Here is a 428,210-nt window from a genome sequence, read left to right as displayed (position 1 = left end):
CCTGAGGTACAGCCCATCCTACGTACAGTACAGTACAGGAAGGGAACGGAGGGGAGAGGACTTGCAACTTGCACCATCCCAATCCGCCAATCCACCGCACCTCACCGGCACCACCCCCTTAGCCGCATCGATCAACTGGCTTACCTGCCTACCCATTCTATTCTATTCTCAGCTCTTGCCATAGGTCCAACACGACCATCACCCTGACCTCACCTTGCTCACCTCTACTGTACCTGCGGGATCTTCTTCTCGGTTGTTGCTTAACGCGAGCTGGACCCGGGCTATAGCTTCCAATAGCGTCGTCTCCTCCCGTCCCGTTTCCTCTCGCGCGTTCCTGGCGACGGAGCGAGCCCAATCTGCGGCCTAGACCTGGCCAACTCCGGACAATAGCCCTTACTCCGAATAGCTTGATTACGCAGCCGCAGCCTCAGACCGCCACATCCGCTATTGGAGGTGCGCCGTGTACGACAGCAACACGCCTCGATCACGCACTCTCTACTTATCTCTCCCTCTCCTAGACCGAGTCTCGCCCCAATGCGCCCAACGCCAGCATTGCGCCCGTTGCGCTGACCCGGGTTATCCATACGGAAGTCTCCCCTTCCTCTCCAATATTGATCGCGTTGCCTCATCGTACTTCTTATGCGCCTTGCATGGACAAGACGAAGAGAGGCCTCTGGCCTTCCCATGGCGTTTCTGGACCTTCACCACGGGCCTTACTTCTTCCTCTGCCTTGGCATGATCCGCCTGCCAAGTTCTAATTCTTGCATGGGGCGCGGCTGACCTCAATATCGTACCCAAGCGTACGTTGTTGCCCAACCTGAACGACCAAATCGAGATCGGTCGATCCGCTATGGTGGATGAGCCTTGCTCGTTGTGACCAACTACCTTCGGGGCACTCCGGGTAACGGAGGAATAATAATTCGACTGAGTCAAAGCCTCATTCATGCCTCTGCCATATTCGCAGTTGGACTGGGTCTCGACCTGTCTTGCATGGCTGTAATTAGTCAACCCAATTCGCTCAGCTTCTCAAGGCACCCTCAGAACCCAAGCAAACAGCTTGCACCGTAGTCTCGAAGGATGTTCAACCATCACCGATCCTTTGGTCTCTCTTCTGCCGGGAAATCATCCAATTTCCAACAAGGTCCATGGCTGACGACGAAAAGGAATATTTCTTTCAGCCACCCTTGGGACGAATTCCCGCAGGGCTGACCCCAGCGGGGCATCTGAACTTCTGAGCACCCCTGCTCCCTGAAACTTCGCTTTAGATCCAAGACCGCTTCTTCCGAATTAGCATCCCGGTGAGGATCCCCGGTCTCACTCGACATTGCAAGCGAAGGGTCTCCCGGTTTTGCTTTGCAGTGGCTGTTGCGAACTAGCAAAACAATGACAGAAAACCCTACGCGGCCTCCCGATGATCGAAGGGGTTGGAAGAACGGATCATCATCGCACAAGTTTCACTTTTTTCTTTGACTCATAGCCACAATCCCGTCGAAATTGGCGGTTTGTCGGTGAGCCCCCCGCCGGCAGCTTAAGCTTCGCGTCCCCGGTATCCACTCCGGAGCGACCTTCCGAGTTTCTCCCTTGCCCTTCCACCTTTGAAGTCGGAGATTGAGCATCAAGCGATGGATCCCAACCCCCGCTGCTTACCACGATGCGATGCCGCGATCCACAGCTTCCGTTTCACCCCTCCGACGTCATCCAGAGTCTTGGGTCCGTCGGGGGTCAACGCAGGATAACACTCCCTTACGGTAGCGAAGGGAAGAGAGAAAAGGGCCTGACATCAAGACGCGCACGGTGTCCCCGTCACGTCAATGGAGCTTCAGCAGGGTCAGGAGCTGTATCCCGACAACATCGAGCCTCTGGAGCTTGGATCATCCGTTTCCAGATTCCATTCATGCACACGCCCAGGGTTCCCGCTCTGCTGCAAAAAAGTGACTGAGAATGGTGGGTTCCAAGAGTTGCTCGGAACTTCTCCCCGCCCACACAACCGACGCCTCCGTGGCGGTGAAGAGAGGCCGTGCAGGTCGCCAACCCACGAACGGCTATCATTCCGTCTGAATGGGAATCTTCAGAGGCAAAAAATCAGTTGGTCTCCAGAGCAATGACTCTTGGAGAAATGAAAACTCTGCGCTCTGCGTCGCCGCGTCGGAGGCACGTCGCTGCATCCTATCAGTCGTCGCGATGTCGTGAAGAGTAGAGCGCGGTCTCCGCCAAAAGGGTCTCGTCACCCGGCCACTCGTCACTTCTCACCAGCCTCCGCACGCAAGCGGAAACTTTATGGCGCATCGCAGAATGCCCGCCTGCGCATGCCTTTTCGCGGCCCCCAAAACGGACCCGGGCGATTAACGAGATCCTGTGCTGCGACAGTCCGACGGTCACCGGCACCCCGTCCCATCTGCATGTCTCCGCCGTGTGGGCGTTGCAGAGCCGTTACGACGCACTCTGTAGACTGTGCCGTTATGGAGTCCATCGACGGATACTCTGAGGACTCAGTACTTCCTCTGCCAGAGGAGACCAAGCATCCATGATCTTTCTGGTCCCAAACTTCTGGCTGTGGGCGGGAGCAACAGGGAACTGGGATCTGGTCTTAGGGTTTCTTGTCTCGAAAATTCGACGGAGCTCGGCCAGCAAACAAACTCAACGAGCCACTCACTTCTCATCGTACCAAGTGTTGAATTCTGTTTCTCCCACATATTCTCTCCCTCTCTCTCTCTCGATATTCGAGAGTTGACTCATCGTTCCCTGCCCGAAGGGTTGGGCATGGTTGCTTCTTCCCGTCCCACTTTTCCGTCCAGTCGTGCCTGGCAGACGCCTCATCCCACGCAGTCCCAGGTTGGCGGTGAAGCTCCTTTCGCCTCCTACTCCGACCTGCATTTCCTGATCCGGACCCCTTGCTGCTTGAAAGGTCTTCTTGGGTTGCTAGGTGTGAAAACAGATTGGTCGCTCTTGGTCTTGCTCGGCCGGGGGGCGGCAGGGGAGCCACTCATCTGGGTCTCTGACGGGTTGTTCTGAAACGGAGCTTGATGCTGGACCGCATATGCGCAAGCACGCGGGTAGTGGTTTCCGAAATGAAATACCCTTGATCAACCGTCGCTCGCGGACAGCGGCGAGAGAGATGCAAACACGCGCACTCGCGTGGAGGAAAGGGAGGCATATCCACTAGTCATACGACCGAGACTATACGACGTCGCGGGCACATGTCCCCCTTTTCCCTCGGGATGAGGCGGTCGACATTTTCTAAAATTAAAACGACAATAGTTATTCGGGATAGGACCTGGTGCTTGGCAGAACGGCCGGCGGCCGGATGCTGATTACGACTTTTCGACTTTGTCGCGGTAGCCGTGAGTCTCCGGGGGAAGAGCGAAACGGGAACAGGCATTGGTGCATTGTGATGGCAGATGTCTGTACTGGAGCTGATGTGTCATCGGGTTGAAAATTGATACCAATATCAATGCGATTCCAAGCCGGAGAGGCCGAGAAACGTTGATGAAGGCCTGGCGGCTAGGTTGAGAGATTGAACCCTAGGCCTAACCTCTTGTCTTCGAAAGACATTGGGGTTTCTCCTAGAACGAGCACTTGAAAGTTCTGAGCGTGCGGCGGCCGGATTGGCGCGCTACCTGTGCGCTTAGTTCCTCTGTCGTTTCGTGACGATGGAGTTTTACATTGCCGGAACTCCTAGACCCTGTCCAGGCTCTCGAGCGGGAGTTAGCACATGGCGGATGTTCATTGCCGTCGTGCCAGGCTTCTCATGGGATGCTTACCGACGGATTGTCCTGAATCCGGACGGGAGCTTTGGCCTGTTTGCCATGGGAAAGCTTCGAGCTCTGGATTCACACCTCTTTTACGGCTCATGAACTCTCAGCGCGGGGAAGGGGGGTTTCGTGATACGCGGTCCTAGGCTTTCAGGAATGAAGAAGCCTGTTCGTCGAGAAACCCGCAGATGACGGGAAATTTTGCACTGGCCTTGTAGATTGTTTGGAAATATACACACCTGTCTCCTTGGAAGTGAGCCATTGCTCCCTAGTCTTGCGTACAATCACATTCGCCTTCTTGCCCAGATCGAGTCTTCGCATGTAGGGCCCCCAGTGACTCATAGTAGTGTTCCACAGCAACCCGTGCGAGCTGGCAGTTGCAGAACTCCTCATGCGCAAAGGGGACGGTCACCTTGTGGTATCGCTCTAGGGAGTTTGGACTCTTGAGGAAGTATATTTACACTTTTTGAAGACTCAGTTGCCTGCGCATGTGTGTTGGGGGTTTACTGCGAGAGGGGGGGGCGGGGGGGGGGGGGGGCTGTCCTATTTTCTTCAGCCGAATGCCATAGACGCATTGACGACGGCTCATGAGGGTGGCCTCGGATAGGGAGATGTCTGTCTGTCAGGATGCGGAAACGATATGACTCAGTTTGTTGTTCTCGATGCGTGTGTACGTGCATGTGTTGTGTGTGCGCTTGTCCCAGGCGAGCGGTATCAGTAAGCTCCATGGCTTCGCTGCTGGATGACTCTTTGTGCTTGTGCTTTACGCCTTTGGACGTTCGTAAGCGAAGAGCCTCTACCGACGCAGACATGTCTAAACAAGTTTCCAATCAGAAAAGTTTCTCTGTTTGGGCGATCAGAGACCTCTGACCGTCGTCTGGTCTTGGATACATCGGATGATGATGTTTTCTTGGAACTTTTCAGAAGCTCGTCATAACTTTCTTTGGGAACCACGTCAATTTGGTCACCATCGCCCAGCTTGGGTTCCGGGGTGATGGCTCTGCCGTGTGTGCAACTCAGACGCTCTTCCAAGTCTCTGCTTGTGTAGCCTCCTGCTGAGGGCGATGAGCGCTTCCCTGACGGGCTTGCTGGGAACGCAGTCACCATAGATGAGTTATAGGTATGGGCTGAACTTAGTCCCTGACACCTAATCCAACGTGTCCATGATAAGATTTGACGATGTCTCTCTTTTGCTATGATGCCATTCGTCATCTTTAAGGCGCCCTCCGCATGCTTTAACGATCCCAACTTTGCTCCCTGACTCTACGTGGTTTGTTTCTTCTCGATCGTATTCGATACACTGTTGCAGTCGGTTCAACGGCTCTTTTCCCCAGTACTCGAAGACCTAATTTCATAGGAACACTTGCCTTCGATCGAATTGTTGCCAATCCCCCAGCCGGAAGCGAGATTGTTTACGAGGGGTGCTGTCTTAAGAAAAGACGACAATGAAAGCGCCTGGAATCGGAAACAATATACGGGTCGCTGTGCTGGAAACCGGAATCAGAACCAACCACAATATGAGTTGTCCGAGTTGAACCCCCCTTTGTCTAGCATCAATGCCGCTCCATACCGCAACGCTAACGAAGGACGACAAGACAATTGCAAGACCCAGGTAGCATTGATCAAGACTTCACGCCCTGACGTCGAAGGTCTCTAGCCGACTCGCTCTTGGGACACAAGCCAAAAGTCGCCAACCTCGTGAGTTATTTCCTTTGGACCGTTCTTAGGAGACGAGAGTCGAACCACCGTTCTAGCAACACTGGGTGGCGCCATAAAAAAAAACCGTCCGGGACTGTCTTCACCTAGGGATTGTGGAAACCAGCGTCGCAAAAGAGTGCGTGTCCAAGCCGGGGAACCCACAAGGGATATGTCGCCAGGTCCGATGTGCGTGAGAAATGCAGAAATAAGTATATGTATACCGCATTTGTAGCATAACACAGCGTCCACCGGCTAAGCTTTGAGATTTTCCATGTGCTTGCTCGAGCTATCGAAATTAAATTGTTCTCCTGCACTCTGTACGAGGGGGAAGGGGGGGCTCATTTTCGACATCGCTCCCTATATACGCACCTGTGAGGGTGAAAGGCTTTCTTGATAGCCTCAGGCTTATTCCCTGTCACCCTAAGCTCCCGTCTTGGTCAGTATCGACAATTCTCATGACAAAGGAATTACCACGTTGTGTCATATTAGCATTATTGACAACCTCAAGAAAGTCGGCTCTAAATGTCCAGCTTTCGCACGCTCATCCCCGCCCTCATGGTTCAAGTGTGTCTCTTGCCCCCGGTTTATGTACCCGACCTCTAAAGTTTCCCCTCCCAAGGTCGGGATACCCGTAAAACGAGAAAATCGTACGCCGAGAAACGCTGATTCTCGATCCTGAACACCCGTACCAGGCACCAGGTCCACGTCGACTCTCTGACCCGAATCGGTACTGCAGCCGCCAATAGCTTCCGGGTCCATGGCCGTCCTCCAACCTCGGGCCTCGTCCGCTCGGAGCCCGAATATCCGCTCCAGGTCGACGTCGTCTCCGTCCACGACGTGAATTACCTCCGCGCCGACCCGAACGGGCACTACGCCCGGCTCAAGGTGTCGAGCGTCCTCAAGGAAATAGTCACGGGCCCGGGTATCCGATTGGATTATATGCTGGCCATCGACTTGTCCGGGTCCAGAGACGCGGTCTTCAAGGGGCTTGCTTCCTGAGGCCAAAAGCGACGGAGTTTGGTAGTGGCTGTGAGTCTTAACCCCCACCTTGCTAGCCACCAACCTGTCGCGAGGGGTGGGTTCGATGGATGGGGGGTTCGATGGATGCGCGCGCAGATGCTGATGAGAATGCAGTTACTCATGCAAGGCTCGAGACCGGGCACGAGGCGCTGAAAGACATTTCAAATAAGAGTATGCTGCGTTTGGATGGTTCATTGTCGAGAAAACCAAGACAGTCGTGATTGACTGTTGTATCATCGTGGTAGCCGCCTAGAACATCATCCGTCCCCTAGGGTCGAGAAAGGCACTGTCGACTGTCAACTGTGGATTGCCTATGGAATGTTTCGTCTACCATCAGCTTTCTCTCTCCCTCCCCGTACTCCCCCAAAACCATTCCATGCGAGGAGATGTTCATCCCTGTTTGCGAACGAGACTCCGAGACTTTGCCTGCCTGGCTGTCGTAGCAAACCCGAAACTCCAACATGCAGCACATTCTCTTCTCGGCTGCTGCGAATGCAATGCGTGCGTGGTGTGTAAAAGCTTTTTTTCTTTTTCTTTTGGAGGGTCATTGTCGTATTGGTTCCCAACCTCTTGTACTTATTTCCAGTCTTGAGTGTTCCAGCGTCCATGAAGAAAAAAGGGACATGGTCGAACGAGTCTAGTGTTCAAAAATATACCCCCAAGTCCCAAGGACACAGTACACCAGAATCCGTGTTGCAACGTAATACTCCACTTTGAATCCTCCTAGCCGTACCGCGATGTTTTGCGCATACACTTAGGAAACGCCAGCCAGGTGCATCAGGCGCTCGCCAGCTCGTAGGTTGGCGTACTCGTAGGCCTTTGACTCGGGAGGGAAGGTGCCGTTGGCAGCCCAGAGGTCGATTAAAGGCTGCATGGGCTCAAGCTCGTGGGGCTTGAGCATGTCGAGAGCCGTGGCAGTCAGGATGAAGTGACTGAAGCAACTGTTGAGAGACTTCTCCAGGTTAAGGTGGTAGAAGGGCTCGACAAAATGGGCCCAGTAGAGGTGGGAGTAGACGCGGAACATCTGGCGGAAGATGGTCTGGCAGACGTCGATAAAGTTCTGGGGAAAGCCGGACCGCTTGCCGATCCAGTCGGGCTCGCCGGGGTTTGTGAGTTGCGAGAGAGGCGTCGTGGTGATGGCCGGGTTATGCGCATACGAGACGCCCGAAGGGTCGGTCGGAAAGATATTGGTGTCGTCAATCTTGCCCGAGATCCATCTCTGCATAAGAGTCATGTATTCGAAGGCAGGAAGCTCGACCGGTTCCCGACGACTGTTGAGCCAGGTGAATGAGTGGTTCCTGTAGGGCGTTAGCAACGGAGCCGAAGAGGAGGCTTTTGGTAACTTACGCTCCAGCGGACATTCTGGGACAGGTGGTGGCATTGCAGATAGTCGAGCCATCCTCCTCCTTCTCGTGGAGAACACGAACAAAATTCCAGAGGTTTCTGTAGTGCTCGACGACTGCGTCTCATTAGCGATAAACGGCACCAGTGATAGAGTCACTACTTACCCTGGTGAGCGATCCACTCGCCCTGCTCGACCGTCTTGGGTCTCGCGCTGAGGGTCATGAAGTTGCCCTTGACGATATGCTTGCCATAGTTGGAGTTGAGCCAGATAGGCATGGGCCGAGGGAGATGGTAGGAGTTGAGGATGCTGTCTCCGTCGGTCAAGCTACCCTGGTCGTCCATGCCAATAGAGTGGGCGAGAGAAGGGGAGTTGGGCAGAGGCGGGACTTTGGGAGCGAGGTTGGTGGACGATTGGCTTCCGTGGGAAACGGTCGGTGACGTAGGTTGCTGACCGGCGGTAGAAGACGTCGGGGACTTGTTCGAGCCAGGCGGTTTGGCAGCTTGTCCCCGGAAGCGGGCGTTGCTGTTGATCAATGTCTGATTAGCTGACAGAGCCTCAAGGCCACAATAACCACTCCGAGGCAAAGGAAGATGTCCAATGTGATGGTGACAACGACCACCAAGCCGGCTGCCGGGCGGTACCAGAAGCCAAGGGCTTGCTCCATCCATGTTGAGAGATATTGACTCAGACTAGGCATGGCTTTGCGGGCTGGCTTGTGTTGGCAATCTAGGGATGTCTGAGACCTCGCACCTCTAGGCCGCAAGGCAAAACGGAGTGAGGGGGAAGGATTTGGTGGATTTGATTTGTGTATGGAAACAGTATTTAAACGATAACTTTTTTAAAAACTGCAAAAGAGGGTGTCTGAAGGGATGAGCAGGGAAGGTAATGATACAGTAGTTGCGTACTCGAGGAATTGTTTGAGGGAGGCAGCTAGTTCTGCATGGGCACCCGCCCCTCGTGTGAAGTTCGATGGTGGGAAGGTGGCCAGGCAGACAAAGGGGGACTTTCCTCTTGTTTGCAGGTGGTTTTGTGAAGGCCAAGAAAGTCCAAATGGATTGCTGTGGCCACCAATGACCAGAATTCAAAGGCCCATCATAACTTTGGTAGTTGGAAGGCTTTTGCCCTCTTTGTGACGGGCAGGGACCAGACGGAAACCCTGACGTTGGTAGGCAAGACGATGTGTGTTTATTTGCGACATACTTCCATCCATAAATGCCAGGCTGGTTGGTGGCTTGCTAGCGGTTGGTACTTGAAGTCAAGTGTGCCTTGGTAACAGTCTCTTGTTCAAGCTTGGGCTGAGATTTCGAATGAAGAAGAGCTGCAGTGTTGTGTAATCGTCTGAAGATTGATGGTGATTGCTGTCTTGTTTTGTTGCCACCTTGCTCTTCCCCGCCCTGGCTAGGTGCACCAAAGCTTCAACACAATAGGCGGCTAGTTGTGACGCGGATGAGATGCAATCATTGCGTTGAGTAGGGGCAAAACAATGAGTACTTGCTCAAGGCCACACTTGTTTCTGTGTTTGGTGATGGCTGTTCAGAGCACAATAGTCGACTTTGGGCGGCCGAGGGAGGCAACTGAGCATCTCCCAACCTGGCGTTATCAAAATGAAAGGAAAGGCAGCCGTGGACTTAACCAAGAGGTGCTGCTGAGCTCTACAAATTTCGGCCAGGCCTTCATGATCCATGCTTTGGCAATAGCCTCAAGTGATAATGCACCCCATGTCTCAGCGGTCGCCGGGCCAGAGTGCATGTACCAAAGTACGGGCTGTCTGCGGCACTAACCGAGTGGCCAACTTCACAGCTATCTGCTGTGCAGCCACCATGCAACCTGGGGTTTTCCGTGTTTCCATCATGCAAGGAGCATTGGGGAGGAAGATGAGGAGGAAGAATACGAAGAAGCAATTCGCAGGACAATAAATGACAGGAAAATAAATGATGGCAACTCACATTCCTGAGAAGAGGTTCGACATGATGGAGGGGGTACTCGCGGTGAGGGGGAGTCGGAGGGGGTTATAAGGTTGAGTCGTCCGGCGCACCTCCTGGGAGAACTTGGAGAGGCTGGACTACTTGGTTTCAGCTCTGCTGAATCCAGACGACGGTTTGATAATCGAAAAGTGGCCGGATATCAAGCAAGGAGGGAGAGTTAAGCTGAAAAGGGGCGATTGAAGGTGAGCTTCTTCGGACTACGTTCGCTCCTGCATCTTCGAGGAGTAGCAGCATAAAGAGCGCTAGACCGTAAGCGTCGTATTAAGCGAGCGCACGGGTCATATTCTCCACAGCCTTGGGTCCCAATGGTCCGTCGCTCCATCGCCATTGGGCTCGCGCTATACGGAAAGAAGGGTCTTTATTCAGCCTCGTGTGGCTTTCTTATCCTTACGGGAGGTTGGGACGCCAGCGGTGTGTTTTGCTATATCGTTTAACCAAAGCATCTTAGTAGACATGAGCACAGCTTTAAGGTAGCCGATCTATTTCTCTCATTGAAAAAGCGGTCTACGCCCCATTTCAAGCAAGTCTAGGTTGTGCAATCTGGCTTAAACCCCTGCCGAAACCCCCTTCGGTAGTTCTTACTTCCGGATGGGTACCTACAGGTGTGGCGGTGTAGGTAGGTTCCAGCCTCATTCAATTCAATTCAACGCAAAAGTGGGTCGAGGTTGTGCGACAGGGACTGTTCAAGCCTCGCTCTTGACCTTTCTGAGAGCAAAGGTGCTAGCTGAGCTGTCAAGCACGTACAACTGCCCACCGACAATCCGATACCAAAAAACACCCCCCCCATCAATATTCCTAGTCACCAATCATCATCATGTCGGACTCGGAAGATTTGGTCGAGCTTCCTGAGGAGGATGAGGAGGATCTCTTCGGCGACGAGCCGGCGGACGATGTCCTTGAGGACCGTAGTCGTGCCGGCAGCGAACGCGACGCGGCATCCGACCAGGATGCGGGCGAGGGCTACGGCAGAGATGACGAGGTGCCGGCATCGACGGACTATGAGACGAGGGTCATTGAGGCTGTTGAGATGCAGCGCCATCGCATCCCCAAGGCGAAAGATCAGAGAGTAAGTCGATGCAACGGCCCCCGAGTCGCGGGTCCGCGACGTGCGCTAACGACGACCAGTTGCGATCTCTTCGTGTCCCGAAATTCATGAGAATCGTCCCCACGCTTTTCGATCCCGAAACATTCGAGCCTACTGAGCAAGACATTGAGAACGCCAAAGCTGAAGTGCCCAAGGCAGACATCCGCGTCCGGAGACAGGGAAACAAGCTGCAGAGCAACGCCATGATCCACAGATGGAGCGACGGCTCTGTGACGATGACCGTCGGCGACGAGCACTTTGAAGTGACAACTAAGGCCCTGGCTCCTGGGCCCGACCAACCATACTCGGAACTTCAAGACGGACACTACTACGCCGCCGCTGCCGAGTATTCCAGCAACTTCCTCATGTTCGTGGGACATGTCACCGATCAGTATATTGTCCGACCCGGAAAGGAAGTTGCCGACGACGCCCTCATTGCTCTTGCGGAGCGCATGGCGACGATATCGCAAAAGCCACAGGAGAAGGACATGATCATCAACACAATCCAGGATCCCGAGTTGCGCAAGAGACAAGCGGAACAGGCAGAGAAGGAGCGCATGAAGATGCAACGGCGTCGGGAGACGCAGACGGCCCGCATGGACTCCAGTCGTGGATTTGGCCGCAGCGGAGGTCTCTCGATTGGGGACCTCGAGGGTGGACGACGCGCTGGTGGATCGCGTAAGAGGGGCATGCCCGGCGCACCGAAGCAAAAGCGAAGGCGTCCTGAGTATGACTCTGATGACGACCTGCCTTCTGGTGCTCGCAGGCAAGATGATTATGACATGGAGGATGACTTTATTGTTGCGAGTGACGAGGAGGTCAGCGAGGGAGACCAGGACGACGACGAGGAGCCTCTCGGCGACGACGAGGCGCCACGGTACAAGAAGCGACGGAGGAGGTCGGACGACGACGACGCCGAAGGCGACGATGATGACATGATGGAGACAAGCGGTCGCGGAAGACGGCGCCATGTTGTCGACGACGATGATTCGGAGTGAGAATATCGCCGGCGACCTGCCTTAGGCTCTAGGCTAGCTCATTTGCACCGAGCTGGCCATGACCATTGTACTATAACAGGCCTACTTTTCTTTTGCGCAATTGGTGCGAGCGCTCCAGATACCGCGCCCCTAGAAAGGAATCGAGATGCAAGCAGCACGAGCACTGCAAGATTGACACGAACTTCTCCCATTTGTCGTCCAAAAGGAAGAACGACGAGCCCATCAGCACGCGTCGTGACACATCTCGTGGGACTTGTCCACGCCGGGACTGGCGTCGGCAGGGCACGTGCGGGTAGTGTAACCGTCGTTTTCTCTTTGTCATCGCTCTCTGGCCGTTGAAGGTCGGTGGACTTTGTTGGGAACGGCTTAGCATGTAACTATTGAATCACATCGTGGCAGCCCACTGAGATTGAGCGGGCTCTTAAGCCTGACACGATATGAGGTGATTTCAGTTATCGATTCAAGGGCAGGTAAGTATACTTTCCCAACGCTTCTTGAAGTAAAAAGTACCTTTGCCTGGTGGGCTATGGTAGGTGCGTGGGGACGCTTCGCAGAGTTTGGGAGACCTTCTGTCCCATAAATGGCATTATCACATGTCGAAGCTAGCGTCCAGCATGGGACGGCACAGCCAAGGAGCTGAGGGAGCTGCCCCCCCCCAAACTTCTCAGCAGTGCTGTACAGGTGTGTGGGGTGGGGTCTCGTGGTCAACATGCCCCATGTCAATGCCGTAATGCACCTAGCAAATGCTGCCGCAGTCAAGCAATTGGAGGGAGGGGAAGTGGTCCCGGCCTGCAGCGTGCCCCAGAATCTCCAGATCATCCGGCCATGGAAACCGACGGCAATTTCGAACACCGCTGCTCCTGACTCCCTGCTGCGCTTGCAGTTGTTGATTTCGCGGTGCTCTCTTGTGCCTGCCGTGAGCCGAGCCAAACTACGGACAACTGTCCGGTATGGTGGTGGCCGAGTCAAACAAGTATCCGTTCCTCCTTCAATTTGCCGTGGATGAACCCACGGGCGTCGACTCTGTCGTACCGCAGACTATTGAAGACACACATATGCATCTGACTCTCTCTCTTGTCCCTCTCTCACATACACACAATCTCTCCCCTTCGCATCCCCCCCCCCCATCTCCCCCCCCCTCTCTCTACCTACCCTACCGACCGTCATTCGTCCGCCCGCTCGTTCGTCCTCACGCGGTTGATGCGTTCGGTATTGTCCAGTCTGTAAATATACTGTCGTTCTCTGTATACTATCCATCCATCCACCCCTCATCTATCTATCTACCTATCACTCCCGTCGCCCGGCCCTCCCTGGAACTTGGAATGCAAACGCCCGCCTAGCCAGAGACAGAACGTTCGCTTCGCTCCACCAGGCCGATAATGCCATAATGCCATGACCACCCCGTATCACTCGTCATTATCCTCGTCAGTATCCGTATCATTATTCCCCGCCAGCTCGGGATCCCCCATGGTCTTCACCACCATTATCGCCGTCGCGCAACCATGGGAGTCGTCGTTGCGCTTTGGCAAGTGGCCGTAGACGTGACGCACTTTTGGCAACAGGTACGTGCATTTCTACGACTCATCCGATGCGCGCATCGCTCGCCGACACCCTACAAATGGTCTGTCGGCGAACGACGGCTTTGCTTGGACGAGCTGCGGCTGACTGACCTCGATGCGCGTCTGCAGAAACTCCGCGATTGGTACACACGCAAGACCCCCGTCGAACTATGGCTCGAACTCCTACGCCATGCCGAAGCCTTTGAAGATTGGGAAGAAGCTGCCCTGCATCTAGATAACTTGCTTGGACTGGACTTATGGTGAGGAAACCGCTGTTCGTACCCGTGTGTCTCAGTAGCACATGCTAAAGTCTGCGTGCTGCAACAGGAGAAACAACCCGACGTCCAAGTTCTACGACTACCGCCTCATCAACGAGCGCCTCAACTCGTTGATTACCGCAAGAGAGGACGGCAATCTTAACAAGCTGGTCAACCTCCTCCGCTCCGGCCTGATCCGAAACCTCGGCAACATCACTGCGCCGACGCTATACAACCGGTCCTTTGCCGGCACAAAATACTTGATCGAAGAATACATCACCCAAATCGCTGAGGCGGTCGAGGACATCACACATCTGCCAACAACCCCAGGCTCCGACCACCATGGAGCTCCCGTCGGGTTGACAAATCAGATGAAGTTGGATTTCATCCATGACACTCGACAGGCTTTTGGAAGAAGCACACTTGTTCTCCAGGGCGGTGCCATATTCGGAGTCTGCCACCTCGGTGTCGTCAAGGCGCTATTTCTGCGAGGCCTGCTCCCGCGGATTATTACCGGGACCGCGACGGGCGCTCTCATTGCCGCCTTGGTGGCCATCCACACCGAGGAAGAGCTTCCCAATGTACTCAAAGGAGAGGGCATCGACCTGTCGGCGTTTTCCGGCAAGTCGAGAGCCGAAAAGGGTCTGCAAAAGGACCAATCCTACGCCACGAGGTGGAATACCCTTTTGAGAAGACTGAAGAGATTCTCCCGTGAGGGCTACTTTCTCGACGTCAAGGTTTTGGAGGACTGCGTGCGAGCCAATGTGGGAGACTTGACTTTTGAAGAGGCATATAACCGAAGCAAGAGAGTCCTGAACATCACTGTTGCTACTGCCGACCAGGGGGGCGTTCCGACACTGCTCAACTACCTGACGGCACCGAATGTGGTGAGTATCGTGTGTTTCTTGTTCGGCCTGGGAACGAGACTGACCCTAGTGAAGCTTATATGGACTGCCGCAGTGGCTTCGAACGCATCCACGGCCAGTCTTTATGGTCACCGAGAGACGACGGTGCTTTGCAAAGATGCACACGGGAACATCGTCCCTTGGGCACCGGCGAATACCATCGACTTTCACCATTGGACGCATGTTTCGTATTCAGAACGCGAGTCACCACTCCTCCGTATAGCCGAGCTCTTTAACGTAAACCACTTCATTGTCAGCCAGGCTCGACCGTACCTCATTCCCTTTTTGCAAAGCGACATGCACGGTCCATCACTCATGGAGTCGCGTAACAGCACGACGTCAATCACGGCTTTCATGGCCCGCATGGTGGGCTTGGAGATCAGGCATCGCCTACGCCAGCTTGACACGCTGCGTCTCCTCCCGGCGGGTATACGTCGCTTCCTTGTCGACGAACAAGTACCAGGGGCTTCGATGACGCTAGTCCCCGAAGTGACGGCCGGTGACTTTGTGCGCTTGCTCGAGACGCCAACGAGGGAGACGTTGGATTATTGGATCTCAAGGGGCGAGCGGAGTGTCTGGCCCGCCGTTGCCGCGCTTCGGATTCGTTGCGCCGTCGAGAACGAGTTGGACAGGTCTTATCAGACTGTCCGTCGATTGAAGGCGGGTGGTCTCCGGAGGAAAGGTTCAACGGCAGCGGCAGCAACTATGGATAATAGCAACAAAGATCGGAGGGCGAGCAGTATGGGGGCCGCATATTGATGGCGCCGACCTGGAAGCAGGCTGCAAATCGCAGCTGATCGAATTTACGCCATGGGGAGGCCGCGCGCCTCGAGGTCTTGGATACCAGTCCGATGCATGCAAATCCCACGTTTAATGCTCGATGCAATAGTGTCCTCCGTATACAAGGCGTATTGGAAGTTGGGGGCGGGCGGCTTACGTACAGCATGTGCAGATGCAAGTCAGCCGTGGTTGGGCTGAAGCGGGATGATTGTGACGAACATTAAACCGTTGTGGCGTTTGGGGTCTGAAGATGAATGCGCAGCCAGGTGTAAGAGCGTGCAGATGATGCGTTGGTGTTGATGATGATTAGGATGTACCATGTACTGCTGCCGTCCTTAGGCCGTCGGTCGGGCTGCCTGCAGGCTGAAAGACAGGGTGGGTGCAGGAGGATTTAGGTCGGCCAGGATGCAGGGAGACGCAGGTGTCCGTAGCTTTGTGTATGGCGGAAAGACGCGTCCCACTGGTGAGTCGGGATGACCAAATGACCAGCAACCCTAGGAAGTTCATGGCCAAATCCGGCGACCGACGACGGTGAAGGTGCATTCGACGAGGATGACCGCTCAGGAGCCCAATGCCTTTCTGCGTACCCTCGGTGCGTGTGCGTGAATGCTACGCATGTCTCTCTGCTTGTAATGGCCTACGATGCTGTATTTGCCCCCCTTCCCCCCTCTCAGGGTTCGAGTCTCGATGGCCGCAAAGCCTTGCCAATGTTCCTGGGTGGTTCCCTAGGGACAGCAGATGTGCGTCGGACTGGCAAACGTACACTGTGTATGCATGTGTAATATGGTGTGTGTATGTGTGTGTGTGTCTTGGACGAGGATGGCGGAACAGGGGCTGCTGCAGGCGATCCGCGCGCTAGGGACCTTCTCGAAGCCTTCTCGAAGCCTGGAGGATGGACGGTGGGGTCTCTCGTCACTGGTCAGGAAAAGACTCCGCCAAAAACCCGGGCATGTTGGCCATCTTGGCTCGCTTGTGGGAAAACGGCACCGCGACTTCGAGGGAGGAAGGATTGGCAGGCGGGGGCAGGAAGTATTTCGCGCAGTGGTCACGAGGGGATCGGGTGGGTTGGGATGCGTGAATATTGGGATTCCCGCGAGGCGAGTCGTCTCCTTCAATCGATTGGCGAGGGTTGGACGTCGGAGAAGGGCTCCGGTCGAGGATCAGGAATTAAGGCACCTTTTTCCCCTTGGTTGTCGTCTCCCGAATCTCTCTCGGTGTCACCAGCCATGCTCTCGGTGTTGCCAACATGGCTGACGGTGTCCTAGGGCGACGCGCTTGGCAGATATGCTGCAGCGGATGATAGGACTTTGCGTCCTAGGGCGTCCTGTATTGGGGGATGTGGAGAGGTGCCCCGGCAGTCCTAGGACTGTCGCCCGAGAATAGTGGGACGACAGCTCCGGGGATTGGACCCGCCGTTGGGGACAGGCCGGGTCCGTGCCGTCAGGTGAGGGTGAATGCATCAGGGATCGTTTCCCTGGGATGATGTGGCGTGGCAGTCCGTCCCGAGAGTCGTGCTCCTGCCAGTGGCTCTCGTTGGCTCAGGGGATCGGTGATGCTACCAATGTTTTCATAGGTAAGTGCAGGAACGAGCGGTTCGTTCACTTGGAGTCGTCGGGAACCTCTTCCCCCCACCCCTGGCTTGCAGTCGTCGGTGTTGCCGGCACCCTAGCAACCTGAGCTGCGGGGAAACGGCACAGATAGCAACGACATCGGAGAGCCGGGCTTAGTCCCCCAAAGGCATACCGATAGGCAGCCTGGGTAACGAAACGACCCAGTGCTCGGGGGTTGGCGTTGCATTCTGCATCATGACGTCGGACGGGGTCTGTTCGCCCGGCGGCGGTTCGTCCACTTGGGACGCCGGGGCATTCTTTGCTAGCTAGGGCACGCGGAGCTTCTCGTCGATAGAGCACGTCGGTGCCTCTCCAATATCAGCAGCACCCTTGCCTGAGATCGGGCCCTGCGAGGCAGGACTGACATGCAAGACACATCAGATGGCAGTGGCTAAGACATGCAAGTTCAAGGTGAGTGAGTCACAGGGATTGACTGATCTGACGGGGAGCGGCGGTGGACGACGACGCGTTTCAGATCAACTGACAGACAGCAGTAGAGGACTCGGTGGGAGCAACAACGCTGATGTTCGGCTTGATAAGTTGACAGACACTTGGCATAGGGCCAATGATGCCATGCCATCGAGGTCGGCGTTCCGCGCTCAATGCCGAACGTAGCCGAGCGGAACTATTCTCCCTGCCGCCATGTCTTTGGTCAATCCGATAACGCCATAAACAAGTGATTGGACCGGGATTTCCTATCTCGGTACAGATTATGAAGGCTGCGGAAGATTAGGTTTTGTGTGGTGTGGTGATTGAATTGGGTAAACCGTCCAGCGTCCTATCGAGGTGGCATCGTAATTGGGCGAGTTGTGTCACACACTGGCAGACGGGTTCTGTCGATAACATCTGGTCCGCCTCCGGGCATCAGGTGTCGGCTAAGCTCTTCGGTGAGCAAACTCACCAAGGTAAGGATAGCGTTGGCGATCGTAGCCAAGTCCAAGTGTGTGCAGTGTCGAGACGGGTCCAGTCGAAGAACAGTTTGCCTTTGTCACGCAACACATCCGGAGGCGGGGAGTCGCATATGCGAGCTTGCGTGCTTACGACACGCACTGATGGTATACGTACCTCCTTTTATCGCGCCAGTGTCACGAGAATGGCGTGGGAAGTGTCGTTTCCCACGGCTCAAGTCTGTCGAGGGTGGGGGGGGTACGAGGACAGAGCGAGAGAGAGAGGGAGGGAGGTTGACCGTAAAATAAAAAGTTATGGGTGTTGGAAGTGTTTACTGGTAGTGTTTTGGTAGGTGAGGTGTCTCTGTGATCTGCAGGGGAATTTTCGGCTTCTGGGCCCCTGAACTACCACCACTCTACGGATACTCCACCTGGTCAAGGTTCCTGACAAGCACTGCGGAAGTACCGTGCTTCCAACTACCCCACACCAAAACATCTTCCCTACCTAGGTAGGTACAGATACTCTGAACATATCTACACCTATACAGTAGGTATACATCCCCATCAGCCTATGGGCAGCATCCTTCGAGCCAAATGCAGCTCCTTCCACACCAACCGCGGCTACCTGAACACTGAACGCACCTCTCTCTCTCGCTCTCTGTCTCTCTCTCTCTCTCTCTCTCGCATACACCCACGCTCTCACACACACACCCTCTCCTCCTCTCGTCTGCTTCAGGTGCTTCTTCGCCAGACCTTGGCCTGCGTCTCTCGCTACCTGGTCTGCCACTGCCGCACCATCACCGCACATGCAGCTCGTAGTTGGGCGCGCAGCCATGGAGCTGCTGAGAGGTGACGGTGAAATCGTGCCTGGATTGCGTGGGGTGGTCAGATGAAGGGTACCGGCCAGTGAATAGGGCAATGAAGAAAAGGAAGAGGGAAAAGAGAGGGGGAAAAAGAGAGAGGAGGAAGAACGAGGTGCCACACCCCAAACCAACAACCGCCCACGACCGCGGCTGTCCCGTACCTTGCGCCTTACAGCTTGCACTCTGCGTAAGCTGTGTATAAATCCCCTATGTCCCTGCTCCCATGCCTTTCTTACACTCTTCTCTCCCCTTCTTCTCAAATACAACACCATCATAGCACCATTTGCCAGCGCCATTCAACACACTGTCTACGCCCTTCTTGTCTTCTTGCATACAGACCATTTGCAGCACGCTGTTCTGGAACGAACAGCCTCGTTAGGTCTCCCTGAAACGAGAGACGCGAGTACGCACCGTCTTACTGGTCGTCCTACCGCCCGACTACCCAGCATCACTCACTCCCCTTCGTCCCAACCCGAGCAGGCCTTGCCAAGGCCCCTTTCGATACCCTTTCAGCACCATTACTATACTTCTTCTTCGTCTTCTTCTTCTTCTTTCTAACCTTGTGGTAAGAAACCCTTGTCCCTGTCAAACCAGACATCCACCGCCTTAGAAAAGGGCTGACCTTGCCTCCACGGCCAGAATCATCACTCGACGGCCTGCCTCTCCCATCTACATCACCCATCATGGCCGTTCGCATACCCAGACTTGACACAAAGATGCCTCATCCCCAAGACCGCAAGCACAACCACATGCAATTCCACGTTGACCCGGCGGACTACCAGCACGACAACTATTCGCCACAACGTAGTCCCCAGTATAAACTCTCTAACGAATCCGCTTCTTCCCTCGCCCAAGGCCATGACCCTCTTGCCGATTCGGGAGATGACGGGAGCTTCGCGGTCATATCTCTCAGCGAGGAGGCCACTGCCTCGGGGGCCCTCTCGGAGACCACGGGCTCGGACGACACTGTCGTCGACCCGACCGCCACGAGGAAGGCCGCCGGTACCCCGGCTGTCCTCGGGTCTGCTTTGACCCAGGACAACATCCATCTCCACAATCGGGTGTATCCCCTCGGTTCTTTGTCGACATACCAGTGGGTCTGGGGCCAGCCATGCCTCGGCGGTTTTGATATCAAGGACACCTCGTCCAAGGAAAGCATGAAGGTCCACGTCTCCCGCTCGCGCGTCAGTCAGGCGACTGAGAACCTCGACAGCGAATATGGCGTCGTCAACCACCCATCCGAGGCATACGTTGCCTTTGCCGGTGACTGGGCCGATGTCGCCGCCGACCCTGCCATGATGGAAGAACTCGACCGACTAGAGTGATATTATCGGCCCGACATCCCTCTTGCCTCCCCTCCCGACTCTCTCCTGCTGCCCTGTCCGTCGGCTGCTCATTCATTCTCATCAAGGATTGTGTCGTCATGAAGTGATGGAAATTTTAGGTTGCCTGATTTGGTCCATGCCACTCGTTTCGATGCTGGTTTGACTTTGTATTGCTGGAGGAGAGAAAGAAACAGTCGTTTCCTGGATGAAAAAAGAAACTTCAGCCCTGAAATCATACAATACACACTGGTGTACCGTCGGTGTGTCATTGGAATGCCAATCACTGATCTTCGTTGCAACCCCGTTACCTCACCCCAGTGACCGAGTCTAACAACCCTAACCCCTCCCCCTCGCGTCGGTTGTCACCGCTTCAGATCTCCTGCCCCGCCATGCGGGGACGACGGTCCAAAGCGGGACGGACTTGGAGTCGGCGTTGCATTGCATGGGATGAACTCATCTCCCGCCGCACCCAAAGACTCTGGCCTCCACGAGACATTGAATTTAGCCTGAACTTCAGCCGGGTTGAACCCATCACCCAGCGTGCCACCAGTTCCGTATTGCCGGGTGGCCTCGTCTTTCGCTCACATTGCAGAGAAACCACGGGAAAGCGTGATTCTTATTGAGGGGAAGCAGACGCAATGAGAGCACGGGAGTCCGTACCTGCATGCTGTTATAAGGCTCCCGAGTCCCCTCTCTCGGCGGGTGGTCGGAGCCGTCATCTGCAGTCACTCGCCTTGATTATCTCCGTAGGTAACTTGTCGTGACGATGCTCTCCATCAAGACGGCCCTTGCGGCCTTGCTCTTCTTCTCCCCTCTGGCACAGGCGCGCCCGAGATGCCCCACGCGGGATGAGAGGCAATGGGTCACCATCTGGGGAACCATGCCCCAGCTCTGCGAGCCGGCCAACTTGCCCCCGACGCCGTTTGTGAGTCTTTCTCACCCTACTCCTGACATCGAGACATTGGCTGACGTTGCCCAGAACGAGACGGGCCGCGTCTTCCGCGACGCAACACTCCGCCAGACCGTCAAGGTCTCGCTCGCGGCCTCAACCCTCCGCCTGCAGATCAGCAACGCCTTCGGCGGCTCCGACCTGCCCGTCACCTCCGTCACCATCGCCCGCACGGCAAACAACACGGCCGGCACGAGCGCCGTCGACACCAACTCCCTCCAGGTCGTCACCTTCTCTGGCGGCAGTGGTGGCTTCGTCGTACCCAACGGCGCTGTCGTCTTCTCTGACCCCATCGAACTCGCCGTCGCGGCCCAGTCCGTCGTCTCCGTCACCATCTACCTAGCCGACGGCCAGTCGACCAATAGCGTCACGGCCCATCCGGGCAGCCGGACGACGTCATTCCTCGTGCGCGGCGACCACGTCGCCGACGCGGACCTCGGCGCCGACGCCACCCGGACGGACCACTGGTACCTCATCAGCGCCATCGAGGCCTGGGTGCCCAAGAGCGATGGCAGCGCGTCAGCGGCGGTCGCCATTGTCGGCGACTCCATCTCGGATGGCAGGGGCTCAACGACCAACGCCAACAACCGCTGGCCTGACCGGCTCCTCGAGCGGATGCAGGACGAGCCCTCGACTCGCGGGGTCGCCATCGTCAACGAGGCCGCCGGTGGGAACCGTGTGCTGGCCGACGGGCTCGGCCCCAATGCCCTGGGTCGCATCGACAGGGACGTCGTCGCGCACTCGGGCGTGCGGTACGCCGTAATTTTTATCGGCGTCAACGACATCGGCACGACGGGAACAACGGCGGCGGCGCAGGAGGCCGTGGGCGACCGGCTCGTGGCGGCGTACGACCAGATGATCACGCGGCTGCACCGGTTTGGCATCGCCGTGTTCGGGGCGACCATCACGCCGCTGACAGGGGACGGCCAGCCGTACTCGGATCCGGAGAGGGAGAGGACGAGGCAGCGTGTTAATGGGTGGATCCGCAACAGCGGGCGGTTCGACGCCGTGATCGACTTTGACGCCATCGTCCGGGACCCTGCAGCGCCCGAGAGGTTACGAGCCGAGTACGACACGGGGGATCATCTGCACCTCAACCCGGCCGGTTATGAGGCAATGGCGGCCGGTGTGGACCTGGCGCTGTTTGAGGAATTCAAGAACGGGGTCTGGAGCATGACATAGGGGGAGAGGGGCGAGGTTGTTCTTTTGTGACGAGAAGTGGAGGCGAGGTATGAGTCAGAAAGGATAGTATGAGCGAGTCGCGAGACGTCAGTGAGAGAAGGATTCGTCAGACCGAGTTGGTTGTGCATGTGTAGCGTGGTGATTGGGTGGCGGATACATTGTTCTCGCAGCTGGTTGCAGCAGTCGGGACGATGCTCTTTATGTCTCATGGTGTTGGAATGACTATAGCCCAAAGAGTGCGATTGCATTGATGTCTGGGAAGATGGGCTCGAAGGACACCCTGACCTTAGCATTCGACTCATACATAGCGATTCCATTGTATAATTCCGCTGTCTCTATGCTATGTCCCCTAGGTACCGCTTTACGGAATTCATACCCGGGTTAGGAGAAGGGAGAGTGGGCATGAAAGCGGTTCTTTCACAGCCAGAAAACAGAGACTCCTTAGGTCGAGCTCAACATAAGGTGCGAAAAGCTGCTCCTAGCATCTTATCGATTCAAGCAATACCAACGATGCCCCCGACAGCGGAATCCTTACGCATGGCCAATCCATACTCCCAAGAAGGGGGATGATGGCGTCTCCCATCTAAAAAGAAGCCCCTGCGTTCGATTACCAATCATCGGGTGCGCTTCCCTTCTTGTTTAAGGAGCTGTAATTCTCCGGCGTACTTCCTGTCTTCAACCGTACGTCCTTGTTCTTGTCGTCCCACAGCTCTTGCTGTTGGATCTGTAGACTTGAAACGAACTTTCACCTCCAGAGGAGATTTCAGTTTTTCGTGTTAGTCAAGTCCCCCTTGAACTTAACATCGCACCATCGTTTCTCTCGTCTTCAACACCCTCTTCCATATCGACGTCGGAACTAGCCAAGCCAACAGGCAGCCGGAAGAGAGGCGCTGTTATAAACCAAACCCTTCGCGGGCCACGAGTGGTCCATTGTTCACACTAAGCCGGCCCTCTCCCCACAACCAACTTTCACCTGATGGACACATCCACACATCCCCGATAGTCTAGTGGTGAGGATGTCTGCTTGTCATCGACACGTTTCAGTGAATGCTGCGCGCAGGAGACCTGGGTTCAATTCCCAGTCGGGGAGATCCTTTTTATTTTTGTACGTTACCGCGGGGTTCAAGGACAAGATGGTGCCATTTTGGGCTCTTTGGAAGGTTGTGATGTGGTTGTGACGGGATGGCCACTATCGCGGCGGCGGCGGAGGAAACTCAACCGGAGCTGGCCGGTGACAGTGTGTATTCATTGATTGTGGACTGTGTTTCGGCTGTATCTGGCAGGACGTGCACCGCAGCTCGTCTATCTCCATATCACCATATCGAACCCTCAAGAATAGCCATCTACCTCATTTAATAAGCTTGCAGCAGGCTCAATTGGACCGCAGCTGAGTAACCCTTTTCTTCCAACCGCACCACTGTCCCTGTTGCAGCCTGGGGGAATTGAATTACGGGCCGAGCCCATCTGCTTCATCTACACACCCTCACCAGACGTTTTCACCATCATCCACCGAGCCATGATCCTCACACGTTCGTCTTGCCGTCTGGCGAGACACGCGCTCTCCCAGGCACAGCTCTGCCGGGGCCCGAGCCGAGCGGCGCCTGCGGGTACGGTGTTCGACCGGCGGCCTCAGGCGAACCGCCGCAACATGAGTGCCGCCGCCCACCGGACCCCTGCCGGGTTGAAGGATCTTCTGCGCGTGTCCGAGGAGGTCGCCGACGCCGTCGCAAACAACAAGCCCGTCGTCGCTCTGGAATCGACAATCTACACCCACGGCGCGCTGGGCAACGACCTTGGTCTGGAAGACGTCGTCCGCCGCGGCGGCGGCGTGCCCGCCGTCTGCGGCATCCTCAACGGCGAGCCTGTCGTCGGTTTGACCGAGGCCGAGGTCGCGCAGATGGTCGACTCCGGCACTGCCAGCAAGGTGTCGAGGAGGGATGTTGCCCACCTGGTTGGATTGGTAAGTTGGTCCCTGTTCTGGTAGCCTTTCCCAAACTCGCGTCATCCCTGAGTCTCGAATCACCGGCCGCAAAACAAGCAAGCAAGCAAGCAAGCTCACTGACCACGCAGGGCATCACGGGCAAGAAGGTCCACGGCGGTACGACCATCGCCGGCACCATGCTCCTTGCACGGCTCGCCGGCGTCCGCATCTTCGGCACCGGCGGCCTGGGCGGCGTCCACCGCGGTGGCGAGAACTCGATGGATGTCTCTGCGGACCTCACCGAGCTTGGCCGCACCCGCGTGGCCGTCGTCAGCTCCGGCTGCAAGGGGTTCCTCGACATCCCACGTACGCTCGAGTTCCTTGAGACGCACGGCGCCTTCGTCGCGACCTTCGCCGACGGCCGCACCGGCAAGGTCGACTTCCCCGCCTTCTGGGCCCGCGACAGCGGCACCAGGAGCCCCCTGGTGGTCCAGACGGAGCGTGATGCCGCGGCCATGATCTTGGCGCAGGAGAGGCTGGGCATCGAGTCCGGCATGCTCTTCGCCAACCCTATTCCCGAGGAGCACGCCATCCCCCGCGCCGAGATGGACGTCGTCATCGAGACGGCCGTCACGGAGGCCGTCGAGAAGGGCTTCACGGGCTCCACCAACACGCCGTACGTCCTCGGCAGGATCAGGGAGCTGACGCGGGAGCGGAGCACGCTAGCCAACAAGGCCCTGGTGAGGGCCAATGTGGCGCGGGCCACCAAGATCGCGGTGGAACTCTCGAAGCTGCTGGACGGGGGCGCCGGCTCGGAATCCGTGTAAGTGAAAGAGGTTTTATATTTTTCCTCTTTTGTCTTTCGCGCGTAGCCCAGCCAGAAGGTAGACTCTGACTGCGTAGATAGCTCTTCCAACACGTTTGTTTCTGGTTATGACGCCGCCGCCGTTGCCGGCGCCGCCACCGCCGCGAAACCTGCGGCCCCGGCGAAAGCGCCCAAGCTGAGCAAGGCGGATGTTCTCGTAGCCGGGTCCGTGGCGATTGACTTGAGTTGTGACTACCACCCCATCGGGGACAAGAAGGACATTTCACCGCACATGCACACGTCGAACCCTGCCCGCATCAATCAGTCCATCGGCGGCGTCGGCCACAATGTTGCCCTCGCCGCCCACAGGGTAAGCAAAGATATCAGCGTACGCCTCTGCAGCTTGATCGGGGACGACGTGTAAGTCAACCCCCCCCCCCCCCCCCCCCATCTCCCGAAACCTGTCTTCTGTCGTGCCGTATTCTGAGATAAACAAAAACAAAAAGCGCCGGGGCGACGGTGCTCTCCTCCCTCGAGGCCTCGGGGCTCGAGACCACCTACATCCGCCAGCTCACCTCCGAGTACCACGGTTCGAACCGTACGGCCCAGTACGTCGCCGTCAACGACGCCGAGAAGAACCTCGTCGTGGCCATGGCCGACATGGGCATCTTCGCCAACCACTCGTTCCCCGAGTACTGGAAGTCGGCCGTCGCGGGCGCCAGGCCGCGCTGGCTCGTCGTCGACGGCAACTGGAGCCCCCGGGACGTCCGGGCGTGGATCCAGGCCGGCCGCGAGCAGGCCTGCAAGGTCGCTTTCGAGCCCGTCTCAACGGCCAAGTCCGTCGGTCTGTTCGCGCGCGAGCACCCGCACCTCGGCGTGTTCCCGGACCCGGGCATCGACATCGCGTCGCCAAACCACTACGAGCTGACGGCCATGTACGACGCCGCCAAGGAGAACGGCTTCTTCGACACGCCCGAGTGGTTCGCAGTCATCGACGCCTTCGGGATGCACGGCGCCCGGGAGCGGTTCGTGTACCTGACCTCCAAGGAGCTGACGGACGCCGGCATCCCCGTGCAGATGATCCACCTGCTGCCCTACATCCCCACCATCGTCACGAAGCTGGGGTCCAAGGGCGTCCTCCTTACTGCGATCCTAGCCAAGGACGACCCGCGCCTGAGGGACAGAAAGGAGGAGAGGTGGCTGTTGACGAGGGCCCACGTCGACCACCCCACCATTGGCGGCGTCTACATGCGCCTATTTCCGCCGGCGGAGACGGTCGCCGTCGAGGACATCGTCTCCGTCAACGGCGTCGGGGACACGTTCCTGGGCGTCATGATCGCGGGCCTGTCCAAGGGGGGCAGGGTCGAAGACTTGATCGATGTCGCGCAGCGGGCGGCGGTGTTGACCTTGAAGAGCCACGAGAGCGTGAGCCCCGACCTGGGAAGGCTGGACGGTCTGTTGAAGGCCGCCGTGAGGGGTTGAGGAGCGCTGTGATCCCCGTAAGCGATAATTGGTAATTGAAAAGTGGTGGAAGCGTGCATACACAGCCACGGACGGTTTTGTTCTTCGTTTTACTGGATTCTCGGGAGTCGTATAACACTGGCCGGAAGAGCGGCGGCATGAATGCGTGGGAACCGGGCGTTTACCATATTGAAGCGGTGAAGCTTTTTAGTTTTTTTGGTCTAGCTGATGGTCCCGGGATCAAACATCGACTCGAATGCTAGAAATCTCGGCATGACTGTCCAAGAAGGCGCCGTTCTTATCTATGGCTTCCCTCGCCCTCGGTTGCTTCGCCGCCCGGCATTTGGACCTGTTGACCTCTTTTGTGCTCATTGACTATGCCAATACGTGCTTGTGCATGTATCCATTGGTTTGCTCCAGTAGATATGAATTTTATCATCATTATTCGGTGTACAAGGTTCCTACAACGGTCGTGTTAGGCAGGCGGTCTTCGCGGTCTTCTTGAAACATCTGTACAATGTTGGCTGCTATGACTTTGTTCACGACTTAAGTTCTAGTACTCTCCAGCTTCACCAAAAGAGGAAGGAGAGGTTTCGGAGACACATGATGAATCGACTGTTTAGATGGGGGGGGAGGGGGGGGTCCCCTCGAGGGAAGAGGAAATAGCCAAGATCACCACTACACAGTGAATCGGCGGACGAAGCCTGGCGCTGTAGATCGCAAAGGAACGCTTTGTCAATAACAGTGTCGGCAGTTTTGAAATCATCCTTCGCGGCATGAGGCCCGGACCGTGGCGCGCATCGAGGGAAACCATATCCGATTACACGCCAACTCTCCCCTTTTCGCCATGCAACAATGCAATCATCTCATCCAATGCCAATGGCAGGATTCATGTCGCTCACTACCTACGCCTCGTTTCTCGGTAGCATAACAGAGTTTTTCAGTCACTTGAAAGGAGCGGAAAGAAATTGAGAGGCATGAGATTTTTGAAATATGTATGTAAATCGAGTGGGCCGCTGCCTGGCGTCGTTGTGAAATGATGAATGAACTCTACCGGGAACCCAACTCGGCACACAGATACAGAAGTTCATTCTCTGTCGTTATTGCTTACCGTCTGAGCTTCGGCAAGTGGCGAGTTGATGGATTTGTTTTTCATAGTGCATATCGCGTGCTCAACATAGGTCGCTCCTCATGAGCCTCATCCCTTTTCTCATATTGCCATGAGTTCCGAGGTGTACACCAGGCCTTCTAGTCGACCAGACAACCAACAGATCGAAGATAAGAAGAATCAGGATGTCTGGAAAACCTTCCACATCGTTGGTTCCGTAAACGAAAGTTGGTTTCACACCTGTATTGGTGAACACTGGCCAGTTGATGCAATGTTGAAAATGGGAGGAAGGGAGTGAAGCATATGGAATTAATAAGGCGGGGTCGGATGCCCCGCATGTCAGCCTCGCATCCGAGACAGTTTCATTGGTTAGATTATCTTGATGGCTTGGATCCCAGCCCAATCACTGGCTATGACCATCTGCAAGGCTGAAAGACCCAGTAAAAAAATTCTGGACGTCCTCTGCAAGCCGCCTTCCTGTTCCCATCTTGGTCCGTTGGTGCGCTTCACGACCGAAAATCCTTGTCAAACACACCCAACCCGCGACAATGGCAAAAGACCAACCGTTCGAGCAGTTTTCCGACGAGGAGGAGGAGGAGGAGGTGACTTCTTCGGAGGAGTCCGAGCTCGAGGAGGAGACGCCCCGCCAGCGCAAACCGAAGCCCGTTTTCGACGAGAAGGATTCCGATGAGGAGGAGCTCGAGAAGCTGGTCTTGGGAGGGAAGGCCGACTTTCGTGAACAGCTCTTCCGGAACGATGTACTCGGCGATATCGAACGACTGGAGAAGGAGCAGAAACTGCAGCTCACCAAGCCCGACGATCCTACACTAGAGGACGTTGCCGACCACGACCTCTTCTTCCTCGATACCGGCGTGCCCACGGCCAAGGGCTCCCAGGCCAGCAAAGCGGCCAACCAAGAACAGACAGCCGCAGAAGGCGCGCCTGCGTGGGAAGACAGCGACGACGAGCGGTTGACGGTCTCTCTGGCGACCGCGACGAGGTTACGGAAGCTACGCCTCACCGAGGCTGAGGATGTGGTCAGCGGCGCCGAGTACAGCAGGAGACTGAGAACACAGTTCCTCCGCCTGAACCCCCTGCCGAAATGGGCGCAAGATTCCGAAGAGGGCCGGCCCGCCAAGAGAAGAAGACGCTCATCCGCCGCCGCTACCGCCTCCGACTCCTCAATCAGCTCTGACGAAGAGGGCGACGACAGCAGCGACACGGAGCTGTCCGCCGCGCCCCTCGACAAGTTCCTCCGCGACGTCCGTCGCCTCGCCGGCAGGGACGCCACAGGCAAGACCCGCCTCAGGCCCGAGGTCATCGACATCCAGCGCACCCGCGAGATCCCCGACACCCACAAGGCCGCCGTCAACAACCTGTCCTTCCACCCGAAATACCCCGTCCTCCTCTCCTCCAGCGTCTCGTCCGTGCTGTACCTGCACCACCTCAACCCGACGGCCCACCCGACGCCGAACCCGATGCTCACCTCGGTGCAGGCCAAGGGCGTCGATGTCCGCCGCGCCGAGTTCCTGTACCCGGCGGGCGACCAGATCTTCTTCGCCGGCCGGCGCAAGTTCTTCCACAGCTGGGACCTCGAATCCGGCCACGTGCAGAAGACGAGCCAGATCCAGGGCCACCGGCTCGAGCACAAGACCATGGAGAGGTTCAAGCTCAGCCCCTGCGGGCGGTACATGGGCCTCGTGGCGTCGACGAGAAAGGGCGGCGGCATCATCAACATCGTCAGCACCGAGTCGAGGCAGTGGATCGCCGCCGCGCGGCTCGACAGCCGGCACGGTATCGCCGACTTTGCGTGGTGGAGCACCGGCGACGGCCTCTCGATCCTCGGCAAGGACGGCTCCGTCGGCGAGTACAGCATGGAGGAGCGCAAGTTCCTCGCAGTGTGGCGCGACGAGGGCTGCGTGGGCGGCATCGTCATCGCGCTGGGCGGCCACCGGGGCCCGGAGCTCCTGGGCGACGACCGCTGGGTCGCCGTCGGGTCCAGCAGCGGCATCACCAACATCTACGACCGCGAGACGCTCGTCAAGACGTCCAAGACGGGCGAGGTCAGCGTCGAGACGCAGCCCGAGCCGGCGCGCCGCTTCGAGCAGCTGGTCACGCCCATCACGGTGCTGACCTTCTCGCCCGACGGCCAGCTGCTGGCGTTCGGCAGCAGGGAGACCAAGGACGCGCTGCGCCTCGTCCACCTGCCCAGCTGCACCGTCTACAGGAACTGGCCCACGGCGCAGACGCCGCTGGGCAGGATCACGTGCGTGGCGTTCGGGCGGAGCAGCGAGCTCCTCGCGGTTGGTAATGACACGGGCAAGATTAGAATGTGGGAGATACGGAGTTAGAGAGAGAGAGAGAGTCGTCATCGGAGTAAATGGAACTGTGTGTTATTGCAAGGCCATCTTGAAATCCATTAACAGGCATCCCAAAACTTCACCATCCTTCTTCATGTCAGAGAGACGGCCATCCGCCGTTCCACTATCCATCTTGCCAGGGCTATGACCCTCATATCTCCATTGAGCTATAACCTTGTTCCTCGCCATGCTGTAGGCTCTATCGCTCAACTTAGTAGAGGCACCTGTTGATCTCCCGACGGAGCTTGCCGAGGGGGTCTCCCTTGGGGAAGTCCTTCTTGGGCATCCACAGGCCGTTCTTGCGGGTGTAGTAAGCCAGCTGGTGCACGCTCTTGAAGACCTTGACCTCGGCGGGGCGGTCCGTGACGCTGAGAAACTGTCTGATGTTGACGTGGACCTTGCTCATGGCCTTCAGACCGAAGGGGGGAAAAGAGAAACGTGTCAGCCCTGGAAGTCTCGCGGTCAGGTGAAAAAGAAAAGTGTCCAACACTACTAACCTTGCAGCATTGGGTTCTGCTGGGCAAGTCGTCGGGGAGGCCGAGGTCGCGGCAGAGGCGCTGCCAGTCGGCGAGCTCTCTCTTGCCAAAGTACTCGTCCCACTGCTTGAAGAAGTTGGCCTTGTCCTCGGCTTTCTTCTCCGCCTTGGTCCGGGAAGCGGATCTCTCCTCCGTCTTGGCAAGGACACCGCCGCCGTCGTCGTCCTGGGACTTTGAGGCGATGTTGGTCTTGATCTTGTGGGCGTCCTCCTTCGCCTCGGGACCCTTGGCTTTAATCTCGCCAACAGTGCTCTCCTCCTTGACCTTGAGGTTGTCGCCCTCGTTCTTGGTCTCCTGAGCGCCCTCCTTCTTTGCTTTGCAAGCGTCGACCTTCTTCTGCTTCTTGTTCTTCTTCTTGTTCTTGTTCTTATTCTTCTTGGGGACGACGCTATCCTCTGTCTTCAGGCTGGTGTTCTCCAGTTCCAGCTGAGGAGCAGTGTGCGCCTCCTTGTCCTGGAGGTTGAGAATCTTCAACTTTGCCTCGAGCTGAGAGGCATTGTGCTGCTTCTCCTTATCCTGGAGGTTAAAGCTCTGCAACTTTGCCTCCAGGTCGGTGTTCTTTGTGTGCTGCTGCTCCTCTTTGTCCTGGAGGTAAAGACTCTCCAGCTTCACCTCAATGAAGTCGAGCAAGTCGTCAATATCATGGTCGGCAAGATCATCGTACTCAGCTTCCACATGGTACTTCATCGACTCGCCATTGATCTTGTTCTTACTGGCCTTGGGGACATCCTTATTCTCCATCGCACTGATGGCTGCCTGTGCCTCCTGGGCCTTGCGGGCAATGGCTCCCAGCCTTTGAAACATTGTTGGGAGGAGCGTCTGGGAATCTGAGGGGTGTTTCAGTCAAAGAAACTCCTGGGTTGAAATGATCAGTGAGATACATTGTGCGAAGGTGAAGTTGAGATGAATTACCTTTTGAGGACTGATGCAACCTGCTTGGTTTGAAGAGCTTCTTTGCGTGCCGAGCGAGGGCAAGGACCTACGTGGACAGTGCAAGTTGCAGCCTCGCGACGTGTTGCTGTCAAAGGACAGGCAAGGCCTGCACAAAGGATTTTTTTCCCCAAGTCTTTCAACTTCTACCCACGTAAGGAGTTAGTGGAATCAGGTGGTTATTTGCCTTTGCTTAGCTAGGCGCTCAAGAGTGTATTCATAAAGGGCTTATGGGTTTCATTGTCAGTACCTAGGATATCAAGGTGTCTATAAACCTACAACCAACCAACCCACCTTGAGTGGTTTTAAGAGGCTAAATCTGCTTTGAACTGTCGGTTCTATTAGGTCTTGAACGCAAAATGAGTGAGTGGCATTTACGAGGATTGAGGGCATTTACAAAGTTCTCTCACAGTCTTTTCTACATTTTCCAAGATTGCAAAAACGGGAGTCAGTTATAGGCTACCGGCAAGATGGTATTTGCAGCGGGAATCAAGGTGCCGGGGCACACCTCATTTACCATAGGGTTTGTATCAGCCACCATGGTCGGTTTCCGAGGGGTTTCCTTATTTCAATCCATGCCCTGGCGACGAGCATCTCATACACAAAGCTGCTGATCCTATTGCTACGCGGTGCTGCCGGACATACCCAAGTGGATCTGCTTTCGAGCTTGCGAGTTTAAGTTTGCATGGGTTTCGCCCCTATGATCTATGATTAGAGCAGTAGTTGCCGCCTACATTTTATCCAGACTTTCTGGGTACCGAATCAGGCACAGACCACTGGCATGTCAACAACATACCAAGCATAGGGAAAAGCACAATGTATGGGATCGTGTCGGCGCAGTACAAGTCGTTGAAAATATTGACCTACTGTCTAGTCCTCAACACTACTTAGCTTCCATATGCTCTCTCATCATCATTGCGACATCTACGACGATGCCATTTCGTTAACCCAAAAGCGTGGATGCGCAATAGATCCAGTGGCGGTTGTGAAACTCGCTCCCGTTTTGTGCGGCAAACTGGACATTAAAGAATATCGTAAGCATCGTATTAGGCAGCCTCATGCTAGAAGTATATACAACGTCGTTTGAAGCTAGTCAGCTGGACAGGACAACTCACCATTTCACCTTGCTTTTGCTCGCCGTTCCATTACTTCATCACCATTGTGTGTACCGTTTCAGATGCCGGTGGGAACTTGGCAAAAAGATAATTTGAGAGGCAACAGCAAACATACTACCCTCAAGCCACTACATAGTTACATATAGTCCCATCTAGCAGAACGTCGGCGAGGTAAAAGTACTGGTACCATTGACATAATGCCACAACAATCCTGGTACTGTCGGAAGACGCCCTAATATCATGCCAGCGATGCTCATTGTTTTGCCACACGATTTCGCCTACGACAACTAATGATGACGGAAACTCATCTGAAGTCTCAGGCATGATAGCTCGAACAAAGCCGCGCCATGCCCGACTGTCACCCCAAGTTCGCGATCGAGAACAACTTACTCCTAGATCTCGACTCAACCTTACTCACCAACCCAAACCAGAGCCACATCGACGAGTTGTAAGATGATGCGTCGACAAGGTCCCGGATCTCGAAGCGTCAGGGATCAGCCACACAGCGGGTGGTTCGAGGCTGTCATCGATGATCGATGACGACCCGCGGCTCGCCTGAAAGACAACAAAAGAGGTCCGACGGCGTGGGGGACCGTTTGCGGGCCGTGACAACGCTATTTTGCGATTGGTGGCTCGCCTCGATGGTTGCAAACTTACCCCGGAACCACCTCGAGGTCTCGAAGCAGCTCGCTCGGGCCCTCCTGGGGTTCGATGTGGCGTTTTTTTCTTTTCGATGGAGAGCTATTCCCCGACGGGCCTCTGCCCATTACCAGCCTTAGTAGTCCCGGGGCGGAGATTTTAGCAATTGGAAGGCAGTCCGAGAACACCACATAGATCGACGCCGAAGGGTCAAGGGGCTTGGACGCCGTACGGCGCTGAGACCTTTGTTTTTCGACGGTCTTGGTTCGCATTTCATTCCCATGACGTCCGTCACCAAGAAAAGACAAGGCGCAACAACGAATTCCGTAGACGACCGACAGAGACGCTCGGTCTCGGAGCGACACGGATCTTGGGAGCTAAGCTGTCAAGTCGCGGCAGAGGCGGACGGAGGCGGGTGAAAAAGGCGCGTGGCTGGCGGCCATGACGCCAAAAGCCGGCCGCGCCTATGAATACAGTACCCAAAGTCATGGCCTTTTGCGTCAAGTTGGTTTGGTTCTCTTCTTGTGCTTCGTTTCGTCAGATTCTTTGAGTGGTCGCAGGAGACAAGTATCCACGGTTTCCACCTCGGGGTGGATTGTCCCATCGGAGTGGACATTGACAGGACTGCAAGACCACGACATCGGACATGGTGTTGGACATGGTGTTGGGCATGGATGGCGGCCGTGGAGCTCTGACTGGGGGTCTTGTTCGGGAACCTTTGGCAGACCTTGAAGCTAGGTACCTTATAGAAGGAGGACAGGGAAGGGACAGCCTCCACTTTCTACTTATGTAATACACGATCCCGATTGGCGTACAACCCGACAAGCAGGGCGTGGACGGTTCATGCAAACGCCATCATTGGCCGTACCGAGATTGTCGTAGGTGTGGGCTCGCTCCAAAGCATTGTTGTTTACTGTTCAGCGAAGAGTTTTGCGCCCAGCAGCGGTCAACTTGACCTTTCCAGGTTTTGTTTTCGGACCGGGGGAGAAGAATAACAAGCGCCAGATTGGCAGATGGACTCGCGCAAGCCCGCCCCTCTCCGATCTATGCCGCGCTCTGCTGCTCCTCTTCCCACGCCTCACCCTTGGCCCGGCACCGGCATCTGGCAGCTTTGGGTTTGGGCGGAGACCATGCCAGGATCTGGTGACGGATCCGGCTTTCTTCGAGAGCTTAGCGAGAGTTCCCGACGCCCAGGTTCAGCCCAGCCCGGCGGTGCATCCATCCCATCCATCTAGCCAGCCTTCTAGGTTCTGTATGCGCAGTTGTCAGTCATCGAGTACGACGCTCACATGTTGGCGAGTCGCGCGATTGCCCCGATTGCCCAACTTTTATTTCTCTCTCTCTCTCTCTCTCTCTCTCTCTTGTAGCATTACAGGTCCCGCACGCAACGCTCGAGTCGGCCATCGTCTTGCCGAATCGTTGACGCCAACGGTTTTTTATTTCTTAAAATTTTATTTTTATTTTTTGCATCAACCTCTCACGACGCCCCTTTCAAGGGTAGACAAACGGAAACCGCTCAATCTCCACCAGGTTGCGCTCACCCCTTGTTCATCCCGTCAGACTCCATTTCGATGCGTTGGATGAGGCAGGAGGCCATGCATATGCCAGCCTCACTACCTCAGAAACAGGACTGGACGGCGCGAAATTCATGGCATGGCATGCAGCGAAGAGGAGCACTCCGTGAGGAGTAGGAGTCAGTCACCGCGGCCTTGCGTGTTCACGTCTCCCAACTATGCTCTTTTCTTCTTATTTTCTCCCGGGGGGCCTGACAACGCGCGAAATCCAAGCGGCTCGATCCATATTAGTTAGCATCAGAGGTAGCAAGTTGACAACCCGGACATAGCGAAGCGGGCGGGTGGGCTTGAGAATCGTTGTCTTGTTGTGTTGTCTCGCCGTCATTCGCTGCGACGCTACACTGCAGCTGCCCGTGGGAAATCACCATGGCAATCCGGCCGCTTGATTGATTAAGTTGTTGTTGCTTTCCGGGTCGCCCTTTAATGATGCTAGTAATGCGAGCGGGTACACGGCTGCCGCTAGATGATGTGGTTCTGCTTTTGGGCACATCCCGTCAACCACCAAACCAACATTCCCTGTCTGCCCTCGTCGTTTCTCCAGCTCCCTCTGTATCAGTGTCAGTCCATCATCGGCCATTGGATGAATCAGCCTTTTCTCGCTCTTGACCTCACCTGGCGGACCACAGGACTACACGGCTACTGAAGCGGTTAGTTGATAATCCCAAACAAGTAATCTGAGGATGGCCTTTTTTTTTATTAAAAAAAAAAAGGCTTCCTCACAAAGGATGAGAGAGGCTCCTCTGGTTGGCCGGGCTTCCCCTGTAATAAGCTGTACGTGCTATCTTGCGTCGGCGCGTCAGGACCACACCACCATCGTAGCCATAACATCTCATACATAGTACATGGTCCTCACGCGACCCGCCTGCGCGGTTAGGTGTGTGTGTGTGTGTGTGTGTTGTGTCTCTTCTTTGCTTCTGCAGCACATGCGCTTGATTCTCTTCCGCCCACACCCGCTTTCGTCACCTTTTCTTGGATCCTTAGTCTGGGACCCTCTTTCTTTTGGTCAAGGTAGGCCAAAGGTAGAAGTACATACCTCTTTCTCCCTCCCTGGGCACTCGGTTGGGGTCCTTTTTATGGACGGCTTGATGGAGACTTTCCTGCATTAGGGCAGCCAGTGTTACTTGCTTCGTCTCGTCCCCCATCGAAACCGCTTTTTATTAAAAACCACCCGCTACCCCCCTCCCATCACCCCTCCCCCGGACTACCATCTAACGGGTTTGGTTTGAGTCTGGTGGGAACCGGGATTCAAACGTCACCGACCAATCGAGAAAGCAAGCCACCGGCGCTGCTATCAACCATTCCGACAACTCTAGACGGACATGGCCGAGCCTGATCTCGTCCGTCCCTCAACGTCGCATTCCGGCGCCTCGGGCTTCCAGAGGAGGTTTCTTCTCTCCAGCCCGGGGCGGCCTCGAACCGCAACTGGCCACAGCGAACCGAAACTTACATCGCCCGCCGGCTTGGTCGTCAGGGTATGCATCAAGTTTCAGTCGTCTCTGGACCTCACCTACGAGAGACAGTATCAGTCCTCCCATGGATTCGAGCCGACGGACCAAATATGCCAAGCCCTTATTCGCCGCCTAACACACTGCTCACATGAGCTGCTCACCCGCAGAGACTCGACCGCCCTCGAGCGGACCATTCCCCAGATCGGCGAGGGGAAGCCGCTGCGCTTCGAGCTGGTTTATCACATATACCGAGGAGGCCCGGAACCATGGGTCACCAAATCCTTCAAGTCGTACCAGAAGTATCCCATGGACAGACCATCCGCCATGGAGATCGCCCGCTCCACCGACCGTATCATCGGGTCGTTCTTGAAGCTTCACGATAGGGCCTTTCGATGGATGCACGGCAGGACCCACGAGCGGTCCTCGAGCAATCTGGAGATCCTCAAGCCCCTCAGCAACCCGGTCTCCCTCCTTCACATCCCCGAGTCGCGATTCGTCGACACGACGCAGGACTGGGAGTTTCTTCCCGGCTACGAGATCACGCTGTCTTTCCGCAGCCGATGCAAGTCACGCAGGCAACGGGAATGGCAACAGACCATCACGCTCAAGAGCAAACAGAGCTCTCCGTTGACGCTGTCCCACGGTGAGGATATGGCCTGGGTCTTGTCGACGGCGATGCAACGTGCCCTGGACGCCAGGAAGATGGCCTTTGACAGACAGCATCGGTCTTGCAATAAGTTCGATCTCATAGACGAATGCCGCCATTCTGAGCAGAGTGCCGTTCACGTCGGATTCCAAATACGAAACCAACTCGGGCTGGACCACAGGCACCTGCGCCGCGAGCTCGACAGCAACCTTCTCCTCTTTCAGCACCCTGACGCCCTCGACTGCCAGCAGTTTCTGAACCAGCTCGAACACGCCTTTGGCGCGGTCCGCGACGACACGGACAGGGAGCTGAGCGAGATGGACGACTTTAGGCTCACAGTCTATGAGCTGTCCGGGCGCGGTTGGAAGGCGGAGAAGCCATTTGCCGTGTGTCTCAACTCGGCGGCCTGCTATTCCCGGAGGACCGTCAAAGCCATCCTGGATAGAGTGCAGACGAGCGTTGCGGATATCCTCGGCGGCAACGACATGAGTATCACCCTCATGGCTCACAAGCGTGGCCATCTGGTCTTGGATAAGACGTTCGTGGCCCATTCGCCATACTACGCGACAGGACAGCGCCAAGACGAAGACGCCGAGACAGTAAAGAAGCATTTCGTCTCGAAACTCAGGAACCGAATCCAGTCCGACATTGCTATGGTCGTCAAGGACACGTGCTCTCTCTCCGACTCAGAGCCGCAGAATATCCGTGTCATTGAGCGGCCTGTCCCAGCAGCGAACGACCCTGTCGAGATGGAAGCTTTGCCTTGCAGCAGTCCGCCCGCCATCCCGACGTCCAATGGGGCCGCGCCGGCCTCATTCGATGGCAGCAGCTTCACTGAGTCGTCCGAACCTTCGGGTCTGCGAAGTGAAACGCTTCAGGGGGTTGGCGGGGTTGAAACGACGGCCGAAAGCGTCAATGACACCGTGGGGCCGTCGCAGCAGCCTGAAACCCCGGTCAAGGCAATCGGCTTCAGGGATGAGGTCGACTTTTCTTCCCGAAGCCGTCTCTCCTTCTCCCTGACCGAGGACGGTGAGACTGCTACATATCCCTCGTCGTCGTCCACCCCGAGTCTCGTCGACGGAGAAGTTGGAACGCCTCACGACAGCCTACTGGTCACGCCCACCTTTATGCGAACGCTTTCTGGGACCCCTCAGCACTTTGACGCGAATCCGAATATCGCGAGCTCAGAGACATCGTATACCGACTTGATGGAGGATTCCTTGGCAGGGCCACCGACGCCGACGATGCAGCGTTTCAACGGACCGCGGCAGTTCAGCCTCATGGGCAAAGGCAGCCGCTCCGTATCGCGGCAGTCCCTGGTGTCGACTGACTCGGGATCCGAGCAGCCGTCGTTGACCGACTCTGAAGCTTCCCCTTCGCCTGCATCTGATGACGCTGTCGTACAGGTCGAGGAAGTCGCGTCCGAGTTCCAGGCCGACCCCGAGTCTGCTCCCGCACGTTCGCCAGCGCTACCTGATGCAAATGTCGAACCGGCCACCGTAGAGCCTGTTCTCGAGGGCTGGTTGGAGTACTGCTGCGTCCCGGTTGGTGCTGAAGAGCAAGCGGCCAAATTGGAGCCGGAGCCGGCGCTCGAAGCTGATGTACCTCAAAACACCCAGTCAACGCCGGAAGAGCCGGCGATTGTCATCACTCCTGCCGAGATCCGTTCCAGGCCAACCACTCCTCCGAGATCCTTTGAGGGCTTCCTGGAATACGCCATCGAAACCATCGTCGAGGAAGAAGAGGGGGAAGAGGACTCTGACGCAGAGTTCCATGACGCGAACTCCACGTCTGCCATGGCTGTCATGTCGAGCCCCTCAAGCTTCGCAACCGCCACGGAGATAGGCCTCAACTCCCCCACCAACTTCGAGCAGGGAGCCCCCCCCCCCTCTCATTCTCGACTCCGCGACGCTCTCGCCTAATCTCCTTGACTCCGCATCACCATGTTTCGACAACTTGGCGAAACGCGAGTCTGGCCGTGTGGTCGAGGATGCTGCATCCGCTCATGGTTCGGCTGTCAAAGTCGATTCTTGTACGTCTTCCACTGACACGATCGAACCTACCGTTTCCGCTCCATGTGTTCCCGAGGCAAGCGAGCGTCCTTCTTTACCTGAAGTCACTAAGGTGTCTTCTCAAGTTGTTGAGGCTGCTCTTACACCCGAAGCTTCTCTTGTCCTTGAATCGTCTGAGCCTTGCACATTCGAAGCTGCTGAGCCTTGTCCTGCCCTTGAAGCCACCGAGCCGTCTCTGGTGCTCGCGGAACCCCCCGAAACGACCCTTGATTCTTCTGAGGAGGCTCCCTGGGCTCCATCCTCCCTGACCCTGATAGAGTGCCAGTCCGTCTCGTCGGGCGCCTCGCGCACGCCGACGTCAGACTCGGCGATCTCGTTCAGCGACAAGGATGATGAGGAGACCCGAGAGCTGTCCACCCCTCCACCCTTGATGACTGAGACTGAGGACTCGGACTACTCAGAACCCCCCGAGCCCGTCGTACCGTTCTCCGAACACTCCGTTCATGACACCGACGAAGCCGACACAGCCGCCATCCACGACGACATGACGCCGTCAATGTCCCTCTCGCACTGGTCGCCGCGCGCGTCCTTCTTCCTCCCCGACGAGGCAAGCGACAGCTACTTCTCCCACATGCGCAAGCTCTCCATCCCACGCCCGTTCTTCTCCCGCCCCACCTCGGGTATGACGCCTCTCGCCCGCAGCCCCTTCTCGCACAAGCGGCAGTTCTTGTCGCCCACGGCGGGGTTGTTCGGCCTCCACGAGCCGCGGCGTCTCGACATCGGCCTCCGCGGCGCGCTGCTCGGCTTCGCCGCGCTGCAAAAGCAGGGCCGGCTCGAGCGGCGGCCGTCGCAAGTGCTGCTGAGGCTCGAGAACGACCGGGGCATGGTCATCGTGCCCGGGGGCAGCCGGCGGAACAGTGAGACTCGGGGGATTGGCGGGGCCGGGTTCTTGGGACTGGGCAACGCGTACGCGTTTTAAGGGATTTGATTTGGTGCTTCAGGGGTGGTGATGTTGGCCACGAAGGGCAAACGAGATAATGACGAAACGATGAACTGGGAAGAGGCACTGGAATCGGATGGTGTGGATTGGATGAGCGTGTTGACCGAATGGAACGGAACCTTCGGGCACCGCTCATATGAACCGGCGTTTTATTCGGTGGTCTTTTGGGATGAATATTTTGTCATTTTGGGTTGGGATGACCCTCTTATTAGTTTCATTTTCACGCAAGCGATGCATGCATGGGCGAGATACAGAGTCTTACTTGATCGGAAAAAGCGACTCATAGCCGAGATCACTTAGGAGTCAGTCTTGCTATTAGAAAAGAGAGAGAGAGAGAGCGAGAGAAATGACGTAGATGGGTACATGCCCGATCTCCGAAAAGAGATGCATCGTTTTATTTCCTTGCGCATGGACCCGCGTTATATATAGTGACAGTCGCTTTCCTGAACGGAACCTGCGGCACGTAACTCTTCCAATGCAGCCTCATGACCTGGGTATATATGTTCGTGAAGTGTGCTACATTTCACGTGGGCCGCGACCTTGGTATCCGTCCTCGACATGGGCTGATCTCGGAAAGATGCCCTAGGCAACGTAACGATGCCCGGACCATGTTCGGACATCACCAGGCAGGCAGGAATCCTCCGGGATCGCATCCCCGAACCCAACGTCTGATAACGGCCTCTGGCTCGTCTCTCGAAGGCCTGAAGACACCTTGCTCCGCACACGGCCTTCTTGGCGGCAATGAGGTGGACCAGGCCCGCGTCTCTCGCTCTCCCCGTCCCGCACGGAGTCAAGTGGGGTAAGGTCGCCCCTGGAGCTTTGGGTGCAGGTAATTTCCGACGCAGAGAGCCGGGCTTGGGTTGCTACTCGACAGCCCGTGGGGTTGGCTGTCCCGGTTTGCTGCCGCAGTCTTGACGCAGCCGCCACGTTGCCTTGCGGACCCATAACTTCCCACCCCGGGGGGACATTTGGGTATATGCTCTTGTTCCTTCCGCGCATGGCGATGGACGGTGATAACCCCCCTCCCCATCAAACAAGCTCGGCGTCGCCCGCGTCGACGACCGGTTTGGCGCTGGACCACCGTAGGATCAGGATGTCCCCCTCCCTCCCCACCACGACGCCGTCCGAGTCGGTGCCCCTGCCCTGGACGTCGACGTCGCGCAGCAGGCGGACGAAGACGGCGGTGTCGAGGTCCGGGCCATCGATCATGCTGATGTTGCCGGCCGTGTCGTTGAGGTTCTGGAGCTGGGCCGGGAAGGAGGAGAGGAAGGAGGAGAGGTAGTGGTTGTGCAGGAGGGCCTGGTGTCGGGTGGCGTAGGCGAGCTCTGTCGAGGAGAGGCGGGCGCGGAGGGCGGGCGAAGAGAGATAGTGGAGGGCGTGCTTGTCGATCTGTCGTAGGAGAGGGGAGGGGGGGAGGTGTCAGCTATCTGGAAAGGGGATGGGAGGGGGAGGAACATGGGAAGGTGGCAAAGGATGCCTGTCTACCTTTGCGATGCGGGCGCGGAGGTAGCTCCGGACGAGGAACTTGAAGCGCTCGAGCTCGGTCTGGATGACAATGAGGGCGAAGTTGGTCTTGGGGTCCATGTCGCCCGTCATGTCCTCGACTTTTTCGATCTGGCGCTTGATGCGGTCGTTGACGCGCTCAAAGAGGTCGTCTGCGGGCCATCTGACGCGTCGCACGGGTCAGTCTCTTGGTCTGTCTGTCTGTCTCTCCGACCGCAGGGTGCACACACTCTAAAAGCTCTGGGGAGGAGCGCTCCGCCACCCAGGCGCGCGTCAAGGCCTGTAGGTCGCGCGTCTCGGAGGGGACGGAGTGCGAGACGGGGTCGACCTCGCGCAGGATATCGTCGATGTCCATGGTGTTTGTTCGGGGGGTATGCGTGTGTTTTTGCGGTCGTGGACGGCGGAGCGGAGGGGTGTTATGACATGGCGCGCGGATGGAGGCTGGTGACAAGAAAAGTTGCTACAGAAGGTATGCCGGGGCTGGTGGGCTGGCTCCTTTTTTACCCCCCCTTGCCGGATCGCGGGATGTTTTGCGGGTAGGAGAATCGCGGGGTGGTCAATTGGGATTCCTGTGGTGGGGTTCCTTGGTGTCCGTTGTGGAGCCACCGAGTCCGTTGCGGTACGTACCTTGTCAGGTGCCGTTCCCTGAGGAGATACGCGCCGGCTATGCCGGCGCAGTGGGGAAGTTTGAAGTAACTCGCTAACTGCTTCTGCTACCTGCCTCCATCCCTACCGCTTCACTGGAGAGCTTTCTTCTTCTGAGCTCCTCATAGTCGACATGTTTGCTCTGTTCGAGTTGATAAAATACCAATCCGCTAGATCTAGGCGCATTCAAACTTTGATGAATGAGTGATCATTCCGGATGTAGGCGCGCAGTATTACTTCCAGACCGGATACGCTCATGGAGGGAGTTTGGGTGTGGACAACGTCAAAGCTCCAGCTTGATGCTGCCGTCACTTGCTTGCTTGTAAACAACCAGTCCCGAGCTTCCTGCCGAGGCATCTAACCGAAAGGGAAGCTGATAGCTTTCTCCAAATACCTTACCAACCCAGGTGGGTGCCTACCAACGTATTTCAAGACAGAAAACTGCCCCGGCATGCAATCGGTCCCTCGACCCCGAGTTCTCGACTCATCAATCTTACGAACAGCAATAAGCATTTAGTCTACCAGCACTTTCGACTAGTCTTATACCCAGCAGATGTTGTTATCTTTCACTGCGCCTCACCCATTTTATCAGGCCCTATACATTTACGTTTACGGCGCTTTGGCACAATGGCCGACCCCGGTGACGGCGACGAACGCGCCCCTTACTCTGCATACGCCGTTAGCATCTACCAAAATGGCATCATCTCTGGCAAGATGCCCATCGTGACAACGGACCCCAATGGCTTGCAAGCCCAGGCCAAGAAGGCACTGGGCCCCGAGGCCTTTGGTTACGTCTTCGGAGGGGCCGGAGAGCTGTCCACGATGGATGCCAACCGCCTGGCCTTTCGCCAGTGGAAGATCGTGCCTCGCTTCTTGAGACCGAGCAATCCTCGGGATCTGAGAACTGAGCTGTTTGGCGTGACTTATGGTAAGCTTTGAATGCCCACAAACCGATCTAAGACATCCGCCCTAAGACATATGCTTCAGAATCTCCTGTCCTGATGGCCCCCATCGGCGTCCAGGGCATCTTCCACGCGGACAAGGAGACAGGCCTGGCGGCGGCCTGCGCAGAGCTCAGAGTTCCGTACACCCTCAGCACAGCAGCAACCTCGACAATCGAGGAGGTCGCCGAGGCTTGCGGCGACCAGCACCGTTGGTTTCAGCTGTACTGGCCCATGGACGACGAGATCACGGGCTCCATCCTGCGCCGCGCAAAGGCCAACAGCTACAAGGTCCTCGTCGTGACCCTTGACACTGTCACCCTGGCCTGGAGGCCCACCGACCTCGATCAGGCGTATCTGCCCATGGTCACGGGCACGGGCAACTCGGTCGCCTTCAGCGACCCCGTCTTCCGCAAGAAGTTCGCAGAGCAGAACGACGGTGACGCCATCGAGGACAATCTTATCAGCGCCTCCCGATACTGGATTAGCGAGGCGTTTCCGGGCGATCACCACAGGTGGGAAGACCTGGCACTGCTGAAGAAGCACTGGGATGGCCCCATCGTCCTCAAGGGCGTGCTAAGCGTCGACGACGCCAGGCTTGCCGTTGAGCACGGCATGTCGGGAATCATTGTCAGCAACCACGGCGGCCGCCAGCTTGACGGCGGCGTCGCATCGCTGGAAATGCTCCCCGATATCGTCGAGGCCGTGGGTGACAAGCTCACCGTCATGTTCGATTCCGGGATCCGGACGGGGGCTGACATCGTCAAGGCGCTCGCCCTGGGGGCGAAGGCTGTTTTTGTTGGACGCCCCGCCATTTACGGACTGGGCATCGCGGGCAAGGAGGGCGCAAAGGCTGTGATTGCTGGGCTGCTCGCTGATCTCGATTTGACCATGGGATTAGCCGGCTTCAAGAGCATATCCGACCTGAAGCCGCCTATCCTGCGGCATGTTCGGTACGGCGGAGATGTCAAGGCAAATCTTTGACGACTGGATCATCATTGCTACATCTGGGGGGGGGGGGGGCTAACATGTCGGCAACCCGTTGTCCCGGGCTGCTGTGTTGTCAAAACTTGCTCAAGAATACAAAGCTTATTCCCCAAACGTCATAGATCGCAGCCAAGTTTCCCCAGGCTCTGTCAAACACAAAATGCTTGCCGGGAGTTGACAGCGTTGAGAGCTCAACTTTTTGACATGGGGTTGGTTGACGGGGGCCACCTCTCCCTCCCCGCACACTATAGAGCTCGGAATGCTTATCTTCCGACACGCTTGAGCCGGGAACGAGGAAAGCCATCAAGCTAACGTTCGGAGCCAGTTGTCTGCCTCGAGCCGAGACATACTAGATTGGAGGACCTGTCTCCTTCGTGTCGAAAGCATGCCATTTCATCTTGTTTTGGCCTTGAGCCGGTCGAGGAATCATTCTGCACCAGTTTTCGATCAACCCAGGCTCCTGGGGTTCCATCCCTTGGCAGGTATTCTTTAGAGCCCCCCCCCCCCCCCCCCCACCTATTTCTCGTGTCAGGGATTGTTTTCAACCGCAAAATGTGACTAGCACTAAGATGTCTCTCTTGCTCGATGTAAGCAAGCTAAGTAGCGGGCCAGGCGCGGAGAGTTGTGCTCTACTCACATGCCACAGTCACGATGCGGTTCCCACCGTCCCCTCAACGACCTTGCCGCAGTGTGTTTTCAGTGACGAGATCATCATCTCCTTTGGGGAATGCTGATGTTCCTCGCATGTGGTGCAATACGCTAGTGCGAATTCATCCCGGCCGCCCTTCGATAGCTCCATGGAACAGGTCCTACCCGAGCCGAGCGAGAGCGGGGGTTGTGAACGACAGCGGTAAACAGGAGAATGTGAGTTGTCTTTGAAAAATTTCATTGCGAACTCTCTCACGAAGGCGTCATGCTGCTGGAGAGATGCTCGTGTTGGGGTGCTGTATATATAACGCCCCCCTCTTGGAAGGGTTTCGAAGATAGGAAACTTGTAGGTATAGCATCATCTCACCACCTTCCGGTCTTTTCTATTCGTATAATCTCTCGACTATCCTCGTACATTTATACCGTTTAAACAAGCTTAATACTAACAAAAGGACCATAATTGAAAATGCGCACCTCATCAATCATCCTGGCGGCGGCCTCCGCCACCTCCGTTCTCAGCGCCCCCCTCGAGAAGAGGGCTAACTATGACCCCCTTCCCGGAGGTGACTCCACGATCTTGAACTACGCGCTCGCTCTGGAGTACCTCGAGAGGGCCTTCTACGGAGAGGGTCTCAAGAACTACACCGAGGCCGAGTTCTGTGAGTACGCAGGCGAGGTCGGTGAGAAGTTCTACAAGAACCTGAGGATCATCTACGAGGATGAGAAGGTCAGTCAATGCCAGTTCCAGTCACAGACCCCTTTTCTCCAAGCACATCGACGTTCCGGCTGTGTTCTGTGCCTCGTGTCTTACTGTAGAGCGGAACTGGGAAACTAAACGCACAACCCACAGACGCACGTCGACTACATCCAGAAGGCCCTCGGCGCCTCCGCCATCGCCGAGCCGTCCTTCAGCTTCCCCGTCACCGACGCCGAGTCCTTCCTCGCCCTCGCCAGCATCCTCGAGGGCGTCGGCGTGTCTGCCTACCTCGGCGCTGCGGGCGTCATCGCTGACAAGTCGTACGTCCCCGTCGCCGGCTCCATCTTGACCGTCGAGGCCCGCCACTCCTCCTACATCCGCGCCGCCCTGGGCCAGAAGCCCTTCCCCGCCCCCTTCGACACCCCCCTCAACTTCAACCAGGTCTTCTCCCTCGCTGCCCAGTTCATCACGGGATTCGCCCCGGGCACCCCTGACCTCCCGTTCAAGGCCTTCCCCGAGCTCACCGCCGGCCCTACCCGGAACTCCGAAGGCGCCGTTTTCGAGGGCGCCTACAAGGCCGCAGTCGACGCGAAGACTGTTCCCGCCGACGCCGAGGTCTACGCCGTTTTCTTCTCGGGCCTGGACATCTACTACAGCGAGGTCGTCGTCAGCGGCGAGGACGTAAGTGCTCCCTCCCCTCGTCCCCCCTCAACCTATCGCCCTCGGAGAGATTTTACTTGCTGTTCAACGCTGACCTTGTTTTCCATAGTACGTCGTCCCTGAGATCCCCGAGGGCCCCAAGGGTCAGGTCTACGTCGTCCTCAGCACCGCCAACGGCAAGGACACCAAGGTCTCTGACGAGAACACCGTCGCCGGTGTCGGCATCCTCGAGATCGACTAGTAGTCGGTCCATCACCCTCTAATTTGACGAGATAAGATCAAGGGCCGCAGGTTGTAGCCCAAGGGCACTTTAACGAATATTTGATACGCTTGTTTCTTATATCAATTATTTCTTTTGTCTTCTCTGTACTTATTCATATCATAGCCCCGCCAAAGGAGTTAATATTTAATGCAGAGTTTGGCCATCACCGCGCTACTGCTGTCCTGGCCTTCACAGCCTTTTCACATTTGCCATCTTCTCGGGGAATGTTTGGGCAAAACTTGAGGCATTTAGGCTGATGAGAAGTCCCCAAATCCTTGAGGTGGCTAAACAAACTATATGAATACTACGTCAAACCCTTGCGACATTTACTCGAGTGTCTCCACTCGCCGTATGAGTACGCGTAGACAGAAGCCGATCATAAGTCATAACTAGCGTCCAGAATGCCCCTGTATCATGATGTGCCCTAATGATGCCCATCTCGGTCCGGCCCCAAGAACGCCACCCGAACGCCGCCTCAACTGACCGAAATCGCAAATGCCCCTAGAAGCAGCTTGGGTCTCTCTGTGCATTCTGTGTTCAGCCGACGAACTCCGTGCACAGTAGAGGCTCCCACGCTTGCCCCGATACCCAGACATGTTCCATCAGCTCCCTCGCCTTGTGTACCTACACCGTAACGTCAGCTTGGAAGCCTACCAACACACGGCGGAGAGGAGGGGGGACGTGGGTGACACTCACCTGCGTCATGCCGTTGCTCTCCACGCTCCTGAACCTCTCTAATATCTTGCCCCGCTGGCCCTCGTCCAGGGCATTGCACCCGGCCGTGAACATCGGGAATAAGAACCCCGTCTCCGCGGACCCGCCGGGCCGGATGCACTCCAGGCACGCGACGATCCTCTTCACCGGACCCTGGACGCTCTCGTGCCCCGGTGACTTTCCGAGGACGCGCCTGCGCAGGTGGATGAGCCCGGCCCAGTGGAAGGCCTCGTTCATGAGCATCATCTCCTGCCGGTCCTTGCCCTCGACGCTCTGAATGTGTTTGCACAGCGGTGACGGCTGCGACATGCTGTCCATCAGCTCCTGCTCGAGCTGGTGCGCCCGTTGCACAAAGACCGGGCCCGGCGTCCAGGCGGACGGCGGGGGTCCGCCTGGGCCGAGCCGTTGCTCGTCGCAGACACGAGCCAGCTCAGCGATCTGCGCCAGGATCTGGACGCATCGAGTCGTAAAACCCATAATGCAGTCGATTTCGTGCATGTCGTCACCAGTGTCGTGGGTTATGTACTCGAGCAGCCGGAACCTCGACGAGGACTCGTCGGGCATTCCGCCGCTCAGACTCCCCAGTACGTCCAGGTAGGCGAACCAGCTCCACAAGAATGCGCAGATGCGGTCCTCTTCCAAACCACGCGCTGTCCTGCGCAGGTCGGCCAGCCGCCTCCACATCAGGTCCCGGGCTAGGTTGAGGTGTCGCTGCCAGGGGATATCGTAGCCGAACGCCGTCGGGGAGATGATCTCGAGCGAGGCTAGCATAACGGCCGTCGCCAGGCTTGTGTTTGAGATGATCTGCTCCCTGTCGCCGAGAGCTTGTCGGAGCACCGGGAAAATGTCTTGGACCCAAAGGGCGATCCTCATCTGCGGCTCCTTTTGGCCCAGAAGCCTGGCTCGATGGGCAGCTGCGGCAGTTCGTCAGAAGAGACAAGGGGAGGCGGTACGGAATGACCTGCCTGAGTATGCGAGGAGCAAGCTGAGCAGGTGATCGTTTCTGGCTGCCATCTGTGGCAGAACTGTTCGAAAAGGGTTGGATTTGGGGTCGTCGTAAGGAACCAACACTAACACAGATCAGTTGGCTCGTCCCATGCTCAATACCGCGAGATCATACGTACCTTTCGCTGTGTGATTTAGAAAGTGATGCTGCCGCTCGAGGTTATTTTCACGACAGTCAGGTACTTATCACACGTGCTTACGAAGTACTGTTTCGCAACGTTGGTAAGCAAGCACTATTGCATCGAGATGACTGGGGGCTATGGACTGACCAAAAGATTCATGGGATTATCACGAAGCCTTGCGGCTGTTAGCCTATTATCAAGTGCAAGATGATAGGGACTCACTTGGGCGGCAGCGGGTGAACATTGCGTGGTATCCATATTGGCACCGGCTGTCTATAGTATCCGTCTCGCACAGAGGCGCTGTGTACGAATTCGAAACGCCACGAGGCCTCGCTGTACATACCGTTGGAAATGGCAGTATCGCATGGACTGTACGTTGCCATCTGGGGAATGGCCCCGGAGTCATCGTTCTGGTCAATATCAGTATCCAGGATGCCATGATCATACCCGTAAAACAATCCTTCGTCTGGCGCTCCGGTAGTAATAGCTGAGCCAAAGGGCGGGCCCAAAGACGATGGAGTGTTTCTGCTACGTCCGTGAGATGCATTCGGCGAACCCGATAACAAGTAGTTTACCGATAGTCGACTGCTCTCTGGAGACGCTGGTGAAGGCAAGCTCAGAATTGGTGAGAGAGTGTCATCCTCATACCTAAACCCCAATGATACTGGCGTCAACGGGGAGCCGGCGGATATGGAACCAGTGCCGGAGTGAAGACGAGACACCGGAGGACTAGTCCCCGTCAATGACGTTGGGGAAGAGACGGGACCGTGCTGGCGAAGCCCCTCAGAGTCACTTGATCCAGTTAGCGACTTGGCCCTTTTGTGCGATCTCTGCAATGTGTTGGTGACTTCTGGAACGATTCGACGGGGTCCCGGTGCAGTGGTGACGGCATGTTCGGGAACAATGGGGGATGTTGCAAGCATCTGCGCCCGACTATGCCATGTCGTACCAAAACGAGAGTTGCCTGACTGGTTAGGGCCATCACCAATAGATCCGAGAGGCTCCAGCTTTCTTTTGCCAGGTTTAATACTCTCTGGGCTGGTTTGAGCACGCCTGATTGTAGACTTGTGGTGGATTTGGGGTACGGAGTTACTGATGGAAAACGTATGGCTGAATGAAGATTGTTGGGGCTCTAGAGGCGCTTCCGGCAGCTGAGCAGTCTCTGTTGCCGTCCCGAAGGAGAGGGATCTTTTCGTCCGACGACCCTCCCAGTTCAGACGCACGCTATAGTCGCAAGTCTCTCCTGTCTTTTGGCAGCTGGTCTCATGGGTTAGTTTTTGCTATTTTCAAGTTTCAAAGATTGGAGAGCGCTAGTTTTCTGGGGATTTCTCATTAACGGGAACAGATATATCTCAGAACATACTCCTCCGTCATGAGGTAATGTTCAGAGCATTCTTGCCCTAAGAATGGCATCAAAACAAGTGGCGAAAAAAATGAATGCGGAGGGAAAACCGTAATAAAAAGACATGACAAGCACCGCTAAGGATTTACATCTGAATTCGAAGTCCACAGTCTCAGAGAATTAGAAGAACATTGACGAACTCACTTGGTACAAGTCGGATGTTCCTCACCACACTTCACCTTTCGCGCTTTACACGGCCTACGGGCAAGTAAGTGAGTGTTACCAGAGATGTCCAGGACGCTCCACTTGAGATGGCACTCACCAACATCCATTTCGACTTCGGCGTTTTGGCTCTGGCGCCCCTGGCTTCTTTGGGCGTGGCATACTGAGACCAAAGACGTCAATCCCCCCCGGGACGAGAAACCGGGGAGCCGAATTGAGGAGCGCGGGGTCAAAGGCGGATGTATGATTGGTTATTTCATGTTACGCGAACATGCAGCGGATGTATGAAAAGGAAGCCGTCTGTCTGTCTGTTTCCACGCAATCTCCGTCCGGAAAAGGGTCGAGAGGCCGTCCTCACTATCTACGTTGCCCGTAAGAGACAGACGGGAGTTTGGGCGGAGCAACAACGTCGTGTCGATCTGTGAACCGCGTCACGAAGACCGAGTTGCGCCCCGAACGACTTCTTAAGTACGAGGGACATTGACCGGTGAAATCAGGCCCGAATTGGGTTGCGGCAATGCAGGCCGATTGCGGATGGTCAGCAGCCCAAAGGCGGTCTCTTGCGTCCACGTGAGCAAACGACAGCCTCACCCAGTTGGATGGACTCGATTCGCCCTGCGGCTGCATCGTGAAGCCCATTTGACCGTGTGCTGTTCCGTCAGGCTTGCGGGGATGGTGCATTGCCGCATTGCTTTTTCTCATCACAACAATCCTTGCGTGGGGGCGTACCAGCACAGTTTTGATCCCGTTTTATTTCATATGGATCCCACAGATGAGCCCGCTCACTTGGTGGCTATACTATATCGATGTTGAGGATTTTGATGTCTTCCTCTGGCTTCTCTTTGTACGTCCGTACGTTCTCGATTTTGTGGATAATGTCCAGCCCCTGAGTCGCACGCCCGAAGATGGTGTGCTTTCCGTCCAGCCACGGCTGCATCAACAGCTGTCAGTAAGAGTCTGGATCAAAATAATGTAAAAAAAAAATTCACAGCACAAGTTGACATCCTGTTCGCCTTGGATAATAGGTCGTTCTTCAATACACCAACAGAGACAAATATCGACGGAGGGCTAGGGGGGGTTCAAACAGAGAAGAGCAAGGGGGGAGGGGGCCATCCAGAAGAAGCAGCAGAACCAAGTAGAAGCTGAGGGCTAGGCGAGAAACAGAGTCGCCCTCTTTTGTTTCTGGTTGCATGGGCTTTTTGGTCACTCGTGTAGGGGAAGATGCTTGCACTCACCGTCTTTTCCGTAGTGATAAAGAACTGACTGCCATTGGTGTTTGGGCCTGCATTAGCCATGCTGACGGTGTATGGCTTGTCGTGCTTCAGACTGCTGAACTCATCCGCGAACTCCTTGCCCCATATACTTTCGCCACCGGTGCCGTCGCCAAGAGGATCTCCACCCTGGATCATGAACTTGCGAATTACACGATGGAAGATTGTGTTATTGTAGTAGCCCTTCTTCGAATGCGTGACGAAGTTCTCGACAGCCTTGGGAGCAGCATCGGGGAACAGGCGGATGTGGATGTCGCCATAGCTCGTGTGGATGACTGCTGCAGTTCCTGTTTCGATCTTCTTGGCCTCTGCAGCCTTCTTCTGGCCAAGAATGGTAGGCTTCTCGTTCTGGACATCTCTTACTGATTTGGATATGTCCTCATCATTGGTGAACATATAAAATCGCTGCTTGTTCACTCCCGTCGCAATCAGAATAGGGTCCCTCGACTCGGACTCCTGGAGCAGAGGGTTGGCAGAGGCACCCATCTCTACGGTGGTGATGCCTTTCTTCTGCGGCTGACCTTGGTAGATCGCCAGGTTGACTGCTCGGAAGTTTTCATCTTTACCATACACCCTTACGATCTGGTTGGTGTAGGTGTTGAGCACTTTGACGCCGACGATTGACCCATAGATGATAAAGTTGCCAGATTCGTCGAAGATGACGTTGGCCTTGTTTTTGTACGCCGCCGAGTCGATCTCCCGTTCGACTGCGAAACGTCGACCAAATTCGACGGTTTCTAACTTTTGAAGAACGGAACCGGCTTGTTGCATCTCCTCGATGACCTGTAGCGACTCGTCATATGTCCGGTACAGTTTGCCGGACGCAAAGTCGAAGATTCGGATTTTCCTGTCTGGCTGGGAGAAAGTTACGAATTGCTTCCCTGTAGGCGAAATGGTGATTGACGTCGGAATCGATTTCGCCTTTTTGAACTCAAACAGGTTTGTGGAGGCCTTGAACTCGAAGACATTATCCGGCTTCTCGTAGTCGCCGCTCGGTCGCCAGTACTCCAGCATACCTTTATCGTCCGCAGATAACACACAATCGTATAGGCTGTTGAAGACCATGATAGTCACTGGGCTTCTATGCAGTGACTTGATACTGTGTATAGGGTCTTCCCTCTCCCCTCGACCGTCGAAAATATGTATGTTGGAGTTGGTGTCTTCGGACACCGCAAGCAAAGGAAGAGATGCCCCTCTGTTGTGAACCCAACACACGCACCGAGGCACAAATTTCAGCTTGAGCATGGCCAGGAGATCGAAGGTAATGACGTCGAAGATCTTGACGGTCTCGTCTGTACCAGCGGTCGCGAAGCTCCTTCCGTCTTGACTGACCGAGACTGATCGGATCTCGTCCGCATGCGCCTTGAATTCCTTGACAAATTCGATGCCCTGCGCCACTTTCTTCCAGAACTTCACGACGCCGTCGATGGAGGATGTGATGATGAAATCTGTGAGTGGCGTGACAGTCACGAAGGCAAGTTGCTCCTTGTGCATCAGGGACTTTGAATATCGGGTCGATTTGGGAAGTGCGGCAACATATAGTTTCTCGTAGAGGAGGACCCGGCGCTTCTTCTTCGGGGCTTCTGAGGGCAGCTGAGGACCCATGTCGTCGTCCGAAGAGCTGTCTATTCACTTCGTCAGCATTTCTCATTCATGGTGTTCTACTGCTTGCTGTCGCCGTCGCTGTCCCTGGTCGCCGGTGTCGACGATCCCAGTAGCCTGCCGACGTATCGCAACCATCGTTCATAGAACCAGTGATCGTTTAGCACGACCAGCGATACGAGCCGAAGCGAAACAAAGAGCAGACGGCACATCCTGTGATCTTCCATTCTGGGTACATACCGTCATCTTGGGCAGCGAAGGCCTCATGGGACCTCTTGTTCCCCTTGGAGTCCTCATCGGCCATTGTTTCGCTGTGATTAAGCACAAAAAGAGCACGGTGTCGGCGAAAGGTAATTTTGATACGGCGCACTTCTTCGGGTTGCAACTGTAAGGCTGAAATTTCCCCAGCTCGAAGCTCGCGAGGAAGCTTTCATCGTGACCAATCAGGTAAAGCATTTGATGCATCAGACAGCCTCGTTGTAGGACCCATATTTCGTACTTGCTTATCTACTGGCTTATCTTAGCGTCTGGTAGCTCCCATGGCGACAGGGCCTTCCAAGCTTGCTGAGGGGCATTTGCGTAGATCTTGCATCTTGTGAAATCACACCCAAGGAGGTGGACCGCGCCGCTGGGATCCATCAGTGACCTCATGACGAAGCCTTCTGATGCCAACGGACAATTGCAAGTTGCCGCAGCCCCGTCAGCCTGACGATGCATCAATGCTGCCTTGATTGGCTGCTGTGAACGTCCTCGGGACCAGTTGCAAATAAAAGCTTTATGGCTTCGTTCCCCTCTTCGCAAAGTTCGTCTCAGTGTAACCAAAAAGGCCAGTCCGTTCCATTTCTCAGAGACATTTTCTCCCTTAACAGCTCATTTCCCTTTGCGCCCCCCCCCCCCCCCCGTGTCTAATCGCGAAAACTGTCATCTCATCATCCCTTATCACAACAACTTGATCCTCAAACACATCGCAACTTCGGATCGCACAGGACTCTTGTCACCTGAGCTCAGAACCAAAATGGCCAAACATCACCTGCAACGGCTGGAATCGCCGTCTCGTTCAGTCTCCTTGGTGCTGCACATTGCCGGCATCCTCTCGTTTCTTGCTTCGTTCAACTTCTTGAGCGGGCTCACTCATGACATCTCCATGGGCTTCGGAGGGAACTACCAGCACCTCACCAACATCGGTTTGATTCTGTCCTTTGTGACGTTCACAACAGGATTGCTGGCCGACATCACGTTGAACCCTTCGCTGTTTGCTGTCAAGAACGCTTTGTCAATCACGGCGGCACCGTTGGAAGTACTCATCAGCATCCTGTACTGGGGAATTCGGTCCATCGACAAGCGGTTGTTGATACCGGAAGGGTTCGAGCTCCATTGGTTGCCAGACGTCGGTTTTCATCTGGTCCCAGCTGTCGTCCTATCTCTCGACCTCATCCTGTTCAGCCCCCCATGGACGATTCGTGCGTACTCGGCCATGTCAATCAGCATGATTTTTGCATTCTTGTACTGGGGCTGGGTTGAGTTGTGCTTCAGTAAGAACGGATGGTAAGTGGCTCCGCATTGCGGCAGATGCATTCTCAGTCCGCTGACAGGTCGCAGGTACCCCTATCCTATCTTTGACGTCCTCAACACTGTACAGCGAGTTGGATTGTTCACATTCTCTGCGGCATTGATGACGGCTAGCACGAGCCTCCTGAAATGGGTGTATGGGCGATTCAATGGCTACGAACAGATGGAGAAGGACGCTTACAAGCCCCTGAAAAAGACGCTCTAGGTAGAGCGGTCTTGGATGCGGCTGCGAAACGGTTATTGGACGACTGATTGATTTTAGAGTATCGCCGACATCGGTATCATCAGGCGTAGGACGACTAAGTAGAGTAGGTTGAATATGGCTAGAAGTGCTATGGTTTGATTCTTAGACTAGAAGGCCCCTCGAGGATGAACAGTGTGACATGTGCTTGTGTCCATCAGCCCCGATTGGATGGATGGATGCGAGAGGTATGAACAATTCAAGTCGATATTGCATCGACTGCACTTTGCTCCGGCCACCCGCCGCCTGCAAGTGCCCGGTCTTCGGGGCTTTCACAGGGCGGTGAGACCCAGTTTGTGGCGCCACTCCAGGCGGCTGAACAGGTCCACTGGGGGGACGTCACAGGCAGCGCCAGAAGGGTGCAGCAAGGATGCCCCTCACTGATGGGCGTGGCGAGTTGCATTGGTCGACTTTTTTTCTTTTTTTCCTGGGCCGTCTTCGGCGGGGTACGAACTGTAGTGTGCTGCCGGGGTGGCACTGGGCAGGGACGAATGAGTCTTCGCTCATTGGATTGCTCAGGCACAGACAGTCATACTCTCCTCGAAGTTGCCCTCGTCGCAACATCCTACAAAGAACAAGAAAAAAAGTCTAAGCAGACAATTGCAATATTTTCCTGTCAGTTGCTTGAGTCTTTCTTTTCCGGACAAAGCTTCACGCCATAACCCTCTTCTCAATTGCGTTTCTGGGTTATTTTCCGTCGCAGCCATCATGTCTGTAAGTGATCTCTCGCTCGTCCCCCTAACCCCGTCCCTAGCCCGCGCTCGAGTACGTCTGACTCACCCGTCACCATAGAGCTTCTTCATCGAGAACAAGAATGTCGGCAACAAGGCCGAGAGCGAAGATTGGCGAAGTAAGAACCAGTTTAGACCTTTCCACGCACTATCCAAGGGCTAATCGGTTCTCTAGTTCGGGGCTACAATCCTCTGACTCCTCCCGATCTGCTTCAGCACGAAATCGCACAAACTGCCAAGTCGAAGCAGACCGTGATCGAGGGCCGCGAGGAGGCTGTCGCCATTGTAAATGGTACCGACGAGAAGCAAAGACTCTTGGTCATTATTGGTCCTTGCTCGATTCACGACCCCAAGGCCGCCCTCGAGTACTGCGACTTGCTGCTGCAAGCTAAGGAGAAGCACAAGGATGAGCTGCTCATTGTCATGCGCTCCTACCTGGAGAAGCCACGCACAACAGTGGGATGGAAGGGACTGATCAACGACCCGGATATCGACAACAGCTTCAAGATCAACAAGGGCCTGCGGCTGTCAAGACAGCTCTTCGTCGACCTTACGGACAAGGGCATGCCCATTGCCAGCGAGATGCTCGATACCATCTCGCCTCAGTTCCTTGCCGATTTGCTGTCCGTTGGCGCGGTCGGCGCGAGAACCACCGAGAGTCAGCTTCACCGAGAGCTGGCCAGCGGTCTCAGTTTCCCTGTTGGTTTCAAGAACGGCACCGACGGCTCCCTCGGGGTCTCCATTGACGCCATCGGCGCTGTCAGACACCCCCATCACTTCCTCTCCGTCACCAAGCCTGGTGTTGTTGCCATCGTTGGCACCGTGGGCAACGAGGACTGCTTCACCATTCTGAGAGGTGGTACTCGGGGCACCAACTACGATGCCAAGAGCATTGCAGAGGCGAAGGCTGCATTGGAGAAGGCCGGCCTCCCCCAGAGACTTATGGTTGATTGCAGCCATGGCAACTCGCTGAAGAACCACAAGAACCAGCCTAGGGTTGCCGCTGACCTCGCTGGCCAGATCGCCGGCGGCGAAGCTGCCATCATGGGTGTCATGATTGAAAGCAATATCAACGAGGGTCAGTGATGTCCGAATTGTTTCGTCCGGCCGCAGGTGCTAACCCATCAGCAGGTAACCAGAAGGTACCCAAGGAGGGCAAGGAGGGTTTGAAATACGGTGTTAGTATCACGGATGCATGCATCCACTGGGACGACACCGTTGCCGTTCTGGACCAACTTGCCGACGCAATCAAGCAGCGCCGGGAGGTTCTCGGCAGGAATGGCCAAGCTTAACGAGCTCGTCGCCGACTGCCTTTCTTTTTTTCTTCTCCGCGAAAACGTTGGAAGTTCCATCGATGCAAAGTAAATGACCAACAAATAGGGGAAAGTTTGCGTGCATACCAATGGCCTAGCAGTCGTTGCAGGCAGTTACATAGAGTCTCGGCGAGGGTAAAAAGTTCTGTAGTTTGCGATAAAAATTGAATTCCGTTGATACCCAAACGTTCGAATTCCCTGGTTCTTTTCTGAAGGAGGGGGTGAGTAAGGGAACTGATATAAGCAAAGTTTAGGAAGTGGTTATTCCTCTGGGGACGGCACGTTGTAATTTCTTCTGCGGGCATGTGTGCCGATTGTATGGAATATCGTGAAAATGAATAATTGTTCGTCCAATGTCGTGTTGTAATGCAGGCAGTGGTGATCATCGCAGCTGCATCTACGTCAGGCCAATCAAGCGGAGCATATTTCTCAGTCCGAGCATGACGAAGGAGACAGCTCAGCTGTTGGACGAGACGGGCGATTCGGAAACACTTGTGCTCAATTGACTGCGACCGGGCAACTACGGGTAAGAGGAAGGAAGCGAAAAGCGGCCGGAACGGAAGATGTCATTGACCGTCTCCATTAGCCAATCAGAAGCGTGCCATACCTAAGGCAATCGAAAACTGCCTCAAGCGATTTTCTCCTGCCTCGACCACTGTACCTACCTTAGAAACGACCTCCGCCACGAGAGGACCAACCACCAATTGCCCCATCGTTTTGTTCGCGGCTGTCTCTGTAGCTGCGGATACGGTTCGCCCATCATGTTGGCAAGGTCCTGCTTGCGCTCGGCGCGCACATTCACAAATGGCGCCGTCACGATTTCCAAGGTACGCAGATGAGCTGATCACGAGTTCAACCTCCCGAAGCAACCCGACCTACCGCCATTCGACACGCCGGAGCCGCTTCAATGGCCATCGACAGACATCAATGAGAACGGAGCAAAATACTGACGATGATTCACGTAGCGTGCGGCCTCTACTTCCAGCGGCGCTGGTGCCGAAGCTTCCCCGTCCCGACTGAACCTCGCCGCCATCACGTCGACGTCCCTCGCCCTGGGTTCCATGGCCTGGTACTACCACCTCTACGGACCTTCCGCGAACGCCGCGGCGCCTGCTGAAGAGGGGTGAGTTGCCCCATTGCCCGAACAATGTTGCTACGGAATAGTCATTCGAGTCTCGGAATCCCTTGGATTGAGGCATAATGCGCGAACAATGCCGAGCATCAAACAACAAAGGAACAAACAGCTAAATTATCATCTCCAGTCTGCACCCTACCAACTACCCCTGGGTCCACGAGCAGTGGTTCAAGACTTTCGACCACCAGGCGTAAGGAAACATCCAACTCTATTTCTGGCCACCTGGTCCACATGACGCTTACATTTTACCCATAGTCTCCGCCGTGGTTTCCAGGTCTACCGTGAGGTCTGCGCCTCCTGCCATTCCCTCAGCCGTGTTCCCTACCGAACCCTCGTCGGTTCCATCTTGACCGTCGATGAGGCCAAGGCCTTAGCCGAGGAGAACGAGTACCCCGGTGAGCCCAACGAGCAGGGCGATATCGAGATGCGCCCCGGCAAGCTTTCCGACTACATCCCCGACCCCTACAAGAACGAGGAGGCCGCCCGCTTCGCCAACAACGGTGCCCTCCCTCCCGATTTGAGCTTGATCATCAAGGCCCGCCACGGCGGCTGCAACTACATCTTCAGCCTGTTGACCGGTTACCCTGAGGAGCCCCCCGCCGGCGCCGTCGTCGCCCCCGGCATGAACTTCAACCCCTACTTCCCCGGTACCGGTATTGCCATGGCCCGTGTCCTCTACGACGACCTCGTCGAGTACGAGGACGGCACCCCCGCGTCGACCTCCCAGATGGCCAAGGACGTTGTCGAGTTCCTCAACTGGGCCGCCGAGCCCGAGATGGACGACCGTAAGCGCATGGGTATGAAGGTTCTCGTCGTTTCAGCCTCCCTCTGGGCTCTTAGCGTCTGGGTCAAGAAGTACAAGTGGGCCTGGCTCAAGTCGAGAAAGCTCGCCTACGACCCTCCCAAGGAGACGAAGGTTCGCCACTAAGTCATCATGGCAACATTTCGGTTGTCTCTATGTATGTTATACTAGGCTCTCTAAAACAGCTCCTTTGTTGGTGGAGGCGGCAGAGACGAGATTCATCGTTGGGAGCAAACTGGGGAGCGATAGAGTGTAAATCAGATGGTCCTTTTTCAATACCTGACTCCTTGATAATGACTAGTCTTCTTTGTTATTCTATGTGCTTGATAAGTACTACAATGATCAACGTGACTGTGACGTTCGGAATTGTAGCAAGCTGCCTTCCGAGCTTATGGCCAGGCGAGTCGGAATCATACATAGTAGAACCTTCTGCGCATTGTTTGGATTGTGGTCATCGAAATCTAGGCCTCGACGCACACGAGACAAGTGGCAGGCTTAAGTGCCTCAAGCCATCAACAAAGTATGTTGAATTCACGACCTACATGGAGGCTACTAATAGGGGTCAGAACATAACGTTGAAGACTATTATACTAGCAAGCAATAGATGATTTCATCCCGCCGTCGAGACCAACATTGACCTGACTTGCCTTGCAGAATTCGGTGGAAGTACAAGAAATTGTATGTATACTCACATACCCGCATTGTCGTTCATCGCGATTTGATGACGGACAGGTAGCTTCTAAGCGGCCATTGTACCTACCTAGGTAGATGACGAGGGTGTCAATTGGTGGAAGGGCGATATTCTGTGGGCCGTTGCAGCTAGCGACCTGAACCTAGAAGTCGCGGGCTTTCCAGCGGCTGCGGCGCTTTCTACCTAGTTGGCTAAAGCGCTGAGTCCGCTGAGATGAGTGTGCTGACTGAGGAGGAGGAGCCCACCCTGCCGGTTGGTGCCCACTCCTCCCACTTCTTCCTGACTTGGTACCTAATCCAACAGCTCCGCGCCGCCACCTCATAAACGCACGGCGAGCCTGCCCATTTACATGGGACTGACTGCCTGCAGCTAGCAAGCAGCGACACCACCACCATCACCCCAAGCAGAGCTACCGAGTCAAGAAATGAGCGAAGGATAGGCCTTCCACTCACCACCACACCCTACTTGTCGCACAACAAGCTCTTCTCTTCTTCCTGTTGAGGAGAAACCCTCAACGGCGTCTTAGAAGTCGGGTTTTCTTATTCGGAGCCTTATCAACCAACCCCTTCCCGATCACGAAATCCTGTTGCACTCGCCTCCTTTCGACCACTACGACCTCCAATACTCCCACGACTTTCCCTTCCACCTCACCTCACTATCTCAGCATCCCAGCGATCCAGATGCCATCTATCGCCGAGTCGCATCCCCGGCTAATGGCGCCTGGCAGAAAACGTAGACGGGACGTCAACGACTCCAGCAATGACCTGCAAATACAAGGCCCCCTGTACGAGAAGCTCGCCCAATACCACTCAGCCGCGGCTGCGGCAATAAACAACTGGAAGGCTGACGGCGTGTTTGGAGGCAGGCCCGTTCAGCAGCAAATCCAGCAGCAGCAGCAGCAGCAGCAGCAGCAACCGCAACAACAGCAAAATCTCTTCACTCGCTTCCCCAGCAGCAACAATGACCGGATGGTCTTCCAATACGGCTTCCCGACAAGCACCAACACCACAACTGAAGATCCCCACCGAGATCTCGACTCGGTGCATAGGAAGATAGCTCCCCTGCCCATTCCTAAACGGCAGCGCATGTTCAATGAGGAGGATGTGGACTTGGACAGCTTGGATGGAGATTTTGCAACACATCACAGTGGTCAGAGACAACGGCGGAATAGCAGATCACCAGGAGCGCCCCGAAACACCTCCCGAGTTCTACAAGACCAGACGAGCACGGCGGGCCAAAAACCAAAGCCCCCTTCGTCGTTGAGCCCCTGCCACATCTGCCACCGCCGGCCTACCAAGAAGTCAGACCTCGACTCCTTCGCCGACTGCCAGGGGTGCGGGCAGCGTTCATGCTTCGTATGCATCAGGGAGTGCCAGGGGTGGCAGAAGGACGGACGCCCAAGCAGCAGTAGCGGCAGCGGCAGCGGCAATTCTGACAAGACAGCACAGGAGCCGGAGCAGAGGAACATTGATCTCTCGCGCTCATGCCAGATGGACGATGTCGACGACGACCGGCAACGTCAGTCAAGAGAGGACGAAGAGTCGAAAAGAGACGGGCAACCCCAACGACAGGACAACTGGGCGGGCGGCGATCACAGACAGATGGTATGTAGCCGCTGCTGCATAGAAAAGGGCACCGAGGGTGATGTCGTCTGCTTGGGCTGTCTATCACGCATGGAATCTGTCTGATATGAACGCGATGCGGTGGAGAGACGGAGCTTTTTACTATGATTTCACAGCACAGCGTTCAAGGAGGGTATTTTTCTTTTGTCAAGCTGTCGATCCGCCCCCCGGAAAGGCTACATGAGCGCACGAAGCTGCTAATGAAGGCATGCATATTATTTCGGTAACGGGAAACTCAGGACAATGCTGAGGCAGCATTTAGGGCCACTTTGTTTCAAGTGGAAGGAGGATATTATCGGGAAGCATGGGATCGAGGGGCCGGAATACAACCCTTCGCATTAGGTAGGCTGGGAAGACCTCGTGAGTCTCATCCAGATGAGTGTAATTCTACAACCAAACAAAACAAAATCAGTCAAATTCAAATCAACAAACTACGTGTGCCTCGTGAGTCAATTCAGGCCAGTCTCGCCTGTCATCGTGACATCGGTTCACCCAGATGGCATCATACATGTTGGCACATGAAGCATGGTCTATTTCTCTTTCTCTAGAGCAAGGTATCACACCCTTCCAGACCTTTCCCGATCCGAAGCCTGCCTAATCTTACAGTCTGAAAGATGACATGATGAACTCCGTTGCCCTGCCCTCTCTGTCTTCCCCTAGGTTTCCTCCCTTAGTTGTATTGCATGTAGCTGGCCGTCGAATTGAACTTGAGGTTGGCCTTGATGACCTTGTCGACGGCGCTGAGGAAGTCCTTCTCCGTCGCCACCTTTCTCCTGGCACGGATGGCGAACATGCCGGCCTCAGTGCAGACACTGCGAAGCTCAGCACCCGTGGCGTTGGGGCACAGGCGGGAGATGAGCTCCCACCGGATATCACGCTCGACCGACATGCTCTTGGCGTGGATACGCAAGATATTGGCACGACCCTCGAGGTCGGGCAGAGAGAACTCAATTTTACGGTCGATACGTCCCGGTCTCATCAGAGCGGGGTCGAGAGTGGAGGGTCTGTTGGTGGCGAACATGACCTTGATGTTGCCTCGGGCGTCGAAGCCGTCGAGCTGCGTGATGAGCTCCAGCATGGTTCTCTGGACTTCGTTATCTCCGCCGGCACCGTCATCGAAACGGGCACCACCGATGGCGTCGATTTCGTCGAAAAAGATGATACAGGCCTTCTTCGTCCGTGCCATCTCGAAAAGCTCACGCACCATCCTCGCACCCTCACCGACGTACTTCTGGACCAGTTCACTGCCGATGACGCGAATGAAGGTAGCGTCCGTTCTGTTGGCAACTGCTCTGGCGCAAAGCGTCTTGCCAGTACCGGGAGGTCCGTACAGGAGGGCACCCTTCGGGGGGTCGATGCCAAGGTTGACGAACCGCTCCGGCGAGAGGAGGGGCATCTCAACGACCTCTCGCAGCTTCTCAACCTGCTCCTTTGATCCACCAACATCTCCGTATGTAACATCCGGCTTTTCCTCGACCGTCATCATCGTGACGCTGGCATCGATCTTGGGCGGAAGCGGCAGAAGAATCTGGTACTTGTTCCTGTCGACACCAACCCGCATGCCCTCCTCGATATCCGTAGGGCTCACTCTCTCGCCGAGCTGGACGACGAACTTGGCGATCTGCTTGACATTGATGACATATTTGCTCTTTGAGTCGTCCTTCTCGTCGGGGATAATCTTTGTACACCGGGCGACCTGGAGAGGCTGTTCTTCCGACATGCGTTGCCGGTCTGCTGCTACGTCCCACAGGTGAGGAGGGGCAAGACCCGTGTCGGATTCCTATTCAAGTCAGGTCGATGTTCATCCGCCAGGTGCAACAAAATGCAGCTACCTTGACACCAATCTTCTCATCTACGCTTGTTTGCTTCTCCTTGATCTGTTGCTCGAGCTTCTTGATGGCGGCGCCGTACGGAGCAGCGCCATAAGTCTTCAACACTTGGATGTCTCTGCGCCGTATTAGTCGACGATGCCATGCAACCCCAAGTCGATGAAACAACGGACTCATCGGTCAATGGTGTAATCTTCTTCTCCTCGACCTCGTCGTCGGCGTAGGTCTTCTGGTATTTCTCCCAGTTTTGGCCGGTAGCGGAAGGCTAATGATGCTGGGGTTAGCAACTGCCTTCGGTGGCCATACGTGCAGGGTCGGCCGTACCATGGTGTAGGATGAGAACTGGACGTCCTACTGCCGATTCTATGCGTAGGAAAGATTCTTGAGAGTGTGATCGGGTTGAAATCTGCGTCGTTGTGAAGTCGTGAGGTCTCGGGGAAGTCGCTCGCGTCGGTCGTCGATGAGTACAGAGGTACGCTGCTTGGGGTGGGTTGGAGGTGATGATAGAAGACGGTTCCGTAATCCAGGTTGCCTTGAGCTCCAAAGCACGGACCACAAATGCGAGGCTGATGTGGAGCTAGGCTGGTTGGGGGGAAATGCAAGCAGAGTACCGGGGCAGGAACAACCCGGCGGCCGCTAAAAAATATCCCACCGCTGGGGGGGCTGCTACCTGAGAGAAAGTGGGCGATCGCAAAAGAAGGCGACAGCGGGACAGGGCCACGATCATACCGATACCTTTTGAACCAGTGTTCAGCTTGCTCTCTCGACCTTGAACCCCCCGAAAACAAGCACATCTCAAGCCAGAACCTTCAAAAAATGGCCACGACTGCACCAGCCCCGGCCGCGGGAGGCTCTGGAAATGCCACCTTCAAGGTACGGCCTGCACTCCACGCCCATGACGAAGCTTCAAGAGCTACTGCTAACAGTCACACAGGACAAGGAGAAGCCCGTTGCCGTTCGCTCATCCAACATTGTCGCTGCCAGAGGTGAGCAATGCGACATCCTTCCGAGCTTCACGGACCAGAAGCTGACTTTCCACTAGCCGTCGCCGATGCCATCCGAACTTCCTTGGGCCCCCGCGGCATGGACAAGATGATTCGCAGCGGAAAGGGCGAGACTATCATTACCAACGACGGCAACACGATGCTTAAGAGCATGTCCGTCATGCACCCGACAGCGAAGATGCTGGTCAACCTCTCGGCGGCACAGGATGTGGAGGCAGGAGACGGCACAACATCCGTCGTCGTCATCTGCGGTAGCTTGTTGGGCGCCGCGGACAGACTCTTGTCAAAAGGAATCCACCCTTCCGTCATCTCAGAGGCTTTCCAGAGAGCTGCTGCCGCGGCCGTTGAAGTCCTCCACGGAATGTCACAACCCATCTCCCTCACCGACACAGCATCCCTGCTCCAGGCAGCCAACACATCTCTCTCCTCGAAGATCGTGTCGCAATACACCAACATCCTCGGTCCCATGGCTGTCAACTCCGTTGTCAAGACCATCGACCTCAAGACGGCAGACAACGTCGACCTGAAGAACATCAGAATCGTCAAGAAGGTTGGAGGAACTATCGAGGACAGTGAGCTGTCGGATGGTTTGATCCTGACACAGCCCGTCCTCAAGGGTGCGGGCGGTCCGGCGAGAATCGAGAAGGCGAGAATCGGTTTGATTCAGTTTCAGCTCAGCCCTCCTAAGCCTGATGTAGGTTGTCCCCTTCAGTTACCCCTTTTTCGCAGCTGCTGACCAATCCAGATGGAAAACACCATCCAGGTCAACGACTACAGACAGATGGACAAGATTGTGAAGGAGGAGCGTCTGTACCTTCTCAACATGGTCAAGAAGATCAAGAAGGCCAAGTGCAACGTGCTTTTCATCCAGAAGTCCATCCTGCGGGACGCTGTCAACGACCTGTCTCTGCACTTCCTCGCCAAGCTTGGCATTCTCGCCGTCAAGGATATCGAGCGCGACGAGATCGAGTTTATCTGCAAGTCTACCGGCTGCAAGCCGATCGCAGACGTGGACTCCTTCACGGAGGACAAGCTCGGCTCGGCCGACCTCGTTGAGGAGATTCAGTCCAACGGAGCTCGCATGGTGAAAGTTACGGGTGCTAAGGCAACTGGCAAGACCGTCTCCGTCGTCGTTCGCGGTGCCAACTCCCTCATTCTCGACGAGGCCGAGCGTAGCTTGCACGACGCCCACTGCGTCGTTCGCTGCTTGGTGAAGAAGAAGGCCCTTATTGCTGGTGGTGGTGCCGCTGAGATCGAGATCGCGTCCCAGCTCTCCAAGCGGGCTCGTGAGCTCACCGGCACCGAGGCCATCTGCTGGAAGGCATTCGCAGACGCTATGGAGGTCATCCCCACCACTCTGGCCGAGAACGCCGGTCTCAACAGCATTAAGGTTGTGACCGAGCTTCGTCACAGACACGAGCTTGGCGAGAAGAACGCGGGTGTCAGTATCAAGTCTGGTGGTGTCAACACCAACATCTCCAAAGAGAACGTTCTCCAGCCTCTGCTGGTGAGCACCAGCGCCATCGAGTTGGCCGCTGAGACGGTGAAGATGATTCTCAGAATAGACGACATCGCCCTCACGAGATAAGAGGGGGAAATATGAGTCACGAAATAAAAAACAAAAGTAAAAGGGGAAAGTCTAGGCTTGATGATCATGTACATTACGGCTTCCTTGGCTTGATTGCGATGTAGACGTGGGCCTGAGACTGAGGCGTCAAAACTATTAGAAGCTGAGACAGCAATTGATCACAACAAGATACCTTGATGACACCTCAGTTGTGGTTCCCAAGATTTCTTATTCTCTGTGAGGCCTGGATTTGGATTTGTGTAAAATGGACAGTCCTGTGATACTCTTTCGATGAACAATTTGGGCCCATTGCTTCGTCGTCTACCATATCTTATTTGCAAACCTGCAGTACAGTAGCGTCATAACAGGCAAGATTCGACGAGTCGAAAGAAACGCCCTATGTATCCTCGTCCAGATAGGAGACAAGGCTGAAGAAATCGTCCTCAGAAAATACTCACTCGTAGGGTCAAAGATTTCCACACCGTCCATATAGAAACAAAGATGGATCAGGCAGGACTGGTACATTCCCAGTCACCCAATGCTCTAGAGCTGATCAACGATCAAGGTCACGATGTTATCTTGAGCTTGAGTAAGTCGAATAACCTCGACATCGAAAAAGCATATCGTCGACTGCGGAAGCTCCGCGACTTGAGTGATGAGGCTTTGAAAGTGTGAAAAGGGGTCAACCCTCCTTCAAAGGACCCGATAGAATATCTTGGCCGGAAATCAGCTTCAGAATGCCGGCATGGAGAGAGAGACATTTACAGATTGCAATAACATCTAACGCAAAGGACAATGTTCCATTACATCTGTTCCGAACGTGCGTTACGGGAGGCCCTTCTAGTTGTGGCGAAATATTGTCGATACAGGTTACTCATTTGGAGAGACAAGGGTTGTGAGCTATCATGCACCCGGACAGCAACGTGGGCGTTACGTTCCGTACCAGGGAGAAGAGTGAGTTAATCAATACAACTTAAAGAGGCGGACCGAGATTGTGGCTGAAGATAATTTCAATGTACACATGACTGTTGGAAGGTTCGACACGTTGGACTAGAACAAATAGACGGCACACGGACAACCACTCTGGAGGCGAAGATCAGACTGCAATGAGAAATGAATGGCACATTTATCTCTGTACAGCAGGAGGAGCCTTGTCAGATGATCAAAATGGAGTCCCAAACCAAGATAGTGAATCATACAGAGAGATAAAGAGGAAAAAAAGTATATTGTCAATCGCGGACGGGATTTGAGCCCGACGTGGCTGGTACTTGTTAGTGATCATGGTTATGATGCATTACGGGTCAGGGATCTGCTTACGGGTCGAACCCACAACCTTGAGATTAAGAGTCTCACGCTCTACCGATTGAGCTAGCCGGGCAGGCTATGAAAGATTGGTGATCAATCCTCATGATGAACCGGAGTATAACGAGAGTGGTGGGTGGGTTATTGTGTAAAAAGATTCAAGGGCACCAAAACCCGCAAAACGGGGCCCCAAGTTATCCCTCCTGCTCAGCGGCGGGGGCGGACGGACGGGGCTTGATCGTGGGGTTTGTTGTCTTGGATCTTAACTATGACCAAACCGAGTCAGACCTAATGAGCAATCGTTCATTCAAGGAGACAAATCAGGCCCAATGATGCAATACTTGGTAAATTACTGTTATGAACTACCATCGTGTTCAAGCCACATACCGTTGACCTGCGCAAGAGAAGGAGGTCAATATCTTTCCCATCTTGGATGCCTTTCCCAACGCCAGAATGGTATATATCTTGATTTCGTCAATTCGGTGACGAAGAAAAAAAGGAGAGTTTAAAAAAAGCCAGCTCAGCTGAATACAAAGAAAAGCAGTAAGGGGTTTGGTTTTCAAAAACACATCGCATTCGTCTCGACGTCTCGGCCGCTCGCCACTCTTATCTTCGTCAAATCAATCAACCCCATTTTACCTTGCCTGGCCAAAGGTGTACTGGTGTGGCGGCGGGCTCTTCATCGGGGCATCGGAGTAGGCCCCGGGGATCGGCACGGCGTCGTAGACTGGCTCATCAGCAGCCATTGGCGCATGCTGTTGGGTCTGCTCTTGCGGCGGCGATTGTTGCTCCGGCGGCGGCGGCGCCTGGGGCTGTTGCTGGAAAGGGAATAATGGAGCAGGGCCTTCTGGCGAAGTAGGCGTGAACGAGCCCTGGCCGGGTTTCGTCGCCGAGCGAGCCTTGGCCGGAGGAGCCTGGAGCTGAAAGCTGGGCTTAGGCTTGTTGAAGCTGGACTCCGGCTCGACGAAGCGGGTTCCCGGGGTGAATGGCGAGGCCTCCTCGATGCGAGACAGGTTGTCGAAGGTCTTGTCAGGGTGGCGAGGGGAAAGGGCATACTGGGAGTACAGACCGGGAGACTTGAGGCCGGGAGTGTTGGGGGCGGACTGAGTTCGGAGCTGAGCGAGGTAGAGATCAGAACGGGCGCGGTCACGCATGTCCATGGACTTGTGGAGGCGGCGCTTGGTGTAGTATCGGTAGAAAACGATGCTGTAGAGCAGGACGCAGATGACGTCGACGACGATCTCGATGACCATGCAGATGAGGGCCCAGTTCTGAAGGCGGCAGATGAGGGCGTAGTCGACCTTCTCACCAAAGACCTCGGCGCGCTTGTTTTCTTTGCAAGACCAACCCCACATGTCCTTGCCGCCCCCGTTGCTTCGGCTTGACTGGAAGAGACCAGCAGCGACAGCCCATAAGACCATGGAGAGAATGAACCAGCCGATGGCGAACAGGGTATAGTAGGTAGCAACTTTCTCAGCACGGTGATGACCGCCGCGGCAGTAGGCGAGAAAGACACCAATACAGACGAGAAGAGAGATGGAGGCCACTGTAGGCTGTTAGGGAGTGGAGGCAGGTTCTCGACATCATTCGAACACTTACTTGTGATTACCAACACTTGGGGCCAAATGGCTGTGCCTTCAGCCCAGGAGGGAAGACCGCTCTGAGCAGGGAGACGCCTAGTAGCGTTGAAGATCTGGAAGGAGGCGGCAAGCATGGTGATGATGATCAAACTGCAGCTGAAGTTGACGCCACGGAGGGCGAACTTGGCCATGCGGACGCGGGTCTTGATTTTCTGCAAAGAGTGTTAGCAGGGTATTGTTGGAAAGAGAGAAATAGATAGAGTTACATACCAGGTCCCGTGCTTGTTCCTTGTCAGTTGCCTCTTCGCGCTTCTCCAAGATATCTTCCTCTCGGAAAGTTGGGCTGAGTGGGTTCTCAATCTTCCTCGCCGGAGTCCCGGGTACCCTCATGGCGCTCTTGAGTGGCGATCTCGGGGTCATTGGAACGGCGACGGACTCGCGGTGGCTACTGCTGTTGTTGATATAACCGAACCCGATGTCTCCAGGCTGGGATTGAGGCACTTCTGATCTGACAGGGTCGGCGAAGGGTGACCGAGTACCTTCCACAGGAGAGTGAACTGATGTGGCTTCTGCAAAGCGAGGAGTGCGAGGGGGCTTCAGCGAAGACTCGGACGTCGAGGAATCTGTGGATGCTGATCGGGTGGGAGCGAGGTTGAGGGCGGCTGGCCGCCTCTTGTCTTCTGCCGATATTGTTAGCACAAAGTGCCAATATATTTTGGGTCTGGACGGATGTATACCTTGCGGAGAAGACATGGCTGTAATGCGACTATGCCCCGACAGATGAGGCAGAACAACAAAGAGATTTTTGTGTCTGGTATATAGGAAAGGCGCTCTCGAACTCTGGGTCGCTGACAGGAAGACCGACTCAAGACATGCAACAGAAGTGGTGATCAAAGCAGCAATGAAGCACGATGGGAATCAGATTCGGAGAGACCAGCTGTCGAAAGGGAAGAAAGAGGCCCAACCGACCGGTCACTCGAGGGGAGCTCGCAGTTTTGAATAGGCGCCGTAGCTAGCCAGAACCCAAGGCAAAGGCCCTTCCACTGCATGGGGCCGATCAGCAAGGTGTGTAAGTGGGACGAAGCGGAATGGAGGATTCCTACATGGAGCGCAGGATGGTAGGGGGTGGCGCGAGGTGAGGAGAGCTCTGATAGGTGACAGACCGGGTTCCAGGTCAGTCATTAGTTCGTGATGGAAATAGACGCCCACGAGGGTGGACGGGGTGGTGCCGGGCTTTGGCTGGCTCGGTGCTTCAAGAGGCGTCCTCGAATGTTGCACTTTCCTGGCTGGCGGATACTGATCTAGGCGATACCTCCTTTCCTAAGGGTTCCTTGATTAGACGGCGGTTACTGGAGGCAACTAGATATTGCCCGAAATACCAAGGCAGGACAACAACATACAGTTCTCAATGAAGGGAGTGATGGGTGAGGGAGGAGGCAAAGATTGTGTAGACGACATGTTTGTGAAGCCAAGAGATGCGCGCATTTCCCAACAAGAAGCCGAATATAGAATATTGAAAGCAACCCCAAATAGGCACCCTCAAAAAGAGAAGAGGAGACACGAGGCGGGAAGCATGCACGCTCACGCTCACGCTCACGCTCACTCGCACATCTTCCATAGTAACCGGTCTGCCAAGCTTAGACACGGAAGAGTCTCTGGACCGGCCTCTCTTCGCCTCGACAAAGCTTACTGGAGCTTGGCGGCACTTGTCGTTGCATCCGCATGGTTCGACGATGCACATGAGGCCGGCGATTGGACATGGCTATTCAAATTGAGAGGAGCAGGTCAAGTAGCAACGGGAGAACAGTGTGGTGGTTGGACGGATGATGGAAAGAGGAGCGGCTTGCGGAACCCTTGCTCCTAATTAAGTCACCAGCCGGCGCCAAATCGTCCAAATCGACATGTCGAACCCTTGCTGCCGCCCGTATCCCCTGTCGGACAGCTGCAGATGTGATAGGTGCAAGTGCTGCGGGCGCGTTCGGATGCCACATGCCTGCACCTGTGTGCAGAGGCTTACGACCAATCAGGGATCAAAAGTGCGTGACGGATGTCCAGCCACATGCAGACTGGGCGGTAAGCAGAACTTGGGGATGAATGTGGGTGGATGGACGACAGAAAATGGTTGCAGCCGGGGCCCGCGGTCTTTTGTGTCTCTTGAGTCTTGACCATTCCTTCGAGTCACCCGAGCCTGTTTTATCCTTGTTTCCCACGAGCTTGTATTATTAAGTCTGGAGCTGCGATAGTCGTGATAGTCTTGCGTGGCTGAGAAGCATTTACTCAGGTGTGTGCTGGTAGATAACACGCACGTATAATGGCAGGTAAGGTTAGGTTCCTTGTGGGCCCATATTCCATACCTAGTTGTTTGCTCGCCCGTGCTGGCCGGTGAAGGTTTATATGTAGAGTGATGAAGCATGCAGGCTGCTATGCAAGATGTGCCCTCTGTGATGAGGGTCTAGCGACGACATTTGCCTCCCCGCTGTCTCCGGCCCTAAAGTCTCACAATGGCTGCGGCATGGTTGGGCGCCCGGGAATTGTAGAGGCAGCCCGTTGATCCGTAGCTTGATGGAGGCGGAGTGGAGAGGGAGAGAGCACTGAGCCTTGTTGTGCGAGTCGAGAATCTCGCGAGTATCTGTGTGGATGGTTTAAAGCACGCTACCATAGCATAAACAGTCTCAACTCAGAGCTGCCCTCACGAGATTTTGGCTCCAGCAAGGATCTCAATCGCCAGCCGTTGACCGTCAGCGATCGACCTTGTAACGGAGATAGACGGGTGGCTTGAGCTTTAGCTACTTGGGGGGGGGGGGAAGGAGGAAACCAGGCTTGGCCTGTGCTTGAGCATTTAGCCCACTTTCTGCCAGCAAGTTTAGTCCATGTTTGCCATCCTGTGAGTCTTTGTATGGCCTGATGATACAAGCGATTCGGTAAGTTGGTTGGGTTACACTGACCTATTATTACCCAAATTCGTTGTCTGATTCTGCGTGCGAGGAGACACGGGCAGTTGGGCAATCCTTTCCCGCAATCCTGTGGCGGAGCTTCAATGCCGAGTGACGGGATAGTTGATGATACCGCTTTCGATGCACAAGGATGGTATCATCGGGGGGAAGCAGCTGCCGAAACATCAGTGTAACTGAACTCGAGGCCTCCAGCTTTTCAAGCGGGATTAGGTCGAGGTTGCGATTTGACGGAGGAGAGGGCAATGCTCTGCTTTTGACAGCGCTATTAGTCCTCGTATTCCACACAGAGATCAAGTAAAGATCAGGCGCAACGCAACGTATTGTAGTGTGTTGCTGTTTCCTCGTATGATATGTTTCCCTCAAGTCGCTTTTCAGGCTACCCACTGCCTGCAGCCGAGACTCCCCATCCAAGGATCGTGACGCCGGAAGGGAAACTTGGTAAGATCCGGAGTATAAGCTCAGTATCAATTCCTGAACTGACAAGACTCAGTGGATGCTGTAGGGATCAAATATCTCTGTGCTTGATGTCCTGTACAAATTATGTCCGATGAATTTCGCGTCCTATTATTGGACGTGTGTTTATGCCGAACGCGTTCGTGAAATATTCCAGGGAGTACTGAGTCATTGAGCTAGAAAGCTGCAAGGCCAAGGTCTGAATGATGTTGTCGCCACAACTGTTGAGACAACTCGAACGGTTGTGTGTTCCTGGGCCAAAGCCACAAAAGCATTTTAGGATACCTTCCTACTTAGGTGCATCCAGATATGGGCTTTGTGAGCTTTCACCGCTGAGCCCAGGTTTAACCGATGAAGGTCCGGCGGGGCATTTATCGGGCAGCTTATCGTACCCGAAAGGGTTAGCGTCGACTCACACAACAATTCGATTCGAGGCTCCGGCGAGAAAATCAATCGAGATCAACCTCGACGTCACGAAACCCACGAACTGAGGCTCCATCCTCCTCTCCGGCACCTTCGAACACCATCAGACACCCCTGAATCACCAGGCGATACAAGTTTACAAAACTTGACGTTTCAGACCGGTCGGAACCCCCGTAGACGAACTACCCCGCCATCAACTGTTCGCGACAATGTCTGCCAACGGCGACCCCAAGTACGACGACATCGACTCAGAGTCTGACTCTGGCGAGTCCGTGGAGGAGCAGACCGAGCTCAACGAGGAGAAGCCCCTCAAGTCGGCTCTCAAGAAGTCGTCGAATCCCGTCACTGCCGACAACACAGTCCAGCGCCCTCCTCTGCCCCCGCAAACCGATCCCAAAGACCTCGATGTCAAGACCCTTAGCCCCCTCACCCCCGAGATTATCGCTCGCCAAGCAACAATCAACATCGGCACCATCGGCCATGTCGCCCACGGAAAGTCCACCGTCGTCAAGGCCATCTCCGGCGTCCAGACCGTTCGTTTCAAGAACGAGCTGATCCGTAACATCACCATCAAGCTTGGTTACGCCAACGCCAAGATCTACCAGTGCGACAACACCGAGTGCCCCCGGCCGGGATGCTTCAGGAGTTACAAGAGTGAGAAGGAGGTAGACCCTCCCTGCGAGCGCGAGGGTTGCAGCGGTACCTACAGATTATTGCGCCACGTCTCGTGAGTAGTCCCGAGAGCTAATCCCCCGCGGAATCATGGATGCAAGGTTGGCTAATATCCCGACGCTTAGGTTCGTCGACTGCCCCGGTCACGACATTCTCATGAGCACTATGTTGTCGGGTGCCGCCGTCATGGATGCCGCTCTGCTGCTCATTGCCGGCAACGAAACCTGCCCCCAGCCCCAGACCTCTGAGCATTTGGCTGCCATTGAGATTATGAAGCTGGACAAAATCATCATCCTGCAGAACAAGGTCGACCTGATGCGCGAGGAGGCTGCCCAGCAACACTACCAATCCATCCTCAAGTTCATCAGGGGCACCGTTGCCGGAAAGTCTCCTGTCATCCCCATCTCTGCCCAGTTGAAGTTCAATATCGATGCCGTCAACGAGGCCATCGTTAACACCATCCCGGTCCCTCCTCGTGACTTCACCCAGGACCCCCACATGATCGTCATTCGATCCTTCGACGTCAACAAGCCTGGTGCCGAGATTGACGACCTCAAGGGCGGTGTTGCTGGTGGTTCTATTCTGCACGGTGTCCTCAAGCTCGGCGACGAGATTGAGATCCGTCCTGGTATCGTTACCAGAGACGACAAGGGTGCCCTTAAGTGCACGCCTATCTTCAGCCGAATCGTCTCTCTCAACTCCGAGTTCAACGACCTCAAGTACGCTGTTCCCGGTGGTCTCATCGGTGTCGGTACCCGCATCGACCCCACTCTCTGCAGAGCCGATCGTCTCGTCGGTTTCGTCCTGGGTCTCAAGGGCCGCCTGCCCGAGATTTACAGCGAGATCGAAGTCAACTTCTACCTCCTCCGTCGTCTCCTCGGTGTCAGAACCGCCGACGGCAAGCAGGCCAAGGTCGCCAAGCTCACCAAGAACGAGGTCATCATGGTCAACATCGGTTCCACGTCTACTGGTGCCAAGGTTGCCGCCATCAAGAACGATGCCGCCAAGCTTGTCCTCACTTCCCCCGCTTGCACGAACATTGGTGAGAAGGTTGCTCTGTCGCGTCGTATTGAGAAGCATTGGCGTCTGATTGGTTGGGCCACCATCGCTGCGTAAGTTCATCTTGTTCTTGTAACTGTCTTCAATAGCTAATCCCTCGCAGCGGTGTCACCCTTGAGCCCAGCTCGTCCTAAACCGACATTCACAAACCAAACCAAAAACAAGTCTCAAAAAAGCCCATTCTTCAGCATCGCAGGAGTCTAAAAAAAGAATCAGTCTGGTAGAGCCAATGGGGGAGGTGGGGGAGGGGATGCCATTTTTTTGAGTACTAGGCGGGTAATGAATGCAGATGACACGACCACTACCCGTAGTATCAAATAGCCTAACGAGGAACTGGGAATTCGCAAGCTTTCGAGGTCCATTTGGGCGGGCGTGTGTCACGGGTTTCACAGGGAAAACGTGCATGGAAAACTAGACGGGAGGGTGTATGCTGGTAGATAGGCCTCGGCGATGATTGAGCCCATCTCTCTATTCATTATTTCCTGACCTTCCGTGCGTGCTTGACGAGGTTTTCTATCACGCCTTCGAAGGCTTCTCTGTCGCCTATCTTTTCGTCCGTTTTCTTGGTCCAGTATTCCAGCACCTCCGTTGCCGTCCCCTCCATTGCCTTGAGTTTCTCGACATGGGCCTTGAGCTCGTTGTCCGTCATGCCGTTTAGGGCTTCGTCTGTAGTCGTGCAGAGCTGCTTGGCTGACACGAGATCCAACTCTGGCACTGGCAGCGGGCCTTTCCTCTTGAACGCCGACGGCTTCCCCTTTGAGTCAACCGACGTTGACGAGGCGTTGGCCTCGGACTGTCGCACTCTTGATACTGAGCGAGAATCTGAGGATGTCCGCGGCGAGCCGGACGTCGTAACCTGTAATGATGGCAGCACGAGCTTTTTCTGCTTGGAGGCCGGGAGGATCTCGTCCAGATCGACCGGCACGCCCAGAGAGACCAGAAACAGACGGCGGATGCGAGAGCGGATCCAGTCTGGCGGCGCCAACGGCGGGGGTGCCACTAATTGTGACCACAAGGACGCGCTACGTGGTGTGAGGAAGATGGGGTTTTCTTTGGTTATTGGTGGAGGAGAGGACACGTCCAAGTCTTCAGGTGGGAACAGTGTGTTGAGATACGAGTCGACGGCTTGCAAGACGTCTTCACCGTCTAAGCCGTCAAAGTCGGGTATGTCCTAGTGAGGAACTTGTTAGACAGTTCCAACGGAACGATGCAGCAGGAATGCTCACGAAAGGTAATGATGGTACTTGTGGCAAACTGGGTGCCGAGGCCGGTGCGGGAGCTTCAAATTCCGGTTCTTGAAAGCCGTTGTCAAAGTCGTCAAAGTCACCATTGGCCTCGGCACCCTCCTCAAAGTCGTCAAAGTCGTCACCAAAATCGTCGTCGTCGCCCTCGTCATCATCCTCACCGGGTGGTGGTGCGAGACTTGCACTGGATGGGGTAGACGATGGTTCCGTGTTAGACGGCTTCTGGTCCATGCGGGGCGAACCTAGGTCTGACAGCGCAGGTGATACAGGGGGAGAATCTACGAATGACGCCAGGTCAACGACAAATGCTCTTTGATTCCAGGGATCTCTACATCGTACCGGAACTGTCGCCCTCCTCGGTCTTGCCTTCCGGCTTCACAACCAAGTCGGCTGGGGCGTCTGCCTTGCGCTTCTCTAGGAACTCTTCTGAGTGAGGACCTGATGAACCCGGCGCCTCCTCGACGACAGTCTTGGGGATGACAGGCGACTTGGGTGCGCCATCCTCAGACGACAACGAATCGCTCTTCTTCTCCTGAATAGCAATCTCATCCGGCTCAGCGTCCCCCTCCCTCAAGCGGTAGGCCTCTGTTCCAGGTACCTCACCGTATGACGGTTCGTCGTCGACTTTTTCTACGCGAGTTTTGGGGATCGGCGACGTTCCGGGACTGAGGGGAGCAGATTGCGCATCGGAAAAGTGGTCCTCAGAGTCGGAAGCATTTGCTACAAGATGTTAGACAAACGGTCTGATCTATCATTATTTGGGCAAGACGATGGCAAGGGGAGGGGGTTAGTTGTCTCTACCTAGATCGTGGGCGCCAGGGTCGCTGGTACCAGATCGCCTGGGCGGCGAGAGGGTCTCTTCGTCTGCCATTATTCCGGTACGAGTGCGAAGGCAAGTTGTAGGACAATGTTTCTTGGTGTTACGAGCAGGCGAAGCAGCTTGAGAGTTCCAAGGTTATCGATGATGGGAGGGAATAGGAGTGGGTGGTGGAGGGGAACCTGTCGATTAGCGGATACGTAATTGTGTGGGCCGAATAGCAAGAACGATATCCTCAAACTAAGTATTTAGGCCACTGCAACTCATGTAAGAGAGAAGTTTTGAAGCAAGGCTGACGGCACACAAGAAACCCAGGAAAATGCACTTTTGAGTCCTTGGGCAGGGAGGATGATAATCAGCAGGCTCGAAGACGGCATGAGTACCTAAGTCTTCAGCTTCTAGACTTGCCGCCTGCCAAGCATCACGTGGGGCAGGCCCCGGCTAATTCCGCGCTAGCACTTGATGGGTAATATGTCCCTGCCTCTGGGCAGGTACAGCGCGCCAGTCGCGTGGAGGCAGGTCTGAAAGGCTGGAGCATCACAAAAAAAAGCTGCCCTGCCAGCCATCAACAATAACTACTACCTTCTCTCCCCTGCGGCTACAGCAAAGAACTTCTCGGTCGCAACAAGTTCGCGCATATCGACAGCATATCCTCGGTTGCCATCGACAAAGAGTAAACACTCTGGGCTCGACTCGTCCCTCAATGCGACGAAGCTAAGTTGTACGGTCCGCGATTCATTGTAGACAAGCTTCTTGTTGTCTATCGGTAGCTTCCAAACGCCGTCAAGTGCCTGCTTGACATACCCCGATCGCCTCACGAAACTTCGACACAATGTCCTTCAGCTTCGGAAACACGAACGCCACGCCCACGTCGAACAGCGGCTCGACCCCTGCGACTTCTGCACCGGCATCTGGAGGTCTCTTCGGCGGCGCCTCTACCGGCACTCCCAGCTTTTCTTTCGGTAACCTGGGAAGTAGCAATACACCCGCTGCCGGGTCGAGCAGCGGCACGCCGGCTTCCAGCGGATCACTCTTTGGACAGAACGCTGGCCAGAAACCAGCAGGCGGGCTATTTGGCGGCGGCACTTCAGCCGCTTCAACTGGAACACCCACATCGACTGGCGGTGGTCTCTTCGGGGCCAAACCTGCGGCTGGCACATCATCGACTCCGGCTGCTTCTGGCGGTCCATTCGGTTCAAACACCGGCTCCTCTACTCCCAGCACATCTGCACCCCCCTCAGGAGGTCTCTTTGGCGCTGCCACAGCCTCGAGCGGCACCCCTGCTGCATCTTCTGGCGGTCTGTTTGGAGGAGACAAGGCTGCGACGAAGCCGGCAGTGAGCTTGTTTGGCGGCGGAAACACTGGAGGCGCTTCTACACCTGGCGGTTTGTTCGGCCAGAATGCATCGTCAAGCTCAGCGGCAACTACTGCTCCTGCTTCTAGCGGGGGTTTGTTCGGTGGCATGAACAAGCCTGCATCAAGCACACCAGCTACCACCGGTGCTTCCGCAACTCAGGCTACACCTGCAAAGCCCGCCTTCTCACTCGGGGGATCAACAACGCCGGCTGGAGCCCCCCCTGCTGGCGCGAACAAACCTGCCACAGGTGGACTTTTCGGCGGCGCCGCACCATCTGGCTCGGCGGCCCCTTCTCCCTTTGGTGCTGCGGCGGCCAAGCCGGCGGAGAACAACAGCGCAGGCGGTCTTTTTGGTGGCGCTGGACAGTCCAAGGCTGCTTCCACAGTCCAGCCGGCCAGCGGAGGCTCTCTCTTTGGCGGCCAGGCGCAGCAACAACCTGCCGCCAGTGGTGGTCTCTTCGGAGACCAGAAGCCGGCCACAACCGCGGCACCCAGCACTGGAGGTCTCTTCGGTGGCCAGGCTGCTGCTACCACTTCCTCAGCCCAGCCTGCTTCGACAACTTCCACAGCTCCCGCAGCAGGCGCCTCTTCTCTCTTCGGTGGCGCCAAGCCTGCTACCCCTACCACCTCGACTCCGGCTGCTTCATCTACCGGCGGCTTATTCGGCGGTAACACATCTTCGACGCCGGCTGCGGCGACACAAGCTGGCTCTTCTGCAGGGGGCCTTTTTGGAAAGCCTGCTACTACCGCATCTGCGGCCCCCGCTGCCACGGCGGCTCCTACGTCGCTTTTCGGCGGACAGACATCCACGGCTCCTGCCAGCAAGCCTGCGAGTGGTGGACTCTTCGGAGGCGGCCCGGCGGCGAGCACCTCTCAACCGGCATCAACCAATACGTCGACTGCGCCAGCGACTACGTCTGCCGCAACTCAACCAACAACAGCCCCCAGCACTACCGCATCGGCCGGTGGTCTCTTTGGTGCCAAGCCATCAACACCAGCTGCTGGAGCATCAACCCAGAATGGCACGGCACCCGCCACCACATCTGCCCCGACTGGCAACTCAAATACCTTGGCAGCTTCCACAACTGGCCCTACTTCTCAGCTTCCCCGTCTGAAGAACAAGTCTATGGACGACATCATCACCCGATGGGCCTCGGACTTGTCCAAGTATCAGAAGGACTTCAAGCATTATGCTAATCAGGTTGCCGACTGGGACTTGGGCCTGGTCGACAATGGCGAGAAGATTCAAAAGCTCTACCTTAACACTTTTGAAGCCGAAAAGGCAAGCCACGAGATTGAGCGGCAGCTCCAGGCAGTGGAGAGTCAGCAGGACGAGCTCGAGGACTGGCTCAATCGCTACGAATCCGATGTTAAGGAGATGTTCTCCCGCCAGATGGGACAGGGCGAGACCCTGGCCGGACCCGACCAGGAGCGCGAGCGCACATACAAGCTCGCCGAGAAGTTGACGCAGAACCTCGACGAGAAGAGCAGAGACCTGTCCAAGATGGTCAAGGAGATCAACGACATCTCTGGTACTCTGAGCAAGGGCACCAAACCCGAGGATCCCGTAAGTCACTGCTGCTTTTCCATTTGCCATTTTATGTCCTGCTAACATGCTCGCAGCTGAGCCAGATTGTCCGTGTTCTCAACGGCCACCTCTCGCAACTCCAGTGGATCGACACCAACGCCGCGTCCCTACAGGCCAAGGTATCCGCCGCTCAGAAGGCGAACAACAACCTTGGCAGCCAGTATGGAGCGCCAGAGACAGATGCGGCGGAGAGCTTCTACCGATCTTACATGGGTCGGCGATGAAAGGCGGGTTGGATAGCGGTATTGAAGTAAGGGTGGGGTTTTGTATTGGTAGCACACGAGAGTGAAAAGGGTTGAGATAAGGGTCAATGACTTGAAAAGACCCGGAGAAATTGGAGTAGTTGATCGCCAAGCAAGAATGGAACAAAGGTGGATGCGCATTGCGCGAATATTTAAAGCGCGAGAGTGCATTCTGTTCTCACCATACGTACATGTACACTGGCCTACACTATGGGCGAATACCAAGTGTTGGTTGGCAATCCTGATTTTAATTTTCGGTAAAATTGCGCTCGCGTCATTCACGATCTGCTACATGCGCCGGCTATTGCGGATATCAATCTTCCCCTCCGTCCGTTCAGCGTACACGGCTCCCTCGCTCGCCATTTGGTATTATTGCGAATGCATGTTTTGTTCAGATTTAGTTGTGCTCGCCGCCCTGGTTTTTGGTGATCTCGTCGCTATTCGGGTCGGGTCAGTCAGCGAGAGAAATTTCGAAATTCGGGGGAGAAAAGGAAAGGGCAACGTCATATCTGAGGATGGTGGGGGTTCACGAACATGTGGTCGGACAGCTGCTGGAGGTGGGCCTGCTGCTCGCTGAGCTTCTTCTTGAGCTCAAGGAGCTTCTCCTTCTCGCGCAGGCGGATAGCGTAGTCCTCGCTTGCCTTCTCGCGCTTCTGGAAAGCGTCGCTGAAAATCCAATTGTCAGCCTGTGCCGTTCCCCAGGACTTTCGGCCGCTGCGAGAGCAGTCACGGAGAAGCATCCAGGAGAGGAAACTTACCCGCCTCCATACTTGGAGGGAGCTCCAGTGTCGCCCTCGCCCATGGCGCGGGGGGTGGTGCTGAAAGTAGCTCGAGAGGCGAGAGTCAAAGGACGGGCGACGGCCTTGGTGGCAGCGATGCGCATCATTTTCAAGGATCTATAAAGAAGTTTGGTTTGTCGTTGGGAGGATAAGCGTGGTGTCAATTGAATGGTTGATGATGTTGTTGGAAGAGGTTATGTTTGGCTTAGGTTGACCGATGACGACGGGTGCTAGTCGATGGGTTTTGTGATAGGTTGGGTTGTGGAGAGTCTGGTGCAACTCGGGAAAGAGAACGCAGGTCAAATGCTTATTGGACGGAGAGGGGATGATCTGATTCCTTGGAACGAGCTGATGGGAGAGAGCTTGGAGGGAGCTTTTGCTCTGCTTCGGCCACCTTCTTTTCGTGGGCGAGTACAGAGGTACGGGAATATGATACGTCATACACGGTGGAAGCGAGGTATTCAGCTAACACCCACTGCCGGCATTTCTCGGCTTGGTGGATGCAATATGGGCTTAACCTGAACTGAGGAGCAGGTGCTTTGTCTTTTTTTCCTCAGGCAACATCACTTGCACGTCGCCTGCTTGCGGCCAGAATGGCATTCTTTGAGGCTGGCTGTGTATGTTGGAGCAGGTGGAGCACCCGCATAATCCCGCGATGACTTGAGTGCCACAGTGGGCACCGAGCATCTGTTGTGCCATGGTGGGAATCAAGGGTTTTGCTCCGTGTAGTGAAAAGCCATCGTCCGCGCGATGCTGTATCAGGCTTGCTGCAAACAGGCATCAGAAGTATATGACATATGGAGCCTCATGATTCCCGTTATGGACTGACTGTGTCACCCGAGTGCTGGGTGAGCAGCCTTGTCGTTCACTCCTGCTCATCTTCCCCGGGAAGACTGGATCCCAGATATGACTGGGATTTTCCCCGGGCCACCAGGTTGGAGGTATTCGGGAGATCTGTCGCTTCAAGTTGGACGACCAATGGGGTGTCCGGTGGTGTGGTGCGACGGCCTTTGCCTTTGTCTCGCCCGGGGAGGAGGTGTGAGGTGCGACGTTTGAGTGGAGAGAGAGAGAGCCGAAACTGTCCAGTGCCCTTGGCCGAACGACGTGTAAGCGCTGCCTTGCCTTGTCTGATATACCTAGATAGCATCTATAGCCTCTTCAATAAACTTTCAGCATTGGTGCACTCCCGTCTTCCAAGGAAATGGCGATCCAAGCGTGGTTCCAACGGCTGCCGCCACGACCAGCCGCGGGAGGCAACCTAGATAGGTAGTGGGCAGAACAGCGCGACCCCGAGCAACTAGAGAAGTGCCTGAACTCAAAGGATGAATGGAGCACGGTTGGCCGCGCGAGCAATTGTCTGAAAAGAAGGGATGAAGTGGGATAAAGGGACAAATCGCACAGGAAGGAAGGGAACTCGGTGGGGTTTGGCCTTGAGTTTGTTAGCAATAGCCAGGGACATCGTGTAGTTACCTAGGTAGGTAGGTAGGTGGTGTTAGGCAGTTAGGTATCGTAGTAGCGTGTGTTCTGCAAGACAGTCAAAGCATGAGCTTGACAGCCTAATTTTGGGCTGGAGAAAGTCAAGCACTGTAGTGACGTGATTGCGGCGCAGTGGGAGCAACAAGGACGAAGCTGTACGAGGTGAGGTCAGAAGAGTCAACTGTTGCTTCCTGCCTTGGATTGGTGCCAGGTGGATGAGAAATGCACCTTACTCTGTAGGTTGGTCGGTAGGTAGACAGATACCTTACTGCAGTGGTGTACCTGGATTCAAGGCCTGCAACTGCTGTAGTCTGTCGATGCCCCAGTGAAGGAACGCACTGGGGAAATGGGCCTAGGAAAGGATGGGAAGAAAATGAGAAGTACCGTCATGTACCCTCCGACTGTCTCTCACATACAGCTAGCACTAGTTGCTTGCTGTAAGGGTACGTTTAGGTAGAACTCGGGGGTTCTCAAGGGCACATCCCAACTTTTCTCAGCCGCACAGCCCAGTCGCGATACTTGATTCTACCCCGGAACTGATTCACGTGAGTCGGTCATTCCAGGGCTAGCACCGAGTTGGGAACAAAAACAGAAGGGAGCCACCTGCTACAGTGTGGATACGGCGAGGGTATTGGTTGAGACGCCTCTTGCTACTGTCCTTTACCCATCCACGATCAACCAGTCAAGTTGAGTCCCGTCCAGTCCAGTCGGTACGGTGCCACCCTCCCCCCCTCGACGCCTTGCCTTGTCTTTGGCCCGGGCCACCTCACGTATTGTGCAGTCCAGAGCCCCTTCCTCAATTTCCATCCATCACCTTTTCGTCTCATAACTTCTCAACTTCCAACCCTCGCACTACCTTTTGCAAAGCATCCAACACCCGCCTCGATTTACCTTTCGTCACGCTCTCTTCCCTTGCTCCGAACCAACTCGACTCTTGACACCAAAACTCTTCCATTGTCGCTCATCCATAGTTCCACCAGAACATCCCCGCCGACCTCAAAACATCGCACCAAGGTACGTGGTCCCCTCCCCCAATCAACCCCCGTGCCCCCTCTGTCGTCATCGCATCCCTCGCCGCAATCCCCTTCCACCGATCCCCAACAGCCGACAATGGCATATCTACGCCTACCGCTTGACGACGATGTCGTCTCTGCCTCAGTCTGTACCCGATTGATCGCCTCACCGACCCTGCGCGCCCTATCTTGACCGGTCAGGCGCAAAACCCCACCAGGAGCGGGGAGCCTCAACCGAGTGATGAAGTCAGTGAGGCGCATACGCCGCGACTCGTCCTCTCACCTCTAACTTCGCCCGCTCGCGCTTCCGATATCCACTCACCCCTAACCCCGCCATTTTCTCTAAAAGTCATATTCATCAATCGGCTGGAGCGCATCTTTTGGGCGTCGACCCCTGGCTACACGTGCTAATCAATCATTGCGTTCCAGATAACCAACCGCCACAATGGGTCACGAAGATGCTGTGTACTTGGCCAAGCTTGCTGAGCAGGCTGAGCGCTACGAGGGTACGTGGTAATCGCCGCTCGAGAACGGTGGACATATACTGATGATGGGACCTCCAGAGATGGTTGAGAACATGAAGATCGTCGCTTCTGAGGACCGTGACCTGACTGTCGAGGAGCGCAACCTTCTCTCTGTTGCCTACAAGAACGTCATCGGTGCCCGCCGTGCCTCGTGGAGAATCGTCACCTCCATCGAGCAGAAGGAGGAGTCCAAGGGCAACTCTTCCCAGGTTGGCCTCATTAAGGAGTACCGCCAGAAGATCGAGGCCGAGCTCGCCAAGATCTGCGACGACATCCTTGACGTCCTCGACGCCCACCTTATCCCTTCTGCCAAGTCTGGCGAGTCCAAGGTCTTTTACCACAAGATGTAAGGAGTGAGGTTGGAATTGAGGTAGTCGCAGCATTACTGACCCCCTGAACAGGAAGGGTGACTACCACCGCTACCTCGCCGAGTTCGCTGTTGGCGACCGCCGCAAGGACTCCGCCGACAAGTCCCTTGAGGCTTACAAGGCTGCCACCGAGGTTGCCCAGACCGAGCTCCCCCCTACCCACCCCATCCGCCTCGGCCTCGCCCTCAACTTTTCCGTCTTCTACTACGAGATCCTTAACGCTCCCGATCAGGCTTGCCACCTTGCCAAGCAGGCTTTCGATGATGCTATTGCCGGTTCGTTCCATCACTGCTCGAGCTTCTTTCATTTTACTGACCACTGTCTTCACAGAGCTTGACACCCTTAGCGAGGAGTCTTACAAGGACTCTACCCTCATCATGCAGCTTCTCCGTGACAACCTGGTAATATTTGCCTGTGGCCAAGAAGAAGATTATATCGCTAACCGCACATATAGACTCTCTGGACCTCTTCTGAGGCCGAGCCCGCGGCGTCAGGCACCGCCGAAGCCCCTGCCTCTTCCAAGGAGGAGGGTACCACCGCCGAGGCGCCGGCCGCCAGCACCTCCGAGGAGCCCAAGGCTGAGTAAAGGAGTGTGATGGTGTCGTAGCATTCTGCTGTTCCTCGCCGGATTTGGGCGGACTGGTGTCTACGGAGTGTGGACTGGAGATTTCGTTTTTGCGAATCGGCATCGTTTAGGCAATACACAAGAATTGTGAAGGGGTTGATTTTTCCTAGTACGGGACTGGCTGAGGGCTAAAGAAGAGCATTTTGGAGGTCGATTGCACCCACGTTTGCTTTTTTAGACTCTAATGCAAGACCGTCTGGACAACAACAAAAAAAGACTAAAATTGCTTTCAAAAGAAGCACATCCGGCAATCAGTATTGAGTAGTTTTGTGACAAATGTGTGAATAATTCAAAATTGAAAAATTGCAATCATCCAGGGGGTTGTTGTCGGCTGTTATGTTACAGAAGCCATTTCCCCTAATGCAATCTAAGATATTGCAGAGCAACAATTCCCAGTGTGAGAAGGAAAGATGACGGTGGAAGTAGTTGAGGGGGAAGCAACAACATGTGGTAATTCTGAACAAAGAACCAGGGCAGCAAAGAAGCGGGGAGAACAGAAATGTCATCAAAATCAGAGTGAGTTGACAGCAGTAGCGTTGAGCAGCATAAGCAAAAAGCCGACGGCTCAGCCAAAGTTTGACCATGCCACCATAAATGTCAATCTCCTTCTCGGCAATGCAGGTCACAAACCAACATACACGCTGGTTCATACCTGGAGCAAAATTTCACGTGGAGGCCAGAAGGCGAAGCCGGGGTAAAGTGATAAAAGTTTCCGTCCGTTCAATCTCAAAGAGACATTACTAGATCTCCATCATCAGTCATTCGAGACTATGGCAAAGTGGACCTTCATCCAAAGACTACAGTCCTGACAACCCACGAGCAGCTCCCCGTTCTCGCCCGCCTCTTCGAGGTCTGCCTCAGTGAAGAGGAACCCGCGCGGATTTCCGCACCGGCAGCTGCGGTACCAGCACTCGGCATCGGGGCCGTCACTCTCGTCAAAGTCAAGGTCGTCGAGGTCAACGTTCTCTATTCCCGTCTGGAAGGTCTGCTCGCCGCGCTTGAGCCCTTGGTTGTTCGGCGCGAGGTCGAGGGATCTGTCGTATTCCGCTCTTGTCCTCGAGTCCGAGAGGACCTTGTAGGCCGTGGATATTTGGTCGACAGTGAAAGCAGGCTTGCTAGCGTAGGAAGTTGCTGATGATGTGCCCCGGGCTTGTCCTTTGGATTTGTCAGGGTGGTTTTGGAGGAGAGCGCGGTGATAGGCCCGCTTGATAACTTGCTGTGGCACCGCCGCCTCTTCCTGGAGAAGTTTGCGGGTGATGCCTAGAACCGCGTAGTATGTGTGACCTTCTCCAGGGTCCACGGGTGAAGGGCTCATGGTGAGCAAGGAAGACGGGCGGGCGTGGCTTGTCGGACAGGGCGCCCCTTTGAGTTGAGTCGCTGTGGTGGGTTTGTAAGTAAAAGTTTCTGGCGAATTGGAGGTTGAGAAGCTTTGGTTCTGCGGAGATCACGTGAGTGGTTCGAGGAGAGTCGAGTTTTGCTCAACACGAAGTAGAGAACCAGCCGTAAAATCGCGTTCGCGGACGTAGCAATATCGGGGCAGACACTCGTTCAATGCTATCCATGAGCTGTAGAGATCTTGGAGGGATGGTAGACCAACTGGCCGCCAGAAGGAGGGCTGTCTCCCACATCAAAAGAGGGACTGCATCATGTCGGAAGCTGTTGTAATCGTTTCTTGTACATGATAATACATGGTATATGTACACCGTCTATGGTAGTCGACGCATCGCAATTAGAAAGAAGGCCAAACAGGTCGTTTATTTGGGGAAGTTTGTCCAGTTCCGCCTTCCAACCTAGTTCGCGTTGTCAGTGTATGATACCCAAAGAAGTGAACCATATTGAACTTACCTTCTTCCACTCCTTGATCAACTTCGGCATCGCCAGAATAGCCTCTCTCCTCTTCTCCATTCTGTACCAAACAGTTAACATCCGTTCCTCGACACGAGTCGACACAAGACCCAACCAAATACGGGGCACACATACCTGGGCTGCACCATCCTCTCGTGGATCTTTCCCTTGACCTTCTGTCCCACACCAGTACCCTTGACCCGGAGACCGTGCTCGACGCGATGCGCGATTCTGTATTCGGTGCCCTTGACCGTCGTGGGCAGCAGCTCCTCGACACCGTGTTGACGCGCGAGCTTGACAATCTCTGCCTGTCGGCGCAGTGAGTAAACGGGGTCGTGCCATTTTCCCGTTACAGGGTGCTTCTGCCGCGAAAAGGGATTCGGCGTGATCTCCTGGAAACCCGTCTTCGGGGGTGTCGCGCCGGCGGGCAGGATCGAGGCGGGTGGCCAACGGGCGAAGAAACGCTGGAGCTGCTGGGGCAGCGCCTTGGCCAGCTGGATGTACTGTTCTGCGGCGGCCATTTTCGAGGAATTCCTGTGGTTTGACTGCTCGTTACTATGTCCTCTGGTGCAAGCGCTGGGGCATTGCCGATTTTGTCGGAAGGCTAGAGGGAACGAGAGTTTGAGGGCGAGCTATCTCTTTCGTCGTTCCGGGTGCTCGATCAATTGCTGCAGGTCAAATTTGGGAGCGCCCAGCCTTGCCCACCCCTGCAAGTGCATGGGCGACAAGGGGGCTTAGCTTAGAGATGGGGGCAGGATTTGCCGGATTTCACGGTGTTTGATTGGATCGTACTTGTGTAGCGATCCCTGATGTGGCGCAGATCGCAGCCTTCTCTATCGTGCCGCGATACCAAGAAAATCATCTAGACATTTCGAACCCCAAGATATCACAAATTCCAACTCCAAGTCGGATACACCTAGCCGTGATAATCTTCAACTCACTCTTCTTATCAAAAATTTCCGAGGAGCAAAAGTCTACGCGAAGTTATCAAGGTTCAACCGCCATTTGGGGCTGGTACGTACTAAGCGCAGTACATAACTTTGGTTATCCCACCCAAGATCTTCGTCACATCTACATCCTTTCTCAGTATCGCATCACGAGACAGCCAATATGAATATCAACCAGACGAGAAAGACGCCTCTCGACCTCGAAGAAATTCTCAAGAAGAAGAAGGCCGCCGACGCCGCGGCATCGAAGCTTCGATTCATACCGAAGAAGGAGAGGGAACGCCAGGCAGCAGAGAAGGCGAAGCAGGAGGAAGACGAACGCAAGCGCAAGGCCGAAGAGGACGCCAAGAAGAAGGCCGAGCTCGAGAGGAAATGGGCCGCTGAGGCAAACAGCGCCATCACCAACGGAACACATACATACAATGGAGCCGGCGGCAGGATACCCACGGGCCCGAAGGCCATGCACACAATTGACAACGCCCGCGGCCCCGGCAGTCGAGGGCGGGAGAAGCAAGAGCAGCGGAAGGCATCAACAAAGGATGGCAAGGAGAAAAAGTCGGCCGAGGCCATCGAGGCTGATCTTTTGCGCAATCGGTACCTAGGCCCTGAGGTCAACAAGCAATCGAACTTCTCTGTGAAGAAGAAGCGGAAGAGAGCGACGGAATTCAAGTTCGAGTGGGACGCCGAAGAGGACACCACGCTCGTTGACGACCCAATCTACGAGTCCAACAGCACGACCCTGAAATCATACACGTTTGGCAGCTTGTCTGGCGAATACAACGAAGAGGCCGAGGAGATCGCTCGGCGACGGGCACGGATGATTGAAGAAAGGGACCGCGAGTTTGGCAAGAAGCGGGCAAAGGAGTTTATGGAAGACTTCTACAGAGCACGGGAGAAGGCGAAAGAGCGCGCAGATCGGTCGGGCCTCGGCAAGCACTGGACGAAGAAAGCCCTCTCAGAGATGCGAGAACGCGACTGGAGAATCTTCAAGGAAGACTTTGGCATCGCCACCAAGGGTGGCCAAATCCCCAACCCGATGCGCAGCTGGGAGGAGTCGGGCTTGCCGCGACAGCTGTTGAACATCGTGGACAGGGTTGGTTACAAGGACCCTTCGCCTATTCAAAGAGCGGCTATCCCGATTGCGATGCAGGCCAGGGACCTGATCGGTGTGGCCGTCACAGGTTCCGGTAAAACGGCAGCCTTCTTGCTGCCGCTGCTGACCTACATCCAAGACCTGCCACCCCTGACGGAGATCAACAAGAACGACGGAGCGTACGCGCTCATCTTGGCGCCTACGCGTGAACTTGTCCAGCAAATCGAGTCGGAAGCACACAAGTTCGCCGACCCACTGGGCTTCAACGTGGTCAGCATCGTAGGCGGCCACTCGATGGAGGAGCAGGTGCAAGCATTATCCCATGGTGCCGAAATCATCGTCGCAACTCCAGGCCGTCTGGTGGACTGTATTGAGAGGCGCCTCCTCGTCTTGTCGCAATGCTGCTACGTTATCATGGATGAAGCCGACCGAATGATCGATCTGGGTTTCGAGGAATCCGTTAACAAGATCCTGGACGCCCTGCCTGTGTCGAACGAGAAACCAGACACAGACGATGCGGAAAACGCGCAGATGATGCAGAAATACCTCGGCGCCAGAGACAGGTACAGGCAGACGATGATGTATACGGCGACGATGCCGCCGACCGTTGAGAAGATTGCCAGAAAGTACCTACGGCGTCCGGCCATCGTCACGATCGGCAACGCTGGTGAGGCGGTCGAAACGGTCGAGCAGAGGGTCGAGTTTGTTTCGGGAGAGGACAAGAAGAAGAAGCGCCTGCAGGAGATCCTTGGCGCGGGTGACTTCGCCCCACCCATCATTGTATTCGTCAACATCAAGCGCAATTGCGATGCCGTCGCGCGCGACGTGCAAAGGATGGGTTATTCGGCGGTCACACTCCACGGCAGCAAGACGCAGGAGCAGAGAGAGGCGGCGTTGGCATCGGTGCGCAACGGGCAGACACAAGTGCTCGTGGCGACGGACCTGGCAGGAAGAGGTATCGACGTGCCGGACGTCAGTCTCGTCATCAACTTCAATATGGCGACCAACATCGAGAGCTACACGCATCGCATCGGTCGTACGGGTCGTGCGGGCAAGAGCGGTGTCGCCATCACGTTCCTGGAACAGAGCGACTCGGACCTATTCTACGACCTCAAGCAGATGCTCTCCAAGAGCTCAATTTCTCGGGTGCCCGAGGAGCTGCGGCGGCACGAGGCCGCGCAGCAGAAGCCGCAGCGAGGAGGCGGCGGCGGTGGAGGGCACAACAAGAGGGCAGGGGGCGCAGAGGAGTCATCAGGCAAGGGGGGTCAGTGGGGCGCCTAACGTCGCGCGATGGGTGATGGTAGCATGGCGGGTGGATGAGAAGACACTGGCGGCCAGCGGATGGATGCGAAAAGTGGAAATAGATCCGTGGACTCATAGATTATCGTGATAATCTGATCTGATAAAAATTTTATGTCCGAGCAAATGTCGGCGCGTCGGGCCTTGGCGTTCCTGCCAATGCCGTCTTGTCTTTTTAAAATCGCACACCGTCTCCATCTGTCCATTGGTAAGGATCTTGTGGCAGAATGTTGAAACTTTTGCTCAAGGTATGGCGTTTCAATCAAGTTGTCAATTTGCTTATATACCCCGAGATACCTCCCACTTCTTCACCAAGACCATCACCCTTGGTTCTGTCTCTGCTTTAGCACAACTGCATTCTTGCCCTTGGAGGTTTGGGACACAGATGGCAGGGGCGCTGCTGTGCCTGACACGGACAGCGCGCGGGGAAGGGAAACAGGTGACAAGCACCGAAGCGTTCGGGGTTTCCCACCTCGACTCAAGGACCAATTGCCTAGCTCCCGCCGAACCAAGCCTAGGCAACCCCACCACTGACCGACCACAAAGATGGTGGTTTTGTCCATTCTCCATCTCGGTCTGATGTCAGGCCCCCCCGGGATGTTCTGGGCCTGGTAGCGGCGCCTGCGGTCCATTAGTGCCTGCTGCACGACGGAACGAGGAGCAGAATCGAGGGAAATTCCCATGTTCCTCGCTGCGGAACGAGAGATTTTTTCTGCTGCAACCCAATGCTGGCTCTGTTGCGCCCAATCCCCACTGCATTGGTACGGACAGAGTAGGTACCGCATAGAACCGATCCTCACCGTTTCTTTCACATGGGAGGTCGGAGTAGGTATATTTGACCCGCGGCGCCAATCGCAAGTCATGAACTGGCCAGGTCCGACTGTGTTGTTTGACAACTTTTAGCAACATAATTCGGTTGTCACTTTCAGTCTCCTGCCTGTCTGGCTAGGTACCGGATCTCCCACGAGCTCCTTCCCTTTAGCTACCGGTTGATTTTTGTAGTTTTTCTCTACGCTGGGAACCACACGTCTCGAGATTCGTCAGAAGTGACAACAAAGCTGCTAGATTGGCGCAGTGCCTCCGAAGCGAAATCCTTAGGCCCTTCCCGGTATCGGTGGATATTGTCAGGGATCCGAAGGAGAGAGAGAGATAGAGGAGAGGGAAAAAAAAGTTTGGACAACCTAGGTAGGTACCTGCCTAGGTACCTAGGTACTTACTACGTACGGGCTGCTGCGCTTGCTGGGTGACACACCGTGACACCGGGCCTGCTTTTTCGCTTTTGCCCCGCGGTGTGCCTGTCCCCTTCGAGGCCCACGTCCTCTTCCTGTGTGGTTATCCCATCTCCCTTTTTCAACTCAGCAACGAGGGGGAGCAGTGAAGGACAGTGCTGAATAGACTTCCTGTTCAACCGACGTCCTGCACTTGCTCCTTTCTGTTTCTGGCAGCTCGTTTTCCCTGTCACCTTTTTATTCGGTTCGAGTCTGCCGGCACGCTTCGAAGGCTGAGCGATATCTTGCTTTGGTACGGACGGTATTCCACGAGCGCGCAACACGACAAGCGAGCGAAACAACCTGCACCTGTCTCCCTCACCATCCTCCTCCTTCTTCTCCTCTTCCTCCTCTTCTTCACCGACCTTTGAGCCATATTCCTGGGGTTCTGCTCTCAAACTCCTCCCAGCGACCACCTTGAATAGCTTAGGCGGCTATCGCTCATACACCTACCGGTCTCAATCTTTGCTATGATGGACTCTGCAGCGGCAGCAATGGAGATTTCCCACCATGACGCACCGGTTTCGCTGAAGAAGAGCCGTACTGCCGCACTAGAGGCTATGGAGGACATTGTCTACGGTTCCGTATGTTGCGCGCAGTTTCTCAAGGCTTGAAAACCCTCGCTAACGAGACATTTCCTCCCCCACCAGGTCGCCGGCGTCGTTGGTAAATACATCGAATACCCATTCGACACAGTCAAGGTCCGCCTCCAGTCCCAGCCTGACAACCAGCCCCTACGCTACAAGGGCCCGCTCGACTGCTTCCGCCAGTCCATCAAGTCCGAGGGCGTCCGAGGGCTCTACCGTGGCATCAGCGCGCCGCTCGTTGGTGCCGCTCTCGAGAACAGCAGCTTGTTTTTCTTCGAACGCATCGGCCGCGCCGCTGTATACTCATCCGGCTGGACCCCCCAGGGTCAGGAGCTGTCCCTCTCCGCGCTCTGGTTCACCGGTGCCTTCTCCGGTTTCTTCACATCCTACGTCCTCACCCCCGTCGAGCTCGTCAAGTGCAAAATCCAAGCGCCCGCCTGCGCCGACGCCGTGGCGGCGCCGCAGTTGCGCCCGCTGCCCGTCATCCGCGACATCTACCGCCACTACGGCATCCGGGGCTTCTGGCACGGCCAGATGGGGACCCTGATTCGCGAGTCGGGAGGCTGTGCGGCGTGGTTCGGCAGCAAGGAGACGGTGACCAAGATGTTCCACGTCCTTAACGGGCGGGCGGTCAAGACCCAGGCCGAGAGGGATGCGCTGGCCTCGAACCCGCTGCCGCTGTGGCAGCAGGCGCTGGCTGGCGCCTCGGGCGGCGTGTCGTACAACTTCCTCTTCTTCCCCGCCGACACTATCAAGTCACGCATGCAGACGGCGGCCATCGGAGACGCGGCGTCCAGGAGGACGTTTTGGCAGGAGGGCGCGTTGGTGTGGCAGCAGCATGGGCTGAGGGGGCTGTACCGGGGGTGTGGCATCACCTGTCTGCGTTCAGCGCCCAGCTCGGCCTTCATTTTCATGGTTTTCGACGGCCTCAAGCGACATTTTCCTCTCCAATAGACTTTTCTATGTCTTTGCTTCTCGGGGTCTTTTTTTCTCTTTCATTTTTGGGGTTTTCTCTCTTTGATATCCTAGACTTGGGTGGCGGTCGTGGTCATTGCGGTGGTAGAAAGAATGGGCTTTTCGATTTGTTCGGCACGGCATTTAGAAAGGCGCAACGGGACAGTTTCTGGTCGTATATATTACCTACATACATACTTCTTGGGCAGCATGGCCTGGCTAGTGGGTGGCGGTCATAAAAAAAATAAGGGAGGGTATGCAAGTGTGGATCTTTTGTGTTATTCTTGTCATGCATGGTCTCTGAATATTTCGATGCAGCGGCTACTTGGGTCGGTCGGTGGTGCTACCCGAGGCTCTCATGGCTCAGATGATACAGCAAAAGACACCGATCAAGTACATCTCTGTATCCAAGTCTTTGTCGGCAATGTGGCCGGCCTACCTAACTTCGGAGCGTTGGAAGAATGGCTACATAGGTCGAAGACTATACTGTAACGCTTGGGCACATGAGCGAGTTCTAGAAATTCACGCTCGACTGAAGAACTCTCTGTGACGTCTGAGCTGAGAATGACAACCTAGAGCCCGACCAGAGCGAGTACTACGCGGAGCCGGAGTAGCCCAGAGTGTGTACCTTGAACAGGGTACAAATAAAATTTACGGGGTGTATTGAGAGATGACGCGAAGAGAATAACCCCCTCCCGCTACTTCTGTCCATGACGGTTACAGGTATTTAAGAAGACAAGTTCAGTGGCGTTGTGGCATTTGTTTCCGCCAAAAAGGAGGGTTAGAGATCTTCCAGGACCGAAAGACTCAATCAGTCTCGAAATTACCAATGGATTCTCTCGGTTTTACTACCAGTCGGTCAAACGAGATGCACAAGACGGAAGTGGTCGCGTGCTCTCCGGCTGGATTTAAGAGCGCTCCTCCTGAAACCCTCGACTAAGGCCTTCTTTCCAATGCATGTAAGCCGGTGAAGTCACATCAAATATTTGCAGCCGGGTATGATCGAGAACTCAAGCGTGAATCTCACTTTCATTGAACGATGCTATGCGAGAAAAATGCCTACCCCAGCCATGAAAACGCCATTTCAATACATACGTCGCGACTCCCCCTTCCTTCGTCGCGCTGGGGTCCGCAATTTCACGACGGATATAGCACTACTGCTTCTTGTCTGCGGCGGCGGCGGCGCGCTCCTCGGCACCCTTGAGGTCCCAGTCATTAAGGTACCCCGCGCCGGCACAGAGGTAGGTAGCAAAGGAGAGCCAACCGAGGTAAGGGACGAGGCAGGCGCCGGCGACGGCGTCCACGGAGCCCCAGAGGTAGGTGAGGTAGGTGTTAACGCCGAGGAGGGCGACAATATCGACAGTGGCCTCGATGGGGCGTTTAAGGCCGAAGAAGAGGGGCATCCAGATGAGATTAAGGCCCAGCTGAATGGTGTAAAGAGTCGCGCCCTGCTTGGTCATGTTGATGTGCTCGATGGAGGAGAAGGGAGAGAGGCCGGTGTTGATGGCGCGGTGGGCGGCGTAGCCCATTAGACTGTAAGTTTTTTTTTGACGTGTTAGTTGCCGCATACTCATCGGCAAGAAGGACAAGACAGAGATGGGGTTGACATACCCGTAAAGGAGTGTCCAGGCCGGACCAAAGACCCATGGGGGAGGGCGGTAGGGGGGGTTCTTGATTGCGGCATAGGTTTTTTGCGTGGCTTTGGCTGTTGTATTTGAGTGTCAGTTTCTGCGATATGGTCGTTCACGACGCGCCTGAAACTTCTTGGTGACATACGTCTTGTTGAGTAGCCGACGGCGGTTCCCAAAGCTATAGGGAGCAGGATCGAAGCCGCGGCATTCTCGAAGACCTGGTGGGGTAGGGTCAGGGCCGGGATAAAGGTTGTCATGTTACCGAAATCAGTGGTTGTTAGCTTTGGGTGTGATTTAGTTGGTGTCGACTTAAGGCGGTTGTCAGAAAGAAGTTCGGAAAGCTCGCAAAGGCCGTTTTAAGGTAAATTGCCAGTCCGTCTGGAACATGCGATGGGTTGAGCCTCGGGGCGGGTCCCAGCCCGACCCGCGAGAGAGCTATCCTTTTACAGAGCAATGACGCAATGCATCGAGTTTCCCTCACGAACAGCCGATTTTGTTTGCTGTGATATTGTTTGGGCCGCTAGAGATTACATTGCAAGATGCGCAGCAGGGCGTCACAACTTACAACTTATAGATGATTGCCAATGTTACAAAAGCATTTAAACCAAAGCAAAGTGCATGGAGAGATGTCACGGTGTTGTTAGCATTTGAGCTGGACCCTGACAGATGGGGTCTCGTTTTCCTCGGGTGGGCGTGTGCCTCCTGTTGCTACAGGGGTGAAGCTCTGGAGATCGCTGGGGGATCGGCCGGCGGTGTTCTGCAGCTCCAGCATTTCGTCCAGGCGAGTTAGCCCGCCGGCTGCAGCCATCTGTACTTCAACTGGGGCTTAGGATTTTGGGTCATTCGGTCTGCTAGGAAGGTATGGTCTTGTGGTTGTAGGTCTTACCACCTTCCGCGGAAAGATGCACAACCATCATGCCTTCTTTGGAAGTATTCCATAGCACTTCAGCCTAGGTAAGTAAGGTAGGTAGGTACAAAACACCCCATCATTAACCAATTGGCCTCGAAAAACAACTTCAGCCGGCAGCAACCCTGACTACAAACACAAAGCCTCCAGCAATCCCTTAGCTCTGCAAGACACATATGCACTTAAGAGTACTAACAATGCTACCGAAGATCCTCCGAAATCACACTAACCCGTCTTAGGCTTCAGTGGACCCTTTCCAGCCGACTCTTTGTTCCACGTCCCGGTCTCTGTGTGTCTCGTCGTCCTTCCACTAAGTCAACCTTCCCGTCTGTCTTCCATCTCTGCCTCGTGCATCCCAAAGTCCCCTTCAGCTTTGGATCACGACAAGATCTTGCGTCCCATCGTCGAGGCATTTGCTCTCGCAACTGAAATAGTTCGTTCTTCCCTTTCTTTCTGCATCATCTTTATTTGCCGCAGCCTATTGTTCCCTCCATCACCTCGATTCAATTCAAGCACCTCCATTATTCCTGTCTTCCCTCCCCCCCAGACAACCCGTTCTTACTCCCACCTGACTCCCTGTTCAAGTCCTCCCCCCGTTTGTCAAATCATTATCAACCGGCCTCAATTGGCGCCATATATTTCTTCTCTCGTTTGCGCCGTCATCATCATCGTTACAGCGGCGGGCCGGGTTTTCCAATCATATTTGCCTTTTGGCAATTGCACCATTTTTACTGCTTGCTAGCCATCCTCCCGACTTCTCAATTCTTTCTCTCTTCTCTCGTTTCCCTCAGAAGTCATCCAGTACCCCACGTGCAGAATGACTCTCTCTAACCGCAATCGCGTTGCCAAACAACAGGCTGCCTCCTTTCCTTCCTTCCATCGAGCCAGCAGACGAAATCACATGAGCACCAACCACGCGGTCACCCGACGCGGACGCGATACTTAATCAGGCTTTACGGCCAATTCTACCGAACAGAGACGACACACACCCTCCACAATCGCTTTGTCGCGTCAGATCCAGGATGGATTCGTACTCTTCTCACCGAGACTCCTCTGCGCGCTCGCCGGGCGACAGGACGTGGAGCAGTCGCGATGATACACGAATCAAGGAGGAGCGGACCGACCCCTTCTACCGCGGTAGATCTCCTGGTGCGTACTTCTCCTTCATATCCTGTCACTTCAATTGGATTGTTGGAAGGTCTCCTTCTTACTGTTTCCCAAATGGAGGCTTGCCGTCGCAAACATGGATGACCATTTACTTACAACCCTTCGCAGGCCATGAGCGCCAACACCGTGATAGACGTCGCTCTCGATCCCCGGCCGCCATCGACCGTTACGAGCCAAGGGGTCGCGGTCGCGACGACTATGCCGGTCCTCGGGATCGCGATGATCGCCGCGAACGGAGAATCACGTCGCCGCCGGCCAACATCGACCGCTATGTCCCCGGACAGGACAGCAGCGCCCCGACGCCACTAACCGTCAACCCGCTCGCGGACCCGGTCAAGCTCCCCTACCAGGTTGGATTCTCATACTTTGGCGAATGGTGGAGAATGAACGAGAAGATCAAGGAGGAGAAGGAGCGCCAGCGCACCGGTCGCCGTCGCGAACCCGATCGCGTTCGCGGCCCTCGCGAAGTGCAAGAAGAGCGCGAGAAGGAGAAGGCCAAGATTCAGCTCGCTTATGACGCCTATAAGGAAGAGCTTCAAGCAAAGATGGCGCGAACCTTTGTTGCCGAGCACAAGAAGGAACAGTGGTTCCGCGAGCGCTATGTGCCTGAGATTCGCGATGCTTTCAGGTCCCAGCTGAACGAATTCCGCCGAGGCGCCTACAGCCAGTGGGAGCAAGATCTCGAGTCCGGAACGTTTGACGACTTCTCTCTCGAGGGCATCCCAAAGAGCGAGACGAACGGCCTCGGTGGCCTCGTGGAGAAGGAGGAGGGCGAGGCAACCGCCGCCAACGAGATCCTCGGAGTTGGTGATCTTGTGCCGGCCAATGGCTCTGACATCAGAGACGAGAACCTGTACCAGCCAACCCTTCTCATCAAGACCATTGCGCCTCACGTCAGCAGACAAAACCTCGAGACATTCTGTAAGGAGCATCTAGGCGAAGAAGAGGGCGGCTTCAAATGGCTTTCTCTTTCGGATCCTAACCCCAGCAAGCGGTACCACCGCATTGGCTGGGTTATGCTTCACCCTTCTTCAGAGGTTGCTCCTGCTGTTGTCGATCGCGTGGATCCCAAGGACGAGGAGGGTGATTTGCCTCTGAAGTCGCCAGCTGTTGTCTCAACTGCGGAAAAGGCTCTGGACGCGGTGAATGGCAAGACTGTCAAGGATGAGGTCAGAGGCGACTTCGTCTGCCATGTCGGCGTGCACAACCCTCCCAGCAACCCTCGAAAGAAGGCTTTGTGGGATCTCTTCTCCGCACCTGAGCGTGTTGAAAAGGACTTGAACCTCGTCCAGCGACTTGTCAACAAGTTTGAGGAAGACTTCGGCTCCGATTTTAACGCCTTGCTGAAGATCGAAGAGAGAGTCGACGACCTTAAGAACGGTGGCCGTCTCCAACCTGCTGCTGGCGCGACCAAGAAGAAGCCCAAGAAGGAACGCGATCTCGATGTCGACGATGGCATGGAAGATGGAGAAGATGGTGCCGTTGATGAGGACGAAGATGAAGGTGCTGTGGAGGAGGACGAAACCGACGATGAGGAGTTGATTGTGAAGAAGAAGCAGCTGGATCTCATGATCGAATATCTCCGACGCGTCTACAACTTCTGCTTCTTCTGCGTCTTTGAGAGTGACTCGATTCATGAGCTCACACGCAAGTGCCCCGGTGGTCACTTGCGCCGACCGAGAAGTACTCTGAGCACCTCCGCCAAGGCTGTCGCGCGCGCCAGCGCCAACGGCGAGCCGTTCCCCGGAAAGAAGCGCAGCGAGATTGAGGAAGAGGGCGAGGCAACCGAGATCGACAAGAAGTTCCGCAGCACCACTGGCAAGGCAGAGCAGCAGCTTCTGCGCGCCTACAACTGGGTTAAGACCTTTGAGGACAAGATCTTGCAGATCCTTGAGCCTGAGACGGCAGACTTGCGCAAGCTTGGAGGTCGGCCAGTTGAGGACGCCGTCAGTGATGAACTCCTCAAGTACGTCAAGCAAGAAGACGAGCACAAGTGGAGGTGCAAGGTTCCCGAGTGTACCAAGCTGTTCAAGGAGGAACACTTCTGGCGCAAGCACGTCGAGAAGCGCCACGGCGATTGGCTTGAGAGCATTGAGCAGGAGGTCGGTCATCTTATGAAACCCCGCGCGGAGCCTGGCTAACCTACTACATAGTTCCACCTCATTAACGCCTACGTCATGGATCCCTCCCACATTGCTCCGTCGCGAACGGATGCCAACTCCAATGGCCACTTCCCTCCCGCTAACGGCCAGTCGGCGACTGGAACCCCACGTGGTTTCAACTTGCAGAACTTCACCATGAACGGCATGATGCCTATTCCGGGCTTTCCCATGCCGCCGGGTGGTTTCCCGCCATTCGTTGGCGGTGGTCACCCTGGTGTCCAAGCCGGATGGAACGCAGGCGGCGATGACCGCGGCGGCCCCGGCCCCATTCGCCGTGGAGGAATGGGTGGCGGCCGTGGCAACTACCGAACCGGGCCCTATGACAGACGCCCGACCCCCCGTTGGGACGGTGGTATTGGCGGAAGAGGGCGTGGCGGTGCCGGAAAGTGGGGAGACGGCGCTGCAGGAGGAGCGGCTGTCGGACCCCGTGAGGCCACTCAGGGGCGCAGCCTCAAGAGCTACGAGGATCTCGACCACGTGGCTGGCGGCGGCGGTGGTGAGTTGAACTATTAGCACAAGAACTACTCACACCGTTTGGATCGCCACGAATCGGTGGTCAAAAAGGAGGAAAGAAAATAGTTGCATGGGTCATCTGACAGCCTTAGATGACAAGCGGCTGGAACAGGAGCGCAGGGGTTCGCGCTGTCATCTCATTTTTGCCTTTTATTTCCTGCAACAGAGGAGTTGCACACTCATTGGGCATATTTGGCTGTACTTTGTAACATAACAGAAAATCCGGGGCTAGCTTGGGACTGCGAATTCGGATTGGGTTTTCTTTTAGCACCATTTTGTTTTCTGACCTTTGACTCGCGTGACTCTCTCACGGCCCACCTAGACCCTGTGGTCTTGAGACTGTTCTTTGAAGAAGACCATGATGATAAGTTCTTCCACGCACACATCCATCCGTCTCACCGTCATCTGGAGTGATTTATATATATAGTGAGTGGGAGACTGACATACATACGTCTGAGCTCATCTGTAACTGAACTGGACATAAATAGTGCCAAAAATAACGATAAAAAGACATGCAACACCGGGCATTCGCCGGTCGTCACCGACCCGACTACTACTCCAGCCCTCACTGGTTTATCGATGGGAGAGCGGACGGGATCCCGAGTTCTCCAGTGGGTATGGTCGCATGTGTCTGTTATGGCTCGAAGGCGGTTTATGGCGGCTTGGCGTGGATGTGGCGGGATGAGCAACGCTTGGATGTGCAGGTGAAAGCCTGGGCTGGCGAGTAGCCAGGCACGGTGTTTTACTAGTTGGTATTGTGTATTTTGGAAGGGGCAAGATTTGCCAGCTTCTCTTGTTCACTCTCGGATGTGACAGATTCAGGTAGTTCGTGGTAACGGAAGGTGAAGGGGGATGGCGTAATAGGATAGTGATGTTGTCTACGATGGGGTTGGGATGACGACGTTGAAGATGATAAGCGGGCTCCGTTCATTTACAGGCTAATGTCTATCTTACAGTTCACAGGATATCCGAGCCTCGGGACCATGATTGTGGCCGGAAGCTTGCCGTATGTCTCGTAGACTCGTGGAGTTGAGCAAGGTATAATATGACAGGTTAGAGGTATTGCTGAAGGCAACAGGCCAGTCATGAGAGTCAAAATATCAATAAAATCTAGATTACATGAGCCCCCCCCTCCCCCGAGTTTTATTTATTCAAGTCATGCTCAGTCAGCCACGACCTTTGCCTCTTAGTTTTCTAGAGTTTTCAATTGCGCAGAAGTCAGTGTGTCAAGCAAAGACATTTGTCTTCCCCCTTTCTCGAGTTGTCCGAACCACAAGTCTCATCTCATTGAAATTAGCTTGCTTCCGTACTCATAGACGTGTGCTCCATGATCCAAGAGCATTTGGGCAATATCCAAGTGATATCTCGTTGAAGCATCGTTAAGAGCTGCATTCAAACGGACGCTTTGGACATAAAAGATTGTTTAGGCACCCCTAAATCATGGAGCAGACATTAGTAGCCTGCGAAGGAGTCAAAAAAGGAGACTTGAAAGCTCGGGGACTTTTGTAGTTGGGACACCTGGTAGCATTTCTCCCACTGTCGATTCGAATCCATTGAAACACGTCCATTCCGAGGGAGGCGGTGCTTACGTGGCGATCAGAACTCAGAAAGGTTTCCAGACTTCACCAAAGTCCAAATGAATTCGGGTCTCGTAGGAAATTGGCTGCGGCTGTGGCAATGACTTGTGAGGCATGGTTGGGTCGAGCCGCTCGGTATTGGGGCGCAAAACATATCCCTTGACCGAGAAATGAGCCAGCTGAAGGACACGACTTTCTCCTGTCACATCTTATGAGTCTACAAGAACGAAACTGGACTCAGAGGCTGTAAGGCAAAGAAACGAGGCATGTATGCAGCCAGCTCGTTGGACTTGTTAGAAGAACGGGACAGGGAGGTTGTAAAGTTGGTGGCTTGTCCCCGTGATGGGCTATTAGATGCACATAAAGTCATCTATATGAGTGCTCTTTCCAGGCCCGCATTGATCTTACGAACCATATACGATCTCCCATTTGCCTGGTTTTGCGTCGCACGGCATCGCCTTATCACAATGGCTCTTACGGTCTCAGGAAACATGTCAGTAGACGTGGTATTATTTGGCTGAAATAGTCGGATTAGGGCCGTCACCTGGCGAGAACAGAATATGGCCAAATCCTCGGTAAATCTTACAAAGCTGCATGGTAAGAGACCCCGACCTCAAAAAGCGATGGCAGACCTGCTCATCGTGGCATCAGAAGCCAGAGTACTCTGTAGGGCGTGTCACAAGGTGAGCCAAATTCCTAGAACCCAGACTTGGACAGGGAGATATTCCGTTGCAGAAAAGAAGAAGAAAACAAAGAGAGGAGGGAGGCTTCGCCTGGTGTGACCGCCTTCAGCAATAAAGCGTCGACTCAATGACTTGGCATTTCGAGAACGCTGTAAGGTTATGACACTAGGGAGGTAAGTTGGGAAGTTATGCCTCGAGGAGTCGTGGCGGCCGCTGACGCCGCAGCGGGCCATATACAGCTGGCTTTTCATGCTGAGCGTCTCTTTCCGTGCCGGTGAAACCATCGGGCATAGCGGTTGATGCGTCTGTCACAAGATAACATAAGAGCAGTGACGACACAAGCCGACAGTCACCCGACGAGTAGCTCGTTAGCATGTGTTTTATGCTCCACTGATGTCGATGTGCTTCTGCAACACGGCAAGTAGTGTGCTTGATTTGGAGTGACCTCAGCGATGGCCCATCCCCGACGAAGCAATCTGGAAGCTGCTCACATCTAGAGCTGCAGTGCCGGTCCTCTTGCAAAGTCGGCGGCCGTCTCTGCCGGCGCAAAGCCAAGTCAAGCGATTAGTTTCAGACAGTGCAACAAGTGCCCATGTCAGGAGAACCAACGCCAGATCGACGTTCGTAGCCGTGTCTCGTAACAACGAAACCAAACAAGGAGACCAAGGCTCATCTCAACTGACTGATGCCCCACAATGCCGTGTCCCGGTAGCATTTCTTTTATTTAAAAAAGGCTCGGCTCCCAATCCGCTGAAAACGTCGTCCATGATTTTAAAAACACACGTTTCCCCCTTTCTTTCTCCTTGCCGTAATTACATAAACACGGATACGGATAGATGGGACCCCCCCCTTTCATTCCTCTGCCCTGGAAAAAATAAAGATGCCCGACGGTTCCCCATCCTTGTACCCCTCCTACCCCTCATGTCATAGGTATTCTTCACCCGCACGAGGTATCGAGAAGGGTACGGCGGAACCTGCGCCAGACAAAGGCAAAGCCCTCATTGACTGACTGCTCAAACGACAGACCCTCCCACCTCAACCGTCATCACCCTCGAACATTTTTTGTTTAGTCGTCGTTGTCCGTCCGCTCCTTGGGCTCTCTGGGCTCTCTGGGCTCCCTGGGCTCCCTAGGCTCGCGCTGCTGGTTGTTGTCGCGGCGTCCCTGGTTTCTCTGCTGACGACCACCGCTCGCACCACCCTCGTTACCCGGGTTCTGGGCCTTACGTTCGGCCTCCTGCGCCTCGCGTTCCTTCTGGGCCTTGGCGTTGGCCTGCTCCTTGCGGATGACGTCGTGCAGGTTGGAAAAGGTGCCCTTCCACGAGTCGAGACGGGTGGCGAGCTCTTGCCATTGCCGCGTGCCAAATACGCGGTAGGTAACCTTGTGGACAAGAAAGACCTGGTCCTGCTGAGAGAGCTTGCCCTCAACGAGGCCGGCGCGGATGACGTCGATGGCCCACATCTCGACCTCCTCGGCGGGAACTTGGAGGGCCTTTGCGACAGCCGAGTACTCGATGCGGCGCGAGGTCGTCTGGGCGGCAAGGGAGGCGAAGGTCAGGAGGCGCATCTTGCGGTGGAGCTTCTCGTGGTCGAGCTTCTCCTTCTCGATGAAACCCTCGTGCTCGTCGTTGAAGTCGTTATAGTCCTCGAGGTCCTGCTCGGCGAAGATGTCGAGAAGCTGCGAGTAGACAGGATGGGTTTCCGACAGGTTCTGCACCGAAGGTATGCTGCGGACGTCGGTGAAGAGGTAGTGTGTGTTGGACAGCAGGGCATCGCGGACGGCGCGGAGGGATAGCCTCTGGGCGTCCTCGGAGCCGATGTCCTCCTTGTCGTCGGCGTCAAAGGTGCGCAGGGCCTTGAGAATATACTCGTAGCTCTCCCTTTTCGAGGAGGCAACCCCGCAACGTCAGCATTTCTGTACTTCAAGGCGGTGTCGGGTTTGCGAGACACAGGATCCGGATCTTCAAAAACTCACTCATCCTTGCCAGCCTCCTTGGCGACCTCGGCAATCTCCTCGTACATCTGTCTCTGAAATTCCTCGCCGGTGGCCCACTCCTCGAACCAACTGGGAAGGTGCTTCAGGTAGGGCTCGATGGCCTCGAACATGGCGTGCGACTTGAGGAAGCGCAGGATGGCCATAAAGACGTTGAATCGGATCGGGTTCTCGGGGGCGATGAGGTTGAAGATGGTGCTGAGGGCATTCAGGCTCAAGCCGACGCCGTTGACGGGGCTTGAGGCGATGGGCTTGCTGAAGGCTTGGCACAGGGTCGGCAGGTGCTTCTTGGGGTCCTCGGATTGAAGGACGAGGTGGACCATGAGATTCGAGGCGGCCGTGAACTCCTTCTCGGGCACAGACGACAGCGCCGCCGACGAGCGCACCAGCTTGCTCAGCACCTCCTCCTTCTTGGCCTCGTTCTCGACCAAAGGTTTGACCTCATCGGCGATGTGGAGGTAGTCGGCCATCTCGCGGGCCAGCTCCTGGAAGGAACCATCCACGAAAAGCAGCTGCGGCTGCGCCTGTTGCTTCGCTCCCGCCGCCATGATTCCGGTCTTTTGGATTTGGAGGGGGGTTTGGGTCGACGAAGGGAGGGGGGGGGTGGGTGTGGGTTTCGGGGGGACACAGGTCGTGGTAGTTGTATGCGGTTGATCGGAGGAAAGAAAAACCAAAAAGAGGAGGTCAAACCCGGAAAAAAACAGACGGCCGAAAATGTGAAAGAGACTGGGCCTGAGAGAGACTGGGAGAGGGGTGTGTCGTTTGAGAAAACGGAGACAGGGGTCGGTCTGTCGTGCGGTGAGTCGAACTGCCTTCGATTTGCGAAAGGCCGTTCGGGTCAGGTCGTTGGATGGAGGGGTGTTTGGTGGTGGGCCACAGGGCAATTTTTTCTGCCACCAAATTTCTGTGCGAGCAGGTGCCGCTAATACGTTTGTGGAACTCTAGGCGAAGGCGGTGAGGACCAGACTTGCGCCAGGCCTGTTCCCAGGCGGGGTACCCTGGGGATTTTGGGCTGAGGGACTTTTCTAAACCCAGCCGATCGTACTCCCATCAGGGGATAAACGTTTGCATGACTTATGGTAGATGCAGCATTGTGTGTGCTTTTCTATTTCTCTTCTTTGTTGATTGTCATTTTGCAAAGGTACGTTGAGTGAGTAATGGGGAGATCCGCTGTAGACTGTCGTTGTCCCGGCCCCGCTCCACGGAGTTCTTCGGTCAGCCCCGCCAGGCGCCTGGTCTGCCGCCCCGTTTCTGGCCCGGAGCCCGCGTGGCTGCGGTTGTTTCCGCTCTTTCGTCCCAACTCGGTCAACAACAACAGGGGATGCGGATCCGGGAATGAATGATACCCTAGGCGGCGAGACTGCGCGGTTTTATAACGGGGACGAACGAGACTGGCATCGCTCGGACACGCATCAGCAGGAAACGTGGTAATTATTACTGTCTGTCTGTATTGGACCCGTTTCGACCAAGGACAATATCAAACTCCTAACTTTTGCCCATCCATGCCCGCATGTCTATAGCGGCCGTCCAGCATGTTACCAAAAGTTCCATCTCCCGCGCTCACAACACCAGCAGAAAACCCAATGAAAAAAGTTCCTGCTGCAAGCCCAATACACATTACCTGGGCGTGTCCAGACCGGGGATCAGGAAGCCCTTAAATTCAAACCATTGCTGGGTGTCATCCTCTGACACACCCCGTACTCGATGCTCCCTGTTCGTATTGCTATTCGTTTTCGGTATCGCCAGCCGACTCCCAGTGGAATCCGACACGTACCTCGCGAATGATGCCACAGTCTGCGGCCTTCTACTTCTTGCCGTTCTTGTCCTTGCCGCCACTGATATCCTCCTTGGAGTACACACTTTCGCCGTCGGTGCCAAAGAGTGGCTGGTCGCCCTTGCCACCCATTTCGACGAATTCGCTCACGTTCCGTTCTCCGTGGGGATCAGCTTCCTTCGGCGCCATCTTTTTTGTGTTCTTAGCATAGATGTGGACGGGCTGCTTGCTGTCTCCAACGGGTGGCCTGGTAGCGACTTGTACCGAGTTCAACGAACTCAGTAAAGTCCGCTCTCTAGTAATACCTCGCCGGTGAACTTCTAAGCCTTGAATGCCGCCGACCAGGCCATCGGTGCTGTCATTGACACCTGGCTGGTTCTGGGTCATCCAGGGGTGGTTGAGGCACTGATCAACAGTGTAACGACGTTCGGGGTCGACGACCAGCATGGAGTCGATCAAGTCAACTGGCCCAGCTTGTCAGTATCTGCATTGGTAACCCATCCATCTAAAATGTACTTACGAGCGGGGTCTCCGACGGAATCCCAATACGGGGAAGGATAGTCGAAACGTCCGTTCTTGATTTGTTGCGACAACGTAAAAGGAAAATCGTTTGAGTACAGCTCATCCGAGAACGGTGGGAAGCCACACAGGCAGATGTATAGCACCACACCAAGAGACCAGATATCCACCGCTTTGGTGTACTTTCGGTGCCTACCCTCGGCCAAAATCTCGGGTGCCACATAGCTAGGCGTACCGCATAAGGTTGTGGTGAAAGACTCCTCACCGATAATCTTCGCCAAGCCGAAATCGGCCAACTTGACGTGGAGATCCTTGTCAACCATCAAAATGTTCTCGGGCTTGATATCACGGTGTACAATATTGCGGTCGTGCTGGTTCTTGTTAGCTGGCGGCCCAGAAAGACATGCTCGGTCAACATACCAGATACTTGATGCCCTGGAACAGTTGCTTGAACAGCTTGCGCGATTCATCCTCGCTCAGCTTCTGCTTCATGACAATGAAGTTAAACAGCTCGCCTTCGGGCGCCAACTCGAGTACCAAGTACACAGCGTTCCGCTCATTGAACGTGTCCTTTAAGCAGAGGACATTGGGGTGGCTCACGCCCATGAGAACTGCGATTTCTTGCTGTAGGCCCTCCTGCTTCGACCTCTCGTCCATGCCGGCAGTCTTGGTGAAGATCTTGACGGCGTACCTTTGGCCGGTGGATTTTTCAACACACAAAAACACTTCGGCGAAATGGCCCTTTCCGAGCTTCTCCAGCAGCGTATACTGGTTCAGAAAGGCGCTGGATTGCCGGGTCTTCGGGTATCGGAAGATGAAGCGGGCCTTGTCAATGACGGCGATTTCGTCCTGTTCCTGAAGCTCTCTTCGCTTGTTCCGGCCTACGTTGGCCTCGTTTACGAAAGTTCCGTTGCTAGACAGGTCCTCTACGATGGCCACGTTGTCGCCACCCTTGTTCTCGGAGAAGATAAGGCAATGCCGATTTGAAACAATGGGGTCGTCCACGACGATGTCTGCATCCCGTCAGCGTCGTAATCGACTTCCAGTGGCAGATTGAACTTACCGCACTCTGGGTGACGTCCGATCAAGTACCCGCCCGAGGCAACCCCCTTCACCTTTGTACGCTCGTAAGCCTCCTCCTCCCTTTGCAGAGCCGACTTCCCCTTATGGTCCTTGGCCGTCAAGTCTTTCGCCGCTCCGACGGTATCTGGCAACGGGCAAGCAGCTCTCTTCTTCATGACGACGACCTTGCCATATTTCGTGTCGAGTGGGAATAAATAGCCCCAGACGCCCTCCTTCACCTCATCCTGGACCTCATCCGAAAGGGCGTCCTTCGTCTCCTGAGGGTATTGCGAGAAGGCCTGCGTATCCTGCGGCGGCGACGAGATGTTATTCACGGCTTGCGATGCATCGTCCTTGTCGCGATGGTTCACCTGGCTAGGTCGTCCTTCCGGGGGCGTTGCGGTGGGCTCCTTGTAGATTTCGTCTGAGTCACCCCTCGTAACGGGGGAGGGAAGTTGGTGCTTGTTGGAAACCGGAGTCTTGTCGTTTGGTTCGGGCGACAACCTCTCGGAGCGGCGGGGTTTCTTCGCATCCAGGTCCGATTCTGGCAGAGAACCCTTTGGGAGGGAAAGACGGTTTAGGATTGCACACCAGAAGGCCGGACAGATCAACAGGCGACTTACTCTAGTTCGTTTCAATTGGCTCTTTTCGGATTGAGGAGCCATGACCTCGGATGGGAAGATGATGGTCTTGGTTTGATTCGTGCGAGCGACGAGGCAGCAGCAAGTGGCAAGCAACGCAGGTGATGATAATCGATGGGTCCCCGGTAGTTGCGACGGTCCCGGTGTGACAAGCGGATACAGCGAGTCGGGTTATGCACTCAACTCTATGGGGGATAACTCAAGCAGATACGTGTGTGAATGCGATACCAAATTGGCGATGATGGAGTTGCTTGAGAAGTGTTGCCTAAGGTAAGGGATGGACGGCAAGGCTTCGAATTAATAAAGCAGCTTGCTCAGAAAAGGCAAGTCCCGAGGAGGGAGCGTGGTGCAGCCTAGAAATGGGGGAGAGCTGCTGGAATCGGGATCCCCAAGTGGAGCGCAGGTCAGCCTAGGAAGTGGAAGAACTACAGTGCTCTGGACTGCTGGCTAAAATCGGCGGTCTGTGTCTGCAGGCTTGCTTTGCGCCGCCTGCACAAGCTTGAGGTACCTGCTGTGCTGGGGCCTGGGGGCCTGTTGCCAGTTTGGGGGGATCTGATCTGCTGTGCCGAATGGCAATGGCGATGCCACCTCAAGCCGCTGGAGGAATGACAGGGTCTTGTTCCTCCTTCTCTCGGGATCGGGGGGGCGCCGTGTGAGAGAAGTGGGCCGCCCGGGCTTGCCTCGACCGACTCCTCCTGTTGGTTCGCGGAAGCCTAGAAAGGCGTTTCCCATCGGTTCTTTCTCTCCAAATCCAAGTGATTATCGTAGCGAACGTCCCAATCGCTCGGGTGAGGTGGGAGGCAGAGAGCTGGCCGGTTTCACTTTCGGCAGAAATGAATAGAGGTATTCCGTGTTATGCTTAATCAACATGTGGTCCAATCTTGTGTCCAGCTGCCCGGTTCCTCGCAGTGTTGTGACTGTACTTGTATCCAATAATAAAGAGACTATGGTCGATTTCTCAGGTTGACGACAATGCTGGTGCTTCGTAGGAAAAGAAAGAAGGGGTTGCCGGGGGGGGTGGTGGGAGACAGATGCTTGATGAGGTCTTTCTCCTCGACCAGGCCGCCCGAGTAGTTGAGGAGCGCGCTCAGTTAGAATAATACCTTCTCCTCCGCTATATGAATGCGCCTCCCGATCGTGATGGCTGAGCAGACAGGCAGGCGCCCTTGCACTCACTCATACAACACGAGGCGCGTCAGATGGTTATCTCCCAAGCCCCACACTCCCTTCTATCACTACTACCCACGCCCCTGGGTAGTTTACCTACCTAGGTAAGGTAGGTGAGGTGACTATCTTACTTCCAAGTGGCGGAGAACGAACCAGGTGTGTCGTGTGCCATCACCAGACACCTCTACACCATCGCCTACAGTCACTCACCGGCGGGCATGAATCGAACGGACCATGATCGAGATCTCGACATTCTGGTCAGTCGTCCCTTAGCAACGAGAGCCCGTCAGAACCAGACCGCCAGGCCGCCAGTCCGCCAGTCCGCCAGTCCCCTCCCTTCCGTTCCGCATGTCTTTAATAGTTTCCGTTGAACGCAGCCAGCTTATGCGAACGCTCTCGCTGTCACCCCGACTCGCCAACCGAGACATAGGGTCATGCGCCACTCCCGATTAAAAGCGTGCCCCTCAAGGGGATCTTTGATAGTGAGCGAAGATGAGGCTGGGGGCCGCCATGTGACCTCGTACCCAGTTCGTACCCTGCTCCATTCGCTATCTTCACCGTAAGGTACCGTGTAGCTTTGCTGTAAGCCATGGCGCTAAAGTCAGAAGCGTGTTTACATGTATGCCGACGCCCACGTGGGTGGCTCACCTGCTGCCAAGCGACTGTCGCACACATATATCGTGGCGATACCTCGCCGACACACCTCGCCGACCCTGTGTCTTGTTTTTCTTCTGGCGCATCCTTGACCGCTCCCGGCTTACGTGACAAATACAACGAAGTTATGACATCCATACAAAGTGTCCGTATTCATCATTGCTTGATGTTCATCATCTCATTACTATTACTATCCATACATACAGACAAACACACGCGCAACAGCTGTCTCTACTCCCGTATCCTCCTTGCCTTTTCCAATCGAGGAATACTCCAATGTAGCTGTTCGCATCCGACTTCCGCCATGAAAGAGTACACGTGCTATATGAGAGAACGTGGCCTCGTCTCCCCCTTCGTGATCCATAATGTACCTGGGCTTTCACGCGGGGGAACACTAGACCCTCGAAGCGTAATACATCTGCTGGTAACGACAGTCAAGTACGCCAATTGTTCCTCTCTGCTTTCCAGCTAGTGCCAAAATGTTTTTCATCCACCGTCACAATCAAAGTCGTAGCCATCTGTTGATAAGTGGACTTCAAGAGAAGACCTGCGTCTCACGTGCATTGCAGCAGCGAGGCACAAGTTCAGCTGCCCCAGCCGCTCGAAACAGGTAGGTCGCTACCTTTCCGGAATCGGGCTCTTAGCCAGACGTCCTCCTGCGCTCACTCTCTTTTGTAGCCGCGCATCCCGCTCCCGCTGGAGCTTTTCGTTTGGACTAAGGTTGCCGGGTAATGATCCGACACCATCGTTCGAGAACCCTGTATTCCGTCCACGTTTCTCTTCAATGTACAGCTGTGCGCTCCGACTGAGTGGGAAAGCCGGCATCGTGGACGGTATTTCTGCCCCGTTCTGAAGAAGCATCTCTGCCACCGGGAACGGCACGGCTCTGTCCGTCTCAGGGGGTTGCCCTGGAGTGGGAGAAGGCGATGCAGGATCGGCAGCCGCAAGAGCCAAAAAGACTGCGTGCGTTCCGCGAGATCTATCTGTAACGTTGGGGCTGGCTCGCAAAGCTAGTGCGTAAATCACCTGCTGGATCTCGTTCTTCTTGATGGCCGCCAGCAGGGTATCTTCGGGAGTAGGGTAACGGGAGAGCGTCGCCGAGATCGGCTCAACGTAGGCCCTGTCGACATACTTGGCTGTGATAAACCTCAGCCGCTGCTCTCGCGTTGCCTGAGGGGTCGGCTTCAATCCGGGTTCCAGCCTCGCTTCCCAAATCATGTTAGACACCCTGTTCCCAACAAGAAGCAAGAGCTCGACAATATCTGAGGTGAACGAGTTGATGTCCAAGGTCAAAGAGCGCACTTTGCTGATATGCGTGCCAAGAGAGCGATGAATGCCACTACATTCGATGCAAAGAATGATGGCTAGGTTGATCGAAACCCACTCGACCTTTGTGCCCGATCCGCAGTCAGCGCACCAGCAATTGCCTTGGTCGTTATCCCGAAGCAGTTGCAGCAACTTATCGGGGTTTTCGTCGTAAGTCGAACTGGTAGACCTATGCGTGCTGGGCCGAGCACCGACAGTGATTCGGCGGACGGGTGCGCTGTTTGAATTCGTGTGATGATGGCTGTTGTGTCCGACAGAAGGGCTCTTGCCGGTGAGAATCGAGCCGATGTCTCTCTTGATGTGGCCTGAGTCGCTTGGAGTAGATTTATCTCTCATGATGCGACCCTCAACTGCACTCTGTAGTGCATTGTTGATGGCCGTGATCCAACTGTTCATGTCCTCCTCAGATGTAGCTTGGTAGACGCGCTTGAACTGGGGCGTAATGACTTCAAAGCAGAACCGCCGTTCTGCATTGCGAGCCTCTCTCACGGAAGCCATTCTCAGGTCGATTGGGTCGTTGTGTAGATCCAGCCTCTGTTTCCAGTTACTATACTCCGAGAGCTTGCCTTGGTCGAGGACTATCCAGAATCTGTTGCACGTCAGAGTGGGAACCATGTTAGGGACTGGTTGAATAGACCTACTTGTGCCAACCCTGCTTGTTCAGGTTGCGCGGGTCAACGTGGTTGCTGCCGGCCTTGCTCAGAGACCACAACAAGCCCTCTTTACGCTGGGCGCTGCTGCTGGCACTGGAAAGCTGTCCGTAGTCTTTTTCCTCCAAGTCACGGATGCCCTTGAATTTTGACGCTTGGGCAGGACTCCCGACCGAAGAGTTACCAAGACTGCCTGGCGACCTGGACAGCTCAGGAGATGCCATGGCCACCGAAGGATTTGAGCCCGACGACAGCCCAATCTTCAGTTGCGATCCTGTGCTGTCGGCGCGACCTAAATCGCTGTCGGAGACGGTTGCGTTGCCGTTTGAACTCGTGACTTGACCGGCGCTGGTACCTGGTGCAGGCGCAGGATCCGGCTCGTTGTACGTCTGGTTGCTCTTCTCGAGTAGTCTCCTCTTCTCTTCCCGTTCACGCCGCTGGTATTGATACTCCTTGTCGGCCTCTTGCACCTCGCTCGAGAGCGCCTCAAGCTGGGGTAGTAGAGTGTCGATCTTCTTTGCCGCCTCTAGGAAACTCTTCGTCTGAGCATCGGCGTACCTCGTAAGGTGTGATAGCACCTCCTGCTCCTTCCTGCCACCATGCAAATCCTGCATGAAGCTTGAGTAGTCAAATCGCTTGAGCTCAAAGTTGCGGCGCTTCGTCTGGTACTTCGAGTCGCTTTCGGCCAGCTTCTTAGCCTTTACTGAGTCGTGACGCTGGCCGAGATACCTCGAGACGTAGGCATAATAATCCTTGCTCTCCTCTTCGAAGTCTCGTTTCTTCGATTCGGCCTGTTTGATATCTACCGTGTAAAACTTGTCCAGCGGGTCGATCACGATGCGCTTGAGATTGACTGTGTTTGTTCGCTCATACGAGAGGATCTCCCGGGCAATTTTGTCAAAGTAATGTTCGATAGCTGGCTGTACGGCATTGGCGTTTGTTGACGAGGCTTCGCGAAGGGTATCGATGAATTCGGAGAAGTTTTTGTTGGCTTCCACCTGAGCTTCATGAGCTTGCTTAGCCATCTTGAGCACGCGCTTCATCTGCGTTCGCATGTTGCCCGTTTTTTGTTCCAATGCCTTGATCGTTGCTCGGAAGACCGGGCCATCGTCTGGCACAAGGACATCATCTGTTGGTTTGGGGCACGCGACATCCACTTTGATCGGTTCTTGCGGTGTTTGTGGCACAGGAAGTATGGTGCTAGAGGAGAAGTTGCCTGGTAAGGGTGACAAGGGCTCGTCTAACTCAGCATTGCTGATTCGAGAATCGACGGATTGAGAAGAGGGCACTCGAATTTTGGGGGGTGCGGTCAAGAGGAAGGGGGGAGACGGCGAGTTGGGGTGGCTAAGAGGCAAAGCCGGGTCTATCTAATTGTCAGTCGCAGAGAGCGAACGAAGCAAAACGGTGATAACCTACTCGAGACCCAGTAGGAGAAACTGGCCAAGGTATGCAAACAGTGATTGCGGGGGTCGTATTCGACGAACTGCATTTATGTGAGCACATGTTCTTTGCTGGAACGGACCGGTGAGTTACATACGCTGCAAGAGTTCCGCCATCCACCGCCCCTATCCTCCATGTTCTTTGGCGGCTTCCATTTCCAAGTCCATTCAAAGGATACGGAGGGAGTGCCTCCCGTCCCAAAGTCGCCTACTAACTCGACGTTGGAGTTCTTGTGTAGGTTTGGGTCCGCATGGAACTCGCGTGTAACGAGATTCTCTACCTCGCGCTGTGTCGAGGCGTAGACGTAGGTCAAACCACTGATTTGAGTATCGACCGTGGCGACGGTGTCAGTGGTGCCATTGGTGACGAATTGCTGTCCTTGGCGAATGACAAAGGTGAAGGTAAAGACTAGCTCGTCGTCGTGGGTGAGCTTTAGTATGAAACTCGGGATGCCACCGGGGCTCGAAGAGACTTCAGTGTCCTGCAAGGACGAAGATCAGCACATGCCGCTCGAGAAGGAAGGAAGAGGACGGGTTCAAGAAGGTGTCTATGTTTGCGCTGACGAACCTGGACAAATTCTATGGGGCTGCCGTCGCCTAGTGGGCGCGAAGCCGATACTCTGGTGGCAGGAAAAGAGTTGGGAACGATGTTTATGGACGAACGCCTTCGTGGGTTCGAGATGACGAGGGAGGATATGGATACTGTGTGTTGAACGGTTAGCTGGAGCGGAATCCGCGAGACTGCATGCATGAACAGGCGACCGGGACGAGGGGATGGGTGGGAGATCGCACGTCGATTCTGGTCTCTAAGATAGAGCGTGGACCCATCATCGGGCTTGCTGCTAACGATGCCCATGTTGAAATATTGATCCCCGGGGGGGTTAACGGCGCATGGAAGTGGAATGTGTTGGAGGGGAGGCAGAGGGGACGCCTCTGAGATGGTCGTCGGGCTTCGCAGCGCGGGGTCGCAAGTTGGCCAGGATCGTGGACATTTGGCGACGCAAGACAAAGTCAAGCCACACCCACAGGGTCGGCGATACGAGACTGTAGACTGCGCGCAGCCAGGTTTGAGACGTTGCCGAAGGCGACGACGGCCTGAGCGAAGAGGGTAGCAGTAGTGGGGTTGAGGCGGGCGACGCGATAGCGACGGCTGCAGCTCTCCAGATGGGAAGAAATGAAATGTGAGGTAAAATGCCAGCAATGCGGTGGTAGTTGTAGAATGATGGAAGGGGAATGGCTAAAAGAGTCATGAAGTTGCGAAGGTTGAAGGTTGCGATATTCGATGGAGGGTGGATGCATCACCTGCTGGGTTGCGGCACGTCTGCCTCAGAGGCCTGCCGTTGTCGCCGGTTCTTGCTGCTGCTGCTGCTGCTGCTCCCTCCCGTCGTCGACGTCGTCCAGTCCCGCGATCAGGTTCAGGGCACTTCATCCGCCGTGGCTATTCACTATCGGAAAAATGTCACAAGTACAAGAGAAATGCGGGTCAGACTTTCCTGGCTGGGCTGGGCTAGGCTTGTCATTCCTTGGTCTGGAGTAGAGATGTACTAAAATAAAAGTAGGTAAGGTCAGGTACCATGCCACCTCGTCTGAATCGGAAAGGTACGCGCTGTAATAACGGAGACGTGCCTTGGAGTACGGATACTAGGTACTGCATGTACATTGTGAGTAGGCGATGTGGGAGGCTCTCCTCAAGTTACCTTCCCCGTTCTGACGTTGAATCAAGCCCACTTGGTGCTCAAGGTTGGCAAAGACGAGATTGGCGCCGATTCACATTTTATCCCGACCCTTGTCGGCTGGCATCATATCCACCCGGCCTCTCTCTCCTGCAGAGTGCAGTGATCCTGCATCATTGAAGGCGAGAGTGGCAGGCAGGCATTCACCATCGTGTCGGCCATGGCACGCACGTATTACATGCGTATAGGCACGTGGATAAAGTAAGCTGAGCTCTCGCGAAGTCACTGCTTGCTCCTACCAACACCAACATCAGGCCCCCCTATTTTTTTCACTTTCAGTTTCATGTGCCTTCGATTTGGGGAATTGAACGGCATCCAGGACCCTTTAGCACGGCGGCCTCTTTCTGATCTCACGTCTTTAGCGATCTTCGGGTGGGGTCAGCAGCCCACTGTCTCTCTCGACAGTTGACCAAAGCGCATGGGATCACCACACCACCATCACCATCACCACCGCCGGCTGCCGCCGCTGGTTCCTACGTCGACAAGCGCAGACGCTTACTGGATGCGCAACGTGTTTGAATAGCGCTACCTCCGCACTCTCCACCCCGTGGTCTTCGCCCCTCTGGATTTGGGGAATCGCAGCCAGCAAGGCGACATCCTGTTCAGACACTGTGACTCGTGAGTGTGTTCGGCCGTATCTTACGCCTTGGAGATGCGACCTCGTCTCTCGAGCGCGGCAACCATTTGATTTGAGCCTGTCTGTTCTATAGACTCCAAAAACCAGAGAGTCGCAAATCACCAGCCCGACATGTCGACATACAACAAGCTGCGAGCTTCCAGCAAAACATGCCTCAGCATTGCATCAAGATTGGGGGGTAGGGGTTCAGGAGGAGGGGGTTTGGTGAGGGGCTTCCCAGTCAAGTCAGACCGTTATCAAAGTCAATCGCTGATCCGGGATCAGGACATTGGGCATCATCCGACTGACATGCAGGCGACAAGAGACTTTGCGTCTGTCAATTCAGTCCAGTCATTTGACTTTACTATAAGCCTTTGTGCCACTCGGAAGCGTTTCTGGCTGGCTTCTCTTGGGACAATCTGAATCCAATCGACCCCCGCGACTCTCGGACAAAAAGAGACCATAGAACCGTTTCAGAGTCCCCCTCAGAGTCTAAGAGCAAGAGCGAGGCTGCGTGGCTGCGCAAATGTCAGCAGTCAGCGGCCGCCATCCGCCATCAAGCGCGAAGCCCATATTATGTCATGCGGCGCCATGACAACGGACGGGTGTCCCTTGACTCCCTTCCATCTCTAGTGGGTCGTTTCTCGACTTGCCAGCATTTCCTTTGGCTCTCTCGCCTTCGTAGGCCTGTCTTTCTTAGTGCCGGTAAATGCAGCTCTCGACTCGTGACTGGCCAACGGCGACCAAATTCTTCTCTCTGCAACGTAACCCTTTTCTCTCTTCTCTCTAGGCGTTACATTGGGCGATATTCTACTAGTTTATTACGGCTCACGCACCCAGCGGACTCAACCGTGTGAGAGATAAACAATGGACCATGCGATCAACCGCCCGTTTCCTAGCGGCAGACAAGGAACATCCCTCGGGCCAAGATTAGGATGGATGACATGGTACAGAAAATGTTGGCTCATGGGCGTTTGCTCTCATTACTTGCAGTCTGTGTTGTGGCAGCTTAGGAGCCATCTATTATTACTCCTTCACCGAAACGTGTCGTTGATCTGCTCATCTTAGCTTGGTTCAGTATCTTTCAACCCTAGCACCAACGGCTACGGGGAACAAGGCACTTGTAAGTTACTGACCGAAAGAACGTACCAAAGCAGTACCTGCCAAGTAGCAGATACAGAGGGTGATAAGGACAGGGAAATGAGGAGCTGCGCATGACGGGCCGGACATGCGCGTTCAGGCCGCTCCATCTCTGGTCCGGACGAACCACTGATTCGTTGGCATGGAGGCCGTGGAGATGTTTTTGGGCTTCTTCGGTTGGGGGAGGTAGTGGAGAATGAAGGAAGATTGAAAGGGGAAAAAGGGCCGGGTCCAAACAATCACACCAATAAACATTCAATGGCACGAAACATGAGCTCTGTGATGCTGTTATCTCCATTGGTCGCGTGTGCCTTTGGTTGTGTGACCTTGACTGACCTCTGGTACTTATTGGCGAATCTGAGAAGTGAGTGCACAAGCCAAGCAAGCAGTTTAGAAAAAAAAAAAGAAAAAAAAAAAACTCCTGTCAAGGTCTTTGTCGTATTCCAGACATGGAGAAAGGGACCCATATAGGCGGTTTGCTATTCAACAGATGTAGATGGGAAAAGTCGTCGAGACCAAGTCAATCAACGAATGGCGCTGGAGCCCCAAGCAATTTCCCCCCTTCGTCTGGAATCTCATGACGGGCCACGGTGATGATGCTTTTTGTTTCCTTTAGGCTTTGTTACACCACAACCCACGGCCACTGTCACGCACTCTGCACAGGAACAGAATGCGCTCAACCCAAGCAGCAGGCTGTGGACATTACAGAGCACTTCTTGACATCTGTCCGCTTGCCAGAGTCCCCGAGGTTGGCTGAGCTGTCGTATCGTCAGGCCAGAAGTGCAGTGACCAGTGGTCCGGCCCCGTCCGCAAATCCCCCGTCAGGCACCATCGATACCCAATACGTACCCTCTTGTTTCTACCTACCTAGGTATTATAGCCCACAGCCCTTCCAGAGTCCTTATCCGTACAGTAACAGTCTGTACTTTGACTGGGACTTCTTAGCGCCGCGCAGGGCCGCAGGTACCGCTGTGCTACCTTTTCCTGAAAACTACATGGGGTCCCGGCAGTCACCGCATCTCCTTTCTGCCAATGACGTGTGTCACCTGCTGGGCCAAACATCAACCCCCAAACCTTCTGAGGGTCCCCAAGCGGCTGCTTGACCGAACAACACCATCGTCCACGCCCGCAGCCGCGTTCACGTCAACCTTCACCCCCTCAAAGCACCAAACGTCCGACAACCGACTCGCCAGCTTTCTTCGCTGCCACGCTGAGAGACCTCCATCACCGACCGCCTGACCAGTCATCTTTTTTCAAAAGGTGATCGCTTATATACTGCGAAATACAAAGCTGGCCATTCTGCGCTGGTACGAGAATGACAGCTCTCCGATAATCTAAGCCCCGTTATCGTTCACGTCCGATCTTCGACCCCACGCATACCCGGACCCGTTACAATCAACGACCATGTCGTCCGCGTCTAGAAGCTCGTGGATGCCGGGCCGTCGCCTGAACAGCAACCGGACTAGCATGAGACCACGAGGAGCATCCAGGGGCAACATCACTGTCGTCAGCCACGACGATGCTTATACCTTTGCCCTGCGTGTCGCCTACCTCAACTATCTCCTCCAGCCGAGACAAAAGCGAAAGCAGTATGTTGCCGCGCCGAAGCCCGCCCAGAGATCGCACACCAGCGTCACCGAATTGGTTGGCCAATTTGTATCCTCAGGCTCCAACAGCATCAAGCTGCCCCATGGCTTCCAGAAGCCACTGGAAAAGAGACTCAAGAATGTCCTGACTGGCAAGGAGCCCATGCAAGGCTTCAACGATTCGGCTCTCAAGCGAAGCTTTGCCGAGGCATACACGGCATTCACAGATAAAAATTTCCAAAAGTCGGTCGAGAAGGATCGCAAGCTGGAGCCTTACGTCCTCATGTTTTACTCGTCTGCCACAAAGGCCAACCAGAAGAACGCCCAGCTGACATCGGCGACGGATGATTCATGGAAGGAAACGGCCGACAGACATATGGCTATGTTCATCAGGCTAGTGGCGCAGACTCTGCGAGATCAGGGGCACGACAGAGACAGGCCTGAGCTGATGAGCCGGCTGCACACGTTGGAGAACAAGCTACTCACTAGGGACCAGAACCTGTCCCTGGATTCTGCTGGGGACGGAGGTAGTTACATTGAGGTCGTCGTTCCTCTGAGCTACGATGTGAAGGATATGCCGCTGGTTCTAACCGTGGCACGCATATTTGGTCGGTCCAACTCCGAGGTGCAGGCTGATCTCGAGGCCAACCGTCAAATCTGGACCGAAGAAAATGCCATCAAGGACATGAAGAACTACCAACAAAGGCTAGCCTCGGACGCCCCAGGCGCTTTGAGGAGCCAGGATTTTGACCTCGAGGACGCCTTTCAAGAGTGGAAGAGGGCCGAGGCCCCACATCTTTCTCAAATCATCCTCGACATATTGACTGTCAAACCGGAGCTGGCCAAAACGTCGACGGTCGGATCGGATAAGCCGCTTCCAGGCCGCCCTCAGTCCACATTCTTTGGGGAAGAGCAGTCGTATTCTGAAATCAGCAAAGCAATCTCGAGTCCAGACGGTTCCATTCTGAACTTTGATAGTTCCATCAGTTTCGGTTCTTTATCTCTCGATGACTCGAGTCAGCCCCTCGACGAAGCTGTTTATACCTTTATTCCCAATGATGCAAGAGCTTTTTACAAGGCTATCCTGAAGGATTGCATGACATATGATCAGCTACATGCGGATCCGGCGGCCGAATATGAGCCGCTCTCGCAACAGTCCAAGGATCTACTCATGGAGCTGAGCGTCTACTGGCGTCTGCCTCAGTTCTCGAGACTTATTGCCTTCATTGAGGTGGCTGCCAAGAAGTTTCTTGACGGTGAGATCTTGGCCGATGATCTCGTAGTGGCTCTGGACACCGCAAAGTCCTCGGAGGCGGAGAGGAAGAAAGCACCACACCTGCACCAATACAATGTTGGTCTGCTCGAGATCGATCAAAGCCGCTGGACAATTCACGACTTTGCTGTATACAAGCAGACGCTGCAGAGTCTTTACGATGCCCTGCTACGAGATCTTTACAATCTGATGCTCAACTGCTACGGCCCCAAACCGCCAAATATCGGGTCGGTCATGACTCTTTTGGAGGAGCATATCCAATCAGACCCTGCATTTTCCGCCAAGCCCGAGCAGGTTCAGGAGTTCGCTGCACATCTCACTGAGGGTTTGAGACGTGCTGCGACAGACGCCTACAATGCCTTTGTCCACGAAAAACTGCCTAACCATGCCGCAGAATGGGAATTCACCCATGTCGTCGAGCTCGGACGAGCCGTCACCAAGCTTTCGAACAAGATCCAGAAGCGCTATAAAAACCTTCCTGAGGTCATGGGAGTCAAGCTCTGGCAGATTCTAGTAGAGGTCATGTTTCCCAGCTACGAACGGGACGCCCAGCACATCATTGAGCGAACGATTGCGGTCGCTAAGGAGAAGGAAATGGAAATCAACATGCAGGACGGCTTTGACCTTTACAAAGAGTTGGTCGAAATGCGGTGTACGCACCATGCCGCGTTGCCCGACAAGCCGTTCGAGTTCCAGATCGAGGAGCTGCTTGTCGACTTTGTTTGGCGATGGGTTCGCAACGCTGAGAACGTCATGGTGGAAGTGGTCGATGGCGCCATCAGTCAAGATTCATTCCAAGTTCGTACTGATGACCCCAACAAAATACCTACGGATGCCGAACGACACAGCACCTCCGTCATTGATATATTCTTGATGTTCCACCAGACCATGGAGCAGGTATATCAGCTAGAGTGGGACAGCGACGTTCACCACGCTAGATTCATGACGGCCCTGGCACGTTCCTACGCAGCTGGTATCGGACAGTACTGCGAAGAGCTCGAAAAGCGTTTTGCAAAGGAAATGGACCGGCCCACTGCGCAAGAGGTTGCCGCGAACAAGACGACTCAAGAAAAGTTCATGCAGTACGCTCAATATGCCCGGGACGCTTGGAACACGAAGGATGCCCCCGAGCCCTTCCAGTTCTATCCTGAAGTATGTATCTGCTCCCCTCTTACTCAACATTAATTTCCTGACACACCTCGCAGTCCTTTGTCAAGCTCAACAATATCGAGCATGCCATGCAGGAACTCGACAAGTTGGAGAAGGCCATGAACGTCGATGCATGTGCTGAGGTTTTGCGAAAAGCCGAAGGCGTCGGGAAGCAGCAACCCAGACGACCTAACAAGTATGTTTTCACGATCAAGGTTGTGGAGGCCGAAGATCTGAAAGCCTGCGATCCTGGTGGTTTCAGCGACCCTTACGTGGTTCTAGGTGATGAATACCAAAAGCGTCTTTACAAGACACGCATTGTGTATAGGAACTTGAACCCCCGCTGGGACGAGTCCGTCGACATAACAGTCTCGAGCCCCCTCAACATCATCGCCACCATTTGGGACTACGACACCTTTGGCGATCATGACTTTGTCGGCCGTACATCGCTCAAGGTTGATCCCATTCACTTCAGTGACTATTTGCCCCGAGAATACTGGCTCGACTTGGATACGCAGGGTAGACTTTTGCTGCGCGTGAGCATGGAAGGGGAGCGAGACGACATTCAGTTCTACTTCGGGAAGGCGTTCCGACACCTGAAGAGAACAGAGAGAGACATGGTCCGCAAGATTACGGATAAGGTACGTTGCCAATTACTACTAGATGAACGATATGCTGACCCTCGTCCCAGCTCCGGGCTCAGATCAGCGCTACGATTTCTCACGAAACTCTGAGAACCTTAGTCAGGAGTGGTGGCATAGGTTCTCAAGTGGCCGGCCTGTGGAAGAAGCGAGCTTCTACGATGCCCACTGTCACGACTGCGAGCGACATCGAAGGGGCACTGCAGCCGCTGTTCCACTACTTTGATCAGAATTTCGCCATCATGAAGCAAACTCTGACAGACGCTACGATGCTGGCAGTAATGACACGTTTGTGGAAGGAGGTCCTCCAGGCTATTGAGAGCCTGTTGGTGCCGCCCCTGTCCGAGAAACCATCTTCGCAAAGGCCCCTGTCTCAAAAGGAGCTCGATATTGTCTACCAATGGTTGAACTTGCTCTTCGAGTTCTTCAACGCCAAGGATGACGCTGGGGTGCAGTTGGGTGTGCCACAAGACGTGCTGAAGTCTCCCAAGTGGCATGAACTGGCAGCTCTGAACTTCTTCTATTTTGAGCAGACGGACAACTTAATCCGGGAATCCGAGCGCATGGCAGCTGCCAACGCCCAGCGCGCGACCCAAATGCTGCTTCAGGAGAAGCACGAAAACCGTCTCTCGGCCCCCGCCACCTTTGGTCCGACCTTTAGCGGCGGGCCGGGTGCTTTTGCCAGCATGGGCACTATCCGACGCGGCAAGAGCATCATGATGAGCCGGAACCTGGGCACGATGAGGAAGGCCAAGGAGGAGAAGCGCAAAGAGGCACAGGCGGATCCTAGCGATGATATGATCCTCCGTATCCTCCGCATGAGGCCCGAGGCGGCCAACTACCTCCGGGAGAGACACCGTCAAAAGGAGCGGCAGGCCGCTGCCGCAGCTGCAGCACTTATTGTCAAGAACAGCGTCAATCAGGGATGGAACACGGGGGGCGCGTCTGCGTACCGGGCTAACAACTTGCCCAGGCGGTGAGATGTGACGGGTGGCGCGTGGGGTGAGTGGCGGCACGGCAAAGCAAGGCGGATTTAGCGAAGCGTTGGCCCTCGAGTTTTCCTTTTCCTTTTCTTTCTTTTACCCCCCTCCCCCGTTTCTTCTTCCTTAATTTCTTTTTCTGTGTTCTGTGTTCTTATAGTACAGTCAGTGGAGGGGAGAAGGGAAGAATCATATCGATACCAAGTTTTGGGAGAGAGAGAAGAAAGCAACAACGACAACGAAAGGGTTGGAACGAGCATGACATACGCAACCACCCACGGCCTTTTTACACAAGCACACGGCAACACAAACGAGCAAATCTGGTAGCGGTTTTTTCACGGCATCACGGGCAACATGTATATACCCCCCCCTTTCGCTACTTTACTGCCTTACCTCGCCGGCGCCTTGGATTATTGTCATCTTTGGGAAGAGAGGAGGGCGAGAGGGAGAGAGACAACGAGCTTGCGTGCGTGGTTTGGTTTTCTGATATGTTTCATACGAAAGGAAGGAGGTTGGGGGGGAGGGTTTGGCTTGATCTTAACTCTTCTGATAGATTGCATTCGACGACTGGTGACGAGGCGGGACGGGTTGGTGGGTGTTTGGGTGAGGAAACACATAATCACGTACTTTCTTTCCTAGACTCTGGTTGTCTTCGCCGGTGATATCTTGCTTGACGACGCCGCCGTGTTCTGCTCGGCAGCAGGGCTCTCAGACGGCATGGGTTTTCACGTAATAAGACTGGTGACGCCGGACCTGTTCTCAAAGTCCAAACACAAGCTCAACCGCCCCCGCCCCCTTCGAACCTACATGTCCAGGGCCAGCCGAAGTCAGGCCCATCGATGAAGAGGCTCGAAGACAAGCTCTCCTGTCGCATGACGTCGGCAAGCATTGTGTTTCTTGAGAGCTAAGAGGAAAAGAGGGGAATGGGGGGTTGTTAGCAGCAGATAACCTCTCATCCTGACCCTCGCTCACTTCATGGACACAGTATCTGCCTCCCTTGGATAACCTCGCTCACAAACAGGACCTTCACACGTCAAAGGAGCAGTCAAGGCCTGCTAGTGGCCTGCAAGTCCGAACCTTGTCTCCGGGAACAGGCAGAAAGGGAAAACTGGGATCCTGACCCTCGTCCCCAATGGCGGAAAGTGCAGAGTCGAACCACCCGGCCCACCGTATTATCTACTTTTTCGACCATGGCTGGCCAGCTCGCTGCGGGCAGCCCTCACGAGATGTTTCAATCGCACTTCCCCAGTAACGTTTCTGGCGACGGCAACTCGCCGACCCCGGCCAGCAAGTCGTACTGCGTGGTATGAAAGCCTCGGCTTTGCTGTCATCCCCAGGCGGATTCCGTTACGCACTATCCTTGATATGCGCTTCCCAAACTAGGCCTAATGGCCTCTCTCGAGATGTATCGATGAGACAGGGAACAGGACAAAGACATCGGCGTCGATGTCTTGCCAGATGTCTTGCGATCGACACCGCTCGACGTCGAGCCGACGTTCGATTCAAAACGCATCGGGCTGGAACCATCCCTCCGCCCTATAGGGCAGACATGCCCAGCGCAGCCAAACTTTTGCGAAGTATCGCAGACGTCAGAGTCTTCCAGCATACATCATAGGCACGCAGCGTCGATGCCCGTACTCGCGAGCCCCTCTCTTCACCTCAAGGCCGCACACAGCCTGAGCCGAGACCGTCGCAGCGGCATGGCCACAAGAGTGACAGGCGGGGATGGCTACCGTCGCAAACGCTTCCCGCCTGCGCGGAGGAAGTATGGGGTCGGGCCGGAGCACATGCCACGAAGGACTCCACAGTGCGGCCGTCGACGGGGTCGATAAACGGTTGAGAGCGTCTGTGAGTGACGGCGCAATCCATGGCCCATGTCCCAAAGGCCATGAAGCTGGCCGGTATCCAGGCCACTCACCAGATCCCCTGGGCTTGGTCCCGATGTGGGAGAAGGGAACCCGGAAAAGCTTACGAGTTCCAAGGTCCAGTCTCTCGTCAAGTGAGGGCATCGCGATCTCTCAACCGAACGATGGTCGCGTGCGCGCATGTGAAGAGAGCATACACGTCACCAACTCAAAAAGACCAAGCCGACAGGAGGATATTGCGATCGTCGTCTTCATACTTCGGCGCGGGGTCCGGCAACGTCGAAGGTGGGCGTAAACCATTCAAACCACTGTAGACAGAGAGGTCTGCCTGGGTTGCCCAGGCTAGCATGATCCTGGGGAGGTGGGGGTCCGCCTGGTCAGGTCTGGAAGTCAAAGTAGGCGAGAGACCTTGTCATGTTAGAGACACATTTTTCCCGAGCCCGTGTGGAAGCTTCCTGTGTCATGACGGTCCTGAGCTCATCTATCGATGACGTCGCACGCAGCAAGATCGTGATTTGCCGCGGTTGCGCGTCATTTGCATGAAAACCACCGCGTGGTCCCTGGGTTTGCGGGTGGAGTGGACTTGAATTCTCCTTCTGGGATTATCCCATATGCTTGGGCCTTTGGGCGGTAACGCGAAGCTCAGGTGGAAGGTTGAAGCTACGTTGCCCAAGTGCTGCTCGAGGCTTGAGGTACGGGAGAAAATGAGGTCGTCTCAGGACAGAGAACCGAAGAAACGGACGAGCGTCCGTAATACCAGACGGAAATTATAGGCACCCCGGCTGCCGTGGACCCTTTCCCCAGCTGTGTTCCCTCCATTGGCGGGTGAGGCTCGCAGCCCGTCTTCCGATCGGCATGAGCTTGACTCGGACAGCAATGTCGAGCTGTTTTTTCGCGATAGCCGTCATGAGGAGGGATACCCCAAATTGGCAAAGCAGGCCCAGCGCTGCATCGCACTATCCATCCTGAAACTCGAGCACCCACGTGTGCTGCGTACCTCGGTGCTCCTCAGACTGTCTGCGGCGCGATACCGTCGGATCGGAGAGGCAGATCTAACATCTGAGTCCAAAGAAAACCAAGACCGCTACAGATTACCGAGAAGGTAGAGTGGTCACGGTGCAAGCTCGAATCCTAACGTGGCCTGCCTTGCTTGACGTTTCGCTGCGTCGCTGGTGATGACTGGTCCACCATTGCAGTAACGGGGGCTGGACAGCGTGGCATTGCTCCAAATAGCCTCTTCTCCAGCGCCAAGCTCAATGGCTGAACCAACGGAATCGTGACCTTTTCAAGGTAACCATGAACGACAAGGGTGACGAGCAGGTCATTCAGAAGGCTGTGTGTGGCAAGCCCTGTAACATATTCCTTCTGACCAGTAAACACCCACTCGATGGGAAGCCAGGTAATGCGACCAGCTGTCGACATTAAACGTAGGTCTGGAGCGGTGACCAGCATGCAAACGACGCCTGATAAGTGCAGGTTTGCCTCAACCGCGATCTCAGTCCCGGATATAGCCGCCTTCGTCCTTACAGGCTTTCACTTCACTCAACGAGACGAGATGGAGGGAGACGAACGCCTCCGTTGTCCAGAAGAAAAGTCTGTCAAAGTCCCAGCGTGATGGGAAGAGTAGATGGTGTAAAAATGGTCCCGTTTCGTAGCTGACGGAGTGGCCGCTCCTCAAGATTGTCTAGCACGGTCTCGTCGTGAATTCCCACTCGCTCCCTTTTTGAATCAAGTGTCAGGGACTTGTGTGGCTTGAGGCCGCCTCAGAAGAGAGTTTCTGTCGAGAACAATGCTAAAGCCGGCTGTGATCGCGGCTTGGCGGGCGGGCGGGCGGACGGTTGGCGCGCGGAGATGACAGCACCCTTGAGATTCGCGACTCGCGAGCTATTAAGTTGGGGCCTTATTCGCCAGAGCTCTGATACGAGTCAACCATTGCTGCAGGGTCCTCAGTGGCAACTCGGGACGTGATACGCTAGACAGTCCAAAAGCCCGGGGGGTCGTGTAACCGCAATCCGCACTTCCAGCTGCCACGCAGGGCGAAGGCGATACAGAGTTCTTGAGCATTGCTTCTTGGGGCTTCCGGTGTGGCCCGAGTGGCCTTCGGACCAAATTCACAAGGAGACACCTGGTAACTGCTGTTACGGTGTGGGAAGTCTTTCTTCTCTGTCGGGGCAACCGACCGCTTGAGAGACACACTGCGCTGACGAAACGATAAAGCACAGCCTGACGTTGTTCGATTATGAACGACACTGAAGTCTGGCTATGCTGGCAGTGGACTTGTAGTGAACTGTTCTCAGACTTCCCCTCTTAATCGATGCAAGCAGGGTGTCTACTGCTCGTGGCCAGCCTGGGCACGTACATGTTGGTGGTCGGCCTGGTGTTGCGGCCGACAGACACACTGCTCGGCGCAACACCGATTTGTTGTCTGACGACGAGGAGAAGTGACAGCTGGCGATTAGCACTTGTGCTGTACCAATGGCGAGATATGCAGAAGAGCGAAGCAGGCGGGGCGTCAGGCAACGACTAAAAAGCATCGCAGCTGCCGCCAAATATCCCTATCAAGTCGCGGTGTACATCGTACGTAGCACTTGTGAACTGGCATTGGCTCCTGTAGCAGTCCCGGATGATGACTTTACGCCGAGAAAGTCAATCTGGTGAGTGTGCACGATGGCAGGGAGTCTCTTTTCATCCACTTCTCAGGAACTGGCGGGTAGCAGGGCGGGTAGGCGGTAGTGATGGGATGGTCGGTGAAGTTCCAGACTGTACTGATAGAACTCGAGCTTCTTTCTGGAGCTTGAAGGTGTGTGTGTTTTGTGTGTGTGGTTCGGGCGATCGTCCAAGCGTAGACATTCTCGGCCAGTCCAAGTCCAGGAGAGGGGGTTTGGCCAAGCCAGTGCAGATCCCAGGTGAATAGCCGAAATCAAGTCAACTGACCGCTGTTAAGGCACGACAGTGTGGCTTGAAGTAGGACTAGATTAGCGGCCTCCTGAGCCTCAGTGACGTCGATGGCTTGGGGCTCTCGGCAGGCGGCATGTACCCGAAATCACTGCTTAGATTAGTCGGGAGCAAAGAAGCAACAGATGGTCTGTCAGAAAGAGCTTCGGTAGGTGGTAGGTACTGGTACTCTGTATAGTAGCTGAAACCAAGCCTGGGTTGTCTTGCATTTCTGAAGACGGCTGAATGGATCGAACGGCCGACCGTCCTGTGAGCCCGTTTATGGGGAAAGTACGGACAGCCACGCGGGGTGACAGGGAGGAACAGCACATAGACAGCATGGGTGGGTTGGAAGCCTGGGGTCTGAGAGGGTGATCTGTCAGGAGGCCAGCCCGGCGATACGGTACTATCTAATGAAAGGATGAGCGACGTGAGTGCCTGAAACGGATGATGAAGGCACACGTTTGGCGATGATGTTTGGATGGTTTTCCAGACGGTCATTTTTGGCAAGCGGAAACCTTGGGGTGTGACCCTGAAGACCGGAAGGTGCTGGCTTGATTAGAAAGTTAGAGGACTAAAATGGAGGTGTGGTTGATACCCTGAATGCTGTCAGCATTACAATGCATCATAAGTCGTAGGTTCTATACCGGAGCGAAACACCGGGCGGGGGCCGGCAGCCACTTACCGAGTGCTCGTCTGTCTGGATGCATCATCCTCACCGATTCCGAATTAGAGTACGCATACATCAATTCCCTACCTACCTAGGTACAGAGCGCTGTGGGTGCGAATGGGTAGGTAACACGAGGGGCAGGAGGGGGCGAGGACGAGATCGGAGAGGGAATGGGAGGATGGATGGGACGACAGGGACCCCCCCTTTTCTAAACAAACTACCTACTGTGCGGCTTCATCTCAATCTCGCTGGTTGGGGTTGGCAGTTCCCATACGCCAGCCAGCCAGCCACTGCTTTGCGTAGTGTACGTACACCCACCCAGTCGCCCATCACATACATGTGTGTTCCTGGCCGGCCAAGTGGATGATGAGGTACGCGGCAGGATGACAACAGGGGGCCTTTCCGTTTCCTTGGATATTCGTCCTCAAACCTCTTATCAAGTCTGCATCTTCTGTGGTCTCGGCCTCGATGTCAGGTGCCAGATCTGGAACCGATTCCCGATGACTGTAAACCGTTCAATAAGGAGCGGGCAGAACACGGTTAGTCCCTGATACGCCATGTGACAGCCCCAGCCCAGGACCTGTCTGGACTTCGGGGCTCCTGAGTTGGACTGCCACCGTAACTGTGGGCTCGTTGCTCTCCCATGCTGGTTTTTGACTCAACGCTGGATCCGAAGCGGGCCGCGGAGACGTGCCTGAACTGAGGCGCCGTTGTTACCGTTGGGATGATTTGAACATTGACACGACGGCATGGCGGCGCAGCGACAGCGACACAGAAGCGGCGAGGGTGCATTATGTGGAGACAAGAGAAAAAGGAATGCAACGCAACGCTGCAGCGATGCTGGAGTGGTGGATGGTGTATGGGGGCGGCCAGGAGCCTCCCGCCGTCAACCAGATGAGAATACTACATTACATTTCGATACGGAGACATTTTCGCTACCAATCGCCGACGCCGCCCTGTGTATTCTGAACGGGCTTTGAGAGGGTGGCAATATGAGAAGAGACAACGAGAACGGAGGCGGCGGGCAGAAGAAGTATGAAAGGTTTAGACTGCTCAATTCCGAGGACCCCTAGTTCCGTCAACCCCCGAGCGCAAGTTTGGCAAAGAGAATTGATAGGCAAGGGGGGTAAAGTCAGGTAGCTAGCTCCACAGTGAAAATGCGTTGGTTTCCCCCCACATTAGATGTGAGAGAAAACGGCTCTAACCCATCCGACACCCAATGCTAGGCCGTCTTGAGAGCACTGTTGCAAATGCCCAACGACCCCTCCCCTCTCACACCAGAACGTGCTGACACACCGGGTTGGACGAGTACCTGTACCTCACCATGTAGCTTCTCCCCACCCCGTCTGCTGTTGTTGGTGCACCTCTCCCCTGCGGTCTGGATACTTTTACTCAGTCCAGTCTCCAAGCTTTAGGTGTGGTTGATACCTGGGCATCGCCGACGCCCAACTACCCAGTCAAAAGAGGCGACCGGGGGGGGGGGGGGGGGAAGGGGCAGGTCTGGAAACGAAGAATATCGGGCTAGCCGGTTTGGCTAGTGGCGGCAACGGGCGACTTGCCCAAAATGCGCCAGATCCAGGCGGCAGAATCGCTGGACGGGGCGTAGACTCGTTCCACCCGACGTTGATGCTAGGTACGGATAGCGTAGCCCCCATCTCATTCCCGACGGTAGGGGGCGGCGGGAGACGAGAAAAGGGAGTATGGGTGAGTGGAGAGATGGTTACAGAGCACACATCGCAGGTTTGCGGCCAGCCTTCTTCGGTGAAGACTGAAAAGGGGAAGAGCACGGAACGACATACAGAGAGCCTGGGCAAAGTTCAGAGCGAAGAGCTGATGGGATAGGAGGCTGTTAGGAGAAGGAGGAAGGGGAGAGAAAGGCCAAGTGATGAGCGTGTACGTATCGCTTGCTCTGGAGTTGTTAGACATGTACTTTGCGATACTTCATCCTCCCGCAAAATCGCATCACGAAAGACACCCAGGCTTGGGGAGGGCGCAAGCAGGAAGTCGAGCCAATGCTGGCCTGCGAAATTCCTAGTCGCTTGGGACAAGCGCACATGAGTCCACCAACAACCCCTTTCCGGATGTTGACGCTTGTGTACGGATACGTTGGGGGAAAACCTCGACCGATCACCATTCGTATTCCATGGCGGCTGCAGGCAGGCTGAAAGGCGCGGTGCGAAAGAGACCCCTCCTCCTCCTCCTCCCCCATCCCTCTTGTCCACCCCCTTACCGAAGTAACCCCCACCTGCCACCATTTCATTCGTCACTCAGCCTTGGGCACTGCTCGACTCAGGAACTTCGACGGAAAGAAAGTACCGTAACCGCATGATTTGCCGCGAAGGTACAACGGCGGCTGGACCGAATCACTCTAGTCCTGTCTCTCTGCCCCGTTTCGCAACTGCTCTCCGACTGCTCTCGTCAGGCTGTGTATCGCCCAAGTACCTCGTCCATCCATACATCTTGCCGCACTTGAGATCCTCGGCGCACCGCAGCGCCTTTGCCCCGTATGTACGAGTACATCTAGTTCCCAACACCAGCAGGGGTACTGGGTGATGTTCATCTCGACAGAGAACTGTACGGATACTGAGGACAAAGACCGAGTCCCCCCGAACGTGGCTGGCCAGCAACCCAGAGAGAAACTATCAGGCACCGCTAATACCTAAACAGTGACTGACAGAGGGGAGTGGGAGTGGGAATGGGAAGAAGCTCAGCCAGTTCTACACCACAGCGCACTCACTCGTAGTCTCGTCTCGTCTCTCGACCTTCACCGTTCGCCTCGTTAACCAATCTTGCTCTCCACCTCTCCCCTCCAAGGCCCCCCCCTCTCCCCCCTCGCCAATCCCATCACACCCCAATCCTTACAACCGCCCTCCTTAACCCTCTGTGGTATCCGTTTGTCCCCTCTCCCCCTGGTAAGGTATCTACCCTACCTACTCTGTATTGTACCTCATGTTCCGCCTTATCTCCTCTCTCCCTGGTCCTGCACCTGCCAGTAGCACTTCTGTCTCTCTCTGCCTCTGCTTTTTTTTTTTTGCGACTTCTAGCAGCTCACTTGTCCTACCTTATCCGCCTGACCACTTTCGGGGCGTGTCTACTCCCTATTTGCTCGCCTCGTTGCCTTTGCTTTCTCCCCCCCTTTAGCCCTCGTGCCTTTTCATATTATCAACCCGACACCACTTTCTTCCTTGCTTCCTCCCACCCCCAAACTTCCTACCCATACCACTTCCGCTCCGCAGAAAAAGAAAACAGGAGCGTTATCGTCTTTAACGCCTTGAATCGACGTGGTTCAGGCGAGTAGGAAGACTCTGCCCCTGCCACCTACTGGTTACTGTTTTATCGATATTTACTTCGGTTCCAGGCCCTCACCGAGCTAATATGCTGCCGGTTGACCACGACTCTTCTTGATCTATACCCACCCGCCGTCCCTTCCCATCCAAACCCCTCCGGCCTACCGCTTCGCGACCGTCCCTAAACTCCCCATTCGACAACATTACCAGCGGCGTGTCTCTGCTCTGCTTGTCTATTCGATACCCCTCAAGATCTTCAACATGGTCGACGATTCAGCATTGGCCGCCGCCGCTGCCATCGTGCAGTCCCTTGCCGCCGATGGCACCACGCCCATGTCTCTTCCCTTCAAGGTCGATGCGCGAATCGAACTTCCCGGTCGTGATACCCCTGCCAAACGAAGTCTCGAGAACGAGCTCGCCAAGCTCGCCCAAAGAATCGAGAAACTCGAGAACCGAGCCCACGCCTCTGTGGCCTTCCCGGAGACGCCCAACGAAGTTCACGATTCTCTCTTCGCCGACGACTCCGAGGGCACATCACCGTCATCGTCCAACAGTCGTCCTATTTCCAGGCCCAAGTTCCAACGCGAAGGTACCGCCACAGCCGACCCGAGCCTCGCAGACAGCCCGCTGACTGACGAAGCCTTGGAAAGCTTGCAAGAGAAGGTGCTTGATCAGGAGAAAGGCATTTCCAGCGCCAGACAGGAAATCAGCAGTGTAAGCGCTCAGCTTCTCGAGCAAAAGGAACTCCAGGAACAGGCTTTCTTCAAGATCGAACAGGAGCGAGTTGCTACTCTGGAACGGGAACTATGGAAGCACCAAAAGGCAAATGAGGCCTTCCAAAAGGCCCTGCGAGAAATCGGTGAGATTGTTACTGCTGTTGCGCGCGGAGACCTGTCCAAGAAGGTCCGCATGAACACCGTCGAAATGGATCCCGAAATCACGACTTTCAAAAGGACAATCAACACTATGATGGATCAGCTGCAGGTTTTCTCAAGCGAAGTCTCTCGCGTCGCCCGCGAAGTCGGAACCGAAGGTTTGCTCGGCGGTCAGGCTCGCATCGAAGGTGTCGACGGCACCTGGAAAGAACTCACGGACAACGGTAGGCCTGAAATGCAGCTCATCTTTTCGAGTCATCGTGCTAACTAATGGGGACAGTCAACGTCATGGCTCAAAATCTTACGGATCAAGGTCCGCCCCCCTCCCCCATACCTGCTCTGCTGCGCTTCGAATCATCTGTACTAACAAAACCCAGTGCGAGAAATCGCATCGGTAACAACTGCTGTCGCCCATGGTGACTTGACCAAGAAAATCGAACGCCCTGCCAGAGGAGAAATCCTGCAACTGCAACAAACGATCAATACCATGGTAGACCAACTGCGAACTTTTGCCTCTGAAGTCACTCGAGTCGCTCGCGATGTCGGAACCGAGGGTATTCTTGGTGGTCAAGCCGACGTCGAAGGGGTCAAGGGGATGTGGAATGAACTAACAGTCAACGTCAACGCCATGGCAAATAATTTAACCACACAAGTGCGAGATATCATTAAGGTAACCACAGCCGTGGCCAAGGGCGACCTTACGCAAAAGGTTCAAGCGGATTGCAGGGGCGAAATCTTTGATCTCAAGTCCACCATCAACTCCATGGTAAATCAACTCCAACAGTTCGCCCGCGAGGTCACCAAGATTGCCAGAGAGGTTGGCACGGAAGGCAGGCTCGGTGGTCAGGCCACCGTCCACGACGTCGAAGGAACCTGGAGAGACCTCACCGAAAATGTCAACGGCATGGCGATGAACTTGACGACACAAGTACGCGCAATTGCCAAGGTCACCACCGCTGTCGCGAATGGTGACCTTACTGAAAAAATCAGAGTGCCTGTGAGAGGTGAAATTCTTGATCTCAAGAATACCATCAACACCATGGTTGACCGTCTTGGAACCTTTGCTTTCGAGGTCAGCAAAGTCGCCAGGGAAGTCGGCACGGACGGAACTCTCGGCGGACAAGCCCAAGTCGACAACGTAGAAGGCAAATGGAAAGATCTCACCGAAAACGTCAATACCATGGCATCCAACCTAACCTTACAAGTCCGAAGCATTTCGACTGTTACCCAGGCCATTGCCAACGGCGACATGAGCCAGAAGATCGAGGTGGAGGCGCAAGGAGAGATACGGGTTCTCAAGGAAACCATAAACAACATGGTTGACCGGCTCTCCAACTTCTGCAACGAGGTACAAAGAGTTGCCAGGGACGTCGGCGTCGACGGCAAGATGGGTGCTCAAGCAGACCCAGCCGGTCTGAAGGGTCGTTGGCGCGAGATCACGACAGACGTCAATACCATGGCTAGCAATTTGGTGAGCTCAGCATCTTCATCCCCGGTGTCACGATCTCCAATGCTGACAAACACAACAGACAACTCAAGTGCGCGCATTCTCTGATATCACGAACCTCGCGACAGACGGGGACTTTACGAAATTGGTCGAAGTCGAAGCCTCCGGTGAAATGGACGAGCTCAAACGAAAGATCAATCAGATGGTGTCCAATTTACGGGATAGTATCCAGAGGAATACGCAAGCTCGTGAAGCAGCAGAACTGGCCAACAAGACGAAGTCGGAGTTCCTGGCAAATATGTCTCACGAGATTCGCACACCCATGAATGGCATCATCGGCATGACGCAACTGACACTGGATACGGATTTGACACAGTATCAACGAGAGATGTTGAACATTGTCAACAGTCTAGCGAACAGTCTGTTGACAATCATTGATGACATTTTGGATTTGTCCAAGATTGAGGCCCGCAGAATGGTCATCGAAGAGATTCCTTACACGTTGCGTGGAACAGTGTTCAACGCACTGAAAACCCTAGCCGTCAAGGCGAACGAGAAGTTCCTCGACCTCACGTATCGCGTTGACAGCTCTGTACCAGACCACGTCATTGGAGATTCATTCCGTCTGAGGCAGATCATTCTCAACCTAGTCGGCAACGCCATCAAGTTCACGGAGCACGGCGAGGTTAGCTTGACCATTAAGAAGGCAGATCCTGTGGTTTGGGCTTGCAACCCTGACCAGTACGCCATCGAATTCATCGTCACCGACACCGGTATTGGCATTGCAGCCGACAAACTTGATCTCATCTTCGACACATTCCAGCAGGCCGATGGTTCCATGACCAGGAAGTTCGGCGGTACCGGTCTCGGCTTGTCCATCTCGAAACGTCTCGTCAAGCTCATGGGCGGCGACTTGTGGGTCAAGAGCCAACACGGTCAGGGCAGTGAGTTTCACTTCACGTGTCGCGTCCGTTTGTCGGATCTCGGCGTCGAGGTCATCGAGAAGCAGATCAAGCCATACAAGGGCCACGAGGTTCTCTTTGTCGACAAGGCGCAGTCGGGCTACGGAACTCAGATCAAGACGATGCTGTCCACCATTGGCTTGAAGCCGGTTGTTGTCGAGTCGGAGAAGGACCCGTTGCTTACCGGCGTCCGGGACGCTCAGGCAATGCCATACGATGTCATCATTGTCGACTCCATCGACACAGCCAGGAGGCTCAGATCGGTCGACGACTTCAAGTACCTGCCAATCGTTCTCCTGGCGCCCGTTGTCCATGTGAACCTCAAGTCCTGCTTGGATTTGGGAATCACGTCGTACATGACGACGCCCTGCACCGCTGTTGATCTCGGCAACGGAATGATCCCTGCCCTCGAGAACCGCGCCACGCCTTCTCTGGCCGACAACACCAAATCGTTCGAAATCCTGCTTGCTGAAGACAACCGAGTCAACCAGAGGCTTGCCGTCAAGATTCTTGAAAAGTACCATCATGTGGTCACCGTCGTCGGCAACGGTCTTGAGGCGGTGGAGGCCATCAAGAGGAAGAAGTTCGATGTCATTCTCATGGATGTCCAGATGCCAATCATGGTAAGTCCCGGAATTTCTATTACTAGTCAAATCATGAGTGCCTGCTAATCCCACCCTGCAGGGCGGTTTTGAGGCAACAGGCAAGATCCGCGAGTACGAGCGAAGCTTGGGCTCGCACCGTACTCCCATCATTGCCCTGACAGCCCACGCCATGATGGGTGACCGTGAAAAATGCATCCAGGCACAGATGGACGAGTACTTGTCCAAACCTCTGCAGCAAAACCACCTTATCCAGACCATTCTCAAGTGCGCGACCCTCGGTGGCCAGCTGCTGGAGAAGAACCGAGAGAGGGATACGGCTCAGCAGCCAAGAGCAAAGGCGGCCACCAACGAGCATCCCCAGTCTCAGCTTCGCCCACCTCTGGAGACCAGAGCCTTCACCTCAAAAGAACCAATCACAGGACCCAGCCCAGCCAGCCCAGCGTTGGTCTCGGCGGATCAGGAAGATCCCATTTCCAGGGCACGTAATGGCCTTTCCGACTCGCGCAGCCTAACAAGCTAACTTGGTTTCTTGTTCGTGCGCGCAGCTGCTACTGAGGTCACATAGTTCCTAACTGGGATGTGCAGGGACAGGCTCAGAAAAAACGCAAGTGGCGACCCGAATAAGCAAACCGACTTGGCATAGTTTGTTGTTTTCGTTTCGATGAAATACCCAACAAAGTTACAAGAGCATTGGTTGAGAGAACGCATGGGCATCGCCGCTTCCCTGTTTTTATCCGAATCTCCTATAAACGCGCGCGCACACACACGTACACACAAGCGCCAGACATATCTACACATACGACCCGACGTGTCTCCTATCGGCAGAAGGCATATTTCGATACGAGTCACTGTTTTAAGTTTCGTTATAAACGCAGGTGTGCATAGTGTTCCAACCCACAAAGCAAGCAGCTTGTCTTAGCTTGCTTACTTGCTTGGTCACTCAAATCTCAAGATGGGTACGCACACAGATGGGCATTTGGGCTACAAGGATGGGAGGCCGTTGGGAGTTTTCGATTTCATGTTTGTCTTTTATCAACGAAGGAGGGGGGGGGAGCAGATGCCATGCTGCCCTCGCTTTTTCCCTTCTTGTTAACTTGTAGTTTTACTTTTGAATGCCGTGCTTGCAAGAGGGGGGATACAAGTCTTGCAGTGAGCATGCCGACTGCTTCTTCATATCGCAAACGTATGGAGAAACAACCGTCTGCAGGCATCATCTTCTACGACATGACAAGAGACTCTAGAGTAGCCCAAGTCCGTTTTGAGGGTTCTGAACAAGATGGGGAGGACTGAGAAACAAGTTGCTGTTTCTCTTGGGAATGAACATAGGAGGTGGTTAACAGGAAGAGGGAGAGACGGAGTCGTGTTTCCTTCCTTTCAGATCAGCTTACCAGCAACAAGGGCGTAAGATAGGGATGGGGCAGAGTTTACATCACTGATATCGAAAAGCCGGACCGTTTTGGCCTGGCTGAACACGCAGACTCCCGATGCGATTGTCGTGTTGTGATTGTGACCCCTCTTGCGTAACGATGCCATCCATTCTGGGTTGTCATATTTACTTATGTGATGGGTGCGTTTCTTGATATGCGTCTGGCCAGCCCCTTCCTTCCTGTCCGGCTCCACTCCCACGGTCCTCCGGGCCGATGGCAGTCGATTAAGTATCAACCGCTACCAGGCAAGTCTTCACATTGGACAGGCGCGGGAAAGAGGCCATGGTATCTAGCGTTAGTTGTTGAATACAGCATAGGTCGTCGAGAGGCGAGGCTGAGGTAATCAGCAGCCCAACTGGCCATCCCACGACACGTGTATCGTCTGTCCATCGTAGCTTTAGCCCTCCTCATTGTCCGGTGAGCGAATTGGTGTACTGTGGCCGTCCCATAGGCGCATAACTGAGTGACTGCCCCAATAGCTGGGTGTAATACTAGTGGACAAGAATTGTTTCGAGGTCCCCTTCCTGTGCCCCCCCCCCCCCCCTCCTCCTTTAATTTCCATGCGAATTCCTTGCTCAAAGAATAAATTACTTCTGTCCGTGACATATGAGCCTCCCGGCGGATATTTACCGAAGCGATGACCTTCGCCCCGACAACAATAGGGAGAGGAGACCTGGAAGAGGCTGTAGTGTGGCCTCGACCGTGTCGAAAGGCTGCTGAATGACCTTAACGAGATGGCGTTCCCGGACATAAGTCTAATACTCTCTAGTCCTTTACTATGAGCACTGGCTTGCTTGGATGTAAACTACACAGGTCATGGGCTTCTTCGCTGGTATGATTGGAAGGGGGCTTCGCAAAGCTGCGCGTCATGGGCTTTCTATTCTAGAGACAGAAGGAGGTGAGAAAACAAAGTCATGTCATGAGCCGAGAGAGGACTGAACATACACATTCACATAGGTATATCTGTACAAACATGTACATAAATACCCCATGTGCTTCTTACCAGGCGGACTGCCATACTCAGATCACCACACCGTACGAACACATGAGACGCAAAATGCCTCGACCTGCTCGCAGACGCCACCTGGCGGACTTTTTATGCTTCACTGTCTGTTACCTCCGCTGGGACACCTATGTGAATCTCACTCGGTGTCAGGATATTTCAACTAACTGTCCAGCCCAGTTCTTCGTCCACATCTTACCCCGCCGACGATGTATACATCCCCCACCGCACCTCTCGACCTACTGGAGCCGCTGTGTCAGACGTTACTCCCAAGTACACGAGCACGGTCGGCGGAAGGCTAGCCGGCCGTGGCGTTCCTCGTCCGTGGCCGCGGGCCACTTTCCGGAGGACACGGCATGCGCTCCCGCCACTGAGTTAAGCTTCTGCCTCGTACCTGGAGCCTGTTCCTGGTAGAGGAGGACGCAAGTTGTCCTAGAGGGGCAAAGGAAGAGTCGGTAAGTTAAGCTTCTTGAGTGAAAGGCCTGTTTAACCGGACGGGATGCCGAGAGCGGTAAGAGGACGCCCTTGGATTCCTTTTAGTCACGTCTTGGGTCGCATCGACCAACCCACCCGCCAACGCCGCCGGCCATGCCCTAGTCAGCAGCATCTTCTACAGTCGACAGAGTACACAGGACCAATTTCGGCCACCCAGGTATGACTCGGTCCGAGATGTTCATACAGCAGGGAAGGAGGGGTTTCACTTCAACCACAGGGACCGTATCTAGCAAGCAAAGGGGGTACGTATGGCCACTCTAAATCGCTGGTGGCGCATCCGCCTTCGCCACCCCCAGACTTTACAGGCGATGGCAAGAAGGACATACACAGAGCTCGTCAAGACCAGACGACAAGACAAGACGACGGAGAAAGCTAAGCTGGCGGACTCTCTCTCTCTGCAATCCATAGAGGCGAGCCCGAACATACTATGCCTCTCACCCCGCTCGAAGCCATTGGCCGCAGAGTCACATCGAATGCAGAGTGCCCCCCTCCCCCCTTTTCTCTTAAATGCGGCTCGCAAAGCGGACACGCACCGCATTCACGTTGCTAGGCGCCAGGCCAACGGAAGCCTTCCAATCACTCGACTGCGTCCCGCCGAACAAGGGAGAGAGAGAGAGAGAGAGAAAGAGAGAGAGAGAAAGAGGGAGAGGGAGAGAGAGGGACTCCTTCGTCCGAGGAAGGAGGTCTGACAGCTGTCCCCGGGCCCGACATTGCGGCAGGATGTCACGGCCCGAGACATGAGGAAGGAGCGGAAACAAAACCGCACCTTTTCTGTCCCGGCAGGCATATCGGGTGGCGAGGAATAGGAGTGTTTGCTCCGGCTCACCAGACGGCAGCCGCCAATTTCCCTCACAAACACCCTTGGGTGCAAGTCAAGTGCTATCCACCATTCTCAAGGAGCAGACATCGAGATCGAAAGAGAGCTTTCGGTGGTTGTTAGGCGCTAGATCTGCAGGGCGACTTGCTGCAGGCGAGTGGCGAGGCGCGCCAAGATTCCGGGTATCTCTTCCGCCCAGTTAACCTGTCACAACTCCAAGTAGGGAAGGAAAGAGAGAATGGGAAAATGATACCCAGAATCCTCGTAGTCGCGTGTCCGCATCAATCTCGCATTCGGGGTGGGAGAAGAAGGAGGCACTGCCTGTCTGCCGCTTGCCTATAGTTTAATGGAATCACAGGGAGTTATGGGATGTGGTCGATAAGAATGCGTTTGATAGGTCGGCCGGAACAAAAAGAACCACTAGAGGGGGATCAGCCTTGGCCAGCGGACATCTAACATTTAATTATTGCTGCATGGGCAATCGGGAGCTGTCGCCACTTCGAATGGCCGCAACCCTTAGCGGTTGATCCTCCTGAAAGATCGCAAAAGCAAAGGTCGCGACAGAGCATGAAATGATAGGTACAGGTCACGCGGGATTCTGGCCGTGTGCGACGAACCCATCCCAGTCCAAGTCGTTCCACTCAGGGCGCCAGCGTAGAAACCGTCCATCCCGTCTCACGACTTCTTTGCCGTTTCGTTAGAACCGAAACTACCATTCTCGCTGGGTTGTGCGCTGTGGGTTGTCCCGTCCTGTTTCTTCAATTCCTCGGTCGATGGCGCCGCGGCGCCGTCGTGTTCGGGCTTTTTGCTCGCCTCGAAGGCAGCAAGCAACGCGTCCAGCCTACTCTCAAGGGTTGTCAAGTTGGCCTCTAGCGCGGCGGCCGCTTGCTCGCCTCTGTATACGATTCTCGGTTAGCCTGACTCTGAAATTCGGCGTGGAGAAAGGCGGTCACGAGGGCGTGGCTCGATGGGTAACAAAACATGGGAATCTCTCTTTCCGGTCTGGCCGCTTAGCTAGACCCTAGGTGGGAGGTAGAGGGGGAAAAGGGGGCAGTGGTCCCGCATGGTCGCGAATGTAGACTACTTTTGGGTATTAGTAGGTAAAAAGACTCGACCATCGCTAAGAACGTGGGCTGAGATCAGCCTGGGAGCATCAGTCCCGGGGCGTGAGACGTTGAAGGGACGGTTCGCCTCCGGAGCCTGGGCGGAAGGCCTGGACCAGAAAGATGGTCTAGAACCCAGCGCATCGAGATGGCACTTCATGCGGGAGCCGTAGCCGAATGCCATCGTGGCACAACCGATTTGTGACAGCGGTTCAGGCATTGTCATACCACAACACAGAGGCGCATCCCCCTCACCAGATCTGGTGATAGGATCGCTTGTCTCGCTTCGAAGCGCTGTCCTAGACAGCGGAACAGTATGTAGACGTGCCCTAATCGAGCAACGGAGTTGATGGCGTCGTCGCCTGAGACCAAAGCGACTGGAACATAGCGTTTGGATGCGAAATACAGACGGCTGGCCCAGATTCGAGTCCAGATGCGAAAACAAGACGCAAGACTGCGCCCAAGAACCCAGGAGTCCAGGGCTGAGGGCGCCATCGACGAAAGGGAATAACAAAGACGGGATAGCCGGCGTGCTGTCTTGGCCGGGGACGGTCTAACGCGCACTGCTGGTGCTGCGCCGCGCTAGGATTGGGGAAGGTGCTGCTCGCATTTCGCATTCCTTGGAATTGTCTCTGTAGCTTCGGAGGCAGCTCCGACTTTGTGCAGGGTGCAGATGGGCCATTCTCAAAATTGTGGTAGGGGCATGGAAGGCGTTTCAGCGTCTTACGCCGGGGCGCGTGTACCAAGAACGTGCTGGCGCGCCTTTGTCTTTTCGGACGAGGGAGTGGGGGAAGAGAGGGCGATGGGAGAGGGGGGACGGAAAGAAAAAAAAAAAGTGATGGGAATATGCTCGTCGAATGGGCGTACCTCACGAGGTCTCTATAGGCCTAGAACGCAGTCCAAACGTGGTCAGCCTTGGAACAGTGTACGATAGGTCGGTCCTATTGCGCGCCACTCATTCTGCCCTTTAGCTCAATGCTCTGCCCTCCAGCCTCTCTCGTACCAAAGCTACAGCACCCCAAGGCCCCGACCGCCCTGGTCTGTCTCTCTCTTTGCATCCCCATCTAGACACCATTGTCGGAGTCGGTCCCCACCACAACGCCTATACAGCGTAGGGGAGGGTCCAGACCGCTCTGATTCTAATAGATGGGGACTGTCGAAGGCCAACTGGCGTGCCAGAGAGAGACAAACGGGGCAGGACGCGAGCAAAATGGCTGGTGTGGGAAGCAGAGGACAAAAAGTAAAAGAGAAGGGGAGAGGACGGAGAGCATGGGACCTGGGCCGTGGGAGCGGAATGGGAAGCTGGAGGAAGCATTCGACGGGGATAGACGGCAGACTCAACAAGAGACCAAGGGGCTGTGGTCGAGGCAGAAGTTCTGCGCCCTCTGCGTGACCCGCTCTCTGCTGGCCCCCCTTGCTGCGCCGGAGTGCCAGAACCGCGTGCAGATACGGACAACACAACATACCTGGGCAATGTTATCCACCGACGACTCGCCGTCGGGCCTGGTCGTTGTCGGGGAGGCGGACTCGGTCTCCTGAGACGCTGGGGCCATGTTCGGGGACGGCGACGGGGCGAACGAATCGAAAGGGTCGAAGGGCAAAAAATAGCTGAAAAGACCGGGAGAAGATGGCCTGATATGGGGGTCTCAAGGGAGGAGCCGCCCTCTTTTTTTATCCTCTCGTGCCTTTTGGCAATTCTCTGCGATGGGAAATGCGGATACTCTTTCTTGCGATGTTCGCGCACGGCGGTGAACTTGCAGGCTAGGGCGGGAACTGGCGAGAATTCGGCTTTTCCTCTCTCCCACTTTCTTTCTTCCTTGGGTGACTCAGATTGCTAGGTGATCCAAGGGACGAGAACGCCGAGCGAAAGGCGATAGTTCGGTGTCGTCTCAGAGCTGAGCGCACGTAAATACTGATGTCCCAGGACGGTGAATGGTAGTGGGATTTTGTAGCGTCCTTGGGTCGGGGTCGTTGACAGGCTGCCAGCGACAGAGGTATTGCCCAAACCCGCCCCAGCCCAAAACATCGGGGACACGGATCCTGGGTGGGTTTACGTAAAAGCCACATAATCGTGCAAGCCCACCAGCCAATGCTGCGAGCATGAGGGCAGGCTGCCTTGTGCCCAAGCGGTAGTCACACCAGCAACACATTATAATTAATCACATCTACATCCCTTGCAACTCTACTCAGTGGCCCAGATCGTCTAGTTGGTTAGGATGATACGTTGTGGTTCTTCTATACAGCGATCCGTGTTGACGGCGGTTCGAATCCGCCTCTGGGCATTGATTTTATTTTTGTCATTTTGTCATCCGGCTCATTTTCTTTACATGTCGATCCTGTTTAATTTGCCGCAACCAATATTTTGCGCACCGTCATGACTCTCCTTCCCCGTTCATGCATCTATTTCCCTATCTATATCTGCCTCCGGGCATGCGGTCTCCGCGGCAGTCCAGACAACCGTTTGTAATGGTGCACTTGAAAGCTACACTGTATCTGCACCGTGATGATCGATCCCGTCCATCGTCGGATGGACTCGATGTTGTGTACACAACCTGCATGAGATGATGGCAAGGGTCCTAAAAGCATCGTGCAGCCATTTCGGCACACTCCCAAGCAGCTGACTCCTCTTGGTTGATCGTCATTCGGCAGATGGATAGAGAGATGCTTGACGGGTTGTTTTCCACATGGGCCAAGCAAGGTAAGCATTGTGAGAAAAGCATCGCAAATCTGGACTCCCGCAGTTGATCTGTTTTTGTTCGCATCCAGGGAAGACGTCGACAGCCTACCGCTGCAGAAATTACTATCGACGATGCAGCTGGACCCAGCGACGACCAATTTGCAAGCATCCAATGCAATGTTGGACCTTGCAACTCACAGCAATCTGAGATTGCCTCATCCTTCTCTAACAGCGTCTGAGGTGGGTAGCGTGAGGCGTGCTGGTTGGTGTTGCGAGGTGAGCGTTAATGAGGTTCCTGGCCCGACAGTACCGGCCTGCGTATACGGATACCGTACCGTGCCATAGGATGTGCGTGTGTGCCTGGTCGCACGAGTGTAGCCACGCTCAGTCAGTGCCACATCCCAAGGTGTCAACCAGCCCACCAGCCAAAGGCACTGGCAGAGGGAAGCATGGAGAATTGAGGAATCCCGTCTATTGTGGTCGACGTCGTCTTGGTCCGCACACCACCACCACCACCACCAACCTCCATCAAAGGCCTTTGCGACGATACAGCAGCAGTTAGTCCAAGTACTTCTGACCTCTCACATTGCACCTCCCACACTAGTACGAACCCCACTCTACAAGCGGGGCGCGAGAAACCGTCCGCCCCACCCCTTACTACATACATACCTGCTTTTTTTCGATGCCGCACCGCATTTCCTGATGTCGACCAAAACCCTCCTGCAGTGAGATCAGACTTTTGCTGAGTGTCATCAGGGACAATGATATCAGACCCCAAACAGAGCAAAATGGGATGCCGCCTTCTGATGCACTGGCTGGCGTCCAATCTTTCCCAGCGGGTAGCTGGTGGTGGCATTTACTCAATCTCGATGAGTAGGAATGGGCGTTCGCGATCGAGATGTTACAATTGACCGTGTCCCAGTCCTTACTTGCATCACAACAGTTCCTCCGTAACATACGGTTCCGACCCGCGCCTACACCTGCTTGCCCACAATAGGTATCCGAACCCAAGCAACGCATAATGCACCAACGCCAGAATCTAAGATTCAGCAGCAGCCCTGTTGCTCGTTTTCTCTTCGCGATCTTGTCATGGTAGCAGGTGTGACGGTACGCTTCTCAAGCATAGACAAAAAATTGCCGATTGAAGCCCCCCCCCCCCCCCCCCCCCCTTCCTTGTCATGTTCTTGTTTCCTCGCTCGTTCTCTCACGCCCATGGTCTCCGGTCCTTCGGCGCCTGGAGAAGCCGGTCGGTACTCTCAGCCCATTTGCTGCCCATTATTTCCCACATTTTATTGATCCAACTATGGCTCATCGCCCTCTACGACCCAACGTCGATAAGGGAAGCTCCGCAAGACAGGCGCCGCGTCGAACAAAATCTATCCGTACGTCACGGCATGAAGCCCGTGTTGAAAAGTCGAGCATAGGGGCGATCTGTAACGCTACTTGCTGGCTAGTAGCGCGTTCCGCCGCGAAACCCTCTCTGGCCCTCCATCACCAGGAGAGGCATTGATACGCCAACACCCTTTCCCGGTTGAGCGTGGGCTGTCCACCAGCAGCCTCTGAGTGGTGGTTGCGTTCGGTTTCCTGGCCCCTGTCGTTCGGCCGAAGAGAGTCCAGAACGCTCACTGAACCTCATCGATGGGCCAGCTTCTAAGATATGACGATGCCTACATAACAAACACTGCCATGCTAAATTACACTGGATTTTGTCGTTGAAATCAGGAATAATCGTGTTCCACGAGGTGGGCTGGACTAGCATGGCAGCGAAGGGCAGGCTCGGACTGGCAACACTGGACCGGTCCATGTTCCCGATTTGCGTCCAACTTGCTTTCATTTGTTTGCCTGGGGGTATTGTCCGTGTTGTACGCCTCGGATGAGATGGGCCAGGTTCCAGAACGCTCTGATGGATTGTGGAGACGCAACAGCCCAGAAAGGGTTGCATGTGCTCTCAGCCTCACTTGGTGGCCAAATGCCATACATGGCCGAATGCGCAATATCCAAGTTCGCGATGGCTTTTGTCCATTGCCCCTTCGCCACAGAGCAAATTTACCGCCGCCCCAATGGGTCATCTGGATGTTTGCCAGGCGAGCCCGATGGTAAAGTTGCCGCTCGTCTCGGGGCCTGGGTTGCACGGCATGCTGTACCATGAGTAATCGCCTTGTGAAATCCGATCCTTCCCGGTGTGTTTTTGACGGGCAAACCACTTGCGAGTTGCAGGCCACCCGATGGGCTTTGCTGTATGAATCCTCGAATACGATGGTTCAAGCAACTTGCCTCTTGTTGGAGTACACATTACACTCAACTTCTTGATCGCTAACTGCCCACACATTAGTGTCATCTGCTTGGTTGTCACTCCCGTTCAACTCAGCTATTTTGACGACTGATAGACTTCTGCCAGCTGAACAAGGCGTGGATGTCAGTGGTTGCCGTGTTCTCGTCCTCTGTCTTTTGTCTCACCCGCACTGTGCCTTGGACCACAAACGAGTTGCGTTCCTCGACAATTGTGGTCCGTAGTGGCTACTGCACTCAAGTAGATTCATCCGCGTGAGCACGCTGCGTCAAGGGGAGAGGGGGGTACAGGCGTTCGATCGCGGCACAATTCTTCGATTTCAGGTGCTCTCCCATCTGTGGCCCACTTCGTCTCCCCGCAGAGGGGGGTGGCCCTAGCTATGTGCGGTAGCTTGTTTGGGTTGCTCAACTTCAAAAGCACGAAGTACTGACGTGTCTGGGAAGCGTTGTTGACCGGAGTTGACTTTGACATCGAGATTCGGGTCCACGGCTAGCTCTTAGTTTTGACCTTCGTCCGGACTAGAACATATTATTGTGTTCGTGGTCACTTTATCGCAGGGTTGCTTGGCTGGTCGAACGGCAGTCCCTTCGATGTCTCCATTGGTGGATTTGATCCCGACGGCGCCTGTCCCAAATCGATGCTATTTTGTGATCGATAGAGATTGCGAGATGCCAGAACGGAAAGTCCATCACGGCTCTGTCAAGGGGGAGCGTGCTGCTAGAGAGAGCAGATACACATCGCGGGCTTTACTACACACACGGGTGAGGATCGAGTGTCCGCCGCCTGCAGGAGCTGCCGTGGATGGCGTGGGATGGGGCCGTCCGCGTTCTGCGTTCTGCGTTCTGCGGAAAGGCTTCAGTATGTGCTCAAGGCGTGGACCACGGATCGTAAGGCAGACGACCGCGTTGCCGCGGTACGGCATCTGTATGCCAATGGGAACGACGAGTGAGGCGGGTGGGTTGGTCGATGGATGAACACACCCCCTCTTGCGCATACCAATACTCACTCTCGTTCCCTCTATTCCTACACTATCCGTACCTACTGTCCCATCTCTTTCTGCACCCCTTCTGTCCATTTCGTTGTTTCGGCCTGAGGTGTGAGGGGAGGGAGAGCGAGTGCCCAGCCGCCTGGCCCCTGGGTAAGGATGGAAATGGAAAAGGACAGGTGCGCGCACCTCTTGTACCGGTACGCCCATGCAAGTACCCCAGGGACCCATCCCAAGCGGCCGTTTCCTGTTCCTGACTCGCTGAGAACCCATGCCTTCCCATCTTCCCAATGGCTCCATATTTTCTGCGCTGGTCGATGTCCGCTTTTATTTACGATGGGCTTCCAGTAGAGAGATGCTCTCCGTTGCTGGAATCCTCTCCGACTTCTCAAAATTCGGTTTCTGCGATCAGACCCAAGGGAGCTTTGTCTTGGGTACCTTGAGCTGTCCATACATCTGTTGCTCTAGCTTCTCTGCTTGGGCCACACAGTAGGCATGCCACCCCGGATCACAAGTCTGCGGCAACGTCTGAAGCTACCGACTACCTAGTACATCAACACACGCCCACCCTCGAAGTTCCCTTTTCGACACCTCTGACCTCACTTCTCAATCCACGCCGATCACCGCGGGGCTGCTTCCTTTCGCCTGTCAACCGTCAACCGTTTGCTTGCCCCTCCGTTCTATCCATTTCCCTTTCTGCCCTGTCAAGCTGCTCTCCGTTTTCGTAGACGGTCACCCACCCCGTTTATTTCTTCACCGTTCCCAGTTCCAATTCGCAAGAAGAAAAAAGGAAAGAAGAAAAGGCTTTCGCTGCTGGCTTCGCGTTTTCTTCCTCAACTTAACCCTTTTTCTTCTTGCACAAGCAACACTTGGAGCCTCCTCCTCCTACCCTGACGCACCCTGGGATCCCTCCACCAGTCTTTCTCTGCTTTTCCCTGTCGTTCATGTGGCTGTAAATCGCCGTACAGGCTCAGAAAACATATTGCCAGCTGTACGTATCCTTTCCAGAACGCGCATCCCACCTGGGTCTCGAAGCCCCTCTCTGCCTAGTCCATCCCGTTGTCCCACACCCCAGAGCTCGGTCTCCTATAATGTCATCGAGATCCGTCCTCCGTGTTGCAGCTACCAATTTGGTATATCCACGCCACGCTTGCCGCACACCTTTGACTTTGACCAACATCCGTCATTAACCTTCTCAGCAGACGCAGACGTCGCCCATATTCCTCTCGAATATCCTTCGCCATTTACACAACATCACTGCTGCACCACAATCCGCAGTCCTCAAAGCCCGCGAATCAACGTTCGAGCCGCTCACCATTTGCCGCCAACGTAAAACGCATCCGCCGGTCGCTGTCCAATTTCGTCAACTTGATTCTTTGGAGGATTGTTTGACGATAATAGCTTGAACCTGGAACTGTTTCGACTGTTTCGACTTGAATCAGCGGAAACCGACGCACATTGTTTCGAATGGGCGAGTAGATGGGAACGAGTTGCCGGAAATCGAATCGAACCGAACCGAACGAAGGCCGTAACGATTGTACGCCGAGTGATCTGTTGAACATTGCCGACGCCGGAGGACTATCGATACTGATATTCGATTTGTCGACGCGCGCCAGACTCATTGGCAACCTCGAGGCATCGCTTCGACCATCTTCGTCATGGCGCATGAACTGGAGGGTATTTTTGCAGAGCTAGGTATCTCTCAGTACCTCGGCATCTTCCTCGAGCAGGGCTTCGACACATGGGAGACGATATTAGATATCACAGAGTCTGATTTGTGAGTGCACCGACAGGCTGGCCTATGTGCTGCTGCATCGAGATTAACCGGGTGATTGCATCAGGGACGCGCTGGGAGTCAAGCTAGGACATCGACGTGTAAGCCAGGCGGCGTGTAACTGATATCGATCAATACTGACAAACATGGTCAGAAATTGCAAAGACGTATTGCCAACTCGCGGGGCCTCGCCCCCGATGCGTCGCTAGTATCGCCCACTAGAGCAACGGCTGAGGAGCCGAAACCAGAGGCTCAACGACCAGAGCAGCCTCGACCCGAAGTGAAGGACGGCCCTGTCGTTACCAAGCGCAAGTATCGCCGTCACCCCAAGGTTCGTGCCGACTCCGAACCCTGTTTGTACACTAGTACGTGGCCATGGCTAAAGATTTGGTAGCCCGATGAGAATGCACCAGAACGGCCGCCGTCAGCATACGTTTTGTTTTCCAACAGTGAGTTTCTGTCAAGCTGGCGATCCCGGGTTTGAGATGTAATCTGACTGACAACTATAAAGAAATGCGCGATGACCTCAAGGGTCGAAACTTAACCTTCACTGAAATAGCTAAGCTCGTTGGAGAGCATTGGCAAAACTTGACGCCCGGCGAGAAGGAGCCTTATGAGTCTTCAGCTCTCAAGGCGAAGGAAAAGTATAATCATGACTTGGCCGAGTACAAAAAGACTGCAGAGTATAGGAAATACAACCTGTACCTACAAGACTTCAAGGCGAGGCAAGCCTCTGCCAATCAAGGTATGTCTCAAGCTGGGCTCCTTAACTGTGCTCGTAAAGCTGATTCCTGTTACAGCAAAAGAATCATCCAAACGTCAGAAATTGGATGTTGGTGCCCGACTGCAGAATGGCAGTGCGAGTGTAACACCAGGCAGCCTCAGCAGTACCGGCAGCGGCAGCGAGAGCCATCAGGGTAGCGAACCACCCCCAAATCGGAAGCAGCGAGTCGGATCTGTGGTGTCGGTGTCAGAATCTCAGTACTCAACGGCAGTTCCAACGCCAATCTCGCACCACCATGTCACAGATGACGCCGTACACTCTCCTACCAGTATTCAATTCGATCGAGAGAGCTTGCATTCAGCAAGCCCTCGTGCGTCACAGAGTCGTAGCCGTCGCCCGACATGGACAGAAAACCAACTGATGCCAGAGGTAGTCGGACCAACGACTCACTTGCCTTCGCTGTCGGATGTATTCAGCAATGGACGTGGTGGGATGAATGGCGTCTCGAGATCTCCCGAGGCGAATGGATTCGGCAGCTTTGCACCCCCACAGCACCCGGGCACTTCAATCCCACCACCGTTGAAGCATGAGTATTCATCGACAGGAAGCTCTGCGTCGTCCGGCTCGTATCCTCGCACGCCGAGTGAATCTTCGCTCCCGATTCATGCCTTGCTGTCCAACAAGCCCCCGTTGGCTTCCCCGTACGAATTGCAATCTTCCCCTTTCACAGCAGCCCCCCTGCCGCTCCAGGATCAGAAGCCAATATTCACCGGACAGCTGCAGGGTCCTCATGGACCTATGAATGGTATACCCAACCACTCTTCGCATAGCTTTCCACAGGGGCTAATGAGGTTTCAAGGTTACCACTCGCCGCCACCTGCGCTGTTGCGCTTCCAGTCGAGTTCCTCATCCGGAACCGATGGGTCCATGGCGTCATCCCACGCATCTTCGCACGCGTCCTCCCAAATCTCACTCGGGGTTGGGGAAAGGAGCGATCCGAAGCTCGACGGAATGAGTGCTTTGGTCCGAGCGGGCGAGATTGTTAACCGACGTGTTCAATAAGAGGGGGCGTTGAATGCCGCCGGAGATCTCATCCCTCTGAACCACACTATGGCCGCAGATATGGAGAAATGCTGCTGCCGCCTTCGAACATTTGCCTCGATATGTTTGTCGTATATCGTGGCCGTATATTGCTGATGGTATGAGCGTCTTGGTGGAAACAAGCTGAAAGGCTGAAGTTGGTGTGTTTGAGTATTTGAATACCCTCATGGATTGGTATCTCGTTAGGCATTGTTCCGGAACAGTATCCTCCCTTTTTTTTCTTCTTTTTTCTTCGGCGGCGTTATTAGGAAAATCTTGACCGGCGTTAGGTTGCGGGCAAGGCATCTTTATCTTCCCGCCCAGGCAGGGCTTATGAGCTGCATGGCACGACCCAGGCGATGATGTTACCGTGTGGTATAGGGATGGAATGGGTATTGCATGATACAAAAAGCTCTCTGACAATCGGAGACGCCCAAAAAACTATAAGGTAGCGACATGAGGGACGGCCTCAGGTGAAGTGAATCAAAGAAAAGAATTCATGAAAAGATAGATGATTTGCACACTCCTGTGAGGGAAAAAAATGATGGACGTGTTTACAACATGACGTCATGAAACAAGCGACAAACCACAGAAGCTGGCTGGAGGGAAGGTCGTTTTACCTCCTTCCCCTCCCTCTCCGAGATGCCTACTGACTATAGCCATGATAAGAAAAAACAGCCAACCTAGGTACCTAGGCGTCCCGCTAGTGCCGTTGCGAAGTGAAGGGTCCTTCCTGATTCGAAGCGCCTGCAGGTTCGTCGCGCACGCGAAACACTCCCTTCAGGATTTTGTCGAGCCTCTAACGTCATCATGCGGCCAACCTTTCAGGGACCTGGACTGACCAACCCCCGGTTCGCCTTGGCGGGTGTTGCTATTCCCCCTCTCCTTTTCTTTCCGGGGGGGCGGAGAGGGGGCCGCCGCTGGGCGATCTCCAATCGCTGGCCAGAGACAGCAGGTATCTCAAACAACGACTAAACTTAGGTAGGCACGAGTTTTGGTCCCTCTGTGCCGCGGAGGTGAGCGGACGCGAGGAGCGGCTTTTGCTTCTCCCTTTCCCCTTCTCCACCGTTTGGCTGGTTTGATGGGGGATAGAAAGAAGGGAACAGAGTCTGACTGACGAGCTGCGAGTTGCAATTGACCTTACACAGTACATAAGGGCAGGCACAACTGCTGGCTGACGTGCATGCAAACCACAATCCCTCCCACGAGGTGACCGCACACACGATGAGCCCCCCCTTCAACCGCCCGCTGACCTCTTTGATTGCACGTTATTGCACGTGTCCCAAAGAAAATATCGGCGCTCACTTGAGATGCCATCTGATGATCCGTGTTCCGGCCCCGGCTTGTGCCCCTTGCGTCGCCGTCCGAGGTAATCGTGTAGTCGAGATGACGGGAAACAAGCGGTCCCAGACCCATGTAAGGAACGTGTCGAGGGGGGCAGAGTTTGTTATGCTAATGCCAATAACAATCGGGTAAGAGCACTAGTTCTACGCAGCCTGGTCGCCTTCACCGTTGCTGGGATGAAGAAATGGCAACCAGATCGAAAAAATGTACGTATGATCTCAACACCAGCCGGAACCTGCTGAGTCTGCCATCGTCTTTTACATAACATATCATACGAGACTCTCGTCGCAGCTCAAGCTGCTTGGGATAACAGGCAGGCTTGTAAACGGATTATTTGCCGCTCAGTTCATTATTGGAGGCACCCAAACCATACAGAAAGAAGAAGAAAAAAGAAGAAACCCGTAGCATATCGTCGTTAAACATGACAAAACGCCAGGCCTCCGCAGAGCCAACCCAATGACGACTCTTGATTCGATCATTTTGGTCTCCTACTCCCCTCCTGTAATCTCGGCCGTCCAATCCTTACGAATGTTCAATTCCGTGAGCTCAGGGGTCTTCTCTATGACCAGACCCTTTTCGTTCGCGAGGTGCAGCAGACTGATGAAGCAGAAACTCGTCGAGATGTCCTCCATCATCTGCTTCGGGTAAACCGAGTGCAGGCCATTCATAACCTCGGTAAATCTTAGTGATGTGTCCTTGGACGGCTCCTGGGGCACGGGGTCATTGGTTGGCGACATAGGAAGATGCGTAGAATCCTGGAGCCAGAGTCAGTATGCATTCTGTGGCGTTGATCGTCCAAGGGTTTGTTTGGCTTACATTGTCCAGCTGTTCGAGGCCCATACCCTTCCAAATCTCTTCCTTCAACCGCCTGACATCGACCCTCTTAGCCACACGCGCGTACTGCACGTAGTCTGGCCGCAGACGGCGAGTTTGTGTGACCAGCGTGGTGCCAAAGGCGCCTGTCAGGGCATTGGTAGCAGCATCACCGCCCAGCAGAGCTGTCAAGCCCGCTGCTTCAGTAGCGCCGACATCACCCTCAGCCATGGGCGAGAAATGCTCGCGGGCATCAGCAAACTCGTCGTCCTCGTCTTCCAACCCTCCAGCGAAGGGGAGAGCGTCGTCTTGGAAGAAGTTGGCGTCGTAGTCTCCTTCCGGTAGCGGTGTCTCTTCCTCGCTCTTCATCGGTGCCTTCTGCTGCGCCCAGAATGCCTCATCCATCTCGCCTTCTGGTACGTCCCTGTCCGGTCCCGCGGTCCCAAACATACCGCCTCTATTTCCAAGGACTCGTCGTCTGCTGAGGCGAGCCTTAGGCTTGAGGAAGAGGTTGAGAAGCGACTTCGAGTTGAAGTGTTTATCGTCCGGCAACAGATTACGTGATTTTGATTTCCAGTCCTTCTTGGGCATGGAGATGGCCGAGTTGCTGGAAGCCTGTGTATACAGGACATCAGCTAAGCTCTGGTCAAGCGGCGCGGAGAAGTCGATCTCGAAAGGCTCCTTCTCCTTCCGCACACGGGCAGGACCCGCGGGCTTGTTGACATCCTTAATCTTCCGAATCCTCCAGTGCTCCGCACTCGACCAATTCTTCTGCAGCGCCTGGTCAAAGTAACCCAAGATGTCTTCATGCATCTTGTCGGCACTTTGCGCGTGAGACATTGATACGACAAAGTCCCCGTCGCGTTGATCGAGCATGTCGACGCCATCGCCCCCAGCAGCATCTTCGCCCAGACCGGCATCATAAACTCGCATTTGCGGCTCAAGGGCGGCCTCCCTCGCCCAAGCTTCGCCGCCCTCGCCAAAAGCGACGTCCGCACCGATTTCGAAGCCGCCGAGGCCAAGATCGTCATCGTCGAAGCCAGCTGCGTTGTCGCCGTCGATGAACATGCCGGAATTATCTCCGAGCAAGTCCGGGGACTTTTCCTTCTCTTGGTCTCCTCTCCAGTCCTCTGGCGCTCTAAGAAACGGGATGTCCATAGAGCCTGAGGGGTTGCCAAGATCGAAGTTCTTCAATGACGGACACACGTCTAGCTCATCAAGACGGCCCAAATCGGAGAAGAACTTGGAGCCCAGCGCGCCAAGGTCGATCTCGACATCTTCAGTATTCTCTTGTTCGGATTCTTCGTGTATCGCCGAAGCATCTTGCATTTCCGTGTCTTCATTGTCCTCGTCTTCTACTTCGTCGTTCTTCTTTCTCGTCTTTGAGGTGTGTGCGTCGCCGACATCGTCGCTGCTGTCGAAGACGATACGTCCCTGCGCATCGATCATGAGATGGTTCAGAAGCAGGCCCTTGGCACCGCCTTCGTCGAAGTCGGCGGAAGTCTTCTTGAAGAGGGGGTCCACGGCGAACTCCAGTTCGAACTTCTTGAGCTGCAGCGAGGAAAAGGAAGGCGCGAGGGTCGCCTCGGAGGATCGCTGAGTCTACCGGAGTTAGTATCCCGACATGAACAGTGTTGTTTCGCACACACACCTTCCGCTTCGGCTTCTTCCTAACGTTGCCGTCTTCGTCAACCTCTTCCTCACTCTCTTCCCCGTCAACATCGTCGCCCTCCTTGCCCTTCTTCTTGCTGTTGCTGTCCGCAAGACCACTCAAAAGCTTGCCGGTCTCGGTTGCGACACTGTCGACTCTGCTGGTGTAGATCTTCACGCAGCCGTCCAACGTACAACTGGCCTTCTGGAAATTAACTCCGTCACCCTCCTTGAGTAACGACATGTCGTGGAAGTAGTCGATTAGTGCGAAGTTCCAGGAGTTGTTTGCGTTGATCTTGTTGTCCGTTGCCATCTTCATCCATTCTTCGAAGTTGGCGAGAATCGGAACACGTTTCATAGGCGTGACCGCGCTTCCGCTCACCACAAAGCCTTCGTCGTCGTCATCGTCAACGATTTGCCGGCCACGGCTGCCGCGGGCGTATGGTGTTTTGGGGTTTGAGCCCGGTGTGTCGTTCTCGAGGTCTTCCAAGCTACCGTTGTTTCTGCGCAGCGGCGTCGCAGCGGCTGCCTTCAATTCGTTGCGCTGGCGCTCGTGAAACGCATGGCGCGAATGCGCTCGTCGCGCCTTTTCTTCCGCATCATCGTTGAGGGGGATTCTGAATGTCGTTTAGTTTCGTTGCTGGGCAAAACCGATGAGCCACAAACGTCGCAAACCTACTTGACTGGGGAGTTTTTGAACGGCGATGCATTCATGGACCCTGAGGTCGCTCTGACGCTGCCGGCGCGCGGTACTTGGGCCACTCGAGGCATATTTGTGTTGTTGGCGCCGAGGTTGTCGATCGTCAGATTTGTTGATTGTTGCTGTGCTGCGCTCAAAGTGCCGGCCGTATGTTTACTTTCCCCACTAACCACGCCCCCAGTGACGGGACGCGAAACAAACAAATAGATAATAATGGCCTAGAATCTTAGGTGTCAATATTATCATTTCGGGCCGGCAAGGGGCGGGGAAGCTGAAAACCTGGTCGTTTACCCGTTTCGTCCAAACTTCCGTGCTATCGGCACGTGACACCATTTGTTATCAACCGGGCGTCATATGCACCTGTCCTCCCTCTTGCAGTTGCCGTTCCGATCGGCCCCTCTCTCTTCAACTTGCCGCGTCGATGATGCACAGCCACTCCAACTGCCTGTCAGAGTGTGCATTTCCCAGTCGCGGGGCTTGGCTCAATCAGGGCACTGCCTGCGGACGTGGCCAAGATCTTGCGACGCTTCCATTTCCCAATGTTCCTGGGCAGGTTTTCCCGGGCTGCCTCCCTCAGACCTCACGAATAGTACATGAACGTGAGAAGCGCTTGCATCTTGCAGTTCAGCTCAAACACGCCGCAGCCTTCTTCTTGTATTGCGACTCAGCCGAAAGACACCCGTTCCTCCTTGCACGGCGGAACGAGCGGCATATCCCACGCACGCCAACGCAACTGCAGTCTGCCATGGCTTCGGATGAGCCAATTACGCACAGGATTTGACGTCAGCATGCCAGTAACCTCCAAGCTTCGAGGGGGCGGCCTTCGCTTGCGGCCCTTCTACGCGACGGTCTTTTTGATATCCCTTTTGGTATCCTGCTCTCTCTTGGCCAAAACGACCGAGAGGCAGCTTCACCTGCAAGACACGTCGCCCCTCACCAAACGATCCGAATTCACCGAGTGCCGCGACGTCCACCGCGCCGATGACCAGTGCGCCTTTGTCAAGGCTCATTGCGGTGATGATGAGGCTGGCCTCCTTTCCTACCTCACGCTTTACTATTGCGACCTTGCCAAGGCACAGTCCTTGGCCTTTGTCATTCTGGTCTGCTGGCTCGGCTTGCTCTTCACAACCATTGGCATCGCTGCCAGCGATTTCTTCAGCGTCAATCTCAACACCATTTCTGCAATCCTGGGCCTCAGCGAGAGTCTAGCCGGCGTCACATTCTTGGCCTTTGGCAATGGATCTCCCGACGTCTTTAGCACCTTTGCGGCCATGGGCTCAAACAGCGCCAGCATGGCGGTTGGGGAGCTGATCGGCGCGGCGAGCTTCATCACCGCCGTAGTAGCTGGATCCATGGCTCTGGTTCGGGAGTTTAAAGTGGGGAGAAAGACATACGTCCGGGATCTGTCCTTCTTCATCGTCGCTGTGTGCTTCACCATGGTGTTTCTGGCGGATGGCCATCTGCATTTATGGGAATGCATAACGATGGTATGCTACTACATCTTCTACGTGGTTACCGTTGTCACCTGGCATTGGTTATCGACAAGGCGGAGTCAGCAGCGGGTCCGGGAAGCTGCCGCACGAGGTCATGTGTACGGAGCGGTGGGGCATTTCAACGACGAGCTGGCTCCGGAGCCATACCGGGATGATCCCAACGACGAGGACCGGCACGTAATTTCCGGCGCCGCCTCAAACGCTGGAGACATCAGCGCACTGGAGGCTGGACCGAGAATCGAAGTTGACGATGAGGCCGAAGACGAAGAGGACGCGGAGGACAGTGACCACGGGCGGCATGTGGTGGCGGAGATGGCAAGCAGTATGCGAGTTCTACGGCCCAGAGGCAGACGGCGTAACACCCTCACGCCCATCCGTCCCAGTTTGGTTGGCGCCTTGGAGTTCCGGTCAGCTCTTGCTCAGTTGCAAAAGGAAAGTAACCACAGAATGAGACCGATGCATGGTCGAGCATACTCGGTCAACCATCTCGGAGGTAACAGCGAAACGAACACGGTACTAGGACCGACTTCTGACTCGGGAAGATACACAATCGGTGCGGTCGAAGAACTTGGGCAAAACAGGAATCGTGCCTTGTCATCTGGCGACATTCCGGGTTCCGTCAACAGCCGGGATCACTCCCCTTGGCGCTTCCCTGCCCAAGATACTCCAGCGAACCCAATCGAACAGGTCAAAGCCCAAGACGCGAGGAACCGAAGTCGATCGCCAGCCTTCAAGATCGGTGGCAATCTAGCACCCCCGCCCGTCGATATGGCACTACCTCAACGTCAAGATACAGGAGGGAGCGAGCCGCTAGAGTCTCGGCCATCACCTGGTCAACTTTCACTTCAGATCCCAAGTCGGCGCGGGAGCTTCAGCGACAGGTCTTCGCCCGCGTCGCCCTTCCCTGGCTACACGGAATCGCCTCTTGTTCTGACGCCAGCTGCTCAGAATGAGCCGACCGAGTTCTTCATGCCGCCTGGCATGGCTCGTCTGGAAGTTCCTTTTGCGCCTTATGAGATGGCCATTCCTAAACCAGTGAGGTGGTGGCCATACGCAATCTTGCCTCCTCCGCACATTTTTTGGGCAACACTGTTCCCGACTTTATTGGGTTGGAAGCAAAAGAGTCTTTGGGACAGATTTGTCAGTGCAATCTCTGTCCCGAGCATCTTGCTTCTGGTGTTGACACTACCGGTGGTGGAAAACGAGAGCGCCGACGATTCCTCGGACGAAACTGCAGTGGATCCGTTGACGCGGGATCATGCTCATTGCAATGCTCCGACCCCAGCTGCTGCTCACGAGGGCCTCGAGGAAGAAACAGAGTGGCAGCGCTTCAGGCGAAGCACCTTGACGCATTCTCGTATGCACTCTGTTGACCATTCCCCAAAGGGTTCTCCGGCACTCATCGCAATCGACTCCCCGAGTGGTGTGCGTGTGGCAACGGAGATACCGACAAGTCATCCGCAACACGCCAAACCAGCAGCACCGTTGCCTTCAGAAAGTAGCCTTGCTGCTGCCGATGATTCCGGACAGTGGAACAGATGGCTTGTCGCAATTCAACTTTTCACAGGACCTTTGTTCGCCGTCATCATCTTATGGGCGAACATGAAGGAGGACTTCGATCAGCCGTACAAGACTCTTGTCAGGTTTATTCTCTATACACTCCTGGTGTCTACGATACTGCTCGGGTTTCTGTTGTTGACGACAAGCCCCGACAAGAGGCCCAAGTACCACTTCCTCCTGTGCTTCATGGGGTTCACGATCGCCATCGCTTGGATCTCAACCATTGCCGGCGAGGTTGTTGGTGTCTTGAAAGCCTTTGGAGTGATTTTTGGCATCTCGGAGGCACTCCTTGGGCTGACCATCTTCGCAGCGGGTAACAGTGTCGGTGACCTGATTGCCGACATCACTGTTGCTCGGCTTGGATTCCCCGTCATGGCTCTGTAAGTTCATGCATAGCCCTGATTTCGCCAACGCTAGCTAACCCCTAACCCAGATCCGCCTGCTTCGGCGGTCCCATGCTCAATATTCTCCTTGGTATCGGCATCGGCGGTGTATACATGATGGTCCAGGCTGCCAATCACCGACACAAGAAGCATCCTGACAAGCCGTTCAAATACCATTCGTACAACATCCAGATCGGTGGCACGCTGATGATTTCGGCTATCACTCTGCTACTCACATTACTTGGTCTTCTGATCATCGTCCCGATGAACAAATGGGTGATGTCACGGAAGATTGGATACGGACTCATCATTCTATGGATGATCAGCACCATTGTTAACGTGGTTGTTGAGCTGACGGGTGTCTGGACCGATGTGTCCTATTCCCTTACCTTTTAATACCACAATTTTCCCTTGCGAGCTTGCATACAAACTGTATCGGTATTTGTGCAAGTATATTACACGTATGAGTATACCCCAGCATAGCGTGCGACGAAGAACAAACGATTATCCGCAATCCTGTATAGACAGTCTTTACCTCATTGGCACAAACAAGAGCACAACAGATATACATAAATACTCAGGACACATTATTATATCACACATCCACCATCACACGCATCTTCGCGAGGGATCAGTTAACTTACTCCGCTATTGGCCCTTCGAGGGCTAACAAGCTGTCAATGGGCAAGTATAGTTTCATCTAGCGAGGATCCTTTTTTTATATAGCGTAGAAGGATGTCGAAGCCAGGCACAGTCTCACGTTGCACGTTGACGCCCTCTGATGTGTCTGTTTCGCACAGAAATGCTTGCACGCTGTGCCCCCCCCCCCCCCCCCCCCCCCCCCCCCCCAAATCCCAAACAGCGGCATCAACAACCAAATGGCGGTAGACCACTAAGATGATGTTCAAAAAGTTCCTTGAAATTCCAAGGTCAGGGCTTCATCCGGTATGTTTGCTTCATCAGCTCGAGTGCGTACGCCAAGCCATGCCATGCATATCATGCGTAGTCTTCTATGCTTCGGTAAGTTGTTCTTTAAGGGAAAGGGACTTTGCGTGGTGGGATCCTAGGATCATCAAGACATGGCGGGTTAGCGCGAGAGATAAAGAACCAGACTCTCGCCCATGTGGTCGTATTTTGTTTTCGAGATATTCCGCAACTGCCCATCTCAGACTCAGCGAAGGCAATACTTAGTCATCGGCTCCAAATCGATGTCAATAATCCATCTACGATTTCTCTCATCATCAAAGGACCAGAGAACCAATATGGGAGGCCTCAACAAACCCACCGACTTGGACCAACAGCTCATCGGCAAGAAAAGGCCTAGACAGGACCAGCAGCAGCAACAGCAGGAGCTGTGCCAGACAGCGGGTAGCAAACAGGAATGGGAAGAGATCGGTTCAGAGACCAAGAGGGACATTGCTGACTACCAGGCCGACCAGGCCGCCTGCAAGAGCCCTGACTACACCAATATCGGGGGCGTCGTCGAGACGACATTCTCTGCTTACAACGGCGGCGGTGATGACGGCATTGGGATTGGGAAGAAGAGGGGTCTTGCAGATATCGGGAAAGAAATCGGTGCTGGTTTCAACAGTGGAGATGGAACTGAGGAGTCCCAGGGCTCTGACCAGGCCGGGGGTGGTGTGTCCAAGAGCGTTGAGGATCGGGGAAGTTGCGAAACCAAAGAGGGTGACGTTGTTGGCCTGTGTGACGAGAGGGGCTGGCAACCCCAGAACAGTTTCTTAGAGTTAGCAACGGCGGCAGAGGAGAGAACAGATCTGACGAGTAAGAAGCCCACCAGGCAAGAGGCGTCTTACAAGACTTGGGACTGTGCTCACAGGCCGAGCGGCACGCTGGAGCTAATGTCAACTCTAAGAAGGCCGTCTTAAAAAAGGAAGACGTCTTCGTCGGTAGCTAAGGAAAACTACAAGACGCAACGAGCGTCACGCAATCCATCCGAGATGAGAACTCATGACGCAGATCTGTAATCGTTGGATCCCGACTGACGTTACCGGGTCTGAACAGGAATGAGCGACAAGGCCGAATTCACCCACGAAGAGGCAAAGTCTCCCTAAACCTTTTTCGACATAAGGGCATGCAATAAAATCACCCTTTTAGGCTCCGCACGACTTGCTGACGAGAGCTTTCCTGGAGAAAATCGTTCTCGGGTCGCTCAAACGACCGGAAGGAGTGAGTGAGTCACTCTCCAAGACGCAAGTTTCAAAACAGAGGCGCAGCAGCATTGTCGTCCAGGACGCTCCTTAATATTTCATAGCCTACAAAGGAATCATGGATATCTGTTCTTTGCAACCAACACCCGTAGAAGAATGCCATGGTCTTGATGGTGTGTTAGTCAGAGCTGGTAAACATGTGTGTTGACGGGGCATAATCACCGAATCAGAGCGACGCACGCGGCTTAGGCTCCATAATCGACCCCGAAAGGCCCATCCCTGTCCGGCTTCGTTCAAAGCTGAGTGTTCTCCAGTCCACTGTACTCTGTAATCGACAGTCCCTTGCACCTCTGGCGATCTCCTAATGTGCTCCACAAGCCCTCCCTGCAGAGGCCACGATGTCTTGATTCAGGGGGTTCTCTACGATGGTATGCACTATTGACCACGTTGTCGGGACTGTGTAGTAAACAAGACCATGCATCATCATCGAACACTGCCACCGCCATTACGTGGGCTAGTTAGTGACTCTCATCTCGTTTCGGCGGCCTAATCTTAGACGTGAAGAGCAAAGCTGTCCTCAGCTTCGTAATGCCTCGTTTTGGCCTTTGACGACGAGGACAGATCACCGCCGAGCATTGTATCGGTCCATGAGATCTGTCAACTGAGAAACCCGCATGACTTCAGCCAGCACAGCAATTAACTCCAATGCCCATTCACTCGTATACCCCAACATTTGATGCTCGCTGTCGTCTGCTGCAAAGATATAAAGCAAAGGCAGCATCCGCCCTTTGGTTGCTGTCGTTGTTTCTAACAGTACCCAGGCACCTAGTTAGTTTGTTTGCACCTGCAGCTTGAAACCCAATCAATCCACTCCATCCACCGACGACCCTTGAGCGGCAGCAGCAACCTGCCCCGCCATCCCAGAAGCAACCCCGCGCCGCGCCTGCCACATCCCGCAGAGGAGCTACAGTACGGCCTTCTTCGCTTCCTGCACGATCGCCAAACTTTCTGACCGCCTCTCCTCTCTGCCCCTGCCCAGTTTTCGGTGTGTGCGTGTTCCCGAGAGAGACAGAGAGACAGAGAGAGGTCTACCCAACTCCAAACACACGATACCTAGCTTCTGAGTCTCCAAGCTTCTCTCTCAACTTGCTTTCTTTGCGCATTGACCAAATCAGTCAGTCGCAATGGCCACCTCCCTCCCCAGCTACCCCCCTCTCGAGGAGCGGCCGCTCAAGACGACGATTTGCCTCTTCGATGTCGACGGCACCCTCACTCCCGCTCGACTTGTAAGCCACCAACTCCCTCACCCTTCCCCGTTCCTCGACTGAGCCATCTTCCCAAGCTCCCTCCTGACTCAAGCTGATAACGTCCTTCTTTTCCTCCCCAGGGCGCTTCCCCAGAGATTCTCGACCTCCTCGCCCGCCTCCGCCAGAAGTGCGCCATTGGCTTCGTCGGCGGCTCCGACTACTCTAAGCAGCAGGAGCAGCTGGGCAACGCCAGCACACCCGTTACTACCCTCTTCGACTTCTGCTTCTCCGAGAACGGCCTGACAGCCTTCAAGCTCGGCCAGCCCCTCGCTTCCAACAGCTTCATCAAGTACATCGGCGAGGACCAGTACAAGGAGCTCGTCCGCTTCGCCCTGCACCACATCGCCGACCTCGACATCCCCATCAAGCGCGGCACCTTCATCGAGTTCCGCAACGGCATGGTCAACATCTCCCCCATCGGCCGCAATGCCTCCAACGCCGAACGCCTGGCCTTTGAGGAGTACGACAAGGTCCACAACGTCCGCCGCGACTTCGTCGCCAAGCTGCGTGAGCGCTTCGGCCACCTCGGCCTGACCTTCTCCATCGGCGGCCAGATCTCCTTCGACGTCTTCCCCACCGGCTGGGACAAGACGTACTGCCTCGGCCACCTCGAGAACGAGGCCAAGAAGGAGGGTGGGATTAAGTACGAGCACATTCACTTCTTTGGCGACAAGACGGCCGAGGGTGGCAACGACTACGAAATCTACGTTGACGAGCGCACCATCGGCCACTCAGTCAGCGGTCCCGAGGACACCATGCGCATTATCAAGGAGACCTTCGACTTGTGAACCGGCGCCTGCGGAGTGCAGGCTCCACCCTAGATACGGGACGGACGATCTATATCGACGACCGGTTTCGACCCGGAGCGACGAATGGGAAACAACAGACCATGACATGTCGAGAGTGGTGGATGATCTTCTCCCGCATTGAAATTACAGTAGAGCAGATGGAATGACTTTTTTGCAATGACCCAGAGCATAGCCCTGTTCAGCCAGATGTGATGATCAGCAGCTGGCAAGAAAGCAAACACTCACCATCTGGGAACACGGCTGATGCGCGACGTATCAAAGACGAAATATAGATAATGTATCATCAGGTCGTCAAGCTATCGCTGATCGCCCGTTGTCGCCTTTTCTCTTCCGTCTCGCCGGGAACGGTGGGAGAAGAACATTAAAATATCCAACGATGAGAAGAGAAAAGTTTGTTGCCAAGCACCACCTCCCCTCCCCCCCCCCCCGCCGGAAGCAGTCACTCACTCCCTTCCGTCCCTCTACCGACCAAACTCCAGATGGGGCACAATCACCGGCCCGTACTTTGTTGGCGCCGTGAAGGCACCATCTCCCTGTACCACAAAGTCAACCGCCAGGCTCAGCTTCTGCAAGCCCTGTTGCTGTTGCTGTTGCGGCTGCTGCTGCTGCTGGCCGGATACGGCCTCGGGGTCGTACGCAACGACCGCAAGGTAGTTCCTGCGCCCCATGAGCTTCTTGAGCTCCCGCGAGGAGCCGCTAGCGTCGGTATGAAAGATCTCCATCATGTCTTCCTTGGTGTCCGATACCTCGTGGCCGGACTTGTGCCCGTTCTGAGGCACGTAGAGGCTCTTGTTGTTGTGAAGAAGCTTGAGTATGTAGTTGCTCGCCGGCTGCGCGACGATGGGCGACGTGATGACCTGGTACATTGTCTTGTGGTCGCTAGGGTGCGTCGGGTCGTGGACCAGGCCCGCTCCCGCGCAATTGACGTCTGTAGACTTTGTTAGAACCATTCGGATAGTGCAACATGCGACCGTGCCTACCTCCTGACAAAAACGTCATACGAATACCCTTTTGTTGAGATATGCCTTGAAGGGTCCGGATGAGGTAAGTCCTTTCCAGGTCCTTGGAGTCATGCGTCCACATGTCCTTGAAGATCTCGGCGATATCGATCTCACCAAACTGGTTCAGGACGTTGCCCATGAGACCGGACTTTCCGACAGCCTTCTTCACCTGGGTGAAACCCTGTGCCACAACGTCCTTGCCGCCGACGACACCGGCCACCGAGCTCGTGACCTTGCCAAGCAGGTTGTACGACGTGTTGACAACCTTCTTGCCAGTCGCAACGGCGCCAGCTAAGCTCTCGACTGCCTCGAGGCGCGGGTAGACGAGAGGCACGGACACCATCCATATGCAGTGTTGCACGCTAGGCGGCAACGTCGCAACCTTGGGAAAGATGCCCTGATACGTTGGACCGGCCATGACGCGGCTTTGGTTTCTCTCGGATCTACAGTCAGGTCCAACAACAACCACTGCAGGACCAAGATACTTGACAAAGTGCCAGCCCTGGCCAGTAATGGTGAAAAGGTCCGTGTCGTTGCTGACGTTTCGGAGAATCTCCACGGTTGTGTGGTGTTGGAAGAGCAAGTACATTTCGACGGCGATGCGGCCGACGTTCTTGAACATTTGGGACCCTTGCATGTACTCTGGGTACGAGCCGTAGCCGTCAAAACTGATCGGGTCAGCCACCATCGAGAGAACCCCATTCAGCAGTCTGGGTTGCGCTTTCAACTTACATGTCGTGGTCATCAACCTGCAAAACATGCGGGATCTGAGCGAAGGCTTCTCGCAAGTAAGGCTGGTCAAAGTGACTGGTGTAGTAATGGAAGTAGGCGTGGGAGACATCCTCCTCATGGCGCGCCGTCCATTGCGCGTTCTTCCTGTTATCTCTGCCACTCATTGCCAGCCACTGCTTCAGCAACGGAACTTCCTTCCACAATCTGTCGCCGTAGATCTGGTTGCCCAGACCAAGCTGGACGTGGAAGCCGCCGCAGTCGACGTTCTTTTGAAGCACGTCCTTCCACATAAAGCCAACACCGCCAAGTTTCGAGCGCTCGGCCTGAGACGTTGACGCAGCAAAGTCGTTGTTCGAGTGGGCAACGAACCTCCAGCCAATTTCATGGCGGCCGGCAATGACGAACTCGTAGCGCGTACATCCCAGATGCGACGTCACGGCGTATGTCCATCTCTCAGTTCCATGTTCGCTCATGGGCAGATCGATATCGTACTTGTAAAACGTCCAGCGCTGGTGTGTGAATATATTGTGCGGTGTCAGCTGGCGTGGGTTGGGCGAAAGATCGTTACTCGGGTGAATGTGGATGGTTGGCGGCTGTGGTGCGTCTGTCACGATCATGATACTTCCCAGCCATGAGCCCTTTTCAAAGTCCATGTTACAGTACCGCAAGTAGGGGCCAAAGTAGACACCGTTTGTTGGCTGGATCCTGTACATATCGACGCCGGCACTCGGAGGTGGCCCGGAAAATCCAGCAGTTGTCGGCGTCTGAGACGCCGCAACGCTCATGATGCTCTCGGCGTAACCTGGCGTCTGGGGAGGAAACATCGGGGATCCAAGAGACTGTTTTCCAAACATGGGAGATGCGAGAGGGTTGCCGTAGGTTGACGTCGTGGGCGACAGGGGCGCAGCTTCATGCTGCATAGGATCAGGGCCCTTGGGGAACTCCCACTGAGTAGCCTGCGACGCCAAGTGGATATAGTAGTACTGTCCGGAGTTCTGGTCAAGATGCGCAATCCAGCCCTCTGGTAACGGGGGTGGAGATGACGGGCCGGCGCCTTGGAAGCTCGCGGGCGTCTGAACAGTTTGCACAACAGGGGCATTCTGTGCGGCTGACGACTGTCCGTTCTGCTCCGGTCTCGGGTCGTTGGCGAAAGCCGGATGACCCTGGAGAGAAGGCGACGCCAAGCCTGCCGCAGCAGGCCCGACTGTCGCAGGCTTCTTTAGAGGTGGTTGAGCAGCGGAAGTGGCGACGGACGGCGTTGAATCAGCCCTTTGCTGAGCAGGTCGCTGCTTCTCGGCAGGGTATGACGAGTTGCTTGGCGGGGTGACACTCGAGTAGGCCGGCGGAGGGTCGTTCAAGCCTAGCCGCTGGTAGTCCTGCTCGAGGACGCTTACCTGGAGAGCGGGCTGGTCCGCTTGGTTCGTCGCCTGCTGAGGAGGAGGACTAAACGTGGACTGTGTAGGGCTAGTCACCGGATTCATCCCCTGGTATACCGTAGGCGGCCCATGGGGTTGATTCTCCGGGTTCTCGGTGGGCGTCCACGGCCGCGCCGGGGGTGGAGCTCCGCCATACTGGGCTAATCTCTGGGAGGCGGCGGCGCTCTGTGCTTGTTGCGCCTGGAGGCTGGTCAAGGTCGCTGTGCCTGAGATACCGGACGCGGCGTACCGCGCCTCGATGCTACCACCAGGGATGACCCCGGGTTCCACAATCGGGGTCTCTGGCGGGGGTGGAGATCCCCGGCTGGCGCGGGTCGTGGAGGTCGAAGCGGTAGAGGCGAATCTGTTCACACTGTTCTGGCCCGGCATGTCGAGATGATCGGAGCTCTGAGGTGGTCGGCTCTGGTACTGGCTCTGGGCAGGCGGCGTGGGACTTGATGCGCCGGCCGGCGGGGGGTAGTAGGGTTTCTTGGTATAAGAGGGGTAGTTTGTGGTAGAAGCGGTCGGGCGCTGAGGCTGGGGCGCGGTCAAAGGCTTCGCGAAAAGACCACCGTCTTCGCCAGCTGGGCTCTGAGGAGATGCAGCGCCCAGTGGCCTCGGGCCGGTGCCACGTCGTTCAGCGAGGGTAGGGCTTTTCGTCTCGACCGGACTGGCATTCAACCGCGGGGTGATATCATTGTAGTCAGAGCCAAAGCGCTTCGGGGCGGTGATGGTAGGTTTGGTTGGCTTCCCGGGCCGAAGGTCTTCTTCGTCGGGATAAGGTAGAGGGGCGGCAGAGCTCGAGGCGCCCGGAGGCAGAGGGAATGTCGGCTTCGATGTGAAGGGGGACGAGCCCGAGGCCGACGGAGGAGCAGGGTACTTGAAGCGGTCGTTCGACGGGTTGGGACTCTGAGGTTTGAATATTCTCAAGGGCTCAACCGTTGGGCTGTCGCAATCTTCCTCGGCAGGCTTGTGAAGGAACAGCTCGGCGTCAGGGACGCCGCGACTGCGCTCCATGACGGGTCGTGTCAAGGCAGGACAATGTATCTGGTGGGGGGAAGGACAATCTTGCGCAGGTACGCGCAGCGCAGGCTTGGTGCAAGATGCGAGTTGCGCACTGCGAGAGCTCAAGTCTGCAGGCCGGGGGGGAAAGTTATTAATAGGAGCTGCGAAGCTTTGCTATTGTGCCTTGCCGTTGGATGCTGAAGAGGATCGCAGCTGATGGGGGGTTGGTGGGGTTCTTCGAGTCTCGCGGGAGAGGCCGCAGATATGGCCGGCCGACTTGTCAGGCCCGATAGATGGAGAAGATGGGTGTGGCACAGTATATACCAAAATGTGTTTTCCCAAGGAAGAGCAAGAGGTAAACTCGTCAAGTAGATGGAAGCGCGTTCATGAGCAAGATTAAGAACATGACAGATAGGACGACGCAAGCGCCAGGTAAGCGTTTGGGTTCGGCGGCGGGAGGAATTGGGCAGAGTGCGGTGGCATGGGATGGGATGGGATGGGATGGATGTACAGATACTGGGACGACTGGGGGGCTCGTCAGCGGCAAGGGGAGGGGAGGGGAGGGGAGGACATTTACGGCATAGGCAAGTTCCTCACACGGGAGGCCCTCGCCGGGTAGGCATGGCATTTGCAGGGGCAGAGGATGGTATGGGCCTCTTGTATGATGAATGCGGGACAGCTGCCCACGACCAACGCAAAAGTGGGAGCCGGGAGGCATCAGGACTCGCCAACTCGGGAGCCAAAGAGCCTGAAGCGACGTCCAACTACCTACCTAGGTACGGATACTAGCAACTGCATACATAGTATGGAGCCCTGCAGGGTGGCATCTTGCCTAGCGGAGCTCCATGATTGGCTACATGTCGCTGGGCGCTTAGAGTTTGGCCGGCAGCAAATGGCATCTTCACCTTGAAGTTACAAGCGCCTGCCCATGAACGCGAATTGCTTGGCTCGAGAGTCTCAGGCAGCCTAGAGCGTGGCAGCGGAGCCACTCGAGCTCGTAATGCGCACAGGGCGAAATGAGAGTGATTTGTCGCAGTGGGCGATGCGGCATCTGATATCCGGCGAGTCGAGGTGCGCCGAGAAATAGGGGGTGAAGTGCCCGCACATCTGCAGCTCTCGTGGACCATCACTTGATGGAAGCGCCAAACGAGACAAACGCATGAAGACGGCATAATGAGAAAATGGGAGAGAGAAGTGAAGAGACCGAAATGAATGTTGGCCACCTTACTTAGGCAGGCGGGTAGATGGACATGCAAAGAAAGTGAGCAGCGAACAGAACAACATGGAAAGATGCAAACAGATGGGAGGCAACAGTCTCAACTGGTAGACTGAGCTAAGCATTCTAAGACGCTTAAGCCACTTTGCCACATCTTGGCCCAAGCTTTAAAGAGTGATTATCTAAACCATCTTGTCATCGCCAAGTGCTGCGCCAAGTGGATAGACAAGGGAAGGGAAAAAAGGAGTCTGACAAGTTGTTTCTGGGGTGTGTGTGGCGTGAGATGAGTGGTGGTTTTGAAACCTGTCCGACTTGTTCAACCGGCTTAGGGAAGCTACCTCATCTCAGGAAAGCGTAGCACAGGTACAATTTTAGCCAGACGAGCCAACTCCTGAGAGTGGTGCTTGGTCTTTTGGGGGAATTGGGGATTGGGATTGATTCACGCAGGACCCCTGACGTATATCCACATTTCCAAGATTCCAGGCTGCTTTGGCTGTTGGTTGGCCTCCGAAGCCCGCCTCGTTATTGGCCATTCTTCCCATCTATGTCTACCCGTAGGTCTTGTAGGTATCTAGGTGTTAGGCATTGGAGATGGCTTCAACCACAAAACGTCGAAAACTCACAGCTGCAGTTGTAGTAGATCTCGTAGACGTGCTGGCCTTTCGGGAACACGTCTGCAAGGGACTCTAGGCTTACTGCAGTCCCGGTCAAATCATCTCACAACTACACACAATGCTACAACATCAAGGCAGGCACAGGCAAGTCCTCCTTTCCAACCCCTCTCAAACCTCAAAACAGCTCCTTCTTGGACACCGCAGCTGTCGCAAATGCCCCTATAACCGCTTCAACGTAACTGAGCCTTGTGGTTTTAGCCTTTGGGGTTTGCGCTGTAATTGTGCAAGTTCTTCTGATATGTTTTTCGATTGTGGTTTTCAGAGCTGAGTGTAAGACCATGGTGTCTGTGAAGGAGTTGTCTCGAGTTGGATTGGAGAACTTTGGTGGTTTTCGCACTCTTATGGCATTCAATGTCGACTCCTCTACATCAAAGAGGACACAGACGGCTCTCGCCCTTAACAATAGACATCCTGGCGACTTGATCCGAACACGACGAACACTCAGGGGCATATTATTGACTCACACCACAACAAGACTTGACGACTGTTCCACGCAGCAGCTAGACCAGCCACGGGTAAGGCCTCGGCCTGGCGTGCGCGGCCTTTCCCTCCTCTCTCTTCAGTGGCGAGCACTACCGCATCCCACCCCGATTCGAGTGTGGCACACGCACTTCCGCACCTCCTGCTCTCCTCAAAGAATCGCCCTCCGGGACCAAGTACGCCACATAACCCCACAACGGCTCCCCTGCAAGCATCGGTTCCCGGACTCTAGGCCACCCAAACCGACGCCTCAGCTTACTCGCTGCCCCTCAATAACAGAAGCTGCGTAACACAACTGACAGGGACAACGTCAAATAACGAAGTCCATAGGTAATCATCAAGACGCGTCTGTGGACGCCTGGACCCGCCCTAGAGCCATCAAGGCGTACGTACGGCTGGCTCGGTTCAGGGTAGATGGTGGACTAGTCTCACACACCGTCAATGTCGGAGCTCGGTGAGGGAAGACGACTGCCCTCCGGCTTCACCCAATCAGCTCTGGGCCGATCCCCCTCTTCGGGACGCGTGGCGATTGTATGCCTCCCATGTCCTATTCATTCGAAACCTTTCTGATATGTTCGATCCGGGAGCCAAAGGTGTGTTGTACGTTGCTCTGACTGGTTGGGCTGACTACGTAAGTGCTTTCGCCTTCGACCGGTATCAGACGGAGGCGTACGCATGCTCCTGCCTTGCAGAGCTTGTGCTCGTCGCCTGATATATAACATGGTCGTTTCTTCAAAGTGATGTCCGGATGTCTCCTCCGTCTTCAGCTTCACCGGCTTTACGACATTCACGACACATCTTACACCTACCTACCTATCTTTCCTGTATTTTACACGATAAGCAATTATCAAACAGCAGCAATCATGTCTTGGGCAGGGCCAAACGGCAATAACAACCCCTTCAATCGTCCAGGCGGGCCCCAAGGCTTCTGGAATTTGATACACTCTCTCGACCCCAACATGCGCGCCGGCGCCGGCGTCGATCATTCAGCCCCTTGGGCTAACCTCCCCGCCGGCTTTCCCTTTCATGGTTCCGAATTCGGCTTTGGCGGCGGTCCCGGCGGCTGGGGTGCTTACGGCGGTTGGGGAGAGCACCGACGAGGCTTCGGCCACCGTCGCGGCGGCGGCCGATGTGGTGGCCGGGGCCATCACGGCCCCCATGGTCGTCACGGCATGAACGAGGCCGACGAGGCCGATGAGGCCATGCGCGACCCCGAAGAGGCCATGCGTGACGCCCCCGAGGAGACTGGCAACGTCTCTGAGAAGGAGAAGGACGACTCTCCCGGCACCATGCGCGACAGCCCTGATGAGAGTCCCGAGCACGACTTTCCCCAGGGCCCAGGACGGCGCGGTCGCGGACGTCACGGCCGTGGACCCCCGGGCGGCGACCCCTGGCACCACAGCCGAGGCCATCCTCATGGCCACCACGGTCCTCGAGGCCCACCACCGCCGCCTCCCGGCCCCCATCCCCCATTCTTCGGCGCCGGTCACCACCACCCACCCCCGCCTCCGCCTCCGCCATACAACCAGCCCCAAGGCTTTGACTTCGCCAACCTGCAAGAATATCTGAGCCAGTTCGCGGGCCACCCCTTCGCTCAACAGATCCGCGAGTGGGCGACCCGCTTCGGCGGCCTTAACAATCCCGCCACCGGCGACGGCGTCCGCGGCGGTCCCACCTTCGCCAACGATGACGACTCGTTCACGCCGCCCGTCGACATCTTCGCCACGGAGAAGTCCTACATCTTGCACTTCGCGCTCCCGGGCGCCAAGAAGGACGACATTGGCGTCGACTGGGATGCCGAGAAGGGCGAGCTCCGCGTCGCGGGCGTGGTCTATCGCCCCGGCGACGAGGACTTCCTTGCGACCATGGCGTCGAGCGAGCGCAGGATCGGCATGTTTAGCCGCTCCGTCCCCTTGCCGCCTGCCGGCTCCGAGAGAGAGGATATTGACGCGCTGTCCATCACGGCCAAGATGGAGGATGGTATCCTCATTGTTACCGTCCCCAAACTCGAGAAAGAGTGGACTGAGATTCACAAGGTTGACATCGAGTAATCATATACCTTTTGTGTTCGAATGTTTTTGTGCAGAACGGCTTGCGGGACTGGGTAATCGGGATTCTGGACGTTGGTGAATTTTTATGTATCGTTCTCGTAGATTTGTATTCAATAGCTAGGAAACTAAATCATTTTGCACCGAATCTGTGCTGGAGTCTGTGACACTATGACCTGATCCATTTGTCTGCCTTTTGCCATATGTCTTACCATACGAACCGATGTTTTGATTGAAATATGACATACTTTGCCGGGTATGCCCGGAGAAGCACGCGTCGTTGTCAAAATATGTACGCCTTCCTTCCTTCATTTCCCTCCGTCCATTCCTTCGCGACTGCTCTTATCCACTAAAAAAGAACGAAACTGCAATATTGCGCTGCTTCTATCATTGCAAAAAGGGTTAGATTTTGCCAACGAAAGATTACCACATCATACGAAACGATCCAAATCAACAAAATCGATGGTTTGCCTGTCTGTAAAGGAAAACCGTGACGCTTGGGCAAGGTATACAGAGCACAGTTCAGAGTGTCTGTTCAACGTTCGACAAGACTCACACGTGTCGACAATAGTCATAGGTCCTGTGGTCGTGGAGCTAAGCACCGGACAGTCAGGCGGAAGGAACATCAAGTTAGTGACACTACGGTATTGAGGTGAAGAACACTGACGTTTTATTCAGAGAGTCTTATATATGTCATAGATTCTGACATATGTCATGGATTCTCAACCCAAGCTATGCCCTTCTGGTGCAGTTGCCTTGAACAGCTCCACAAGTAGCTCAGGAAGCATGCTACAGGACTACCGCTTGAAAGACATCACCCAACGTCGTGAACACTGGCTTGATTGCAATCCTATCCTGAAGCTGTCCATTAACACACCATGGTGCATTTTCACCTCAAGTTCGGCACTATGACGAGCGATTTTCACCTTCAGATTGCCAACGAACACTCTGACATGAACAGTCTAATGAGGATGCTTGCTTTTAAAGTCAGCCAAAGTCAATCGCGTATGGAAATGATGTGATGCACGAGAAGCCGCAGCAAGCTGTCTCAAGGGTACAGGGGGAAAGTTAAGCAATAAACACGCATGAACTTATGCGATCGTAATGTCAGGAAGAAAGGTCTAACTTCATTTAATGAAGAGCAGCTAACTACTTAGGAACTAAGGTATCCTTACAGGTCTGCCGTGGCCTCAATCAGAAACAACTTTACGATCCACTCCTTAAACAAGCCAGAAAAACGACATTAAGCCACTCCAACAGCGAAGATGCGGCTTGGGTTCCCAAATCATGCTTTTCCTACCCTCCCAGGCCGCAACAGCATCTGGTATCTCTCCAGCTCCCAAGTTTACTCCAAACGCCACTTGGCCGAGTGCCATATCAAGGACCGACCCCTCCAACTTAGTTCAACAGAGAGAGAAAGAACGGCTACTTTACATGCCAAGCCTTTAATAGCTATGCATCAATCCGAAGGTCTTCGTCAAAACAATCGAGGACATCTATGCCTCGACGGCAACTGCCGGGGCGCTGACGGCTGCCGGCTCAGGCTGGTTGGCTTCTTCCTCCTCTGCAATCTCGCCGCCTGCCTCGCGCTCGGCCCAAGCACCCCAGAGGCCACGCTTTGCACGTACTCTGATGGGTGCGCCGAGGGCCTCGCCTTGCTCAACCTTGATTGCGTCCTTGGTAGCCAAGACGAGACATTCGAAAAACATCTTGGTGGCATCGGCCTTTGTCGTCCTCTGCTCCGGCAACAGGTCTTGGAAGACCACGGCGGTGTTTTTGCGCTTCGCAGCGTCATGCTCAGCCTCGGGACCGAAAATATCCCTCAGGATGTGCACAGCATGCTTGGTACCGATCGAGACAGGACCGCTGTCTTGAGGGTGCACAGCGGGAGCTGTCGTCTCGTCGAAATCGGGCATAGGGCTTCCCTGTCCCGAAATAGGTCGAGCAGTGTCGTCATCGTCTCCTCCGAAAGCGATACCTTCCTCGTCAGCCGGAATTTCGAGAACAGTGCCGTCGCCCGCAACACTCTGGTTGCCAAACCCGGCACCCTCAACTGCAAAGACATCCTCCTCTTCCGTGATGAGGCGGGGTGACTTGGAGGTGGCACCGTGATCACTCTCCACATCAGCAATGCCGCTGTCTCGCTTCCTCTTCAACTCGCTGGATCGGCTGACGGCCTCAAGCGAGAGCATGCCCCTTAGTTCAGGCGCCCATCCGGCACTGCGACCCTCGAGCATGATGTTGGAGACGAAACCACCGCTCTTTTGCATCTCCATCAGAGCGAGCACAAACGGATCTCTAGGCAGGAACGACTGAGCTCTGAGGATGTTGCCATGGTTGGCCTGCTGATCCTTGATGTGGTTGCTGGAAAGCATCGTCTGCTCATCCGGCAAAAGAATCTTTCTCTTTTTCGAACGCTGAGGATGGCGAACAACGGTGCGCTCCTGGTCTTCATCCGGCTCGTAGAGATCCGTGTGCTGAATGCGGGAGTATTCCTCTTCGACTTCCCGTGCGAACTCTGGATCGATTTCGGAAAGCGGCGACTCAGAGATACGGGCGCGTGGCATGTCCAGAGCACCAGGAAATCCTGGGGCGAGAGATTGGTCGCCGGTGGGGAATTGGAATTCGTTGTCATCGCCCATCTGGATATCGCCCTCCTCGTCCGCGATACGAACGTTGTCGTCGCCAAAATCGAGAGCCAGACCCAACGAAGGTTCGCGTTCGGGTTGGTCCTTGCCGCGCGGCATAATGTCGAGCTCACTGAAAATGTCGTCCTCCACCGAACGTGCCAGGGGTGCGTCTCTTCCCATCTCGATAGTCGTGTCCATGCGGGTGGGGCGATCATCGATGTCCATGCCAAAGTCAAGTTCAAGGTCGAGATCCTCCATAGGTGCCAATTCCAGCTCGTCGTCGAGAGTGTCTCCTTGGGTGAGGAACTGGCTGTTGTTGAAGTCTTCTTGCAAGTTGATATCGCGATGGCTGACGCGACCCTTACGACCCACCGGCGTAGCTGCAACATCGTCCATTTGCGACAAGAGCCAAGCGGCGTCGGGAGGCGGGGGAAGATCCAGGTTGTCGAGTGGGGTGATCTTGTCAGGCAGCAGCAGCGCTTCGCGGTTGTTGGCGTACAGGTTGGCAACAGCCATATCGTGGTTGTCGCTTGAGCGAAACGCCTAGAAAAGTTAGTAAAGCGCGTCAAGGATAAAACAGAAGGCGAGCGCACCATTTTAATCTTCATTGAAGCCTCGTTGCAATCTTCCAGCAGGTATCGGGCTTTACGGTTGTAAATCCTGACGACACCGAGAAGCAGCTGACCGCTCAGACGAAGGGCCATCGGGGCCTGGCCGGGTGTGATGATGGCCTCTACACTGTCCGGCAGGTTTGACTGCAAAATGTGCGTCTTGGAAAGCTTGCGCTCGATGTTGGCCGACAGCCAAACGCGGGCCAGCGGCCCGCTCTTTTGGAGGAGCGTCTCCGAATAGAACATGGCGGCGACGGAGCAAAGTAGTATGAAGGTATAGCTAAAGAGGAGCAAGAAGCAAGAGCTACTGCTCGCAAGGTATATAGGCAGCGACGCGCGCCGGGGATGGAGGGGCGGTTTACAGAAGCTCTGGTAAACACGAGAACGCGTTGTTGTGGGGAATCGGGTCGCGTTGGGGATGTAGCGATCAGGTCGAGGTCTAACACGCGCAAACTTCGAGGCGCGGCGACATGAAAGCAAATGGTCTCGATCGCGAAAGGCTGAAGAGTGACTTGCAGCGGTAGCGATAGCAGCAAAAGCGCGATGGGCAGCGATGAGGGTGATGGAGGAGGTGAGTAGGAGGGGGGAGTCAAGGTGTAGTGGTCTTCTCTCTCTGGATGCCGTGCCAATGGAGAGGCAAAATGACGGGGCTGGGATTGGGCAGGGGTTGGTCCGCGCAGATTTTGGTGGCATCAGCCACATCACGTGAGAATATGCCCCATTATTCCATCGTCAATCTGCTGACCCGGCGACCATTCCGGAAGCGGCGGCAACGGCCTGCAGAGGTATCTTCGCTTACCGCGGTGCTGCGCAAGCTACTTGGTTCTGGTCTCAAACGCCTCCCTTACCTAAGCTTTCTCAGGTACAACGAGCGGGAGTTTTAACAATACACTGCTCCGTGTGTCTTCATTATGCTCCGGCCTCAAGTCGCTACAGATCCATTCGGAACAAGGGAAATGAGATGAAATCAAACTCGACAGTGTTCTCGTTGAAATGTCATTGGATGCCCTGTGGGTGCAGTTTGGAGCCTCCAACACGATGATCACTGTGCAGAACCTGGAAGCACTGTCTACCTACTTCATCTGGTGTGAGAACACCTTGCTTCACGATAAGATATCATATGCATAAAGCTGGTTGCATGCTTCATAGTGCTCTTGATCAGTCTTTGCTGCATTCAGCTGGTGTAGTTGCCAAAGGTTTAGGCGCCTAAGGTCAATCGATGTTTGTGACTCTTGTTATTGTCCATATGATGTATCACTTGCACTTCTCAATAGGGTACTGAAGTGTACAGATAGTTGCATCGAGCTCGGCATTGCCCGTGATGCTTGGAGTAGTGGCACCCTACGGGCAAGGTACTTCCGCACGCGGCGAGACTCTCCCAAGGCCCTGTCCCAGGGCCCCCTGTTTAACAGCCACGGACCCGCCTAAGAGGCGCGCTGGCACGCCTGTTCCTGGGCCAGGTTTGGCTATGCGTTTGCTCAGTTGGCCAACGGCACACGTTTTCTCATCTCTCGCCACGACATCCATCTGTTCTTGCCCATTCAGCATTCACGAAACTATGTCTATGGACCAAGCTCCCCGCAATTGATACCCTGGCGCGCGCGCGATATAGGACCGTTTGTCATTCGATCACGACCCAATTTCGAGATCCGACCACATAGCCTCACGCCTTGGCGCATGCCTCCTTTACGCCTTCCCATTGACAAATGATCGACACTGGGCGTACTGCAACTATTCGAAGGTCGTGACCGAGGTTTTGTTGCCTCGTCATACGCAGACATGCAGTGGCCCTGGCACAAGAGGAAAGACTCCGACGATGGCGACACTTTGCTGCCCCTGGCGACCAAGGTGCCGAGCATCAACGGCTTGGCCATGGATCCTGTAGAAACGGAATCGTCGCGATCGAGGCCAGGTTACGTTCGGACCACATCGGTGCAGTCAAGAGTAGCCATCCCCTTCGTCACATACGATTCCTAGCTTGAAGCTAACCTGGGCTCCCCTACAGACCATTGCCGACGAGTTTTCCTCCATGAGTCCAGCAGAAGCTGCCAGCCGGCTTCAAACTTCTCTTACTCACGGTCTGTCCCCTGCCGAAGCCTTGAACCGACTCAGCGACTATGGGCCGAACGAAATCCCCCACGAACCCCCCGAACCACTGTGGCTGCGGTTTATTAAACAGTTTCAAGAACCACTCATTGCCCTCCTGCTCGTTTCGGCCGGGGCCTCGATATTTCTGGGCAACACGGATGACGCGGTCAGCATCACTGTAGCGGTAACCATTGTCGTCTCGGTTGGCTTTGTGCAAGAATACCGGTCGGAAAAGTCAATAGAGGCACTCAGTCAGCTAGTCCCCAACCACGCTCACCTTGTCCGGTCAGCCGCCAGCAAAACGCCGGGCAGCGCTCGGACTCCCACATGGCCGCCGCTGGGCTCAATGGACGGCAACGAGTCGGTGGGATCTACTACGCCGGGCGAAGAAATGCTCGAGGCAACTTCGTCAAAGGTCATGGCCTCGCAGCTTGTGCCGGGAGACCTTGTCTACTTCACCACGGGCGATCGTATCCCAGCAGATATCCGGGTCACCAAGGCAGCAGATCTCACTATTGACGAGTCGAATCTTACGGGAGAAAACGAACCAGTTCGCATCACGGCCGAAACAAAAGTCCGAAATCTCTTGTCCCCCGCATATGGAGCAGACACGCTCCAACTCCCGAGTCCCTCTGCCGTATCTGACAATAGGGATACTGGCGGAAACGGTGACAACAACATTGCTTGGATGGGCACCTTGGTGAGATCCGGCCACGGCCAGGGTATCGTCTTCGCGACGGGCGGGAGCACCAACTTCGGAACCATTGCGACCAGTGTTTCTGGGACGGAAAGCCCACGCTCACCTTTGCAACTTTCCATGGACGACCTTGGCTCCCAGCTTAGCAAATTCTCCTTTGGCGTCATCGGCCTCATTTCCTTGGTTGGCTGGCTGCAGGGAAAGAAGCTGCTCGAAATTTTCACGATCTCCATCTCTCTAGCTGTCGCAGCTATTCCGGAAGGCTTGCCAATCATCGTGACTGTCACTCTGGCTCTCGGCGTTCATAGGATGGCCCGCCATAACGCTATTGTGCGTAAGATGCCCAAGGTAGAGACTCTGGGCTCGGTGAATGTCGTATGTACCGACAAGACAGGTACGCTCGCAAAATCGGAACTCGGTGACAATATGAGTCTTGTTGACATGCGTTCCAGGAACTCTTACCATGAACCACATGACAACGGCCAAGATGTGGTACTTCGGTGCCAATGACGCCATTGATGTTGAATCCGACGATGAAGCCACGGAAACCAAGCCGGACCCTGCTACTCTACGAATTCTGCGTATTGGTAATATTGCGAACAACGGACGTCTTGCACAGCAGTACACTGAGAACGGTGCAGCTGCTAGAGCAGTGCTTTCGTCCACACAAGGAACGGACTTTGCTTCGACTTACACACGCTGGTGTGGACAACCCACCGATGTTGCCATGCTCGATCTGCTTGACAGATTCAAAGAGCACGATGTCCGCGAATCCATCGGTCCGCGCCTAAGCGAAACACCCTTCAGCTCTGAGCGTAAGTGGATGGGCGTCACAATCGGAACTAACGACAAAGAGTTCGCCTACATGAAGGGTTCCATTGATCGGATTCTCGAAGCGTGCGACACCTATCTTACCCGAGATGGCCGAGAGATCGTTCTCGACTCCGCGCGCCGTCAGGAGGCGTTGCAGGCCGCAGAAGCCATGGCTTCGAAGGGTCTCCGCGTGCTTGCTTTTGCAAGCGGCGCTGTTTCGCGATATAGGGGCAGGGCTACGCTGACACCCACTCATCGCACCAACACACCGGGCGAAGGCCCTCGTCCCCAACCCGTGGACGAGACTTACAGGGGCCTCACATTCGCTGGGTTGGTTGGAATGAGCGACCCGCCGAGGCCAGGAGTTGGCAAGGCGATTAGGAGATTACTCCGGGGAGGTGTCAGAGTCGTCATGATCACAGGTGATGCCGAAACAACTGCCGTCGCTATTGGCAGGCAGCTCGGCATGCCGATTGCTAAATCGATCGAACACGCTTCCAGCCAAGCATCAGTACGTCCTGTTTTGCGGGGGGAGGACGTTGACGCCATGTCAGAGCAAGAGCTTTCACAGGCCATCCAGCATACCACAATCTTTGCCCGCACGAACCCGGACCACAAGCTGAAAATCATCCGCGCTTTTCAGGCCAGGGGCGATATCGTCGCCATGACTGGAGACGGTGTCAATGACGCCCCGGCTCTGAAGAGAGCAGATATTGGCATTTCGATGGGCCTGCATGGAACCGATGTTGCGAAGGAGGCGGCGGACATGATTCTTACCGACGATGACTTCTCTACCATACTTCGAGCAATCGAAGAGGGTAAGGGAATCTTCAACAACATCCAGAACTTCCTGACGTTCCAGCTGAGCACAAGCGCGGCTGGGCTGTCCCTCGTTCTATTCTGCACAATTCTCGGGTTCAAGTCGCCCCTAAATGCGATGCAGATCCTCTGGATTAGTACGTCTTCCATTCATCGTGATTGCATGACTTCTGCTGACACTCTCCAGACATCATCATGGACGGTCCGCCTGCGCAATCACTCGGCGTCGAGGCGGTTGATGCCGATGTCATGAATCGTCCCCCTCGCAAGCGTAACGACGCGGTGCTGACGAGGAAGCTCCTCTACAGAGTCTTGACATCAGCATCCATCATCATGATGGGCACTATGCTCGTCTATAGACGTGAAATGCTTGCGGATGGGGAGGTTAACCGCCGCGACACGACCATGACTTTCACTTGCTTTGTACTCTTCGACATGTTCAACGCCTTGGCCTGCCGATCCGAATCAAAGTCGGTTTTGCGAGGCGAAGTCGGGCTTTTCTCAAATACCCTCTTCAACTGGGCCGTCTCGCTCAGCATCGCGGGCCAGTTGCTCGTTATATACTTCCCATGGCTCCAGGAGGTTTTCCAAACAGAAGCCCTGGGCTTCTTCGATCTTGTCGGCCTGTTGATTCTTTGCAGCACGGTGTTCTGGGCGGATGAGTTTAGAAAGTACTGGAAGTACTCCAGACGGCGCATAGGCGGTGGTTATAGTCAGGCAGTGTAGACCAGAAAGCATGATTCATACAAGGTGCAGGCGATTGCGCCTGTAGACGGCCTCAGCATATATGTAAGATTTTCAATACGGTAAATAATCAACGGCCTTTCCAGGAGGGATTAAAAGAAGAAGAAGAAATTTCAATTGCGAACTCCCCGTCGACTTTTCGTTCGGCGCTCGTTGAATATGGCCAGTTTGCAGGTCCAATCTCAGCCCCAAAGTTTGCTCTCTCCCTTGCGCCCCGCACACCTTGGCCTCGCTTATCGGTGAACAGGTACACCGAGCCTCCTCCTACCTTGCACTTCGGGCCAGCTTACACCTTCACCCAAACCCCAGTCCCTTCCCCCGGCCCGAACAAGAATCCCCTACCTCTGCTGGCAGGCAAGGTAGCTATGCACAATCTCGCCAGCTTGCGCCAATGTCAACACTCACGAATGGCGTCTCCTCCCATCGCGCGGACAGCGACAATGCCGCCAACGGCGTGCACGGCGCTGCGGCCCGACCCAGCAGTGGCAGCAACAGTACCATTTACGCAGCCTCGAGCGTCACCGAGGTGCGCGCCGCCCTCGAAGCTCTCCACGCCCGCGAGTCGACGATAACAAGCCGCCTTGACGCACTCCTCGGCTCCCAGGCCGATCTTGCTCGCGAGTTGGGCCGTCTGGACTTGCTGCGCGCGGGGCTTGGGAGTCAGGTCATTGCCGCGCGGTCCGTTGGCAACGACATGCTTTCCACGGCGGCGGACACGGCCGGACGGCTGAGCAACAAGGTGAAGGAGTTGGATTTGGAAAAGAGCCGGGTCGAGGATACGCTCGAGGTCGTCAACCAGGTTGTCGAGCTCAAGGCTTGCGTGCAAGGTGTCGTGGGGAGCATGGGTGCCCCGCAGGACTGGGAAGCTGCTGCAGCGTACCTTGCGCGAGCGACGCAGGTGCCAGAAGACATCACCAAGGGCAAGTTTGCCTCGTCGATTGTTCCGTCCGTCGAGGTGCCTGACCCTCCATGGACGACGCTCGAGAATGCCAAGGAGAGCCTGTGTGGGCTGTTCCTGAGGGAGTTTGAAAAAGCGACCAAAGAGGGAGACGGTGCCAAGGTTACCCGGTTCTTCAAGCTCTTCCCTCTCATTGGCAGAGGGGACGTTGGACTGGATGTCTACGGACGGTATGTCTGCCAGGGCGTGGCTGGCACTGCACGATCCGTGTTGAAGGAGAGCCCCGGGGTCCAGGCGAGAAAGGAAGGCTTCTTCTATGCCAATGCCCTCACCAGACTGTTTGATCATATTGCACGGATCGTGGAGGGCCACGGGGGCCTTGTCGAACGACATTACGGCTCTGGCAAAATGGTCCGCGTTATCGAGCGGTTACAACAGGAGGCAGACGTGCAGGGTGGCATCATCCTCGACTCCTGGAGCGACGAGCGCGATGTCGATAGACGGCTGAAAGATGTCAAGAGCTATCCCTTTTCGTTTTTAGTCCAGAGTTTCTTGCCGCAGCAGAGGAGCGGGACGCCGCGGGTCAATTCGCCTGCGATGGGTGCCGGGGCGAATCAACGCGATAGCGAGGATGAGGGCGTTAACATGAAAGAGGTGGACGGCCTTCTTAGTGAGATCGCCATCATGCTTGGACGGTGGTCTCTCTACTCTCGGTTTCTGGCAGGAAAGACTCGGGTTAGTGTCAGGTTCACTTGTCTAGGAATTCTTCTTACTAACAGGAGATACAGAATCCCTCGTCATCCGAAGACGCTCCACTATCCGTGCCGGATGTTGTTGTCAAGTCCAACCTCAAAAAGAAGGTTTCTGACAAGCTCACGTCCCCGTATAACACCATGATGACCTTCTTCTTCCGACGGTCAGTTGAGAAGGCGTTTCAGCTGGACGAGTCGCCGAGCGGGTTGTCTCTCAGCATGAACAAGCACATCGACACAAACCAGCCGTTCATTATCTCTGCGGTGGACGACGTCATGTACGTCGTCAGTGCCGTTATCCAAAAATCAATATCAACGTCGCAAAGAGATGTCATTGCGTCTGTGATTCCCACCATCGGCCGGGTTCTCAGCTCTGATTTCGTCGGCATGATTCAGCGAAAGATGCGCGACGAGTCGTACCCCAAACCTATTGTACAAGGAGGGTTCCCGCCAGAGGACAAGATCATTCAGTTCATCGTCCTGATTAATAGTCTCGACACCGCTAATGAGTATCTCGGGCGCATCATTACGAGCAACGTCGGGAGCACGAACGATGCATCAAAGACAAATGGCGAGGCATATGAATCGTCACTTAAAGATACATTTCCCTTCGAAAAGGACGTTGCGTTCGTGGCTTCCGCCCTCAACACCTTGCACAGCTCCTTCACTACCAAGTCGACTGAGCTCCTCAACGAAGGCCTTCAGGTACTCTTTAAGCAGGTCGTTCAGCCGCGTCTTCGACCGGTGATTGCCGAAACCTTCCGCGATGTAGATTACTCCCTGTCTGAAGAGGAGCTAGCCGAATTTGCACAACAGAACGACGAGGATGAAGAAGAGATGCTCGATCAGGTATCACGGCGGTTCGAGCACGGCTGGGACCAACTCATGAAGCCCATCTCGCGACTCTTGACTGCTCACACGTTCACAGTCCTGCATGACTTGACAGCGCGCTATCTCTCGCGTGTACTTGAGCGTAGAGTATGGGACGCCCGGGCCAACGCCTATGGTGTCATCCGCATGGCGCGCGACTTTTCCAGCATTGTCAGCACGGTATCCAAGGGTAATTACGGCGTCAGGGAGCTGTTTGCCAGAGTGTCGCAGATACTGATGGTGGCCAACATGGAGGAAGAAGAGTGGGAGGAGATTTCGGTCCAGCCTGACGATGAGGAGGACGGTATGATCTGGGTACTGACCGAGGACGAGCGGCGGCGGGCCAGGCACCTGACGTCCAGAGAGCGTAGAGGGTGATGAAGCTGAGAGCAAGCAAGCATTGTCCAAGATATTAGAATACGGAAAAATCGACGAGAGATGACCTGATTTCAGAAGCGCGCGGATCATGATAGAGACGTCTGCCAGGATGGGTAGATTGCAAAAATACAATAATTCGGACAACTGCCAATTCTCCCGTTGTCTGGATCTATCTGATTTACTGAGCTTGAGCTTATGACAACTCCATGCCCAGTCCTTAAACGTCTCAATGGCCAAGCACATGCTATGGTTTGGCTTCGAGAGTGCGATTTCTTTAGGAGAACCGGTAATTGAAAATGCAATTTTTAAATGAGAGAAGCACGTACTTGTCTGAACCTCAAAACTCGAGCTACGGGACAAAACCTTCATTACGAACGGCTGACTTTTTCGGACTCCGGAGCACTGCGTGGCATCTATCATACGTCAACAGCAAACCAAGGAAGCTGATAGGTGTAACAGGGCTTAAGCTGATGCTTGAAACGGCGTGAATACCGGACTGGCTTGCGGGGCAGTTGCGGCCGGGCAGCCACTTCCGTTCTCGTGTTCGGCCGGCACCGGTCTACACGTGGAAGCGCCCTGGCGGACATCTCAGTCTCCACTGAAATCACATCAGCGGTTCCACTAGAAACCGATCGGCGTGAGGCGACTTTAGCGGCTGCTGTCACTGCATTTTAGCAGGCAAGCCCCTACGGCCGATTTCTCAAACTCGGAATTATCGCCGCTTGTTGGTACCTAGAGTGCGGTCACCTCTCACGCTCACCTTAGCCTCATCCAGAGAATTTTTCTTTCCCCCCCAGAATGACTCAACTTTCATCCACTCGACCTGCATGAAGACCTTTTGTGATACCCGATTCTCTCCTATGACGACAATCTATATGCTTCTTTTTCTTCTCTTACGATATCGGAGATGAACTACCTCAGACCCTCCTTCCATCAACTTTAATTTTCCAATCCCGAATACCCAAGCCATCTCTCACTCGTTGCTGGAATACTTCACGTTGGCTTTCACTCATCGTATAAGTCGACAGATTGCGACATTCAGCCGCAACTGTCTACGACTATTATCGACGCACCACCATAACACCAAACACATCACCACCATGGAGACCAGAATCGTCCAGGTTGAAGCTCAAAGGTTGGGAAGTTTTAGGGACGTCGAGGGACCTGAGAGGTTAAGCCACTGGGAAGTCACCAGCACCGCCTCGGGTTCGTCAATAGGCGCCCTCCGTGACGCTGCAGAATATATACGCATCAAGGACACCCCCGTGGCCTTCCCCACCGAGACGGTCTACGGCCTGGGTGCCGACGCGACACGGAGCGGCGCTGTCAAAGGCATCTACTCCGCCAAGGGCCGGCCATCGGACAACCCCTTAATATCCCACGTCTGCGACCTGGATATGCTGAGGGGACTGCTGCGACCTGAGAAGCAGATGACCAACGCGGACTCGGCGGGGAGGGACCCGATCCCTGAAATTTACAAGCCGCTCATCGAAAAGTTCTGGCCCGGCCCCCTGACGATCCTGCTGCGGAATCCGGAGCCAAGCAAGCTCGCACCCGAGGTCACGGCGGGCCTGGCGAGCTTTGGTGTGCGGATGCCGTCTTCGCCGTTGGCCTTGACGCTGATCAAGCTTGCCGGCGTCCCATTGGCCGCGCCGTCCGCCAACGCCTCGACCAAACCGTCTCCCACGACAGCGCAGCATGTTTACCACGACCTGGAAGGGCGCATTGAGCTGATCCTGGACGGTGGAGCATGTCGGGTTGGTGTAGAGAGTACTGTCGTTGACGGGCTCTGCGACCCGCCTGTCGTTTTGAGGCCCGGCGGCGTGAGCATGGAAGAACTGCGGACCTGCGCCGGGTGGGAGGGCGTCGTCAAGGCGTACAAGGACGAGAGCGAGACAGGGAAGTCTGCGCCGCGGGCACCGGGGATGAAGTACAAGCACTACAGTCCCAAGGCAAAGGTTGTGCTGTACGAATGGGGTTGTGGGGCGGGGACCGAGGGCATCATGCCCGAGGATCTGCAGAAGGCGCTTCTCCAGCAGAACGGTGATGTCACTGCTACCAACGGTTCAGGACCGACTTCGATAAGAATTGGAATCATCCGGACGAGGAGGTGGAAGACCGCGGGAGGGCTGCAGACGGGCGTGCTCCAGGTCTCCAAGGTCTACGTTGACGGGGCTGCGGCAGCGAATGCCAGGGACGAGGCGGCGTACGAGGTCCAGGAGGGCGAGCTGCAGGACGCAGAGAAGCCCATGGCGACGATTCTCGACATAGATCTGGGAGACAACACCAGGGGCATCGCTCAGGGGCTTTTCTCGGCGCTGAGAGATCTGGACAGGAGAGGCGCCGGCGTCATCTTCGTGGACGGCATTGACGACAGGAACGACATCGCCGAGGCCGTAATGAACAGGCTCCGTAAGGCGGCTTCGGAAATTCGGGCATAGACGGACGAGCGTTCTCTTGAACCAAGAAGAAGAGTAGAATCAGGCATAAATTTGAGCATTCGTCATGACATCCTCTCTGAAGAGGAATATACTTTTAATGATGCGTTCCCTCAGAAGCCACCCTGTAACTCCCGTTGTGCAACCGTCCTTGCTTTCTTCCTAGGTCTCACGCCTAGGCTCCTCTCTCCAAAACCATCCGTCACCCCTTACAAGCCTTGTCGCAGCCAGTCTGCCAATTTCGACTTGCCAAGCTGGGCCAAGTTGTTGACACCTTGTTCGCTGAGGTCGATGCGGCGGAGGTCGACATCTTGCGCCGGCGCCTTGCTCACTCTTTGGACGATGATGGTGGGGTCGGTTTCGAGAATGATGCCGTCGTCGACGATCTCGTCAATAGCGAGGGAAACGAGGTCGTAGTTCTCAACGATTGTGCGCTTGTCGACGGATTGCCTAGGGGGGTGTTAATACTGGTCGAGCTGACCCGTGAAAAGGGGAGAGGGGCGGCTCAGCTTACTTGAAGAGCAGGTGCAGGGAGTCTCTCAGGGCCAGAATGACGTTGTAGAGGAGCACCTCGTTCTCGTCGACGCCTCCGACTACGTACATCATGACGTCTGATTCCATCTTGTAGAGCACAATCCGGTTATCGTACAGAATGATATCGCCAGTCTGCTTCGCCGTCTTCTCCAAGAGGCCCTTCTCAAAGGCCTTTTGCGACTTCACATCGGGATACGGGCTGCCAGAAGAGTTCGAGTTGCCTGTGTTCAACGAATCCAATCAGTTATGAGCTACGGAGCTGGACATCGGAGGGAGAGCCGAGGACAAGCACATACCGTTGTGTGTCGCCGAGCCGGTGTGGTGGGGTGCGCTGTAATACTTGGAGAATAGCCGCGATCCATCCTCAATGCTGAGGATCAGAATCGCGTTGACGGAGAAAAGGGACATTCCAGGAGCCATCTTGACAGTTGTTCGTGGGGTGTTGCGCCGGATTGCGCTTGTTGGGTGGGTTGGCTGGTGATACTGTCCACTTTAGTCCACGGTGACCTGGTAGGGAGCTCTCTGGCGGGATGCCAATTGACCACCTCAGCAACCCAGAATCAGTGCAAGTCGGTGGGTGGTTTCGCCGGTGGCCGGATGGTGGAAGGGCCCACCCTGGTCCCTGCGTTGTAAGTAGCGAGCGCACGGACCATAACTTCTCGTCCTCCCTCCCGCGCGTTAAGTGGAAAACGCGAAACTCCTTTTCCAGACGCGCTCTCGACCAGGGTGAACGCGTAAAGTGACTTCCAAAATTGCATTGCAGCCCACCTTTCAGATGCTGCTAAGCGCTCTCCACATCTCTCTTCTCCCCAGCAACGGAACATATTCTTTCTTGTCGCATCCAGCAACCCACCAAGCACCCCCCTCGTTGGATCATAACCACAAATAAGATAAACACGAACGCCCAGGAACAAGATGTCTTCACCTTCAAAGAGGTCGACAAGAAGTTCGACTGCTGGTACCCCCCGCCGGTCAACAAGAAACAACCCAGATACGGCTGCACGCAGCAGCCCCGCGCCCACAGACGAAGAGGCGCAACCCCCGGCAGTAACGCCTCGTGCTACCCGCCGCTCGCAGCTTGCGTCGAGCCCGCTCTTCTATGAATCTTCGCCGTCGCAGACGCCCGGTGGTCGCCGTAATGCCCCGGCAAACGGCGATGTCTCGTCGCCTTTGCGAAACATGAGCAACAGCCAAAGCACTGCTGCTGGCCCTGCTCCCAGCTCACCTCTCCGTCAAGACATAGATACCCAATCCACTGGTGATGGTGACAGGACCCCGCGTGCGAGTGGAATGGCGAGAGGTAAGCATTATGTTAACAATAGTAACGCCTTGCATTTTGTTGCCACTAACATAACCCGCCTCCAGAGTCATCCCCTATTCGATACGAGCCCAGTTCTAGCCCAGGCCGGTCGGTACGGCCGTTTCAATCCGACTTGCGCAGTGAGAGCAGTGGTCTCTTCGTCACTGATCGCTCATCGCGTTCCCGTAGAGGCGACATCAACTCTGAAGGTCTCAGAACACCCCGCCGTCGCTTAGTTTTGGATCCTTCCGGCAGAGTGACCACCGACGCGCCGGGCTCCGATGCGCCTTCATTTAGCAACCCCGACCCCAACACTTCGGAGGCTGACCGCCTCGGAGGGGCGGGTGAGAGCACTATTTGGGGTACCACCGTGTCGATCGATGACACTTTCGCGTCTTTCAAGGATTTCTTGAGGCACTTCACCAGGAAATACCAGCTGTATAGAGAGGGATGGTCCGAGGCTGACGTCCAAGCTGCCCCCGATGCCGAGTCCAAGCCGTACTGGGAGGCCCTCGAGAACATGCTTCTTCTGGGCACAACCAGACTTTACCTCGACATTGCCGATCTGAACACCTACCCGCCGACGCGGAAGCTCTGGTATCACATCCAGGCCTACCCCCAAGAAATCATTCCTATCATGGATCAGTCTGTTCACGACTTGATGGTCGAGCTGGCTAGAACCGAAAGCCAGAGGCAGCGTGCGTTCCAGAGCGGTTCTGGTGATGCCGCTCGGCGAAGCAATACAGCCCCTAGTTCGGATCTTGCGTTCCCGAGCTCCGACCATGCGGGTTCTGACGCCCCGACCCCACGACCGGCTGCCGAACTCCCATCGAAGGAGGATGAGATTGCTCAGATGATTTATATGGTTCGGCCATTCGGATTGGACACGACTACTAATCTCCGTGACCTGAACCCCTCGGACATGGACAGACTCATCACCGTCAAGGGTCTTGTCATTCGCACTACACCAGTCATTCCTGATATGAAGGAGGCTTTCTTCCGGTGCAATGTTTGCAACCACTCTGTCAGCGTCAGCCTTGACAGAGGCAAGATCCGCGAGCCCACCGAGTGCCCGCGAGCCCGTTGCGCCTCCAAGAACTCCATGCAAATCGTCCACAACCGTTGCACATTCGAAGATAAGCAGGTCATCAAGCTTCAGGAGACTCCAGACGCTGTCCCCGCCGGTCAGACACCCCACTCGGTCTCAGTATGTGTATACAACGAACTGGTGGACTTCTGCAAGGCCGGTGACAGAGTCCAACTTACGGGTATTTTCCGTGTCAGCCCTGTGCGTGTGAACCCGCGCCAGAGAACCATTAAGAGCGTGTACAAGACCTACGTGGATGTTCTGCACGTGCAAAAGGTGGACAAGAAGAGAATGGGCGTCGACCCTTCTACGCTCGGTATCGAGGGTGAAGAGGACGAAGGCGGCGACAACAACATCGAGGAGACCAAGAAGATCAGTCCGGAGGAAGAAGAAAAGATCAGAGAGACTGCAGCCAGGTCAGACATCTACGATCTTCTCTCACGCTCACTCGCCCCCTCGATTTATGAGATGGACGACGTGAAGAAGGGCATTCTTTTGCAGCTGTTCGGTGGCACCAACAAGACTTTCACAAAGGGTGGCAGCCCCAGGTACAGAGGCGATATCAACGTCCTGCTCTGCGGTGATCCGTCCACGTCAAAGTCTCAGATCCTCTCTTACGTACACAAGATTGCCCCCCGTGGTGTATACACCAGTGGCAAGGGATCTTCCGCAGTCGGTTTGACTGCATACGTCACGCGAGACCCGGAAACTCGCCAGCTTGTGCTCGAGTCCGGTGCCCTGGTTTTGTCCGACGGTGGCGTTTGCTGCATCGACGAGTTCGACAAGATGTCAGAATCTACACGTTCTGTTCTTCACGAAGTCATGGAACAGCAAACGGTTTCCGTTGCCAAGGCAGGCATCATCACCACTCTCAACGCTAGGACAAGTATTTTGGCCTCAGCCAACCCCATCGGCAGTCGTTACAACCCGGATCTCCCCGTGCCCCAGAACATCGATCTGCCCCCAACGCTGCTCTCTCGTTTCGATCTGGTCTATCTAATCCTTGACCGCGCCGATGAAAAGAGCGATGCTCGTCTCGCTCGCCATCTTCTATCTCTGTACCTCGAAGACAAGCCAGAGTCTGCCCACACTAAGGAAGACATTCTGGTAAGTGAAACGTTATCCAGGTCCGTTCTTGACACTTGCTAACCCCTACATATAGCCCGTCGAGTTTCTCACCGACTACATCTCCTTCGCCCGCGCCAACATCCATCCGACCATCGCACAGGATGCTGCCCAGGAACTGGTTGAACAATACCTCGAGATGCGCAAGCTTGGCCAGGATGTTCGCGCCGCCGAGAAACGCATCACCGCTACTACTCGTCAGCTCGAGTCCATGATTCGTCTGTCTGAGGCTCATGCTAAGATGCGACTGTCTACGACAGTCGTTCGCGAGGACGTCAAAGAAGCCGCCCGTCTTATTCGCTCCGCTCTCAAGACTGCCGCCACTGACTCCCAGGGTCGCATCGATATGAGTCTTCTGACAGAAGGCACCAGCGCCGCCGACCGCCGCAAGAAGGAGGAGATCAAGGAGGCGGTGCTTCACCTACTCGATGAGATGACCAGCAACGGACAGACCGTCAGGTGGAGCGAGGTCGCCAGAAGACTGAGCGAAGGTGCGAGCATGCCGGTGGAGCAGAGCGATTTCAACGAGACGATGCGGACCTTGGAGATGGAGGGTCTCGTCATGATCGGTGGTGAGGGCGCGAGGAGAAGCATCAGGAGAGTCACGGCAGTTGTGTAAACGACGAGTACACACGCACACACACACACACACAGAGAGAGAGAGAGAGAGAGAGAGAGAGAGAGAGAGAGAGAGAGAGAGAGCCATGGCGTGGCGATGGGAACGAGTTAATGTGGAATGTGGCCTTACTGGTATTTGTGGCCGGCAAGAAAGGGAAACTTTGGCGTCTTTTTTATGTAGTCTTTTCTGCACTTGACGCGTTGCACCCTTCCGAGGGCACGTAATGGGATGAAATGTCAGACAAACCCTATACTATCTCACTTCGTCCATCCTGACCAATGTGTCTTGGAGAACAGCACCCACCGACCTGCTTCGTTCACACGCGATCTGATCGGGGTACATTCGGATCGACTTGTTGGTTTTCTGCAATATTTTGCGACTGTTGCGAAGTCGGCAGCTGTCCAATAACCGATGTTACGTTCTGAACGAGAACCGCATCGTCATGGTGCTAACGCCTCACCGTCAAGCAGCAAACCCCGACCCGGCAGCAGCCTCCAACGTCCCCCAGCCCTCCGCCAACTTATCCTTGGCCTCCCGAGCAGCAACCAGTGCGTCGTCCAACGTGTCCAGCAGGTCTTGTACGTCCTCCAGGCCCGCCGAGATGCGCACCATCTCCTCCAGGATGCCGTACGACCGATGGTACGCCGCCTCGTCAGGGTGTTTGCTGAAGGCGAGCAGGTTGTACGCGAAGCTGAGCGTGCGGTGGGCGCCGAGATGGGGGCCCGGGTAGAACGCCAACCGGTCGTAAAACGCGCGCGCCGCAGCAACGGAGTCGAACTCGACGCTCATGAGACACCCCGCGGCGGGCTCCGGAAGTCCAGGGGTTGGCTTACGCAGGCGGGACCTATAGACCTCGTAGTCCGGGAGGAGGGACGGGTAGAGAACCCTGGCGACGGGGGTCGAAGGATCCTTGGCGTGGGCGTGAAGGTGCTTGGCCATGGCGGCGGCGTTACGGTTCAGGATCGCGGTGCGCGGGAGGTAGTCGTCCGAGTTGGAAAGCAAGACCTCCGCGTCGCCGACGTAGAGTTCGTTGTGGTACATTTCGAACCAGAGGGACGAGAGAGCCGGGTAGTGTGGCGAAAGGGGGTTGAGGACGGTACTGCCCCCCATGACGTTTGCGTAGCCCGAAAACGACTTCGTGAGGGAAGAGACGAGGATGTCCGCCTCCGAGAGGACGTCGATGTTGGCAAAGGAGCCGACCGTGTCGTCGAGAACGATCATGAAGCCGTGCTTCTCCGCCTTGTATCTGTTGTTAAAAGCGGATGCGTCCGAGGAACGGAGAAATCGGCACTTACAAGTTTCCCCAGGCGTCCGATGTCAATGCTTCCCAGCAAGGGGTTGTTGGGGAACTCGGCAAAGACATAGCTCACGCCCTTCCCTGCGACAAACTCCTCGTCGAGCCAGCTCTCAAACACACCCAGGCCCTTTGCGTCGACCGGTCCGAAGTGCTTGTATCCACGCGGCGAGGACTCCTCGAGGTGCTGCAAGGTGCTACGGAAGGCGCAGCCGAGAACCACGACGCTGCCGGGCCGGTACTCCTGGATCGTCCTGTTCGCCGCAGCGATGGCGGCCATCCCCGTGGGGTATAGAAACACGTCTTTGCTCTTGGCCCTGGCGTTCTCCGGGTCGATCGCGGCCCTGCGCAGGAGCCCCGCGATGCGCCCCCTCAGCTTCCCATGCGCCTCGCCCTCGGGCAGATATTCCGTCGACGGGGGCGGCAAGTGCGCTTCGAGCTCAACTTCCATCAGCGAGTCAAGGTCTCGCAGTAGCTTCTCCGCCAGGCGGATGGAAACCCCGAACCCGGGGTTCTGCCAGGCGCCGATGACCCCGGGTGTCTTGGGCATGGGATACGTGACGAGGTACAGCCTTACGTCGCCCACATCGACGCACCGGTAGCCCAGATCTCTTTCAACTAGGACGTGCTGTTTGCGGTGAGGGTGGAGGGCGTGGGCGCGCACTGCGGCGAAGGACACGGGAGAGGTGAAGTAGAGGGCGCCGTGGCCCTCGGGCATTTGAATCTTGGCACAGATGGCCTTGAGAGCCTTGGGTTCCTTGTCAACAACGTTTCGATATTGTAAGTTTCGTATGTATGTACGATTGGAGCAGGCAAACACAACAACTGACTCTGGCAACGGGCCCGAAGGGACCAAATCTGGGGTAGAGGTGCACAATGCGGGCCATGGTGGCCGGGTCGCCATCACGGATCTTGATTGCCGAATCCCAGCCTGGCGCGTAGGTTGTGATGCCGTAGTCCGACTCAGGGGGCATACAGTGGCCCCATTCAGTGGTCGGCCTCAGAACTGGCATGGTTGACGCCTAGGGTCTTAGAAGTGAAGGTGGGACGGTTAATTGTGAAGGGTGTGATCGTGACAATGATACCTTTGTATATGCCACTGGCCAAGGACATAAAAGTAGGCTGATACTGACCTCAGGTTAGGGAGTGGACGGGTCCTTAGATGATGACCCCGCGTCTCGCACTATCAAGAACGTTAGCTCGAGAGGGGCATTTAACTACACGGCGATTTCCACGTGTTCTGGCCAAATGCAACCACTCGGCAAACGCCCTCAGCCGCTGCAGCTCTCTTCTTGGACAAGCTTCATAGAAGCCCTAAAGCTGTTTTCAGCTTCATAACGGCCATCGAGCTCTCTCCAACTGCACGGTACCAGTTGCAGGCTTGTCAGCGTGCTCTGGGTGCGTTTCTGATTTTCCCGTCTTTTATCTTTTGGTCTCTAATTTTGCGCCGCGAGGGGGGGGATGCGACAGTTAGTTGCATTCTGCCTCCTGCTCAGTTTCCTCATCACAATGATCGAAATCGCGTTTTGCTTATTTGATTGATTATCCAACCGTCTGGCTACCCACGACAGGCTTCTCCCAATCACAACCTCGTAGCTGTCGAGATTGGGAGGTTACGAGCCTGACAGCATGATAAACCTGCTTAACTGCTTCCTCCCTTGGCCAAACTATGTAGTTGCTCAGGATGGACAATCACAGCAGCACTGATAGCAGCAGAGCTGGGGGTAGAAGCAATAGTCACCTTCTGTTAAATGCCATCTGATAGCTTAGAAATCCAATTACTCTACTCTGCATTTCCCCCCAGACTTCAGAGAGTAAAGTACAAGGTGTCTTCAGTTCCACGTGAAATACGCTATGTACCATAATACATCGCAACAGACATATACAAGAGACAAATAGAAACCACCAGTGCCGACTGACTGATTTAGACGATACCGTTAAAAGTACAAGTCGCTTTTCACCCCAAGATGCTATATACCCCAGCCCGCATGGTCTGTTTCTCACCAGTACTCGCGCTCCCGGCCCTCGAACGCAAAGTTAAGCAAGACGGCGATGAATAGGGACGCGCAGAGCGCACTGGGCCCCCACTTGTCATAGAATCTGGCGGCCCTCCGTGTGCGGATAGCCTTGCTCCTGTACAAGTAAATGACGACGGAGTACAAGAGCGACAGGATGGCGAGCAGGGTGAAGACGCCAGCGACGATGAACGATGCGGTGGTGGGCTTGGAGCCGAAGTTGAGCAACGTGACGGCCACGGTGCCGACGTAGATGGAGTACTCGAGCTATTGTCGTCAGTCAGCGATCAGCTTCCAATGCCAGCAACCGCAAGAAGAATGGTCCACTTACCCAACCTAAGAAGGTTCTCTCGGCTGCAAAGTAAACCTTGGGTTCGACGCGGACCGGCACATATATTTTCTTTCCCTTGGGAGCCTTGAATCTCTTCGTCTGGATTTGTCCCGAGCCGAAGAGCTGCGTCTGCAGTTCGCGCCGGGGGATATCAGAACCGCGAGGATGAGGCACAGCCCACTTGAGCACATTCACGGCACGTTCGCCGAAAGCGCGAGCTTTCGTGGAGGCGAGCGCCGAGTAGTACGTCCAACCGCCAACTCTCCTGGCTTCCTCGAGGGCTTCATCGGCATCATATTCTTCGTCCGAATCGTACAGGAAATCCTCATTGTCAACCGCGGCGATTGTATCAACGGTCTGACCTTCAACATCAAGCCCGTTTCCTCCATTTCTGGCAGCGCCCTGGCCGCTTGATTCCCCATTCGTGGCACCGTTGTTGCTGGAAACCAAGAGGCCTTCCTCATCGTCAGAGTCCAACTCGTCATCTTCGTCGTCGTCTGATGTCGTAGTCGTCGCTGACTGATTCGGTCTGTGAATACCGAAGTCGTGCGTTACGGGCTTCCGAATATCCACGTCCATCTGCGGCATCCAGAATGGAAGCAGGTTGATGCGGTCAGGGAAGAGACAGGCAACTCCGTGGATGAACTTGGAGAACTTGGGCACGGCCTCAACGAGATGGCTGGAAATGAGCTGACGAACCCACTCGGGGGGTTCTTGGCCGAGTTGGGTCTGGAGCTTGACCTCGAGAACGGCGTAGGGGAAGCGCACAATGTCCTCGGGGGGCAACTGCGAGAAGGGGAAGTCAATACCGATGTCCATGCGCCTCCAGTTGTCACCAGATCTTTTGCGGCCGTCCAAGTTGTCCTCGCGGACCATGGTCAGCTCCGTGTCCAAGGAGATACGGACTCGAGCGTCGGCAGGCAGCTGGAAAGCAGTACGGTTGTAAAAAGAGCGGCACACGGGCTTGTAACCGTTCTTGAGCACCGAGTATTGCACCTCCTTCGCGAGTCGCTCGTCCTCGGCAATCTGCTTTTCGGGCTTCTTGCCCTCCTTGCGCGCCTTCTCGAAGAGGGCCGCGGGCAGCAGTTCGCCGCGCATGTACGAGTTGACATTCTTTTCCTTGACCGAGAATCGCGCTTTGACGGATTTCTCTCCGGTCCAGTCTTCTCGATGGGTCTTGCGCTCGACGAAGATGTTCTCGCTCTGCATTCCGCCGTACCATCTCAGGCGGATGGCCTCGGCGCCTTCAGTCTTCTTAAGGCGGCCCTCGTACAGATCCCATGTTTCTGGGTTGTCGTAGTAGATGGACGTGATGGCTGAGTCTTGAATCTCAAACTCCTTGCTTGCGTTGAAGACCAGCACAGGCAAATGCTTCAGAATAATGAGTTTCAGTTCAGTCACGTTGTCCGGATGGACCCAATACTTCGTTGTGTTGCGAACGAAGCTGCCCTGAGAGCCACCGGCGGCGCTATCGCCCTTGACCGGGTTACCCCTCGTCCTGACCAGGTCGTACAGCTTTGAAAGCTTCACCACAGAAGCATCATAGTTCTCTTTGTAGAACGGCTTCGCCTTGAGTCGGGCGTCGAAGACAGGCTTAAGGTGCCAGCCAGTGAGTTTCTATTTCCCCCCCTCTTGTCAGCGATATGTTTCCACCAGTCTTGCGCGGGGTGCCTCACGTCATGCTTTTTGATAATCTTGTAGAACCCAGTGTAGTTCAGCTGGACAAACTTGGCGAGATCGTGCACGTCGGCAATGATGTCGCTCAAGTCCTCCTCCAGCAGCATAAATTCCTCCTCGCTCGGCCCATCTTCGCGGGGGCCACGCTCGTTGAGGCGGTTGACGACGCCCTTGACCTCGCGCTCGCTCACGGCAATGCGCCGCGATATCTCCATGGCCTTGACCTGCTGCTTGGTGTGCACCTTGTCGAGCTCGGCCTCGAGCTTCTTGACGAAGCGGCCCTCGTCTTCTTCTGACCATTCTCGCTTCACACCCTTGCCCTTGTTGTCGTCGTCGCTAGACGTGATGGGGCCGGTGGCCGTCTTCAGGTCGGCCTTGAGGGCATCGTAGTCGATGTAGTACCATTGGTACTCGCGAATGATGCTCGAACGGAGCTGCTCGCCGAACTTCATGATAACGGTGCCGGGACGGGCGCGCCAGGAGTTGTCAGGTGCTAAACTCGATCGCCAAGTTTGTTCCTGTGTCTTTGTGTCGTAAACAATCAGCATCAGTATTCGCCCGGCCCGAATTGTACCATGGCAGAAATAGAGCGGCTGGGCTGGGGACGACCGAGGTAGTAAGGGGATGTTGGGGTGGATTGAGACGAGTATATAGTTCACTCTCCAGGAGACGGTGGAGTCAATTGACAACTTTTCGCGGCAGAAGGGGGGTCTCACCTTGCACAGATGGCGCCGTGTTGCCGATTTCACGAAATGTTCCAGCTGTTGCAGAAATGTGTGTAGGTTTGGGAGCTTTCGCCTGGCGCGGTCGGGAGGTGCAGGTGCTGGTGGGCAAAACAACAAATGTTATGCGAGGCGGCCGACAGTTACGAGACAAGCTTCGGACAGGGGCTCGGACGGGGACGCACCTTGCCTGCAGCAGTGTTCCACCTACGTTTAGGTATCTACCTACCTCCCCAGGTAGGTACTCACGCAGCTGGCTCTGCACTGCATTGAATGATACCTGTCAGTGCCACAGTGGTTATAGAACATTGACACAACTGCGTCGTTTCTATTTCCCACCTTGATATAGTCAGTCGAGTGCGCATCACCCCATTGGCGTGCTGGTTCCTGGAATTTCCTTAGCTGTATTACCTCTATACACCAACAGAAAAATTCCCTGCCGTCTCATGTGTGCCCTTCGGTCCATTGCTAGCAGGCTAGGCGGGCAATCATCTACGGAACAGTATCTGTACAGATAGCATGTGGCCACCCCCGACCCAGTAAAGTTTACCTCAGACCTAGCCTAGCTTGGGGCAGTCTGGGTCTAGTCCAGCCGGTACCCAGAACTAACCGCAGGGGCCATTGGCCAATTGCGAACGGTAAACATGCACGTGCAACAGACGTCACAGCGGTTCACAGCGTCCAGCACTTGCAGGATGAGAACTCGATTTTTTTTCTCGCTGTGATGGCGGGGTCGGCGGGGAAGCACGCCCGGCCGGGCGCGGCAAGCGAAAGTTCTGCGCCGCCCGGCCGAGATGTCGAATTCCCTGCCGCATCACGGAGCCCGCCCCCCCCGGCACACGCACACAAACGCATACACACGCGCCGATCCGGATCGAAGCCGTCCTCAGACCCGATTCCCTTCTTTCCGATCGAGACTCTGGTGCCCCCCGGAAACCCTTTGATTTGAGCCATCTTCTCCAAGACTCACCCCCTCAGCTCCGCAACCATGGCGCTCGACGACTCGATGCAAGGCCGCATCACCGCTGACTGCCCAGACGAGGCCCGCGAGATCCTCCTGCACGCCTGGAGCCACGACAAGTCCGCCCTCAAGAAGATCCTCGACGAGCCCGGCAAGGCCAACTGCCAGGACCCTACGACCGGCGAAACGCCCCTCCACGCCGCCATCCGTGCCTGCGGCCCCGCCGCCCAAGACCAGGATGACCTGAAGGTCGAGGAGGCCAAGGACACGGTCCAGGAGCTTTTCCTCTCCGGCGCCATCTGGAACGACGTCGACTCCAACAACGAGACTCCCGGCTGCGTTGCCCTGCGCCTGGGCCAGGCCGAGCTGTACAAGCTCTGCGTCGAAGCCGGCGTGCGCGCGGAGCTGCTGTTCGGTCTGCTGGATGGCTACGAGCAGCTGTCGTCGGGCTCCGAAATGGACGAGGACGAAGCCGTCGAGGTCGTCGATGCCGACGCCATAAAGGCATTTGAGGCCGACCTCGAGAGAATGGGGACCGCGCAAGATCCTGAGGAAGCCCCCGAGCTGGTCCAGGTGCCAGACGCCACCACGGTTGAGGCAGAGGCCGAGGCCGAGACCGAGACCAAGGAGAAGAAGTTCGTACCGCCCGCCATCGAGGACCCCAGCCTCAACTCGGAAGAGTACCTCCGCTCGAACCTGACCTACTCGGACGGCAAGCTCGTCGACGATGGTGGCAACGGCGTCATGATGGCCTGGGAGACGGACATCATGCGCAAGAGCGTCGACGCCATCCTCCCCGGCCTGCCCGCCGGCAAGCGCATCCTCAACGTCGGTTTCGGTATGGGAATCATCGACACCATGTTCCACGAGACGCAGCCTTTGCGGCACCACGTCATTGAGGCCCATCCCGAGGTGCTCGAGCACATCAACAAGCCCGACTCTAAGTTCGGCGCCGCCTGGGAGGCGAGCGGGCCCGAGGATGGCGCGTTCAAGATCCACCGCGGCAAGTGGCAGGATGTCGTTCCTAAGTTGCTCGAGGCCGGCGAGGTCTACGACGCCATCTACTTCGACACCTTTGGCGAGGACTACGGCCAGCTCAAGATGTTCTTCACCGAGCTCATCCCCGGCCTAATGGATTTTGAGGGTCGCTTCAGCTTCTTTAACGGACTGGGCGCAGACCGGAGGATATGCTACGATGTGTACACAAAGGTGGTGGAGATGCACATGGCCGATGCCGGCCTGGATATCGAGTGGAATGAGCTGGACGTCGACATGAAGGGCCTCGAGGAGGCCGGTGCAGGTGAATGGGAGGGCGTAAAGCGTCGGTACTGGACTTTGGACAGTAAGTTCACACTCAACATCGCCTCTTCATTTGCGCTAACATCACACAGAGTACCGGCTACCAACGTGCACGTTCATGGGCTAGTTTCTGGTACTAGGAATACTCGGTTGCATGAGCTATCTAATAGGTCTAATGGACATAACCATAGAGCCCACTTGAATGGAAAGTTCAACAACACACTCGGTCTAAGGCTTGTTCTTTGCCGGGTTTTCCCCCGGACACCCTTCCCGCGACTCATACACCATTTTCAAAAGCTATCTGAAGTTTTCAGGGTTGAGAATGCCAGCCATGTTGCCCTGCTGAACTCTCTTGAGGGTCAGCGCGGCAATCAGCGCGGCACCAACACCACTGCCATCCTCTGCAGCGAGGATTTCGATAGGGTCCTCCTCCTTAGCGCTAGTCTTGGCGGGCCAGTCGAGGATCTCGCGCAGAGCCTGGGCGCCGCGGGCCTTGAAGTGGGGGTACTTGTTAAATACAGAGCCGTCGGCGCCGACGTGGCAGCTCTCGTAGCCCTTCTTCTGGCAGATGGCAGCGACACCACAGGCAGAGAGACGGGCAGCGCGGGTGCCAATGAGCTCGGCGAGGCGGCGAATCAGCTCCAGCTCGGGTCTGGTGGCCTTGAGGTTCAGCTTAGAGAGGAACAGGTCGCTTGTCTCCTGCAAGTTCTCGAAAGGATCGCTACGCAACGTTAGACATGACGGGGTTCATACTCATTCAGGAGAAACCTACTCCTCGATGGCGGACAAGAAGGACGAGTCCAGGGTGTAAGCCTTGCGGAGCTTGGCAATGTCCTGGTTCTCGAAGATGTGGACGGCCTTGTTGTCGTGCAGATCAACGAGGACCAGACGGAAGATCTCGCCCAGGTAGAGACCCGCAATCATCTTCTCGAAGGCCTGCTGGCCGGGGCGGGGAGAATCCTTGTCAATGATGATGTCGTAGGGTGTACGAGGCAAAACCTTGTGCTCGTTGTCAAAGGCACCCCACTCGCAGTTGATGGCCATGGGGGTTTCGGCAGGCAAGTTCATGTGAGCAAGCTTGGGGATGGAGCCGCAGTTCTCCATGTAAGCAGCATTGCAGCCAGTGCCGAAAATGCAACCAATCTTCATCTTGGTGTCGGTGTAAGCCGACGCAATCAGGGTTCCCGTGGTGTCATTGATCAAGGCAGACAGCTTGATAGGGACGTTCTAGATGGTTGTCAGCGTCTAGCTAAAATCCTCAACATCCTGGGTCATTGAAGGTCTTACTCTGGCAGCAAGGGCGGCTTCGAGGAACGGAACGACGTTCTTACCCTCGACTCCAGCAATGTCGAAGCCCTTGGTCCAGCGCTGGAGGATACCCTCATCAATGTAGTTCTGAGTGGCAGGGTAGGAGAAGGTGAAGCCAAGAGGGATCTTCTGGGACGGAGGGTGGTCGGGGTGGTGAGTCTCGATGAACTGGGCCAAGCAGTCGGCAATGTACTCCCATAGCTCGTCCGATTGTCCAGTCTTGAGCTCCTCAGGCATGCGGTACTTGGACTGGATGATGTCGAACTCAGACTTGACATCCGTCAAGGTAATCTCACAAACACGCAGGTTGGTGCCTCCCATGTCAAGGGCCAGGTAGGTGCCAGTCTCGTAGCCGTCAGGGAAAGACATGACCCAAGTAGGGTTCATGGGCTGTCAATGTGGTTAGAACGGTGTTCAGTGAACAAAGAGCAGTAAAATCCATCGTAACGTACGATGCTGCCGCCATCAACACTGAGGCCTGTGGTTTGTCAGCTGCTACTGATATCTCGAAAAGTGGACATGTGGCTGCAAAACTTACCCTTCTCCAGCTCCGAGATGAAGTGCTTGCTGATCTGCTTGAGCTTCTCAGTGGGGACAGTGAACTGCTCCTCCAACTTCTTAACCTCAGCCAAAAGATCCTTGGGCACATCGGCCATTGAACCTAAGACATCACCCATTGTTAGCGAATCTAAACCAAACCTAAAAGTAACTGGAGCAACTGGAGCAATGATGCTTGCTTTGACGTGAAGGAACGAAAATGTTGGTGTGGTGGTAGGATTTCTCCCTGGTGTGCGGGGCAATCTCCTTGTCAGCCATGGTCATGGTGATGGCACTCTGAGGTCAGGCTTTCAGAATTTCTGGAGCTGCCACACTGGAGCTAGAGCGTGATTCTTTTCGTGTGAGGGTATCACACAGCGAGCAGTCGTGAACGGGAAATCAAGTTTGCAGGTCTCGAGACAAAAGAGAGAGGGCAAACAATGGCAGGCAAGCAGCAAGCAATGTAGCGGTCAACACAAAGGGCAGACTGGAACGGCGCTTGCCAGCTTGTTTATACCCAAAGCTGCAGTGGGAGAAGAAGAAAGCTGGGGATAAGGTGGGGGAATGTCTAATGAAGTGAGACCATCTTCCCAACTCAACGCCAGTTGGCTTGCACTTGCCCAAGATAGCACTTGGCCAGCTACCCCCGAGGCTTGGGGTAGCTCCGGGGGGAGCTGCTTAGCGGGCCAGCCTTGTGGCGCATCATGTTCTCCGGGGCGATTGGGTAAGACGTTCTGTCAGATTTGGGCTCGGATGGTGATAGTGGTGCGAAGAGGCGACGGATAGGACGGTGAGGCGTTGAGGATGACTGGGAGGGTGTGACGGCATTCTAGCCATACGGGCATGGGGAAGCCCAGCTGCCATCCCTCTCGAAGATCGAAGTATCTCGAAGAATATCTCAACGTCGAATACCTGCCGCAGGCTCCATTGCCCCACCGTTCGAATGCCTCCAGGGATTCCGGAGAAAAAAATGAAGGGAAGGGGGGAGATGGATCGTGATCGCGTACTTACCCTTCCTACTGGGCGGAACCTTGGGACCGAGACCAACCATCTTGACTGGAGCTTCTGGCGGGTGGCGGGGTTAAGGCTGGCGGTGGTGAGGGGTAGCGATTGGACTTCTAGGTGGTGAGAAGGAGCTGCAACGATAAGGCTGTCGACAGCTCAGAAGTATGCAAAAAAAAAACAAAAAAGCCACGATAAAATTGAGCCGATGGTGTCTCGTAGGTGGACGGTCGGTGTGCGTGTGTCGGGTGAGGAAGCAGCGTTGAGGAAAAGGTGAAGAGGCGTGGACCATTCGAGGGGGGAGGAAGTAAGAGGTTCAAACTCAGGTGGACTCGACCTTGTCAGGTCCTGCCGCCAAATTGGAGCTCTCCCTCACATTCACTCACTCAGTCAGCACCAGCTACTTAATAATTGCACTACTACATGAGTATTCACCTCAACTACCCCTGCCTTCACGTCGAGTCTTCCGTTCCCGATCTCCGAAACCGCTGAGCCAGTCATGCCATGCTTTGCTACCCAGCTCAGACACATAACCGACACTATTTTTTCTTGGTACCTTTTTTACCATTGTCCCACTGGACCGCGGATCATAGCCGTCATGCCACGCCTCACCCTCGCCCTAAGGATACCTAGCTAAATACCACGAGATTTGCAGCGACTTGACTGAACTGGGATGGTCTACCTAGGCCTAGGTAGGTGGATGACTGTTTGTGGACCCTTTCTTTGCCTTAGGGTTGACCTAAGATATAACAGTATGATGGACATTGTCTTCCGCATCCATCAACATATGATGTGTATTGATGCCAAATAACTCTTTCCAACTCTCTGTACAATAAACAATCGGGTAGCTTCTGAGTGGAAACTTTAGGCATGCCGCTGCGGTCTTCGAGAGCCCAGCCAATTCCTCAAAGGCACCAAAAGTCCGGAGCTTGCGGTGTGTGACGTCTTGTTGAGGGACAACTCGCAGCTCAGAGAAAAGGAAGTTACCTACCCCACTAATACTTGGTCAGTTAGCCAGGTTCCATTGGTGAGAAAAGCCCCGCGTGCCAAGCCAAGTGAAAACTCCAACGTGGTTGGTGTATGGCTGGGAGGAGCTACAAACACTACACCTTCAAAGTTTCCTGGCCTTTCCCGGACTAACCCTACCCCGATCCGACAGCTTGCAGCTTCTCATGGCCCGTGCACAGCGTCAAGCAACGTATTCCGTAAGCTTTTGGCTGGGGGTAGCTGTCTCAGGAGCCAGATCATCAATTCGGCATGGAGTGAAAGTCCCAATTGCGCCTTAACAACTGCTCCTCTCCATCCTCGATTCTCATTGCCGGGAGCGCTCTGTCAATGAGCATCCTCCTCGAAGTTCCTACATCATGAGAGCCTTCGCCATTGCCGCCGGCCTTCTGAGCCTGCTCTCCCCGGTCATCGCAAGCTCCGATTCGAGTGCGGCAGACAAGGTGTCGGAAGTCAACCTGCCCACCAACTTCAAGCCGCCCCAGGTCTTCAAGAACGTCAACCTTGTCCACATCGTCTCTTTGGAGAAGAACTACGTCAAGGAGTCCATCAATGTCTTGATTGAGAACATTGACAAGCAACCCCAAGATGAATACTATCTACCCTTTACCCCCAATCAGATGTCGCGTATCGGAGGCTTCGAAACCAAGGACAGAAAGAACCCCGAAACTGGTCTGTTTGCCGTCGACGCCGTCGAGATCGACCCCCTGAGGTGTGTGAAGATCGATGCATCCTTGAATTATGAAGGGCTATGTTGACATGCAAATAGTGAGACTCAGTACTTCAAGATCCGGCTCCCTACGCCCTTGAAGGCAGGCGGCCAGCAGACACTGAGCATCTCCTACTACTTCCTCCGGGCCTACAATCCTCTCCCTGCGTCGATCGCCCAAGATGAGCAACAGTACCTCGCCTACGACTTCTCCGTGTACGCGCCATCGGCCTACGTCACCTCGAAGCAGAAGACCGAGGTCAAGTCCCACTCGTCCAACATTCCCGACTACACAAGGTTCCCCGGAAGCGGAGACATCAAGGAGTTCCCTCAGAAACAGGGAGCTAAGCTCGTCTACGGTCCCTTTGACGAAAAGCCTGCTGGCGCAGTTGCTGCTGCTCAGGTGCGGTTCGAGTTCACCAAGCCCGTCACTCATGTCGCCAGGCTCGACCGCGACATCGAAGTCAGCCACTGGGGTGGAAATGTGGCTTTCGAGGAGCGATACGAGCTCTACCACCGCGGCGCGAACCTGTCCAAGCTTTTCAACCGAGTCAAGTGGGCGCAGGCGCAGTACTACAACCCCAACACGTACGCCCTTAAGGAATTGAAGTTCCCGTTGAAGGTCGGAAGCGCCGATCCCTACTTTGTCGATGTCATCGGCAACGTCTCTACATCGAAGTTCCGCAGCAACAAACGTGAGGCTCTTTTGGAGATCAAGCCGCGCTACCCTATCTTCGGTGGCTGGAAGTACCCCTTCACCATTGGCTGGAACTCGGACGCCAAGAACTTCGTGCGTACTGTCGAGGCTGGCAAGTACGTTGTCAACGTCCCCTTCTTGGAGGGTCCCAAGCAGCCCGAGGGCGTCGAGTACGGCCAGGTCAACCTGCAGATCCTTCTGCCAGAGGGAGCAACGTAAGTCAAGTCGGACCCTAGGCTGCTCACATCTAACAATTCTGCATAGAAATGTCAAGTTCTACACCAGCCTTCCCCAGTCCGCCATCACGGACACAGCCATCGGTGTCCACAAGACGTACCTCGACACTGTCGGTCGCACATCTGTCACCATCAAGGCGAACAACTTAGTAGACGAGTTCCGTGACCGGGAAGTGATTGTTTCGTACGAGTACTCGGTGGTCTCGGCCCTGCGGAAGCCTATTGTCATCTTTAGCAGCACGGTTGTTCTATTTGTCGCCGCTTGGCTCGTTGGAGGTCTGAACCCCAAGATCTCAAGCAAGAACTAGAGTAGGTAGCGTCTTTAGACAATGGGATGGTGGCTTTCCTAGGTAGCATTGTACATGTATCATCAGACGGGCATCTAAAAGCAGAAAGCGGAACCGATGGCTTTAGAGAATTATGATTGGACTGAAAGATTGATCCCGATTTACAGTGGGATTGTCAGTGATTCCTTACGATATACTGCATGTCAAATTGTGCTGATCATAGATATTGACTGGCATGACCCGAGATTATGGGTATATCTCTGGCCGAGGTGTACAGTATGTATTGGGAAGCCCTCTCGAAGGCATCCCTGCCAATAGTCCCTAAAGTCTGTCGGGAGGATGCAGGCTGACGTCGTGGGCTGACGGAAAACGTGATTGCGGTGTGAGTGGACCAGATGAGAAGATCAGATCTTAACTCCCGTTTCCACAAGCGACAGCAACACGAGGTCATCAAGCAGGTCGATCCCATGAAGTTGAGATCGTAGGCTGCGAGTAAGTCTGTATAACATTATCCGCAGCTTTGCCTGGGGCCATCTCTCACTTCACGGCGGATTCGCTCGTTTCCTGCTCTTCTTTGGAGGGACGGCTGGCAACGTTGCAACGACCGATGACATGGGTTTTGCGGTGCTCAGGAGCTGAAACTTAAGGCAGCGAGGTATACTTGAAGAGACTTTTTCTTTCGAAACGATACATAACCTGTGAGTAAAGCAAGCCACATCTCGCCAACTTTAATATTTTTGGACCCTTTTCGCTGCCCGCGCCTGAATGCAAACAAATACCAATTCCCTGAGAACTCTTCCCCGCTGTTGGAATAAGTCTTGCGGGCCAGGAGTCGAGGTGGGGAGACCCTGGCTTGAGAACCGCTCGACACGGCGGTCTAGACACGCTGGTCAGTGGTCTCGTCCTGGAACAAGGATGGCAGGCCCAATGCCAGCGTCCCGCATTGGAGCAAGGATCGGAACCAGGGCAGCTGCGTCGCCCACGAAGTGAGGCCATGAGAGCCTACTCAAGCGCAAAGAGCAGAAAGCTGAGCCACCCTTTCGACGTGATCCAGCCAACCAACCAGCTCTCACGCGCGCAGGGTTTCGGTGAGGGCCGTCGTGCCGCTTTGCACGCTTTGGTCTAATCATTCCGTCTGAAGGCTAGAGTGGGATGGATGGAGGGCGGGAAGGATGACTGATTGCATGGGTTCTTGAGAGCTCGAGACCCCTCCCTTGACACTATGCCTCTGCTGCTTGGTAACATACTTGGAAGACAGAGGTCCAAGCCGCCCAGGACCCGGTGACAGAAATAAGACTGGAGATCATAAAAGGCAGCATGTCGCCCACTACCTGTCCCTACTCCAGCCCAATGTATTCATAGCCTTGAGGCTTAAGCAGTAGAATCTTCGCTGCATCTTCTAGCCATATACACCGTCTACTTTGTCCGGCTATACAAACCTGACTAGCTCCGCCCGACTAATACCTGCCAACCAACCTTACCTACTTATCAAATAGCTCTTCTTCATCGGTTCTACTCAGGACGCCAACCACATTACACGCGATCCTTGGTCCACGATCCTTGCGATAGACGAGCGAACACCCACGTCCACGATCAAGATTCAACATGTGCTTTGGAACGAGCGGCCGCAAGTACTACTACCACGAGGAGGTAGTCCCGACTAGACACCACCATCACCACCACGGGCATCACCACCACGGACACCACCATCACCACGGCCACTCCCCGCGAGCGAGCTACACGAGCGTGAGGCGGTCCTACGTCGCCAGCAGCCCGCGCGTCAGCTACGTTGAGCCCGTGCTCTATGAGCGGACGAGCCGCACATACCGATGAAGGGCGGCCAATCCAAGCATATAAGGCCGTGGGGAAGCGGGAATCCAGAAGCGGGAGTCGGGAACCATTCCACGCGGCTTCTGATTAATCGAGAAAGCGGCATGACGTTTCAGAGATAGGAGGGTGCGGAAAGACGATAAATGATAGACGAAAGAGAGAGGGGGAGCTGGGACGACGATGGGGAGGGGGTTAATCACCTCAACCGTGAAGGGACAGACGAAATAGCGACGGCGACGGCGTCGAACACTGGAGTTTGAAAGTATTTGTGTATGATTGTGAGGTTTACTGGGCAGGCACGATTGCAACGAAATGGTAATCTTCCGAATGCAACGGGCCCGATTCAAGCGTATACCTTTCTGTAATGTGACTTCTTCTTCATCTTCTTCTTCTTCTTCTTCGTCTAGGTTCTTGCCTCATCTTTCAACCGCTGATGCATGCACTCGGACGCAGAACAAATGCGCATGTAAACTCTTCCCGCTGCAGTCTGTGTGTTTGCCCTACCGACCTGCACCTGACTCGAGAAGCTGTGTTTGTCAGCCTGGTTGACGACCGTGATGTCGGAAATCTTAAACATGTGCTGGCGGGTGTGTGCTGCTTTGCGAGGATTCAAGGAGATACTCAGCAGCTAGGCAAACAGGAGGGGGGGACAACACTTTTCCCAAAGTGACGCTTGAGGGCCCAGTGTCGGCAGTGACGTCATGGCCTGACGCCTCCAACTCCAACCCCGTCGTCATCCTCAGCATCATCGTCACCACACCCCAAGAAAACGTTCTTTGGGGAAAGGTTGGGGTTAGCTCGGGGAGCCACACATCCTGGTCTCCTCGGCATGCTTCGTTACTGTCGATTTGCTCTCTGGGTTGTACGCATCTTGCTGGCTCCCTCACAAGCGGATGGCCCTCGCACATCATAATACCGGCCGACTGGTTGCTCTTCCCAACCCGAAGAAGCCTAGAGCTAGAGCTACCCTTCCATCTTGCGTCTAGTTCCCCCCTTGTGATGTGTGGACTGCCGCCTGCCCGCAGCTCAATTATGACATGACTGTTTCACTTGAGCTTTTCCTCCATCCCGACTGAGCCGCTGTCGTTTCCGCCTTTTGCCCTCCAGACCACAGAACAGACCTTCTTAAAGCCGGCTATTGACCCTTGTTCCACCGCGGCTGTTGCATCTTGCACTGCAACTTCCAATCGCCAGACGAACGGCATCCCATCCTGCCCCTCACTTGCTGCGAATCAAACCCGCAGTTGTGAATCACGCAGATACCTTCCTCGTCCGAGACCCAGCTTCGTAGACGCGCGCATCACGCCCCTACAGCGACAAGGTTCCCTCCTTCTCGCATTCACCGCGCACCGCAGCTCTTGCTTTAAATATTCCGCCGGCAACTTTCAGAAGGCACAATCGAAGAACAGAGTGCCCCGCCATTGATCCGCAATAATAGTCAATCGTCATCATGTAAGTGAGATATCCTCCTCATACATCACTGGCCAATGTCACCATCGCCAAGATGCTTCGCCTCTTCTCTCGCAGCCACGAGAAATGCGATGGTATCCCCAACGTCGATGTGCACACCACCATAGGCTACGATTTCGCCAAGGTGTCTTCCATGGCGACTCCCTCCACGTCTGGCAGACACCCGCGCAACCCTGCTCGAGCCACCGACTAACACCATCGCAGGAACCGTTCGCTCTCCATCAGATCGAACCACCGCCGTAACGGCTCGCAAAACGCCTCTACAAAGCGCACCGGGTTTTCCTTCAATTCTCTCCGCGGCAACGTCCAGCCCGAGCTCTCGCGCAAGCTCTACCGCATCATCAAGAGCGAGAACAACCTCATCACCGCTCACGAGACGGCCGGTCGCGAGCGCATCTCCATCGCCACCCAGTTGTCCGAGTGGGGCGAGCAGACCAACGACGCCGCCGTCTCTGACGTTTCGGACAAGGTCGGTGTAATCCTGAGCGAGCTCGGCGAGCAGGAGGATCAGTATGCACACTCCCTTGACGATGCTCGCGGTGTGCTGAAACACATCCGCAATACGGAGAAGAGCGTGCAGCCCAGCCGCGACGGCAAGGACAAGATTGCCGACGAAATTGCCAGGTTGAAGATGAAGGAACCTCAGAGCGCCAGGCTTGTTGTGCTCGAGCAGGAGCTTGTTCGGGCTGAGGCGGAGAACCTGGTGGCCGAAGCTCAACTGACGAATATCGTGCGTGCTTCCGCCTTCTCTATCCACTATTATTCATCTGCTGACAGCAATACCTTGTAGACTCGACAGAAGCTCAAGGAGGCTTACGAGGCCGAGTTTGCTGCTACCATCGAGCGGGCCGAAAAGCAGATTATCCTCGCCAAGCATGGCCGACGACTCCTGCAACTCCTTGATGACTCTCCCGTCGTCCCAGGCGATATGCGTCCGGCTTATCACCATGCCCAACAGGCCCGGCAGATTCTCAACGACGCAGAGGACGACCTGCGCGACTGGCGCCCAGAACAGGATGAATACATCGTTGACACATCCGACTCTGTTTCTAACACTAAGGGAAAGCAGAATTTGGTACGCGACGACGACGCTGACATCATTGCGGGTTCAGTGCCTGGGAACAGAACGGTTCAGGAGAATGATGATGTTAGCGTTGTAAGCAACGGAACGAGACAGAGCGAGGCGGTGGCGACTTATTAGACTGAAAAAGGAGGTGTTTATGCACATGCTGTTCAGTTGGTCTCGGGGATATCGAAAGTGATGGTTGGACTTGAAGACACCCTTCTCATGCTTATGTGTAATATCATTCCTAAGGCCTCGTTTTTTATGAATTTCATGACAATACCACAGCTTAGCAATTCGTTTTACTTAACCCACTCATTAAAGACCAATTCAAACCAGGGTGAAGGGGCTCATATCGAATCGAGATGGCTGTTTCAAACTTCCCGTCGTGAATGTCATTGGGTGGGTGGCGTAGCACAAGTTTGATAGGCAGCCGCAGGCAGGAAGGTAACCGACCCCGCTTTCCGAAGCAGTCAGTATAAGTGCGTTGTCGTCCACCGCCAGGATTCCCATACCTAGCACAGCAACCTGCTTTATGGTTGCATATAACTTGGCTGTTATTAGTTAACTAACGACCAGTCATCATGGCTCACTGGTCGAACATCGACATCACGACATGTGATCGCCAACTCGAGTGTCCTCTTTTCAGCGTCATCCCCGGTGAGATCCGCAACGAGATATTTGCGCTCGCCCTCATCCAATATGAAGATGACAAATCCGCGTACCCTGAGGAATCGTACTGGTACAGACCGGGGTTCAGGGGGCCGAGGAGGAGCAGCAGCGCGCTCCTCCGGACATGCAAGCTGGCATACGAGGAGGGCCAGACGGTCTTTCTAAGGGAACTGGAGTTTGCGTTTTGGTTTGGTAAGTACACAAACACAGGGGCAGAGACATGGACGTATCGTCCATGAACGCGCAGGAACCCCGGGGGCCAGGCAAGCCTCGTCAACCACTAACGAACGCAGACCGCGGTCCGGAGGGCCGGACGGGCAACGAAAGCTGCGAGCGCTTCTTCAACCGGCTCACGATACGGCAGTCGTGCCAACTCCGGCGGGTCCGCCTGTTCACGCAGATGTTCTGGCTCGAGCAGGGCCACAACATCCAGCGGATCTTCATGCAACCGCGGTTCCGGCCCGAGACGCTGACGGTCACGGTGCGGTACTCGGATTGGTGGCACTGGGAGGAGGACAAACCGCTGCGCATGGCGGAGGACTGGCTGCGCGGGTTTCGCGGGCCGGCCGGGCTGCGGGAGCTGAGGGTGGAGTACGAGACGCTGGCGCGGAAGAAGGACGAGATGATGAAGATCGTGAAGAGGAACAAGGGGTGGAAACTGGCTGTTGGGAAGAAGGGGGTGGGCGGGGTCGAGACGGAGGGAGGGTACCTGAGCGCCGTGGGGACGAAGCTGGGGGAGTGGCGGTGGAGAGGCACGAGCAAGCTGGGGGGCAGGGAGTGGGCGCACCACGGGGAGGGGGATACGGTCGAGTACGTGGTCGTGACGGATACGTGGAGGTTCGTGGAGGGGATCATGCCCAAGGAGGACGAGGCGAGGCGCGACGAGAGGCGTGTCCTCTTTCCGTTGCTGCCTCATCGTCTCTACGGCAATGGACTGCAGCCCCCGTTGTTCTTGATGTAGAACGGGTGCGGACGGTTCGGGTCGCTGACGTTGGGCTTCGTAGGCCCGATGGGCTTGACGTAGGGTAGTTGGTTGGCGGTTTTTGAATATTCAAATTTGTAATGGTCCGATTCTTCTTTTTGCTGGGTGGGGGGTATCAAAAAGCATGAATGGAAAGAGATGAGATTCGATAGGTTGGTCAAGTCAACTGACAACTGCCTTGCTGACCTTTTCGGGATTCTTATTACAGTGAAGTATCTCATGTTCCCTGCCACACAACAAGCGGCGCTGGCCATAGCCAACAGGCTTTGGTTCTCGCTTGTCCCATGGCGGCAACAGTCATCTACGCCCCTGAATGTTGCTCCCCCCGAATGTTTTTGTGTCCTCTCCTTCTGATGCGCATAAGAGATGGGCTCGCTCCGACATCCTCCCGTTGAGCATCGTCGCAGCCACGTAGAACGGCCTTTCAGCAAAAAGGGGGAAAGAAACACGTTAGTTTTTCGGGAACTCAAGTAAAAGGATCAGTCTCCGTCGACTTGCCCTAAACATCCATCAGTTTCCTTATCGGAATAAAGAGACAATGGTCAAGTCGCATCCCGCACCGAGAAGCAGGTCAGCCGTTGACGGCCTGCCTGGCTTCGTCGGACGATTCTGCCTAGCACCTCACGACATGTCCGCTCTGCGAGTTCGTCCCTTGGTCAAATATGGCTTCTGGTATTCATAAGCTACCCCCTCCAGGCGGAGTCATTTTCGAGGCTTCCATTCCGACGTAGCTGCAGAAAGCCCTGTCTTCAACACGGTGTTCGTCCTCTCAAACCCCTCGAGTCAGTCCCTCTTCAAACCTTTACAGCGTTTCCCTGCTGACTCCCAGCCACAGCCCCAAACTCAAATCATCCGAGACAGGATGAAGATGGCAGAAGATACGACGCCAACCTGCGGCTCGTTCATCGCCCAGAAGAAAGTTGACGGCATGGATGGCCAGTCCATTAGAAGACGAGAAAGAAAAGAGGCCGGACGAAAGTCGAAAAACCGTCCTGTAACGTAAAGAAATAAAACCAGGAAAAACAAGACATCCCAACAAAATCTTGACCTCGGTCATTATACAGCCCTGAATTGCTCCTCGTCATGATGAGAAAAAAAGAAGTGGCTCTCACTGTATGCCCGAAACTCCTACGAAGCTGTCCCCTAGTGATTCTGTCTTTTTTCATGCCCCAAACAAACGTTCAATGAAGGTGCGAGGGGAAGGCAGGGACTATGCTTCCGAGGCACATCCCTATCAGAAACTCAAAGCAACGCTGCGTCGATGAATCTCTAACTGGATTAGTTTTTAATAGCAGCCTGATATCGATGACAAGCTGTCGATGCTCCTATGCATGCACGCAAAATGCCCATGGTGTTTTGTCGCCCTGCTCCTTCGTTCTCCTCAGACGCCGCTCCAACCGTCCTTGGTCGGCTGGTACGCCTTGTATCCTGGGTAGGTGCCGCCACTGCTTTGTGGGGGTCGCTGTTCTTCCTCTTCTTCAATGTGCTGTTGGACGCCACCGCTTGGGCTGCGGTTGTAGTTGTACTGTTGAGGACGGCTGTTACCGCTGAAGTCGAAGCCGCCATTGTTCCGGAGATCCGGAGACGGGAGTTCAGCGATGTAGCTAGGCTGGGGCGCGAGAGGGCGGGTTGATTCGGAAGAGTATTGGCGCGCGCCTCCTCCGTATTGCGGGCGGCCGTAGTTATCGTTGAGGTACTGATCTTGCTGGTCATAGCCGTAGTCGTTTTGGGGCGCAGGCGAGCGTCGGTAGTCAGCAGGAGGAGCCGAAGGCCCGCGGTAGTCGTTCTGGGGACCAGGCGAGCGACGGAAACCAGGCGGTGCGGGGCTAGGTCCATTGCGAGGTGGTGCCGTGAAACTCCGGGGGACGGGAGCCGGACTGGGGCCGGTACGCGGAGGGCGCCCCATGCCGTATCCTCCCTGTTCGTAGTCCCCGTACCCTTGATCAAACTCTTGCTGAGGTGGAGGGTAGGTTTGACCCCTCTGCGGGCCGTATCCGTTGTTGTTGAGTTCCCGGTGCGGAGTCCGCCTACCCTGAGCCATCGCCATGCCTCCGGCAGCCATAGCCCCGGTGCCGTAAACTTGGTCCACTCCGAAAGGCGAAGTTGACTGTCCGTATGTACTGTCATTGTAGCCGCCGGGGCCTTGAACACCCATTGCATAAGGGTTTGCAGGTTGGTTGGCGTTGGCGAAGTAGCCGCTGGAACCTGCCTGAGCATTTTGACCATAAGGACTCCTGTCTCCTGGCATTGGGCTGTTTGGGTGCGACATGGCGTTAGGTGCCATAAGAGGCATGTTTTGGGCGTTGGAGTTGGGTGATGTCGCAGGCTTCATCTGCTCAAGTTCCACCTCTTCCGTAAGTGCGACCTTCTTGGAGCCCGCACCCTCCCAACTGGGCATCGCCGGCAGCGCATCTGCGTCCGCCGGGTTGGCGCCCGACTTGCTGACTTCGAATTCGGCATACTGTGGCGGAGCTGCAGCTCCACTAGCTGTAGGGGCCGGCGCAGTCGAATGTGCCACATGCGTAGGCGCGGTGTTGTAAAACGGAGCCATGGGGGCCTGAGACTTGTATCCCTGATTCGTCGGCGGTCCATATGGGTCGTCGTCGAGGTGCTTATGAGGCGTCCCTTTCGGGGTATCGCAGCAGCCGCAGCAGTTACCGCAGCACTTCAGGCAGTAGCAGCATTGACAACAGCACGATAAGCCGCAGCAGGCGCACCGGATGATACACCATACGATGGAGAAGATGATCAACCCGCCGAAAATCATAACTCCGATAACGGGCCACCTGGGGATGTCAGTAACGTAATATCCAGGCGACGCTGCAGTTATACCTACTTGCAGTAAGTGACAGCCATGCAGTTGTCCCAGCTCGAAAGGGCCGTCTTCACATCGTTGATCTGGTTTCCAGCATTGTTGACCGTGTCTGTGATCCCGCGGGTTTCGATATTCGCGGCGATGCTCGACGCCACTGAGCCCCAAACTCCTCCCCGAAGGCTCCTTGCCATGGCGACATCAATCGTAGGCATCTTGAATGTGTGTGTGTGCGACTTTCTCTCCCTTGACAACGAATGTGATTCTCTCCGGTAGGGTACCTGCAAGTGAGGTATATCGAGGTCGATTGATTGAGCTACGGAACAGTTGCGAAGCTATGGCTTCGTCATCTCATGCGCTCTATGTTCCTCGTTGTTGTTTGATCGGCTTGGGAGGTGAGCTTTGGGTTGTTTTGGGGCAAGACAAGCCGCTTGCGGAACTGGGTATCGAGTAACGCAGATGTAACGACCAGATTCGCTCAAAAGGAAGGGAGAATGGAACACGGAAAACCAAAGGCGTAAACGAAAGTTGGTGGTCGCGAACGTAAGTCGAGCCTCACCGACGACGGAGAGAACTCGAGTTGAGAAGCGACTGTGCCGTCCGTAAAGAAGAAAGAAAGAGTTGTTCGTAACAGCCGGAGGGCAAAGCGTTCGGTCCCCGGCTTATGCTGGGCGCGGTTCAACGAGTGGTAGGGGAAGGCCGGCGAACGACAGCAGCGGAGGATGCAAAACCCTTCGGTTGTTCGTCTCAAAATACCGCTGAAACTGGGCGGTGCAAGTCAGCAACTACGAACGGGATCAACCCGAAAATAGGCGATCCGTAGCCGACAAATTGTGTGTGTTGGTGTTATTGCTTAGTGACGCGAAAAGGGGGGCGAGACTCGGTGTACGGTTGTCGAGAGACACGGTTATCCCGGGTTGGATGGAGGCTGAGGAGGGGCCTTTTCGTGAGACGTGCTGGGGATAATAACGCCAGAAGTGGCGGCGAGGCGGAGTACGAGAAAAGGAATGACTATGTTACGATTCGGCTTGTCTCTGTCTTTTCCGGATGCGAAGTGAATGGGAGGCACGAGGGAGTATGGTCAAACAGCCTCGGGAATGACGGGCGAGCTGGGATGAGATGAGCCCGGGTGGCAGAAAGGGAAAAGGAGCGAAGCGGCACAGGACGGCTACCTGGCGGCGGGTTTGTCGGAGGGATATGCACGTCGGAGGGAGGCTGTCAAAGGGAAGAGATTGACGAGAGGCCGCCGTAGATGGGACGAATAGGTTTCCCTCGACCAAATGTTAGAAGATCAAAAGTGGACGGCACGGGAAAGAAAGCAAAAAAAGATTGTGATGTGAGGTGTGGAAAAGAAAGAAGAGAACGAGGAAGGGATTGGCGCGATGGCACACACACAGATAGGTTGCTTCCTGCCAAGAACCCAGTAAACTGCAGTGGGCGAGGGACGATCAGAGTTGACAATGGGGGTGATAGAGAGGGAAGCAAGCAGGGAACCACCAAGCGACCCGGCGGCGTCAAATCACAACAGAAAGAAACACCAGTCGTCCCTAATAGTACCCAGGTAATAGCAATAATGCACCGCACCTAGAGCGCCGAAGAGAGAGCGAGCGCATCCCTGAGCACAGCCCGTGTCAGAGGGGGAGATTTTTCGGAGGGAAATTCGGATTGCGATCGAGCGCCATGCCGCCCTAGCGGACGAGATCCCTGCTCAGACGAACCCAGGTGGGGGAAGTGGTTCCTCTCACTCGCTCTCGTCTCGCGCTGCTGTTAAGCCTGCTGCTCACTTGCTGGCGTTCCTTCACATTCTCTTTCCGCAGCGGGCCCCGTTGATCTAGGTGTTAAAGATGAGCCTGAATATCCCCCTTCTCGCAGAAATAGAAAAGAAAATCGAACCGCCAACAAGGCTTTCCAAATGGCTGTCTGACAAAAAGTCGTCCACCCCTGTCATCGCTTAATTGCCGTGAACGGTCTACCCCATGACCCAGGGGGAGGAGGGCCCGACATGATTGGCTTCGTCGACCGTCATTTAACACTCTACACCGATGGTCTGTTGCTTTCATTCCTTTCCACCCCCCTTCCCCCACCCCCCCTTGGTTCCGCGCCATCGTATCGAAAACGAGCACCACTGCAGTGCAGCCGCGGTATGCAGATGCCGACAAGGTGAAACCTAGCGTCTTGCAGGCCTTAGGCACTTGTGCTGTCTTGGTACCAACCATAGCGCCTGTGGGCGAGAAGCTGCACACATGACATCGTGATTGAACCTGTTCAGCACTCTCTTGCGCCGTATCAAGCCACACCACCTGACACCTTTGGAACAGAGAGTAGCATGGTTACGTGAGTGACTCGGCCGAGATGAATGAAAGACTCGACAGCACACTCGACCACCGCCTCCAGGAACCGAGGTCAACAGGCAGTTATTCGCTTGGAGGGCTGAATGAAACAAAGCGTCGAGACGCTCACTAGCCCTTCACAGCAGCCGAAGCGTCACGATGCCAACGGCGCCGCCTCGAACAATGCCCTGTGGTAGGATATCGCTCGACCCCTCGCTGATATCCTAGTCGAGAGCGGGAGGCCCCGAGATCTCGCAGCCGGAGGAAGCTCCAGGCACGGCCTCTCACAGGTTCCAGAAGTGGCGTGCTGGGGAAGAAATTAAATTCGCGGATACAGCGGTCCACCGAGGCCGGCCATCTGATGTTGGCTGGGGAGCGGGCCTGCTGGTATGCCGATTATGATCCCGAGTGCACCGATACAGAGATAACATTGAGTCCTCGCGTAGCCGCTATTTCAGCATGGATCCACGATGAATGCATTCCAAAACCAGATGCTGCTTGCCATAAAACTCATCACGAGACCCTCCCAGGCCATGCTCTTCAGGTAACAGACGGTCTCCCCGGACATCAACTTCACATGCGCAAGGGCTTTAACGCTTCACAGAGGCGCAGATCAAATGGTATCAATACTGTCATGCTGTACTATAAACTCGTGTCTTGGGTCACCAAGGGCTCACTCCCGACCCTGGCGTCGGGCCAACTCCCGATTATCATCGTACACGTTGGCTGTTATTCCTGTTATTCCTCCGCGCAGGCCTCGCCGTTCGATACGTGCGTGTATGGTTAATCCAGACTCCATCCAAAGAAAACCGCCAACGCCAATCCGGGTTTTCGCAATCAAGGTATCATGTTGGTGTTGCAAGCCACTCCCCGTCTCAGAATAATCGCATTCTCATCGGCCAGCACATCGTCTCGTCATCGCCGTCTCAGTCGAACCAAACGCGCCTCACTTTCCAGGCGGCGGGCCTGCGGGCGGCGAATAAACGTCGCGCTGATACGAGTTCTGCGGTTGCTGCAGTTGAATGCCCTCGTTGTGGCCGCCGTAGTACCCGTCATTGGGGTTGAATGTGGTGCCGGTGTACTGGGGGTGCTGCTGGGCCTGTCCGTAAGCCGGCGGCGGGGCAGGGTAGGATCCGTCGGCGCCCTGCTGGGGGTAGCCGGCGTAGCCCTGCTGCTGGCCGTTGTACTGTTGATTGTAGGCGTACGTGCCCTGCTGGTTGTGCTTGTTGCCGCCCATCCAGCCCGTGCCGTAGAGGGGTTGGACACCGCGTCTCTTGCGACGGCGAGCGTTCATACACCTATTTGAGGAGGGATGGTCAGTCTTGGTCTATAATGATGTGGGCGGCGTGCAAAACAAGGAAGTAACACTAGGGTAGGTAGGTCTTACATCATCAAGAAGATGAGCGTGATGCCGACGACGACGGCAGCGAGAACCCATCGTCCCCACCAGTACCACGCACCGCGTTCGTAGCAAGCTCCATTCCTGTAAACTTCTCCTGAGCGGCAGGTCGCATATTGTCTGTAACATTGATGTCAGCACTGGGACGAGCCTTGCGGAACGGGCATCGATACACATTGGTTGGTAGCAGCCACCAAGCAACATAAGAATCGGTCGGAGCGGGTGCTTACCTCTTGTCAAGAGACTGGGGAAATTCGAAGGCCGCCATGTTTGACAGCAACCGATGTGTTTATAAGTGTTTGGTAGTGAGTCGGACTTTGTGACACGTGCTGTCGGAGTCGTAAGAGTATCGATGACAGGGCTTTCGCAGACCGAAGTGGTAGTAGGTTCAAGGGAGATTGCGGTAAATAGACCAGTATCCGTATGCGATGAGGCAGAGGAAAGCTGTCTGAGGAGGTGGGGAAGCTTGGGTCCGCTGATGTTTTGTCCGTGCTTGATGCAAAAAAGGCAATACGAGTAGTCGCTTCTTTTTCGTGGCGTTGCTATGCTTTCTCAGACAACGTTTGGGAGGCAGGGGACCGGGTGATGATTAATGACGTGATGCTCTCGGCTTGGGCGACGTCCGAATTGGAGGCACCTCGGTGGAACGGGAAAAATTAAGGTAGAATGGTGGTGGACAATGGTGCAAAGCAGGCAGCAGGCAGCCTGTTTAGAATGCAGTGTGGTAGTGGGCTGCAGATGTAAGAGGCAATCAAATAGAGATTGTTTCCTTCCAGTATTTGATTAGGTACAAGGTTGATGATTCCAGGACAGTGTTGTAGAAAAAATCGGACGGGGACTGGAGGGTGGGAGGAGAACGGAGCCAGAGGGATCAAGTTATATTTTTCCCGGGTTCAATGAAGAAAGCCAAGCAAATCCGTCGCTAGACATAGGCGCAAAAGCTACGTCTTGGAGGCTGGGCAGAGTCACTTGGCCCCTCGATTGCGCGGCCCTCCCTCTTTGCCCAGACTCGGTGACTGGAAGATTCGTTCGGGGCGCGGTGGTGGATGCTCACACCATTGTCCCTTTTTGTCATTGTCTGCGAACCAAAACCCGTCATGGCGAATCACACACGCACACACTCACACACTCACATACGCTCTCTCTGTGTTGTCTGCACAGTCATTTGTGTTGTTGTTGTGCCTTTTTTGCCCTTTTCCCCAAAGCAAACAATACGTTTGGGCCCTGGTCAAACACACGACTATCCAACACCACCTCGTCGCCCAGCCAGAGTCCAAGAACCCCAAGATACCGAGAATGTAAGGTACCTACCTACTTACCAACATCCGGTACGCATCAGGGTCCAGTCTGCCCAGCCGAATCATCCCAACCAACCAGACAATAGTTCCTACGGGAGTCCGGCACCTTGTTCACAGTGGCTGTGTTCACCTCTTCGCCAACCACAGACACTGTTGCCTGGCCTCTCACTCCCCCTCGCAAGCAAATCGCAAAGCCCCGCGCGCTGGACCATGGGCAGCCAATCCGAAGCCCTCGCACCACCTCCGGGCGCCTGACATCACCGGCACGGGCGAGGCTTGGCCGCCTCCATTCCACTTGCCGACCCTGGTCTATCGACGTATCCTGCTCCCGGGGGTTCCTCGTCCACCCGTGGCGCGGTCACGACAGTGTGACCGCTTCCAAACGCAAATGGACCACTGGGCTAGAGGCGATTTGTTTGAACGGCGTTTGCTCCCGGCTGCCTCCGACTTGTTTGTTTCGCCGCTTCCGGAGGGGACAATACAGGTGACCGACGGCGACATATCGGGGCCGGTCCGGAAGAGGAAGTAAGGTCTGGACGCACCCTGTCTTAAGGCCAGAACACGATGAAATCTTTCCAGACCATGCCACTGTGACGCCGTTCAGGCTTATGTTCCACTTCGGACTTCCACAACTCCCATAGGATCCCACCATGAAGTTGAAAAACCCCTTCTTGGTGGTTCGCCTGCCTACTTTGAGCTCGCGTGTAGACACACTGCCACGCTGACCAGGCTGCCAGGCGAACTCTTGATGAACAAAAAACTAAAAAAAACTGGGCGATTTCGCGACCCGCGAGTCCCGGCCGTTGTTGAAAAGAGTTGGAGCTGATGCTGATGCGGCCTCCTCCCCTCTACTCCGCCCATGGCCGACCCCCACCCACTAGGGCCACTGGTCCACCCCCGCTGCAGGCGCTGCGAGCAGACGTTCTAGTGTATCGAGTTGCCATGCGGAAGGACCATTTCGATGGCAACTCTAACTCAGAAACAGACAGCTTGCTTGACTGAAAACCCATCTTTGCTGGGCTCACGAAATGGATTTCAGTTCAACCTGCTGCGGTATACGGTCTAGACGCTGTAGTACAGACGGACGCAACTTGGTGGACTAGCAGATACCCCCTCATTGTCATCCGACAGAGTAGTTCGAACCGGCCCGTCCAACTGCTTGACTTGCCGCCAAGGCTGATACTAAACACCTAGGCGCAACTTTGATCGTTTCTCCCGTCAGACGCCGCGCGGTTGGGTTGATCTCAAACTCCGCCCCATTAGTTGGCACCCAAGGCAGTTCCGCGGCACCCCGGGACTTTGCCGGGCTTGGCAGTCCTGTGCCTGGTCTTCACCACGGCCATCCGTGCTGTACTTGGGTCCTGGCACTGTAATCAACAATGCCTCTGAGCCACCGGCATAAGACTGACTGCCGCCACCGCGTTCCGTGTTTCTGTGATACAGCACATCGACCTGGTTGGTAGTGTAACCCCAAAAGTTTGAGGTAGTCTCTGGAGATTAGAAGATGAAGTCTCTCTGTATACACGAACCATGCGCTGATCAGCATCGAGGTTCTGATCTCAGCAAGTGCTGTGGAATACAACCAGTTGCTAAATGGTCCAAATCCTCGGACGTGACCGTCGCGCTTTTCATCTATCGCCCCAAGACCTTTTCCAGTCCCCGAATAACCAGATGAAGGACCGAAAAACACTGTCCGATGATCCCAGGGTCGCCGTATCCCGAAGTGCCTGCTAACCGGCCCATAAAAAGCAAAACCATATCCCCAGCATCTAACTGAATACTCATGACCCGCAACACCGATTCGTCGTGAAGTTTTAAAACCCATTGTGTCGGATCTTCCCGGAGCCAAAAACAGACCATGTCGTCCCAGAACGCCATACCGCCGCTAATATGGAAAAAGCAGTCGTATGCTTGCTTGCTTGCTCAGGTTTTACCTGGGAAATGTAAACCGAGAGGTAATCTTCTCCGGCTCCTTCTTGCTCGGAGCCGTCTGCTGCTGCTGCTGCTGCTGCTGCTGCTGCTGTCGCGCTGCGAGGTCGGCAATCTTCTCGCGTGCCTTCATGAGGCTGCTGTTATCCTGCTGCTTCAGCTTCGCTCGAATCTCATACAACGCCATCAGCGTCGAGGCTCGGTCCAGATCGTCTTCGCCCTGTTTGGTAATCGCGTGTCAGCACTCTTGTCCTCTTGCAAACTGCTGTTACTGGGGCCATGTTTCGTACTTCTGAATCTCGCTTCGGGGTGCCCGGGATGGATCCTTGGGCTGAATTCGAACGCGACAAGACAGGCGGGCTAATCATCATGCGACGGCCGAACTTGTCGATGCGAACGGGGGAGCCTGTGCCTGTGCCAGGCCGCGAGGTCTGCGAGCTGTGAGCGCGGCGGAGTTCATCGGTGGGACGCTTCGGCAGTCCGGCGGCAGCAGGGTTGGTGGCGGTCTTTTTCTCGACTGTCTCGATGGCCTTGTTTGCCGTGACGAGGGCAGCAGCAGCGTTTGGTTCCTGAGATTGGAGAAATGAAATCGTCAGCTTCCTGTAGGTAGGGCATTTCGAGGGTTTTAAAAACTTTATTGCGGATCTCTCCTGGCCGACTCCCATAGCCCCCTGCGATTGCTAAAGCGCAACGCGGGGGAGTTATATGGGCGAGTCAGAGAATGCGACTAGGAAAGAGTGCAACAAAGCAAGGCAGATAGGTAAATGGGGGCAACAAACCGTTGCATTGAGGCTGCTCAGGTCAGCAAGCATTTGCGCCAGCTGGAGGCTCTCCATGGTGTTGATCGCAGCGTGTGTGTGCAGAATCTCCTTGGTGGTTGTCGCGTGCGTGGGATAGAGAAGTTGGTAATTAGACGTTAGACAATGCGGCGTTGGTCGAGGGGGCCTGGGAGTGGATTGAGCATTAGCAGTGAATTGAATAGAAAGTGGGGCTGAGCAGCGGAATATGGAACCCACCGACGCCGTCATTCACTCTAGTCCAAAGCAGGGGGGGGGGGTGAGAAGGAAAGCTACAGGCTTTCAAGGCCAGGAATCTAGCATAGGTGCTGTACAGTGGTGTCTTTATTTGTGTCAGGTCTGAGAGATGTGTGAGATGGAGAGGGGGTTGGGCCACAGCGGGGGGTACGAGTGCTAGGAGCTGTTGTTGTCCTTTTGTTGTTGATGTGTTGTGTTGCTAGAGGATGCCTTCGCTGCGTAATGGTTTGTGTGTAGCAGTGGATGGCAGACAGGCTACCTATAGAAGGTTGATAGACCCTTGGAAATTGGAAGGGGAGAAGAAAGATTTACCCCGCTGGAGACACGCAGAAGAAAGGTCCAGATTGCTGGAGAAAAGTGTTCTTATTGGATCGGGGGATTGGATTCGACGAGGGAGGTGCTCTATCCTTACTGACCAGAAGAAAGGAAGTCGGAAGAAGAGAGAAAGGAATGAAAGACGCGGGGGGAGGCGACACCTTCCCCACACTGCGCATTTCAGCCACTATGCGTAACCCCAGGCCCTTCCCTGTCCTTCCATTTCGTCCGCCACAGCGGCTCAGTGGACGATCGTCTCTGACCACCATTTTCGCTATGGACCACTCAAGGCGGTCCCTGGCCTCTTTCCCCGACCGGCATGGCGGAAAGAGTTCCCCAAGAAGCTTCAAAACACTGGCTTGCGTGCGCCGAATTGGAGCAAACTTTTCCCGCCTGTTGCGGAGTCTCCATCCCATCCGAAGCTCCTCATTCCCCCTCCATCCTCCTCCATAACGACGCAGGAGCCTGGTGTTTTGCCATAGAATGATAATCATTTCGCCGATTGACGCAACCGTCGTTCAAATCGACTAGACCGCATTGGCGAACCTCCATGCTGCCGGGCTCGGCAGCTCTCCCGACGTAACCTCACACCATCACACAACGAGAACGCATAGTATGTCTGACTAAGCATATCAGAGCGTCTGCCCCACTGCCGAACCCCGGATGATCAATCGTTCCCAAGCCGATAATCCGACGCTGCTCCGGCATCGCTTCGGCTTCCATCCCGAACCCGCTTTCAACATCCCGCACTCACATAAAGGAGCTCGTCACTGACAATTTCTCATTGAGACGAGAACGGGTCATATATACTTCAAGATGTCTATGGTATTCAGGCGCTCAATGGCCACCGCTGCCTCGTTGAAGAGGGCCGGTAAGGTCATGTGCATCGGCCGCAACTACGCGTGAGTGACTCGTCGATTGCCCTCAGCTCATCGACATCTGCGGCACAGAGGCGGCGGCTAACGCGCAAATCCTAGCGACCACGTCAAGGAGCTCAACAATGTCCGCCCCAAGCAGCCCTTCTTCTTCCTCAAGCCCACCTCCTCCATTCTCCTCCCCGGAGCCGGCCCCGTGCTGAGGCCTAAGGGCGTCGACATGCACTACGAGGTCGAACTCGCCCTTATCCTGGGAAAGCAGGTCAAGGACCTCAAGGCCGACGACTACAAGGGTGCCATCGATGCCATTGAGGGTCCGTCTCACTCACCTGCCGCATCGGGTCTCCCTTCTTCGTGTTTGCTGACAGAATTGGCCAGCCTACGCCCTCGCCATCGACATGACTGCGCGCAACGCCCAGAACGAGGCCAAGAAGAAGGGTCTTCCCTGGGATATTGCCAAGGGCTTCGACACGTTTCTCCCCATGAGCGACATCGTCAGGAAGTCCGACATCCCGGACCCTCACAACATCGAGCTCTTCCTCAAGGTCAACAACGAGACCAAGCAGGATGCCTCCACCAACCTGATGCTCTTCCAGATCCCCCGCATCCTGAGCGACATCTCCAAGGTCATGACCCTCGAGGCCGGTGACATCGTCCTCACCGGAACCCCCGCCGGTGTCGGCCCGGCCGTGCCCGGCGATGTCATCCGCGCCGGCCTCCGTGTCGGTGGCAAGGAGCTGCCCGAGGCCAAGATCGAGGTTGCTGTCGAGGAGTCTCCCAGCTCTTACCAGTTCGCCGAGACGTGAGCGGGCTTGGCACGGTTGACTTTGAGTCCTTCGGAAAGTTGTGAGCGATTTATGCTCAGCAATGTACTAGGAAAAGGCCATGCTAGGTCCCCACCGCGGGCTGAGAAGAGAAATCTCTCGATTTTGTCATCAGAATCACTTGTACTTTTATTCTATAGACCGTCTGCTCGCCCACAGGCATACCCTCGGCTAGAACATTTTAGAACCGTACACGCACGCCTGCCGCAAAACGCTGCTGGATGAATCACTTCAAGTTGGGATTCGTGATCGACCCGGGCTTCGGCGCCGCCTCCGCTACGGTGCCACACCTCTTACACGTCCGCGCTTGCTCGTCGGCCTTGAAAGCCTCAACGGCGGCCTTGATCTGGGTGCCGAGATCGGTGCAGTGGAAGGCGGCTTCGTGGACGATCTCGCGGCACGACTCGCAGTACCAGCGCATGCGGTCGAGCGAGTTCTCGGGGCGACGCTGCTCGAGGACGACGCCGACTGTGTCGGCGAAACGCACAGGGTTGTGAGGAGTGTTGCCGGGCAGGAGGAACATGTCGCCCTCGCGGATGATGACGTCCTTGAAGACGCCCTCGTCGACGACCTTGAGTATCATGGCGCCCTTGTACTGATAGAACCACTCCGGCGTCTGGTTGATGTGGTAATCCGTCCGGGCGTTGGGGCCACCGACGATCTGCGCGGGGTTAACATCTGATTGAGTAGTTGGTTGCGCAACCTGGGGGCGATTTTTTGATGCCAACGATGGCATTCAGTCACTTACCATGACGGTAAAGTCTTCATTGTAGACGCAGTAATTGTTGATTGGGGGCTTGAGGAGGTGGGAGTTTTCCTCCAGCCTGGTGAGAGGTGTGTCAGCCTGAGCCGATGTGGCATGTTCAAGTTGATTGTACGCAAAGCAGCCTCAATACCGAATCATGATATTCTGGTGTCGCTACCCACTCACCACTTGGGAAGGTTGACAGGGGGTCCAAGCATTGCGAAGTGTGTTGTACTGAGTCACTCGGGCCGAGAGCAATTCTCTGCAAGCTGCGAGACGTTTAAAAAATTACAACCGTGCAAAGTCTTGAGTTGCAGGATAAATGGATAAGATGACTCGGGTGTTTGCAGACTGCGAGAGACGAAGCCAGGCCAGAAGTTTTGTTTGTGTGTGTAGATAACTAATCCTTCTCTCCGCGGCGAATGAGATGGAGCATATGATCAGGCTTTCGCGGCATGACGATTTCTACACTATTCGGCATTTATCAGCCTCCGGCCAAGCTTTCCGCTAAAGCCGCTCTCATCCGGACGGTCCTCGGAGCCACTGGCCCACTTCCGATCGAGGGAGCTCAACAACTGCACTTTCTACGACTTCCTTCGTCTCAAACAGTGAAATATGCCTCAGGTGAATGGATCATCGGTAACTTGAGCCGTAGCAGAAGGGGGCCCTCGAGTAACCGAAAGCGAGTCACAGTCGTGGTTCACAATACCCAGCGGCCAACCAGACCCCTCTTACCAGAAACAACCCCGCCCTGCCAACGAATCCGTAGGCCCCGCGGCCAGCTGAAAGATTTCCCGCAAGAATGCCTGAATGTCACTAGGAATTCGAAAAACAAAAAGCGTGACAAGAGTCCCATGTGACGCCCGGCATGTCTGAAGGGGCCTGCCGCCTGCTCCCCCCTCCCCGCCCCGCCCTACCCGTCTTGTCTCGCCCACTTTCCCGCCTCGCAGCGATGAGATTCGTGCATTCGTCGATCTTACAGGCAGGGAGCGCGCCAGTTGCTGATGCTGCTGTCACTCGCTGCAGGATGCAGCATCAAAACGAAGGGGCCCGGGCGTTATGGGGGGGCACCCTCTTGAAGGAAATTCAGACGAGTCAACGACGCTTTTGCCGTCACGAAGTCCTCCCTGTCTCTTCAGCTTTTGCATTCAGATACCCATCGCCAACTCGAAATCTTTCCCTGGGATCAGCCCCAGCAGCAGCAGCAAGTGCTGATGATGGATGGATGGCACAGCGGCTCGCCTCAAACTAAAACTCTCCCGCCCCCCCAAGCTTGACAGCACCAACCAAGACCGGCGGCCAACCCGTCGCAGCTCTTCTGCTACCGACCGCTTCCTTACACTGACACGCGGCATAGGTCTGCGTGGGAACAAAACGAAGAAAAAAAAAGGCGACGAGGAGGGAACATCCCGTCTCGTGGCTCGACTTGCGCACGTTTGAGCGAGTTTCCATCAGCCACGGGCCGCCACCCTTCTTCTAGTCGGAATCTACACAATCGTGACAACAAATCGCACGTCGTTCGAGAAATCGGCCTTTCTTCTTCAAAAGAGCTACCCGTGCGGTTCTTTTTCGACCCTTTTTGTGCCCATTTCCCCCATCAAATCAATATTCGTTGCCCATCTCCCTAGCGCTCCCGCCCCCCCAACCCCATCAGGCCGGGCCCATTCCCACCCACCCATCCCCGCGAACTACGACCCTTGATTGCGTTATCCAACCCGTTATCCAGCCACCACTCACGCTCCCATTTCCGCATATCTCACCCTGGCCGAGACTTGCCTGTGTTGCAACTTCTCCTTTTCAACAGCACCATTGACCGCCTCGAACCTCCGCGCCCGAATATCGCTATCGAACCCGACGACGAAAGAGACGAGAAACCGAAAAACCCTACATACTCCTTACACATCAGCACCGACAAGATGGATCACGCGCACATGGACCATTCCAAGATGGACCACTCCGCCATGGACCACGGCAGCATGGAAGGACACGGCAGCATGGGCGGTGGCATGGGCGACCGGTGCAGCATGAACGTGAGCTCAAATTTAACCCATCTTTCCTTCCTCTGTCTCACACACACCGGCCTCTACCGCGGCTCGCTCTCCCTCCGGACCTTGCGAGCTTCGGCCACCCATACACACCCATCCTGTGTTTCGGGGCCGCCTCCCGAATCTCACGAACGCCGGCTGACCTGTCTCTCTTATCTGTAGATGCTCTTCACCTGGGAAACCAAGAACCTCTGCATCGTCTTCCGCCAGTGGCACGTCCGCTCCACCAGCGGCCTCGTCATCTCCCTCCTCCTCGTCGTTGCCCTCGCCGCCGGTTACGAGGCCCTCCGCGCCGCCTCACGCCGCTACGAAAACTCCGTGACCAAGCGCGTCGAGTCCCTTCCGAGTAAGCCTTCTTCCCCCTTTGTCCCGCGAACGCATGTACGCCCACATCACACATCCCGAGCCCCGCCGTAATTCGACCTTTGCTCCCTGCCTGCTTGCCCTCACACGCATCCCTTCGCCATGCCTTTAAACCTTGCGCTCCCCTACCTAGCACCCCCTCTTTCAACGACCGTCGTAGAGGGGTCCTCGGGGAGCGCATACAGACCCCCAACCCCCTCCCCCCCAAACTTGATGGCACATGATGAGCTAAGAGTCCTGTGTCTCTCGAGGCGTCGCTGGAACCGTTACTGAGACAACCCCTTTCCTGTGGACAGGACGAGAACAGGTAGAGGCTAGCAGGAGCGCCCACCTCGTCAAGGCCGCCCTCTACGCCGCCCAAAACTTCTACGCCTTCATGCTCATGTGAGTGAATACCTGATACCTCTGACCCTTGTTCCTACGCCCCGCCATCGACAGCCGTCTGCATCTGTGTGTTGGTGTACTTCGAGAGGAGATCAGCATCATGCAGGCGCACGACAGAACCGGGGTGCATGGTTCGCGGAGAAAATGTGGGAAACGAAAGGGTGGCTGACAGCATCCAGGCTCGTCTTCATGACATACAACGGCTGGGTCATGGTCGCCGTCGCCCTCGGCGCGTTCGTGGGCTACGTCGCGTTCGGGAGCTCGACCTCGTCAACCAAGGATAACGCCTGCCATTGAACCCGGTCAACTCGTTCTTCGGCGGCGACGAAAGCGGGAAACTCGTCGACCCCTTGGCCCACGAAATCGCCCAAACCATTAGACACGGCTTCTTGGACATTACAATCGCTCTCCATCCATCATCATCACCAGGCGTTCTCTTTTATTCACAGGCGTTCCTTCCTATTTTTTCTCCCTTTTGGATAGCATCAGGCTTCAGAACTCCCAGCCGAAGACAGGCGGGGCGGGGCACTTCGAGCAGAGATGAGGAGAAACGGGGGGGGGGTGGGGCTTTGAGGCTGGCGCGAAAGACTACATACATTAAGAAAGCAATCTTCATTCATCATGGCCGCTGCGGCTGCTCTAGCTACAGTCTCTATAAGTGTTTTCTACAATGGGAAGAGAGGGAGAGTGGAGGAGGGGATGCGTCAGGGGGGGGGTTGCTCGTCGTATTCTCAAGCTTCCCCGTCACCCAAACCTCATTTCGTATTGAACTCAGCAACCCCTCATAAGTGACCTACATCTTCGCAGGCTCCGACTTCTCCCCCTCCCCTATGCCCTCCTCGCCCGCCTCTCCTGCCGTGACCGTCGTCGTCGTCGTCGTCGATTCGTCTCGCTTCCTCTTCTTCTCGACCAGGCTCCCTTCCCTCTCCGCCTGCAAGATGATCTCCTCGTCCCCAAAGTGCGAGTTGCACTCGAACTCGGGCTCCTTGCCGTACGCGATCCGCGCCGCGTCCACCAGCATGTGTGCCGTGAGGCCCCAGACCTTGAACCGCCCTACCTTGTCCTCCTCAAGCTTCTCTGCGAGGTTGCTCTGCGGGTGGTCCGCCTCCATCGCGTTGCCCGGCGTCGTGACGCGCTGGTCGTCGACGGGCACGTAAAAGTTGTGCACCCGCCACGGGTGCTCCTTCCATTGGATCCAGCTGCCGTCGTACCAGTGACCCGGCGGCAGCGCCCTCCTCTGCGTGCCGTGCGGCTCGGGGTCCCTGGCCCTCAGGAAATTCTGGAATGGCGCCGAGAAGACGGCGGCGACCTCCTTAGCGTCCAACCGTGGGATCATGCGCTCCTCGACGAGCGGGCTGGGATTCTCGTCAGGCTCCTCATCGGCGTGGAGGAAGGCCACGCAAGGGCGGACGACGAGCTCCGTGCGGGCGAGGTTGTAGGGGAGGTAACAGAGGGGCTCAATCTTGAAGGGTTTGGGGATGCGGGCATCGTCCATGGGCAAGCCAATTTCCTCCCACGCTTCTCGTCTGGCTATCTCGTCTGTTGGTGCCGCAGTCCGCGCATCAGCATCTTGCGCATTCTCCTTGTCGACACTTTTGTCACATGCTGGGGCGGGCATGGACACGGATGCGGGTTGTCAACTTACACGGTGTCTCTTGCAACGTATCCGCCTTTCCGCCAGGGAAGGCCGCATGCCCCGAAAAGCTTCGCAGGCTCGCCGCGCGCATCGTGATGACAACACGCAAATCGCCCCTACGGTCCGCGTACAAGAGTATCAGAACTGCCGCGCGGCGGCTGACCGGCAGTCGGTCCCAGAGCGGGAAGGCGGGTGGAACGTATCGGCGCAGTCGCGAGATGGCCGCCTTTGAGCGCATCAGCATCCTATTCGCACACAGATACATGGCGGCGGGGGAGTAACGTGTGCTGCAAATCAAGAAAACAACGGCGAGAGAAGAGGAAGGGGAGTAAAAAAGGACGCAAAAGGGGAGGGAAACATGGATCGAGTCTTGAGTTCACAAGACGACATAGCGCTTGGAATGCAGCGATGTGATAGTATAGATAGCGAGAAGGAGGGGGGTGTGAGAATATAGCGACATTCGGGGAAGCACGATGCGAAAGTAGTGATAGGCTAGGAAATAGAGGCAATCGATGAACGACTGCACCGCTGCATCGAGGCTGCATCTACCCAAACTACCACTGCTACGAAGACTCTGGAAGGGGGGCGAGGGAATCTACTAACCGCAGAGACTGGGTTGAGCGGAGCCATGGCCTCAGCATCCCAGTAGCTCGTAACCTCGTCGTCGTCGTCGTCGAGGATCAGGACGCCTTCAGGGTTAGGATTGACGGTGCCGTCGCTGGGGTCGTTATTCTTGTTGCTAGCAGACAAGGGAGTTGTAGGAGAAGTGGCGGCGGTTGTACCGGCTGCCGAGGAGAACGACGCTACAGTAGTAGCGGCGGACGGGTGCTTGGCGGCTGCGGCGAGGTGTGCGGTGATCTCGTGGACCTCCTGGTCCGTCGGTGGCGTGGCCTCGTCCGGTTGCTGATCTTGGTATTGCTGGTGCTGCTGCAGGGCTGGCGACGCCGCTGCGCTGGTTGTACCCGTCGTGGTTCCTGTCGTCGCTGCTGCTGCGGCTTCGGAGAAGGACGGAGGAGAGGTTGGGGCCGGCTTGGGGTCCGTCGCGGCCGCTTGGCTCATTCTCGGTCTTATCCTCTCCACCAAGGGTGTGTGGGGTAGGGGAGGCAGACGGCGGGAGCGAGGATAGACAGGCGTAGGAGCAAGTCTATTGCGTGCCTATTTGGGGGGGCGAAACAAGGTGGGAGAGGATGTGGGAAGGAAGTACAAGAGCGAGAGTAAAAGAGGGTGGTGGGTTGGGTTAGCTGGGGTCCGTTCTAAGATGTCAAGACTCTTCGGGCTGCAGTAAACAACACGAGAACGCGAGGGCCAGCTTGCAGCGACCAGTGCTTGTGCGTGCGCGTGTTCTTGCCTAGAAGGTCACGGACGTGCGACGTGGTTGGCCGAGAGGTGGTGGTGGAGAGGGGGAGGATGGAGGGGGGACGAACGACGGGGCTTTGGTTTGGAGCTGTGTTGTAGTTTGCTGTCTATGTGTGTGAGTGTGTGTTCGAGGGTGTGTGGTTGGAGAGGGTGATCAGAAAGACCAAATGCTGGAGGTGCGGTTGATTGCTGCGAACATAACAAGTGAGAAAAAGGCCGAGCCGAAATGCGGGGGTGGGGATGTAGTCTACCTAGTGCCTAGGCATGATCAAGTAACCGATCACCGGCACGGGCGACAGCTGCAGCCAACAGCTCCCCAGAGATCCAATAATGATGCATCGGTTGGAATACATTAACAGTTTACACGCTCATTGGTTCGCCAATAACCACCGACGGCATTGCAACCCAAGTGAAGCCATGGCCCCCTCAATATCTGTACAGTCAATCTTGACTTTACTGCCTTACCCGATGACTGAAGCTCGGCAGGCGGCAGCGGGCAGGCGAACACGGAGCTCTTGTGGGTCTTTTGATCTCTCTAGGAATTTTGATTGGTCTGTCTTGAACTGCATACGGAGAATGCGGGTCACTCAGACCCATTACCACTTATCAATTACCTTATCGGTGCTGGTGGCTGTTCACGTCACACGCTTCGGGCGCTTTCAGACCTTGGGTTTGCATCGACGGATTCATTTTCTGTTAATTTTTGTTTTTTTAACTCTCTTCCTTGATTTGGTAACGATACCACTAAGAGAACGAGTCATATGGACTCTCTTTCCCCTGACCCAGGGGACCCGCGAGTTCGGTTTTCCTCCTTCCGGGTTCGCAATCATGGAAATGACGTGACAAGCAAACTCCGCTTCTCTCCGACGAACCCAAAGATGTCGCTTTCCGCTTTTCCAACAACGTAGTGTATCCGTTGCCCGTCTAGACGCCCCCACTTTCTCCCATGAAGCATGATGGGACAGAAAACCGCTAAACACACGCAACCGCCGAAACATGACTCTCATCCCAAGTCCCCCTCCATAGAAGCCGCTTTATCCTGATTTCTGAACGTGAGGCGAGGAGATGGCGTCTGACAGAGAGGCATGCGACCCGAAGACCCACCCCCTTCTTCCAGACGCCGCGTGTCGACGGCGTCTCCGCGCTACCCTTGCGTCAGTGCTAGACCGTGCTGCCCTCCGGTATCATTCGGATGCTCTGCCTCAGATTCTCCCTCCGTCGCTCGTCCTTGGACAACACCATCGAGTTCGCCGTCCTCTTGAACTGCGCCGCTATACCCTGTACCGACCGCAAGCCGGCCGTCTTACTCGGCCCGTGCGAAGGCGAGTCCGGAGGCTCCGACGTTGACGGCGGAGCATCGACGGGCGGCGTGCTCTCCGAGATCACCCTCCTGTGCTCGCCGCTCCACCTGAAGACGCGGGACAGCGCGTCCGAGTATTTCACCCGGAGACGGTCGTCGTCCATCGAGTGGGCGTGCATATCCGGGTGACCTGCCCCCCTCAGCGGTTGCTTGCCTGTTGCCGAGACAGTCGGAGGGCACATGGACAGGGGCGACTGCGGCGTCGTGTTGATGCCCATGGGCGGCCGCTTCCTTCCGGACTGTAATACCTTCGTCGCGAAGCTCATCCTGTTCTTGGGCGGCAAGCTCGAGTCCCGTCCAGACTCAATACTGGCTTGTGATGATGATGCCGCCGCCGCCGCCGCCGCCGCCGCCGCCTTCTTCCGCGTTGAGTTTGCGATCGATGTCGCCGTCGCATGGTAGAGGTCCTTGGCTCCCACATAGCTGACCTCCATATGGTTGTTTCGTCTAGCAGGCAGTGTCTCGAAGTGGTGCATGCCTGGCGACCTCAAGGGCCCGATTTCCGAATCGCGGCGCCGCGGACTCGCTTCGTCAAAGTCCAATATTTCCACCCGAGGCGGTACCGGTGATGCCGGTATCCACGACGGGATGTGCCTCCGCGAACTGGGGCTGAAGTCCCATTCGACACTCTCGGGCTCCGAGTCGTCGTCGTAATCGTCAATCAAGCTCAGCGTCCGAGCGGGTTCCGATGTCGAGACTGGCTTCTCCGCGCTGTGGACGCTGCTGGGGTTGTCGGGGGTGGCAGGAATCACCATTTCCGACGTAATAGGTGACCGTGCTGGTCTGGCAGGCGGGAAACCACTGTGGTCGACATCGAGCCCGGTTATCTGCTTTATCTTGGCGGACGACCGGTGAAGCGTACATGGCATCGTTATTGGAATTGACAAACGTCGAACGGCCAATTCCCTGATCTCGGACTCTGGTCGACGGCTGTGTGGCGAGCAGCTGCGATGTTCTGATAATCTTCGGGGTACAGGTGTCGGGCTGTGTTGTATGAGGATCGTGCTGATCTCATCCTCCAATCTCTCAATCGTCTCCCTTCCAGACGGAGATGGCGATGGCGATGGCGTTGTCCTGTCACGGCTTCGTGATCTCGATGATTCACCCATGGTGGTATCTGACGCAACCGACAAGGCCGACATGATAGAGAAAGCCGAAACCTGACGGAAGAAACCCGGTCGTAGAGGAGGCAGCGGCGGGAGCGGCTTCCTCTGATACGTGCCCATCGGTTGCTGAGGAGGCAACTCGCCTCCCGGCGGAATGGCAATCTCCAATCCAGGCGGTAGCTGGCTGGGTATAATTCGAGGCTCCATGCTGTCTGCCGACATTTCGAAGAAAATCCTTGGGTTCGTGAGTTCGCTGGAAGAAGGGGGGCGGGGAGGAAGAGCAGCAGCAGGGTGTCGTCTAGTACGAAATCCGGGAGTCTGGCGCAATATGTCCCATGCCACTGGTAGCCACCGGCCCGATGACAAAGCGGACGACCGAGACAGTCTTGTCGAATGCGGCCAGAAGATTTTCTAGAATAGAGGTCGAATATCCTTTTGGCGTTATTGGCGACTGGATCGGGAATGGCTAGCCCGTCACGAATGACTCTCGACAAAGAAGAGTCAGGTAAGAAAGTAAAGGCAGAGCGGCGCCTGTCAGCCTTCGCCCGGTGAGGTCGCCTCGGCTATGATCCAGAAACTCGTTGTATCTTGAGAAGAAAAAAAAGCTCTTGCCGTCATGGAGTATTGGCGGATTTCAGGGTGGGTTAGCGACAAGATGGTTGTTGACGAAGGTTGCGTCTCGTTGACTACGTCGCGAGTGAACAAAGACTCCGGACGCCGGATCGCCCACGTCGAGTACTGCCATGCGTGTCATTATTTGCCAGTCTGACTGAGCCGCGGATAAAACATTCGAGGAGGTCACCCAGTAGCCCACGCTCACCCAGAGGGATCTTGAGATGATATGATTGTTTGCTCGTGGCATGCGAGCATGTCTGTGATGCTTGTGCCGCTCGTCGTCTCGTAGAATAGATCGCAGTCCTGATACCGTGGCTCTGCTGCTTCCTGTGCCATTCCTGGCACCCAACATTGGCAACCCCTTTATGCTGTCATCGAGGTGAGACGACAGGGACAAGAACGTAATCGGCGAATTGCAAGGGCACGGAGAATCCATAGAAGGGAGGTGAAATGGCTCTCATAGGCCCGCCACATATTCTTGATCACTGATCAAGGCGCGGGTAGCATCAGCATCGCCAACCGCCAGAGAACTGACAGGTTCGTTGTTCTCGAGCCGTCGACTCGGACAAAGAAGCCAATGAATCCGTCGCGCCTCACACTGCAGAATAGAACTTGGTCATGCTTTGCTCAGAAGTAACCGAGCAAAAAGTGTTGTCATATGCCGGCCGCAAGGGCTGGTAACAGTTCACGATCCTTCCGAAACCTCCGTAGTGGCGCTCTGCCACAGGGCAGACTCTGTTCTTGTCCATTCCAGTACCACTCAGGAGAAGCATAGTTACCTTGCAGCTGCAGCAGAATGGATGAAGCGATCTGGGTATGCCATTTCGGTTTTGCCCATCCCGAGAGAGTGACATGCTCAAGTCGACCTGTCTGCGTCGGTACGTCGAACACACAAACCTCGCCATATGGCGCCGACCTCATCGAAGTATGGGGCCAGTTGAATACCAGCGCTCCTGTGTGGTCACGGTAATTCGGGGCTGCCTTTGTTGGCAGTGGCCGCTCTTCCCCAAGAATATGAATGCCGCTGAGAATCTGGCGCCGAACGTCTGAGACATTAGAAATAAGTTCGTGAGGTAGCAGTCGGCCCCGCAGAACTGATTCGAGCGGAGGATGGATGGATATATTGATAAACCCTGCGTACGCACAGCGAAAGATCTATAACTATGAGCCGTTGGGGTTGCGAAGCGTCTTTCGAAGGGCCAGACCTCCGTGCATCTGGCTCATCATCGTACCGTGTCAACGAGAGTGCGTCATATCAACCGCAAACGGACTTGGAGAATGAGAGCCAACCGTTCACCGGGTTGAAAGCCTGAGCTGTCTCCCGAGACCTTACAAAGTTGGGGGCAAATCCCCAAAAGGTTTGATTTTGTCACTCATGATTTAGCCCCTTGCCAATGCGGTAGCCCATTCCGTGATACCGCACCGGTCGGCTATTACGTTGTGAAACTGGGCGTCCCGACTGCTTCCATCTCCAGGCCAAGGCCCGGCCATTCGGCCACCAGTGAACAGATCGGCGAGCTTTCTTGGGCAGGTTCCGTGAAACAAGTATTAACACAGTATCAACACGGGATCGACACAAATATCTGTCAAGATCTACAGCTCGCTGCTTCGGCCTATTAAGATAATTGCGGGGCAGTGTGCCGGACATTGAGCAGGGCCACTTTGCCGATTCGGGTCCGTAAGCTTATGGTCTTAGGGTGGACTGCACTGACTGTGGGAAGGGCTGATGATGTCCAACTGAATGGCCTGTCCCCGGAGAACAAAGCCAGTATCGTCTTACTTTAGCCCTAGTAGCATACAGACGATCGAAAAACTAACCGAGATGATGGTCAACCCGCGGGTTCCGTCTGCTTAAGATGCCAGCACCAGTGTCAAGACCAAAAGCTAGTCTTGACTGCTTTATCAACTCTTGACTCTATAGACTGGCGCCGAGGTGAAAAGTGAATGGAGCTGCACTGTGTCGGGCTCTGCAAAGACGGTGATTCTCATTTCAGCCTTTTGAGAGTGTTGTGGTATCCTGTCAATCCCGAAACGATCACGTTACGGTGATCCCGAAGCGGCAAGAACGCGGTCTTGAGAGACTGGTCGCGAAGCAGAGGAGATGTCGTTGGAAGTAATGAAGGATGGAAGCTTGCCTTCGTCCCCTGTCCCTGCCCCACTGACGACATCTACATCGCACTATAGGCCGATCATCAACAGGGGTGCATCGTGTTGGATTCCATTGCAGTAGCGGCGGAGTTGCCGCCGCGGCATGGTTGTGCGAGCGCGCTCAGTGGCCAATTCAAAAGGGATTAGGCGCCTGATGACCACTCACATGTACCAATAACCGTCAATAAGCGGTGGGAGCAGGCGCTGTTACCAATGCGATAGAAGATTATGTCAAGTCCATCCACATCCGACAGGAAGTAAATCTATGTCTTATGGGTTGAAGCCCCTCGGAACCTGGTCAAGTCCACTGCCTTCTAGACCCATAACTCCAAACATACATAGCCACACATGTATATTACAGGATCTATCTCATCAAGGAAGCAAGCATAGCTCCTAATCTTCGTCAGAATCATACTTGCCCTGGTAGTCTCCCAGCAAGATGTCGTCAACCGCCAGCCCCGTAGTGTTGTTCCTAATCCACTCCGTCTCAACCCGGAAGAAGATCCAGACCCACCGTCGAAACACCTCGAGCGATTGCAGTAGGAAAATAGAACTCTCAAAGTCGGTGAACTTGTCCAAGTTCGCGCTCAGCTTGACTGCCCAGGTGCACCGCAGCATCAAGTCCATCACGATGACCCCATAGTAGATGATCGGCTGCCGGAACACGAGTTGCCGGCGAAGGCCGAACGGATGTTCCGGGTTGTTGCGTTCGCGTGCGGACGAGAATAGTGTAAGGTCCCAGTCCTTGGCGACGTCCCAATACCAGGAGTAGAGGGAGTTAACCAGCACGGCCATCAACCATGCTCTGTTCAGACCGGGCGCCGGTTGGTCGGCCGGGATGCTCCGTTGCAGTGCGCTGAGGATAATGACCGGGAAGGCCGTGGCGTACTTGGTGGCGTTGGCCAGATGCTGGCCGCCCCAGCCGGCCGATTCCTTGTAAGGCGCTCGCCGAACGCGCAGGTACTCGATAATACATTGCCGAAATCTGATCGCGAATGGCACAGCCATGATGAGCGGAACTATGACTGTCCCGCCGCAGTTGCGGTCTGGCCGAGCAGTCGAGGAGCCCGAGGGTGTGAAGAACATGCATAGCACGACGTAGAGATCTCCCAGGATTTTGGAGTAGCTCGTCAACACATCGGCCAGAAGAATATCTCCAAACTTGCCATCCTTGGCCTCTGCCAGGCCACCGATGCTAACGCGGCGCAGTGTGGCAAGAAACCTCGAGCGGCCGCCTTGCGAGAAGTTGCGAATCGGGACGAAAAACAGAGCGACGAGAGCGACGAGGTAGGTCATCGGTAACCAGTCATATTCGATGACGAGGGAGGGGGTTCGTCGAGTGAAGACCCAGAATGTCGATATTGAGAGGAAGAACACCGTAGAAAGGACGGTCGCAAGACGGTAGGTCGAGAGGTGATGCGCCGGCTCCGTCGGGGAGGATCGAGAGGGATATCGAATCAGAGATGGTACATCGATCTTCGCTTTGTGGAGGTAGTGCAGGTTAACACCCCAGCCCCAGACGGCTATGGTGCGGTTAGCAGGTGCTTCCGAATATCAATTACTCTGCGACCTACCAAGAATGATGATGAACCCTATGCGATAAGGGAGGGGGAAGGTCAAGCTGAACGAATCGAGCTGCGACTCGACCTTCGGATCACCGTCCATGATCGTTGACAGAGAAAGAAAGAGGCATCGAGGAAAGGGAAGGAAAGGCGGGGTCTAGAGAGCCGAAACTGTGTCAAAAATGAGGGACGAGAATTCATGAAAATTTCATACGCATTTAGAAATCGGGCTCGCCTCAAGAGGAAGTGTATCACGAGGGCTCGAGGCCGGCTTGGAGATGAAGATAGTTTGTCCCGTGTCCAGTTCAGGGAGGGTTGGAAATGACCGCCTTATCGTTATCGAGAGGGTGGTCAGTGCGTCAAGGGCGCTACGCATCACGCCTCCAGAGGCGCCAGGTGCGATTCCATCCTATCCATCTCTGTGGTGTCATCATTAGCTGATACCAGTCTAAATCGCCTCAGTGTACATTTGACCCATGTCTCAAATGGTGCCTCCTGCGCTTCGAAGTTGTCACACAGAGAAACAGGCACAAGACTAACGATTCTTCTGATCTCGGAGTCGAGGATCTGGCCATCATTATATCGCTTCTGCTAACCGATTTAAAAAATCTGGGGACCAGAGGGCCATGTTTCTTCCACTTCTCACCCTGCTCGCGCTGGAACAGGCTCCCAACAACCAACTTGTTATAGGAATATGAGTTTGCATCTCCCGTCCTATACAGAAAGTCGTTGGGTCTAAGGATATCTTTAAAGGTTGGCAGTCCGGATGCTACGTCCTTGCCAGGCAATGCAGTAGAAGGGTGGTATTCGATTAGCTTGTATCTGAGGTGTACAACCTAGCATTGCCTTACTACCAACGCCATCTTGTGTAGGTAGACCCCTCTCTTTCTGACCTTCACATGAATTGACCAGGGAAAGGCCGTCGTGCATGCAACCCTAGCTAGCCTCCGCGAACGCTTTCCTGTTCCTGGGCGACACTCCGTAGTAGCTCCACCAGAAACGCTCCCATTGTTGGTGCAATCTCGCAACCGCAGACATGCATATGCTGTTGGTTCTCAAGTTTCAAGACCAAGACTATGGGTAGAAAGGGGGGTTCGGCTACACACGACACGGGTCCCCCGTCGTTCCTCGCTATAAAGTCGATTTGCTCGCCCCTTGCTGTTTCTTGGTTTGCGTGACTGCGCTCGAGGACCTCAAATCGATAAAGTCTTGTTCGGTCGGGGTTTCTTCTTCTTCTCTTTGACGCAACCACCTGAAGATTTCATTCTGGCCCCATCATCAGAGATGCATGAAGACAATTGTGGATGTGCTCACACGCCAATGGAGGTAGATGAGTTCAACGTTGACTCTGTAAGCTGTCTTTTGCTCTTCACAACAATTTGAATGATGTTACCGGGAGAATAAATCGTTCCTAATCGTATCAGAACTTGCTGCCCTCTGGATTGAGTATAAGCAGCTCAATCTTCAACTACAGAGTTGAGAACGGGAGGACATATCACCGGTATAAGGATGGAAGTGAGCACACTACAACGCCTTTATCTATGTTCTATCTACTCTTACTCAGACACCAATTGACAGAATACAACATCCCAAATGACCTCGCAGAGCAGGAGAGATTAGGCAAGTTACTCTTGTCATTGGCGGATACACATACTCATACACCGATTGGCATGTCGCCAGTAATTGAAGGCTTTACACTGACGAAAACTCAAGATCTTCAACACAACATCTTCCTGCTCACTTTCGACGACAAGCTCGGCTTCGCCCCGCCGTGTCAAAAGGGCGCCGAGGTCGGTAGAGTCTTAGACGTCGGAACCGGGACGGGGATCTGGGCCGTCGACTTTGGTGACGAACACCCAGAGGCGGAAGTGAGTTTCTCACAGCGCCCGCGATGACGAGAGCTTTTATTACAGACAGCTGATTGATGCCAGGTTCTGGGCATTGATCTCTCTCCTTGTCGAACTACTTCGTAAGTCCACATACGATCCTTTGAGTTTCCCCCATTTCAGATGGACGTCGTCGTTTCCCGTTCCAAATCGGTGTTTCCTGTCGCCCACAGAGCCCTGCCATCTCACTCACACGTTTAGCGTTCCCCCGAATGTCGACTTCGAGGTCGGCGATATCGAAGATGAGTGGATTTTTGACGACGATTTCGACTACATCCACAGTCGGATGATGACCTCGAGCATCGCAGACTGGAAAGACTATCTCCAAAGATGTTATGAGTTGAGTCACAGACCACTTTTCTATCGGAGAAAACAAAAGTAGTTGTGCTCAAATGTTGCAATAGAAACCTCACCCCGGGGGGCTACCTTGAGCTCCAAGAATCCGACATCATGCCATCGTCTGACGACGGTACCCTCGAGCGATCCACGTCCGCGCTCGCAAAGTACTGTGCCCTCCTTCTCGAGGCATCCGTGAAGCTAGGTCGGGGGTACCAAGATATCCCAAAGCTTGTCGACTTAATGCGTAACGAAATTGGCTTCGTCGATGTCGAGATCAAGAGGTACAAGTGGCCCGTGAATGCGTGGCCCCGCGACAAAAGACTCCAGGAGCTGGGGTTGTGGAACGGTGAGAATCTCTTGGCGGGCCTGGAGGCGTTTGCCATGGCGCCGTTTACGCGGGCGCATAGTTGGACGCGAGTCGAAGTCGAGACCTTCCTCGTCGACGTGAGGAGGGAGGCTAGGGACCAAAGCATCCATGCTTATTGGAATATGTCAGTGACTTGCTAGTCTCATGCCCATGTTGCACTGCTGTTGGACTGACATTGGGAGCAGCTACTCCATCGTTGGAAGAAAGCCGCTACGTCAAGGTGGGGGTGGTGATCCGGAGCCGAAATTGGAATGAGTCCAAAGACTCATTTTTTATCAGAAAGGGACCGTTGTTGGGCTCAACAGTAGACACATCTATGTTGTGTATGTTATCTAAGATTTTTGATCGCTAGTTGGCGTCGCAGTAAGAGCATCTCGACTATCCAGCACCTATTCTACCGTCTTCTCTCTCTTCATTATTGTATTACAGTGAAAGTTGGTTAGACAGTGTACAGAGTATCATAAACACAACACGTGCCCGAAGCTGATGATCTCCGAATCAAGGCTCATTCGGGTAATGCCCTTGCGTTATTGCCGCGTTTGCGGTTTGCTCGTAGCCTGAGTGACCTCGACACTTTGGTATTTAATTATTAAATCCTCGGCTATTCGAGATGCCTGAGTTACATCATATAGACATACTATGCCAATCAATGTTGACAGGCCGAGTAAGAGCGTAGCCTCATCGGTCTAGTCTCACACGAATTATATCTCATCCTCTTTTCAACCTTCCCTCACTCGATACCACTCCGGCCAGGAACGGGCTCTGCCACAAGCACAGTGCTTTCTTCCGGCCTCTCCTGCTCACCCTCAACGCCCTTCCCTTTTTTTTGATAGAACCCCTCGACGTCCTTCACGACCTGCCTCCCCGAGAAGTTCGCCATCAACTTCTTCGACTCGCCACGCAGCTTGTGCTGGTACCAGTGCGGGAACGCCCTCAGTGCTGTAAGCATATTGCCGTAGGCCGGCAGGACGATCTGCCCGCTCTCACCAGCGAGGACCTGCTTCACAATGGCGTCCGCGACCGTCTGGGGCTCGAGCGCCGGGAGAATAAATTCGACGCCCTGTTGGTACCCTGTGAAGAGCGGCGTCTTGGTGTAGCCCTGATTGACGAGCACGGTGCGCACCCGCGGCGCGTTGTAGCGGGTATTGAGCTCAGCCGTGATGCCTTCATGGAACGCCATTGCGGCGGCCTTTGAGGAGCCGTAGTCGACCTATGTCGAGTTGGTCAACACCCAGTACAGTCATGTTTTTCACCGACATGTGTTTTTTTTATACCATATTGGGAACGCATAAGTAGCTCGCAAACGACGCAACCGTCACGATCATGCCGTGGTTGTTCTTGGCCATGTTCGGAAGGAACTCTTTGGCTGTCCAGTAGTGCGAGAGCGTGTTGACGTCAAAGGTGAAGCGGATATCACGCTCCGTCGAGTCAAAGACGGTCTTGCCGCGCGCCACGCCGGCATTGTTGATGAGCACTGTCGGATGGCCGACTTTGGCTCGAATCTCATTGGATACGGCGGCAAGCTTCTCGGTTGAGGTGATGTCACACTTGAAGTAGTGCACGTTGGAGCCTGTCGATGAGGTTCAGTCACCCAAGACCATGATGCCCGTCCCCTCCCCAGATGATATTGCAAACAGTAAATGAAAACTCACCAGATGCGAAGGTCAGGTCTTGGATATCCAACACCACGACAGTAATACCTCGCTCAGCCAGCAACTGGACAACATGGCCTCCAATTCCACCGGCACCGCCCGTCACCAGAACAATCTCCCTGCGCCAGTCATATCGGTCGGTAACCCAGTTGTTCAGCGTACGCCGCGAAAGCCAACTGCTCGCCCATCGCGTGAGGGCGCAGTATGCCAGAAACTTGATGCGCGCAAAGGCCGTCGGATGCAGGATGGCGAGGTCGCCTCCCTTCTTGGTGTAACGGGCGAGGAGCAGAAGCGGCAGCATCAGGGCCGGGTTTAAGGCGGTACGGGCGATGAGGCGAAAGATAGGGTCGGCGGTAAGACCCTCGCGCGGGAGGAAGCCCTGGTGCATCGGCATATTGGGCGAGCTGTCGTTGACGATGTTCGCGAGTCTTGGGGTCGGTGATGGACGACGATGCCCTGACGATGTGATGGTGGCTTTCTATAACGCGACAACAAATGAATCACGCTACACGGCGGGACGGGATGTTCAATGTCTTGTCGACAAGAAGCTTATATCTGTGCTTTCGAAATTGGTGCCTCCCAGCCTCGCGGTGGCGCGTATAAGGTTGAAATCGTGAGACCCGGCTAACGAGTCCAGGGGTGTTTGGAGTTTTGAAGAAGCGAAGAATCTGGACATCAGACCACCATAATTCTGGCGGCAACAACCCCATACTTAAGGTCTTGATTGACGGGGGTCGACAGTCAGAAAGAGGCCAGAAGGACAAGGGTTTGTCGTACAGCGCAGGCGACATGACCAGCTCCAGCCGCCCGCTCCTTGGCAGAAGAAGCCGGTCCTCTCAAGTCTGATTCACATCTCATGACGAGCTGATAGCTTTCCCACAGCTACACAAGCACGCGAGCCGAGGTCTAGTAACATGGTAGGACGGCCAGGGTGCGGGGAATCCTGGGGGAACCATTGCAAACTTGCCAGTCGACGTGTCGACTAGCTAGCAGGGGATGCAGAAGCTGGGGAAGCGAGAGCTCTGATAGGACAGACAAAAAGGCGATCGACTCGCAAGCTAGAGCCCAGTGCCAGCATGTCATGCCGAACAGGAAAAGATAGAGAGAGGGAGAAAAAGGGTGTGTATGTGTGGATGTGTGTGATTGCGTGTGTACAAGGTGGTGACCCGCATATGAGGCGTTGGCGCGTTGGTATGCACCGGCCGGCCGCCGGAGCACCAGGAAAGGCAGGCGTGCCTCTTACCCTTTTCAGAAAGCAGTTCGTCGGCATGGGGCCGTGGGATGGGCAGGGGACGTCGTCGCGGCTGGTCACCGAGCCAGGGTGGTGTTGCGAGTGGAGAAGGGACGATTGTCTCTGCAAGGAGGGCAACCGCACCCACCAACCTGCCTACCTACACTAGGTCGGTATTGGAGGTAAAGGTAGCGAGAAAGACCAGACCTGGCTGGTTTCTTTTCCCCAGAGTCTTTCTTCATCTGCAACACCCTTAACCCAGGCCTCGGTCAAATCCTGAAAGTCAAAGGCTTTCTAGAAGGGCATGAGGGATGGTTTTCAACCGTTGGAAATGTCTGTGTGTTGAAATACACCGCAACGGACGGTCTCGTGACCGCGCAGCCACAAATTCACCAACCCACCCACGCGAACTCGATTAAGGAATATGTACTAATACAGGCCTCTGTGTCCGGGTATCATGAAAGGTAAAGAAAAATAGAAGAAAAGGGTCTCCCTTACTCATGCACCAACTCTCTCGGTCTCTTCAAAGCATCAGCGCGGCGCCGATGCTCACGAGGCACAGCCAGTGCGCGCCGTCCCTCCAGCTCAAGCTGCTTCCCGCACCGAGCCCATCGCCGGGTGACGCCTCCGGCTTGGGCCCGCCGAGCCCGTCGCCGCCGCCGCTGCCGCTATCGGCGCCGCCACCGGACTTAACCTCGACAGTGGTCGAGCCACCCGGTGCGAAGAGCACGCCGACGGCGTTGGCGTTCGGCGCGTCGAGTTCCTCCTCCGTCAGGAGCGCGTTGTTGAGCGCGTCGCACGACGGTCGGCCGTCCTTCTCCTGAATTCTGTTGGTCACCGAGATGGGCACGTCGAAGATTGTGTAGTGGTCCTCGCCGTTGAGGCGGAAATTTTGACGAATGGAAATCTAAGGCCGCAGCGTGTCAGTCTGGGTCGTTCTCTTAAAGCATCACGTCATTCGCCCCCGATGTGCGCGTCTTACGTTGTAGGCGCCGCGGTCGCTGTCGGCCGAGCTGGGCTGGCCGTCACCAACCAGACAATCGGGCCAGATCCAGTTGACGTGTTTCACCGTGCTGCCGGGCTCCTGGTACATGATATTCCCGAGGCTAGCGTTATTAGCCGTCGCCGTGCCGTTTGTGATGGTGAGGTTGCGGCCTGTGGTGTAGCTCGACAGGAACATGGTCACGTTGAAGATCTTGGTTGGGCTGTCCTCGGCGTACGGTGGCAGCGGCATCTTGCCGTTCGTCGACACGTCCAGTGAGACATGAAGGTTCTCTGTATCCGTCTATGTTAGAAAGGTCCTTCACTTTTGCAATCTTTTAATCCGCCCATCGAACGAGGGCCTTTCGGGTCCGACTACTAACCTCCGCCCAGCGGGGTTCCCGGTTGAGGAGCATTCAAGATAATGAGGCCTGGTGTGAAAATCTGGCCGTTGGAGATTGTGAAGTTTTGGGCCGAGCCGAAGGTCGCGAACACTGACAGCAGCGCGGCCGCGTACGAGACGGGAGACGTATAGACCATGGCGGGCAAAAGGAAAGATAATGCCGCAAGTGAGCAGCCGGACAGCAAGAAAGGAATATCGAGAAAGGGTACGGAAGCAGAGTGGCAGGTGCAACGACATATGCGCCCACGCGGGAGGGCAGCAATTGGTTATTTACGTAGCCCACCTGAAGCATCTAAGCCTCCGGCAGGGAAAAAAGCAGTGGGAAAAAGTGGGAACGCGGCCCTAGAAGCCAGATGGTTATTTCGATGCTGGATGATGGATCGGATCAGGGAAATGAGATTGAGCATACGGGCCACACCTCCGAGTAGAAAAACACAAGGATGGATGGGGTTGGTGGGAGAAGGTTCGTTCAGAAAGACAAACAGGACCAGGATCGGAACAGAGACCCCAAGAGAATGAATGGGGGTGCCAGCCCATTCTTGGAAGGGGGGCCTCGACATATGATATTCCTCTGCTGCTACGCCGTAAACACCTCCCCTCCTCAATGACAGTGGCGATCCGACGTAATGGACGGCAGACCAAGAGCATCCAAGGTCCTGGGCCATCATGCCGTTGTCGTCCCGGATGGCGACAACCGGACCAGGCGTTCCACCGGCCATCCCACCACAGTGGACAGTACGATATGCGAGCACACGGCAGCCCCGCGTATGTGACGCCGTCTTGATGCAGGGCAGGTTTCAGATTGGATATGACAACCGAGAGGAAGGGGTCGGCAGAATGCGTCAATTTGCAAGCATCCACCGCATTGTCGCTGTCCTCGAGGCTCGGGGGGCTAGAAAAAAGATGGGGGGCATGTGTTCCGTCAATGAGAGATGAGACGCCGTGACGCACGGTCCAACGCCTAATCAAACTTGCAGCCAACACCTTGCGCTGGCGCGGTGGGTTCTCCGGCCTCTTCGGACCCTTCGGCACCGTCTGCCGCCGCCAAGGAGACGTCCTCTTGTCCTTGCCAGCCTGGGTGCAGCCCGTCCTCACCTTAGGGGGTTTCTTCCGTCAAATGGTCAGTGGCATCGCGCGGCATCGACCACATGTCGAAAGCTTGAGCAAGATGGAAGGAAGCATTGGCACAAATTCGACATCCATTATTGACACCTTCCTGCGGGTAAATCCAGGCGAACTACCTATCTGACATGAACAAAGTGAAAAAAGCAACACGATTGTCTAGTTTTTTCGAGATTTTATTTTGGTGCTTTTTGGTTCTTCCCAACGCCTCGCTGTCTTTTGTTCTTCAAAACCTCACAGGTATCCCCCCGCCAGAGACTTATGAATTAGGTCCAAAGGATACAGGTGCCGTCGGCGCCGGCACTCACGCACCAGGGCTCCGTAGGATGCCAGTCCACGTCGAGGACACCGAGCTTGTTGACAATCTTATGACCCTTGAGCATCTTAACGGGCACAATGGTCGGGTTCTCCATGAGATCACTGACGACCTTGCCGTGGAAGATCTGCAGCGTGCCGTCGTCACTGGCATCTGCGAACAGGGGGAAGCTGCGGTGGTACTTGACGGCACGGATAGCTTCCGAGTGGAAGCGCATCGTCTTGTAGGGGCGGTTGGAAAGGTCGAGGTCGTGCCACAGCAGGCGTCTGTCGTAGGACCCGACAACAATGTTGTCACCACCCGAGTGGATATCAAAGGACGAGATCCAGCGGGCACCTGGCTGGATGACCTTGATGAGCTCCTGCCTCTGGAGATCGTAGCAGCGAATCATGCGCTGAGTCGCGACGAAGAAGAGGGGTCGCGAAGGGTGGAACTGAGCCGACTGGGCGAGGCCGGGCAGCTTGCGGAAGGGAATCTGTGTCAGATGCTTCGAGAGTGTGTGGATGGCGACAGCGCTACGCTGACCGTTGGGAGAGACGGTGCTGAGGAAGTCACCGCGTCTGTGCCAGTTGATGACCTTGATGACAGACCTCACAGTAGCCTTGAGCAGCACGCCGGCAGACTCGAGCTTGGAGCCAGGCCTTGCCCACTTTCCGGGGTGCTCCTTGGTGACGGGAGCCGTCGGCTGAGGGTTTTGCGCAGCGTAACCGAAGCCGGCGTCCAGAATGTCACGGCTGGCCTTGTCGATGCCGTCGGCACCGCGGGGAGGGACCGCAAAGAAAATATCCTCGCCAGCGGCTGCCGCCAAGATGAAAGTCTCCTTATTCGGGCGCCAGCGGACGACGTTCACAGCCTCATCAACGCTAAGCTTGGCCATCCACTCCTGGCGACCGGTACGGAGATGCCACAGGCGCACAGTACCATCGTCGCCACCGCTTGCAAGCCACTCGCCGTCAGGGCTGATGGCCGAAGAGCGCACGCGACCTTCGTGGCCACGGAAGACAGTTTGGCAGGCCGTGGGGAAGGGCCTGAGCTCTTCGGGGCGGGGAAGTTTGGGAAGAAGCGACGCGGGGTCGATGTTGAGCCTGTTCTTGCGCACGCGAGGGGCGAGGTAGAGGTCAAGGCAACGCTCGAAGCGCTCCTTGACGAACTCGCCATAGGCGGGAACCTTGCGCAGCGAATCAAACTGGGCCGGGAGGTACTCCTTCTCTCTATCCTCGGGGTCGGCCTTCTCCCATTCTTCCTTCTCGGCTTCTGTCGGGAGGTACTCTGGGGGAGGGTTGTAACTGAGGTCGTAGCCAGGGGGCGGGAGCTTGGGCGCCGGGATGTTCATGACGTGCGGCGGGCGCTCTTCCTCGTTGGCCCAGATGTCGTAATAGTTCTCTTCCTTCTCGGCCTCTTCCTTCTCCCTCTCTTCGGGCGGCTTGTAGGGCAGGATGCGTCCCTCCTTGATGGCCTTGACGAGCTTGGCGATCCTCTTGGCCTCGTGCTTGGAGGGGACGAAGCGGCGTTTCGGCTCGGGCGCCGCGCTCAGGGGCATCTTCTCCTCGTGTGCGGTGAACCAGTGAACCATTTCCTGGGTCTTGTCAGCATTTCCGAGAGTCGTGCATTGGGGCACCGGATACTTACGGGGTAGGGGTCGTAGCCTTCCTCCGGAACCTCGTTCATCTGGACGCGGCGCAAAAGCTCGAGCTCGTCCTGGGTCAGGTTGAGAGGCTTGCCTGTCTGAGGGTCCGTCAACCCAGTCCAGCCCTTGGGGATCTCGATGGAATCTAGCAGAGCATCCAACGCCTCGCCAGCAGCAGGGCGCATGATCTTCTTGCCATTGATGTCGTATCCGATATGAGGGTATGAATCGTAGAAGGACAGAGGGATGTTGCCAATGGTGTTGACAGGCTCGGCAGCATCGGTGTCGTCGGAGTCGTAGTTGGGATCAACCTCGTCGTACTCGTAGCGCTCGTTACCATTGGCGTCCTTGACGATTCTGTAGTTGGGTTGGTCGTCTTCGTCGCCAATGGCAGCAGCGGCAGAGTCCTTGTCGAGATTTGTCGACCTGAGTTTCGAGGCGATTTCTTCGTCGTCGACGTCAGAAGGGATATCGTCACTCAAGATATCCTCCTCTTCGTCCTCGTCGTCATCCTCTGACAATTCGCCGTTCAAGACATTGTCGTCGCCGTCCGACTCGGAGGTCTCTTCGTAGTCGGAATCATCCTCACTCTGAGAAAAGACGCCCTCCAAGGCTGCATTGCCAAATTCGTCGTCGACGGGCACGGGGGCTTCCGCCTGCGGTTCCTTCCGCTTGCCTAACGCTTGTCGTGCCGGCATTTTGTGGTGGGAAAATGACAAGCCAAAACGTGGTGAAATGGCTATTTTTGGAGCTTCAATTCGCGATGCAGGTGCTGGCGGGTTGAGCGAGCGACTGCTCTGGAATTTTTTTTCTGCCGTCAGACGGTGCTAGCGCGCTCCACACCGCCTAGCGGGGTTGGCTGAGATGGATCGAGTGGAGTCGCTTCGAAGGGCCTTCCTTCCCCAAAAACGAATATGAAATAGGAACGCCCGGGAATCTGCCCTGCATACGCGCCCTGCAACAAGCACTCTCAGCACCTCCCAATTCGTATTGCAACACAACAAAGCATAGCACCAATGCAGGGAGACGGGGCATCTCTGATCTCACTGTCCGGCGTCATGATTCAGTAGTGATACGTGCTCGGGTTCGAGAAGAAGTGGCGCAGTTGCATGTTTCCAAGAATGGGGAGGGCGCCACGATGGCTGCCGCCGGGTGAGTCGTCCAAATACCTGAACGCTTGTAGTTGTCATGTTGCTGCCAGTGCATGGGGATGCCCTACAGAGCGCTCTTCAGCTGCTACACTGCTAGCCGGGAACAACCACCAGCGCTGGGCACACTACAACGTAGCATTAGATGATTCGAGACGATTAACAGCGAGTACGACGTGGGTTCTTGGCACCGATGGACTCAGCACAGCGCTGAACCACGCGGAATGTAGCTGAACGTCTCCTTGACACAAGTTGAACACATCGTCGAATCCTCGCAGCGCACAGGGCGTGCATTGCGAGATCTCACCATGCTCTCAAGGGAATCGCTGTGTGAGGGTTCCAATGTTCCATTGTCGGCCCACTAATGCCGATGGCGAGCAAGAGGCTCCGGACTGCACCGAGAGGGAGGGAGAAGCTTCTCAACTTGCTGGCGCCGTAACTTCAGCGTAATACTGATGCTACTTCACCGTGCCGATGACTCAAAGGGCTTGGGTTTGTGGTGCGCTTGGCAATGTCGTCTGACACAAAAGCGATGTAGGCGTTGGAACCTGAACTCGTTCGCGTACCAATATGACACGGGAGCTTGTTTTCGTGACCTCTCTGGGCCACGCATTGAAGTTGGTGACTTCTATGCATCGGCACGAGTAGCAGTACTGAGTACGGAACGAATCTTAAAGAATAGCACACGCTACTTTTTAGGCAAGTTGGCCAGCTATCTTGCTGCCTGGGAGGTACTCTCGATATGATGACAGAGAACCCGGTGCGGCTTTAACGGTAACCTAGCCTAAGCGCCTAGCAGGAAGTACCTCGTCCACAGTCTTGAGCTCCGTGATACCCAGGTCAAAGTGGTACTTACGCCGCGGTAGTTGAGGTGCCTCTACGTATAGATCCCTGACTCTAAAAATGACTGAGTTAGTTTTAGGGGGAGGAGGGTCTGACATAAGGCGTGGCTGCCAACCTTAGACACCGACGCCGTAGTCCCTTCCCTTTGACCTCGCTCGTATGTCTTCTCCATCCCGCCAATCTGCCCCTCAATCGTTCCCACCATCATTACTTCCACATCTCACCTTAGTCTTCAGTGTCGCCACACACGCATGCTTCCATCTCGTGGATAGCGTGGCCCCAAAACAAAGATACCCCGGGATTCAGCTGGAAAACAAGCCACAAGCCAAGGTAGCAAGACATCGTTGTACCCCCTTGCTGTTGTCGCTGCCTAACAGCAGAGCAAGTCAGTAGAGCCACAGATGCCAGCATCTCATCGACTGCACACAATTCCCGTCACTTATATATAACCCTCCCAGACGCCGCGCTTCCAGCAGTGTGGAAAGTTCCGAGTTATCGGAATAGTTCGTCCGTCACATATTGTCAGGCAATCGCGACCAAGCCTCTCTATACCCCCTATCCCTTGATCATATCAAGCCATGCCTCAAAGTAGTCCTCAGTCCAAGCCGGTGGACGGTGTCGTCAAGCATCGCGCGTGTGATGAGTGCCGTACGTCCATGTCCGTCTCGTCTCACTCAGACGAGGTTTTCTTTGTTAATGAGCATATTTCAGGTTCGCGAAAGCTGGCTTGCACCAAGGAGCCTGATGGCTGCTCACGCTGTAAGAGAGAGGGTCTGAGATGTGTCTACTCGCCCCAAAAACAGATGGGCCGCCCACGGAAGCGTAGACACGTCGAAGAGCCTGAGGAAGAGCCCCCCTTGGCCAAGCCTCAGACTGCGGACCAGCAGCTGCAGATGCCACTCGTCACGCAAGCGACTTTAGACGCTGACTTCTCGGCTTTGTTCGCCCAAGACTACTCCAACATCAATTACCTCGACTTGCTCTCTCCTTTGGAAGACCTGCCGCCGTCCACGCTGCCGCCTGAGCTGTCGAGCCTTACCATGGCCTACGCCGAGCCACGGTACTCAGCTGGAGATTTTCAGTTTGGTGTCGGGGGCGTTGACCTGTTAGGTGGCATCAACTTTGATGAAAGTGACTCTACTGACGAAGACTTACCTCAAGATATCAACAACAGCTTTACTGACATGCTCTTGGCACATGTGCCCGGAACGGCGCCTATTGTTTCCCCTCCCACATCGTCCGAGATATCCCACACGCTCAGCACCAGCATCAGCATCCCCGAATCGCCTTCTTCTGCCAACACAACCGCTGACGATGGCATCAACAAAGAGCCAGAGCCTGCTGTCAAACCGTACAACAACACATCATGTTCCTGCCTCTCTCAGATCTTCCTCTCCCTGGACTCCTTATCGAGGCTGCCAAACGACGTCAAGATCGCCATGGCCATCGCCAGGTCAGCAGCTCGGGTGGCCCACGACGTTATTCACTGTCCGGCGTGCAGCCTTACCGATATAACGAAGCCGCCACCGATGCAAGCATTCCAGAACACTATGATGCTTGGCGCCATCCTCCCATCAACTGCCAATGCTTACGCCAAAATCCTCGAGCTCATTGATAGCGAAGCCGCCCAGGCTAGGAAAGAAGGTAGATGCATAAAATTCTGCTTCGCCGAATATGGTGGGCTCTGGGGCGAGTTGCGCAGGCGAGGCAAGACATGCGGCGCCATGGATTTGGTTGACAACCGAGAAATGGACCCGGACGATTGGAGGCTTTCAGTCCGGGGGCTTCTGAAAATTGACGTTTATGGACATGACTTTGAGAAGAATAATGGAACGGGGACTGCGGAGCCATATCATCACCTCGGCCTCCGGGACGTCATAAAAGAGATGGAAGACAGGTCAAACAACCGACACAATCAGTTGGATGACATGGTCGCTGCCGGGCTACCTCACCCCATGCTGCAGACGTCCCACAACCTGATGGTCCCTCAGGGGCAAACCGATAGGAAGGAGGATCGACACTGTTTGAAGATTATAGAGATTGCGCGGGTTGCTCTGGACAAGCTGGTGATTGCTTGATTTTTGGAGATTCCGAGTTTTTGGTCGCAGTGAACGGACACAGCGGCTCGTACACATGCAACACGGCAAGCGCACTGTATGGAGTAAAAATATAAACGCCAACGTGAAGAAATTCTTGCGAGTGTTAAATCCCAAGTCCCGGGATATGGAGGGAATTGTGTTGATCCCTACTAGTGGCCGCGAAGGGGTAGTGGGCCGAGAAATTGAAGCATTCCACTCATCACCAAGCTTACCACATCTCCCGCATGATCATTCCAACCACAAACAGCAAGCCCGTCGCGGCGGGCAGTATTCGCAAGGTGCTGTCACGGAAAAAATCCAATAGCAGGCAAAGATGATACCGGCCACAAAGACAACGTTCCATGTCATAACGGCTTCGGGGGAGGGGTGGGCGGTGGATGGATGCCAGCGGGTGAGATTTCCAGGCTACAGCTGGGCAACCAGATCCTCGGGACGGACCCGAAGGAAAGACTATTGAGCGGAATACATTCCAGCTGTCAACGAAACACATGGTTGGCTGAGGGCCTGCAACGATTAACGAACGAACCCCTTTCTTCGCTGGCCGACGGGTTGACGCCAGGGACGACGTCGAGCAACGGGCGTCTACTGAGGTTGGCGTTAAGGGCAGACAACGAGTCGTGTAGGCCACAGGAAATTAGGATGACTCGGCTTGGCTGTTGTGATCCTTTGTTGTTCGTGTGACAATGTCTCCTTGTTTATGGAGTCTTGTTACATAAAATCATAAAATGAACCCCAATGTCGAGCAATTCCAAGAGGACCGAACGTCGCATCACATACGCGCTTGCTGCGACGGGCTGTATTGATAGCAATGAATCAGCCGAGACAAGGAAGGGGATGGGGCTAAAATATGCGGTTCTCGTAAATGGGCTCTCGGCAACGAGATGCTATTTGGCTAGTGCAAGAGAAATGGAGGAAAAGCACAAGAAGGGGGGGAAGTTTATACTGTACTACCATTCCCAGCGGCGCGTAAATCAACGGCTTGCTCAGGCGGAGCGGCGGGGCAGTCGGGCAGCTCTAATTTCCTACCTACCTAGGCCTAGGTAGACAATAGGAAATAGGTACAGACATCGTAGCAGACTGTCGGAGTCACGGGACGGACATTGGCCGCCGCAGCCGCCTGGCATCTGTTCGCTCTCTATCGCGTTGGTGACCGGTGGTGTTTCCTCCGGTCCGTCGTTTACAAGATCGTCCGATTGTCCGCGGCCTCCCTAAGCAGTATTTAAATCTCCTAACCTGAGCCAAACCCCACACCTGTGGCCTGAAAGCCCTCACTAAACTCAAATCGTAAAATCGTAAAACCGTAAAACCGTGAAGCCAGGAAGCCTTGGCTAGCGCCTAGCGTTGCCCCCCCTTATCATTCGCCATCCAGGCAGTGCCGCTTGGGGCCGAAATCTCGACAATCACGGCAACCTGTCGCCGTGGGAAGATGGCCAAGGGGTGAATTTGACTAATGGGCAACCTTGTGGCCGTGTCCGTTGAGGTGTGCGGAGACGCTAAGCCGAATTAAAAGTAAGCTTGTGTCAGAACCCGGCCTGGCCATGGGGGGTTTCCTGACCGTGATTACGGACACGCCAATATAGCCATGACGGCGGGAGATGAACCAGAAGGTGTCTCTCTGCCAGGCTCGATAACTCCCGACGCCTCGTCGTTTATCCAGTGTGCAAGCGGCAGCAACCAATCCGGGTCTCTCCAACCAAGGCATCAGACCCCCAAGGTCGTCGTCGCCACACCAGACCAGACAGAGCGCTCACCGACCCGTAGCTCCGTCTGAGGCTCCTGCGTTTTCGTATCTTGTTACCTTTTGATTCTCACCTAAAGGTTGACCTGACCGGCTGCCTAAGCACTGACACCTCCCTACCTGACCCCGACTCCATTGTCTGTGCTGCATGTCACTTTTACTCCGCCTCGTGACAGCCTTCGCCCATTCTCTCTCTTCTACCTCCGTGTTTTTCTCTCTCTCTGCCTCTCTCTCTTCTCTCTTTAAACAACACTTTCCCTCTCCAAGATAGGGGTTCTTTTGCTACGCGTAGTGTGTTGCTTTTTTTTTTCTCTCCTTCTTTCTTCATCCCCCTTGTCGGATTTCTTATTTCCTACCCATAGCGGCTGCAAGCGCTTTGTCTCACCACCCTTCCTAGTAGTAGTCAGCCAAAACCCGTTATTCGCCCCAAAGCGATCGCCTGTGTCTCCCAAAACGTCACTCGCATACCGACGGCCGCTTCTCGCCCCTCTCCCCGACCAGACGTCACCCCGTCATCCGCACGAGTCCCTCACTCCCTCATACTAGTCCCGTTCGAATTCTCGGACCGCCCAGGCCAATGGCCCCCCCGCCACCCTATGCGATTGCGACCGGCGCCCAATATGCTCCTTCAACAATCGCCGCAGCCGTCGTAGCAACAGCATCAGCAGCAGCAACCATGATACCCATCGCGACCCCGACAGAGACCCTCGTAGGTGCCCTCACTACCGCTGCCACCGCCGCGACTGCGACCACCGCCACAACACACGGAGAAGATGGTGGCAGCGGCGAGTGCAGCCTGCTCGGCTCCTTCGCGCTCATCGTTCAGGCCGCTCTCGGCGCTCTCGCCCTACTATCTCTCGTTTTCAAGCGGTGGAGAGAAAGGCCGCAGCGCCCTGTCAAGATTTGGTTCTTCGACGTGTCGAAGCAGGTGTTTGGTTCTGTCTTGGTGCACATCGCCAACATCTTCATGTCCATGTTGACGTCCGGACGCTTCTCCGTGACGCTCGACCCTACTACAACGTCCAACGTGCGGAGGCTGGTCACTCGAAACGAGGATTATGTTCCGAACCCGTGCTCGTTCTACCTACTCAACCTTGCAATCGACGTAAGCACACACACTCTCTCCTACTCGCCCCTCTTGTCCCATGAGACTAATTCTTGCCGCAGACCACGATCGGTATCCCCATCCTCATCGTACTCCTTCGAGTTCTGACCGGTCTCGTCTCGTATACCCCTCTGGGCAAGCCTGAAGAGTCGATCCGGTCCGGCAACTATGGCAGCCCTCCCAACGCCTGGTGGTGGCTGAAACAGTCATTCATCTACTTTTGCGGCCTCTTTGGCATGAAGTTCTGCGTCCTGATTATCTTTCTCTTGCTGCCGTGGATCTCGCGCGTCGGCGACTGGGCTCTGCGGTGGACCGAGGGCAACGAGCAGCTGCAGATTTTCTTTGTCATGATGTTCTTCCCACTCGTCATGAACGCCATGCAGTACTATATTATCGACTCCTTCATCAAGCAGCCCCATCACGAGCACGAGCGGCTGCCGGAGGACGATCCCGACTGGAGCGCAAGGAACGCGGGTGGTAGCCCGTACGACGACGCTGAGTCGGCGAGCGAAGATGGCGCGGGTTCGGATGACGGCGCGAGTCTCAAGTTGAAGAAGGCAAAGCATGCAGATGATGCCGAGTACGACCCGGACGTCGATGGCGATGTGCCGACAGTTATTGGCAGCAGTTCCAGCCGGTCGAATCACCAGAGGAAGGATAAGGATATTTCGGCGGAACTCTTTCCTAAGGAGTAATTTTATGTTGTTGTTGTATTCTTTCTTGCTCTAGCATGAATGGAGGCCAGAAACATCTCACCGGATCAGGCCCGGATGGCCTGTAGCGCTGTAACAATAATCATGGAGTTGGTTTATGTGCATCATTTTTAAACTCCAGCGACTGCTATAAGATTCTTGCTCCGCTATGCTGCCGTAGTCTGAAGGTTACGTTAATAACTCTGGATGTTACCCTGGAGTTGATCTGGAAATGCGACTAGCACAGTCCTCTCCCAGGCGCTGGCCACGAGTGACTGTCTCGAGAAACATCGAGGATCCGAATGAAGTATTGTTAGCTTCATTTAGTTTTACCCTGTGCGAAACCCATTCACATGAGCTATGGCTTGTATTCCCGAGGTGTTACCCAATGCGAGAACACTAGTCGCCAAGTCGCCTCCTCACATTGTCACTGTGGAATGTTTAGCATCCGGATGATAAGCCCGCACAACAGCCCAGGCAAGCCTGAATAGGTCTGCAGGGGTCCCGGAACCGGACAGTCATCCGCGTGTTTCTACAGAAGAGACAGCGCCGCACGACCCACCTCCGCGGCGGCACACGAAGGGTCCCGAACATTGCCCGGCTGGCTCCTCGTGGGTCCGGCAACCACCCGCCGGCCAGCCCGCTTCTTTGCAATAAAAGCTGCTCGAACTGTGTATTCTAGGCGGGCGGGAGCGGGAGCGGTTGGTCCTCTCTGGAAGGAATGTTTGGCAACTCGAGCTCCTTACCGAGTTTGAGCATATGCTCCTACCAGGGCCGGCGAACGGGAGGAACGAGGCGAGAAGTTGCGTGGAGGATTCGTTGAACAGAGGGCGCGGGTGAACATGATGTTGTCTAACCTCCTGCCTCGAAGAAACTATTTTTCATCCGACCGTGACTTCCTTGTCCCCCATGCAGGTGTTGCGAAGAGGCAACTACGCCGCGGGTGTAATTGTCCGGAAGAGGGGTTCTTCACAAATTGAGGATTCCATGTTGGTCTACCGCTTCGAATATGGCAGAACCTACAACCGGTACAACTCGCAGTCTCTCTCTCTCCTGCCACCCGCCACTAAAAACTCTATGTAGTTGGCTGGCAATGACTTAAAATACAATATCCCCAACGATGAATAAGAATTGAATAGGCTAGGTAACAACTATCTGTATCTTGTCGTAGCCTTTCCGGCTCACCCATATTAACGGACAAGGTTAGACTTGCAACACCACATTTGCCTCCTGACGCTTGGGGGTAGCCTGGATCTTGCGCCTCCTTGCCAATCGAGCGACGAGGTTGGCAGGGTGCTTGATATTGGCACGGGAACCGGCGTCTGGGCAATGCAGTTTGGCGATGATCACCCCGAAGCTAAAGTAAGCTGCCCAGCGACGACGCTGCGTTAGACCTTCTCTGATGTGCCACAGATCTCTAGGTTATCGGCGTTGACCTGTCCGCAGTACAACCGGGATTGTAGACTGATAGCTGGGCCCGGAGAATATGTGGCGTTTGTGGTATACTGACAGTTTTGCGTTCAGAACGGTCCCGAACGTCAAGTTCGAGATTGATGATATTCAGGAGGAATGGACAATCGGAGGGCCCTTTGGTTACATTCACAGTCGCTTCATGACATCAAGCATTGCAAATTGGGAAGATTTCCTCACCCAGTCCTTCACGTAGGTTATGACTTTTCCAGCTTATTGTTCTTCACGCATGTTCTCGGCATAAAGCTCGTGATTAAACAAGCTCTACGGCCTAATTGACCCTTCTGTCCTACACAGTGGCTCAGTTGCTAAAAGGCGAAACACTCTACAGTAATCTCCTTACCCTGGCGGATACATGGAGCAATAGAAACCTTAGCTACTTGCCCAGTCTGACGATAATACGGTGCCTTCAGGCTGCGTCCTGGAAAGATAATGCAAGCTTCTCACTGACGCGATGGTCAAGCTTGGGCGCGAGTATATCGACGTCCTCGCGCTGAAGACGCTCATGGAGGACACCGGGTTCGTCGACGTGACCCTCAGCTGCTGCAAGTGGCCCACCAACACCTGGCCTGGGTACTCTAGGTACAAAGAGCTCGGGGCTTGGAATTACGAGAACATCTCGTAGGCGACCGAAGCCCTCGCCATGGTCCCGCTTACGCCCGCCTTCAGCTGGAGCCTCGACGAGGTCGATCTGTTCCTGATCGATGTCCAGAAGGACCTGAGAAACAATAACTGTCATGTCAATTTCCCCGTGTAACTGATATCCCTGTTGAATAAGTGCGGGTTTCCCACTTTTCTGCTTACCAATGAGGTATAAAGTTACTTCATCGTTGGGAGGAAGCCATAGGAGGTAAGAGACACGAAATGGAGAGGGTGATTCTGGTAGGTCAACCGAAAGCTTTTTAAATATTATAATGAGAGCTTTTAGAGGTTTAAAAAAGAGGCCAAGGGAGAACTTTCGCAGGATACATCTCTAGCAACGTACCCTAGCGACAGTGTGCGAGTTTGTCATATCTATTCATATACCAACAGAATGGTTCTATGGCATAAAGGCAAGAAATTTAAGCAGCCGAGCGCCTTCTCTCTCTTCGTGTACAGGGTCAGCTGATATGGGCCAACAACTAAATCTACATGCCCGAGATCGACAGCCATCTCCATGGAGTCAACACCAACTGGTTTCCTATCCTATGAGAGCCCATCTTGGTATCGGCGACCTTCAGTCATCTTAATCGCCTCGGCTATCTGTCAGTAGTCCAACATTGATGCCCGGAAGCCCCCAACGGCTTGGTCGCCCTCTTCTGGATTTCCGGCCGATGATCTCTTCGCTCCCATATTTCGCTTGCTACATAGAGGCGACTTCGCCACCCGTCTGCAATATGCATGTTCAAGCGATGGATGCACGGCTCTGTGGTTCCTCGCGTTGGATCGAGAAAGAGGGGTTCTCGACAGCTGACCGAATCTGCTCACCGGCAAAGGATGGAAACCCCGTTACGCACGGTCTGCCGTATTCCAGAGTCCCTTACCTTGAGCAATTGTCGTCTTGGGAGTTCGAAGGGTTTGTCTTATTAAGATCTACTTGTTGAGATATTGCAATCATAGCCAACGTCCAAGACCATCATCAGGATGCGCTCGTTGCCGATGACGATGTATGCATTTGACAGTCCCACCTGCAGTTCAAGATCTTGATCACAGTACTAGGTCACTGATAGCGAGGCAGAGCTCCAAGTAAGTGTGGAAGTAGCCATTCCATCTATTCAAATTTGTCGTCCACTGACGTTGCATGACATTCTAGAGTATCAGGTCGGATACCACCAGCCTTAAAAGCTCCATTCTCGAATACCGGATGGGGAACGGCAGGTCGTATCATACGTACAAGGACGGCAGTGAGAACGATGCCCCTTGCCACAGATGTCTTTGGGTTTTCTAACGACAGCCATTGCAGAGTATGCCTGGCCCAAAGACGAGCAAGGTAACGACCATGGTATCGGGCTTCCGCGTGACATAGGGACAGGCGAAGCAGCCCCTGCCGTCGTGGTGGGTGATTAAAAAGGGCAGAGGCTTAAAGCCAACAGGCGAGGGCGTTCGCGAGTCTTGCCATTTGCGATAGCTCATCGCTCGATCCTCTACAGAGGTTGGGATGCTGGTAAAGACAGTTCCGTAAATGGTGGCCACATCGCTGTCGGGTGTGTCCTGGAAGCAGGTGCGTATATGAGATGGCCGACTCGGTGAGCTCAAGCAAGCCACTATCGGCGAAGTATCCGAAGTACAAGGAGCTCGGCGTGCTCAATGGCCAGAACATTGCAGACGGACTCGAAGGCTTCTGCATGGCAACATTGACGCGCGCCCACGGCTGGACACCCGAGGAGGTCAATGTCTTTCTCGTTGACGTGCGGAACAACATCAAGGATAGAAGTGTTCACGCTTACTGGCCCATGTGAGTCGGGCACACTTTCATGTTTTCTACCTTTACTGAGCTGACTTGTAATGAAGCTATTGCCTCATAGGACGCAAGCCGGAGAAGGAGCCTACTCCGGCTCCTCCCGCTCCCGCTTCTCCGGATGCGGCCTCCCCCGCTCCGGCTCCATCTTCTCCCGCACCAGTTGAAGGTCAACCGCAGTCTCCAGCCGAGACCCCAACGACAGCTCCTGCGTTCAGTCCGGCCAAAAGCCCAGCTCCGACTTCATCCTAGGCTGTTATTCTCTTTCCGCAAAGGAACGCTTGTTATTTAGCATACTAGGACGGTTGGTCAAAAGGTAGAAGCTCAGGGAGGAGAGAGAGAGAGCGGTGTATTCCTCATTCGTGACCCATTTTACATTGGCTCTAGTATACAGACATATATGGAGACCTGATTTCGAGTGAAATACAATGTTCCCGACTCCTGCCATGATCTTGAGTTTAAATGCGTCGGCCCCGCTGATTGTCCTTAATTGCTGGAAGCCATCGAACGCGAGCGGAATCCGCAGGGGGTCTGTTTGACGAAAGGGATGTATGTGTGCACCCGCCCGGCCACAGTCAAAAACAATAAACAAGACTGGAAAGGCAAAAGAGCTAGCCGTGCCATTCGTTGCGTTTCGTCAGCGTCTATGGTACAGCTATGTGGTGCTGAGAACAACTTACGAGCCCAAAGACGCCGTCCGACTGCAACTCGGCTTCCAGCCTCCGCCTCCGCCTCCTGCGATGCTCGGGAGTCTCGCCGATCAACCCCCTCTGGTGAGGACGCTCATTGTGTCCTTCGTCTTCTTCGTTGTCTTTCAAACGCACGACGACTCAGTCGAGTCCCTAGACGACGGTCGGGGACACGCAAACTCGATACATACCGTCGCTGTCCGCGGAGATGGCACGGCGCCTCCTCAGGGTCTTGAGGTCCCGCGGCATGTCGTTGTGTCGGTCCGGCGCCTCGGAGATGGTCCGGCCACTCGAAGGGCCGTTCTCGTCCATGGCTAGTGTCCGCTTCGATCGAATGGAGCGGGGAGGGGGGGTGTTCACGGCTCGTGCGCTTCTCGAAGAATTGCTATTTTTTCTCTCTCTCGAGGATGGGAATGAGGTCAAGCTCTCTGTTAGAGGAAGGCTCTGACGACGAGAATGGCAGACGACACGTCACGCCAGGCGTCAGGGGCGGCAGCCTAGTGGGCTGAGAGACTGGCGAGAGACGAGTCACATGGGAGACTAAGGGCGGAGCACGTCTGGCAGCTGCGGGTGTTGGCTGGACCAAGTTTGAGAGGGCGGATCGAGTCTGCGGCGCAGTTCCTTGGCATTTCTTTCCGTGGACTGGGTCTTGTGTGAAAATGCGGCGAGGAGGATATCGAAAGAATAGGTGAGCCGTAAGTCTGATGTTACATGTTGTTGGTGCAGTGTCGGAGATTCAACTCATTGGATGTTGGCTATGGTCCGGCCTCACTCTCGCATTAGGTAGATTATATGAGCCTTTTATACGAGCCGGAACATGTTCTGCAAGAAAGGGGTTCGAACTATGCAGTAAAAACAGAAGAAGACATTACACGCTATCTCATCCAAGCTGGTATCAATCCAATATGCCAATCCAAACTCGTATGCCCGGAAATCCACATGCAACGCCTCATAGTGCGCTAAGCCTGGGGCCCTTCATTGCTCCATGACCTCCACGATGCTCTCCCAGAAGCGGCACCGGGACTTCTGCCCGTCGTCGACATTCTCCATACGGTTCTTGTCCAGCTCAAACACGTACCGTGACTGGTTCTTCCCCCAGGCGTCCCAAGCCGGGGCACCGTTGAGCTTGTACGTGTTGGGGTTCAGGCTCCGGATGAAGGAGATCCAGTAGTTCATCATCAGAGGCACTATCGGCCGGTTATATGTGCGGAAGCTCTCAGGCGTCGGACACGCGTCGATGCCGAAGACGGCGGGCGCTTCGAAGACGTGCGGGACGCCGAGCCCGGACGCCGTGTTTTGGTTGTCCTGTACGTTGAAACGGTAGGACCAGCTCGTGGAGGAGCGGTTCACGGCCGCATAGGCGTCCATGACGATGTTTCCCGGGCAGATGAAGGTCGTCTCGCCGTAGGCCTGGCTGGTAGAGGGGAACCAGGCATTGTGGTTCGGGAGGGGGGCCAGGAGTGGGTACTTTTCTAGCATAGGACCAGTCTCGTTCTTTGTGAGCTTCGGGTAGTTATCCGTCATGAAGGAGACGAATCCCTCCTGGGTCGCGACGTTGGCGGCGAAAACGGACCCCTCTGGAGATGCGATGAGTGACGGGGAACTCGGAAATGAGAGGAGGGAGCATGCTCACCGTTAGTTCCCGTGCCGAAGAGTACGGGCATTTTGATGAAGGATCCCTTTTCGTAGAGCCGGTATGGGTAATCCCGGAGCATGTCACCGTCTATACAGGGCGTCCAGTAAAAATGAGGGTTCGCCGATCTTCCGGGGAACGGCAAGGCAAGGTTGGCGTCCTGGATGGCCTTGATATCCTTGCCGCGAAGACACCCCATCTGGTCCTTGTCGTCCTTGCAACCGACCTTCTCCACGGTCTTGTCGAATTGGTATTCAAGCTCGGGCACGCGGGGTTGGGCGGGAAAGAAGACAGACTCAGACATGGCGCCTACGAACAGCTTGTCATCCCTCCCGCCGTAGGCTGCGAGGTGGAGGGCGACTGAGCCAGCGCCTGCCGAGAGACCATGGATAACAACGTGATTTGGATCGCCGCCAAACTAGCGAGTTGGTTTGAGTCAGTACGAGCTCGGCGTGTTTGTGGAAGCTCAAATCCACCTTTGAAATATGAGTTTGGACCCATTTCATGACCTGCCGCTGGTCCAAGAGTCCGGCATTCAAGTCTCCGTCCTTCCTAATGCGCTCGCTTGCCAGAAACCCCCACAAGCCGACCCTGTAGTTAAAGTTGACGAAGACGATGTTCTTGCCGGAGACGTCGACGACCTGAGAGCCATTCCAGTTGGGGTTGGCATTGGAGGTGTAGCCTAGGGCCGCGTCAGACAAGGACGTCGCTGTGAGAGAGGGGCCACACAGCACGCGGGGTGATAGTGTAAGAGGGCGGAGGGGCATTTACCTCCGCCTTGAATAAACAACCACACCGGGAGCTTCGAGTCGGACGTCGTGTTGTTAGGTGACCAGACGTTGACATATAAACAGTCCTCATCTTGGCCCGAAGTGGGATAAGTCACTTCCGTCGCGAGACATGTCGGCCCAAACTGGGACTCGGTCAGCGAAATAGCGCTCGAACGGCAAGTTGGAAAAAGACGCCTCACATCGATGGCATCTGTTGTGCCTTCCTTGGGCTCGGGATCCTGAGGTGCACGCCATCTCAGATTTCCTATGGGAGGCGCCGCAAATCTCATGCCGAGAAACTGGTTCACGCCGCTGGGGAGCACATTGCCAGAATACCTTGCGTAGCCTAGATCGACCGTCACCCTCGGCAGGTTGGCCTGTCACGCAGCGTTAGCGCTTTCGATGTGCGACGCATAGAGGTGACGGGGTAACCCAAGACATCAAATCGAACCTCATCCCGGGCAGTGAGATGTTCACGAATACTAAAGTAGAGGACGACGGAGAGAACGGCGAGGATCATGCTTGCGATGGCAGCTGGCGCAGAGAATCTCCGCCAGTCGAACTTCCTCCTCTCCATGGAGGGTTGAGGGAGGGCGAACATTGTTCGAGGTCATATGATCCCGCAGGCTGCGCTGCGCGATCCCACGTGAGAGCCACAGTGGGAACAAACACGGCTTTGGAGTAGAAAGCCGAGCGGGAGAGGAAGAGAGACCGAGAGAGTGACGAGATTGAGAGACCGAGAAGGGGTCTAAACTAGCGGCGGCTGCATGTCGTTTCCGAAGAGGGATCCGTGCTGGTCTCACGGACTCGCTGCAGCGGTGAGTTGGCGCGGGAAGACGCCGAAGATGAGTCCTGAGGAGACCGTGGACGAGTTTCTGGACGGTGTAGGGCGCGGAGATGGGTGAAGATGTATCGGTTCAATGAGGGAAAAAAGGAGTATCACCGCTAGGAATGATGATGATGTCGCGGAGAATGAGCTGGAGGGTGTTTGAGCCTTGGCGCTGCTGAGCATGTCTCTGTTAACTCTCACTTACGGTCCTGAGCGGACCAACTACCGAGGCGGTACAGGGTTCGTTGGGGGATCTGGTTCACTGTCGGTATTCGTACACACGCAACGGCATCCGCGCTGGGCCGGCTGCGCTGCAGAATTGATAGGGGACCTGGCCCATGTCAGCGCGCACTGCCAGGGTGCAAGTCGCAGTGACGTCGCCAAGGGCTCGGCCGGCACAGCGTTCTGGAAGCCAAAAACACCCTGTACCCTGTAAACAGACCCAGTGAGCCCGCCGAGGACCATTGGAAACACTGGACTGCCAACAGGATGGGCAAACCCACTGGGTTCGTCAACGAGATGGCAGCTGTGCATCGAGACGGAGACGAGGGAACGCATCATAGTCCTATCTCTCGACGACCCAGAGCAAATGCGTCAGATAGAATTGACTCAACTCGCTGTCAAGTTGACATTCAGTCTAGTAATTAAAGCAATCTTGACGCAAGCACATCATATACCGTCTCCGTGCCCAAACAGGATCGGTCACAAAACGCTCCGAGGACTTATTTGTGGGTGGCATACTCAACGGTTCCTCCCTCTGCGCAGGGTGCTGCCGGCTTGGCGCTTCATCTGATAGACGAGCTGCAATACTCACACAACCGGTTGACGAGCTTCCATCCTTGCCAGGGGTGATTTCTTCCTTTGTCAATGATCAAGATTCGTGAGTTGCTTCTGATACCGTGTCGCAATGCTCCTGTTGTTCCCTGCGGGGGTTTCATTCCTCTTTAAACGTCATCGCTCCGTTCTCTGTAGTGTAGCATTTGGTCGGGACAAAACTGGATATCGACTAAGGAACCGTTGCTGAGATGAAGCAGAAAACACTGGGGAAGTCTCCAGGCGAACACGGGGACGATTGAACAGAAATAGACCCAAGGAGACACATTATTTCAAGTCCCGCGTTTACATTATTGTCGAATTCCAACCTGGTGCCGGATACTGTGGGCGCTTTTTAGGTAAGTCTGCAAATACAGCTGGCTTGTCGAGTGATAGTGTCTGTCAGACTTATCTCCTTGTCATGCATGTGCATTCCTGTTGTCTCTATTTGACGAGCATCTCCAAGTGACGGCTTCGTCCATGGAGGCCATCAACTTCGCAGGGGGTGTTCGAGGATGACGGCCCAAAATAGCATCGGCGTTTTGTCCAGAGGGGTTGTTTGGCGTCTCGCTCTGGTTGGAAGTTGAGAGGAAGTATGCAACACCACGACGACTTCTCGCGTATATCCGCATTTGTTGATTCTGCACGTTAATATGCAGCAAGTCGCGATGCTCCGTAAAGGTTGCAGGTTGACTCTTGGTGGTCAACTATTGGAAGACACTTATGGTGGGCGGCTGGTTGCATGGATTCCGGCGAATCGTTGGCCCCGGACAGGCCATCGAGTGGGAATGAGAATGGCGATAGCCCAAAGGCAGCAAAGAAAATTGTATCCCCGTCGCTGGCTCGATTTGACACAGTCCGTAGGCTGTCGCCCTGCATATCGCATGTCTCCGCTCAGGGTACGGGGGAGGGATATGCACCCGCGTTTCAATCCTCGGGGTAACGACCAATAGCGTCGAGGTTGTGTTAGTCAGAGCACAACTAACTTCCCGCTCTTTGTTTCTCCCCAAAGTCTATGTGTTCGGCTGCCATCAGTTTGATATAGTATCTAGGATAGGTGGCAGATGATCCGAAGGACCAAAGGAGAGTGGAACAGGAAAAAAGGAAGAATAACTATGAAGTGAGGTCGAGATAGGAAGGTTCAAAAGGTGTAGAAACAAATTGGTTTCACACTACGGATATTCCCCAGCAATGCGCAGCATCCCGACTCGAGTCTTGTATCCAGCAGGGCATCTTGACATGGTTTTAGGAGACAGGGAGCACCTTAGCATCTCTTTCTGATAGGCCAGTTAGACAACTGATTGGAAACACGGGCGGCTAGGAGCTTAAAGTTGTGGGGGTAGAGCGAAGGGCTTGTTGGTGCCGTTATGCTGTGTAGTGTATATGATGGTGACTTGCAACACTCAGACGAGAAGAAAATGAAGCAGAAGCCAAAGTAATATTCTCAGAGGCTGGATGTTGACAGAAGAAGGCATGCTTATTCTTGCTGCTTGCTGTCGTGCACTACAGTTGTAGACAGACACTATGCTTTGTACCTAGCTAGGTAGGTAGGTACTGTAGATAGGATGTCACGCCTGTCGAAGAAAGGAGGGGACCCTGGTCTGACTTGGGAGGTCGCCCACTATGTAGAGCAGGGTCGGCTCCGGGTTAGTCGGATTCCTCCCGTTAAGGTGCCAATGCCAAATGAGGAGCACGGCAGCAAGCGGGTTGGGCAGGGGGGGGGATCGCAGACGAGCAGGCAGACAGAAATGCACCTGGTAACTTTCCGTTTTTTCAAATGGATGCCAGCTTCAGGTGGCCATTAGCGTCGCTCCGCCGCCACTCATTGCATGCGTTCGCGCGCGCACACACGTAGCCGCAGCCGCATCAGCCAACCAGCCAGCAGGCTAATAGCAAGACCGAAAGAGCGCAAGAGCGAACAGTGAGAGCGAGTGAGCAAGCCGTTCCTCCTGTTCCTCCTGCTCTTGCTTTGCGCTGGGCCTCCCAGGTTCCTCGTTCATCCCAACCACGGCCCTTTTCTCAAACTCCGGACGATTCAACATGACATACTCTGTCTGTCCCTCACTCTTTTAGCCTTGCAGCGACAGCAACGTCGCATCCGAACACAAAGCAAGCGGTCTGCCTTCGCCCATGATGGACCATAGCACTGACTCCCGTCGGCAAAGGGAACCAGAATCACGGCCGTCTATCGACAAGTCACCCAGTCTGGCCCCGGATCCCGCTTTCGATCGACTGCCCGACGAGATCATCCAACAGTATGTAGGCCCTTGCTGCCGTGCTCGTTAGACTCGGTCGCTGACTGACATGCTCCTTTCAGGATTCTACAGCTGACCGACCCCGACTCCTTTGCGTCCCTCATCCTCCTCAACTCGAAATGGCGATCTGTATCCCAGCAGGCCCAGCTCTACGCGCTCCACCTCTCGAAATGCCAGTCCTACTCTTCGAGCCATCCCCCCCTTTGCGAAGCCGACGTCCGAGATGAAGACCTACCGCGCCTCAGGCGCTTGTTCGCCCGAGAAGTCAAGCGCAACCTCTTCGAAGCCTACTTGCGGCCCCGCGAAACCGTCATCAAGCTGATATCCAATTCCATTAGCTCCTCGTCATGTCCAGGCGGCGAAGGAATGCAGTTTATCCCCTCTCCCCGCGGTCATCATATACTGGCCTACAACTCGTCGCGTATCTACGTCCTCGATGTGCGAGGGAAACATATCGACGTCAAGAGGGAATTCAAGATTCTCCGCCGCCCTGTTTCTACTTGCATCAAAGACGACGGCTCCATGCTGGCTGTCTTGTCCTCTGAAATGCAGGTTGACTTGTACGACCTTGAGCAGTCCCCGCCTCGTCGCACCCAGTCCTTGATCCTGGATAACCCCCCGCGCACCATTGCGCTCTCGCCGTGTGGCTCTGTTCTCGCTGCCGCTTACGAAGGGGGCATCGAGGTGTCCTTGGTCAATCCTGGCGCGCTGCCCACGGACAGGAGGGCGGTGAAATGCGATGGAGTTGACGCCCTATCATTTTCCTTCGACGGCACCCAGATTCTCGGAACTACCATCCACTCGTCGCCGCCCACTACAGTCATCCTGACGGCTCCGTACTATGACCCTGGCAATCAGATAGCCGATGAGAGCATCAGCGCGCTATGGACCACGTCGATCTTGTTTCCCAACACGAGCCGCGATTGTAGTCATGCTGTGCTATTGCAAGATTCGGGCCAGGAGGAGGCCAGCTGGACTTTCACTTATGATCGCAGCTTCGAGACCTTCAGGGCTGTACGCATTGATGATCTGCGTAATGGTACCACCTACTTTACCGGGCCGAAACCCGATCCTGGCTCTCAAGCCAAGCTCACACCATGCACTCTGCCTGCAGCCACCTTCCACGGAGATCTCGTCAGCGCAGGATTTCAGGGGAAGGACATTTGGCTGTACGGCGTGCCGGAAGATCTCGACGCTGTGCCTGATTTCAACGCCGCTGGAGCTGATGGCTTGTCAGCCCTGGCCGGACAAGGGCGGAGAAACAGCGGGCCTCCGTCACGATCATCGTCGTCCCGGGCGCAGGAAAACCCCCGGGTGCCGCAGTGGCAGATTCTATGCGACAAGCTTCGAAATACATTTGTCTGGGGGACCAAGGTCGCAGAGCTCGATGGCGTTGGCACAGTGAAGTGGGTTGCTGGCTTTGGGGAGACATCAGCACAGGAGCGTCTGGTTATCACAGCCCGTGGCATTCTCCCTGGGAAGTCCGTCATCGAGGAGGACGACATCGACTTTATTGACGGGGGCAGAGTTACCCTGCTCGACTTTGACTATGGCCCTGGCGATGGGCAAAGGACAGAGATCGAGATCGAGGTAGGGACAAAAGAGCCCGAAGCACTCGAAGAGGAACAGAGAGACATAGACACCGAGGTGGCCATCGTACGTCGCAGAACCGTCGCTCAAAGGCGGGGAGACCGCGGCGCCTTGATGCGTGCAGCTACGAGTGCGGCAGGCCGGGGGAATACCTTGCCCCCAATGCCTTCCATGCCTCCCATGCCACCCATACCGCCTATACCATCCATACCGCAGTCCAGAGAGGAACACGAAGCTGGGAACGAAGCGGATGATGACGATCCGCTCATCCCAAGACGTATCGGCGCGCCGCCGCGGATCAACGTTCAGGAGTCAATGTCGTCTTCGGTTCCCCAAGCAGGCGAATCTGCTTCGATGATCGAGGAAGAGGAGGCCGAGGAAGCCGTGGAAGCCCCTTACTCGCATGATGGGCCCCGATCAACCAATACTCTTCGTCGTGCAGCCACCGCTGCTGCTATGAACCGAAGCCGCAATCCGCAAGCGCCAGCTGCTGGACCGGTAGAGTATCGGCGAGCTGATGGCCGGCGCGAGCACCCGCACGAGAGTGATGCAGACAATTGGGTTCCTCCGCCGCCGCCGTACCAGAAAGACGATCCTGGCGACTTGCCTGCATTTCTGCGAAACGCCGTCATCACTCCCGGGGGCGTGCAGATTCAAAGTCAGCCAGCAAGGACTCAAACAGCTGCGCCGGCCATCGGATCACCGGCTTGGCCCCTTCCAGGGCGGCCTAGCTCTGTTCAGACTTCCGGCCGCCCTCTGAGTTACCAGGAGCCTGCCAGCAGCCCTCCTGCCAATGCCACCCATCATCTCCGTATTGCCAGCGACACGACGATGCTAAGTCGACCGCGCACCGCAGATTCTTCGACTCGCCCAACGCCTACCCCCTTTGCTCACGTTAACGCCGACGAGGACATTTACGACGTCTCGCCACCGGACTCGCCGCGTGTAGCTGCAAGGAGGCCCAGTGAAGCTGAAACCATCTCGCCCGAGGATCAGCGCATGGTCAGCGAACCTTCATTGACTCGGGCAGCGAATGATGATGTGCTGCAAGAGTCTCAAAGGGATGCCCTCGGACACTCGCCCGTCGCGCCTTCGGCTGCCCAGCAGGCATCGTCGTCACCCCCCTCTTTGGGCCTGCAGATACCCTCGAATACGTCTGCGACCGCCGCGGAGTTACAACAGCCTCAGTCAGCCTCAGGTGCCGATATGCCGCTGATTAGGCGCTTGTCCAACGCACAAACCTGGCCAAGATCTGCGCAACCACTGGAGGACTTTCGACTGCGACCAGAGGGCGGACCCTTGAACAGCCACCCGTACTCTGCCCCTCCGGTCAATGCCAGGGTTGATGATATCATGGGAGATGCGTTATCACACACTCCCAGCGGGAACCAAATGGCTAGTCTCCCAGGTCACGAGCAGCGGCTCTCGTCTCGGCCTTGGTCCAGCAACTTCAGCTCAGTCCAGCGCGTTCCGGTTGGCAGTCGCAGACCTGGTTCTCGCCGGGCATCTGTCCCGCAACCTACTGCTCAGCCTGAGTTGCAACCTCAAATGTCAGGCCATGGCGGCAGCAGCCCGCCGATTGAGGATCAGCCGCTGATCATAAGCACGCCTAGCGGCGTAACGGGCGCCTATGATGCGCCCACACGGCACCAGTCGAATCGCAGAAATGAAATGCCCCTGTTAGCCCCCATTCCGCGTCACCCACGACCGACTCAGTCGGGCCCTGTGCAGCCCACCGTGGAACGTCTCGAGACCATTTTCAGTGCCAGCACCAATGTCGAGACATCTGGCAGCAGGAGCCTCATACCAGCGTGGCTACAGACACCATCAGCGCCATCCGTGGGTAGACAGTCACACTCATCGGTCGGCAGAAGACCCAGTCGTGCTGAGCGGAGCGCAGCTAAGAACATGAAGGATGCCAAACGACGGGGCTGGAATGGTTCAAAGAAGAAGAAGAAGAACAAGAAGGCTGATCACGACGCTGCCAGCTCTGCAGCGTGGACCGAGGTATCCGGGACAAGCAGAAGCGACATGCACGGCAAGCCAGCAAAGGAGAAGAAGTGTACTGTCATGTGAGATTGTTGGGACATCTTGGCGGACATGGATGGAGGTGTGACCATATTTATTATTTTTTCACATTTCAAGTATCCAGAATCTGGCGACAGGTATTTTAGCATTGGAGTTGCGGGATGGAGGGATCTATTTGCTAGCTACAGTGGCTCTCGGTCGGATGCTAGACCGTCAAGACGACAAGTTTGTATTTGGGAAAGGACTGAACTGGCGTGTGACTTGCATCCTCCCACCGTGCTGGGATACAGAACAGCCGCAACTACTTATCTCGCTTGATATCAATGGAAGGCTGGATGTGCATGGATGTATGATACCTTTTTTTTTTCGTAGATGACCCGTCACATTAGAATAAAATCGACAAGGTCGGTTCATATAAGGGTACTGCTGGTGCACAATATGATGGACCGCACACAATCAACGGAAGGCGATGCTGTATCCTGGTTTTGGCTCCAGCCCATGTAAATCCACTGATAGCCATTCTTTCAGAAATGCCGAAGGAATAATTGGAATCCTTTTCCCCGTGGTCTTGACTTCGTTTCGGAACATGAATTAAGCTGAAAGTTACTGCCATGTCCGTGATTATGTTGCGTTGCTGAAGCAGTGCTGTAAGATACAGACTCTTCGAACATCGAGTGGGGAAAGCTTGTTTCGAGTTAGGTACATAGGTTGTAATGAGACAGCCAATCCCAACAAGGTAACTTGGCCGAGCGGTCTAAGGCGCCAGACTCAAGCGAAAGCTTCATCCTTGCAAAGGATGAGTATTCTGGTCTCGCAAGAGGCGTGAGTTCGAATCTCACAGTTATCATTTTGGTGTTTTTGCCATTGGCATGGAATGAATCTAGATATTTTATGTCCCAAGTCGCGGTTTTTGTTCCTGTGGTACCGACGCAGTCAGGTCCAAAGGGGGGGAGAGAGGAAGGTCTTCGCCGGCCACTTGGAAATAAAGTCATAGCAGGTTCGTAAGTGATGTGTGAGTGCACACCGCCTCTTGGAGTACTTTATCTGTACTATATCCGTTCCGTGACGTTGTGCTAGAACCCCAACCCTGGAGATGATTTCATAACCATGGTCTCGGTAAGCAGCTAGTTCAAGAATACTCTCTTTCCGAGAGTATGGTTGGGCTGCACAAGCCACAGCCAATGGAAACCGCCGGATGAACGACATTCGTCTCGAACTATCAAATTCCAATAGACCAGGTCACTCGAATATGTCTTTGTCCGTGGTTCTCTCGACTCGTGCAGCGCTCTCTCTTTCTCTCCATCTCTCCACAACTCCAGCGGGGAGGTATTGGAAATTACCTACCCCCCCTGCTCCATCAGATAACTTTTTCCCCCCTCGACTTATTTCCGCATCTGATAATAACCCAGCCCCGTCGGCCATTCCGCGCCGGGCCCGAACGAACCCCCTCCCCCATTCTCATGTGTCCGGCCAGTTCAGGGTTCAAGGTCCTTTCCTCATCACCTCGAACTGGGCGACACGGGCATGGCCGTCACAGGCTAGAACCGACTCGGCCAAGTCCATCAAGCTAGCAACTCTTCTCCATCCACAAACACACACACTTTCAGATGCGGAATTCTTCATGCAAGAAGGGACAGACTGCAGAGAGGCCGTCCGGAAGGCACCGCCACGAACCCACGAACCGGTCAGAGATGCTCCATTGGGCCAGGGACCCGATGCAAGAGAACCGTCTTGACGCCTTGGCGGCTCTGGAGCTCGTTCCGTACCCCCCTACATTTCGATTCGAACAGGAAGCTGATCTCCACGCGATGGGGTCAATAAATCTGTCAACCCTGGACGGGGAAAGGGTCCAATCGTGATGATAGAAAAGTCGGCAACAGCCGTCCAGGCCGGCGCGCTTTGCGGTCTTGAGGAACCAGATGGCAAAGTTCTTTTCTCTCATCCACTCCCTCACTCTCTCTCGCTCGCCGCCCACCAGTTCTCTCTCTGTTCGTCGTTCCTTTGGCTTTTGTTTCCTCGTGGCCCCGAGATCCTTGAACCGCCAGACGCGATGAAGAGAGAAGTTGTCGCCATCGTCGGCGGCATCGCGGCATTGGCACAAGTCGCCGAGGCAGCGTACGTCTGGCCTTCCAAGTACGACGAGATCGAAGACATACTCTCATTGCAAACGGGATATCGCAGTAGAGGCTTCGTCGAAGGTCTCTCACACCCCCTCCAGCAACCCCGACGTTGCCCGACTCTGAAACTGACGGAAACCAACTAATCAGGCGTGACTCCATGCTCCTTTGGTGGCAATATCGCCGGCCGCCAGTTCGCCGCAGAATGGATTCGCACGGCCTTCCATGACGTTGCGACGACCGACGCGGCCGCCGGCGCGGGCGGCCTGGACGGCTCCATCTGGTTCGAGCTTGACCGCACCGAGAACGGCGGCGCCGCCTTCAACAACACCTTCAGCTTCTTCAGCAACCTCTATTCGGTCCGAGCCTCGGCTTCGGATCTGCTGGCCATGAGCGTCGTCGTCGCCAACGCGGGTTGTGGTGGCGCGCGAATGCCGTTCCGCGCGGGGCGCATCGATGCCGTCGAAGCCGGTCCCGCGGGCGTGCCGGAACCGGATACGCCGATGGACACGACGCGGAGCACGTTCGCCAAGGCCGGCTTCAGCGAAAGCGAGATGATTGCGCTGGTGGCGTGCGGCCATACGCTCGGCGGCGTGCACAGCAGGAACAACCCGCACATCACGGGGCTCGACCCGACGCCGGACACGGTGACCAAGTTCGACAGCACCTTTGACGACTTTGACAACAAGATCGCGACGGAGTACCTCAAGGGTAACACATCGAACCCTCTAATTGTCGGCAAGAACGAGACGCTCAACTCGGACAAGCGCATCTTTGCGTCGGACGGCAACAAGACTATCCAGGACCTTGGGTGCACCAAGAACGGCTTCAAGACGGCGTGCGCCGACGTCTTCACGCGCATGATCGACACGGTGCCCTCGGCGGTGCAGCTGACGGAGCCCATTGAGGCCGTCGACATCAAGCCCTACGTCGGGTTGTCGCTGGGCGAGAACGGGAGCATTGCATTCAGTGGCCGGGTCCGCGTCAGGACGACTGAAGGCACCGGGCGTGACGTGAGCGACTTGACGGTCCACCTGAGCTTCGCAGACCGCAACGGCGAGGGCACCGTTACGGTTCCGACGACGCTCGACGAGGGGGGCGTGACGTACGGCCTCTGGGGCGAGACGTTCGTCTGGTATCAGTTTGAGACGGTCATTCCGGCCGCGAACGGCATCAGCAAGTTTCTCATCCACCTGACGAACCCCTCCGCCAACGCAACGACGGTTTATAGGAACGGCGGTGGCAGCGGGTACCCGCTGGACGACTCGCTGCTGTACCAGGCGTCCGCGTCGTGCGTCGACCGGACGAGCGTGAACAACGAGCGCACCTTCACCGTCACGGCCGCGGTGCGGGAGGACCGCGCCGCGGACCCCGTGAAGATAGAGCTCGTGCGTCTAGTGAGGCGACAGGGCATCATTCATCGGCAGCTCGTGGTCGAGACCGTCGATCTGGCGGCGACGGCGGACGAGGGGGAGAGCGGGTACGTCACCTTCCAGGGGCAGATACAGCTTCCGACAAACGGATGGAGCACGAGCTTCGATCTCGTGCTGGGAGGGGGGGAGAAGGAGGTCAGACTCGACTTCTTGAAGACGCAAACGTGTCCGCGCGTTTGATATGGTTCACGGATGATCGGCGACTCCTTGTTATTTTGCCGGTGTTGAGTTGAAAAGTGATAGCTTTTCAACCAGTCCCCGAACTCCTGGGAGGTCGCGTTGCGCTTGGCGATGCTGGCGAGGAGGCTGAGAGGTTCCCGGATGCCTCCATAGACGTACGGCGACTCCGGCTACGGGTGTACGAAGACTATGAAGACGCCATACAAATCGTCGTTACTTGTGCCATGCCGTTCAAGGTTGAATGGTTTCTCAAAAGCGGACATGCCATCCTGCACTAGATCGAATCGATGCCTCCGAAAACAACCACGGAAGAAGAAGACAAAAATCGAACAAGTAAAAATTGGAACTGTGGCTGTGTGTGGTTCACCACCAGCGCGTTAAGCCTATTGAGCAGCGAGATGGCCTATCCCTTTGTGAATCCACCGTTCTGTCTGGTAGTGCGAGACGTGAAAGGTCTCCCGGAGCATCCCAAAACCACCGCGGAGCGTTGGAAACCCGATCAGGGATGTCTTCATGGGGCTGGAGCACGGCGGCTTCCTTCGACGGAAACGTGCACTACCGATACCATGTATCGGGCCAGCAGGTTTGTGAGGGGGTAGCTGTATGTTTGGAAATACCAACTCATGGGAGCCTTTAATGGGACCCTAAGAAAATCTGGAAGTTGCTGGCTTAGTTTGTTCGTCTGCTAGTAACATGCCCAGAAATCCTCATGTCTGACTGCAACCCGATAGAATGTATTTGACGATAGCACTCGGTAGAAATCATCATAGAGCATGGCTTGCGGTTGTTGGCAAGGCATCGAATGTGCAACTTCGGGTTGAAAGTAGCAATCTTCCGTAACGTTGGCCGTCTACATGAGAGAAAAGCCGCATGGCAGGACGGCAAAACTACCATTCTGGCGGAGAAATAGGACGATCAAACCCGGGAAACATGAGAGGGCTTGTCTATCGAGTCACAGCATTGGAATACATCCGCGTTCGATAGGTGGACGGGCAGGTTCTCATTAGCCTCCTTGTTTATGACGCAGAGGCACGCTCATCCTGTGACCAAGTACCAAACAGTCGACGGTCGGCTCCGGTTTGCAGCAGAGCCCTGGCGCGGGGTCTACGCTGGTCAAGAACAAACCTGGCAAGGTAAATGGCCAATCTCTTCGAAGGGTGACTTGGCACAGTTTCCTGGGTCCCGAAGGAAAGATTAAGACGCTGCAAATGACTAACACCTTTGAGAAACAAACTTGGGGACGACCAGATTGGCGGTACCCTTGGGGTCTGCTATTCTGGTACATGGCGCTGAAGTGGAGTCTGATCGGAATTCTGAAGACTATCCCCGTCCCGCGGTGTTGCGCCTAGATGATGGCGTTGGTCGATAATTGATGAGTGAAAGCCGCCGAGATGAAGCGACGCACTCGGCAAGATGAACAGTCAATCCTATAGGCCGGGGCTACGCCATAGCATGCCACTCCCATACGACTGTCTTGCTGTGCCGCACATTTGATGTGAAGGGAAGGCATCGTAGGCATTGTGTTTGGCAAGATTTTGCGGCGGTGTCGCGAGCAGGATATGGTGTGGAAAGACGAGTACTGTGTGGAACTTGTTGGAAGGACACCAAGGGGGCTTTGGAAGTCGCAGATAGCCAGTGCTAGAAGTTGAAAAAAGAAACCTGTCAGGCTCCGCCGGGGATGTGGACAGTGACATGTCAAAAGCTATGCTGCAACGCTGAGACGAATACCTCAGCTGGCAGCAGTAGACCAGCATTGGCGGTGCGCAACAACATAGAGAAGGGGTCGAAAAGGCATTGCCCTGCCCGGCATCGGGGAGTCCTACGTTCCTAACCTCCGTCTCCGCCGGCGGAGCTAACCCCGGAGGAGGATAGTCAAATGTCGGAGAGTGTTCCATAACGTGCTCAGAGCCGTTGGTGAAATGGCAAAGATAGATGCCGCGGTACTCTGGAGGAGGCTGTTCATGTGTTTTTGCCGTTCATGTATCTGGCGAGCCTCGTTCCCCCTTCTCATCCTCGATCTACTCGACCGAAGGCTACTTAGGCACTGGAGGTCAGTCAAACTGTCAAGGTCTCCAGGCGGAATCCAGCGCAGAGGTTCGGAAGAGTTGAGGGGCATCCGATGCTGAAATCTGGGTCCTCAAGGGGGCAGCACCGCAACAGAGATATGAGCGAGAGTGGTTGAAGTTGAAGTCGGTGTCAAGATCACCAGAAGCATGATGTTGAAAACGAGGCTAAAAGTGGCCTCATCAAGGGCCATGACGTCTACCCCGGTGTGAACGCAGTCATCAATCGAACGCACCTGCCACGTTCTGGGACATACCGATACGGGCCTAGCGCAATAACTGCTGGACCCTGGTATCCCCCTCCGGAGGGGCTCGACCAATAGGCGGCGAGTGAAACTGTAGCAGGCATGGATAAATAATCCGCGGTGGTCTGATTCTCACTCGATCCTGCCGTGCACCCAAAGCCATCATGCCACTTTCTGAAATCGTTTGAAGCATCCGCGAGGTAATCTCCAATTCTGTCGAACCACCCAGCTTTCAATCTGCAGTCGCAAGCTTGTCGGTTCCTGGGCCCCCCTCTTTTTTCCTTCTCGATTTGTAGTACTCTTCGGTTTTTTCTTTCCTTTTGACTCTTCACTCTTCACCGTCAGTCCCCGTCTCTCTGTGTATCTGCAGCCCTGGTCTATTGCCCACCTACACGCCTATACCTTCGCATTGGTCCTGGTATTCTTCTCTGCTGGTTCGCTGCACTGCACCCACTGTTCTGGTCCTGATCCGCCCTGGTCTGGCTGCATGCTCGGCGACCCTACCTGTTCCATATTGTTATATCTCGAATATCACCCCAGGACCCAACACTTTTCTTCCCGCGTCGCACACAAACCTCTCGGACGACGAGACACCACACTACACTCGACTGGCTGGAGCCGTACGTCAGTCTCCGACCTCGCTTCGAGCTCCACGCCTGCTTCAGTGTGACCTGTGTGCACCAGTGTGGTGTATCTCGACCGCGCGCGCATTGCATACTTGACCCCACGTCCGAAAGTCTTCGCTCCTCCCCTCCGCCGTATGCGAGCACGGCCATCCCAAATCTACACCGTTCCGATAGCCAACGAACCCCCTTCGCATTAGGCCGTCTGCAATAGCTAGCTAGCCAGTTACGTCGGAACCGCCCGACATCCCTCGCCGTCCACGAACCCGACCCCGTCTGTCTGTGAGACTGTGATATCGACATACGTCCTCGGTCATGGCACCTGGTGTACTGAATTCGGACGGTTCAATGGAGGATCAGAAGGGTCAAGCCGGCCAAGCCGGCCAAAACGGCCTGGCTGCCCAGACCGGCAACCCCGCCGGCCGTCTAAACGCCTTCGACGCCACCGTAGACACCCTCACCCTCCTACGTAGCCTGCCCGAGCCTCCCATAGAAGCCCAGGTATGCGTCGTTGGTGCTGGTCCCGCCGGTCTCATGCTGGCTGCCAACCTCGGCCGCTTCGGTATCAAGGTTGAAGTCATTGACGACAGGGCCGACCAGACGCCAGTTGGACGGTATGCGAACTACGGACTTCTCGTGACAGCCACAAGCTGACGCCCCATGTAGAGCAGACGGATTGCAGCCCAAGACCATCGAGACCTTCCGACAAATGCGTCTGGCCGACCCTTTGCTGCTCCGAGGCGTTCGCGTGTACGATATTTCCTTTTGGCGAAGCACTGCCGACGAACCTCTTCACAGACTGGGCCGCGAGGTCCACTACCCTCCTGTCATTGATGTCCTAGACCCTTACATCCTGTTGGTGCACCAGGGCATGGTTGAGGGCCTCTTCATCGACGACTTGAAGAAACGTGGAGTCGAGGTGCGGCGGAATACGGCGTTCGAGTCCTACAGCGTCCCGGAAAACAAGGCTGGGCCTCTCCAGGTCAATTGTCGCACCAACGTCACCCAAGACCGGCGAACGATTCTCACACAATACCTGGTCGGATGTAAGTGATTCGAGCGGTGATACTGTCTCTTGTGAATCGAGGGAGACTGACATGGCGTAGGCGATGGTGCCCACTCCAAGGTGCGAAAGAGCATTCCCGATGCGCGGGCCATTGGCTTGTCACAACCGGCCATTTGGGGTGTTCTCGACGGCGAGCTCATAACTGATTTCCCGGATATCTGGTCTAAGACGCTGGTCTACTCTCAGGAGTACGGATCTATCCTGATTATCCCTAGAGAAAGGAACATGACACGCTTCTACATTGAGCTCAAGGCGAACCCCAAGGCAGACAAGCGAGAACTTGGCCAGGAGTTCGTCATGGCTCGCGCCAAGAAGATCATGGCGCCTTTCGAGGTTGACTGGAAGTACATTGAGTGGTTTGGTCGTTACCAGATTGGCCAGAGAGTGGCCAGCCGGTTTGTTGACCCCCATTTGAGGGCATTCTTAGCCGGTGACGCCAGTCACACGCACTCCCCGAAGTCGGCTCAAGGCATGAACACCTCTATGCACGACTCGTGGAACCTTGCGTGGAAGCTGAACCTGTCCATTCGAGGACTCGCGAAGCAAGCTCTGCTCGAGAGTTACGAGGAGGAGCGAAGGAAGATCGCCGTCGACCTGGTCAACTTTGACTACGAGCATGCGAATCAAATTGCTGGCGGTGACGCAGTGGCTCTGTCGGAGAACTTCAAGACAAACGTTCGTTTCATCTCGGGCATTGGCGCCGAGTATTCTGAGAGCCCGCTAAACAGGCCTGATCCTCAAGGTCTGATCATGGGAGATGCCAGACCAGGCTGTCTGCTTCCTCCAGCAAAGGTCACTAGGTACATCGACTCAAATCCTGTCGACGTCCAGCTCGACATCCCCATGCTCGGACAGTTCCGCATCTACCTCCTGATGTGGGATATCCAGGCTTCAAGCCCCTTCCTGGAGACTTTCTGCCAGTCAATAGCGTCGGCCAATTCTTTCATCAGCAAGCTGTCTGCTTCTGCAAGTGCTTCGTACGCTGCGCAGCCCAGACTACCATCACCCGAGGACATCTACTACCGGCCTGAAAGATACACAGCCGTTAGCCATCTCTTCACATTCGCTCTGATCAGTAAGTTTTCTCCCGGCGACGCCTTGGCCCTGCCACTAACATGAGTACCAGCCACAATGCCCAAGGCCGATGTGGAGATCTCAGACCTGCCGGCTTTGCTACAGGACAGCCGCTGGACCTTCTACTTGGACGACATTCCCGAACAAGACACGCGGGGCCAGCTTTGCACGAACAAGTGGCTCGGCAGCCTCGGCCCCGGTGAGGTTTCCATCGTCAACGTACGACCAGACGGCTATGTGGGTTCCGTCGGCCGATGGGACTCGAGCATGGATGACGCCGGCGAGGAAGCTGCTCGGTGGCTGGACGAGTACTACGGCGGCTTTCTCCAATTGCCCAACGGGTCATCGCCTGCCCCGACCCCGACCCCCATGGCAGTTTAGGATATGTTTCCTCCTTAATCCCCAGTTTTGTTCTCAGGAACGACTCGCTCGGCGTTTCTGTAGCACACAAATCTTACATCTCACATCACGCGACACGCAACAAACATAATCAAGAGCTTGACGAAAATCAAGCATTCAGAAAACGCAGGCATGAAATCATCACTTTCTCTCTTCCAACTTATCCAGCAGGTGTTGGGGAGTGCGACGGCGGTACGGTTGTTATCACGGCATTTTCAGGAGCTAAGGGGGATGGATAGTAAGCACAATCTGCTGCGAAGCAGTGGATTGGTACTCAAAATTTGTTATTTATTCAGCAACAACTCACTCGGGCTGAGTTGGGATGGACTTACCAATCGGACAGACACATGTCAGTAGATGGAATCTTCATTGCAATTCGTGAATCCGTTGGCTCAGCCCCCTTCCGGCCTGCTCCACAAGCCCACGCGCGTCTCGAGCCATGGTCGTAAGGCCATGACACCACATCTGTGAGCGTTCATGCGAAATGTCATTCCCTGTTTCCCTGTACCCCTACAATGGCAGCTGTCGGGTCCTTCTGCCTTTCTACACTATTGCCTAAATCCTTCCTGACATCCAGAATCCCGGCCCCTCCTCAGGAAGTCCGCCGGCTCACCGCGACCTACAGATGCCACAAGGATGCATCTGTCTCTCTCTCCCTCTCTCCGTCTTCTTTGGGCGCTTACGGCTAAGCGTCTGGCATTTGGCCCCAAACGCTCTCCAATAATCAGTCGAGACCATCACGCCAGCCCTGTCAGAATCGAACCACGCTCACGTCCCCCGCAGCATCCTCCCCAACAATCCACCTCTCGTCCCCCGCGAGCGCCGCGCCCTTTAGGACCGTCTTCCACATGTCGTCCTCGAATTGCGTCTCGCACCGCACCGCCGCCTCGGCACCTGCGGCGAGGGCGCTGCCGCCCACGTTCACGCTGACGGTCTCCATCGTGAAGCACTGCCTGCCGCAAACCCTGACACCCGCGGCGGCGTCCACCGACTCAGCGACGGTGAGATAGGGAAACTCCTCATGGCGCCAGCAGGGGGCCCGCCCGGGCCATGTCGGCTCAGCGTCGGCGGCGGTGGTCTGGGGCGGCGCCCGGGCAGCGGGGCAAAAGGAACTCTCGGCGTCGCCGTCTGCGCCGCACTCGTGGACCCACCGCGGTCCGGTCCCGGAGAGCGGAATGCCGACACTACGTACCGTGTGTCGCGCCGGGGGGTTCTCGGAGGCGTGTGGGCCCGAGGACCAGAGGTGGTCTTCCTCCTGGACGAAGACGTGGCCAGCGACCCGTCTCATTTCTTCCCCGCCGTCGTCATCGGCGTCGAACACATCAAGGGCGAGCTTCATCAGCCGCGGCGTGTTGAGCTGCCTTACGCCCCAATGGTCCAGCTCGCCGTTCGTGAGGCGGAGGACGACGTCGGGACCCGGGTCCAGGGACGGCCTGTGCGAAGATGACGGGTCAAGGCTGGGTCTGTAGGGGGAGGGCCCGTTGAGTGACCACACGACGAGGCGCTCGAGGGGGTCGTCCTCGCCCCAGGGAGAGCGGGTGGGCTGGTGGGCGAAGAGGGCGTAGTGGGTTGCGTTGTGGGTTGAGAAGACGCGGTCTTGCGCAAGGATGGGGAGGCCCAGGTAGTGCATCTTCCATTCCGAGCGGAATGTGACCACGGGGGCTTTTTTGCCGGTTGCTCCGTCTCCCCTCTCGTCTGTCACTGATGGCTCACCGCTTGCTTCGCGGGTTCCTGGCGGCTTGCCATCCCGGGAGCGACGATGATAGAGAGGCGAGGAGACGGCGGCCACGTCGAAGGCCGTGGCGAAGTGCCGATGTGCGACCTCACCCTCGTTCAGGGGATGGAATCCCTGCGTCTCGGCCCATTCGATTACGAGGATGCCCTGGGCGAGGCGCACTCGGCGGACAACTTTCTCCGTCCAGTCAAAGGGGACTATCGACTCGTCACCCGAGTCCAGGTCCAAAGCCCTCAGGACCGGGGCTTCCGAAGACGCCGAAGCTGGGGATGCGGATGCGGAAGAGGAAGGCAGCGAGGGATACGGGTTCTGAGGAGGCGTCGTGACGGATACGTCAGGCGGGGAAGGGGCTACAGGGGCCGGAGAAGGATACACGAGCACGCCCTCGGCGCATGTCCAGTTCGGGTCCGGGAGTTGGAGGGGCGCCAGGTGGATGTCGACGCAGAGGTGGCGGGCCCAGGGTTCAAAGCGGCGGAGAGGAGGCGACGGCGGCAGAATCGGGATCTTGGTGAGAGAGTGGAATGCCGCCCTCGAGAGGTTGTGATAACGCCGGGCCACGGAGGTGAAGAGGGCAGGCCAGTCCGGCTCCGGTTCGGTTACGGCTTCGACGCTCCCCGTCGGTGGTGCTTTCCGTCCCGGCTGTCCGCTTCCCTGGTACGAGCGCCGGTGTTCTCGGGACCGCAAGAGTCGGCATTCCAAGGACCTGGCGAAGAAGACGTGGAGGAGGGCCCGCGAGAGGTCCGGTCTCGTGAGGGCAGCGTGGGACGCGTGGGAGACGAGGCGGTGGAGGACGATCTCGCGTGGGGTGAGGAGGGAGAGGATCTCGAGGAAAAGGGTGTCGGGGAGGTCTGTCAGCTGGAACATAGTTTGTTTCTTTTTTTTCTTTTCTTAAAGATGTTGTGATGGCACGGTTTGATCGTCCCGGCGGCCATCTGTCAAAGTGCGGCCTGGGTGTAGAATTAGGTCCGGATGAGGTCCAGCATAACGTCATTTAGAGTCGCGCCAATGGAGTGTTCTCTTGGTACGCTGCGGGAAATACGAACAATGATTTGACGATTCATTTGATTCCCACGGTCACCGAGAAAATAAAAGACTGCAGCTGGTAACTCAATCTACCGCCGCTGATGGGAGTTTCGTGGCATGTTCGATGTCGGATGGGCGTTGCACGGAATCGGCCGTACGAGTCTAAACTCAAGAGGTACCGCGGCCTCTTCTCTTACTAAGACTCCGCAAATAAACTCACAACATATCCGGTCGAATACCAAATTCTCGGTCAAGATGCATTTTGTGTCTCATGTCAAACAGTCTTATGAGCGTGATTGATTTGTTGGCTATCCCACCCAGTGTTTTGCAGCCTCAGCGGTCACGATACACATTTCGGTATTTTGCTCGCCAAGCCGTGTCATTTTCAGCCCGCCGTGCCTACTTACGATGAACACCATAAAAACAGAAAGAAAAAACGACCAATTCCAGATTACATGCTCAGATTTTTCGTTCGGTGAGTTCTTTGAACTGGGTCTCTAGAAGCCCAGGCCCTGATAGACTTGTCTCCTGCGACCTAGGTACGCACCACTGATGCCCGGTCCTTTCCAAATCACGTCGGCACCAATACTCATGAGTGAGTCGGCATCGCGACGTCGGCCTTTTGCGAAATCGCGTCTGCGCTCTGCCAAAGTGTGGTGACTGTCTTGGCCTGTGTGTAGAAGCTGATTCCCGGTCTCCCGTAGAAAGTGTTTGCGCCGCCGCCGGCAACACTCTTTTTGTTGCCGGTGAAGGAGAACATGGGCAAGGGGACGGGGATGGGCACGTTGATGCCGATCTGGCCGGCCTCAATGTTGCGGCGGAAGGCCTCCGCTGTGGCGCCGGAGCGGGTGAAGATAGCCGTGCCGTTGCCGTACTCGTTCTTGTTGATCAGGTCGATGGCCTCGTCGAGCGTCTCGACGTTGAGGCAGACCAGGACGGGCCCAAAGATCTCCTCCGTGTAGCACTTCATGTCGGGCGTCACATCAGTGATGATGGTGGGAGCAACCCAGTTGCCGTTGGGGTACTTGGCGGGCTTGAAACCGCGCCCGTCGAGGAGGATGGTGGCGCCCTCGTCCTCGGCGCTCTGGATCAGACTCTCGATACGCTGCTTGCTGTGAGGGGAGATGACGGGGCCGAGGTCGGCGCCTTCCTCGAAACCACCGTCGACCTTGAGCTTCTTGGCCAGCTCGGCCAGCTCGGGGAGCCACTCCTTGGTCTCGCCGACAAGCACCAACGTGCTGAGGGCCATGCAGCGCTGTCCGGCGGCGCCGAATGCTGCGCCGACGACGCTGTTGAGGAAGTGGTTCTTGTTGCAGTCCGGCAGGACGGCGGCGTGATTCTTGGCGCCCAAGTTGGCCTGCACGCGCTTGCCGTGGGCGGAGCCCTTGTTGAAGATGTACTCGCCGGCCTTGTTGCCACCGACGAAGCTCACGGCCTTGATGACCGGGTCCTCGAGGATGAAGTCGACCGTCTTGTGGGCGCCGTGGACGATGTTGACCACGCCGTCGGGGAAGCCGGCCTTCTGTGCCAGCTCGGCGATGATCATGGCCGCGCCGGGGTCCCGCTCCGAGGGCTTCAGGATGAGGGTGTTGCCGGTAACGGTCGCGATGGGGATGCACCAGAGGGGGATCATGGCAGGGAAGTCTAGACGACATTAGCTTCGCCCCAATGCTTGTTTTGTTCCGGCATACGCCGACAGGGATCACACTCACTAAAGGGGCAGATGGCAGCCACAACACCCAACGGCTCGCGGTAGCTCCTCGTCTCCATATCCTTAGCGACCTCCAGCACCTCGCCCTTCAACAGCTCGGGCGCACCGCAGGCGGCCTCGGCAACCTGCAGGCCGCGAAGTACGTCGCCCTTGGCGTCGGCAAACGTCTTGCCCTGCTCAAGGGTGATGCTCGCGGCCAGGCGGTCCCAGTTTTCGCGGATGAGTGCGACGAACTTGAACATGATCTGCTGGCGGGCCAGCACGCTCATGGCGCGCCAGGCGGGGAAGGCCTTCTCGGCCGAGTCGACGGCGGCCTGCAGCTCCTCGGTGGTCATTTGCGGCACGCGGGTGACGAGGTTATTGGTGGCTGGGTCGTGCAGGTCGATGAAGTCGGTGGCGCTGGAGCTCACGAACTTGTTGTTGAGGAAATAAGGGGTGTCCTCGGGCTTCGCGATCTTTTCGTGCGTCTTGACGTACGACTCGGCCGTCGAGGCCAGGGCGGCGTTGAGGTGCCGCGCTGTGGCGTGTATCCTCCTCGCCGCGACGGCAGAGGCGGACGAGCTGGAGGATGTCATGGTCTTTGCTGAAGACAGGAGTGAGGGCCGGGCAAGGGATGCTCCAGAAGTTCGGCCAGCTCCGGCAGTAATGCCTCGAGAGATGGCTCGGCGCATTGTAAAAGAGAGGGAGGAGGAGCAGGAAAGGGGCGAGAGGAAATAGGTGTGTAGAAGAGTCAACGGGGAGAGCAATTGGGGCAATCAGAAACGAATAGCGCTACACGCTGCGCAGGTCTGTCCGATCCGTCTCAAACTACCTAATGGATGACCAGCCACTTTCAACCGAGAGAGACTGACGGCGCCCGGAGGAGAGCGACATCGTAGTCCCTTATAAAGTCCTCCCCCCAGGAACTCGGCGAGCTCCCAGAATGTGGGGAAACGCGTAAGGTGGGGTAAAGATAACACCTACGGTTACACTGCTGCACTCCCAAATCCCTGCCCAGGCTCTCTCCCCAAGGAGCTGCCACCGACGCCGGCCCCAATGCCGCCTTTTGCCGAGGGGATCCGTGCTGGGAGTAGCGAGCGTCAGGCGTGGGCGCTCTCTGAGGGCGTAAACAGCGTAAACAGCGTGTCACATTTGCGGGGAGGAAAGCAGCGGCAAGGTGGATCTCAGCCCTTCATTGCACCCGCCCCCCCGATACCAACTACAGTTGGCCGCGGAAACTTGCTGTATTTCGTCCAACGCGATAAACCAAGAGATATGTAGATGCAGACACAAATGCTGTCACTTGGTACACGAAACGTGAAAACAGCACGCCCACTTTGTTTGGTCAATCCCTTCTTCTTTTGTTTTCAGTAGCTACCTAGAATACACCTACGCCATGCTCTCTGTCTGTGCCCCAACGGGCCCAAAAACAGACGAAATGAGGGAGAGTAACTGAAAAAAAAGCAGCATCCGTGTTTCTCTTTGGTCCTGATATCACCCTGGTGCCGTATGGGCACGAGACCTGTGGCCTTCTGGCCTTTTTATCGCCGCCGACAATATCAAAGAGAAAGCGAGCTAATTCATAATTCCATCTCGAGCCACTCCCGTCTAAGACGAGCTACGAGTGTTGCGCTTGGTAGCATCCTTCGCGACGTCAGCGCCAGAGGCAATAGCCTTGGAAGCCTTGTCCTTGACGTCCTTGGCCTTGTCCTTGGCGTCGGCGGCAGCCTTCTTGGCGGCAGGAGGAGCACCGCCGGAGCTGGCGAGGCCGACAATGATGGCGATGATAGTGACGAGAAGGGCACCGATACCTCCGGCGACCTCAGGAACAAACTTGACGGCCTGGATGGGGTCCTTCTGGGCAATGGTGATGAAGAGATCGAGCTTCTCCTTGATGAAGTGGACGGGGTCGTCGAGGAACTTGAGGTCGCTGGGCGACTTCGGCTTCTCAGCCTCCTTGGGCTTGTCGGCGAGCTCGGCGAGCTGCTCAATGGGGTGCTTCTCCTTGAAGGTCTCCTCAGCGAGCTTGGCGGCGTCCTCGACGGAGTGGCCAATGTAGATGTTGTCGAAGAGGATGTCGTTCTGCATGGTCCAGATCTCAAAGCCAATCTGTTGGTTCATCCGTTAGCAACGAGCGCTCTTAACACCCATCATGGATTCTCGGATATACTTACAGCGCCCATGGGCTCGAAGTTGGCGGGGGTCTTGTCCTCGTAGTAGTCGGGGTTCTTGATCTTACGGGGAGCCCAGACGCCCTTGTAGGCAGGGTTGTCGATGTAAGGCGCGGTCCACTTGCCCTTGTAGTCGGGGTTCTTCTTCAAAGGCTTGGTCCAGGGACCACAGCCAGAGGCCTCAGTGCACTTGGGGTTGGGGACAGTAGGGGCGACCCAGTCACCGTCCTCCTCGTCATCCCAGTCCTCGGGCTTCTGGGCCTCGGGGTCGGGAATGGTGAGGGGCTCATCCTCAAGCCAGTCCTCAGGCTTGGTAGCCTCCTCGTCGACGATCTCGAAGGGCGCGTCCTCATCCCAGTCCTCGGGCTTCTTGGCCTCGGGGTCGGCGATACGGGCCTCATCAACCCAGTCCTCAGGCTTGGAGTCCTTGGGGTCGTCAATCTCCTTCTCAGGGTTGACAGAGGGGGAGAAGTCCTCAAGGAGGGAGCCGGTCTTGACCTGCTCGCCGTTCTGCTGGATGATGAAGGTGTTGTTGGGGTGGACAATAAGGGTGTAGAGCTCAGTGGTCTTGACAATGCGAGCAGTGGGGGGGGCAGTGAGGTGCTTCTCCTCATACTCGCCCGTCTTGGGGTTCTTGTGGTTGAAGATGAAGTGGACCTTGTTGGTGTGGCCGCACTTATCGGGACCAAACATGATCACATAGGGAGTGGCGTTGGAGAACTCCTCCTGGTGAAGAGCCTTGTTCTCGCGAAGGAGCTTGAGGTAAGCACCACCACACTCGAGGCCGTCTGAAAGAGATAAATGTCAGCGTTGCTGATGGGCTGGCTTGGCGCATGAAAGCAAGGGAGCAGGAAACTCACTCTGAAGCTTGACCTCATACTGGACAACCAGAGTCTTGCCCTTGTTGTCAATCTTCTTGGGGAACTTGGCTGAGATGGCGTGGTGAGCGGCGGGGTTCTTGACAACAAGACCCTTGTCGCCCTCAACGCCCTTGTAGACAGTGGGCTCCTCAACAGCCCACTCGCCAACGTAGGCCCATTCCTCATCGTCCTTGGAGTCCTTCTTGGCGTGGGAGGGTCTCCAGCGAGACTCCCAGTCGTCGGTGAACTGCTCAAGGAAGGGGGCCTTGAGGGTGGTAGGCTGTGTAAAAGAACATTGTCAGATGCTTGTTTACCATCGATTGCTGACTGAGGGGGCAGGTGCACAGAAGGCTGGAGAAATGGTCCCGGCTCAGTCCAGTAGGCAGTGAGCTCATGCGCCAGGCACTACTAGATCGCAGCGCAGAAGCAGCGAGGGGGTCTATCCAGAGCAACAAAGGGGACTGGGCACCAAAGGGTAAAGGGCGAAACGTACAGTAAAGGTAGCCAGCTTAGGGGCAACAGAGGTGGCAGACTCAGCGGCAGTCGAGGTCTTGTCCTCACTCAGGACCTTCTGGGCATCGTCGGCGTAGGCACTGCCAGCAAGCAGGGCTGCAGCAGAGAACGCAGCAGCGTTGAACTTCATGATGGGCGAAGGGAGTATTGATGTCGCGACTTCAATAGGTAAAGGTAGTTCAGGTCGGTGACTGGAAGGGGGGGAAAGTAGCGTTCAAGCTATTGGGTTGAGAGGGAGAGGCTGTCAATTGAATGACAAGGAAAGAGTTGCTCCCAGCGCGATGGATGGTGAGGGTTGGAGTGTTTCGAGGAGGAGTTTCCCAAGGAGAGGGAAAAGAGTTTCGGAAGAAGGAATGGGGCGAGGAAGGCGCCAGATTTATCAGTCTGTGAGGCAGGTGCTCTTCTGCGGGTTGTGCTCAACGTGTCCTTTTTTTGTAGTGAAAGGTGCACCAGGACGAGCACCAGCTAGGGAAGAGCTTACTATCGCTCTCTTGGGAGAAGGTGAGGCAGGGACTCCGGGCCAATCAAGTCGCTATAAAACTGCAGTTCTGGAGCAGCCTAGCAGTAGGACTAGCAGCAGGAGCAGCAGCAGCAGCAGCAGTTGCCGTGGTCTGTGTGCACGTTTCCAGGGGTTATCGGGGTAGCACGGTTGCTGCTACCCACTGCACCAATACGAAAGCGCCGTGGTACCTTTTTCAGTGGGCTGCTTGTTGAACTCAATGAACTGCGGACTGGGAGGCTGTGGCTAAGAAAAGTGCGGGGGCCCTTGGCCAAAGGGAAAGGATCCACTGGGCCCTGGCAGTGGTTGAAAGGAGGGCGGATTCATGCTGCTTCGACGGGCTTCCAAACCTGAGATGGTCAACCTGGCTAAGGAACCAAGCTCCTCCCAGTCGCTGCGCTGCTTTGCTCTATTTGCCCTACCAGTTACTCAGGAGGCCTGGACGTTGTGGAACATTGGAACCCATTCGATAGGCGACCTCATGCCCGCCATTTGCTTGTCAAGACCTGGATGGCGATGTTGGCGGCCGGTCCCGAGATGTCTCAAGATTGACTACAATGGTGCTGTAACGTGGCATTATACTTACTTTCTGCCGTCGCATGACACTTGGCCCTGGGAAGCTTTACTGCTGTATTGCAGTAGTGTCAGACAGACTGCGAAAGTGCACAGATATGCCTCGGCTAGAATTATTGATCAATGCCCTGATGACCACTGGCACCAGACAATCTCGGCCGGGCTTCAGCGTCTCAATCGATCGCTAGGCTTCTTCCATTTTGGGCAGGCGGGTTTGATGGTTTAATATTTGTTGGAGTCAGACGTCAATTGCACTTATTAATCGACTCATCGGCAATATGTCACGAAAGCTTCCCCTTTGACGTCCCCACTTGACGGAATTAATAGCGACATGGCACCCGCTGTCGTTAAAAGAGGTTAGGTGTCCTTTTCCCGCATCACCTGCAGGACTCCAAAATCAGCCTCAGCTAGGCCGGACTAGTCCCCTATTCTTTACCAGTGTGTCTCACCACTTCTTAACACATCTCTCACATCCTCCTGGCTCTCTTGCGTTTTCCGCCGCCGCTTAGCCTTGCCTGAGAGCGTCGGTTGCAATTGGACTGCGAGCTCGGATGGGTCCATAAGCATCGGACAGTGATAGCCCCTGTGTTCAACCAATGGAAGCGAGCCTCCTTCTCATGTGTGCTTCGTACAATGGCAAATCTAGGACTGGGGAGAGGAGCGTTCCGTGCCTTGCGTGCTTTACCATGTGGGGAAGATGACAGGCACCATGGCCGATTCAGCCTCACATGCATGTGGCTTGGGTAGAAATTTTCTGGAGCCTTTTTGAGTGAGTAACAACTGGTATGGTTCAGTAAGTGAACCGTCCCACCGCCACAATAGCGTTGCGCGTATTTGAATCCGTTGTTCACTTCGGACGGATAAACTAGAGCAATATTTCGTCCGAAATAACACCACTTCATTTGGTCTCTTTTGCCTCAGCTAGAGCTGCAACATCTGGTCCATCGGTACCCTGTCTGCCATTTCACGCGAACCCACCCCTCACCTCAGCCCTCATCCACGATGGCGTCCGTCAGTGAGATTCAAAACCCCGACCAGCTCGTCACCTCAGACGACCCAGAGCACCCGGCAAACCTCATCCCTTCTCTGTGCGCAAAGTTCTGGACCCTTGGCTGGGTCACAGGCACCGGTGGTGGCTGTTCCATCCGAGATGAGTAAGTGTGAAGCCGGGCCCTGCAACCCCGCGATGTTGTTATGTTTGCTCTGAGCAAGATATCTTGCAATCTCACACTTATACAACCCATACTTGAGGGGACCGCAAACACCGCACATCACTTCCACAAATTTGCCTAACCAAACCAATCACCCAACCACCCCATACTCACAAACATCATACAAACCATGGCCATCACTTACACCTTCCCAGCGACCTCGTCTACCTCGCCCCCTCAGGCGTCCAGAAGGAACTCATGAAGGCCGAGGACATCTACGTCCTCTCCCTCGCCGCCCAGGAGTCTTCCCTCAAGAACCGCATCTACCTGCGTTCGCCGCCCTCCTACAAACCCTCGCAGTGCACCCCGCTCTTTCTCGCCGCCTTCACGCGGCGCGGCGCGGGCTGCTGCATCCACACGCACTCCCACTGGGCAGTCCTCGTTACCCTGATCCTCGAGTCCCGCGGTGCCGGCAACGACAAGCTCTTCGAGATCAACAACGTCGAGCAGATTAAGGGCTTCGGCAAAGGCTTCCAGAAGCAGGGCAACCTTGGCTACCACGACACCCTGCGCATCCCCGTCATCGAGAACACGGCCCACGAGGAGGACCTGACCGAGTTCCTCGAGGAGGCCATGGACAAGTACCCCGACACCTACGCCGTGCTGGTCCGGAGGCACGGCGTCTACGTATGGGGCGACAACGTCCACAAGGCGAAGACACAGTGCGAAAGGTGAGTTGCTGTTGGTGAACACGAGGTGTCCACTGCAGAGAAACAGAAACCACACCACCCATATCCTTCCACCTCGGGACATCCCTTATCCCTTGTTCTTGATACCCCACGTATTCGTTGTCTTGGGAAGAAGCGCAGAGATATGCTAACGGCGACGCTGTGTAGCCTGGACTACTTGTTCCAATTGGCCGTTGAGATGAAACAATTGGGAATCCCCTGGATCAGCGACGTTCCAGTTGTTAAGCCTACCAGAGTCTAGTCAGCATTGGGATTCAAGGGAAAGTAACTAGGTAAAACGGTCTCGTGACGTCACTCTCACTTGATCAACACGGTGATAGGCGTAACTTTGACATATGTCTTGACCCGAATGAAGGCTGCCCACAGATCGAAATAGTCGTTGTCGTCGTCGTCGTACGTACGTACGTCGTGCATTGGCACCAAGTACACAAACCGCCCTCTAAGGAATTGTGCGCGGTCGGCCGGGCCGAGTGAGATGATATATGGGCAAGCGTAACAAACAAAGACAGGATCAGATAGTACGACGGTAAGCTTTAAGTCATAAGACGCACAGTTGAGAGACTAAGAAGGAGCTGGGGGTATTTTGAAATTGGCAGACGCCGTTATCCACTAGTACATTAACACATATCCATGTAACTGCCTGTTCGTTATTGACCACATATACAGCAAGCATCCCCCAAATGGTATATACCCCTCGCCCATGAATCCCAGTTCATCCAACACATCTCCTCATACCCCTTTTATTTCCCTCATCAAAATGCTAAAGCTGAACTTAAAGAAGGAGGGCGCCGATAATGCCGACAACACCGAAAGAGGCGGAGCCGATAAGGGCGGGGGCAGCGTTGGGAGTTGTCGCTCCGGTGGCGGCGGCATCAGTACCGGTGGCGGCGGAGCCAGACGCACGAGTAGCAGTGCCGAAAGCAGAGGCAGCGGCACCAGAGCCGGAGGCGGAGGCCGTGGCAGCACTGGCGCCACCGCTGGCGGCGGAGCCGGAGCCGGAGCCGGCGGTGGCAGCCGGGGTACCGCCGGCGCTGAAGAAGTACTGCTTGATGCAATTCTGAGAGCAGTCGGAGTACTTCTGGGTGTCCTCCGGGCTACCGTCACCCTGGTCGCAGGCGGCAACACAAGCAGTGGTCTGGTTTACCTGGCTCTCGTTGGGGTTGGGAACCTAAAGACGGCTCATGTTAGTGTTTTGCTTCTTTGTCATTTCCCTTCTGGCCTGTCTCTGGATCGTGTGCGCTTCCTCATACAAGCAAGGCTTGCATGAAAAAGACGCTTCTAGACCCACGTCCGGCGACCACATATGGAGGCAGGGGGTACCGTACAGAAATGCACTTGGACTGGCAGTTGACGTCGGTGGCAGGGCAGCCCTTAAGGCACTCGGTGATGACAGCCTGCTCAGAAGAGGCGGCGGAGACGGCAGTGCTGGTGGAAGTAGCCTGGGCGGAGGCCAGGATGGCGAGGGCGCCAGTGACGATGATGGAGGTGAAACGCATCTTGAAGTGTTGGTATGGTGGTATTATACGAAAGTATTAAGAATGTTGTAAGTTGTTGATAGTCGAGTATACACAGCGAGAGTAGGCGTTTTGAAACAGGCGTAGAGCAACGAATGGACAGCAGAGGCTAATGAGAGAGGAAAGAGAAAGAGGGACCAGGTGTAGAGTAGATGGACTGGAGGTGGGTTTAATAGTGTGTGGTGACCCCGAGCGAAAACCCATCTCCGGTTCCAACGTCCTTTTCCTGCTTGGGGGGGTGACAAGCCAAAGCGCCCAAACCCCCCAGGTGCCATCCTATGATTAGCCTTGGGAGTGGGCCCCTTTTCCCTTCGCTTCCCACCTGTTCACCCCCTTCACCCCTTCAACTGCAAAGCGTGCCGTCCCACCCCTTCGACGTTCTTCCTCGTGTCCGTAGGCCGGGGAGCACGCTCGTGTGTGACACGCAAGGGCGGCTTTGCTGGTGTGAGCAGGCAGACAGCAGGGTGTGGGCTCAGCGGGGACCTGGAAAGTTCTCTTCGCACAACAGGAAAACGCCAGAAGCCAAGCTACTTGGGGCGGGAAAAGCGCCTCTTTTCTGATAGTCTTCTCCTCGTTCTCCACGGTCCATCTCGGGCAAGTGAGTGCGTTGTTGGCCTGTGACTTGTGGGTTGTGACTCGACTGATAGCCGGTTGCCCCATCCTATGTTGTGTTGATGTGGGCGGAGGGACCTCTCCAAACACAAGCGAGGAAAGGAGGGGCCCAGAGCAAGGCTGGTTGGATGTGACGATCGAATTGGATCGCACGTCTGGGGAAAGATTGGGTCCTGCGAGAAGAGACAAACAGGACAAGACAGGCCCTACGGCCTGCATGGCAGATTTTGGTTCTCTCTGCTTCGCTTTCTCTTTCGGCTGTGCGTCCCTTGGGCCCATTTCCTCCCACTGTCCAATGCCATGAACTTGGACTTAGCCTTGGACTTGGAAACAGTCAGGAAAGACGAGAAAGAGAGAGAGCGAGAGCAAGAGCGAGAAACTCGCGCCTCCCGGGCCCAGTTCCCTGCGACTCGTGCCTCCCAAAGTGGACCCGGACCAAGTGTTTAATCCAAATTTAAAATTGCACTTGGACTTTTTTTTTATACTTTCTCTTACTCTCTTGCTCTTTCCTTCACGCCTTGTCGTGCAGAGCAGGAGGAGCCAATTGTCATTCGTTCCGTCCCTTGCTCCGTTCCCATTGGGAGGCCTTGCCCGGTCCCCATTATTACATCAGTGTGGAGGACCGTTGGTCTGTTCGTATTCCACTCCTCTCTGCGTTGTGTCGAGGCCTCAATCGAACACAGGCCCTATCTAGCCAGGGTTCGTTCGCCACGGGCTCCATTCACTGCCAACATTGACACATTGGCATGGGTTGTTTGTTGTTGTTTGCGGCATTGACGCCCCATTTCGCTTCTGCCCGATACCCGGACACTACGGCGGCAATCTTGCTTCCCTTGACTTGCCGACGTTTGTACGGCAGAAAGACTCGCGTGATGGGACGAGAAGACTTTGGACGAGGTTGGGTTGACAGCTGAGTAGCTAGCAGCAACTGCAGCAAGACAACAACGACGACAACCGGCGACGCGGGAGAAACGCGTCTTGTCGAGCAATGCACTGTTTCCCAGCCAATGGCATCGTGTCATTGGCCAAGGGCACATGCCCTGTCTCAGGGGCAGAGGGGCTAGACGACAACCAACTGTTCAGCCGAACAAAGCGCTGGGCACCACACCCTGTCATAGTGTCGGTCATTCCGCCGGGGATGCGAGCTAGCACCCGGGCGGTGAGTTCAATTGTCAAAGACGACCACTGAAATGAAACGGAACGTTGGTGACCAACCCCTGTTTCCCACTAGCTTCCACGGCCGGACGACCACGATCAGCTCTGTAGCGGTTGACTCCATGAACCATCTTTGGCGATATATCTCCAAGGGATATCAGTCCACCAAGAATACTCCCCCTTGCGACCTAGGCTCGTTTCGAGCGACACCTAGCAACGGCTACTCACAGGACGGGATGGACGTTCTTCTTTGCAACAGCCACGTATTCGCCCAGTTTGGCTTGGGACTACTTTATCCTCGACCAAAGGTCATTCAATCGCCATGCCGTTACCCATCAGTTGACCACTCATACGTACAATTAAACCAAAGGACCAAACGCAATGCCTCTCGACTGTTGTCGCTAGCTGAGGCAATTATAAGACCAAGAATACATTTCGCCTCATACGACTTCACACGAGGTGCGTCTAATGCATGAATACGAGATGTCCATCATCCACACCACTTTCACATCTACGATCTACATCGTACACGCGGATAACTGTGCCACGCTCCGTCTCCCAATATCCCCTAAAGCTCCATAGAGTTGGACAGAGAATACCAACCTTGTCGGCCCGGTGTTACAAGCCATCGCCCGCCCCAAAAGGAAGCGCCATCGTGCCGCGCGTGGCGATGTACCGTTTGCAGTGGGTAGTCGGCGAGATGTAGAGCGAATGAGGAAATTCTGCACTTTCGAGCGCCCCTGGATCGTCTTGAATGTGTTCAGACACCATTTCTATAAGATAAATAAAACACAAAACTTTTTCCATCGGTCCTTTCTCACGCTGTTACAACAGCGACTCCTCGAAGCACCGAGGTTGGATAAAGCTTAGGTGCCAAATGAAATACAGCTACACGACCCTGTCGCGCAAGGACCGGAAATTTCACCACGTCATGCCGTCCCCCACCGTCCACGCTAAGCCCGCGAGGTCCTCGTCTTCACTTTTCCCTTGTTACGAATTTCATGGGGAACCAGGCAAGGAGATCGCACCCCAGTGCCAACCGCACACAGCATGTCATTGGCTGTTCTCCCCGCCGCCTTCCAACGACACGGCGTTCGTTGCAATAAGCTGTTCTAGGGGGTCAATTAGAACGATCCTTGGGAGCTGGGGTGAGACTTGCAGATACGCCGTCGAGCAAACACTAGATTCCCCATCGCGCCTGGTCTCTCTCCTGGAATGCTACATGGTGGAAGAACAAAGAAACTGTGGACTCGACTCTTTCCAAGCTTGCAATAGTCCGTGGCCAATGGGACTTGGCTTTCTAGTCAAGTAGCCACCATCTTCCAGCCGAACAACAGAAATACGGAGATCAAGGTGATTGTCCATGTGATGGTGTTTCTTCTTTCACCAAAATCGCTAGAGAGTTTCGCCCTAGCCGGCCCATGATACTCTGTCGCCTAGCCTACAGCTCGTCACGCTGCCTTGTCTCCTCTTGCGCCCCCTGCTTCAGCTCGTCGCTGGACGTCTGGTCAACGGCAGCTCCGACGTCTACCGGGTCTCCATCGTCTGGCGTCGTCTCCTCGCCGATCTCCGCCGGCATTTCCTCCACAATTCTACCCACCTTGTCAACCAGCGACTCGGGATCGTCTCCACCGGCCGCCGATCGTTGCGGCTCCCGCGCGACCACCACGGTGGGCAGCGAGTCATCCGGCAAGCCCTCGACATCAATCTTGCCCTCGTTCACCACCACCGCCTCCGACGGCTCCCCAGACCCTGCATACTTGATCACCGCCCCGCCGCCGCCGACTGTGATGTTAAACATCAGCCGTAATGGCAGCCACAGCAGCCACCACAATGGCCCGTACAATAGCCTCCGAAACAGCAACCACGCGCCCGTCGCCATAAGCATGTAAAGCGCCGTCTGCAGGTACCAAGTATCGCTCTTCTGCGAGCGCAGTAAGGTGCCCAGTAAGTCCTTCGAGCTCGCGAGCATCGTGTCGAGCGAACCATACGAGTCATTAAGCTGCGCCAGCGCTGCGGACGACTCCGTCAAGGTCTGGTGCGCGAACTCGCTGCGGGCCAGCTCCGCCGCGATGAGGTCGTGCGTGCGCCGCAGCGCACTCGTGACGTTGCTGCTTGCGCCGACCGTTTGCTTGTCGTCCTCGGTCAGCGAGCTCGTGTTCTGGGTGGTCTGGTGCACCTGTCGGTGGCGGATCACGTCCGGCTTTTGAGCGCCGAGGGACGGGGAGGGTGCTTCGGAGACGGGCTGCGAGTAGGACTGGAGCAGGAGTTCGCGCTCGAGACGCTGCGCATGGGAAAGATTGCGCCTCGCGGTAAGCTGCGCCTTTCGGAAGGTGACTCGTGAACTACGCATGTATGTTAGTGACAATGTGCTTCCTGCCAATCGTTCAACAACTGCCTCCGTGAGCGTCAACATTCCCTCACCTCTTGAGTTCCTGCCTCAGCCTCTCCACGCCATCCTTTAGACGGGTCTTGGTATGCTCCGCCTCGCTTCCCGGCCTCCCATCCCTGAGGTCCTCGACCTCCTCCCCGAGGAGCTCCAGCTCGTCATCCTCCTCCCTGAGAATCTGGCTAATCTCCGAGCTCAGCTCCGCACCGACACCGTTCTCCTCGTCCGCGCCAAGGGGCACCGATCCCGGTTGGAAATCGAGGTTCTGAAGCCTGTCGATAAGCTCCTTAAGCTGGGCCGTGGTCTCTTGCAGGGCCGTCAGGCGCTCCTGCAACCCTTCAAAGGACATGTTGTGTGATGGGTTGCTTCCGCCTACTCGCTGATGAGAGTGCTTCGGCGACGGGACCGGCCAGTTGTGACTTTATCCAAAGAAGCTGCGTGAACTGTAATGGAAAGTGGTGCACTTCGTGGTGTACAAAAGAGAAACGAGGTGGGTATCCGTAAAGCTGGCCTCTCACGGTGACGAAATGATGGGGAATCAAGCGCCGAACCCCGTTTACTCGATATGCAAGAAACGCCACACCGTCTGCCCCGGCTTATGGGTAAGGAAGCCACATGCACGGACGTCCAAGCTCCCGTCCTCCCGAACCGAGCCACGCGACCCAAATTTTTGGCGACAGCTTCGTTGGACCTCAGCAGGCCTCACTTCAAACCACGGTATATCTATCTATATTACTGTCCCGTGCCCCTTCGCCAAAGCCTGACCGCCGACGATAGAGCCTTTTAGAAAGGAACCGTCCGTAAGCCGATTACACACCGCGATTGACTTTGCAACGCGTCCCTCCCCCCAGCAGCCGCGAATCGCCAAGATGATCACCAAGTTTATGACCGAGGTCACCACCAAGTTCAACCCCTTCTCGCCCAAGGCCAAGTCGGCGCGGTTGTTTCTGTCCTGCATCCCGCCTGCGGCGCGCTCGACTGGCCTGTCGATTAAGACCGTCCTGCTGCCGCGGACGTCGACGGAGCCCCCGTCGCTGTTTGTCAAGTTCAGTACGTTCTCAACTACCCCTTCAGCCCTTCCACTCTTGGTTTCTGCCCCCAGACCTGGAAAGAAGAATATAACAGCTTTTCCTTTCTTTCTCTTTTCGAGGGGGGGGGCTTTCTTCTTCTTTTTTGCTAACCTTTTCCGCGCAGAGGATGGCAAGGAAATGGACATCGACTGTGAAAAGATGGGTATCAAGAACATCGTCGAGGAGCTTGACAGACACTCTCGTGGTCTGCAGAAGCAGGCCGATTTGACCGACTAGAGCGGTTTCGACGAAAGAGAGGAGGAGGGAAATGTCCTTGTATTATTATGGCATTGCATGTATCGGTACCGGCGTTTATGAGGGATGGAAATAATATCCCCAGGGAATCTCGATTGGCTATAAGTGGCGGCTCCAAGACTATGTTCCATGTGGGAGAGGAAGACAGAAGGGCGATGCCGACGCTGCCTGGTCGAAAGCACGCAGCGACCAGCGCGCATGAAGATGCGCACGTGAAAATCCCAAGTAAATCACGACTCACGCGAGGCGATCATAACGATACTGCAACTGTGTTTGTTTTACGGTACTTTTAACTTTTTGGCATTTCAAGCTGATGTCCTTAGGTTATTGATTGAGCTTCGACTTCGTGTTCAAAAGAATCTACTAGCAAAGCAACGGCAAAACAAAAAAGACGTCTGAGCCTTATCTGGCTGAGGCATCTGCCAGCATTGCCGTTTTCGTCAACACAAGAGAGGAACTCCTTTATGCGGAGGCACCGCTAATGAAGAACCACTTGTCAATGGAAGCATCAATCTTCTCGGCGGGGAGGTCCTGGTTAGGAGGCAGAGGAGGAAGCTGGTCAGAGCCGAGGCGGGCGGGGGACTGGCTGACGGTGGTGTTGGCGCTGCGGTGAGGTAGGTTAGCAACAGCTCGATTGGCTTGCCAAGGAATGGCGTGATAACTTACGTGGAGACGCTGCCGGGCTGGGTCTTGCCGGTGATGAGTCTCTCCCAGGCCTCGGCGCACTCACGGACGACGTCCATGGCGTAGCTGCGACATTTGTTAGAAATGTGGTCGGAAGAAGACTCTTGCAACAGAAAACCAACCTCTTGTTCTTGCACTCGCCGGTGAAGGCGAACTGGTTCTCGGGCTTTCCGTCGGGGATCTTGTAGATGCGGAACCACTCGTTGGTGGCACGGAGAAGACCGGGCAGGTGGCGCTCGACGTCCTCAACGTCGTTGAGCTTGGGAGCCAGGGGGTCGTTCACGTCGATAACGATGACCTTCCAGTCGGTCTCCTCCTCGTCGAGCAGGGCCATGACACCGAGGACCTTGACCTGCTTGACCTGACCGGTGTAGCCGACAAGCTCACCGATCTCGCAGACATCGAGAGGGTCGTTGTCACCCTTAGCCTTGGTCTCGGGGTGGATGGCGTTAGGGTCCTCCCAGGTCTAGGGCGCGGGGTCAGCTTTGTTAGATTCCGGTACGCGGGTGTCGTTTGGGAGGGTTCAATCGTACCTGGGGGAAGGCACCGTAGTTCCAGAGGTAGCCCTTGTGGGGGAAGCAGTTGCGGACGTAGCGAAGCTTGCCCTTCTTGATGTCCTGCTTGATGGGGTTGAGGAGCTCCTCCTTGGAGATCTGTCATTTGAAATGTCGGTCAGCACCACATTCGTCGTCCATCTCGCGTCCGCCGATGAGAACAAACGAACGGAAACGAGGCATTGAAGAGGGGGGGGCGATGATATTTACCTCGAGCTTGGCGTTGGTCCAGCGGGGGATCTCAACGACCATGTTCAGGATGGTCTGCTCCTGGTTGGCGTAGAGGGGGATGTCGTGGAAGGGAGACACGGGGACGCCATCCTTCTCGATGTAGACACGGTGCTCCAAGGTGTTAGGAGCACCAACCTTGCGGAGGGAGTAGGGAGAGGCCATTGCGGGCGGTTGGTGATGGAAACTTGGGTCAGAGTCCTTGGAGATGGTAGAGAAGTGACGGGCAATCTGCGCGGTGCGTTGGGAGGGAATTTTGGATTTAATACCGGGGGCGGCAGCAGATTGTGACGGGCGAGGAGGGGTCCCGTTGGCGGATGATGCAAGGAGGGATGGAGGGGGAGGGGTAGAAGACCCGGGCGTCGGCTTGGTGTGTGCCGCCAGGGTTGCTGAGTGATTGGCCCGGGACGGGGCCTGAATCGGGGGTCGACGAGTGAGTGTGGAAACGGGACTGGGTCGGGCAGAAGGCACGCAAAAACTGAGTGCGCGGCGGGCGGCGGTGGGAGGCAGCAGCTGCAGTACGGGTACAGGGGCAGCAGCGACCGGGCTGACAGTTGTCTTGGGGAGCTGCAGCTTAATGCCTCGTAGGAGTGGCATGTGTCTCTACTGAGTGACCTGCGCTGGGCCGGAGGGGAATCGGACTAGAGTGTGGGAGGAGAAGGGGGATAATAGGGGTTTAAGGTTAGCACACAAAAGGAAGGAGACGTCTTCAGCAGGACGAGTCGCGGCAAAGGCAGAGAGACTAAGTCAACCAGACACCCGAGGTTCAATGGCAAAGAAAGGTGTGTGAGTTGCGCAAGACGCTAAAAGCGAGGTATGTAACCGTAGCCGGCCCTCAGCTTTCTGTATGGGTCTATCGAGCTTGAGGTTCGCGGCTATCGGGGGGCGGCTGCAACGACAACGGGTGGTTTCTGCTGGGTTGATGGGGCGAGGGAGAAACCGGGAGAAGCTCTCAGTCGTCTGTCTTGTCGCGACAGCAACATGGACAGCGCAATGACCTGGGAAAAATTCTTCACTAGCCTCACCGTGGCTGGAGCTGGGCGAAAGTTACCCCCCCTGCTCCTTTGCCCCTCCTTTACCCCTCCAAGGCAGGATCAGCTTTCACTAGGTTTCATTTCGTAACAGCTAACCAAGATCCCAATTGCCTGACCTTTATTTACTATGCTTACACTTTCAACTTCGAAGGTCGGGTTTTGGTCATCAGCTGCGCTTTATCATGTCTCAGAGACGCTAGCAGCCCATCACTGCGATCCTTAAGTATGATCTAGTCAGTGGTTGACATATAAGGCACGGCATCACATATCATCCCAGGCCTACCTAGCCTAGATGAAGGTTGTTACAAGGCAATTGTCGGTCATTCGGGCGATAGTTGCAGCTGTACACTCCGTCCGCTGCTGGACGTTTTTGCAGTACCAATTCGAATATGGCCACGGCACTGTCATCAAGAAGGGAGCCGGTATAGTAATTGCACTTGGCTCGGCATTGGGCATTATAGATGGATCGGAGTCCCGTCTGGACTTGGCAGGGCGTCCAAACGCTCCTTGAGAAAATGCCTGGCCTTGGATGGGGTTGCTGTGGCCATGTTCAGAAAGACCGGGGCGTTGGCTTTGGATGGGAGAAACTAGATATCGTACGCCGATGATGACAATTGCAGGGGGTCTTCATTCACAGAGCCTTTTGTGACTTCAAATTGTTGCCAGCCAATTTCAAGAAAGCAGCAACACAAGTAAGACGGCTCATTAATTGATGATCGACTATGTGGTGCTGCAAAACAACTCACTGTTAAAAGAACCTGGGTTGCACTCAGGAGTCAAAGAAGCGAGGTGGTAGCATACGTTGGGTGCATGGACAAGGATCAGGGGAAGCATATCTGATAACTACTTATCGATAAGACACCATGACTTTTCTCCATAATCTAGCCCGTCAGGGCATCGCCGAAGAGTCAACCGTCGGATTGCGCCGAAAACTCCCATTAGTTTCGCGGAAAGGCGTGTAGCTTGATTTCTTTCCTTGTAATGTCATTTCGTACGCTTCTCAAGACTATGGGATCAGAACTCAAGAAAGTGCCCATTCCCCGTCGAGGGGTAGACTACAGGGGCAAGATCGTTCTTGCGCCGATGGTCCGTTCTGGCGAACTTCCTTCTCGCCTTTTGGCCCTGCACTATGGTGCAGACTTGGTATGGGGTAAGCCGCAAGACTCCTGGCGTAAATTAGAGCTCTCACTGAAAGTGACTTCCAGGCCCCGAAACCGTCGACAAAGCCATGATCGGCACTACGCGCAGAGTGAACCCTGTTACGAAGACGATCGACTGGACCAAGATCCCCTCCTTCGGCCAGAAGAATCCCCCAAAGACCATACCCGAGGCCATGGTCTTCAGCACACACCCAGAGAAAGAAGCGGGAAAGCTGATCTTCCAGATCGGAACGGCCGATCCAGACCTGGCAGTCCAGGCGGCCAGACTGGTCGCAGCGGATGTGGCCGGCATCGACGTCAATGCCGGCTGCCCCAAACCCTTCAGCATCAGCGGCGGAATGGGCGCGGCTCTTCTGAAAACACCTGACAAGCTTTGCGCGATCTTGGAAGCTTTGGTCACGAACATCATGCCTGAATACGAAATTGGTATCAGCGTCAAGATTCGCCTCCTTGACACGCCGGAACAAACCGAGGCCCTTGTCAGGAAGCTCTGCGCCACTGGTATTACCGGCCTCACCATCCACTGCCGGACGACTCCTATGAGACCTAGAGAGCGGGCGATTCGAGAGCAGCTCCGCATGGTAGCGGATGTCTGCCACGAAGCTGGCGTTGCCTGCATCATGAACGGCGATGTCGAGAGCCGAGATCACGCAGTAGACCTGATCAAGGAATACGGTGTAGATGGCGCCATGATTGCGACGGCCGCAGAGGCAAACTCAAGTTGCTTCAGGTCGAATGCCGACGGAGGGATGGCACCCTGGGAGGAGATTGCGGCGACTTACGTCAAGTACGCACTGGAAGTCGACAACAAGTTCGGCAACACCAAGTACCTGCTGTGCCAGATCGTGCCAGGTAAAAGCTCGATGTACCAGCAAATGAGCAAGTGCAAGAGCTACACTCAGATGTGTCGCGCTCTCGGGCTCGAGGATCTAACCGAGCTCGCCCAACAGACAGACCTCAACAAAGGCGTCGACCCGGAAAATGGGCCTAGCAAGGGCGGCAAGAAGGCCAACCCAAGTGCCATGGCAGCCGGTGGCAAGATGGCCGAGAGCCGGGCAACCAGGTCCCCTCGCAACATGTCTCAACGGGGCGTCAACGCTCCTTCGGGGGCACAGTCAGTTCAGTCGACTGCTGCCGCCCTTCAGACATGAATTAGTGGCACTCGATACTTCACCGTGAGGGCGGTTTGCATACACGGGCGTTCAGGTGGATTGGAACAAAGCATAGCGACACTTTAGCCCGTTTTGGCGGGCAAGCCGAAGAAATATAGGAACATGGAATAATAGCACTTTACCACATGGCTCTCACTCACACAGATAGCAAATGGCACCGAGACTGAGAGCGACGTCGCTCGAAAGATGACACCGGCCACAAGCTGATGAAATGTGTAAATTACAAAGGAACCGTGCGCAGCGACTCTATTCGCTTCTATGGTACAGTCCCGCCCGTTCTTTTATTTGCCCTTCTTCACCCAGTCCTCGACGGTTTCCCGGGCGTCCGTGACCTTCTCGTCGACATATCGTACACCAATCTCGCTGTGGAGCCTCGCCATCCGCAAGCTGTTCTCGATGCTCTCGCGGAGCTTGAGGTGGCCCTGGGCGACGACGGGGAAGCGCTGCTCATACTTCCACGCGAGGTTGGAGACGTTGCCCATGGTGATGGGCAGGACGGTCCAGCCGGCGGTGATACCGAGGGCCAGGGGAGCGGTGGCACGCAGGATGATGCTGCGGTTGCGCGTGACGATGCTGCCGGCCATGGCGGCGACTAGAACGTAGATGGCACCGGGCATCAGCTTCTCGCCGCTCTCGCGGGGAGGCGCAAGGGACGCGATGGTGCTGGTGAAGGACTGCTCGAGGTTGAAGGCCTTGTCCATCGTCTGGTTGACGGCATCCTCAGCGCCGACGGCGTACTGGTAGAGGGCCAGACGCGCCTTGCCGATCTGGACGGCGAGACGGTCGGTGGGCGTAGGTCCTCGGGTCTTGGGTTCTTCGGCCGGAGGAGGCTGCTCGGCCCGGGGGATCGGAGGAGGAAGGGTTCCGCTCGTCGCGGGGAGCTCCAAGTCGTCGTAGATGGGCTTCTTGGGCTGCGTCGAGGTCAATACGCGGGATAACGCTATGTTCTCCGCCGACTCCGTACGTACCTGGCTGCTCTCGGGAGCTTCAGCGTGGGCAGTTCGGGGGGCCAGGGCGAATCCTCCCAGCATAACCGTAGCTGCCAACGGCGCGGCGCGCTGTCGGTTCCATGTCAGCGATCGAAGGGTACCGGGGAAGAAACGGCAATAGTCATTTACCCGTTGTAGCAACACTCTAGCAGCCATGGTCCGCTCAATTGGTCGATTGAGGGAATTGGGGTCTTGGTCTCGCGAGAATTATTTGGATGTCATGGAATGATGCACAAGCAACTTGCAAGTAGCCAGTGCCAGGCCCACGCTGCGGCTAATTCCGGAGCTCGGGAATTCGATTATGCACCAGCACATCCTGCGCACCCTTGCACAAAAAAAGGGCTCCATTCCTCCCCCGAGTCCGGATGACATCCCGGCTACGCATTGGTTAGGTATCTCATTCCCAGTGGGATCATTTCTCTCTATGCTTTTCTCCAGCTACAGCCCTGGGTCATTTCTACCATCACCCTCACTTTTCTTCCCCCTTCTTCTTCCTTTGCTGCTTGTTTTACTAGATTTTCGACCATACCTGCAGTGATGGTCGGCACATTGACAAATTTCTCGTAATGTTCAAATCTCCAAGCCGCGGCCTCTGGGTCTGCACCCAATGCGTTCGGCAAGCTTCCCGAGGCCAGCAGCGCCGATGGATGGCTGCCGTGTCCGGCGCCGCCCCCTCGAGCATCACCGCCGACCACTCACCTCCGGGTAGAAACACCGACGATGGCATTCTGCGCGAGCTGTTCGACTCTCCCGATCGGGCCGCAAAGGCATTCAAGGCGGCTGGGCCCAGCGTCGGTCTTTTCAAGAACCGTTACCTCACGAGTCCGAATGGCTTTTACGTTTTCGCCCGCAGGAGCTTGGAGAAGGCGCAGAAGATTGTACATCGCGTGCTTCATGCGTCAAGTGTATCTGAATACCAGTCCGTCGTCAAGGACCTGGACCGCCTCAGCGACCTCCTCTGCCGAGTCCTCGATCTCTCCGACTTTGTCAGAATGACGCACCCAGACCCTCGATTCCAACAAGCAGCTGCTGGGGCTTGGTCTATGGTTTACCAGTACATGAACCAGCTGAATACCATGACTGGGCTGAGTGACCAGCTGGTGAAGGCAATGGGACAGCCCGAAGTTGTCGCGGCATGGTCGGAAGAGGAGAGGACTGTTGCGGAGATTCTCAAGCTGGACTTTACCAAGTCGGCCGTCGACCTGCCGCAACAGGAGCGAGATCGTTTCGTCGACCTCTCGCAGCAGATCAGCGAGGTTGGGTCCATGTTCGTTTCGGACATGGCGCCTGCGAAAAGGGAGGTTGTCCTTCCATCTTCGAGCTTCTACGGGCTGTATCCCGGCATTGCTCGTGCGCTTACCATGAGAGGCAAGTTGCGCCTCCCGACCACCGGTCCTGAAGCTCAGGCCGCGCTCCGAAGCGTCAAGGACGAAGGAACGCGGAAGGAGGTGTACATGGCGATGCGCACTGCCTCGAAGCAGACAGTCCACCTGCTGGAGACGATGCTCAAGCTCCGATCCGAGCTGGCAAATCTCGCGGGCTTCTCGAGCTATGCCCATCTCTCTTTGAAAGACAGAATGATGGCAAAGTCCCCTGGTGCCGTGATGCAATTCCTACAGGCGCTGCAAAAGCACAACACCCCTATCGTCCAGCAGGAGATGGCGGACCTCCTAAGGTTGAAGCAGACTCAACTTGACCCGACTGCTACTCAAGTTCATCCCTGGGATAAGGATTTCCTAATGGATGGCGTTCGGTCCGGAATGAGGCTTCCGGTCCGTCATCCCGACCATCTCCCTTCTTTCTTCTCGATCGGGACCGTCATGCAGGGCATGTCGAGGCTATTCACCCGGCTCTACGGCATTCAGTTCAGGCCTAGAGAGTCCCAACCGGGCGAGACTTGGCACGAGGACGTGCGACGACTGGATGTCGTCACGGATACTGGCGAGTTGATTGCCGTCCTGTACTGCGATCTGTTTTTCAGGGAGGACAAGTCGCCAAACCCTGCCCACTTCACATTGCGCTGCTCTCGGGCTATCGCTTCGTACGAAGTGCAGGAGGCCGCGGAGGACATTCACAATGCCACTTCCGACATGCCCAAGTTCGAGAGACCCGAGCAAGCTGCCAACGATGGTATGGAGAGCTTGCTGCAGGATGGCGTCCTGATGCAGCTGCCCACCATCGCACTTGTTTGTGACTTCCCAAAGCACGATGCCGGCAGTTCTGCGCCGGCGCTTCTCTCATACTACCAGGTCGAGACCCTCTTCCACGAGATGGGACATGCTATCCACTCGATCTTGGCTCGCACCAAGCTCCAGAACGTGTCGGGCACGAGATGCGCGACCGACTTCGCCGAGCTCCCTTCGACGCTGATGGAGCACTTCGCCGCCGACCCGTCGGTACTAGGACTCTTCGCAAGACACTGGAAGACGGACGAGCCCCTGCCGTACCAGATGGTCGCCGAGCGGATCCGTCTGGCGAAACGTTTCGAGGGCATTGACACGGAGAACCAGATCCTTCTTTCCCTTCTCGATCAGTCATACCACAACCCCGAGGTCGCCGACCCGTCGTTCAACTCGACTCAGGTCTACCACAACCTGCAGAGGCAGTACTCCCAGGGCGGCGCCGACCCTCCCAGCACGTGCTGGCAGGGGTTCTTTGGCCACCTGCACGGGTACGGCAGCACCTACTACAGTTACGTCTTCGACCGCGTCCTGGCCGAGCGGGTCTGGCGCGTGGTATTCCGCGCCGGTGCGAACGGCAAGGCGCTCGACCGGGCTAACGGCGAGCGGCTCAAGGAGAATCTCCTGAAGTGGGGCGGAAGCCGCGACCCGTGGCAGTGTCTGGCGGACACCCTCCAGGATGACCGTCTTGCCAGGGGCGACGACAAGGCGATGGCGCTGGTTGGCAGCTGGGGCATCAAGGACGACCATGCCTGACCGACGCAGATACGCCGGTGTATATTATATGTAACGCAATTTCCGCATAGTCATGCGACTCTGAAAACATAGAATAAATAGATCATGTAAGAACAGTTGGTTTGGTAAGGCTAGCCTTGGCTCGTCCGTGTGGCGTTGCGTTCGCCTTCGCTGTTCTTCGCCAGACGTTGTGTGCTTCGCCTGGCCGGTGTTCTTCCGCCTCACTCTGTGTCCTTTCGAACAAGCCCGTTTGTTGTTCGAAGCGTACGACGGAAGTAGACTACGATAGCTGGCATCGGCTGTGTCCGTTGGGGGTCGAGGACGATGTGGACGAAGACCCGCTTGTCTTTTGACACAAGCCAGGCTATTTTCTTCCGGCTGGTCCTGGGATCCCTGCAGACTGACAGCTTTCCCACCTAGGCATAATACATACCTATTCCCCCTAGACTATGGTCCTCCCACAACAATAGCCCCCCCTTGCCCTGCCTTGCCCTCCTCCATCCCATCGTCCAGTACACCCCAAGTCTCACTCACACCAAGCGGCTGCAACCCCTTCTTGTTGACTCTTTACCTTCATCATCAGCTTCTCCTCGAGGTATGGTCATATAGGGATGCCTGGAATGTGGTAATTGAGCTGTAAGAGATACTGGTATAATCAATCACTCGGGTCATACTTCGAGATCGTATACATTGGGATCAAGTTGCTCAGCTGTATTCTTGACGAAGTTACTGTTCATTGCCTTCTATAGAACTGACCACAGCGGTTTTTAAGTAGATAGTGTGTGTGTGATGCTGCGCGAGAGATGCAACGGGTATGGAATGGGAAAGACATTGGGTTCCTCCTCCCTGTATCACCCCCAAACGACGTCGCACTCGGCACCGACAACAGAACCCCTCTCTCCTTAATCAACAGAAACCGTCAAGAGAGTCCCATGATGACATAGAGCCCGGGAAGCGCAAGAGAGATGATGTGGGTTTTGAGGTATCCGTTGCAAGGCAAGTTCTTCCCTCTCACTTATTCTTGTAAGATAGGTAGGAAAGGAGCGTGACTGCAAATCTCCAATACAACCTGTTCTTCACATGTCACACACTCGCCAAGGAAATAAGACACAGAACAATCATATAAGCAACGCGTACTGCTTGTTATTTTCTCCAGCGTCGAGTCCCCAAGCTTGAATGCAGGCTCGGTGCCGAAGAAGTAGTAAAAAACGACCGTGGGTATAATCGAAAGCACATAAACACCCCGTTGCCCTGCGAGATACGGAACCCCCCCCCATCCTAGAGCAAAAACCTCCCTTCTAATCTAAAACGAAAGCGAACTTCTTAAAACTTCTCCCCCTATGTCCATGCCCAGCATGTTTCTCCACCGGTGTAGAATCGAAGAACAAATGTACTATACCATCATTACAAAACACGATATCGTGGAACACCCTCTCCTCCCGTTAAGCCAAAAGAGAAGTTGTTGGACAACTATCGGTTGGACGGCATCTGCGGCGTCTGCGGCACATAGGGCTTCCCCCTTCTAACCTCACCGAGCTCCGCCTCCTCCATCATGTCCGTGAAAGTGGTAATCCTCTTCGCCCCGGGCCTATCGCCGCCGACAGTCCGCGGGTCTGCGAACACGTTGATGCTCTCACTGCTCGGCTCGCGCTGGACATACCCCGGCTTCGGCGGTAAGAGTGGGCTCGGAACCTTGGAAGGGTGGTGCCGCCGCGACCCGGAGTTGGGACGCATGCCGCGGATGGGCGGGACGGGAACGCCCCGCTCGAGCGTGGTGGTGTTGGGCGGCGTCCGCAGGCCGGAGTCGCTGCGGGCGAGGCCGATGGGGTGGTGCGCCAGTGTCGTTGCCGTCGACGATAGACGGGTGTGGTAACCGTACCCGTTCCCGCCGGCCCCACGAGGCGTCGGGGACGTGGTGGAGCTGCGGGAGTTGACCGTCGACGGCGTCTTGAGGATGAAGTCGGTCCGGACGGTAGAGTCGGACATGGGGATGGGCTCGGAGATGATGTTGCCAAAGGACGACGTCGACGTCGAGGGCCGCGGGGCCCCGCTGCGCTTCTTCTCGGTCTGGAGAGGGGCATTGCGGCGGCGGCGGCGGCGGGCAAGGAAGAGGAGGAGGGCAACGCCAAGGCCGACACCGACCAGCACGCCGCAGAGAACGCCGATGACGATGGCGGTTGGGAAACTGTTGTCGTTCTTGTCATCGCCGCTGGGAGCTGCGCTGGCAGCGATGGTGGTGGGGATGACGGTTGGAGCGGTGCCGGTGGACGTCGGGCCGGGGGTGGAGGTGACCACGACCTCGGGCTCCTTGGTCTGGTCTGATTCCATCACACACTGCTGAAAGCTATTGCAGGTGTATCCGAAGGGGCAGCACTTGTTTTCGCCGCAAGTACCGAGCTTGGCCTTGAGCGCCGTTGTCTTGATCTGCGCATCGGGGTGTACCGCGGGGTCCTGCAGGTTGACGTTGCAGGTGATGGGGGATATCCTGTCACAACTGCTTCCCTCCGGACAGCAGAGTATGGTGGTGTTTCCAGCCAGAGTGATACATTTAGTGCCTGTCCCGCAGCAAAAGCTGTTGGGGAGGCCGTTGCCGCAGGCGGAGAAGCCGTCGGCAGCGCATGAGTCCTGTCGCCCGAAGACTGACGGGATGGAGGCGACCTGGGCGGAGGCGAAGAGGATCGAGAGCACCGTGGCTCGTGTGCATTTTCGTAACCTCGCCATGGTCGAGCTCGATGTGATGTACAGCGATTAAATTCGTCTTTCAGCTATGCGTTTCTCGCTGGCGTTGCAGCGCTCGCGCGGAATACGGGCGCGTGTGGGAAGGCGTGTAAGTCGGAGAGTCAGATAACGGGTTGTGTCAACCGGGGAGTATGACAAAAGGGAGTCAAGAGACACCGAGACGCTTCTCGGGTAGGGCATACAAAGAGGTAGAAATAAGTCGAGGTTTGAAGATGTTTCGTGAGAGGGTAGTCACGAACACACAATGAACTCGTCGCTATTCGAAGACAAGAGTTTATGAGACAAAAAACGGCCACTCATTTGTTCTTTGGGTAGTTGGGAGGCGGCACAAAAGAAACAATGGCACGATAAACGGGCAACAATGACCTCAGTAAGAAGACATCGAGAGAGAATATCAGAAAGGAGGAGAAGGGGACAGTCAGACGATGATGGCCCGAAAGATGACGATTCGGTTTCCACTGGGCATCGAGCAAAAAACTCACCTAAACCCAATCTTCCTCGACCTGGGCTCGACATCGTGGTAAGGCGGCAAGGGCCTTCCTGTCTGACCCCTACCTCTGCCACTCGATGGAGGACTCCTACGGCGGAACGAAAAACAAAATTCGAAAAAATCACGGACTCGATGCTCATTCTCCTGCGCGGCTCGAAACGGACGGGCTTCGCCAATGCCCAAGGAAAGGTGCCACCCGATCGACCTCGCCTCTGGAGGTCGGCCTTATGGTGGCCAACCAAGCGGCCGCTGGGCGGCATCGCGGCGACTTGCAAGAGGTCCGCTTGCAAGGCGTGTCCCATGCGGGCGCGACTGGATCGCAAGGCATTGCCACTCGTTCGCCCGTCCGTCTGGCCGGGGTCGGGTTGTGGGTAGAGAGAAATGCGCGGGGCGATGGTGTTGCGCAGGCCACACATCGCCAGTATCACAATATCGAAGCAGACGACACCAAGCCTTCATCACGAGAGAAGACCGATAGGGCGTCAAGAGCCGGTGTTCTGACCTCCAGCCATGGGACAAACCCCGGAATCATTGGCGTGCAGCGAGAAAAGGAAACGGGCGGCACAACATTAGGCCTGGTCTTGAGGCAGTGCTGGTCTGGGTGGTCGCTGGGCCGGTGACAACGAGAGGCTGTCGATGAAGGACGAGTCGCCTCTGCTGGTGGAGCTGTTGTCGGCTTCTTTGCTGCTCTTGCCGCCCAATGGCCGCAGCCTTTTCGTTTGGCGAGGGGCGAGTCGTGAGCAAGAGGAGGTCGATAGGTCGCAGTGACGGGAGGAAGGAACAAAAAAAGCCAGGCAGGGGCCAAAGGAGTCATCAAGTGCCAGAAAGTAACCGCGCAGCCGAAACGCGCGCGTATGATTCGCTGGTGGCATCAAGGCCCCAAATTTAGGGATGGCCCCTGCATCGACCCTGGCGCTCCACTCTTGATCACTTTCTTTTTAGCGTCCGTTCTCCCTTCTCTTTTCGCTGTTCAGCAGGGGCCCAGGTACAACTCTGTTTTCTTAGGCGCCTTTAGCCTCTCTTACATATTACTGCGTTCCTTAACACCACAGAAACCACATACTGTTTTCAATGTCAGGCATAGCACTTGTACTGTGCTTTCTACTCTTCGTTGTTCTTGTATTGTGTACTTGTGCGATCTCAAGATGGACCGCCTTGGTCACGTACCTTATTCTTTAGCCGCTCTTCATAGTTCAAACATTGTTCGATCTTCGGAGGAAAGAGCGGTGCGGCCAACCAAAAGAACCCTCGTGACGTTGGCTGAAGAAACTGAGCCTCCGACCCACAAACAACGTACAGATATTCACTCCCAAGGACCAAGCCACACGTGACGTACGCTATCGTTCCAGCCACTCCTGCGCCTGTCCAGTGCCGCGGCTCCCGATCACAAGACCGCCTTGCGAAAGCCTCCTCTTGACCGATCGGCAACCGGGCAGACGACAATCATCCTCCATGCTCCACTCAAGAGCCGTCTTCTTTCCATCCTCCCAGAAGAAAGGACACCGATCCACTCCCTATTCGCGAGCCAAACAAGGACTCGAAACATCTGCTGCAGCAGCATCATCATCATCATCACCATCATCAATGTCGTCGTCGTCGTCGTCGTCGCCAGTCTCGCCTCATCTTCACAATGGGAGGAGGCCTCGGAGGGGAGCGTGTCCATACCCAAACCATCCCGTGCCCCGTCCATAGCTCGTTGTCGCCGTCGGTGAGCGTGTGTAAGTCGGACCCCCATTCCACACGGTCAAGGATCCACCAAGGCGGTCCCATCCCGACCCGAAGCGGTGTCTCCATGATCTACGAGCAGAAAACCCCCGCCTTGCCCTGCTCCTGGCCTCCTGCCCATGTCATGTCTTTTTCGCCATTGCCCCTCTCCGAGAACCCAACGTCGCCAATGTTGCCGACGTCGTCGATTTTACAGCACACCCCTCCCACGCGACGGCACGGCATTCGCCAAACTCTTTGGAAATGCACCTCCGATCCCGTGGCCTCCTCCGTGGCAGGGCCCCCAGCATCCGTGAAGAAGAGAAGCCGCGAAGAGGCCGGCCCAATTCGTCAATGTCGGCCCAGGAAGGACAAATCGCACCCGCAGCCGGGCCATCACGTGGATCCCGTCGCTCTATCTCGCATTGCCTCTCCCATTTCCCTGTTTTCCCACCACGCTACCGAGTGCTACACCCCTCCCCTCCCCTCCCCTCCCCTCCTAAAAGACAAAAATCTTGGCCCCGATACTCCGTGCCTAAGAGACCCCGTTTTCCCGCCCTGCTGCCAATTCACGATGATTCACGCGCGCGCGCAACGTGCGTCGTGACTCGAAAACGGCGGTGAACGGTCCCTTTTGTGCACGATTGCGGGGGTGACGACGGAGTACGGGTCACAGATTGGTGGCGTTTGACAAACGTCGATGCCTTTCCGTCATTTGAGACCGACCCTTCGTCCGAGGGTTCCTCCTCCCCTGCCTCCCCCATCTGTACAGGAATGTCCGCACAAACCACAGAATTACCCAGCAGAATGCACGAGGGGGTGTGATCTGAGCAATCGAGACGACGAACGGGGAAGCGAGGGAGAAGGAGAAGAAGCTCAACCCTTTTTTCTTTCCCCTCCCAAAAGGGAATTCCTCACAGTTAACTCGATACTGTGGTATCATCCCTGCCTGCCTAACCAACTAACTCTATCTTTCTCTCTCTGTCTCTACACACACTCCCAGAGAGATGATGCGATGTCCAGCTGACCTCTTTCTTCTCGTCTTTCCCATACCAACGCCAATCGACACCGTAGATGTTCGCGACTGTGCGGATGGACTCCGCTCCCAGTGGCTCGCGTTCGCCCATTCCGCCACCCGTCACTCACTGAGTCAACCACAGCCAGTCCCCTCCACTCGGTGAACTCGCTATGGGGAGCGACCTCTTCCTACCCAGGTACCTATCTGACACCAGCTAGGTAACTGCGGCCTCCGTTGTCGTGCTACCTCACACCCTCCCTCACCCTCCCCCCCCGCAACGGCTTGCTTGCGACAGAGCCCCTCAGCCACACAGCCATCCACCGAACCCAAGCAGTAGTATGCGCAGTTCCCGCAGGTACGCCCATCTCACAATCGCACCTCGGAAGCCGAACGAGTCAGAGAGACGAAAAGAGAGAGAGGGAGATTTGCTCGTGAAAGCGATGTTGCTCGTAAGGGGCACCACCCGCTTCCCGACTTCTGCACTCGTGCCACCCCTGACCGGCCGCCTGCATGATGTCTTTTCTCCTCACTCATTCACTCGTTCAGGTGGGAAGCATTCCCGAGTCTCCTTCTTCGTCGTCGTTGTCGGGTGCAACTGGGTGGCTCTCTCCTCCAACCCCGAAAACCCCAAGCTCCCTCGTTTTGCTGACCTCCATCATGTACGCTCCCATCTCACTCACCACCCCCTCTTCCTGTCTTCTGCGAGTAAGCTTCGGCCCAGGTGCCTCCAAAAGGGAAGGTGAGGCGGGGTTGATCGCAGTAAGCTGATGATAGACCCCTGACATGGACCGGGTCCAGACTGATCGAGTCCGGTCGACGAGCTGGACTGGGTATGTGAGTGTGAGAGGGAACTATTTACTGCCCTCACTCGGTCGGTCACCTAGTCAAGTCATTGGCGCGTATACCAAAAATGGTGTGAAATGATTCCAAGTCTTCTGCTTTTTGAAATGGTTGGGTATAACTTGGTATTACATAAATCCCAATCCTGCTCGATCCAGCCAATGCTCCGTGGAGCAAGGCTACCGATCGAGTCCCCCTTCTGTGCGTGAAGTCAACAGGGAAGCTAGCCCGTCGTAGCTCCCAGAGCCCGTCTCATCCGATCCAGTCCAGATGCACCGAAATGCTAGTCCCATATCCCAACCAGTAAACGCCGATGAAGCCCGTTTCCCATGCTCATGATGCGGTATACCCAAAGAGAAGAAAAACAAAGAGATCAGACGAAAGTAGGGAGAGGGGAAAAGTGTGTTCCGTCTGATCCAGAGAGAAGAAAAAAGTGGTTCATCCCGTCTCATGTTTCCCCGTTGCATGTTCCAAGGCCTCATCCCGGCGGTCCTGTCCATCATCCATCATCATCGTCATCCATCATCCTGGCAGCCAGGCCCAGCTGTCCCGTGCACCCTCACCCATGAAAGTGTGCAGAAAGAAAAGTGTGATCCAAGTGTCTTCGCTCTCGTCGTTCATGTCCGCTCCGTGTGTGCCTTGCGGCGTGTCCTTCTAGTAACCCCAAGAAAGCAACCCTTGGCAAGGCTGATATAGATATCGAAGAAAAATGTGGTATCAAAACGAATAATCAAAAAATCAGGAGAGAAAGTTTCAGTGTGTCCAGCAGAACTGAACTCGCTGATAGTTACCCTGGTTCGTGTGGAAGGGGTAGGCAATTGCCTGTATCACCTTTGCGAAGGCGGTACGCATACCATGCAGACGACCAGCGAGTCTTCAGTGCTGACCTGTACAGCTTGGAACCAGCCAGGCTATCAGATCAGCAAAAAGTCCCATCCCTTCATCTGCATGACATCCCGCCAGTGGATGTATGCTACCGCCTCCGATCCCGATGCGGAACCAGGGCTGCCGGCGCAGCTGTCGCTGCTCTTGATGCTGCTCGTTTGCATCCAGACTTCGTTGAGGAGCGAGGTGACGCGGCCAAAGGAACCGCAGTCCGAGACGTCGCCAAGCTGCGCAACGCGGTCCTCAAACAAGGCGCGGAAGGAGCTGCCATGCAAGCTGACAGAGCCGCCGATGAGGTAAACCCAGACGAGGCTGCGATCAAAGCCTCCAGGTCCCGAAGGGATCAGCTGGAGAACGTTTGCGAGCTTCTCGACCAGGCCGACGCAGGAAGCCTGCGCGGGGTTGAAGCCGGGCACAAGGCTGCAGAGATAGATGCGTGCGGCAAGACGGAAGGCAGCTGTCATGTTCTTGGAAAGCTGCTTTGGCGACAGGCTTCCATTGTTGTTGTAAGGCATCTTGGGGCCGGGTTCTCCGATCTCCGTGATATTGATCTGGTCGCCAAGTGCGTGTACGTGCTGACAAAGGGTAATGTCGTCCATTCCGCTGCCCTTGAGAGCCTCGAGGCAGGCGATCTCGGAGATGAGGTACATGACGCGGTCGTCACAGCCCATGAGCTCGCGGAGGCCAAGACTGGGACTGTTTGACAGATGCTTCTCTCGGTAGGTATGGGCAAAGGTGGGTGCTTGGCCCTGCATGGTCGCGCCGAGAATATCGATCCAAGACGTCAACGTCATGTTAAAGGGCGTTTGGTTCATCTGCTCATTCGGGTCCGACACCAGGCGAGGGAGGTCAAGCTTCTGCACCAAGTTGATGGCAGCTTGAAAGTGCTGGTGCCATGGGATGTCGGGGAGCGCATCGTCGAAGCGGCCGACGACGCACTGGAAGAAGATGAGACCCAACGCAGCGTCGAGAATCTCCTGGTGGTTCTCGTCCTTGGTCAGAGCGTCGCACAGGGCTGTGATGGTGGCATAGCGATGGCGCATGATGTCCTGGTCAATCTCCTCGCCCGATACATTCATGGTCGCCTTGTAGTGCTGGGCAGCGATGCTTAGGCAGCAGTGCAGGTAGCCTTTGTTGTTCTGCAGGGCCGGAAGGATCAGATCGGAGCCGACAGAGCCGTGCTGGTTCGTGTCGAGGATGGGGAAGATTGTAGGCAGGACAAACTGAACGAAGTGGTCCAGCAGGCGCTGGTCGTTCTCGTCGAGCTCGATTGCGACTTGGCGGTTGGACATGGTTGGGCCATGGGAGAAGTCGAAGAAGTTGACGTTGAGCGTCTCCTCGCTGAGTGATTCCTTGCGTTCCGAGTAAACCTGTTCGGTCCATTCGCCTTCGAGTGGCACAGACGAGGGCAGAATAGTGCCCGGAGGAGGGGGTGTGTGAAAGGTGCTGAAGGTGGAGATGGTCGACTCCCTCAGAGTCGGCACATCGTTCATGTACACCTGTCGTTCCGTCTTGACATCAATCTCGTACGGCGAGGGGAAGCTGCCAAACATGAAGTCGGGGTGCATCTGCGGGTTGTACGCGCCATACTCGGCACCGACGGTTGGCGGGCTGTTGAAGTTGAATGCCGTGGAAAAGTGCGAGTCGATGGAGGCAGAGCGAGTGCGGTCAAGAGGGTCGGAGAAGGTGGCAGAGGTCGGCAACGAGTGCGACAGGCCTGGGGGGGAGCCGACGGAAGTCTGAATCGTGTGCGACGCCTTTTCCGAGAGCTTCTTGCGCTTGATAATCATCTTGATGTCGTCCTTGTGCTTGCGACGAGCGTCGTTGTTGCTCCACCACATGGGCCGTTTGTATTCACATGTCAAACCAAGATGTTTGCAAGCGGAGCACATTGGTGAGCCCTCGTCGCACTTCTTGCGGCGCAATCTGCAGGTGTAGCATCCTGATGAAAAAGGAAGGGTTGGTTAGTCTCGAGAGCAACGATCATGTTCATGGCAGATGAGTGGGAGTGGGGAAGATGTGTGTGCGATTCGGTTAAAGGGGGCAAGGAAGGACCCGGTGTAAGTGAGTGAGTGGCATTCAGTTCGGGTGTAAGTCGAGGGAGTTGCTCGGCTGGTGGTGTGTACACTGAGACTGGGTATGGGAAGCAACAGTAGCAGAGAAAAAACATACCCGTTCTTGAGCGACGGTGCATTTGTGTCTTTGACTTTGAGCTGGCATTGTTGTTGCTGTTGGCTTTGCAGGCCGACTTGGCCTTCGCAGAGGATGCGACGGCCATGTTGACTGCAGCTGTTGATCTCATGAAGTCGGCTCGAACGTGGTTGGGGGGTAGAGATGACATTTGTACCCTTCTTCTTCGCCCGCGATGGAGGTACCTGCGTTGAAGGACGAGCCGAGTTGGGACGACAGAGCTAGAGCTAGAGCTGGCTGGCTGGGGCGGAAAGATAGAAATGGAGGGAGGGGGGTGGGTGGTGTGCGGTGATGGACCGTCTAGACGGGCAGGGACCAGGGGCAATTAATGGGAAGGGTTAGGGGCGTGGCAGGAACCGCTGCACTGTGTGTAATAACAGGCCGATGACACTGTGCTCTGGACCGGGGAAGAGCGACCGGGGTACGGAAGGGGGTGTACGAATGAGTGCGAGTGATTTGTGCGTGCGCCGAATGAAAAGTCCAGTCTGCTTCTGTTCCTCAGTACCCTCTTGTTACCTTCCTGGCAGCCAAGCAACTTAGGAGGGGCAAACTGGATATCGAAGAGCAGGAGGGGGAAACAGGGCGAGTCTTTGGTCAGGAAACGGCAGTTCGTTCGCTCGCCGTCGACGCGGCTTGAGATGAGAGACTGGGCTATTTGTCGAATGGGATTTTCGAGTTTCCCAGAAACACAAATTGCCGTCGTATCAGATTGTTGAATTATTGTTTTCTTCCCTGTCGGTTTTCTCTCGTCTTTTTTTCTTGGAGGCGCAGCAGCAAATTCGATCTCGTCCTGTAAAACCGTAGGCGAGCGGCGCGCTCAGCAAATGTCGCAAATTGCAAATATCTCGGGGGGCGGGTTCGGTATTATTGAATGAATGACTGGTTGTCGAGCAAGTCCGGCTTGCTTGTAACTGGATTATCGAGAAACTCGAGTGGTTGGGGTTTCGGACGGGTGCGGTGTTGAGGGTGGGAAAACAGAATGATAAACGACAGAGAAAACAACCTTGAACAACACTTGGATCACTTTCCTTCTTCTTGACTTCTACAGATCAATAGAAGGAGAGGCCGGAATCCAACTGGTGGTGATGGATGGTCCAAAGTCTTATATTGTGGCCGCCTCCATCACGACCGTCCCCCCTCTCGGTCGACCAACGGGCCTTGGTGTGGTCTGCCTGCTGTTGGCTACGTAGCCAGCCAGCAGTCATGTTCTAAATTTGGCTACACCCAGATGAATCCCGCCCTCAGTGTGTCTCCAGACGTCCAAAGGAGTGAATGTATGTGACTCTACTGCATCCAGACTAACGTAGGCCAGGACACAAGGCAGGCCGGCCGGCCGCCTTCTGCGTGATACTTCAGCCTGCGCTTACAGCCTCCAATGACAATGGGCCGCAAAGGCGGTCGCACTCGAGGTAGGACCCCACCCGAGAATAGAATAGGAATGGACAGGTCCCGGCAGAAGAGGGTGGGCAGCTTCGAGATGGGCGACGTGGGTGCCCGCACCGTTCGAGCGACTCAACGGGCGAGATGGGCAACACATGCATGTGGTGGCTTGCCATCGCTGCTCTCTGGGTGGTGGATCATAGGAGCAAGGTCACCTTGAACCACCAGGCCCACCTGCGATGTAGAGACATGCAGAAAACGCACATGGGGTCCGGTCAATGTTTGCCCAACCCGATATGCCAACCTCCCCTGCGACCATGTACCCATCTGGCTATCTGCCTCCCCCGGCTGTCGGCCATCGATGCCGCGACCACTGCGCTATGTTCGGGTCCTGACCGGTGCAGACACCGATCTCCAGTATCAATCAGCATGGAGAGAGCATGGTGGTGCGCAACAACCACTACTCGGCCACAGATGCAAGTTCGCGCCGGGGAATGGCCTTGCGCAGCCGGGACTGCAACTGTAGGAGCTGGTATTGCCTTGCTCGTACTTCTGCCCGTTGTGCCAGCTTCTGCATCAAGCGCTGTCGATGTGTTTGTATGGCCCTTTGGGCTGCAAATAAGGCCTGTGATGGCACGACTGAAGCAGAGGGGTTTGAGAGCCGACAGACGGAGAAGCAGAATGACGGCCGGTTGTGCTGACCCTTGCAGATGAGAAGCGGCCGTTGACCGGTTCCTCCGCTAACAAGCTCTGTCCTCGATATTGCCCTAGGGTCGTACGCACTTGCTGGAGCTTGCCAACCACCAACGCAACTTCTCAAGCTTGTGGAGCTCGACGAGATACTAGACAGTGACAAAAAGGATTAGAAATTTGAAAGCTTGCCAAGACGCCGTGGTCCTGGATGGGGCGGGTGAGGTTTAACCTTGCTGCTATCCCCATCATCCTTTTTCCTTGCAGGTATCCGTAGGTAGGTAGCCCTGTGTCTGGCTAGCATGGTGGGTCCGTCCGATTCCATGTGAGGAACCTCGCTCCTCGGTTGCATAACGGCTCCCGATGGACGGAACATGACTTGTCGGCGGCTGGAAGCCCCGCAGGGTATCATCAAATCCGCCTATCGTCTAGAGATGTTCAGGGAAAGATCTTCAAGGTTATTGCGACCAAGATCCACGGTTTCTCCAAGGCGCTCGTTGAAACCACTTCTTCTTAATGTTTGCGGCGTGTCTGAGTGCTCCTCGAGTACAGGGAGGCCCAAACTGTGTAGGACACGACTCGCCCGACGGCCACTCTCAAGTCAACTAACCGTAAGAGCTTTCTCCCTAAGAGAATTCACAAATGAGAACATGGAGAATGGCGGTCGGCACCCAGATTGGCTGCTGGAGCTGATGGTATGGAGCTGGTGCTTTTTGCCGTGTTGGAGGGGGACGTGCAAAAGAGGGAGATTCAATCGTAGTGAGGATATGCGAGCGAAGTGGACATCCAAACGAAAAGCGTAGGCGGGCGTCAATGGAGGGGATAGTTCAAGACGTCGCCGGCCGGTACTTGGGTATCGATACCTAACTACAGCCTGATCTGGTGTTGGCTGCCGCAAGCCAGGGGTATCATGGCACCGCGGGAGATGTCGTGCAAGTTGCTCCGCTCCGTCGAAGCGGCCAGGGTTGCGGTCATTTGTTGAATCCCTCTTCTCGTCAGCATCCTGAGGCAGGATGGCGCGCAAGTACCTACCTGTCATACGTCCTTTAGCGTCATTATCCACCGGTCGAGGTTCCTTTGTTGAAAGAGAAGGCGTCTTCTCCCATGCTGATTCGTCCGAGAGGTGTGACGACTGAAAGTCTCGTGCAGGGCTTCGGGACCAACCGTTTCTTAGCGCGTGTGATGCAACAGGGATTTAAGCTCTCGCGAAAGGGCCACTACTGCCCCAGATTGGCTGTCTCTCGCTGCAGACCAAAAGATCGTGCAGGAAATATTGATCAGGGAACCCCAGCTAGCGCCTAAAGCGGAGGGCATGAGCTTTGGCCAGTTTGCGGCGGGGGCGCGGCAAGTGACAGGACACATTCTCGCGGGGTTCGCATGCTGGTGTCGGCTTTCTGGTTCTGCCGAAGACCATCCAATCATGGCTTGTCAAGTCCAGCTTTCCATCTCTCCATGCCCCCCCCGCTTGCTTCCGCGCCGTGCAAATGTTTGCCGAACCCCATCCTACATCGTAGGTCTGCTGTCGAAATGAGGCACGTCGGCCAAGGTCCGCCGATGATCTCCCGCCAGCACCGGACGACGGTTCTTGTCATGGCATGGCAGGCACATGGGATCATGCAGAAAGAAGAGAGCATACCTACCTACCTGGATGGATGGGATCCCTAGTCCACGCCACCTTCCGAGACGAGACTCTCGGGTCACCTCATCGAGCCTTCCTTGCCTAACCTACCTTGGGAGATACTTTAACCATCCGTTAATCCGACCGTCTCTCCAGTGCCATTCGGAACAACCCTCCAGCGACGGTGGTCTCTATTCTTGGCGGCCTAATTAGCCGCTCAGCTTCGTGTGTGCATCATGGAATTTACCCTCTTGGCGTCCTTCCATGTGCCCTTTGACAACCTTGACATGGTGGGCTAATTTGGGTAACTCGTCTGTCTGTCTCCGCATGGCATCCGAGTCGAATCGTCACACCGTTTAGCCGCTGTACTTGTTTGGCATCACCCGCAGACCTCACGCATGCCGACTAACACCAGCTGCTATTTTTATTTGCCCTCGACAGGCCGAATTTAACCCTCGTAGCCTTGAGTTTTACGTCGATCTCGTCATGTCACTACACATAGTAGTGTGCTAATTTTCTGAGTCAGCCGGGCTAATTGCGGCCAGTCACACACCCTGTCCCGATTCCCGATTCCCGAGCCCCAACACCACAGACCTCTCGACCAGGCCTCTCTCGTCATGTTTCTATTCCATCCCTGAACCGTCACGGAGCAAGCTTTGATTTACTTTTCTTCCGCCGTCCGCGCCGCAGCCTTGCTGTCAGTAACGGTCGTGCTTGGCCGGCTTCAACTAACAGCACGAAGCAACCGCCCCTCCCCTACCTAACCTGCACAGCATCCGTGCCGTGCCTTTTGCACATCTGCTCATCAGCCATCAGCCCAGCCGGGGTCCATAGTCCTGTCCCCCCTTTTTGCGCAACAGCCTGCCTGTTTGTGACTTTGGGCGCCCGCTGACAGTTGCAATCGTCACAAACGTCCACGATCATCGCTAATCTCTCTGCCCCCCCCAGTCATCAGTCGGCGGAGATGCGCAACGTTCTCTGCCCGTCCCGCCCGCGCCGCAGTATTGCCTGCCGTCCGTCAGCAATAGCATGTGTCCCGCGAAAGACGCCATTTTACCCGGCAAGACGCCATATTTTATTTGCCTTCTGCGTTAAGCGTCAGCTTGTGTGCCAATGTCCTACTATTCAATCCCCGCTTCCGCCTAATCCAACCACGAAGTGTATTCTGTTTTTCAGCTCGCGCGGCACATCATTCCAGTCAAGCCGATATTACCTTAGCCATATTGAAATGCACTGCATGGGTTCGCGATCGACATGGCCAAACAACACTCATTCTTGTGCCTCACTCGCATGTACTCATTTCCTCGTGTGGTGGTATCGAACCGTTGAATTGCCAACTTTTGGGCGAGCATTTCCACTTCCACCAGCTGGAAAGAGACGAGAGAGACTGACGCCTCTATCACAGCGCAATCTCCCTTTCTCCCCGTCACATACCACTCCCGTTCATCCGCAGGCTCCGTCAAAATATCGATTCGTCGTAGCTGGCAGTAGGCAGCCAGCAGCAACTCTGATTCGCGGACGAACATTGAGGCGTAGGCCTAGAACCACTCGCCATTATGACCGTCCAGTTGTGGCTAGTGCAATGTGATTCGATGTGAACAAGCGTTACTGAACCTCGAGGGTTAAGATATCGGATTGCAGGGAGATGGCCGCCATAGCTTTTTTTGCGGAGAGTGAGGCCGTGCGCGGGTATCCTAGTCTTCCCGCCTTTCCGCTAACAGCTCGCAAACGGCGCAACATCGCTTGCTTCTAGATCCCAGCCACGCGCGGCACACACCACAGACACACACCCTAGCAGAGCTCGGGGACGGAATCCAGGCTCTAGACTCGCTCGAGGGGCATTGTTTCCCTTTGGCGAGCATGTTACGTCCGTAACTCTGAGAGCGGCCAGCGAGCCATGTCCATGAAGGAGCGCGACGTTAGCCAGCCCGGCAGACAATCCATTGTGGCTGACTTTGCCGAACTTCAAGAGGCGAGGAAACCCTGGCCAAAAAACCTCTCACCCCCCCATACCGTACGGGAGCACTGTATGGTATCCATGCTCTCCCGTTCTCCCGCTGAACCTGTGGATCCATCCTCCCAGGTTCAATCCCTGACTCGATTTGCTCAAATACACACTGAAGTGTGGTTGCAGCACAAATCCGCAAATACTACAGCGCAAACAGCTTTTGGGATTTGGGGAAGCAAGCCCTCCAGCGAGCTTGACCCCGACCCGATCCCAAGGCGCCATGCTGGAATTTGCACAAGGTTCAGTATGGTGGCATCTCGGAACTCGGGGGATGGAAGCTTGCGAGCGTCTCTTCGGCAGTTGACAACTCAAATCGCCCCAAGCCTCAGCGGCTCATCAACATTGTATGGGTTGCGATCAATGGGCCAAGCTCGAACTTGACGTTGCATTAAGGATGCCAGTGACAAAATACATCAGGGAGTCGTCCCTGGGAACCGTATCCGTAAGGCTCTCTCCATCGTGATATCGATTATGATACGACGACTCGTGCGAAATTGCCAAACACATGGCCGATAAGCCACTCCTCCAGTCTCCAGAGCCGACTCGCCTCGTCCTGTCAACTGTGAATTGGGAGCACTCTTCGACAAGCCGCGCTAGTGGAGCGCCTGTTGATGGACCGAAATCATGATGACCTGCACCCGTTGTCTCGCTCAGGCCATCTGCACCACATCGCCGTGCGATCTGACAGAAGTTTCCCAGGGTCTTGCGGATGGTCACAAAAAACGCCTCTGTCTTCGAGACCCGTCAACACCGTCACGAACCGCCCTCCCCCAAGGCCGTTACGATCTACTGGCTGACACGAGGACTGGGAGAGTCATCCATCCACTACGTCGGGGTGCGAAGCTCGCATTAGTCGACAATCATGTGAGTGCGCGTAAAGATGTGTGCCGGTCAACCCATTGGAAGGTATAAGCGGCGCACTGGAGTCATCTGTCTTGGGAGCATCGAGTCTCAACGAACACACTCCGAGAGAGGACCGTCAACGCTGAGGTGCCAATTCGTCCGGAGAAGGCCTCTCTGAACCACCCCATCCTCCTGGGCTTTCACCAAACACCCCGGCCCGTCTATTGTGAAGGAGAAGGGGTGTAAGATGTACTGTGCCCTCGTTGGGGTTAGCCATATTCGATGATCACCCTCCAGGATCAGAAATTTGAACGCGGACGCCCTGTCCAATTGCCTTGGAAGGTCGCACAGTCGTACACAAAATGTCGAATGGTCGTCGGGTAGACTCGGCCGCGGAGCGCATTTTGTCGACAGTTGATTCTCCATTCCCGGGGTTTATTTTCACTGCTCGCATTTCGCCATCTTACTGGTTGACGCTTCGCCTTTCCAGATGTCAGGTGTTTCGATGCGCAGCGAGACTCTCTGGTCGAACAGGATTCCTCTGGATGCCGTTGAATGGAGTCAAAGTTTGCGACAAGAAGGGGCTCGTGGTCTGTCCAAAACACTGCGGCATGGTCGGACACGCCTCCCTTCCCTGCAAATACACCATATGAGGTCATCCATGAATATGCCAGGCAACATGAAGAGTCGGTGAAGAAGGCAAGACATGCTTTGGTCCCATCGATTCATGCCACGGCTCCTCATGTCTCGGAGACGCACCGAACACTGCTTGGAATGGGCATGGAATATGGAGACGCAGTAGCGGGAGCATGCTTTTCCGCTTCCCTGCAGAGCGTCACACTGCTAACGCATGGTCGGGGTTGCCATTCACTGCATCTATAGGCTACATATGACTCAGTGAGAAACCTCCTTCCCGGCCCCTTTTTTGTTTACCTCGTCTTCCAATGCATTCTCGCTCCCTTGCTTGTGGAGTATGTGCACTGCTTCACCGACACCGACACACAGTGGCATATGTCGCGCAACTCGACGTTTGCTAGCGGATAGTGAGGGGGGGGCTTGGCAATTCTGATTGTCGGGCGCGGCTGCCGTTACGGCAACAATGCAACGGCTCGTTGTAGTGGCTCGATTTCGATGCCTTTGCCTGGATCAATCGGGCACTGACTGGTTCACTGGGATCTCTGATATCAGATCCTGTCGACTCGAACCCAGAGTTGGGATGGTGGGAGCTATTTCCTGCATAGTCCGATACCGCAGCACTGTCAGATATTACCACACTGCAATCCTTCAACCTACAAGAGTGTGGTAGCTCTCGTACCTCGAGAATCGCACACATCAGATATCTGTCTCAACTTCTCTGCGGGGTAAGAGGCTGGCCCCCGAAGTCTTGTCGTACCACCCTCTTCAGACTCTTAACCGTCATCAACCTGTCAGATACATTCCCCGCCAGCCTTCCTCTATTCCGCAGTCTCCCTAGTGAAAAGGCTTGCATGGTTCTCATTAAGCAAACAAAGCCAAGAGCATGCGTTCCACAGCGTCGAATTGTGGAAGCTAATGGCGGGTGCACACATACGGCTGCAAAAGCCAAAAGACCTGCATCAACCATGTCTTCTCGTCACATTTTGACCGCCATCTGCAAGGCCCAAGGAATATGAAGTCATACGATGGTAAGTGACAAGAACACTCAACGATTTGGCGAGAGGAGAGACTTACCTTCCCCTGCCGAATAGCCCTAGCAACGAACGGTGAGCCATATGTGGAGGTCATGTGCCACGACTACGTCTGGTCACGTTGCTTGCTATCGCCTCGGGTCGATTGGGCAGCGAACACACAGGGAGGTCCTGCCATGGGAGCAGAGGGCAAGGCGAAGCTAACAGCAAATGATCAACGGGCAACGCCGATGGTTATACGTCAGGCGCGAGCGGGGGAGGGGGGTGCAACAGGTCAAAGGCCAGAACAGACGAAGCCATCGTTAGAAGAAGCCCACTGAGATACGGACTGTCCATCTCACTCGTTAGAAGACCCTTTCTACAGGGAGGACGAATGTCGCCTCGTCTTGGGCTTTATCGTAAAGGGGCCTTCTCGTGAGATTATTGGCCTCGTGACCCTGGCCGGAAGAGTAGTCTCAGTTTGATGGGGTTTCTCCGATGGAGGCCCGACGAGCGAACTAAGTGGCTGGCGAAGACTGTGAGGGGAGTCAGTCGAGAGTGGTGGTGGGGCCCCGACCTTGGCCGCGGGCATTCGAGACCTCGTCGAGATCCAAGCTGCTGATGGCAGTGGGCAGCCGGATTGCAACGTTAAAGAGACACACGCCGGGGGTCGAAAGGGCCAATGCTCTGGCCTTCCCTTTGTCCCCCCGTCGATGGGGTGGCCGGTCAAGCAGCTGGCCGGCGGTGGAATGTCTCTGATTGCTCCCGCCATCCCGGACAGCACCGACAAAAAAAAAAAACCACAAATTAAGAACACCTGCCACTACATTCTTGGGGACTTTCCTACCAAGTAGACACTCCGGTTCACTGCAAAGACGCCCTGAGCCTGCTTCCGCAGCGATATCATTGCCACCGCCGAGATGGCAAGGCGGCGCTTGACCTCTGTCCGATCAACATGCCTCATCAGTTGCGAGGCGTCGAGACACACACAAAGTCCAGCGTTGGCAGGTTCATCCTGGGAAAGGAGGACTAGTCAAGATTGAAAAGTGATGATGGTGACGACAATGGTAATGAAGGGTCCGCCGGTCAGTTCTGCAAGCACTGCAAGAGGTGTGTAGAGCCGTCAACGCTTTTTCGGATGCTTTCACAAGTCAACATTTTATGGGCGAGGTGGCGGGTGATGTTCTGCTTGCTTTTTTCGCTATGCGACAATGAAGCCATCAAGACAAAAGTGTGTGTGTGTATGTGTATGTGTGTGTGAGCCGGGGAACCTCATCCTACCCCTGGTCCATGTCGGTGCGTCCTTGCAGGTGATGGACAGGGCCTCTACTACAGGAGGATTTGGCTCAATTAGAGAGAATGAGGGGGCAGAAAGTCGAGTCTCTATGATGGTCATTTGCAGGCGGATGACGAGGATTGGGCATTGGGGTGTGTGCGACTCTAAGGTGAGATGTGAGAGTGCAAGGTGTGAGAGGTGAGTGAGCCGAGTTTAGCGTCATGGGTAAGTGGCCCACCTAGCCGAGGACAACCCTTCCCCCCCCCCCATCTTTTCCCCTCCTCCTGCCTTTCCCTCTTCTTGCGCCGTTGACGGCGGCGGCCGGGGGTGGGACGGGACCCGCTTCTTCAGACGACAAGCGACGGCGACTGGCCGCCAGAATGAGAAGCCGGGCGCTTAAAACCCGCCGTAGCGGCGCCGGGGTGACTGGAGATTGTAGCCAATGGCGTGTTAGCACTCCCTAAAATAAAAATCACACAACGGCATTTATGTCCAATGGGAGGCTCCAGTTGTCGCTGCATTTTCCGTCGGCTGCGTTATGCACGGGGGTCTCCCGCCGCATGTCCAATCAGCAGTCGACTAAGCCCGACCTTCGCGCCCGTTTAGGACCCCCTCACTCCCTCGTCCTCCGCTTCAACTCTGATCGAACCCTTCACCACCACCACCACCACCACCTCTTTCTCTCCCTCCCGATTCACAGAGACTCACTGTCAGTCACCACGGCGTGGCCTGCAAACCTTACCCTTCCCTTCCGCCACGCCGGCTCTCCCTGCTGTCCTTGACCGTTGCTGCTGTGTTGCACCGTGCCTGTCCTGGGTAGACTGCGTCCTGCGTGGTGCTTCACTGCAACACTGCAAGTGCAAAGTGCTTGCTGCCGGTTGCGCGCCGCCATCCGCAAGGATGCATCCCAACACAAACCCCCTCCCTTCTGGCCGGGGAACCAGTTTTGAGCGTCCCTCTTCAACCCAATACATGGCGCCGGTCTCGTCCTTCACAGACCCGTTGCCCATGGCCCTAGACCCTCATGGCTGGGCCGTCGCCCCCTCGACCGCACACACACTCCCTTCTCCCCCATCCCACCCATATCCATACCTGTCTACGCACTGCGCAGCCACCGGGCTATTATTATACACTGGACCGGCCTCTTGACAGTGCCACCGTCGGTTCCGTGTGCAAGTGCCACGGGTCGAATCACACCAGCATGCATATGGGATGGGCATGGGGGGAGGGGGTGATGAGATAGCTGTGCGTGCACTGCGTTATGTGCTGTGATCCGACCTCAACCATCATGTTTCGCTCCTGTCCGCCCCCGTCCGGCATCCCTACACGCTCCGCTATGCATGGACACACCCTAGACATACATAACTCGCGGTAGGCGCCCGCCTTGTACCGGATCCCCTCCTTCTTCTCTTTTGCGACCCGTTACATACCAAACGAGCATATTCGGCTCAGCTGGACCATTTTCCTTTTCCTCTGCTTTCTGCCGGTCTGTTTCCTAGCTTGATTTCCCTCCTCGAGGTATCCGTCCCCCCTTGGATTGCACCGCGTGCATCCACCAATATCTACAGGCATCATCATCAAGATATTCCTAGAACAGAGTGCCGCCGGCAACGGCTCCTCCTCCCCCAGAATTGCCACTTTCAAGAACAAGAAGAGCGCATATCTGAGGGAGCTTGCCCTGTGCTGTAGACTGCTAGTCAGCTACAGCCAGTTTCACGCCTCTTTGACCTCACTCACTTTCGGCATACGAGATATATATCTCTCTGTCTCACACGCACAAAATGGTAAGTCCAAACACAGCCAATGCGTTTGATAGTGAGCGTGGTGGCTTGAGGCTGACTCGGCGCAGAACTACACACAAGAATACGCCATGGGCGAACGTCGGCTGCGTCATGAGATGCGAGAAAAGCCAACCATGCGCGACACATTCTTTGGCATCAAGGCCGAGCCGCAAAGACCAACGTCGGTGGCGACGGAGTTCATGGACATGGAATGGGACGATGAGGTTCTCAGCGAGTTCGAGGACAACTCCCCTCGGATCAGCGTCAACTCTGTAAGTGACTGCGTCGTAGACTCGGGCTCAGGCGGAGGCGGCGACTAACATGAACGCAGTCTGGCGGTCAACCAAGTATCACAACGCTTTCTTCCTACGATGAGGTGTCAACGCCGAGGTCAAGTCAAGGTCGGATGATGTATGCTGCGGAGATCGAGTCACCAAGCAAAAACATCGAGGGCCCATCCGGCCCTCACCTGTTCCGTGCTTCCACTTCGAGCTACTTCGATGAAGCCGTCCTAACTCTCTCCCCCATCACCCCGAAGACGGCGCGGCCGTTCGATGAGCCTTTCAGACACATCCGGCCGCAACAACCGCCGATGCCCCAGTCTAGACACCCGAGCGGCCCCTTTCAGTTTGCCTACGAAGAGTTCGAGTCGAGAGAGCTTGTCTCGTGGACCCCCGAGATGGTTGCGCAGTCTATGCTCAATGCTGGCATTGAGCTCTCGGTCGCCGGCCGCTTCGTGGAGAACGACATCAACGGCCCCATCCTAATCACGTTGAAGTTTGAGGACCTGAAGGAGTTGGACATCCCGTCGTTCGGCATGAGGACGCGCGTTTGGAACCAGATCCAAGTTCTACGGGACAGCAGACCAAGCTCGCCTCGCGCCCCGACACCTATCCAGGACGAGCCCAGCCGGGAGGTCAAGAAGGAAACCCGCGAGATCAGGGCGGCGGAAAGACCTACGGACGACTGCGGGCTGAAGAGGAGGAAGAGCAGCAGGAGGAGGCCCAAGAATCCGTCGTACGACGACATCATCACTCCCATGGAGTCGGTGTCCATCGTCGGCATCGAGCAAGTCGTCCCCAAGCCGCACCAATGCCCCAAAGGCGAAAACTGCTCCAGGTACAAGAAGCAGCAGCGCCTCATCGAGGCGTTCAAGAAGGAGCACCCTTTCGTCGACCTTGACACGGAGCAGGTCGTCATCACCGGAAACCCTGGCAACCCGCAGACGGCCAGAGCTCTCGACCCCAACCAAATCCTCCGACCCGTCTCGGATGCGGTTCCGTCCGTCGTGGCGTCCTCCGATGTCTTGGGCCCGGGCAATGCCACTCCTTTGCAGTACCTGCAGGAGGCCGCCCTTCGCAATGTCGTCGCCAGGGACCCTCAAGACAACGTGCGCCAGTTTCTGGACTTCCAGAAGCACGAGGACAGCACCGTGCCACCCACCCCACCCTTCGAGATGGCCTTCCCTACCATGAAGGCTCAGCCCGAGGGGCTTCGTCACCTCCCCAAGCTCTCCATCCCGGGCAAGCAGGCGCCGCGTGCCAGCCCCCTGAGGGCCTCTACGGTCCCTCCTCCCTCTCAGCACGAGTCGCTACCGACACCTCCCCAGCAGCAGCAAGGCTTCGTCCCCTACCACATGGACCGCGCAGAGGCCATGTCGCCGGACCTGCAGAGCCCGGTAAACCTCTACCGCTTCGGCACCCCGTTCTCCGAGATGGATGTTCCCGTCACCGCTGTGCCGATGGACCGCGTTGCGCGCGACGTCTCCCAATCCGTGCCCCCTGAGATGAACTATCGCCCAGGGACCGTCAAGCAGCAACAGCCGCCCCTGAGCCGGACGCAATCACGTTCCTCTGCCCGCCGCCCCTCGTTCCCTGTTCTTCCGGCCTTGGACGAGAACAACACTACCCCCACTGCTCGCACGTCGCCCAGACAAACGTCCCCTCGCACCTCGGTCCGTCCGCAGCAGCAGCAGCAGCAGCAGCAGCAGCAGCCTCTCCAAGCCCCTCCCCGTGTCAACTACCCTTGGTCGCCCATCGAACGCACCAAGCCGTTCGAACAGGCCATCCCCCCTATCTCCCACCTTGCCGGCGCCCTCCCCGTCAAGCAGGCGGTCGAGGCGGCGCAGCAGGACGGTGTTACGTTCCAGGGCCCGATGAAGAAGCGCAAGACCAAGATGCTCCGCCACGAGTGGAACGACACCTTCTGCACGCTCAAGGGCACTCGCCTGGCGGTACACAAGGACGCCAAGACGGTGGACCGCACGCTCGAGTACGTCGACGTCGACGACTACGCCATCGCGTGCTCGAGCCTGGCGTCGCAGAGCAAGCTCTCGGCCGCCTTCAAGGCTGTTCAGTTCTCGTCCCACAGCCGCGAGAAGAGCGACCCGGTCGCCGCTTTCAGCTTCCAGCTCATCCCGCAGGACAAGGACAAGGAGGCCGCCAAGCTACGCAAGCGCGGCAGCGCCCTGCACGGCTTCGGCCACCACCACTCGTTGAGCTCGTCTTCGATCCCCGCCGAGGGCGTTAACGGTACGGGCAAGACGCACCACTTCGCCGTCAAGAGCCGTGACGACCGCATCGACTGGATGCGGGAGCTGATGCTCGCCAAGGCCCTCAAGCAGAAGGGCGACGGCTTCGAGGTCAGCGTCAACGGCAACATGATCTGAGCCGCGCCAGCCAGCAGTCTCTCACTATTCATGGAGATCAAGAAAAGAAAATTGAGCAAGAAAAGAATAAAATGGGGGGGGGGTTATCGAATCGCTCTCGGCCGGACGAAGCGACCAAAAAATAAAACCCAAAAAAAAACCACTACAAGTATCCATAATCACTGGGGGTTGATAATCACTTCAAGCACGCTACGCCTAAGGGGAACTTGCTTCTCCCATGGGAATTCCTCCATGTGGATGGAGAAACCAGAGGATATCTTTTTGTGCTTTACTATTTCCGACTTGGCCACCTCTTCTCGAGGAGCCAGCAGCCACCTCTCCGACTATCTCTCTCTCTTATTTCCCTATTGCATGTGTCATCTGGACAGCGGCATTTGTTACATCCTTGATCAGATTCTCCCTCCCCCCTTTACCTGACGCCGGGTATATGACTCTTTGTTCTGTTTCTTCCTCTATTCTTATTACAATAGGGGGGGAGGGAAAGGATAGGAACTGGGGATTTTTATTTCTTAGGTTTATTCTTTTTCGGTAATTCACCCGCTCCCACACACCACTAAAAACACAATCGTCTCTCACTACTATCAACACACACACACCCAATGGCCCAAAGTAACTCGAAGAACGAAAGAAAGGGAGAGAAAACAAGACGCTCATTTTTGTTTTGTTATATACGTTTGTATGGGCGGGATACTATGATACCTAAGTAGCTTTTCTTTCTTTCTTTCCTTCTCCTCTTACGATGAGCTTAGTTGAAACGGAAATGAAAAAAACTGAAGGGGGACCTTGACAAAAAGGGGGCCTCTACGAGGCTTCCCGAGTCTCGGTTACCAAATAAGAACTTACATCCTTACCTTCGTGATACGTACAATTCGTCCAAAGAGATCATTGTGTAAGCTTGGTATGTATCCGGCTGAGGGTCTTCCCATGACGCAAGTGAATGACAGGGACACGCAAAGCCGACGTCGAGACGGCCCCCGGAACCCACCACGGACTATCACGGCTTTCAACACCTTGACCCAAGTCCAAGGGAAGGGGATAGATAGGTAATCCATGTGAGGGGCCGTCAAACGATAACGGGGCGGCTGAAGAGCGGTGACCTGAACTGATTACGAAAACTCAGGGTGGTACAGCCATAATACATCTTTGTTCTGCTTCTCTCTCCCCCTTCCCTTCCCCACAAGTCTTCTGTATATGCAAATGTTTCTATTCTTACAGTTCCTTTTTGCTTTTTGGTAATTCCTACAGTGTAAACCACCGGCCGCTCGTGCCACTACCGTACCACGGACTTGGCAAAATGTTGGAAAACTTTACTCCCCCCCTTATTCGTGGGGAGATTCCTCTTCGCCGCGTCGCGACGTATCTCGGATTCTGCCAAATCCCCTCTTCTCCTTCCCCGTTCTTCCCATCCCGCACACAAACTCTGCTATTCTTGCCTCTCCTCTTTACCGCATGAAGTTTGGCCGGGTAGGGATGTCCGCCGTGGTCTTGACCGCCTCCCAGTCAATGACCTCCCACCAGGCTTCGGCAAACGCCTTCTTGCCACCAACGCCGCCGACGCCGAGGCCGTAGTCGCGCAGCCAGGTGTGCTCCCAGGTGTTGAGGCACAGCAGCGGGACGACGTCAAGGGCGCCGGGGGGCTTCTGGCCGGGGCGCTGGGCGGCGGCGTTGCGCTGGAAGAAGTGGCTCGCGGAGCCGGCGTTGCCGACGGTGTTCATATCGGTGCCCTGCAGGCGCCAGTGAGCGCCCGGGTAGGGGGAGCCGGCAAGGTAGGTCGTCAGGATGCGGTAGTCCTGGTGGCCGGCCTTGACGAGCCAGACGAAGCCCGGACCGAACATGGCCGAGGCCGTGAGGATGATCTCGCGGCGGAGCGTCTCGATCGAGGAAAAGGAGTGGGTGAGCTCGGCGGCGAGGGACTGGGGGATCGGTTTCGGGTTCGGCGTGATGTTCTTGAAGAAGAAGTGCGTGTTGTGCGCCATAGAGGCGTGGTTGAAGACAGGCGCCTGCGAGGGGTCCTGGGCCGAGGCGAGGAGGATCTGTTTGACGTCACGCTGCTCGAGGTCGGTGCCTGGGACAGAAGGGGGGCTCTGGTCAGTTTTCGGTGGAAGGGTTTTGGGGGGCGAGGTTCTCGTGCGCGACGGGAACGCGCGGGCGAGCGTCTGTCTTCTAAGGGGTTGTAGAGCTTCGCATCCGCTGGTCGGGTAGTTCCCTGGATACTGGGAGGGGAGGGGGGCGCGTGAACTGACCTGCAGTCAAGGCGTTAAGCTTGTCGAGGATGAGCGTCATGTACTGATTCCACGCCATGTCGTAGCCGTCGGCCGAGAGCAGGCCCGGGACGCCCTGCTTGAAGTCGTGGGCGAGCTGGGGGACGTAGTGCAGCGAGCGCTGCTGCTGCATCTGCACGGCCGTCCTCGCCGGGGCGGAGGCGGCGGCGGCGAAGGTCGCGCCGACGCGCGGTATTCTTAATCGTGCAAACATTTCGACGGTGTATGTGTGTGGTGTGTGGTGTGTGGTGCGGAGAAGGGGTCCGGTGAGGTTGTGGCCGTGGTCGTCGTGGTGATCCGCCGTGAGGGTACCTTCGACGGACGACAGAAAGCTGATGCCGGGAGCTTCCACACGATGGTGAACTTTTTTTTGGGACGGGCCAATTGGCGCGCTGGCTTTGGCGGCCTGATGATTGAGGCTTGAAGTGTGGCAGCGGGCCACTTGCTGTGTGGAGGTACCTATTTTGCCCGCTTGGGGAACTTGTGGGCCAATGGAAGGGAAGGTAGGGAGGGCACTTGATTCTTGGTGATAGCTTCATTCTGCAGCTTTCCACTCTCCACTTACACGGAGTCGTGATCCATGGAGTTGTATGGTTTTCATTATGAGGAAACTTCCTAGATCATTTTGTTTTCATGAGTGCACCAGTAAATGGACTGCTAGCTGCTGTGTTGAGAACCAACGGCTCGCCAATGCCCCTCCCTCCATTGGTTCCGTTCGCGTTCGCCGTTTGACAACGTCAAGCAACAGCACTGTTGCCAACGGCGGCTCACCCAGATCGGCATCGCCACTCGTCTTGCTTCCGTACAGCATCATTCTCCCATGATCGGCACATTGGCTGTCCAGACTCTAGCCGCCGACCTTAGCACTTACAGCATCCCCAGTCCTCACCGCATAACCGCCCACGAGGAGGGCGGGCGCTTAGAATGCAGCCAAACAAGACCCTAGCGCGAACAGCCTCCCTCACACAGCACTTTTGATTCAATTACGAGTTCCCTGCAAGAAAAGACCATTTTGGCCTCGACAGTAACGCTGCTGTGTTCACGCTGTCCCCTGTCGCATGTGCGGCGAAGACAGTCCTCGAGTGATGAACCCCAGTTCCAACTGTATGTTTGCCGTGAGGGATATGGGCGGGAGATTGGACGGCGCATAAACGTTTGTCAGCTCATCCCCCCCCAAAACCCCCCGGTATGATAATGGCCGAGACATGCCCCAAGGTTCACAACAGTTGGGACTCGCGAGATAGAGGACTACTTCGGCGGCTTTCCGCCATAGTGTCTATTTTCGTCGCACAACACAACATACGCAGCCGCGAAGTCGTTCGACCTCGTCCGAGACACGTCTCAGCTTCCGTCGGTCTGTATTTCACTCACGCGGGGTCAGTCTACGGCGCATTTTCAAAACCGCCGCTCTGTACGGGTGTGTACCGAACTATCACCAGCGCCGGTTTCCCTCATCAGTTCAAGTAGGTTGTTGAGGCCTCGGTTGCTCAAATCCCATCAGGGCCCCTCAATCGCTTTCAATATTTTTTTTCACCAGGCACATCACCTCCAAGGACTTCTCTTCTTGTATGATTCATGTTTCCTCGTTGTTGAGATATGGCAAGACATAACGCCGTTGTACATGCACCCCCGGACCTATGCAGAGTGACAGCTTGCCTCTGCGGATATCCCCACGGAACACCTCCAAGCACATGAAAATCTTTATATACAAGGAAGAAACCACCCGGCCTCGGCAATCGCTCAAACCTCGTCGTCTTCAATCATACCGAGTACGTCCAATTCGGTCTTCACCAAGCGTTCAAATTCTTCCCTGTCGATACCAGATGAGCGCGACAAAAGGAAAAGGCTGCGAATGCTCCTTGATACGTGCTGCTTGACGCCGAACTCGTTTTGGTCCTGTTTGCCCACGGTCTCCTCAAGCTTCTCGACCAAGCGGCTGCCGTTGCTGCTCGCGCTCGAAGCCGGACGCGGGTGAAGGAGCACGGCGGCCCTGTCCTCGTCCTGCTGGCTGTGAATCGAGGGCGACCGCGGCGGCTCGGCCAACGTCCAGGAGCCGTTCGTCTCGTTGAGTCCTCCCTCCGAGTTGTCGTGGCTGATGACGGTGCCCAATCCCAGCGGAGGAGCGGGATCGAAGCCCTCGACTTCCTCATCGGGGTCGTGGCCGTCCATGGCCGGCTGTACTGAATCATACTGTGCATAGTACGCGTCCTCGGCCGAATCGGTTCGGAACTGGCCAAGCTGTGATGGCTGGGGTACGTGAGGAGCAGGAGAGCGCTTGACGGCGGGAGGATCGTTTGCTGGCGTACGCGCAGGAGTTGCGTCGTACCTGTCCCAGTACCCATCGTCCTCGTCGTCCTCAGCCTCGGGGACATGGCTGTGCGCTGTGGTGGCTGGAGCCTTTGCAGCAGCGCTTGCCTTGGACTTCTCGTCGGCGTAGGCCTTCTCGGCCTCGGCAATGGTCGAGTAGCCGCCGAATGTCCCAAAGGGTGCCGCCTTGTCGGTAACGCTGACCTCGCCGATCCTCCAGCCATCGCCGCCGCCGTCCTTGTCGCCGACACAGTAGATCAGTTGGAAAGTCAACTCGAGCTCCTCGAGGGCAACGAAGGCCTGCAGGGTCTCAAGATCGAGCCGCCTGTACCTTGTCTTGGCATCGTACTCCCAGTCGACCTCAACTTCTCCCGAAACAGGATGCGGTTCTAGCCTGCCGCTCTGAACGACTTCGGACAGGCGCGCGGCCTTGTTTGTGTCGTACGCGAGCAGACGGAGCCAGGGCTCTGTGCTGGCCTCCGAAAGCAGTTGGACTCGTTGCCTCATGATGGGGCTGAGGAGGGGCAGGACGCCGATGGCGGGCTGGGCAGACACGCTCGCCGGCACCAAGGCGGGCAACAACGGGGCCAGCAGACCGCCGATGTTGGGCATGGGTGTTGTTGCTGTGGTGGTGGTTGAAGCCATGGTTGTGGTGATGAGAGGTAGGTTGAGGGTAGTGATTTACGATGGTGTCGCTCCCTCGCGGCCACGTCTTGCGGGGGATGTGGTATATATGCGAGGCAAAGGGACTTAGTGCCGAGCGGAAGCTAGGTCGCGACTCGTGAGTAGTGGTAGTGGTGGTGGTGGTGGCGGTGGTGGTGTTGGCGGCAAAGTACTTGGTGACGATATCACATGCAGCCACTGCTGGGGATGGGTGTAGAGTTGGGGGAAATCTCTGCCTTGAGTACCAGACCTGGACGGGCGGATGTTGAGATAAGTCGGGGCTTGTGAGAGTGAGAGTGAGAGTGAGTGAGAGTAAGAGTGAGAGTGAAAGTGAGGATCGAAAGGGAGCGGAAAACAGAAAAGAGACGGGCAAGTTGCGGGCTATTATGAGAAGGCGAGTGTGAAGGCGAGACGAGCAGGCGGAAGTCTATCTTTCTTACTCGGCAGCGGTCCCTCCAGGTGCAAGGGCTGCTGGTTTGGGACTGGGTCTAGTCCGGGTCTGGTGCAGTGAGTTCGGTCGGGGGGTTGACCCCACAGTCGGGGGGAAGGCAAGGGCGGGCAGATTGCCAAGCCAGGCGGTTCCAGCCAATGCGGAGGCACCTCAAAGGCTGCTGCGACTCCGCCCAGGGCAGTCGTTTCGGACGGAGGGAACTTGGCCAGTGACGACTGACTGGGCCAACGCAGCCAGCCTATGACAATCGACCAATTACATGATGGAGCGTCCCTATTTTGCACGTGTCAGGATTTCGCCCGCCAGTCTGTCTCAAGACCTCAACTCGCCCCTTGCCGGCCTTGCTCTCTCGCGCCTCGAAATAGGCGTCGCCGGGCATCGGCGGGACGAGAAGTCTTTTGTCAGGACGCACGCCCCGCCACATGGGATTCATATCGCCATCCTTTCTTTCTTTTCTTGTGTGCCAGATTCCGAGTCTTGTGTATCTGTTTGCTGTACCGTGTCCCATCACGGATATCAACGCACTCCTAAGTCCTGACTGAGGCGCCCCCTTCCCTCCTCTCATCTCCCCAAAACACGCCCTCTCCCCTCTGTCGTCAATGTGGACGCAGCTCCATCAGAGTCACGAGGCTTACCATCATGTCGTCACAAGACGCCAGAGTCTGAGAGCTTTGGACATGCAATGGCATTCTTCTTCGAGGCAGGTCTCGCAATGGGTCCCGTGAGAGAGCCAAGCCCCATCTCTTCTTCTTCTAATTCTTTGCTTTTCTATCCTATGTCATGTCAAGATTGAGCTTGCATCTGCATGTATTGCATATGTCTGTGTCTTTGGTCGCTGGCCCCTCTCTTGTTTCTCGCCTGCGCACCCTCTGCTTCTGGGCCCGCACGGGTGAAAGGGACCCAGACCCGGCGTGGCTATGCCCACAGTCCATCAAGCTGCTCTGGAAAAGGCGGCCGGTCGTGGTGCCCCTGCTACAGTGGTCCCCGTGGTGGAGCCCTTCCGCAGTAAACATCCTCCGAGGCTCGAGCTTCAGCGCGAGAAACTCCCCTCCGACGGCGCGCTATCGTCGAAATTGCGTCACACTGCTTAAGGGTGTGCTTGCCATTCCGAGTGCTTGGCGGCGTAGGCGAGCTACTGTTGCTAGCTCTATCTCGCTACCAGCACCTTATTGACTAACCAAAAACTCCAAAAAAAAAATTCCAGCACGCGAGCAAACAAACAGTCGGAGAAACGTAAAGAATCAAGCGTCTCGGTCAGCGAACAGACCTCAACCGATCATTGTTTGGTTTCCCCGTGATTCGGAGAAAAATACACATCCTCAAACGCACTCGACGGCAATTGAGACCACTCAGCCTCACTGTGGAAAGCCTCCATCACGTTGTTTTAGCCTCCTAGCAGTGCCCCGCGGCGAAAGAGAGAAAAGAAAAAACATCACAGCAAATCACACGGCTCGCCCGCGACATCTCGGATCGCGCCGCTTGGACGGAATCCCACAGACGATACAGACCAATCATCCGACCTTGAAAGCCCTCGTGTGTCCCGGGCCCGAATCACGCACGCCCATCACCGAGAAGAGAGCGCGCTCCTCTCTCTGTCATCCTTTCACTACGTCTTAGAGCCGCTGCGCCCAGGTCCTGCGAGGACACAGCCGAATGCATGTCGCCCAGCGGCGAACGCCTCAAGGATGAGGTAAGGCTTCCACGCCTGCCGTGACGGCCGCCCCAACCTATCCAGCCGTTCTCGCTCGCAAAGTTACGATGCTTACACTCTGTCCGCACTCAGGGCTCCCGCCTGCAGGTCGTGGCGGCCGGCGCCACAGCCGGCCTGTTTGCACGGTAAGGGAGATCGACACTTGACAATTGTTCTTGTCGGCGGCTCGCGCTGACCTCCCCACGATGCGCAAACAGCTTTGTAATCGCCCCCCTCGATGTCGTCAAGATCCGCCTTCAGCTGCAGACGCACTCGCTCTCCGACCCTCTGTCGGTCCAGTCCGCCAAGGGCGGGCCCGTGTACAAGGGCACCCTGAACACAATGAGGCACATTCTCATGAACGAGGGCATCACGGGGCTGTGGAAGGGCAACGTCCCCGCCGAGCTGATGTATGTGTGCTACTCGGCTGTTCAGTTCACAACATACCGGTCGACGGCCCAGTTTCTGCAGACTGCCTTCGACAAACGCCTCCCGAACGCCGCCGAGTCCTTCATCGCCGGAGCTGCCGCCGGCGCAGCCGCCACGACGGCCACATATCCCCTCGACTTGTTGCGGACCCGCTTCGCGGCCCAGGGCAACGATCGGGTGTACAAGAGCCTCCGAACGGCGGTGGCGGATATCTATCGTGACGAGGGCCCGCGCGGCTACTTCCGTGGCCTCGGACCCGGCGTGGCGCAGATTGTACCGTACATGGGCATCTTCTTCGCCCTGTACGAGGGTCTGCGGCTGCCGCTCGGGGATCTGCACCTGCCCTGGGGCGGCGGGGATGCCACGGCCGGTGTCGTCGCCAGCGTCATGTCCAAGACGGCCGTCTTCCCCCTCGACCTGGTGCGAAAGCGCATACAGGTCCAGGGGCCGACGAGATCGCGGTACGTGCATAAGAACATCCCTGAGTACCCCGGCGCCATGCGCGCCATGCGCATCATATTCGTCAACGAGGGTGTTCGCGGCTTGTATCGGGGCTTGACTGTTAGTCTCTTCAAGGCCGCGCCTGGGAGTGCTATCACGGTGTGGACGTATGAGAGAGTGTTGAGGATGCTGCAGAAGCTAGACGGATCCGGTGAGCAGTTGTTTTGAGGGTATCGCGGAAAGGGGAGGACCAATGAATAGTGACCAGGAAAATGATACCCTTTGTTAGAGAACGGGATTGGGATCTCTCTTTGGGGGGAAGTCCCCCCCCCCATGTACAACACCCGGGGGAGTCATGGGCAACTGGCTCTCGGTTATCTTGATTAGACGTAATTCGTACGCCAAGAATGATCAAAGAATAGCAGCCCTGATCGTTTTGCCAGAGCATACATACGGTGCTGTGGATCGATGTTGTCTCATTCGACGGGGCCAGTGTGCCTCGACAAATCTTCCTGGGTAATCCACGTAATTCGTCGTTAGCAGGAGATGCGGATTTAATGGCCTTAGGTTGCCAATATCTATTTTTGTATACATATAAAGCAGCCCGGACGTTGACAGGTTATTGGTTATCCGTCTTGCGCATGCGCCGTAAACCGTGCCATTACCACTTGCTCTTGTCGAGGGCAAAAAGATGGCGGTCTACCTAGATCGACGGGATACCTTCGCCATCCCGTTGTCCCTTTTCTCCTTTGAAGAGCGGACGGCAGGCAGAGTTATGTGTGGCTGAGAGTCCAAGGGGCGGCCGGTATCTTTTATACGGCGAATCCGGAAGGGCGGCCGTTCCTGGCTCGACAACACCACCACCCCTAGTCCCTAAAACCTCAAGCTACGTGCGGTTTCCCCAGCACCTGGTCATTGACAAGAGCTTTTCCTGAGGATTTTGTCTATCAATAACCAATAATAGAAGAAACACCAAACCCTCCACCCCACGTAAGACACACAAGAGACATGGACATGATTAATTCTCCAGCGCCCCGTTCTGCTTCAGCCCCGCCACCTCGCCGGCGTTGACTCGGTCCGCCCTCTCCGTGCACTCTTCGATGACGCGCCAGAACATGGGGATGTCGAGACCGCGCGGTATCCTCACGCCCTCGCTTCCGGGGGCCAGCGGCCGCGCGACAGTGCGGCCCAGCTGCGACCGACCGGCCTGGGCGTCCGCTAGGTCGCCCTCGGTGATGACCGTCACCTCGAAGCGCTCGTGGTACTTGACGCAGTTGCCCTTCTTGGTGTTGTAGTCATGGAAGGGGATCTCGTGCTTGGTGCCTGTAAGCACGGCGGCCACGGCGAGCGGGTCGTGTAGCGGCGGGCCGGCGGTGATGCCGAAGACGTCGCTGGCGATCGATTTGTGTCAGCATATAAGGAGAGGGGGTGGAGGGGACACTCTCTTGAGTGTTGGTCCGATGAGGAGGATGATTGGGAAAACGTACCTGTACGTTTTGGCGAAGAACATGAGCAGCTCGACTAGCATCTGACGCAGCGTGGTCTTGCCCTTGCCCGTCTTCTCGCTGCCATCTTTGCCGTAGAGCAGCAGTTCCCGCACCTCCTCGGTAGCGAGGACCTGGTGCGACAGGTCCAGCGGCACGAGGGTGGTCTTGGCGGCGAGGGCCTTGTTGTGGAAGACGGCGGCGGCGGCCTCCGGGTCGATGATGATGTTGAACTCGGCCCAGGGGGTCCAGTTGCCGATGCGCTTCACGCCGTCAACGACGCCAAGGATGGCATCGGTGAAGCCGTCGCCGATGGCACCACCCATGATGCTGAGCCCCTTGATGTGGGCGACGAGGTCCGGGTGCTTCTGGAAGAGGAGGGCGACGTTGGTCAGCGAGCCCGTAGCGACGAGCCAGGCGGTGCCGACGGGCTGGGCCTTGAGGGCGGCGGCCATGGCGTCGACGGCAGGGACGGCGCGGTCGGCGTCCTTGGAGGGCTTCGGGAGCAGGTCGGTGCCGTCGAGGCCGGACTCGCCGTGGATGTCGGTGGCGGCCTGCATTGGTGGGCGGGCCATGGGCTTGGCGGCGCCGACGTAGACGGGGACGTCATTGTGCTTGCCGATGGCTGTGAGGATGGAAGTGGCGTTATTGGTTGTTTTTCTGAAGGTTTGTTGTTAGCTATGTGTAGGCTCAAAATTTCACAAGACATGTTCACTGACACTAAGGGAGCGTTTCCGAATACGGTTGAAAGGCCCAGCAGCTTGATGGTTGGGTGGTAGGCAGCAAGGAGAATGGCGAATGTGTCCTGTTGAGTGTAAATGAGTACGGATACAGTATATACACAATGCAAGAAAAAGTTGCGATGTTGAGGTCGTACGCGGGAATTGCACTCATATGAGCTCCCACCTCATTACATCGAGATTGTAAAGATCGTAGAGATGTGTAACCCCTCACAGTGTAGGGACAGCAACTCACATCGTGACCAGGGTCGCAGTCCAGCCAGACCGGCACCGGTGTCTCGGGCAGATCGAGGGTGACCATGGTGATCCTTTCAGACAAGTGAGAACACGTATTCGAATTCGAGTAGTCGAGGCTTATCACAACCGATCGTGACACAACAGATTGGTTTATTTCAATGCTTGTGAGTGAGAGTTGTCCTCGGTAAGTAACAGCCCACGGACTCGCGCTTTTAGTTGCACCCGGGGTTCCCACTTTCGGTGGATAACACCGAACCAGACGAGCACGGGGACGGACGTGGATAACGGATTAGTGTATTCTGGGGCTCTGAGGATGGATGGGGTGGTGGGCAGCGGGGTGAGCCGCTGGTCTACTGCGGTAACAGAAGGAGGTTGGGAGAGAGAAAAGAAGAGAACAGGGCAATCTGAATAGTCGTGTTTTGGTTGTGAATTTTAGGCACTGGCTTAGGCAATAATGTTGAAGAGGAATTGGACCGACCTCATCACAAGTAATGATGTCTGCGTTGTTTTCTCGATTGCCACAAGAAAAGAAAGTCTTGCTGGGCGATGGGGTGCCGAGCTCTTGGGAGAGAATCCTGCCGACTCCATCAGAAACATACATTGGGCCTAGGTACCTAGGTAGGTAGGTGTTAGGTCTTTACTCACTACTGGCAAAGAAGGCGCGGGGCAGCCGTCGTAAGCGGAGTCGAGCGGCCTTTCTGATAACAAATGAGGCGGTGCCCTCCGAGCACCGCTGCGACCCGACTCAAGGCACCCATCCGCCCTGCACCCGTTTCGGAAGGTCCAGCAGACCGCACACGCCCGCCCACGGACCACACCGAGAGCCTCCCGTGTTAGCCGGGATGTCGAGCATTCGGCCAGGCTGAGTCATCGTGAACTTTGAAATCTTCAACGTCATCTGTGCTTTTAATAGCCCGCCGCTCCAAGGTTATCACTCTGTAACGGTGCTCGAAAGCAACGTAGGGCATGGCGGACTACTTTCAGGTTGAAACCCAGCCGATCGCTGGGGAGGGCAAGCTCCAGCCAGATTCCTAGCAATATGCTTGGTCAATGACAAACGGTGACGCTGTATGTGATGGGGATGCTCCGATGGCATTGTGCGCGTCAAGGGTATCAATTTGTACAAACAGTGGCTGAGTGTATGTTTGCGAATGGCGTGCCGTGATGGCAAACTGGAGAACCAGCCGCAAGAGAGCAACAGACATGCGTTTACTCTTCATCACGGCCGTCGCTCGCCCGTTCAAACCTACTACTTGCTTGCCGCTTTCCGTTGCTCCATCACCCGGAGCACATCAGCCGCGTTGTTGGCGTCGCCCTTCCTCTTCTTGGCACCCCTCTTCCTTTTGCTTTTGCCGCCCTGGCCGTCTCCTTCGTCTTCGTCATCGTTGCCCCATTGCGAAAGCTTGACCGGCGCCTCGTCAAAGTCCGCTTCGTCTTCAAACCTGCTGGTGCCGAAGCCCATGTCCAAATCTTCGGCGTCTCGGTCCACGCTCTGCAACATTCTCTTGTGCCGCTCCCGCCGGGCCCTGGCCTCCTCGTCGTCTTCGTCCTCTTCGTCGTCCTGGCGGTCCTTGTTCGCCGCGTTGAGCTGTGCTGCCCTCTTGAAAGCAGCCTGGATAGCTGGGTCGGACATGGAAGGGCCCTTGAGCGCCTGTGAGGAGATGAGATCCGTCTTGGCGTCCTTGAAATAGTTGCGAGCCTGCACCGGCCGCGGCGGTGGCGGCATCGCTATTGTGTCGGCGCTTCGTTCGTCCTTAACCTCCTCTTTCTTGTCCTTGACCTCGCCGTCGCTATCTTCGTCGGTACTGTCGTCCATCCCTGCAAGCGGGTCGTAATCATCTCCTGCATCGGCAAAAATGTCATCGTTCTCGTCTTCTTCGAGCTCCTCCTGTTGCTTCTTGTAAAACTCGGGAACCTCCATCCCCAGCGGTTTCGCGTCCTTGTCCGGAATGAACTCGTTGCGCTGTTCCTGTACAGCGCCCGGTTGGACCTTGCGGATCTTTCTCTTCTCATGACCATCTTCGTCGACGATAATCAAGACTTCGCGACCCTTGCTGTCTCGCTCGATTCGAGTTCCGGGTTGTTGCTTGGCGCCGATCTTCTTGAACTTGTTGCCCAGCGCAGCTTCCTGCTCAGCCTTGGCGGCCTCTCTCGCGGCCTTCATCTCGGCCAGAATCTGGTCACGGCTCCTCTTCTTTCCAGGAGCAAGCGCCACGGGTGCGAACTGGCCCTTCTTTTTGACCTTCTCTTTTTCGACAGCCTGCACCTCTGTATCTGCCAGCTGATCGAATGCTTCGTCTACCTCTTCTTCGGGCGGACCTTCTTCTTCATCGGGGCCGTTTTTGCTATCTCCGTAGACATCCTCGCCTTTTCGCACCCTCTCCAGAAGCTTGAAGTCCAATCCTTTGATCAAATGCGTGCTCGAAAGGTCTCCTCCTGCGATTTCGCTACTGAGCTTCTCGAACGTCGCCTGGTCAATCTCCTCATTCTTCAGCGCTTGTTCCAGTGCCTTTATCCTCTTTGCGCGGTCGTCTTCCTCTTCTTCGTCGGTTCGTTCTCGTGCTCGGTCAACATATCCGTCCGCAAGTCGGGATCCTTTCGGTGTTGATGTACGAAATTTCTTTTGGGGCTGGGTCGTTTGATTCCTCGCAGCCAGCTGCCGCGCAAATTCGTTTCGACTGTTTCCACCTCCGACAGAGCGCCTAAAGCATACGTCAGTTCGCAACTCGAATCCATTGATCGAAAGTGCAACATACGGAGTCATGGGAATGCTTGATCGCTGTCGCGATCCCAACGCGCCAGAAACAACCGGGCTGTCGCTGCTTTGAGACGCTGCATTGCTTGGAGATTTGGGCTTGACTGAGTCGGCGCCCAGAAGCTTCCGAAATTGTTCGTTATTCATGGTCGCAATCTCTCATAAAGTCGACGGCAGAGAAGAAAGACCAAGCCGGGCTAAACTGGCAGTTGGCGTTGCTGGTGCTACGAAAGATGCTCGGATGAGGCTGGATTAGTCATTCGGACATGGGGTGTGCAGCAACGCGACGGACCCACTCCACTTAACGCGGTCTCTTGCAGGCGTCCACCGACCGCGGCATGTGTTCTATCCCATCACCAATGCAACTCAAAACGATGCCGGCTCACGCCAAGAGGAACAGATAGCAGCCGGAACCCCTTCCCCGGATAAAAAATGTTTGGCATCAAGCACTTGGATGTCGTACTGCATCAAGTTTGAGGGATCAACGGAACTCCCGATGAAAATACACGCTGTGAGCACCACCTACGGTCTCAAGAGAGCCGTCATTTATACGCGAACCCCGAAAGCTCCGGCAACATGAACAGTCGCCTCGACAAGAACTCCTCGCAGGTGAGGAAGAGAATCGAGAGTCATGAGTTCGTAGACGAGGATGGCGAAGAATATGAGCGCAGCGCTTTCGGCGGCTTCGGCGATTACTTCAGGCGCAAGAAGATCAAGCTGCAAAACCTGGATGCGGACATACGAGCTGCTTCGACCGACAAGCCCCAGATCTTCAAGGGCGTCGTTGCGCACGTTATGGGCTATACGCAACCGCCGCTTCACGTGTACGTTCTGCTCTAAATACCTCATCGAGGGATCGACCACTAATGTTAACTTACTAGATTGCATCGTGAGCTTGTTCAACATGGCGCAGGCTTCTTGCAGTACCTGGACTCAAAGACCATGGCGACACACATCATCGCGTCTTCTATTCCACCCAAAAAGTCCGTCGACTACAGCAAATACAGGATTGTGAAGCCCGCCTGGGTCACCGACTCGGTTGAAGCCGGTAGATTATTACCTTGGTCGGACTACCGTGTGAACAACAATGATGGGCCACGCCAGAAGGTTTTCAAGCTCAATGACTCCAGAACCCTCAGCCAGACGACTCCGCAAGCCAAAAGGGGATACAGAGAACAGACGGACGCCAGCTTTTACACCAGCCAGTTCAAAGCAACCGCCGGAAGTCCTGCAACGCCTTCGTTGAGTCGGTTCGCAGAGCGCGCCGAGTCGCCTCTTGCTCGTTCCCATGCTCGCGATTCCAACAGCCCTTCGATCCCACAATTTGTGAAGGGGCCGCCACTCAAACACAAAGACGATGTTGAAGAGTTTGACGATATGGAAGTTGACGAGTTAATGGTCGACTTTGTTCCCGAAGAAGACAAAGTCGCCAAGATTGAGAAACCTGACATACAAGTTATACCAACCGCGGTTGAGAAGCCAAAGCAAGGAAACAAAATGCCGGAGAGTATGACATCAGAAGAGCACAACGCCGCGCTTCTGTCGGATCCCAAGATATGGAAGTCGTCAACAGCAAACCCTGATTTCCTGAAGCAATTCTATTCTGAAAGCCGCCTCCATCATCTCTCCACCTGGAAAGCAGAGCTGAAGTCAAGAATGCAGAGTCTTGCCAAAGAGAAAGGGGTGTCTCCCAAGACCATCAAGGGATACCGAGGGTCGCGACGGTACATCATCCACGTCGACTTTGACAGCTTCTTCTGCGCCGTCTCCATCAAGAAAACCCCTCAGTATGTTGACAAGCCGACTGTGGTTGCTCACAGCAGCGGGACAGCCTCTGAAATAGCGAGCTGTAACTATGTTGCGCGTAAGTTCGGGGTCAAGAACGGCATGTGGATGAAGCGGGCGCTGGAGCTGTGCCCGGACATCAAAGTATTGCCTTACGATTTCCCTGCCTACGAAGACGCAAGTCGGTTATTCTACGAGTCGATCCTCGAGCTGGGGGGGGTTGTTCAGAGCGTCAGTATTGATGAGGCGCTTGTCGACATAACCTCCATCGTTCTTTCCACTGCGGTATCCGACGGCGCTGGAGTCGACGATAGCAGCATATCGATGGAGCAAGAAAGGGCCGAACAGATCGCGCTCGCGCTTCGGAACAAGATAAAGGAATCGACTGGTTGTGCGGTATCAGTAGGCATCGGAGGCAACATCCTACTTGCCAAGGTTGCTTTACGGCGAGCGAAACCCGCGGGACAATTCCAGATCAGGCCGGAACAAGTTCTCGACGTTATCGGAGAACTCGAGGTAAAAGATCTGCCTGGAGTTGCTTATAGTCTGAGCGGAAAGCTCGAGGAAATCGGCGTTAAGTTCGTCAAAGACATCCGCCAAGTGTCCAAGGAGCGATTGTCTTCGTCACTGGGCCCAAAAACTGGAGAAAAGCTGTGGGAGTATGCTCGGGGCATCGACCGCGCCGAAGTGGGAGAGCAACCACCGCGTAAGTCTGTCTCGGCCGAAGTGAACTGGGGCATCCGCTTCATCAACCAGCAGGAAGCTGAAGAGTTCATTCTGAACCTCTGCAAGGAACTGGAACGTCGCCTTCTGAACGAGCAAGTCAAGGGAAAGCAGTTCACCATGAAAATCATGCGCCGGGCCCTGGACGCGCCCCTAGATCCACCGAAGCACCTGGGGCACGGAAAATGCGACTCTTTCAGCAAGAGTATCTTGTTTGGCGTGGCAACGCACAACGCCGAGACCATCGCGAAGGAGGCCGTGTCGATACTTCGGTCTTACAGATTTACCCCGGGTGACCTTCGAGGTCTTGGTGTCCAGTTGACGAGACTGGAGCCGATTAAGTCTGGCGCAGCCGGGCCTGAGAGCAGTCAACGGCGGCTGGCATTTCCCAGCTTTGGCGGCCAATCCGGGGCAAAAAAGGCTCCGGCAGATCCGATCGAGGATTTGCGGAGCCCCCAGAGGCCGAAGTCGACTCAGAGTCGAGGAGGAGGTGGAGGAGACGTAGCACAGGACCCTATTGCGGATGACCCCTTGACACCAAGAAAGCCCAAGGTGCACCCTGCTTTGGCACTAGCACGGGCCGGTGAAAATGATGCAAAGGCACAAACGCCATTGAACATCATGGGGACCCAATTCATCCTCCCTTCGCAGGTCGACCCAGCCGTTTTGGCTGAGTTGCCAGGCCACATTCGGGCTAAGCTGCAGAGAGGCCAGAGGCTCAAGTCGGAGCCCAGGAGGCAGGCATCTCCACAGATCAAGTCAAGGAGCAATAGCCCCGCTGTGCAAGATGAGATACCCTCACAGGTCGACCCAGAAGTCTACAACGCTTTGCCCGACGATATGAAAGCAGAGGTCCTAGCACAGTATGGCCGAAGAAATGTGCAGCAAACCCGCCTGCCACAGTCGCCGCACAAGGACAGGTTTATCCACCCGAAACAGGTCACAACCCCAACAAAGAGAGGTGGCAGAAGCCTATTCAACAACGCCAGGGAGCGGCAGCAGGATGCAGCAGCAAACCGCCTACAGACAAACTTCCTGCCAAACAAAGACGCCGGAAACCCCCATGAAGAGCTGGACGAGCTGGATCAGGAATTTCTTGCGGAACTACCCGAGGATGTCCGCAAAGAAATCATTGAGGACCATCGCAAGAAACGGCTGGCGAAGCGATCCGGGCTCCTGTTCAACGCTCCCTCTCGGCGGCAACACGGCGGAGGCGAGCTGGGCGAGCCTCTGCCTGCCGGGCAAACCAAGCTCCAGTTCCCAGCACCGCCGCCCAGGATCAACTTTATGGGTTCCGCTGTGAAGTCTGTCCAGGAGATCAAGGACATGCTCGAGGCGTGGCACGACGGGACCCGGTACGACGGCCCCCACCGGGAGGACGTCGTCGTATTCGAGAAGTACCTGGCGAAGGTCGTGTTGGAGGAGAGGGACATGCGCAAGGCTGCGAAGCTGGTGCAGTGGCTCGAGTGGCTGGTAGAGGAGGACGGCAGCGAGGGGAGAGGAAAACAGGGATGGAGGAGGTCCATGACGGACATCAAGGCGGAGGTTCAGAAAGCCGTCGAGGACAGAGGCTTGGGTCCTCTAAAACTTTAGGATTGGTTGCAAATAGAAATCACGAGCCATGACATGATATCATTTAATGCTGGACCGCTCATAGCGCACGCGGGAGCGGAAAAGGAGAAGATGACGGGGGGGGGGAGCACATTTTGTGTACAACCTCGACTTTCTTCTTGGCCTCAATGTGGCGTGGGAAAGATGAGACATTGATCCAACTTGGGAAATTCTATAAGCCGGTAACCAGGGGGGTATCCTCCAAAAGCAAAGAAAACAAAATGTTGCGTGTGACTTCTCAAACGTCGCGCGCACTATCTGGCATGCTCTCCTCAACACTTCTCTCCTTTACCGGGGGATTACCATCGTCACAGCAACATCACATACGTCGCCAACGCCGCCACGGACAAGGCGGCCCAGGACGTCGAGGCGGTCGCCAGCCGAACGCCGCCGGCATTGAGCTTGTACACGCTCAGCTTCAGCGCGCCGCCACAGACCATGCCCTGGTTGCCGTCGCAGGGCAGGTTGCACTCGCTGTCGTCGAACTTGACCGAGAGGCCCGAGATCCTCTGGGCACACCAGCATTCGCTGCACACGCTGCGTCAGCCGATGGGTTGTTATTGCAGACACATTACACAGAAAAAAAACGGTAGAAGAAGAAGAGGAATGGGAAAAGAATACTGCCCGGCGGCGGCGACGGAGCGGGACTCACCGTGAGTACTCGAGGCCAGCATAGGTGTATTCCTTGTCGGCGCCGCTGCTGCAGAAGCTGAGGCACAACGGTACCGTCATGTTGCCCTGGAGGACGCGGGAGGCGCCGCCAGACAGGGCGCGCTCGTGGGCCGTGTTGGCGATGTCGTTGGTCTCATTGAAGCATCCCTGATACAGATACTTGTCGGAGCCCGTGTAGATCTGGAGCTGGGCGGCGGCGAGGGGCGCGAGGAGGGTGAAGAGGAGGAGGAGGGCGGCGAGACCGGGGAGGCCGCTGCGAGCCATTGTCTTTTCCGTTTGTGGGGGGCGAATGAAGCTAAATGAGCCGACTGGATGTTGAATGTGAACTGTGTTCCCCCGCTCTATAGACGACGGATATCGTGAGGTTCTGGGGTTGTTGGCCGTGGGTGTGTGGTTCGGAGCCACAAGCTGTCGGACAAGTCGTCGGTCGAGAGCTTATCAACGAACAGCCGCCGTCCTGGCGGGACAGTGGCGGTGGGGGCTTTGGCGAGTAGATTTAGACGGCGGACGGGATTACAAGTTCGAGGGGAGCCGGCAACGGGTATGGCGCATTCTCATACGGCGGGCAATCTCGCGGTGGACGATCGGCTTGCTTCAGGTTCTAGGACTTCACGCAAGAGGGTGGAGGAAGAGAGAGGGAGAGTGTGTGTGAGAGAGAGCGAGAGGGCAGAGGAGAGAAATTTACCTATAATTAGCAAACAGCGCGATGGCGGAGCAAAAGGGTTGGTTGAGGCAGGCTAGAGTAATAATTCATCCCGTTCGGGCGGCGGCGGCGGCGGCGGCGGCGGCACGACCCTTGAAGGAGATTTGCTGACCATCACCCTACATGTGAGTTGCTGGCCCGATGGTGGTTTGGGCTTAGACCGGGCTGGGCTTGGCTGCCAAACCATCATTCACCACTTTCTGCGCGTTCACTCACGTCTTTCCATAGGTCCAGAGGCACAGGCACCAGTGGCTTCTCGATGGAGGGATTTGGGTGAAAGAGGAATGGGCTTAGCGCGGGCGAGTCCGATGGCGGTTCGAAGCACTCACTCTCATGTCAACAATGCCATGTCACTTCCCGCGTCTGCAGAGACGCGGGGGGGGGGGGAGGGGGCCCCCCTGTTTGGACCGTCCAGAGGTTCCACTACAGCTGAAGTTTTGGCGCTGTTCTAGACCGATTTGAGACCATCTCTAGGGGAAGGTGTGGTCCGTGTGTTCAGAGGCGCCTGCCGGCCGTGTGGGAACGCCGCCCGGGTGCCTCTTCCGTCCGCGCGAACCTGGCCAAATTCCCCTTCACCTACGAGGTTGTACAACAGAAACTTAGACAATTATCTTGTCGTTCCAACATTAAACTAGCATCGCTATCACATTCAGTCCTAGTGCGACGCACCATCCGATCGCAGTTGTTTACTACTGGTTTTGGAGAGCACACCAGAGGCTCTACTTCTCGACTCAATCCCGTCACAAGGCGCATCTCCCAATTCTCTGGGAAGTCCTGGTCTCGTCCAGATCTTTCAACAGCTATGCTTATCCAATGGCTCCATAATTATCGCAAGATACTGCTACCTGTTTGTTTATTCCTCCTCTAGCTGCTCCTGCGTGGGTGTGGGCGGAGTTGGGAGACGCTACTATGCTTCCGCCTGGTTGCAAGTGCCACTTCTCGTTCCCCCACGAGTGGTTGTGATAGAACTCTCTGCCTGAAGTCATTTTTCTTCATTTTCAAAGTTGAGCTCGGCTTGAGGTGCTTTATGGTTGGAACTCTCGTCTTCCTTGTTTAATCTTCGATGTCCAACTTCATTTCCATCGTCGCGGGCGTTTTCTTCATAATTCATCACTTCTTCGGAATCAGAACGACCCAGCCACGTGTCGAGAGGACCAGCGGGCGACTTACAATGCACTCATCTCTAGATTCCCAAAGATTCTCGCCTTCAGCGTCACCTCGATGTCGAGATTCAGTCCCAGGTGCACGGCGAAACCCCTGCTACCTCTTGACCCACCCCCTACCACGGAGCGCTTCTGCCGTGCCGGCTGCATCCCGCTGGGCCTCCGTCTGCCCCGGCCGAGATTATGGCCGATCTTTCTCGAGGGTACTTCCCCATCGGACTCTGTGTCAGAGGTGGACAAGTCCCCTGGCCCTGCCAGCACAGCCGGAGGCGGCGGGGCCGGAGGCTCATGAGTCGTCAGCTCGCGGTTTGTTGGTTGGACGGGACTGTTTCCCATGTCGATGAACGACGTCTGCTCGATGGGCAAGGACTCGTCGAACGGCATTGGGCACCATATGTACCGGTCATCGGCGAAGGGCTCAACGGAGCCGTACATCTCCTTGGGAAGCCACACCGTGAGACTGTCACGCTTCTTCATCTTCTCTGTCCTGTTCTTTGAAGCGAGTGTGGTGTTTGTAAGCGAGTGAAGGGACAACGATGAACAGAAAAAGCGAGTGTACGGAAAGCGAATGACCGACGAAGTGCATGAACGCCTCTCCAAAGGAAATAAGCAGGAAGAGGAGAGGGTGAGGCATGGCTTCTAAGTAGTCAGCATGTTTCTCTTGTCATCACCAAATTCCGACATGACAGCAGGCAACCCGAATCTTGGCACACTGCAGATGCCAGAAACCGCCCTACACCGGGGCTCCTCGATGAAATCATGTATGGGGCCGGGTAGTATTCGCTTTGGGCTTCGCGAGCACGGAGCTGGCCAGGAACCGACCGAGATCTGCAGGCCGATCGCTATGGGAGGGCTTACCGTTGCAACGGGTGATGCAAGCGCAAAAAACCCGGATTTTTTGACATCCACATTGAGGGCCCCCTCTGGAGGTGGGCACGCCACCGGTGGCATCCCAACACCACATCCTCTCGAGGGGTTCCAGTTTATTTGGTCTTCGTTTTTGCCTCTTGTTCGCCCGTTCGATCGGATTGGTATGCCCAACATGAGAATATCGACGACGGGTTGCTATTTTTGGAACCGCCTCAGGGTCCTGCTATGATCCCAGGAACCCTACTTGGACTGAAGGCCAGCGGAAAAAGAAAACGTTTTGGTCCGGATTCCTGGCTTCATTTGGCTTACTTTTTTTCTTCTTTTTTCTTTCCTGCACTCCGTCCCGCTTAGTAGACGCTTTCGTGGTGATTTCTCTCAGACATCGGTAACGAGTAGCATCGGACTGGACGGACGTTGGCGAGACCTCCCGTCTGCCGGCAAAAAGCCTAGTGCCCCTCAAGCGGTTCTCTCGTCCAGGTGATATTTGGCATTGCTGACTCATTATCAGACATCAGAAAGCAGTCCTCATTGGGCTTGGTGGTCGCCCTCATTCATATTCCTAGTCTCTATGCTCGCAGAAACGATACTGTGGATGTGGCCAACAACCAACACGTTGCAGGTCCCTCGTGGAGATATATCTTCCCGCTCTCCTGTTCAGAATTCTGATAGATGCAGTGGCATTGGTGCCACAAGACGGCTGGCGAACGACCTATGATGCACGGTGCTCACACTCTCGGTCTAGCGAGATAAGACCTCTACTTTTCCAGAAGCAATGGCAATCACTGATAGAACAGTTCACGTGTTAGACTTTTATGCATATATATAACAGATGAACACGAACTCAACAAGACCTAGAAAAAGCAGATCTGGGCGAACATCACTACGTTCAACTTCCAAAACCCAAGATAGCTTGTTGCCGGTACGTTGTTGCAATACACGCACCATTGACACGGTCCCCATTGCTTCCTGCTCTTGGTAAATGAATAGTAAATTCCAAAATAGCCAAATGCCACGCTGTATGACGGTAACACCACTCGCTGTCTACGGCATTCCTAACGATCACACGTAGTGTATCCAAGATGTCACGTAAATATAAACAGGCAAGATACTGCTGCGAAAATCAACGCGATGTTAAAATATGGCATCGGGACATGTGGTCTTTCGCGAGAGGAGAGGCCGAAACACGAGTCGTGGGTGGATCGGAGAAGAATGGCTGTTTAGAAGAGAACGAGCCTGGCACATGGCCATTGCGAATCCTGGCCTGACGGTGTTTCTGTCTTCTCCTCCCCGAGAACAGCTTCCTTTTCAAGGAGGTGAAAGAGGGAAGAATCAACAGCTTCGGCTCACGGCGTCGGTTTCGCCTCAGCATGTTCCGCACGAAAACCGTTACCGATATCTTCAACGAGGCGATCATGTCGCGCCCGGGTGTCTGGTTCAGCAACTCATCCAAGGACCTCACACCTGGCGGCAAACTTGTTTCATTCAATACGGATACATCTGCTTCAATGTATAATCCGCCGCTTGTCATACCCGTGTGTAGAGGGGAACCAAGTAAACCGTTTCACACTCCAACTGGCGCACTCAGCCCGAATCAACCATCCCTATTGATATGCAAACAATTTACACACATAAGAATACTTGTGAAACTTGCATTACTTGCACTTGAGAATTGTCGCGGTGTCTGTCGGTCCACATCTCTTGTCTGTAAAGGGGCAACAAGGTCGTCGAGGTGCATACTGTAACATCTTATCCAACTTGGTCTGCTCGGTGGGTTTGAATCTGGGGGCCACATTGGCCCATTTAACAAACAATGCCATTGGAAGATGCGTCCCCCCGGTCTTCTGCGACCTATCACATCCCTACATGCAAGGGGAGCGAGCAAGCAATGTTGGATCCGAATCCACGACACGCATATTTGTTCGTTGGTCCCGTCGTTCCCGCCCAGGCCCCCAGCAGGCCAAGAAGAGGGGGCTTTGCGTGTGCCTTATCCCATAAGAAACCAACTGAGAGCCCATCGTCTCCCGCCGTTCCCGTCTTCCTATTCCTTTAGTTGACTGTGCTGAAAATCCACCAGAGTCGGAATCCGACAGCTTATCACTGGGAGCATCATCTGCCAGAGTGACTACCGCCGTAAAAGAAGCCTGTTATAGAACCTGGGATCGTGCAACATGTCACAGGATAATCAACCTGTCGAAATCGTCGTGGACGACGGGGTATGGCCGGATTCATCACCTTTACTTCTGGCTCGCATCGAATAACTAACCAGAAACCGCAGCTGGACGATGATCAGTCGGAGGTTGGAGATGTAAGTTCATTACCCGCAATGGGAGGCGCTGAAAAATATGCCGGTTGACATGCCTTCGTTTAGAGTATGGCGTCATCCAGTACCAGTCTTCGTGAATCTCTTCTAGAGTACCGAATAGAGAATGGGAGAACTTATCACAAGTACAAAGACGGGAGTATGTCCAGCCAATCTATTTAGCGCCAACCAGCCGACTGACCTTTGGATCAGAGTACATATTTCCTAACGACGAAAGGGAACTGGAGAGACTGGGTAAGCTTCTTAAGTTACCGGGTACCCTCACCCTCATGTCTTTTCTGTTTTACTGACTATATATGCATCCAGACTTGACACATGCGCTGTGGTTTCTCGTGAGCGATGATAAGCTCGGCCTTGCCCCACCGTGCCAGGATGGCGCAAAGGTTGGCCGGGTGCTCGATGTCGGCACGGGGACTGGCATCTGGGCTCTCGATTTCGGAGACGAGCATCCCGAGGCCGAGGTAAATTGAGAAAGGCTTCCATTACTTGAGAATTCCGATACGGTTCTCGTAACCACTAACTCGAGATGTATCTAGGTCATCGCTACTGATCTCTCGCCAACGCTGCCTTCCTAGTATGTGTTATTTCTCTGTGCAAAGTCTCGAGCCGAAATGGCCAGTATTTGTGTGGCATTAACACTGTGATGCCAGCGTACCGCCAAACGTCAAATTCCAGGTTGATGATGCCGAGGAACCTTGGACGTTTTCGCAACCATTCCAGTACATCCACAGCCGAGTCATAACATCTGGGATTAGCGACTGGCACAAATATCTGCGTAGATGTTATGAGTAAGTTTGCCCCCAGAGGTTTATATCAAAACCAACTGGGAGACCTAGGTACCATACAAAACCGTTGGATGAGAAAATAGCTGATTGGCGCTTAAAGCAACCTCGAGCCAGGCGGATGGGTTGAAGTGCAAGAAATCGACCTTTACACAGCCTCTGATGACGACACGCTCAAGCCCGATTCTGCTCTAATGAAGTGGTGCCATCTCCTTCAGCAAGCCTCGGACAGGTTTGGAAGCCCCTTTGTGCGGATTCCAACGCTGAAAGAGGTGATGCTGGATGTTGGGTTCGTTGATGTGTCCCTGAGCGTGAGCAAATGGCCAACCAACGCTTGGCCGAAGGAGCCTAAGTGGAAGGAAATTGGCATCTGGAACAACGAAAACGTCCTCAGCGGAATTGAGGGTTTCTCCATGGCAGCCTTGACGCGTGGTCACGAGTGGACCCGTGAGGAGGTAAACGTGTTCCTCATAGATGTGCGAAAGGATCTGAAGGACAGGAACATCCACGCATATTGGCCGGTGTAAGCATTCCGCACTCCGCACCATGATTTCTTTCTGTTGTTGAGTCCCCCGAATGCTAATAGTACATGCACAGCTATTTCATCACCGGACGCAGACCTGATAATGTTGTTATTCCACAACCAGCTCCGGAGTCCTCCGTTGGATCGTCACCTGAGTCTGCTGCTTCCCCTCCAGCCTCCCCTCCAGTTTCGGCTCCGGTTCAGGCCCAAGCACAAGCTGCTTCATGATGATGTACGGTGTTTCTCGAGGTGGACGACGTAGAGTACCGTTGCCGAAAAGGCGGCGGTGGCCGAGGAATTACTGGTCGTGTTTGTACGGGCCAATTGCAAAGTTGCCCTTTTACCGTAGGCAGTGTATCATATAAAACACCCGAGTTTTGAACCCTCCTAGGCACTCTCTAACTGTGTTCGTATGGGACTGCACTGTCATGAGATTGAGGACATTGGTTGATTCGGAAAGCTCACCCGGTCTTCAAAATTCCTTCTCATCGTATGGAGGTACGTCTCCTTGTCTCGATATCAGCCAGTTCTCCAGGCACAGTTCACGGGGGGGTTGGCCTTTTGATTACAGTATAAGGCACGAGCCGGCTGTGTATAAAGACTCAACTGCGTCTGACAAATTGGTGACCCAGATGCAGGAGTGAAGCAGAAGCTCTGCGACCTGGTCCGGCAACGTTAACAAAACATCCTTGAGCAGATCATGGCCGCTGACGTTGAGTATAGAAACATCACGAGACCACTTTATATCCCATAGACGCAGACTAGGGAGCTCAGCGTGGTATTTATAGTAACATTTCAGTAGCTTCACGGATTTGCAACTTTGACGCTCTTTCCAGTCCCTGCAGTCTTGCCTTGTATCATGTATGTATAGTCTTGTTGTGATTTGAGCAGTCCCGAAAAAGTCCGTGAATGGTCCATAAACAGGCAGGGCAACTGTATCGACAGTTGGAACACTTCGTTTCCCATAAGCCCGTAGTGTCCTGCACTTGGCAATATCTACTATCAGACAGCCATTCTCTTCTGTGCAGCCACACGTTTTCTCAAAACACGTCCCAAAATTTACACCGTCGAAATTAATGCCGAGATATAAAAACATCCCAGGGAGAAAGTCTCTTCGGTCCGAAGGGCTTCCAAGCCACTCCCCTTAGCGGAGCGCCTTCATGCTCGGCCCCCCACGACAACCCTACGTCCTGCTCCGAAGCATATCGAAGGACGAGAGAACGAAAGGCTTAGAAAAGCCTGTATAGACCCCGTTCTCACTCTAGTCTCTGTGCTCGTTCAAGCGCGGCCCTGCAACGCTGTTGTTGAGTGGCGAGAGGGTATAGACAGTATGTTGCCCTGGATGTGCCGGGTCGGGCACATTGACCTCTAAGCTGACGTGGCTTTGAACTATTTGCATGGGGATTAAATTTCGTTCCTCGATGGCTGCTTGTGTGATTTTGTCCGTTGCGCAGGCCATGGAAACAAGAAATAGTTGACGATACGACCCGAGCAGCCGGTCTTGTTGTTGTACACTATTTATGAGCAATGGTTCAGTCTGCGAATAATAGAGAACCACATCCAGCACTGTATAGCAGTTTTTTCTCTGTCACTTGGCAAAGTTCACTGACATCTTCCGCCATGATGAAATGTAATGAGGCTTTGAAGTAGATCGTTGGTGGATGGGGTTCTCTCAACGGGAACTTGACGTGAATCTTCCTCGGGGACCTCCCTTCTGCCCCTCTTCAGCCGCCCCTCCGTATGATCCCAAAATTGCATCGAGCCATTATGTTCTCATCTAGTCCTGACCCCTTGTATCACATCAAGTCCATCACCAGCAAGTTCATCCCCGAATAGCACAGCGTGTACCCTTCCGGAACCTCTGTCTACTCCCCACCCGGCCGCATCACCTTCATCACCACAGCCAACGATACCACCCAGGCCGACTTCCGGCCCAGGGAGACCCCCCTCCACAACCATCCAGGCAACTCCAACGACCGGTGGTCCATCGTCGCGCAGCACAGTCTGGGCGTCGGCGGCACCTAACGTTTCCCCGACGTTACCTGCCGGGAAGGGCAAGCGCAAAGGGGAAAAGTCCAAGGACCGGCGGCTCCCAGAGCGCCGCGAACGGCGCGCCGTCCGGCATGTCGACGGTGAGCACGACGACGGCAACGCTGCCCAGCGACGTCGGCGGGAAACTGGTCAACACGTTCGAGGTCGCCGAGGACTGCAGCAAGCACGTTCTCGTCACGGACTTTGGCGGCACGCCCCAGACGGCGTGGCCCTACCGTCTGGCCCAGGCGGACGTGTTTGTCTAGACGGTCAAGCTGCAGATGGCACTGTTTCGTGGGGAGGACTGCAGGTTCCGGTGACCGAGATGTTCAGAGCAGCTCCGATGGTTCAGTTCTCCAGTAGCTTGTCGCTCGCTCATGGGGCATATTCAACTGTGAACATTGACATACCTACGACACTTCGCACGATGGCTTTAGCTACCGTTGCAGATACCTGACCCCCATCACGCTCATGGATGTTGCATAGATGACATGGCTTGGGGGCATGTCCCGCACGAACGAGCGTGGAAGGGTAGCTAGTTGAAAGCACTTCAAACCGTAACAAGTGCTAATTCCAACTACAGGTTTACCAAGGTCGTAATACGTATGTACCTAGGTTGACTGTTCATCGGAGCATTACTTTTGACGGCGGAAAGAGACGCAACAAGTGTACGTACGCATGGGCAAAATGGATGCTCGCAGTGCAACGAGAGAAGTATGCGCCGACGACAGATGCCCTCGTTTCCACGACAGGAACCACCCCTGAATCACTGCGAAACTCACACGAGGGGGAGGTGACTTGAAGAAGACGCCGCGAAGCTTCCCTCGCCGAGTCCATGCGATCTCGTAGATACAAGATGACTCGGCCAGCGGCAACACTGCGAGTTTCCCAGTTCCTAACGTCCATTATGACATTGCTACAAGAGTTTCAATGCCCGACCAACATTGTTTTCCTAAAAGCACTCAAGTCCAAGCATCAGCATGGATCTCGCTTGGCCCCCTAGTACTCAGAAGAGGACCCGAAAGAGAAGAGACGCGTCTCGGCTGTCACGTCGGTAGCCTGGGAACCCGGCCTCGATGAGTCGTGCCGGGCCGGATCGGGGGGTTATCCACATCCGCTCGCCCCGGCCGGCGCGGGCGACGCGGACGAGACACACGGAGGTGACGAAAGGCACCGGACCTACTGCCTGAGCTGGGCAACGCCATGGCCTCGAGCCCGTCCACTCCGAGAGCAAGGCAAGACGCGCTACCGCACTACAGATCCATAAGTATCGCGATCGCCAGAAGTCCGCGCTCAGCGCCTGAGATCGCGTTCCTGTCGCGGCGCGTTGCTTCAACACGATACTCGGAACAGACCACAACCTCAAACAAAGAAAGGAGGAAAAGGGGAACCAAAAAAAGAACCCCCCTTACCACAAGCCAGCCTGAAACCACGCGGCGCCATCTCGAGGGCTGGCGCGCCAAACCGGAGCAACAGACGTGGCCGCAAGCCCTCTCCCAACGGTTTTCTTTGTTCTCCAACGCCGCCAGTCCTTCAGCTTCAAGGGGAAAAGGGGGAGAAGTTGGAAACTAGAACGAAAGGCCCGCCCCGAGACTTTTGTCTCACACGATGCGAAACCAACCAACAACGGTGGGCAAAGAGCGAGACAGAACCAACGCGGTCCCAATCCTAGACCTCCTGCTTCCCACCCCGGTGTTTAACGCGTCGGGCTTCAAGATATTAGGACGACGAAGAGAGGAACGAGAGCGCTCGTTTTCCCGCCGTCATTATCGGGGGGGGGGGGGGGGGGGGGAGGACTCGTTTGACCTGTGGCTGACTCGTGGCGGAGGACCGGTCGAGAACCTGCAGGCCACGAATGAGAACACCGCCGGGTTGCCCGCGGGCGAGCAAGATGAATCGCCCCGGGCGATGCTCCGGAATCCATCCCCTCCCCGCGATCTCTCCTCTCCCCTCCGTGCACGCCATCCCGGCGGTCAGACAGACTAAAGCGATGCCCTTCTCAACCCCCCTCCCCAAGACTAATCCAGACGAGGCAGCGCCCTCGACGGCTTTGTTGTCGACAAGGCGTTTGACGGCATCCGGTTCGCTCGGGGAACAACACTTGACCATCCCCTCGACGACGCGGGGCAACCAAGTGCCATGACAAGTCCACCTCTCTAGACTTTACTGGACTCCTCTGCCGACGCCGCCGCCATCTGACGCCTTGCACGCTGTATCGCGGTGATACCATCGAGGGCCCGAGCCCCCCTCCCCCTTCCATCCTGAAAGCCGGATGGGCTGATAGCAACAGCGGTAGTCGATCCGCGCGGTCTTTCGTCCCTTCCCCCTCTCCCGTCGAGGATACCCTGGCTTGTCAGTGTCGTCCCATCACCCGACCCGACATGTGACACGGATGCTCGTCGAGTCAAGTAGGCCCATCAGCCGGCCAGCCGCGGCGCCTGGCGTGTCCGCGCGAGTCCCCGAGCGCCCGTCCGTCCGCCACCAACCACCTGCCACCCTATCTTTCGTTCCTGAGAGGCAGGTAAAAGCAGCCATGAGACGCGGGGGGTTTGTTTTTTTCTTAGCCAGGAAAAAGCAATTTATACACAAATGCACACACTCACACACACACACACCGCACTTCCGTGGAAAACTCTGCCACGGTGGTTATGAACCATTGGCATCGGGGCATGACGCGGATGGGAAGAATGGTGTGGACGGAGGCCCGGGCAATGATGGTGGTGGCGGCGCATGTTTGTTTCTGCGCTCTCGGCGGCGGCCGTAGCTCCACAGAAAGCAATGTTTGCTGCTGCAACTAAGCATGCCGAACATTGAACAGCAGCAGTGAGACGCATGCGATGCCCTCTCACGGAGTCATGGACTCCACCGACATACCCATCCATGCCGGCGTGCGCGAGTGTGCCCTCACCGTGTGCCGATGGTGTCCACGAATATTCCGCGACGGGCTCTAGGATCCCTACCGTGATCATCAAATTAGACTACAACGTGTGTTAGTCCAGCAACCCCCCCTCCAAGAGAACGTCATGACAGTCATGCCTCTCCCCCCCATAGAAGGGAACGCCTCCGTGGGCAGTCCGCGAAGGTGAAGATCGACGGAGGTAGGAAGGTGGACATGACGGTATCCGAATTTTGATATTCGGCGGTGAGGACCGATTCGGGGATAAGCGTAACCGATGATGCTCTCTCGTCTCTCGTCTCTCTTATGAGGCAGGGGATCGGTAGTAGCGTCGCAGCGTAATGTCCCTTTCTCGCATGACGATGGCCCCCCATCTCAAGCTGGCAGAGCCCCCCATCCGGATCTTCAACTAGAGACCGAAGATCCCAATTTGGACCCAGGAACATGCCACCAGAGGGCACGCCGCTAGCAGCCCAATTGCCCTAATCCCCCCCAAAAGGTTTAGGCACGCAGCGTCCATCAGCGCGGTCGGGTTCAGGGTCCTTGGAGACACCTCTGAAGATAGAATTTCGGGGAATAAGTCATGAGGAAGCTCATTATGGACCGATGACTGGGTCCAGAGATACCGCACACTAGTGTAGTCACCAAGTCTCGATACACTCGCTCGCCCAGAGCACCCTGTGGTGCGTGATTCTCTTGGTCATCCTTACTAAGGCCCTGATCAACGTGAGCTTGTGGCGACGACACGCGTGAGGTATCACGCAGCAGTGTAGTCAGTGCGTGCTGTTGGCACTGGGTGCTGGCTGGGTGCTGCTATGCAAAGGCAGCCCACAGTTTTCCCCCTAAGCCCCGGGCACAAAACTCCAAGCGATGCCGATGAACCCCGGACGCCCGGAGAGGCAGCCGGTTTGCTAAGGGGCGCAAGGCCCGCTTGAGCCCTGACTCGACCTGTCACTTGTCGTCCCGAGCGGCATGTGTCGACGCTCGACAAGAAATAGATTCCAAACGTCGCCTAGAGGGAACCCATCCATCGAGAGGGGCGGGTTCCATCCACCCATCCACCCACACGCTCGAGATTCAGAAACACCCAGCTTGTGTTTCTTCTCTTTCCAACCGCTTAAGCCTGGATGCGCATGTTGCCTTGCATTTGCATGAGTGTGCAATCACTCTCACGCATGTTTGCTAAGAGCCTTTGCAACCTGCGAGCTTAGCCAGCCCTAAAACAACCAGAAAGGAGGGCATGAGGGGGAGAACCTCTCTCTCTCTCTCACAGCTTCCGCCCCCCCGTACCACTGCAATGCAGGTTTGAGGATTGTGACCGATGCACCCCTTTGCCGTCCATCACTCGGCATGATGCAGTCAGTCCAGTCTCTCACTCGTTCTCCTTCAACTCGACGATCCAGACCGCATGTTTCAGGAAAGCCATCGCTTCTTGGGACGCTGTCGCCGCAAAGTGACGACGGCACAGTCAAGTATTCCCATGTTTGATACCCGAGCTCTCGCGTTTGGTCCGGAAGATGGATGATGGGTTGCGGACTGCAAGTTGTGAGGGGTAATAACTGCTTCTGTAACCACCCACCTCCAGCAGCTTTGGGCCGCATCTCCGTTTCGTTGCAATTCCAACAGTGGCTGATTAGCGTCCAAAGTATCAATTTCCCGAGCAGCGAACCAGGCAAATTTTGGTGTTCGTACTCGGCGGACGTACAGATAGGGTAATACTTAATCCCTCTCACTTTGCGATACTGAAGACGGAAATGGGCTTGGCGTTAGTCCAGCGTTCGCTCTGCGCTGCAGGTTTCCCACCATCTAGGAATCCATCTATGATTGCCAGAAGCTTCCCGCCGCCGTGTCGAGGCATTGTCTGCACGTCGTTGCCCATTCAGGTGGATGTGTTGACGCATTGGTTGTCGGCCGTCTTCCCTGATCCATTCCCAAAGACCCGAGCATGAGATTGTGAGCCTTTGAGAACGGTGAGAAGCTTTGGGACTAATGACCGCTGACCACGGAGGCGTCACCGGTTTAGTGAGACAACCGGACGCGCTAGCTTTGACTGAGACTGAATCCCGTCGTTTTTCTGTCGCCTCGACTCGCCCATGCGGTTCTTGTCCGTCCTTGTCCGATTCCCGCGAAGAGATGGTCCAACTGGTTTGTCACCCAGAAGCCCCGGCCGACAAAGACTCTGAGGTTGGGATGCGTGACGCTTCAATTTCCCGTTCCCCACGCCAATCACTTCTAGAAGGTTGAGAAGGTCTAGCGAACGTCGGTAGTTGGAGCCAGGGAAATGAAATTATCTCCCCTTCGTGGACCCCACGGAAGATGGAAGCCCTTCTGGCTCAGATATTGGGGCCTATCGCGCTTGGCTACGAACCGCTGACGGACCATCGGCGGGACGAACGGGAGGCCTGTCGCGGGACCCTGGCTTGGTCTGCTCCCACGGCGCCATCCTGACCGTCGTGAATGGGTCGTGCCGATGGCGAGCTCCGACATGTCAGATTCGTGAGCATCTAAAATCATCGACGGAGCAACTATGACACTCAAAACCCCACCATGCCGAGCTACCACATGTCAACAGTGGATTGAGGCTGCCACGAGGCTGCCATGAGGCAAAGAGCTTTCGTGGAAGCATCTGCCGAGATTTGAGTTGACGTTTGGGAAATGGTTCGATGGATAGAAGTATGGATCTGTGCCGAGCAAATGGCCGAAGTCTCTGAGCGTCAAGATGCCTCCGTAACTCCGTTGACGGGTCTACCGGCACGTCCTCCAACACGCTGGCGTTGGGACGACTTCGGCTTGACTGCCGCATCTTGTCGATTTTATAATATAGGCCTGTCGAGGGGAGGGGGCGATATCAGCCAGAGCCCTCGTCTCCGGGGGTCTGACACTCGGGTGATGAAGCACCATTCCTTCCAGAACAATGGAAGGATGCAACCACAGCCACAACTCCAGTCTCAATGGTGTTCCAAGGTCTTTGCTTCATGCTTCCCTTCCCTCCATCTGCTTCACGTTTCCCATTGTTTCCAAAGAAAATTGGCAAAAGGCGGATGCGTCGTGACAGCACCAGGTGCCCGAAACAGGCAGGTCGCTCATACCCAAGGCTATGTGGGATAGGATGCTTCGTAATGGAACCCAGGCGTCGGAGTATGCGGGCCCTGAAACCTTCTCGAAGGCCTTGGGACTCTGGGAGGTCCATGAGCTAACGACCGCGGGAATGCCCATTGGTCGCGGCGAAGGAAACCCTTGCACTGATGGGTGTGACGGGGGCACCCCTGACGAGAGATGTTGGACCCCCCCACCTGGAAGCCTCAGAATGATAGCTCTCAATATTAACCGACGTCCAGCGAGGGCATTGGCCGATCCGTAGAAGTCCTCCCCGCTCTCTTCAACGCACTGTACCCACGGTTGGAGAGAATAGGGCGATGACACGGAAAGCGAGACACGAGGCTTCTCTCGGCCCCTGTTTGGGCCAGGCTGCCGAGTTTTCTGGTTCAGATTCGATGCATAAATCCGGCCATAAAGACCTCCCTGTAAACCACTACAGAGCAGCGTACGGATGCCTCCTGGGCAAACGAAGGTGCCGTGCCCCAACACAGGCCGCCATATAGACGTTGGTGACGCTTCGTATTTGCTGTATTTTGCCGTTGGCCGGAAGGCAGGCCTGGCGCCGAGTCCTGGGTTACTGACTGGTTGGCCAACACTGGGACTTACTTTGATCCCCGGAGGATTTCCACGCCAAGTTGAGCCCGATGCAACGCCGCGTCCGTAACCGGACCACTAGCCCCAGCAGTTATCTTTGGTTCGGCCTTCTCAAGACTGGCAGGCTGGTTGGCGATAGCGATGTTCATTGACTTCTCGGGCAGTCGGGGATCCTCGGGTCAGGCTAAATGGCGGGCCCAGGCTCGAGAATCCCGGGCCCGTTGGAGGTCCCTTTGATGATCTTCCAGACTCATGCCCGGTTGCGGCGAAGACCCTTGTAGCCGAGCAGAAGAGATGGGGTCGTCGACTCGTCCGCCGCTTTGCTTAAATTTGAGACACGCCTCTGCTGCTAGACTTGCCAAAAATCCGGGGCAGCATGACCGGAGCAAGATCCGCTTTTGGTCCTAGTCGCCGTCGACTGTCTGGAGCGCATTGGCTGGGCCGGGACCCCACGGCTTCTTTTCCGGGCCGTCCAAAGTACCTTGCCCGTTTTACTACGAGGGTCCCAAGTCCATTGGAGGCAAGTTGGAGTCTTGGAGAAGGGAGCTTCCTTGGGAGACAAGAAGGGCCCGCGGGTACAACTGGGAACTTCATGAGCATCAAACGATGGATCGCCGGGGACTCCTCGACAAGCTAGCAAGTATCTGTAGATCTTGCAAGCTTTCGTCCTTGGGCGTCGACATTGCGCCATCTGAGGCCTTTAATGGCTCTCTGTGGGGGTTTCTAGTGAAGCGGCGGTCGGAGGTTTCCAGCGGATGGCAATGGTCGGCTGGGGATCGCCCACAGGCCGTTAGTTGTCCTCCTGGTGGGTTGGCGCGTCGTTGATGGTCGCTGGTGCTTGCATCGCCTACACCACACACTCACACACTCACGTTTGAACACAGTCTGTAAAGACAGAAATCAGCCAGGATGCCCACAGCGATGCTTGCTCAAGCTGGGGGCGACTGATGGAAAAATTTGCAGCTGGAGGCCGGTATGAGAAATGCACCCACTCAACTGGTCGGGGGTCGTTGCGAGAGCTGTGCTGTTTTGGGCTTAATGCGTTCCGGTGTATTGGATCGTGGCACTGTTTGTTGCCTCTGATCCATCAACCAGGAACGGCAAAACCACTCCAACGGTGTGGCGAGCGTATTCTTGAGCCAGGCACTTGGCTCTTGCCGTGGCCTCCGCCGAGATAGCACCTGGTCGGACAGCTTGGAACCCCGACCGCTTGACAGACCGGGCCTGCTCTGCTGGTCTGGTCCTGAAAAGGTCGACCAGCATGTAGTGAGACCCCGGTCCTGTCAACTTCAGTCGAATTCAAATCCAAAAGGTGACTAGCGGACAATCGTTCTCCATGCCATCCCATGTCGACCTGCAAAAGCCGTGTTCCTATTCGACTGGGAGATCCATAATCCATATGCCGCTTTTCTTCGTAGGGCTCTAGGTAGTTACCAAGCGTTGATGCTACCAGTTCCGCGAAGCCTGGGATGGTAACATGCTGCATTCGTAGTGAGGCCCCCGTCAGGGCCGCCACCGTCCATAATTCGGCGGAGAAAGCATTGTGCTCGTACTTGTTGCGAGGCATTTTGAGCCCTCGATACCGATATTTCGATGATTGAATGAGGAGGGGGATTGGCGTTTGATTCGGCTCACTGGTGCACTGACGATTTCGGTCACCGTTTCTTCATAGGCTACGGCTCGAGAAACGGTAATGTCTGTAAGCCCCCCAAACCAGTGCTAGCCAACCAGATATCGGAGAAAATGCGGTTGAATGTGGCCGGCCAAACCCCTTCCTCCCCCCCTCCCCCAAGAGAATAAATATATAAAGTACAAGAGATGGGATGAGCTGCATTGGCGAAAAAGGCAGAAGAGCACTGGAAAACAGTGGAATTTCTGGCGTACCTGCATGCGATGGTGCAACCGTTCGCCGGTTCCTGCATGGGTGGAAGCGGTGGACGGTACTTTGGGAACCACCACAGCATCTCGAAAGCTGCAACATGCAAGGTACACTGCGTTGTGGCTGTCCAGCTTCGAGGGGGGGAGGGAGAGTACAGGTGTACTTCCTCCTCCGAGGTACCTTGAGTCCTGGTGGTGCAGCTGTGCTCTATTCGGAGTGTACGTACATACTATGTAGGTAGGCAGGCAAGCAGATTGTGGAACCAGAAGCATCGGCTTAGTGGAGGTACGTCCCTGGCGAAGTTGCGTGGTCGCATGAACGGAGGCAAATTGGTGATTGGCCCATCGTCAGGGATTCGACCGGCCATGGAACCCCAGCACAAACTCACCGGAACCTTCCCAGCTCTTGGAACCACCCACCCACCTATCCCGTACTATCGAGCTTGAGGGCGATCAACGTGGCCGAGACGAATCATGATAAGCTGCCCCATTGGGAAACCTACGGCCGGTAGTGCATACGAGTTGTGCAACGCAATGCTCAGCACAGCCCGCTCCAGGCCGACATGCGCCGGATGAGCTGCTGAGAATGTACAATGTCTCCGCCGCAAGAGAGACCTGGGCCTGTGTATGGCTACTACGCATAGCATAGGATGAGAGCTGGACCACCCAGCGCCATAACGACAAGCTGATAAGGCCAGAGTCGAGTCGGTCGCCCGCGGTGTGCAAGCCGCGGGATCAAGCCGGTTTGTGCCCGCTTTGTGTTGCGGCGGCGCAGCTGTTTGACCCATTGCGCGTGCATCTCCTGTCGGATGGAGCAGCCAGCGAGACTAATGCACGGCCGATGCCATAAATCTGCTGCTGCAATTTTATGCAGAACGTTCGCGTCTCAGCTAGAGGCATTAATGGAAAGGCAGAGACTTAGCCAGTTAGTTAGCTGTTGGGGCGGCTTGGAGCTGAACACTTGTGGTAACTGAACATTCTGATTGAGTTCTTCTTTGAAGCGATTATGGTCGGAGTCGGACTTATCTAGCCTAGCCGGAGTGATGCGGGGAGGGCACATCCTCCTTGCGACGAGCGTTGACTCCAACAATTGGATCTTTGGGCTTGTGGAGCTGCAAGATTGAAGCTTGAGACGAACATGACAGCAACGAATGGTTCTTGGCTCCGTCTCGAGTGATGTCGACAACAGTCGACTAAGTTTCTTGCCAGTCTGTCAGCCCAGCTTGGCTAGCCGAAAGAGAGACAGAGCCAGGCCAGGCCGTTTGAACCTGTGAACAAAGAAGCGGGTTTCCTACAAACGGTTGAACGAATGTATGTGAGTGAAAGGCCGGATTGGTAGAAACCGTCGTGACCTAGTTGAAAGACCAGCCGTTGCGACCAACGCCACGTTTCATCTACACACTACCGGGCAAAACCTGAAGCGGCGCAGCGCCCCGAGTGGCCGATCACTTCTCAAGCAGCCACACGGTATGATGCAAAAGGATTCGAGCTAGCTGGCTTGAGGAAGTTTGCATGCTCTCTTCTCGACCGGACCTGTTGATTGTTATTTTGTTGGTTGGCATTGGTGTTGGTGGTTGAGCTGGCGTTGGTGCTGATGGTTGTCACGCTGCCTGTTGGTTCTCGCACACTACTGGCCGTTCGGCAAGCCGGGGAGTGTGGCATTCTTACCCTGTCGTTGGAAACCGACAACCTGTTGTTGGTGCGCAGGGTTTGCATAGCCCCGAAGCAGAGTCGGGTTCAGGACGGGTTGGCAGACGATGATGCAGGCGCAAACCGTTCCCGTCGCCTGCCTTTAGCATCCCGGAATTCGAGGTCAGGCCGGTGCCTCTCTGATCTGGACGAGACGGATATGGAGTTGACGTGTGCCCCGTGGGTTCGGAAGTGTAAGATAAAGTGTGGCATATCCATAGGTGGGCAGCGATCAAGGGTCGGGCATTGACAAGAGTGGCTGGCTCAGACACAGCGCCGTAAGAGCGCCGCAGGAAGCCAAGGCATGCTTGAGTGCTGGGAGCCCGTATGCGATCGTTTTGATGGAGATTTAGCACGACCATATGTTATCGTCCCTCACAGGCGGGGACGATGTTCGCAGACGTAGCGTCGAAAAGGCAGTATGCCAAGGTCGGTATCGATAAGGCAAGGAATACTTTCATAGTGACGACGATGCCTCTGTCCGGAATTCGGTACCACCTACGCAGAGGATTTCTTGGAGTATTTGGCCGTCCGACCGTTTAGGCGACCATCGTGAGGATGTGCTAGTATGGTGAGAAGAAAGCGGGGTGGTGCAAGGGAGCGAAAGGGCAAATGAGGGGCCAAAGTGCCTGCCACCGCATGTGTACCTATGTGCCTTGCGTGTGCGGACACGCATACAATTGTGTTCGTTCAAGTAGGTACATCGCATCTCGTAGCGTTCCTGGCTTGCATTGTTTCCTGTAAGGTACAACAATCAATTTTCGTCTCATATGCGCGCGCGCGTGCGTTTGAAAACCCTTCAGATGATGATGGCGGTGGCCAAAGCCAGGCCACATGGACGACGGCACCGGATGGCACATGGTGAGAACTGAGAAGGAAGGCACATGGATGTCCCCAACAGGCCCAGGAACATACGGCGAGGTGCTAAGGTGTTGCGTCAGGATCAGAGCGACGCGTCTTATTCAGAAACAAATGCGTACGTAAGGCGGATCCAATGCGTCTAGTGCAAGGCGTGCCATTCGATGCAGTGATGGATGATGGAGGGCCATCTGGATCTAGACGTCAACATGTTTCCTGGGTGAGGGTCTCTCTTGGTCGAGGCACTTTAGCTGAGTACGCCGAATCGGGAGCAACCTTTGACACCAAGGTACGGCACTGTAGTTGCTTCGCTCGTGCGCAGTAATGGCATCACCGCCCGCATCGGATGCGGATACGGTGAGTCTCGACCCTGGGCAAAAGGAAGGGAAGGCCCTTGGAATGGCTCGACAGACGATGGGTGGGCCGGGCCATCGAGAGGATCGGGATTCCAAGCACAGGGAAGCAAGCAGGTGCTCGCTGCACTCTCGACGCAGCCTACAGGAAGGCTTACAGTAACCGTAGCAGGTAAGTCCCTAGTGTGCAGTAAAGCACAGGAACGGGGACTCGGGAACGCCATTGTTGCAGCCGAGTGTTTGCTTTTTACCCGCGCGAGGAACCCAACGGCATCCAACGACGGCAGCAACAGCGACAGCAACACCCTTGAATATGGGATACGTTCCTTCCCCCTCATCACCTTTCCCCAAACGACGCAAGAAAGAGAGAGAGAGAGAGAGAGGGAGAGAGAGAGACCAGCGCGCTGCACACTGGCTCCTTCCCATCTTGATTGAGACGAGGCCACTGCATCGATGCACCTGCACCCCCACCTGCAGGCGCATCCCACATCCCTGACCGTATGGTGCTTTCCTCTTATTCTGGCGCAGTCTGCGAGGAAGCGGCGAGGTTGCGAGATCTTGCCTGTAGCTTTCAGGTCAACGTTTGAGCATCCTGTGCACCCATCCACCTATCCGTAGATACCTTTGCCTTGCAGTCATTCTCTTCTGCTACCTACCTAAGTAGGTAGGCTGTTAACCCTCACAACCAACGACATCCACCTCTTCCGAAGAGCCACCCTGCCAGTCCGTCCCATCCGCGCTGTCACATCCATGGGCCCATACCCTAATTGGCTGGCTTGACTGGCTTGGACCCTACATCGCATCGACTTCTCCAGATGTAGCATGTAGCCATCGTTCTTCGTTAGTCGTCCGTCTGTCCGACCTCTGCTTGACGGCATGCACGGCGAGCACAGCCTCGACTTAACGCTCGCCGCATGGGCCTCCTCGCGACTCAGTGGCGACAAACTCTTCTCGCTCCGATCTACTAACCACACCTCGCAGCGCAGACGTGTTGCGACCAGCCATTCCTGATGGCTCAGGGGCCTGGAAGATCGGATGCCACTTTCTCGCCGCCCGTGCCGGTGTCAACACCAGCACCAATCTCACTGGCTTCGTTGGTCTGCTTCACCATTATTACACTGCCTGGCCTGTCCCGCCATGATCATCAGCCACGGGCCGCGGGCCACTTGCGAGGCTTGGTTAGCCCTAACCACCATCACAACCTGGGACGCCTGCTTTCCATGTACGCCGTTCAATGCACCGGGATCCTCAGAGGCTCCCGAGTCCCGCCAACGCGCGCCCATGATGCCAGGGGTGTCAGGGTTCATGCTTGGGTGTCACCTTGAACCAACGGGGACGAACAGTCCAAATATGTTGCTAGATCCATCAAGACCGCTCGGATCGAATCGACTCGACTCGCGTTTGGCGGGGTCAAGGTCGGGTGACGCAGTCAGCAATCCAGCGCCCCTTCGCGACGACTCGAATCAACATGCAGACGCGTAAAAGAATGGGGAAGACTTAGAGGAAGCAGAAACAACGCTCGTCAACGCATCTGCCAACCCAGGGAGGGGTATCGAGGCCAGGCGCGCGCCCGAAAATTCCGTGCTAGTGGCGGCTGCGTCATCGCTAGCCAACATGGGGCCAGGGAGGCCACCCAACAGCTCAAAGCGCGACGCGGGGTCGTTGGCTGGCGAAAAGCGAGCGTTATGGGCTATCAAGCTGGCCATTGAGATGCCAAGCTGCTCTCAATGGTTGCTGAGTGGTGCCTGGCACCTCATGGCAGAGGATTGCCAGAGGTTGTCGTTGCCCTAAGGTGCGTGGGTGCTTGCAGGGGTAAGACTAAGGCGCGCCATCTCAGCCCTCTGAATGGCCCAGCTCGATCCCCATCCCTTTGTGTGTTTCGTGTTCCTGCACAACTGCCTTACTCACCGGACTGAAAAGGCTTGCACAGCTGGATCCGCGAGGCCTCGTTGGCGTCTCCGAATACAACGCCAGTATGCATCAACATTATTCGAGCACGCTCACATGCTCGCCGGCTCCAAGGAATTAGGTTGTGCTGTGGACCGGGAGGCGACGACTGGTTCGGTAGGCCACACCCCTTCGCATGCCGTTGGCATCGGATGCCACCCGAGGAATCCAAGGGCCTGCATGAGAAAACGGTGGCCGTCAAGGGGAGTGAGAGACATGACGCATAACTGGATGACGGGGACAAGTGGGTGTGTAGCCTCTGCCAGGGCAGTTTTTTCCACACTTGGACGAATTAGAAATCTGGACGTTGAGTTGAGGGCTTTTATTCTTAGAAAGCCGGGTCTGCAATAAAACAACCATTTATATGAGTACGATGTATGCGTATGTGTGAGTATGTGTATGCCTGACGACATCGGATGGACGGGCCACACACGGCCTCGCCATTACTGGAGCACAGTTTTCTCAACTTGATACCAACTTACAAGCTTCTCTGCGGCTCCGGCTTGAAGGCAACTCTCCGCTGGCCACCCTGGCCACCCTGGCCACCGATATCAATGCTACTTAGGCAGTCTACCATCTGCCGTAATGCTCCACGTTTCGAGCTTCTCGGGTTTACGAATTCGCATAACGCAGCGCAGCTCAGCTCAGCTCAGCTCAGCCGCCGCGAGGTATAACGATGGGATGCGAATGTGCCTACGGCGGCAAAAATCGATGGGTGCTTCAGGAGGAGTCGCAGTTGGTGGCTCGCTCGCCATGGCAACAGGCTGGTCGTTTTCTCGGTTGCCGCTGATACAGTGTGGCCATCACCATCACCATCAATCACTATTGTTGCCGCTGCTGCAACCACAGCTAAACTCAAGTGATCAGCACAGCTGGCGGCGCAACGCCGTTCATTATTCGCCGGTTTGGTGTCTTGCATCCGCGCCTCGACCGAGGTTTGCTGCTGTGTGTGCTGGTGTGCTAGCACGGCGAGCGATACGACGGGTGTGCAGCACAAGTGTGGTGGGCCTGCATGTGTGACTGTCGACACAAGGCAAGGCCGGTCCAGCGAATGATGGTGGCTAAGAATGTGGTCGGACGCGCGCCAGGCTGGGCTGAAATGGCGAGTGCCAATCGAGGAAATCATTTGTGCTAGTTGTGGACGATTGCTTGTCTTATCGACGCTACACCTATCCACACACGCCTTGGGTTCTTGTCCTATCAGCAGACAGCCTCGGGCCAATGCAGGTTTTCTGAGTTACGCTTGATGCATTTGTTGCTCACTGATCAACGAGACCCGTCGGAACTGTCTCATTATTCGTATATGCCATCTGTTGGTGGCAGCCCGAGAAAACCTTCCCGTATCTTTCACTCCCTCCTTGCACTACTTAGTAGAGTCTGGGAAGAAGTACTTCCACTAAATGGGTACCTGTCCTCTTTCCAGACGACGCAACTTGGGCAGATGAGTGCCACTACCACCAACACCACCACCACCAAAGAAAGCGAACGATTCATTCCGAGGCAGTGGCCCCTGTACTTCGTCCGACGCTCATGCACACAAATGTCGACGATATGCAATAGTAGTTGATAGTGCTGCTCTGTGCTGGCGTCTGGGCAGCGACGCGACGCCCGTTCCTGGCCGCCGTCAACGCCATCTGCTGGCGCTGGTCCCGTCGCTGCAGGTGTCTGAGAAAAACATGAGGCTTGGAAAGGAATTTGCACACGGCAGGGAAACGATAGAGGCAGATGCCGGCCACGATACGAGGCTAAGAAGGTTGGTATTGTTCTTTCTGTAGGAAATATAGCTAGCTTCTTCTTTCCAACGCGGCGGGGGAGGCACATAGTGTCGAGACTCGAGACTGGCCCAGTCCTGCAAGATGTCGTATATGTGCGTCTGTTGGTCTGCTCGCATTCAGGCGATCCAGCAGCCAGCTTTTCCAGAGCCTAACAGTACAGAGTTACCCGCCTGGTGACCTACTGGCTGGCGTACCGGGATACGTAGCCACCAGCTTCAGATGGGCGGAGGGCAAGAGAATAGACGGACACTTAGGGAACGTGGGTGGACGACGTCAAGACTCAGGATCCCGAGCAGAGGGCAGAGGGACCTGGGCACGCACAGGGACCAGTCACCTGTCATGTACCCTTCAGGATGCGGTACTTCCGGACAAGGTGGGATGGGTGGCCAGTCCCGCTTCGTGTCCACTGTCGTCTGGACTGTTCCGTTTTGTTACTCTCAGCGCAGATGAGCAGACGAGTGGGAGCGGACGAAAAGACTCGGGGTGGAAGAAGACGGTACGGGGAGAACATCTGGCCCGTACCTGCGTTGCCCTTCCAGATTTAGAACTGACCTGGTGGCTGCGCCCTCTTTTTCATCTCAGCCCACCCTCCCACCCCATCAACCACAAACACTCATACACACACACACACACACACCTCTCGAGATCACACATTTCACATACCTCACCGTTCAAACTCTCGACGAATGGTACGGTGGATGCCATAGCACGAGAGCCCACCATTATCATCCATCTGGTGTTTCCGCTTGTTCCCAGAACCAAAAAAAGCAACGCAGAGGCAGTTAGTTGTACGAACACAGAGGCAAAAACTGCACTCCATGGCTCCGTCCGGAAACAGGGATCCGTTCCACGCACCGTCTCGTCTGCCTTGGTGTACCTGTTCCTGGTCCTGGCCTGCCGCCGCCGTCTTCTATCCACCCACTATCTAGCATCTATACAGCGTGAGTGAAGGTGTCCCACTCACACTCCCATCCCCTCCGAACCCACACGCTAGGAACGGAAGACCATCCCAGTGACCGAGAGGGGATACGTACCTCTTGACGGGGACCCGATACGTACCAATATACCCTAGTCGGGCATGTACGTACTGGGACCCACAGCTACGTATCGCTTTACCCCTGGCCCTGGTCGGCTTGTGTGGATGAGACATGTCTGCGTGGAGAGGGAAGAAGAGAAGAGAGGAGGGGACGAAGAGACGGGGGTTCGAGGACGAGGGTCCGTCTCCTCAAGGTACGCTAGGGTCAAGTCTGGTCTGGGTCAGGTCTGCCACTTTGGCTTGGTACTCAGTGTCCCGTACCATGCCATGCCATGGGTCTAGGTATCGACGACTTTTATCTTGGGCCAGCCGGTTGATCTTGGACTCTCTTCTACATACTTATCCCCCTTCATCACCCACGTTCATTTCACTCTCGCCATTCCATGATCGACACACCTGTCGGCTACTGTGCGCTGTGATCTTTTCTTCTTATGACCACTCGGTTCTTCCTTCTTTTGTGACTCGATCTTTGGGAAACACTTCGACCTGCTCGAACCATCCCGTCCTTCCTTTAAACACATCCCACTACACTGTACACACCCACCAACAACCGTTCCGAGCCCGTAATCCAAACACCAAGCCAGTTCAACTCTGTCACGACTTTTCTCGACGACCAACGCCAACTTGGAGAACCAGAAGAGCGACAGAAACACTCGGGACGAGTTTCATGTACAACTAAGCCAAAAGCCCACCCACTTTCACTCATCGAGTCACCCAACACACCCAGACGGTCATTGTTCGCCAGCGACCCGTCGTCCTATCCTTTTTATATCCAGGAAACCGAAACCCACCGTCATTAGGCCATTTTGCCCACGATCCAGTTCGAAAGAACTCCCACAAAAGTGTACAACAACATCAACAAACTCGCAACACCAAAGCACCATACGATTAATCAGTAAAGACGGACCTCGATCACCCGTCCGACTAACAACACAACTCAACACGACAGACTTGTCTGGTGCGTTTCCGATAAAACTATTCAAAAACGCGACTAGGAGAACCCGAGGAACTGATCAGACGAGTGTAGACGCATCACGATGGACGCAACGATGATGACGGCCCAGGCAATGGGACAAGCCCCGTTCCTCTACTACCGTCCGGAACAAAAGCCCGACACGTCTAGGCACCGCGGCCACTTCTCCCAGCAGCCCAACATGCACCAGCACCAGCATCAGCACATGGCCATGTACCCCATGGTCCCGACCCTGCCGTCGACGCCCATCTATTCGCGCCCCAACTCGTCTTGCTCACAGCTCATGGGCCCCACGCTGTACAGCAATGGTCCCGCGAACATGACCCCCATGGCCTCGCCTCAAGCCATGAGCCACAAGCCCGCCATTATGCTCGAGACGGAAATGGGTGACGACGGCCTCTACTTCCCGTCGACGCCGCCCTTGTCGACGTGCGGCAGCACCATCAGCAGTCCCAACAACAGCTGCGAGCTCCTCCAGACACCCATGAACCCCATGTTCTCTGGACTGGACGGCTTCGACGGTCTGGATGGTTTCAAGGAGACGCTGGAAGTGCCCGAGAACCTCGCTATCGACTGGAACAGCTGCGGATCTCCTCCCATGACCCCTGGTAAGTCGCAACCGCGTCGGAGTGTGTGATTTCCCGTCTGGGCAGTCAACCAGACGTCTGCTTCCACCTTAAACCAACCCATGTGCTGTCGCATGCTGCGAAGGCTTGGCGTTTTTTTTATAGCCCCAATCCCGGTGGCCTTGGGTGGTGGTAGTAGTAGTAGCCATCGTCGTGCCTAGGAAAGCGTGTATGGCGGGGCAACTCGTGGGAATTTCGCAGGACGCTTTTTCATTTCCTGATTTTGCACCAGAGGCTAACTTAATCTGGCAGTTTACCTCCAAAATCAAGCAGGCAATGCCGCCTCGCTTAGCACCAACACTAGCGACCTCCTTTCCACAGCATCTTGCCCTTCACTTTCTCCCTCACCCTCACCGTATGCCAGGTCGGTCGCCTCCGAACAGGATCTTGACTTTTGCGACCCGCGCAACCTCACTGTCGCTGCTGCTCCCAACACGTCCAATCCGACCTTGGCGCCCGAGTACTCAGCCTTCACTCTTGGTGACGAGCTCAGGGGGGAAGTCTCTGCCAAGACCGCTCCTACTTCTGCCCCCTCTCACCAGAACTTTGACTTCAACCCTGCCATTCCTCACGGCCTCCCCGCCTTCGAGGACCTGTCTGACTTGGAGTCCGAAGACGACTTCGTCAACGGCCTGGTCAACCTTGGCGACGCGAACTCTGCCGAGGTCCGCCGCCCTCGCGCCTGCACCGGCTCCAGCGTAGTCTCACTCGGCCACGCCAGCTTCATCGGTGGTGAAGAATTCAACTTTGACGAGGCCGACATCTCCACCCCGGCTTGCCTTCCCAGCCCCTCGTCATCTTGTGTCGACGACTGCCACCAGGGCAAGCGTCGCAGGGTCATGAAGCAGGAAAGCCGCAACTCAACGCCCGCCATGAACTCTACCGCCGGCTCTTCTCAGGCCGCCGGCAGCGAGCAGAGATCCGACAGCCAAGCCCCCGCCTCCGAGGCCAACAGCTCGTCCGACTCAGAGTCGGCGTCTGCTCCCGTCCCCGCGCCCGTCAACCGCCGCGGTCGCAAGCAGTCGCTCACCGAGGACCCTTCCAAGACCTTCGTCTGCGAGCTCTGCAACCGCCGCTTCCGTCGCCAGGAGCACCTTAAGCGTCACTATCGCTCCCTCCACACGGGTGAGAAGCCCTTTGAGTGCCACGAGTGCGGCAAGAAATTCTCCCGCAGCGACAATCTCTCCCAGCACGCCAGAACCCACGGCAGCGGCGCTATCGTCATGGAGCTTGACGAGTCGGGCGTTCACTCCTTCGATCACGGCATGATGGGCCACCCCGAGGACTACCATACTCTTGGCAAGGTCCTCTTCCAATGCGCCGCCGAGATCCCCGGAAGCGCCAGCGAGCTCTCTTCGGAAGAAGACAACGGCAAGAAGAAGCGCAAGCGCTCGGACTGAACAGTCGGAGCGGCTTTGTTTTTTATCGCATTCAATTTCACAATCGAGAGCGACCAATCGTTGCTTCGATCACGCCCGACACGACTTTGATGACGACAACTTCTTTTCTTTCCGACCTACCCCGCTACCTCTTACGCGGATCGGTCAATAGGGTCACACGTGGGAAACCTCTCCACGGGAGGGCTATCATCAACCACCGGAAGATAGACCGTCTCAGGGAGGACCACATGCGAGAGAAAAAAAAGGTGCAAGCGGGTTTCGGCATTTTCACTCATCGATGCGTTGCCTTGACTGTATCATTATTTCCGACGCCAGACATGCTGAAGCCGCCACCGGTCTCGGTTGTGGTCAGCGTCCAAGGGTGTTGTTGTTTCAAGGGCAAGCAGGATGATCACCAAACAAAAGTTCAAGAACGCAAGGGCGAAGCAAAGGGCAAGAGCAAAGCGGGACTCGAGAACAACGGCGTGTAAGGTACGGCGGAACTCTTTTGAAACAGACATCACACCGGCAGCATTGATTTGTTGTTTTTTCTTGCTTGAATTTTCGGGAGTTTTCAAAGTTGCTTCATGCAGACGGCAAAGGGGGGAAACATGAGTTCGCTTTTTGCACTTTTTTTTTTTGGCAGCGGCCGAAGCGTACTTTTCTTTACGCTTGTTGTAATCTCACCAAGATGTTCGGATGCCGGCAGCCAGCATCGCCTTGGAACAAGGGAATTTTCTTCTGCGCGGCGCTGAGGAAGCGGATCGTCCCCTTGGGGGGCCGGTTGTGCCCTCTCGGTCGTCTTCATGTGTTTACTTTTTTATCCCTCTCTCATCATCAAATTGGATTTGTTTTGAGCCGTTGATGGACGCGGATGTAGACCCTTCAAATACTTGCAAAGGACGAATTTGGATGGGTGGTGGTGTGTGTGTTGTGTGTGCAGGTCACTCGTCATCGACACTCCTCCATCATCGAAACAAGCAAAAGGAAGATGCTTCTTTTCCCACGCAGACACTTTTCCCCCCCGGTACACAAACATCGATTTTTTTTTTCTCCAAGCAGAACAAAACAAACAACAAAAAGAGAGACTTTTCCGCGCTGCCAACCATCTGAACTGCCTAACTTTGCTCCATCTGGATCTCGAATGTGTGTGTTGTGTTGTGTGAGATGACTCGTTGGATGGTGGTGTGGGCTCATCGGCCGATCGATGGTGGCTGTCCGTACTCGAGACCTTTACTGCATACTGGAACGCGGCGGTCCAAGACAACAACCCAAGACACAGCCAGACCAAAGAAAGACTAGACGCACACAAGGCCCGGATGCCCGTTACGCGTGTGTTCCAGTCGGACGTTTTTTTTTTCCTTTCTTTTCTTTTTTGTGTCTCCCACCCATTATAAGACCCAACCGTCCCGCGACGTTTTCTTTCTTTTTCCTTTCCGCCCCGGCCTCGGAAGGTCTCACAGCTATGACGGACGCCTCGCCTCGCCTGGCCTGGCCGCCAGGTTGGTAGCGTGTTGCCAGCTCCGACCCCCCGAACCCAGCCTTAGCCGCCGACACATCACCCGCGGACGCGGCGCTGCGCTGCAGCTGCGGGCCCCGTTTTCTTTTTTTGTTTCGTTCCTTCCCAACGGCGACGGCATTTGAAGCGTCCTCTTTTTTTTTTTTTTTTTTTTCACATTGTAAACCCCCCTCCACTCCAACTGGGTTTCCTTTCTTTTTGTCGGGGAGTTGTCTCACCCCGTCGAGTGCTCACAGCCCCAACGGCTGGGACCGAGAGGAGAGGGGCAGTGCGATCCATCTCCCTCGATCGAGGAGGAGGGGAGAAGGCTTGGTACCGGCATTCCCGATCCACAGTTCGCGGATTGAGGTCCGGCTGTAGACGGTCCCCCCTCCCGGTCCCCATTTTCAACGGGGACAGGACTCGAGTTCCATTACAATGGTTCTTCCGTACTCGACGGACCTTTGCTGCGCTTTTCTCTTCGTTGTTTTTTTATTTATTCATCTTCTCTATCTCTATCCTGTTCCTTCTCAATTGTCTGAGCGAAGACTCTTCGCACCCCCGTTACTGTCGAGACGGACACAACCCATTGCAACCCGAGAGGGTAGCATTTTGAAGGCGCGATGGATGGCCACATGGCGGACCACCGGCGCGGGAAGGGTTCACGGCTCACCGACGTCGTGTCATTGGATTGGCAATCAACGAAGGCACCCAGGTGATGATCTTCCTTTCTACATATGGGTGGGGGCCGTTTCTCTTACTCTTTTGTGTGTAAAAAGGTGGTGATGGATGGCATGGCATGGGCCACACGATATGAGATCCTCTTGCCGGAAACAGTCAACGGCCCTGTGTCAGGCCGACATGGGTATATATTATTGTATAGAGAAGCAATATCTGTAGTATTGGAAGGGAAGAAAAACGAGTAAGGGAAGAGAGAAGAACCACGCTCACCCGACTAATACGAGATTCGGACGGGCAGTACGATGTAGTCAGGCACACACAGGTGGGGTTGGGGGGGGTTTGTTTGGTGGTTCCATTTTGGCCACTCTGTGCGCCAGGTACCTCTCAGCAGGTCTTGGGAATCGCGGCCCGCTGGTTCGTCCAACGTTTACGGATATAGTGGTTGGGTAATTTGATGGCGGGCCATGTGAAATGCAATGGGCGGCCGGTAGCGCAACGTACCTGACTAGAGCTGCGCAGGATCTGATTCAAGGCCGCGGTCCGCACAGCCACCACCACCACCTGTTCCTCCTCCGAGATACCGGGGAAGAGCAAAATCTGAACTTGTGCTTGGCCCTGACGCCTGCGTACGGGGAAGAGCAAACATTCAAGGGTCGGCGGGCGGTTGGAAGGTCCTCCCCTTGGGTGGCGGCGAGGATTCGGACTATTGGCTCTGGTCAATGACCGAATCTCCAGAGGCCCCTCCCCCAATGGAAAATCGACGAACTAACAAAATTAGAGGACGCGGACAGGCACAGCACACCGCTCATGCAATTCCGTGGTCAAAGCTCCCATCCGAAGGACAATCCTAACCTCACCTCATCTTCCTCATTCTGTGTGTCAATCGGTGGTCGTCGGTTGGAAAATTTCAACATCCATGGGTCCTTGAATCCATACGGTCCATTTCCGCGCCGCGCCTTTGCCCTTGACGAATCCTCGTAGGCCAGGCTGCCAGGTTTGATGGACACCTCGGACGGAGAAGGGGCCCGTGTCTCGATAGTGGCGGGCGATGGCACGGTGGTGGGTTGATTTGCTTGGTCTGAGATGATGACGGGCCTGGCGCCTCGTCGTCGTCGTCGTCCCCCTCCTCCTCGTGTGTTGGTCTCGGGCCTTCTCATTGAGCTGCAGCTTTGTCATAAGATCGTTGAAATAGCACGTGCTGAATGGGGGTGGGGCGGATGGAGCCCGTGAAGGAAAGCCTCTTGCCAATCCAGGTGGAGGCTTTTTCTCATGAAGTCCTTGCCCTTCTCGACCGATGTTGGCCAAGTGGATGGACGACGACATGATATGATAATCCATCAGATCCATCCGTCAATGGGACTGGGCTCTTTTGCGCGAGGCAAACCAATGTTGCCTGAGGCGTCGCGTCGCATCCGGGGAATCCATAGTCGACGTGCCGGCGCTCCCCATCCCTCCCCTTCCCCGTTTCACTCGACGGAAACGTGGACTTGTATGTTAAGTGCGTGGTGTACGGGTAAGCGAAGTGCTACGAGTCGAGGTTCAGAGCCCACATGCACCGGCTAGCCAGTCTGGTTGGGCCGGTGTGCGGAAGTAGAGGAAAATCAGTGTCGGGCGGTGTAAGGTTCTGATGGAACCACCGGCCCATGATTCTGAATGAAGTATGAAGGACAAACTCCAGTGCAATTTTGGCGCGGTCCGCCCAGAGGACAAGAAGGAGAGCGACGGCCTGGACGGATGGCCCGCTAATCTACAGGCCCGGCGCCGCCCGCGACCCCAAAGACCCCCCCGTCAAAGGCCCAGGTCAGGTCCCCTACCTACCAAGGTGAGATACCTAGGTACTCCGCAGGTATATAGGTACCCATATCACCTCCCCCAGGCAGTGTGAGTGGAATCATAGAATAACCTCAGGCAGGACCGAGCCCGGCGAGCGACGGGGTCCAGCAGCGGTGTCCATATTCCCACCTTCCACCAGGCCCGAATCCCCAGCACCGGACCCGACAGGCCCCCCCGACGGCCACCAAATTGCCATGCCCATGAGCCGAGGACGGCCCAGGGCCAGGGCCGGGTTAGGCGAGAGTGTCAGACGGATATCTCAGTTTGCCACGGCATATCGCTCCTGGGTATCCGTAGTGTTGTATTGCATTGTTTGACCCTACTCTTCAGGGACCCCCAGTAGACAAATCGACTCCTCTAGGAACCTTGGAGACAGGGAGGTCCATCCACCAAAGGCATGGAATGGGAAAGGTCAGCAGCCAGACCAGTCAGGATCTCGATGAAGACGAGGATGATGAGGGGCAAAGAGGCTACGCTTGTAAGGCCCCGTTGCAGAGGAAGGTCTGAGGAAATGTCCCCATAGCTTCTATTGCATCCAGCTGCCGTGCCGTATCCATTTTCTTCGGCGTCGTCGAGTATCGTCTTTGCCCCATGTAGCTGATGAGTGGGTGGGTGGATGAGTGATTGTCAGTTTGTGTGGATGGGTGAGTAAATGACTCCAATGCATGAGGTGAGTGAGGTGAGTGACTAGAGTGAGTGCAGATAGGTAGGTACTGCAGCAAGTGCAGGTAGGCACCAACCCTCAGGGCTACCGTTTCTCACTTCTTCCATCTTTGGCCCCATTGTTGCCAAATTGTCCGAGCGGAGCGGCACGTCGCGCGACTCTAGTGACTGCAATTTTCTCTCGATTTTTGTTTTTATTTTATTTTTCCACATTACAGAGAGGCACTGCAATCTTTTTCTGCAAGACCTCTCTTCCCCACCAGATACCTGTATCCCGGGCTCCTCAGTGACTCCGTGCCAAACGGCTCCAACCGCGCTCATCACTAATCGAACGGTCTGCCCTAAAGCCCTGTCATCCCTTCGTCCCAAGGATCCCCTTGGCGTCTGGGCGAACCAGTCTGTTCCCTTCCCGCGACGGTGCAGATTGCTCCGTGACCCGCATGAAGTCCGGGTCCCCGTCGGCTGACAATTGACTTTTGCACAAAGCCTGTCTGTCTCGCATGTACACAGAGACAGACAGACAGACAGACAGACAGACACACATACGCCAGGCCCTGCACAACACGGGTTCCGGGCACGCACAAGTATCCGACCCCGACATCCAAGCCGTCCCGCATAAACCGAATAGTAGTAGCCCGAGATCTGAGGTCCGTCCGCCATGTCATCCGAACAGCTGAACGTCATCGCATTGGTCTCGGGCGGTAAGGACAGTTTCTTCTCCGCCCTGCACTGCCAGAGGAACGGGCACCGGCTCGTCGCCCTCGCCAACCTCTTCCCGGCCGCCCCTGTCAGCGCCGGTTCCAACACCAGCCCGGCGACCGTCGTTTACAAGCCCAACGGGGATCACGTGAAGGTTGCCAAGAAGCAGCGCGAGGAAGGAAATGAGGCTGGGAAAGGGGCCGATGACGACGTCGACCTGAATAGTTTCATGTACCAGACCGTCGGCCATCAGGTCATCCCCTTGTATGCCGACGCCACGGGTCTGCCGCTCTACCGCCAGCCCATCTACGGAGGCGCCAAGTACGATGGCAGAGACTACGACTCGCAGGCCGCCTCGTCGCGAAATGGCGACGCGGATGAGACGGAGAGCATGGTGCCGCTCCTCCGCGCCATCATGGCCGACTACCCGGAGGCTAATGCGCTGTGTGCGGGAGCGATCCTGTCAACGTACCAGCGGACACGAGTGGAATCCGTCGCGCTGCGCCTGGGCCTTACGCCGCTGGCATATCTCTGGAAGTACCCCACGCTGCCCCCGGTCGTCCCGGGAGTCGTCGAGGACGCCCAGCTGCTTCACGACATGGCCGCCGCCGGACTGGACGCGAGGGTCATCAAGGTCGCGAGCGCGGGGCTCGATGACGACTTTTTGTGGGAGAAGGTGAGTAGCATATCGGGCGCCTCTCGTGTGAAACGTGCCCTGAGAAAGTTTGGCGCTGCCGAGGGTTCCGTCATTGGCGAGGGAGGCGAGTTCGAGACGCTCGTGCTCGACGGCCCGCCCAGTTTGTTCCACAAGGCCATTGAGGTGCCCGAGTGCGGTAGACGGGTCGTCAGGGAAGGCGGCGGGACGTCGTGGTTGAGCTTCCAAGGGGCAAGTGTCCGAGAAAAGCCGGCCCCTGACACGGACATGGGAGAAAGCTGCTCCTCGCCCCGAGTCCCAGACGTCTTGGATCCGAGGTTTCGATCCTTGCTGGACTCGCCGCCTCAACCCGAGGAAGGCCTGTCCGAAAACGACTTTGCGAAAGGCGACGGCACGACCTCGGCATTGTCCAAAGCTCCTTCCAACGACATTCACTGGTATCTAGACGCCAGAGCGGGACCGGGTCAGAGCCTGTCCGTCGAGCAACAGACTGAAGAGATAGTCCGGCAAGTTCGGGAGCGCCTCGCTACACATTCTCCGCCGTTGCCCACGACGGCCATCACCAACACCATCATCGCCCTGAATTCCATGTCGGATTTCCCCGTGGTCAACAAGATCTACAGCAAGCTGTTTCAGCATCCCAACCCCCCATCTCGCGTAACCATCTCTTGTGGCGATCTCCAGGAGGGGAGTGCGATCAACATCCATCTGACGGTCAAGCCGCGCCTGGGACATCGCGGGCGCAATGGCCTCCACGTCCAGTCACGGTCCTACTGGGCGCCTGCCAACATCGGTCCGTACAGCCAGGCCATTGACGTGCCCCTGATTGTTCAAGGGGGGTCTCTGTCTCGGGACGGGCAGGAAACTATCTCTACCGGGACCAGATCGGTGACGATCGCAGGGCAGATTCCGCTCGTACCGGCGAGCATGGTCTTGCCTGTCCAGAAGACAGGCAACTTGGAAATGCAAGTCGTCCTGTCCCTGCAGCATCTCTGGCGCATAGCCGCTGAGATGAAGGTACAGCTCTGGACCAGCGCAGTTGCGTACTTCCCGCAGACACCGGAAGATGCGAACAAGAGACGCCAAAGTCGGCTCGCTGCCGCAGCTTGGAAGGGCGCGCACGCCCCCGACGAAGACGAGGACGCGGACAACGAAGGCGGGCCGGATCTGTGGGATCGAAAGTTCAACCCGGCGTACATGTCACTCGGAGACGACGCCTCGGCGCCTCCGAAACTCCCAGACTGGTCCGCCGTCAAGGGCGTGGCCGAAGAGGTTGACGGGGGAGATGGCAGGAAGCCGGTGCCTCCTTTCTTCGCGGTCGAGGTCGAGGAGCTCCCCCGGCAGGCCGGCGTGGAATGGCACGCTCATCTGGGTATCTCGGGTCTCGCGCCGTCGTCGGTCGAGTACCAGACCTTCAACCTCGAGCCGTCGGACGGGGAACCCTTTTACAGACGCGTCTGCCATTTCGTAGTCTCGGGTAGGCTAGTCCATACGACTATATCCTGGCTCGCGAGGCGCGGCCGGGGCGTCCGCTCGCCGTCTTCCCTCTCCGACGTGGGTGAGTGGATGAGGCGTGCGTACCTGAAGTCCATAGGCAGCGAGCAGAGCGCTTCAGAGGCCGGGTTCCCGTACCTGATGTACCTGAACGTGCCGGGATGTCCGTTTACGGCCGCGGCGCCTGCCGATGTCGGGAAGAAGTTGGAGCGAATGACGGCGTACGTCAAGGCCAAGTCTATCTACGACGAGAACGGAGAGTTTATTCTTGCTATTGGTTTGTGGAAGTAGATTGTTCACGAATCTACAAAGACGCAGGAATCGACCGGCGTTGGTACTCCAGAGCGTGGTCGGTCCGTTTGTGTGTGTGTGTGTGTATGGATGCATCTCTGAGATAGTACACTGGGAGAAACGTAGGCACGGAGGCGCGGATCCTGGTTGCGTGCTCAACTACACGTCTACATGATTGGTTGCACGCCTCGGAACCCCATGACGGAGGCTGAACTCGTTCCCTTTCCCTCGTCCCGCTCTCCCTCTTCTCGAGACGTTCCGAGGTAATACTCCCGTGGACGACGACCTGCCTGACATCCGCACATCTGGATTTATGCCCATCTGCTAAGCGGAAGGGGCTATATGTTGGTGTTTGAATCCTTAGCACACACACAACGGGGAATGCCAGCCATCAAGTAGCTTCTGTAAGAGAAGAGGAAGAAACAGAGTCAGGAAGTGCGGAAGACAGAAAATCCGGGGAAGGAACCCCCAAGAGTCTTATTTCCCGAGGTGAGGTTGAAGGACTGATTCATGCATAACTGACACTGGATCTTCCGATTGGCGGCAGTTCATGCCCCCCCCCCCCCCCCCCCCCCCACGGAAGTCAATCGGCGGAGCTCCGAGATCTCGCGTGTAGGAATGGTCGGCGACCAACCAAAACATCCAGTGCCGACCCCCCGTTGCATCCATCCATCCAGATAAAGCTCTTGGGAGTGGGTGACTGAGCCATGTCATGGGGTTCATATCTATGCAAGATATAATAACCACCCGAAGGGACGTACTTAGGTAGAAACCCGTCTCGTCTCATGTTACTCTGGTGGACTGATCTTACCTCTCAGAACCTAGATACTTGTACAGTACCGTACTTCTCCTCCCCCCACACTCTCAACTGCCAGCTGCCAGCTGACAGCAGCCCGGCCAAGATAGACGCTAACGAACGCCGAACGGCGACGCTGCATGGCGCCCCCACTACCTTACCTTGCCTTACCTACCTAGAAGGACTAGCGCAGCCGTCCTGTGCAATCGCGCCTTCCAATCCCTCTCGAGCCTCCGATTGCGAAGCTCTCATCTCCCCAAGAGAACCAAAAGAATCCTCCAAGAAACTCTAGTCTCGGGGATCTCTTGTCTCTCGATCCCGACCATTCGACCACTGGAATCACGTCACTCGACCCCTGCTCTCGCGTGAGTTGAGCCACCGTTCGCCCCTTCAGGTCCCAAGGCCCCCCCGCTCCCGCAGGCTCGCACCATCTTTTCGGACTGGGACATGCAGACGCCCCATGTCTCTCGGTCGTGATGGCGTTCGCCCGCGATGATGCCACGGAAGTAGCAGCATCTCTTCCTCCTCCTTCGTCCGATTTCCAGACCCAGCAGCAACCGCGATCCCGATCGACCGCCAACACCCCGCAGGCCTTAAGTAGGCGTGCTTCCTACGATGATAGCACCCCGGCCTCGCCGCGCTCGCTCTCCCGCAGGCAGAGCACCAACGACCGTATCAACGAGATCTTAGAGGTACGTTTTCAGATTCTTTTGTTGTTGTTTTTTTTGGCTCTCGCTTCTGCACCTGTCCGTAGCAACCGATCGACCACCCGGGACTATGGAACCTTTGTGTGTCTATATGCTTTTCTGTTGTTCAGGTAGCACCGAGACCCTTTTAGCCGCCAATCTCACTCTTGTCTTTTTGGACCCTGGCTGGCCAATTCAACTTTTTCCCCCTAACCTTCTTCCTCGGTCCTTTCTCTACCTCCCCTTCTCGATTCCCTCGTTTCTCCTCTCCGATCTGGGACCCCCCACCCGGGCCTCCTCCCTCTCGTCTCCTCCGTCCTCCTACTCACGCCTCCCCGGAACACAGACAGCACGAGACCGCGCGCAAGCAATGGGCAGCGGACTATCGACGACCCGCTCCGCCCCCGCCAGCCCCCCGCGCCACTACTCCCGCGCCGACGGCTCCCCTGATGAGAGCGTCGGCATCATCTCCCGCGGCCCGGCCCGTAACTACCAGAGCATGAACGCCACGCCGGCGCCGCTTTCCCAATCCGACCCGCAGGCCGGTCTGCGGCCCCGCAAGTCGGCCCAACCGACCCGGAGCCACCTACCGGCTCAGACCGAGACTGAGGAGGAGGAGGAGGAGGAAGACTACGACGCCGTGGTTGCGCGGGAGGAGCGAGAGCTGGCGGCGCGGACCAAGGAGCCGTGGTACACGGTCTTCCTGTCGAGCTTCCACAGCATCGAGCTAGAGAACAAGGGCAGCGTGGCCCGCGACCACCTTGCACTCGGTATGCCTCCTTCACCACTACCACCACCCCCCCAAACCCCCTTGGGGGAGAGGGTCGCACAGCACTCGACTGTCCCGCATAATCTTCGCTGACCAAGACGCTTTCTTTCGGCAGAACGGACCTTCCTTGCCTGGCTCCGTACCTCCCTGGCCTTCGCCTCGATAGGCATCGCCGTGACCCAGCTCTTCCGCCTCAACTCGTCCCTCTCCAACCCCGACTCGACCGACTCCAACGCCCACACCCTCCGCCAGCTGGGCAAGCCCCTCGGCGCTACCTTTCTCGGCATCAGCATCCTCACTCTCTTCCTCGGTTACCAGCGCTACTTCCGCGCACAGCAGTGGATTATGAAGGGCAAGTTCCCCGCGAGCAGGGGCACCGTCATCATCGTCTCCTTCGTGGCCTTTGCCCTGATGGCGGTGAGCCTGGTCGTGGTCGTGGTCGTGAGCCCCACGAGTAGAGAGCGTTGATTTTTATGTCATTTGGTTGGGGGGGGGTTGAGTCTGTTTCGATGTCTATACTTGACAGAGTTTGGCGCGGGACTACTTTTGTCAGAGCTACGTGTCTGAATCATGTTTTTTATGTACATCCAATATCACGCAGGAAATGAGCAAACTATATACCCCTTTTCAAAGCCGGCGGGCAGAACACTCGTCATCACGGGACGATACGTGCAGCATATCGTGGGGACCACGGTTCATCCGGAATGAACACCAGACGGGCCACCTTTTCACTGATGAGTGTAGGATTCGCAGGCATGTCGAGACGAATGCGCCAGCAGTCCCTCCTATAACATGACTGCGTGTCCCCGTGATGTGCGCGCCGCAAAGACGATTCTCTCCTCGCGGCCCTTCCGCTGACATCTCAGGGCTCACCTCGGCCTATCAGATGACGTCAAAGTCAAACACCACCTCAAAGTGGGGCCTGTCCACTTACAACCTCTTTTCATGACTACAGAGTACATATATTCCCAACGACACAACAGTCAACTCGTCTCGCCTCACTTACACGCAAGCTATAGCCCGCCTCCCTCGCCACCCATACCAATTGGTTCATCTGGGTCACCCAGCCGTCATTGATCACAAACCACTGCTCTTGAATTCCACCAGACGGGGCAAAAGTCGCACGCGAAAGCTATCTACCCCGCCGGAGGGTCTTATCACGGCAACGCAATCACCGCCCCGTATATTGAGGAAGATAAAAGAAAAAAACACCCCAAAATGTCAGCATCGGAGCCCCTCTCCGTCCCCTCCTTCGCAACGACGCAGCTCACCCTTCTCTCCGCCGAGCTCGCCGCCGAGGTTGCCGAGTCCTCGGCCCTTGTCTCTCACCACGCCCCCACCGCCCTGCAACGCGCGGGCCTCGCCCTCCCCAATCTCGTCGTCGGCGCCCGCCGCACCGGTCTCGGCGGCCGCACCGTCCTCGAACTTGGCCCCGACCCGGCCGTGTCCTCGGAGCTTCCCGACCACGGCCTCCGCCCCGGCGACATTGTCTTGGTCTCCGAGCAGCCCACCGGGAATGCCAAGAAGAAGGAGGTGAAGGAGCTTGAGAGCAAAGGCGCGCGAGGCGTCGTCACGAGGGTGCGCAATGAGACAGTTGGCGTCGCCGTTGACGAGGGCAAGGGGGAGGAGAGGGAGTTTGGCGGGCGGGTTTGGATCGTCAAGGTCGCCGACGATGTCACGTACCGGAGGTGAGTCTGCACTTTCTTATGTTTGCTTTCTCCACTCTGCAGAACAGAGGGCCAGATGAGCCTTGGTATTGGTTCGGGTTGAGCATGGCCTCATCACGCGTTCGGCTCGGCGGGCCGATCGCCACTGGAGGCCGAGCTTCTTTCAACGACGAACCATTTCAACTAACCATCGCAGGATGAGCCAAACCATGGAGAGGCTTGAGAAAATGACCGAATCCGAGTACAGTGCATTCATGCGCGTCCTCTTCGGCCTCTCGAGCCCGTCTCCCGTGCCCCGAGACCTGGCATCAGACTCGGACCTCTCCAAGATCCAATGGATCGACCCTTCGCTTAACGACTCCCAAAAGGACGCCATCCGGTTCGCGCTGGCATCGCGAGAAGTGGCTCTCATCCACGGCCCACCGGGTGTGAGTCCGCCGTAGTTCCCTTTGTCTTGTGAACCAACCACATGGAACTGCGACTGATTGACACACACACAGACTGGCAAAACCCACACCCTTATCGAGCTGATTCTCCAGCTGATCAAACTCGATCTCCGCATCCTCGTCTGCGGGCCCTCCAACATCTCTGTTGACAACATCGTCGAGCGCCTCGCGCCACACAAGATTCCCATCCTCCGCCTCGGCCACCCGGCCCGCCTGCTCCCCAGCGTCCTCGCCCACTCTCTCGACGTGCTGACACAGACCTCCGAGGCTGGGGCCATCGTCAAGGACGTCCGGGCCGAGATGGATGCGAAACAGGCCTCTATCAAGAAGACCCGCAATGGCCGCGAGAAGCGCCAGATCTACGCCGATCTCAAGGAGCTGCGCAAGGAGTTCCGCGAGCGCGAGCGCCGCTGTGTCAGCAACCTCATCCGTGAGAGCAAGGTGGTGCTGGCAACACTGCACGGCGCCGGAGGGCAGCAGCTCCGAGACCAGCAGTTCGACGTTGTTATCATCGACGAGGCAAGCCAGGCGCTCGAGGCGCAGTGCTGGGTGCCCTTGTTGTCGGCGAAGAAGGCCGTCTGTGCCGGCGATCATCTGCAGCTCCCACCGACGATCAAGTCGCTGAACTTTAAGCTGAAGGCTGCGGCGCTACCGAAAGAGGCCGCGGGCAAACAGATCAAGGGCATGACGTTAGAAACAACCCTGTTTGACAGGCTACTCGCTCTGCATGGGTCATCCATCAAACGTATGCTGACCACGCAGTACCGTATGCACGAGAAGATCATGAGGTTCCCGTCAGACGAGCTCTACGGGGGAAAGCTCATCGCTGCAGAAGCAGTCAAGGAACGTCTCCTGAAAGAACTACCGTACGAAGTTGAGGATACCGAAGATACGAACGAACCGTTGGTCTTTATTGACACGCAAGGCGGCGACTACCCTGAGAAGAGTGAGGATGACGATAAGGACGCTGTCAAGAAGGCAAAGTTCAGTCTGCATGGGGAGAGCAAGAGCAACGAGATGGAAGCGGCGTTGGTGCGCCAGCATGTGCAGAAACTGGTCGACGCTGGAGTCAAGCCGGAGGATATCGCCGTCGTGACCCCTTACAACGCCCAGGTATGTCCAGTCGGCCCTCTGGGATTCGTTCAGTTCGGCAATCGCGAGATGCAGGGGGGTGCTGACATCGGATAAACCGAAAGCTCGCCGTTCTAGCGCACCTAAAGGAGCGGTTCCCGGGCATTGAGCTAGGCAGCGTGGACGGCTTCCAGGGCCGCGAGAAGGAGGCGGTCATCGTCAGCCTGGTACGGAGCAACTCTGATGGAGAAGTAGGGTTCCTCGGCGAGAAGCGTCGGTTGAATGGTAAGCTCGCAAGTGATGACCACGCCGCGCCCGGGAAGATCCCGGCATGATGTGTGACGTGACGCATGAATGTTAATGCGTTATAGTGGCAATGACACGACCCAAACGCTCCTTGACGGTGATAGGGGACTCGGAGACGGTCAAGAGGTGAGTCCGTTTGAGAATTCCTTCTTCCTATCCCATTCTCTCAACATGTTTGTGGGTCGTGCGGCGTGAAGACTTCTGCACAAATGGCAGATGGTGTTGGCTTGTAACCTGAGACACCGCTGAGCCGCACCCAGCATTCGACATATCGGGCCTGTGTCTTCTTTTGCTAACCTGTATCCTCACCACCAGAGGCAGCAACTTCCTCAAGCGATGGATGGACTTCCTTGAAGAAAACGCCGACCTGCGTTACCCGGACTTGTTGTCACTTCAGGGGTCTTGATGCCATCTTTGGGACGGTGGGAAGCCGCGGCCTCGGAGGTCCGCCACACCTCTCCTCGATGCCAGCCTTTATGCGACGGAAAAAAAAAGGCGTGGTCAGTGAGGAAGACCGGACGATCTGGAAAACAGGCGAACCGGATTCCTCGGTGTGTTAACCCACTTGAAGTGGCCGTTTACGAGACTGGGATGGTTCTTTATGCGATGCGATGCGATGTGCTGGTTCCCCAACACTGCCAAAACGGGAATGGGCTGCATTTGTCTGTCTTCTGGCGTGGCATATCGTGGAATTTTCAAGCAGCCGTCATACCATGCTCGCGTTCCACCGGGGTTCAGGGGGGAGGGAGCGTCCGTTGACGCAAGTTGATGGACGCCGGGGCCCAGGCTGCTCGGGTTATGTCGTGATCCCAGACGCGATAAGAAGGGAAAGGCAAAGACTGAAGAGACAGGGCACAGATGCCAGCCATCACTGATCAGACGAAGAAAGTGGCCCCCCCCCCCCCATGTATGTTTCAGGTTACTTTCAAGGCTGTTCCCTGTTCACGTGGCCAGACCCGCCATATTCTCCTACCGACGAGGACGGGCATGTTTGACCTTGAACGATCCGTAATTGCGCCGCTAGTACACTGTATTCTGAGTGTTTGCAAGTTTGTGCGCTGAATATTCACGGCGTTGGTTGGGGCTGTGAGAGATTGATCCGAGTCCACAGATGATAGCGGGCAAGTGTCAAAAGCCCTTGGCGCAAGACACCACAAGGACTTGGCGGAACCCCCTCTCGAAGACGACGAGTCTGATGCTATGTTCGCTGCAGATGCGAAACGACAGACAAGACGCCGTGCCCCTCTCGTATCTATCTCGTGGCTCGGTCGTTGGCAACTTGCACCGCAGCAGTTCCTCTGGATCCATGTACTTGATGAGGGGCAACGTGTGTGAGGTTCAACGATATGGATCTAGCTCGGAACTGCTGTTGCCGAATAGTCGCGGATATCGTACTAAGGGCGGGCTGCTTTGGTGGCACTTCGGAATCCGGTGTTTGCCTTGGTAGGCGGGCGCGAAGCGGGCTCAACTTATGAGTCGTGGTAAGCATACTGTGATACGGGCAGATTGTTCCAATGGGAACCACTTAGTATTTCACCCCTCCCAGCAGGATGGTTCGGCTCTGGCCACATGCGACGATGCCAATTACGGGGCACCCGCTAACTGGACGCATGTTCCGACAGCCAGATGGCCGTCGGCGAGCGATAGACTTGGTGAAGCCGGCTGTAGTGCATCTTATGCTCGCTCGATTGTGCCGTCGGGAGGCCAACGCTGTGTTGACGGGAAGATCATAGGCCGGATACCTCGTTAGATGGTGCTCCGCCGTGGTTCACCGGGGCGAGTCGATCAAACCGTCACTGACGGGGGGAGAATACTTCGCGTTCAATCGAGGTTGCATCGGGGGGCTGGAGCGACAAAGCGCAAGTTTGTGCGTGACTCTCACGGTGCAGCCATGGAGCTGCAAGTTGTCCACGATAAAACCGCTCCGACAACGGTTGGTTGTCTGGTCGTGCCATGTGTGCATGCAGAGTCTAGGAATAGATGGCTCGTCGACCAACGTGGCAAGCCGGATCCCTCAACACCTGACCATCAAGGACTTCCGGCAGGGTATCGTCGCCATTATGGCGGAGCCCACTCGCAGGAGCTTTGCCATATGGTGTTCGCTCAGCCGTCGTGAAAGATTAAGAAGAAAAAATACAAAAGGCGTCTCGCGAGTCATGGGATACGGAACGAAGAAGCCGGCAGATGCCACCACGTTGGAGGAATGGTCGAGTTTGATGCGGGCAATGGAGCATCGACCATAACTGGACTAGGCTCTGTCCAGGCAGGCAATAGGGGACAATGGTGCCGTTAGGCAAAAGGTCTGCTAACCATGTGGTGTTTTAGCCTCTCGAGCGGCGGTGTGGGGTCGGCCTCCACGCGAGACGTTTGCGCTTTGTGAAGCTGCACGTCGGGAGGGGTTGAAAGACGCGGCCGTTGACGGGGCGGCCTCGCTGGTTCAAAAAGGCGGAGTGGGGTTCGGGTATAAAGTGACGAGAAGCATCACCATGCCAGGAGCGTGTAGCTGTGCCGCAGCCTTTGGTGTGTCGCAGTTTCGAACCAAGAACAACTGCAGGTAGGTAGGCGTCTCTATGCAGGAGGACGTGACATGTGGTTGCAGTGATCCAAGTGAGGGAATGCTCCGTCGTAATCTGCGGCCCGGTGGCGCATTGGGACTTGTCCGTAAGACTGACTAGCAACCACATTTCCCCAGAACTAGCGCCGTAAAATTGACGAACAGTTGCGTTACAGTCGCCCATCGGATCAGATAGATATGGGCGTGGGCGACTGTCGGGTCTGATGACGGCGGTAAGATGACTAATTGGCCACAAACGAATCTGGGCAAACGTTAGGGAAGGCAGGTTAGTGCCGAAGGCGTAGCGATCCCTGAATTCCAACTGGCAATAGCATGACTTCTTGATAGGGTTTAGGCAGGCGTTCGTTCGTTAAGCCTAGCGCGGCTTCGCGATACTGGACGACTACGAATACACTAGGATGTGGCAGAGGTCTCGGACGGCGGAATCTGGAAGGCCATACCGGGTGAAGATGCCAAAAGTCTCTGGTTCACTGCTTGTCTCCCGCCGTCCCTGTCGCACGTACGGAAGAGGGGCGCAGGTACCGTGGTCATGGCTTTGACCTCTTTCTTGAGACGACTCGGTGAGCAACCGGGGTGGGAACTGAGCCTTGGAGTAGCGAGGCCTGCTGGTGGTCAACCGTCGACGGATGTCCAGCACGGAGTCGGGTCGGGGTTTGACTCGGGATCCGGTGGGCAGTAGCGACGAGGCCAAGAACAGGATGGACTCGATCGAGTCTGTCGCAACGGCGGAGCATTTGTTAGCAGTATCGGTGCACACCTGACGGTTGCTTCCAGTGGTTATCCGCCAATTGTAACAAGACAGGCTTGTTCGTGATGCAGGCTAGAAGCTGGGGCGAGGGTCCGGGGAGTGTTATTCGTATTGGCGATGATGCGATGCGACGAGAGTGCAGTTGACACGGGCCACGCACAAGTCCAGGACGGGACGGGGAGCGGGAGCAGTTGCGCTCGCTAACGCCTGAACCATGCTTGCTGGAAAAGAAAAGGAAGGAAAGACTGAAACAAGAGGCCATTAGGGCCAAATCCGGAAGCTCCTCGAATCAGACCAGGAGGCTGTATTGCACTCGATCCGGCAGGGCCGGGAATTGCACGATGTACCTGCTCCACGGTGGGCGTTCGGCGCGGGCAGCAAGTGTCCACCGGATACAGCATACCAGAACCATAGACGCTGACTTTCACATTTGTCAGTGCAGGTGAGCACCCAAGTCGCGTACATGTGGAGTTTCGCAAGAAAGACGAGCTGAGTGGGTCCTAATTGACTTTTTGATGGGTGTTAGTAGGGGAAAACTGTTTTGCGTTGAGGCAGAGACAACCGCTGCCTACCAACTGCCTACCTACCTATGGACCCGGAACCGGAGCGGGAATTGACGAGACTGGGAAGATCTGCACATGTGGGATATTTTGGCCTATTGTGACGGACTGTTGCATTGCTTTTTTTTCCGGGTGGAGGAGGAGGAGGAGGAGGAGGAGGAGGAGGGGGGGGGGAGTTGCTTTCCTTCTTGTTTTCATGTCTCTTTTCCCTTCCCGAAATGCAATGCGTAGGACACTTCGGTTTCTCTATTGTGAGAGACAGTCTTAGTTGGCCACATTGTAACCTGTTGCAAACCGTCAACTCGTCCCTCGTCTTCCCTCGCGACGATGAACTGGTCATGCTTCGTTCCCTCGATTGACGCCGGCTAATTGATTGATATAGCGTGCCTGTGAACATCGACTGGTGATGACATGCAGGAAAGATATTAATGGAAATAGTGGACAAATAATGTCGATTCCACGCGCCCTGCCTCCCATGTTCCATCCATCCCTCACATCGCTCATACATGGCTGCCTTTTTGCCTCATCAGCAGGACACGATATCTCAGACACGACGATTGGGTGATGTCGTCGTCAACACGTCCCTCGTCCAATAGCGTCTCATTCTTGGCCACACAGACCTTAACACTCCAATCTCAATCTCAATCAACCACCAATGCACGCACAGCGAGAGCGCCGGGACTGGCGCAACTCGCGCAACCGATGCAGCCTGTCCCTGACCTGACATTGTCCCGTCTTGCGTTTCCAGACATGATATGCACCTACTGTACTAATACTGCGTGCAAGCAACAACAAAAAGGTGGCTTGCCTCGGACGTGCAAGGACATCGAATCTAGTTGGTGGAGGTGTCACGCTGTGTGCCTCTGCAGTCTAGCGCGGGCAGCCCTCGTCGAGTCGTCAACCCCCAATGCCATTTTCGACCAGGAGCCCAGGGGGGCCCATGTTCTGTCTCCTTCCCCACTACCCTCAACGCCCCAAGCACTGGCCTCAAACATGGATTATCCCCGAACCAGGGGGGTTCGAGGAAGGAGGAAGGATGAACAAGGGGCAGGGACGTCTCAGTGCACGGCTGGGAGCTTTCAGTCTTCGTTCAGCCTGTTCTGCTTCTTCCCGACGCTGTTCTTCGAGTTATGAACAGTCACTCAGCCAGCCTAGGTACACCTTCCGACTCACGGAAGGACGGACTGGATGACTCTCTATTCGACAATGAATCTCTTTTCTCATTGCCGCGGGCTGGTCGTCTGTCTGCCAAACCCGTCAGTGTTGCCTATGATATGTGTTGTATACCTGCCTACCTACTTTGGTACTGTCGGCATGCATCAGGGACACGCCAACGCTCTTCGCGCACCATAACCGGCCTTCCAATGGTCTGTATCCCTTCTGGCCATGCATGCATGCATGCTGCTCGTTTCATCGCGCTAGCATCTGCGTCTGTTCTGCATCTGACCTGACTGACAAGCTGCCTCTTGTCATGTATCCATCCATCTGAAGTCTGGTCTCCTCACCCCTCTTTCCGTCCTTGTCCGGAAGTCCCTTGCCTTTCCCACCTCCACGTCCTCCCCCCTACCCTGTCCGCGCCTCTCTCCTCCCCTTTCCATCTAAGAGCAAATGTAAGGTACCTCATCCAAGTACTTTGTACCCATCTCGGCGCAAAATCCGACACAGATACATGCCAGTTGCTTTCCCTATTTTTCTCCCGCCCTCTCCTTTGTCTTTCTTTCCGACTCTTTCTTGGTTCTGTTTCTCCTCCTCCTTCTCCCTCCTTATCTGTAGTGCTTTCTGCCATTGGGGATGAAAAAGAAGCTTCGTCTGGACCAACCGCGTCTCTCCAAGTCTTCTTCTCTAGCCCGTCTTGGCTTATCTGTCTTGAACCTGCTCCAGGTACCACTAACTCGCACCAACATTCCTTACAACCTACCCCTTCTTTCATATTTTACCATACATCACGTATTTCTCTTGTTATTGTATAATTTCTAGCCCACCTCTATCCCTTCTTCTGTCATCTACCCTACCCTCTCTCCTCCTTGGGGCCTACACGCCACACGCCCTTAGACCGAGCGGCGCGCGCTACAGCCCATACTAACCAACGTTGCTCGCTCGCCCGCCTCGTCAGCCTGTCGCAGACTTACCCGGGTGCTCCTTCAATACATGACGCATGCTAGGGTCCCCCCTTCTTGGTCCTTTAACTACTACCCCGATCCTCGGTCCCCTCGTGGGCTTCTCTCCTTTGTTCGCCTCATCAACCCTCATGTTTTGATTGACCAATTCGAGACCGCTCCGTCTTTCCATCACAACGTCGGTGCTGCTGTCAGGAAAGCCGTCGCCACCGCTCCGCTCCGATCTCCCCGACGGGCCCAAGACGACAAGCCGCATTGCTGGCCATATGCACCATGATTCAGGTTCCAGCATAGATCACCACCTGGCCTAGACATCTGGCGTCCGATCAAGAATCCCGGTTTGGAACTGGCAAACCGCTGGCCATTGGATATTGCTTCCAAACAGGCCCGCCGCGGCACGGCACCGTACATCAATCGGCGTCATTTTTGGGACCTCACCCAATCAGTCAGCATTGTCTCTGTCCCTACGGCTCATTTCCCACAAACGTCCTCCGCCCCATGGCTTACACTGGTCGACTTGCATAAACATCGCTCTTCGCCCCCCGATCTCCTTCACTCTCGCTCTCGTCTTGAGCCCCGCGAGCAATAAACGTCTCGGTTCAGAACTGCCATGGGCCTATTCAACAAGTCGGCGAACCCAACCCCCGCCACAGGCGCCACGCCTCGATCCCTGACGGGTCAGTCCATTCGAGGCAAGATATCAGGCCCGATTCCCATTCCCAGCCCCTCCGACGACGAGTTTCCCATGCGCAATCCTGGCACCGGCATTGCCACGCCTTTAGCTGGCGGGGACATGAAGAATCAGCAGTTGCACCTTCCGCAGGCCGAACCCAGGGCCGGGTCGATTGTCTCAGTCGCCCACCCCGAAATGTCACAGCCGCCGAGGACAGACTCGGTGGTCGCTCCCACGGGATCGGCCGGTTCTGACTCTATGTCGCCGCCTACGTCTGGCGTCCACGCCCACTCGCCACAGTCGCAAAGGAGAACAAACGGCTCCAGCCACTTGCGCTACTCGGCCGTGAGCGCTTCGTCGGCACAAACCGGCGGGAGCCGTGACCGGCCACAGCGTAAGAAGTCGACTTTGCGCGGTGCACTAGGCAAACTCTTCGGTCGCAAGAAGAAGACAAGCAGTCAAGGTTCGGCCGATTCGCAGCGCATGTCAACCTACAACCCCTCGAACCAACACAAGAGCGTAAGTTTCGGCACCGGTTGTTCCCGTGCCTTGACGTTTTTCAATCCTCTTTCTGCTGAACTTGGAGACTGACCGGGAATCGATCAATAGGATATATCCGCGTTAAGCCGAGTCAGCGAGGCCGAACCAAAGCGATCGGCATCTTTGCCGATCACCGAGTACGACAGAGCATTAAGGTCTCACTCTATTGGGCCTCAGGACATCACTGCTATCGAGAGCGCCCGTAACTCTATCAACGTCGATCTATCTGTGCTAGGCCACAGGAGGGCCGCGACCGTCACTACAAGCCAGATATACTCGGCGCCGTTTAGGAGCCGTGAAGGCGAATTGGCGGGTCTTTCACCTCGTCCCGCAAGCACTCATGTACGCGGGAGTCGGCTTTTTACCGACGATGACGATCCAGAGGAAATCGGGCGGGCAATCACCAGTGATGTCAGCCAAAAGCGGCGATCCCGGAGCCTCAGTGGCATCCAGAACCCCGAAGTTCGCGCTGGTCTCCGACGCAGAAGTGACGAGATACGCTACTGGAGGGAAAGCTATGCCCCGGCTGTTGCATCCCCGGTCTCGTCCAATCCCCCTGATCATGAGCACCAATTCACGCGCGCGGTCTCTATGGATGTGCCGGATACGCCAGTGGAGCAGGGGCAACAGGTGCATACGCCGCCTCAGCCATTCTCCTTTGGCAACCTGGCTCACATGAATGTCATGGCTGGCATGAAGATCACGCAGGCAGCCAGTATAGAGACACGGATAGAGACCCTAGAGGAGAGGATGCACCGCGTGGAAGATGTCGTAACACAGCTCTGCAACTCGGTTCCTGGATTCCAGATGCATATCAACCACCAACAGCGGCCCGCGCCTTCTGTCCCTGGGCCCGAGCTATCTACTCAAACAACGAACTCGGTGCTCAACCCGGCGCTCCGGCAGTTATCACGCCAGGATGCGCCCCCCGCGTCTCGGTATAGCAGCTCTGCGCACTCGAGAGATTCTCACACCTCGTTTGGCGAGACCCCCACATACGTAGGCTCTCTGCAACTCCCTGCATCAATGAACAGACCGACCTCGAATTCCACCATCCGAGGCGTAATCAGCTTGCCTGCCATATCGCACGTTGAGACAAGCAGCAGAACGACAGAAACCGTCACGGCAGATCATTACACGATGCTTCTTGCACTTGTAGAGACGGAAAGAGCCTCTAGACAAGCTCTTGAGTCTCAGGTGAAGAAGCTAACCAGACGCTTGAACATGATTTCTGGACCCGGCGGCCATGGTCGCATTTCTCTGCAAATGGAACCGCCGCCAACGGCCAAGTCTTTTGGAAGCGTGTCAGCCTTTGACCAGGATTTGTCGGACGATGACGAAGCCTCGTCCAGAAACCGACGAATCTTGGCCGAAGACTCGGGCGTCGGGACTGGTCCTGGAGACGATGATTCATACTCGGAGGTCTTTGCGACGCCGAGAGAAGAGCAGTCGCACGGTTACGGTGCGTTTGGAGAGGAATTGCGCGACGAGGACGAAGATCCCCAGCGTAAAAAGGCGGCCAGGACTTTGTCTTTGAGCCAGATGACGTTGAGCAAGAAACCCTCTAGGACAGTCGTGCAGATTTAATATGGGGTTGCTGCGCTATGGGGTGTCTGTTTTCTTTCCCCTTTTTTTTAGACATATTTTTTCTTTTTTGAGGTTTGTCATATACCCCCGGGAGATGTTTTCCCACTCACGATGCGACGACGATGGTTTTGTTCTCGGTCGTTGAGTTGCAGACTCCCCCATCTTTGCGACTCGGCAACAATACCTCCTCTGATCTTCGATGGGCTCGGCATTGTTATGGTAGCGAAATCTTTACGCATTAATTACCTTTGGTTTTTTTACCCGTTCGCATGAGTAACTATCTTTGTTTGTAAAGATGCAACTGGGACAGTTCCGATGGCACACTTCCAGTCGTCACCTCTCTTTTCTGTTTTGTCGTTTGCTGTCTCAGTGAGACGAAGGCTTCTTCCGCATGGTCACAGCCAAACAGGGCCGGATGATGTGATACCTGTGTCTATTCAGACCGGCTCGAGGGCGTCTAATACGATCTCTCATCCACATCCATCCACTGGCCCGTGGAAGTGGAGAGAGGAGCATAATACGTATTCAGGTCGGCCCGGCCTGAATATCTACAGGTCGCATGCGTCGGTGTGTACAATATCAAAGAATTATACTTTCGGCTCGACTTCGAGGACATAAACCAAAACGGCCGACGATCCCGAAACTGGCAATAAACGCCCATGGCTACAACTATTTTAGTTTGGGCGATAAACAAACTACGGGTCAGGTGACATGGGACCCGGTCGCAATCTCGGATTTCTCATCTCGGGGGAACATGAACCAGAACGTTTCGAGAATACTTCAGGACCCCGCTGAGGCGCCCCATGAGCGTCCTGGGAACGTGCGATGGCCCTCTGGGAATTGCATAGCCTACTTTGGGCCGGGGGAGGGGGGTTGCTAGGCTAGAGAGGATACCCATCCGTGTACATCAATGGTTTGAACTGCTGATATACCAGCATAACATAGTCTCGCCTAAATCCTACATTGCAGGCCTCAACTCTGCGGGTAACATGGCGCTACCTAATTTCGGATCGTCTCTCCTTCCACTGTCCAGCCAATACTACCAGGTGCCTCTAGAAAGATGAGCGATACTAAATAGTTGCGGTTCCTTTGAGCATCCGGGGGGCCGAGGTCAGCTTTTAGCTGGACATAGTCCAGACGGGGAGAATCTCCAGCCGGAGGAACACGAAAATGGTCGTTCGCGAGTATCACATGCCAGATAGAGGTTTGTCAATACGCCAAGCAAATCTTAAGCGGTTGTGAGTCCGGCCAGCGAAGCAAACACGGGCAGGCGTATGGAAAGCTATTACAACGCGTGCATGCACGACTTTTCAATTGCTCGAGGAGAGAGATGCTTCCAAATTAGCCGTGCGGAAAGTTTACGTTATGTCACGCTGTTCAAAGCACGTGGCCATTATTGGTGCTTCGGAGAGCACATTTGCTTTGTATGTGTCCGTATACTCATCCTTAATCCCCTGCCAGTCCTCCTGTTTCTTAGGAAGCCGGCCATTCCTAAGCAGGCAGAAACCGTGACAATCCAGACGCCTGGGAGTGGAAGCTTGTATCTAAGCGGCACGAAGCGGCAGTAACGTTTGAACACACGACCAGCCGTGAAATGTGCGGTTTCGCAATGTGATTTACCAGTGGTGCCTGGGGGAGGTAGTTAGGCAGCTTGGAGCCAAATTAATACAGAGACTCGGCTCCGTCCGGCACCCGTCGAGGTTCTCCGATGAAAGCCGCAATTGGGGCGCCGACCAAACGGTCGTCTGCAACCGGGGGAGAGGAGCGGGGCCAACACACCCTCCGCAATCAACTCCACCCAAGCTTACCCACTCCCGCAAAAAAAGAGATGAAGATTGAGGCGGGCGCACGCACCCAGGCAGGATAAGACATACGGTAGGTAGGAAGGTAGGTACGTAAGCAAAATCCAGCCTGCGCACAATGCTATCTTCACACTACATTGCAGATACGGATACTCCGCGCGCGAATTGGCAGATGCGAACGACGTACGCACATACCACACGCCACGCCAAAACCCAGCCTCTCCCGCGTGTCCTTTGTGAAAAGAGGCATTGTTTTATTTTATTTCATCTTTAAAAAAAATACTTCTGACGTTTTACCCCTCCGACCGCCGCCGCCGCCGCCGCCGCCACTACCAGCCCCTCCACGCGCGCCATCAGAGCTCAATCAAAGTCATCGCGACGGACGTTCTTAGAACCTGACAAAACCTTGTCGCGATACACGATCGCCTGCGCGCATTCCGCCACTTCCTCCGCCTCTCCCTACTCCCACCCTTTGAAGTAACAGAACAAACGTTGCCCAACATGTCCGGCTGGGTGGATTGGTCCAAGACCACGCAATCCCGCAACTATCGCGGCTCGACCTCGTTCGCGACGTTCATGATCATCGGACGTAGGTTCTCCTTGCCTCCTCCCTTCATCCCCTCTCCTTCAACCGACCAAGTATCCCGAACCCCGGCGAGCACGATTGCTGACATGATCCCTCCTGTCTTCTGCCGCAGCGACCTGCTTCTTCCTCGGCATCCTCTTCGCCTCGTTCCCCTACGACTTCCCCCTCCTCTGGACCTCGGCGCCCGTCCCGGACACCTTCTTCCAGCACCTCGAGACCCACCTCAAGTTCATGCACCAGTCCCCGCCTCTCATCGGCCGCCTCCTTAACATCATTGTCTTCACCGGCTTCCTCGGCTTCTTCATCAAGCTCTTCCGCCCCTCCGAGGCCAACGTCCTCTTCGACGGCGCCTCCCTGGTCCTGTACCTCATCGGCGTCGGCGTCTACATCACCAACATCGTCAAGGGCCTGCGCTCCGTCTCGGCCGGCATCTGGGACGACCCCAACTTCACCGGCGAGGTTACGGACGGCCATGTCGAGGGCGAAATCATCCTCGGCAAGGAGGACAGCCTGAAGGTCCTAGCCGCGAGCAACACCATCCTCGCGCTCGTCCTCGTCGGCGTCTTGGTGCTGCAGGCCGGCCAGTGGTATGCCGAGCGCAAAGACCGCGAGGACATTGTGAAGCTCGAGCAGGAGGAGAGGAGCAACAGCAAGGGTTCCGGGTCGCACAAGAAGAAGCAGTGAGGGCGGCTGATTGACCGACTGCCGCTCTGATTCCTGCTGCGCTCAGAACGTGGAGTGCCGCAGCGTCGCTTGTTGTATTTGGTATATGCTCTACCCCTGTAGAAGGGTTTCGTAGCTGGCAGCACATCGTGCATCTTGTGTTGTTCATCATCTCATAGTCTCCACACAAGCGGCATCACACGTACGAAGGCAATATTAAGTTACACTCGTAGTGTTTTTTTCCCCGTCTGAAAAGTCATGTTATTTTTGGGTTTTGAGCTCCATTTCAGCCCAGGTCTCGATAAGATACTAAAGACAGGCGAAAAAGGACTAAACTATTTTCTTGCGCGACAACCCGCCACACGTTCTCTTCATTTCGTAGCACATGATCTCTCATTTCCCGGTGTGGTTTGGTTTAGCCTACTCGAGCTTGAGCTGCTCAAACTGCTTGATGGTACCCTCGAAACCTCTGGCCTCGGACTCGAGATCGACAAGCTTCTGCTTATCCTGCTTCTGGATGGCCTCGGCGACCTTCTCCTTGTAAATGGGGTCGCTGAGCGCCTTGTGCTGCTTGTCAATGTTGGAGCGAGCCTTGTCGAGCTTCTTCTTCGCCTTCTCGATCTCGGCATCGAGGTCGACACGGCCCTTGACATGCAGGTAGACGGAGGCAAGGGAGGCGACAGGGAAGGCGACGCAGCCGGCGGGACGAGTGGCATCGGCACCGATGATGTCGATGCCCGTGACGCCCTTGCCACTGAGCGTCTTGATCGAGGCGATTTGCTCATTGATTGTCTGGTGGGCCGTGGCGTCGTAGGACTGGATAATGACTAGGGTTGTGTTAGTGAACGATGCCTACGTCGTCTAACTGCCAGGGTCAAGCTTACTTTTGCTCTCCTCCTTTTGGGCATACTCGCTCATGAGCGATCTGGCACCTCGGGAGCATCCCAGAACAAGCTCGTAGGCGGCCTCGGACTTGGGGTCGTCGAACTTGGCATCATAGACGGGGTAGCTAGCGATCATGATGGACTTCGTTTTGTCATCGGGGCGGCGGGGCAGACGCTGCCACAACTCCTCGGTGAGGTAGGGAGTGAAGGGGTGGATCATGGTCAGCGCACCCTCAAGGGCAGTGTAGAGGGTCTGGATGGCGCTGGCGGCCTCCTCCGCAGTGCCGTCCTGGATGATGGACTTGCTGTTCTCGATGTAGACATCACACAGGGAGTTCAGGATGTACTGGTACACGATACCAGTGGCATGCTGGAAATCACGGTCGGCCAGGGCAGCGTTGATCTCCTTGGCGGCGGTGTTGAGCTTGTGAAGGATCCAGCGCTCAGCGAGGGTGACACCGACGGCAGGCTCCTTGGCGGGCACAAAGTCGGCGGGCAGCTTGCCGAGGACGTACTTGGACGCCTGCCAGATCTTGTTACAGAACTTTCTCCAGCCAGTCATGACCTTGACGTCGAAGTTGACATCGCCGCTCGTCGAGGTAAGGGCGGCCATGGTGAAGCGCAGACTGTCGGCACCGTTGCGAGGGAGGCCATCGGGGAAGGCCGACTTCTGGTACTTCTCGGCTTTAGCGACCTCGCTCGGGTGAAGGTTGCCCACACGTAGCTTGGCGTGGAGGTCCTCGAGCTTGATACCGGAGATGGCATCCAGGGGATCGATGACGTTGCCCAAACTCTTGCTCATCTTGCGACCCTCGGAGTCACGTACGAGGCTGTGGCAGTAGACCTCGGTGAAGGGGACCTGGCCGGTGAGCTTGATGCCGAGCATCACCATCCTGGCGATCCAGAAGAACAAGATATCCCAGCCAGTCTCGAGAACAGATGTGGGGTAGAGCTCCTCCAGGTCCTGGGTCTTGTTAGGCCAGCCCAGGGTCGAGAAGGGCCACAGGCCCGAGGAGAACCAAGTGTCGAGAACATCCTCGTCTTGCTCAAGGGTGAACTTCTTGCCCGGGAGGGCGGCCTTGGCCTTGGCCTCAGCCTCCTCTCTGGTCTTGCCGGCGAACCACTGCTTGTTGTCCAGAGGATCCGCCTTCTCGCCCTCAACCTTGGCCAGGTAAACGGGGCAGCGGTGGCCCCACCAGAGCTGACGAGAAATACACCAGTCGTTAATGTTGGCCATCCAGGCGTAGAAGCTGCGCTCGGAGGACTCGGGGCGGATCTTGATTCTGCCGTCCTTGACGGCAGCAACAGCGTCATCGGCCATGCTGCGCATGCTCATGTACCACTGGGGCTTGAGGAGAGGTTCAATGACCTGTCTTTTGTCAGTCATCATCCGGTCCGAATTCGAAAGGGGCCACCGACATCTTTGGATCGGTCGCAGAGAGGGATGGTCATGGCGTTGTCCTTCTTGTCAACATAAAGACCGAGCTGCTTGAGCTCCTCCTGGATGGTGTACCGGACGCTACAAAGGTGGTCAGTTTGTGCAATGCCGGCCGCAAAGTCTGCAGCTACTCACTCGAATCTCTTCTGGCCCTTGTACTTGCCACCGTTCTCATTGATGTTACCGTCGTCGGTAAGAATGTTGATAAACTCGAGCTTGTGCTTCTGGCCGAGGTTGAAATCGTTGGGGTCGTGCGCAGGGGTCAGCTTGACGGCACCGGTACCGAACTCCTTGTCGACATAGGTGTCGGCGACAATGGGCAGCAGACGGCCCTCGATGATGGGGTGCCTGGCCTTTTTACCAACGAGGTGAGAGTATCTGGGGTCCTCGGGATGGACGGCAATACCAGTGTCACCCAGCATCGTCTCAATACGGGTGGTGGCAACCTCGATGGTCTCGTCGGAGCCCTCGATGGGGTACTTGAAGTGAATCAGGACACCAAACTCAATCTTCTTCTCATAGCCCGGGACCTCCAGCAACGTGCGGCCGGACAGCTCCTTGTTGACGACCTCGAGGTTCGACAGAGCAGTAGTGAGTCTGGAAGACCAATTGACGAGTCTGTTAGCGCGGTAGATGGTACCCTCTTCGAAGAGTCTGACGAAGGTCTCGGCGACGGCGGCAGATAGGTTCGCGTCCATCGTGAAGGCCTCACGGCTCCAGTCGAAGCTTCCTCCCATCTTCCGAAGAGCAGCGTTGATCTTGTCGTGGTACTCGCCCTTCCAGGTCCACACCTTGTCGACGAAGTCCTCACGGCCCAAGTCGTGGCGGGTCTTGCCCTCTCTTCTCCAGAGCATGTTCTCGACAACACTTTGTGTCGAGATACCAGCGTGGTCGCAGCCGGGGATCCACAGGGTCGTCTTGCCCAACATGCGGTTCCATCGAATCATGATATCTTGAAGAGAGTCACCGAGGGCGTGGCCAAGATGCAGGGAACCGGTGACGTTGGGCGGGGGGTGAGCAATGACGAACTTGCCGGCAGGCTTGACCTTGCCATCGGCAGTGAACTCGGGCTCTGCGTGAAAGAATGTTAGCTCAGAACCTCTTATGAGACGGGCATGCGTTGCGTACTGAAGAACCCTTCCTTCTCCCACCAGTCGTACCAGGCGCTCTCAACGGCTTCGGGGTGGTAGGCCTTGAAGTGAGGGTCCTCAAGCGACTTGAGACGCTTTTTCTCTCCTTTGGGGGTATCTTCAACATATTCGGGAATAGCCTCCTCCTCCTTCTTCTCGGCCTTGGCCTTCTTCTCCTTGTTCTTGGACGTGGCGGGTGCGGCGGCGGCCTTTGCTGCCTTTTCGGCCATCTTCTGCTTGAACTTGGCGTCCTTCTCGGCCTTCTTTCGCTCCTTCTCCAACTCTTTCTCGGTCTTCACCTTCGGGGGCGCGCCGGGGGCAGCACCAGCATCCTGGCCGGCGGCATGGGTGGCGGATGTCGAGGAGACCTGAGACTTGGTTTCGTTCGAGACGGCAGGAGGCGCTTCCTCCTTGAGACCCTCGGTGGCGCCAACTGGATGAGAGAGAGACAGGTGGTCAGTTCAATGTCGGGAAGTGATCACCATCAAAGGCTTGGCCGAGGAGGCATCGTGAGAATGTGGGGGGTGGGTGGAGGGGCAGCGCACTGGGGTTTCCGCGTCCGCTGTCGGTAGCCATGGTGGCACGTGTCTGTAGGAATGGTCGTGGACGGAGAGGGGGTCGTGGACGTAGACTGAGCGACGGAGGGCGCACACGGAGTGCTCGAAGAAATATTGATTTGGACGTGGTGGATATTTTGGCGAAGAAGCCCAGTGAGGTGGGCTTCGACTGATGTCCGAATACTAATAAAAAAATCTCCAAAGGTCTCCGATGAGGGGCAGGCAACTATGACTCGACGGTCTGGTTGCAGCACTTCTCTGAATTTGACTCACAGGATTGGACATTGGACGAGGAGCGAGCGGCTTGGAGGGGTCCTGCAGCTAAAATCGGGCCTGAGCCACACAGCCCAGCAGCCACATGCCCACAGACCAGGGATGGGGGGGGATGCTGATGACATGCCTTATCGGTTCTCCATCTCAGATCACCTCAGGCATTTTCTCGCCCCTGGCGCCACGGCATCTGGAGCTTCAGCCACATTCTCTCATCAGCGTGGTCGATTCATCGGTTTCTTCTTCCGCATGAATTTAGTTGTGATCCGTCGACTTAACATGGCCCAGTCTTGACACTCGTTTTCAAAATATATTTAACCCCCCTGAAAAAAGGGAAAGGAACAAAATCCACGTCCCATCCCTGAGCTCTCAAGAGGAGAAAGTCTCAACGAGATTGGACGCGGCGGCACGATGGAGGGCATTGTGAAGGCGAATCCTTCTAATTTCGTTCGGTATACCTTCGGAAAACAAGTCCGGCTGAAGGTAACCCGCAGAAACAAACGCATCGCCAGTTTCTCTGTCCACGGCAATGCGAAAAGTCACAAGGTGAACCCGAGACACGTCCATCCACGCAAAAGAACCACTGCTGACCAGCGCGCTCGAAAGTATGGCCTTGTCCACGAAGTAAATCAACACTTTAAAAAGCTTCGAAGGACTGGCCTTCAATATCAAAGTTCACTCGTCGTGCTTGCTTCCCAGCAATACGCTTCCTGGCTGGAAGATGAACAGTTCATGTCGGCGTTGGTGGAGCCTTTCACAACGGCATCTCGCGGTTCGGACGATGAGGGCCGAAAGCTTCCCGAAGACATACATGTCCTTGCTGCCGCTGTCGACGGCCTGCACCCCCTCCGCGTGTTTGGCGACACGCCTCATGGATTCTCGTTTTACTACGCAAATATGAAGGACACGATGATACGCATGTGGAAGGATAAGCCGGATCTTCCAGACGAGCCCAAGTCGTACATCGGATTTCATACCGGAACATCCCACTTTGGTGGTGCCATGGTCTCGTGCAAGCTGCCTCTTGCCAACACCGTTTTCCAGAATGGTCGTCAGACAACCATGTTCGCGAGCCGCTGGCGTAACTCAGGACCGAGGACCGGAGTACAGGTGATACGTTGGATGGAGAAGCGGACCCATAACGTCAATTGCTTGGACCCAGACAATCAGAGCAAGTACAACATCCAGTCTCCGTTGGTCCCTATTACTGCCCCTCGAAAAATCCTCGCGGGGCTCGGAAACATAGTCAGCCTGGTTGAGGTAGATGGCGAGGAAACGCCGGCTTCGACCGAGCTCGAGAAAGCCGTCAACGAATTGTACGTCAGACGATCGAAAGAGGGCCACACGTTCCCTCCAGGCCCCGTGGGCGTTTGGGCCCTCGTTCAGCCCCCAGGCCCCAAACAATCAAAGGATCTCGACATACTACAGGAGTGGTTCGATTTATCGAGTCAAACCCAAGACGTCCACGAGGAATGGGAGCTGGCTCTAGAATTCAAAGACCAGATTCGGTGCCACTTGCAACATCGAGGCAGGCTCTACAAGATTCGTAAGTTCAGGATCGGCTTTGCTCGCGACATACACAATGCAATACTGACAGACTCGAAGTGAGTGGCGGCGGAGGATGGGGAAAGAAGCGAGGGCTCCTGTCGTTAGATCCTGATGTCGCCTACTCGCTGTCACCCGGGGATGAGGGTCTGGACAGCTTCATTCGGTCCTTTGAAAGCCGCAATGACGGGAGTGCCGAGCAAGACAGGAGTACTTGGCAAGATGTGGTTGCCCCGGGCTCATACATCCAATACTTCATCACGCCCCCCTTCAGCGCCCGACCGAAACCTACGAGAGCGAGCGGCTCGACTCTGAACATTGCTTTTGGCGTATCGGAAAGTGAAACTGTGGAGGAACAGCCGCTGACCGATGGCGCTTCGGAATGGACGGTCGTCCCTCAGCACTTCGGTGCGGTATCAAACCTTGGTATTTTCATCAAGTCTAATGTACACAGAAGTGGGAACGGATCAAAACTCAGCGTGCCGGGGTCGTGGTTTGGATACCTGAAGGCTACTGAAGGGTACTGAACCACCAAGTCCCTGAAGGCTACTATACCACCAAGGCCATTCAAAAAGCTATGAGCAGGTGGGCGCCAAGCTTGTGTATAGGAATTGCGTAGGAACTATGTACGAAGGACTGTAATAATAGGAAGGTTTGCGCTATGAGCCTCCTTTTCTCGCAGTGTACACGCAGTTTAACAGACATTCGGGTGGTTGTGGTTGTCGGCCGTTCGTCCGGTGTGTTATGGTTCCTACTGGCTATACGCGGCAATAAGACGCACAGGGCCTGACGCACGCAGTGCTGTATGAACCCATGGCGGAAGTCAAGCTGCAGTGGATGCATTCCCTTGTGTGCGTGCGTGCAACTGTTATTAGCTCAACCCAACCCCACCATCCAACTCATCTCATATAAATCACAGTCAACTCAATCGTGAAGCCCGATAACTATACCGAACATGGCAGCAAACGGCGAGACACCCTCCAAGGTTGGCGTCATCTCAATCGGCGATATGGGCGTCGGCATCGCTAAGCTCCTCGTCGCCAAAGGCTTCCGGGTCGCAACCAACGTCAAAGGCCGCAGGTAACCCAACAGCCAACTACCTCCCATCGGGTCCTCAAGTCACTTCGCTCACGCTCCCAACCCCCCCTCGCCTTACAGTCAAGACACGATCCAACGCGCCCGCGAAGCAACTGTGGAACTCATAGACTCAGACCTGGACCTCGCGTCTCAGTGCGCCGTGATCCTCTCCGTTGTCCCTCCCCGGGACGCCGAGGCGACGGCGGACCGCATCGTCGACGCCCTCGCCGGCGCCTCGCGCAGCGTGCCCCTCTACTTCGTCGACATGAACGCCGTCGCGCCCTCGACGTGCAAGTCCGTCGCCTCGTCCTTCGCCCGCGCCTGCGTCCCCGCCCGCTTCATCGACGCCTGCATCATCGGCGCCCCGCCCCGGCCGAAATCCGCCCCCAACGCCGGCACCAACGTCTCTTCCTCCTCGGCCCCACCGGGCGACGACGACGACGACGACGACGGCTGGTACGTCCCGGGGGTGCCCATGTCCGGCCCGCACAAGCTGGCCGACCTCTCCCTTCCGGGGACAGAGGACCACGAGACGGAGACGTTCGGGGCCCGCCTCAGCGCCGTCCTCGGCGGGAACCACATATCGGCCGAGATCGGTGCGGCGAGCGGCCTCAAGATGTGCTTCGCCTCCATGTCCAAGGGTTTTACCGCCATCGCCACGCAGGCCTTTACGACCGCCCACCGGATGGGCGTCCTGGACCAGCTGCGCGGCGAGCTGTCGGCGCGTCTGCCGAGCTACCTCGAATTCGCCGAGAAGGGCGTCGTGACGATGCCGCCCAAGGCGTATCGCTGGGTCCGTGAGATGGAGGAGATCAGCAAGACGCACGCCGAGGAGGGCGGCTTCGGACCCGACCTGTTTGTGGGCGCTGCGGGTGTGTACAGGGCGGTAGCCGAGGACTCGCCGCTTGGAGGGGAGAAGATTGGCAAGAGAAAGAGGGGCATGACGGTGGAGGACGTGGCGGCGGCCATAACTGAGGGGTTCGAAAGAAAGAAGAAGAAGACGGACTGAGGCTGGCTGGGGTACCTGCAGGGAATTACGAGACAAGGATATCACAATGGTCGACGACGTCAAAGTGAAGGGTGTTTCGTCCTGAGAAATAGTTTCTATTCATTCACATGTTGTTTTCCTTCACACACACACACACACAGCTCGCTCTGAACGCCGTTCATGCTTAGAAGCATAACAGAAACCATGTCCTTCCAACCCCAAATCCAATGTTATAAGCCCGCTCAATCCTGATGTTACATCGCCGTCCACTGTACGCCATAAAATAAATACTCCCTCATGACAAGTTCATCTGCAAGTTCGTTCCATGAACCCATATTACACATTACAGAACGGATAAGGTCAAATCACCCATCAGCTTCGCCTTGATCTGGATATCCACTTGCAGGTTGATTTTCAGGTCCACAATGAAGCCTCGTTCGCCTTCATTGAGGATGTCGCGCGGGTTCTTTGTTCGCGCCGGCAAAGGGGTAGAGAAGTCAGGGCCGCCGGGTGGAAGCTCGCCACCCTCCTCGGGCATCTCACGTATCGGCCCTCTCAGGGAAAGATCTTTGGATGTACGTCTGCGAACGGCAGGGCGCCTAAAGGGCTGAAAACTCGGCGACGACGACGACGACGACGACGACGACGAGCTACTTGTGTTATCGGTGTCTGATGCCTGCGAGTATCCGATATTCTCTCCGAGTTGCGATGTTCTCGTTGGCGCGGATCGCCGCGCCGAAGCGCTTGACCGGAGAGGTACCGGGTCTACTAAATGCTCATCTTCCGAAGGCATCAATGGTGCTGGTGGGGCCCTATATCCTGAAGGTCGTTTCTTTACAGGTCTTGAGCCGGGCTGTCTTGAGCCCGAGGTTTTTGTACTAAGGCTGCGGGGGGCGGCGTCCTCGTCACTCTCGTGCTCGCCATATGAACCGTCTGACGCAGGTCTGTTCTTGAGGTCTGATGCTGGCCGACGTGATGGTTTTCTTCGTGGCTTAGGGGGTAGAGACTTGGGCCCTAGACTTGATTGTTGTTGAGAGTTGCGTGGTGTAGGCCTGCTGCTGTTCGTGGATGGCGGCGGGCCCTCCGTGTGCTGGGCTGATTCCATCCCGTGTGAGTAATGGAATCTTCTCTCGAGAGGCCTGGCGACCAGAGACGACGGCTTGTATGCGTGTTAAGAGGGTGCCGAAATGTTCCAGGATATACTCGACAGCACAAAGTCGGTTGCGTATGTTCTGCAGATCCCCAAAAAGTAAGATGTAAGAGCCTCTTGGGTTGAAACAAACCCTCGTGTCGCGGCTCTACAGGTGGTTGTGTCTCTTTATGTGTTGATCGCCGTCGCCACGATTCAGTCGCGCAGGGACGAGCGCGAAAGCGGTCTCCGCGCCCGAAAGTGGTGATATAGGTCGAAACTAATACCAGCGACCGTCATGTTGTTGAGCCGCTCGCCGTCGGTCCGTTAAGAGTCGTAAATCTGATCAGGTAGAGTAGTAGTCGGTGTCTCCGTTTGTTCAAAATGTGGTCGTGCCCGTATTCACCGGTGGCTCTCCATTTCGGGTGCAACGATTTCCAAGGTTTGAGATGACGGTGGGAAGAGGGGAGGCAACGATGCGCTGGGACAGACCTGGAGTTGAGTTGAGGGAAGAGGAGAAGGACCAGAGACGTTGACGGGGGGGGGGGTTGGCCTGGGAGGAGGAGTGGGCAGTTGAGCTGCCAAAGCTTCCTGTGCGCGTTTGTATGTACGCTACCTACTCGTGTACGCAGCGCATTTGCGCATGCACACTGACGTTGCAGCCCGGACGTGCATCTGGTGGGGGGACACGCGGGGGGGGGCATGGGCTTCTGGGGTGCGAGGTTCCTTGGTTTTTGGGGAACTTTGCCAAGTTGCATTTCACATGCATGGAGGGTCCCCGCGATCGGAAACTTGTTTTTTAAGGGGGCGGCGGCTCATCCGTGGGCCTTGCCGCCTCCCCAAATGGGCATGTCCCTTGTTTTGACGACTGCAAAACCCCGAATGCTGCTGGCCCAAACCATGAGGATTGCCTAATTCGCCGTTCCGTTCCAAGGGACCAGGCGGTGAAGTGGGGTTTATTTGCTCAAGCTGAATGAGTAACACCGACAGAAATAGTCTAAAAAACGTTGAGAAACTGGAGCGATGGAGACGATGTTGAAGCAAAGGGCCCAGCATCCTGATCGGGTGAACGGAAACCCCGCGTTTGACTTGTACGAGCCGCCATTCAACTTTTTTTGAAGGCAATGGAGTGGTTATTGTTGGCTTCTATAGCTAACGACGCACGATGCTATTGGCGTAGTGCAGACGAGCCCATCGTGAATATTCCAACAATTGGCTATCCACATATTGTGACCAGGCGGTTTTGTTTCGGCACAACCTGTTCTCATGACTGGTCCGAGACACTTCGTACAGAACAGACCATGGCAGACCGAGCCAGGGTTTACTCGATCATGTCGATATCGTCGTTCGTGGCGGGTACCGCGGGGGTGGCGGCGGCAGCAGTGGCGCCACCGTTCAGCTGGGGCGCAGTCTCTCCCGCGTTTCCTCCGCCAAAGTAGTCAGCCATCTCGGCATCCAGTTCTTCTTGGGTCTTCCGGGTACGACCCTCTCTACCCGAGCGGCCGCCTCTTCCAACCTCTTGATCTCTTCCACCATCTCTTCCTCCATCTCTGCCGCCGTCTCTGCCTCCTCCTTCCCTGCGAGCGCCAGGCCTGCGACCGCCGCCGCCGGCGCCACGTCGTCGGGGAATGGGGCTGCGCGAGCGGTTGCCGGAGCGGTTTCCAGGGACGTATCTATCGATGCCCCTGCTGGCAGCTTCATCGACGTCGTACTTGCGCCCAGGCGACATTGATCTCGAGCGACCACCAGGGGCAGATATACGTTCAGCAAGGGGGCGGCCCGGCATCACGGCCGAGTCGAAGGGGTTGCGAGATCGAGGGCCGGGTCCGCCGGGCATGATTGACAGCCTGATAGGTTGGCCTGATGCATGTTAGACTTCAAAGCCTCATGGACAGATACTCGTAGTACGTACCGTTGGCGTTGGCGCCGTCAAACTCCTTGACCGCCTCCAAAGCATCCTCGCGGGACTCCATCGTAACAAAGGCAATGCCCTCGGAGCGGCCGGCACGGTCATACTTGAGGTCAAGCTTGGCGACGGGTCCAATTCTGTTGAAAAGCTCCTGTTCTTGTCTTAGCCCCCTCCCCATCCCAAGCTTTCGTTATCTGCATCTCTCCAAGAGTTCGTACCTCCAAATCCTCTGGGGTCAATTCGTAGTGAACATTCTCGACGCGGATTTTCGCACTGTTAAAATCTCTGCAACACAGCGTTAGGACACGCCTAGAAGAATAATCACACTGAGGCTACCTTTGTTCCGGCTCGTCGCGTCGTCGTCGCGGGGCCGGGCCACGGCGAGTATCTGTTGAGCTTTAGCCGGCGTCGCACGGGGTTTTGGAACCCAGCCAAGTCGTACCATGCTCTTCGAAACGATCGTGTACCCATTCGCTAACCAAGGGTAAGCTGATGACATGGTTCGATGGATCAGGTCTGATGAGACTTACCTGTCAAGATTTCTGGGTTCATCGCGGAAGGACTGATCGCAGGACAGCGACACTTGTTAGCTAGGCCCTTGCAATTGACAGGAACCGTTCCCGGTCTTCAACGAGGCGCTCAGCGCGGGCCAGCAGCTGCAAGAGAATCGATGTTGACCGGGATGAAAAGGAGGGAGGATCATTCAACCTAAACGATTGAGTCTGCAGATCTACCACGGGTCGCGTGTAAGAATATGCCGTACCTTTCTGACGCCGTCACGGGGATTTTCTTGACGCTCACGTTCGCGTCTGCGAGGAGCACCTCCACCTCCACCGCCGCCGCCCCCACGACGGTTGCGAGGACCGTCGGTCTTCTGTGATTGTGTCGAGTAAGCTCCGTGGTCGCAAACTGCGTAAGGCTGTTGCAACTGTCCATACCTTTTCACCGAGGATCTCGTCGAGGCTGCGGTCCAGTTTATCCGCCATGGTGGGTTGTGAATGAAGAAGTGGTGCTAGAAGAATTGATGCAGCTGTAAATGTTGAACCAGTCGCTTGCCTCGGTCTCTGGAAATGTAAGTTTTGCTGCAGGATGTGCAATGGGACAACTACGCTGGTCGCGACTCGAGCGACCCGATAATGGCTGACCGCGGATTGACTGGAGCAGCAATGGTAAGGTGTGGCGCGGCGTGGGGAAAGGCCTTCTGTGGCTGGGGGATTGTCATCTCGGCGGAGGCTGCCTGGGTTGACTGCCTACCTAGCTGTAACTGGCTAGCGAGATCCAGGAAACTTCCATGAGAGGAGCTCCCCATGTTGGAGGTCCGTGTAGTGGACCCCACTGCAGGTTTCAGGGGGTCTGGCAGCCCCGGGTGTCTTTGATGTCTTAGCAGCGCTCAGCTCGCCTGTCGGACACTGGTCATAGGTCTCACAGGGTGGCCAGGCGCTGTCTCTTGTCAGGAATCAGCACCCTGCATACCTAGGCTGATGTGAAGCAGGATACAGAGGTACATTCGGGCCGTAATTAGTCCTCAAAGCAACATGCACTAAGCCCCTTTTGTCATCTCGAGTGTAACTTTGGTCTACTGTAGAGCTGTCCTCCCAATGCGCATCCCTTGAATCGATCAGCCCGCCCGTCAACGTGAGAATCTCGTATCTGGCCAAATTCCTTGCTCCCTCAGTCAGAGACGCATGAGGAGGAGCGCCCTGTGTCATCTTCTTGGACTCTGCACGGCCCTTGTTCCGTTCAAATACCTACACCTCTCTTGAGTTTGTTCTGAGCCACGAGACGAACCGCCTGCGCGAAGACAAGCGAAGTGCCGTCGACGACAACCTCTAAACCCCCAATCACCTGTATGGTTTTCGCATCCTCGTCCACCCCGTGAGACCGCCACCCATGGCCCGCCCCATGGGGTCAGTTCGCTTGAAGAAGGCGAACCCAGTTACCCTTCTTCTCGGCGCAGTGTTGTGCATTTTTATCATTGTCTTTCTCGTCGGGCCCTCCAAGTCGGTCAAGGCAGAACCGGCCGGGACCGCCTCTCACCACCTATCACCGCCAACCGCACCCTACCGAAAGAAGGCCAAAGGCGACACGAGGCCGCCACCGGTCGTCCGCTACAACCTCAACAATGTCACCATCACGACCGATCCAATTGGCAACCGCGAGTCCGTCCTCATCTTGACGCCGATGGCACGTTTCTACCAGGACTATTGGGACAACCTGCTCAACCTGAACTACCCCCACGACCTTATCTCCCTCGGTTTCATCCTACCCAAGACCAAGGAGGGAAATGCTGCGACGGCGGCTTTGCAGGAACAGATCACCAAGACTCAGAGCTCGGAGAAGAACCGCTTCAAGAGCATCGTCATTATGCGGCAGGATTTCGAGCCAGCCATCACATCCCAAGACGAGAGTGAGCGGCACAAGATGGAGAACCAGAAAGCCAGGCGGGCCGTCATGTCCAAGGCCCGTAATTCGCTGCTATTCACAACCTTGGGGCCCCAAACATCGTGGGTTCTGTGGCTGGATGCCGACATTGTCGAAACGCCGCCATCTCTCATCCAGGATCTAGCATCGCACGACAAGCCCGTCATCGTCCCTAACTGTTTCCAGCGGTTTATGAACACCGAGACCAATAAGATAGAGGAGCGGCCCTACGACTTCAACAGCTGGCAGGACAGTGAGATTGCGCAGAAGATGGCCGAGACAATGGGTCCAGACGATATCTTGCTCGAGGGGTACAAGGACATGCCAACGTACCGTGCGTTGATGGCGTACTTGGGCACCGACGACAAAGACAAGCGGATGGAAATCCCGTTGGACGGCGTCGGCGGCACCGCGCTACTCGTCAAGGCAGACGTCCACCGTGATGGGGCTATGTTCCCGCCGTTCTCCTTCTACCATCTCATCGAGACCGAGGGCTTTGCCAAGATGGCGAAGCGCTTGGGCTGGCAGCCGTTTGGTCTCCCGAACTACAGAGTAAGTAATCCCTCCCACTATTGCCCATTGGTTCAATAGCTCACGGGTTTGTTGCAGGTCTATCACTATAATGAGTAGTGACCTGTGTAGCGACGGATGGGAGCCAGAACACACGCCTACCACTTGTCTTTTCTCAGTGAGACAGAAACAATACCCTCTTCCTCCTTGGGGCCGCCGACAGCACTGGCGGTGACATCACGATTTTACGCGCGGACCTTATTGGAAAGAATAACCATTGTGCAGATACCCCCTTTTTCGTATCTTGCCAAACGTAATTGCATTCGAAATACTCGGAAGAGAAAAAGGGGGGGCTAGGGTGGATGAGACAGGCGTTCTTTGTAGTATATTCACACCCGCACAACAAACCACCCACCCACACTTGCTTATTATCGTTCTGCGATGGATTCAGGAGTCTGGGAAACAGTGGACAATCGGGCAAGGCAGGACTCGAGCGGCCAGGCGACGGCGTCCGAGGGGATGTAAGAGTAAATATGGAAGCGCCGACAGGTCCGGAGAAGGCGGCGGGCACGGGGCTAAATCATGGGCTGTGCAAGATATCTCCAGCATTAGAAGAAGAGTCGCTTTTCCCTTCGAGGGTCCGGGCGTGATAAATGAAGCAATATGTTATCCAAAGATAAAGGAAACCCCCAAATACCCCATGGCCGTGTTTCTGCCAGTTTGTATGATTACCCTGATGGGCTATGATCAGCACGCCGTTCCGCCCAAACGTAAAGCGATGATGAAATCCCCCGTACACGCCCAGGCCCGCTTCCAATCCCCATCCTATGTTATCCCTTTAACATGTCTTCTTGTCTTCAGGCAATACCCGTCCCAAGACCTTGTTGCCCTTATTCTCATCTCATTTCCCTCCTCTTGCGATTATGGGCCCTCCCCCGCGACGTCATCTCGCAGAGCAGCGCCCCAACGCGATTCACTATGGTCCCGCCTACGGCCCCTCATACCTTCCATCGTCGTCGCGGCACCAGAACTCGACGAGGGCGCGGGTACCGAGTACGTCGCCGCCGCGTAGCAGCGCCGCGACGTCAACGTTGAGGGGCGAGTCCGTCTCCGGGTACGCCAGCAGCGTACGCACAGCGCGCACGCTCTCGAGGACACTGTAGGCCGGCGTCCAGGCGTCCTTGAGCAGGTCGAGGCAGATCTCACCCGTCTGCAGCGCAATGTTAGCGTGCACGACGGGCGTCACGAAACGTATCGTCGGTGGTCGGAGAGGATAGTCTTGCGGGATCTGGATGGCGAGAAGCCATCGGCCTTCTGTTGTAGGGGAAGGAAGTGAGCCGTCAGCAGTCGTCATTCATTGTCTTCATCATGTTGCGATGCGATTCGGCCAAGAAGACCACGTCAAAGGGAGGAGTTTTCGAAGTACCATCATAGCCGTTCCCGACCCCTCGGCCGTTTATTACGGCCTCCCATGTGAGGAGGTTCTCGTCATCGACGGGGCCCAGCCTTTCAATCCCCCGCTCGTCCTTCTGCTCATCCCGCCATACGTCCAGCTCCTTGATGAGCCTCTTGATCGCGCCACGTCCATCCGACGTCTTGGACTTAGACTTTGCCTTCTTCGCCGCGCCGGTCGGGTTCGACTGGGAATCAGGCAAGGTCTGGATCCGCCACGACATCTTAGGGGAAGCTCTTGCCCCTGTTCTCTCGGCCAAGGTATTTAGAAGAGCAAAGGTGGCGGTGGTTAATACCAGCTGCGAGGAAGATAACGATGTTGGTTCGAGTACGAGTAGTAGCTTGCTGGTCAAATGGGTAGCCGGATCAGTACAGATTCGGGACCTCTGGCGTCTCTGCGAATTAGGCTGGGTAGGACGAAGTATTGAGGAATAGGTAAGGTAAACTGTTGGAGCTAGGTGGATTGACTTTGGAGACGTTGGGGACACGGCCGGTAGAATGTTAAGCCAAATGGGCTCGGTAGGTACCTAGGTAGGGAGGCAGGCACCTGGGGTGGTGCCGTGCCGTGGCAATTGGATGAAGTCGGTACCTTGTGACGCGACAACAACGAAGTGGGTCGCGCAGTCAGCCGAGGTTTCCAAACATGAACCGTCCTCCTTGGACTCGTAGCTTTCGATCCATTTGGCCAACTTCAAATGCCCTCCGTCATCCATCATCTACCTATCTGAAGTCATGGGTCCCGGACCGGGACCCAAAGTTCCATTATTGCCGCGTAGAGAGAATCACATTGCTTGCTTCCTTACGCATATACATCGGATAAAAAGAATGTTCATTAATATTTGTCTACGTCGCGATTTGTGCCATCTTTCCATCGTCTAGAAGGCTGCACCAGCCAACCGGCCAGAGAACTAAGAGGGACGGTGGTGCAATGGTACCTCGACTTGTCTGCCTCGCCATGTTTTCGCCTTCCTAAATCGAATTTCATCCCCGATATGTCCAGAGAAGGAAATGAAACAGTTGAACCACGTGTCCGCCCCTTGCAGTTGTCACCAAGACTTATGGCCGCGTACCTGCTATGCTCATGCAACTTGCTGCTCATGCTATCATCACAAAAAACGCCGAATCCGTGTCCCAAAATGTTTGGCTCGTTAGTTGTGCTCATTCCCGCAGGTGGGCAGGATTTGGCAGCGAGCGGTAAGTGCTCTTCCTCGAGGCAGGGAATAATTAATGTCGTCCGTTTGCTGAGGAGACCCGTGGCGGAGGCAGAACCCCAGCCCTGCGGAAGAACACGGTCTCGCCGAACGCATCCGACGAGACAGAATACGTGAAAGATTGTACAAGAATTCCATATACATTCGTCGTGAGGCCATCTTTGTAATATGAGATGAGAGCCGAGTAGACGGTGACCAACCACTCGGGCTTTTACTATGAGCGGAATCAACTTTTATGCCGACGTGTCGTCCTTAGGCTTCCAGAATCGCATCATTCGGCTGAGTCGTTTCGATTTGCTCGACTTGTGCTTCTTGTCGCCCTCGCCGTCATATGAGACCTCCATGGAGAGCTTGCTGCGTTCCCCGTGTGAGCTGCTAATGAGCCTGCTTAGACTGGCTAGACTTGACCTGCGACGGCCAAAGGCTGCTGAGGACACTGAAACTGGCCGTTGTTGGTCCGGACGGATAGGATCTTGCCTCAATTGACTGCTGGGCGCGAAGGAGCTGTCTCTCGTCATGGTCGAGTGACTGGATGTCAAGGACGGAATATCTACAGAAAGCCTGACCTCCGGGCCCGGCTCTCCGAGCAGCAGGGACTGAAAGTTGTTCTCTTCGTTGACCGATGACGGGGCCGTTGAGATTCGCTGTGCATCGTAAGACATTGGTGAACGAGGCGACGGGAAGGAGGAAGCGTGGCTCATCGAATAGGGACTGACAGGAACATGAGAAGGAGTCGGAAGATGAAGAGGGCTGACATCAACAGGAGCCAGGTCTTTGCTCGCAAGGATTCTCCTGGGCGACGGAGTCGCGGACCCAGTTGACTCTGCTTTCTCCTGGAAGATAGAACTTGTGCGGAACTCGGGGACGTCTGCACGAGAGGGCTCCTCGACAATCATATTGTCTTGCAGGGAAGCAAGCGACTTCTCCGATTTCATGCTAGCAGCCGCCTTGGTCGCCTCCTTGTTGAGGATTTGGCCACCGCGAATGCAGCTGTCATCAACGGCGCGGACAGGCAGAGTATCCAGGATGGGCTTCTTGGCGGTGTCGGTAGCTGGGGGTGTGGCCTCGTCACCGGAGGATTCCGCGCTGTCTTGCGCCGTGCCTCTGCCGCTGTTGGTGTGGAGCGAAGCGGACTTGCCCGTGTGGTCGTCGTCTTCCTCATCTTCCTCAAAGACATCGGCCATGGTCGAGCTGCTGCCGAAGCGGTGGATGCCGAATCGAGCGCCTTCAAAAGGCACCATCTCGGGCGCGCTTTCTGCGCGTCTATGATAATGCATTCCTGGGCCACTGAAGCCTTTCATCCCCTGAGCACTGTGCAGCTGACGCTTGGTAGAGGCAGCTGCTCGCTGAGCGGCATCCCATTCGGGGTTGTTGACAATGGGTGTGTTGAAAGGGCCCAGAGCTGCATCGAGGTCGATCATGGAGAATGACGAGTCATCCTGAGCTGACACAGGACGTGGTTTCCATTCCTGCAGGTTTTGCGGTTGACTCGACGTGTCTGTGACCATGAGCGTCGGTGTCACCGGCTCAATGTTAACTTCTGGCTCAACCATGAGAGCGTCATCTTTGTGCTTAATTGTCTCGAACCGACGTGCTGAGTCGCCCGAGAGGTCCAGGTCCTTGCATTTCTTGTTGCGTGGCTTGTTCTTGCGCGCCAAGATTGATCCGGCCCAATTCTTGACCTTCTTCTTCCTCTTTGGCTTCTTGCTATCAGTTCGTTGGCCGCTTTCCTCGGAGGTTTCCGGAGTACCAGGCGGTTCCAAGACGTGTTCAAAAGACGAAGATGAGGCGGAGCTGTGTGGCTTAGATCCCGACTCGGAGGAGCTGGAGCTGACAGGTCTAGTGCGCAGTGGTGATGCAGCAGCGGCAAAAGGGTCAAGTCCAAAGAAAGACCAGCGCTTTGGGGTCTTCGTGGGGCTGGGCATCGGGGGGGCAACGCTACCGGCTTCCGGCACGTTGATGAGAGTAGGGATCGAGTTTCTCCTCCTTGGAGACGCACCGACCGACTGGATGCTCTGGGATCGTTCGAGAACGGCTCCGGCAGTGCTAGGTCGTGATTCGTTGTTCTGCCGTGACGGAGTAAGTACCAGAGGAATGACAGGCTCGCTTTCCGGGTTTGTCGTGGCCGGAATCGAAATTATGGAAGAAATACTGCCAGACACAGAATGCCCTCCAGGCCGGGCGGTTACGGTGCTTGAAGTATCACTGGACACCATTGATAGGGGGCGCGGGATAAACTCGAGAGTATCGGAAAATCCAACCCGGGTACGGGTCACTGGCCTGGCGGCAGGTGAAGCTCTGCCGCTCGATGTGCCCGAATCAGCTGTCACGGGCCTGGTGAGCTCTGTCGGTACCTTGAGAGCCAGCTCAGATTCGACGCCTCTCAACGTCTTCTCAACCAGCCCTCCATTGTGGTCTTCCAGACGTCGGTCAAACTCGGCCGGGCTGGTTGGCGCGCTATTGCCCCGTAGGTTTCCGGGTGCCGGGGGTTGCACAATCAGAGACAGATCATGGCTCGATAGTGCCGCAGATCGTCTGTGGGCGTGGCCACGGCGGGCGCTGGGGTTGGGTGGTGGAAGCTGAAAGTTGGGAGAAGCGAAGCCACTTTCGGATCTCGTCGGGCTTGTACCCGTGACTGTGATCGAGTCTCCGGATCGTATGCTTCCTCCCACAAATTCGCTTCCTCCTCTTCTGTGTCCGACTCCGGTTGGCCTTGAAGGCGAAGGCACGAGTCTTGGGGAGACGGGCGGCGGAGACAGAGGGGGGCTGAGAAGAGAATTGGTATCCGGCGACAGCGAAGCACCCGGGTTGAATGTAAAGTTGGGGAGCGCAGGTGATTTTGAAGGTCGGTCCGCAGGATCAGCATTCATGCTGAAAGTGGACCGTCCTTGGGTTTCTATCGCGGACAGCGGTCGCCGTCCTGTTGCCCTCGAGAAGGAAGATGGCGCAGAGGCGGATGAGGGCCTTGCCGGGAAGACAAAAGGCGGATTCGGCAGAGGAGGCATCGTCCGTGGAGAGCGCGGTCCTGAGAAGGATGTTGTTGAGGAAGCAGAAGTATCCAGCATTGCTGGTAAAGAGATCGCTTGCATAGAAGGTTCGTCGAAAACCTGCGTACCCGTGGCTCCCATCCTACTCTCAGGTCCAACAGTAGTTGCCATGCTTTACTGAGCCGCTCTGCGGCTACAGGATCGGTCAGCAACTAGAGGGAGGACATAAGAGGGCGCGATTGCGATATGGTTGTCGGAGGTTGAGAAAGGAATTCGCTCGGCTCTCGACGTGGATGGCGCGCGTATATGACAGTTTGCGGTGGCGATCGATAACGAGGTCGGTGATTAGTTCTGTAGTACCAAGACTTAGCATACAGAGCTTTTTATCGTGCGACGAATCAATCATTCGTGACACAGGGTTAATTTGAGAATCAGTCGGCGAGTAAGCACCTTTTGGGGGGGGTGATGTCCGATGTGGCGCGCTGACGATGGGAATTGGACGAAATTGGCGTTCACGATTGCGTACGTGACAAAACCGGTCGACCAGGTAAGACAAATGCTATTTATCGAAGAGGAAAATTGAAGGGTTGTTAAGGAGCGGACGGTACAAGACCAGAGGCAAATCTGCAAGATTCACGACTGGAATTGAACCACGAAACAGAAGTCAATGAACGACGACGGCCTCGAAAGGTTTTGGGGGAAGAGAGTTGATGGGAAGGAGAGGGGGGTTGCGACGCGGAAGACTAAAGAGAGGATGAGATGGATGAGTGGGTTTGGGATTAGAATTGGGGACACACACACATACACACACGCACGCGCACACACACACACACAACAGCGAGAAGCGATGAGTCGGGTCCAGCGGTCAGGGTGTGGGCGATGGGGAAAAGGGGGGTGTGGATGTGGGATGTGGACAGGGAGGGGGAGGGTGTATCAGAGAGAAAATCTCACTAGGGTTTGGACTGGTTCGGGGAGGGGCTTATTGGGAGGGAGACAGCAGGCGGGCTGCAGGACCTGCCTACAGAGTACTATGTACTCCAGGAGGAAGGAAGGAGAAGAGGGAGGAGCAGCGCCAGGGACGCCGACCAGGGGGGGTGCGATTGTGATGATACCAAGTCAGGACAACAGAGCCCCGGACAAACAAGCAAGGCAGAGAGACGGACCAGGGGATGCTCAGGTTGGGTTGATGGGGCAGCGCAGTAGTAGCCCATTTGCATCCATCACGTAGAGGCTGGCAAGTACTCTGAAGCACCGTCGAAGGCCAAAAGATACCTTACGCTGCGGAACGGGAGCCCAGACAATGTGGTAATATGCAACCCAGCATCCGCACTTGGGCAGTGAACATTAAACGCTAAACAGTGAACAAGGTACTATGAGGTGTGTCTGCATTCGTACCTGGGTTACAGAGTAGAGAAACTGGAAATATGCAAGGCATGATAGAATCTGCCACAGACAGAGCGTACATCCACAACGCATCATGTGCACCTCGCACCGTCAGTGTTGTGCGTTGTTGGCCTACCTACTTATCTAGGCAATTCATCGAAACTCCTGTACTCCAAAAGTCTGAAGGCACACCGGGACCAATACAATGCATATCGCGGCCCTCAGAGACGGGTAGGATGAGACGACAACAAAAACAAAAACAACAACAATAAATCTTTCCTGTCGTCCGAGCCCGTCAACCTCGGTTTACTCGAATTGTCCATGGCATTACCTGCCTCCGTAGCTTTCTTGGACGCGTCTGCAACTGTCCCGTGGCACCGCTGCTCAACGCTGTGTCCAGACCCATAGCACTCAAGTTACGTCGCAGCGGCTGGACGGGCCCTGGCAGATACATGTCTTGCCCTGCAGCTAAACCTGCACAGGATCCCTACGCCGAATGGCCTCTCCCCAACTCCCGCTGGCAAATCGTCCATCCAAAGCCGCCCAGTTCCTGGGCAACCTGGGCAGCTGGTTAACGTTACCGAGGGGGCTACACAGTAGCGTATCACATCACCTATGCTACAGCCTACCTAGGACAAAGGCAATTGCGCGGTCGCTGAGGTGAGGTGGGATGTTGTTGACTGTCACACCTGTTGCCCTTCTCCCCCCTTCTGTGCCAAGGAGCTCTACTAGTACCAGCCACAGCAGTTCGCACTAGGAGCCGGCCATCGTTGGGCGGCCGCAGCCCAGGCCCGTCTTCTCTCCTTGACCGCCTTAGCAGATGGCCAGCTGGACTTTGGCTGGATTGGCTGAAATGGCTTGGTTGACTTGGTAGGTCTGGTCGACCGACATTCAGACAGACGACTTTGGCGAGGTTGCCAGGAAGACAAGACGTTGGAGCCGGAGGCGCAGAGCGAGCGGCCCTTAGCGTCTACGCCGATGGCAACGTCTACACCGCTCCCTTTTGCTTTCGAACGTTGTTTGACTATCGAATTCCTTTGTCTCGAGCCCGTGGTCAGCCTGCTCAAATCGGGCTTTGGCAAAGGGAATCTGACTTTTTGTCGATTTGTCCTGCAATAGTCTGAGACTGCATTCTGAGTCGGTGGATCTGACCAAGATTCGGCGGGCTGCAAGCCTGGAAAGAAACCTAGTTAGGGAAGTGGGCAAGAGACAGGGAGCAGCGGCGCTGAGAGTTCAGTGCACGCTGTGTCGTGCATTGTTACGAGGGACGGAAGCCAAGGTACCCCGGGCCTGCTGCTTGTTGTTCTCCTCCACCCCCCTTACACTGTTAGACTGGGAAACACTGGCCAGAGTGTACTGTAATCCCTCTTTACACGCATCGGGTGTTCGTGTTTTTCTTCTCCCCCACGCTGCAAGTGGCACTGAGACCGCACAGGGACGGTAAGAAGCCTCCCTGGCGATGGCGGTGCTGAATACTAATTCTTTAGTAGCAACAACGAAGACCTCCGGAGACATGGACACAATTCCCAAACAGCATCAAAGTTATGTCGCTCGTCAACTAACCTACAACTGTCTGCCTCTCTGCCTACCTAGGAAAATAGGCACTTCGGCCGCCACCTCACCCTCCCTCACCTCACCTCGGTCAATCCATGGCACCTCCGGCTGAGGTGGAACTGATAAGGTGCCGCCGATGAGCGAAATCCAGACCGTTGCTGTGATGTGATGGGTGACCGGATGACCTGCACATGGCAGTTGCGAACCAGACGAATCGCAACGCCGCCCTCGTTGGCTAACAAAAGCCAGGTAACGATGGCTGGCAACAGCTTCTGCAAGGTACACCAACGGCGTTGGCGCCGCCGGCTCCCTTTGACCACGCCCCCTCCATCATCATCACTGCCATCCGCCCCTTGCGGCAATTCTGGGAGAAAGCCACGGTAGGCCTTGACATCGTCGACATGAGACGGGACGAAAAGGCACAGGAGCAAAGTTAACCAAGTCGGTTCTGGCCGTGTCATGGCCTTGTCAACCTTCCCGAGGCCTCGAGCGACGCCGGCATTGCATTACACTTTCGCTTCGTCTCTAGCCCAGCTTCGGTCCCGTATCCTGAACACCTTCTTTTCTTCTTCCCCTCCGACCCGAGCGACCCGGCCAAGTTTCAACGATTGTGAAAACAAAACGATGCAAATCATAAGACATCGCTGCACAAATACAGAGTACGGTTGACGGCTTGACAGCCCCGTCGCATCTTAGGATTCGACCAGCGCCTTGGGTTCTTCCCTCGGCGTCCAGAACTAAAGCCAAAGCGGTCAGGCAATGTTGTGTGGCAGCACAGGAGCCGAATTTCTCCTCCACGTCCAAATACCAACGCCGGCCTCTGACTGGCTAACGGTCTCGAGAATGAAGGATGGTCAAGGGTGCAAAACACATGTGCCAAGGGATCCCCCCTCGTCACCTTTTCCCACTCTTTATTGCTGAACCTCAGAACGCGCGCGCACCCTCAAAGAAACCATCTCGTTCTCCATACTAATTCAATCGGCCAGATGACCGACCGATGGCACCAAGCAGATCTGCTTGCTTCCCCCCCTCCTGCCTGGAAAGGGAAGGGCACTGGTACGTATTTTCAGGCCTCCATCTGGTTGCTTGACCAGCCGTCAAGTGCACGCTCGTCTTGCAGGAAGCGTCAGCGCCGAAGGATACGGGCACCGTTGTCAACGTTCATCTGTTTGACTTTTTGGGATGGCGGATGCCTTCTTGACTTAGTAACGTCCGTCTCCCCAGCATCTAGTGCCGGGACTCGTACACATATCAAGTGTCGTCCTGAGATGGGTCATGGCGATAACCTGCTGGTGGAAACATCTGGACTCCTATTAATGGCAACGTCTCAACGCCTGTGTACGGGATGGGATGAGATTATTACCTTATTTCTCCCATGCTTCCCGTATTCGACGCCCCCCATTCCTCCCCCCTGGCCTCCTGGTGGAGCGGGGGGGGAGTATGTCACAGACGGGGCTGATGGAGCCTGAATGGATGAGGCGAGGCAACACGACGCGACCCCAGAATCAGATGGGGCCATGTCGCTTTCGGTCATTGACGGCAGCAAACAGGCCTCAAGGACCAAGGTACGAACACAGAGTGAGTATTCATACGGAAGTGTGGTTGTGGGGTGCACAGAGCACCTGTTTAACGAACACAACGGCACGAACGGCGCCCATGGCTTCAGCATCGCGTGTCGCATCGCTCAGCACATTGTCGGCGGCGCAATCAACGTCGATGAAGAAACCTTGCGGTTCCACCTCGAAAATCCTTGGGCATTGCCTCGGTGGCCCCAGTGGCTTGCCCAACGCAGGCGGCCAAGTTCCAACCAGTTACAGCGGAACAAAGAGAGTATCATGCGGCACAACTCTAAAGTCTGTTTTTCATCTCGTCGCTACAGCTGGGAGCCTCATCTTGACTCGGTCGCAACCGGCCTTCGGATCCGGCCGGTGGACGACTTGATGGGAACGCCTTCGTCCAACTTTTGGTTTTGTCCAACGCTCCGTCAGCCCGATGGAGAGCTGGAAAAGGCTCTTTGGGTGAACGCGCCGTTAACCCGCGGGTCTGCGCCAAGAGGAAGCGGACAAAGAGGCAAAGCTCTCCAAACGCCTAACCTTATTAGTGGTTGGCCCTCAGCTCATGGCCCATTACTTGTTTCGAGTCGCCCACTGCGACGAACGAATGCCATCAACAAACAGACCATCCCCGCCCGTTGCCGGTCTACCAACAATGATACTTCCTCCCTTTTCCTCCGAAGGCGCTCTCTACATTCGGATACTGTACTCACCCTGAGAGTTGCAGATGCAAATGCAGAGCAGATGCAGACGATAACCCCCGCGCCTCCGCGTCGCTTCAACCACCAACCAGAACCGGCCCTGCCAGTTGCCTTGTCGAATCCAAACCCACCTTGCGAATGCAACTTGCAGTGTGCACAGACGGACCTGCATAATGCCATGAACCAATCACAGACAAAACGAGACATGTCAGCTTGATAACGACGGGAGGGGATTTGGTCTTTGATTCAACACGTTGGGGGTTTGGTTGGCACCTATTACAGTGTGGTATTTATACGGCAGAGCATCATATCAGGTTTAGCAGTTGGTCTCTTCAGACAACGCTGCCTAGTTGAAACCCGGGAGCCGATGACATGCCGAGTCGTATTGAACTACCACGACTAACAGAGGGACCTTGCATGGGGGAATCGGGGACAACTCACCCCTTTGGGAAACCCTCATCTCCCGACAGGGGAGCAATAATACTCCTCGTGATAATTTTTGCCTTCTTGGCTGGCACCCATCTCCACCAGACTGGGATGTCCAGTCCCCTGCTGGTTCCCATTTCGTCCTGTTCCCTGCTCGATGTTTCTTTCCCCAACCTCTCTCGGAGGCTCATCACTCATTGCAAGCGCGGTTCCGGCCCAAAACATCCCGACTTGCATCATTTCATATCCGATCCGATCTGCCAAATTGTTCTAAGAATACCCATCATCCTTCTTCACCCGCGCCAGCCTGTGGGCAGTGGCCCCTCCGTCGGCTACAACGTTTGTTGGCGGCAAACCAGAGCGCACCGGGTCCGGTCGAATTGCGGATGACCCAAACTAATCTCGCCTGAAAAGATGACCAGCAGCTGCTTCTAGCGGCGACCCCACGCCCCTCGGTAATGAAATGAAGCGGTGGCTCAAGTTATCATAATTTTTTACGCCCATGGTTCGAATTTTATGCCAGCTGTCCAAACCAGGCTTGATTCTTTGTTACCTGATCTAGTCCCCCGTCAATATTCACGCCGGCACCCCTGTTCAGCTGGTCAAGGAACCATCATCTTTACATCATCAGGGGCATTCTCATTGAGAACCTTGAGTTGACATACGGGATAGCACCCAGGTTCGAGGCGATAACTTGCACGGCATGCTAAGGTTTCTCTGTTGGATCCCGCTACAGGGGTCAAACCCCCAAAACTCGATGTTCTTGACTAAACCGGCAACTGGAGAGGGGAATAACCTCTTGTCTGGGTCATCTCGGCAGCCTCGCGCGCCACTGGAGTTGGAGGCATAAGCCGTCAGCTGGCTGGGGCTGGTGAGTGAGTTGGAAGTGCAATTTGTCTTTGGTAGGAAGATGCGGTTCATCGTTGTCGGCCCTCCATTCAACGCCCAATCTCATTCTCAACGCCATCTCTGCCACCTATCTACGGAAGGAGCCATGGCCATGCCAGCCAGCGCCCGGCTGAGGCTACGTTTTTCCGAAGCACAAAACCGACGTAGTGTCTCAAGACAACAGCCTAGCCAGCCCTAAGCCACGACCGTTGGAACAAAAGGCTGACGACTGGTGAAGAGGTTCATAATTAATTTCTTGGGACGAACCTCGAGCGCCTTGTCAAACGGCCGAGACTTTCCAGGATTCGACTGGGATAACTGCCCGTGTTTTTCTACTGGACCGTCGTGGTAGAATAATGAGCCAGCCCTCGACAAGCGAACAGAAAAGTAAATAGCGTCAATTGTTGCACATCGTGATCTCGGCCAAAGGCGGGTTACCGCCAGTCAGCGTCCGTACTCCCTGCACCTCGGTGACTTGGTCGCATTGATGCTGCAAACTGGTCAAACATTTGGTGCCATGCCACCCCTGGCTTTCCCGGGCGGAGAAGGACCCTGAACTTCTGAAGCAGCTGTGGCAGCTTCTCTCTAGCCACATGCACGGATCCTCAATCTCTGTTTTGCACCGCCACGCCGGCTTTCTACTGGCTGACCAACAGCCTTGCGCCCCGCTTACCGCATTTTCCAATTAGACATGGCTAGAAAATTTCTGTCCCAACATGGCGAAGCTGGAGCTGTCCCGTAGAACATAGAATTTCGACTGCGCAAATTAACGTTCCTCCGCCTCGAATCCCACGATTCTTCAACAGTCTTCCTACCATGTCTGCTACGGAAGTCCAAACCACGACTGCTGCCGGCGAAAAGTCGCTTGGCATGCGGAAGAATGGTACTTAATCGGGCTCCATTCTTGGACAAATCGGACAGGGCGAACTAACTTTCTCACTCTCTCCCTCCCAGGCAAGCAATGGCACGAAACGAAGAAGGCGTTCAGGCCGACGGCTGGCTTGACTTCCTATGAGAAGCGCGCCAAGGACCGCGTTGCAATGGCATCGATGAAGGCCAAGGAGAAGGAGATGAAGGACGAGAAAGAGGCAGAGCGCAAGGTGAGTGAGTTCCAGCTCTGTCGAGCTGGACCGCAACGCTAAAGGTAGACGAGGCTGACCAGCGATTCTCAGCAACGTATCCAAACCATTAAGGACAGAAGGGCCGCCAAGGAAGAGAAGGAACGCTACGAGAAGATGGCCGAGAAGATGCACAAGAAGCGCGTGGAGAGACTCAAGAGGAAGGAGAAGCGCAACAAGGCCATCAACTCATGAGCTGCATTGCGGGTAGACCGCTGTTGGAGCGGGCACTGCGATCGAATCTCGGCGCCGACAACGTTCAGGAAAGGTAGCGCCGGTCCCCCCGTGACAAATACCGAAACAGGTTCGGTGAAGGGAAGAAGGAGTCGGGCCTACCGTGCCCGGATTCGCACGTCTCGGCGAACAGAATACATGTTACAGAGGCTCATGCGAGGGCGAACGTTATGTTGAAAGGGCAAGTCCCCGGCAGAAGCACAAGGCTGCGACAAGAGACAGCCCATGGGGCCAGCGAGCAAGGACACGAAAGGCTGGACTTTGGACCTGGTGGCAGAGGAGGAGCGAGATGGGAGGGAAGGCGGATGAGCTAATCCATCAAAGACATGTATATGTACGTTGTACCGCACAGCGGGACGTAGCCCGACGAGGCTACCCAGCCCGAGCTTTTTCACCCGGTAAAATCGGATTGAAAAGGCCAGATGACGGAAATGGAACCGAGCCAAACACGGGTCCGAGTCATGGTCACATAGAAACAAGAAGCGTGTGACATGAAGCCCTCCTTCTTTTTGGGTTTCTAGCCAACGATTTGCAGATCCAGTGAGAGTCCCAGTCGCGCGTGAGGTGAAGGCGACGTTTCATGACAACGGCGCGGACGGGGGATAGCCCCGAGAGAGAGCCGCATGTGAAAGTGCGTCATTGGCCAAGAGAGAGAGGGGCTAAGGGAGGGAGGGTGAAGGTGCAGCGGCCCAGCTTTCGCCGCGAAACCGTGCACATTCCACCTCCACACCTTTCCACACACCGCGTACTCCCTACATCTGCAAGGAAACAGCGACCAAAGAAACCTGTTCTGCCCGTCTTCCACTACCAAGCATTGACCGTCGGAGACGGCCCATCCCAAAGTTTTTCTTGGTCGGGCGGCTGTGCACTCGCTGGCGTGTGCGGCTTGCGCGCGGCGGCCGCGGCTTGGTGCCTTCTCGAACTCTCGGAAAGGGGGGAGGGGTGTTCAATACAACCAAACGAGGGAAAGTAGCAGGGTGAAACCATGTCCGCCAACGCCCACGGCTTCGAGCTACCGTCAACGTCGGCGTCGACGCTGGCGACGACGGCAGCCGCCATCGGCAACCTCCCCAATAACCACAGCAACGGTGTGAACAGCCGCAGCAGCAGTCACATCCGCAGCAAGAGCAGACACGACAAGAGAGCCTCCGCGCCGGCTCCGACGCCTCCTGTTACAGCTGCCACCGCCTCGACAGCAACCGCCGCCTCAGCAGCCCTGCTTCCCGCGCGACGACCGCGGCACCACATCACACGCTCCATCACCGAGTTCTCGCCGCCCCTCAGGATGCATCGGCACCGGCACAGTCACCACCACCACCCGATGCAGCACGCGCTGCACATCAACGCCCAGAGCCGGCGCGACAGGGACAGGTTGCTGCTCCTGGATGAGAGGACATCGGCCCCCGGAGCCGATGGACGGAGCTCGCTCGACATGACGAGGTCGGAGCATGTGACGCCCAACAGGAGCCCAGACTCGAGCCGGAGGACCAGCGCGCTCGTGGGGCCGGCGATCGGGGGCGGAGAGAGTACCTTTTTGGTTACGCCGCCGGGAAGAACAAGGAAGGTCGACAAGGCGGCCGTGCTGTCGGAAGAGAAGAACCGGACCGCGAGCCGGGTCATGTACGTTGTTGCTGTTGTCCTTTTGCAGGTGGGCAACTCGCATGTGAAGCTGACCACCTCTTTTTCTTTTTGCGCAGGGGCCTGAAGAACTCCCTCGTCGAACTCAGCGGGTTCTCGACCGCGACGACGAGGCACCTCGATGAGACGTACTACTCGGTGCTGGAGAAGAAGAGCATGCTGCAAAGCACCGTCACAGCGATGCGGGAGCTGACGGTGGCCTCGCGACAGCTGACGGGAGAGTTTGAGGAGCAGGCCGAGGAGATGTCGCGCGAGGTGGCGGCGCAGCTCGACCAATTCGGACTGTTCGGCGAGCAGGAGTCGCGCATCGAGGCGCTGCAGAGCCGGGTCGAGGCTGGGCGGACGCGGATTCAAGGGCTGAGTGAGCGCGTCGACCTCGTGCGGCGCCGTATTGAGGGGTGGGAGAGCGCGGACCGCGAGTGGCAAGAGAAGACACGCAAGAGGCTGCGGACCGTGTGGATCGTCATGTCAGTCGTGTTCGCCGTGTTGATCCTGCTGTTCGTCGGCGCGCAGTACCTCGGCGGGCCCGAGGTCGAGGACAGAAAAGGTCTCGAGGGGGCTGAGAGGGAGTTCAACAGGAGCATGGGAGTGTTGGGGAAGAAGGGGCCGCGCGAGAAGCTCCTGCCGCCGTTGTGGGAGGGCCGGAACGGGAGGGAGGAGGAGGAGGACCGATTGAGGGTGTTTGACGAGCTCTGAGGGCTACGAGGGATGGCGTGCGTACAGACGGGCGAAACGGTTCGGGATTGCATTGCGGCCACTGCATACTAATATTTGATACCCTCCGAATAAATTAAGTCAATGCTCTCTCTGTATCGACCTGCTTTTCCACCGGCCGGTCTTGGAATTCTGGCGAACTCGTCCATCCATGGTAATAGGTATATAGACCAATGCCAATAACCACCCCCCTCTCCCCAAATGGGCCGATCGGGTAAGCCCTTGCATGGATGGCGCTATTTAGCTATGGGTGACGTTGAGTAGTTGGATGGTGTAACGAAACAAACCCCAACGTCGAAGGTTAGAAGGGTGCGAACCCAAGGCTCGGCGTGGACTCGCTCTCGGCCGGGACTTTGGCTCTGCCAGTCTTCGAGGGGCTCAAAAACGCCCCCCTGTTGTCTGCACATGTATGTAGCTCTTACGTTTCCGCTCACTGAGCTCAGTACTAGTATGGCATTGCCAGTGTGGCCATATCATGTTACCTATCATCAGTATCCTCCTCTCCGAGCAACCACCTCCTTCGAAGTTGTACTGCTTGTGCCGCTCGCTTCCCCACCTCCTTACATTACCAAAGATGGTCCAGGTAGCCCGTCACACTGAGAACAACGGACGCTTTCCCAATCATTTCGTTTCGAGAGCCTTTGTTTTTTTCCTGAACACGGTGTGGGAGACGTGCTGCAAACGTGACTGCGGTGTAATCGACTGAGTGAGTGGAACGGAAGTCCAGGAATCACCCCGAGGGGCCTACCGCGCCAACTTACACGGGTCCTGCGCTTTAACAAGCCCTTCTTAGGTGGCTTCTTGTGATGTTGTAGATACCTTGTGGTGCATTTCCCGGCTCAGACCCTCAGCCTCTGGTGAGGCGGAAGGACTTTTGTTTATGTTTCTTCCGGTCTTGGCTGTATAAGCCCTTGGCTCCCCTACTGGGTTTTGTTGTGATACGCAAGTATGGATTCCGGTGGGACTGTTTTATCCGAGAAATCAATGCTGAATATGTCGTGGGTGACCACGTTTCGGTCCATGTCCTGTTCGATGAATGCAGGCAGTGTTGCTACCAGTGCCTAGGGCCCTTTCAGCAGCTCCAAACAGTCGGCGATAGTACTTCGAGCTCTGATCACGCTTCTTTCGGGGCGTGTGATGGTTCGATTTCCTGGTACGTGATATAGAATAGATTTGGATGTGGAGAGTGATGTGTCGTCTGGTCCCTTCACCATTGAAGCAGCAACTTAGCCGATCCTCTGTTGTCCAACATACGATTTCAAGCCGCGGCCTTATCTCGAACGAACGTCAAGGTAGTCTATCAGTTTATGGTGGCAAGAATAACGTCTGTGTTTTCATTTGGTGATGAGGTTGTTTCTGAGCTGACTACATCCGTTGCCGTCTCGACGATGGGGTTTGATCATGGTTCATAATGACATACGCGTAACGATGGCACCATCAATTATTACCCGTTGACCACAAGCCCTGGTCTTTCTTCACAAAACTTTTCCCAACGAGGAAGTGTTATTTAGCGTTGGAGTAGCTGCGTCTAGAGACAACGAACTTTCCGGGAATAAATGCGCAAGACGATGAATAGGATGTCACTTTTACAAGGCCGTGCTATGGTCTCTGATTTCAGCATGTTCGACTCTGCCGCACGCCAAAAGGGCGTGATACTCTGGTTCGCCGCGTTATCTTCAGAACGACAAGAAAAACAGCACGTCCTTACACAAGCCCTCATCAGCAGCTGGTACGCATCTGTTTGAACATGCCGCAGGGACAAGACATATCGCTGAGTCTGGTTCTCGAAGACAGGTACCCGAGTGACATAAAAAAGGGTTATTCAATGCCCTCCAGTCACGTTTCCTGAACCGAAGTAGTCAACAACATCGAGACGTTTCTGGTTGCACTATAATTGCCCTTCAGCTAGGTAGTCTATCGTCTCGCATGTTCGACATACTTCATGTAACAGAGGTAGCTGCAGGCCTGCCTGCTGTTCGTGATATTTGGGACTGCACCGGTTCAATTCAAACGAGGTACTATGACTCTGAATGAGGTGACAAACGTTGCCTGGTTCAAAGCACCAGGAAAACCTGGTTCCCTTCTATCTGCCTTTACGAGGAGCGGAAACGGGTACGAAGGAATGACGCCGATAGGTCCTCGTCCGTCCGTCTCGTCTCGTCGTCGAAGCAAGTTAGACAGTGACCGATCCTAGCCAATTGCGGCCATCAAGTCGGCAGTTGCGTGAAAGGGTTGGAACGTTACCCGGCATCAGGTATGTGACATGCCGTCCCAACAGCCCTACGAATCGGGCAGGCCGAACGACGGCTTAAATGAGGGTAATGCGGATCCATCCACGGACATCTCTCTTGTCTTGTACTCTTAAATTTTTTAATTTTTTTTTGAAGAAACGATCTTCCCAAACAGGCACCGCTCCGAATACCGACCGTGCGACTCCACACCCGTGCGTCCACGTCCTGGGCGGACCCGGCACCCGTATCCGGGTGCCTGCAGGGGTTGCAGCGCGTCAGGAGTTCCCTATCCAGGCGGCTGGCTCTTCCGCACGAAAACCGCGGGTTCCAGAAGTAAAGTTATCACCGAGCCTCCGTTGTACCTCACTGAATGGGCCTGGCATGTGTGGAATGGATTGTCTAAAATGTGAAAGTTTAAATCTCCTCCTCCCCAGTCAACAAAAGAGGAAAGAGAGAACACAGCATGAATGGTCCATAGTCGAGCAACATCAATGACCGGTCTGGTTTTGATTCCTTAGGTAATTGAATGAAGAAGAAGCCAGCACGATGGACGATTGGATCTCTGTTGTCAAAAGTGGATACGGCGGGGATGGTAAA

The 428,210-nt window shown here is 55.6% G+C and overlaps 139 protein-coding genes across 139 annotated transcripts; 76 read left to right on the top strand and 63 right to left on the bottom strand.

Annotated features, from left to right (window-relative positions):
• Nucleotides 1-4,888: 4,888 nt before the first annotated feature.
• On the bottom strand, nt 4,889-9,974 carry CDEST_03042 (Putative MOB kinase activator family). The gene is made up of 4 exons (XM_062919201.1): nt 9,762-9,974; nt 7,979-8,337; nt 7,818-7,929; nt 4,889-7,768 (listed from the first exon to the last, which is right to left on the bottom strand). Exons 1-4 carry the CDS (start codon nt 9,782-9,784, stop codon nt 7,225-7,227), a joined length of 1,038 nt encoding a protein of 345 aa, XP_062775252.1. The 5' UTR covers nt 9,785-9,974; the 3' UTR covers nt 4,889-7,224.
• Nucleotides 4,890-6,449, top strand: CDEST_03043 (uncharacterized protein; the record flags this gene model as incomplete). The annotated part of the gene is made up of 2 exons (XM_062919202.1): nt 4,890-6,014; nt 6,150-6,449. The coding sequence occupies exons 1-2, from the start codon at nt 5,973-5,975 to the stop codon at nt 6,447-6,449; spliced, it is 342 nt and encodes a 113-aa protein (XP_062775253.1). The 5' UTR covers nt 4,890-5,972.
• Nucleotides 9,975-10,488: 514 nt separating the features above from the next.
• Nucleotides 10,489-12,276, top strand: CDEST_03041 (Putative leo1-like protein). Its single transcript, XM_062919200.1, has 2 exons — nt 10,489-10,866; nt 10,926-12,276. The coding sequence occupies exons 1-2, from the start codon at nt 10,615-10,617 to the stop codon at nt 11,880-11,882; spliced, it is 1,209 nt and encodes a 402-aa protein (XP_062775251.1). The 5' UTR covers nt 10,489-10,614; the 3' UTR covers nt 11,883-12,276.
• A 709-nt stretch (nt 12,277-12,985) lies between these two features.
• CDEST_03040 (Putative patatin-like phospholipase domain, Acyl transferase/acyl hydrolase/lysophospholipase) lies at nt 12,986-16,881 on the top strand. Its single transcript, XM_062919199.1, has 4 exons — nt 12,986-13,444; nt 13,571-13,701; nt 13,769-14,585; nt 14,640-16,881. The coding sequence occupies exons 1-4, from the start codon at nt 13,385-13,387 to the stop codon at nt 15,360-15,362; spliced, it is 1,731 nt and encodes a 576-aa protein (XP_062775250.1). The 5' UTR covers nt 12,986-13,384; the 3' UTR covers nt 15,363-16,881.
• Nucleotides 16,882-18,947: 2,066 nt separating this feature from the next.
• Nucleotides 18,948-20,463, top strand: CDEST_03039 (uncharacterized protein). The gene is made up of 2 exons (XM_062919198.1): nt 18,948-19,308; nt 19,383-20,463. The coding sequence occupies exon 2, from the start codon at nt 19,427-19,429 to the stop codon at nt 20,066-20,068; it is 642 nt and encodes a 213-aa protein (XP_062775249.1). The 5' UTR covers nt 18,948-19,308; nt 19,383-19,426; the 3' UTR covers nt 20,069-20,463.
• Nucleotides 20,464-20,834: 371 nt separating this feature from the next.
• CDEST_03038 (Putative SGNH hydrolase-type esterase domain, SGNH hydrolase superfamily) lies at nt 20,835-22,199 on the top strand (the record flags this gene model as incomplete). Its single annotated transcript, XM_062919197.1, has 1 exon — nt 20,835-22,199. The coding sequence occupies one exon, from the start codon at nt 20,835-20,837 to the stop codon at nt 22,197-22,199; it is 1,365 nt and encodes a 454-aa protein (XP_062775248.1).
• A 1,516-nt stretch (nt 22,200-23,715) lies between these two features.
• On the top strand, nt 23,716-26,407 carry CDEST_03037 (Putative pseudouridine-5'-phosphate glycosidase, carbohydrate kinase PfkB, indigoidine synthase A; the record flags this gene model as incomplete). The annotated part of the gene is made up of 4 exons (XM_062919196.1): nt 23,716-24,159; nt 24,270-24,943; nt 25,028-25,345; nt 25,432-26,407. 4 exons carry the CDS (start codon nt 23,716-23,718, stop codon nt 26,405-26,407), a joined length of 2,412 nt encoding a protein of 803 aa, XP_062775247.1.
• Nucleotides 26,408-27,399: 992 nt separating this feature from the next.
• Nucleotides 27,400-30,061, top strand: CDEST_03036 (Putative U3 small nucleolar RNA-associated protein). Its single transcript, XM_062919195.1, has one exon. The coding sequence runs from the start codon at nt 28,043-28,045 to the stop codon at nt 29,843-29,845; it is 1,803 nt and encodes a 600-aa protein (XP_062775246.1). The 5' UTR covers nt 27,400-28,042; the 3' UTR covers nt 29,846-30,061.
• Nucleotide 30,062: 1 nt separating this feature from the next.
• CDEST_03035 (uncharacterized protein) lies at nt 30,063-31,194 on the bottom strand (the record flags this gene model as incomplete). The annotated part of the gene is made up of 2 exons (XM_062919194.1): nt 30,063-30,263; nt 30,352-31,194. The coding sequence occupies 2 exons, from the start codon at nt 31,192-31,194 to the stop codon at nt 30,066-30,068; spliced, it is 1,041 nt and encodes a 346-aa protein (XP_062775245.1). The 3' UTR covers nt 30,063-30,065.
• Nucleotides 31,195-35,364: 4,170 nt separating this feature from the next.
• On the bottom strand, nt 35,365-40,142 carry CDEST_03032 (uncharacterized protein; the record flags this gene model as incomplete). Its single annotated transcript, XM_062919191.1, has 2 exons — nt 35,682-40,142; nt 35,365-35,510 (listed from the first exon to the last, which is right to left on the bottom strand). Exons 1-2 carry the CDS (start codon nt 35,788-35,790, stop codon nt 35,365-35,367), a joined length of 255 nt encoding a protein of 84 aa, XP_062775242.1. The 5' UTR covers nt 35,791-40,142.
• On the top strand, nt 35,968-38,664 carry CDEST_03034 (uncharacterized protein; the record flags this gene model as incomplete). Its single annotated transcript, XM_062919193.1, has 1 exon — nt 35,968-38,664. One exon carries the CDS (start codon nt 35,968-35,970, stop codon nt 38,662-38,664), a length of 2,697 nt encoding a protein of 898 aa, XP_062775244.1.
• On the top strand, nt 38,748-39,733 carry CDEST_03033 (uncharacterized protein; the record flags this gene model as incomplete). The annotated part of the gene is made up of 2 exons (XM_062919192.1): nt 38,748-38,774; nt 38,888-39,733. 2 exons carry the CDS (start codon nt 38,748-38,750, stop codon nt 39,731-39,733), a joined length of 873 nt encoding a protein of 290 aa, XP_062775243.1.
• On the bottom strand, nt 39,560-41,781 carry CDEST_03031 (Putative DNA replication complex GINS protein SLD5). Its single transcript, XM_062919190.1, has 3 exons — nt 41,488-41,781; nt 41,240-41,420; nt 39,560-41,143 (listed from the first exon to the last, which is right to left on the bottom strand). Exons 1-3 carry the CDS (start codon nt 41,610-41,612, stop codon nt 40,784-40,786), a joined length of 666 nt encoding a protein of 221 aa, XP_062775241.1. The 5' UTR covers nt 41,613-41,781; the 3' UTR covers nt 39,560-40,783.
• A 248-nt stretch (nt 41,782-42,029) lies between these two features.
• CDEST_03030 (Putative FMN-dependent dehydrogenase, FMN-dependent alpha-hydroxy acid dehydrogenase, active) lies at nt 42,030-44,326 on the top strand. Its single transcript, XM_062919189.1, has 2 exons — nt 42,030-42,830; nt 42,890-44,326. Exons 1-2 carry the CDS (start codon nt 42,530-42,532, stop codon nt 43,825-43,827), a joined length of 1,239 nt encoding a protein of 412 aa, XP_062775240.1. The 5' UTR covers nt 42,030-42,529; the 3' UTR covers nt 43,828-44,326.
• Nucleotides 44,327-44,452: 126 nt separating this feature from the next.
• CDEST_03029 (Putative Ferritin-like superfamily) lies at nt 44,453-46,268 on the top strand. Its single transcript, XM_062919188.1, has 3 exons — nt 44,453-45,205; nt 45,329-45,856; nt 45,945-46,268. The coding sequence occupies exons 1-3, from the start codon at nt 44,945-44,947 to the stop codon at nt 46,074-46,076; spliced, it is 921 nt and encodes a 306-aa protein (XP_062775239.1). The 5' UTR covers nt 44,453-44,944; the 3' UTR covers nt 46,077-46,268.
• Nucleotides 46,269-46,329: 61 nt separating this feature from the next.
• Nucleotides 46,330-49,920, bottom strand: CDEST_03028 (Putative zn(2)Cys(6) fungal-type DNA-binding domain, fungal transcription factor). The gene is made up of 8 exons (XM_062919187.1): nt 49,603-49,920; nt 49,485-49,538; nt 48,161-49,195; nt 48,086-48,113; nt 47,936-47,969; nt 47,777-47,881; nt 46,794-47,725; nt 46,330-46,721 (listed from the first exon to the last, which is right to left on the bottom strand). The coding sequence occupies exons 1-8, from the start codon at nt 49,662-49,664 to the stop codon at nt 46,635-46,637; spliced, it is 2,337 nt and encodes a 778-aa protein (XP_062775238.1). The 5' UTR covers nt 49,665-49,920; the 3' UTR covers nt 46,330-46,634.
• A 234-nt stretch (nt 49,921-50,154) lies between these two features.
• CDEST_03027 (Putative cyclophilin-type peptidyl-prolyl cis-trans isomerase domain-containing protein) lies at nt 50,155-52,802 on the bottom strand. Its single transcript, XM_062919186.1, has 3 exons — nt 52,616-52,802; nt 50,738-52,398; nt 50,155-50,433 (listed from the first exon to the last, which is right to left on the bottom strand). Exons 1-3 carry the CDS (start codon nt 52,677-52,679, stop codon nt 50,296-50,298), a joined length of 1,863 nt encoding a protein of 620 aa, XP_062775237.1. The 5' UTR covers nt 52,680-52,802; the 3' UTR covers nt 50,155-50,295.
• A 191-nt stretch (nt 52,803-52,993) lies between these two features.
• CDEST_03026 (uncharacterized protein) lies at nt 52,994-54,290 on the top strand. Its single transcript, XM_062919185.1, has 2 exons — nt 52,994-53,920; nt 53,975-54,290. The coding sequence occupies exons 1-2, from the start codon at nt 53,391-53,393 to the stop codon at nt 54,147-54,149; spliced, it is 705 nt and encodes a 234-aa protein (XP_062775236.1). The 5' UTR covers nt 52,994-53,390; the 3' UTR covers nt 54,150-54,290.
• Nucleotides 54,291-54,719: 429 nt separating this feature from the next.
• On the top strand, nt 54,720-56,677 carry CDEST_03025 (Putative DAHP synthetase I/KDSA, DAHP synthase, class 1, aldolase-type TIM barrel). The gene is made up of 4 exons (XM_062919184.1): nt 54,720-54,899; nt 54,978-55,035; nt 55,092-55,994; nt 56,048-56,677. The coding sequence occupies exons 1-4, from the start codon at nt 54,894-54,896 to the stop codon at nt 56,206-56,208; spliced, it is 1,128 nt and encodes a 375-aa protein (XP_062775235.1). The 5' UTR covers nt 54,720-54,893; the 3' UTR covers nt 56,209-56,677.
• A 194-nt stretch (nt 56,678-56,871) lies between these two features.
• On the top strand, nt 56,872-58,484 carry CDEST_03024 (Putative cytochrome c1, cytochrome c-like domain superfamily). The gene is made up of 4 exons (XM_062919183.1): nt 56,872-57,056; nt 57,195-57,352; nt 57,492-57,554; nt 57,620-58,484. Exons 1-4 carry the CDS (start codon nt 56,991-56,993, stop codon nt 58,290-58,292), a joined length of 960 nt encoding a protein of 319 aa, XP_062775234.1. The 5' UTR covers nt 56,872-56,990; the 3' UTR covers nt 58,293-58,484.
• Nucleotides 58,485-59,537: 1,053 nt separating this feature from the next.
• Nucleotides 59,538-60,545, top strand: CDEST_03023 (uncharacterized protein; the record flags this gene model as incomplete). The annotated part of the gene is made up of 1 exon (XM_062919182.1): nt 59,538-60,545. One exon carries the CDS (start codon nt 59,538-59,540, stop codon nt 60,543-60,545), a length of 1,008 nt encoding a protein of 335 aa, XP_062775233.1.
• A 402-nt stretch (nt 60,546-60,947) lies between these two features.
• CDEST_03022 (Putative AAA+ ATPase domain, ATPase, AAA-type, core, nucleic acid-binding protein) lies at nt 60,948-62,879 on the bottom strand. Its single transcript, XM_062919181.1, has 4 exons — nt 62,633-62,879; nt 62,482-62,573; nt 62,312-62,426; nt 60,948-62,259 (listed from the first exon to the last, which is right to left on the bottom strand). The coding sequence occupies exons 1-4, from the start codon at nt 62,633-62,635 to the stop codon at nt 61,150-61,152; spliced, it is 1,320 nt and encodes a 439-aa protein (XP_062775232.1). The 5' UTR covers nt 62,636-62,879; the 3' UTR covers nt 60,948-61,149.
• Nucleotides 62,880-63,008: 129 nt separating this feature from the next.
• Nucleotides 63,009-65,085, top strand: CDEST_03021 (Putative T-complex protein 1, delta subunit). The gene is made up of 4 exons (XM_062919180.1): nt 63,009-63,181; nt 63,243-63,294; nt 63,351-64,006; nt 64,058-65,085. Exons 1-4 carry the CDS (start codon nt 63,125-63,127, stop codon nt 64,898-64,900), a joined length of 1,608 nt encoding a protein of 535 aa, XP_062775231.1. The 5' UTR covers nt 63,009-63,124; the 3' UTR covers nt 64,901-65,085.
• Nucleotides 65,086-66,258: 1,173 nt separating this feature from the next.
• CDEST_03020 (uncharacterized protein) lies at nt 66,259-68,696 on the bottom strand. Its single transcript, XM_062919179.1, has 4 exons — nt 68,499-68,696; nt 68,032-68,441; nt 67,781-67,973; nt 66,259-67,727 (listed from the first exon to the last, which is right to left on the bottom strand). The coding sequence occupies exons 1-4, from the start codon at nt 68,512-68,514 to the stop codon at nt 66,817-66,819; spliced, it is 1,530 nt and encodes a 509-aa protein (XP_062775230.1). The 5' UTR covers nt 68,515-68,696; the 3' UTR covers nt 66,259-66,816.
• Nucleotides 68,697-69,791: 1,095 nt separating this feature from the next.
• Nucleotides 69,792-70,113, bottom strand: CDEST_03019 (uncharacterized protein; the record flags this gene model as incomplete). The annotated part of the gene is made up of 2 exons (XM_062919178.1): nt 69,792-69,949; nt 70,068-70,113. The coding sequence occupies 2 exons, from the start codon at nt 70,111-70,113 to the stop codon at nt 69,792-69,794; spliced, it is 204 nt and encodes a 67-aa protein (XP_062775229.1).
• A 1,426-nt stretch (nt 70,114-71,539) lies between these two features.
• Nucleotides 71,540-73,801, top strand: CDEST_03018 (Putative translation protein, beta-barrel domain superfamily). Its single transcript, XM_062919177.1, has 3 exons — nt 71,540-72,318; nt 72,389-73,375; nt 73,426-73,801. Exons 1-3 carry the CDS (start codon nt 71,801-71,803, stop codon nt 73,454-73,456), a joined length of 1,536 nt encoding a protein of 511 aa, XP_062775228.1. The 5' UTR covers nt 71,540-71,800; the 3' UTR covers nt 73,457-73,801.
• Nucleotides 73,656-75,735, bottom strand: CDEST_03017 (uncharacterized protein). The gene is made up of 4 exons (XM_062919176.1): nt 75,368-75,735; nt 74,906-75,286; nt 74,549-74,844; nt 73,656-74,493 (listed from the first exon to the last, which is right to left on the bottom strand). The coding sequence occupies exons 1-4, from the start codon at nt 75,435-75,437 to the stop codon at nt 73,798-73,800; spliced, it is 1,443 nt and encodes a 480-aa protein (XP_062775227.1). The 5' UTR covers nt 75,438-75,735; the 3' UTR covers nt 73,656-73,797.
• Nucleotides 75,736-75,921: 186 nt separating this feature from the next.
• On the top strand, nt 75,922-78,781 carry CDEST_03016 (Putative nucleoporin, NSP1-like, nucleoporin NSP1/NUP62). The gene is made up of 2 exons (XM_062919175.1): nt 75,922-78,306; nt 78,363-78,781. The coding sequence occupies exons 1-2, from the start codon at nt 76,216-76,218 to the stop codon at nt 78,549-78,551; spliced, it is 2,280 nt and encodes a 759-aa protein (XP_062775226.1). The 5' UTR covers nt 75,922-76,215; the 3' UTR covers nt 78,552-78,781.
• A 1-nt stretch (nt 78,782) lies between these two features.
• On the bottom strand, nt 78,783-79,708 carry CDEST_03015 (Putative mitochondrial ATPase inhibitor). Its single transcript, XM_062919174.1, has 3 exons — nt 79,328-79,708; nt 79,104-79,235; nt 78,783-79,006 (listed from the first exon to the last, which is right to left on the bottom strand). The coding sequence occupies exons 1-3, from the start codon at nt 79,453-79,455 to the stop codon at nt 78,967-78,969; spliced, it is 300 nt and encodes a 99-aa protein (XP_062775225.1). The 5' UTR covers nt 79,456-79,708; the 3' UTR covers nt 78,783-78,966.
• Nucleotides 79,709-81,620: 1,912 nt separating this feature from the next.
• CDEST_03014 (Putative 14-3-3 protein) lies at nt 81,621-83,529 on the top strand. Its single transcript, XM_062919173.1, has 6 exons — nt 81,621-81,838; nt 82,267-82,343; nt 82,401-82,707; nt 82,763-83,004; nt 83,060-83,130; nt 83,184-83,529. Exons 2-6 carry the CDS (start codon nt 82,283-82,285, stop codon nt 83,313-83,315), a joined length of 813 nt encoding a protein of 270 aa, XP_062775224.1. The 5' UTR covers nt 81,621-81,838; nt 82,267-82,282; the 3' UTR covers nt 83,316-83,529.
• Nucleotides 83,530-84,108: 579 nt separating this feature from the next.
• On the bottom strand, nt 84,109-84,669 carry CDEST_03013 (Putative diphthamide biosynthesis protein 3/4; the record flags this gene model as incomplete). Its single annotated transcript, XM_062919172.1, has 1 exon — nt 84,109-84,669. The coding sequence occupies one exon, from the start codon at nt 84,667-84,669 to the stop codon at nt 84,109-84,111; it is 561 nt and encodes a 186-aa protein (XP_062775223.1).
• A 343-nt stretch (nt 84,670-85,012) lies between these two features.
• On the bottom strand, nt 85,013-85,848 carry CDEST_03012 (Putative large ribosomal subunit protein mL59). The gene is made up of 3 exons (XM_062919171.1): nt 85,335-85,848; nt 85,200-85,260; nt 85,013-85,144 (listed from the first exon to the last, which is right to left on the bottom strand). The coding sequence occupies exons 1-3, from the start codon at nt 85,718-85,720 to the stop codon at nt 85,109-85,111; spliced, it is 483 nt and encodes a 160-aa protein (XP_062775222.1). The 5' UTR covers nt 85,721-85,848; the 3' UTR covers nt 85,013-85,108.
• A 235-nt stretch (nt 85,849-86,083) lies between these two features.
• Nucleotides 86,084-88,595, top strand: CDEST_03011 (Putative ATP-dependent RNA helicase DEAD-box, Helicase superfamily 1/2, ATP-binding protein). Its single transcript, XM_062919170.1, has one exon. The coding sequence runs from the start codon at nt 86,310-86,312 to the stop codon at nt 88,518-88,520; it is 2,211 nt and encodes a 736-aa protein (XP_062775221.1). The 5' UTR covers nt 86,084-86,309; the 3' UTR covers nt 88,521-88,595.
• Nucleotides 88,596-89,874: 1,279 nt separating this feature from the next.
• On the top strand, nt 89,875-91,844 carry CDEST_03010 (Putative mitochondrial carrier domain superfamily). Its single transcript, XM_062919169.1, has 2 exons — nt 89,875-90,390; nt 90,457-91,844. Exons 1-2 carry the CDS (start codon nt 90,277-90,279, stop codon nt 91,345-91,347), a joined length of 1,005 nt encoding a protein of 334 aa, XP_062775220.1. The 5' UTR covers nt 89,875-90,276; the 3' UTR covers nt 91,348-91,844.
• A 455-nt stretch (nt 91,845-92,299) lies between these two features.
• On the bottom strand, nt 92,300-93,367 carry CDEST_03009 (uncharacterized protein). Its single transcript, XM_062919168.1, has 3 exons — nt 93,124-93,367; nt 92,959-93,052; nt 92,300-92,880 (listed from the first exon to the last, which is right to left on the bottom strand). Exons 1-3 carry the CDS (start codon nt 93,233-93,235, stop codon nt 92,502-92,504), a joined length of 585 nt encoding a protein of 194 aa, XP_062775219.1. The 5' UTR covers nt 93,236-93,367; the 3' UTR covers nt 92,300-92,501.
• An 806-nt stretch (nt 93,368-94,173) lies between these two features.
• Nucleotides 94,174-98,234, top strand: CDEST_03008 (Putative Zinc finger C2H2-type). Its single transcript, XM_062919167.1, has 4 exons — nt 94,174-94,318; nt 94,742-95,034; nt 95,161-97,154; nt 97,206-98,234. Exons 2-4 carry the CDS (start codon nt 94,908-94,910, stop codon nt 97,725-97,727), a joined length of 2,643 nt encoding a protein of 880 aa, XP_062775218.1. The 5' UTR covers nt 94,174-94,318; nt 94,742-94,907; the 3' UTR covers nt 97,728-98,234.
• A 2,459-nt stretch (nt 98,235-100,693) lies between these two features.
• Nucleotides 100,694-102,827, bottom strand: CDEST_03007 (Putative proteasome component (PCI) domain, eIF3 subunit M helix domain-containing protein). Its single transcript, XM_062919166.1, has 2 exons — nt 101,960-102,827; nt 100,694-101,864 (listed from the first exon to the last, which is right to left on the bottom strand). Exons 1-2 carry the CDS (start codon nt 102,523-102,525, stop codon nt 101,054-101,056), a joined length of 1,377 nt encoding a protein of 458 aa, XP_062775217.1. The 5' UTR covers nt 102,526-102,827; the 3' UTR covers nt 100,694-101,053.
• A 564-nt stretch (nt 102,828-103,391) lies between these two features.
• Nucleotides 103,392-107,038, bottom strand: CDEST_03006 (Putative serine/threonine-protein kinase, active). The gene is made up of 5 exons (XM_062919165.1): nt 105,956-107,038; nt 105,334-105,889; nt 104,691-105,283; nt 104,272-104,641; nt 103,392-104,215 (listed from the first exon to the last, which is right to left on the bottom strand). Exons 1-5 carry the CDS (start codon nt 105,995-105,997, stop codon nt 103,782-103,784), a joined length of 1,995 nt encoding a protein of 664 aa, XP_062775216.1. The 5' UTR covers nt 105,998-107,038; the 3' UTR covers nt 103,392-103,781.
• Nucleotides 107,039-107,884: 846 nt separating this feature from the next.
• CDEST_03005 (Putative Arf GTPase activating protein) lies at nt 107,885-112,542 on the bottom strand. The gene is made up of 6 exons (XM_062919164.1): nt 112,002-112,542; nt 111,778-111,911; nt 111,308-111,691; nt 111,187-111,253; nt 109,762-111,133; nt 107,885-109,709 (listed from the first exon to the last, which is right to left on the bottom strand). The coding sequence occupies exons 1-6, from the start codon at nt 112,063-112,065 to the stop codon at nt 108,413-108,415; spliced, it is 3,318 nt and encodes a 1,105-aa protein (XP_062775215.1). The 5' UTR covers nt 112,066-112,542; the 3' UTR covers nt 107,885-108,412.
• A 1,148-nt stretch (nt 112,543-113,690) lies between these two features.
• CDEST_03004 (uncharacterized protein) lies at nt 113,691-114,698 on the top strand (the record flags this gene model as incomplete). Its single annotated transcript, XM_062919163.1, has 1 exon — nt 113,691-114,698. The coding sequence occupies one exon, from the start codon at nt 113,691-113,693 to the stop codon at nt 113,979-113,981; it is 291 nt and encodes a 96-aa protein (XP_062775214.1). The 3' UTR covers nt 113,982-114,698.
• Nucleotides 114,699-115,809: 1,111 nt separating this feature from the next.
• On the top strand, nt 115,810-120,967 carry CDEST_03003 (Putative C2 domain, MUN domain, mammalian uncoordinated 13, domain 2, C2 domain superfamily). Its single transcript, XM_062919162.1, has 3 exons — nt 115,810-118,709; nt 118,763-119,347; nt 119,398-120,967. Exons 1-3 carry the CDS (start codon nt 116,103-116,105, stop codon nt 120,325-120,327), a joined length of 4,122 nt encoding a protein of 1,373 aa, XP_062775213.1. The 5' UTR covers nt 115,810-116,102; the 3' UTR covers nt 120,328-120,967.
• A 7,880-nt stretch (nt 120,968-128,847) lies between these two features.
• On the top strand, nt 128,848-134,642 carry CDEST_03002 (Putative signal transduction response regulator, receiver domain, histidine kinase/HSP90-like ATPase). Its single transcript, XM_062919161.1, has 6 exons — nt 128,848-129,672; nt 129,724-130,182; nt 130,239-130,271; nt 130,336-131,429; nt 131,488-132,990; nt 133,052-134,642. Exons 1-6 carry the CDS (start codon nt 129,345-129,347, stop codon nt 133,490-133,492), a joined length of 3,858 nt encoding a protein of 1,285 aa, XP_062775212.1. The 5' UTR covers nt 128,848-129,344; the 3' UTR covers nt 133,493-134,642.
• Nucleotides 134,643-137,062: 2,420 nt separating this feature from the next.
• Nucleotides 137,063-140,007, bottom strand: CDEST_03001 (uncharacterized protein). The gene is made up of 3 exons (XM_062919160.1): nt 139,284-140,007; nt 138,685-138,704; nt 137,063-137,609 (listed from the first exon to the last, which is right to left on the bottom strand). Exons 1-3 carry the CDS (start codon nt 139,368-139,370, stop codon nt 137,390-137,392), a joined length of 327 nt encoding a protein of 108 aa, XP_062775211.1. The 5' UTR covers nt 139,371-140,007; the 3' UTR covers nt 137,063-137,389.
• A 5,420-nt stretch (nt 140,008-145,427) lies between these two features.
• CDEST_03000 (Putative sterile alpha motif domain, High mobility group box domain-containing protein) lies at nt 145,428-147,329 on the top strand (the record flags this gene model as incomplete). Its single annotated transcript, XM_062919159.1, has 6 exons — nt 145,428-145,546; nt 145,611-145,644; nt 145,698-145,874; nt 145,938-145,992; nt 146,055-146,288; nt 146,344-147,329. The coding sequence occupies 6 exons, from the start codon at nt 145,428-145,430 to the stop codon at nt 147,327-147,329; spliced, it is 1,605 nt and encodes a 534-aa protein (XP_062775210.1).
• Nucleotides 147,330-148,962: 1,633 nt separating this feature from the next.
• On the bottom strand, nt 148,963-151,993 carry CDEST_02999 (Putative condensin complex subunit 2/barren). The gene is made up of 4 exons (XM_062919158.1): nt 151,834-151,993; nt 151,156-151,771; nt 149,508-151,106; nt 148,963-149,446 (listed from the first exon to the last, which is right to left on the bottom strand). The coding sequence occupies exons 1-4, from the start codon at nt 151,923-151,925 to the stop codon at nt 149,180-149,182; spliced, it is 2,574 nt and encodes an 857-aa protein (XP_062775209.1). The 5' UTR covers nt 151,926-151,993; the 3' UTR covers nt 148,963-149,179.
• A 270-nt stretch (nt 151,994-152,263) lies between these two features.
• CDEST_02998 (Putative sodium/calcium exchanger membrane region, NCX, central ion-binding domain superfamily) lies at nt 152,264-155,891 on the top strand. The gene is made up of 2 exons (XM_062919157.1): nt 152,264-155,287; nt 155,341-155,891. The coding sequence occupies exons 1-2, from the start codon at nt 152,448-152,450 to the stop codon at nt 155,684-155,686; spliced, it is 3,186 nt and encodes a 1,061-aa protein (XP_062775208.1). The 5' UTR covers nt 152,264-152,447; the 3' UTR covers nt 155,687-155,891.
• Nucleotides 155,892-156,552: 661 nt separating this feature from the next.
• CDEST_02997 (uncharacterized protein) lies at nt 156,553-157,362 on the top strand (the record flags this gene model as incomplete). Its single annotated transcript, XM_062919156.1, has 2 exons — nt 156,553-157,072; nt 157,313-157,362. The coding sequence occupies 2 exons, from the start codon at nt 156,553-156,555 to the stop codon at nt 157,360-157,362; spliced, it is 570 nt and encodes a 189-aa protein (XP_062775207.1).
• Nucleotides 157,363-158,073: 711 nt separating this feature from the next.
• On the top strand, nt 158,074-159,946 carry CDEST_02996 (Putative HAD-superfamily hydrolase, subfamily IIB, HAD superfamily, phosphomannomutase, cap). The gene is made up of 2 exons (XM_062919155.1): nt 158,074-158,744; nt 158,846-159,946. Exons 1-2 carry the CDS (start codon nt 158,643-158,645, stop codon nt 159,551-159,553), a joined length of 810 nt encoding a protein of 269 aa, XP_062775206.1. The 5' UTR covers nt 158,074-158,642; the 3' UTR covers nt 159,554-159,946.
• Nucleotides 159,947-160,005: 59 nt separating this feature from the next.
• Nucleotides 160,006-164,331, bottom strand: CDEST_02995 (Putative WW domain, phoD-like phosphatase, metallophosphatase domain, WW domain superfamily). Its single transcript, XM_062919154.1, has 3 exons — nt 161,308-164,331; nt 160,555-161,243; nt 160,006-160,502 (listed from the first exon to the last, which is right to left on the bottom strand). Exons 1-3 carry the CDS (start codon nt 163,737-163,739, stop codon nt 160,036-160,038), a joined length of 3,588 nt encoding a protein of 1,195 aa, XP_062775205.1. The 5' UTR covers nt 163,740-164,331; the 3' UTR covers nt 160,006-160,035.
• A 2,629-nt stretch (nt 164,332-166,960) lies between these two features.
• Nucleotides 166,961-168,148, top strand: CDEST_02994 (Putative small heat shock protein; the record flags this gene model as incomplete). Its single annotated transcript, XM_062919153.1, has 1 exon — nt 166,961-168,148. One exon carries the CDS (start codon nt 166,961-166,963, stop codon nt 168,146-168,148), a length of 1,188 nt encoding a protein of 395 aa, XP_062775204.1.
• Nucleotides 168,149-169,250: 1,102 nt separating this feature from the next.
• CDEST_02993 (Putative rad21/Rec8-like protein) lies at nt 169,251-172,088 on the bottom strand (the record flags this gene model as incomplete). Its single annotated transcript, XM_062919152.1, has 2 exons — nt 169,251-171,318; nt 171,369-172,088. 2 exons carry the CDS (start codon nt 172,086-172,088, stop codon nt 169,642-169,644), a joined length of 2,397 nt encoding a protein of 798 aa, XP_062775203.1. The 3' UTR covers nt 169,251-169,641.
• An 804-nt stretch (nt 172,089-172,892) lies between these two features.
• Nucleotides 172,893-176,631, top strand: CDEST_02992 (Putative P-type ATPase, HAD superfamily, P-type ATPase, transmembrane domain superfamily). The gene is made up of 4 exons (XM_062919151.1): nt 172,893-173,330; nt 173,392-174,565; nt 174,624-175,940; nt 175,991-176,631. Exons 1-4 carry the CDS (start codon nt 173,166-173,168, stop codon nt 176,527-176,529), a joined length of 3,195 nt encoding a protein of 1,064 aa, XP_062775202.1. The 5' UTR covers nt 172,893-173,165; the 3' UTR covers nt 176,530-176,631.
• Nucleotides 176,632-176,938: 307 nt separating this feature from the next.
• CDEST_02991 (Putative oligomeric Golgi complex, subunit 4 protein) lies at nt 176,939-179,445 on the top strand (the record flags this gene model as incomplete). Its single annotated transcript, XM_062919150.1, has 2 exons — nt 176,939-178,180; nt 178,234-179,445. 2 exons carry the CDS (start codon nt 176,939-176,941, stop codon nt 179,443-179,445), a joined length of 2,454 nt encoding a protein of 817 aa, XP_062775201.1.
• Nucleotides 179,446-180,172: 727 nt separating this feature from the next.
• On the top strand, nt 180,173-181,908 carry CDEST_02990 (Putative threonylcarbamoyl-AMP synthase domain-containing protein). Its single transcript, XM_062919149.1, has one exon. It carries the CDS (start codon nt 180,546-180,548, stop codon nt 181,884-181,886), a length of 1,341 nt encoding a protein of 446 aa, XP_062775200.1. The 5' UTR covers nt 180,173-180,545; the 3' UTR covers nt 181,887-181,908.
• A 52-nt stretch (nt 181,909-181,960) lies between these two features.
• CDEST_02989 (Putative Longin-like domain superfamily, AP complex, mu/sigma subunit, coatomer subunit zeta protein) lies at nt 181,961-183,028 on the bottom strand. Its single transcript, XM_062919148.1, has 3 exons — nt 182,714-183,028; nt 182,398-182,638; nt 181,961-182,333 (listed from the first exon to the last, which is right to left on the bottom strand). Exons 1-3 carry the CDS (start codon nt 182,835-182,837, stop codon nt 182,093-182,095), a joined length of 606 nt encoding a protein of 201 aa, XP_062775199.1. The 5' UTR covers nt 182,838-183,028; the 3' UTR covers nt 181,961-182,092.
• A 129-nt stretch (nt 183,029-183,157) lies between these two features.
• Nucleotides 183,158-186,760, top strand: CDEST_02988 (Putative mini-chromosome maintenance protein). The gene is made up of 3 exons (XM_062919147.1): nt 183,158-183,717; nt 183,783-185,911; nt 185,967-186,760. The coding sequence occupies exons 1-3, from the start codon at nt 183,333-183,335 to the stop codon at nt 186,546-186,548; spliced, it is 3,096 nt and encodes a 1,031-aa protein (XP_062775198.1). The 5' UTR covers nt 183,158-183,332; the 3' UTR covers nt 186,549-186,760.
• Nucleotide 186,761: 1 nt separating this feature from the next.
• CDEST_02987 (Putative cys/Met metabolism, pyridoxal phosphate-dependent enzyme) lies at nt 186,762-189,005 on the bottom strand. Its single transcript, XM_062919146.1, has 3 exons — nt 188,673-189,005; nt 187,844-188,590; nt 186,762-187,787 (listed from the first exon to the last, which is right to left on the bottom strand). Exons 1-3 carry the CDS (start codon nt 188,853-188,855, stop codon nt 187,011-187,013), a joined length of 1,707 nt encoding a protein of 568 aa, XP_062775197.1. The 5' UTR covers nt 188,856-189,005; the 3' UTR covers nt 186,762-187,010.
• Nucleotides 189,006-189,602: 597 nt separating this feature from the next.
• On the bottom strand, nt 189,603-192,738 carry CDEST_02986 (Putative SPX domain, VTC domain, VTC domain superfamily protein). Its single transcript, XM_062919145.1, has 4 exons — nt 192,582-192,738; nt 191,865-192,389; nt 190,189-191,805; nt 189,603-190,124 (listed from the first exon to the last, which is right to left on the bottom strand). Exons 2-4 carry the CDS (start codon nt 192,315-192,317, stop codon nt 189,843-189,845), a joined length of 2,352 nt encoding a protein of 783 aa, XP_062775196.1. The 5' UTR covers nt 192,318-192,389; nt 192,582-192,738; the 3' UTR covers nt 189,603-189,842.
• A 745-nt stretch (nt 192,739-193,483) lies between these two features.
• Nucleotides 193,484-194,978, top strand: CDEST_02985 (Putative arginine N-methyltransferase 2, ankyrin repeat-containing domain superfamily). Its single transcript, XM_062919144.1, has 2 exons — nt 193,484-194,890; nt 194,940-194,978. Exons 1-2 carry the CDS (start codon nt 193,576-193,578, stop codon nt 194,972-194,974), a joined length of 1,350 nt encoding a protein of 449 aa, XP_062775195.1. The 5' UTR covers nt 193,484-193,575; the 3' UTR covers nt 194,975-194,978.
• A 1-nt stretch (nt 194,979) lies between these two features.
• Nucleotides 194,980-197,992, bottom strand: CDEST_02984 (Putative hexokinase, ATPase, nucleotide binding domain-containing protein). The gene is made up of 6 exons (XM_062919143.1): nt 197,704-197,992; nt 196,694-196,816; nt 196,608-196,633; nt 196,135-196,545; nt 195,620-196,074; nt 194,980-195,568 (listed from the first exon to the last, which is right to left on the bottom strand). The coding sequence occupies exons 1-6, from the start codon at nt 197,741-197,743 to the stop codon at nt 195,145-195,147; spliced, it is 1,479 nt and encodes a 492-aa protein (XP_062775194.1). The 5' UTR covers nt 197,744-197,992; the 3' UTR covers nt 194,980-195,144.
• Nucleotides 197,993-198,852: 860 nt separating this feature from the next.
• Nucleotides 198,853-200,863, top strand: CDEST_02983 (Putative ribophorin I). Its single transcript, XM_062919142.1, has 3 exons — nt 198,853-199,411; nt 199,469-200,320; nt 200,370-200,863. The coding sequence occupies exons 1-3, from the start codon at nt 199,059-199,061 to the stop codon at nt 200,647-200,649; spliced, it is 1,485 nt and encodes a 494-aa protein (XP_062775193.1). The 5' UTR covers nt 198,853-199,058; the 3' UTR covers nt 200,650-200,863.
• A 1,115-nt stretch (nt 200,864-201,978) lies between these two features.
• Nucleotides 201,979-202,462, top strand: CDEST_02982 (uncharacterized protein). Its single transcript, XM_062919141.1, has one exon. It carries the CDS (start codon nt 202,234-202,236, stop codon nt 202,459-202,461), a length of 228 nt encoding a protein of 75 aa, XP_062775192.1. The 5' UTR covers nt 201,979-202,233; the 3' UTR covers nt 202,462.
• Nucleotide 202,463: 1 nt separating this feature from the next.
• On the bottom strand, nt 202,464-203,097 carry CDEST_02981 (uncharacterized protein). Its single transcript, XM_062919140.1, has one exon. The coding sequence runs from the start codon at nt 203,033-203,035 to the stop codon at nt 202,862-202,864; it is 174 nt and encodes a 57-aa protein (XP_062775191.1). The 5' UTR covers nt 203,036-203,097; the 3' UTR covers nt 202,464-202,861.
• Nucleotides 203,098-203,224: 127 nt separating this feature from the next.
• CDEST_02980 (Putative AH/BAR domain superfamily, eisosome component PIL1/LSP1) lies at nt 203,225-205,328 on the top strand. The gene is made up of 4 exons (XM_062919139.1): nt 203,225-203,910; nt 203,993-204,002; nt 204,133-204,658; nt 204,719-205,328. Exons 2-4 carry the CDS (start codon nt 203,995-203,997, stop codon nt 205,127-205,129), a joined length of 945 nt encoding a protein of 314 aa, XP_062775190.1. The 5' UTR covers nt 203,225-203,910; nt 203,993-203,994; the 3' UTR covers nt 205,130-205,328.
• Nucleotides 205,329-205,518: 190 nt separating this feature from the next.
• Nucleotides 205,519-206,812, top strand: CDEST_02979 (uncharacterized protein). The gene is made up of 2 exons (XM_062919138.1): nt 205,519-205,855; nt 205,957-206,812. Exons 1-2 carry the CDS (start codon nt 205,576-205,578, stop codon nt 206,622-206,624), a joined length of 948 nt encoding a protein of 315 aa, XP_062775189.1. The 5' UTR covers nt 205,519-205,575; the 3' UTR covers nt 206,625-206,812.
• A 425-nt stretch (nt 206,813-207,237) lies between these two features.
• CDEST_02978 (Putative [PSI+] induction protein) lies at nt 207,238-210,802 on the bottom strand. Its single transcript, XM_062919137.1, has 2 exons — nt 209,482-210,802; nt 207,238-209,431 (listed from the first exon to the last, which is right to left on the bottom strand). The coding sequence occupies exons 1-2, from the start codon at nt 209,670-209,672 to the stop codon at nt 208,027-208,029; spliced, it is 1,596 nt and encodes a 531-aa protein (XP_062775188.1). The 5' UTR covers nt 209,673-210,802; the 3' UTR covers nt 207,238-208,026.
• Nucleotides 210,803-212,397: 1,595 nt separating this feature from the next.
• CDEST_02977 (Putative chitin synthesis regulation, Congo red resistance, RCR protein) lies at nt 212,398-214,034 on the bottom strand. The gene is made up of 3 exons (XM_062919136.1): nt 213,417-214,034; nt 213,175-213,306; nt 212,398-213,085 (listed from the first exon to the last, which is right to left on the bottom strand). Exons 1-3 carry the CDS (start codon nt 213,452-213,454, stop codon nt 212,734-212,736), a joined length of 522 nt encoding a protein of 173 aa, XP_062775187.1. The 5' UTR covers nt 213,455-214,034; the 3' UTR covers nt 212,398-212,733.
• A 2,380-nt stretch (nt 214,035-216,414) lies between these two features.
• CDEST_02976 (uncharacterized protein) lies at nt 216,415-217,249 on the bottom strand (the record flags this gene model as incomplete). Its single annotated transcript, XM_062919135.1, has 3 exons — nt 216,415-216,633; nt 216,704-216,982; nt 217,193-217,249. 3 exons carry the CDS (start codon nt 217,247-217,249, stop codon nt 216,415-216,417), a joined length of 555 nt encoding a protein of 184 aa, XP_062775186.1.
• A 1,236-nt stretch (nt 217,250-218,485) lies between these two features.
• Nucleotides 218,486-219,474, top strand: CDEST_02975 (Putative fumarylacetoacetase-like protein). Its single transcript, XM_062919134.1, has 3 exons — nt 218,486-218,664; nt 218,740-218,951; nt 219,016-219,474. Exons 1-3 carry the CDS (start codon nt 218,579-218,581, stop codon nt 219,441-219,443), a joined length of 726 nt encoding a protein of 241 aa, XP_062775185.1. The 5' UTR covers nt 218,486-218,578; the 3' UTR covers nt 219,444-219,474.
• A 1-nt stretch (nt 219,475) lies between these two features.
• CDEST_02974 (Putative 3-hydroxyanthranilic acid dioxygenase, rmlC-like cupin domain superfamily) lies at nt 219,476-220,604 on the bottom strand. Its single transcript, XM_062919133.1, has 3 exons — nt 220,393-220,604; nt 220,210-220,285; nt 219,476-220,122 (listed from the first exon to the last, which is right to left on the bottom strand). Exons 1-3 carry the CDS (start codon nt 220,422-220,424, stop codon nt 219,688-219,690), a joined length of 543 nt encoding a protein of 180 aa, XP_062775184.1. The 5' UTR covers nt 220,425-220,604; the 3' UTR covers nt 219,476-219,687.
• Nucleotides 220,605-222,122: 1,518 nt separating this feature from the next.
• Nucleotides 222,123-223,295, top strand: CDEST_02973 (Putative Ctr copper transporter; the record flags this gene model as incomplete). The annotated part of the gene is made up of 4 exons (XM_062919132.1): nt 222,123-222,236; nt 222,414-222,597; nt 222,866-222,998; nt 223,178-223,295. The coding sequence occupies 4 exons, from the start codon at nt 222,123-222,125 to the stop codon at nt 223,293-223,295; spliced, it is 549 nt and encodes a 182-aa protein (XP_062775183.1).
• Nucleotides 223,296-223,540: 245 nt separating this feature from the next.
• On the bottom strand, nt 223,541-226,172 carry CDEST_02972 (Putative NUDIX hydrolase domain, coenzyme A pyrophosphatase). Its single transcript, XM_062919131.1, has 3 exons — nt 225,238-226,172; nt 224,644-224,860; nt 223,541-224,537 (listed from the first exon to the last, which is right to left on the bottom strand). Exons 1-3 carry the CDS (start codon nt 225,691-225,693, stop codon nt 223,792-223,794), a joined length of 1,419 nt encoding a protein of 472 aa, XP_062775182.1. The 5' UTR covers nt 225,694-226,172; the 3' UTR covers nt 223,541-223,791.
• Nucleotides 226,173-227,012: 840 nt separating this feature from the next.
• On the bottom strand, nt 227,013-229,033 carry CDEST_02971 (uncharacterized protein). The gene has a single exon (XM_062919130.1). The coding sequence runs from the start codon at nt 228,676-228,678 to the stop codon at nt 227,152-227,154; it is 1,527 nt and encodes a 508-aa protein (XP_062775181.1). The 5' UTR covers nt 228,679-229,033; the 3' UTR covers nt 227,013-227,151.
• A 2,389-nt stretch (nt 229,034-231,422) lies between these two features.
• On the bottom strand, nt 231,423-233,081 carry CDEST_02970 (uncharacterized protein). The gene is made up of 2 exons (XM_062919129.1): nt 232,794-233,081; nt 231,423-232,742 (listed from the first exon to the last, which is right to left on the bottom strand). The coding sequence occupies exons 1-2, from the start codon at nt 232,882-232,884 to the stop codon at nt 231,613-231,615; spliced, it is 1,221 nt and encodes a 406-aa protein (XP_062775180.1). The 5' UTR covers nt 232,885-233,081; the 3' UTR covers nt 231,423-231,612.
• Nucleotides 233,082-233,475: 394 nt separating this feature from the next.
• On the top strand, nt 233,476-233,948 carry CDEST_02969 (uncharacterized protein; the record flags this gene model as incomplete). Its single annotated transcript, XM_062919128.1, has 2 exons — nt 233,476-233,514; nt 233,700-233,948. The coding sequence occupies 2 exons, from the start codon at nt 233,476-233,478 to the stop codon at nt 233,916-233,918; spliced, it is 258 nt and encodes an 85-aa protein (XP_062775179.1). The 3' UTR covers nt 233,919-233,948.
• Nucleotides 233,949-234,101: 153 nt separating this feature from the next.
• On the top strand, nt 234,102-235,628 carry CDEST_02968 (Putative S-adenosyl-L-methionine-dependent methyltransferase superfamily; the record flags this gene model as incomplete). The annotated part of the gene is made up of 8 exons (XM_062919127.1): nt 234,102-234,131; nt 234,206-234,296; nt 234,360-234,401; nt 234,495-234,649; nt 234,713-234,750; nt 234,869-235,006; nt 235,072-235,497; nt 235,559-235,628. The coding sequence occupies 8 exons, from the start codon at nt 234,102-234,104 to the stop codon at nt 235,626-235,628; spliced, it is 990 nt and encodes a 329-aa protein (XP_062775178.1).
• A 296-nt stretch (nt 235,629-235,924) lies between these two features.
• Nucleotides 235,925-237,748, bottom strand: CDEST_02967 (Putative short-chain dehydrogenase/reductase SDR, NAD(P)-binding domain superfamily). Its single transcript, XM_062919126.1, has 3 exons — nt 237,026-237,748; nt 236,648-236,943; nt 235,925-236,583 (listed from the first exon to the last, which is right to left on the bottom strand). The coding sequence occupies exons 1-3, from the start codon at nt 237,417-237,419 to the stop codon at nt 236,104-236,106; spliced, it is 1,170 nt and encodes a 389-aa protein (XP_062775177.1). The 5' UTR covers nt 237,420-237,748; the 3' UTR covers nt 235,925-236,103.
• A 703-nt stretch (nt 237,749-238,451) lies between these two features.
• Nucleotides 238,452-240,585, bottom strand: CDEST_02966 (uncharacterized protein). Its single transcript, XM_062919125.1, has 3 exons — nt 239,621-240,585; nt 239,239-239,531; nt 238,452-239,163 (listed from the first exon to the last, which is right to left on the bottom strand). Exons 1-3 carry the CDS (start codon nt 239,775-239,777, stop codon nt 238,780-238,782), a joined length of 834 nt encoding a protein of 277 aa, XP_062775176.1. The 5' UTR covers nt 239,778-240,585; the 3' UTR covers nt 238,452-238,779.
• A 234-nt stretch (nt 240,586-240,819) lies between these two features.
• CDEST_02965 (Putative BOP1 domain, WD40/YVTN repeat-like-containing domain superfamily) lies at nt 240,820-243,462 on the bottom strand. The gene is made up of 2 exons (XM_062919124.1): nt 242,708-243,462; nt 240,820-242,654 (listed from the first exon to the last, which is right to left on the bottom strand). Exons 1-2 carry the CDS (start codon nt 243,401-243,403, stop codon nt 241,029-241,031), a joined length of 2,322 nt encoding a protein of 773 aa, XP_062775175.1. The 5' UTR covers nt 243,404-243,462; the 3' UTR covers nt 240,820-241,028.
• Nucleotides 243,463-244,859: 1,397 nt separating this feature from the next.
• On the top strand, nt 244,860-247,033 carry CDEST_02964 (Putative zn(2)Cys(6) fungal-type DNA-binding domain-containing protein). The gene is made up of 3 exons (XM_062919123.1): nt 244,860-245,026; nt 245,083-245,344; nt 245,408-247,033. The coding sequence occupies exons 2-3, from the start codon at nt 245,275-245,277 to the stop codon at nt 246,772-246,774; spliced, it is 1,437 nt and encodes a 478-aa protein (XP_062775174.1). The 5' UTR covers nt 244,860-245,026; nt 245,083-245,274; the 3' UTR covers nt 246,775-247,033.
• Nucleotides 247,034-247,696: 663 nt separating this feature from the next.
• On the top strand, nt 247,697-250,685 carry CDEST_02963 (uncharacterized protein). Its single transcript, XM_062919122.1, has 2 exons — nt 247,697-249,638; nt 249,701-250,685. The coding sequence occupies exons 1-2, from the start codon at nt 249,111-249,113 to the stop codon at nt 250,331-250,333; spliced, it is 1,161 nt and encodes a 386-aa protein (XP_062775173.1). The 5' UTR covers nt 247,697-249,110; the 3' UTR covers nt 250,334-250,685.
• A 554-nt stretch (nt 250,686-251,239) lies between these two features.
• CDEST_02962 (Putative S-adenosyl-L-methionine-dependent methyltransferase superfamily) lies at nt 251,240-252,134 on the top strand (the record flags this gene model as incomplete). The annotated part of the gene is made up of 5 exons (XM_062919121.1): nt 251,240-251,358; nt 251,533-251,692; nt 251,752-251,789; nt 251,855-251,992; nt 252,098-252,134. The coding sequence occupies 5 exons, from the start codon at nt 251,240-251,242 to the stop codon at nt 252,132-252,134; spliced, it is 492 nt and encodes a 163-aa protein (XP_062775172.1).
• Nucleotides 252,135-252,254: 120 nt separating this feature from the next.
• CDEST_02961 (uncharacterized protein) lies at nt 252,255-252,425 on the top strand (the record flags this gene model as incomplete). Its single annotated transcript, XM_062919120.1, has 1 exon — nt 252,255-252,425. The coding sequence occupies one exon, from the start codon at nt 252,255-252,257 to the stop codon at nt 252,423-252,425; it is 171 nt and encodes a 56-aa protein (XP_062775171.1).
• A 1,588-nt stretch (nt 252,426-254,013) lies between these two features.
• Nucleotides 254,014-254,489, top strand: CDEST_02960 (uncharacterized protein; the record flags this gene model as incomplete). Its single annotated transcript, XM_062919119.1, has 2 exons — nt 254,014-254,234; nt 254,291-254,489. 2 exons carry the CDS (start codon nt 254,014-254,016, stop codon nt 254,487-254,489), a joined length of 420 nt encoding a protein of 139 aa, XP_062775170.1.
• Nucleotides 254,490-254,587: 98 nt separating this feature from the next.
• Nucleotides 254,588-258,365, bottom strand: CDEST_02958 (Putative carboxylesterase, type B, carboxylesterase type B, carboxylesterase type B, active). The gene is made up of 8 exons (XM_062919117.1): nt 257,769-258,365; nt 257,530-257,706; nt 257,331-257,472; nt 257,036-257,241; nt 256,560-256,977; nt 255,118-256,503; nt 254,918-255,048; nt 254,588-254,848 (listed from the first exon to the last, which is right to left on the bottom strand). The coding sequence occupies exons 1-6, from the start codon at nt 257,928-257,930 to the stop codon at nt 255,902-255,904; spliced, it is 1,707 nt and encodes a 568-aa protein (XP_062775168.1). The 5' UTR covers nt 257,931-258,365; the 3' UTR covers nt 254,588-254,848; nt 254,918-255,048; nt 255,118-255,901.
• Nucleotides 254,813-255,238, bottom strand: CDEST_02959 (uncharacterized protein; the record flags this gene model as incomplete). The annotated part of the gene is made up of 3 exons (XM_062919118.1): nt 254,813-254,848; nt 254,918-255,048; nt 255,118-255,238. The coding sequence occupies 3 exons, from the start codon at nt 255,236-255,238 to the stop codon at nt 254,813-254,815; spliced, it is 288 nt and encodes a 95-aa protein (XP_062775169.1).
• A 2,411-nt stretch (nt 258,366-260,776) lies between the features above and the next one.
• On the top strand, nt 260,777-265,193 carry CDEST_02957 (Putative F-box domain, WD40/YVTN repeat-like-containing domain superfamily). Its single transcript, XM_062919116.1, has 2 exons — nt 260,777-261,226; nt 261,289-265,193. The coding sequence occupies exons 1-2, from the start codon at nt 261,102-261,104 to the stop codon at nt 264,890-264,892; spliced, it is 3,729 nt and encodes a 1,242-aa protein (XP_062775167.1). The 5' UTR covers nt 260,777-261,101; the 3' UTR covers nt 264,893-265,193.
• Nucleotides 265,194-265,737: 544 nt separating this feature from the next.
• CDEST_02956 (Putative hem peroxidase, heme-binding peroxidase Ccp1) lies at nt 265,738-270,802 on the top strand. The gene is made up of 2 exons (XM_062919115.1): nt 265,738-267,042; nt 267,112-270,802. The coding sequence occupies exons 1-2, from the start codon at nt 266,703-266,705 to the stop codon at nt 268,572-268,574; spliced, it is 1,803 nt and encodes a 600-aa protein (XP_062775166.1). The 5' UTR covers nt 265,738-266,702; the 3' UTR covers nt 268,575-270,802.
• Nucleotides 270,803-271,042: 240 nt separating this feature from the next.
• Nucleotides 271,043-274,780, top strand: CDEST_02955 (Putative FAD-binding domain, phenol hydroxylase dimerization domain, Thioredoxin-like superfamily). Its single transcript, XM_062919114.1, has 4 exons — nt 271,043-272,119; nt 272,172-272,551; nt 272,612-273,646; nt 273,698-274,780. The coding sequence occupies exons 1-4, from the start codon at nt 271,821-271,823 to the stop codon at nt 274,024-274,026; spliced, it is 2,043 nt and encodes a 680-aa protein (XP_062775165.1). The 5' UTR covers nt 271,043-271,820; the 3' UTR covers nt 274,027-274,780.
• Nucleotides 274,781-274,795: 15 nt separating this feature from the next.
• CDEST_02954 (Putative F-box domain-containing protein) lies at nt 274,796-276,926 on the bottom strand (the record flags this gene model as incomplete). The annotated part of the gene is made up of 1 exon (XM_062919113.1): nt 274,796-276,926. The coding sequence occupies exon 1, from the start codon at nt 276,641-276,643 to the stop codon at nt 274,796-274,798; it is 1,848 nt and encodes a 615-aa protein (XP_062775164.1). The 5' UTR covers nt 276,644-276,926.
• A 127-nt stretch (nt 276,927-277,053) lies between these two features.
• CDEST_02953 (Putative methylmalonate-semialdehyde dehydrogenase, aldehyde dehydrogenase, cysteine active) lies at nt 277,054-279,440 on the bottom strand. The gene is made up of 2 exons (XM_062919112.1): nt 278,515-279,440; nt 277,054-278,446 (listed from the first exon to the last, which is right to left on the bottom strand). The coding sequence occupies exons 1-2, from the start codon at nt 279,182-279,184 to the stop codon at nt 277,392-277,394; spliced, it is 1,725 nt and encodes a 574-aa protein (XP_062775163.1). The 5' UTR covers nt 279,185-279,440; the 3' UTR covers nt 277,054-277,391.
• A 391-nt stretch (nt 279,441-279,831) lies between these two features.
• Nucleotides 279,832-282,366, bottom strand: CDEST_02952 (Putative calreticulin/calnexin, concanavalin A-like lectin/glucanase domain superfamily). The gene is made up of 4 exons (XM_062919111.1): nt 282,017-282,366; nt 281,524-281,803; nt 280,667-281,451; nt 279,832-280,601 (listed from the first exon to the last, which is right to left on the bottom strand). The coding sequence occupies exons 1-4, from the start codon at nt 282,164-282,166 to the stop codon at nt 280,101-280,103; spliced, it is 1,716 nt and encodes a 571-aa protein (XP_062775162.1). The 5' UTR covers nt 282,167-282,366; the 3' UTR covers nt 279,832-280,100.
• A 1,530-nt stretch (nt 282,367-283,896) lies between these two features.
• On the top strand, nt 283,897-285,737 carry CDEST_02951 (Putative class II aldolase/adducin, methylthioribulose-1-phosphate dehydratase). Its single transcript, XM_062919110.1, has 3 exons — nt 283,897-284,262; nt 284,475-284,990; nt 285,156-285,737. Exons 1-3 carry the CDS (start codon nt 284,111-284,113, stop codon nt 285,247-285,249), a joined length of 762 nt encoding a protein of 253 aa, XP_062775161.1. The 5' UTR covers nt 283,897-284,110; the 3' UTR covers nt 285,250-285,737.
• A 1-nt stretch (nt 285,738) lies between these two features.
• Nucleotides 285,739-286,656, bottom strand: CDEST_02950 (uncharacterized protein). Its single transcript, XM_062919109.1, has 2 exons — nt 286,334-286,656; nt 285,739-286,176 (listed from the first exon to the last, which is right to left on the bottom strand). Exons 1-2 carry the CDS (start codon nt 286,502-286,504, stop codon nt 285,781-285,783), a joined length of 567 nt encoding a protein of 188 aa, XP_062775160.1. The 5' UTR covers nt 286,505-286,656; the 3' UTR covers nt 285,739-285,780.
• Nucleotides 286,657-288,324: 1,668 nt separating this feature from the next.
• On the top strand, nt 288,325-289,021 carry CDEST_02949 (uncharacterized protein; the record flags this gene model as incomplete). Its single annotated transcript, XM_062919108.1, has 1 exon — nt 288,325-289,021. The coding sequence occupies one exon, from the start codon at nt 288,325-288,327 to the stop codon at nt 288,763-288,765; it is 441 nt and encodes a 146-aa protein (XP_062775159.1). The 3' UTR covers nt 288,766-289,021.
• Nucleotides 289,022-289,485: 464 nt separating this feature from the next.
• On the bottom strand, nt 289,486-291,159 carry CDEST_02948 (uncharacterized protein). Its single transcript, XM_062919107.1, has 2 exons — nt 290,714-291,159; nt 289,486-290,634 (listed from the first exon to the last, which is right to left on the bottom strand). Exons 1-2 carry the CDS (start codon nt 291,025-291,027, stop codon nt 289,731-289,733), a joined length of 1,218 nt encoding a protein of 405 aa, XP_062775158.1. The 5' UTR covers nt 291,028-291,159; the 3' UTR covers nt 289,486-289,730.
• A 215-nt stretch (nt 291,160-291,374) lies between these two features.
• CDEST_02947 (Putative large ribosomal subunit protein mL53) lies at nt 291,375-292,230 on the top strand. The gene is made up of 2 exons (XM_062919106.1): nt 291,375-291,728; nt 291,873-292,230. Exons 1-2 carry the CDS (start codon nt 291,548-291,550, stop codon nt 291,983-291,985), a joined length of 294 nt encoding a protein of 97 aa, XP_062775157.1. The 5' UTR covers nt 291,375-291,547; the 3' UTR covers nt 291,986-292,230.
• Nucleotides 292,231-292,260: 30 nt separating this feature from the next.
• On the bottom strand, nt 292,261-294,066 carry CDEST_02946 (Putative inorganic pyrophosphatase; the record flags this gene model as incomplete). Its single annotated transcript, XM_062919105.1, has 5 exons — nt 292,261-292,607; nt 292,670-292,753; nt 292,810-293,153; nt 293,221-293,340; nt 293,452-294,066. The coding sequence occupies 5 exons, from the start codon at nt 294,064-294,066 to the stop codon at nt 292,466-292,468; spliced, it is 1,305 nt and encodes a 434-aa protein (XP_062775156.1). The 3' UTR covers nt 292,261-292,465.
• Nucleotides 294,067-295,423: 1,357 nt separating this feature from the next.
• On the top strand, nt 295,424-297,042 carry CDEST_02945 (Putative aldolase-type TIM barrel, tRNA-dihydrouridine synthase, DUS-like, FMN-binding protein). The gene is made up of 2 exons (XM_062919104.1): nt 295,424-295,653; nt 295,709-297,042. Exons 1-2 carry the CDS (start codon nt 295,485-295,487, stop codon nt 296,812-296,814), a joined length of 1,275 nt encoding a protein of 424 aa, XP_062775155.1. The 5' UTR covers nt 295,424-295,484; the 3' UTR covers nt 296,815-297,042.
• Nucleotides 297,043-297,054: 12 nt separating this feature from the next.
• Nucleotides 297,055-298,136, bottom strand: CDEST_02944 (Putative MICOS complex subunit MIC26/MIC27 protein). The gene is made up of 3 exons (XM_062919103.1): nt 297,954-298,136; nt 297,804-297,893; nt 297,055-297,746 (listed from the first exon to the last, which is right to left on the bottom strand). The coding sequence occupies exons 1-3, from the start codon at nt 297,978-297,980 to the stop codon at nt 297,117-297,119; spliced, it is 747 nt and encodes a 248-aa protein (XP_062775154.1). The 5' UTR covers nt 297,981-298,136; the 3' UTR covers nt 297,055-297,116.
• Nucleotides 298,137-298,224: 88 nt separating this feature from the next.
• On the top strand, nt 298,225-300,849 carry CDEST_02943 (Putative peptidase M3A/M3B catalytic domain, neurolysin/Thimet oligopeptidase, domain 2). Its single transcript, XM_062919102.1, has one exon. It carries the CDS (start codon nt 298,391-298,393, stop codon nt 300,758-300,760), a length of 2,370 nt encoding a protein of 789 aa, XP_062775153.1. The 5' UTR covers nt 298,225-298,390; the 3' UTR covers nt 300,761-300,849.
• A 1,115-nt stretch (nt 300,850-301,964) lies between these two features.
• CDEST_02942 (uncharacterized protein) lies at nt 301,965-303,955 on the bottom strand. Its single transcript, XM_062919101.1, has one exon. It carries the CDS (start codon nt 303,458-303,460, stop codon nt 302,210-302,212), a length of 1,251 nt encoding a protein of 416 aa, XP_062775152.1. The 5' UTR covers nt 303,461-303,955; the 3' UTR covers nt 301,965-302,209.
• A 90-nt stretch (nt 303,956-304,045) lies between these two features.
• Nucleotides 304,046-305,680, top strand: CDEST_02941 (uncharacterized protein; the record flags this gene model as incomplete). The annotated part of the gene is made up of 3 exons (XM_062919100.1): nt 304,046-304,335; nt 304,559-304,718; nt 305,360-305,680. 3 exons carry the CDS (start codon nt 304,046-304,048, stop codon nt 305,678-305,680), a joined length of 771 nt encoding a protein of 256 aa, XP_062775151.1.
• A 1,925-nt stretch (nt 305,681-307,605) lies between these two features.
• Nucleotides 307,606-311,672, bottom strand: CDEST_02940 (Putative zn(2)Cys(6) fungal-type DNA-binding domain, fungal transcription factor). Its single transcript, XM_062919099.1, has 2 exons — nt 310,588-311,672; nt 307,606-310,357 (listed from the first exon to the last, which is right to left on the bottom strand). Exons 1-2 carry the CDS (start codon nt 310,754-310,756, stop codon nt 308,445-308,447), a joined length of 2,082 nt encoding a protein of 693 aa, XP_062775150.1. The 5' UTR covers nt 310,757-311,672; the 3' UTR covers nt 307,606-308,444.
• Nucleotides 311,673-317,649: 5,977 nt separating this feature from the next.
• CDEST_02939 (uncharacterized protein) lies at nt 317,650-318,037 on the top strand (the record flags this gene model as incomplete). Its single annotated transcript, XM_062919098.1, has 2 exons — nt 317,650-317,758; nt 317,832-318,037. 2 exons carry the CDS (start codon nt 317,650-317,652, stop codon nt 318,035-318,037), a joined length of 315 nt encoding a protein of 104 aa, XP_062775149.1.
• Nucleotides 318,038-319,991: 1,954 nt separating this feature from the next.
• On the bottom strand, nt 319,992-320,186 carry CDEST_02938 (uncharacterized protein; the record flags this gene model as incomplete). The annotated part of the gene is made up of 1 exon (XM_062919097.1): nt 319,992-320,186. One exon carries the CDS (start codon nt 320,184-320,186, stop codon nt 319,992-319,994), a length of 195 nt encoding a protein of 64 aa, XP_062775148.1.
• A 1,201-nt stretch (nt 320,187-321,387) lies between these two features.
• On the top strand, nt 321,388-324,681 carry CDEST_02937 (Putative sterile alpha motif domain, pleckstrin domain, PH-like domain superfamily). Its single transcript, XM_062919096.1, has 3 exons — nt 321,388-321,850; nt 321,916-322,119; nt 322,179-324,681. Exons 1-3 carry the CDS (start codon nt 321,848-321,850, stop codon nt 324,513-324,515), a joined length of 2,544 nt encoding a protein of 847 aa, XP_062775147.1. The 5' UTR covers nt 321,388-321,847; the 3' UTR covers nt 324,516-324,681.
• Nucleotides 324,682-325,956: 1,275 nt separating this feature from the next.
• On the bottom strand, nt 325,957-327,139 carry CDEST_02936 (Putative manganese/iron superoxide dismutase). The gene is made up of 2 exons (XM_062919095.1): nt 326,759-327,139; nt 325,957-326,580 (listed from the first exon to the last, which is right to left on the bottom strand). Exons 1-2 carry the CDS (start codon nt 326,988-326,990, stop codon nt 325,958-325,960), a joined length of 855 nt encoding a protein of 284 aa, XP_062775146.1. The 5' UTR covers nt 326,991-327,139; the 3' UTR covers nt 325,957.
• Nucleotides 327,140-328,285: 1,146 nt separating this feature from the next.
• Nucleotides 328,286-330,265, bottom strand: CDEST_02935 (uncharacterized protein). The gene has a single exon (XM_062919094.1). It carries the CDS (start codon nt 329,726-329,728, stop codon nt 328,517-328,519), a length of 1,212 nt encoding a protein of 403 aa, XP_062775145.1. The 5' UTR covers nt 329,729-330,265; the 3' UTR covers nt 328,286-328,516.
• A 310-nt stretch (nt 330,266-330,575) lies between these two features.
• CDEST_02934 (Putative mitochondrial carrier protein) lies at nt 330,576-333,198 on the top strand. Its single transcript, XM_062919093.1, has 3 exons — nt 330,576-331,887; nt 331,981-332,033; nt 332,106-333,198. The coding sequence occupies exons 1-3, from the start codon at nt 331,855-331,857 to the stop codon at nt 332,983-332,985; spliced, it is 966 nt and encodes a 321-aa protein (XP_062775144.1). The 5' UTR covers nt 330,576-331,854; the 3' UTR covers nt 332,986-333,198.
• Nucleotides 333,199-333,306: 108 nt separating this feature from the next.
• Nucleotides 333,307-335,762, bottom strand: CDEST_02933 (Putative inosine/uridine-preferring nucleoside hydrolase domain, ribonucleoside hydrolase). Its single transcript, XM_062919092.1, has 4 exons — nt 335,217-335,762; nt 334,961-335,046; nt 334,245-334,901; nt 333,307-334,148 (listed from the first exon to the last, which is right to left on the bottom strand). Exons 1-4 carry the CDS (start codon nt 335,280-335,282, stop codon nt 333,776-333,778), a joined length of 1,182 nt encoding a protein of 393 aa, XP_062775143.1. The 5' UTR covers nt 335,283-335,762; the 3' UTR covers nt 333,307-333,775.
• Nucleotides 335,763-336,319: 557 nt separating this feature from the next.
• On the bottom strand, nt 336,320-338,529 carry CDEST_02932 (Putative RED-like protein). The gene is made up of 2 exons (XM_062919091.1): nt 337,975-338,529; nt 336,320-337,920 (listed from the first exon to the last, which is right to left on the bottom strand). The coding sequence occupies exons 1-2, from the start codon at nt 338,118-338,120 to the stop codon at nt 336,468-336,470; spliced, it is 1,599 nt and encodes a 532-aa protein (XP_062775142.1). The 5' UTR covers nt 338,121-338,529; the 3' UTR covers nt 336,320-336,467.
• On the top strand, nt 338,312-343,437 carry CDEST_02931 (Putative DNA repair protein Rev1). Its single transcript, XM_062919090.1, has 2 exons — nt 338,312-338,797; nt 338,855-343,437. The coding sequence occupies exons 1-2, from the start codon at nt 338,550-338,552 to the stop codon at nt 342,072-342,074; spliced, it is 3,468 nt and encodes a 1,155-aa protein (XP_062775141.1). The 5' UTR covers nt 338,312-338,549; the 3' UTR covers nt 342,075-343,437.
• Nucleotides 342,080-343,449, bottom strand: CDEST_02930 (Putative carbohydrate-binding WSC). The gene is made up of 2 exons (XM_062919089.1): nt 342,745-343,449; nt 342,080-342,620 (listed from the first exon to the last, which is right to left on the bottom strand). The coding sequence occupies exons 1-2, from the start codon at nt 343,026-343,028 to the stop codon at nt 342,401-342,403; spliced, it is 504 nt and encodes a 167-aa protein (XP_062775140.1). The 5' UTR covers nt 343,029-343,449; the 3' UTR covers nt 342,080-342,400.
• A 643-nt stretch (nt 343,450-344,092) lies between these two features.
• On the bottom strand, nt 344,093-345,305 carry CDEST_02929 (uncharacterized protein). The gene has a single exon (XM_062919088.1). The coding sequence runs from the start codon at nt 345,105-345,107 to the stop codon at nt 344,634-344,636; it is 474 nt and encodes a 157-aa protein (XP_062775139.1). The 5' UTR covers nt 345,108-345,305; the 3' UTR covers nt 344,093-344,633.
• Nucleotides 345,306-347,513: 2,208 nt separating this feature from the next.
• Nucleotides 347,514-349,508, top strand: CDEST_02928 (Putative S-adenosyl-L-methionine-dependent methyltransferase superfamily). The gene is made up of 9 exons (XM_062919087.1): nt 347,514-347,713; nt 347,776-347,805; nt 347,869-347,959; nt 348,013-348,054; nt 348,127-348,281; nt 348,357-348,394; nt 348,471-348,608; nt 348,706-349,125; nt 349,200-349,508. The coding sequence occupies exons 1-9, from the start codon at nt 347,669-347,671 to the stop codon at nt 349,351-349,353; spliced, it is 1,113 nt and encodes a 370-aa protein (XP_062775138.1). The 5' UTR covers nt 347,514-347,668; the 3' UTR covers nt 349,354-349,508.
• Nucleotides 349,509-350,745: 1,237 nt separating this feature from the next.
• On the top strand, nt 350,746-351,422 carry CDEST_02927 (uncharacterized protein; the record flags this gene model as incomplete). Its single annotated transcript, XM_062919086.1, has 3 exons — nt 350,746-350,771; nt 350,967-351,104; nt 351,179-351,422. 3 exons carry the CDS (start codon nt 350,746-350,748, stop codon nt 351,420-351,422), a joined length of 408 nt encoding a protein of 135 aa, XP_062775137.1.
• An 810-nt stretch (nt 351,423-352,232) lies between these two features.
• CDEST_02926 (uncharacterized protein) lies at nt 352,233-352,856 on the top strand (the record flags this gene model as incomplete). Its single annotated transcript, XM_062919085.1, is given in 3 exon segments — nt 352,233-352,316; nt 352,327-352,716; nt 352,737-352,856. The coding sequence occupies 3 exon segments, from the start codon at nt 352,233-352,235 to the stop codon at nt 352,854-352,856; spliced, it is 594 nt and encodes a 197-aa protein (XP_062775136.1).
• A 5,924-nt stretch (nt 352,857-358,780) lies between these two features.
• On the bottom strand, nt 358,781-359,312 carry CDEST_02925 (uncharacterized protein; the record flags this gene model as incomplete). Its single annotated transcript, XM_062919084.1, has 2 exons — nt 358,781-359,032; nt 359,100-359,312. 2 exons carry the CDS (start codon nt 359,310-359,312, stop codon nt 358,781-358,783), a joined length of 465 nt encoding a protein of 154 aa, XP_062775135.1.
• Nucleotides 359,313-363,605: 4,293 nt separating this feature from the next.
• CDEST_02924 (uncharacterized protein) lies at nt 363,606-364,810 on the bottom strand (the record flags this gene model as incomplete). The annotated part of the gene is made up of 1 exon (XM_062919083.1): nt 363,606-364,810. Exon 1 carries the CDS (start codon nt 363,828-363,830, stop codon nt 363,606-363,608), a length of 225 nt encoding a protein of 74 aa, XP_062775134.1. The 5' UTR covers nt 363,831-364,810.
• Nucleotides 364,811-365,684: 874 nt separating this feature from the next.
• CDEST_02923 (uncharacterized protein) lies at nt 365,685-366,617 on the bottom strand. The gene has a single exon (XM_062919082.1). The coding sequence runs from the start codon at nt 366,289-366,291 to the stop codon at nt 365,818-365,820; it is 474 nt and encodes a 157-aa protein (XP_062775133.1). The 5' UTR covers nt 366,292-366,617; the 3' UTR covers nt 365,685-365,817.
• Nucleotides 366,618-367,626: 1,009 nt separating this feature from the next.
• On the top strand, nt 367,627-372,319 carry CDEST_02922 (Putative Zinc finger C2H2-type). Its single transcript, XM_062919081.1, has 3 exons — nt 367,627-368,239; nt 368,309-368,862; nt 369,133-372,319. The coding sequence occupies exons 2-3, from the start codon at nt 368,319-368,321 to the stop codon at nt 370,278-370,280; spliced, it is 1,692 nt and encodes a 563-aa protein (XP_062775132.1). The 5' UTR covers nt 367,627-368,239; nt 368,309-368,318; the 3' UTR covers nt 370,281-372,319.
• Nucleotide 372,320: 1 nt separating this feature from the next.
• On the bottom strand, nt 372,321-374,879 carry CDEST_02921 (uncharacterized protein). Its single transcript, XM_062919080.1, has one exon. The coding sequence runs from the start codon at nt 373,783-373,785 to the stop codon at nt 373,318-373,320; it is 468 nt and encodes a 155-aa protein (XP_062775131.1). The 5' UTR covers nt 373,786-374,879; the 3' UTR covers nt 372,321-373,317.
• A 247-nt stretch (nt 374,880-375,126) lies between these two features.
• On the top strand, nt 375,127-378,596 carry CDEST_02920 (Putative diphthamide synthase domain, YjgF/YER057c/UK114 family, RutC-like superfamily). The gene has a single exon (XM_062919079.1). The coding sequence runs from the start codon at nt 375,593-375,595 to the stop codon at nt 378,071-378,073; it is 2,481 nt and encodes an 826-aa protein (XP_062775130.1). The 5' UTR covers nt 375,127-375,592; the 3' UTR covers nt 378,074-378,596.
• A 55-nt stretch (nt 378,597-378,651) lies between these two features.
• On the top strand, nt 378,652-381,047 carry CDEST_02919 (uncharacterized protein). Its single transcript, XM_062919078.1, has 3 exons — nt 378,652-379,561; nt 379,902-380,325; nt 380,440-381,047. Exons 1-3 carry the CDS (start codon nt 379,346-379,348, stop codon nt 380,790-380,792), a joined length of 993 nt encoding a protein of 330 aa, XP_062775129.1. The 5' UTR covers nt 378,652-379,345; the 3' UTR covers nt 380,793-381,047.
• A 495-nt stretch (nt 381,048-381,542) lies between these two features.
• On the top strand, nt 381,543-385,949 carry CDEST_02918 (Putative AAA+ ATPase domain, helicase SMUBP-2/Hcs1, Helicase superfamily 1/2, ATP-binding protein; the record flags this gene model as incomplete). The annotated part of the gene is made up of 6 exons (XM_062919077.1): nt 381,543-382,012; nt 382,188-382,419; nt 382,492-383,550; nt 383,634-383,793; nt 383,880-383,940; nt 384,130-385,949. 6 exons carry the CDS (start codon nt 381,543-381,545, stop codon nt 384,218-384,220), a joined length of 2,073 nt encoding a protein of 690 aa, XP_062775128.1. The 3' UTR covers nt 384,221-385,949.
• A 3,366-nt stretch (nt 385,950-389,315) lies between these two features.
• On the top strand, nt 389,316-393,574 carry CDEST_02917 (uncharacterized protein). The gene is made up of 2 exons (XM_062919076.1): nt 389,316-391,006; nt 391,097-393,574. Exons 1-2 carry the CDS (start codon nt 390,425-390,427, stop codon nt 392,612-392,614), a joined length of 2,100 nt encoding a protein of 699 aa, XP_062775127.1. The 5' UTR covers nt 389,316-390,424; the 3' UTR covers nt 392,615-393,574.
• A 961-nt stretch (nt 393,575-394,535) lies between these two features.
• On the top strand, nt 394,536-395,909 carry CDEST_02916 (Putative secretory component protein Psh3/Shr3). Its single transcript, XM_062919075.1, has 2 exons — nt 394,536-395,005; nt 395,115-395,909. Exons 1-2 carry the CDS (start codon nt 394,918-394,920, stop codon nt 395,684-395,686), a joined length of 660 nt encoding a protein of 219 aa, XP_062775126.1. The 5' UTR covers nt 394,536-394,917; the 3' UTR covers nt 395,687-395,909.
• CDEST_02915 (Putative aminoacyl-tRNA synthetase, class I, valine-tRNA ligase) lies at nt 395,899-399,949 on the bottom strand. Its single transcript, XM_062919074.1, has 6 exons — nt 399,663-399,949; nt 399,116-399,550; nt 398,123-399,059; nt 397,969-398,068; nt 396,550-397,918; nt 395,899-396,492 (listed from the first exon to the last, which is right to left on the bottom strand). Exons 1-6 carry the CDS (start codon nt 399,691-399,693, stop codon nt 396,086-396,088), a joined length of 3,279 nt encoding a protein of 1,092 aa, XP_062775125.1. The 5' UTR covers nt 399,694-399,949; the 3' UTR covers nt 395,899-396,085.
• Nucleotides 399,950-400,126: 177 nt separating this feature from the next.
• CDEST_02914 (uncharacterized protein) lies at nt 400,127-402,324 on the top strand. The gene is made up of 3 exons (XM_062919073.1): nt 400,127-400,490; nt 400,551-401,490; nt 401,550-402,324. The coding sequence occupies exons 1-3, from the start codon at nt 400,356-400,358 to the stop codon at nt 402,014-402,016; spliced, it is 1,542 nt and encodes a 513-aa protein (XP_062775124.1). The 5' UTR covers nt 400,127-400,355; the 3' UTR covers nt 402,017-402,324.
• A 1-nt stretch (nt 402,325) lies between these two features.
• CDEST_02913 (Putative 6-phosphogluconate dehydrogenase-like domain superfamily, NAD(P)-binding domain superfamily) lies at nt 402,326-403,886 on the top strand. Its single transcript, XM_062919072.1, has 2 exons — nt 402,326-402,569; nt 402,648-403,886. Exons 1-2 carry the CDS (start codon nt 402,445-402,447, stop codon nt 403,573-403,575), a joined length of 1,053 nt encoding a protein of 350 aa, XP_062775123.1. The 5' UTR covers nt 402,326-402,444; the 3' UTR covers nt 403,576-403,886.
• Nucleotide 403,887: 1 nt separating this feature from the next.
• Nucleotides 403,888-405,218, bottom strand: CDEST_02912 (uncharacterized protein). Its single transcript, XM_062919071.1, has one exon. The coding sequence runs from the start codon at nt 404,657-404,659 to the stop codon at nt 403,898-403,900; it is 762 nt and encodes a 253-aa protein (XP_062775122.1). The 5' UTR covers nt 404,660-405,218; the 3' UTR covers nt 403,888-403,897.
• Nucleotides 405,219-405,777: 559 nt separating this feature from the next.
• Nucleotides 405,778-407,706, bottom strand: CDEST_02911 (Putative chromatin target of PRMT1 protein). Its single transcript, XM_062919070.1, has 8 exons — nt 407,531-407,706; nt 407,356-407,466; nt 407,123-407,154; nt 407,035-407,066; nt 406,929-406,980; nt 406,811-406,877; nt 406,596-406,743; nt 405,778-406,543 (listed from the first exon to the last, which is right to left on the bottom strand). Exons 1-8 carry the CDS (start codon nt 407,576-407,578, stop codon nt 406,005-406,007), a joined length of 1,029 nt encoding a protein of 342 aa, XP_062775121.1. The 5' UTR covers nt 407,579-407,706; the 3' UTR covers nt 405,778-406,004.
• A 508-nt stretch (nt 407,707-408,214) lies between these two features.
• On the top strand, nt 408,215-410,508 carry CDEST_02910 (Putative nucleotide-diphospho-sugar transferase). The gene is made up of 2 exons (XM_062919069.1): nt 408,215-409,565; nt 409,623-410,508. Exons 1-2 carry the CDS (start codon nt 408,483-408,485, stop codon nt 409,641-409,643), a joined length of 1,104 nt encoding a protein of 367 aa, XP_062775120.1. The 5' UTR covers nt 408,215-408,482; the 3' UTR covers nt 409,644-410,508.
• Nucleotides 410,143-411,587, bottom strand: CDEST_02909 (Putative ubiquitin-conjugating enzyme E2, ubiquitin-conjugating enzyme/RWD). The gene is made up of 2 exons (XM_062919068.1): nt 410,950-411,587; nt 410,143-410,837 (listed from the first exon to the last, which is right to left on the bottom strand). The coding sequence occupies exons 1-2, from the start codon at nt 411,197-411,199 to the stop codon at nt 410,512-410,514; spliced, it is 576 nt and encodes a 191-aa protein (XP_062775119.1). The 5' UTR covers nt 411,200-411,587; the 3' UTR covers nt 410,143-410,511.
• A 198-nt stretch (nt 411,588-411,785) lies between these two features.
• Nucleotides 411,786-415,892, bottom strand: CDEST_02908 (uncharacterized protein). Its single transcript, XM_062919067.1, has 2 exons — nt 415,624-415,892; nt 411,786-415,524 (listed from the first exon to the last, which is right to left on the bottom strand). Exon 2 carries the CDS (start codon nt 415,342-415,344, stop codon nt 412,420-412,422), a length of 2,925 nt encoding a protein of 974 aa, XP_062775118.1. The 5' UTR covers nt 415,345-415,524; nt 415,624-415,892; the 3' UTR covers nt 411,786-412,419.
• Nucleotides 415,893-418,069: 2,177 nt separating this feature from the next.
• CDEST_02907 (uncharacterized protein) lies at nt 418,070-418,222 on the top strand (the record flags this gene model as incomplete). The annotated part of the gene is made up of 1 exon (XM_062919066.1): nt 418,070-418,222. One exon carries the CDS (start codon nt 418,070-418,072, stop codon nt 418,220-418,222), a length of 153 nt encoding a protein of 50 aa, XP_062775117.1.
• Nucleotides 418,223-422,398: 4,176 nt separating this feature from the next.
• On the top strand, nt 422,399-423,554 carry CDEST_02906 (uncharacterized protein). Its single transcript, XM_062919065.1, has 3 exons — nt 422,399-422,561; nt 422,633-422,778; nt 422,851-423,554. The coding sequence occupies exons 1-3, from the start codon at nt 422,495-422,497 to the stop codon at nt 422,989-422,991; spliced, it is 354 nt and encodes a 117-aa protein (XP_062775116.1). The 5' UTR covers nt 422,399-422,494; the 3' UTR covers nt 422,992-423,554.
• A 200-nt stretch (nt 423,555-423,754) lies between these two features.
• On the top strand, nt 423,755-425,570 carry CDEST_02905 (uncharacterized protein). The gene is made up of 2 exons (XM_062919064.1): nt 423,755-424,650; nt 424,728-425,570. Exons 1-2 carry the CDS (start codon nt 424,016-424,018, stop codon nt 425,362-425,364), a joined length of 1,272 nt encoding a protein of 423 aa, XP_062775115.1. The 5' UTR covers nt 423,755-424,015; the 3' UTR covers nt 425,365-425,570.
• The last annotated feature ends 2,640 nt before the right edge of the window (nt 425,571-428,210 follow it).

The sequence above is a fragment of the Colletotrichum destructivum genome, chromosome 2, assembly GCF_034447905.1.
Source record: "Colletotrichum destructivum chromosome 2, complete sequence".
Taxonomy (NCBI): Eukaryota; Fungi; Ascomycota; class Sordariomycetes; order Glomerellales; family Glomerellaceae; genus Colletotrichum; species Colletotrichum destructivum.
The sequence above is the reverse complement of the archived record's forward strand: the minus strand, read 5'-3'. Positions and strand labels throughout refer to the sequence as shown.

What these genes read in the sequence shown, in the direction of transcription:
- CDEST_03042 (XM_062919201.1), bottom strand. Translation starts at nt 9,784, where the DNA reads ATGTCGAACCTCTTCTCAGGAAT. An exon ending in TCGAACCTCTTCTCAGGAAT is followed by an intron (nt 8,338 to 9,761) that starts GTGAGTTGCCAT and finishes ATTGATCAACAG; the next exon opens with CAACGCCCGCTTCCGGGGAC. An exon ending in CCCAGAATGTCCGCTGGAGC is followed by an intron (nt 7,769 to 7,817) that starts GTAAGTTACCAA and finishes AACGCCCTACAG; the next exon opens with GAACCACTCATTCACCTGGC.
- CDEST_03041 (XM_062919200.1), top strand. Translation starts at nt 10,615, where the DNA reads ATGTCGGACTCGGAAGATTTGGTCGAGCTTCCTGAGGAGGATGAGGAG. An exon ending in CCAAGGCGAAAGATCAGAGA is followed by an intron (nt 10,867 to 10,925) that starts GTAAGTCGATGC and finishes AACGACGACCAG; the next exon opens with TTGCGATCTCTTCGTGTCCC.
- CDEST_03040 (XM_062919199.1), top strand. Translation starts at nt 13,385, where the DNA reads ATGGGAGTCGTCGTTGCGCTTTGGCAAGTGGCCGTAGACGTGACGCAC. An exon ending in TTGCTTGGACTGGACTTATG is followed by an intron (nt 13,702 to 13,768) that starts GTGAGGAAACCG and finishes GTGCTGCAACAG; the next exon opens with GAGAAACAACCCGACGTCCA. An exon ending in ACCTGACGGCACCGAATGTG is followed by an intron (nt 14,586 to 14,639) that starts GTGAGTATCGTG and finishes ACCCTAGTGAAG; the next exon opens with CTTATATGGACTGCCGCAGT.
- CDEST_03039 (XM_062919198.1), top strand. Translation starts at nt 19,427, where the DNA reads ATGGCCGTTCGCATACCCAGACTTGACACAAAGATGCCTCATCCCCAA.
- CDEST_03036 (XM_062919195.1), top strand. Translation starts at nt 28,043, where the DNA reads ATGGCAAAAGACCAACCGTTCGAGCAGTTTTCCGACGAGGAGGAGGAG.
- CDEST_03031 (XM_062919190.1), bottom strand. Translation starts at nt 41,612, where the DNA reads ATGGACATCGACGATATCCTGCGCGAGGTCGACCCCGTCTCGCACTCC. An exon ending in TCCTCCCCAGAGCTTTTAGA is followed by an intron (nt 41,421 to 41,487) that starts GTGTGTGCACCC and finishes GCGACGCGTCAG; the next exon opens with ATGGCCCGCAGACGACCTCT. An exon ending in TCCGCGCCCGCATCGCAAAG is followed by an intron (nt 41,144 to 41,239) that starts GTAGACAGGCAT and finishes CTCCTACGACAG; the next exon opens with ATCGACAAGCACGCCCTCCA.
- CDEST_03030 (XM_062919189.1), top strand. Translation starts at nt 42,530, where the DNA reads ATGGCCGACCCCGGTGACGGCGACGAACGCGCCCCTTACTCTGCATAC. An exon ending in GCTGTTTGGCGTGACTTATG is followed by an intron (nt 42,831 to 42,889) that starts GTAAGCTTTGAA and finishes CATATGCTTCAG; the next exon opens with AATCTCCTGTCCTGATGGCC.
- CDEST_03029 (XM_062919188.1), top strand. Translation starts at nt 44,945, where the DNA reads ATGCGCACCTCATCAATCATCCTGGCGGCGGCCTCCGCCACCTCCGTT. An exon ending in TCATCTACGAGGATGAGAAG is followed by an intron (nt 45,206 to 45,328) that starts GTCAGTCAATGC and finishes CACAACCCACAG; the next exon opens with ACGCACGTCGACTACATCCA. An exon ending in TCGTCGTCAGCGGCGAGGAC is followed by an intron (nt 45,857 to 45,944) that starts GTAAGTGCTCCC and finishes TGTTTTCCATAG; the next exon opens with TACGTCGTCCCTGAGATCCC.
- CDEST_03028 (XM_062919187.1), bottom strand. Translation starts at nt 49,664, where the DNA reads ATGCCACGCCCAAAGAAGCCAGGGGCGCCAGAGCCAAAACGCCGAAGT. An exon ending in ATAATCCCATGAATCTTTTG is followed by an intron (nt 47,970 to 48,085) that starts GTCAGTCCATAG and finishes AATAACCTCGAG; the next exon opens with CGGCAGCATCACTTTCTAAA. An exon ending in CTTGCTCCTCGCATACTCAG is followed by an intron (nt 47,726 to 47,776) that starts GCAGGTCATTCC and finishes GAACTGCCGCAG; the next exon opens with CTGCCCATCGAGCCAGGCTT.
- CDEST_03027 (XM_062919186.1), bottom strand. Translation starts at nt 52,679, where the DNA reads ATGGCCGATGAGGACTCCAAGGGGAACAAGAGGTCCCATGAGGCCTTC. An exon ending in CTTCGCTGCCCAAGATGACG is followed by an intron (nt 52,399 to 52,615) that starts GTATGTACCCAG and finishes CGAAGTGAATAG; the next exon opens with ACAGCTCTTCGGACGACGAC. An exon ending in TTATCACTACGGAAAAGACG is followed by an intron (nt 50,434 to 50,737) that starts GTGAGTGCAAGC and finishes CTGTTGATGCAG; the next exon opens with CCGTGGCTGGACGGAAAGCA.
- CDEST_03026 (XM_062919185.1), top strand. Translation starts at nt 53,391, where the DNA reads ATGGCCAAACATCACCTGCAACGGCTGGAATCGCCGTCTCGTTCAGTC. An exon ending in TGCTTCAGTAAGAACGGATG is followed by an intron (nt 53,921 to 53,974) that starts GTAAGTGGCTCC and finishes GACAGGTCGCAG; the next exon opens with GTACCCCTATCCTATCTTTG.
- CDEST_03025 (XM_062919184.1), top strand. An exon ending in CGAGAGCGAAGATTGGCGAA is followed by an intron (nt 55,036 to 55,091) that starts GTAAGAACCAGT and finishes TCGGTTCTCTAG; the next exon opens with TTCGGGGCTACAATCCTCTG. An exon ending in TGAAAGCAATATCAACGAGG is followed by an intron (nt 55,995 to 56,047) that starts GTCAGTGATGTC and finishes ACCCATCAGCAG; the next exon opens with GTAACCAGAAGGTACCCAAG.
- CDEST_03024 (XM_062919183.1), top strand. Translation starts at nt 56,991, where the DNA reads ATGTTGGCAAGGTCCTGCTTGCGCTCGGCGCGCACATTCACAAATGGC. An exon ending in GCGCCGTCACGATTTCCAAG is followed by an intron (nt 57,057 to 57,194) that starts GTACGCAGATGA and finishes TGATTCACGTAG; the next exon opens with CGTGCGGCCTCTACTTCCAG. An exon ending in GCGGCGCCTGCTGAAGAGGG is followed by an intron (nt 57,353 to 57,491) that starts GTGAGTTGCCCC and finishes TATCATCTCCAG; the next exon opens with TCTGCACCCTACCAACTACC.
- CDEST_03022 (XM_062919181.1), bottom strand. An exon ending in ATTACACCATTGACCGATGA is followed by an intron (nt 62,427 to 62,481) that starts GTCCGTTGTTTC and finishes AATACGGCGCAG; the next exon opens with AGACATCCAAGTGTTGAAGA. An exon ending in ATGAGAAGATTGGTGTCAAG is followed by an intron (nt 62,260 to 62,311) that starts GTAGCTGCATTT and finishes TGACTTGAATAG; the next exon opens with GAATCCGACACGGGTCTTGC.
- CDEST_03021 (XM_062919180.1), top strand. Translation starts at nt 63,125, where the DNA reads ATGGCCACGACTGCACCAGCCCCGGCCGCGGGAGGCTCTGGAAATGCC. An exon ending in CTGGAAATGCCACCTTCAAG is followed by an intron (nt 63,182 to 63,242) that starts GTACGGCCTGCA and finishes ACAGTCACACAG; the next exon opens with GACAAGGAGAAGCCCGTTGC. An exon ending in TCAGCCCTCCTAAGCCTGAT is followed by an intron (nt 64,007 to 64,057) that starts GTAGGTTGTCCC and finishes TGACCAATCCAG; the next exon opens with ATGGAAAACACCATCCAGGT.
- CDEST_03020 (XM_062919179.1), bottom strand. An exon ending in AGGAACAAGCACGGGACCTG is followed by an intron (nt 67,974 to 68,031) that starts GTATGTAACTCT and finishes CACTCTTTGCAG; the next exon opens with AAAATCAAGACCCGCGTCCG. An exon ending in CCAAGTGTTGGTAATCACAA is followed by an intron (nt 67,728 to 67,780) that starts GTAAGTGTTCGA and finishes AACAGCCTACAG; the next exon opens with TGGCCTCCATCTCTCTTCTC.
- CDEST_03018 (XM_062919177.1), top strand. Translation starts at nt 71,801, where the DNA reads ATGTCTGCCAACGGCGACCCCAAGTACGACGACATCGACTCAGAGTCT. An exon ending in AGATTATTGCGCCACGTCTC is followed by an intron (nt 72,319 to 72,388) that starts GTGAGTAGTCCC and finishes CCCGACGCTTAG; the next exon opens with GTTCGTCGACTGCCCCGGTC. An exon ending in GGTTGGGCCACCATCGCTGC is followed by an intron (nt 73,376 to 73,425) that starts GTAAGTTCATCT and finishes AATCCCTCGCAG; the next exon opens with CGGTGTCACCCTTGAGCCCA.
- CDEST_03017 (XM_062919176.1), bottom strand. Translation starts at nt 75,437, where the DNA reads ATGGCAGACGAAGAGACCCTCTCGCCGCCCAGGCGATCTGGTACCAGC. An exon ending in CCCTGGCGCCCACGATCTAG is followed by an intron (nt 75,287 to 75,367) that starts GTAGAGACAACT and finishes AACATCTTGTAG; the next exon opens with CAAATGCTTCCGACTCTGAG. An exon ending in CGAGGAGGGCGACAGTTCCG is followed by an intron (nt 74,845 to 74,905) that starts GTACGATGTAGA and finishes CGTCATTCGTAG; the next exon opens with ATTCTCCCCCTGTATCACCT.
- CDEST_03016 (XM_062919175.1), top strand. Translation starts at nt 76,216, where the DNA reads ATGTCCTTCAGCTTCGGAAACACGAACGCCACGCCCACGTCGAACAGC. An exon ending in GCACCAAACCCGAGGATCCC is followed by an intron (nt 78,307 to 78,362) that starts GTAAGTCACTGC and finishes ACATGCTCGCAG; the next exon opens with CTGAGCCAGATTGTCCGTGT.
- CDEST_03015 (XM_062919174.1), bottom strand. Translation starts at nt 79,455, where the DNA reads ATGATGCGCATCGCTGCCACCAAGGCCGTCGCCCGTCCTTTGACTCTC. An exon ending in CCCTCCAAGTATGGAGGCGG is followed by an intron (nt 79,236 to 79,327) that starts GTAAGTTTCCTC and finishes TTGGATTTTCAG; the next exon opens with CGACGCTTTCCAGAAGCGCG. An exon ending in CAGCAGCTGTCCGACCACAT is followed by an intron (nt 79,007 to 79,103) that starts GTTCGTGAACCC and finishes CGACCCGAATAG; the next exon opens with CGACGAGATCACCAAAAACC.
- CDEST_03014 (XM_062919173.1), top strand. Translation starts at nt 82,283, where the DNA reads ATGGGTCACGAAGATGCTGTGTACTTGGCCAAGCTTGCTGAGCAGGCT. An exon ending in GCAGGCTGAGCGCTACGAGG is followed by an intron (nt 82,344 to 82,400) that starts GTACGTGGTAAT and finishes TGGGACCTCCAG; the next exon opens with AGATGGTTGAGAACATGAAG. An exon ending in AGCTTCTCCGTGACAACCTG is followed by an intron (nt 83,131 to 83,183) that starts GTAATATTTGCC and finishes CCGCACATATAG; the next exon opens with ACTCTCTGGACCTCTTCTGA.
- CDEST_03012 (XM_062919171.1), bottom strand. Translation starts at nt 85,720, where the DNA reads ATGGCCGCCGCAGAACAGTACATCCAGCTGGCCAAGGCGCTGCCCCAG. An exon ending in GAGAGGATGGTGCAGCCCAG is followed by an intron (nt 85,261 to 85,334) that starts GTATGTGTGCCC and finishes TGTTTGGTACAG; the next exon opens with AATGGAGAAGAGGAGAGAGG. An exon ending in TGATCAAGGAGTGGAAGAAG is followed by an intron (nt 85,145 to 85,199) that starts GTAAGTTCAATA and finishes AACGCGAACTAG; the next exon opens with GTTGGAAGGCGGAACTGGAC.
- CDEST_03011 (XM_062919170.1), top strand. Translation starts at nt 86,310, where the DNA reads ATGAATATCAACCAGACGAGAAAGACGCCTCTCGACCTCGAAGAAATT.
- CDEST_03010 (XM_062919169.1), top strand. Translation starts at nt 90,277, where the DNA reads ATGATGGACTCTGCAGCGGCAGCAATGGAGATTTCCCACCATGACGCA. An exon ending in AGGACATTGTCTACGGTTCC is followed by an intron (nt 90,391 to 90,456) that starts GTATGTTGCGCG and finishes CTCCCCCACCAG; the next exon opens with GTCGCCGGCGTCGTTGGTAA.
- CDEST_03009 (XM_062919168.1), bottom strand. Translation starts at nt 93,235, where the DNA reads ATGACAACCTTTATCCCGGCCCTGACCCTACCCCACCAGGTCTTCGAG. An exon ending in CGTCGGCTACTCAACAAGAC is followed by an intron (nt 93,053 to 93,123) that starts GTATGTCACCAA and finishes CAAATACAACAG; the next exon opens with CCAAAGCCACGCAAAAAACC. An exon ending in GCCTGGACACTCCTTTACGG is followed by an intron (nt 92,881 to 92,958) that starts GTATGTCAACCC and finishes AAAAACTTACAG; the next exon opens with TCTAATGGGCTACGCCGCCC.
- CDEST_03008 (XM_062919167.1), top strand. Translation starts at nt 94,908, where the DNA reads ATGGATTCGTACTCTTCTCACCGAGACTCCTCTGCGCGCTCGCCGGGC. An exon ending in CTACCGCGGTAGATCTCCTG is followed by an intron (nt 95,035 to 95,160) that starts GTGCGTACTTCT and finishes AACCCTTCGCAG; the next exon opens with GCCATGAGCGCCAACACCGT. An exon ending in TTGAGAGCATTGAGCAGGAG is followed by an intron (nt 97,155 to 97,205) that starts GTCGGTCATCTT and finishes CCTACTACATAG; the next exon opens with TTCCACCTCATTAACGCCTA.
- CDEST_03007 (XM_062919166.1), bottom strand. Translation starts at nt 102,525, where the DNA reads ATGGCGGCGGGAGCGAAGCAACAGGCGCAGCCGCAGCTGCTTTTCGTG. An exon ending in AAGGAGGCTGGCAAGGATGA is followed by an intron (nt 101,865 to 101,959) that starts GTGAGTTTTTGA and finishes CTCCTCGAAAAG; the next exon opens with GGAGAGCTACGAGTATATTC.
- CDEST_03006 (XM_062919165.1), bottom strand. Translation starts at nt 105,997, where the DNA reads ATGGCTCCTCAATCCGAAAAGAGCCAATTGAAACGAACTAGA. An exon ending in CGGACGTCACCCAGAGTGCG is followed by an intron (nt 105,284 to 105,333) that starts GTAAGTTCAATC and finishes GACGGGATGCAG; the next exon opens with ACATCGTCGTGGACGACCCC. An exon ending in TCCAGGGCATCAAGTATCTG is followed by an intron (nt 104,642 to 104,690) that starts GTATGTTGACCG and finishes AACAAGAACCAG; the next exon opens with CACGACCGCAATATTGTACA.
- CDEST_03005 (XM_062919164.1), bottom strand. Translation starts at nt 112,065, where the DNA reads ATGGGCATCGTTAGCAGCAAGCCCGATGATGGGTCCACGCTCTATCTT. An exon ending in GATGGCGGAACTCTTGCAGC is followed by an intron (nt 111,254 to 111,307) that starts GTATGTAACTCA and finishes ACATAAATGCAG; the next exon opens with TTCGTCGAATACGACCCCCG. An exon ending in TTTCTCCTACTGGGTCTCGA is followed by an intron (nt 111,134 to 111,186) that starts GTAGGTTATCAC and finishes ACAATTAGATAG; the next exon opens with ACCCGGCTTTGCCTCTTAGC.
- CDEST_03003 (XM_062919162.1), top strand. Translation starts at nt 116,103, where the DNA reads ATGTCGTCCGCGTCTAGAAGCTCGTGGATGCCGGGCCGTCGCCTGAAC. An exon ending in CCTTCCAGTTCTATCCTGAA is followed by an intron (nt 118,710 to 118,762) that starts GTATGTATCTGC and finishes CACACCTCGCAG; the next exon opens with TCCTTTGTCAAGCTCAACAA. An exon ending in TCCGCAAGATTACGGATAAG is followed by an intron (nt 119,348 to 119,397) that starts GTACGTTGCCAA and finishes CCCTCGTCCCAG; the next exon opens with CTCCGGGCTCAGATCAGCGC.
- CDEST_03002 (XM_062919161.1), top strand. Translation starts at nt 129,345, where the DNA reads ATGGTCGACGATTCAGCATTGGCCGCCGCCGCTGCCATCGTGCAGTCC. An exon ending in GCCCAAGTTCCAACGCGAAG is followed by an intron (nt 129,673 to 129,723) that starts GTACCGCCACAG and finishes TGACTGACGAAG; the next exon opens with CCTTGGAAAGCTTGCAAGAG. An exon ending in ATACCATGGCTAGCAATTTG is followed by an intron (nt 131,430 to 131,487) that starts GTGAGCTCAGCA and finishes CAAACACAACAG; the next exon opens with ACAACTCAAGTGCGCGCATT.
- CDEST_03001 (XM_062919160.1), bottom strand. Translation starts at nt 139,370, where the DNA reads ATGGCCCCAGCGTCTCAGGAGACCGAGTCCGCCTCCCCGACAACGACC. An exon ending in CGGTGGATAACATTGCCCAG is followed by an intron (nt 138,705 to 139,283) that starts GTATGTTGTGTT and finishes ACTGCGTTCTAG; the next exon opens with GCCTATAGAGACCTCGTGAG. An exon ending in GCCTATAGAGACCTCGTGAG is followed by an intron (nt 137,610 to 138,684) that starts GTACGCCCATTC and finishes AATCGTATACAG; the next exon opens with AGGCGAGCAAGCGGCCGCCG.
- CDEST_02999 (XM_062919158.1), bottom strand. Translation starts at nt 151,925, where the DNA reads ATGCCTCGAGTGGCCCAAGTACCGCGCGCCGGCAGCGTCAGAGCGACC. An exon ending in TTCAAAAACTCCCCAGTCAA is followed by an intron (nt 151,772 to 151,833) that starts GTAGGTTTGCGA and finishes AACGACATTCAG; the next exon opens with AATCCCCCTCAACGATGATG. An exon ending in GCCTCGAACAGCTGGACAAT is followed by an intron (nt 149,447 to 149,507) that starts GTAAGCCAAACA and finishes CTCTGGCTCCAG; the next exon opens with GATTCTACGCATCTTCCTAT.
- CDEST_02998 (XM_062919157.1), top strand. Translation starts at nt 152,448, where the DNA reads ATGAACGTGAGAAGCGCTTGCATCTTGCAGTTCAGCTCAAACACGCCG. An exon ending in GGATTCCCCGTCATGGCTCT is followed by an intron (nt 155,288 to 155,340) that starts GTAAGTTCATGC and finishes CCCCTAACCCAG; the next exon opens with ATCCGCCTGCTTCGGCGGTC.
- CDEST_02996 (XM_062919155.1), top strand. Translation starts at nt 158,643, where the DNA reads ATGGCCACCTCCCTCCCCAGCTACCCCCCTCTCGAGGAGCGGCCGCTC. An exon ending in CCCTCACTCCCGCTCGACTT is followed by an intron (nt 158,745 to 158,845) that starts GTAAGCCACCAA and finishes TTTCCTCCCCAG; the next exon opens with GGCGCTTCCCCAGAGATTCT.
- CDEST_02995 (XM_062919154.1), bottom strand. Translation starts at nt 163,739, where the DNA reads ATGGAGCGCAGTCGCGGCGTCCCTGACGCCGAGCTGTTCCTTCACAAG. An exon ending in CAGGTTGATGACCACGACAT is followed by an intron (nt 161,244 to 161,307) that starts GTAAGTTGAAAG and finishes TGACCCGATCAG; the next exon opens with TTTTGACGGCTACGGCTCGT. An exon ending in TATGACGTTTTTGTCAGGAG is followed by an intron (nt 160,503 to 160,554) that starts GTAGGCACGGTC and finishes CAAAGTCTACAG; the next exon opens with ACGTCAATTGCGCGGGAGCG.
- CDEST_02992 (XM_062919151.1), top strand. Translation starts at nt 173,166, where the DNA reads ATGCAGTGGCCCTGGCACAAGAGGAAAGACTCCGACGATGGCGACACT. An exon ending in CGTATGTACCGACAAGACAG is followed by an intron (nt 174,566 to 174,623) that starts GTACGCTCGCAA and finishes CATGCGTTCCAG; the next exon opens with GAACTCTTACCATGAACCAC. An exon ending in GATGCAGATCCTCTGGATTA is followed by an intron (nt 175,941 to 175,990) that starts GTACGTCTTCCA and finishes GACACTCTCCAG; the next exon opens with ACATCATCATGGACGGTCCG.
- CDEST_02990 (XM_062919149.1), top strand. Translation starts at nt 180,546, where the DNA reads ATGGAGACCAGAATCGTCCAGGTTGAAGCTCAAAGGTTGGGAAGTTTT.
- CDEST_02989 (XM_062919148.1), bottom strand. Translation starts at nt 182,837, where the DNA reads ATGGCTCCTGGAATGTCCCTTTTCTCCGTCAACGCGATTCTGATCCTC. An exon ending in CGGCTCGGCGACACACAACG is followed by an intron (nt 182,639 to 182,713) that starts GTATGTGCTTGT and finishes CGTTGAACACAG; the next exon opens with GCAACTCGAACTCTTCTGGC. An exon ending in TCCCTGCACCTGCTCTTCAA is followed by an intron (nt 182,334 to 182,397) that starts GTAAGCTGAGCC and finishes ACACCCCCCTAG; the next exon opens with GCAATCCGTCGACAAGCGCA.
- CDEST_02988 (XM_062919147.1), top strand. Translation starts at nt 183,333, where the DNA reads ATGTCTTCACCTTCAAAGAGGTCGACAAGAAGTTCGACTGCTGGTACC. An exon ending in TGCGAGTGGAATGGCGAGAG is followed by an intron (nt 183,718 to 183,782) that starts GTAAGCATTATG and finishes ACCCGCCTCCAG; the next exon opens with AGTCATCCCCTATTCGATAC. An exon ending in ACACTAAGGAAGACATTCTG is followed by an intron (nt 185,912 to 185,966) that starts GTAAGTGAAACG and finishes CCCTACATATAG; the next exon opens with CCCGTCGAGTTTCTCACCGA.
- CDEST_02987 (XM_062919146.1), bottom strand. Translation starts at nt 188,855, where the DNA reads ATGCCAGTTCTGAGGCCGACCACTGAATGGGGCCACTGTATGCCCCCT. An exon ending in CCTTCGGGCCCGTTGCCAGA is followed by an intron (nt 188,591 to 188,672) that starts GTCAGTTGTTGT and finishes AAGGAACCCAAG; the next exon opens with GCTCTCAAGGCCATCTGTGC. An exon ending in TCGGACGCCTGGGGAAACTT is followed by an intron (nt 187,788 to 187,843) that starts GTAAGTGCCGAT and finishes AACAGATACAAG; the next exon opens with GCGGAGAAGCACGGCTTCAT.
- CDEST_02986 (XM_062919145.1), bottom strand. Translation starts at nt 192,317, where the DNA reads ATGAAGTTCGGCGAGCAGCTCCGTTCGAGCATCATTCGCGAGTACCAA. An exon ending in AGATTATCAAAAAGCATGAC is followed by an intron (nt 191,806 to 191,864) that starts GTGAGGCACCCC and finishes GGGGGGAAATAG; the next exon opens with AAACTCACTGGCTGGCACCT. An exon ending in AGAGAACCTTCTTAGGTTGG is followed by an intron (nt 190,125 to 190,188) that starts GTAAGTGGACCA and finishes TGACGACAATAG; the next exon opens with CTCGAGTACTCCATCTACGT.
- CDEST_02985 (XM_062919144.1), top strand. Translation starts at nt 193,576, where the DNA reads ATGGCGCTCGACGACTCGATGCAAGGCCGCATCACCGCTGACTGCCCA. An exon ending in TCGGTACTGGACTTTGGACA is followed by an intron (nt 194,891 to 194,939) that starts GTAAGTTCACAC and finishes AACATCACACAG; the next exon opens with AGTACCGGCTACCAACGTGC.
- CDEST_02984 (XM_062919143.1), bottom strand. Translation starts at nt 197,743, where the DNA reads ATGGTTGGTCTCGGTCCCAAGGTTCCGCCCAGTAGGAAGG. An exon ending in CATCTCGGAGCTGGAGAAGG is followed by an intron (nt 196,634 to 196,693) that starts GTAAGTTTTGCA and finishes GACAAACCACAG; the next exon opens with GCCTCAGTGTTGATGGCGGC. An exon ending in GTGTTGATGGCGGCAGCATC is followed by an intron (nt 196,546 to 196,607) that starts GTACGTTACGAT and finishes CCACATTGACAG; the next exon opens with CCCATGAACCCTACTTGGGT.
- CDEST_02983 (XM_062919142.1), top strand. Translation starts at nt 199,059, where the DNA reads ATGAGAGCCTTCGCCATTGCCGCCGGCCTTCTGAGCCTGCTCTCCCCG. An exon ending in GTCGAGATCGACCCCCTGAG is followed by an intron (nt 199,412 to 199,468) that starts GTGTGTGAAGAT and finishes ACATGCAAATAG; the next exon opens with TGAGACTCAGTACTTCAAGA. An exon ending in CTTCTGCCAGAGGGAGCAAC is followed by an intron (nt 200,321 to 200,369) that starts GTAAGTCAAGTC and finishes AATTCTGCATAG; the next exon opens with AAATGTCAAGTTCTACACCA.
- CDEST_02982 (XM_062919141.1), top strand. Translation starts at nt 202,234, where the DNA reads ATGTGCTTTGGAACGAGCGGCCGCAAGTACTACTACCACGAGGAGGTA.
- CDEST_02981 (XM_062919140.1), bottom strand. Translation starts at nt 203,035, where the DNA reads ATGTTTAAGATTTCCGACATCACGGTCGTCAACCAGGCTGACAAACAC.
- CDEST_02980 (XM_062919139.1), top strand. An exon ending in AAGCTCAACTGACGAATATC is followed by an intron (nt 204,659 to 204,718) that starts GTGCGTGCTTCC and finishes AATACCTTGTAG; the next exon opens with ACTCGACAGAAGCTCAAGGA.
- CDEST_02979 (XM_062919138.1), top strand. Translation starts at nt 205,576, where the DNA reads ATGGCTCACTGGTCGAACATCGACATCACGACATGTGATCGCCAACTC. An exon ending in GGAGTTTGCGTTTTGGTTTG is followed by an intron (nt 205,856 to 205,956) that starts GTAAGTACACAA and finishes TAACGAACGCAG; the next exon opens with ACCGCGGTCCGGAGGGCCGG.
- CDEST_02978 (XM_062919137.1), bottom strand. Translation starts at nt 209,672, where the DNA reads ATGCCTACGATTGATGTCGCCATGGCAAGGAGCCTTCGGGGAGGAGTT. An exon ending in ATGGCTGTCACTTACTGCAA is followed by an intron (nt 209,432 to 209,481) that starts GTAGGTATAACT and finishes TGACATCCCCAG; the next exon opens with GTGGCCCGTTATCGGAGTTA.
- CDEST_02977 (XM_062919136.1), bottom strand. Translation starts at nt 213,454, where the DNA reads ATGGCGGCCTTCGAATTTCCCCAGTCTCTTGACAAGAG. An exon ending in CCCCAGTCTCTTGACAAGAG is followed by an intron (nt 213,307 to 213,416) that starts GTAAGCACCCGC and finishes TCAATGTTACAG; the next exon opens with ACAATATGCGACCTGCCGCT. An exon ending in ACGCTCATCTTCTTGATGAT is followed by an intron (nt 213,086 to 213,174) that starts GTAAGACCTACC and finishes CTCCTCAAATAG; the next exon opens with GTGTATGAACGCTCGCCGTC.
- CDEST_02975 (XM_062919134.1), top strand. Translation starts at nt 218,579, where the DNA reads ATGTCTATGGTATTCAGGCGCTCAATGGCCACCGCTGCCTCGTTGAAG. An exon ending in TGCATCGGCCGCAACTACGC is followed by an intron (nt 218,665 to 218,739) that starts GTGAGTGACTCG and finishes CGCAAATCCTAG; the next exon opens with CGACCACGTCAAGGAGCTCA. An exon ending in TGCCATCGATGCCATTGAGG is followed by an intron (nt 218,952 to 219,015) that starts GTCCGTCTCACT and finishes AGAATTGGCCAG; the next exon opens with CCTACGCCCTCGCCATCGAC.
- CDEST_02974 (XM_062919133.1), bottom strand. Translation starts at nt 220,424, where the DNA reads ATGCTTGGACCCCCTGTCAACCTTCCCAAGTG. An exon ending in CCTGTCAACCTTCCCAAGTG is followed by an intron (nt 220,286 to 220,392) that starts GTGAGTGGGTAG and finishes ACCTCTCACCAG; the next exon opens with GCTGGAGGAAAACTCCCACC. An exon ending in ATGAAGACTTTACCGTCATG is followed by an intron (nt 220,123 to 220,209) that starts GTAAGTGACTGA and finishes AACCCCGCGCAG; the next exon opens with ATCGTCGGTGGCCCCAACGC.
- CDEST_02972 (XM_062919131.1), bottom strand. Translation starts at nt 225,693, where the DNA reads ATGAGCCAAGCGGCCGCGACGGACCCCAAGCCGGCCCCAACCTCTCCT. An exon ending in CGCTCAACCCAGTCTCTGCG is followed by an intron (nt 224,861 to 225,237) that starts GTTAGTAGATTC and finishes ATGCGCTCAAAG; the next exon opens with GCGGCCATCTCGCGACTGCG. An exon ending in TACGTTGCAAGAGACACCGT is followed by an intron (nt 224,538 to 224,643) that starts GTAAGTTGACAA and finishes CGGCACCAACAG; the next exon opens with ACGAGATAGCCAGACGAGAA.
- CDEST_02971 (XM_062919130.1), bottom strand. Translation starts at nt 228,678, where the DNA reads ATGTCGGCAGACAGCATGGAGCCTCGAATTATACCCAGCCAGCTACCG.
- CDEST_02970 (XM_062919129.1), bottom strand. Translation starts at nt 232,884, where the DNA reads ATGGACGGTGATCCGAAGGTCGAGTCGCAGCTCGATTCGTTCAGCTTG. An exon ending in AGGGTTCATCATCATTCTTG is followed by an intron (nt 232,743 to 232,793) that starts GTAGGTCGCAGA and finishes ACCGCACCATAG; the next exon opens with CCGTCTGGGGCTGGGGTGTT.
- CDEST_02967 (XM_062919126.1), bottom strand. Translation starts at nt 237,419, where the DNA reads ATGCCGATGCACCAGGGCTTCCTCCCGCGCGAGGGTCTTACCGCCGAC. An exon ending in AGACCTGACCTTCGCATCTG is followed by an intron (nt 236,944 to 237,025) that starts GTGAGTTTTCAT and finishes CCTCATCGACAG; the next exon opens with GCTCCAACGTGCACTACTTC. An exon ending in ACTTATGCGTTCCCAATATG is followed by an intron (nt 236,584 to 236,647) that starts GTATAAAAAAAA and finishes AACTCGACATAG; the next exon opens with GTCGACTACGGCTCCTCAAA.
- CDEST_02966 (XM_062919125.1), bottom strand. Translation starts at nt 239,777, where the DNA reads ATGGTCTATACGTCTCCCGTCTCGTACGCGGCCGCGCTGCTGTCAGTG. An exon ending in GGGAACCCCGCTGGGCGGAG is followed by an intron (nt 239,532 to 239,620) that starts GTTAGTAGTCGG and finishes AGACGGATACAG; the next exon opens with AGAACCTTCATGTCTCACTG. An exon ending in GCGACCGCGGCGCCTACAAC is followed by an intron (nt 239,164 to 239,238) that starts GTAAGACGCGCA and finishes CTGCGGCCTTAG; the next exon opens with ATTTCCATTCGTCAAAATTT.
- CDEST_02965 (XM_062919124.1), bottom strand. Translation starts at nt 243,403, where the DNA reads ATGCCGGCACGACAAGCGTTAGGCAAGCGGAAGGAACCGCAGGCGGAA. An exon ending in AAGGCTACGACCCCTACCCC is followed by an intron (nt 242,655 to 242,707) that starts GTAAGTATCCGG and finishes GACAAGACCCAG; the next exon opens with GAAATGGTTCACTGGTTCAC.
- CDEST_02964 (XM_062919123.1), top strand. Translation starts at nt 245,275, where the DNA reads ATGCCTCAAAGTAGTCCTCAGTCCAAGCCGGTGGACGGTGTCGTCAAG. An exon ending in TCGCGCGTGTGATGAGTGCC is followed by an intron (nt 245,345 to 245,407) that starts GTACGTCCATGT and finishes AGCATATTTCAG; the next exon opens with GTTCGCGAAAGCTGGCTTGC.
- CDEST_02963 (XM_062919122.1), top strand. Translation starts at nt 249,111, where the DNA reads ATGGCCCCCCCGCCACCCTATGCGATTGCGACCGGCGCCCAATATGCT. An exon ending in TACTCAACCTTGCAATCGAC is followed by an intron (nt 249,639 to 249,700) that starts GTAAGCACACAC and finishes TTCTTGCCGCAG; the next exon opens with ACCACGATCGGTATCCCCAT.
- CDEST_02958 (XM_062919117.1), bottom strand. Translation starts at nt 257,930, where the DNA reads ATGTTCGCCCTCCCTCAACCCTCCATGGAGAGGAGGAAGTTCGACTGG. An exon ending in GGGATGAGGTTCGATTTGAT is followed by an intron (nt 257,707 to 257,768) that starts GTCTTGGGTTAC and finishes GCTGCGTGACAG; the next exon opens with GCCAACCTGCCGAGGGTGAC. An exon ending in GCACAACAGATGCCATCGAT is followed by an intron (nt 257,473 to 257,529) that starts GTGAGGCGTCTT and finishes ACCGAGTCCCAG; the next exon opens with TTTGGGCCGACATGTCTCGC.
- CDEST_02957 (XM_062919116.1), top strand. Translation starts at nt 261,102, where the DNA reads ATGATGGACCATAGCACTGACTCCCGTCGGCAAAGGGAACCAGAATCA. An exon ending in CCCGACGAGATCATCCAACA is followed by an intron (nt 261,227 to 261,288) that starts GTATGTAGGCCC and finishes TGCTCCTTTCAG; the next exon opens with GATTCTACAGCTGACCGACC.
- CDEST_02956 (XM_062919115.1), top strand. Translation starts at nt 266,703, where the DNA reads ATGATAGAAAAGTCGGCAACAGCCGTCCAGGCCGGCGCGCTTTGCGGT. An exon ending in CAGTAGAGGCTTCGTCGAAG is followed by an intron (nt 267,043 to 267,111) that starts GTCTCTCACACC and finishes CCAACTAATCAG; the next exon opens with GCGTGACTCCATGCTCCTTT.
- CDEST_02955 (XM_062919114.1), top strand. Translation starts at nt 271,821, where the DNA reads ATGGCACCTGGTGTACTGAATTCGGACGGTTCAATGGAGGATCAGAAG. An exon ending in CACACAATACCTGGTCGGAT is followed by an intron (nt 272,552 to 272,611) that starts GTAAGTGATTCG and finishes GACATGGCGTAG; the next exon opens with GCGATGGTGCCCACTCCAAG. An exon ending in CTTCACATTCGCTCTGATCA is followed by an intron (nt 273,647 to 273,697) that starts GTAAGTTTTCTC and finishes CATGAGTACCAG; the next exon opens with CCACAATGCCCAAGGCCGAT.
- CDEST_02953 (XM_062919112.1), bottom strand. Translation starts at nt 279,184, where the DNA reads ATGCGCCGAGCCATCTCTCGAGGCATTACTGCCGGAGCTGGCCGAACT. An exon ending in GGCTGCCATCTGCCCCTTTA is followed by an intron (nt 278,447 to 278,514) that starts GTGAGTGTGATC and finishes AATGTCGTCTAG; the next exon opens with ACTTCCCTGCCATGATCCCC.
- CDEST_02952 (XM_062919111.1), bottom strand. Translation starts at nt 282,166, where the DNA reads ATGAAGTTCAACGCTGCTGCGTTCTCTGCTGCAGCCCTGCTTGCTGGC. An exon ending in CTAAGCTGGCTACCTTTACT is followed by an intron (nt 281,804 to 282,016) that starts GTACGTTTCGCC and finishes TCTTTTACACAG; the next exon opens with CCTACCACCCTCAAGGCCCC. An exon ending in GTATGAGGTCAAGCTTCAGA is followed by an intron (nt 281,452 to 281,523) that starts GTGAGTTTCCTG and finishes TATCTCTTTCAG; the next exon opens with ACGGCCTCGAGTGTGGTGGT.
- CDEST_02951 (XM_062919110.1), top strand. Translation starts at nt 284,111, where the DNA reads ATGGCGTCCGTCAGTGAGATTCAAAACCCCGACCAGCTCGTCACCTCA. An exon ending in GGCTGTTCCATCCGAGATGA is followed by an intron (nt 284,263 to 284,474) that starts GTAAGTGTGAAG and finishes ACACCTTCCCAG; the next exon opens with CGACCTCGTCTACCTCGCCC. An exon ending in GCGAAGACACAGTGCGAAAG is followed by an intron (nt 284,991 to 285,155) that starts GTGAGTTGCTGT and finishes GACGCTGTGTAG; the next exon opens with CCTGGACTACTTGTTCCAAT.
- CDEST_02950 (XM_062919109.1), bottom strand. Translation starts at nt 286,504, where the DNA reads ATGCGTTTCACCTCCATCATCGTCACTGGCGCCCTCGCCATCCTGGCC. An exon ending in GCCAGTCCAAGTGCATTTCT is followed by an intron (nt 286,177 to 286,333) that starts GTACGGTACCCC and finishes AGCCGTCTTTAG; the next exon opens with GTTCCCAACCCCAACGAGAG.
- CDEST_02948 (XM_062919107.1), bottom strand. Translation starts at nt 291,027, where the DNA reads ATGTCCTTTGAAGGGTTGCAGGAGCGCCTGACGGCCCTGCAAGAGACC. An exon ending in CTGAGGCAGGAACTCAAGAG is followed by an intron (nt 290,635 to 290,713) that starts GTGAGGGAATGT and finishes ATACATGCGTAG; the next exon opens with TTCACGAGTCACCTTCCGAA.
- CDEST_02947 (XM_062919106.1), top strand. Translation starts at nt 291,548, where the DNA reads ATGATCACCAAGTTTATGACCGAGGTCACCACCAAGTTCAACCCCTTC. An exon ending in GTCGCTGTTTGTCAAGTTCA is followed by an intron (nt 291,729 to 291,872) that starts GTACGTTCTCAA and finishes TTTTCCGCGCAG; the next exon opens with AGGATGGCAAGGAAATGGAC.
- CDEST_02945 (XM_062919104.1), top strand. Translation starts at nt 295,485, where the DNA reads ATGTCATTTCGTACGCTTCTCAAGACTATGGGATCAGAACTCAAGAAA. An exon ending in TGGTGCAGACTTGGTATGGG is followed by an intron (nt 295,654 to 295,708) that starts GTAAGCCGCAAG and finishes AGTGACTTCCAG; the next exon opens with GCCCCGAAACCGTCGACAAA.
- CDEST_02944 (XM_062919103.1), bottom strand. Translation starts at nt 297,980, where the DNA reads ATGGCTGCTAGAGTGTTGCTACAACGG. An exon ending in CTAGAGTGTTGCTACAACGG is followed by an intron (nt 297,894 to 297,953) that starts GTAAATGACTAT and finishes TGGAACCGACAG; the next exon opens with CGCGCCGCGCCGTTGGCAGC. An exon ending in AAGCTCCCGAGAGCAGCCAG is followed by an intron (nt 297,747 to 297,803) that starts GTACGTACGGAG and finishes ACCTCGACGCAG; the next exon opens with CCCAAGAAGCCCATCTACGA.
- CDEST_02943 (XM_062919102.1), top strand. Translation starts at nt 298,391, where the DNA reads ATGTTCAAATCTCCAAGCCGCGGCCTCTGGGTCTGCACCCAATGCGTT.
- CDEST_02942 (XM_062919101.1), bottom strand. Translation starts at nt 303,460, where the DNA reads ATGGCGAGGTTACGAAAATGCACACGAGCCACGGTGCTCTCGATCCTC.
- CDEST_02940 (XM_062919099.1), bottom strand. Translation starts at nt 310,756, where the DNA reads ATGTCATCTCTACCCCCCAACCACGTTCGAGCCGACTTCATGAGATCA. An exon ending in GCACCGTCGCTCAAGAACGG is followed by an intron (nt 310,358 to 310,587) that starts GTATGTTTTTTC and finishes CTTTTTCATCAG; the next exon opens with GATGCTACACCTGCAGATTG.
- CDEST_02937 (XM_062919096.1), top strand. An exon ending in CTCGGATCAGCGTCAACTCT is followed by an intron (nt 322,120 to 322,178) that starts GTAAGTGACTGC and finishes ACATGAACGCAG; the next exon opens with TCTGGCGGTCAACCAAGTAT.
- CDEST_02936 (XM_062919095.1), bottom strand. Translation starts at nt 326,990, where the DNA reads ATGTTTGCACGATTAAGAATACCGCGCGTCGGCGCGACCTTCGCCGCC. An exon ending in GCTTAACGCCTTGACTGCAG is followed by an intron (nt 326,581 to 326,758) that starts GTCAGTTCACGC and finishes CTTCTGTCCCAG; the next exon opens with GCACCGACCTCGAGCAGCGT.
- CDEST_02935 (XM_062919094.1), bottom strand. Translation starts at nt 329,728, where the DNA reads ATGGCTTCAACCACCACCACAGCAACAACACCCATGCCCAACATCGGC.
- CDEST_02934 (XM_062919093.1), top strand. Translation starts at nt 331,855, where the DNA reads ATGTCGCCCAGCGGCGAACGCCTCAAGGATGAG. An exon ending in GCGAACGCCTCAAGGATGAG is followed by an intron (nt 331,888 to 331,980) that starts GTAAGGCTTCCA and finishes GTCCGCACTCAG; the next exon opens with GGCTCCCGCCTGCAGGTCGT. An exon ending in ACAGCCGGCCTGTTTGCACG is followed by an intron (nt 332,034 to 332,105) that starts GTAAGGGAGATC and finishes ATGCGCAAACAG; the next exon opens with CTTTGTAATCGCCCCCCTCG.
- CDEST_02933 (XM_062919092.1), bottom strand. Translation starts at nt 335,282, where the DNA reads ATGGTCACCCTCGATCTGCCCGAGACACCGGTGCCGGTCTGGCTGGAC. An exon ending in ACTGCGACCCTGGTCACGAT is followed by an intron (nt 335,047 to 335,216) that starts GTGAGTTGCTGT and finishes TACACTCAACAG; the next exon opens with GACACATTCGCCATTCTCCT. An exon ending in TTCTTCGCCAAAACGTACAG is followed by an intron (nt 334,149 to 334,244) that starts GTACGTTTTCCC and finishes ATCGATCGCCAG; the next exon opens with CGACGTCTTCGGCATCACCG.
- CDEST_02932 (XM_062919091.1), bottom strand. Translation starts at nt 338,120, where the DNA reads ATGAATAACGAACAATTTCGGAAGCTTCTGGGCGCCGACTCAGTCAAG. An exon ending in TCAAGCATTCCCATGACTCC is followed by an intron (nt 337,921 to 337,974) that starts GTATGTTGCACT and finishes CGTATGCTTTAG; the next exon opens with GCGCTCTGTCGGAGGTGGAA.
- CDEST_02931 (XM_062919090.1), top strand. Translation starts at nt 338,550, where the DNA reads ATGAACAGTCGCCTCGACAAGAACTCCTCGCAGGTGAGGAAGAGAATC. An exon ending in ACGCAACCGCCGCTTCACGT is followed by an intron (nt 338,798 to 338,854) that starts GTACGTTCTGCT and finishes TTAACTTACTAG; the next exon opens with ATTGCATCGTGAGCTTGTTC.
- CDEST_02930 (XM_062919089.1), bottom strand. Translation starts at nt 343,028, where the DNA reads ATGGCTCGCAGCGGCCTCCCCGGTCTCGCCGCCCTCCTCCTCCTCTTC. An exon ending in GCTGGCCTCGAGTACTCACG is followed by an intron (nt 342,621 to 342,744) that starts GTGAGTCCCGCT and finishes CAGCGTGTGCAG; the next exon opens with CGAATGCTGGTGTGCCCAGA.
- CDEST_02929 (XM_062919088.1), bottom strand. Translation starts at nt 345,107, where the DNA reads ATGAAGAAGCGTGACAGTCTCACGGTGTGGCTTCCCAAGGAGATGTAC.
- CDEST_02928 (XM_062919087.1), top strand. Translation starts at nt 347,669, where the DNA reads ATGTCACAGGATAATCAACCTGTCGAAATCGTCGTGGACGACGGG. An exon ending in TCGCCAACGCTGCCTTCCTA is followed by an intron (nt 348,395 to 348,470) that starts GTATGTGTTATT and finishes CTGTGATGCCAG; the next exon opens with CGTACCGCCAAACGTCAAAT. An exon ending in TATCTGCGTAGATGTTATGA is followed by an intron (nt 348,609 to 348,705) that starts GTAAGTTTGCCC and finishes TGGCGCTTAAAG; the next exon opens with CAACCTCGAGCCAGGCGGAT.
- CDEST_02923 (XM_062919082.1), bottom strand. Translation starts at nt 366,291, where the DNA reads ATGTGCCTCCCCCGCCGCGTTGGAAAGAAGAAGCTAGCTATATTTCCT.
- CDEST_02922 (XM_062919081.1), top strand. Translation starts at nt 368,319, where the DNA reads ATGGACGCAACGATGATGACGGCCCAGGCAATGGGACAAGCCCCGTTC. An exon ending in ATCTCCTCCCATGACCCCTG is followed by an intron (nt 368,863 to 369,132) that starts GTAAGTCGCAAC and finishes TTAATCTGGCAG; the next exon opens with TTTACCTCCAAAATCAAGCA.
- CDEST_02921 (XM_062919080.1), bottom strand. Translation starts at nt 373,785, where the DNA reads ATGGATCTGATGGATTATCATATCATGTCGTCGTCCATCCACTTGGCC.
- CDEST_02920 (XM_062919079.1), top strand. Translation starts at nt 375,593, where the DNA reads ATGTCATCCGAACAGCTGAACGTCATCGCATTGGTCTCGGGCGGTAAG.
- CDEST_02919 (XM_062919078.1), top strand. Translation starts at nt 379,346, where the DNA reads ATGGCGTTCGCCCGCGATGATGCCACGGAAGTAGCAGCATCTCTTCCT. An exon ending in GTATCAACGAGATCTTAGAG is followed by an intron (nt 379,562 to 379,901) that starts GTACGTTTTCAG and finishes CCCGGAACACAG; the next exon opens with ACAGCACGAGACCGCGCGCA. An exon ending in CCGCGACCACCTTGCACTCG is followed by an intron (nt 380,326 to 380,439) that starts GTATGCCTCCTT and finishes TTCTTTCGGCAG; the next exon opens with AACGGACCTTCCTTGCCTGG.
- CDEST_02917 (XM_062919076.1), top strand. Translation starts at nt 390,425, where the DNA reads ATGGGCCTATTCAACAAGTCGGCGAACCCAACCCCCGCCACAGGCGCC. An exon ending in CCTCGAACCAACACAAGAGC is followed by an intron (nt 391,007 to 391,096) that starts GTAAGTTTCGGC and finishes ATCGATCAATAG; the next exon opens with GATATATCCGCGTTAAGCCG.
- CDEST_02916 (XM_062919075.1), top strand. Translation starts at nt 394,918, where the DNA reads ATGTCCGGCTGGGTGGATTGGTCCAAGACCACGCAATCCCGCAACTAT. An exon ending in GACGTTCATGATCATCGGAC is followed by an intron (nt 395,006 to 395,114) that starts GTAGGTTCTCCT and finishes CTTCTGCCGCAG; the next exon opens with CGACCTGCTTCTTCCTCGGC.
- CDEST_02915 (XM_062919074.1), bottom strand. Translation starts at nt 399,693, where the DNA reads ATGGCTACCGACAGCGGACGCGGAAACCCCA. An exon ending in CAGCGGACGCGGAAACCCCA is followed by an intron (nt 399,551 to 399,662) that starts GTGCGCTGCCCC and finishes TCTCTCATCCAG; the next exon opens with TTGGCGCCACCGAGGGTCTC. An exon ending in AAGGGCCAGAAGAGATTCGA is followed by an intron (nt 398,069 to 398,122) that starts GTGAGTAGCTGC and finishes CCACCTTTGTAG; the next exon opens with CGTCCGGTACACCATCCAGG.
- CDEST_02914 (XM_062919073.1), top strand. Translation starts at nt 400,356, where the DNA reads ATGGAGGGCATTGTGAAGGCGAATCCTTCTAATTTCGTTCGGTATACC. An exon ending in GCAATGCGAAAAGTCACAAG is followed by an intron (nt 400,491 to 400,550) that starts GTGAACCCGAGA and finishes CGCGCTCGAAAG; the next exon opens with TATGGCCTTGTCCACGAAGT. An exon ending in AGGCAGGCTCTACAAGATTC is followed by an intron (nt 401,491 to 401,549) that starts GTAAGTTCAGGA and finishes ACAGACTCGAAG; the next exon opens with TGAGTGGCGGCGGAGGATGG.
- CDEST_02913 (XM_062919072.1), top strand. Translation starts at nt 402,445, where the DNA reads ATGGCAGCAAACGGCGAGACACCCTCCAAGGTTGGCGTCATCTCAATC. An exon ending in ACCAACGTCAAAGGCCGCAG is followed by an intron (nt 402,570 to 402,647) that starts GTAACCCAACAG and finishes CTCGCCTTACAG; the next exon opens with TCAAGACACGATCCAACGCG.
- CDEST_02912 (XM_062919071.1), bottom strand. Translation starts at nt 404,659, where the DNA reads ATGGAATCAGCCCAGCACACGGAGGGCCCGCCGCCATCCACGAACAGC.
- CDEST_02911 (XM_062919070.1), bottom strand. Translation starts at nt 407,578, where the DNA reads ATGGCGGATAAACTGGACCGCAGCCTCGACGAGATCCTCGGTGAAAAG. An exon ending in ACGAGATCCTCGGTGAAAAG is followed by an intron (nt 407,467 to 407,530) that starts GTATGGACAGTT and finishes ACACAATCACAG; the next exon opens with AAGACCGACGGTCCTCGCAA. An exon ending in CGCGACGAGCCGGAACAAAG is followed by an intron (nt 406,878 to 406,928) that starts GTAGCCTCAGTG and finishes GCTGTGTTGCAG; the next exon opens with AGATTTTAACAGTGCGAAAA.
- CDEST_02910 (XM_062919069.1), top strand. Translation starts at nt 408,483, where the DNA reads ATGGCCCGCCCCATGGGGTCAGTTCGCTTGAAGAAGGCGAACCCAGTT. An exon ending in TTGGTCTCCCGAACTACAGA is followed by an intron (nt 409,566 to 409,622) that starts GTAAGTAATCCC and finishes GGTTTGTTGCAG; the next exon opens with GTCTATCACTATAATGAGTA.
- CDEST_02909 (XM_062919068.1), bottom strand. Translation starts at nt 411,199, where the DNA reads ATGTCGTGGCGGATCCAGACCTTGCCTGATTCCCAGTCGAACCCGACC. An exon ending in GGTCGGGAACGGCTATGATG is followed by an intron (nt 410,838 to 410,949) that starts GTACTTCGAAAA and finishes CCCCTACAACAG; the next exon opens with AAGGCCGATGGCTTCTCGCC.
- CDEST_02908 (XM_062919067.1), bottom strand. Translation starts at nt 415,344, where the DNA reads ATGGCAACTACTGTTGGACCTGAGAGTAGGATGGGAGCCACGGGTACG.
- CDEST_02906 (XM_062919065.1), top strand. Translation starts at nt 422,495, where the DNA reads ATGTCTGCTACGGAAGTCCAAACCACGACTGCTGCCGGCGAAAAGTCG. An exon ending in GCTTGGCATGCGGAAGAATG is followed by an intron (nt 422,562 to 422,632) that starts GTACTTAATCGG and finishes TCTCCCTCCCAG; the next exon opens with GCAAGCAATGGCACGAAACG. An exon ending in AGAAAGAGGCAGAGCGCAAG is followed by an intron (nt 422,779 to 422,850) that starts GTGAGTGAGTTC and finishes AGCGATTCTCAG; the next exon opens with CAACGTATCCAAACCATTAA.
- CDEST_02905 (XM_062919064.1), top strand. Translation starts at nt 424,016, where the DNA reads ATGTCCGCCAACGCCCACGGCTTCGAGCTACCGTCAACGTCGGCGTCG. An exon ending in CGGACCGCGAGCCGGGTCAT is followed by an intron (nt 424,651 to 424,727) that starts GTACGTTGTTGC and finishes CTTTTTGCGCAG; the next exon opens with GGGCCTGAAGAACTCCCTCG.